This window comes from Apiospora aurea, assembly GCF_038362705.1.
Source record: "Apiospora aurea strain CBS 24483 chromosome Unknown utg000008l_segment0_segment0, whole genome shotgun sequence".
Classification (NCBI taxonomy): Eukaryota; Fungi; Ascomycota; class Sordariomycetes; order Amphisphaeriales; family Apiosporaceae; genus Apiospora; species Apiospora aurea.
This window is the reverse complement of record NW_027117395.1, coordinates 4,540,116-5,081,939: the sequence shown is the minus strand read 5'-3', so window position 1 is coordinate 5,081,939 and position 541,824 is coordinate 4,540,116. Positions and strand designations below refer to the sequence as shown.

The 541,824-nt window shown below is 50.6% G+C and overlaps 163 protein-coding genes across 163 annotated transcripts; 75 read left to right on the top strand and 88 right to left on the bottom strand.

Moving 5' to 3' along the window:
• Positions 1–829: 829 nt before the first annotated feature.
• On the top strand, positions 830–2,437 carry PG986_013030 (uncharacterized protein; the record flags this gene model as incomplete). The annotated part of the gene is made up of 1 exon (XM_066849252.1): positions 830–2,437. The coding sequence occupies one exon, from the start codon at positions 830–832 to the stop codon at positions 2,435–2,437; it is 1,608 nt and encodes a 535-aa protein (XP_066695948.1).
• An 823-nt stretch (positions 2,438–3,260) lies between these two features.
• On the bottom strand, positions 3,261–4,340 carry PG986_013029 (uncharacterized protein; the record flags this gene model as incomplete). Its single annotated transcript, XM_066849251.1, has 3 exons — positions 3,261–3,485; positions 3,761–4,056; positions 4,280–4,340. 3 exons carry the CDS (start codon positions 4,338–4,340, stop codon positions 3,261–3,263), a joined length of 582 nt encoding a protein of 193 aa, XP_066695947.1.
• Positions 4,341–5,273: 933 nt separating this feature from the next.
• On the top strand, positions 5,274–6,608 carry PG986_013028 (uncharacterized protein; the record flags this gene model as incomplete). The annotated part of the gene is made up of 2 exons (XM_066849250.1): positions 5,274–5,291; positions 5,541–6,608. 2 exons carry the CDS (start codon positions 5,274–5,276, stop codon positions 6,606–6,608), a joined length of 1,086 nt encoding a protein of 361 aa, XP_066695946.1.
• A 568-nt stretch (positions 6,609–7,176) lies between these two features.
• On the bottom strand, positions 7,177–8,115 carry PG986_013027 (uncharacterized protein; the record flags this gene model as incomplete). The annotated part of the gene is made up of 2 exons (XM_066849249.1): positions 7,177–7,882; positions 8,006–8,115. 2 exons carry the CDS (start codon positions 8,113–8,115, stop codon positions 7,177–7,179), a joined length of 816 nt encoding a protein of 271 aa, XP_066695945.1.
• Positions 8,116–9,020: 905 nt separating this feature from the next.
• PG986_013026 (uncharacterized protein) lies at positions 9,021–10,370 on the bottom strand (the record flags this gene model as incomplete). Its single annotated transcript, XM_066849248.1, has 1 exon — positions 9,021–10,370. The coding sequence occupies one exon, from the start codon at positions 10,368–10,370 to the stop codon at positions 9,021–9,023; it is 1,350 nt and encodes a 449-aa protein (XP_066695944.1).
• Positions 10,371–10,998: 628 nt separating this feature from the next.
• On the top strand, positions 10,999–12,575 carry PG986_013025 (uncharacterized protein; the record flags this gene model as incomplete). The annotated part of the gene is made up of 2 exons (XM_066849247.1): positions 10,999–11,485; positions 11,548–12,575. 2 exons carry the CDS (start codon positions 10,999–11,001, stop codon positions 12,573–12,575), a joined length of 1,515 nt encoding a protein of 504 aa, XP_066695943.1.
• A 1,374-nt stretch (positions 12,576–13,949) lies between these two features.
• Positions 13,950–14,888, top strand: PG986_013024 (uncharacterized protein; the record flags this gene model as incomplete). Its single annotated transcript, XM_066849246.1, has 1 exon — positions 13,950–14,888. The coding sequence occupies one exon, from the start codon at positions 13,950–13,952 to the stop codon at positions 14,886–14,888; it is 939 nt and encodes a 312-aa protein (XP_066695942.1).
• Positions 14,889–17,813: 2,925 nt separating this feature from the next.
• PG986_013023 (uncharacterized protein) lies at positions 17,814–18,326 on the bottom strand (the record flags this gene model as incomplete). The annotated part of the gene is made up of 1 exon (XM_066849245.1): positions 17,814–18,326. One exon carries the CDS (start codon positions 18,324–18,326, stop codon positions 17,814–17,816), a length of 513 nt encoding a protein of 170 aa, XP_066695941.1.
• A 1,283-nt stretch (positions 18,327–19,609) lies between these two features.
• On the bottom strand, positions 19,610–20,451 carry PG986_013022 (uncharacterized protein; the record flags this gene model as incomplete). The annotated part of the gene is made up of 4 exons (XM_066849244.1): positions 19,610–19,658; positions 19,736–19,909; positions 19,992–20,098; positions 20,401–20,451. The coding sequence occupies 4 exons, from the start codon at positions 20,449–20,451 to the stop codon at positions 19,610–19,612; spliced, it is 381 nt and encodes a 126-aa protein (XP_066695940.1).
• Positions 20,452–21,086: 635 nt separating this feature from the next.
• Positions 21,087–23,584, bottom strand: PG986_013021 (FCP1-like phosphatase; the record flags this gene model as incomplete). Its single annotated transcript, XM_066849243.1, has 2 exons — positions 21,087–21,238; positions 21,355–23,584. 2 exons carry the CDS (start codon positions 23,582–23,584, stop codon positions 21,087–21,089), a joined length of 2,382 nt encoding a protein of 793 aa, XP_066695939.1.
• A 2,420-nt stretch (positions 23,585–26,004) lies between these two features.
• Positions 26,005–26,969, bottom strand: PG986_013020 (peroxidase; the record flags this gene model as incomplete). Its single annotated transcript, XM_066849242.1, has 3 exons — positions 26,005–26,086; positions 26,165–26,549; positions 26,618–26,969. The coding sequence occupies 3 exons, from the start codon at positions 26,967–26,969 to the stop codon at positions 26,005–26,007; spliced, it is 819 nt and encodes a 272-aa protein (XP_066695938.1).
• A 4,749-nt stretch (positions 26,970–31,718) lies between these two features.
• On the bottom strand, positions 31,719–33,248 carry PG986_013019 (uncharacterized protein; the record flags this gene model as incomplete). The annotated part of the gene is made up of 1 exon (XM_066849241.1): positions 31,719–33,248. The coding sequence occupies one exon, from the start codon at positions 33,246–33,248 to the stop codon at positions 31,719–31,721; it is 1,530 nt and encodes a 509-aa protein (XP_066695937.1).
• A 1,122-nt stretch (positions 33,249–34,370) lies between these two features.
• On the top strand, positions 34,371–35,624 carry PG986_013018 (uncharacterized protein; the record flags this gene model as incomplete). Its single annotated transcript, XM_066849240.1, has 4 exons — positions 34,371–34,544; positions 34,664–34,917; positions 34,995–35,174; positions 35,276–35,624. The coding sequence occupies 4 exons, from the start codon at positions 34,371–34,373 to the stop codon at positions 35,622–35,624; spliced, it is 957 nt and encodes a 318-aa protein (XP_066695936.1).
• Positions 35,625–35,911: 287 nt separating this feature from the next.
• PG986_013017 (aquaporin rerated protein) lies at positions 35,912–37,135 on the bottom strand (the record flags this gene model as incomplete). The annotated part of the gene is made up of 3 exons (XM_066849239.1): positions 35,912–36,114; positions 36,214–36,517; positions 36,701–37,135. The coding sequence occupies 3 exons, from the start codon at positions 37,133–37,135 to the stop codon at positions 35,912–35,914; spliced, it is 942 nt and encodes a 313-aa protein (XP_066695935.1).
• A 2,179-nt stretch (positions 37,136–39,314) lies between these two features.
• PG986_013016 (uncharacterized protein) lies at positions 39,315–40,064 on the bottom strand (the record flags this gene model as incomplete). Its single annotated transcript, XM_066849238.1, has 2 exons — positions 39,315–39,901; positions 39,971–40,064. 2 exons carry the CDS (start codon positions 40,062–40,064, stop codon positions 39,315–39,317), a joined length of 681 nt encoding a protein of 226 aa, XP_066695934.1.
• Positions 40,065–41,827: 1,763 nt separating this feature from the next.
• PG986_013015 (uncharacterized protein) lies at positions 41,828–43,448 on the bottom strand (the record flags this gene model as incomplete). The annotated part of the gene is made up of 2 exons (XM_066849237.1): positions 41,828–42,699; positions 43,412–43,448. The coding sequence occupies 2 exons, from the start codon at positions 43,446–43,448 to the stop codon at positions 41,828–41,830; spliced, it is 909 nt and encodes a 302-aa protein (XP_066695933.1).
• Positions 43,449–43,618: 170 nt separating this feature from the next.
• On the top strand, positions 43,619–45,704 carry PG986_013014 (uncharacterized protein; the record flags this gene model as incomplete). Its single annotated transcript, XM_066849236.1, has 8 exons — positions 43,619–43,789; positions 43,865–43,928; positions 43,988–44,086; positions 44,159–44,312; positions 44,379–44,559; positions 44,629–44,891; positions 44,983–45,252; positions 45,356–45,704. The coding sequence occupies 8 exons, from the start codon at positions 43,619–43,621 to the stop codon at positions 45,702–45,704; spliced, it is 1,551 nt and encodes a 516-aa protein (XP_066695932.1).
• Positions 45,705–46,184: 480 nt separating this feature from the next.
• PG986_013013 (uncharacterized protein) lies at positions 46,185–48,675 on the top strand (the record flags this gene model as incomplete). Its single annotated transcript, XM_066849235.1, has 4 exons — positions 46,185–46,307; positions 46,371–46,504; positions 46,586–48,539; positions 48,610–48,675. The coding sequence occupies 4 exons, from the start codon at positions 46,185–46,187 to the stop codon at positions 48,673–48,675; spliced, it is 2,277 nt and encodes a 758-aa protein (XP_066695931.1).
• A 273-nt stretch (positions 48,676–48,948) lies between these two features.
• Positions 48,949–49,390, bottom strand: PG986_013012 (uncharacterized protein; the record flags this gene model as incomplete). The annotated part of the gene is made up of 2 exons (XM_066849234.1): positions 48,949–49,174; positions 49,272–49,390. The coding sequence occupies 2 exons, from the start codon at positions 49,388–49,390 to the stop codon at positions 48,949–48,951; spliced, it is 345 nt and encodes a 114-aa protein (XP_066695930.1).
• Positions 49,391–49,595: 205 nt separating this feature from the next.
• Positions 49,596–50,870, bottom strand: PG986_013011 (glycosyl transferase family 2; the record flags this gene model as incomplete). Its single annotated transcript, XM_066849233.1, has 3 exons — positions 49,596–50,041; positions 50,221–50,684; positions 50,830–50,870. The coding sequence occupies 3 exons, from the start codon at positions 50,868–50,870 to the stop codon at positions 49,596–49,598; spliced, it is 951 nt and encodes a 316-aa protein (XP_066695929.1).
• A 1,276-nt stretch (positions 50,871–52,146) lies between these two features.
• PG986_013010 (Sterol 3-beta-glucosyltransferase) lies at positions 52,147–56,868 on the bottom strand (the record flags this gene model as incomplete). Its single annotated transcript, XM_066849232.1, has 4 exons — positions 52,147–52,473; positions 52,544–55,777; positions 55,830–55,954; positions 55,992–56,868. The coding sequence occupies 4 exons, from the start codon at positions 56,866–56,868 to the stop codon at positions 52,147–52,149; spliced, it is 4,563 nt and encodes a 1,520-aa protein (XP_066695928.1).
• Positions 56,869–59,302: 2,434 nt separating this feature from the next.
• Positions 59,303–60,914, bottom strand: PG986_013009 (uncharacterized protein; the record flags this gene model as incomplete). Its single annotated transcript, XM_066849231.1, has 2 exons — positions 59,303–59,496; positions 59,612–60,914. 2 exons carry the CDS (start codon positions 60,912–60,914, stop codon positions 59,303–59,305), a joined length of 1,497 nt encoding a protein of 498 aa, XP_066695927.1.
• Positions 60,915–62,807: 1,893 nt separating this feature from the next.
• On the bottom strand, positions 62,808–63,407 carry PG986_013008 (60S ribosomal protein uL15). Its single transcript, XM_066849230.1, has 3 exons — positions 63,276–63,407; positions 63,109–63,208; positions 62,808–63,042 (listed from the first exon to the last, which is right to left on the bottom strand). The coding sequence occupies exons 1-3, from the start codon at positions 63,395–63,397 to the stop codon at positions 62,815–62,817; spliced, it is 450 nt and encodes a 149-aa protein (XP_066695926.1). The 5' UTR covers positions 63,398–63,407; the 3' UTR covers positions 62,808–62,814.
• An 862-nt stretch (positions 63,408–64,269) lies between these two features.
• On the top strand, positions 64,270–67,191 carry PG986_013007 (chromosome transmission fidelity 1; the record flags this gene model as incomplete). Its single annotated transcript, XM_066849229.1, has 4 exons — positions 64,270–64,452; positions 64,508–64,957; positions 65,012–65,719; positions 65,779–67,191. 4 exons carry the CDS (start codon positions 64,270–64,272, stop codon positions 67,189–67,191), a joined length of 2,754 nt encoding a protein of 917 aa, XP_066695925.1.
• A 2,471-nt stretch (positions 67,192–69,662) lies between these two features.
• On the top strand, positions 69,663–71,270 carry PG986_013006 (terpenoid synthase; the record flags this gene model as incomplete). The annotated part of the gene is made up of 5 exons (XM_066849228.1): positions 69,663–69,959; positions 70,058–70,159; positions 70,317–70,448; positions 70,648–70,877; positions 71,003–71,270. The coding sequence occupies 5 exons, from the start codon at positions 69,663–69,665 to the stop codon at positions 71,268–71,270; spliced, it is 1,029 nt and encodes a 342-aa protein (XP_066695924.1).
• A 2,586-nt stretch (positions 71,271–73,856) lies between these two features.
• Positions 73,857–75,107, top strand: PG986_013005 (uncharacterized protein; the record flags this gene model as incomplete). Its single annotated transcript, XM_066849227.1, has 1 exon — positions 73,857–75,107. The coding sequence occupies one exon, from the start codon at positions 73,857–73,859 to the stop codon at positions 75,105–75,107; it is 1,251 nt and encodes a 416-aa protein (XP_066695923.1).
• Positions 75,108–75,591: 484 nt separating this feature from the next.
• On the bottom strand, positions 75,592–76,814 carry PG986_013004 (phosphomannose isomerase type I; the record flags this gene model as incomplete). Its single annotated transcript, XM_066849226.1, has 3 exons — positions 75,592–75,784; positions 75,816–76,070; positions 76,096–76,814. 3 exons carry the CDS (start codon positions 76,812–76,814, stop codon positions 75,592–75,594), a joined length of 1,167 nt encoding a protein of 388 aa, XP_066695922.1.
• A 1,336-nt stretch (positions 76,815–78,150) lies between these two features.
• Positions 78,151–80,610, top strand: PG986_013003 (uncharacterized protein; the record flags this gene model as incomplete). Its single annotated transcript, XM_066849225.1, has 4 exons — positions 78,151–78,489; positions 78,652–78,861; positions 78,941–80,491; positions 80,581–80,610. 4 exons carry the CDS (start codon positions 78,151–78,153, stop codon positions 80,608–80,610), a joined length of 2,130 nt encoding a protein of 709 aa, XP_066695921.1.
• A 585-nt stretch (positions 80,611–81,195) lies between these two features.
• Positions 81,196–81,495, top strand: PG986_013002 (uncharacterized protein; the record flags this gene model as incomplete). Its single annotated transcript, XM_066849224.1, has 2 exons — positions 81,196–81,225; positions 81,340–81,495. 2 exons carry the CDS (start codon positions 81,196–81,198, stop codon positions 81,493–81,495), a joined length of 186 nt encoding a protein of 61 aa, XP_066695920.1.
• Positions 81,496–81,499: 4 nt separating this feature from the next.
• PG986_013001 (uncharacterized protein) lies at positions 81,500–83,540 on the top strand (the record flags this gene model as incomplete). The annotated part of the gene is made up of 3 exons (XM_066849223.1): positions 81,500–81,706; positions 81,727–82,102; positions 82,138–83,540. The coding sequence occupies 3 exons, from the start codon at positions 81,500–81,502 to the stop codon at positions 83,538–83,540; spliced, it is 1,986 nt and encodes a 661-aa protein (XP_066695919.1).
• A 2,712-nt stretch (positions 83,541–86,252) lies between these two features.
• PG986_013000 (HET-domain-containing protein) lies at positions 86,253–87,758 on the bottom strand (the record flags this gene model as incomplete). Its single annotated transcript, XM_066849222.1, has 1 exon — positions 86,253–87,758. One exon carries the CDS (start codon positions 87,756–87,758, stop codon positions 86,253–86,255), a length of 1,506 nt encoding a protein of 501 aa, XP_066695918.1.
• A 22,154-nt stretch (positions 87,759–109,912) lies between these two features.
• Positions 109,913–110,930, top strand: PG986_012999 (uncharacterized protein; the record flags this gene model as incomplete). The annotated part of the gene is made up of 2 exons (XM_066849221.1): positions 109,913–110,651; positions 110,716–110,930. The coding sequence occupies 2 exons, from the start codon at positions 109,913–109,915 to the stop codon at positions 110,928–110,930; spliced, it is 954 nt and encodes a 317-aa protein (XP_066695917.1).
• Positions 110,931–111,398: 468 nt separating this feature from the next.
• On the top strand, positions 111,399–112,191 carry PG986_012998 (uncharacterized protein; the record flags this gene model as incomplete). Its single annotated transcript, XM_066849220.1, has 2 exons — positions 111,399–111,980; positions 112,048–112,191. Coding segments are annotated over 2 exons (726 nt in total), but the record flags the coding sequence as incomplete, so codon positions are not given.
• Positions 112,192–112,525: 334 nt separating this feature from the next.
• Positions 112,526–114,139, bottom strand: PG986_012997 (glucan 1-3-beta-glucosidase precursor; the record flags this gene model as incomplete). Its single annotated transcript, XM_066849219.1, has 5 exons — positions 112,526–112,545; positions 112,650–112,944; positions 113,059–113,547; positions 113,610–113,897; positions 113,966–114,139. 5 exons carry the CDS (start codon positions 114,137–114,139, stop codon positions 112,526–112,528), a joined length of 1,266 nt encoding a protein of 421 aa, XP_066695915.1.
• Positions 114,140–116,890: 2,751 nt separating this feature from the next.
• PG986_012996 (uncharacterized protein) lies at positions 116,891–117,332 on the top strand (the record flags this gene model as incomplete). Its single annotated transcript, XM_066849218.1, has 2 exons — positions 116,891–117,209; positions 117,280–117,332. The coding sequence occupies 2 exons, from the start codon at positions 116,891–116,893 to the stop codon at positions 117,330–117,332; spliced, it is 372 nt and encodes a 123-aa protein (XP_066695914.1).
• Positions 117,333–117,862: 530 nt separating this feature from the next.
• PG986_012995 (acyl-CoA thioesterase II) lies at positions 117,863–118,932 on the top strand (the record flags this gene model as incomplete). Its single annotated transcript, XM_066849217.1, has 2 exons — positions 117,863–117,945; positions 118,062–118,932. The coding sequence occupies 2 exons, from the start codon at positions 117,863–117,865 to the stop codon at positions 118,930–118,932; spliced, it is 954 nt and encodes a 317-aa protein (XP_066695913.1).
• A 1,829-nt stretch (positions 118,933–120,761) lies between these two features.
• Positions 120,762–121,758, top strand: PG986_012994 (Minor extracellular protease vpr; the record flags this gene model as incomplete). The annotated part of the gene is made up of 4 exons (XM_066849216.1): positions 120,762–120,929; positions 120,973–121,114; positions 121,195–121,294; positions 121,350–121,758. The coding sequence occupies 4 exons, from the start codon at positions 120,762–120,764 to the stop codon at positions 121,756–121,758; spliced, it is 819 nt and encodes a 272-aa protein (XP_066695912.1).
• Positions 121,759–122,554: 796 nt separating this feature from the next.
• Positions 122,555–123,914, bottom strand: PG986_012993 (uncharacterized protein; the record flags this gene model as incomplete). Its single annotated transcript, XM_066849215.1, has 5 exons — positions 122,555–122,907; positions 122,977–123,041; positions 123,103–123,218; positions 123,284–123,640; positions 123,741–123,914. The coding sequence occupies 5 exons, from the start codon at positions 123,912–123,914 to the stop codon at positions 122,555–122,557; spliced, it is 1,065 nt and encodes a 354-aa protein (XP_066695911.1).
• Positions 123,915–125,455: 1,541 nt separating this feature from the next.
• Positions 125,456–125,695, bottom strand: PG986_012992 (uncharacterized protein; the record flags this gene model as incomplete). Its single annotated transcript, XM_066849214.1, has 1 exon — positions 125,456–125,695. One exon carries the CDS (start codon positions 125,693–125,695, stop codon positions 125,456–125,458), a length of 240 nt encoding a protein of 79 aa, XP_066695910.1.
• Positions 125,696–126,051: 356 nt separating this feature from the next.
• PG986_012991 (uncharacterized protein) lies at positions 126,052–126,837 on the bottom strand (the record flags this gene model as incomplete). Its single annotated transcript, XM_066849213.1, has 1 exon — positions 126,052–126,837. The coding sequence occupies one exon, from the start codon at positions 126,835–126,837 to the stop codon at positions 126,052–126,054; it is 786 nt and encodes a 261-aa protein (XP_066695909.1).
• A 449-nt stretch (positions 126,838–127,286) lies between these two features.
• On the bottom strand, positions 127,287–128,970 carry PG986_012990 (uncharacterized protein; the record flags this gene model as incomplete). Its single annotated transcript, XM_066849212.1, has 5 exons — positions 127,287–127,411; positions 127,483–127,595; positions 127,686–128,314; positions 128,388–128,540; positions 128,599–128,970. 5 exons carry the CDS (start codon positions 128,968–128,970, stop codon positions 127,287–127,289), a joined length of 1,392 nt encoding a protein of 463 aa, XP_066695908.1.
• Positions 128,971–130,011: 1,041 nt separating this feature from the next.
• PG986_012989 (uncharacterized protein) lies at positions 130,012–131,655 on the top strand (the record flags this gene model as incomplete). The annotated part of the gene is made up of 4 exons (XM_066849211.1): positions 130,012–130,118; positions 130,222–130,611; positions 130,704–130,785; positions 130,855–131,655. 4 exons carry the CDS (start codon positions 130,012–130,014, stop codon positions 131,653–131,655), a joined length of 1,380 nt encoding a protein of 459 aa, XP_066695907.1.
• Positions 131,656–132,059: 404 nt separating this feature from the next.
• On the bottom strand, positions 132,060–133,465 carry PG986_012988 (Cellobiose dehydrogenase; the record flags this gene model as incomplete). The annotated part of the gene is made up of 3 exons (XM_066849210.1): positions 132,060–132,669; positions 132,729–133,323; positions 133,414–133,465. 3 exons carry the CDS (start codon positions 133,463–133,465, stop codon positions 132,060–132,062), a joined length of 1,257 nt encoding a protein of 418 aa, XP_066695906.1.
• Positions 133,466–135,147: 1,682 nt separating this feature from the next.
• PG986_012987 (uncharacterized protein) lies at positions 135,148–137,295 on the bottom strand (the record flags this gene model as incomplete). The annotated part of the gene is made up of 2 exons (XM_066849209.1): positions 135,148–137,096; positions 137,154–137,295. The coding sequence occupies 2 exons, from the start codon at positions 137,293–137,295 to the stop codon at positions 135,148–135,150; spliced, it is 2,091 nt and encodes a 696-aa protein (XP_066695905.1).
• Positions 137,296–139,160: 1,865 nt separating this feature from the next.
• On the top strand, positions 139,161–140,259 carry PG986_012986 (tricarboxylate transporter mitochondrial carrier protein; the record flags this gene model as incomplete). Its single annotated transcript, XM_066849208.1, has 4 exons — positions 139,161–139,263; positions 139,420–139,551; positions 139,611–139,907; positions 139,931–140,259. 4 exons carry the CDS (start codon positions 139,161–139,163, stop codon positions 140,257–140,259), a joined length of 861 nt encoding a protein of 286 aa, XP_066695904.1.
• A 276-nt stretch (positions 140,260–140,535) lies between these two features.
• On the bottom strand, positions 140,536–141,041 carry PG986_012985 (uncharacterized protein; the record flags this gene model as incomplete). The annotated part of the gene is made up of 3 exons (XM_066849207.1): positions 140,536–140,679; positions 140,771–140,959; positions 141,024–141,041. 3 exons carry the CDS (start codon positions 141,039–141,041, stop codon positions 140,536–140,538), a joined length of 351 nt encoding a protein of 116 aa, XP_066695903.1.
• Positions 141,042–142,181: 1,140 nt separating this feature from the next.
• PG986_012984 (metal homeostatis protein bsd2 protein) lies at positions 142,182–143,462 on the top strand (the record flags this gene model as incomplete). Its single annotated transcript, XM_066849206.1, has 3 exons — positions 142,182–142,202; positions 142,335–142,808; positions 142,878–143,462. The coding sequence occupies 3 exons, from the start codon at positions 142,182–142,184 to the stop codon at positions 143,460–143,462; spliced, it is 1,080 nt and encodes a 359-aa protein (XP_066695902.1).
• A 1,072-nt stretch (positions 143,463–144,534) lies between these two features.
• PG986_012983 (uncharacterized protein) lies at positions 144,535–145,389 on the top strand (the record flags this gene model as incomplete). The annotated part of the gene is made up of 1 exon (XM_066849205.1): positions 144,535–145,389. One exon carries the CDS (start codon positions 144,535–144,537, stop codon positions 145,387–145,389), a length of 855 nt encoding a protein of 284 aa, XP_066695901.1.
• Positions 145,390–145,765: 376 nt separating this feature from the next.
• Positions 145,766–149,492, bottom strand: PG986_012982 (uncharacterized protein; the record flags this gene model as incomplete). The annotated part of the gene is made up of 3 exons (XM_066849204.1): positions 145,766–145,949; positions 146,052–148,856; positions 148,969–149,492. 3 exons carry the CDS (start codon positions 149,490–149,492, stop codon positions 145,766–145,768), a joined length of 3,513 nt encoding a protein of 1,170 aa, XP_066695900.1.
• Positions 149,493–151,896: 2,404 nt separating this feature from the next.
• Positions 151,897–153,085, top strand: PG986_012981 (uncharacterized protein; the record flags this gene model as incomplete). The annotated part of the gene is given in 3 exon segments (XM_066849203.1): positions 151,897–152,016; positions 152,037–152,654; positions 152,672–153,085. 3 exon segments carry the CDS (start codon positions 151,897–151,899, stop codon positions 153,083–153,085), a joined length of 1,152 nt encoding a protein of 383 aa, XP_066695899.1.
• A 738-nt stretch (positions 153,086–153,823) lies between these two features.
• PG986_012980 (uncharacterized protein) lies at positions 153,824–154,486 on the top strand (the record flags this gene model as incomplete). The annotated part of the gene is made up of 2 exons (XM_066849202.1): positions 153,824–153,900; positions 153,991–154,486. 2 exons carry the CDS (start codon positions 153,824–153,826, stop codon positions 154,484–154,486), a joined length of 573 nt encoding a protein of 190 aa, XP_066695898.1.
• A 126-nt stretch (positions 154,487–154,612) lies between these two features.
• Positions 154,613–155,898, bottom strand: PG986_012979 (uncharacterized protein; the record flags this gene model as incomplete). The annotated part of the gene is made up of 4 exons (XM_066849201.1): positions 154,613–154,874; positions 154,938–155,210; positions 155,400–155,791; positions 155,890–155,898. The coding sequence occupies 4 exons, from the start codon at positions 155,896–155,898 to the stop codon at positions 154,613–154,615; spliced, it is 936 nt and encodes a 311-aa protein (XP_066695897.1).
• A 1,231-nt stretch (positions 155,899–157,129) lies between these two features.
• On the bottom strand, positions 157,130–157,938 carry PG986_012978 (uncharacterized protein; the record flags this gene model as incomplete). Its single annotated transcript, XM_066849200.1, has 3 exons — positions 157,130–157,288; positions 157,460–157,665; positions 157,842–157,938. 3 exons carry the CDS (start codon positions 157,936–157,938, stop codon positions 157,130–157,132), a joined length of 462 nt encoding a protein of 153 aa, XP_066695896.1.
• A 1,046-nt stretch (positions 157,939–158,984) lies between these two features.
• On the top strand, positions 158,985–160,045 carry PG986_012977 (uncharacterized protein; the record flags this gene model as incomplete). Its single annotated transcript, XM_066849199.1, has 2 exons — positions 158,985–159,671; positions 159,722–160,045. The coding sequence occupies 2 exons, from the start codon at positions 158,985–158,987 to the stop codon at positions 160,043–160,045; spliced, it is 1,011 nt and encodes a 336-aa protein (XP_066695895.1).
• A 3,627-nt stretch (positions 160,046–163,672) lies between these two features.
• Positions 163,673–165,695, top strand: PG986_012976 (general substrate transporter; the record flags this gene model as incomplete). The annotated part of the gene is made up of 6 exons (XM_066849198.1): positions 163,673–163,854; positions 163,933–164,079; positions 164,156–164,259; positions 164,321–164,910; positions 165,001–165,408; positions 165,486–165,695. The coding sequence occupies 6 exons, from the start codon at positions 163,673–163,675 to the stop codon at positions 165,693–165,695; spliced, it is 1,641 nt and encodes a 546-aa protein (XP_066695894.1).
• Positions 165,696–166,298: 603 nt separating this feature from the next.
• On the bottom strand, positions 166,299–166,684 carry PG986_012975 (uncharacterized protein; the record flags this gene model as incomplete). Its single annotated transcript, XM_066849197.1, has 2 exons — positions 166,299–166,442; positions 166,508–166,684. 2 exons carry the CDS (start codon positions 166,682–166,684, stop codon positions 166,299–166,301), a joined length of 321 nt encoding a protein of 106 aa, XP_066695893.1.
• Positions 166,685–166,729: 45 nt separating this feature from the next.
• On the bottom strand, positions 166,730–168,864 carry PG986_012974 (uncharacterized protein; the record flags this gene model as incomplete). The annotated part of the gene is made up of 4 exons (XM_066849196.1): positions 166,730–167,338; positions 167,385–167,704; positions 168,314–168,527; positions 168,592–168,864. 4 exons carry the CDS (start codon positions 168,862–168,864, stop codon positions 166,730–166,732), a joined length of 1,416 nt encoding a protein of 471 aa, XP_066695892.1.
• Positions 168,865–172,414: 3,550 nt separating this feature from the next.
• PG986_012973 (uncharacterized protein) lies at positions 172,415–174,120 on the top strand (the record flags this gene model as incomplete). Its single annotated transcript, XM_066849195.1, has 2 exons — positions 172,415–173,513; positions 173,654–174,120. The coding sequence occupies 2 exons, from the start codon at positions 172,415–172,417 to the stop codon at positions 174,118–174,120; spliced, it is 1,566 nt and encodes a 521-aa protein (XP_066695891.1).
• Positions 174,121–175,422: 1,302 nt separating this feature from the next.
• On the top strand, positions 175,423–176,453 carry PG986_012972 (uncharacterized protein; the record flags this gene model as incomplete). Its single annotated transcript, XM_066849194.1, has 2 exons — positions 175,423–175,884; positions 175,926–176,453. 2 exons carry the CDS (start codon positions 175,423–175,425, stop codon positions 176,451–176,453), a joined length of 990 nt encoding a protein of 329 aa, XP_066695890.1.
• A 538-nt stretch (positions 176,454–176,991) lies between these two features.
• On the top strand, positions 176,992–178,317 carry PG986_012971 (uncharacterized protein; the record flags this gene model as incomplete). The annotated part of the gene is made up of 1 exon (XM_066849193.1): positions 176,992–178,317. One exon carries the CDS (start codon positions 176,992–176,994, stop codon positions 178,315–178,317), a length of 1,326 nt encoding a protein of 441 aa, XP_066695889.1.
• A 1,310-nt stretch (positions 178,318–179,627) lies between these two features.
• PG986_012970 (Hydrolase) lies at positions 179,628–180,757 on the top strand (the record flags this gene model as incomplete). The annotated part of the gene is made up of 3 exons (XM_066849192.1): positions 179,628–179,677; positions 179,972–180,359; positions 180,440–180,757. 3 exons carry the CDS (start codon positions 179,628–179,630, stop codon positions 180,755–180,757), a joined length of 756 nt encoding a protein of 251 aa, XP_066695888.1.
• Positions 180,758–181,114: 357 nt separating this feature from the next.
• PG986_012969 (ff domain protein) lies at positions 181,115–182,878 on the bottom strand (the record flags this gene model as incomplete). The annotated part of the gene is made up of 1 exon (XM_066849191.1): positions 181,115–182,878. One exon carries the CDS (start codon positions 182,876–182,878, stop codon positions 181,115–181,117), a length of 1,764 nt encoding a protein of 587 aa, XP_066695887.1.
• Positions 182,879–183,505: 627 nt separating this feature from the next.
• On the top strand, positions 183,506–184,546 carry PG986_012968 (pap2 superfamily protein; the record flags this gene model as incomplete). The annotated part of the gene is made up of 2 exons (XM_066849190.1): positions 183,506–183,562; positions 183,683–184,546. 2 exons carry the CDS (start codon positions 183,506–183,508, stop codon positions 184,544–184,546), a joined length of 921 nt encoding a protein of 306 aa, XP_066695886.1.
• Positions 184,547–185,717: 1,171 nt separating this feature from the next.
• Positions 185,718–188,888, top strand: PG986_012967 (interferon-induced GTP-binding protein Mx3; the record flags this gene model as incomplete). Its single annotated transcript, XM_066849189.1, has 4 exons — positions 185,718–185,952; positions 186,007–186,896; positions 186,958–188,458; positions 188,662–188,888. The coding sequence occupies 4 exons, from the start codon at positions 185,718–185,720 to the stop codon at positions 188,886–188,888; spliced, it is 2,853 nt and encodes a 950-aa protein (XP_066695885.1).
• A 770-nt stretch (positions 188,889–189,658) lies between these two features.
• PG986_012966 (glycoside hydrolase) lies at positions 189,659–192,509 on the bottom strand (the record flags this gene model as incomplete). The annotated part of the gene is made up of 2 exons (XM_066849188.1): positions 189,659–190,032; positions 190,175–192,509. 2 exons carry the CDS (start codon positions 192,507–192,509, stop codon positions 189,659–189,661), a joined length of 2,709 nt encoding a protein of 902 aa, XP_066695884.1.
• A 715-nt stretch (positions 192,510–193,224) lies between these two features.
• Positions 193,225–195,083, top strand: PG986_012965 (uncharacterized protein; the record flags this gene model as incomplete). The annotated part of the gene is made up of 4 exons (XM_066849187.1): positions 193,225–193,447; positions 193,562–193,776; positions 193,832–194,334; positions 194,417–195,083. 4 exons carry the CDS (start codon positions 193,225–193,227, stop codon positions 195,081–195,083), a joined length of 1,608 nt encoding a protein of 535 aa, XP_066695883.1.
• Positions 195,084–195,691: 608 nt separating this feature from the next.
• On the bottom strand, positions 195,692–196,827 carry PG986_012964 (uncharacterized protein; the record flags this gene model as incomplete). Its single annotated transcript, XM_066849186.1, has 2 exons — positions 195,692–196,648; positions 196,711–196,827. 2 exons carry the CDS (start codon positions 196,825–196,827, stop codon positions 195,692–195,694), a joined length of 1,074 nt encoding a protein of 357 aa, XP_066695882.1.
• A 10,254-nt stretch (positions 196,828–207,081) lies between these two features.
• Positions 207,082–207,372, top strand: PG986_012963 (uncharacterized protein; the record flags this gene model as incomplete). The annotated part of the gene is made up of 1 exon (XM_066849185.1): positions 207,082–207,372. One exon carries the CDS (start codon positions 207,082–207,084, stop codon positions 207,370–207,372), a length of 291 nt encoding a protein of 96 aa, XP_066695881.1.
• Positions 207,373–211,928: 4,556 nt separating this feature from the next.
• Positions 211,929–212,780, top strand: PG986_012962 (uncharacterized protein; the record flags this gene model as incomplete). Its single annotated transcript, XM_066849184.1, has 1 exon — positions 211,929–212,780. One exon carries the CDS (start codon positions 211,929–211,931, stop codon positions 212,778–212,780), a length of 852 nt encoding a protein of 283 aa, XP_066695880.1.
• Positions 212,781–213,251: 471 nt separating this feature from the next.
• Positions 213,252–217,251, bottom strand: PG986_012961 (uncharacterized protein; the record flags this gene model as incomplete). The annotated part of the gene is made up of 5 exons (XM_066849183.1): positions 213,252–216,324; positions 216,408–216,588; positions 216,641–216,763; positions 216,817–217,064; positions 217,115–217,251. 5 exons carry the CDS (start codon positions 217,249–217,251, stop codon positions 213,252–213,254), a joined length of 3,762 nt encoding a protein of 1,253 aa, XP_066695879.1.
• Positions 217,252–218,771: 1,520 nt separating this feature from the next.
• PG986_012960 (uncharacterized protein) lies at positions 218,772–220,372 on the bottom strand (the record flags this gene model as incomplete). Its single annotated transcript, XM_066849182.1, has 6 exons — positions 218,772–219,241; positions 219,313–219,622; positions 219,687–219,828; positions 219,871–219,914; positions 219,974–220,084; positions 220,163–220,372. 6 exons carry the CDS (start codon positions 220,370–220,372, stop codon positions 218,772–218,774), a joined length of 1,287 nt encoding a protein of 428 aa, XP_066695878.1.
• Positions 220,373–222,596: 2,224 nt separating this feature from the next.
• PG986_012959 (uncharacterized protein) lies at positions 222,597–224,353 on the top strand (the record flags this gene model as incomplete). The annotated part of the gene is made up of 7 exons (XM_066849181.1): positions 222,597–222,868; positions 222,941–222,986; positions 223,190–223,322; positions 223,398–223,436; positions 223,518–223,691; positions 223,768–223,919; positions 224,009–224,353. 7 exons carry the CDS (start codon positions 222,597–222,599, stop codon positions 224,351–224,353), a joined length of 1,161 nt encoding a protein of 386 aa, XP_066695877.1.
• Positions 224,354–225,254: 901 nt separating this feature from the next.
• PG986_012958 (uncharacterized protein) lies at positions 225,255–226,342 on the bottom strand (the record flags this gene model as incomplete). Its single annotated transcript, XM_066849180.1, has 3 exons — positions 225,255–225,606; positions 225,672–225,842; positions 225,903–226,342. 3 exons carry the CDS (start codon positions 226,340–226,342, stop codon positions 225,255–225,257), a joined length of 963 nt encoding a protein of 320 aa, XP_066695876.1.
• A 2,554-nt stretch (positions 226,343–228,896) lies between these two features.
• On the top strand, positions 228,897–229,648 carry PG986_012957 (uncharacterized protein; the record flags this gene model as incomplete). The annotated part of the gene is made up of 2 exons (XM_066849179.1): positions 228,897–229,153; positions 229,237–229,648. 2 exons carry the CDS (start codon positions 228,897–228,899, stop codon positions 229,646–229,648), a joined length of 669 nt encoding a protein of 222 aa, XP_066695875.1.
• A 966-nt stretch (positions 229,649–230,614) lies between these two features.
• Positions 230,615–232,763, top strand: PG986_012956 (amine oxidase- flavin-containing superfamily; the record flags this gene model as incomplete). The annotated part of the gene is made up of 2 exons (XM_066849178.1): positions 230,615–230,692; positions 231,414–232,763. 2 exons carry the CDS (start codon positions 230,615–230,617, stop codon positions 232,761–232,763), a joined length of 1,428 nt encoding a protein of 475 aa, XP_066695874.1.
• Positions 232,764–233,025: 262 nt separating this feature from the next.
• On the bottom strand, positions 233,026–235,317 carry PG986_012955 (ankyrin repeat protein; the record flags this gene model as incomplete). The annotated part of the gene is made up of 4 exons (XM_066849177.1): positions 233,026–233,295; positions 233,356–233,381; positions 233,453–234,573; positions 235,256–235,317. The coding sequence occupies 4 exons, from the start codon at positions 235,315–235,317 to the stop codon at positions 233,026–233,028; spliced, it is 1,479 nt and encodes a 492-aa protein (XP_066695873.1).
• Positions 235,318–235,921: 604 nt separating this feature from the next.
• Positions 235,922–236,590, top strand: PG986_012954 (uncharacterized protein; the record flags this gene model as incomplete). Its single annotated transcript, XM_066849176.1, has 6 exons — positions 235,922–236,128; positions 236,184–236,225; positions 236,286–236,303; positions 236,357–236,371; positions 236,437–236,478; positions 236,537–236,590. The coding sequence occupies 6 exons, from the start codon at positions 235,922–235,924 to the stop codon at positions 236,588–236,590; spliced, it is 378 nt and encodes a 125-aa protein (XP_066695872.1).
• A 42-nt stretch (positions 236,591–236,632) lies between these two features.
• On the bottom strand, positions 236,633–237,206 carry PG986_012953 (uncharacterized protein; the record flags this gene model as incomplete). Its single annotated transcript, XM_066849175.1, has 2 exons — positions 236,633–236,915; positions 237,139–237,206. The coding sequence occupies 2 exons, from the start codon at positions 237,204–237,206 to the stop codon at positions 236,633–236,635; spliced, it is 351 nt and encodes a 116-aa protein (XP_066695871.1).
• Positions 237,207–238,255: 1,049 nt separating this feature from the next.
• Positions 238,256–240,062, bottom strand: PG986_012952 (uncharacterized protein; the record flags this gene model as incomplete). Its single annotated transcript, XM_066849174.1, has 3 exons — positions 238,256–239,333; positions 239,389–239,882; positions 239,943–240,062. 3 exons carry the CDS (start codon positions 240,060–240,062, stop codon positions 238,256–238,258), a joined length of 1,692 nt encoding a protein of 563 aa, XP_066695870.1.
• A 969-nt stretch (positions 240,063–241,031) lies between these two features.
• Positions 241,032–242,479, bottom strand: PG986_012951 (uncharacterized protein; the record flags this gene model as incomplete). Its single annotated transcript, XM_066849173.1, has 4 exons — positions 241,032–241,612; positions 241,666–241,758; positions 241,823–242,329; positions 242,386–242,479. 4 exons carry the CDS (start codon positions 242,477–242,479, stop codon positions 241,032–241,034), a joined length of 1,275 nt encoding a protein of 424 aa, XP_066695869.1.
• Positions 242,480–258,931: 16,452 nt separating this feature from the next.
• On the top strand, positions 258,932–260,872 carry PG986_012950 (uncharacterized protein; the record flags this gene model as incomplete). The annotated part of the gene is made up of 6 exons (XM_066849172.1): positions 258,932–259,387; positions 260,086–260,151; positions 260,214–260,234; positions 260,290–260,331; positions 260,393–260,572; positions 260,807–260,872. The coding sequence occupies 6 exons, from the start codon at positions 258,932–258,934 to the stop codon at positions 260,870–260,872; spliced, it is 831 nt and encodes a 276-aa protein (XP_066695868.1).
• Positions 260,873–263,548: 2,676 nt separating this feature from the next.
• PG986_012949 (uncharacterized protein) lies at positions 263,549–265,068 on the top strand (the record flags this gene model as incomplete). Its single annotated transcript, XM_066849171.1, has 4 exons — positions 263,549–263,717; positions 263,781–263,862; positions 263,924–264,081; positions 264,164–265,068. The coding sequence occupies 4 exons, from the start codon at positions 263,549–263,551 to the stop codon at positions 265,066–265,068; spliced, it is 1,314 nt and encodes a 437-aa protein (XP_066695867.1).
• A 583-nt stretch (positions 265,069–265,651) lies between these two features.
• PG986_012948 (uncharacterized protein) lies at positions 265,652–266,496 on the bottom strand (the record flags this gene model as incomplete). Its single annotated transcript, XM_066849170.1, has 3 exons — positions 265,652–266,214; positions 266,266–266,403; positions 266,454–266,496. 3 exons carry the CDS (start codon positions 266,494–266,496, stop codon positions 265,652–265,654), a joined length of 744 nt encoding a protein of 247 aa, XP_066695866.1.
• Positions 266,497–267,991: 1,495 nt separating this feature from the next.
• PG986_012947 (uncharacterized protein) lies at positions 267,992–269,024 on the bottom strand (the record flags this gene model as incomplete). Its single annotated transcript, XM_066849169.1, has 3 exons — positions 267,992–268,608; positions 268,648–268,913; positions 268,969–269,024. 3 exons carry the CDS (start codon positions 269,022–269,024, stop codon positions 267,992–267,994), a joined length of 939 nt encoding a protein of 312 aa, XP_066695865.1.
• A 2,148-nt stretch (positions 269,025–271,172) lies between these two features.
• Positions 271,173–274,293, bottom strand: PG986_012946 (uncharacterized protein; the record flags this gene model as incomplete). Its single annotated transcript, XM_066849168.1, has 7 exons — positions 271,173–271,192; positions 271,258–271,636; positions 271,838–272,054; positions 272,139–272,330; positions 272,924–273,506; positions 273,592–273,966; positions 274,029–274,293. 7 exons carry the CDS (start codon positions 274,291–274,293, stop codon positions 271,173–271,175), a joined length of 2,031 nt encoding a protein of 676 aa, XP_066695864.1.
• A 401-nt stretch (positions 274,294–274,694) lies between these two features.
• Positions 274,695–275,663, top strand: PG986_012945 (uncharacterized protein; the record flags this gene model as incomplete). The annotated part of the gene is made up of 3 exons (XM_066849167.1): positions 274,695–274,708; positions 274,760–275,260; positions 275,339–275,663. The coding sequence occupies 3 exons, from the start codon at positions 274,695–274,697 to the stop codon at positions 275,661–275,663; spliced, it is 840 nt and encodes a 279-aa protein (XP_066695863.1).
• Positions 275,664–279,420: 3,757 nt separating this feature from the next.
• PG986_012944 (uncharacterized protein) lies at positions 279,421–280,888 on the top strand (the record flags this gene model as incomplete). The annotated part of the gene is made up of 3 exons (XM_066849166.1): positions 279,421–279,590; positions 280,003–280,351; positions 280,418–280,888. 3 exons carry the CDS (start codon positions 279,421–279,423, stop codon positions 280,886–280,888), a joined length of 990 nt encoding a protein of 329 aa, XP_066695862.1.
• Positions 280,889–282,652: 1,764 nt separating this feature from the next.
• Positions 282,653–283,913, top strand: PG986_012943 (uncharacterized protein; the record flags this gene model as incomplete). Its single annotated transcript, XM_066849165.1, has 4 exons — positions 282,653–283,000; positions 283,061–283,217; positions 283,289–283,326; positions 283,401–283,913. 4 exons carry the CDS (start codon positions 282,653–282,655, stop codon positions 283,911–283,913), a joined length of 1,056 nt encoding a protein of 351 aa, XP_066695861.1.
• A 319-nt stretch (positions 283,914–284,232) lies between these two features.
• PG986_012942 (uncharacterized protein) lies at positions 284,233–284,919 on the bottom strand (the record flags this gene model as incomplete). The annotated part of the gene is made up of 1 exon (XM_066849164.1): positions 284,233–284,919. One exon carries the CDS (start codon positions 284,917–284,919, stop codon positions 284,233–284,235), a length of 687 nt encoding a protein of 228 aa, XP_066695860.1.
• Positions 284,920–286,236: 1,317 nt separating this feature from the next.
• On the bottom strand, positions 286,237–288,146 carry PG986_012941 (uncharacterized protein; the record flags this gene model as incomplete). Its single annotated transcript, XM_066849163.1, has 7 exons — positions 286,237–286,511; positions 286,561–286,721; positions 287,075–287,116; positions 287,488–287,565; positions 287,617–287,761; positions 287,828–287,966; positions 288,033–288,146. 7 exons carry the CDS (start codon positions 288,144–288,146, stop codon positions 286,237–286,239), a joined length of 954 nt encoding a protein of 317 aa, XP_066695859.1.
• A 15,780-nt stretch (positions 288,147–303,926) lies between these two features.
• PG986_012940 (uncharacterized protein) lies at positions 303,927–304,667 on the bottom strand (the record flags this gene model as incomplete). The annotated part of the gene is made up of 2 exons (XM_066849162.1): positions 303,927–304,118; positions 304,206–304,667. 2 exons carry the CDS (start codon positions 304,665–304,667, stop codon positions 303,927–303,929), a joined length of 654 nt encoding a protein of 217 aa, XP_066695858.1.
• Positions 304,668–306,181: 1,514 nt separating this feature from the next.
• Positions 306,182–307,833, bottom strand: PG986_012939 (uncharacterized protein; the record flags this gene model as incomplete). Its single annotated transcript, XM_066849161.1, has 4 exons — positions 306,182–306,250; positions 306,425–307,133; positions 307,299–307,734; positions 307,806–307,833. 4 exons carry the CDS (start codon positions 307,831–307,833, stop codon positions 306,182–306,184), a joined length of 1,242 nt encoding a protein of 413 aa, XP_066695857.1.
• A 624-nt stretch (positions 307,834–308,457) lies between these two features.
• PG986_012938 (uncharacterized protein) lies at positions 308,458–309,281 on the bottom strand (the record flags this gene model as incomplete). The annotated part of the gene is made up of 2 exons (XM_066849160.1): positions 308,458–309,188; positions 309,233–309,281. The coding sequence occupies 2 exons, from the start codon at positions 309,279–309,281 to the stop codon at positions 308,458–308,460; spliced, it is 780 nt and encodes a 259-aa protein (XP_066695856.1).
• Positions 309,282–309,893: 612 nt separating this feature from the next.
• On the top strand, positions 309,894–313,161 carry PG986_012937 (uncharacterized protein; the record flags this gene model as incomplete). The annotated part of the gene is made up of 2 exons (XM_066849159.1): positions 309,894–310,998; positions 311,942–313,161. The coding sequence occupies 2 exons, from the start codon at positions 309,894–309,896 to the stop codon at positions 313,159–313,161; spliced, it is 2,325 nt and encodes a 774-aa protein (XP_066695855.1).
• A 1,107-nt stretch (positions 313,162–314,268) lies between these two features.
• On the bottom strand, positions 314,269–315,831 carry PG986_012936 (uncharacterized protein; the record flags this gene model as incomplete). Its single annotated transcript, XM_066849158.1, has 1 exon — positions 314,269–315,831. One exon carries the CDS (start codon positions 315,829–315,831, stop codon positions 314,269–314,271), a length of 1,563 nt encoding a protein of 520 aa, XP_066695854.1.
• A 2,238-nt stretch (positions 315,832–318,069) lies between these two features.
• PG986_012935 (uncharacterized protein) lies at positions 318,070–319,017 on the top strand (the record flags this gene model as incomplete). The annotated part of the gene is made up of 1 exon (XM_066849157.1): positions 318,070–319,017. The coding sequence occupies one exon, from the start codon at positions 318,070–318,072 to the stop codon at positions 319,015–319,017; it is 948 nt and encodes a 315-aa protein (XP_066695853.1).
• A 1,227-nt stretch (positions 319,018–320,244) lies between these two features.
• PG986_012934 (acid phosphatase) lies at positions 320,245–321,325 on the top strand (the record flags this gene model as incomplete). Its single annotated transcript, XM_066849156.1, has 3 exons — positions 320,245–320,446; positions 320,541–320,823; positions 320,887–321,325. The coding sequence occupies 3 exons, from the start codon at positions 320,245–320,247 to the stop codon at positions 321,323–321,325; spliced, it is 924 nt and encodes a 307-aa protein (XP_066695852.1).
• A 263-nt stretch (positions 321,326–321,588) lies between these two features.
• On the bottom strand, positions 321,589–323,660 carry PG986_012933 (amidase signature domain-containing protein; the record flags this gene model as incomplete). The annotated part of the gene is made up of 6 exons (XM_066849155.1): positions 321,589–321,707; positions 321,802–321,889; positions 321,991–322,878; positions 322,936–323,088; positions 323,147–323,269; positions 323,337–323,660. The coding sequence occupies 6 exons, from the start codon at positions 323,658–323,660 to the stop codon at positions 321,589–321,591; spliced, it is 1,695 nt and encodes a 564-aa protein (XP_066695851.1).
• A 716-nt stretch (positions 323,661–324,376) lies between these two features.
• On the bottom strand, positions 324,377–326,367 carry PG986_012932 (major facilitator superfamily transporter; the record flags this gene model as incomplete). The annotated part of the gene is made up of 7 exons (XM_066849154.1): positions 324,377–324,616; positions 324,688–324,792; positions 324,854–325,627; positions 325,695–325,986; positions 326,045–326,115; positions 326,190–326,260; positions 326,325–326,367. 7 exons carry the CDS (start codon positions 326,365–326,367, stop codon positions 324,377–324,379), a joined length of 1,596 nt encoding a protein of 531 aa, XP_066695850.1.
• Positions 326,368–328,040: 1,673 nt separating this feature from the next.
• PG986_012931 (plasma membrane protein Pth11) lies at positions 328,041–329,453 on the bottom strand (the record flags this gene model as incomplete). Its single annotated transcript, XM_066849153.1, has 5 exons — positions 328,041–328,296; positions 328,358–328,453; positions 328,502–328,724; positions 328,993–329,057; positions 329,182–329,453. The coding sequence occupies 5 exons, from the start codon at positions 329,451–329,453 to the stop codon at positions 328,041–328,043; spliced, it is 912 nt and encodes a 303-aa protein (XP_066695849.1).
• Positions 329,454–330,930: 1,477 nt separating this feature from the next.
• PG986_012930 (uncharacterized protein) lies at positions 330,931–332,395 on the top strand (the record flags this gene model as incomplete). Its single annotated transcript, XM_066849152.1, has 8 exons — positions 330,931–331,003; positions 331,058–331,123; positions 331,178–331,274; positions 331,325–331,436; positions 331,498–331,614; positions 331,674–331,739; positions 331,872–332,164; positions 332,230–332,395. 8 exons carry the CDS (start codon positions 330,931–330,933, stop codon positions 332,393–332,395), a joined length of 990 nt encoding a protein of 329 aa, XP_066695848.1.
• Positions 332,396–346,693: 14,298 nt separating this feature from the next.
• Positions 346,694–346,942, bottom strand: PG986_012929 (uncharacterized protein; the record flags this gene model as incomplete). The annotated part of the gene is made up of 1 exon (XM_066849151.1): positions 346,694–346,942. One exon carries the CDS (start codon positions 346,940–346,942, stop codon positions 346,694–346,696), a length of 249 nt encoding a protein of 82 aa, XP_066695847.1.
• Positions 346,943–347,227: 285 nt separating this feature from the next.
• Positions 347,228–348,921, bottom strand: PG986_012928 (uncharacterized protein; the record flags this gene model as incomplete). Its single annotated transcript, XM_066849150.1, has 2 exons — positions 347,228–347,389; positions 347,485–348,921. The coding sequence occupies 2 exons, from the start codon at positions 348,919–348,921 to the stop codon at positions 347,228–347,230; spliced, it is 1,599 nt and encodes a 532-aa protein (XP_066695846.1).
• A 346-nt stretch (positions 348,922–349,267) lies between these two features.
• Positions 349,268–350,329, top strand: PG986_012927 (uncharacterized protein; the record flags this gene model as incomplete). Its single annotated transcript, XM_066849149.1, has 1 exon — positions 349,268–350,329. The coding sequence occupies one exon, from the start codon at positions 349,268–349,270 to the stop codon at positions 350,327–350,329; it is 1,062 nt and encodes a 353-aa protein (XP_066695845.1).
• Positions 350,330–350,644: 315 nt separating this feature from the next.
• PG986_012926 (uncharacterized protein) lies at positions 350,645–352,704 on the bottom strand (the record flags this gene model as incomplete). Its single annotated transcript, XM_066849148.1, has 3 exons — positions 350,645–351,002; positions 351,111–352,365; positions 352,464–352,704. The coding sequence occupies 3 exons, from the start codon at positions 352,702–352,704 to the stop codon at positions 350,645–350,647; spliced, it is 1,854 nt and encodes a 617-aa protein (XP_066695844.1).
• A 1,066-nt stretch (positions 352,705–353,770) lies between these two features.
• Positions 353,771–356,516, bottom strand: PG986_012925 (kinesin family protein; the record flags this gene model as incomplete). The annotated part of the gene is made up of 3 exons (XM_066849147.1): positions 353,771–354,916; positions 354,975–356,123; positions 356,178–356,516. 3 exons carry the CDS (start codon positions 356,514–356,516, stop codon positions 353,771–353,773), a joined length of 2,634 nt encoding a protein of 877 aa, XP_066695843.1.
• A 2,921-nt stretch (positions 356,517–359,437) lies between these two features.
• On the top strand, positions 359,438–361,833 carry PG986_012924 (uncharacterized protein; the record flags this gene model as incomplete). The annotated part of the gene is given in 5 exon segments (XM_066849146.1): positions 359,438–359,460; positions 359,543–359,618; positions 360,024–360,825; positions 360,882–361,066; positions 361,078–361,833. The coding sequence occupies 5 exon segments, from the start codon at positions 359,438–359,440 to the stop codon at positions 361,831–361,833; spliced, it is 1,842 nt and encodes a 613-aa protein (XP_066695842.1).
• A 1,553-nt stretch (positions 361,834–363,386) lies between these two features.
• PG986_012923 (uncharacterized protein) lies at positions 363,387–364,793 on the bottom strand (the record flags this gene model as incomplete). The annotated part of the gene is made up of 1 exon (XM_066849145.1): positions 363,387–364,793. One exon carries the CDS (start codon positions 364,791–364,793, stop codon positions 363,387–363,389), a length of 1,407 nt encoding a protein of 468 aa, XP_066695841.1.
• A 475-nt stretch (positions 364,794–365,268) lies between these two features.
• Positions 365,269–366,848, bottom strand: PG986_012922 (C6 zinc finger domain-containing protein; the record flags this gene model as incomplete). Its single annotated transcript, XM_066849144.1, has 2 exons — positions 365,269–366,715; positions 366,799–366,848. The coding sequence occupies 2 exons, from the start codon at positions 366,846–366,848 to the stop codon at positions 365,269–365,271; spliced, it is 1,497 nt and encodes a 498-aa protein (XP_066695840.1).
• A 9,408-nt stretch (positions 366,849–376,256) lies between these two features.
• PG986_012921 (uncharacterized protein) lies at positions 376,257–379,483 on the bottom strand (the record flags this gene model as incomplete). The annotated part of the gene is made up of 7 exons (XM_066849143.1): positions 376,257–376,751; positions 376,816–377,301; positions 377,371–377,788; positions 377,834–378,413; positions 378,516–378,555; positions 378,603–379,037; positions 379,109–379,483. Coding segments are annotated over 7 exons (2,829 nt in total), but the record flags the coding sequence as incomplete, so codon positions are not given.
• A 608-nt stretch (positions 379,484–380,091) lies between these two features.
• Positions 380,092–380,676, bottom strand: PG986_012920 (uncharacterized protein; the record flags this gene model as incomplete). The annotated part of the gene is made up of 1 exon (XM_066849142.1): positions 380,092–380,676. The coding sequence occupies one exon, from the start codon at positions 380,674–380,676 to the stop codon at positions 380,092–380,094; it is 585 nt and encodes a 194-aa protein (XP_066695838.1).
• Positions 380,677–381,274: 598 nt separating this feature from the next.
• Positions 381,275–382,004, top strand: PG986_012919 (Ankyrin repeat and protein kinase domain-containing protein; the record flags this gene model as incomplete). The annotated part of the gene is made up of 2 exons (XM_066849141.1): positions 381,275–381,833; positions 381,946–382,004. 2 exons carry the CDS (start codon positions 381,275–381,277, stop codon positions 382,002–382,004), a joined length of 618 nt encoding a protein of 205 aa, XP_066695837.1.
• A 65-nt stretch (positions 382,005–382,069) lies between these two features.
• On the bottom strand, positions 382,070–382,790 carry PG986_012918 (uncharacterized protein; the record flags this gene model as incomplete). Its single annotated transcript, XM_066849140.1, has 3 exons — positions 382,070–382,106; positions 382,180–382,694; positions 382,749–382,790. 3 exons carry the CDS (start codon positions 382,788–382,790, stop codon positions 382,070–382,072), a joined length of 594 nt encoding a protein of 197 aa, XP_066695836.1.
• A 12,677-nt stretch (positions 382,791–395,467) lies between these two features.
• Positions 395,468–395,997, bottom strand: PG986_012917 (uncharacterized protein; the record flags this gene model as incomplete). The annotated part of the gene is made up of 2 exons (XM_066849139.1): positions 395,468–395,661; positions 395,814–395,997. The coding sequence occupies 2 exons, from the start codon at positions 395,995–395,997 to the stop codon at positions 395,468–395,470; spliced, it is 378 nt and encodes a 125-aa protein (XP_066695835.1).
• Positions 395,998–397,157: 1,160 nt separating this feature from the next.
• On the top strand, positions 397,158–398,968 carry PG986_012916 (MFS general substrate transporter; the record flags this gene model as incomplete). The annotated part of the gene is made up of 6 exons (XM_066849138.1): positions 397,158–397,391; positions 397,472–397,571; positions 397,670–397,866; positions 397,925–397,983; positions 398,033–398,278; positions 398,344–398,968. The coding sequence occupies 6 exons, from the start codon at positions 397,158–397,160 to the stop codon at positions 398,966–398,968; spliced, it is 1,461 nt and encodes a 486-aa protein (XP_066695834.1).
• Positions 398,969–399,059: 91 nt separating this feature from the next.
• On the bottom strand, positions 399,060–399,866 carry PG986_012915 (peroxygenase 3; the record flags this gene model as incomplete). The annotated part of the gene is made up of 1 exon (XM_066849137.1): positions 399,060–399,866. One exon carries the CDS (start codon positions 399,864–399,866, stop codon positions 399,060–399,062), a length of 807 nt encoding a protein of 268 aa, XP_066695833.1.
• Positions 399,867–400,808: 942 nt separating this feature from the next.
• On the top strand, positions 400,809–404,432 carry PG986_012914 (Hisactophilin c49s mutant phototropin phy3 fusion protein; the record flags this gene model as incomplete). Its single annotated transcript, XM_066849136.1, has 3 exons — positions 400,809–400,812; positions 401,758–402,599; positions 402,660–404,432. 3 exons carry the CDS (start codon positions 400,809–400,811, stop codon positions 404,430–404,432), a joined length of 2,619 nt encoding a protein of 872 aa, XP_066695832.1.
• A 413-nt stretch (positions 404,433–404,845) lies between these two features.
• On the bottom strand, positions 404,846–407,833 carry PG986_012913 (TPR-like protein; the record flags this gene model as incomplete). Its single annotated transcript, XM_066849135.1, is given in 6 exon segments — positions 404,846–406,102; positions 406,116–406,736; positions 406,783–406,846; positions 406,894–406,995; positions 407,041–407,375; positions 407,393–407,833. The coding sequence occupies 6 exon segments, from the start codon at positions 407,831–407,833 to the stop codon at positions 404,846–404,848; spliced, it is 2,820 nt and encodes a 939-aa protein (XP_066695831.1).
• Positions 407,834–407,866: 33 nt separating this feature from the next.
• PG986_012912 (uncharacterized protein) lies at positions 407,867–409,047 on the bottom strand (the record flags this gene model as incomplete). Its single annotated transcript, XM_066849134.1, has 3 exons — positions 407,867–408,058; positions 408,480–408,695; positions 408,748–409,047. 3 exons carry the CDS (start codon positions 409,045–409,047, stop codon positions 407,867–407,869), a joined length of 708 nt encoding a protein of 235 aa, XP_066695830.1.
• Positions 409,048–410,599: 1,552 nt separating this feature from the next.
• On the top strand, positions 410,600–413,401 carry PG986_012911 (uncharacterized protein; the record flags this gene model as incomplete). Its single annotated transcript, XM_066849133.1, has 5 exons — positions 410,600–410,695; positions 410,934–411,479; positions 411,540–411,699; positions 411,755–412,141; positions 412,215–413,401. 5 exons carry the CDS (start codon positions 410,600–410,602, stop codon positions 413,399–413,401), a joined length of 2,376 nt encoding a protein of 791 aa, XP_066695829.1.
• Positions 413,402–413,425: 24 nt separating this feature from the next.
• PG986_012910 (kinase-like protein) lies at positions 413,426–413,676 on the top strand (the record flags this gene model as incomplete). Its single annotated transcript, XM_066849132.1, is given in 2 exon segments — positions 413,426–413,429; positions 413,441–413,676. 2 exon segments carry the CDS (start codon positions 413,426–413,428, stop codon positions 413,674–413,676), a joined length of 240 nt encoding a protein of 79 aa, XP_066695828.1.
• A 586-nt stretch (positions 413,677–414,262) lies between these two features.
• PG986_012909 (uncharacterized protein) lies at positions 414,263–414,754 on the top strand (the record flags this gene model as incomplete). Its single annotated transcript, XM_066849131.1, has 1 exon — positions 414,263–414,754. The coding sequence occupies one exon, from the start codon at positions 414,263–414,265 to the stop codon at positions 414,752–414,754; it is 492 nt and encodes a 163-aa protein (XP_066695827.1).
• Positions 414,755–415,736: 982 nt separating this feature from the next.
• Positions 415,737–416,705, top strand: PG986_012908 (tannase-domain-containing protein; the record flags this gene model as incomplete). The annotated part of the gene is made up of 1 exon (XM_066849130.1): positions 415,737–416,705. One exon carries the CDS (start codon positions 415,737–415,739, stop codon positions 416,703–416,705), a length of 969 nt encoding a protein of 322 aa, XP_066695826.1.
• A 2,144-nt stretch (positions 416,706–418,849) lies between these two features.
• Positions 418,850–419,182, bottom strand: PG986_012907 (uncharacterized protein; the record flags this gene model as incomplete). The annotated part of the gene is made up of 1 exon (XM_066849129.1): positions 418,850–419,182. The coding sequence occupies one exon, from the start codon at positions 419,180–419,182 to the stop codon at positions 418,850–418,852; it is 333 nt and encodes a 110-aa protein (XP_066695825.1).
• A 2,910-nt stretch (positions 419,183–422,092) lies between these two features.
• PG986_012906 (uncharacterized protein) lies at positions 422,093–426,302 on the top strand (the record flags this gene model as incomplete). The annotated part of the gene is made up of 2 exons (XM_066849128.1): positions 422,093–424,070; positions 424,183–426,302. The coding sequence occupies 2 exons, from the start codon at positions 422,093–422,095 to the stop codon at positions 426,300–426,302; spliced, it is 4,098 nt and encodes a 1,365-aa protein (XP_066695824.1).
• Positions 426,303–427,140: 838 nt separating this feature from the next.
• Positions 427,141–428,523, bottom strand: PG986_012905 (uncharacterized protein; the record flags this gene model as incomplete). The annotated part of the gene is made up of 1 exon (XM_066849127.1): positions 427,141–428,523. The coding sequence occupies one exon, from the start codon at positions 428,521–428,523 to the stop codon at positions 427,141–427,143; it is 1,383 nt and encodes a 460-aa protein (XP_066695823.1).
• A 562-nt stretch (positions 428,524–429,085) lies between these two features.
• On the bottom strand, positions 429,086–431,703 carry PG986_012904 (uncharacterized protein; the record flags this gene model as incomplete). Its single annotated transcript, XM_066849126.1, has 3 exons — positions 429,086–429,275; positions 429,328–431,614; positions 431,676–431,703. 3 exons carry the CDS (start codon positions 431,701–431,703, stop codon positions 429,086–429,088), a joined length of 2,505 nt encoding a protein of 834 aa, XP_066695822.1.
• Positions 431,704–433,086: 1,383 nt separating this feature from the next.
• On the top strand, positions 433,087–433,725 carry PG986_012903 (uncharacterized protein; the record flags this gene model as incomplete). Its single annotated transcript, XM_066849125.1, has 2 exons — positions 433,087–433,513; positions 433,589–433,725. 2 exons carry the CDS (start codon positions 433,087–433,089, stop codon positions 433,723–433,725), a joined length of 564 nt encoding a protein of 187 aa, XP_066695821.1.
• A 1,080-nt stretch (positions 433,726–434,805) lies between these two features.
• Positions 434,806–435,333, bottom strand: PG986_012902 (uncharacterized protein; the record flags this gene model as incomplete). Its single annotated transcript, XM_066849124.1, has 1 exon — positions 434,806–435,333. The coding sequence occupies one exon, from the start codon at positions 435,331–435,333 to the stop codon at positions 434,806–434,808; it is 528 nt and encodes a 175-aa protein (XP_066695820.1).
• Positions 435,334–436,331: 998 nt separating this feature from the next.
• On the top strand, positions 436,332–437,313 carry PG986_012901 (nucleoside-diphosphate-sugar epimerase; the record flags this gene model as incomplete). Its single annotated transcript, XM_066849123.1, has 2 exons — positions 436,332–436,780; positions 436,836–437,313. The coding sequence occupies 2 exons, from the start codon at positions 436,332–436,334 to the stop codon at positions 437,311–437,313; spliced, it is 927 nt and encodes a 308-aa protein (XP_066695819.1).
• Positions 437,314–437,774: 461 nt separating this feature from the next.
• PG986_012900 (uncharacterized protein) lies at positions 437,775–438,158 on the top strand (the record flags this gene model as incomplete). Its single annotated transcript, XM_066849122.1, has 1 exon — positions 437,775–438,158. The coding sequence occupies one exon, from the start codon at positions 437,775–437,777 to the stop codon at positions 438,156–438,158; it is 384 nt and encodes a 127-aa protein (XP_066695818.1).
• Positions 438,159–438,469: 311 nt separating this feature from the next.
• Positions 438,470–439,472, bottom strand: PG986_012899 (uncharacterized protein; the record flags this gene model as incomplete). The annotated part of the gene is made up of 2 exons (XM_066849121.1): positions 438,470–438,761; positions 438,832–439,472. The coding sequence occupies 2 exons, from the start codon at positions 439,470–439,472 to the stop codon at positions 438,470–438,472; spliced, it is 933 nt and encodes a 310-aa protein (XP_066695817.1).
• A 1,509-nt stretch (positions 439,473–440,981) lies between these two features.
• PG986_012898 (drug resistance protein) lies at positions 440,982–442,828 on the top strand (the record flags this gene model as incomplete). The annotated part of the gene is made up of 4 exons (XM_066849120.1): positions 440,982–441,228; positions 441,392–441,516; positions 441,569–441,659; positions 441,711–442,828. The coding sequence occupies 4 exons, from the start codon at positions 440,982–440,984 to the stop codon at positions 442,826–442,828; spliced, it is 1,581 nt and encodes a 526-aa protein (XP_066695816.1).
• Positions 442,829–443,132: 304 nt separating this feature from the next.
• On the top strand, positions 443,133–445,033 carry PG986_012897 (Asparagine synthetase domain-containing protein; the record flags this gene model as incomplete). The annotated part of the gene is made up of 4 exons (XM_066849119.1): positions 443,133–443,801; positions 443,855–444,295; positions 444,348–444,893; positions 444,947–445,033. The coding sequence occupies 4 exons, from the start codon at positions 443,133–443,135 to the stop codon at positions 445,031–445,033; spliced, it is 1,743 nt and encodes a 580-aa protein (XP_066695815.1).
• A 766-nt stretch (positions 445,034–445,799) lies between these two features.
• PG986_012896 (uncharacterized protein) lies at positions 445,800–445,982 on the bottom strand (the record flags this gene model as incomplete). Its single annotated transcript, XM_066849118.1, has 1 exon — positions 445,800–445,982. The coding sequence occupies one exon, from the start codon at positions 445,980–445,982 to the stop codon at positions 445,800–445,802; it is 183 nt and encodes a 60-aa protein (XP_066695814.1).
• A 1,144-nt stretch (positions 445,983–447,126) lies between these two features.
• On the top strand, positions 447,127–449,112 carry PG986_012895 (uncharacterized protein; the record flags this gene model as incomplete). Its single annotated transcript, XM_066849117.1, has 5 exons — positions 447,127–447,223; positions 447,281–447,331; positions 447,463–448,664; positions 448,736–448,860; positions 448,914–449,112. The coding sequence occupies 5 exons, from the start codon at positions 447,127–447,129 to the stop codon at positions 449,110–449,112; spliced, it is 1,674 nt and encodes a 557-aa protein (XP_066695813.1).
• Positions 449,113–449,370: 258 nt separating this feature from the next.
• On the bottom strand, positions 449,371–450,802 carry PG986_012894 (glycoside hydrolase family 28 protein; the record flags this gene model as incomplete). The annotated part of the gene is made up of 3 exons (XM_066849116.1): positions 449,371–450,024; positions 450,089–450,191; positions 450,252–450,802. The coding sequence occupies 3 exons, from the start codon at positions 450,800–450,802 to the stop codon at positions 449,371–449,373; spliced, it is 1,308 nt and encodes a 435-aa protein (XP_066695812.1).
• A 2,229-nt stretch (positions 450,803–453,031) lies between these two features.
• Positions 453,032–454,835, top strand: PG986_012893 (uncharacterized protein; the record flags this gene model as incomplete). Its single annotated transcript, XM_066849115.1, has 6 exons — positions 453,032–453,160; positions 453,226–453,380; positions 453,437–453,757; positions 453,817–453,995; positions 454,186–454,294; positions 454,364–454,835. 6 exons carry the CDS (start codon positions 453,032–453,034, stop codon positions 454,833–454,835), a joined length of 1,365 nt encoding a protein of 454 aa, XP_066695811.1.
• A 92-nt stretch (positions 454,836–454,927) lies between these two features.
• PG986_012892 (Retinol dehydrogenase) lies at positions 454,928–456,152 on the bottom strand (the record flags this gene model as incomplete). The annotated part of the gene is made up of 5 exons (XM_066849114.1): positions 454,928–455,055; positions 455,114–455,200; positions 455,275–455,488; positions 455,554–456,011; positions 456,077–456,152. The coding sequence occupies 5 exons, from the start codon at positions 456,150–456,152 to the stop codon at positions 454,928–454,930; spliced, it is 963 nt and encodes a 320-aa protein (XP_066695810.1).
• Positions 456,153–456,599: 447 nt separating this feature from the next.
• PG986_012891 (uncharacterized protein) lies at positions 456,600–457,765 on the top strand (the record flags this gene model as incomplete). The annotated part of the gene is made up of 2 exons (XM_066849113.1): positions 456,600–456,689; positions 456,764–457,765. 2 exons carry the CDS (start codon positions 456,600–456,602, stop codon positions 457,763–457,765), a joined length of 1,092 nt encoding a protein of 363 aa, XP_066695809.1.
• Positions 457,766–458,531: 766 nt separating this feature from the next.
• On the top strand, positions 458,532–459,538 carry PG986_012890 (uncharacterized protein; the record flags this gene model as incomplete). The annotated part of the gene is made up of 2 exons (XM_066849112.1): positions 458,532–458,949; positions 459,024–459,538. The coding sequence occupies 2 exons, from the start codon at positions 458,532–458,534 to the stop codon at positions 459,536–459,538; spliced, it is 933 nt and encodes a 310-aa protein (XP_066695808.1).
• Positions 459,539–459,647: 109 nt separating this feature from the next.
• Positions 459,648–460,694, bottom strand: PG986_012889 (uncharacterized protein; the record flags this gene model as incomplete). Its single annotated transcript, XM_066849111.1, has 1 exon — positions 459,648–460,694. One exon carries the CDS (start codon positions 460,692–460,694, stop codon positions 459,648–459,650), a length of 1,047 nt encoding a protein of 348 aa, XP_066695807.1.
• A 2,252-nt stretch (positions 460,695–462,946) lies between these two features.
• PG986_012888 (uncharacterized protein) lies at positions 462,947–463,234 on the bottom strand (the record flags this gene model as incomplete). The annotated part of the gene is made up of 1 exon (XM_066849110.1): positions 462,947–463,234. One exon carries the CDS (start codon positions 463,232–463,234, stop codon positions 462,947–462,949), a length of 288 nt encoding a protein of 95 aa, XP_066695806.1.
• A 713-nt stretch (positions 463,235–463,947) lies between these two features.
• PG986_012887 (uncharacterized protein) lies at positions 463,948–464,467 on the bottom strand (the record flags this gene model as incomplete). Its single annotated transcript, XM_066849109.1, has 3 exons — positions 463,948–464,002; positions 464,190–464,243; positions 464,322–464,467. 3 exons carry the CDS (start codon positions 464,465–464,467, stop codon positions 463,948–463,950), a joined length of 255 nt encoding a protein of 84 aa, XP_066695805.1.
• A 1,506-nt stretch (positions 464,468–465,973) lies between these two features.
• On the top strand, positions 465,974–466,929 carry PG986_012886 (uncharacterized protein; the record flags this gene model as incomplete). The annotated part of the gene is made up of 3 exons (XM_066849108.1): positions 465,974–466,254; positions 466,351–466,539; positions 466,617–466,929. 3 exons carry the CDS (start codon positions 465,974–465,976, stop codon positions 466,927–466,929), a joined length of 783 nt encoding a protein of 260 aa, XP_066695804.1.
• A 213-nt stretch (positions 466,930–467,142) lies between these two features.
• On the bottom strand, positions 467,143–468,461 carry PG986_012885 (PCI domain-containing protein; the record flags this gene model as incomplete). The annotated part of the gene is made up of 2 exons (XM_066849107.1): positions 467,143–467,172; positions 467,232–468,461. The coding sequence occupies 2 exons, from the start codon at positions 468,459–468,461 to the stop codon at positions 467,143–467,145; spliced, it is 1,260 nt and encodes a 419-aa protein (XP_066695803.1).
• A 2,144-nt stretch (positions 468,462–470,605) lies between these two features.
• PG986_012884 (uncharacterized protein) lies at positions 470,606–471,406 on the top strand (the record flags this gene model as incomplete). Its single annotated transcript, XM_066849106.1, has 1 exon — positions 470,606–471,406. One exon carries the CDS (start codon positions 470,606–470,608, stop codon positions 471,404–471,406), a length of 801 nt encoding a protein of 266 aa, XP_066695802.1.
• A 793-nt stretch (positions 471,407–472,199) lies between these two features.
• Positions 472,200–473,680, bottom strand: PG986_012883 (uncharacterized protein; the record flags this gene model as incomplete). The annotated part of the gene is made up of 2 exons (XM_066849105.1): positions 472,200–472,826; positions 472,889–473,680. The coding sequence occupies 2 exons, from the start codon at positions 473,678–473,680 to the stop codon at positions 472,200–472,202; spliced, it is 1,419 nt and encodes a 472-aa protein (XP_066695801.1).
• A 1,749-nt stretch (positions 473,681–475,429) lies between these two features.
• PG986_012882 (uncharacterized protein) lies at positions 475,430–477,352 on the bottom strand (the record flags this gene model as incomplete). The annotated part of the gene is made up of 1 exon (XM_066849104.1): positions 475,430–477,352. The coding sequence occupies one exon, from the start codon at positions 477,350–477,352 to the stop codon at positions 475,430–475,432; it is 1,923 nt and encodes a 640-aa protein (XP_066695800.1).
• A 145-nt stretch (positions 477,353–477,497) lies between these two features.
• Positions 477,498–477,884, bottom strand: PG986_012881 (uncharacterized protein; the record flags this gene model as incomplete). The annotated part of the gene is made up of 1 exon (XM_066849103.1): positions 477,498–477,884. One exon carries the CDS (start codon positions 477,882–477,884, stop codon positions 477,498–477,500), a length of 387 nt encoding a protein of 128 aa, XP_066695799.1.
• A 3,284-nt stretch (positions 477,885–481,168) lies between these two features.
• Positions 481,169–483,166, bottom strand: PG986_012880 (LIM domain-containing protein; the record flags this gene model as incomplete). The annotated part of the gene is made up of 1 exon (XM_066849102.1): positions 481,169–483,166. The coding sequence occupies one exon, from the start codon at positions 483,164–483,166 to the stop codon at positions 481,169–481,171; it is 1,998 nt and encodes a 665-aa protein (XP_066695798.1).
• Positions 483,167–489,611: 6,445 nt separating this feature from the next.
• On the bottom strand, positions 489,612–490,732 carry PG986_012879 (glycerate dehydrogenase; the record flags this gene model as incomplete). Its single annotated transcript, XM_066849101.1, has 2 exons — positions 489,612–490,253; positions 490,304–490,732. 2 exons carry the CDS (start codon positions 490,730–490,732, stop codon positions 489,612–489,614), a joined length of 1,071 nt encoding a protein of 356 aa, XP_066695797.1.
• Positions 490,733–491,973: 1,241 nt separating this feature from the next.
• PG986_012878 (uncharacterized protein) lies at positions 491,974–495,263 on the bottom strand (the record flags this gene model as incomplete). Its single annotated transcript, XM_066849100.1, has 2 exons — positions 491,974–494,762; positions 494,963–495,263. The coding sequence occupies 2 exons, from the start codon at positions 495,261–495,263 to the stop codon at positions 491,974–491,976; spliced, it is 3,090 nt and encodes a 1,029-aa protein (XP_066695796.1).
• Positions 495,264–497,856: 2,593 nt separating this feature from the next.
• Positions 497,857–499,191, top strand: PG986_012877 (uncharacterized protein; the record flags this gene model as incomplete). The annotated part of the gene is made up of 1 exon (XM_066849099.1): positions 497,857–499,191. One exon carries the CDS (start codon positions 497,857–497,859, stop codon positions 499,189–499,191), a length of 1,335 nt encoding a protein of 444 aa, XP_066695795.1.
• A 911-nt stretch (positions 499,192–500,102) lies between these two features.
• Positions 500,103–504,418, bottom strand: PG986_012876 (Nuclear pore complex subunit; the record flags this gene model as incomplete). The annotated part of the gene is made up of 4 exons (XM_066849098.1): positions 500,103–500,431; positions 500,483–503,878; positions 503,952–504,021; positions 504,077–504,418. The coding sequence occupies 4 exons, from the start codon at positions 504,416–504,418 to the stop codon at positions 500,103–500,105; spliced, it is 4,137 nt and encodes a 1,378-aa protein (XP_066695794.1).
• Positions 504,419–505,687: 1,269 nt separating this feature from the next.
• Positions 505,688–507,694, top strand: PG986_012875 (uncharacterized protein; the record flags this gene model as incomplete). The annotated part of the gene is made up of 1 exon (XM_066849097.1): positions 505,688–507,694. The coding sequence occupies one exon, from the start codon at positions 505,688–505,690 to the stop codon at positions 507,692–507,694; it is 2,007 nt and encodes a 668-aa protein (XP_066695793.1).
• A 589-nt stretch (positions 507,695–508,283) lies between these two features.
• Positions 508,284–508,893, bottom strand: PG986_012874 (uncharacterized protein; the record flags this gene model as incomplete). Its single annotated transcript, XM_066849096.1, has 2 exons — positions 508,284–508,465; positions 508,620–508,893. 2 exons carry the CDS (start codon positions 508,891–508,893, stop codon positions 508,284–508,286), a joined length of 456 nt encoding a protein of 151 aa, XP_066695792.1.
• A 438-nt stretch (positions 508,894–509,331) lies between these two features.
• On the bottom strand, positions 509,332–510,057 carry PG986_012873 (uncharacterized protein; the record flags this gene model as incomplete). Its single annotated transcript, XM_066849095.1, has 1 exon — positions 509,332–510,057. The coding sequence occupies one exon, from the start codon at positions 510,055–510,057 to the stop codon at positions 509,332–509,334; it is 726 nt and encodes a 241-aa protein (XP_066695791.1).
• A 1,532-nt stretch (positions 510,058–511,589) lies between these two features.
• PG986_012872 (U3 small nucleolar ribonucleoprotein MPP10) lies at positions 511,590–513,818 on the bottom strand (the record flags this gene model as incomplete). The annotated part of the gene is made up of 1 exon (XM_066849094.1): positions 511,590–513,818. The coding sequence occupies one exon, from the start codon at positions 513,816–513,818 to the stop codon at positions 511,590–511,592; it is 2,229 nt and encodes a 742-aa protein (XP_066695790.1).
• A 423-nt stretch (positions 513,819–514,241) lies between these two features.
• Positions 514,242–517,935, top strand: PG986_012871 (Adaptor complexes medium subunit family-domain-containing protein; the record flags this gene model as incomplete). Its single annotated transcript, XM_066849093.1, has 4 exons — positions 514,242–514,285; positions 514,339–515,910; positions 516,606–516,742; positions 516,833–517,935. 4 exons carry the CDS (start codon positions 514,242–514,244, stop codon positions 517,933–517,935), a joined length of 2,856 nt encoding a protein of 951 aa, XP_066695789.1.
• A 567-nt stretch (positions 517,936–518,502) lies between these two features.
• PG986_012870 (uncharacterized protein) lies at positions 518,503–519,449 on the top strand (the record flags this gene model as incomplete). Its single annotated transcript, XM_066849092.1, has 3 exons — positions 518,503–518,553; positions 518,840–519,145; positions 519,171–519,449. 3 exons carry the CDS (start codon positions 518,503–518,505, stop codon positions 519,447–519,449), a joined length of 636 nt encoding a protein of 211 aa, XP_066695788.1.
• Positions 519,450–524,386: 4,937 nt separating this feature from the next.
• Positions 524,387–528,834, top strand: PG986_012869 (uncharacterized protein; the record flags this gene model as incomplete). The annotated part of the gene is made up of 3 exons (XM_066849091.1): positions 524,387–524,460; positions 524,612–524,983; positions 525,045–528,834. 3 exons carry the CDS (start codon positions 524,387–524,389, stop codon positions 528,832–528,834), a joined length of 4,236 nt encoding a protein of 1,411 aa, XP_066695787.1.
• Positions 528,835–538,078: 9,244 nt separating this feature from the next.
• Positions 538,079–538,324, top strand: PG986_012868 (uncharacterized protein; the record flags this gene model as incomplete). The annotated part of the gene is made up of 1 exon (XM_066849090.1): positions 538,079–538,324. One exon carries the CDS (start codon positions 538,079–538,081, stop codon positions 538,322–538,324), a length of 246 nt encoding a protein of 81 aa, XP_066695786.1.
• Between the last annotated feature and the right edge of the window lie 3,500 nt (positions 538,325–541,824).

Here is a 541,824-nt window from a genome sequence, read left to right as displayed (position 1 = left end):
ATAGTACTTCAGGAGGGGTCAATGCTAATGGACATCATCACCTGTGATGGATTTGCCTGCCTAGATGCTTTTGTTTCTTCCGCTACGGGAGTTACACAAGGCTATGATCCATCAGTGGAAGGGGGCGGTAGTTCGTCATCAGGGCAGCACAGCTGGGCACGGAAAATAAGCGCACTGGGAAGACGAAGATAGGATAATCACTTGGCCTACGATTGGTGTCACCCAGGCCGTACTTCTACACCATTTCATAAACACCAATAATCATCTAGAGAATATGATCAAATAATACATCTGGAAAACTGGTAGTCACGCATGCGCGCTTCCGGGTCGGACTCTTACCCCTTAATTACCCCTGGACCCCTGATCAGTCTGGATCAATCGGACTTGAGGGACTTTATTACCTAAGACGCCCGGGAGCGCTGTGGCTACAGGGCATGGCAGCAATTCTCCAGTTGTGGCGCAGTGCAGTGGAAATCCCTGTTCAACTTTTTTTAGTGAGCATCCATCCCCCAGTCTGCTAATTCCAACGTCGGCCATTGGAAGGACAAGCTAACAAGTTGACGATTCCACACCTGTACAATCCCTCGACATTTCTCGTCTTTTCTGTATCATACCACGTGGTCTTGGTATACTTCACTCCTTTGTACTCTAATGTTCTCATTTTAATCGTCGCTTTGCTTGTGTCTGGCTCGGATCTGGCTGGATTGCTTGGCCCTTTTGGCGGCTCGGGCTCGCACCTTGGGCTTGCGCGCAAACGTGTGCGCAAACCTGCCAGCTCGCCAATTGCCATTTATGTCCGTCAATGGGTCATCACCGCACACAACACTAGATGGCGCAACCGTCTAGCCTCTCCTTTACGACGGGCCAGCGGCTCCTAGACCCTTCCATGCACGGCCTGGGTCTCTTGAGGGATCTGGCCGGCCGCTGGTCAGCTGACTTGGACTTGACGCGCCTGGGATCCCTCGTCGCCATCGCCGGCTTCGCGCCCGCCGCCTGGCGACTCCTCCGCGGTGCCTGGCATGAGACCTACAGCTGGATCCAGCAGTTCTTCCTGGCGACTGTGACCATCCCCGGGCGCGACCCGCTGAACCGCAATGTCATGACCTGGGTCCTGGCCCACGTCATCGAGCCCCGGAGCATCCGTTCGGTGACGGCGCGCACTCGCACCCATGCCGCCGACACGGCCGACCGGGCCGCCGAGCTCAAGAAGACCAAGCGCGAGGTCCAGTACCTGCCCCACTTCGAGACGACCTGGTTCTGGCACGACGGTACCCTGTTCACTATCCGCCGGTCGCTCGACGTCTTCCACGCCGCCATGGGCGACCCGTCGTACGACGGCATCGGCGGCGAGGAGCTCACCATTGGCTGCATCGGCCGGTCCACTGAGCCTGCGAAGAGGCTGATCCAGACCTGCCGGGAATACGCCGACACGCAGGCGCAGTACTTCATCATCATCTACTCCCGGGACCGCTACGGCATGTCGTGGCAGCCCAAGTCGCGCAAGCCAATCCGACGCTTGGACACGGTGCATTTCGACGACACTGTCAAGCAAGAACTCCTCGCCGATATCCGAAAGTACCTGGACCCCAAGACCAAGCGGCGTTACCAGGGCCGAAGTATGCCGTACCGCCGAGGTTACCTCTTCTACGGACCACCAGGTACCGGCAAGTCCTCTCTATCTACTGCCTTGGCCGGCGAATTCGGCCTCGATCTTTATGAAGTGAAGATGCCCAGCGTGGCGGCCGACCACGACCTCGAGCAGATGTTCCAAGAGATCCCGCCCCAGTGCATTGTCCTGCTGGAGGATATCGACGCCGTGTGGGCAGACCGCCACTCGTCATCTACCTCATCTTCAGATACGAACGCCCAAAATGGTGGTGGTGGTGGCGGCAGGTCAGGTTGCACCCTCTCCGGTCTGCTAAACGTGCTCGACGGTGTCGGCTCCCAAGAAGGCCGCATCGTCGTCATGACCACCAACAAGCCTGAGCACCTCGACAGCGCACTCGTGCGGCCGGGGCGCGTTGACATGAAGGTCTTCCTCGGCAACATCAGCCAGCAGTCAGCGGAGCAGATGTTCGTCCGTATGTTCGCGCCCGATCTGCACGACGATCTGGCTCTGGCGTTGCTCCCTTCTTCTTCGACGTCTGGATCGTCTTCCTCTTCTGCCTCCAGCGTCTTGGGCGATGCATCAGATGCCGGAGGCTGCAGCACCCCCTTGCTCGTCGAGGAGATCCACCGGCTCGCGGCGGACTTCGCGAAGCATATCCCTAACGACACCTTCACCCCGTCTCAGCTTCAAGGTTTCTTCCAGCTTTACCTCGACAGCGCTGTCGACGCTGCGGCGAACATCGCCCCCTGGGTGGAGAGGGAGCTGGCGAGAAGGTCGGCAGACGACAACATTGAGATCGTCAAGGATAAGAACACTCCTGCCCAATAGGCACCAACCGAATGAATCTGTAGGATATGATGGGATTGTATATTTAGTCTGTCTTGATACGACACCGTCGGGTTCCAGAAGGGTTTGGACACGCATTATCGGCGTTTATATATACTTGCGATTTGGGCCTACTGCCGCTGGGTAGCTTTTGTAGATATGTACTAGAGTGTATTGATAGTTAGTTACTCCTTGTTCCCTGGTCTTTTGTCTACTCTTGATGCGAGCGGCAGATCTACAGCCTCGTCATTTCTGAATCTAGAAAAGTGCCAGGTCATTAAGCACGTGGCAGTGATGTTATCAGCGCCATGGCTGCCACCGGCTCGGCCCTCCGGGTCAGCCCTTTCGTCACGCTCGGCACTAGAATCGTAAAGACCAAAACTTTAGAAAGCACGGCTAGCTTAAGCACCACGGGGGCAGTTTGTTCCAATTTCACAATCTTCGATTACGATTGAGGTCGAGGTGGTACGACCTTGTGGCGGTCCTCAAGTTTCACCTAGCCGAGACCGTCTCCTTTCCGGTAGCTGCTGTAGCTCCGCCTGTGTTCCCGTCTTCGTCACACGTCGCACGTCACACACTGCACTTGATCAATCACAAGCCATGGGGTCTTGATAAATACAATGGTCTATAAGAAAGGGGGCCGAGCCTGACCCTCGGACGATTCTCGAGTCCACAATCGAATTGCTTCTCAATTGACGACATCGACTCCCGAAGCACACATCGCAAACATCATGCCCCTCTCCACCACCTGCAGACTGTTCTGGGCCGACGCGCACGCCAACGTCGTCTCGGCGACCAACGAGACGGCCGTCTGCGACAGCAGCGACTACACCCAGTGCTTGATGACCCCGCGATGCGGCAACGGCCAGCCGCTGCGCGTGACGTGCGATTCGCGGACGCACTTCCCAACGACAGCCAACGACGACGATGGTGGTGGGTTCCGGTTGTTGTCGTCATACTGCGACTTTGCCCAGTACTTTTGCGTCTGCGACGGGGGCGGAAGGACGCTGATGATGCCGCCGGGTGTCACTTGCGGCGGCTCGAACTCGTGCTACGGCTACGACGCGATGGATACCAGGTTCCCCCACTGCGAGTTGGTGTTCCTGTACGACAACGATGGATTCGTGCAGGGCGAGGGCGAGGGCGGGCCGGGGCAGCAGCAGCAGCGGCAGTACTACTACAAAGAGTCTTGTACTGCGTTGGACTGCGATGCCGTGGGGGTCAACTGCACCGAGGACAGAGGCAGTGGTGGGGGGGCTGGTGTACACGTGCGACAATTACGAGCACCCGTTCCCGACCGGGTCCGACTCGACGACGCGCTCGTACGTCTGCACTTGCCGCGGGGAGGTTACGATTCCCGCTATCTATGCGGGTGCGGACCAAGACGTCCGGGGGAAAGGTGGCGGGGTTGGCGGTGGCGGCAGTGACGGTGACACCAGCGGGCCCAACGTTGGCACGAGCATGCTGGCTGCGGCGTCTACTCTGGACGCTGCTGCTCCTCCTAGAGCCCGCGTCCGCCCCGGCGCTCCTTCGAGTTCGCGGAAGTTTGGCATCGTCACGGTGGCCATTCTCCTCACGAGGCGGTGGCTCCGGTCTGGCTGACGTCCGAGGTACTCTTGGGCCTGTTTACGGCGGCGCTGGGAATCTCAGACCGGGATATAGTGTAGTTTTGCACGTTGTGGGCGGCGTAGAGCAGAAGCCATAATGAGGTCTTAGATATTGTGGAATTCTCAACATCATTCACATTCCAGCATCAAAAATCGACACACCCTAAACAGGAACCGTAAGCAAGGAGAGAGCAATGCCCGATAGAAGGGAATACAAGGAAACCTCGGACAAACAAACCGGATTGGACTAGATCCAAACCTTGTAGAGAAGAAAAGAAAAGAAGGGGAAATGGTTCCATATTGTCGAAATGGTCGGTACACTTAGTCTTGAATCAAGCAGTAGCCTTATAAAGAATGTGAATTATCCAGGCCATCTAGCATGTCTAATTACTGAAGCACGCCCCAGGTCTGTTCAGGAGTGAGCCCAAGCGGCGGCTCACGAAGACCTAGCCGTCGGGTTTTGAAAGCGGAATCTCGTCGCAGTACATCTCGCTAGCATCACTCTTCTTCGGGACACCCACCTGGGAAAAGCGGCAGGTTGTCCTGTGCTGCACTGTTCGTACTTTGCTGACCTCAGGTGGAAAGCTGCTGATTGGACATTGAAAAGAATAAGGATCGATTACTTCTCGACACTCTCCAACAAAACGGTTCTGTCGGCTAGTTGGTAGACGGGGGCTCACATTGGCCTACGTTTCCTTGATTTTGTATCCCTGGCCCGCGAGCTTGAGTCTGAACTTACTCGAAGGTACCTCGACTATAGTCGCTCCCTAACTTGAAAATGTCCAACTGCCAGAAGAAGAGCAGAAGGAATGTCGGGTATGTGACTGGGCATGATCCAGCTGTTCGGAACCGACATGGACGCTTTACCTCCGGACTTGACGCTGTCCATCCAAGCTAAATCCCGGGAGAGCATGTTCCAGTTTCCAGGGGTAATAATTAAAGGGGCCTAGAACGTACGAGGACCTAAGCCACGTCACTCTACCCCTGCAGGACTGCGGAGACAGCCTCAGCGGGCACAGCACTTCTATATTACCAGGCTTGGATTCGCACGACCGTCTCTTTTCTTTAAATCCAATTCTCACCGGATTAGATTGCCGACAGAACGTCTCCGCTAGAGGACTTACCCGCCGAGCTAAGGTCTCTTCTCCTTTGGAGCATCCCAGACTTGTCCAGTCTACGCTCTCTCGTCCACGCCTCTCCTGTATTTCACGTCCAGTACCGCGCTGGTCGCGATGGCATCCTCCGTACCTGTATGGGCCGCGATATGGATGGGTTCTTCATCGATGCCTGGGCCACCACTGTGACTCGAATCTCTATGACGGGCTCCCCAAGGACCTTTCAGCAGGTCACGCAGTTCTTTAGTAGCTATTACTCGGCTGCCCCGATAAACGTGGATTCCATGTCGTCGGAGTGCCTCTGTTGGTTGAGCGCCTTCCATATCAACGTCGCTCGCCCCTTTTGCAAAACTCTACACGAACTGGGCTCTCGCAAACCTCCAGACTGCGGCGTTATCATCGTCAAAGGACCGGCAGCATTCAGGAACCGCAGTAGCAGAAACCGACGATGGCAAAACCAGCCCACTAAGCCGAAACGAGGAGATCCATGCCTTGAAAGCCGTCTACCAGTACCAGCCGCACCACAACCTCTTCGGCCGAAACGAGGCCCGATACGACCAGACCTACGTCAGCCACGACCTCGCGGTGCGGTTCTACGACAAATTCGAGCCCTGGGAGGTCGAGGCCATTCGGTGCATCCACGTCTTCGACGAGGTCAAGGGCGAACTCGTCACGCTTAGGCAGCACTTCGCCATGTTGGCTCCCACGAGCTTTGGCCCCTTCGATCCCGACGGGCCGAGCCCCTTTGCTTTCATGAGTACTCAATGCCCCTTCTTCATTATGACCTTGCTACTTACGCAAAGGGCATGCATGGCTTTGCAAATCAAGGTAGAAACAATACTAACCGGGGCGAACAAACAAATAGGGCTTGTAGATGAAGACATTGCACGTGGCCTCGAAACGGCGGTACGGCTGCTGCAGCTGCGTGATCCCGCAGAACGCAGCATTGCGGTGCAGCAGGAAAAGGCCTACTTGGACAGGAACAGTCACATTAGATACGAATCGCTGCGAAGCGACCTGAGCATCGCGGCCCAGAAGTTGCGGCGCGGGGCAAGGAGAGGCCTCGGCCCGTGGGACGAGGCCGAAGCGAGGCGGGACCCGCTCGCGTTCCTCGGGGACAGCGTGCCAACCGAGGGAGGGCCGCCCGTCGCGTGGGTGCGCCTGTGGAACGGCAAGTACGCCAACCTCTATGGCGGCTACGTGCCTCCGTCCCTGGGGGGGGATGGGGCTACGGCATGTGGGACGAGCGCCGGTGGCGGGACCGGGGGGGCGCTGGAAGCTGGTGGCGGAGCAGTGGGAAACCGCGCCGGAGCTCGTGCAGAGTATCCAGGACCGCTATCGCTGGAGCCCCACGGAGGAGGGCTGGGCCGTTCACGGTCTCGGGAAGTAGCTGTGGAGGCACCTGTCTACCTACCTGCCCGGTATTATGTGAGACTGTCGGGTTTCCGGTAAGAGGAAGGGCCAGAATAACCTTCACCGGCCTGGACGATCAGCGCCTGCAACAAGCCCGACGGGTTAGTACAAACCAATGACGCCGACGAGGCCATATGCGTGGCGAGGGCCCTACTCAGGGGCGGGTGCGCCGGTGGTGGTGTGGGACCTCAAGAACCGCAGGCTTTATTTACGTGGCATCCGTCGGCAGGAACCGAGCAGTCCCGGGGCGATGGGACGACGCGCAGCCTACAGCTCCGGCGACATCATGGCAGTGGTGGTATTCTTTGTCGACATTAGGGCGAACTCCAACGGGATTGAGCAAGTGAACGATAGCGCACAGGTGGCGTTGACAGTGTTACTCCAGGTTTGAAGGAATGAGCAGAAGGTTATGGCAGTGTTTATTCAATTAATTAGAAAAAGGAGCAATTACTTAGTAACCGGAGGCATCATAGACACACCCGAATTCAATGCTACTACAAATTTACCCATCACCACCACCTTCGCCCCCCCATGGACAGCCAGTCCATCCAACCCGGACCATTCATCGAACCAAAGCAAAACAGGCCCCCGGCATGAATCGCTCCAATCAATCAGACCCGCAACACCGAACGTGGAAGATCTCTATCCCCTTGAGCCCCGGCAGCGCCGTCATGGCCGCGATGCCCTCGGCCGCCACCTCGGACGCGGCAAACGCCGTCCGCGCCTCGAGGCTGTCCCAGCCGGCCAGGCAGACGAGGACGCGGGAGCTGCTGCTGTCGTCGTCACTGCTGATGCTGCCACTGCCATTCGGAAAGTTGCCGACATCGACCAGCTCGTGCGCGAAACCGAAGGCGGGCACGCCGACCCGGCCCGCGGCGTGCTCGATAAGGGTCTGCCTGGACGCGTTCACGCGCGCGAGGATGTCGTGCTGGGCGGCGTCGGAGAGGCTGGCGGGGAAGTGGATGTGGACTACGTCGGTCACGGGGGCGCAGTCGAGCACCCGTTCTTCCTTGGAAGCGGGCGACGGGGACTGGGGCGGGGCCACGGGGACGTGGTACGTAGTCCGCACCGGGCCCGCGCAGGTCTGGGATAGGGCGTCCTGGATGGCCTGGCGCTCGGCCGCGTTGTCCTGCGCTTGGAGGGCCCGGTGCGAGCATAGGTCGTCCCAGTCGATGAAGAGGGCTAGTTTGTTCGGGTCCTCGGCCTGGCGCGAGTAGCGGACGGCGGTGCAGCCGGGTTGGCGGAGGAGGATTGACTTGACGGTGGAGAGGGAGGAGAGGTCGGCGTTGGGGGTGAGGGGGTGATGAGGATTTCTGTCAACGGGTTCATGATTCTGGACTTGTGTGTGTCTACGAGACTATATGTTTGTGTTGTGACTTCTGGTCCTTAGCGCAATGACTTTGTTCTGGAAGTTTGAGAGAAGCTGCCTAACGAACGGCAGCGTAGACGGGTAAATATCAATGGGCCATGCCGAACGTAGCACGAGGCGTATGTCGGCGTCGGCCTTTCTCGTTTCGCGAGAAGGAGAGGGGACCCAAATCGACATACGACCGGTCGTATTTTCAGCTGTGCGGTGCTGAGTTTATAGACGAGTACGACATATGAAACGGGGTGTTGGCCTGATCTTTCTCGGCCGGAACCAGGATAGAAACGGCCGGGGGTTGGGACCTACTTGCTTTTACCTTCTTCGGATGAGAAAATGGCAAAAGGATGTTATGTTCTTAAGGCTTGGAGGAATCAATATGACACTCTTACAATCTACTTTTAACCCCTATTGCAAGGAGTCATTCAGAGGAATTTCAAACCCTACGTCTCGGAGTACTTGGACTTCATGCCATGGAAAAGGGGTAATAGCAGTCTCTGCGACACTGGAAGATCATAGGTAGAGAAGGGATGTCTGTTTTTATTGGGCCTCTCGAGCCATCGGCTTAAGTAGCCCATAGCTGCAAGTCGAGCAAAGCAGCAATGAGTATCAACTCATTCGGGCCTCGATTGCCCATCAACTGACATTCATATCATATCAGTCCTTCATCTCAACTCGTGTCTCATTACCGAAACCGCAAACGGTCCTCCCACGACAGAATGGCCATCAGCTGGCTTCGGTTTTGATAGTCCTTACTGCATTGCAGGTGGACTCTCCCGAGAACTGGAAGCTAGCTGCGCGCAGGGCCCGTCCAGTTGGCTCGGGAAGGGCCGCCGTTGATGTTGACTTGGTGAAGCCGCAACAGGCATTGTTATAGGCCGTGCCGGGGTGGTGATAGAGTTGCCAACCCTCGTGGGCGGACGTTATCGGTGGCTTGGCCGAGCGTCTCTTGCGTGATCGGCCAGATGAAGCTCAATCGAGGAGACTGCGGTCAAAGCATCGGCCCTTGGCAAGTTGATGTAAAGATGCCCGGGAGGGGAATATCATCATCGTTCTGATTTACCAGGCAGCTAGCTGACCTAGGCAACTTAGCCCAACTTCTGGTAATCAATGTCACGATTCCGCTGCTTGATCGAGATATCCACGCCTCTGTGCCAGTGACCGATGCGCGTGCGCACCGAGTACTCATACTCGGGCATCGTCATGATGGCCTGCCCAAAGGGACCAAAGTCGCCGTTGGCGAGGGACTTGGTCTGCTGGTGGACCTGGGTCAGGATGGAGGCGGTGCCCTCGTCAAAGTAGAGGCCCGAGTGGCGCATCTCCTCGAGCAGGTCCAGCATCTTCTCGAGGTCGCCGTAGCGGTGGTAGTAGATCCGGAGCAGCTCGTTGTAGAAGGGGGTCGAGACGCCCAGGACGTACGACTCGAGGCCGAGCTCTTTCACCCGCGGCAGCACGTTGAGCGTGAGGCGCGACGACATGGGGAACTTGGTGTCGAGCAGGCGCAGCCCCCGCAGCAGGAAGGCTGGGTACAGGGGGCCGTACTGGTACATGTTCTGCTTGCGCTCGGCGAGCTCCTCCTCGGACGGTTCCTGGGGCTCGAGCATGGCGATTTTCTTCTTGAGCTTCCTTATCTTCTTATTCTCCTTGGGTTGCTTGGAGGCCTTCGCAGTCCGGCGCTCATGCACCTCCTGCTTCTCTTGTATCCTCTTCTCGCGGGCATCCGGCTCCATGACCAGGCCGAACTTGGCCGGCAGAGAGAAGACCTCAGTTTCGAGGACGTCCCAGAGCTCGAACTCGGAGGTGGCGCTCTCCATGCGCTCGTTGATGCGCCTCTCCTCGGGCTCCCGCTTGGCGTCCAACTCAACCATGTGCAGGATGAAGCTGTTCGGTGTGTCGTCCGCCTCGGCCTGCGGGCCCTGTTCAATGGAGCCGGTGGCCTCGTCGGAGGGGTAGTTCGGCTTCAAGATATTGAAAGCCCGGTTGGCCGCGGCTCGGAGGGAAGGCGGGAACCGCAAGAGAGCCTTGTTGCGGTCCTTGGAAGCCTCGGCCAGTTGCACAGGCGACGCCAATAGCTCAGGGCGGGTGTCGATGGCATCGTTCGCTGCGGCGTTGAGGATAAAGTTGGTCGATCTCCGGGCGGTCGGCGACGGCGCGGGGAGATCGTTGTTTGGTCTCGGGATGGCGCCACGGGCGGCGATGTCGGCAAAGATGCGATCAAAGGTCTGCCGCTCGGTGGGGGTGATGGTGCCCTTTGCGCCGGGTTCCGGGGCCTTTTCTTCTCGTTCTATACCGACTTCGAAGGGAATGTGCTTATCTGCCTTCTTGGAGAGACATGCTGGTGTTGTGTGCAATGCACGGGCGACAGTCCGGTTCAGAGGCAGGCGGGTGCGCAGTATGGTTCGAGTTTGGTACAGGAAGGGGAGGTACGAAGTCGACATGGTGTTGTATTGTACAGATGTAGGTCAAGAAAGAGTGGGAAATGAAAGAGAGGTATCAGTTGTACAAGTATATGCAAATCTCGTTCATTATAGTCTGCGTCGTTGTGTTGCGAATAGCATCATTGCTTTGCAACGGGCTGCCACCAGGAGAAGATTTGTCGCGGGACGAATGATTTCGAGCTCCATCGCCAGGGCCGGCCGGCTATCGATAATGGACCAAGCACCTCCCACCTCCTACTAAACCAGGGTGCCTGTCCCTCCAGAAGGTCCCTCCATCTTGATGGGCCTTCGGCTGGTATGGACGCTAACTGAATTGAGCTTAAGCACCCTTTAGCGGGCAAGACGCGCTGTCGCCTGACTTCGCGTCCCGATTTTTACTGGAAACAGGCGCGTCGCATTTCCACGCATTGAATCATCGACGCAATCCCTAGCTTGGCCGTGACCACTTGACTGTATGTTGTGTGAAGTAGTTGTGTCGGCAATACCCATGTTGGCCACGAGGACAGAGATCTGGTCACTCGTTACAAGGGAAAACAAGCAGCATTGATTGTTCATCCAAGCTGTCTAAACCCAATCGCTCTCAGCTACGCCCCTCCAGGCACCTGCACTGAAGAAGCTATTGCCAAAGATGGCGCCTGAGCTGAGCGCATTCGAAGCGCGCCGTCGCGCCAACGTCGCCAACAACGCCAAGCTCCTCAAGGACACCCAGGATGCCGCGGCCAAGATGAAGAAGGCTGCCAAGCCGGTGCCGAAACCAGCAGCAGAGCCCGCCCAGAAGACCCGCGTCATGCCCACCCGCCAGAGCGCCAGACTGTCTGGTACCGAGCCCGTCGTCGACACCACCAGTGCCAAGGGCGAGGATCTCAGCGTCTGGGAGTCGAAGCCCAAGCGGGCGCGCACCACTGGCGATCTCAAGCTGGACAACATGGCCATTGAGGGCACCCGGTGGGCCAATGGTGGTGATACTGGCGCATTCGCCAGCTTTGCCCAAGGTGCCCAGCCCGGCGTTCGCACATTTACCGACGACGATATTAAGGATACGTCGGATGAAAAGTTGAAGGATTTGCGGAAGTCCATGAACGACCTGGAGCTGTACGATGGCTGGCAACCCAACGGTAAGTTGAGACATTCCGCATAATGCACCACTCAAGCTTGTACTAACAAATTGCCTTTCTAGATATCAAGCTCACCACCGAGCGCATCTACGCAATGGCGTTTCACCCCATCAAGGAGAAACCTCTCATTTTTGCCGGTGATAAGAAGGGCATTGTGGGTGTCTTCGATGCCTCACAGGAGAAGCCCAACTACGATGACGACGACGAGGATGCCGATATCCCCTTACCCAAGGTTTCCGCCTTTGAGATGCACACAGCAACCATCTCTTCCATAATAACCCCGCTATGCGACCACAATTCCGTCATCAGCGCATCCTACGACTCCACGATACGCTGCCTAGACTTACCGACGCAGGTTAGCAGCCAGCTGTGGCAGCCCGCGGACGACAGCGATGACCTCAAGATCACATGCGTCGACATGTCGCCCGAGCAGAAGGACGTGCTCGTCTTCTCCACCATGTACGGCTCCCTGGGCCGCATCGACCGGCGCGCCAAAGCGGCCGAGGCCGATCTCTGGAACTTGACCGACAATAAGATTGGCGGCTTTGCACTGAACCCCCTGATCCCGCACCTGGTCGCCACCGCCTCGCTCGACCGCACCATGAAGATCTGGGACCTCCGCATGATCAAGGGAACCGGCGAGGAGCGCCACCCGGCCCTTTTGGGCGAGCACACTTCGCGCCTTTCGGTGTCGCACGCTTCCTGGAGCCGCGGCGGCCACATCGCTACGTCATCCTACGACGACACCGTCAAGATCTACGACATGTCGGACGCGATGAAGTGGAAGGCCGGGAAGGACATCGGCGAGGCCGCCATGGAGCCGGCGCAGTCGGTCCGCCACAACAACCAGACGGGCCGCTGGGTGACGATCCTCAAGCCCAAGTGGCAGGGCAACCCCGATGACGGCGTCCAGAAGTTCACGATCGCCAACATGAACCGGTTCGTCGACGTCTACGACAGCGAGGGCAAGCAGCTGGCCCAGCTCGAGGGTGAGGGCATCACCGCCGTTCCGGCCGTGGCAGAGTTCCATCCGACTCACAACTGGGTGGCTGGCGGAACGGGCAGTGGCAAGCTCTGTCTCTGGATGTAAGCGAGAGAGAGTGTGTGTGGATGGGAGCTTAAGATTTGCGTGATAACTGAGAGCTGTATGAATTGGGGTGTTGGATGTACATTATAAGTTTTTGTATAAGTAAAGCCAGGCGTTGGTCGGCCAGTTTGGTTCTGGTCACGGTGTTCAGGGGTGTAAGGCGGCATACATCTATTGTCTCGGCGGCGTGCATGTACAGTGGCCCGGAGGTCAAATGTGTAATTAGTTATATGAGTCAACGAGTTGGGCGTATCAACTGCTTCTTCTGGTCCTATATGACGTTTGTATATGTACATTTACGTATCAATGAGTGCTGGTGTTTACTGTATGGTAGAGAGCCAACGCTTAACGCCGTGACGAGCAGTCGCAGTGAGATGCGCCACGTCGGATAGCAGGCAGAGCAGACCGATCGGCTCGAGCTGAGATGAGAAAGCCAGAGGCAGATAATGCGCAATCGACCTGCAATGATGAGACACTACCTCAAGCATGCATTGGATGCTGTTGTTCAGCTGAGAAAGGGGATAGGTAGATCGGAAACGTTTCGACAGCCAGGCGAATATGTGCTCCCAATCAGCAAAGAGGGCACCCAACCCGCACTACGTCACAATATGACATCAAGGTGTGTCTCTTCCATGGTGCAGATCGGTATGGGGATGTGTACCTACTCTTTTAAGATGGAAACGAGGCTTTATCGGCCGTGATGTGACCCCGCGAGCCCGCCAGCCACACACCGTAAAGTTGGGCCGATTGTGAAACCCACCAGGATTCTCTGGAGCTCGATTCCGGCGCAGTGGTCACATACGGCCCAGCGCCCCAAGAAAATAGAGAGAAGAAAAGAAAAAGCGACACGCCGCGCATTCGGGTTCGCAAAGGCCGCAGCCCCAGACGCAAACCCAGGCGAATCGGCGTATCGACATCATTTGGTTGCTCGAATGTCCGTATTGGGAAGCCCCATCCAATAAAGGCACCCCCGACTAGGCCACCTAGCTCGGCACTCGGGTCGCAGCACACGAGACACCATTGGGCTAACACCAAATCGCGGGGAACAAAACCGGGGACGGATGGGCAGATGGGCGTTCCCTTCTTACCGTATGTGTGATGTCTTTGAGTTCCAATGCGTATTCGGGTGGTTTAGTAATATGCTAGCAACATGTATGTCAGCTATTACAAGAACCCCTCAACCGACGCCTCCGCCGCCTCCTCGGTGGCCCGGCAGCGGCATACTTAAGCAACGTAGCTATCTGCCACTAGATAGAAATCCTTGCCTACCTACATACTCACTCTCCTACTGGTACATCACTACACACCCATAGCAGCCCACATTATCAACTCTGGTTTTCCGCATCACTTGCGTCTGCGTGTGATAGCAAACGAACCATGACCCTAGTCGCCGTCGTAGGCGCCACCGGCGCCCAAGGCGGCTCCGTCGCCAACCGGCTCCTCGCCTCGCCCGACACGTACAAAGTGCGAGCCCTGACGCGCAACCCGGACGGCGACTCCGCCAAGTCCCTCCTGGAGAAAGGCGCCGAGGTCGTCTTGGCCGACGTCAACGACGCCGCGACCCTCGCGCCGGCTCTCGCGGGCGCCGACGCCCTCTTCGTCGTGACGGCGTACTGGCCGTCGATCCCGACGCTCGGGCGGGACGGGGCCGGCGACGAAGAGGTGGCGCAGTTCCAGGCCGTTGCGAACGCGGCGGCCGCGACGCCGACCCTCAAGCACGTCGTGCTCAGCACGCTGCCCCGGTGCGCCAAGATGTCGGGCGGCAAGTTCCCCGTCCCGCACTACGACTACAAGCAGATCGCCGTCGACTGGATCCGCGCCACGCACCCGGCCCTCTGGGCCAAGACGACCGAGTTCTGGCCCGGCTGGTACACGAGCAACCTCGCGACGCTGATGCGGCCGGTGCCGGTCCCGGGCACCGAGGGCGGCTACCTGCTGCCGCTGCCCAGCAAGCCCGACGCGATGCTGCCGATGGCGGGCAACCTGCAGCGCAACGCGGGCCTCCTGGTCGAGGCGGTCCTGCGCGCGGGGCCCGCCAGGACGGGCAACAAGATCGCCATCTGCATCACCGACTACCGGCCCATCAGCTCGGTGGCCGACAGCCTCACCAAGCTCACGGGCGGCGCCAAGAGGGTCGGGTACGCCGAGGTGTCGGACGCGCACGTGGCGCGGCTGTACGGCGACTTCGGGACCGAGATGGCGGCGCAGCTCCGGTGGAGCGAGGAGTACCCGGACTGGCACCGGTTCGAGCCCGAGCGGACCCTGGACTTGGCGGCGGACCTCGGGCTCGAGAAGGGGGAGGGGGTGGGGGGCTAGTCGATTTCGAGAAGTCGCTCGAGGCGATCAAGGATCAGATGTTCTAGAAAACGTCGAGAAGGAACAAGGAAAGGAAAAGGAAAGAGGGAAAAAGCGCCGCAACCCAACCCGTGGTCCCGTGATAGGAGAGTACGAGGGGCATAATTCGAATCCGGAATGGAATCGGAAATGGAATTGTGTGTGTGTGTGTGGAGCGGGAGTCGACATGGTCTTGTGGTGTTTCGATAACGCGTCCTGTAGTTTCATAGTCGGCGTGAATGCACGATTTGGTCCCGAGAACTTGTTTTTTTTTTTTTTTCGCGAGGCACGAAAGCCCACGTCCCTCTCAGATGAACGGTAACATGGCCTGAGATTAGCATTGCATTGCCTTGAACTCCGATGAAGATGCGGTCTCCATTTTCCCGGCTGTCGTCGTCCTCTACTCCTTCCCCTCGTCAGACACCGTCGATAAGCGCTGGTGGCTGCTCAGATGGCGATGGGGGCCCAACCCAAACATTGGGGCATCTTGGTTGTCCACCAGTCAGTTTAGGCCCTATCCATCTCCATCCGAAAGCATAATGTCACCGTTAATGGGCTAGAAGGCGAGGGCGATTCCAATAGCGGCAGCTGCTGTGGACTCGGCCGGGTTTCCCTGGTCTCGGCTCCTGGCAGGGCGGCAAAGCGGTAGAGCGGTTACCCTACGGCCTTCTTTGTGGTTACTTAGGCGGGGTGGCAGGTCGCTTGGCTTGGCTTGGCTGGTGGGAAGGAGTTGGTTTTAGTGAGTTGGCGTGTTGAACCAGTGGAGTGGAGATCATCGCATTGCCACGACCCTGATCTTTGCAAAACGGGTTGGCAATCCACGCCGAATCTTCCAACTTTTTGACAAAAAAGCCATGACGGGACGACAGCAAAGACAGGCACGAGACCAGGCACAGCAACGGCCAAACACCAAAACACCAAAACCTCGAGGCCGGGGGGACCTGGAGAGTCAGGCACTAAGCAGCTAATAAGGGTCCCGGCGCGCCGTTTACGTGTGCCGTGTTTGCGTGCGTATGCCCAGTCAAAAAGCCAGGGCCAGCACACACACCCAGCCAGTGGCCAGATGTCCCAGAGATCTTGGCGGAGGACAAAAGAAAGAGGCGGAGCCGCTGATACGAAGCAAGTTGACGATGCACTGCACGGAGGGTCCTCGGTCCTCACCCAATCCGGAGCCAATTGCCGCGGGCTAGGCTCACGGGCAAATACATAACTACGGGACTGGCGAAGCTTAAAAAACCTGGTCGGGACGCGCGACCAAGAATAGTAGTAGGCCAAGATGGAAACAGGCCCCGGTCGTCTGGAGTTACATCGCACGTCCAGCAACGACAGCGACAACCCCATCCCGTTTTGCCTGCGACACCGAGGATGACGTCTGCAGCGCCGCAGCAACACGTTACGGCCTCTTGTGTCTATTCTCGACCGTCTCTCTTTTTCCTGAACGGGAAGACATCAAAATGTTGAAGGAATGTAGTGAAAGCATAGGAAAAAAGGGGGGTTCTTTTGATTTGACCATATACCTGGGTTGTTGTCAGTTCGCTGTCTTTCGCCGAAATCTGTTCCTGTTGTTGTCGCTTGCTTGCTCCTGGCCAAGTATCGTAGCACTCACTACTCAGTCCAGCCGGCCGCTTCCTCGCATTGAAGTTGCACCCAATCAGCCAAACCCGCCCCCCCTCTCTCTCTCTCACACACGACAGGACCCTGCTTGGAGTGCTTGACTCTTTTCGTCCCGACTAGCATCTAATGCATCGCATGCATCGCCGTCTTCCCTGACTGACACTAGACCACCCAAACTAAACCAAACCTTCGTTGGCCTGTTTTTTTTGTTGCCGCCGCCCTTTCTGCTTCACTTCGATTATCCACTCGCTTTGTTCTGGTCTTGTTCTACCGCACATCCGACTAGGCCCTCCTAGTTTCGCCCGGGGGTCTATATTCACCGCATGATATTGGTTCGCCCTTTTACTGTCCGATCAGGAAATCCGGTTTACAGTTTAATGATAAAAAAATCACCGACACTAGTGTTTAATAATATCAAACCAACCTAGCCCTTGTTCTGTGCGGGAAGAGAGGGAGGGTACTTGCCGCTTGCCGCTGTTGGGAGAGAAAGGGATCGATACTACTATAAAGAGGCCGCTACCTCTTTTCCTCCCCGCGGCGAGCAGCGATGTTGTTTGCCCACCATGAGCGACGGTCTCCAGATCTGGCTCGATCCGGAAAAGTACGGATCCCTGCGACCGCTGTGGCAAGACTCCTACATCTGGAGCCCCGTGGCCGTCGACGAGTCATTGCCGCTGCATCAGACGTCATTCCTCGACATTGACGAGAGGGAAGCCCAAGAGGCCAAGGAGGAGGCCGAAGCGTCGAGGCGGAAGAGTGACTCCCAGGTGCTGGAAACGCATCAGCAGCAGACCCAAAAACGAAAATCCATGATGGCGGGACACCGCAGAGACGCCTCCTGGAACGAGGACGAGGACGCGAGGACGCTGTCGCCCGGCGAGGAGTACGAGGGGGAGGACGATGATGTTAAGGGAAAGGGGAAGGGGTCGCAAGACCGTCCGAAGAGATATACGGGCGTCAAGTCCTCAGCAGAAGACAGGAAGTCGAGCCCCGTGGAAGACATCAGCAGAAGAAGACCGGTGTCTTACCCCCACCCGAACCCAAGCCCGGCCTCAACAAGAGGATGAAGAGCTTCCACCTCCTGAAGGACCGGAACGACCAAGAGAAGAGCCTCAGCCGGACCGGCAGCCGCCGCACGCCCAGGACGATACCTGAGCCTGAGGCGGCGGATAATTATGACAACGACAACGAAGAACCTGAAGTTCCCGCGGCGAGGATACCGAGGAGGCGACGGGCGCGCAAGACGCTCTCGAATATCCAAGAGGGCCAGCCCATGACCTCCGAAAAGGAGGACTACTTCGAACCGACACCACCGCCGAAACCCAAAAGGCAGCCCACCACCGACCAGCAGCAGCAGCAGCAGCAGCCGGCGCTCCGGCAACCAAAGTCGGATCCGGCGCTGGCCGACGAAGAGCCAGCACCCAAGCCGCGGCGGCGCAAGCAAACCGCGCCCTCCTCATTACCATCCCTAACATCCGCATCCTCTTCCTCCTCCTCTTCAATACCCACACTGGCGTCCCAGAAGAAGAGCGGCGGCGGCGGCGGCAGCAGCAGCAGCAAGCAGGGCAAGACGACGACCAGAGTCGAATCCTCCACAGCCCTCGCGCCCATCCCGAAACCGTCGTCCTCCTCCAAAAAGGGCAAGAGCGCATCCCAACCCCCCGCGCCCCTGGGCGTGATGGCGCCCGTGCCCTCCACGTCGCCGCCGTCGGCCATCACGGCGCCGGCCACGCCCACGGCGGGGGTGACGAAGGCCTCCAAGGACAACTCGCGGCTGACGGTCCGGCTGGATCTGAACCTCGACATCGAGGTCGAGCTCAAGGCCAAGATCGAGGGCGACTTGACTTTGACCCTGTTTGACTGAAAAAAAAAGAAAAAAAAAGGCACAGAAACAAAAGAGAGAAATGATACCAAGACAGGGAAGGGACTGTCTGTACATATGACAATCTAGAGACGAAGAAGGACGACGACGTTTTCATGTCCGTGTATGTATATATGTTTTTGTAATGAGGACTTTGAGAGCTAGCGAGAGCGAAAGAGAGAGGAACCCCTTCTATTAGGGAGACGGGATTGGTTAATGCGACAAAGGGGAAGATAAAAAACATAGGCACGGCATATTAGAAAACCACACACAGATTCCGGTTCGGGCAAAGCGAAAAGAGAGGGTTGGTTGGTTGGTTGGTTCTGCATTGCATGGTCACGACGTTTGGACTCAAGTTACCCCAGGTTACCATGAGAGAAAGGCGTTTTGGGGGAGTCCTATTGCATTGATATTAGATAGTACCTAGTCGAGGGGATGATGCATGAGCGTTCGGACGCATTTTGGTGTCAAGGCTCAAACTTTTTATCATTACTGGGTGCGTTTTCGAATGGTTGATTAGCCCGTGAGCATTGCTGCCCGCCCAATTGAATACATACATGTAGGTTGATTTGATGGGCATGGCGAGTTTTCGATTGTGTTCCCTCAAGTTGGTCGCCAAGGACTCGGTTGAGCTGTGACCCCCAAGTTAGGGGAAATAGCAGAAGGCGTACAAGGGATCAGTCAACATTGGGTAAGTAAAAGTGGGAGCTCACCAGGAGCTGTAGTAATGGCTACTTGGAATACCCCAAGTCTGTCACCTTACCTGGACTCCCGACACCTCGCCCGTTCAAGTCAAGTCGCGCTGCCAGAATGGCTGCTTCGAATCGATGAGTAGAAGTAGGGACGGTTTCAAAATATGTGAGTTGAGTGGACGGATTTGTTGTCAGCAGCCTTAACACAAACCTGGCGTTGCTGAACTTGCAATGCCGGAGAGATGTTCAGTTAGTCAATATGACGCAACCTACAAGTTCATGTTGTTACCGTTGGGATACCTACTTCAGGCAAACCAGCGGCTGCGTGAGCACCCTTCGGGGGTTCAGAAGTAGTAATGGCTATCATGATCGACCACAAGAGATAGGGACAGCTTCATATTGGCTCTTTTTTCGTCTTGGTATATGTACAAGGACCTTTGCTCCCACTGGGCAGTTTCTTCCTCTTCGTTCTTTCTGTCCGAGAGAAGCTACCGGCTTCCGAGTCACGCCGCACCGCCATATGTAGTTTCTGTACTCTATTTCGTGGTGTTGGCCGGGGTGACAGCGTACGTCGGGCGCACGAATCTGTACATTGACAAGGTTAGCGTCCAGATGTTATTTTGGGGGAGAAACAGTCATGGCAGAAGAAAGCCCGCACGAACCTGTCGCTGTTGTAGACCTTGAAGTTGTCGCCCGTCAGCTGCTTTTCACGGGCCTGGTCGGCCATGTGTCGTCGCGCCAAGTCGCGGTCCTCCTCGGCCTGGAGGAGGGGGATCAGGTGGATGCGGGACCACATCTTCTCGCGGGCCAGCTCACTATTAACGGTTCGGTCAGCGCTGCTTGCAATCAGCGTATATAGCCTTCTCAGCATGGCATTCGCCTTGGGTATATCATGTAGAGGCAGTTGAGGGGACGTACTTTTGCTCGCGGATACCCTGTCCCAGCTTGTAGAAGCCCCAGACGCAGACGGCGCCCATGCCGAGGACCAGAGCGGCGGGCTTGAAGCCAGGCGCCGGAAGGTTTCGCTGCGGTAGAAAATGGCAATAGTCAGCTTCTTATTCAAGTCTTTCTCATCTCCTCGCATCCCTCTCCGGTGTCCCCGTCGCGTGATTTCGAGATCCAGATGTCCATTTCGTTCGGCATTCGACTATTGCCTTCATTCCAACACGGCTGCAGGGTCCTTGATGTTCCCCGGTCCAGCAATCGGCCGGCATTTTCGATTCGGTATTGCGATCAATCCTGAACCGCCTCGTTCCCATCTCCGACTATCACGTCCCAATTGCGGCCGGACACCCGCCCCTCGCAGATCTAAAAGAACTCGCAGTACGTCGCTTCCAAAATCGAGTATGTCGGATCGTCCAATTCGTTTTTCTCCCATTGTAGTCATCGTTGTCGCTGCCGTTGCCATTGCCCTTGTCCTCCACGCAAAGGAATCAGGAATCGAGAAGAGAACCACCCACCTTGTACTGAACCGGGCCGAAGCCCCCGACGGGGGCATATCTTGAGGCATGATGACGGGTTGAACCTCGGGCGAGAACTTGGGGATGCGCTTTCGGGTGGTGGTCGGCGTTCAATTGAGGGAAATGGAAGCTCGGGGTTGTTTCGTCGCCCAATTGCCAATTACCGTCTCTCAATTGAAGGAAGCTCGCCCGCAATGGTCGGCTCAAGCGTGGAGCTTCTTGCTTTACGTAATCAGCATCACGTGATAGCCGCCTCAGAATCCATGAGGAATGCCATGCCAACATTGGCATATGTATTTACAGGCAATAAATACGAAAATTGTCAGAGATAGTTGGTCAAGACAACAGAGAGACGACCATATCACGGGGTTTTAATATCTGTTATAGTGCGAGATTGTGTCAGGTGTGATTACAATTGTGGTGTATTTACAATCATCCATGTCCTATTTCGCTATGCACCGGTACCGTCCATAACTCCGTACACAAATCAGTCCAGTCAGGCGGAGGTTTCAACGTTTTACAAAAAAAAAAACAGAGGCCTTTCTTTCTCTCCTCATCCCTCCATGTGTTGATCCTCCGTCGTCGCACCACCTCCTTCTTGCTCCTCCACGTCCTCCTTCTCGAACTCGGCCTCGAGCTCCGCCTCCAGCTCGTCAAAGTCGTCCTCCTCGTCGCCTCCGCCCTGCGTATTACCTTCTTCCCCGCCTTGCTCGTCGGCAGCGGCATCATCGTCATCATCGGCGCCGTTCTCCCCGACGTTCTCCACGTTACGGAGACCCGTCGTGCGCGCCTTGGCGAGCTTCTGCTTTTGGACAGGGTACTACCCGTGCCTTCTTCAGCGCTGTCGCCGTCTTCCGATGCCAGGTCGTCGTGCTTGCGCTTGCCGCTGCCTTGGTACAAGCTCTCCGCCTCCGAGTCCGACTCCACGTCAGAGCCCATGAACTCAGCCAACTCGTCGTCCATATCGTCCCAGTCCATCTTCTTGAGCTCTTGTACGGGACTGGCAGGTTCCGAGGGTATCACTCCAAACGGATCCTCCTCATCCTCGTCATCATCCTCGTCATCCGAGACGTCGCCCGCAGATTCGTCTGGTTCTTCAAACATGTTCTGCTGGCCGGAGTTTACAATGGTGATCTTGGGCTGGCTCTTGTCTTCGTCGTCGTCTTCCATATCATCGTCGGCAGCTGGTACGTGGCGGTTTGCTCGATCACCCGGGTTGATGTCCATCAGGTAGGGCGTCTCGTCCACTCTGCGCCACTCGGCAAGGCAAGCCGCAAGCCAGTCTTGGTTGACAATCTTGATGCTTGGTATCCGCGCCGCCTTGCGCACCTTGTCGGTACGTGGCCGGGCACTGCTGACGACGAGATGGGTTGTTCTTGACGTGGGTTTGCGCTTCAGGTCGGCTCCAAAGCTCATGATCTGCAAACCGATTTCCGACACCATGACATCCACCCCCTGGGGAACGATGCCCGTCAGTACAATAGTGCAGTTCTTGAGAACTTGCCCCTTGAGGTAATCGAGCACAACCCCCACATTAGGAATAAGTTCGGACGTGATCTCCTGGAGTCGGTGCCGCGAGGCTCGCCGAGCATCGTATTTCTCGTAGAACTGCTTGTGTGTCGCAGTCAGGTGCTTCTCCACACACGCGAGCTCGTTGTCATCGTCGCGCAACAGGTTATGGCGGTGGTGTGGGGTCGGAGAATGGCCATTCTGCTGCTCAGGCGAGCTGGGCGGAGTCGTAGTTCCCTCTTCGGATGCCTCGCTTTCAGCAGTATCCGTATCTTCCTTGTCCAATTCCTCCTGCATGTGAAGCAAAGGCCGTTCCTTGAGTTGTTTCTCGAGAGCTCGCTCCTGTTCTTGGGCCTGAAGCTGCAATAGTGCGTCGTCCACGCCGTTCGGGTTCGGCGCCACTGCTTTTTCGTGTTCCGGTATCTTATTGGCTTGGCCGGGCGCATTCGGACTCTTGGAAGCATCACCGTTTCTGATCGGAAGGGGTGCACTGGTCGCAGCTGGCGGTGCAGCAGCCGCAGCAGCAGTGCCGAGGGCATCTTCTCGCGCAGGGAGATATGCCGAATTGATGTCGCCAATGCCCTTGAAGAAGTCGTACGGCGTCACCTTGATGAGATTCTGTCGATTTCTAGGCCACACATCCGCTCTGTCATCGATGACTATAACCATGTTGGTATTGACGGGGAAGAGTCTTTGTAGGCTCTTGGCAGTGACGCTGCCGTTCTCGTCGCGACTGATAATCCGGTGACCAAATAGCTTCTTGTCCGGGTCAACAATATTGGCGATTTGTTCGGCGTATGCGCGGGTACCCATGGTGTAGACATGCATCTCAAAGTACTCGGACATGCGCTCCAAGAACCCAACTAGACCGGGCCGGAGCTTGATGTAGTACCAGCACCCACTCGTGACACCGCGAGGGCCGTCGTCTAATTGGAAAGTGCGAACATCCTTGACCGCGCCGTGGTTCGGGTTCGTCGGATCTCGCTGCCATTCGCCAACTGTCGGATCAATGCAAGCGTGAATGATGGTCTGATCCAGATCGACTACCAGACTCAGTTTGCGCTGCTGCAGTAGGCGTCTCTGCAGATCGATCTCGGCCCTCATAGCCTCTTGGGCACTAACCGTCAAGGCGACGTTGTCGTGGACCATGGCGATGGTGGCGCGATCCGTATCCATGGATTCCGTTGCCCAGGTGATCTCTTTCATATCCTTGCCACATTTGGTACATAGGCCAGCATACTGCATATCGTGGGGGCAGGGCTCATCGATGGCGACGAATAGCTGGCTCTTAGTCAGAACATCGCCGACCTTGACCAGCCACTTGTTGATTGTGCCCTCGGTAGGGCAGTCCCAGTCGGCATAGCCTGTCTCTTCTACGGTGCGCTCTTCGTTGAGAGCGGGATCGCCGATTGTGCGCTCGAACTTGAACGTGTATTGCAGTAGCGCTTCGCCTCTTTGGACCTCATCGCCCTTGTTTTTCAGGAACTTGGAGATGGTGATGGGGTAGCGCAGGCGGTCGCCCGCCCGGAAGTTTTTCAGCATCGTGGCGTGTTGGCGTTTGGCACTCGATGGTGTTGTTTGATTGTGATTTCAGCTTTCGATAACTACCTGCTAAGTTGAGTAGAGTTAGAATCGGCTAGCAATTGGGCTTTATATGGTCTGGGGCGATCTGGTTCGGGGACCGTTGGTGGCGATGGGGAATTGGTATAGGATAACTGGGGTATTTGGTGGAGAGGGGACAACTAGGTAAAATAGCAGTGATGAAGGTGGTTCTCTGGTAACGATATAGCCAAGGTGGAAGTAGCTGGTGATGGGTGGTCTCGAAGGACCTTTGGTGCTTGGGAGATGTTCATGTGAAAGCACCATCCATTAGGGGTAGATGTTGTTGCTGCCAGGGTGCGTGCAAAAGCGAGCTATCCCTCGGCGCAAAGACTGACGACGACACGGAACCACGCGACGGCGAGTATATGATGTAGGATGGACAGCAAACAGCTATACTTACTATGAAGCCTCCTCCCTCAACCGTCTTGCGAACTTTGACGATACCTCTGGACTAAGCTGTTGAGGACTGGGATATCCCATGGCATCTGGCTCCTTGTTGTTTCCAAAGATACCCTCAACACCCTAGCGCGCGGAAAGATATGCGACGAGGAATCGGGGTGAGGACGCAGCGGATTGCAGCTGTCTCGGAAGTGAGAGACGCGTGCGGTTCTTTCTGAAATCGCCGAAGAGGGTTGCGGGTAGGGAGAGAGACGTTTGTGGGTGGAATAGCTTTGTTGCGCGCGCGCGTCGACGAGCTGCCGTCTTCGTCTCAGAAAATGCGCCAGGAATGTGACGCTTGACGGGAAGCTCTCTAGCGACGAGGGTACGTACCCGAGAGCTGAAGAACCCACTAAAATCGATAGCTGGGCGTGCAACGCATTAGCTCCCCTAGCTCGGCTGGTTTGGGCAGGCGGTGTGGGGCGAGGAGAAGCTTAGCCCGAAGGTAGTGCACAGACTTATGCAAGTTATGCCAACGGTGTGTGGGATGGGTGAGGTGCAGATACGAAACATGTGTCAAGGCAAGTTGAAGAAAGAAAAATGGAGGCTGAGAGGGGTAGCAGGAGAATGCGATGAAACATTCGACCAAGTCAATTGCGAAGGGGACGGGATGCAAAGATAGAACGAGCCAAAGACCGGATGCGGTAGGCATGTACTGTACGTGCATTGAGCGCATCTGGAAGGCTCGGAGTTGCTGCCTCATGCCGGTAGTTTCGACGGGGCACGACACGGCATGGCAAAGCAGAGGGAGGAGTTGAAGGCGGGTTGTGTGTGGTGGTGTTAGGTACTACTAGAGAGCCAAAGTGGATATGCCACGGTCAACGAAGAAGGTGACGTCGAACCTACCTGGTCGTAGTAGAGGATCAGAACTCCTCCAAACACGGACAGTCTACCAATCAGCCCGCGTCGCAGTCTGGCCGAAGACCGAAAGGCCAGCAGGGGGGTGCAAGTAAAGAGACGGCTATGTATAGCGAGGACCGAATATGGCTCGGTCCAGGACGAGTGAGCGGGAGGTGAGGTCGCCGAATATGTATGTATGTAAGTGCAAAAGTAACGTGGTGCAAGTGAAGAAGAATGGACCAGATTGGTTGGTGGTAGCTATTCGGCTCGTTCGTCGGTTTTGGTTTTGCTCGTGTCGCGTTTGCTGTGCAACGCGAAGGGGCCAATTTGCTGGATGGATGGATGTGTGGATGGAACGGGTCAGTGGTCGAATCGAGATGCAAAGAGCAATAGTATTAGCAGCACACCCCTGTTGAATATCCAGACGGGTCTTTCTAGAGGCAATGAGGCGCCCCCAAAAAGCAGCGCTGTTGGATGGAGGATGAGGGGCCTTTTTGTACTTGGTTTGGGAAGCTCTGCCTGCTGCCGAATCAACCTCCCAGGGAGGGGAGCCAGGGCGACTCATCATCTGCGCATCAGATCAGACCAAAGCCACTTCCACCAGCCAAATTGCGGGGTGAGTTCCTGTGGCGCTTGCTGCCTACAACGTCCTTCCCCAACCTGTGGCTGGTGAAGCTTCACAACAGTCTTCAGTACCACTGCTGCATCTCCAACTGGAATTGGTCTCGAGACCCCCAAAGTCGTCCATCACCTCATGACATCGACCCATTCTCGAACATCAGTGCAGATACACATCTCAGCTGCAGGCCAGCCTAATTCAAACCCATGATCGTTGTCGTCGCGAATATATTAATTAGTCATCAAGAAAGAACTCGGTATATGCATGCATGCATGCAACCTGCGCTGCTAGCCAAACCAAGGTCGCGCGTCCTCTCCGCAGTCTGCCCTGCCTCGCTATGTCACACTCGGTCTCGTGCTGCATTTTTAAGCCGCCATTGGCTTTTGCTAGTCAATGGCACAATACTTTAGCTTCCGCGTATCCGCCTCACTTCCGGCCTCCCGGGGCACGCTTCACGCTTCTTCTAGCGGAATGTATCGGTAATGACGCTCGAGCAATCCGTGAGGCTCCCGGCATCGTTTCCCGTCGTCACCATCTTCTGCATCCTATAATTGAGATGATTTGTCAGCCAGTCAGTCATGATACGGTTTTCTTCAAACCTCGACCAATAGGAGGAGACTTACGCCGGTATGAACGTACTCAACCAACCATCCGAGCTGCGCGCAAAGTTGCTCCACGTCCGGCCCGTGTCCGTCGCATTGCTCACGGCCCTGTCGCTATTGAGTGTGGCCGGCGCCCTGCCGTTCGTCGTCTCCGAGTAGAAAACATTGTCAAATCGGGAGTCCGAGGCGTCGAGTGCCTGGCCCGCCCTGTTCTTGGCCACGGTGTGGGCGCCCAGGAGAGCCACGAGCTCGTTGGGCGAGAAGCCCTTGGCCCGGAAGGCGCCGATGACCTTGTCCGCAGGGTCGTTCTGGTCCGGCATTTGCCCTGCTGGGTTCGCCGTGCTCGAGTCCTGGCGGCCAGCGAGGAAGCCGATTGAGGGGCCACCGGCTGCGCGGATGCTCAAGGCTGTTCACTCGAATGTCAGCTTTGCCTCTTCCCCTTGGGCTACCGAGATGGTAGTCGTCATCACTCACCACCTGCTAGCTGGATAATATCGGCGACGCCGACTTTGTAATCATTGGCCTTCTGACCAAGAATGCCACAGATGGGAATCATCTGCCCGTTCTCGGGTCGGTCGGTGCATTCATTGGCCAGGATGATGGAGCCATCGCAAGCCGCTGGGAAGCAGTCGTGGAATGGGACCCGAACTGAGGCGCGACCATTATCGTTCAGTCTACCGTCGTTGCCCACAAGCGTCTTCTTCAAGTCTTTGGCGACCTTACCCCAGACCGAGGGGCAATCTGAGTGATGCCTGGGAGCGACATTTGATGGCACCGCCGCCACGAGGCATGCGGCAAACAAAATGAGATAGCTCAGGGGGTTCATCGTGGCTGAGAATGTGTGTCGTTTGAGCTTTTGGCGATACTTTTCCGAGTCGGTGCGACGAAGGTGAACGTGAGCAGAGGCTGCTAGAGGGGCTTCTAAGGGGTAGCGAGTGGTAAGGCTAACCAAGGCTTGGGGGATGAAGAACAGAGTATGAGTGATCAAAATCGCATTTCATCGGCCGGCCTCGTGATGCTATATATAAGAGGGAATGCGGTCGGCGCATGGCCTGCTTTGGTAGACGGTTTGTCCCCATCTGCTTGGATGCCCCTTTTCTGCTATTTTGGTATGAGCTTTCGTCCTCGTCTGGATGAACTATCCGGAGTACGGGGTGCGCAGCTATGCGCAGCTGATGGCATTACTACGAGCCCTGTGTAGCTGACAAGGCGTGGTTCCGACAGCTCAAAGTGCACGACACTCCTACGTCTGCCGTTCTTGCAGTAGACGACCTGCTTGTGTCCCATAGTGATGGTAGTTGCTTACGGGGAGCTTCAATACGGAGGGACTCATCTGATTCGACGGACCGGCCCATGTTATTGGATCGCTAATGCAGCTTGCGGCCGTCGGCACACCAAAAGCAAGCAACTTACTCGCCAAATACCGCCATCAACACAAGCTGGTATGCACTGGCTGCGAACCGTTAGTTCATCCGCTAAAAACGCATCAAGCAACAACATCGGATTCATGCTCCTCGAGTAGCAGCCAAGCTGTGCCACGTTGTACCAAGATAGAAAAGCATAGTCAATGACCTACTCACTCAGCAAGTACTCTGCTCGGTCAAGCCTTACTAACACCCGGCTCCGCGGTGCTGGTTCTAGACCAACCGTTCCCTCTTCAAGGTGTATTCTTCAGCCTTGATTTTAAGAAACTCTAACTTATCTTCAAGTTCATTGGTTCGAAGCCTAACGCCACTGATAATTGGAACATCAACAATACTATGACTAGATCTCTCGTGCATATTTTAGTAGACGAACTCGCAATCGTAGGGTGGCGCTGCCGGCTTGGCCATCCCGATCCGGTGGGACCGTACGCCAAGATCTACTGCAGGTTTCCTCTTTGGGCCGGTGTTTACTCCGTGGGGAACGTCCGGGCGCTTCGGTGGCTTGCTTCACTAGGGTTGTCTCACATTTTGCATGAAGTGGTCATTATGTGGCCGCGATACAGGAACCGAACCCACCGAAACCAGCAAGTAGGATACGAATTTGCAACGAGCTGGTTACTCAAAGGAGTAATGTTTGCACGTCAACCGTCCCGCCAGGAGCCGTCGGTCTGTCAGCACGTTTTGGCCACGGCGGCCAAGTAATTCAGATATATTGCCTAGACAATGCACCGATATCTCCGGGGCCGACTCATCATGTTGTCCCTGCCGATCTTATCAGAAACTGCTATGCCTAGTATTGAGATTTTAGCCCCAAGACCTCTATTAGTGCTTCGTCTGGGAGACGATATCCGATATAATAGGCAGACACTTGGTCTGTAGAAAGCAATGGCTGGAAATCAGGCTTCTCTAATATATCACGGGCATTCATTCGCAACCAATACGTGGGCTTGAGCGGACCTTCCTGCCGATGGTAACGACGCGGAACGTTGGGTATCAGTAACAGGCTTGCATGTACACACCTTGTCTGCTTTACTGTCCTTGGTGTCGAGAACGCTCACGAATTGACGAAGCAGACAGGAGTAAAGACGACAAGCTGAGTTTGGAGGTAGGGACTTGACCGTTCAAGTCACAATGATGATATTTTCGATATGTTTTTATTATAAAAAAAAGATACAAGACTCTGCCTGTCCAGACATGCTCCCAGCGTCGTGGTCGCTTTGGTCATTGACGACAAGCCAACAAGCCATACTGCGTCCGAGAAGTCATTCTCGAATTCATAAGTCTCTGACTGGGAAGAGGTTAGAACAAGACCATCCGCGTTCGCTGGGTCGCTTCCCTCGCGGGAGTTCACCTACAAATATGATGTTCTCGCGCAAGTTGAGCATACTATCCGATACAGAACAGAATATGCAATCCAACTACATTTGGGGTGGGGAACCTCAACTTTCCTCAACTTGATGCTTCTCGGAAGGCCTGCTTGGGCATGTTGAGGGAGGTAGGTTGTGATCTTTCTCTACGCCAGTGAGCAAGGACATGGACCGCCATATGCACCCCATCAAATACCCGTATTTCGGGCACACCATCTGGATTCTCAACCCCCGGGAACAACTGGCACCCAGTCAGACCTTTTTCCTTTTTCCTTTTTCCTTTTTTTTTTTCGATTGGCCGTATTCCAAGTCCCGTCGGGTCGATATCGGAGTCGTCCATTGCTGCGCATGCCCACCTCATCGTTCCACCCAGGAAGCGAACGAGCTGTTTGCTTCTGATATATACCAGCTCAACAACGATTTCTGACACATACGACCATATCCTGCTGAATACTAGGGATCCCGTCCGCTCTCCCATATATAAGCAGCAGAGAGCCGAATTAGTACTAGGGTCGGTGACGACCTGGGAATCCTCGGTGTTGTATGTTTTTGGCATTTGATTCTTTTTGGTATCCCAGAAGTTGGGTGCGGTGAGGTGTGCTGAATTGGTAAAGCTTGCCTTGTCTTCTATGGTGTAGACGATGGGTGTGTTGCAATGTCTTGCTAAACATCTAGCTCTTTGGATTCACTTATCGTCTTGTTATTCGGGCTCGCTAGGGTGGATCTGTTGTCCCATTAACTTCCCTTTATTTTCCATTTCTTCGGTGATGCAAGTCACGTTAAGAAGAGTGTTCCAGAAGGATCAAGGTATGCTCATGGCGAAGTCAGCCTTGGCCATGCGACGAGAACAAGATCATGTTCAGTGATGAGGCAATACTTCCAATGTTGAATTGCCAGTATCTACCTAGCCACGCCAATCTATTATTCCATGCCACCGCTAGCAACACCATTGCCGTTTTATTCTGTCCTTGACTACCTGTTATTCCACTAACCCGACGCCGGAATAATGGCATTTGCTCTGCAACTTCTGGGCTTTTGAGTGACCCCCTTGTCCATGCTCCATGATGCCGCCGCTCAAGACACTTCCTGAAGGACATCAGATTCACGTCAACTTGCTGTTCAACTTTGTCTGGGCCTTTGGTACTCTACTCCCCAAGGTCGTCTCAACAAGCGGATACTGATCTCTCTTGTTATCAATGTCTTCTCATAATAGTCGTGTCGTCCGTTCGCGTCTGGTTTAGAACCCCTGAATTGCTTCATCGGACCATACCTTCCGTATGCGGTTTTCTTCAAGACCTCATTGCTCATGGTACAATCTCCCTTGGCAAGGCCATAATCGAAGATATGTTTGTGCGATATACGCAGGGCGTTCATGAGATATGCCATAGAGTGCCCGACAAAAATAGTCTCTGCGTCAGCAAACTGGGCCAATTTCTTTCTCGCAGCCTCCCATCCAAGCAACAGGTTACCCTCCAAGCTGGCCTCTACCAAAGATTCTTCTTTGATTGTTTTATCAGTGTTGTCTCTGTCCCACCGGACAACCGTGTATCTGGGCCAAACATAAGAGTTGATTATCTCTTTTCCGTCGGTCATATTAAGGACAGTAATATGAGCAATCACTGGGAAAGACTCTTCACATCCGACGTTCGAACATTCGATCAATGAACAGTCGATGGATACGTGGCGGTGCTTTTCCTGAGAGGGGTCGTATGCAGGCAAGGCGATGAAGTCTTTCTCTTTTTGAATTCTGAACAAGGCATCAGGGTGCGGATCGTCCAAGATGAAATGCCCGGCTTCAAGTAGTCGAGGGATCGATTGCTTCTGGGCGAACAGGAGTGCATCCAAGTAATTCAATTCCCAAGGTTGAAACAAGGTGTACTCGTTGCCCTTGTAAGTGAGGGATGCTGGAGAGGCATCACTAGATTGGGAGGTAGACATTTGATCGGCTGTGGTTGTGGACGCGACGTCAACTTCCCTCCGCTTGTTGCTTTGGACGGGATCAGCGACAGGACTGTGAGGACGCTTTTGGCCCGGTATGGATGTGACTGGATTGCGACTCCGGGAGGGCGGACCCTGGCCCGTGTTGGACTGCATTTTCCAAGCTTCCTCTTCGTTCGGTTCGATGTTCGTTCGGCCAGGCGGTCTTGGTGGCGGTTGGCTCTTGAATGCGCAAGGTCTTGTCGTACAATTTCCGAAAGCTCGACAAGGTCAGCAAGCTTGTTAACCTGGCATGGTTGATGGACAGTTGTTTGGAACTGCTCCGTGAAGGAATGGTCAGCCAACGGCGTGCCGTCACTCATGGGAACAATCAACGTACCAAATTTTCAGCCGTCAACCTGTTTTTATGGCTGTGACAACCAGGTAATGTTGACTCAAATGGTTATGCAACCGCAGAGCCGCTTCGAAGAATGTTGATTCCAGTGGACTAACGATGTTTGTTTATTCCGTTGATGGCACGAACAATTGAAGGTGGAAAGAAACTGCCACATCCAGAAACCAAGGCGGCGTTCATTGCAGTGGATCGTGGAAAAAAGATTTTGGGTCAGGCAGAAGTGAGGAAGGGAAACACAGAGAAAGCTCCTGCCCAGTTTGAGAACCAAAACAGAAAGATATTGCCGATGCGAAAATGGCAGGCACGCGTGGATGTTTGCCCACCTTGGGGCCAGGTTTGATGAACTGGACATCAACAAGAATTACCGTCAATGAACCTAAAGACAGGAATTTGAAGGAAGCTCTCTCATGAATACATTTCTGCACCGTACGTGAAAGCAGCTGACATGCACATTAGTAGGTACAGATATCGAAGTGCAATGTATCAAGACCCCAAACCCCTCTGCTCGCAGTAAGCCAACAACTCCTCGTCCCTCTCCAAGCGCGGGAAGCAGCTCTCCTCGATCCCAAACGTGACCTCGATCCCCTCGTCCGGCCCCTTGCCCCCATCCCCGCCCGCGTCGGCAGCGTGAAGAAGAAGCTCTCGAACCCCATCTGCGGCCACCGGAAGCCCGTCGGCCGGCCGAACCCGTAGTCGTGCGTCTGGTAGGGCGTCATGTCGTGCCACGCGAACCCCATGCAGTCCTTGCCCAGGATCCACGGCATGTTGAGCTCGTTGAACCGCAGGTCGGGGCCCCCCGCCGCCCACTTCGTCTGCCCCTCGATGTACTCGGGCGTGACCGACGCCGTGTTGCCCCGGACCGTCCGCGCCAGCAGCGGCAGCGCCGACTCGCGCGGACCCATGGCCTGCCCGATCGTCACCGTCTCGGACCAGGGCAGCGCCACCGCCGTGCCGATGAAGCGCGGGGGCAGCGGCGGGTCGGCCCGCTTCCGCATGTTGACGGCGTGGATGCACTTGGAGGCTTCATCGTCCCCGAAGTTGAGCAGCGGCCGCTTGGCCCGCAGCATGGCGCGCCACCACAGCGCCGCCACGGCGTCGTAGCTCGAGACGTAGGCACCCTCCGGCAGACCTCGGCTGCACTCGGCCTTGAGCGCGGCCAGCTTGCTGCGCGGGAAGTGGAACACGCGCGTCTTGACCTCGGGCATCACGAAGTCGGCCGGCGGCGGTGGCGCGGGATCCGTGCGGTACTGCATGGTCGGGTACTTGCCGCGGAGGGCCTCCCACTCCTCGGGTGTGGGCTTCGTCTTGGCGATGAAGTAGTCGTGCGGCGGGATGTTGGTGTCGAGGCTGGCCGGCTTGCCCGTCGTGGCGGCCTTGGAGTAGGCGGCCCACGTGGCGTTGAAGGAGTCCCAGCCGAGGCCGTCGCAGACCTGGTGGCTGACGGACGTCGCGATGATGACGCCGCCCTCGATGAAGGTGGCCTGGAAGGCCGCCACGGGCGGGCCGGGCGTGTCCACGTCCTGGGCCACGTGCATGGGGTGGCCGGCGGCCTCGGCCGGGATCAGGTGCTCGATCTCGAGACGGTGGACCGGGTAGTCCTGCTCATGGTACCACGCGTAGGACGGTATCTGGTCCTCGGCGGCCGTGGCGTCCTTGATGTGCAGAGCCACCGTTCCCTCCTTGGCTCGCTTGATGACGATGCGCTTGGCCTCGTTGTCAAAGTGCATGGTCCCCGTCAGCTCGGGATGGTCCCCCACGGCCTTCTCGAGGCCCTTGGTGAGGTTCGCGACGATCCGGTCCTGGTCCGAGCCCTCGGCCAGCTCGAAGATGTCCACCAGCTTCACCCACATGCTGATGATCTGGTGGCCCGTGTCGGACACCTGGAATATCTCGTCCCAATTGTTTCGGATCTGGCCGCGGTTGCTGGTCGTCACCTCCTGCGGCTTGACGTGGATGACACGCGAGGGTATTGAGTTGGCCATGGTTGCGCTCCGTTACGTGCGGACTGCTCAAGATGGTTTGATTCTCCCTCTTCCGGCAGGTTCGTAAGAGAAGAAGACTTTATATGCATGCAACATGTCGCCCACAAGCAGCGTGGCAGTGAAGATAAGCAAGAGGGGTGTGGGGGATGGACATATGTCGATTGGATACACGATTCCTCAACACCCCCCTGCGGCTGTCGTTACAGTAAACAACCCTCCACATATCAGCAGATGCCTCGCCGCCTGGGCACATGGCAGCGCGCCGTCCATCTGGATGGCATGATCCAACTTGGTCGACTTGGTATCCCCAATCTCCTGAAGAGATTGTCTGTGCCGCAGCGGTCCACCCCTGTCCAGAGACCCAGGGATCCAGGTGGGGAAAGCTGCGTGCGGTGGGCTGCTCGGCGGAACAAGTTGATAAAAATTGTGGCCGTTGCCTCCAGGCATCCCGGGGGCCATTTTCCCCTATATAAGGTATAGAGAATACAATAAGGTATAGAGAATACATCCAGCATGCCTGATTGGTTGGACGACGGGCGATGTCCCCCCCTTTTCCCGGGGGAGCCGGGCAGGCAAGCTGTCAGCCGGCTGACAGCGGACAGCGAGAGCTGACCGTGGGCTGGCAAGTTCCGGGGCCTCAGCGTTTCCCTTTCTTGGCTAGCTAGCCCTGGGAGGTAGTTAGTCAAGATGGTACGACGGACGGCTTAACGTCAAAGCACCCCGGTAATCGTTTGACCGCCCATACTAATTCGCCTGCGCCTTGGGCCTTGGTGTTAACGTTAGTGCCCGCATTGCCCAGATCTCTCTCGGGAGAATATATCGTAGAATTTAAACACTCCCGGAACCTAAACGCATCAATGGACTAAGTGATCCGAATCAAGACGCCGCACTTGCCAGGCGATGTCCTTTTTGCACCTGTAACTAAAACCCCAGAAACACCCCCGCCCCCGAGGCCCGACCGCTAATCCACCTTTCTCCTTGCTGGGCTGCGATGCCAGATGATACCCCCGGTCAAGCCAGTACGCGGGCCATCGTCGACCTTACTCGACACGACCGAAAGGTAGGAAGTGGGCAGAGAGAGGGTTTAAATACCATGCGCCCACACGCCGCATTGACAACGCCATGGCGGCCCCCGAAGACGCGCGCTCGGTGGCCCTGGTCGGCCTTCCGCTGGTCGTGGTCGCCTGGACCTTTTTCTTCATGCTGCTTGGCGCCATCGCCGTCGGGATCCGCACGTACAGCCGCCTGCGGCTGAAGAGCTTCGGGCTGGACGATGCCATGGCGGTGTTCGCAATGGTAAGTTCGATAGCCCCCTGGATATATAGAACTTCATCTCTATCTCTCTTTTCCCGCGTAAGAGATGACTTCCTCCTCCCTCAACTTGCTGACGACGAGCCCCTTTTCTTCAAAAACAGCTAACCTTCGTCGTCGTCGCCGCCTTCACCCTGCACGGCGCCAATATGGGCGTCGGCACCCGCAATGCCGGCCTCAACGCCTGGCTGGCCGTCGAGTCGTCCAGGTGGTACCTGTTCTGGATCCTGGTGTACCTGTCGGGCATGGTGGCGCTCAAGACCTCGGTCTGCACGACCCTCTTGCGGATCCTGCCGCCGTCCATAACCGCGTTCCGGGCGTGCGTCTGGGTGTTGATCTTTGTGTCGTGGGCCGCCTGGTGCGTCGGCTTCCTCGGGGTCCTGTGGCTGTGCCGGCCCATCCAGGCCCACTGGCTACCTTCGCTCGTTGCGGAAGGGAAGGGAAGCCGACCTGCGGGGGGCAGGAGGTCATGGTTGCGATTAGCCAGACTGTGGCCGTCGCTAGTGTCTTGACGGATACAGGGTGCGCTTTGCTCCCCGGCATTATGTTGTGGAAGACGCAGATGGCCAAGACATCGAAGCTCGAAGTGTTTGCTCTGGTATCCATCGCCTCGATGTAAGTTCTGGTTTCTTTCTCTCACTCCCCCCTTTTCTCCCCTTGACTCGGACACGGTAGGCCTCGAGTCTGACCGGAGGAACCGTTTCCCAAACCTGCAGAGCCTCGGTCGCCACCATCGCCCGCGCCCCTTTCCTGTCCCATTACGCCGACCCGACCAACGACCTCACATACTACGAGGGCTACATGGTGCTCTTCTCCAACGTCGAGACGGGCATCGGCCTGTTCGCGTCGACGGGGGTGGCGAGTGGGAGCGGCTCGGCGATGATGGATCCGACAAGGGCATCCTCATGCCGCACGACGACGGCAAGAGGATCCGGGTCGACCAGTCCTACGCGGTGGAGACGCATCCTGTCCCGTCGCGCGACAGTGACCGTTACGACCATAAATGATTGGACCGAACACGTTTCTCATGAGAGGGGCAAAGGGGTATCGAAAAACAAGCATTAGGTTGAATTTGGTCTCATAATAGACATGGTACATCAAATGGAGTTTGGTATATAACATGATAACCCGACTTCCTGTCCCACCTTCCTTATACCGAGAAAGAAATGATATCAATAACAGAAGCAGAAAAGACAGTGTGTGGCTCGTATAACGTTAGGCATAAGGGACCAATAAGTAGCACGATTATGGCCGCCCTGAGATGAACACCAGTTCTCCCCGAAAATCAAGGACAAAAAGGAAACCAAACGGACCGTAAACGAGAACCTCTCAATAACGCCAAGTCTAATACTCTAGACCTCGCATTTCGCATCTTGGCCGGGGTTGGCCTCCTCGTAGTCAAGCAACTTGAGAATGCGGAAGAAAATAGCAGCAACGATAGCGCCCAGACCGGGACCAGCCCAGTAGATCCAGTGGTACGAGGGGAACTGGGCCGCGGCGGCGGAGCTGCCGAGACTGCGGGCCGGGTTGAGGGAACCGCCGGTGAAGAAGACGCCTGTTGATATTCACCGTTAGTTAGCCGCGATGAAAGCACATATATATATATATATATATATATACATCTGCGCCGTCGGATCGTAAAAGGCTTGCTTACCTGCCAGCTGTCCCACAAACAACGTCAGCCCGATCCCGACGGGCGCGACGAAGCTGGTGCGTGACTTCTCGCCCGCCAGCATGAGGATGGCGAACATGAGGAAGGCCGTGAGGAACATCTCGCCGAAGAGGCCGCGGACGACGCTCATGCCCGGCGCGATCTTGGTGATGGTGCCGGAGAAGTCGCCGGGGAACAGGCCCTGGCAGAGGGCGCCGGCCAGGACGCCGCCCGCGAGCTGGGCGGGGACGTAGAAGAAGAGGCGGATCCAGGGGAGCTTGCCGGCGAGACAGAGACCGAGAGTGATCTGTAGAGAAGAAAACAAAGCACGAGACGTCAGTAAAAACACAAAGATCTCATGTTGTTACGTGATGTTATGGAAGGGTTGCCGACAAAGGGATGCGAGAAAAGAGGCTGATAAAGGGGTAGAAAGGTCTCATCAGAATAAACGGAGAACGGATATAGGGGCCTGGGGGATATAGAAACGCACAGCTGGATTGAACAAGCCGCCACTGATGCGGTAGAAAGCCCAAGCGTTGACCAGAAGCGAGAAGCCGTAGCCGTAGCCGACGAAGACGACCTGCAGCAGCTTCGGAGTCGGGGACTGCGCGGCGAGGTCGATGATCATGAGGTGGGTGGCGTTGCCGAAGAAGAGGAACTGGAAGGTGCCGACGAACTCGCCGAGGGTGGCGACGAAGTGCTGCTTCCAGGGCGCGCGGTTGACCATGCGCTGCACGAGGTTCGGCTCGGGGCGCTCGGGCAGGCGCTTGTGGCCGCCGTGGCTGCTGGGGAGGTAGCTGGACATGTTGTTGTTGTTGTTGACGATGTCGCGCGGCGGCTGCGGGGTGGTGATGCTGATGGTGGCGGTTTGGATAGGGGCTAGGTAGATGTATCGGTTCTGTCGCGGCAGTCTCTTATTCCGCATATCACATTTCTTGAAGATGGGATCCGACTATATACTCATTAGGGGGGCTGGAGGACGAGGGGGGTTAAATGGAAGAAGAGCAAGGACTTCCAAGATTTTGAGATCTCGAGTTTCCATCCAGTCGTTTTACCGAAAACGACGGGTCCGGCTGGCATATAACACCAACAGCCACACCAACCACACCAACACACCATCCCAAGCAGAGGCGGTTCGTCATCCCACATGGAGCAGCGACCGGCCCTTTGCTTGTCCAGGAGCCGCGGACGTCCCTGCGCAATCTATGGTTTGCCGCCCCGATCTGATCTCGAAGGGGGGGGATCAGGCTTTGGCTGCCATGACTTCACCGTCCGATGCTGTGACGCCTTGAGGGTGGGCCGTTGTTTCACCGGCCGCCTGCACCGGGCCTTACACGGCAGGACCCGATGACGATCAGCTCGGTAATGCATGGTCATGCTGGCGGCCGGCAATAGTTGTGTCGTAAACGGCGCAAGAAAAGCCAAGACCTACATATAGATCATGTACCATGACGATGACGATATAGATCTATACCCAAGTGTAGCCTTCAAATCGATGCCCGACGAGAAATGAGTCGCTCAAAGTCAGGGCGGTGCCTTGATTGAGACAAGTCGACGTTTGGGGCGTGAAGGTTTGCCAATCCGGGGGCGGGACCCTCCCTGGCCTCGCAGCTATACTTCAGACGAATATTATGCACCCCGGGATCCAGGAGTGGCGCTGCTAACGCCCGTTGAAGATTCCGCCACTCAGCCTGGTCGGCCAACCACGGCCCTTCCGCCGACTGCGGATCGGCACTTGTTTCTCGTCGTTGCTACCCCTCCCAATAGAGTAAGGGTCCTCCTACTGCCGTCGGGCTGGATCTTTCGTCTTGTCTGGCGGCTTTCGTACATATGGCAATCTTGGGATGTCGGTGGCTTCGGCCACCGTGGAAAGGGTGAATCTGGAACCAGCCTCATCATTTTTCTTCAGTCGAAAGCTTCTAGCCAGTCTTTTGCTTTTTCTTCCCCCCCTCGTCTTGTGTATTCGCAAGTCAGTCTCTTTCTTTTCTTGTTGCGAACATGTGACTTTTGCGCATCGCTTCTGTCGTGCCCATGGGTCGGTGATAGTTGGGTGCCGCCATTTTGAAACCTGCAAAAGAAAGTAGTTTTCCGCGTGCGACACTTGCGATCGAGATGCTGGCGCACGACGGTCGGCGTTCGGCGGTGGAACGTTACACTGCTTTCCAACGACGAACAAAAAGCCACTCATGCAGGTGCCTTGGCAAGTAGCTAGGCTGCTGTCCACCCTCGGAAATCTAGCACACGGCAAGAGTTGCAATTTACACGGTAGATCCAACATGGGATGGTCGCTCACGTGGGTGGCACGCTGTCTCGTGCAACTATGTTGCACATCAAAATCATGCCACACTCACAGCCTGATCGGCTTTCAATGTTCCAAGCGAAATCATTGCATTGAGTCTATCTCAGTTTGCTGCTGCCAATCATTGGCCTCCGTGTCATGGCATTGCTCGTGAGTGAGCCAGAAGGCTCAGTAGGAGGAGAAGAACAGCCAAGCCTGCCCTTAACGGAAACGATTTGCGTATACCTGTTCCTTCGAACAGGTTCTGAAAGTGCAATTCCGAAGTCGATTGATCAACATATCCCATACTGTCTTGGTTTCTTCTTCTTTTTTGTGTGTGTCTTTTCCTTTTGTCCTGTTTCCATGTCGCCACCCCATTGCCTCCGTAGTATAGTGATTACGCTGCATCGTGCTCGCTGCCTAATACCAATGTTAGCAATGATCATCATCGAGCATATATGTGATGATCTTTTCGTGGCTTGGGACGTAGAAGGCTGCTTACTTCGGTGGGTAATATCAAACCAGAACGCCAACAATTTCGCATTCATGGTGCGGTTCTCCGATACCCTGCTCTACGTTCGTTTTTGCTCGCAATATATCGCCTCCATGTTCATGTATTGTATTACTTTGTTCCCTAACCTGCTATCATGTCAGCAATGCCAGCCATGATGTAAGTACTTGATAAATCTTACTCACCTATAGGAACAGTGCCTCATTTGTGACCAACCCTTCCAATATGGATACCGAGTCTTCTTGGTGGACGTCTGGACTTGTCGAGAGTCTTCTTGCTGGTCACCATACCCATATTGAAGATATCCGATTGGATTCACGTCCAGTATGGCTCAGCACCCCAAACATCCGGGTCTAGGTACCGGGCTCGCTTGCGGCTGTAGGGGTCCGGTTGCGGGCTCGCTCGCTTCTCGTACAATGTCTTCTTATCAGTCTCCAGTTCCTTTTTTGAGGCTCGGATTAGTTCGTTCTTCTCATGAGTGCCAACTTTTATTTCAAGATCGGCAACGGTCTTGTGGAGGATTCGGGCTCCATTCAAGAGGCCATCGATTCGTTCCTGCTTTTGACGAAGCTGCTCTTCCTTCTGCGTTACGATTCTTTCATTCTCGTTTCGAATCTTTTGATTCAAGTGCTCGAGGGTTTGCTTCTCGGAGCGCAGATCCTCGATCTCAGCCACGAAATCCCCCACATCGGCACGGAGACCCTCAACCTTGGCATTGAGGGCTTGCTTGTCGTCTTGTAGAACACGGATCTCTGCGCCGTAGATGCGGTCCAGCTCAGCCATGAAATCGGCTACGTGTTGAATTCCGGCGTTCTGGAGCAGGGATTTGACGACTGCCTCTCTTGCAATCCGCCGGGCTTGGTCGAAGTCGCCGGTGACCTGTGCAAATTCCGATACCATGCCTGTTTGAAAAGACTCATATCAGCATTGGGGACATTCGGCACCACGTGGCATGGAAGTTTGCAGCTTACCGTCGAACCACTCCCGGGTCATCATGATGCCAACCTGTTGACCAACGTCGGGCTGATGAAGGGCAACGCCGTCATTTGCGGCGTTTTGCTCCATGGTCACTGATGTGTTCGGGCGTCGAACTGTTGACTCTTTCAAGTTGGTCGAGGCTGGTGAGATGTGTTGAAGGCGTACGCGTTGTCAATTGCGGACTGCGGAGAGGGAATGTTGGTGGTGTCTGAAGGGGCTTTCTATGAGGTTGGTGGTAGGTAGGAATAATTTTGCCCTGATTGAAAATGGTGCGAGTGCGATTCAATCTTTTCTGTTGGTAGGCTGTGTGTACCTTGGTAAAAGAATTGGCAACTGCCACATTCAACTTACCTTTGATTCACAATGCAACAATTGATTGATCGCTTCGAGTGCCCATCTGGCTGCTCTCGATTGGGGCCTCTTGCGGACTGGATTGTTCGTTGCAGATATGATCATGTCGTAGCCGTGGGAATGAGGTGACAATAACACAATGCCTGCGAACTGAGCAACTCCCTCAGGCAAACATTGCTTCGTAATTAGCTTCCCAACTTCAGAAAATATGAGCGCAGGTCGAACTTGCTGTCTTCTCCGCATCTGATCCTGACAATAATTACACGTATAGAAAAGCAAAGTTTAACAACTTGACTCACAATAATTGCCCATCAAGAAAGGAATCATTGCTTACCGAATCTGGTTTGCTGGCCTACTCATGTCTACCTAATTTGCACCCGTTGCTCCTCCGCCAACCATTGATTTTTCTTTCTTCTCCATCCTGTTGTTCTACAGATGTACTTACCCGTCCTCCATTCAAGGTAGGCCAAGGATTGAATTTCCACCGTCAGTAGGCGGTCTTCATCATGTGGGCTTAGCAGGCCTGCGTGTCACTAAGGTCTTCCAGCGACAGCACCCTCCTTACCAGTACCTCCGCCATCTGATCAAGGTGAGAGGACTGGGAAACGCCACCTGCCCCGCGTTAAACGTTGGGCAGTATTACGGGCCAATACGCTCCTACACCGTCGTCGGCGTTGCGGGGGAATGAACCATCACAGAGGAATTCCTTCCATGAAGGGCATGGTTCGCCCGGGTGTACCCGTCTCGTGATTGGAGATCAGGGCGAGGTTGATAGAAGAGATGGGTAGGTTAGGTGGGTAGTGTATCAGTGTTAAAGGTCTGTTAATGGACATCATCCTCATGACAAGGCAATGCAGTTCTAGACGGGAGAAGAAGCAAACGGGGTCAAGGATGCCCTGGGGTCTCGATCCTGGTCGTATTTTGGAAGAATGAGTGTCTCGGAAGTATCCCGGCGCGAATCATACAACTGGCCGGAGGTGTGTATCCGCCCTGCAACGAAGCACGTTGCAATGTGGATTGCTATTTACCCAGGTACTCTTTTGACAATAACTTCTAATTACTTTCCTATCCAAGTATTGTTTCTTCTAAACGATGAGACGGGGATATAGGGTGAGATGGGTTTCGTCATTCAACCTGCTTTGAGGCTGCGGTGTATACACCCACCTTACTTCAGATCACATGATATTTGCAGGTATGAAACTACGACTTGCAACATCGGAGGAGCATCCGGAGACTTCATTGTTTCTGGTGGGCACGAACCCCTGCGTCTCACTACGAGCTGAAGGCCGTCCCGAACCACATCGCCCCGGCCCCTACCGAGCCATTTTACTACATTATAAAGATGGTGCCGTGATGGGGGGTTGCCTCGCGGTTGTCACGTCCAACAAATGTTGCTCACATGCTGAGTAGCAGGCCACCAATGGGTAAGTAAACGTATTTAAATCATTAACATCATAAGTACACTATCGCTATACACTCTGCCATTCCGCCTCCCATATCTACGCCACCCTCGACAGTTTCGCCGACTGGATGGCGGCGTGGATCTCCTGCTCGGCGCCGTCGGGAAGAGGCAGCAGCGGCGACCTCACGGTCGCATGCTCAAGAATACCCCGGGCCACCAGCGCGTGCTTGAGGGCGACGGTGCCCTCCATGTGCGACCCGCGGTGGTACACACTCTTGGTCAAGGGCAGCAGCTCGTCGTGGACGGCGCGGGCTTTCACGTAGTCGCGCTGCTTCCCGGCCTCGATCATGCGCAGCAGGGGCTCCGGCGCGATGTTGCCGTAGCCCACCAGCATGCCGTCGACGTCGAAGCAGGTGTGCAGCAGGTACTCGTCGTGGCAGGTCAGGATGGTGAGGTTGGGCCGCTCGCGGCGGATGACGGGGATCTCGGTGTCCCAGCGGCGCATGTTGCGGACGCCGTTCTTCATGGCGATGACGCCCGGCTGCGCGGAAATGTCGAGCATCGTCTGCAGGCTGTAGGTCGCCTTGGTGACGTCCGGGTACTGGAACAGGATGAGCGGCAGCTGGCTGACCTCGTACACGACCTTGTACCGGTCCTGCGGCGCGCCCTCCTGGTACCCGAAGCGGAGCCAGCCGTGCGAGGGGTAGAGGAGACCCGCCTTGGCGCCGGCCTCGCGGGCGCGCTTGGCCTCGAGGGCGGCGACCTCGGTGCCCTCGCCCGTGATGCCGGCGATGATGGGGATCTTGTCGTCGACGGACTTGACGAAGGCGCGGATCACGTCCAGCTGCTCGTCTTGGGTCAGGAAGGTGCCCTCGCCGGCGTGGCCGAGGACGACGAGGCCCTTGACGCCGGAGATGCTGCCGAGCCAGGAGCCGAGGCGCTGGATCGCGGGGTAGTCTACCTTGCCGTCTTTGGTGAAGGGGTGACGGGGGCCGGGACGAGGCCGGCGAGGTCGAGAGATTGGGTGGCCATTGTTTGTTTGGGTTTACTGAAATGGGAGATGGGTGTTTTAAGTGGTTGAAGGTTGGGTATTGAAGTCTTGATAGGTCTCGGGGTATGGTTTATGGGATAGAAGAGGGCTTGGATGTGATGAGCAAAGTCGATGTTGTTGAGAGCGTCGATGAGAGCCCCTTTATAACACGAGAGCTTCACCACGGGTCACTATCTCGCGACTCGCGAAGTCGCGAGCACGGAGGAGGGGGGGAGGGGGGTCAACTTTCTTGCCTACGCCCGCATGTTCCCCGGATTCCCCATGTGCACACGGGGAATCTAGCTTGGGAGGCGGGAGGGGGGGGTGTCGAATAGGTCAAGGGCGGAACATGACCGGATTTTCCTGCCAGAGTGCAATAGTATCCGGCCGACCTTGTAAACAAAGCCTGGGCGCAGGCTAACCATCTGACTTGCTTCTCAGCACGCCGCACTAGTCTGCGATGGCTGGAAACGCTGACGCATATGCTGCCGCAGGTTTCCGAGGTTTCCGCGGGTTTCCGGCTTTTCCGCATCGCCAGTCTCGGAAACGCATCAGCGGATCGCCTTTCGGATTCAAGCTTCATGTCTAGCTTCCAACCGGTCCACCTTCCCCCAGCGCCTATGTGGAGTTCTCCCAATACCCCGGTTTTACCCCAGCTCTTCGTCAGCGAGGTCTGAGCCTCTTCCATGTTGGCTCTATGGAGGTCAGTAGTCTCCTGGTCAGGCGGGAAAGCCTTCTTCTCCGACTTAAGAGATCCGGTGGCCACTGAAAGATCTGGAAAATCATTTTGGGAAGTTTTGGATTGCTTTCTCTCCTGCCCTGCTGCACCGTATCCCCTCCCTATTCACCAAAGTCACAATGGTGACCCAGCTTCAGCAGACGACGTCGGCCGACTTGGAGACCGCCCAGAAGTTTCGTGCGATGCACATTGAGAACCAGCAGAACCTCTCCGGGCTGAGCCCCGAAGATGCTGCCTTTCTCCAGAACTACCCGGAAGACAAGCGAAAGAAAGTGATTCGCAAGGTGGACGTGAGTGACCTGGACGAACCAGTCTCCCTATTGTCTTCACACAATATCTAACTGTCACTCTGGCGAAATCTGTAGATTAGGCTCATCCCCATGCTCCTGTTCCTCTACCTGATCACGTACCTCGACAAGACGAATATCGGTAACCGCGTCTATCATATCAGGTCAACCCATATGGCCTATGCTGACTATAGCTTCCAGGAAATGCCAAGATCGAGGGTCTCCTCGAGAGTCTACACATCACCGGGGACCAATACAACATTGCCCTGTCCATCTTCTTCATCCCCTATATCCTCGCAGGTCAGTAGTTATAACTAGTGGGTGTCATCATAACCCAGTTGTCCAACTGCTAATCCGGGACTAATTACACAGAGGTGCCAAGTAATATGATCCTCAACAAGTTCACGAGACCGTCCATCTACATGGGATCAATTGTGTTGTCATGGGGTATCATCATGACCATGACGGGCATCGTCAAGAATTTCGGCGGCCTTTGCGCAGTTCGGGTGATGCTTGGACTCTTCGAGTAAGCCGATGCTCTCCCTCGAATGGTCCTTTCAGGATAGAGAGGGATCTCGTCGCTGACATGTAGACAGAGCTGGTTTCTTCCCGGTGCTATCCTCCTCGTGTCGAAATGGTACCTGCCCGACGAGACCCAAACCCGAATCGCCCTTCTCTATTCCTCGGCGGCCTCTGGGGGTGCGTTTTCGGGGCTCTTGGCGTTTGCCATTGCGAAAATGGACGGGTTGGGTGGGCTGGAGGGTTGGCGATGGGTACGTGTAGTCCCCCGCCCACGGATATACCTGTGAAAGCAAATCCCTAACTGAATCATGGCATGCCAGATATTCATCCTCGAAGGCTTGTTGACTGTCGTCATGGGCATCCTCTGCTTCCCTCTGCTCATCGACTCGCCCGCCCTCTCCGGTCGATGGCTCGAGCCAGACGAGATCCGGTACCTCGAGCTCCGACAAATCGCCCGCCGCGTCAGCAACACCAAGGAGTACCGCGAGAAGCATTTTGATCCTTCAGCCTTCTGGGCCGTGGTGGCGGACTGGAAGATGTACCTGCTCATCTTGGGCAGCTGGTCGAACGCCGTACCCAACTAGTGAGCCAGCCCCCAGCCACCCGTTTCTCTCTTCTCCTATTACCAAGGTATCGCTCGGTAGAATAAACTTACTTACACTGCTCCTCCTCAGTGCCATGAAGTTCACCATGCCGACCATCGTCAAGAGCATGGGCTTCACCTCGGCCAAGGCCCAGCTCCTGACCATCCCGCCCTACATCTGCGGTGCCGTCTCGGCCTGGGTCGTCGCTGTCTTCGCTGACAAGCACAAGTGGCGCATGCCGTTCATCGTGGGCCCGCAGCTCTGCGTCGTCGTCTCCTTCGCCATCCTCTTCGCCAAGGCTGCCGAGATCAAGTACAACATCGGCCTGTGCTACTTTGCCGTCTGCCTGGCCTGCACGGGGTGAGTACTTACCCTGCCTACTTACTTACCTCTAATCGTCTTTTCATTCACCTCCACCTCGACGGGCCATGGCTGATGTGTGTGCGCGTATTTGTAACCACAGCATGTACCCCATCTTCCCCGGCGTCAACGCCTGGAACGTGGCCAACTCGGCCGGCGCCGCGAAGCGCGCCATCAGCATCGGCTACCTGATCTGCGCCGGCAACATCGGCGGCGTCGTGGGCTCCTACATCTACCAGGAGCAGGAGGCGCCGCGGTACCCGACGGGCTACGGCAACTCGCTCGGCTTCGCGTCGGCGGGCATCGTGGCCATGCTGACGCTCGAGTTCGCGCTCTGGTCCTCGAACAAGCGGAACGCGCGGTTGACCGAGGAGGATGTGCGGGCAAGGTACACGGAGGAGCAGTTGGAGAAGATGGGGGATCGGAGTCCGTTGTACAAGTACTCGCTATGAGTTGTTTCATGCTGGTCTTCTGGTTGGTGGACGGGGGCGTACCAGTTTCGAGAGGACAGGCAGCGAAACTGGGCGGACTAGTGTTTTGGGTTGCTGTGTTTGAACAGCTATTCCTATTTCGGAGCCCGACAGGCAAACAAATTGGTCATTTCTAGTTACTTTCAATTGATCTGTTTGGTTTAATCGTACTGTTCCGTCTACTATACTATATTGCTCCGTCTACGAGTTGGTGGAGCTAGCATGGCAAAAGACTTGGCAGCTGGTGAAAAGGGGTTCGACAGAGACGCTAACGACTCCCCCCCCCCCCCGTGGTTTTTCTCCATACCTTGGTTCATGCGTGCCAAGGGTTTCCCCGCAAACTGAATCGAGCACCCCGACTCCCAATCTCCCCCGCGAACCCGAACAGACCGCCTGCGGAAATGTCGGATTTCCCCTACAATCCTCCCTCCACGGGCGTGATCCGCGAAATCCCAAAAAACAATGCCGGACCCGATGCCGTCTGGAGAACCATCCCAGAGCCGAAGCCGGAAGCGCGGTGCTGCTGTCTCCTCGCCTGACATTATTGGCGGCAGTGCTCGGAAAGCCCACAAGGTCAGCCGGGCGGTACGTACAGAATCCGCAATCAATCACCATGGGCTACGTGGTCTAACGAGATAAGAGGGACAGTGTGACCAGTGCAAGGCGAGGAAGACGCGCTGTTCCGGAACGCTCCCCTGCGAACGATGCGTCCTGCGCCGCCTCGCGTGCGTCTATGACGCCGAGTATGCGCGCGGCCGCCCGCCCACACCCCCGCCCAGCATGTACGTTTCGTCCCGCCATGGCCCGCGTTGAACCATCCGGAGATGTGCGCTGACTGATTGCTCTGTTCAGCCCAACGCCAGCTCCGGGGCCAAGGCCGACCGTCTCTCCCGGATCGGAGCAGAGGCCGCCGCCCCCGGGCAGTACCCGAACGACGACAGAGTCAAGCCCCCGCATGGGAACTCGCCCGAGGAGGTGGCGGCCGCCGCCGAGGTGGAGCGACAAGACTTCGACCCGACCTCGGGGCTCGCCTTCTTCCAGCGTGCGCACCAGCGACTCGTGGCGCAGCAGCAGACCCGCAGCAGCACGAACACGACGGCTCCTCTGGGCAGAGGAGGTGGCGATCACGCCCAGCTGCTGGCCTCGGCCGGAGACAAGCCGCTGTTGATCAATGCTGCTGCTGCTGCTGACAGCTTGCCGGGCGGCGCTGCTGCCGTCGCCATCCCGCCGCCGCCCGACTTTCTCAGGCTCGTCGAGTTCTACTTCGAGAACTGCGTGGTGACGTATCGCATGTTCGCCCAGCAGAAACACGTCGCGTCCTGGGCCCAAGTCGCCCAGCGGAATACGCAGCAGGGGGTCGCCGTTACCCACGGCATCGGAAACGCCAAGGCCGCCACCGTGCTGGCCATCGTGGCCATCGCCATCCTCAAAAGCGACCGCGCGCGGCAGCTCCACGCGGCCGGCGTCGTCGAAGACGAGCGCCCGAGTCTGCAGAAGGCCGACCGGTACTACTCCATGGCCGCGTCCCTCGTCGAGACCGAGGTCGGCTTGCCCTGCGTGGAGTCGGTCCAGGCGAGACTGATCCAGGTCCTCTATCTGCTCCAGACGTCGCGCATGAACAAGGCCTGGTACCTCCTCGGCAGCATCTGGCAGATTGCCGCCGCCCTGGAGCTGCATCGACAGCACAGCCGCAAGCGGGGTGCGAGCTCCGGCGCGTCCACTCCTCCAGACTATGTGACCCTCCAGGGCCAGCGCCGTACCTTCTGGGTGGCTTACACCATCGATGTCTATCTCAGCGTGGTGATGGGAAGGCCGAGACACATACACGACGACGATGTCGACCAGGAGCTACCGGCGGCCGTTAATGACGAGGATATGGGCTGCGACGGACCTGTGCTCCGGGCCGATGGGGATGAGGAGGAGGAGGACGACAGGATGGACAGCAATATGGACTCGGTGATTGCGCATGCACGACTGTCGCGCATCATCGGAACCATCTCGAGCGAGGTCTATTCGATCAAAAGTATACCCAGGGAAGAAAGACTGGCCGCGGCGTTCCGCTCTGGCCAGGAGCTCAAAGCCTGGCGGTCGGAGCTTCCTCCACACCTCAGCTCCGTCCAGCCGCGGAGTCTGGTCCCGGCCCTGCGGCGCCAGGCCATCGCCATGCGGCTCGCCTACTGTCACGCCGTCATCCACGCCAATCGCCCGTTTCTCCTCGGCGGCAACCAAAATGCCGTCGCGACCCCGGCGCTGGAGGAAGAAAGCGTCGCCGAGTGCATCGCGTCGGCCAAGACGGCCTTGAAGACAGTACAGTCCACGGCGGCCGACAGCACGCTCCTTCATGCCTTCTGGTGGGCGCCCTACGTCACCTTCTGCGCCTTGGCTGTGGTGTATATCTGGGAGATCCAACAGAGCACCAACGGGCGAGAGAGCTCCGAGGAAGACCGCAAGATCCTGGACCTGGCCGAGAAGTGTCACGCCCGGCTCGCCCAGTCCATGTCCGCCGATTCCCCGAGTGGGCGGTACACGGTGATACTGGAGGAGCTGAGGCAGAGCGCCAAGATCCCTCCGCACTCTTCCTCGGGGAACATCCCGGCGACGAGGTTGAATCCGCCACCACCTTCGGACGGATTGCCTGTCGTCCATATAGGGTCCCAAATGCCAGTGGATAACGATCAACCACAACATCCATTGGCTACCACAGCTTATGCTTTCGGCGACGCGGCCGGTGGTGGTCCCGAAGCCTGTAGCTTGCCCTTGTCCTTACCGTTTTTTCAGGAGTGGCAAACCACTGACTGGCGGGACCTGGACGCCTCGGTGAGTTCTCTGTATACTTGTGTTTTTCCTTCCGTCAGCCCTTTTCATGCTAACTTTGAATGCGATGTAGGCGTTTGGCTTGTTTGGAGACCTAACGACATCACTGGGCCCATTCATCCCCGATGGCATGACATAGGCCGTCAGGGCCTTTACTGCATCTCCAGCTCGTGGAAGAGATAGAAAGACATTACCGTCTTGGACATGATAATATACAGATATGATTTCTCACTCAAAGTAGCGCAGCTATTGAGTTCCTTACATGGGTGCTTTCCGCGCACCTTTCTGTCTTGACAATTCGCCCGGAAACACACCTCGCATCTTTCTTACATGATCCCCTAAGTCAACAAGCATCCTCGAAATCTCCGTCAACCGTCCAGATGACGAACAGATCCCATCATCCATCATGTGGTTAATCGCGTTTCCCGTGGACGACCTCATCAATCAAGAGCAGCGGGTAGCCCTCCTGGTCCCCGTCGGTGTTGCGCGTCTCCCAATTCTCGGTGCCCAGCGTGGCCCAGCAATAGAAATCCGAAATCAGCTGGACTTTCTCGATTAGCGCCGCAGCCCACCAGTACGGCGCAGCGTAGGGGGAAGCGACCGACGAAGTCGGACATGCTGTTTGCCCAGTTGTACATCTCGTACAGCAAGATGCCGAGTCTGGGAGTTCAGAGTCGGACCATGTTAGTCGGCCATGTCTGGCGGGCAGCGGAGAGTGACGATGGGACGTCTTACCCGAGAAGAGGTGCCTTCCTAAGACAGATGAACCAGCAGCCAATGTACAGCCAGTGTAGGAACGGCGAGAGCGTGCACTCGACCATCTTCCGCGCCATGTACGGCGTCGTCTGGTACATCTTGACGATTCCGGGCTCGAACAGCAGACACGTGAGTCTTAATCTCAGGCCTGCATCTCTCCGTGTCAGCGAACCGCTCGTCACAGGGGAGATGGGGACATGGCGTACCACTTCGGCACCACCTCTTCATCTGCCCTGCGAACTCGGACCCCCGCTTCAAGTACGTGGGCACGGTGGCCTGCTCCGTCATCTGGATACCCAGCCGCTAACGCTTGGTATCCAGCTCCGTGACCTTGCTCAGTTCCTCAAGCCGGGCCTCTACTTCCTCCTCGATCTCGCCCTCGGTCTTCCCTTCCACTTCTCCCCTCGACGCCGCCGCATCCTTCCGCATCTGTCCCACCATCTCCCTTCTCCGCGCCTCATGGTCCAGCAAGTGATGGAACAAGCACCAGCGCGTAACAAACGTGTCGTCGCCCGAGTTCTGCCGGCGCCCCGCCCAATGCTCGTTGACAAACTCGAACCGGAACAGCGGGTCGTCGCGCAGCATGGCGGCGCGCGCCAGCATAGTCACGCCCGAGACGCAGAAGTTGACGCCGCCGTCGGCGGCGTAGGCGGCCCGCATACGGGCGTGCCGGGTCGCGCGCAGGCGCAGGGCGGCGACCTCCCAGGGGGTGACGACGGAGGGGTCGCGGCGTTTGGGGGAGGTAGGAGCTGTGGAGGGGGCGGGCGGGTCAGGTTTTGTCGTCTGTGTTATGGCCGAGCAAGAAGGAGAAGAAGAGAGAAAGAAGAAGAATACGGTGAACGAGGAAGGGGGAATGTCCAAGTTTAGAGATGCCAGGCCAAAAGGAAGCTGGTTCGATGGCGAGGTCAAAGGGGAGGGGAGAACTCACTCAACCGGCCCCCAACCACCCCAACATCCCCCTCCTCAAACGGCTCCAACAAGCTCACCAGCGTCTCCTCGCTCTCCCACCGCGCATCATCATCCACCAGCGCTAAGATCGCTCCCCTGGCGGCCCGGATGCCCCAGACGAGCTGGTGCCGCTTATTCGGCCTATCGACCGTGAGCAGCTCGACCTTGGCGGCCACCGCCATACTCCCGCCCGTCTTCCTGCTATCAATCCTGTCCGCGGTATGCACCGCCACCAGCATCTCGCGCACGCGCGCCTCTTGCTCCCCAGCCGTCGTCACGACGATGATCTCCCTGGGGTAGCACCGGGCCCACGTCCGCAGGCACGCGGCGAAGGTGGGCAGGTCGGCGTCGACGGTGGGGACGACCAGGCTGACGTCGGAGGGGTGGTAGCGGCGCGTTTCGGCGGGGGGAATGGGGAAGGGGCGGTATTTTTCTGGTTCCGGGCTTCGACGTGCTTGTCGTAGAGGTCGTAGAGACTGTGTGTGTGTGTGTGTGGTTGGTTAGGCAGGATTCGAGTAATTTGCCCGGTAGGCAACAAGGCCATTCAAAAACAAGCAAGGAGCAATGGCCACTTGATTGATCGCCTTACTACAGGCCGGCAAGAATGGCGACGGCGACGGCGAGAGGCATGTCGAATTTATTCGAAGTTCAAAGCTGGGGGGTTCCAGTCAAGTCGATTAACCGACAGTGGCTGGCTGACCTCCAACGATCAGCATGCAAATACACGTTGAAAGTTGGGAGATTCGAAAATTGATTGAATGCTTCAAGAAAGCACGTAAGAGGATGAATGGCCTGGGGGCTTTTTATAGCGTGCTATGCTCAGAGACTTCATTGACACGACTGGAATAGTAGTGATGCGGTATGCAAAGTTGCCCATCCATCACATGGGCTCGCGGAAGGGGAGTGAGAAGAGCGATGGCGAAGTGGTCCATGACCAGTCAATCTGACGCCTTGTAGGTCAATCCGACACCGAAGACGAATGTTGGTTGTTCATGAGTGGCCATTAAAGATCATACAACAGACCAGAGACTCAAGGTGATCAAGAACCCAGCACATCTTGCATGCGCCAACAACAGGCGAGCCCATCACCAACCGAAGCAGCGAAGGAGAGCATCATGATTTAAGAACATTCTTGTAGTAATAGCTATTAGTATCCATACAGTCTAAGCCTTCAGGACAAATACCCGGCAACCCTTGCCATGCCTCTTGTCTTGCCCATGCATTCATCGCATGGGCATGTAGAACTGTTCATCCATCTGACCAAAAGAAAACATGACCCTGTTTCGCTTGCGAAAAAAAAAAAAAAAAAAAAAAAAAAAAGTCTATCCTGCCTCAACACCTCAACTCCGGTCCTTATGATTATCCACTCAATCAGCACCATCATGATCAATCATACTATCTGTGTGTGCGTCTGTCTGATGCGTCGCTGCCCTCGCCCCTGCAAAACGTTATGAGACACCATCCATCACTGTGGGATATCGAAGCAACGCCAAAAACGCCCATGCTGTCTGTTTGTATGCAACAACAACAACCACCGCGTCGCAATGCCAAAATCACGCACCATGACCAACGCCGTATAACCCGTACGCTCCAAGTCAACTGTGCGATGTAATCAATCGCCGGGCATAGTCGAATCACTGGTAGAGGTCGAATGGCTCAACGGTCAAGTGTCTGATGCCGAAGACCACTTCGTTATTCGTTTACAGAACCTCTTCAACGCCTTCCAACAGCGAGTCCATATTGCGGGGCGATCCTTATCCTGAATAGATAGGTTTTGTTTAGTTGTCGACTCCTTCCAACTGGGTTCATCAATCAGCCCGGCCTCGGGAGCATCACCATTCTCTGATGGCACTGCATTAGCGAAATGTGAGGGGTTGATTGTTCCCTGCATGGGGTTCGTCTCCTCCTACGAAGCCACTGATCCCGCCTTTCCTCGATTCGATCCTTGTCGGCTGCCCAGAGCAGCCTTCTGGCCATCTGCAACGACGCCCGCCTCTGCCTGAGAGATGACCTGTTTCTTAACGATGTCGGGATCAAAGTCTTCGCCGGCCACAAACGTCCAGCTTTCCTCCACATTGTCGTCATCATATAGCTCAGGGCCGTCCGAGTGCTCAGTCGGGCCAGTAGCGGACGAGGCTACGGGCTTTCGCATTTTCGACTTCTCGGTGCTGATGCTGCGTGCGTACTCGAGCTTGCTGTAGATGAACTGGATGGCGTTGTCGACTCCGTGTTCCTGTGTTTGGTTCAATGTTAGCAGCCACTCAACTACCACACCGCATCTTGGACAATCTCAGTGTACATACCTGCTGGACGGACTGCCCCAACACCTTGGCCTTGGAGATCATTCGGTCGTCGTGTGTCGCCTTCCACAGAGCCTTGGCGAAGCTGATAGCCCCCCATTTCTTCATGCAGATCCCAACACCTAGGTGCTCGACTCGAAGACCATAGAAGAACTGGTCACCGAAGAATGGCCGGATGATAGTAGGGATTCCCGCGCGGAGGCTCGCGCCAGTGGTACCGCTGCCGCCATGGTGAGCAGCGGCATCCATCTGAGAAAAGAGCCAGTCATGCGGTGCGCTTGAAATCTGGAAGATCTCAGGAGGCAGTTCCGGCTCCTCGGGTTGATCTGGTGCATCGGTAGCCGCATCGGTAGCCGCCTCGACACCCTTCTCTTTCGTTACACGATCCGACCAACCCTTGCTGAGAACAGCGCGAACATCAGCTCCTAGGACAGCGTCAATCACTTCTTGGGTCATCTTGGCGACATCGGGCACAATAATGGAGCCAAAGCCGATATACACCAGCTTCTTGCCATCTTCCCGAGCCTTTTCAATGAACTGCCGCAGATCGTCAGGTGGGGTCCAGTCCTTGCCTTCATCCAAGAACCAGTAGCCACTAACGTTGATCCAATCGGTGTACTCAATCGGAGGAGCGACCACAGAAGGCGAAAAGTTGTAGAGGAAGGGCACCTTGTTAGGTTGCATCTTGTCCAGACTTGTCGCGGGGAGATTGAGGAACTTGGCACGCCACTTGTTGATTTGCCGCGAGCTGAGTTGCCACATCGTGTTCTCAAACAGACCGTAGGAGAGGTAGTTGAAGAAGCCGCCCATGTTCCGATCAGCTGTCATGAAGGCATGGGGATAAGCACGCGTCCGCGTCCATGGCATGGTGAAGGCGCGGAAGTAAGGGATATATAGCGCTTCGGCGATGTGAATCCCCGCCATGGCCGATGGGGACTCGATGAGGATGTCGGTGCCTTTACAAGCTTCCCATGCGGATTCGAGAAGTCCATCAAGCCAAGGTCGGAACGAGCTAGTGGCCTCTTTGAAGAAACCGTAGCTGAAGGTGCCATATTCGATAACCAGTTTCATTAGTTCGCCGGGGTCACCCGCGACAGGTGCAAACTCGATGTCATGTCCCTCGATCCAGTCTCGAAATTCTGCGTGTGTCGCGATCTTGACTTTGTGGCCATCGGCGATGAGGCCCTTGCAGAGAGCTATGTATGGCTGAACATCGCCTCTCGAACCGATCGTCAAACAGGTGATTTTCATCGATTTGGTGGGCTGGAAGTGGACCAGCGAGTCCTTGGCGTCGTCGAAAAGAATTGTCGGTCCATCGCCGTCGTTAAGCATGGTCAGCTGGTGAGGAAGCTGGTCCTGATCGGGAAATTCTTTAAGTCGCGCAGCATTCAAAGCCTCGCGCTCGGCAAGAGCATCGTTTGCTTTCTTCATATCGTCGCTGTCAAAGTATTGGGACTCGCGGATGAAGCGAGAACGGTCCAGATTTTGCAAGACGGACACGGCACAGTCGTCGCGGATCACGGGCTGGGCAAACTCGAAAAACAGCTCCTCGTGGCCGCGGATGATGACCACCAAGCCCTGATAGCCAAACCGAAATCCTTTCTCTTTGTCGACCGTCTCGATGTGGGCCAGAGGAAGGATCAGCTTCTTTCGCGTCCCCGGTAGCAAACTGCGAAAGCAAAAGTGTCGCTGGCTAAGATAGATCTTTCCATAAAGAGGCAAGACGTTGAGCATATGACAAAAGTAAGTAGCCTGAAGCTTGTCCGACTCAGGCAACAGAAAGTGGGAGTGGAATCTCTCGTTTGCTGCCTTGACGTCGGTTTCATCTTCATCGTCCTGGAAACTGTCCTCAGGGTTCAGAGCGGTTGATTGTTCGTAGTGCTTACGGCCACCCTTCCACATGCCAGAAACCTTTTCGACGTAACCCATTGACTCGGTGGCCAGCAGATTGCCCATTTGTCGGCTTGTCCGGTTCAGATAGCCGGCGAAATGACCAGCCCTCTGCAGGGGATAGGCGCCCATCTTGGCAATATTTTGCAGGGTGGGTGTTTGCCCGGCTTGACCCTCGCCAGAGCCGGGGTTGACGACATGACCAGTGGTTGCGGCGTGTTGTGGGTGAGGATATCCCTCGGCGTGCTTTGTCCGGTCCTTGCCGCTGCGGGCGTTCTCCGGCTGGCTCCTCCGCGACATGGATGTTGACCGGCGGTGGAGGGTGGGCTTGTGAAAGACCTCGCTGCCTTGCAATATCTGGCTGGCCGACGGGTCCTCGATTGAGGACGCAATCATGTTTGATAGGCTAGGGTCGTCCGTTGACTGGGCGAATGAATCGGACTCCTCGTGGTTGTCCGACTGAGCCTTGGCGTGTTTGCCACGACTGCTGCTCACGGTTCGTTGGCCACTGAAACTTCGACGCGGCGAGTGGTCCCGCGCAATCGTGTCCACGTCTAGGCTCCGTCTGTCGAACTTCTTCATTGCATCGGAACTACTGCGAACATGATCCCCACTGGCGCGAATGGTATTCTCCCGAGGCATCGTGGGCGACATGGGCGAGAGTGTTGCCTTGACAGGCTCGCGGAACTTTGGCGAAAGCACCTGCGAGCTCTCCATTCGCGATGTATTCAGCGATAAAGAACTGCGCTTTGACGATGGCCTGGCTGTGCCATCGCGGCGCTTCTTAGGCACCCGAAGCGGTCCTGCAGCGGCGGATTCGTTGTCGCTATCTGCTGAATCGCCCACGAGAAGCTTGAGCAAGCGAATCGCTGCCTCGCCTGAGTTGAAGAAGGAGAAGAAGTACTCGTCAATGGCAAACGTCTCGTCGTTGTCAATCACGCGAATCTTGACGGTGTCGGCGAAGCCCAGGTTGTCCATGTTTGTTTCTTCGACATCCATGATATTGGCAATTGGCAAGGAGATCTTGACGGTGTCACCATCGTTATGCGAGCGGAAGATGACCCGCTGCAGGCTCTTCACCCATTCTTTGGCGCTCGAGGCGCTATCGGCGCGGAAGTAGTACGTTCTGTGGTTTGTGGTGACCGAGAAGTTGACGCCCTCTTTACCCTTGTCGGTGATCTCGGCCGATATGCCGTATCTGAGGTCGACTTGGCCATGAGGATAGTAGAGGTTGGAGGCATCGTGGTAGTACGATAGGGTATCCCCCTTCAGACGGAACCAATATCGAGTGTACTTGGACGTACGCTTGCCAGACTTGGCCATGTACCCATCCTTTGTCACTTTATCCTAGTAGAGTGTTAGTTTGGTGCTCCGCTTTCACATATTCCACGTCACTTACAGCCTTCTTCGATAGATAGGCCCAAAAGCATATGTGCTTGCTGGTGATGTACATGTATCCATCCACCAAGACACTGAGCAACAGCCAGCAAGGATATTCTGTATGGAATGGGACCGTCAGTGAGGCTGCGCATACAGAGTTTTGGGTTGAATCACGGCTTACCTCCTATGACCTCTTCCGCCTGGTCAAGCTCGAATATATCCTTCAAGGCAAGTTGCAGCTTCGTGGGACCACCGTCTCCCGAGTCATCGCTCAGTGCGGTTCTTCTGAGATCACTGGACAACCTCTCCATATCGAAGCTGGGCCTGGCCGACATCTCATCTCTGGCTTCCAAGATCCGGCTCATCACCGGGGCCAGTTTCGGGGTTCCGGCGTCGGAATCGCTCGATTCCGGTTCCGAATGGCGCCGCGTGGGCGAGGATGGTTCGTCAGGCGAAGACTCGTCCATGGCTTGTTGCTTAGACTTGGACGATTTGGACGATTTAGACTTGGAGAGCGAACCCAGACGTGTGAGCTGAGGCAGCGATCGCAGGAGGTTGCTCGAGATACGGCGACGATGCTTCTTGTCGCTGTCCTTGTCTGAGGAGCTTGACTTGTCCGAGGCGCCTTTCTTAAAGATTCGCGATCGCGACATCGGATCCACAGGTGTTTCCGTCTCTTTACCTTTACCTTTGGCTTCAGGTTGACGGTCGTTTCTACTCAAGTCTCTGATATCTGCCCCGCCCTCGTCTTCGTCCTCTTCGTCGCTCGACTGGTCTTCAAACCGGCCGTGGATGTTGGCCGTGGATCTGGCGGCGCTGAAGACGTCAAAAATCGACTGGTTCATGTGCATGAACATGCCATTCGGCCGGCCGTTAGCTGCAATAATGTCCTCCTCGCCGGCATCGTCCGCGTCTCGTAAATGGTTCGGCAGCTCCATGGTTCGGCGTCGGTTGGATTCTTCCTTGTGTTTCTTCTGAAGCTTCTTGCTCGACCTTGGGCGCGCAGCATCGGCTTCGGTATGGGGCGAGGAGGTGATGTCGGGAGGTGAGGGCGCCATGGTCGCGGCGGTCGGGCACCAGCAGCAGCTGGCGTGCCAATCCTTTCTTGCCTGACTCTTCCGGTCCGCCGGGGTATGTGACTGGTTAGGCAGACTCGCGCAAGCTGGGAGGGCGGCTGTGGTCCAGTGACGGTTCACAGGCGGCTCTGCAGGCAACACGCGGCAGTTTGCAGTGGATCCTCAAGCCAGAACGTGCCCTACAAAGTATAAACGCGCACAGTTTTCGAAAGCGGTTTCCAAAAGGCCACGAAGCTGGGTTTTAATATTGCACGGCGAGTTGCTCGATGGTGAAGGTCCGGTGTTGGGCAATCGGTGGGCAAAGACTTTAGGGGTCAAGGCTGGTGATGGCTGCTGTTCTCGGTAGAGTTAGTACTATATTGAGTGGGAGATGTTCGTGAGCAACATCTTGAAGGAAAGCAAGTATGAGGTATGACGAGAGCTATCAGAGAAAATCGGTTACGGGAAGAGACGGAGGTAGGCCAGTGTATGTAGGATGTAGTGATAAGATGCCGTGTGTACTTGATGGAGGGTAAGCGGGTAGGCAACCAGCTAGGTAGCCACTCGAGGCTAGAAAGTAGCTGGCGCAGTATTAGGTACATACCCTCGCAGATGATAAGATTCTGGGGTCGGAGCTGTGATTGGGGACGGATGACCTGTTTCGGCCAGGCAGGTGTTGATTGGATGAAAGATCTAGGGGACGGAAGATGCAGGTGTACAGTACATCGAATGTGCATGACGAACTCGCAGGTATTTGAACTCCTTCGCAGATGTGTTGAGTTCAGTACTACTTACCTGGATGTACCTACGTTTACCACGATCCCGTTCGCGGCAGTACAATCAGCTTGGTTTCGGTATTTCGAAAGCAACAAGAACGCTGTTCAAACCGCGGCGTCCCGAGCTCAACCAACACGTAAACGAAGCAAACAGCCAGGACGAAGCAATCACTTGTCGACGTACGTCAGGATGGACGGGCGGAGGCCGAGAGCGGGAGGGACGACGACGACGACGAGGTGGGACTCTGGGCAATTGAACGGGGCTATTTTGGGGGGTAAGGCAGCTAATAACGGGCTTATCGATAATGGAGCCCACTGTACTTTAGCAAAAGGTGGGATGGGATGTTGCATGGCGGACTCGGGTGCATTCTCTGGCCCGCATATAGTCGCCGACGGAAATGTACTTGTATGCACCTTTCAGGTTCATCCAAAAGGTCCATCAGATCTAAGTAGCATCTGTAATACGATCTGATTGAACAGAGGCGCTTGATGCATCTAATAATAGAGTATGCCTCGTGAGTTTAAGGTGTTGCAGTCCCAGTCAGGGGGTATGGTGTTTTTGGTTTCTAAGATGGCAAATGGTGCTCGCTATCTCCGTGTACTTTATTGGCAGATACCTACAGGCAGGCTTCTCCTTTGGGCAACTGAATGGCCAATCTCTGGCACCACATTCACTAAACGCTACACATAGAGGTGTAGGTAAGTATACTATATTTACAGCTGGACTATCTAGACCATACACAGAGATAAGGCACTGTTATGCGCGAACCTTCAGGTTCAGTCAAAGCCATTCAGTTGAGCGAATGGCATTTGCTGGCAGCGTGACGGGGACCGCTAATCTGGGACCCTGGTCAGCTCGCAGCCAGTGCATGGCATGTGCGAAATATCACATGTAACTTTTTCCGGGGCATCTGCCAGCAGAACAAGCGGGCCAGTCAGCAGTGAGCAGCAGATGACTGATGACAAGGAATGCCTAATTGTTAGCGAACATCCAACCTGTTGGTGGTTGCGCTTTTATTATGGCAAGCAACGCAAAGAATACCTACCTACTCGAGTAAATGTCCGAGTCAAATGCGCAGATATGACTTCTTTTTTTCGTATGTTCCGTCCTACCCCGGCGCGCATTGTTTTTCTCCCTCTCCAATTGTTGCTCACCTTGCTGGACGGTACGTCATTCTGTCTCTCCCGAGCCGGATCGCGCAAGGGAGGACCCTGAAAAAGGTGACACTAAAAGCTCGAGGTAAAATATTGGGCCCCTCAATCTCCAGGCCCCCGTAACTGGGGTCACAGAAGCCATGCAGAGGTCTAGACTTCAGGAGAAAGATCACAACGAACGCAACTCTTATTCCATATTCTCTGTTTATTTACGTGCCTAATGCAAAATTTTCTGCCTGTGAAATAGGATTGCGCATAATGCAGAATGTGTACCGGCCTGGGAAAAACATAAGGGGGGGAGGGGAGGGGGTAAAAAGATCGATTGAAACTTGCGCCATATGAGGTTGAGCCAACGACTTTCGAGGATAAGGAGACGAAAGCCTCCGTACGATGTCTCATTTACGGGATATGCTCGAATGCTATGAGGGTCTACTGGGTATGCTTTCGTACAACCATGAATCCAGCAGGTTCATGGAACGACAAATATGCTTTGTTGTTCAATGTTATCACATTGCCGCATCCCCACCAGTCTTACCCAGCGCAAACTTGGTCTTCTCACCATTGTCGACAATGACTTCCGAGCCCAGGCCACCTCGCTCAACATCCCCACCCCTGGACTCGGCAGACTCCTCTCCAGCTTTCGCCGTCTCGATTGGCACATGCTCGCGGACCACCATCCAGGTAGGGTACGCAGCCAGACCTTGAATTGCATTAGCAATGAAGAGATAAAACCAAGTAGGCGGACGGGCTAGTGGAGGGACGCAGTGGATGAGGGAAAGACCACATCGGAGGAAAAGGGAAAAACGGAAACTTACCAAGCAGTATCGTATTGACAGCCAGCGGCACACGACCGCCCACCCACTTCTTCGTATTCAGCCCAAACGCGATCGCCTGCGAAAAGCTCTCCTGCCCCCTCAGCACGCCCGAAAACCGCGTCAGCTCCGAGATGTCGCCCGCCTTGTTCGCGACCAGGTAGTACAGCCAGTTCTGCAGCGCCTGCCGCGCAAAGTCCCACAGCACCAGCACGAAGAAGCCCTCCGTAAAGCCAGCGTCCTCCCAGTCGTACGCGGGCGGGTGCCGCGTGTACTTTTCCTGGACCACCCACCCGTACACCCACGCGACGACGTGCACCAGCACGACGCACCAGTACCCCAGCACGATGCGGCGCTTCACGGGGAGCCGCTGGTAGTCCAGCAGCGCGCTGATGAGCTGCGACGACAGCAGCATCCCAAAGTTGGACACGAACCCGATCAGCGCCCGCGCCCGGATCCCAAAGTAGTACGTCTGGAAGCTCCCCGCGTACTGGTTGAAGTAGGCGGCCCAGAAGACGGGCAGCAGGAGCAGCACGTCGCGGCGCTTACAAACCTGCCAGAGGGCGCGGCACTCGGCTACGACCGACTTCTCCGTCTTGATCACGACGCGCGACCCGTCGGCGCGCTGGACCTTCTCGGGCGGCGAGAGCGCAAGGGCCAAGGGCGCCGCGACACACTGCAGCGCCACGAAGATGAGGTAGACCTCGTACCCGACCTTCCCCTTCGTCTTGGTCGCGGCGTCGTTGTTGAGCGCCAGCACAATGGCGCCGCCCAGCAAGGGGCCGCCGGTCCGAAACCACAGCCAAATGTTCATGTAGGACCCCCGTTTCCCCGGTTCCGGGTAACCCAGCGCGACGGCGCCCTCGCTGACCCAGAACAGGCCCGCGCTGAAGCCGCAGGCCACGGCGCCCACCAGCACGAACCACTCGTTTCCGTACCGGTTGTTGGTGTACAGGCCGGCCGAGTAGATGGGGTAGCCGACGGCGCCCAGGAACAGGGTCCAGGACAGGCCGATGCGGTTCGCGATAGGGGCGCCGAAGAAGCACAGGAAGCCCATGATGCCGAAAACCAGCGCGTTGGCGGCGTAGACTAGGTATGGCTCTTGGGCGCCGCCAGCACCCAGAGCGTTCATGGCATTCCAGAGTCCTGGGGCCAGAAAGCCCACGCCACCGATGACGAAGGCATTGAACAGAGCCGAGTGATACCAAACGCGCTTCGCCGGTGTGCCATCTGCCGTCGTGGGCGTAATGCTTCGGGATGCGGCCGTAGCCGAGACGCCATTGCCCTCTCCTTTCACGCTTGCCATCTTTGATGCCGGTTATAGCCCTTCAGAGATGGGATCGTGGGCTATCCAGAGAAACTGAGAATTGAAGACATAACCCCAAAGCATCTCGTCAATCGGCCATACTGTCAATATACGTTCCATTTCTGTCGCAGAAGCGCAATCATCGTCGTTCCATTTCCGGCTTGTGTGCTGGCCCACCTCGATCACGACATTTGCACATTCCGCTTCAGGACTGGTCGGGGTTCACAAGCGAAGCGCAAAAGGTGTAGGTGGCACCGTAGCATCAGATTGTAGCCCGCTTACAGGGAGATATCCCATACCTTGGCGATGGTGTCATGACCCCTGTATTGGTTTTCCATGAGCATGATAGGTCTCACCCGGGGTAGAATGGAGCCGGTGGACCTGCAAACGGTCGGGGTTTTTGACTTATCGATGGTGCAAGCCGCAACTCGACAAGCTTTACCTAATACCTACTGCTGTGTCGTCCATGTCTTCATATTTTCTTTGACTGCAATAATGTCGACAGCAGGATCTCAGAATGTTGCTGGAGACTCGCATGAGGACGCGCTTCTACGTTCAAGATGGTCTTTGAGGTTGTGTCAGTTCCAGTGCCATGCCCAGCCCTAATCAAACATGGCTTTGGGGAACAAGGTAGAAGACAGAGAGGAAATTGAGGTCCGTTATTACACGATACAGGGACTCTGCCTTTTCGATAACCTAGACGATGTTATGGACACCTTCAAAATCAGCAAGGTTGACGGCGGACATACATGTGGCGATGTCGAGGGCGTGTCGCTCGTGGAAGGTCTTGCAAGCTCTCGAGGTTTTCATTCTGGTTAGCTGGCAAGGAGTCAATGCCTGCAGCGTTTGTCGCAGAGCACAATCTCACGAGTTTGTTTGTAGAAACGCCCACCACTGCAGTGAAATTTTAAAATGGCGTAGTTGTTGTAAGCAACACCGACGGTATCACAGCTGTTGGTACAGCGCTTGGGGCTAAAATCCCCCACGGGTTGGTTGCAGTCCATGATGATGCCAACGAGCTACCTGGAGGAGCCACTATAGACGAAACAAGCTTCCAACTCGTGAGCTTACAAGACATACCGGGAGATAACTTGCTAGAAGTTGACACTGGCTGGGAACCAAGAAGATCGTAGCACATAGAAGCAACCAAGAAAAGTGCGGTGTTCATAACTTGTGTTTATTAAGATAGGTAGGTAGACAGGTTTGCATGGGCAAAGCTTTTGAAGTTAGCGAACGAACCTACATTACAAACAACTTACCTTCTTCAAGTTGGTGGCATGGTTTAGGACATCGCAGGAATATGACGATAACCAGGAAGATAATCCAAGACATCACGGCAAGCCACGCATAGCCATGCGCATTGGTCAGTAGATCATACATATCACAAAACATTCAAGACAGGCAGCATGCAGTGAAGCACGGCTCAACGTCTTGCGTCACAACGAGTCACAAGCCCAACAGACAGGTCAGATGCCAGGACCGACCTGACCTGACCTGACCCGAAGGTCAGGTAGGTCGACCCAACCGCAGAAGCCGGCCGGGAGGGCGCGAGTTCGCAGTGCCAGATCAAGAGAAAAGAAATCTCTGATCGGCGCAATCCAACCTGTCGCAGTACAAGATATGCAAAGCGATGGTCCCGGATTGTCTTCAGTGGAAAAGTAGGCTTTTATTCATCTCTTGTGAAAATCCTTTGCCTTCTCCAGTATGAGATCAGCAGATGCCAACGATCTATGTCGTGCCGTTCCGTGTCGTCCGATTCGTATCGTTCGTGACGAGAAATGCTCGATGCGGAAAAAAATGTTGCCGTCGAGTCGAACCAAGCAATAAACCCAACCAGCCGTAACACCCGTTTTTTGTTGTTGGTATCATCAAACGCCCATCATGTCATGTGGCAAGTCGCTTATGCGACGAGCTCGACAACACCACCGGCCTGGGTGATCTTCTTCTCAGCCAGACGGCTGACCCAGCGAGCGCGGACGACGATGGGGACCTCGGGGAGGCGGCCCTTTCCGAGGACCTTGGAGTAGCCGAGGGGAAGCAGGTCGATGACGGGGACGGTGTCCTTCTTCTCGCCCTTGAGGTAGGCCTCACGGGTCTCCTCGGGAACCAGGCTCCAGAGCTTGTCGAGCTGTGATTTGCTATGTTAGAGGAATGTTCGACTTGTGTGCGCAGGGTGGGCGATTGAAGTACGTACGTTGACAATGGGCTTGAAGAAGTGGTTCTGCTGCTTGTGGAAGTATCGCATACCGACCTTTCCGAAGTAACCGGGGTGGTACTTGTCGATGTTGGTTCGGCTGGAATGGCTGTTAGCATGCGTGTCGAATTGAAGATTGCGACAGCAAAGTGCTGGATCAAACGTACTGGTGATGTTGACCACCGGCCATACCACGACCACCGGGATGCTTTCTGTGCTTGCCGACACGACCCTTACCGGCCGAGACGTGGCCGCGGTGCTTTCTGGTCTTGCTGAGTCTGGTAGGCATCTTGGCGGTTGCTGTGATGTTAGTTGTCGAGCAGACCGAGAGGGAATGGGCGGAGCGATCGAGTAAGTTAAAATCAAAAGTTCGACCCTGGGGAATCCGCCGCGCACAGAGGTGAAAAAAAAGCTGTGGGAGGCTAGCAGGGGTGGATTTCGGGTTGGTGACAATTGAGGGCACAAAACCCCTCAGCCATCTGTGGCTAGTATTAATCAGTCGTATCTTATCAAACATCGAGCAGTGCACAGCCACTATTCAAGTGCCACACTCGCTCAACCCCACCTTCTACGCTGCCACCTGCAGCAATTGCATCTCAAGTGGCAGCTTCAACATTGAAGTCAGTCAGTCAGTCAACTTCCAAGACAAAGCAACTGTCGCCGGAAGACGTAGACAATATCTCGTTGTCGGGCATCTAAGGCCGCTTTTGTGTTTCAAGAAGATGTCCCTCTCCAAAATTTCAACTGTTTCCCTAAATCGTGGTATTTTTGCTTTTCCTTCCCTGAGTAAGGAAGGTTTTCTTCATGCGCCTGCAGTACCTACTCGCTTGACCCATTTACAAGCTGTTTTGTACTTCTTCCATACCGCTCCGCGTGTTTGGTCCTGCGCGATGCAACTATTGCCAGAATGAAAGATTGGTTCTGCAATACGAATGAATTTGTCTTGATTTGAATTACCTCTCAACTGCTTTCCTTTCTTCAGTTGGATTTGACGTGAGTTGAGTTGTGAGCATATTTGTTTGAACCAACAACGACTTCCAGAGATCCCAACGCGTACCGCGCAAATCGGAGCGCTCGCCGAAGAATCCGCCATTAGGCGCGCCGGCAATCCCCTCTACATAAGCACCCGATCGACTGTTCTATTATTGTCGAGTACCCAGTATGGCCAGTAGTAATGAAGGTCTAGACCTGGATCTTGATCACGTCACAGATGGTATCAAGAAGGTCGACTTTCACCACCCATATACCCCTTACGATGTACAAGAGCAGTTTATGCGATCAGTCTATGATGTACTTGAGGCCGGCGATGGGCAAGTGGGAATTCTCGAGAGTCCTACAGGGACAGTAAGTGTAGCAGACAAGCTACTTGAGCTTCAGCAGAGTCGCTAACAAAAAGCAGGGCAAATCCCTCTCCCTGATCTGCGCTGCTCTGACTTGGCTGCGAAACCACAAGCAAGCTAAGTTTGAGAGCTCCGTTGAGGATGCCGCACGGGATTTGAAGGATGAGCCGGACTGGGTCGTCGACTCCATGCTCCGGCGAAAGAAGGATGGAGTAATCAAGAAATGGGAAGAGAGGGAGGCTCGCCTGGAAACCGTACGGGCGCGTGAGAAGGCCCTGGAGATCCGCACCACCAAGAGGCGTCGGTTAAATGACCGCGCAGCAGCAGATCCTGATACCGACCACGAGCCGGATGATGACGAGTGGCTGCTCGATGAGAGGGACGAGGACGGTTCAGGTGGCGAAACGTCAAACTACAGTAAAGACACCAGAGCGCTGATGGAAAAGCTTGGAATGATGCCAAAACGAGATGCTGAGGAAGAAGACGACGGCGCCGGTCAAGAACTCAAGGTAACTTCTGATGATGGTTTATGCTTGTCTGGGCCATTCTGATCTAGGTTGCAGATTTACTACACCTCGAGAACCCATTCACAGCTGTCGCAGTTCATTGCCGAACTACGGCGCCCTACGTTTCCCCCCTCGGTCCCAGAAGCCATGATATCCAAGGACAGTGCCTCGGAACCAGAAGCCGTCAAACATGTCCCTCTGTCATCCCGCCAGCGACTCTGCATCAACCCGGCTGTGGCGCGCCTGGGTTCCGTTCAAGCCATCAACGATCGGTGCTCTGAGCTGCAACAGTCAAACTCCAAGTCGAAGTGCCAATTCGTGCCCAATCCCGACAAGCTGGCTGTGACGCACCAATTCCGAGACCATGCTCTCGCTGCTATCCCCGACATCGAGGATATGTTTGAACTCGGCAAGAAGCTGTCGATATGTCCGTACTACGCCTCCAGGACGGCCATCCCGGGCGCCGAGATCATCACTCTGCCCTACCCGCTCCTGCTGCAGAAGACGGCCCGGGACGCGCTGGGCATCAAGCTCGAGGGCAACGTGGTGATCGTCGACGAGGCGCATAACATCATGGACGCGGTCGCCAACGTGTATGCCTCCGAGATCAGCTTGAGCGAGCTCCGGCGCGCGAGGCAGATGCTCGGTGTGTATGTGAAGAAGTTTGGCAAGAAGCTGAAGGGCGAGAACCGCGTCATGGTCGCTCAAGTGGCAAGGGTCATCGATGGCCTGAGTGACTGGCTCGACGGTGCACTGAAGCTCAAGGTATGTTGACGCAAGCATACAGTTATGCTACTGATACACGAATGCTTACCTAGATGCAGGGCGATCAGGGAATTGTCGACTCCAACCAGCTCCTCAAGTCTAAAGGGGCTGACCAGATCAATCTGTTCAAGCTGATCCAATACGTTCAAGAGTCAAAATTGGCCTACAAGATCGAAGGATACGTTGCCCATACTGAGCAAGACCCCAAGAAGCCCGCGACACGATCCTCGTCGTCGCCTGTTCTCCACACTCTTGTTTCTTTCTTGGTCTCATTGACCAACCTGAGTACCGAGGGACGCATCTTCTACAACAAAACCCCTACCGCCAAAGATCAAGCACCCGACATCAAGCTCTCTTACCTTTTACTGTCTCCCACGCACGCCTTCTCCTCCATCGCCTCGGCCGCGCGCGCCGTCATCCTCGCCGGCGGCACCATGTCGCCCTTTGACGACTACACGGCCCACCTCTTCCCCGACCTCGCGCTCTCCAAAGTCACGACGCTGAGCTGCGGCCACGTCATCCCGCCGTCCAGCCTCTGCGTCTGGACCCTGGCCAGCGCGCGCCCGGGGCTGGACTTCGAGTTCAGCTTCCAGAAGCGCAGCGACAAGCGCATGATCCACGAGCTCGGCATCTCCATCCTCAACATCTGCACCGCCGTGCCGGACGGCGTCGTCGTCTTCTTCCCCAGCTACGGCTACTTGGAAGAAGTGGTCGCCGCTTGGGGCGGCGGCGCGGACTCGACGCCCCCACAACAAAAGCAGCAACCACAGAACGCAGCACCACCGTCCGTCTGGTCTCGGCTTCAGTCCAAGAAGATGGTGTTCCGTGAGAGCAAGGGCGGGTCCAGCGATGACGTCCTGGCCCAGTACAGCGAAGCCATCCTAGGAAATGGCGGGGATGGCCCTTCGAAGCCCGCATCTCCGCGACCCAAAACCAACGGCGCGCTGCTCCTGAGCGTAGTCGGCGGCAAGATGAGCGAAGGCATCAACTTCTCCGACCGGCTGGGCCGCTGCGTCGTCATCGTGGGCCTGCCGTACCCCAACATCAACTCGCCCGACTGGAAGGCGCGCATCGAGTACATCGAGACGACCACGACCACTCGTCTTCTCGCTCCCAACCGCGAAGGGGAAGAAGGAGAAGAAGGGCCGCCGCCACCACCCAAAATGACCAAAGCCGACGCGACGGCCAAGGCCAAGGACGCGGCGCGGGACTTTTACGAAAACGCCTGCATGCGCGCCGTCAACCAGAGCATCGGGCGCGCCATCCGGCACAAGGGCGACTATGCGGCCATCGTGCTGCTCGACCGCCGCTTCGGCGCCGAGCGCATCCGGCGCAAGCTGCCCGGCTGGATCCGGGGCGGCATGGCCGAGGGGGCGGCGAGGGCCCGGGGGCACCCTGGGTCAGCTTATGGGGAAGCTGTACGGGTTCTTCCGCGAGAAGAGGAAGCTGGAATCGTCGCACGCATGATATAATCTTGGAGGAGGGGCAGAGGGGCGGAGGGGTTGCGTGTAAGTAAGTGATGTAAGTATGTACCTATTTATTGGATGGCTACCTACTTAGGCAGTAGTGATTCTCGCTGCCCGACGGTGGGATCTGCCAATCGCAGTAGGATTGCAATTCCAAGATGTATCATGATTTGAGTGAGAACCGCTTGTGCAGCCTCAGTCTAGGGGGATTCGACTTACCAAGCCGGTTCGAGACGGGGCATGTATGTACGTACGGTACTCATCAGACGAAACGATCGTCAGTCTGGGGTTTCACGCCGTAAGTCCCACACGCCAGAATTCCTCCGAACAGCGAGTCAGGTCACCGATAGATTACACCCAGGCAAGCCATTAATTAGCGACATCCCGATGATGCACGATGCACCGTTTCCCTACTCGGTCGTCCTGAACCGGGCATGAATGCCGAAAAGTCTAGCCTCGCGTATGTCGTCTGTCTGTCCCAACCGGCCGGCCGGCCTACCTGTCTATCGAGCCCCATAAAACCGCTGCACATCATCAGCTCATGGTTTTCGCGCGCGCGCGCCGCCCCCCTAAGACCCAGCGTCCCACCCATGGAACCGACGTTGGGCCACCACTGGACACCCCCCCACCGCCCACCGTCCGCCCGCCCGCCGTTGCGAAGCGAAACGAAACGCAGAATTCCCCGGCACCGAGCGTCAAAATATCGTGCTGCGCCGCGCGCACGCTTGCTTATCGAGATCCTCCCACTGCCGAGGGTCGCCTGGTTCCCCTACTACCAAGTGCTACCGTATTTATGTATTCCTGGCACCGCACTCGCATTGTCGCGCGTTCCCTGGGTTTTCGGGGCGCCCCTCCCCCAGTGTAACCCGGCCATTTCCGTATTATTGGGAATCCCTTTCTTTCGCTACCTATGTTCGATACCTCCCCCTTCGCATCAAGTGAGGCTGTGTATACAAAAGAATGAGGCGAAAGGGGGCACGTAACTTAATATGCAACCGCATCCCGTCGGCTTCCTGTGACTTATGTCGATGATCCAATTTCACTTTCAGTTGGTGGTGTTCGAGAAAACCTGATTTTCCAAAATAACGTTTTCCCCCATGGGAAACCGCACCTGGAGCCGCCTTGAAGCAGCCCAGGGAATGGCATGAAGTTTGTGGTTTTGCGGTTGGTCTGCTATCCACCCAACCATGTGCCGCTATGCCGGGTATCCTTGACGTCGATACAGTCGCCGGGGTATCTAGCCAGGCCAAGCCAAGCATCTTTCTGCTTCTCTCGTATTTTTCTTTGTTCTAGTGGATTACTCCAGTTGGATGTGGTGTGGGCAACGGTGACTATCATCTTCTTACTCATGACTCGTGTCTTTCTATTGTGTATTTGTGCGGGTTTACCAACTGCAACCACGGCCGGTTTTGAAGTCGTATTGGGGATAGGCTGTGAGCTATTTGCCAGACTATTATACAGACTTGCAGTGTGTCACCATCGTAGCACCGATACTGGAGCCAGCTTCAAATAAAGACTGGGACAGCAGAGGCAGACGCGTGGATTAACACGTACGGACAATTTTAAGTGTAACATCAGATAGGTATTACTGTGTCTTCCTCGACCTTTTGCTACATGAACTAGAGGTAGAATCGGTGTGCTCAAGCTCTCTAGCAAGTAATGCCTACAGGAAAATAGAACGGACATTTTTAGTATACACAAGTTATTTCCATCTCTTAGACTAAATACGGCCCTGACACATGTATCTCCGGTCCAACATCTAGTTATTCTGTAGGCTGTCTTCTTGGTCTAAGTCTCCATATGCAAGCCTCGCCTAGGTGAGAGAGTGATGACAGACTATTAATGCATAGCGAGTAATAAACAAAGGCAAGTGCGCCTTCGCTTACGAGAACTACAGCGAAGGGTGTCAGAAGTTTTTTTTTTTTTTTACGTTTGCTTTGGCGGCCGCAGACGCCAGGGCCTGATATTCTTGGCCAGAGATTCAGTTTCGAACGCTGGGGACCACTAGTGTGTCCGGAAATGCAGAAAGATGTAGGTTGGAATGTGAATTTTTGGGATGGCGAGTCCATCTGTTTCCAAAGATAGAAACATATTGCATGCAAGGGCGTTCCCTCGAGCGATATCCTAGTCATATCTTGGGCACTCCGCATATCGATATTTTCTATTTTCTTCAAAAAGAAGGTCATCTGGCAACAAATACCTAGTCAGATAGAGGGATAGGAAGCCAAGAAGTGGTAATAATAAATTAGTAGTCTCCCTTGCGTGGACTTCATAGTCTCAACTCTGTGACGCCCTTGATATCTCTGTTATATTGTTGGGCTGTAGTCATCTTTTGAGGTCTCCTATTAAATCTATATCACCCTTGGACCTTCTTACTATCTACTAGGGTACTAGTAAAGCCGTTCTCTTCCACACAGACGAGCCGAGAACCTCAAAGTCGCCACTTGTCAGAGGACCCTTATTCTGTCACAAAGACAATGTTCTGCTTCGAACTCTCGAAGCTCCTACGCAACAGTCTCCGGATTACGAGCCGGGAACAACGATATCAACCTAGAGACCAACAGCTCGAGCCAGAGAAGCTCGGCACTCTGCTCCGACCCATCTTCGAGTCCATGCTCGAGGGGATCGGCTACCAAGGGGCTCCCCAGCTCCACGACAAGGAGAAGAAGCAGGCGGTGCTGGACGCCATGCACCAAAAGGTGGCCGAGTACGGCATGACGCTTGACGATCCTCTATCGGTCAAGGGATTCCGGCTGGGGTTCTCCGAGGCGGCGGTACGTTGTTTGCTTCGTGCTTATGTTGTTGCTGATCTTAGCCCCTTTTATTGGAACCTAGAACCCGGCATCTAATCGACAAGGTGGTCAAAACATAGCTCGCGTATCCCGACCACTCGGTCGTGGTACAAACGTACATCGCCATCTTTACCTGGATCGTCGTGCAAATCGACGACATCACCCCTAGTATCAAGAGCAAAGTAAGTTCGTATCCAGTCCCTTGGAAGCGGTGAAGCCACCCACCCCTTATGGCCCGATATTGGCCCAGCGAATCTGGGCCGTCGACAAAATGACTGCGATCCCTTGCGTCCGTTTTTCTTTTCACCTACTGACTGACACCGACATCGAAATAATAAGGTGGGGCAGTTTCAACAACGCTTCCTTCGCGGCGAGGAACAGCCGTTGCCCATACTGCGCGGCTTGGCCGCCATCCTTCGGGAGGCGTATGACCACTGGGACCCGGTCCTAGCAAACCTGCTGGTGAAGTCGGTGAGTTCTGCATTTGCACATCAGGTTCGACCCGCGCGAACCTGAGCGCGTGCGAGCTCGTATCTGCGCCACCCCTTTCCGTCCCTTCGGGCACAAACAAGCCAGAGCTAGCCACCAGACATGCTAGTTTTCCCCTGTGGCGTTTCTTGGTACCCGGTCACGAAGAGGTTGGTGCTGACGCAGCGCACTCACCCACTAGAGCCTGGACTTCGTGACGGCCAATCTGCTGGACGCGGACGAGGGCTTCCGGCGCATGCAGGTCACAGCGGCCGGCGTGAGCTTCCCGTACTACTTCCGCCACATGTCGGGCATCACCGAGGCCTACGCCATCTTCACGTACCCCAGCGGGCAGTACCCGGACCTGAGCCAGTTCCTCGAGGCCATCCCCGACATTGCCCTCTTCATCAACATCAACAACGACGTGCTTTCGTAAGTACTCGTGACCTCGTGACTGAACCCCCCAAACACGCCATCACCGCCATATCATATCATCTCATCACGCGAGTGGCGGTAAAACTGACTTGAGTTGGGAACGCCACATGAGCAAAAAACAGATTCTACAAGGAAGAGATCGCGGACGAAAGCACCAATTATATCCACAACCGCGCCCGGCGCGAGCGAAAGGACCCCCTGGCGGTGGTCAGGGAGGTCCAGCAGGAGGTGGTGGACTGCGTCGGCCGCGTCAACTGCATCCTCGAGGGTCGCGAGCCTTATCTGCAGGCATGGCGGGTCCACATGACGGGCCACATCGCCATGCACACGGTGAACCCGAGATACCGGCTGTCCGAGCTGGGGCTGGGCGAGGAGCACCCGTTGCGGTGACGGACGGGCAGAATGAATGGCAATCGCGATTTGTGATTTGCTTATGATGATAATGACGATACCGACACACGACGACCGCTAAAAGGAAGGAGGGATGGAGAAGAAGATTGAAAAGAAGGGGGCGGCTGTGAGGCCTGTCAGCTGGCCCGAGCTGAACTCCAGGGTTTGGCTCTGTTGGGGCGAGTAGGTAATAATAAGGCGCACCCCCTGGGCCGCCTGGGATGATTGGATGATTGGATGATTGGATGATTGGATGATAGCATGATGATGTGATCACGAGGACTGGATCTTAAATTGTGTCAAGGGGGTGTCGAACATGGATTGTTTGTCTCTTTGCGAACATGGCCGATTGAACAAATCAATACTGTGATGAATGAGTAAGAGATGACAGCTGAAGTTCCAACGGATGCCATCGGATGCGAAGAGAGCCGCCGCCCTCGGGTCCCTGGTTACCTAAGGTTAACCTAAGTTAAGTTATTAGTTGTGTAGGGAAGGGAAAAAAGAAAAGAAAAAACGGTTGCTAGCGCACAGTACTGGGTGTGCCCAGTGCCGGAGCGGACTCCGCCTCCGCTCTCAACAACGTTTGCACGTTACATTGCACAGCACGGCAGACACGCAGTTTTTTTTAGTTTTTTTTTTAGTTAGCGTTGCAATCCAATCCCGCGCAAATTGGCACAGACAATGGACAGGCGGCACGAGTTTACGTCGTGACGAGATTTGGTTTCACCGCCTTTCGGTGTGACCCTGAAAGCTTGGGATCCTTTTCGGGAGATGCCGACATGGGGTCCCAGGAACCCTGGCGAGCCTAGTAGTAGAGCTGAGAGCTGACAGCGACCTGGCAGCGCTCTAAAGCCCATTCGAGAAAGGATGGTCGCTCCGACGTACTTTTTCCAGCTTGCCAGTCGGCCGGTCGTTTCCTTTTCTGAAGACTTTTTTCGACGTCGCTCTCTTTATTCGCTCTTTTCCAAATCCCGAATCCGGAATGATCCCTGCCCCTTCTTCTCCCCTGCTGGCCCATGCCCACGATGTGGACACACACACACACACACACTTGCAGAAAACGCTACTTTTGTAGGCTGGGAAACGACCCGCTGGTGTTTTGGTGTGCTGTTGAAACTGTTTCCACGCCTTTCCCGGTTCGGACGAAATGAAAAGTAGGACCGCCCCCTCTTCCTTCCATGGAGCTTCTCGAAGCTTTCTCGAAGCCGAAACGCATGTACTTGCAGATCGGGAAGAAAACTGGGATGCCGGCTATGGAGCGAGATGAGGGTAGAAGGAAAGAAGAACGTGACACGACGCTTTTTTTTCTTCTTCTTCTCTTCCTTCTCTGCTTCTTCCAGTCGGTCTGCCCGGTGGTTCGGTCGGACGGCATGCGTACATACACGTGTATGTATGTATTGTATGTAGGTGGGAGCCCGCACCACATACACACACCCTTGCTTCGTGTCAAAATGCTGCCCAGAGGAGACACACGCAGTAGACCACACACGCTCTGGCAGGCATCTGCTTGTTTGCTTTCCACCAAACAGCCAAGCCACACTGGCAGAGAAGAAACTCGGAGATTTGGCCGGATCAAGTCTGTGTGTGCTCTCTAGAGTTTTGTTTTCTCTACTATACTCCGTAGAACGGCCTGACTCGTTTCTATTACCCATGACCACACCATCCCCTGAATAACATACCCACCACCGTAACAATGCGCGGTACTGTTGGCTCTTACTCTCTCGCTCTCTGTTACTCATGTTTCGTAGCGCCCAACATAGCCCTCTCCCCTGTGCATAAAGAAAAAATCCTTTCAAAAGAAAAACCCAAATAACCACGATCTACACAGTAAGTATAAGCGAATTGGAGCATGACCAGGCAGGGAGTATAGGGCACGCCTTTGACCCCATCATTTCCACCCCCCTCATGGCCCTGGACTAAGCTAGTAGTAGTATGCTAAAGAGAAGACCCCCCCCCTATTCGCTGTCATGTCATGTCATAACTCGCACAACCGCAAGTACCGTGCAAGGGTCCCCTCCCTCCTCGCTTCCGTAACGTGACTAATCGCTTTGCTGACATGACAGAGGGGAAAGAAGAGGGTGAGTGAGAGTGGGAGCGTGTGGGAAACCTAACGATAAACACCGCGAGGGCCCTTGTCGAGCTCCAATGATAACCGTCGTTGCAAATCAAGGCAGCATGGGCCCTGACCAAAAAAGAAATGGGATTTCATTTCTTTTAAACTCATTTTGCGTCGGTATGGGGGTGGGCGAGGAGGGGGGACCAACGACTTTGCTCTTTTGAATTCAACCTAAAACAACCCTTGGTAGCTACCGCTGCTGCCCCCCGAACGGAACCATGAATCTACTATTACTACTACTATCATCCCACGATACTACCAACCCGCCGCCGCCACCCCCCGCCCTATCACCACCAGCCGACGACAACTAGTTTCGACAACACTTGAACACCACGCCAGAACTGCAGAGACGATAAAGGAATAGCAGCCACACCAGAACCAACCAACCGAACAAGGAAAACGGGCAGGAAAGGAAAGGAAATACGAAGAAACCGCCAGTTGTGGCCGTACCCAGCAACACCAGCACCGTAATGGCGACGGGCACCATCAAGTACCGGAAACTGAACCGCGCCAAGAACGAGATCCGGCTGCTGGAGCTCCTGCCCGCGAGCGACGCCGCCGCGCCCGTGGTCTGCCGGCTCGTCACCGTGCCCCTGACGGACGAGCTCGAGTACCTGGCCCTGTCGTCGCTGTACGGCGACCACAACGACGTTTCGCGCATCGTCGTCGACGACCGGCAGGTCCTCATCACGACCCACCTGGCCCAGGCCCTCAAGCACGTCCGCACCGTCTTCTTCCCCAGCCTCATCCGGCGGCAGCAGGAGCAGGCCGCCATCGTCGCCGCCCAGCAGAAGCAGCAGCGCCAGAAGCGCCAGCGGCAACAGTCCGGCACCGGGGGCCCCCGCGCGCCGCGCTGGCTCGTGAGCCTGCTCAAGGGCGTCAACTCGATCCTGCCGTCCCCGGAAGACGAGGCCAACACGCCGCTCCGGATCTGGGTCGACGCCCTCTGCATCAACCAGGCCGACGACTACGAGAAGGACCGGCAGCGGTCCGGGATCGCGGCCATCTACGGGAGCGCCAAGATGGTCATCGGCTGGGTCGGCCTCAAGATCCCGCAGACGGACGCCGGGCTCGCCGCCATGCACGAGATCCACGGCGCCATGCCCAAGCACTGGGGCGACCCGGAGGACGAGGCGGCGCACCCGGAGGACTACTCGCCGACGCACCGCTGGACGCGCAACGTGGCGCACATCTGGGCGGACCGCGAGTCGGACGGCGCGCCCGCCTTCTCCCTGGACCACTGGGTCGGCGCCGCCGACTTCATGCAGCGCCCCTACTTCCAGCGCCGCTGGATCCTCGAGGAGATCGCGCTGGCGCGGTACCCGACCTTCCTCATCGGCGACGCCATCGTCTCCTGGAAGCTCATCCTGCGCATCAACCGCTTCATGGAGGAGTTCAAGGAGAAGGAGTCCGACGTCTTCCCCGCGCATCTCCGGTCGGCGATTGCGGAGATGCCGCTCGGGACGATACACGCGCTGCTTGGTGAGTCCTCTTCCATTCTCATCCTCCCCAATTGGAAATCCTCAATAAAACCAAATGCTAACCATCACCCCCTTGTAGACGAGTTCGCCAAGCGCAGGAGGTCAGAGAACGCCGCGTCGCTCGACACGACGAAAACGTCGGAGCGCACAAAGTACTCCAACTCGATGGTCTCGAAACACGACTCCAGACAGCCCGAGGACATGCCCACAGTCGAGAGCGCGACCACGAATTCTAATTGAAAGAACACCCCCAAACCCCCAAACTCCCCCAAAAGAAACAAGAACACAGAGATGAAAACCACTACATGTATGATATTATGTTCAAATTTCCCTTTGTTTTTTACCAACATTTTCTTTTGTCGATATTACATATAGAACTGGTTGGGATATTATACCACGTGGGCAAGGGGCAAGCCATGGAGCCGAGTCAAAGTGGGTGTGACGAAGAAAAGAGCAAGCAAGCAATGCATGACATCTGGAAAAAATCACGGGAATTAGAGCTAAAGGGAGGGAGGCAAAGGCGGCACATTCACCTCGGAAGATGGCGTAACACGGGAAATATTTCAACTGCAACGAAGTCCAAGACTAGAATAGAGGGAAAGGAAAGGAAGAAGCAGAAGAAGAATGAACAATTCAAAAAAGATGATCATGGTCTCATTAAAAACTTTTGTGGTGTTGTTACACGGTCGCTGACTGACTTGACTGATTGAGTGATTGACTGCATTCAAATGACAGCCATATGCACCTGCAGCGTGCTCTGCGTCTCGAACCGCACCGCCGCGCCGGGCGCGACGTAGAAGATGAACCCGCTCTTGAGCGGGAACTCCTTGCCCTCCGCCTTGAGCGTGCCCTCGCCGCCGGTAACAATCATGACGCCCGGCCCGTCCACGGCCTCGAGCTCATCCGACTCCCCCGGCCTTGGTCAAGTCCGTCTTGAGCATGTTGAACTCGCTCATGGGCGGCGCGTAGACGACCGTCTTTCCGCTCTTGCTCTTCTTGTACGCGGACGAGGGCAGGTAGACGTCGTCGCGGCTGTGCGCCTTGAACGTCAGCGTGTCGGCGAACAGGTCGGCGCTGTTGCGGTCCGCGGGCGGGCAGAAGCCCGTGTTGAGCACGTTGTTGCTGCGCGCCATGCACTCGACAATGTCGCCCGACAGGTAGGCGTGGATGCCGTCGGCAGGGGATATAAATGGCGTCGCCCGCCTCGAACGTCAGGAAGTTCATGCACAGTAGCGCCACCAGGCTGCCCGCGTCCTCGGGCCCGTACTGGTCCTGCAGACGGGGGAGCATGTCCACCACGTAGCCCGCATCCCCGAATTGGCTCTTGTCGATGGCGACCAGCTGCTTCTGGACTTGTTTTACGGTGTCCTCGCTCGCCTTCAGCAGGCTGCGCGTCACCTCGCGCAGCGTCTTGTCGGTCCACTGCGTCGTCCCCTCGGGCACGAACTGCTGCAGGGGCTTGAGCTTGAACAGGGGCTCGATCTGGGCCAGCGGCTTGAATCCGGCGAATACCTCGAACTTGCCGAGCGCGACGGCGATCTCGGGCTTGTGGTTGGGGTCGGTGAAGCTCTGGGGGTCTTTGGCGTGCAGCTTCTCCGACAGCTCCTTGTTGGGGTGGATCTGCAGCGGCAGGGCCTTGGCGATGGAGAGGATCTTGGGCAGGTAGGGCAGCTGGGCGTCGAACTTGTCGACGACCTTCTTGCCCAGTAATTGGTCTTTGTTCTTGGCCAGTACGTCCTTCAGCTCCTCGCCCGTCTCGAGCTGGCGCGCGGGGAAGTCCGGGTAGTCGCCGAACCACATCTCCGAGTAGAACTGGTCATCCTCGATCTTGAAGTCGAGGCCGGGGGTTTGCGCGCACAGCTGGGCGGCTAGTGATTGCTTGCCCTTCTTCCCCCAGGGGTAGTTGTTGCAGGTGCCGCTAAGCTGAAATACTGATGATGGCGCCATGATGTGTGGTTGTGTGGTGGTGTTCTTCTCGTTACTTGGTCTCGTGAAAATCGTACAGGTTGGTGGTGTATGATACAGATCGGATTGATTGGTTTTATTACAGGTGGGAATTGGCTATGATCAAAACGAATATGCCAACTACTGAGACTTCTTAAAAGGGATTGTTAGACAAACTCGTGGATGCTGTTTTTCTAACTGTAGATTCATGGCACACGGCGGCTTGCCGCATGTGAAGATTTGTATGTCGTCATAAACGTCATCGCCGGCCGGATCCCACATTATCGGATCCAACGGGCTTGTGGGCAACATCTCAGACAAGAAGACAAGAGAACAGTGGGGGGAACATGCTGCAAAGTGAAGTCGTCGATCTATCAGAAGTTGCTCCAATGTTGCATCGATTGCCGATGAGTTATGTCAAAATCGGACAGGTTGCTCCGGATGGATGACGACCTGGAATTCTTCTTCTCACTGTTAAGTCCGATGGCCATTGGTGTTGGAAGTTAAAAGCACAGCGCCTGCAGCTCTCCCGTCGCATCAAGTCAATGGTCGGTCCGCTAGGCTCATTCAATCGATGCTGTTTCGCGTCCACTGGGCAGCCCATACCTAAGCCCATCGCGTCCAGTTGCCAATGAAGCTGACCAGTGAGGCTGAAATTGGTTGGATCGGTTGCATCAACCAGGGCCACGATGATCATGGTTCACTGCCAGAACCCCGAACTCCCAATTGAGCAGACCCGGGTCGTTTCCAGAAGAACCAACCCGGAGTTCAACAACGTATCTAGGTAAGCTTCGAATTATGTATGAGGATGCACAGGATGCAAGAAACCTAGATAATGCAATAAGACACAACAGTGGCTTGGCACGTTCGTCCTGCCGCGTGTCTCGCCCCTCCACACACACCCCCTCCACGAAGAGCCCCTCCAGGGCTCCAACAACTAACTGCCAACCCCCAAATCGAGATGCGCTAGAAATCGCCCCTAACCATCAAGCCGTCGCCTGTAATTTCTCCTTTAGAGCCATGGACGCACCAATTCCAGGTGATGGCACGCAGCCGCTACGCCATTGACGTCACTCACGTCACTTCAGCGCAGCTGAACACATCAACGCATGTTTTCTGCGCAACTAGATCTGCAGGAGCTGAAAAAGAATGAGGGCTGGTATGACAGAATAATTAGAAAATTCCCGGCCAAGAGAGAATAAATTCCTCGAGTCGTGTCTGTCATACACATAATAGTAAATAATTCTCTAATGCTTGCACCACCGGCTTGCTACCCATTCTTCATTGACACTCGTTATTCTCTATTGTCGCCAACGCAACTGGCGATTTGATACCAGAAATGGCATCATCATCTCCAATTGTGGCCACTGGGCCCGGAACTGAAGGGGAGCCCGAACAGACGTTTGGCGAACAGGTCAACGACGCCGTCGACGCCGTGAAGGAGTTCCTGCCCATACCCGCCGACACGGAGCCGGTGACCGACCCCTTCAACCACGATGTCTCCAACAGCATGGCCGAGGAGCCGACCCTGTCGCACGCGCTCGCCCTGGACGACCACGAAGAGAAGGGTCGCGCGCAGCAGGACCACTTCGAGGAGGATGTGCTGGACCTGGGCTGGAACGAGAAGAAAGAGCGCATCGCCGCGCCCCCTGGTCGGCGGCCTGGGCAACGAAGATCTGTGGCTGCTGGTCCGGCGATTCAACAAGGTTCGTCTTAAGAAGCAAGGATGCGGGCCGAGCCGAGGAAGGCGACCGACCCATGTCGTCCCACGAACTTACATGAAGAGGAGCACCATCATTTGAACCAAGGCCAACAACTGACAAACACGACTCTGATATAGCAACTGTACCACGTCAAGGAATCGACCAAGGCCGTTCCCGGGAACCTGGACCTCAACATCGCCGACGAGGAGGAGTTCTCCCCCGACAAGCTGCGGGCGCAGATCGAGCGCCTGTACACGGAGGTCATTATCAACCTAATCAGCGTGGTAAAGCACGCCGCGCGCCTACGATCGTGGCGGGAAACAAGGCGTACATCGGCCTTCTGTGCGGTAAGCCCCGTTCATGGTAGCATTTTCGCATGCTCATCCCGGTCCCTCGTGCCTTGGTTGGCTGACTTTTGGCTTGTAGGTGTACTTCATCGCATGGCTATTCGACTTCGTCGTGCCCCTGCTGTCCGTCACGCTCATCACGCTCATCGCCTATCCGCCCGCGCGAGGAGTCCTGTTCCCACCGGCGCCGATTGCCCTCGTCGACGCCAATACCGGCGGCGTGCAGAAGCCCAAGGCGGGCGTTCTGGGCAGCCATGGGTCTGCGACAGGTGCACCCGAGAACCACAAGGGAGAGGCCGTTGAGCAGGAGGCTAGCAACTTCTTCAACGGCATCACGGCCATCATTCTCACCAGCGCCACCGGCAAGCACCCCCAGGGCGACGGGGAGGGCAGCGGCGAGAACGACCGCGACGAAAACGTGCCCGACCCGACGGCCATGGCCGTGGGCGCCGCGGACGCCAAGGACATCGCGGCGGGCGGCAAGCCCTCGCCGCACCACGACAAGACCAAGAAGCCCGTCGAGAGCGCCATGTGGAGCAAGATGCGCCCGCTCATGAAGATCGTGGGCGACATCACCGACACCTGGGAGCGGTTCGCCAACGCGCTCTCCCCGACCCCGCCGTTCCCACAGCACATCTACCGCATGCGGCTCGCCTCCCTCATCGTGCCTCTTCTGTTCACCTCCCTCTTCGTCACGTCCTACATGTTCATGAAGGGCGTGACCTTCGGCATCGGCTTCGGCTTCTTCGGCGACCCCGTCATCACGCGCGGCATCCGGTTCCTCAACCGCGAGTTCCCGCACTGGGAGAAGCTCCTCGAGCTCCGCAACACCGTCCTCAAGGGCGTGCCCACCAACGCCCAGCTGACCCTGACCCTGCTCCGCATCGGCGAGGCCAACAAAGCCCCGCTACCCCCGCCCCCGCGCGTCGGCGAGGCGCCGCCGGACCGGCCCGTCGGCGTGACGGACGACGAGCTCAGGGCCACGGGCGCGGAGCCGCCCCTGAACGCGACCGACGCGGAGCTCGACGAGGCCATGCGCCACGATCCCCACACGGCGCACGAGACGAGCGGCAGCGATATTGACGCGGCCAAGAGCGCCAAGCACGGCAGCAAAGGGCGCAAGCTTGTCAACCTCCTCAAGAGCACGACCAAGGGCGCCGTCAAGACGGCCATGGGCGCAGACACGGTGCGGGCCAAGGCGGGCTCGTCGCACGCCAAGCACCGCCTGGGCGCGGCGCCCAAGCCGACGCCGGACCTGCTCTCGGGCCCCGTCGACTTCCAGGCCCGGTACAAGGGCCACAAGGGCCACGTGTACATCTCGACGAAAGCCACGATCCCGGCCGTCGCGTTCTCCACGGACGTCACGGTCGAGACGATCGGCAGCGCCGAGCGCGAGGACCTGCACCCGAAATGGAGTGTGCCGATCGCGGACCTGCGCGAGCTCAAGAAGATTGGGGGCTACGGCTGGAAGTACCGGATGATGGTCGGCTGGAGCCTGGGGCGGGAGATCGCCGACGGGCTCGAGCTGACGGACCGGACGGGGACGACGTACAAGCTGACGGCGCTGCCGCTGCGGGACGAGCTGTTTAATCGGTTGATTGCGATGGGGGGGACAGAAATGGGAGGCATGGTGAGGCGATACGGATGTTTCCTTATTATTATTATGACTGAGTCCTTTTTTTCCCCTCTTCTGTTGGGGATTTCTTTCATTTCGCATAGAACTGTTTCGTCATGTTATGGGTTTTGTAAAATGTTTGTTTCTGACTGATTTTTTTCTTGCGACAGTGCGAGGGTTTGGGCTGGAGCGTGAAGTGCATGGGGCAACGATGTATATACGAAGGTACTTGAATGATTTGGCGACGAGATAGACGATGATACCACGGTTAAGTAGAATATACCAAACGATTTAACGAAGAGCGTTGGGTTTATTTGAGTTGTCGTGGAAGTGAGTGATTGAATGGCTTCCCATCGGGCCTGTGTAAGACGTCGAACCCCGTGTCGCACGGAGGTTCATCATTGAGTGACAAGAAAAGCGACCACCAATGAGCCCACACATAAGACACTCGGTAACATGGTATTGAAATCTAATCCAATCAATACTCTAAGGTTACCTCCGGAGCAGCCATGATAGACAGACAGTGTTGACGTGGGAAGCGGAGGCTGAACATTCTTGGCAGCTGAAAAGCCATTTTCAGCTACGGCATGGCATTGGTGTACGCCGAGGCGGGAAACAGTACTCATCTCCTTCACCTCCGTTTCATAACTTCCACGAAATAGATTGTGTGCCTCTGGAAGACTTGCCGTTGATAGCCCAAGGCCAGGGTAATAATCAGCATGTCTCTGTACCAAGTAGCGATTGAAACTGTAAGTGTTATTCCTCGCACCATCGATCGCGCTGATGAATAACATGAGATTTTCGCAGACAGGGGGCGAAGATCGCGTCTGTGAAGAATGTGAAGCTATTACCAAAAGTTACAGTACGATCGCCTCTGGTGGCGTGCGGGACAGAACCGCCGGCGAGAGACCGGATTATCCAGTGTTCTCTACGACGCTAGCGGAAGCGACGAGCAAGTCTCGCTCCTGCTGGCATTGCGGATGGATCGTGCTCCTGACTACGTGCACTTGGCCTCATGAAGTCATGGGCAGCACTACTAGCAAGGTGGTGATCAAATGGGAATCCATTTCGAATGAGAGCTCCCATCCCGATGGCCGAGGCCGAGGCCCGCCATCCGTCGAGCGTCTCGTGATAACCTATTACGCGACCGAGAATTGGGCTGAAAAGAAACAGCTGAGGTTTTACAAGTCGGAAGGCTGGCCGCAGAACCTCGCTTCCATCGCCGTCAAGGTACCACCGGTGGCCCAAAGCACGTCGACGCTGGACTGGACGCCGACCCCCGGCTCTACGCGGGGCGGATCCGGCCCTCGGCCATCGACGGCCGGTTGCTGAGGGGATGGAAAGAATGCTGCATGAAGGAGCACGGCGGCACGTGCGATCAGACATTCATGACGCGCCGGGTCCCGCAGCTCCGCTTCGTCGACGTCGAGGCGAGATGCGTGGTCGAGGCCGCCCCGGACACCGTCACCTCCTGGGTCGCGCTGAGCTACTGCTGGGGCGGGCCCCAACTCCACGCCCTGCAGAAGAAGAACCGGGAGGCGTACCGACAGCCAGGCGCCTTAGCCGACCAGCTTCTCCCCGGGGCATCGTCGACGCCATGGCCGTCACGCGAGTCCTCGGCGAGCGGTACGTGTGGATCGACAGCCTCTGCATCATACAAGACGACGACAAAGACAAGTTGGAGTTCATCGCGGCCATGGGGACCATCTACGCGCACGCGGTCGTGACAATCGTCAACGCCGCCAACGACAGGGTGGCCCTGGGGATCCCCGGAGTAAGCCTCGAGCGCCGGATGCAGCAGGTGCACCAGATGAAGGGCTTCTGTTGGGTAGAGGCGCTGGACCTCCCCCACGAAGCCTGGGAGGGGTATCTCCACGGCACGGTCTGGAACACCCGGGGCTGGACTTTTCAAGAGGGTCTCCTATCGCCGCGCTGTCTCGTCATCACCCGGGACCAGGTCTACTGGCAGTGTAAGACCGCCTCGTGCTGCGAGGACAGCTGCTGGGACGCGGCGTCTTCGTCTTCGTCGTCTTCTGCGAGCGATCAACGAGGAGGAGGGATCTACCGGCACTATTCGGGCTCCGGCATCATGCGGAGACTCACCGACCGCACCGAGGATAACTGGCTACTTCTCTACGAAGACATCCTCAAAGCCTACACACAGCGCGAGCTCACGTCCGAGAGCGACCGCCTGGGCGCCGTGCAGGCCATCCTGGACGTGCTCGGCGGCCGCCCCGACGAGACGGGCTATTTCTGGGGGATGCCGGTCGGCCACATGGAGATGGCGCTGAACCTGAACCGCAGCCTGTCCGACGGCGCGAGACGGAAGTGCGATGCCATGTTCATGGGCCCCAACAACGAGATCCAGGCGGCGCCGTTCCCCTCGTGGTCCTGGCTGGGCTGGCACGGCTCCTTCCGGATGCCGACGCTCGAGCGGACCCGCGTGGGCGGCCGGCTCGGGCTCAAGTTCTACCGCATCCTCTCCTCCTCCTCGGCCGGTTCCACTACTACCGCCCGAAAGCTCGAGGCGCTGGTGGAGACGCCCTTCGCGGGGCCCGAAAAGGCGTTCAGCCAGAAGGACTACTTGGAGTTCCACGACGAGCTGAACATTTCGTACCCAGGGGGCCTGGCCCATCCCTGCATGGACTACGGCCGGCAATCGATCGCCCTGGCCGACGTCCCGCCCGCCGTCCTCGCCAGCGCCAAGGCGCCCTCGGCCCTGTGCTTCTGGACCAGCACCGCGGTCCTCCGCATGAAGTACGAGGGCCGGAACCATTTCCACCGCTGCCCCGGGATCTCCTTATCACACGGAGAGGTCTGTTTTTATGGCGGTAAGTGGGAGGACGACGACGCTTTCACGCCGGACGGCGTCGAGGGGAGATTCATCGTCGTCGGCACAGAGAGGACCCGCATGTCGCACGGGGGACACGTCACCGTGAATCTGCTGCTGGTAGAGCAGGACGCGGACGGGTTTTCGCGCAGGAGCCGGCTGGTGACCTATACGCCGGAGACGGTGTGGGAGAGTTTCGAGAATCGGAAATGGGAACTGGTGTTTCTGGTATAACCAGGGGGCTTCTTGTGGTGGCTCGTCCATATGCGGTTAAGGTTATCTATCAATATATAGGCCATGATGCTATTAAGGCGTGAGTTAGGTCTAGTCAGCAGCCCCTTTCGACAAGCATCTCATCATTTTGCGCCGGGGGGAGCATGGCAATTGGTAATGATGAGATTTATCCAATATACAATAGCTTTGTTCGTAGGAGACTACACATGCCATTGCATTTACGCTTCTTCGGTCAACGCCTGTAGTTAAATCACCCAATCCCTTAAATCCTTATTGTTTGCCGTCGTGATGACCGCCGTCTGCCTTCAGTGAGCCCATTACTGGCTTTTTTTTTCTTTCTTCTTTTTGTTCTTTTGCTTTTCGACTCATACAAGCGCAGGCCAGCAGAAGCAAGTGACTCAAAACCGAACAAACCCAACGCGGGCTCTTTACAGCCATACCTCCGCAGTATTGAGACAATTTCCTCAACACCGCGCATCTCGGCCAACTGTAAAAGTGCCTGACCATATAAGATGCAACCCCTATCGGCTGCCCCCCCTCAAATGACCCCTCCAGATTTCAGATGATTCTAAAGCCCCTGAGCAACAACAACAGTATATAAAGGGGTTAAATCTCACTCGTTTATTAATTAAAGTAGATCAATCTCTTCCTCTTTTTTTCCTCTTTTTACTACTACTAATATAACTAAAGAAGCTCGTATTGCCTAAACGGTCTAGGCCGTGCTAGCCGGCGGAAGCATTAACCGTGCGGCTAAAAACTATAACATTAACAGGGGCACCCTTCGTAACCGATTTAAGGGTTAATATTTAAAAAAAGAGCAGGATAAGACTCGGTAATTATTTACCCCTACGGAAGAAACCTTTTTAATTAAATAAGCCTTTTTTAAGCTAGCCTAGGCTACGCACTTACATACCGACTCTTTCGTATATATGCTTAACGTATTTTCTTTATAAAAAGGGTCGATCACTTTATCGGTAAGCGATAAGTGCACCGTTTTTTAAAACGTTATCCGGCCTTTAAGACCGTATATACTAAAGCGATAAATTTCCGGCGCCTCGTATATATATTAAATAAGGCTATGCGAGGGTTTTTTAATCGGCTTAACACTATTATTACTATAAGTATACCCCCTCGATTTAAATTTAACGCCGATAAAATAAAAATTGCGATAATAATAAAAAGAGTATTATAATAATCGGCCCTGCCGCCTATTAAAGTTTAATGCGAAACGACTCGGCTAATCGCGAGTAAATAATTATTTTAAAGTATATTAATACTATTAATAATATCCTGCCGCTTTTAATTATATTTAAAAGCTAATCGGTTTAGTAATAATAGTTCCTTTAAAAAAAGGATAAAATTAACTGCGAATATAAAGACTAAGCCTTTAAAACGTTATTAAAAGAATAAACTTTTAATCTTATAGCCTTAAAATAGCTAAAAAAATCTTTATCCCTTTAACTAAGCTTAATAACCTTAACTAATAAAGGCTCTTAATTTTAAATGGATATAAAAGTTATATTAATAATAACTTTATACTAGCGGCGTTAAAGGCTAAAGTATAGCTCTTTTATTTATTACCACATAGCTCTTATATATTCTAGCCCTTAAATGTTAACTGTTTTAAAGTCTTAAAAAAAAGGTTTCGAAAAGAGCTCGACTTAATATACGCCGTTATTAATAATAGCTACGTTAAAAAAGAGACTTCTTTTAAGCCTAGGCTAAAATACGTAAAATAGCTTTTATCTTTAAGGTTATTACTAATAAATAGGCAATAATTAGCATTTACCCCTTTAATATCAATAAGCCGATAAATAACAGGCTCCGTCGCATTAATATAGTGCGAGCTATTAATAAAGCCATCGCCGCCGAGGATACGCGCCAACCAGCTAAACCGAAAGCTGGAAGGATCGAGACGCCCAAAAACAGCCGGCAGGTTAAAAATTTAGGGGCTGCGATGCTTAGTACTAATATTACCAACGGTAATTTAATTAAGAGGTTACTATAAAAAAAGCTCGGTAAGAGTATTAATAATTTAACGGCTCGAATCGGCCGGTTAAAGCAGTAAAAAGCCGGTCTAGAGGCAGATTTAAAGAAAACAAAATCTTAAAAAAAGAGGAAGGTTAACGAGGACCCTAATAAGGGCTTTATATATATAGTAAACATTAAGGAGGTTCAAAAAGACGTTAAAAAAGGAAGGCTAAAGAAGAGGCCGAAAAGGCCGAAAAGGCGCGCCGATAAGGTGGTGGAAAGTGATGCAAATCGAGCTGGTGGTAAGGGTGATTCTATCGTAATACGCACCAGCCGAAACAGGCCTTAAAATGCAGTGTGGGTTGTTCAATTGACCTATCTATTGCTGATGTTATTGATTTTTACATCTATTTTAGGTATGTCATTTGAGGGGGGGCAGCCGATAGGGGTTGCATCTTACACCTTGCACTTTCCTGTCCGCACCTTTACGCAGAAGCATCTCGACACAGCCGGGCGACCCGTATCCGACAGCATGCCAAAGTGGAGTATCTCCGTTGTATTGGAGCTCAAGCTCGACACCGTATCCCCTGCAGCGTTCAATTGCGTAGTGCAGCAGTGGCCTACTTCCCCATCGAGTATCGACCTTGGCGCCTCTGGCGAGTAGACACCTGGCGAAATCATTCGTCGCCTGCTCGCAAAAATAACACCACCGATGCTTAAAGAGAGTATGATAAAGCGGTGTCATTTCTTTATAGGGCTCTTCACTATTATGCCGTCTTCCAGGAGTTGTTTGAATAACTTGGTCTGGCCCCGGTTTTTCACCGAGATAAGTGGGCTCATGTTCAGGTATTTGAGGTTAGTATCAGCACCCTTCGCAAGTGGTAGTTTGAACATGCTGTCATGGTCACCGATAGACGTGAGTGTCAGCAATGACCTCTGATGCCGGGCGCAGTCTTTCCCGGATTGCGCCTCCAGACCCAGGAGGAAGTCTACGACACCACGAGAGCCCCATCTAGCGGCAGTCTCAATTGGTGTTAGCCCCTGATGAGCTCTTTCTTGGTTTCCGCCGTTATCCAAAAAGAGCCGAACGAGATCAAGTCTTCCTTTCATGGCAGCCGTCCACAATGGTGAGGGCCCGGTTCCATCTTTTGGAGGTTCCACTTCGGCACCGTGGAGAATAAGCAACTCTGCTGCTGCATGGCTGATTAATCCAGATTTCCGATCTTCATTTATAAAGACGGAATGGAGAATGCTAGACAAAGCTTGCTTCTTGTGTCTCAAGTAAGGATACCTGGCCTGCTCCAGCAAAGCTTCTGCGGCATCGACGTCTCCGACTTTTAGGACGAGCGGCAGCATCCCAATGATCCATAGTTCGATCTGCCCCGCATGATTGGCATGGGTAGTGTAGTCTTCTGCACTAGTGTCCTGATGAAATCTCTGGACCTGTCGTAGGAGACTTGACTTGATTGCACTCTTTACCGCACTCTTTACCAGCCCGCTGGACAGGATACCCTTAGGTCCTGAATCGGCGATGGCTTGGACATTATCCACCGTGATTATGAAGTTCCCATGTCCAATAATTCTCTCCAGTAGCATCGCGTTATGGACCTCCTGCCTAACAACCTCATAGAAGGTATTGTTAAGCTCATTTGGGGCTTCTAAGTTGAGGTCTGGATGGGTCATGAGTCTTGACGTGACGCTGTCGATTCCTGGACGTGAGGAAACCAGGCCAAGGAGCCTGTAGCGCTGTGAATGTTGCGCTGACTCTAACAAGAGGAGTAGAAACTCTTCCTCCTGTCTTTTTAGGGCGCAACCAAATATGAAAACCAAAAACCCCTCCGGGTCTGAAAGCCCACGTAGCACTTCCTCGAAAGACACCGTGGCTCGTTCATCTGTCAAACCATGATCCAATGATCCTGTCGCTAGAAAGACTGCCAAGTTCAAAGCCAGTTGCGGCAGAGGGATTCCGTAATCAATGGGAAAGCGACGAGCATCTGATGCAAGACCTAGCAGTGCATATGCACGGTCGTGTAGTTCGGAACTATTGTGGTGCTGGAACATGCGAAGGAGAGTTCCGAGTCGACGGTCCTGGCTCACCGGTGAATGGCGTCTCAACCAGCCCGGCATCATTTGCAGCGTAGCGTGAACATGAGAACTCAGTTGAATGTCCAATAGTGAAGGGATCAGCGAGAATATCCTGGATGCAATACTCCGATGCCCATGTATGACGATTGCGGTCTTGGCCATGGTAACCTCTTGGACGATCCAGAGCCGACCGAACCATCGGCTCCGGGCCAGACGGATGAATGCATCTGACCGCTGCTGACACATGCTTCCAACACCGCCGTGCGATGGAAGAATATCTGCAGACAATATAGGTTTTAAGATGCAACCCCCTCTGGCTGACCCCCCCCTCATTGACCCCTCCTGATTTCAGATGATTCTAGAGCCCCTAAGCAATAATAATAGTATATAAAGGGGTCAAATCTCACTCGTTTCCCAATTAAAGTAGATTAATCTTTTCCTCTTTTTTTCCTCTTTTTACCACTATTAATATGATTAAAAAAGTACGCATTGCGCAGGCGGTCCAGGCCGTGCTGGCCGGCGGAAATATTAACCGTGCGGCTAAAGACTATAACGTTAATAAGGGTACCCTTCGTAACCGAATTAAGGAGAACCTGTTAAATATCACGTGTATTAAATAGAAGTAGATATTGTGTAGTTTAAAGTGATTTATTCTCCTCCGTTTATCCTTGTAAAAGAGATTTTTTCTTAGTTATTTATACCCTTTTTAATTAAGGTTTTAAGGCATTAACTTAAACTCCGTGTACTAGAGTTACTATAGTAGGTGACTTGTTAAGGTTTTTTATATTCTCTTAAAACCAGCCTTTCGGAGAAACCCTTTTATCTAATAGAACCCTAGTAAAAAAGAGAAGTATAAGGCTTTATAATTATTTACCCCTGCCGAAAAGACTTTTTTAATTAAATAGGCCCTTTTTTAAGCTAGCCTAGGCTACGTACTAATATACCGGCTGTTTCGTATATACGCTTAACATATCCTCCTTATAAAAGAAGTCGATTATTTTATCGGTAAATAATAAATGCACCGTTTTTTAAAACGTTATCTAGCCTTTAAGACCGTGCGTACTAAAGCGATAAATTTCCGGCGTTTCGTATATACATTAAACAGGGCTATGCGAGGGTTTTTTAATCGGCTTAATACTACTATTATTAATAGTATACCCCCTCGATTTAAATTTAATGCCGATAAAGTAGAAACTGCGATAATAATAGGGAAAAATATTATAGTGATCGAACCTACCGCTTATAAATCGTTAATACGTAATAACGCCGCTAACCGCGAGTAAATAACTATCTTAAAGTGTATTAATGCTTTCGGAGAGTTTCTACCTCTTTTAATTATTTTTAAAGGCTAATCGGTATAATAGTAATAGTTCCCTTAGAATAACGATGAGGTTAATTACCCTTATAAAGGCTAGGCTTTTAAAGCTTCCCTTAAAGGGTGGATTTTTAACCCTATTACCTTAAAGTGGCTAAAAAAGATATTCATCCCCTTTACCTAGCTTAATAACCCCGAGTAATAGAGGTTATTAATTTTAAACGGCCACGGTAATCACATTAGCGAAGATTTTATATTAACGGCCTTAGAGGCTAAGGTTTAACTCCTTTATTTACCACTATATAGTAACTATATTTTTTAGCCTTTAAATATTAGTTATTTTAGAGTATTAAAAAAAGGTTTCGAAGAGAGCTCGATTTAACGTGCGCTATTATTAATAACAATTACGTTAAGAAGGGAGACTTCTTTCGCGCCTAGGATAAAGCTCGAAAAGTTGCCTTTACCCTTAACACTATTATTAGTAGTTAATTAATATTAGGGCTTTAACCAATTAATATAAATAAGCCGATAAATAATAGGCTTAAAAAGGCTATTATATTTCGAGCTATCGACGACGTTAATAAGGCCGAGAATACACGCCGGCCTATTTAAAAGGGGCTAGGGCAAGTGGTAATACCTAAGACTAGCCGGTAGGTTAAAAATTTAGCGATGGCGGTGCTTAGTGAAGAGGTAACATACTCTAATGCTACTAGGAGGCAGCTGTAAACGAAGCTCGGTAAAAGTATTAATAATTTAACGGCCCGAATCGGCCGGTTAAAGCAGAAAAAAGCCGGTTTAAAGGCAGATTTAAAGAAAACAAGAGTTTAAAAGAAAAAAAGGTTAACGAGAACCCTAATAAAGGCTTTATTTATATATTAAACATTAAAGAGGTTTAAAGGGATATTCGGGAAAGTCGGCCAAGGAAAAGGCCGAAAAAGGGCGCCGGTAAAATGGTGGAAATTAATATAAATCGAGCTGGTGGTGAGGGTGACTCTATTATAGTGCGCACGAGCCGAAACAGACCTTAAAATACAGTGTGTGTTGCTTAATTGACCTATCTATTGCTGTTGTTGTTGATTTTTACATCTATTTTAGGGGGGTCAGTGAGGGGGGGTCAGCCAGAGGGGGTTGCATCTTACTTCCTCTAACGGCTTGCTGAGCCAGTTGAAGTTTCGTAGCTCTCTCGCGATATCGTTCATCCAATCCTTACATTCGCCAATGTCAGTGTGTAGAAACCACAGGAATAAAAATGGAAATTGATTTACCATCAGCTCATCCGTTTCCAGAGAGCTTGTCCCAAGCCACACAACGACCATTTCGGCCTTCTCGTAGGTGTTTTTCATTTGACCCACCTGATGCCCCTTTTCACGATGATCTTGCTGGTTGATGCAAAGGGCATCAACCCAGAGGATCCTGTCACGATCACTTTGTCGTAAGTGATACAAGGCATCGAACAGGTTATGGGTAACAGAAACCTTCTGGCCGGAAAGAGTGATGGTAGGAGAGCTCTCAGTCACAGCATCCCCCACGTGTAAGAAAGTGCCTCGTATGGCAAACATTCCTCATCGCTAACGAATGCTTCAAAGATCCCGCAACGGATCTCACAGACGTTGTCATAATGTGGAAACAGACGAAGAAGGCGAATGGTGTCCTTGGAAAGGTCGATCGGTTTGTACGTGTACAGGTGCGCCATTTCAGTGATTGCCATGAAACGAAAGGCTTGGACAGCGGAGAGGGGAAGCCTGTGGTAACTTTTGATCTGACGGCACATGGAATAAATAGCCACACTACGCACAGCCATGCTTGGGGTCGTACAGCAGACAGCGAAAGGCTATGCAGCGGCATCGTTCGTGATTGGGCCAATGGGATACACCGCTATCGTTCAGTTCGATCCTGCATCGGTGATCGCGAACCCGTTCTGGAACGACGGCCTACACATACACAGTCTTTTGGTCCACTTTCCCCATGTCAAAAGACTGGAATCATTGCCGGTGGCAGCCCACGCCCGACTGACCTCAATGACATTGACGGGAGCAAAGGAAAAACAAGACGGAAAAAGAAAAGGAAAAAAAAAAAGAAGGAAAAAAAAACGCAAAAGAAAAACATACAACACCGAGGATTCCCAGGTCGTCACCGACCCTAGTACTAATTCGGCTCTCTAAGCTCTTACTTGGGGGAGAGCGGATGCCGACCTTACACAATAAAGTGTTCCAAAAAGGGAAAACGCCGCACCGCCGCACGAGCTATGCTAAAAAGGCTTAGATTAAAGCAAAACGGATTAAAACGGTACTTAATACCGTATATTATCCTTTACGATTTATAGATTCTCTTACCGTTCTCTTTATACCTTCGCTTTATAAGTATTAAGTAGTTTAATTACGCTTAACTTTAAACTAACCGCTTTAATAAAAATACGCCTAGTTTTTTTATAGCTTATACTTATAACTTAATACTCGATTCGGTAATAGGGCTATATAAGGATTAGTTAAAAACTATAAACCCCGCCTTTTCTACTTTTTTCTATGTTTTTTTATTTCGCTCTTAATTAATAGCCTGTTTTATATTACACTTAATATCCAGGATTCGGCATATAGCTTACAGCTATGGCATTTTTTACTCGTCCGTATTAAACATATGGTAATTACCCGCCGGCTAGTGGTAAATTATAACTACCTTTCTAGTTAAAATAAATTTATTAAAGCTAACGTTTATATACGGCCCGGGCCTCCGGTCGGATAATAAATTAATATTTATTATTATTATTATTAATTATAAAACACTAAATAGTCCTCGCATTAAGGTATTTAATAAATACGTGTAGTATTTACTAATTTCTATTTAAATTAAAATTTCCGACTATCCTTAATATATATTAACGAATAAACAGTGGAAATGTGCGAGGTTTACCAGTATTTATATAATTATATTAAATAAACAGCGGAGTTACACGAAGCTTACTATTATTTATAAATTTTTATTATTAAACAAGCGCGTAATTATATAAATAATAACGATAAATATAGTAAAACACGTTTCCGAGCGGAATTAAATCTTTTATAAAACCACAGTATATACCGATTATATAATTATTAGTATAATGAATTACTAGGCAGTATTAATTATAAGTTATAGGAGATTATTAACGGGACTATTATTATCGAATTTTAAATTCTATTATTTAGTTTAAATAACGATCTTAGTCGTGTTCATGTAATATTAACTTTTAAAAAAGGTATAATGTAATTAAAACACGGGTTTAAAATACGAGTTTAAGTTAATAAAAATACTTTTCTTTAATTTATAAATATTTCTCTGCTTTAATATATATTATCCTAAGACTAATTAATTTAAAGGAACCTGGGCTACTACTTTTATTAGCCTTAACTTACTACTATTTATAGATAATAGTTTAAAGGTAATATCTTTATATAAAACTTAGTATAACGATTATTTAACGTTAAACGAAGATTATAAACGTACCGTATTTAAACGCGAGGTCGATGAAATAACGGGACCAGAATTGCTTACTCGCGTTCTAGATTTTAGTAAGACAATAGCTAAGGATCTTATTTTTTTAAAAATAAGGGGTTACGTAAGTAGTACTACGCGCTTAGCTATTATTAAGGACCCCTAAATACGTAGACCTTTTTTATTACTAAAAGGAGCCTTTAAAACCGTCTTAATAGGATCGATTTTAAACATTTACCGAAAGCCTTTTAAAACGCGGTCTAAATAACTCGCGCGCTTAAATTTAAGTACCTTTAAGTTAACGGATTTTATATTATTTAAGGAAATAAATAAGACTAATAGTTAAAAGCTAAGAAAATAGGAATTATATACGAAAACGCTTCTTTAATAATCGCCGTATCGGCGTCGATAAACGTATACTAAGGTTACTTTACGAAAAGTAAACCTTAAAATTAAATAGTTTTAAACCTCTTATATTATTTAATAATTAACGATAAAAAAAGCTTAATCCACGCATTTATATTTCGTATAATCGAAATTTCTTTAAATGATTACCTCTTTTAAAAGCGAGGTTAAACTTTATAAAAAGCCTATTTCGTAAGGAGGACTATTAACTTTATATTAATAAGCTTAGTATAATATTATAAAGAGAACTAATACGACGAAATTAACTATAAAATAAAACTCGAGTTTTATAAAAAATAGGACTATATACTCTAAAAGTATTTTCAAAAGTAATATATATATAAATTAAACCGTTTTATTACTTTATAAAAATACGCTATAAAACTATAAAAAAAATTAGGGATTTATATAAATAAGGATATTTCTAGTTTAAGCTTCTCGGTTAGCTTCTTTAATCGATTAATAAATATGCACCCAACTTTAAAAATATCGTAGAAATACTCTCTTAAACATAAACATTAAAAAGTAGCGAAAAGGTTTTTTAAACTACGTAAAGCATAAAGTTATAAATTATTATTAACTATAAAAGTATTTATATAACAAAGTTCGGTATATTATCGCTTAAAAATAAAATAATAACTTATTATTCCGCTAATATTAACTTCGAGCACAGTTTTAAACTAAATATAATATTTCCCGGCTTTTAAAATATATATAGGATCCTTTCGAGGTTTAATAGTCGGCGTTAGCCGCTATTTCGCTTTACCGAGTCTCTTTATTTTAATAATTAACGAATGCAAGCTGTGATTATTTTTAATAGAAGGTATTACGGTATAATATAGTTTTTTCCCTTAATAATTACTATTATTACGAACTACCGAAAATATAGACTTTAATAGTTTTAATTGCGCGGCTAATATATAACGTTAATTTAATCGATAGTTAAATTAACCTGTTTTAATTTAACGTCGAAGATTTATCTTATAATAAGGCGCTATATATACGTACTAATCCTAGCGATTAATATATATAGTATACTAATTAACCTGTCTTATAATACGTTTAAAGACGTTTTTCTCGGTCTCCTCTTAATTAAACAGCCCCTTATAAACATTACTTACCGGCGCGTAGGGTTAAGGTTCTCTATAATATTAATAGGCGCTTTTTAAAAATATCGAAACGAGGAAATTCTTATTATTTAATAGTCTAGAAATATTAAAACCTAGCCTAATTATATAGCTTAAACTTATTACGGAAAGGAGCTATAATAACTTAGCTAAGCTATAATAAACGTTATAAAGGCTTATATTAAAAAGTAAAAGGAAAGACCTTAAAATATTTAACCTTACTACCTATACGAATACGACTTTAAATAAAAAGGCTGCATTTACTTATAACGAACGGCTATTAGGGTTTAAAAGAAACCTCGTAGACGTGCTAGGTTTATATTAATTAAAATGAGAAAGTACTTAAACGTATAAAAGACCCGGTCTTTTAATATAATGGCAATATTTTAACTTAATCGTGGGATTTAGTGTAAAAGTATAATAGGTCCGTTAAGGTAATATGCTTTATTAATAGGTTAAATTAATATTTAAATTAATTATTAAAGTAAAGAGTATTTATATAAAATATATAGAAAAGGTTCGTGGTTTATATATTTAATTTCTCCTTTATTAATTTTTAAATTATTTTAAATATTCGCGATCCGATATATTTAACTACCTTAAGGGCATCTTCGGCAGCGGCGGCTTAGTCGGCAGCTGTTTAAGGGGCGGCGGCTTCGGCGGCGACTATTTCGGCAGCGGCGGCAGTTATACTTATTATTATTTAGTTTATTATTATATTAATATAAATAGTAATTATAAAAGATAAATATAGATTCGTTAATTTTTAGGTTAAAAAAAGCTATTATAATAAAACTCGATAAAAACCCCGAAATTATATATATATAAAAATTAGTATAGTAAACGTTATTTATTATAAATAAGTTTATTTTTAACCTCTTTATTTTTTAATTTACGCTTACCTAAAAATAATACCTAATAATATAGAAAGTTTTATTTAAAACCCTACTTTTAATTTAGTTTTAATCTATTTCGGTCGAGACGAACTTTATAATGAAAATCGAGTAAACCGGACGGGATATCTTTTTTACTATATTCGTAATATGCTTTTTCGGGCAATATTTATAAATTCGTTCGAGTTACATATTAAAATATATTAATAAAATTTATTGCGGTACGATAAAACCTTTATTAATAAAAATTATATCGTTGACTATTATAGCTTTTTTTTTTACCTTTTTTTCTAAGAACTGTTTATTAAATTAATCCGGATCCGACGGGTAAAAACACCGGAAATAATTTATTAAACTAAACGGCACTTCGATAATCTTCGGGCTTAAATAAAAGCATTAAAGGAATAAGAGAGCCTTTTAATTAGTATAAATTTATAGTAGGGGTTTACTTAAACTTACTTTATCCGTATTTAATATTTACAGCTGTGATATTTAAGTTATAAGCCAGTTTTTATCGGAGTTTAAATCTAGGATCTAATAAATATTAATTTTTCGCGTGAGGTCACGAAAAAGTCGCCTAAGCATTTTATTTATATGTTTAGTCTTTAATTTTAAGTTTAATATAGTTTATATATTTAATCTTTCTTATACTTAAAATAAACGAAACCGATTAAGATTATTATATCTTTTACGTAAGGCGATAAACGTAGCTATAGGTAAAGCTATAAGGATATTAAAACCCCGAGCCGTAAAAATAACATTTTTAAAAGACCTTAAAGGCGGAGATTAACCGTACGGGCCGTTAAGAATTAAATAATTTCCTTTACGTAACGCTTTAGTTAAACTTAACGCTAGCGAAATATAATTAAACTTAGAGTATACTTCGCGTTAAGTAATTATCGCCTTATATCGAGGTATAAAATTATTATATACTCGTGTTAAACTAAGCCCTATTTATTAATAATGCTAAATATAGTCGTAGCCTAAATAATTAATACTATAAAAGCTTAATATATTTAAAACTTATTCGATATTTCTAGCTTATCCTCGTATCGAAACTAAAAAAGTCGTACTAAGAATTAAAGGTAAATGTTAACGGAAAAAAAATAAGCGTTAATATATTAAATAGTTATTAAACGCGAATTATATTCCGTTTAATAGTCTTTTTCGTGCGAACTAAATTAATAACGTAGGCCTCCGAGTATTTATTAAAAGAAAAGTAAACGACAGTGCTTTTTTTACCTAGTATAATTATTACGTATCCCCGTTTTAATACCTCGTAATATAATAAAACCGTATACACTACTTATTTTTAACTTATCCTCCTTTTCTATTAATTAAATATAGTCACGAATAGCTTATATTACTACGTCTTAAAAGCGCACGATCTCGCCCGTTAATATTACGTAGACTTAAAATAAATTAAGCGTTTCGTTTATTTTAAGCTTGTAGGCAGCCTAGTTATTTATTCTTCATAAGGCCGTTACGTATTAAACACTAGGGTCACTATTTAGTTTAATGCTACCGGGTGCTCTTTATTTAAAAATCGCCCGATAATTAATTACTATATATATACGAGCGCTATCTATATTATATTTATAGATCGAATATATTTAAACCGATAAAACAGTACTAAAAAAAACGGGATATTTAACGAGCTATTAAACGTAATCGAAACCGTTCGGCTATTAATATCGACGAGCACTTAACTATTTTACGAATAATAAAATAATTTTACTCGTCGTACGTTTATCTCCTTCGGAACCTCGTAATATTACGGTAGTATCGTTAATAACGACGATATTAATAACGAAGGACTAGGCTATAAAAGAAAATGTGTTAATAATATAGCTTAGCCGTCGACGCCGACCTTATATTTCCCTTCGCGCTGTTTTTTCCCGTTAATAAATATCGAAGTTATCACTTATTTTAATAGTATTTCGCCTCCGTGTTTTTAAAGTTATAAATCGCGGTAATAATTATTATCGTTTATATAACTTTATTTCCGGCTTACTTTTATACGTTTTATAATTAAGGCGATCGTTTATAAGTAATAATACGTTTTTATTTACCCGTAAGTTATTTACTTTTAATATAAGCGAATATAGGCTTAGTATTTTTAAGCTAGGTACGTTAAGCATGTTTTCTTTAAAGCTTATAGGGTAATATACGCCGGCGGCTAGGGGTTCTTTAAGCTTTACTTTATACGTTAAAACACTTATCTCTAATAAATAACTTATAATAAAGTTCTGTTTATATTAAAACTAAGAGCTATTCTACTCTCGGAGGTCGACTTTAAGGCTTATAAATACGATTAAAAACCGATCCTTACTATATTTATCGACTTCAACTACTACGAACCTTAAAACCTTAACTGGGACGTTCCTCTTAGTCTCTATTCTACGCACTTTAAAATCGTGCGATTATTTAATGCTCTTTTAAAAGTAGCTATAAAGTAAGTATAAAGCTTTATATAAGTATAGGACACCTTTCCCTTTAATTTCATTTATATTAACTTATATTAGTTTTTAAGTAATATTAAATACGGTGGTATTCTTTATTAAAGTTAAATTAATAATAATATTAATTAAATAGTCACGCTCTTTATTAAAAGCGTAATAAAGCCCCTCGATTCTACCGAAGTTTATATTAATAAATTAAATAGTTCGTATAATCTTATTAAAGGTTAATATTACGTTAATTAGTTAAATAATTCGAGGTAAACGTGTATTTTTAGTTCGTGTATATAAAAATATATGCGGTAAAAAAAGGCGTAAAAAAATAAAAAGAAATACATCGGGAAAAAAATAAGAATAAAATAAGTATTTATAATTTACGTATCCTTTTTACCTAAGCGGCTTAATATAAAAGCGGCTTTAAAGGCTTAAAAATACCCGTATTAACTTAGCGATAAAATAAATCTCTCGTATTATAAACCTCGAAGACCGTTAAAGGAATATCTTAATAACGAATAATAGGCTATTAACCCTTAATATTATTAGTAAAAACGTAGCGTTATAACCTTTAAATAAAACGACGAAGGAATTAAATATAAATAGGATACCGTTTTCGTATATACGGCCGCGGTACGGTTACTTATTAAAATAAAGCCGAACCTTAGTTTTATATAGCGGTAAATAATTACCTTTATTTTATACTATTTAAAAAGTTTTAATATAATACTTAAATTATTACTTCGATAATATAGCGATATTACTATAAGAATATTACCGTGAAATATTACTATAACGCGACTTCGCTATCGATCGCCGCTAGTTTCGATTAATAATATTATAATATATCTCTTAAGCGTTATTAACGTTAATATTAAGATTACTAATAATTTCGACTTATTTTCTTCGTAGTGAGCTTAAAAACAGGGCTATACTACGATTTTTAAGCGTTTATTCGAATATAAAAGCTTATTATTTAACTTATTTAAGGTATAATAATAAACGATACCCCTTAAATATTTAAGCTTAGCTTATAAAACGTTTAGTATTACGCTTAAAGTTTTATATTACTACGAGCGATGAAAGGAAAGGATATAAATATAGCATAAAGGACGGCATAAATCGAAAATGCCTATTATTTTACGTATTACTATTATTTAACCCTCCTTACATATAGCCTAGTCTCGATAATTATTAACGGTTCCGTGCTATATTCACTTTCGGCGTCCCTTTCTTTTAAGAGTACACGTTCCGCGGCCGCATAACGGCGCTAAAGCACCGGTGGCCCGCGTTAAGTTGCGAAGCGTATCGGTAAAGACACGTATATAAAACGCGAATTAAATCGTAAGCGCTAGCGAGTATACTACTTTCGACTATACTAAGAACGGTAATTCGGCGCATTAGTTATTATTAATATAAAAGTCGCCACCGTTATTTATTTTAAACCGTAATCGGCGTTTATAATTAATACTGTTTAATTATAATAGCTATATTTTAAACGCACACCGCTTTATTAAATTAATTACGTAATACTTCGTAATTAAAGTATACCGCTTAATAGCTTAATATTACCGAACCGTATAAGTTTAATTAAAAACGTAACTTATCGTATAAAAAAAACTCCCTTTTCGCCGGTATATAACGATAGGGATCGAAGCTGCGATAACGATAGCGAAAACTATTACTACGTTAAGTACTCAGGTAAAAACTCGGGCTAAACTATTAAACGGCGGGATTATAATATAAAAGAAATATAGCGGCGAAAGGTCTCGTAAACGTAATTTTATAGAGTAACGGTAGCCGCTATTAAAATAAAAAAACGGCGAAGTTAAGGCTACGACGAGCGGCGACAGTTAAAATATACTAGCTTTCGCGAGACGTTAAACGAAAAGGTACTTATTAAAAAACCCTTTTCGTATTACGTATAAAGCGAAAAATATTATTAAACGTGTAATAGAAATACTTTCCTATATAATAAAAACGGAAGAGTAATTTAAAATAATTAACCGTCGATTAAATAAAAGCGCCACGACTCGAAATAAAAAGGTATAAAAGTTAAAAATCGCGGCCGAACGCGTCGCGTAGCGTATTCCTTCGAGTAGTTACTCTTTTAAATAAATAGCTTCCTTAAATACCCCTTTAACGCGTACGCTCGGATAATATTAATTATTACTCGCTTTAGCTTAGGCTGTTAAAAATCTAAGCTGTACCCTACGCGCTTTACCTCCTTAATTTTACGGCACGCGCGACGCGACTTAAACTAGCTATAATATAAAAGGACTAGTAAACGTAAGTAAACGTTTTCGTTAAAGAGTCTAATTATTTAAAGAAAGGCAAGGCCTTTAAATCGAAATAGGTTTATATAAGTTAAACTATTTACGCTATATAAACTAAGCCTTCTTAATTAAATCTTCGAGAAACGATTCGTTTAAAAGCTTACCCGTTACTCTCGTGCTTACTTAAACTTATAATAATTAATATCGTAAATATTAATTTAAACGAGGGCTACGTATTTAATCTTTAATATTATTAATTAACCTTTTTAATACTTTATAATATAACTTTAATGGAATTTTACCTTACTACTTAATATAGCGGTAATATAATTATAACATTAATTACTTATTATTATAAATTCTAGTTATAATTTATAACTAAGAAATACGGCTATACGTAATTTTTCGTTAATTAGTTATATTCGAATCCTTTTAACGGGTGCCTTTTATTTTAATTTACTAATTTCGTTATAAATTCATAGGTTATTAAATACTTTTATTAAACTGTTTATATTATTAAGTATACGAGGATACTCCTTTATTAATATATCTTTATAATTAATAAGTGCTTAACCTTATTATTATACTATCTCTTCGTACTTCTTTTAATTATCGAGTATAATTATAAGGGTATTTACGCTATCGAGTATATCGGGATACTCGCGGCTTAGTACCGTTTTCTTTAATATTAATATTTACCGATATATCTCCTTCGCCTTTACGTGTTTCCTTTATTTATCGAATATATTTATTAAGTTATTTATATTACCGAGTATATTAAGATGTTTATAGCTTAGTATTATCTCTTTTAGCGTTAATATTTATCGATATATTTACTTCGCCTTTACGTACTTCCTTTATTTATCGAGTATATTTATTAAGTTATTTATATTATCGAGTATATCGGGATACCCGCGGCCTAGCACCGTTTCTTTTAACGTTAATATTTACCGATATATTTTCTCCGCATTTACGTATTTCCTTTATTACCGAAGTGATTCGGTTAAGTTATTTATACTATTAAATATATTAAAATGCCCGCGGCTTAGCACCGTCTCCTTTAAGTCGATATACCCCCTACGCTTACACCCCCTAACGATTATCGGCGAAAAATAAAAAACACCACAAGTAATAATATAGTAGATTAGTTTATAAAAAAACAACGAAAAATAGTAAAAATATAAAAATAACGTTATTTTACTTTAATTAAATTAAAGGCTTTACTTTCCGCATTAAAACTTAATTCTAGTGTTTCTTATAATAATACCGGCGGAGTTACACGCGTCGGCGTATACGAGCTACTTATATTCTTTCTCTTTACTTCCTTTACCTCTATTATTAATATATATTTCCGGTTAGGGTCGAGGATAAGCCTCTTCTTTTTTTTTCCTCTTTTTTTTTAAATTAGCCTTTAATTAAGCCTTTTTATATTAAAGCTAGCCGACCTAGCCGTTTAAAAAGTCTAGGCTTTTTTAAAGCTTTCGAAATAGTACCCTCCGTGTTACGCTATTAAATCGTATATTATTATCCTTTAACTTTTCGGTTAAATTTTTAATCTGCCGAGAGCTAGTTAAAATAGCTAACGAAAGTGCCGTATATTCGGCCTCCGGATCCGGTGTTAGCTTCTTAGCCGGTTTTGCCGTTTATAAAGCTTCGAAATTTCGGAGCCGAGAGTTTAAAGGCTTATTAATATTACGAGGAAAAATGCCAGCTGTTTTTTATTCGCCGGCGATAATATATAGTTTAAAAGTAAAAGTCTTAGCCGCCGTATAGCACCTTAGAAACTTTTTTTTACTTATCTCTATATTATTAAGCTTTAAATAGTGTAGTGTAACCTCTCGGTAATATTTCCTTTTAAGTATATTAAACACCTTTAAATTTAAGGGTTATAAAAAGTGCGACGTGTAAGCCGGAAAAAAGAGGAGCTAAACCTTATTTTCGATATACGTTAACAGAAACTCCTCGGTCGAGTAGGAGGCGTAGTTATTTAATATAAAAAGGCGCTACTAGTCGATATTATCGGGGATAGTTTAAAAGAAAAAAATCTACTTAAGCTATATTAACGCTAGCTCGTTGCTCGTCTAGCCCTTTAGTAACGCCGCGAAGGTTTAGCTTTCTATTTAATCGGTGAAAGTATTATTTTCCTCGGGAAACCACTATAGTTAAAGCTATTAGCTTTTAAATATAATTATCGGCTTAATAGACCGGCTATCGGCATTAATTATTTTCATTATAATCACTTATTTTCGATTAATAGAGCTTTTAACGATAACTTTTCGTACTTCGGCAGGGCCGATTATTATTTAGTTATTACCGGTATTTAACTGTATATTAACTTCGTTATAGTTTTAAATAAAGGCCGGTAAAATAAACTTTAAGAAATCGTGTTTAAGCCTCTTAAAAAACTCTCGGATATTCTCTTTAAAAGTATTATTAATACGCCGAAAATTTATAGTATATAACAGAATAGAATTTAAGTGAGGGTAGCGCTTAAGAAATTTATTAATCCAGCGTTTTTTTAATATATAATAATTTTTATTAGCTTTAAATATGCGTTGAGTAAATATTTTAAGGTAAATATACGGTGGTGCGACACCTAGTGAGACTTGTATAAGAGCTTAAGATATAATTCGAAACTTCTTTACCGGAGTTAACACTTAAAGCGACTTATTTCTATCTTTTCGAATTAACCGGCCTTTTATCCGAGCCTTTAAAGTCGTGCGGCTAACCCGGTACTTTAAGGCGGCTACATTAACACGCGCGCCGCGGGAGATGTTTTAAATCGTACGATTAAGGTTTAACTCGTTTATTATAGCGTTAAATGTAAAAAGAAAAAAAAACGAAAAGAAAAAAGTAATTTAATTAAAAGTGCGACGAAAACTAATTTATATATAATTATAAAAAGAAGGTGGTGTTAATTAAAAATAGTGTTTTTACTTATATTCGTTAAAGAGTGTAAGCGTAAAGGGGTGTATTAATTTAACATTAATATTTACCGATATATCTTCTCCGCTTTTATATATTTCCTTTACTTATTAAGTATATTTATTAAATTATTTATATTAATAAGTATATCGAGATGCTCGCGGTTTAATACTATCTCTTTTAATATTAATATTTATTAATATATTTACTCCGCTTTTATATATTTCTTAAATAAAGTATAGTATTATACGACGTTATATTATAAAGACCTTAGTATAACCCTTTCGTTATAATCGCCTTTAAACCTTAATATTATTAACGTATAGGGTAAATATAAAGTCCACGTATTTCGATTCCCGTGCCTCGGCTAAAGAAACTCTTTAAATAGCCGCTATATTATACTCGTAACTTACTAGCTCTACTTTCCTTAGCTTTAAAGCTAATTTCGTATAGTAAAACATATAAGCCGGTGAACATTAAATCGGTCTAGTGTGCCGCGATTTAAAATAAACGTATACGCCTTTAAAGTGCTAATCGACTCGTCTCTTTTTATTTTATCCTCTCTAGTCGATAGTAAAAACATAGGAATATCTTTCTCTACGAAGTACGCGATGGATTATAAGTAGCCAGCTGCTATTAGCGCGTCGCGTAAGACTTATTAAAACGATATAAGCTATATTATAGCGACCGGGTTATAAATTACTTCGTTTCGGTCTCGGTCTCGGTATTAATTATCGAAGGCCTTATTAAGCATTTTAATTATCTATTAGTCGCTAAACTTATAATAGTTTAGGTATTTTAAAACCGTTATATTCGTATTTAACGCTATATAAACCGAGGCTTACTTAATTATTAAAAGTAAGTAAATAAAGTAGTTTAATAGCTTCGTTATATATTCGAGATCGCTTATTTAACTTTTTTAAAAGCGTTAATATAAAAGCTTATAAGCTTTTACTTTATTTAACTCTTTTAATCGGATTTTATTACGAATATCGAGTTAAACCGCGGCTTAATAATTCCGGGTTATGAATAAAATCGACCCTTATCGGCTAAAAAATAAGTATAATAATAGTTAACTATTTATAAACAAAGCTATATCGTCGGCGTTATCGATAATAAAGAGCTATAGCCTCACCTCGTTTTAATTTAAAGCCGCCTTTATAAACGCCTTAACGTTCGCTTTATCGTTTTTTATTCCTTTTACCTTTAAAGCTCGGCCGATCTCTCGGTAAGTATTCTCGAACATAATTATATTTACGGCTAGTACTTAAAAAACCGAACAGTCGAAATACGCCTAATAAACACGGTACGCCGCCTCGATCGCCACCTACGTTTTTTCGATGCCGTCGAAACCCTCGATAACCGCCTATTAATACACGTTTAACTTCGCATTAAGAGGCAGCTTTTTTAAAAGGTAGCTTAAAATATCTTCCCGGCTTATAAAGTTCTCGTTCCGGCTAAATAAAATATAGAATTATAGTGTTTAACGAGTTAAAAAATATTAAACTCTTTATTAATTATAGCTTTCTACGTTTAAAGTTTTTAGCTTATAATTCTTAAACCTATTTAAATCGCTTAGTGCGAGCGGTGTAATAATAAATAACAGCTTTTTAATATAAGCTGCCGCTATTACGGCAGCGTACGATTACCACCGTTTATTTTTATACGCGTTTATATAATCGCAGATTTTACGTACCACGAGATAAGGAAAACTATTTATTAGCTTAACGGCCTCTATTTTAAAGCATAGGACCCCTCTTAACTCCTGGCTATATTTATCGCGCGTCGGCCCGTTTTTTATTACTTAATTACCGGACGCGATTATACCGAAAAAAGGACCGGGTCGGCCGTCGCGCGGGCCTGCTTATCGAGCATATCGTCCGGGCGGCATTTTACTTAAGTTGCCCCGGCTATATACATTAATTATATATTATAGAGGGTATTTTAATTAAAGCCCGGCGATATAAAGTTCGGTTAATATATAAGTTTAAAAAGATACGAATAGATTTAAGTTTTACCCCGTAAATTATTAGCGCGAAGTTTAACTAAGGCGTTTAAAAAATCTTAAGCGATATATTAAAACTGCCCGTGCGCGCGATACGACCGTCGGGCCTCGTCTTCCCGAAATTATATTAAACAACTTTACCGTATTACCCGGTCGGTTAATTAATAACGACGTCGCCGAGCCGAATATCGATCTCGTCGTTAAAATAAAAAACGCCGCCGCTAATATTAACGAGAACGCTAAAACGTAGCGACGGAAAACTTTACTATATTTAATTAATAATTATCGCGGCCGAATTAATGCCTATTTAATTAGCGGGTAAATAAATAATTATTACGTTATAAACGCTAATATAGCTAAAAGAGTAAAGGTTTAAATCGGTCGAAAAAGAGGAAAGGGAAGCGAATTTCTCGTTTATTATCTCGGCGGCGGCGGCTAGCTCGATAGGTAGGGCGTAAACTTAGCCGACGGTAAAATCGCGGGCGGAAACGAATTTAGCTATAACGCGGTAAGGTCGGCGGCGATATACGAAGTAAACGATTATAAACGGGCGTTTATATTTATAAAACCCGTTTATAAATCGTAACGCTAAGTTATAAAAAAGTAAAACTAATAGTTTATAAACTTACCGTTAAGGCGTCGGTTAATATATTTTTTATTCGAAGCTTTATATCGTTTAACTTTTAATCGATAATATAAGCATTAATTATCTTAAGGAGAATTAAAGTATAGAGTAACTACGTAATTATTTCGAGAGTGCCTTATTTTTAATTAAAGTAACTTAGCTATTAATTATTTAATGTTTATTATACGCTAAAAGGCTTTATAATAGTTAAGTAATTAATAAATAACTATAAAACTTTTATATAATACGTTATATACACTTACTATTTTAATAGTAATTAGCGTTAATCCTTTACGTATAGCGTAAATATATATATCCTTATAAACTATTATACTTCGTCGTAGTATTAATTATAATCTTTAAATATACGCGAATATACGTAGGTGAGCACGTAAGTAATATCCTCCTCGTTAAAACGGCGTTAATAAATAAAGCGAAACTAACCCGCGAATTTAACGTGTATAACGGGGGAGTTCGCGTTAAATTTAAAGCTTTAAAACACTTTATACATCGTAAAAATAGGTTAAATAATAATAAACGGCGAGTTTAAGCATTATTATTCACCCACTTATAAGTAGCTTTAGTAATACTAGTAAGCTATATTAAAACTATTAGTAGCTTTATACTTTAATAACTTACTAATCCTCTTCTACTCGCCTTATTATTAAGTCTATACTAAGTAATAATAAGTCGTTTAGCTACTCCCTGCATTAATTTTAAATAGTTCTATAAAAAAAATATAACAGTATTTTTTTATATTTTAAGTTCCTAGCTATATTAATTTTATATAACCTCACGTTAAACCTAATAAGTACCGGTATAAATATACCCTATTATAGTTTTACTACGTCGTATAATTAAGCTTAACCGAGTTTATAACTTTTTAAGTTATCGGATTAACTGCCCCGTTATTTTTAATTAAATAAAAGTGTTAAGAATCTTTTTTAATATACTCGGTAATAAAAACGTAACGAAAGACTCGCGATAAGCTTACTCGTTTCTCGGAACTATTTTTAAGTAAAGTGCTCGAAGTATAGTTAAAGGTTAATTAAAATTATATTATTAACGATTCTCTTTTTTTTTTAAATATTTATTAAACGTTATATTATAACCGCGTTATAAAACCGGGGGCCGCGTTCGCGGCTTATTACGCTATTATTAAAACTTTTAAACTAAAGCTAAGCGTTTTTATTTTACGCGAAATCTTTTTTTTAAAACGTATTCGAGATTTTAAAGCGAACCGAATAAACTACCGTTTTTATACCCCTTAATTAAATAATTATACTACGTTTCGGCTCCGTTTATAAGAATTACCTAGTTTTTTTCGCGAAGGTACGTAAGGTAAAAAAAAAGTTGCTAGAAAATCACCGTTTTATATTTAGCCTAGTAATTATAAAAGCCGCTTACCTACGAAAACTCGTTAAAATAAATATAATATATACCTTTATTAAGTTTTATACCCTTATAACCCGGAGGGTAGTTTTCGGTATTAAGCGCGCACTTAATTAATTAGGCCCTATTTTTATCCTTAGCGCTAATAGGTAAAATAGGGGAGCATTTCGTGCCGTAAAATAATTCGGTATAATTATTTTAATACATTACGTTTTCGATTTAAACGTTATTTTATACCGTAAAGCAACACTTTAAACATTAAAAACGTAACGTAAACTAATTCCCCGATTTTTTTTACGATAATAAATATTCGTATTATATTTATTAAAAATATAACGTAAAAAAACTATATATTATAAAAAAAGCATCTATAATTCTTTACGAAAAGCGCTTTCGCTATTACGCTTTTTTTCGACTATTTTAATAAGCCGAGCTTTTATTAAAAACAGTTCTATATTTTTATTACGGCCGTCGAGGTATAGTTTAAAAACTTCGGTTAACGAAACGAAGCTACGCTAATCTTTTTTTTCCGGATTTTCTATTTAAAGAAATAATTCGAAAAGTTTCTTAATTTTTTTAGTTATAGCGCCGCCTCGAATAAAACTCGATTTACTAAAGTATTACTAGGGCTGTATTAAAGCAGTAATAAATAAACCTTAAGTACGTAACTAATCCGCTTTATAGAAATACTTTTACCGGCGCTGTTTAATAATTAAAAAAGCGAGTTTCGTTTAAACCCATTAAATTTTAAACGTAATCGATTTAGTTTCGTCGCTATCCTACCCGTTAAGGCTTTATTTTACCTTAAAATAGAGTTTATAGAGCGTAGTAAAGTTTCGGCGCTTTTTAAATACGTTATATTTTTTTATTATAGTATTAAGCGGTATATTTAGGTTTTTTTTTAAGGAAAAGTTTTATATTACTTAAAATAGAGCTGTGTAGTCTTTTATTTATTTTTCGAAATAAAGTTAAGTTACGTTATTTTAAAAATACCGTGGTTAATAGCTTTACTCGAATACCCTCGTAAAATGCGAAAGTAAATAGTTTCGCATAGCGGAGGTAAAAGTGTTATCTATTGTTTTAATAATTAATAGACGAGGAAAAATAAAGCGAATACTATTAAACTAATAAGTTAGCTTAAAGGGTAATATTAAAGTTTATACTATCCTTTATTTAATCGCCCCCTACGCCGACGCGTAGTGAGTATAATCGTTAATAAGTATCTCGTACTCTAGTAATTAAGACAGTGCGCTTTTAAATAATTTAAAATTAATAATAAGCTAGCGGGATAATATAACGACCTTAATATAATACTTTTTAAGGCAGTTAAATTTTTTTTATGTATTCGAACTTCGCCTGGGATAATAACTACTCTAAAAATTTAAACTCGTTTTTAAACGCCTTATTTAAAAGAGCCCAAGTAAAAAGTAATCGAGTAAAGCATAGCATCCTGTTCGGTATAATAGTAACCGTAAATATAAGCTTAGGGGAAAAAGTATTAACTTAAAAACAAGAGACTAAAACGTAGCGAACTACCTATATATATTTTTAGTCCTTATAAATAATATTAGTCGCCTACTTATTTTAATTAATAGTAATATACGTAATAAGCTTCGTTTACGAACGGTTTTAAAAATTACGTACGAATATAAATTTAATATCTTAATAAGGCATTTAAAACGTAGTTTTACTACGAAAACCGCTATACGCAAGTACGAGTATAGCCGTATAATAAGTTACGCGGTTATTTAAATTATAAAAGATATCGGAAACGCGATATTAAAAAGTATATAAATATAAAATAACGTTCTCGGCGGTTATTTTTTTTATAAACGTTTACTTCCGCGTTAAGTTTTTTAACTCGGGTAATATATCGGAGATCTATTAAAAATAGAGTAAAATTAATAATTAAACGAGTTTATCGGCGTAAATAGCCGCGTACTTTAATAATTTTCTAAGTTAATATATTAGTACGCTCGCTAGACTTTCTAATAATCGTATATAAATAACGGTAATTAAGGAACTATTTTATAAACGGATTAAACATTATAAACTTAGCCACTCTACGTAACGTTTTTTATAGGCCGCTAATTATTTTAACGGAATAAATTTTAAGCTTTTTAATAAACTTTTCCGGACCGAGTATAAATCTTTTTATTATAAAATTTTTAAATATCGTTTCGAGGAAGCGAATAAAGATTTAATCGGTTAGTGCGTTCCGTATCCGTTAGTTTTCTATTAAAGTAACCTATAGTTTACTAAGCTTAAAATAGATTTTCTTATAATAACTTTAACCTTTTATTAATAATTATATAAAGTTATATAAAAAAATAAACCTACGCCTTCTATTAAGCTTAAGCTTTCGCACGTTCTTTATTAATAAAGGTAACCACCTCGGATTTAACCGTAAACGGCTTTTATATATAAATCTTTTCTTATTCGCGGCGCGTTTTTTTTATTTAGCTTTTCGTTATCGTCGAAAGCATTCTTTACGCATTTTAAAACGGCCTAGTTTATCGTATTATAAAAGGCGAGCGTAAACGGGAAAAAGGTAAAATAAAATCTAAAAAGTAATAAATAATTAAAACTATTAAAATAGTAAAAAAAGTTAAGAAAGGCGGATAATTAAAAAAGAGCAAAAAAAACAAAACTATATTAATACGGGCAATAAAGCGTGGCGTAATAACGGGCGCTTCGTACTAAAAAACTAGAGCTTACCGAGCGCGAGCAAAAAAGTACGCAACTTAAAAACGCTTTAAAGATAGGCTGGCCTATCCTAATAGGCGGCCAGGTAGCGATAGGGGGCATAGCTACGTACACGCCCGGCTAGAGCGGGCTACATACCGAGGGGGAAGCGGCACCGGCAAAGCGGAGAACGAAAAGTATAAAAGGCGGCCGATCGGCGAAGCCGGGAGAAAAAAACAGTAAGTATTAGGGGCCGAGAGCCTTTCGACACCGTCCGGGCTCCATTTTGGTAATATAAGGCCCGTGCGCCGACCCCCGCTAAAAGGGCGCGCGTCCGCTTTCCTATAAATAAAAAGGCTCTCTGCTGCTTATATATGGGAAAGCGAACGGGATCCCTAGTATTCAGCAGGATATGGTCGTATATAAAAGAAATAGCTGTTTAAGGATGTTATATACCGCATAACTAGCCCAGTTTCGGTAAGGTTCTCTGTTTGGGGTGCGTAGCCCAAGCTGTCTGGGGTAGGTGGACATTCCGATTCTACCTGAATTAGGTGATGGCAAGATGATTCATTTCGACTCATTGGCGCTTTTCCCAAGGGGATTCTCACTGCACAACAACAAATTGGCAATATACATCGACTATATATATACGTATAATGGCTTTTGTTGACAAGATCCAGTCGCTCGAGATGATCATCTCTTGTTGTGTTGCCAGCTCCCTATCATCAGAACCTCGCCTGCACCAAGATGGCTGACCCGCGAGTTCAAAACTTGGACCATTTTACGGCTATCCAACACCAAAAGCCGGGCTCTACCTTGCGCGCCGCGCTCGACGGTGCTTCGGCACAACAGTACCACGTCTGCATCATCGGCGCATCGACCGCGATCGGAAAAGGCCTGGCCACGTCGTATGCGAAAGCCGGCTGCCGCGCCCTGGTCCTGGCCTCGAGGGACCTGGAGTCACTCAATCAATTCGCCGAGGCCGTGCGCGCCATTTCGCCGTCCATTGACGTCTACGTGCATTATTGCGACATCACCTCCGCGAGCTCCGTGCAGGACTTAGCTCAGTTCGTAACCCGCGCCCTCGACGGCCGCCTCGACGTCCTGGCCCTTAATAGCGGCTACTCCGGCCCCGTCGAGCTCAAAATCACCGACGGCTCTCCCGTCGACGACGGCGAGTGGGCGCGGGCCTTCGCAGTCAATGTGCAGGGGACCTACCACGCGGCGCATTACTTTGTGCCCTTGCTCTTAACATCCCCGGAAGGCAGCGCCAGGGCCTTCGTGATGGTCGGGTCCATCGCGGGCGCGATCACGAGGGGCAGCATCGCCAACTCGAAGTACTGCATCAGCAAGATGGCGCAGACGCGGTTAGTGGAGCACCTGGGGTGCCAGTACGGGGATGAGGGGCTCTTTACGCTCGCCGTGCACCCGGGGGCGGTGATGACGGAGACGGCGGCGCGGAGTGCGCCGGAGGAGTTCAAGCCATGTAAGCCCAATCCGGCTCTCAATTCGCTCGTTTCATTTCCCAATCAGGACTGACGAAAGATTAGATCTAGTGGATGATTCGGAGCTTTGCGGGGCTTTCTGTGTCTGGCTGACGAGAAATGCCAGCTCGATGCGATGGCTCAATGGGCGGCTTGTCAGCGCGACGTGGGATCCTGACGAGCTTTTTGAGCAAGAAGGAAGAGATCATCAAGGGCGATCTCTTGAAATACGAGGCCAAGACCCAATCCATATAAGCAACGAAGGGATATGGCATTTGTAGATACGTATGCGATCCGACCTAGACTTCGAAGGAACATTGCAACACATGTAGCTATTGCCGGAAGCGACACCATACAGAAAGCCACCGGACGTCGAGCCAGGATTGGGTTGAGCACCGCCTAGACCATACTTAGCGCCATCGGCAAGTTTCAGACCGCCAATGCCCCTAGGGAACACTGAGGTCGGGGATGCGAGCCGATATCCACCCCCTCGGAACCCGTAGCCGACAGACTACCGGAACCCCCGGGCGGAGGCGATCCGATAGTGGAAGTGCGTTATCAGCCGCGATGAAACCAGGGATACCCCAAGGTAGCGATCCACAACCTGGAGCTCTGCCTCAAAGAAAAGGGTTGTTTTCCACCCCCATCAGACCAACCATGGATCGCCATCGCCATCTCTTTCTCTCAAACATGCACATAGAGAAACTTCATTGAACCAACCAGGCAGAAACTAGACATACATATCAGCTCGAAGACACCATGCCCTCCACCCTAGAATCCTACCCCCAAGCCACCTCCTACCAAGCCTCCGGCTTCGGCAACCGCATGGGTTGGGGCCCCGCCCCGCCCTCCTCCTCATAGACGTCTGCAAAGCCTACTGGACCCCCGGCTCGCCCCTAGACTTATCATCGTTCCCCCCGGCCCGCAAGTGCCCCGCCGTCATCCAACGACTCCTGGCCGCGGCGCGCGCGAGCGGGGTCCCCGTCATCTGGACCGCGGTCGAGTACCACCCGGGCCTCGCCATGGCGGACGCCGGCCTGTTCTGGAAGAAGTCCAAGTCGCTCCGCGTCTTCAACCGCGGGCTGGACGACCAGGGGCTCGGCGGCTGGCTCGAGGGGTTGGAACCCCTAGCGGGCAACGACGGTGGCGGCGGCGGCGGCGCCGGCGAGCTCGTCGTCAAGAAGAAGTACGCCAGCGCCTTCTTCGGGACGGCACTCGCGTCCGACTTGCAGGTGTTGGGGGTCGATACCGTCGTGCTCTGCGGCGTGAGCACGTCGGGGTGCGTGAGGGCGAGCGCGCTGGATGCGATGCAGAATGGGTTCCGGCCTATGGTAAGTTGTGTCACTCTGGATACAGGAGAAGGAAATTATTGGCTAATAAATGCTATTAATCAATTAGGTCGTCGGAACGGCGTGTGGCGACAGGAGCGAAGAGATCCAAAGTGCGAATCTGTTTGATCTCAGTGCCAAGTACGCAGACGTGGTGAGCGAAGAGGAAGCGATTGAGCACCTGCAAGCAGGTTGGCCGAAAGCAGCGGAATAGTGACAATGCACCATGTATATCGTCACATTCGCATAATTTACTGGGTCAAGGACTGGCTTCCTGGATAGAGAGATAATGCATTGATGAATATTCAATTAGCCTGTATGGGTATGTTTTTTCCGTGCTGTTATCCCCAGCTTTTCCCCACCATGCTCAACGCGGGTATCATGACATCCCACCGCCACTCATTTGAAAGCGGGGGATGATAAAAGAATAAAAAGAGAAACAATGCTTGGTTCTGCCATCAATCGTATCAATGATGTCTAACCTTATTGTAGTAAAGATACTACTTTATCAATACGAAGTGAATTTGTTGGTGAAGTTGAGATCGTTCTCAACCACAGATGTTGGGATCTACACACCAGTCGTGTTAGCCAGCTTGAACTTACGATGGCAATGCCACCACCATCCACTCCAAAGTGATGAGGGGGTATGTATGAGAAGAATAAGATGCTTACTGTACGGGTTCGGCGGCACCGGGATGACTCCCGCATTCGCCAGCGCGCGGTAGTCCCACTCGGGCGCCGACTCGGTCTTCCAGGTCCAGAAGATCCAGCCGTCGGCCTTGTCGTAGGCGACCATCTGGGCGTTGATGAAGTCGCGCAGGTTGGCGCGGTCCTGGCCCTGGATCTGGTCGATGGAGCCCCGTCGCTTGGCGCCGTCGCACCCGCCGATGTAGGACGAGCCCTGGCCCTGGTAGTTGAACGTGCCGTCCCAGCGGGCGCCGATGCCGCGGCCGTTGAGCCAGTAGGCCTGTTGGTTTGCTAGTTAGCGAAGACATTCTCCATAGATTACGTCATGTGTTTGAGGATCGAGATGGGTGGTATGTGTGAGAGGCAGCGGTCAGGAGGGCAAGGAACCACTTACACAGTCAGTCATGGCACCGCACCACTCGCCGTTGATAGTCTTCTTGTTGCTCGAGGCCATCTGGCTGCCGAAACCGCAGGCGCTGCTGATGTGGGCACCCACATCCATGTGCAGCTGGCCGACGTCGAAGACCTCGTAATGGTGCGTGTCGAGCAGGAGGTCCTGCTTGTCGTTGCCCCAGTCGTTCCAGGCGGCAGGGCCCTGGAAGGCGTCGTGGAAAGCGACAGTCACACCTGACTTACTGAAGCTCTGGTATCCTTGGTCCATGAACGACTTGACGGCGCCCATGTCGATCTTGGGGCCCATGGGCTCGTTGAGCAGCTCGATGGCGGCCACGGCCGGGTGGGAAGCGTGATCATCTCGGATCTTCTCCAGCGCCTTGATGGTCTGGGCGACGGTGTCGCCTTGCAGCCAGCCGATGCCGCCTTGCTGACCAGAGTTGTCGAGGCCGTTCTGGGATCCTGGTGCACCGTGGAGATCAATCATGACCTAATGGGCAGATTAGGTTTAGTACACGAGCAGTTCTGACTGAAATTGGAGAGGCAACATACCTTCAGGTTGGCAGATTGAGCCCAGTCAAGAGCACGTCCGAGGTATTCGTAGGCTCCCTGCGAGTAGGGGTCGCCATTTAAGGGTGTGATGGCCCAGTAACCAATGGGAATGCGCACGAAGTTGAGACCCTTGGAGGCAATGTCGTGGAAGTCGCCCTCATTTATGAAGGAGCTCCAGTGCTGCTGAAGTCGCTTGGTGGCCTCCTCTTTGCCGATGACCTGGCCCATGGTGTACTCATCCACCACGGAATCCGGCGTCGCCTCGAAGATGGAAGGGGTGATCCATGGCTACCAATTCCATTAGCTTCTTTCTAATCCATGCCAACCAAGGTGAACCAAAAACGTGGAAGACGAACCTCGAGAAGCAGCCAACCTCCGAGGTTGACACCCCGGATCTTGGCATCGCCCAGGGCGGATAGGATATCTCGTCCGACGACGGGGGACATCCGATCAGTGGGAGCGGCGTGATTGCTCGAGGTGAGAAGTGACAGCGTCACGCCCACGGCACATAGAACGCGTGAGAGGGCCATCTTGAGGAATGTCTTGGTTTTGGGGAGGTGACCAGACAAGGCAGGAAGAAGGAACAAGATCGATCTGCTAGTCTCAGTAAACCGAAGGCTTACTCGGTATGTGAAGTAGGTAATGGAAGGAAGATTATGAGATATGCCAGTGTCGCGTTTTTATGACAGTACGCTTTACCATTGCATACTGCCTCTGGTAAGTGATGCGTGATATGCCCGTGGATGTGCAGGAAGCAGTGAAGATAGATGGGGGTCCAGTTTTGGGCAATCTTGGAGGATCATTCGGCTTCTATTTGTAACACTGCCTTATTTCGATTAAGCTGCTGGCCACCTCTCTGGAAGGACGGGACTGAGACACCGTTTGGCTGCGGTCTCGAACGCTGATCGACATTGATTCTTCCGGACAATTGTTGTTGGCTGACTTATGGATCGTCATAAGCTTGTTGTACCAGGCGTCCTTTCTCTCATTCCTGGCCGGGGGAACTTTGATGGCAAGTGGCACTTACCGTACCCAAGATTGGGGCATTACTGGATGGGGATGCCCCCAATCGGGAGGTTCTGTCCAATCAGCCGCCCCCAAAATGCCCTACAGGACGCTAGAAGAAAGCACCCCTGCAGCAGGCTAGCAGCACGCAGCAGCACGCACAGCACTAGGGGGCCGCCTAGAAGCACTGCGCTGGCGCCACGACGCGGGGCAAAGTCATCAGGGGTGCTCATTTTTGGTCGTTAGTGGTCACTAACCAGCCCAAACCCCAGGGGATCGGCCAAACCCCAAATGAGACATGACGACACTCTGTATGCTGGCGTTGACTTAATGCGATCAATCCCGACCACGATCTGGCTAGCCTGCTTCCTCGTGACATCTGTCCGCAACTTCAACTGGCCCTGCCGGCGCCAGTCGGGTACAATCCCGCGCTGAAGAACCCTTACATACGCCTCTTGATGATAGATTCAGTCCCACGAGGGGGCCTGGTCTGTTGAGTTTCGTCATTTCGCCTACTTTGCTCCCCCACCATGCCAGCACATTGACGTCTGCCAGGCGGGCAGAATTGGCCGGTTGGCGGGTAACAGGATCAGGCTTCACAGAGACATTGCAAAGGTCTTAAAAGGCCATATAACGTCGTAATTCTGGAATCCAGTCCAATCCAATGAATGACACCTGTGCGGGTCCTGCTGGCAACTTCCCGTGAAATACTTCCCGTCAGCGTCGTCCCCTTGCCACTGCCCAGTCTGCTTGATTAAAAGGTCTTGGCTCGCTGACGTGTCTCAAAGGAAACGGGCAGGTTGTGCGATCAACTGCCCCCCAACTTGCACGAGTTGCATGTTGCATGCATCAGTGTGACTTATGCCGGCTCTGAGCCTTGCAGTAGCTGAGCCTTTTTGACGCTGTCTGCTGCTAAAACGTTAGCGGAGCGGGACACACTCTCGAACTATCAGTCCCGCTCCCTAGCAGCCTGCCCAAGGCTGTAGTTTCTAACTAAAGCAGCACAGAGTTATCTTAGCTGGTTGAAAGGAAACCACGAGAATGCATTTTCGCCCCTTTCGCACCGAGCTACCCTGCAGGCCATGCGCGTTATGTTGTTGGTAGAAGATGAACGAGCATCGTGGCCCAACACCCGAGCTTACTGTCATGGGCCCTTTCGCCTGTACCCCTCAGCGGCTCGAAAACTGCACCTCAGCAAGACCTGTGAGGGTGATACCAGGGGAAACGTTTGCTTGCGGTTGCAACTCTTCATCAGAAACATTGCCCCCTCTCATCTTATCTCGACGAACGTACGGGCAGCAAGCAGAGACACCTAATCCCAAGGGCAACAGTCTTGAAGGCCGCTTCCTCTCATCCAGCGGCTGGAACGAGGCAGGTGCCCGAAAATTTCGAAGTCTGTGCACCTGTGCCTACAGCGCGGCTCGAGACCACAGCTCGAGACACTGATGATATTGGGGCGGGAAGGCCATGTAGAACAAAGACAAAGTCGCGCGTACACGTTACAGGTGGCTGAGGCGAAGGCCCCCAATTATAGCAGTAGGTCATCATCAGCCTTATTGGGGGTACCACACCACCACCACCGCATTTGCTTCCCGAGTCGTGCTTCCTTGCCCTGCTTGCTTGCTGCGCATGCGAACTTTGTTCCGACCCCACGTTTCACCACGTAAGGCCCGGGCACTGGGCGAAGACGCAGTTGCGAGAAGGGAGATGTGCATTGGCGATGACGATCAGGTTTCAACCGGTTTTTTACACTCGAAGAGCAGAACGGAGGTTGTTTCATTGTTTCCGTGCGGAAGAGAATGAGGCTGGAGGAACTGTGGTTTGCTTTCAAATCACGTCGAGCTTCGGGAGTCCCACATCGCGATTGGTCCATTCGGCCTCCAGAGTCCAGACCGTACGTAGAGTAACCTCGTGCCATAACTGCCGTCGCCCTATGCCATCGACACTCTGGAAGAGAGACGGAAAAGCATGTTGAGTTTTCGGATGCGTTTTGAAATGCGCCTTTCGCCTCACGACCTCGAGCTGCTACATTCAACCACACGTGCTCGACCACGATGATGTAAATATAGACCAATGATTGGACGAGCGCCTGGAGAATCTCACCTTTAAAATGCCCACGAACACCTCCAACCGACGGCATGATAGCTTGGCAAACCAAAGCACATAGAAACGAGTCACCTTTTTTTTAACTAGTTTACCAATCATTTGAGCTGTGCTCGGAAACCCGCCGTTGGAGTCAATCACTTACACCATAACAATTCAAGTTCGAGTTCAACATGCGTTCCCAAACCCTAGTCATCATGGCCCTGGCGACCCTGTCGCTTGGTCTCAGCGTGCCGAAGCGAGACAGCAGCAGCGAGCTCGACGCGATCCTCGCCGCGCTGGAGCAGAACAACCCCGGAGACGCCGCGGCCGCCCGTCCCGCTTCGGACGAGAACAACCCGAGCAAGAGGCAGCTGGACGACGCCGACGTCGCTTCCATTCTCGCGGCGCTCCAGGGGACCGACTCGGCGGATGCGGCGGCGGCGGCTGGACAGGTAAAGGCTCCTGATAAGCGGGCGACGAATGAAGAACTGGCAGCTATCTTGGACGCGTGTAAGTGCAACTAAACACCCTTTGGCATGTATACACATAAGATATATCTCGTCCTGACCTGCGGTGCTAGTGGAGAAGAACAACCCGGAGGATGCTGCCGAGGCCGACGCCGTTCTCCCCTAAGAGCCAATCGGATGAATATGTGTTAGTGTTGCCAGCCGCAGTGAGGGGGAGAGATTCGAGTCGCTACAAAGAGCAAACTGCGTCGACGTCTGCTGTCAATAAAATACACCGCATTGGAATTGCCTAAAACATCAAACCAATTTACCTATAACAGATGACACCATGCACCCTCTTTATTCTCTCCTGCATATCCAAACCAAGCATTTTGTCGACCAGGATCGGAGTCTTGGCCGCTGAAAGTGGGTACGATGTTCAGCTGGGGAAGATGAGAGTCTCGTCTACCTCGGCTTGGACCGCTTTGGGACACGAGCAGTTTGGCATTCGGCGCAGCTGGGGGATAAGAACGACGTAGAGACCGACCACAACATCTCCAAAGCTGTGTAGACGTAGAAGTCAATCAATCCGTTACCGAAATCCCGTGACTACAAGGGGCATCTCCTGCTCCACGAAAGTACTTACAAATCTACCAAGCTTGCCAACGGTATCGAGGTCCCAACCTTGAGTCTGTAGCAAACACACTTTCAGCAAACATGCCCCAACTCTGCCCCGCCGAGCCGGTGGTCGCAGTGACCCGACTCCCGGCACCCGCCACGGACGTCTTTGTCAATACCCAGTTCGTCTTTCTGCTTCTTCTTTTCACCTCGTATTGACTCATATATCATACTCGATTGATATTGAATCCACCTTCACATACGCACAAGTTACTAACCTGTAGTTCAATGCAAACAGCCCATTTGAGACGCCGGGCGAGAAGGCGCGCTCTGTCTTCGGCGGCTACCTCCTCGGCCAGTGCGTCGCCGCCGCGCAGCAGACGGTCCCGGACACCCACGACGTGCACTCGCTGCAGTCCACCTTCCTGCTGCCGGGGAGCCCCTACGAGAAGATTGCGTACCACGTCGAGCGCATCTCCGACGGCCGCTCCTTCTCGTCGCGCCTCGTGCGCGCCATCCAGGGCGGCAACGTCGTGCACTTCACCGCCATCGTCGGGTTCCAGAAACGGGCGCCGGATGAGGCATCAGCAAATCCGCCGCCAAAGCTGAGCTACCACGAAGCCATGCCCGAGTTCGGCCACGGCAACCCCGACGACATCGACCAAGACAGCGCCGAGGCCTGTCTCCTCGAGGGCGGGTTTCCCAAGGACATGCTCGACACCTGGCGCGACCCCTTCCAATGGCGCATCCTACCGCGCGACCGGACGATCGGCCAGACCGACATCACCAGCCCTAACCTGGACCCCACGCACTTCCGCATGCAGAGCTTCGTGCGCGTGCACCCGTCCATGATGTCGTCGCCCTCATCGCGCGGGACGCACCTCGCCCTCCTGGCCTTCCTGTCCGACCTGTTCCTCATCTACACGGCGAACCTGGCGGCGGCGCGGCCCGTGACGGCCTTCTCGATCGAGACGACCATGAACCACACGGTGTGGTTCCACGCGCCCGAAGTGCCTATCAACGACTGGCTCGCGTGCGAGCGCGACACCTCCTGGGCCGACGACGGGCGCGTCCTGATCCGGCAGCGGCTCTGGCGGCGCAGCGACGGACGGCTCGCCATGTCGTGCGTGCAGGAGGCGCTGGCAAGGCTGCAGAAGCCGAGCTTGTGAGGACGCGAACGCAGGGGACCTTTCAGTATCATGGACTGTTAATCTTAGCGAGGGCGGGCTGTGTCTACCATTATCCATAGCTTGCTCTATCCATAGCTCACATCCTAGAAGCATAGAAGCAAGCAGGCATGTTTGGTCTATTTTAAAACTTCCTGGTCATGGCCAGATTATGGAATGAGTCTTATAACCGAGCGCGCAACTGAAATGACGTCTGCGTAAAGTCGCATTTATTCATAAATTGGGCGACCGTGATCAACTGCTTACGGATCTTCTTGGAATAGTTACTTAAATACCGAACGGGCATTGAAAGAGCTCCCAACCCTGGGTAATGCCCCTGGATAGCGGACTTGGGGATGTCCCCATTTTTATGCACTGAGCATATGATACAACCCAACGAGTCAGAAGGTGTTCGGCTCCGGGCTCAGCCACAGTCGCCCACTGCGATGCGACGGCAGCCATAATATAACCCATCCGCAGCTTGGCCACGAGAGGTTGCAGGATGCGGAGATAAGCTCTTGGTATAGGCCATCTCGCTTCTGCGTCCTCGGCCCCCGAGGCGATTTGGTGTGCGACCGATCATTGGACGAATGTTTTGTCGTGATGAAGCAACGGTGTTTCCGCAGCCATCGGGGGTCCCCACACAGGTCGTTTCGCCGTCGCACTTGCAGGGCAGATCACCATCGCCTCATCGCCTCAACCCGGGTTTGACTCGACAGGATCCTAGTTTATCCCTCCTTCACACCCCTTAGATGAATCAGGAAAATTACCATGGCTCCACAGTATAGGCTCAAGTGGCAGCGGCCGAGCTTTGGTCGCTGGCCAGATCCGCAATCGCCTGTTCAACCCTTCCTTCGCACCGCCGGCCGTTCTTGACTGGAAGGCTGTGCATGCCAACTAGCCCTGACAATGTTCCGACCTGGGCAAGCGAACCTTCGGATATGAACACAAATCTTGGGTGGTATTGGCAGACTTAATCCCTCGAGTTCTAGGACCTGCGCCGGGGGGGCTTTGAGCAACTGCTCAGTTACCATGTAGGAACATCACACCGATAAGTCATCCGGCCCCAAACACAAAACAGTAATATACTATAGTTTTCCATATTCTTGAAAACGTCCCTGTATGGCCTGACGTGGCTATAGACACAACCGTTATAGGCAGTATTTATAAACATAAGTTTCGTCGGGTGGCGTTCCTGGAGCTTGGCTCTCGGCAACGGCAGTAGCGCTAACGAACGAGATAGATTAACTCCCAGATCTCTTCCCAATTCTACTTGGTACCTTTTTTGGGAAAGATCTGGATGCGGAGAGAGATAGGGCGTTTCGAAACGTCCCCTGGCGACTCGGTCATGGATCATGGGTGAGACCTTGACTCGAAGCCTATAGTCAGGGGTCCTCAACGGGCGGATCACTTGGCTCCACAATGCAGCAGCTTTTGGCAAGCCAAGCTGATCTCGGTTACTCAAAGTCCTACTCTTTCTGGGCAGTGACGAGAAGTTCCTGACCACTATAGCGGTATCCATGCCCGTCAAGATTCACTTAGATTGGCGCGCCCAGGGTTGAACCAACCAAACAAAACATCCGGTCATTTACAGAGCCTCAAGATCTATTTTCTGCTACCATACGACGTCGAAAACTTGTATATAGAGATCCGTTGAATCGTTTATCTGGTTTGTGTTTTCCTCTCTCTTCACCCCATCAACCCACAGTCTCTTGCATCTTTGCCTTCGTCTCCTCTTACCTTTTCTTCGTATTCTCATTCACAAATAGTCGGTCCATATCTACCCTTCCATTACAACTTTCCTTCAGAACCAGGCCGCAACAAACGCAACCATGGCCTACCGCTTCAGCCTCCTCACCCTCCTCGCCGCTTCGGCCACGAGCGTCCACGCCGCGGTCCCCACCGTTAACGGCTTCACCCTGGCCTGGAGCGACGACTTCGAGGGCGCGGCGGGCAGCCTCCCCCAAAGCCGAGAACTGGATCTTCACCACCGGCACGTCGTACCCGGGCGGCGCCCGCAACTTCGGCACGGGCGAGATCCAGACCTACACCCAGGACACGGCCAACGTCCAGCTCGACGGCCAGGGCAACGTCAAGATCACCGCCATCAAGAACGGCGAGGCCTGGACCTCGGCCCGCATCGAGACGCAGCGCAAGGACTTTCTGGCGCCGGTGGGCGGCAAGAGTACGTTTTTATCCTTCCCCCTTTTTTCTTCCATGTCTCCCTTATTATGCGGCAGATGCTAACATACTTCTACTGTATAGTGCGCATCCAGGCTAGTCTGAGCACGCCCAAGGTCGCGCAGCCGTTGGGGTACTGGCCTGCATTCTGGACATTGGGAGCGGCCTTCCGCGGCGTCTACACGTGAGTAACACTGCCCTAGTAATCCGCAATAGCCGAATTAACCATCTCTCTATAGTAACTGGCCCATCGTCGGCGAGTTCGACATCCTCGAAAACGTCAACGGCGAAGACAAGGTCTACGCCACTCTGCACTGCGGCACCGCCCCCGGCGGCCCCTGCAACGAGAACGAGGGCATCGGCGGCAGCAAGGCGGGCTGCCCCAACGGGCCCTGCCCGGCCCACTTCCACACGTACGCGCTCGAGGTGGACCGCACGGCCGGCGACGGCCAGGAGAAGATGACCTGGTTCGTCGACGACGTGCAGTACCACCAGATCCTGCCGGGCCAGGTCGAGGCCAGCGCCTGGAAGGAGGCCGTCACCAAGCCGCACTTCCTGCTCATGAACCTCGCCATCGGCGGTGCGTTCCCCCAACAAGGGCGGCAAGACGACGCCCGTGGCGGACACTACCTCCGGCGGCGTGTTTAGTGCGGAGTACGTGGCCGTGTACTACTCGACGGGCAGCGGCAACGCCACCGCTAGGGCGGCCCCGCAGGCGCACTCTGGGGGTAAGCTCGGGGCCAAGTACTTCTCTTGAGCAGAGATAGGGGCTTGTTTGGCTTTTGGATCGAGGGGCTGCCAGCCTTTTGATAAGCTGGACGTTTCGTTTCACTTCCTTTCTTCTTCTTTTTCTTCTTTTTCTTCTTTTTCTTCTTTTTCTTCTTTTTCTTCTTTTTCTTCTTTTTCTTCTTTTTCTTCTTTTTCTTCTTTTCTTCTTTTTCTTCTTTTTCTTCTTTTTCTTCTTTTTCTTCTTTTTCTTCTTTTATATAACTCTGGGCATTGGACTGGGTTGGCGTTTTGGAGCATCTTTACTGCATTTTTTTCTCCTTCTTTGGCTTCACATTTCACTTCATGTACATTCTATATCGTGCTTTTACGAGGTAGCGGCATATGGGCGCGGCGCAGCTGGGAGCGAGACATACATTACTCTTTCAATGCATGTTTACTTATACAGACCCTTGGTCTTGCCCTGAGTCGTTTGTGACTTGTATTTGAACTTGTTGTTAGCCACTCCAGCAGTCGTTCCCTTGTGTTCGTGATGTTACTTCATAGGTGGGTGGTTTTCAGGGGTAAGTAGCTACAACAGCGTTGTCGCAACCTCCCGGCTGGACACGATACGATCAGTCGTTTTATGGATCGCTGAACGCTTGTTTGATAATAGCCCCCTGTGGTCGCACACCGAAAGGGACAGAGCCGCCCATCCTCCACCCCTTCTCCCTTTCCACTACTTCCCCTCAACCACTTCAGTCGTGACATGGTAATCGCCCGTCTGCGGAGAAGCAGGCGCGCATCCATGTGCGTCTGTCGACCCATCTCCCCTGTGTCCATGAGCTTCCACATCCTCCCCCAACTCGGATAGGTCGTCGAGGTTGTTCGCCCCCCTCACGCGCCGCTGTATCGCCGTCGCCATCTTCTTGCCGCAGAACGCGACCACCCCGGCATACGACCGTTTCCACGTCTCGAGGGGGCGCCCCAGGATCGAGAAGCCGAAGTGTAGTCGCATCAGGGGCTGCGGCACGGGGATGGACGAGGCGATGACGATGCTTCTGCTTTCGATGACGGTCCATTTAAGCAGGCCTGCGTTTGCATCTATGATACCCGGCAACATCAGCACTGGATAGGGGGATGTCGGTAGAATAGACCTACATATAAAGTCGGGACTGGCAAGGGCGGGTATGTGTGCTGTTTTGTAGATGGCGGCCGCCCCGGAACTGCCTCCCATGTTAGATATGTATCCGAAATCGAAGTTCGAACGGGCGCATTGGTGCGTACAAGACCTCCAACCCAAAAGCGACGGAGAACGCAGTCTTTTGCCCCAGGGGCATCTGCAGATGGTATAGGAGGATCGAATGGTACACGGCGAGGTAGGGGGTCGACGAAGGCACACGCTGCTAGGCAACTGTTAGCTAACATTGTAGTGCCTCAAGCTGGAGAGGATAGCTAGCGGACCTACACCCAGCAAACAAGCATAACCGAACCTGCGTATCGACCGGGACACATTTGGGAGGAGTGGGCATTTCGCCGCGAGGGTCCTGAGGAACATGACGACGGCGGCAAAGAAGAATATCTGAACGGCGGCTCCCAGAGACCACAGGATCCATTGATGAATCTTGCCAGGCACCAAGAGCCGGGTCAGCAGGGTGATGACGGCGAGTTTCGGAATGGCGAGGGACATGACGCTGGGGCAGGACGCGAGATAGATCCACTTGACGACGGCGATCTGGTCCTCTTGCGAGACGGTCCCGACGTGGCGGCCGAGGCCGTAGTCGACGGCTTTGGTGGAAAGGCCACAGGAAGTGACGATGCAGGACTGTAAATTGGCATGAAAAGAATGGACATTAATAAAATTGGCAAACCCGACGTAAATGCCGCTTCCGGGCTGACCCCCTGAAGCCTGAGAGTCCACCTACCAGTGCCAGCATGATCAAGTAGTCATCACTCCGCAACTTCGCCGCCATGTAGCCCTTCACGTAAAACCGTGCAAAAGCGAAGATGAAGGAGATACCGGTAAGACTCCATATCGAAACCAGTGTATGACTGTCTCGTCCATGGGTTACTTCTCTCGTCAAGGCGAGGAGCAGCATCGTTATATAGTATGGTGTCCTTCGTCGACTGGTTGACCGCGACAACAACAATGAAACGTCGTGAGCTGCGCAAGGTTGCCACGTTATTGCAACTTTCGCGAGGGGGCGGGGGTGGGAAACAAGGAGGTTTTAAAGCTGAGGGTTACACGGACATGTGGCCTTCTTCAGATGATCAAGGGAGATAGGAGAATAGTCTCCGGAGCAACATCAATTAGACTGGTTATTATTTGGCTTCTGTCGAGAACGCCTGCCGTTGAATGTACTACCCTGGATGGTTAAGTTTAACTCTGTTACCTCTACAAAAATGTACTTGGTAGGGGGAGTTAAACTATCCCCGAACGTCGTAGAGCCCGGCCAACTGAGACTAGGTTTATTCCTTTGACTATGGAATACGGCAGAGTCAACGAGTGAGAGATATCAGATGAACGGTTGACTAGCCTAGAAGGTAATAATGGCTCACCTGGGCCTGAACTCGGGAAAGTGCTTGGTATGCGATTTGCTGGCAATAACTAAAACATAACAAGGCATATATTCCTCAGGAGACGCATAGTGTCTATAGGAAGTCAATTGGTCTACATGCTATAGGTCGCAAGGCAGCTGGATAAAACTATAAAATTGGAGGGACAGTTCTGTAAGTCCTCAATCAATTCATGCCACCAAATTACCAGGCTGGTTTCCACTGTCCCCAAACCCTGAAATTCCACATGTTTGCCTTACAACGCATGCCTGCTGTCAATGCACGTCTGTATGATTCATGAAAGCCTCAAAGGCTGAATTGGAACACTGTTTGTCAAGTATGCCACCATTATAACCGAGGGCCGCGGCACTAAAGACGACGACGGTAGTTCAAAGAAAGTGGTAACTAGCGGCGACACCTGTCCCATTAAGCGTTTGTAATGCATATTTGGTCTGATCTAGATAAAAGCTTGACTACATAAGCGTCCCTCTCGTTCATCCGATGTGCAACGCCATCCCGGTAGACGGCAGACGGCAGACGGCATCTTCGGCGATATTCAATCCAAGATGCCTCGTTATGGTCCCGCAAGAAAAGGGGGATCCCGGACAGATGGAGGTAGACCGGCGTTGAATGGCCGCTAATGGTAGTCGGGGCCAGACTCCTCTAATTCCTGCTCCAACATCAGAGGCTATACTATACCCGCACTAGAGCAGTGTAGCTAGCGTAGACTATTGGGACGTCGGCAGTCTTAACCCAACTCTAGTTAATCTTGTAAGCGTAGCTGAGGATCTTTCAGCTGCGATCTAGCAGCCACTTAACACATCTCATTTCCCAGCAGCAGAAAACATTCTATATAGAGAAGGCAGCCAAGACAAGGTGTCACATCGAAGGGCCTCTCGGCTGTGCTCTCTCATCATTCTTTTGTACTGACCAAATACACTCTTTCCGTAGCACTATCTTCGTGTCTTTGATTTTCATCAGTATGCAACTGCACCCACTCCTGGTAGCGGGCCTCGGCGCCGTCGTGGCCGGCGCCCCGTCTACCCGCCTCATCCCCTCGTCCCCGCCGCTGAGCCCGCAGCAGCTATGCGACGACGTCCCGGCGCTGCCAGTGCTGCGGTCGCTCGGCGACACCGCCGCCGCCTCCGTCTGCAGCCGGCTCGCCCCGGTCCAGACGAAGACGGCCCAGGGCACGACGACGGTGCAGGAGACGGCCACGGTGACGGCCAAGACGGCCGCACAGACGACCGAGACCACCGTCGTCGACGGGCCTACGGACATCTCGACCGAGACCATCACGTGCGTTTCTCTCCAGTCTAGCCATGACTATGGCGCACCACACTACTATCGTTGTTGTTATGTATGCCATTTTCTAACTTCCAAAACAGCGAGACCGCGACCACCACCGCTCCCGCAACTTCCACCGCCTATACGACAGGTGTAGTGACGACGACGGTCATAGGACGGACCCCTGGTGGTCCCCCCGGTGGTCTCTCTGGTGGTCCCCAGGGTGGTCCCCAGGGAGTGCCGACAAGGAAGAAGAAGAAGCGAGGCGACAAGTGCGTGGTCAAGCCGAAGCCGACCAACTCGGCCTCGTCGACCAGCTCGGCCCCGACCAGCACCGCCACGAGTGATTCAGCCGACGGTAAACACATTTACATTCGCATCCCTCCCCCTTCCTCATCCCATCATCATCAAAAAAGTCAGTCGGCCATCGTTTTCTAACTCTGGAAAACAGCACTCAGCGGCTTCGCCGACGATGTCATCGCCGCGGCGTGCAGCTGCCTCACCGGCGCCGCCCCGACCGCGACGGAGACCATCACCGTAACCGCGACGGTGGCGACCGCGTCCCAGACCATCACGACCGGCACCGAGACTGTCCCGGCCACCACCACGGCCCCGGGCCTGACCACCGTCGCCACCTCGACGGGCGCCGCCACCACGACCGCAACCCAGACCGTCGCGACCGTGACCGTCGCCGACCCCAACGCCCCCGCGTCCACGACCACGGTGGTCGGCCCCGTCACCTTCTCCTACGTGACGTCCTACGACACCTACTGCTTCCCGCAGCAAGTCATCGTCCAGCCCAGCAGCGTGCCCGTGGCCGACGGCGCCCAGCCGGCCTCCTTCGAGTACGGCTTCCAGCAGTGCGCGGCCGCGTGCCTCGCCCGGGCGGACTGCGGCGAGATTTACGTCAACTACCCCGACCCCATCAACCCGGCCTGGGGCGTCAACTGCTACCTCGGCGCCTACCCGAACCGCCCCACCAATGGTCAATCCTTCACGGGTACCTGGAATGGCCAGGGCGACTTTAGCTGCAATAGGGTCGACGCTGCTTACCAGTACGGAGCGTGGTTCAACAGGCCTGACGGCCAGTCGGCAACAAACTGAGCGACTGATAGCGTTTCCCCTACTACTACACCAGGCTGAGTTGTTGGCACCTGTGCTTTTTGTTCGCCGTTGCATTTTCTTACTATCACGATGTGCTTCATTGCTTTAGTAATAATAGCTTCAGGGGTAATCTACAGAGCTTTTTATTAAACTTAAATATGCATCTTACATGTATGAAATAAACATAGTAGTTGCCGATTTGATTTCATTGTGACAAGGCGACTCGTTACCAAGGTGGCGCGTTACAGTACGGTCTGTCTTAGGAAGAACAAGACAAAGCCGCAACCATTTAGTGGTGTAGACTACTGACCTTTGACATGGTCTTCGCAAGCCTCGTAGTGTCCACAGTTGTCCCACAGGCTATGTGAGAGCGCAGATATATAGCATGATATTTGATGAAACTAAAGGAGAGTTGCTTTGCCGGGAGAGAAGCTATCCAAGTAAAGAAAGTGCGGTACGAAACCCAAGATTCAGTCAAGTCATTATCCACGTTCCGACGCTGATACCCAAAAAGCCCGTCGGCCTTAGTAAGGCTTCTGGCCAACAATGTTTCCCTGGGGAGAGTAGCGGCCGACGACGTAGGTCTGGCCGTTGGAGCCCTTGGCCGAGCCCATTCCGAGCTTGGTGGTGGACTTCCACATACACTGGGCTGGTGGTGAGGGAACAGCAATGTTAGCATGTGACGTTGTGCTACAAGGGGATTGGGGCATTCATGCTTACTGTAGTGGCCGTAGGAACCAAAGTTGCCCTGCGGGATGACCTCGCCGTGGTAGGTCTTCTCCTCATCCAGCCACAACTTGGCCGAGCTCTCGAGATTCAAGTTGCCGCTACCACTACATGTGAAGGATCCATATTAGCCATCGTTCCTTTTGCTATACCTACACTTGGTTGAAGAGCGGGACGGGTTTCAAACTGCTACTTACGCAGCGAGGTTCTCGCCCTGGCCGGGGCGCTGGTCGCCGGGCGAGTGCTCCATCTTGCCCTTCTGGGCCAACACCTTTGCGTACGCGGTGGCGTTGGCGGCCAGCTTGGCGTCCCAAGCGAGAGCCTTGAGAGCCTTGCCCTTGCGCTTGTTGTTGTGGAGGTTGAGGGCCTTCTGAGCGTCCTGCGAGATCGCCGCCATGATTCCCATAGAGGCCTCCTCCTCCGCGCCGTTCTCGGCGGCAGCAGCAGCCCCGACGGCGGCCTCACCTTCCTCGTGAGACAAGGGCTCGATAAGCTCACCGTCAGCTTCGGCGCCGTCAGCGGCAAGGGACTGCACGCCGACCGCCCCCTCTCCATCTTCGGAGACCAACTCGGCCATCAGGGCCTTGCCGCCGGGCCCCTTCATCGGCTGCTCGTGGCAGTACTTCTTGCCCAGCTCGGTGAAGTTGCCGTTGGCGTCCATGAGCTGCGCGGCGGGGCTGACGAAGTCGTCGGCGACGGTGCGCTGGAAGTCGAACAGGCCGTACTCGGCGATCCAGCTGGTCTGGTCCATCCAGTTGCAGACCTTGGCGGTGAACTTGAGGACGTTCTGGTAATTGCGGTCGATGCAGGCGATTTCGGTGACCATCTGTAGTAGGGTGAGTTGTCAGCATAATGCAAGGGAGCGTGGTTTGCCTGGAGGAAGATTCGTTAATACTTACGACGGGGATCTTGTTCCACTTGTTGTGCATGTTGGTGATGTACTTGATGGCCTCGTCGGCGTTGGTCGAGTAGTAGTGGAGGCAGAGGTAGTCGGGCTTGTCGTTGGGGATGAGCGACATGAACTTCTCGATCCACTTACGACCATTGTCGTCCTATTGCGGAGTTGTATTAGTCAATCTCAGATTTAGAACTAGGTTTTTGTGCACTTACAGAAGCAACGGCCGGGGACCCGAGTTTTCTCCCCTTGTTCTTCCGGAGCGGGATCATCTGGTTCATCCAAATGTCCCTTGCCTTCCCCGGGGTGATGCCATGACGCTCGGGCTCGTTGAAGAACAGGATAACGTTGAAGTTGTTGTTCTGGATGATGCTCCAGTCGTTGCCCGAGGTGCTGGACAGCTCGCGGACCATGGGGTGGAAGGCGGCGCGGCCCTTGAGCTCCGGGGGCACCCAGGCGTTCCAGTTGACCACGGCCGTCACCGGGCTGTTGGCGCCGAAGCCGACCTGGTCCAACTTACCGGGAATGGGCGGGTTGCCGGAGGTGTTGGTCCAGTCCCAGAGGATTTGGCGCTTCTTGATAACCATTTTCACGAGGGTTCAGGGGGTTAAGTAAAAAAAGGGGTAATGGAGGTAAATCAAACGTAGGGAATGAGCAGACGAGTAATAATGAGATAAAATATCGATGATCAAGTGCAATTGACATGTTCTGTATTGATTTAATTCACTCTCAGTTACCGCAGGAAAGCCTTGAATTTATATCCTGCCATCAGCATGTAGAGCCTCGTCAACAGCCTCGATCACGAATGACTGTCGAGTGGCTTGGCAACCCTGGACGCGCTAAAGCAAATCATCAGCCCTACCATTCCAGGGGCGCGGATCCTCCTTTGTTCATAGGCTGACGTGACATGTAACCCCAGGGGGGATATCTCAGCTCAAGTGACCGTCCGCTGTGACTGACGTAATCGCGGCTGTCACGTAGCGCAGCAGACAGCAAGCAACAGCAGCCAGCTCCGCCCCGCCGCCGACGCCGCCAATTCGGCGTATCTGAGGCCACAACGGACGGTGAATTCCCCAATCGGGCAACAAGAGTCTTTTCGGTAGGATCTCGACCCAGGCTCACCTGCCCACCTGAGCCTGCTCGGTGTACGCCGCCACTTTCGGCCCTCCCCTCCTGCGAAAGCCGCTCTTGGTAAGCTGGCCGTATATCATCGTTTGGGCTTACCTGATATCGCTTCTAGGACAGTTCACGCGGCCTCTCATGGTGTATTCCTTTGGAAAGGCAACAACGCCGCAGCGCCGACTTATGACGGGGTGACATAGTCGCCGCCTCGAAATCGAACTCATGACGATACGGTATGAACCACATGAGCTTCCAAGTCACCGCCAGTCGGTGAAGACCTGGACCTATTGGAATTGAGTTCGGTGCCAGGGGTAATTGTCCCAGATCCTTCGAAGCGAAGATGACACGCATGAACTACGAGGCGAAGCACAGGGCCAAGGGGCAAGGTGTATAAAGGGGGGCCTAGATGCGGCTACTGGAATCGACTTGGAAAACACACAAGCATCATCATCATCATCATCATAACACATTCAATTGTAACAGAGTTACAAGAAATACTACTCAATATGGCTGTTCACTACCTCAGAATCAAGAACAGGTCGGGCCACGCCCAGACCTTCCAGTGCCATGGTTACAATGGCAACAAGGACTTGACGATCGCTGCCAATAGCCAGTGAGTGCCTCCGAAACCAGCCCCTATTCATCCTCACCATAGATTTTACGCATCACTTCTTGTAGTGAGGGTTTACTGACCACTGCTGACTCTTCACCCACAGAGCCAACATCGAAGCCAAGGATGGCACCTCGGGCGCCATCATCGCCGTCCACGACGGCGTCATCGGCGAGCAGTGCGAGATCACCAAGGCCGGCTGGAACGGCAACGACACCATCGACATCAGCAACATCGTCGGCGCGGGCGGCAACATGACGTGCCAGCAGGTCGGCGACCCGCCCGGCAAGTTCAAGGGCCACGAGACCTTCATGCAGGCCTGCAACAAGGCCTGGCACGCCCTCTCCCAGCAGAAGCGCGACCAGCTCAAGGGCCACGTCACCCTCGACGGCAAGGGCAACGTCAAGCGCATCGGCGCGCCCAAGGAGTTCCAGCCCCTCGAGCAGTTCGTTCGCACTTTCGCCAATGGGCGCACTTACATCGGCGTCGGCTCTTGGTAAGTTGTCATCTCTCCCTTTTATGAATATCCAGTCACGGATTAAGCGCCCACGCCATTGAAATTGTATCACTGAACATTGCTTTACTCAGGGCCGGTGGCAAGGGTAACCCCGAAGACGACAAGCAGAGCAGCGCCGGCAAGGGAAGCAAGGACATCCTGATTGTCTGCAGCGTAAGTCCTCGCATTTCAACTCACTTTTCCCCCTTTTCCTTTCGCTGTGGTGGCTAAACCCCATCCCAGGACAACAACGCCGCCCCCGACCCAAGCAAGCCCTTCACCGGCCAAACCCTCCAAGCCCAAGGCTTCGCCGCCGCCAGCGTCGGCGAGGAGGACAACAACGATAACGCCCAGGCCCCTCTTGTTCAATCCAGAGCCGTAGAAGACCCCAAGGAAGAAGCCGAAGCCGCTCCCGCCAACGGCGCCGAGGAAGAGCAAACCTTCAGCGCCGCCGCCGCCGCCGCCGCCCTCGGCCCCGCCATCCAGCTCACCAACAAGTCCGCCAAGAAGCACCGCTACTACTTCTACAACAACTACTGGAACGGCAACGGCGAAGCCGGCGCCAACTTCGACCACCCCCTGAAAGACGTCGAGGTGGCGCCCAACGCCACCGTCTTCGTGCCCCTCAAGCCCGAATTCAAGGGCCGCGTCCAGCGCGGGAACGAGATCCCCGCCACCTGGGGCGAGTTCCAGGTCAAGGCCGCCAACGACGGGAAAGCGCACGGCGACATCAGCCTGCAGCAGGGGTGCGACGGCGCCGCCACCGTGGCCTCGACCGACGGCACCAACGTCTCCAACGGCTTCACGCAGGACATCGTCAAAGGCGCCCCCGCCGCCGCGCTCGACAAGAAGCCCAAGAGCGGCGAGAAGGTCCTCGCCAGCACCGAGAGCAACTGGATCCACCCGGGCGGCAACCAGGCCGCCGTCGACTACGAGTACAAGGTCCTCGGCCACGGCAAGGCCTACATCAAGGGCGGCTCCGGCGTGCCCGACGTCGCCAGCAAGAACAACTGCCTGCACTTCACCTTCTACGTCGTCAACTAGGCTGAGTTGATTGACATCACTTGCAACCGTGGTTACCAGCGGGTTGATTGATAGAGTAGAGGTTGGCAGTTCGCACTCGAGAATGTCAAGAAGGTACATGCATATTGAGCATCCATAGAAGGTTTCATTTCATTCCTTAGTTTCATAGATATTTACATTTATTACTTTCCCGGGAATACACCAACTCGTCCCATCGTGATTCGCCGTCCTCTTGTTCGTTAACCCATGTTGCGATACAGATATCGCAGGACGATTAACGATGTATTTTTAGTGTTGGGTGAATGTAAGATTAACAACCGCACAAATCACACTAAATCGCACATTAAGTTCATACAGGCGATAATAACGACAAACAATGCTAACGGTGGCATCGACGTTGCTGGGACTCTGATATCTGTTTGCTCCTAGGCCTTGCTCAGCAAGAAGATCTCGCCCGAGGTATCACTCGTCATGTAGAGCCGCCCAGCCGCATCCCACACCAGACCGCAGGGCCGAGTGCAAGTCGTCGACGAGCACGCGGCCTCGCTCTCAGGGTACAAGACATCAGTATAGCCGCGTTTGGTAGAGCGGTCCGCGACGGGGCGGTACGAGCCGTCCTCCTGCGTCGTGAAGGGCACGACGACGAGCTTGTAGCCCTGGGGCGGGTCGCGGTTCCAGCTGCCGTGCAGCGCGACGTAGAGGTTCTCCGACTTGGCGTCGAACTTGCTGTCGAGCGGGGCCTGGTGGCTCTCAAAGGTCATGGCGGGCGGCTTGACCAACTGGGCGCAGTGGCTGTCGTCGAAGGTGCTGTTGGGCGCCTGGATGAGCTGGTCGCCGATCTGGAACGTCTTGTCCTTGATTTCGTCCGGCTCGCCCACGGTCCAGCAGGTCGGGTAGCCGTACCACTGCGTGTTGGGGATGGAGACGTCGCCGAGGTAGTTGAGCTTCTCGGCCGGGTTGTTCTGGTGGATGTCCGTGGAGGTGCCGTTGATGACGCGCTCCAGGTTGTCACCACTGTTCTCTACACCCCATAGTCTATGTCATAGATTAGTAAGATGTAATACATGGGTCATCTAACGACAGGCCGTAAGTACCTCTCATTCGCATCGAAGGCCAGGCCGACTTCATTGCGCAGACCGTGTCCAGCAGCCCAGCCGTCATCGGCGTAGATGTATCCACCTTCTGGGACGGTGCTGATGTCGAACACCTTGACAATGGCTCGGCCCACCGCAGGGTCTACAGACGCCATGTCGAAGTTGCCGTCCGATCCCACAGATACGACGAGCAAGTTCGGCTTACTGGGCGGGATGATCAGGGTCCTGGTGGTGTGGCCACTCGTCGACATGTTGGTTACGAGCGTGGTCTTGGTGTCCGCGTCGATCGCACCCGTGGCCGGGTCGTAGGCCCAGCGATAGACGTTGAAGGCGGTGCTCGCGTACAGCGTGAGGCTGTCGGGGCTGAAGTAGATGCCGTGGTTGAGCTGGTTGTCGTCCACGAGCGCCTTGCTGGCCGTGACGCAGCCGGTGGCGGCATCGATGGTGTGCTGGCTGAGGCCCTTGCCCTGCTCCGCGACGAGGAGGCGGCCCTCCTTGTCAATGGCCATGTGCCGCGGGGACTCCAGTCCGTCGGCGACTTTGACGGCGGACCAGCCCTCGGCGAGGTTGTAGTGGTACTTGGCCGCGGCCACGCCTGAGCAGACCGACTGGCCATGGGCTAAACACAGGTCTCAATGGTTAGAGGTGGCACGTTCCCACTGTGCAATTAATTGATGCCACTCACCCAAGCTGGCGAGGATGGTCGCGGAGACCGCGGTGAAGCTGAGTGTATGCATTGTCGTCGTGAACGGGCGAGATTCGTCGGAGCGCCAATGATCTTGAGCGTTTGTTGGAGAGAGGGACGATGAGGAAGACTCAGGTGGCTGTCACGCTTGCGATTGCGTGGAAGTGCCTACCTATATGTCTTTAATGAAATGAAATGGGTGTCTCAAGTTCCCCATCGTGCCTGCCGCATCTGATGACGCATGCCACATTCCATTCCAGGAAGGCAAGACCCGCATAGCGTGGCATCCGGCGCAGTCGCGAGGGCGCCTGCCGTCGATTCCTGGAAAATACTCGACCGTCTGATCCGGCCGTAGCGTGCTGTCCAGCCGCCCCTGGCCCCCCCATTGCCAATGCCATGGCACTGCTGATCCCAGCACCTAAAGGGAGTGAGAGGGGACGACGTCCGACCGATAAAAGTGCGGGGGTTAGAGGAGGAGTCGAGTGCAGACGACATCAGGGTGCCATTCCAAGTGCGATGGTTCCCTTTCTGCCTCGACGGCCCTGGATCCATTCCCGTCTCGGCGTCGGAGTCCGTCCGCATTCGAGGGTAGGCTCGGCTTGGCGTCCAAGGGGATCGGCACGCGGGCGTGGGTTGATTTGCTCGGATTTGGTAGGCCGTTATTGGTCCCAGGCTTGGCATATAGGTTCGTCACTCCACACCCCCGCGACCACCCATGGAGACCGTCCAAGACATATGTAGGCATTCAGCAACTGCCGCTGGTTTCCCTGATTTTCTCTAGCATGTGCAGGAAACCAAGACATCCTCTCGCCTGTGGCGCATACCTTGGATGCAAGAGATAAATGAACCGCCGTCCATGATTCGTGGGTGGATTTGGTCGATGCAGGTGTAGCCTACGCAACTCCGATGCAGTGGATCTCTCCGGCCGATAAAAAGCTGGCCTGTATAGGATGGTAGTAGTGTGCCGCGATGGGATCTGATCTTCATAGATTAGCACTCCATTCTCTATTAAGGGAGTGACTGCTTTGCCTTGGGTCGCATTGCAGACTGCTCCTTATCGCGCTGCAGATGGCATTGGGGTCGTGTGCATGGCCCTCCGAAGCGTCCTCATTTCGTAGCTGGGTAGCGTCTGTCGGCGGCCGGGCTCTTCACGAGCACGATGGTCCGAGGATCTCAGAGCTGATGTCGTCGCCATCTTCATCTTTCAAATTGATAAGTTCCCCCAATCTCTTCAATATTTCTGATCGGCGTTTTGGGCAGGTAGTGTCGTTTTCGCCAATGGATCAACTCACGTTGATTTGAGAAGTTGGGGTTGACACTCTGCCCAGGGGCTCCGGGCGGATACCGGGACCTAAATTTGGCGTAATGTCGTTAGCATGCAGATCGTGAAGAACGGACGGAACACCAAGGAGAGAAATAATGCAGGACGAAACGAGTCGCAAGATATAAAGCAAGAGAAGTACGTAGTCGCATCTCCCATACAATATCTAACTACAAAACATTTCAACAAACTCCATGCTCTTCTCGATTGACAGGGACCCCCTAATTTTCCAACACCGCAATGCAACCCACCCCTCAACAGTAAGCAAATGGTATCAAACACATGAAACCCCAACTGGCAATGAAGAAATCTCTCGCAAAACCCCCAGGATTTTCGTTCCTAACATTTTTGAAATTGGCGTGGAAGAAGACAAAGAACAAACATCGCGCCCGTCGGATCCGGTCGCTGCTCAATCATTCTTCCGCTCCCAGACGCACCACCAAATCCCCACATTGGCCGCCACCACCAGATCGAGCATCTTCAACCCATCCTCGCACACAATCAACTTGCCCATCTTGGCGCGCTTGCCGCGGTTGCCCCCGCCAGCTTTCTCCTTGCCGAGCGTCATGTCGTAGCCCCCCCGTTGCCTCGTACTCGTAGTCGTCGAGGTCGTCCTCCGTCTTGTTTGTCATCCCGTTGAGGATCCGGTCGCGCATCCGCTCTCGGCCCTCGTGCAGATGCTGGGTCTGCTGCTGCTGCTGCTCCGGCGACGGCGACTTGCTGCCGCTGAATAGCTCGGCCGACGGCAGGTTGAACCGGAGCTCCGAGATATCCTGGATGTTAGACCGCGCCACGCTGGACTTCCGGCTTCGGCCACCCGTCGGCGAGAGGGGGCCGTCGTCACCACCACCGCTGCCGTCCACCAGTGGATTGTAAGCACCGCCCGTACCCGGCAGAATATGGCGACATTGTAGGCTGCGCCCGCCGCTGGCGGTCCGGAATTCGCACCGTCCGTCCCACGGGCTCATGAACATGTAGCCCCGTGGTTTGAGCCCATGGCCCGGGAGCGTGATGACGGGCGCTTCGCCGCCGTCAAAATCGCCATTGAACGACCCCATGGATGCCGCGCTGGTGTCACGACTGTGGCCAAACATGGATGCTGCGCTCGTATCACGGCTGTGGCCGGGCTTCTTGTTTGGAGAAGTAGACAGTTCGTTGCCGTCCTTTCCGTCCTTTGACTCGAGGCGCCGAAACGCGTTGCGGATGTTGGACGTCCAGGAAGGGACATACATCATCTTCACCTGCCGTTCGAATCCGTTGTATGCTGCTTTGGAGGCGGCCGAGGGCTCCGCGCTGTGGTTGCTAGTGTGGTTGGTGTTGGCGCTGGGTACCGGTGCCAGTACCGATCGGCTGGATGCAGACATCGGTCGCATCACATCGAGGCTCCCTCGAAGAGCCTCGATATCAAAGCCCGCGAGCGACATGGGCATTCCGCGGAATTTGTTGTAGCCTGCTGTTTCGAGGTGTATGCTGATCGAGGGTGATGGCGTGTGTTTTTCCTCGACAAACATCTCCGGGTGCTCCAGCTGGAAAGAAGCTACTTGCCCAATGTTCCATTGCTGCCCGGTGCTTGGGTCGCGCCGGATGATCGTCAGCGAGAAAGGAGTGAAGGGCTTCCGCTTGCCAGGCGAGGGTGAGCGACTATTTGATGGGGGAGAGGGTGCTAAGCCGGCGAATGCGTCTGGATGATGCCCGGGATGGCCAGTGGCACTAGGTCTCGGTGGCAGATCTGGTCGCCAATCTTGATATTCGAGTGGTAGACTGTCGATCTCGTCCGGGCGGGGAGGTAGGGACATATGGGGTGGTGGCGGTGGTGGCTGATCGTCCCCGGTCTGTGGAACCTGAGGTTGTGGCATAACTGGTTGGTGTGGTGGTTGACTATCTCCGTTCTTAGGGACCTGGGATTGCTGTGACATAACCGGCTTCCGCTGGATAGATCCCGGCCGATGCCGTTGCAATGGTGCCTGTTGATCTCCTCCCGGTCCACCTGGCGTCAAACCGGACAAGGGCTCGTGAAAGTGGGGGTGCCGTTCGCCTCCTTGGATCCCATTTCCATTTGTGGTCGGACTCAAACCCGGGGTGATGGGCTCGGGCATCTCCCGAATCGGCGCGTCGGATAAGGCTTGAAGCTGAGGCGTGTCTTGCGCAGTTGTCCGCACTGGCTTCCGCGGAATCATGTTTGTGCTCGACAGACTGTCCATGCTTTTCCTCGCTTCCCCGCCAGTGGCAGCAGCCTCGGCGGCAGCGGCTGCAGCTAACTGCTCATCCTCTGGGGTGTTGTAATGAACATAGTACAAGGAGTTGGCTACATCCGTGACCGAGACATTTTTAAGCTGCGGCCTGGCTGTTGAGAGGATAATATCTGAATGGAAGTGTCAGTTTTGGGAATTCGCATGCAACTCATTTGGGCGGGCCATACCTCTGGTGCCGGGCACTCGTGAGATGTAGAGAGTAAGCGGTTCTTGCCTGGTCTCGTTGGGTTTCACTGGATACTGTGGCGGGTTGGCAGCGAGGGCGTTGAGAGCACTCAGGGAGCGAGCCTCAACATGATCAGCCGCCATGGCTTGTTTTGGTTGCAGTCAAATACCCGAAGAAAGTCAGTAGGCTGGGAGTGAGGGGAAAAACAGAAATGGTGTCGAGCAGGTTGAGCGAAGGAATAACAATGTTGGCTCTCTCTCTCGCTTCTTGAATGCGACACCAATATTTCAAAAGAAAGGAGAGAGACTACGCCACCATTCAGATACGTGGTTCAGTTGCGATGTGTGAGGCGACGTCGGGAGCTGGCAAAGCATAACATCGGGTTCCTTGCATTCGAATTGCTTGGCAAAAGCGGCCCTGCGTTTTGGTGGCGGGCGGCAACGGTAGGCCAACGAAATGCAGGCCTCCGCCCAGAGACGGAACGGAGGGGTTGTCAGGCGTTTAAAAATCCCCAAGAAGTAACTTTTTCTCCTCTTCTGCAGGGCAAGAAGAACCGTAAGAGAAAATGGAATGATGAAAGGCTTGTCCGTTAGTAATGACACGTCAAACTGCCGATCACCTATCCGTCTATCCGCCAATCTCTTGTCATGGACGGTTCTCGCGGTTGTTCCAGTGTGTCCCAATGTTCGCGATGTCCACGCGAGCAAGACACTGCGTCAGCGATGGGGCTGTGTTGGGTTTGTTTTCAAAAGACCAGGCCAGATCGTGAGCAGTACTGCTGCCCGCACAGGCCTTTTTTTGCTTCTCTAACCAGGTCTGAACTCGTTTCTTCAAAAAGAAGCAAGCTGGGTCCTGGTGCGCAGTCGGGCAGCTATGGACGAACCAGCAGTGAGGTCCGGACGTGAAACAGGAAAATAGCGATGTGACAGGTTTGTTTGGTTATCTCTAAGTAGGGGGCTGGACCTAAGCTAATGGATAACAGAGCCGAAGGACAACAGCCACAAAACGAGGCATCCAGCAAACATGGATGAATGTGTGTTCGGCTGTCCATAGCCGCGAAAATCAGTTGCCAAATTCAACATAGGGCTTTTTGGCTTTCGTATTAAACGCAGATGCAGATGCAGCCGTCGACATTACGATTGGGCGCATAAGGAGTCTGAAGCACACGAGTTTTTGGTCAGCAGCTCCATTCAATGCTGATGTTGAGGTTCATGCGCCCTACTAAGATGACGTAGTTCCGAGGGGTCTATCGCAAGTATTTATTGAAAAGAGAGCGAGGCTCAAGTTGTGTGCGTATACATAAGCCGCAGTGACGGTCACGAATACGGTTGCTTCTCATGTGTACTATTGCTTCTTCGCAACTTGATCGGACTTTTGAGGATAGGTCAAGTAGGATTTAGTGGATGGCGTGACATGATCGATACAGGGGCACCGAATCTCGAAGATGGCAAGATGGGCAGTTCAGAAGCCCCCCCCCCACAAAAAACACTGCACAGCTCTATGGTGCCGCTTAGGATTCGTATATCTTAGCCTACTATTAATTCTTTTTACTACGGCGTCAGAAAATTCAAGAAAAAATGTAGCTGTTTATTTCGACTTGAAATTTGATATTTATATTTTTCTCTTATTTTAGAATCTGTTTTTAAGGTTATTATAGTATGTAGAATAGTAAGTACAGAGGCTTGACGGTAAATATTTGCTGCTGGGCAGTTTGAAAATCCCCCCACCACTTTTTTGACGGTCCCTAGTTCCATCTGTCTTGGCCGGTGGGTAGCTAGAATTCCGAGCTCGGCACTGGATCGGAGCAACAAAACCAGCCTCGATGATACTTCACGCCGCCACCCTAACGACGCAGGTTTCGACATCGCAAGTCCAGTCTCGACTGCTTACGTAGTACCGATTGATCCCTTGTTGTCGCTTTTGTGATCTTGAACCGCCACGGCCTGGGACTTCAGCCTTGCTTCTCTGTTGCTGGGTTTGCGACACCAGTCCCCGAACGAACGACATCATGGCGACCGCTGCAGCGCAACCCGATATGGGCACCAAGCCCAAGAAGCCCAGTCCACAAAGGTCTATCCTTGCCGGAGCTCTTGCTGGAGCTGTAGAGATTTGTGAGTTCCCGATTCTCCCATAAGCTGCAAGCTGTAGAAGAAGCTGACAAGTCGCCTGTTTGAATAGCTATCACCTACCCAGCCGAGTGTAAGTCGAGTCGTCATTCCGCGAGACATACCGAGTCCCACCTTGATTAACAATACGAACACCGACAGTCGCCAAGACACGATCGCAGTTGAACCGCAAGCTCGCCGAGGGCAAGAAGCTGCCGTGGCCGCCGTTCGGCAAGCAATGGTACGCCGGCTGCACGACGCTCATCATCGGCAACTCCGCCAAGGCCGCCATCCGTAAGACCCTTTTCCCTTCCACGCAGCTATATACCGGCTGCTAATTCGACTGTATGCAGGCTTCGCATCCTTCGAGCACTACAAGCGCCTCCTCGCCGACGAGAACGGCAAGGTCTCGGGCCCGCGCAACGTCATCGCCGGCTTCGGCGCGGGCGTGACCGAGTCCCTCTTCGCCGTGACGCCGACCGAGTCCATCAAGACGACGCTGATCGACGACCGCAAGCGGGCGGTGCCGCGCATGCGAGGTTTTCTGGATGCCATCCCCATCATCTTCCGCGAGCGCGGGATCCGCGGTTTCTTCCAGGGCCTCGTCCCCACGGCGGCCCGGCAGAGCGCCAACTCGGCGGTGCGGTTCGGTAGTTATACGTCCTTGAAGCAGCTGGCCGAGTCCTACACGGCACCGGGGAGAAGCTGGGCACCCTGGCTACGTTCGGGATCGGTGGTATTGCGGGTGTGATTACGGTCTATGCTACGCAGCCCCTCGACACCATCAAGACGCGCATGCAGAGCATCGAGGCCAAGAAGGACTACGGCAACAGCTTCCGCTGCGCCAGCATGATCTTCAAGCAGGAGGGCATCTTTACCTTCTGGAGCGGAGCTGTGCCGCGTCTGGCCAGGCTGGTCATGAGCGGCGGCATTGTCTTCACCATGTACGAGAAGAGCATGGAGCTCATGGGCAAGCTGGACCCCGAGGAGAAATACTTGTAAAGGGTACTATCTCAACGTCACAAATAACGAGACAAGAGTGTATGTATGAGCCTTGGGGTGTTGTATAGATTCCTGAATACCCAGAGAGGAGCGGCATACGACGAGGCGTTATGGAGTCATATGTACAAGATCACAAAAGTTCCATGCTTTCAAATATAAGATTATACAGCCACAAAGGGCAATCTTCTATTTTCGTCCTCTATTCCTGTTCTATGTCGTGGCGTGTCGTCGTGTCGGGATATCATACAAATGTTGGTACATGGAATCGTATCGCATTTACTTGAGTCGCACCACTCCCTTGATCCGGAGGATGAACCGGTCTAACCACGACCTGTTTGGCGCTTCTTGCAGCTCCTTTACGAGATCGGTGAAGTAGGTCGGGTTGCTCTTCGGCTGCAGGAGTGTTCCGGTAATGGGGTACTAACAATGCCAATGTCAGCATTTCGTAATTGTTTCTTGCAGAGTGCGTGCGATACGCATGCGCTTGCGCAAGGGGAGGGGTGCGGCTCACCTTCTTCTTGTACCGGTTGTCCAGTAACGAGTACAGCGCATTCGCCTGCTTCAGCTCCTCCTGGTCCGACAATCCGCTCGTTGCTTTGCTCTCGAATCGTTTGCGCAGGACATCTTGGAACTGGACCTGGGGCCGGATGACGTCCTGTGGCCACTTGCCGAGGGCTCGGAGGATGTGGTTTCGCGCGCTCTGCAAAGATTGTGTAAGTCAAAGCCTAGGTGGACTGGCCAAGAGGAGATCAGGAGGAGCTCACCACTGCTGATTTGGCCATGATTGGAATTTGTTTTTGTCAATAATGGCAGTCGTCAATTGGTCACATGTCTTGAAGCAGGCAGAGGGTGGTCACGAGTGGGATTGTAGAGTCGCGCGCCCGATTCCACAATTGCAATATTCGTCGCTTACCTACAGCTCAGAGTTCTCTATTCCAAAAATTGATGATCCTGGCATTTGCATGCGTCACGGGGATCGGTGGAATGCGGGCTCCGAAACAAGGCTAAAAGTCCAGATGGGCCTGGACGAGCACCCTGAGGCGTCGGACTTATGCCAGTTGGGGTGGTTTTGGTGGTGGGACAATTGGGCTCTCAATTGTTTCCGGTGCAGGCACAGGCAGCAACAATCTGTTAGGGAGGTGGTTTTGGGGAAAGCGAAGAGGGGTCTGCCAAGACTCAGCTTGACACCCGGGAGTTTGCGCATTTCTAGGGGCTGAGGGGCCGCCCCCAAAACGACGTTAGCGCTAAGCAACAGTGCCGCGTATCCCGACCGACAGCCTGAGTTCCCTCACATCAGGACTGTCGCATGGGCATAACATGGAGCATGGGCAGAAACATGGGGGCTCCTGGGATGGCCAGATGAGAAGAATATGCCGTCGCACTCGCACTGCAGCACTATCCTTCCCTACACTCTACCTAAACTCGATGCACTCTCTTCCGCCATCCCATCCTTCTTCATCTATCTATTTCATATCTATCTTTCCATCAGCATCAATCCCTCCCCTGAACCATCCTTGCGTGATTGATTGATTGATTGGCGCCGACTCTCTTTTTTCCTCTTCGCCTTTTGTGACTATTGACTCTCCTATTTATTTTTTATTTGTTGATCGACCTTGATTGATTGTCCTCGACCACAGCCCGCCTCACTTAGTTACCTTCTCCCTCCGCGGCTTTCAGAAACCTAAAGGGTCCGTCTCCGCTGACCACACGACCTAACCCAAACGTCCATCGCATTCGGTCGACTTACTCGCCCTTTTCTATTGCCACTCCACGCTACCACCCACCGTACCACAGCAACCGCCAACGCCCGTTGTCCATTCCTCCCATTTCAAACCACCACATCCACCATCGCCAATACGAGACCACGGCTTGCTTTTTCTTGTTGTTAATATCATTCTCATTTCGCCCTCGGTTCCTTCAAGATGACCGGACGGTATGCACGGGTAAGTTTCCCCCCCTCGGCCGGTCTCCCTTGACTCCCCCACTGTGTCGCATCTGGATCTGTCACCACGACTCGCTCATTCATCTACTACCCATGCATGTCCATCCAAACTGACACCTTTATTCAATGACAGATAAACACCCAAGATCAGGATCATGACCAAGACGATCATGATGATCTCGAGACTCCCACCCAGCAAGCGTCGAACCCGTTAATACGGCAGTCGGAACGAACTCACTCCCCGCCGCCCTCATTCCACTCCAGAGCCTCGTCGCTGGAGAGGAGGCAGGGCGTCGATCCCACCTTGGCCGATGCCTTCGATGACGACGACAGTGACGATGATGAACCCGACGACAGGCAACGGCTGGTGCGCGGCAACTCTTTCCCCGTAGATGCCGGTAACTCGGCCCCTTCCTCTCAAACACGTGCCGCCGCACCTTCGCTGCCGCCCCGGCAGCCGACGCAGTGGCCCACGCCCGCTGCTGCCAGTAACGCGACACACGTACCGGGCATGACATATGGCGCCGGCATTCAATCGGATGGCGTCTTCTCCAACATGATGGCGAGGCCGGAGCGAGGCGAGAAGGTGGTAGAGGAGCAACCTCCGGTATGTTTATCCTCACTTCGGGTCCAAGGTATATCGCGATCGATAGACAAGGCTGACATTCAATACTAGACATACGAACAAGCGGCAGCTGATGCGGCTCCCCCGTACTGGGAAACGACGATTCTGGCACCCGGCCTTGGAGGGCCCGACGAAGTCTACATTGACGGAATGCCCGTCGGTTCCATATTCAGCTTCATTTGGAACGGCATGATCTCCATGTCCTTCCAGTTTGTCGGTTTCCTGCTCACGTATCTCCTGCATTCGACACACGCTGCCAAGAATGGATCCCGTGCGGGTCTCGGTATCATTCTGATTCAGTACGGTTTCTACATGAAGGGGGCCGCCCCAGGCGGCGATGGGATGAGCGGAGCGCCCCAGGATGGATATGCGCAACCCCCGGACCCAAACAGCCACGACTTCGACCCCAACGCTGTCAGCACGGGTGAGAATGGTTCAGGCAATAGCTTGAGCGACCTTGCGAGTTCCGAATGGATCGCGTACATCCTGATGATTGTCGGCTGGTTTATCCTGATCCGGGCGGTCAGCGACTACATCAGGGCGAGGCGGCACGAGCAGTTGGTCCTGCAAAGCCCGGACCGCGGCCTCCCTATCCCCATTATCGCGACGGGCGAGCCTTCCGAGAGAGTGGTGTAAAGCGACAATTATTTTAGGGCGGAGTTGGAATATTATGGCGTGAATTCAAGTACATTACAACACATGGCACAGGCGTTGGCTCAGTCCAGGGGGGGTTCTGTGGCAAGATTAGTATCCTATGGTGTTGGTAATGGAGCCAGTTATATAGAAGCTCTTGTCTCTACGGATATACGCTACACAATTTCACACAGCAACAAGGAAAATTCGCTTGGTATTCTTTCCGCATCCAAATACCCTTCTCTATCCTCTGTCTATCCTCGTCGTCCTCTTCTCGTTACTCCCGTTGCAAAGCCGATGTAGTGGCGGGCACTTACCCCACACCTTCTCTGCTAGTTTGAGTATTTCAGGAAAAGGCAAAAGGGTCCTTCAGTGGGCACCACAGTTATGCACCTATGGAGTAGTGACATTCACCTCCCGCATGCTCTCCCCACTATCCCGCTTGCATCTCCCTCACGTCACTCCACGCATGTCAAGACTGCGACTGCATCTGCCTGTCTGTCAACCCCGGATAGAAAGCATCGCCTGACTTGCTACCTGACCTGATTCATAGTTTCCCGCATCGTGATAGTTACACCTCAATTCTGTCAATCTCAAACCCTGCTCGTCAGTTACCTGTGAAGCTGAATCATTCGCCCTCCTTGTCTCATCCGCATCCGCCTCTGTTGACTTCGATACGCTAGTGTTGCCGCGAGGCACAGCACCATCCAACCGCCGGGTCTGCCACGTTTTTGGAGATTTGTTCATATCCGTCTCATTTCCTAGGACACCAAACCTGGCAGCTATTTACAGATTCCCGCGGTTGCTGGGGAACTTTGCCACCCGGTTGAGTAAAGAAAGAAATCATCAAGGCCAATAACAGTCAAAGTGCCACCACCAATCCCCCCGCCTCAGGGCATACCTGCGCAACAGCAACTACCGCCACAGTTGCTGTTACCACGCCTTATTCCTCATCCCTTTTTATCAAGCCTACCACCAACGCCGGATCGCCTCGGTCCTGCTTCCAACCCGGCAGCAGTTCCGCCACAAATCCATCTCCACAAACTCTACGACCACCCGACCCAGACCCAGAACCATGGCCTGGCGCAGCAGCGGCTCCTCCAACGAGGCCCTGGTCGAGAACCTCTGGAAGAACGGACTGCTGACCTCTCCGGTCGTAAAAGACGCCTTCCTGCGCGTGGACCGGGCGCACTACGCGCCCGCGTCCCCCTACGAGGACAGCCCCCAGCCCATCGGCCACAGCGCCACCATCTCGGCCCCGCACATGCACGCCAACGCCGTCGAGGCCCTGCTGGAGTACGTGGTTCCTTCGTCTACTACTGCTACTGCGACTGCTACTGCGACTGCTACTGCTGCCCAAGGAAGGCCTCGCCGCGTCTTGGATATCGGCTCGGGGAGCGGGTACTTGACCCACGTCCTGGCCGAGCTCGCGGGCGAGGATGGGGTCGTGGTGGGCGTGGAGCATATTGAGGCGCTCAAGGAGCTCGGGGAGCGCAATATGGCCAAGAGTCCGGAGGGGCGGGCGCTGCTCGAGAGCGGGCGGTGCCGGTTCCGCGTCGGGGATGGGCGGAAGGGGTGGGTGGAGCCCAGTCCGCGCGAGGGCCTGCCTCCTGTCGGCGGTCACGCGGGCGCCGTAGCGGCGCAGAGTGACACCAGTGCGCAGGACGGGAGCGAGCACGAGGCGGGCGGCTGGGACGCGATCCACGTGGGCGCGGCGGCGGAGGAGCTGCACGAGGAGCTGGTGCGGCAGCTGCGGTCGCCGGGGCGCATGTTCATTCCCGTCGGCGGCAGGGATGGGTGGGACCAGTATATCTGGACGGTCGATAAGGATGGCGAGGGGAACGTGACGAAGAAGAGGGGGTATGGGGTGCGGTATGTGCCGTTGACGGATGCGCCAGGGGCGGTCGCGAAGAGGGTGGGTGAGTTGTGATGATTGGTTGATGATGATATGGGAGACGAGTTGCAATAAGGGTGATATTGGTCTTAACACAAGTATAAGAAACGGTTATTCTGCCATAGTCAACATTCATGGGACTTCAACCACTGTCCTAATCACTGGAACAACACCTCAAGTTCCCTCTCATTTCAAAGCACTCTTTTTCCAAAGCGGTTAATCCGAACCAGAGAATTCCAATTAAAACGACGGGTTGTTTAGGAACAAATCCTAGCCATGAAACGCCATATGCCAAAGCAGCGACGACCGGGTAATGGTCAAGCAGGTAGCAATTAGTCGTCAGGAAAATACCAGACGTCCCCCAGCCTCTTATTGGGATAATTCATTCTCGTTAAAAACAGCACGGTTCATATCAATCAGCATACTGATCATGTCCTCGTTCAACTCGCTCTGGTTTCCGGGACACGGAAGGTGCATCGTCACGTCTTGAGGATCCCCCGCCCACAAAGGCTGGGAATGGCAACTCTTTCAAATCGGAGATGTTGGAGGTAACAAAGTTAACTTGGCACAAGTTCAACTGGAATTGGATACCGGGTCTGTATGTAAAAGATTCTATGTTTGGATAGGTTCAACATTAGCTGCTTGCTGCGCCATCATCAACCCAGGATCGTTGTTACTCTGCTTGTTCCTCGTCTTACGAGAAGTCCACCAGGTCCCATAGGTCGTCCCCATTTTGGACTGCCGCATCAGATTGGGTGCTAAAGCCCATCCATTCGTGGAATGACATCATAGCAGAGTTTCCATTGGCGAAGCTTTCATCTTCAAGAACCTCACCGATCACTTGCCCAGTAGCAGCTACCCTCTCAGCCCCAAATGCTGCATCGGGCAAAGACAGATAAGTCAAATCGGAGTCGGCATGGGCTTGCAAGGACTCAGTGCACACCCCGCCGAGATCCAGTGCCGTATTGCCACGCGCTTCTGGGTAGGCCGCCAGTGGCGAGGCGTCTTCTTCATCACATGACGAGATGGGAGAAATGCCGTCCTTGTTCCCATAACAGCATCCCGGCTCCTCCATCATTTCGTCGACGCTTTCGTCTTCCCCAACACAACCGGCGCCACAACAATAGTCCTTGGACCAGTCCCGCCTGCGTGAATCACCGATGTAATCGATCGAGTCGATCAAATCTTCTAGGGCTAGCGACTCTTCATCCTCCTTGGACCATCCGTTCTGGCGCTCCATATAGGAACCCAGGGCCTGGCGCTTGGATCTGCGCGCATATCCAACACCCCGGACGTACTGACGCCTCCGCTCGCCTTCACTGAAGTCGCCCTTCTCGAGCAAAAGTCCGACAACATCGAGCCTGCCAAATGCGGCAGCCCCCTCCAATGCGGTAATACCATCGAAATCTGCCCCAGGTGCAGTGACTTCGGCGCCATGCTTTTCGATGAGCCACTTCACGAGACCGACGTACCCCTTGATGGCGGCCAACTGCAGTGCAGTGGCACCACCGTGCCGCGCGGCTGGTGCGTTCACATCCGCCCCGGCCTCGACCAGAGGCTCGATACATTCCCAGTCGCCCCTTTCCACCGCGAGCTGGAGCGCAGTTCGGCTGGCGTCCTGCCAGCGCGGTTGGCCGTTGACATTGACCTTGCCATTCAGCAGAACTCGTACTAGATCGCAATTGCCGCCGATGACCGCATACTGAAGCGCGGTATGCGACCACCGGTATCGTCGTCGCGGATCAAATCCATTGTTGGCCATGAGTAATTCTAGTTCATTGCTTGAGCAGCCGTCCTGGATAGCAGACAAGCCAGTGGCGGTGTTTGCTTTGATCCCATAACCTAGCAGTTCGTGAAGAAGGCGCCCTCGGTTTGTCTCTTCGGGCTTCAGGTTCTTCATATCTGGATGGAATCTCCCTTCAAAGACCCTGATTAGTGGATTGTGGTAGGGAAAGGAGCCCGCTTCTTCCACCAGCAATGGCGGTCGTGTTAGCAGCAGCTTGAGTACGCCGAACAGATCGACGTACCTTGGGTGCAATGCTAGGAACACGATATCTGATACAACCACCATTTCCAGAAACGCATCGATGTATTCGAGTTTTCTCCGTCTCAGTAAATCGTAGGTAACAGGCAAAAACAGCGAAACTGTGCCACCTAATGTCGGTTCACTTTGATACATCCATGCGTCCGAAAGCATCCTCAGAACTTCGGAGCTGTAGGCTTGGGTATAGTGCTTGACAACATAGCCCAATGGTATGATGTACGACTCAAAGTCCCAGTTAACGACCGAAGCTTCAAGCCTCGCGTTTTGTTGCTGGGTGGACTCATTCGGATGCTGCCCATCCCAATCTTCCATGAACATGTCGTACTTTTCTCCCTGGCATCCAACGTCGGAATCGTTGACTCTTTGGAGTTGATACAGCCAGTCACTGATGTTCAGGGCGTCAAAGGTTTCCGCCGTTGTCATAGTTGAGCCCATCTTTGCAGCCCCTGCATTTCTCAAAACGCTCGCAGCCCCAACTTGCCCTTTGGAAATGGCAATTTCCAGTGCCGTCATTTTTGAACTGTTCTGTAGGTCCAGTTCTGCGCCTTCCGCGATCAGCCGTGCTGCTAGCTTGGCTACATCAATGTCTTCGATGTACTCCATGCATCCGCGCGGGGGCAGGCTTTCGGAAAGGAGTAAGAGCTCGTGTCCTTCTATGGGAGCTCCCAATTCGAGGAGAAGGCAGGCGCAGTCAAGCGACAAACCCCTTATAGCCCAGCTCAGTGGGGATCTGGCAGCTTCAGTATCTCCTCCGACAAAAGAACGGTTCGAGTTGACCAGCCAGGTTCCGTCGAAGCAGAGGCGTCTAGGTGTATGCAGGTCAGCACCGTTATCTAGTAGGACTCTCACCATCCCGTAGTGGCCTCGTAACAATGCAATGTGCAAAGCCGACGGTCGGGGGTCCTGGCCAACCTCTTTTGTTGGCTCATAGTTAACTGCCGCACCGAGTGCCACGAGTGCTTTGCATCGTCGAATGCTTTCCTCTTCAAAAGGCTGGAGTCTGTCATGATACCCGTGGGAAATCACGGCACCCACGGGAAACTCCCCATTTGGGGTACAACAGTTGAAGTCGGCTCCCTTGGCTCGAAGTCTCCTAAGCAATGCCGGGCCTCCGTACAATGCTGCTCTAATCAAGCCCTCGGTAGATAAAAGAGCGTCGAACGGATCCCCCAGAGACCGAAACGTTCTCGCAGAGAGGCTCTGTAGGTAGTCCAGCATGTCATGCTGACTTGCGAGGGGAGTTTCCCAAGAAGGAAGGCAGAATAGCCTATCGAATTCCATGTGACGAATATAATCCTGACCGTGGATGTGAAGTTCGTGTTCCACGAAAAGTCTCACAATGTCCAACGAGCTACCTCGGATCGCCGCCTCCAGAGGCGTACCATGCGGGTGGCAGCAGAAACCATCTGGAGACGCTCCATGGGCTAGCAGTATTCGTGCAGTCTCTTCAACATCATGGCTGGATACCGGTGCAGGGTGATCTGGCTCTTTATCACCACGGCAGCAACGCCGGTTCTGCCACATGTTTAAAGTGGCAGTACTCAAAGGCTTATGGTAGGAAACGGTCTCACAAGGGGAGTTGTGATAAGCGCGAAGATCCAGGATCCAGGAGACAACTCTGCTTCGGCAGCGGCGCAAACGCCGCACGCCAAACCTTTTCCAGAATAGATGCGACAGTCGTTTCTGACACAACCGAATCCATTGACCCAACAAGGCCTGATTGAGAAATCAGATCCAGAAGGAACTCATCTCTGCGTATTGTGCATTTAAGACCGTGGATAAAATTGTTGGAAATTTGATAAAGACCCCAAATGAGGAACTCGCGTGCAGCGCTGTCGAAGTCTCGGGTGAAGGTTTGGCTTCGCAGGAGATGCTCGCCTGCGACCGCCTCTGGCATGACGGACCGGAGATGTGTCGATATCTTGATAGGATTAGAACTATCTCCCGGTAGCGATAGACCCAGTTGGCGAGCTACTCGTAGCAAGGTGGTGTGGCTCCCTAAGCTGGCCACATCCTGCAGACCAGGCTCCGACTTCACCCTGTGAAGGCGTTGAACCATCATACCCAGAATATCGACAGATGATTCGGCGATCATGCTGGTAAAACGTAGCCATGGTAAGTTGGGAGGTCATTCAGATGCCACACAAGGCATGGGACCAGCAGAAGCAGGTGAGCAAACTGACACCATTGGGCCAGGGGGTGTGCGGGGGCTTGCTGCGTTCGGAAGATTCGGTGAGCAAAGATCGTTCTTCTTTCCCTCTAAAGGCGACTTACGATCTCGCAATCTCTCCAATGTTCTCTGGGAGTCTCGACAAATTCCTTTTGAGGTCTTCTCAGTAGACCATGGAACACCTGACACAATGACTGCACTCGCTTTGCCTTGACGTTTGCGCTTCTGACTCGATTCGTGATGTATTTTCTGGTTGCTTCCGGATTGTTTCGACTAAAACCCCAAATCTTCAAGCGGTACTTGTACTCGTTCACTCTAAAGTGATTACAATATATCAGCATTTATATCACAGCCGTGCGGCAGGCTCGTGGGGGATCAACCTACGTGGCGTTGAGACCCAGGGACTTCATTCGATCGCGTAACTCTTTTGGGTTTAGCTCCTCGAGAACCACGAGGCGCCATATTCTCATCTTGTGCTTCTCCCATTTCCATTCCGGAAGCAAGGACGGGGGGTAGGAGGGCATGACTGTGGCTGATGCGGAGGACGTGGTCTCGTAAATACAAGCAAGATGGTTTGTAGTTCAAGGGAATTGTTGAAGAAGATCAAGTCCTCGGCTGGGTTGAACGGGCGTCAATTATTACTGAACGTAGACTCGAACTACTTGATATATCCTGTTCGATTCAGCCTGACTGCGCATGGCCACTGTCGCCCGTGTCTTGGCAACACGACACCGGCATTGTCGTAGCCCGTTCGGATTGGTTGATTCCAAGACTTGCATTAGCTGAGACTAGGGATTGGTTCGGTGTGCCTAATCGGCGCGGTCAACCCTGGAATACATCAATCAGAACCTCTGAATTTATCGGGCGCCATCAACTTGGGCATGCATGACCCCTCATGCTCTCGACCCCGAGACGCAACATAGCCCGGTGGCGCATGGGTCAAAAGCGATAACAACCTTGATGCTCACCCTACAGTACAGTCCCAAGTACCCTACAAGCAAACACCGTTGGCCCAATTTCAAGCATGTGGACTTCAGTCGCACTGTAGGCATAATGAGCTGGGTACGTACTTGCATATACTGGGATCCAGTGAGCTCGAATTAATCAACTCCTATTGGGCCATTCCAAAATGTTTAAATGCTTCTCATAGGTCCATTCCAACACATCTTTGTGTACATCACTCACCGTTCCGAAAAGTCAGGGGCGGGCCTCATTGGTCAATTCCAAAGATGAGCGACGGGGCTCAATGGCGTTTCGCAGCCTCATCCACGTTGCGAAGGGGATGTGGACTAGATATATAATATCATGCATCCATTCCCAGATGTTGCGCGAATTGCCCATTCGCAAGCATCAGTCATCTTCCATCGATACAAGCCAACCTCCAACTACGACATATGGTCATGTCACTGAACCCCCAAGTCATCATCGCCCTCGTGGGCCTCTTTCTCGCATTACCCCCTGCTATCGCCATCCTGTGGAAGCTGTCGTCCTGTACACTGCTCAGGGCCACAGAGCAGCACTCGCAACCCCCATCTTCAGCATCTACCATGCCGCCAGAACCTACGCCAGTCCATTGCCCAACTACTCAAGATAGAAGAGCGTTCCAAGATACTGTGCTGGCCATGGAGGAAGGTCGTTTGGGCACGTAATGCTGGCGGGTCGCCCCGACGTGATGTATGTATGCCCTGTCTAGGAGGACTAGGACATGGGAATCATTACTGACCATGATAGCCAGAGGCAGACTCTACTACATTATCGAATCACACGTGTAAGTCGGAGCTTTTCCTGATTCCGTAACTGGAAGTCTCTACAGGAGAATCAGACGACCGGTGGAATAAGCATGCATGCTAAACAATGTATAGAGAAAGCACATCAATGTGAAACATCATCACGAGGCGTGGGTTTGCAAGCGACGACAAAGAGTAGTCCTCTTTGTTCCAGGTCAATGAACGTTGTAGTTCAGTCTCATTCAGCTTTGAACAATGTCTTTGTTGCTAGTTTAGGAACGTTGTACAAGTGTTTACATATAATTGTTGCACTGGTCGTTTTACGCATGTTTAGTCTCCTTTAGAATGGGAACCGACTGTGTCCACACGTTTTCGTATATCATAGCAGATATCGGCTCACGCGGTCACCGAGGCCGGTGTCAAGCTAAAGGTAATACTTGGTGATAGACGCCTTTGCTTAGAACCAACTAACAGTTATTGCGGTAGAGGGAGGTTCTGAGAGATTAGTGGCAAAGAGCCGGATAGGAGGGGAATATCCCCAGCAAGAAAGGTAAGATGTCAGTACCCACGCAGGCAGCCACGCAGGACCCCCTAGGCCTATCATGACACACGGGAAGGAGGCCGAGTTCCTCGTCCGACACGTGTATCAACTAGACCCTGACGAAACGAAGGCAGATCGGAAAGAGGACCTGAAGCAGTTAAAAGAGGCCAATCCCGGCGTTGTGGCCATCCTCTGGGGGAGGAGGCGGGAGGCATAGTCCCCGTAGACTGCGTCCGGGCCCTGGAGCAGAACGGGGTGGACATCAACCCCTTTGAAACAGACCCGGAGGAGACACGGGCGAGGCCGGTGACGGCCCATCCCAACGCCCAGTACAGCCTCTTGGCCGAATTCCACCGGTGGAACATCGAAGACGACCTCACGGTAGAAGGAACGGCCGAAGACCGCGCGCGAGACAAGCCCGCCCCGGGCCAGCCCCATTTCGGATGGTACGGCCTCGAGCTCGTCTCGCCGGCCAACCCCAACACGGCCGCGAGCCACGAGGAGATGCGCTTCGTCCTCGGCGTGCTCCGGCAAAAGTACGGCGACCGCATGCGCGTCAACGACAGTTGCGGCCTGCACGTCCACGTCGGCATGGGGCCCTACGCGATCCCCGTCGACCGGCTGAAGCGCATCGCGGCCTTTCTGTACGCGGCCGACCCGCTCATCTCGGTGCTGCACCCGCCGAACCGCCAGGACAACGAGTTCTGCCGCTCGATCCGCCGCCACGCCAACGTGACGTGGGGCATGACGGCCGCCGACGCCGCGGCGGAAATCGCGGGCAGCAGCACCGGCGGCGGCGGCGGTATGCCCATCGACGGGGTGTGGGACGCCGAGAGCCGGACGGGGCGCCAGCCGGTGCCGCTGCGGGACGCGGTCCGCGAGCTGCTGGCGTGCGGGACCGGGGGTGCAACTACAACTTCAACAACTACCGCGTCATCCCGGAGCCCGAGGGCTTCGTCACGATCGAGTTCCGGCAGCACGAGGGCACGCTGGACCCGGCGCGGATCGAGGCCTGGGCGCGGCTGTGCGTCGGGCTGACCGAGTGGGCCGCGTTCGACATGACGGAAGGGCAGCTCGGGGAGGTGGTCGTCGCCACGGAGACGGTGGAACGGCAGCAGCAAGGGGTTGACGCGCTGCGGCGGAGCTTGCTCGGGCAGTTGCTGGGGCGGGCGGGACTAGGTGAGTTGACTCCGTTCTATGGACTAGATCAACAGGAGCAGCAGCCGCAGCAGCAGCAGCAAGGCACCTAGCCTCGCGAACTTTTGATGAGTGACTTAAATACGTTGACAGGTAAGTCCGCTTAAAATCCTCCTCTGTAATCTTGTTTTCCTCGCATTCGGCGCCTACATATTCTACTAAATACTACCTGTTGCCCGTAGCCATTTAGATGCTATACCTAGGATTTATTTCTCTTCCCTATGAGGGACCTATATAAACCCGATATAATGAACAGTTGTTCGGCCTCTCAGACCCCAATTTGCTTTTCTTCCCAATGAGTCAATGTTGCAATCTAGTCTCTAGCCCCTTTCCGAGCCCCTATTCACAAGCAAGGGCCCGCCAACGGCCACGGTCTTTATCCAAATGGTTAGTGGGAGTAGTATAACATGAAACTCAATGATATGTTTTACTTAACCCCCTAGTTGAGTTTGCCGCCATGACTTCTAGATCACTTCTGTGCAGAGGCCGATTACAAGTCTTATTCGGAACGTGGCTCCTAGCGCACGCCATAGTGTCTGTGGGTCTGTGCCGAGGAGTCGTGTGGCCCGGAAGAACGGCACAAACCTGCAGCTGGAACCCCCTACTCATGGAAAAAGGTTTGGTTATTTATGAGAATGGTTGGTTGTTTATATGTCCGAATAACATCCTGTGGAATGGCGGCGATTACCTGTTGAGCCTGCAACTTGTCTTTATAAGCGGCGCAAATAACCACCATCATCTACTCAACTTTCTATCCTAATCTATTAAGTCTACCTCTAATCATAAACATAATGATCAATCTAGTAGCTGCAAAGAAAGCGGCCTCGTGCTTCGTCGGAGCCTGGGGCTTCATCAACTCGACCCTGGTGTCAGTAACTTACACGACTGTGTTTACGGCACCATCACCGTTGGACCTGCTGGAGTTCAACCACTAAACACTGCCTACATTGATACACAGGAACACCACCTCGGGCGAAATCATCACAGAAGACTGGGCCTACCCCGTCCCCTCGGCCGCGTCCCTGTTTACGCCCAACGGCTACGCTGCCCTGCTCGTCACCGCCAACGACACCACGAGGCCCGACCTGCGGCCCCGGTTCCTGACGCAGAACGACTACGCCTCGGGCAACGACACCGAGTGGGCCAAGATCGGCAAGTGCAGCATCGCCGGCGTGGGGCCGTACCACCTGTCCAACGTCACCTGGCCGGGGTACGACTGCGGCGGCGCCAAGGGCAGGAAGGCCGAAGCGAAGATGGACGAGGCGTTTGAGGGTCCGGAGGGAATCCAGACGGGGAATTTCTTCTCCTCGACGCTGCCGAGCCGCGAGGGGCCGTACGAGTCCACTTTCAAGTTCTACGAGTCCTGCCATGTGTGGAATCTGCACCAGCCTGTCGGTGGGGGTCTGGGGAGAGTCGCGTGGTACGAGAAGCTGCCCGATCAGCAGGTGTACTAGTGGTGGGCTTGGGGATGGTAGATAAACGTCTGGTATGATAAGACAACTGATGCTCTCTCTCGTATGCAACTTTTATCATGCAAGCTAGCGTACCTTGATCCCTTGGCTGTCAGCGCGGTTTCTTCGTCAACTCCCCAACGCACGACTACGGCCCGCGATGGAATTCACTGCCGTCGTGCAGACGACGTCTTCGCCGAACGCGAAGGGCGTCGACACCTCCAGGACCCGGAGCTGGGAAAACGCGGCGAACGACATGGGATGCACGACGCCCACGTCGGGTTCCCAACCGAATTCGTAGTGGTTGTGGGTGATCGAGATTCCCCGCAGGGAGGCCTTTTGATGCTCCAGGGACTCCTGGAGCAATTCGCCATCGAACGGGCTGAAAGCCCTGCGTCAAAAGCCTCGGCAGTTAGTAAGAAAACTCGACGAAAACGGTCGCGTCGTTACGTACCAATCGCGGCCTAAGTTGTAATGGAACGTCCGCAGGGCACGAGGGCCCTGGAGCAGGATGTCGAGGTGGTCGTGGCACAGCAGCGAGTAAGGGCCTAATACCAGCGATTCCAGCGGCGACGAAGCCGGCTCCAGTAGGCCATAGTCCCTATCGAGCACCTCTACATCGCTATCGTCAGCGTAGCCGGCGCTGTAGATGCGTTTTACACCCGGCCACAGGGCTGCGAAGTGGGCAATGGCCACCGAGCTCGGGGGGGGGATGTGGCGAAGCCACCTGTTGACCACAGGTTAGTCCAGGGGCTAATACTATTAAAACAAATGAGACCGAAATAAAATCAGCATGGCCGCGAAGGAGGAATCCCATAAACCGAGTTGAAGCTCTAGAAGGTAGCAGCAAAATAAAGAGGCTAGCTGTGACGGCGGCGCAACGCATCATCCTCTGGCACAAACAGCCACCACACACTCGGACGCCCGGGTTCTCAACTTACCATCCATTTCGACCTCCTCCAGCTCCTTCCATAACGGCGGTGCCGTGGCCGGCGCGTCGGGGGCCAGCCGCTCCACGACCCACCTCAGCAGCCACAGCCCGGCGGTCGACCCGATGCCGCAGAACCGGATGGACCGCAGCGCGATGACGCGGGGCAAGAGCAAGGCCAGCAGCACGCTGACGAACTGCCCCCAGTTCCCGTCGCCCACCTCCGTCATCCGGTCCGGGCCGTCGGGGGAGGACAGCAGGGTGCGGAGGAAGGCCAGGAACTGGTCGCGGACCCCTTCCTCGCTGCCGGTCCACCGCCCCACCGCCCCACCTCGACGGTGTGGTACAGCGCCGGCGTCGCGAGGGCGTGGAAGAGGCGGCTGGTGAGGGCGAGGTGGGCCAGCGACGGCTTGTCTGCGGGGTTTATGTGGGAAACGATCTGGATAAGCAGTTCCGGGGGCAGATTGGTACGCCGTACTTGCGTCATTTCGGCGCTTCCTTTATTTTTGTTCAGTTTTGCGATCTTGGGGGACTGACTAGGTCGGGAAAAAAAGGGGCGGGTCGGGTCTGATCGGAACCTGTCCAACTTCACTTTTCTTCCGTGTTAACATGGCCAGCTCCGGCGGCAGCATCTCTGTCAGCTGTACAAGTGACAGTTTCAGTTGCCAGGTATATGACGTTATAGCTCATAATTAGCACCAACTGCCTCCTGAACCAATCGAGTCGGAGCCGGAGGGAGTTGTGAATGTTTCGACGAGTGAACTTCGTGTGTTGTTCGTTTGCATGCTCTCGGTTCCCGGTGTTGAGTTGAAAGTGGAATTATTGATAATGGGATATTCGGCCAACCTAACCGATGCAGACCGCGCAGTTGAAGAGTAGAGAGCCATGTGCAGGAAGCGGGTGAAGAGACCATGTAAGGAATCACTTCCTGTCCCCAGTTGCGATTGTATCCCTTGCTTCTTGGAAACCTCCGGACGTTGAAATAAATTGGAGTCTGTAGCGGTGCATTCCAAAGTTGTGCATCCAAGGTACAAACGGCTGTATTGATTGTTGCTGCTGGGCTGCCGCGCTATGAATCGAAAAGGGGTTTCTATTTCTATCATTTTCATTGTGGGACCTTAGAATCCGAGCGAAGGTGAGACATGACATTCCGCCTCGGTGTTGAAGTTCTGGATGGCGAATTCGAGTTGACTAATCTCTAGGTCAAATTCCTTGCGGCTTCTCTGATGTGTCAAATGAATTCAGTACCAAAGAGCCATTAAACTATGTACCAGCCCGGGCTTGTGATATCGAAAGTATCCCGAACTGAGATGTATGCATATATCCGGTAACATAACAGTCGAACAGTCGTATTGTAGAATTAACAAGGAGGCCTGGGGACATCCAAGAGCCGCCTTGAAGCCCAAGACCCTTCTTCTCACGGCCGAGGAAATCCAGGGGGGGCGGTAATGTAACGCCAAGGAGTGGATGGGCTTTTCATGAGCCAGGTAGCCTCAGAGTAAAATTCACTGGCTGAGGAACTACCGAACGGATGGTCCAGAGGCTATCCCCGAATAGATAGCCATACTCGAAGCAGGCGGCATATCCCACAACTCCCATTCATCAGTACATACAGCTACCGACTAAGTTAGCACCCTTGTAATAAACAAAGATCCTTCCTATTGAGGAACCAGTCACGACAAGCTAGGGCCAAAGCGTCATGTGCAAACCTCCCCCATTTACTCCGATTGGAGCGCATCCGCCAGCAGCGGGTTCTCCCGCACCAGGTTTTCTACGGGCAAAAACAACTCCTGCGCGCCGCTCTCCCTATTGGCCATGGCGCTGATCTCCTGCCAGCTCTTCCAAGCCCACCCCTCACATTTGCTCGGTTCTAGCCTCTAGATGAAAGGCGGGAAATAGAACCCAAATGATTAGCCGACTGGCCGTGCAAAGGCTTTTCGACGAGGGAGGGGTTGAGCCACGGCATACCTCGTGGCCACAAGAATGTGTAATGGCAAATCCTCAGATAAAAATTCTGAAAAGGGAAAAAGAAAAAGTGCCAAACTCACTTGGGGCTCCTGCTGAGCATCTACCCGCTCGCATTTCATGAAGACGGTGACGTAGTGCTTCCCCAGTTCGGGAAATTTGTCGTTAGTGAGGCCGATAACCCTGCCGGCCCGAATCCGCAAGCCCGTCTCCTCGAGCGTCTCGCGCTCCACGCAGGCGGCGAACTCCTCGCCCTGCTCCAAGTGCCCGCCTGGGAATCCCCAGTGACCTGGATATTAATAAGGAATTAGTAAGGTTGGCGAACCTAAAAACGGGACGGGACGATGAACCAGGCCCGGAAATAAGTTTTGGCTGGGAACGTAGAACGGGCTAGACCATGCAGACGGGAGAAAACAAGAGAATCGGATTCTTCTTGGTATCTTAAGCTTGATTACTTGCCTTTACCCAGGGCGCTAAGCCGACGTCCTACCAGTACGCGTCCTTCCTCGTCGGTGATGATGGCGAAGATGCCCACGCGGGGGTGCAGGCCGTTGCACGCCATGGGTCACTGCCGGGAGTCCACAAAAAGCCGTATTCGAACTGATATCTGAACAAAAAGGCAGTGTTGGGCGGGAGTATTGGAGGGTAATTGGCGGTTTTGTGTTTGGCAGCCTTGTGGACGAGACGGAATTTGGTTTTTGGGGGAATTTGATGCGAAGAAGGCCATGTGAAAATCCCATCCCCTCTGTCGCTGAACCTAAGGGGAAATAAGCGCCTGCTGCCACTGCCTCTGGGAGGATGCGCAATCCTGCCCAGCCAATGCATGTCAATGCTACCCAAATACCGGATAAGGAATTAGGTTCCTTGGCTCATGCAGCGCGGTCACGATCGACCTCGGCGCTGTGGGGAACTTACGGTGGGCTTCGTATACATAGTCTGTGGCTATTGGGTATGCGTCGTGCGTCAGGGGCCGGGTTGTGCACCATAGCTTACCAGCGCATAACAGAGCTGACCGCAAACCTGCATATATTGTGCAGACCGCCCCATTTGTAACCCCGTATTTAGATAGACAGCTGCAACCGGGGATGAGTGGGCTCTCATCACGGGGTCAGGGGTGTTCATCCTTCCTCCCATGCGAAAGAATGGTGAATGGCTACAACGGGAGGGGAAAGACCGCAGGGGAGCTCCATTGGTTCCAGGACGGCCCCTCTAGCGTCTTCGAGAGATGAGATGAAAAGGCACCGTCCATTTGTCCTCGCTAGAAAATGCAAACTTCGGACTAAACAGGCAAAAGGAAAGCATAATTCACGAGTCACGAGAGTTCTCATTTCTCGGCTCGGTTTCTCATAATGGGTTCACCTTTCAGCATCCAGACAGCAGCTGGCAGCCCAGGGACGCTTTTCCCTTCATCATTGGACCTTCTCACCGCCAAAAACACCCAATTGGATCAGTAAGTCTTCCCCTAGTCTTATGTGAGAATTCTTCGTCACGGTATGCCTCTTTCGATCTTCGTCCCTTAGCTAAGTGTTGTGTTGTCGTGGTAGAACTCATTATGTCCCGGGAAAGAGGATGCGTCCTCGGAACGAGGCGACTGTAGAGAATCACACGATGGGCGCCTCGCTTCCCCGGTACCTGGAGATCAAAGTCCACCAGGCGGTCCTGGAGCGGGCATACGACGAAATAGTCGTGCGAGGCCGCTATGCCCGCCACGAAGCGTCGTCGCCGGGCTCGGGCTCGATTGCTTTCGAAGGGGAAAAGAGGGACAAGCCGTTTAACTGGGAGCGGCCAACAGCTCGGGTCGAGGGCCAGACGCTCTACATCGAGTGCTTCCCGGGCTATGACCACGTGGAGCACTATGCCGAGATAATTGCCAACTACCTGAAGATCAGAGAGAGACAGGCCGAGGTCGGCGACCATGAACTGACGCCGCCTTCTCGGGTTTTCTTTGAGCCGGCATCATGCTCAGACACACAGATGGCGTTGCAGTCCACCAACCTCGGCGGATTCCCTGGTGAGGGTGTGGACACGGTGATCCTCGGGCTGGTCTGGCACCTCCCACAATTGACGGGCTCAGACACCGAGTGGAGTGGAGACGGCCCGTGGCAGTGGATAGTCAAGTCGTTTGGGGAGCGGCGCGTGGCCTTTCTGGGGTTCCGTCCGGCGTTCTGGGGTGATATATCGGGCGAGGTAGTGCACACACTGGCGTCGCGGTTCGGTATAAATGAGGTGTTGTACTTGGGAAAGCTAGGAGCACTGCAGCCCAAGGTGGCGCCCAACATGTGGCTGGCGACGGGGGTAGGTCGCTGGTGCACGGGCGAGTGGTACAGTGGGAGAACGCGCTGAAGGAGTCCGTCAAGCGCCGCGGGAACGGCGCCGTCATTGTGGGAACGCACGTCACCCTGGGGAGCGTATTGCATGAAACCAAGAGCTGGCACGCCCAGCTGGTCGGCGAGGTCGACTTCGTGGACCCCGAGATCGGCATGATGGCCCAGGCTGCCGTTCGTAGCGGCGTCCGGTACGGCTACCTGCACATGATCACGGACAATCTGGGCCGCAAGTACGACGAAGACTTGTCAAATGAGAGAAAGGAGAGCGTCCTCCAGCATCGTGCAAGGCTGCATCAGGTGGTTCAGGACGTGGTCGAAAATCACCTTTGGACAGCCCCTTAGCAGCGGCGCGAAGCAAATCAGCTGCGGGGACTGCTTCAATTGCCGATTTTCCCGCCGTCCATGCTGGTTCATTGGTTAGAAAACAAGCCCATTGTGGGAAGAGGAACAATTTGCTTACAATGGATCGTCTTTCGATGGAGACAGATAGTCGGAGGATGCTCAAACGGAGGCAGAAAGAGGCAGCTCGAGGAAATACCGGCCCGGGAACCTTTGTTTGATGGCTAAGCAAGAATACTCTCTCCGATGTCGTGACTCGGTTACTTTCCCAAAATAAAACAGATAAGACCCCCAGCTGCAGACAATATATGCACCATCGTGAATGTAACTCATGCTATGCATCTAGGGATGCAGGAGTCTTTGGCGAGACTAGGGCCGCAGGGGTTCTGTATTTGGTAGGGTGACACACAACTGGCGAGAAGGCCGATCCTGGTGTGGCCAGAGTGCATCGATATCGGCCCGGAAGTGTATGGTGGCAGTGGTTCCTCTAATTCTCATTTACGGATCGAATCAAGATGGTATTGCAGGACCAGGTGGTGTGCGGGTAATTAACGATGTACGGCCAGAGGAAATACCCGGGTGGCCCGTCTGGATGGAAGGACATGAGACAAGTAGCTCTTCCCGACTACCGCCATACCTGTACATGCCACACATACAGCGTAGATCTTTGGACAGGGTCTTGTTGCCGCCAAGTGGGACGCTTGAGGGCCTGAACGCCATGTATAGTAGGGGGAGGTCTGTGGAGGAGCCGCGCAATGCTGTGCCGCGTAAACGGCAAGCTGATCGCTCTGCTGGGCAGCAAAGCGCGTGAGCACAATTTGTACTGGCAGTAGCTCCCGAATCGAACCAGCCGGTTGATGACATCCGCATACCATGATGTGATTACTGTGATGGAGTCACCACTCAGGCGCTTGTTGGTTCGAGTTGGGTGAACAGGCGCCCTATACTCTACAAACATGGCCATTGCGCCACCAAGCGACCCAATGGCTACCAATACCAGGATACGCCAGGAGTTCTGGACCCAGTAGGATGGTACGGGTAGCTGCTGTTGCTGTTTGCTGTACATACTTCTGGGTCCATGAGGCACAAACCATGGGGACCAGCGGCCGCAGAGCCGATAGTGTCTGGACAGTTGATCAGTGGTGGCTGAGGCTAAAGGAATCAAGCCAGTAGGCCGTAGCCCGGCGGGATTGACATGGAATTTCCCAAATGCCATACGGGCCATGGGACCAGGAGGAAATGCTGGTACGCTGGTGCAGGATTGCCTCCAAGTTTCGGGCCTGTGCTCCGGCAAAAGTCGTTAGGACGGGTCGGTGGTCTTGGAGGGACTTGGCAACTGGTCCCGTTTCTCTCTGAACTCCCTTAGCCCGCGCTGAAACCAATGGGGCGGTCTATCTCCCCAAGGCGAGAAGGATGCTGTGCGGTGCGCGAGTGTGTGACGGGCAACTTCAGGTGTGCGTGCGCGTACCAACCATCTCTGGCGATAGGCTGGCTCTTTCTGGGTAACGACGACAAGCTTTTGGGCCGATGAACTGTACCCGACGTGGCTTGCAGAAGTGGTGGTGGTACAGCGCGCAGAGGTGGCAGAGGTGGCAGGGGTTGCAGGGACGGACGGCTGTGCTTTCAATTGATGTTGTCTGCCCAAAGCTGAGCAACATCGGATCGGGCCTACCTAACCCAACCTCAACCAGACCTTTCGCTTGGAGATGTATCTGGATGCTTTCCACTTAGCCGCTTGCCGAGAAAGAAAAAGCCTCATCATGAATTCTAATGCTAGGTAGGGCTTCGATAGTGATTGATCCGATCAGTTCAGCTTTCTGTTGCGTGTCAGACGATTGCTCGTGTTCAGATTGATGAGTCGTGAGTTGTTACAGTTCATGTCAGCGTGTTTGGTGTCTTGCATGCCCGAAGGTACAGAAGTACATGCAAAGACACAACTTTTCGCAGGCCCCACTCTCTCCACGTTTCTGGAAAGACCATGTCTCCCCAGGCGGCTTCTAGGCACTGGGTTCTAGGCACTGGGTTCTAGGTTCTAGGTTCTAGCCTTCTAGGCTCTATAGGTATGGTCTTCAATCCATTCAAGATCTCCACTGTTTCTCCTTACTTCGGTTCCTTCCCTGCCACCTTCCACCCAAGTCCCCAGGCTTTGGTCGCTCTGTCCAATTCAGCCGTCGCTAAGGTTAGTGCCTGTCTCATCGCGGGCAACGATTCCCAAATAAAACAGGCGCTGCGACGGTGAAGGGCCTGGGCAGAATCACCAGGCTACTGTAGTTCCCGTGCCCCTGGCAAATCTCGCATCCACTTGAACCGGCCGCCTGTCATTGGCGCATTTCCATTCTACCCGAATTTACCGGCCAATTTAACCGGGCCTATCCTGCCACCTTGTCGCTCGAGGCCCCCCAACACAACACCCTGCGCCGGCATGGGTGTCCTGGCCTGCATACCTGCTGTCTGACCTGCTCACTCGAATTCTCAACTAGCTTGGCCATCCGTCCTTCATGAGTCGAGAATGGTGCCATTGCTTCCCGTTGATCGTCGCTGCGCTCACACACGTGCCCATTGTCGGCCTGCCAGGAAACGATTCCCGTTTGCTGCCCATCTTGGTCGTGGTCAAGTGCCTTTGGCGGCCGGGCAATTGAGTTGGTGTTGATGGGTAAATTCACGGGATGGTTAGGTACGGTCAGTGCACTTTCGGGGTGACTTCTGGCTCCAGGTGAAGTCTACCTGTCTGTTGTTACCTTAAGGCTAACTTGGTAAACTACCGGGTGGCGGTCATTGTCGAAACCCACCGCGAACTTGAGGCGATCCGAAGTCTCACGTCCATGGTCATTGGTCCGGTTGCCCGAGTCAGTTAGATTGTGGCTTGCATCTTCGAGATGTGTCTAACCACGCGCCTGCGTCAGGACGCTGATTACACCGTCATGCCACCTTTCTTTCGTCATATTGATCATTACGGGAATCTGGGTGCATCTCTCTTTTCAGCTCAGCTGCCTTAGCTAAGCTGGGGCTTTCATTCCACGCGGTAGGCGGCCTAGACGGTCCGACTTCCATCCCCATGGGCAAGGGGCGCAGGTCTGGGGAAGGGTGGGAGAGGGAACGAAGACTAATCCCCATTTCGCTTCTGCCACCCTTCAGCAGCTGACTGTGCCTCCACTGCAGTACATACATGTACGCTGAAAAGAGCATAGCCCAGTGTCGCCTCGGTTGGCCGGCGGCCCTCTCCAATTCCTTCTTGCTAATCCCCTCGTCCCATTCGGCGAAGCTGAGGCCCCCTTGACACGCAGAGGTCCAGACTCGGAACCGGGACTAATTCGCTCGCTCGTTGGCCCACGGCTCGACAGCCATTGCACGGCTGCGGCCTGCCCCCTGCCCAATATCGCCGCACACCCCTGCCTACTCCAGATTGCCCTCCCCGCCTCCAATGCAACCAATCCGGCCCAGGGTCTCCCCGGGGCACCTCAGGATATATGGACGAACATTTCCCTGCATTCACATGAACCCTTTCTCTTGGATTCCCCATCCGAGTCTCAACGCCTCAATAGAGTGGCCTCGTGTGTCCGCCCCTGACCTGAACGCCTTCTGAAACTATCCCAAAGGTCATCCAGCCCGTCGGGTTCATCGCCAGCCAAAATGGTTGCAATCGCGACTCCCCACGTGGGGGCCAAGGGCCAAGCCAGCCAGAAGCTGGTCGTTGCCCAAGAGGAAGCCCCAGAGTTCGAGAGAGTGCACTGGATGAAGGAACCTCATCTGCGGAAGCTCTACGCATGCTGCTTCGTCCTCATGCTCGCCTCGGCCACTACCGGTTACGATGGGTAAGTGCATGCTCGCCGGATCTCCTCCTCAGCCTCAACGCATCCACAGTACACTAACACCTCGCCGCCACCCGACAGCTCTCTCATCAACGTATCCCAACAGATCCCACTATGGAAGAAGTACCTACCAGAGGTTGACGAGGAGGCCGACCAGAATTCCGAAAGCTGGTTGGGTCTCCTCGTCAACATGATGAACATTGGAAGTATTGTCAGCTTCTTCATCACGTGAGTATACCTACAGCAAGACATATTGCCGGCTCCCTTCTTCTCCCTCAGAGGTTACTGAAGCTGACCCAAACAGCCCCTATGTCGCTGACAACTATGGCCGAAGACTTGCCATTGCCATTGGATGCGTCTTCATGGTCCTTGGTGGTTGCCTGTCGGCCTTTGCCAATGGCTACGGCAGTGAGTCAAACACGTCACTAAACATAATGTCTTACAATATGACTGACTTGAGTGTTCTCAGTGTTCATTGCCGGCCGATTTCTCCTCGGGTTCGGAAACAGCTTTGCGCAGATGGCCTCACCTCTGTTGCTTACCGAGATTTGCCACCCCCAGCACCGTGGTCCTTTGACCGCCGTCTACAACTGCCTCTGGAACGCTGGCTCTTTGATCGTGTCCTGCATCGGCTGGGGCACTGCCACTATTAACAATGATTGGTCTTGGCGATCCATCACCTTCATCCAAGTCGTGCCCTCCGTGGTCCAGCTGGCCTTCATCTGGTGGATCCCCGAGTCTCCTCGATTCCTCCTGCACAAGGACCGCAGTGACGAGGCTCTGCACATGCTGGCCAAATACCATTCCGGTGGCGATGTGAACAACGCGACCGTCCAATTCGAGTTCCAAGAGATTCGCGAGACCATGCGCCTGGAGAAGGAGGCCAACCGCAACGTCGGCTATGCTGACTTCCTGAAGACCAAGGGCAACCGCTGGAGACTGGCAATCCTCATCTCTCTCGGTATCATCTCCCAGTACAGCGGTAATGCTCTGTTCTCCAACTACATCAATGCCGTCTACAAGGGTGCTGGTATCACTGGAGTCAACCAGCAGCTCGGTGTAAGCTGACCTCCCATGTGCCTCGTCTTTCTCTTCTTCCATCATTCTTGGATCACTCTACTAAGCGTAGCTGCTGACGGATTGTTGTAGCTTTCCACTGGCAAGACCATCCTCGACCTGATCGTTACCATCGGGGCCGCCATGACAGTCGACTACTTTGGCCGCCGACCCCTCTTCCTGCTCTCGGCCGGTGGCATGTGCGCGTCGTTCCTGGTTTGGACCATCATCGGTGCCATCTATGAGAACTCGGGTGAGTCCAACATGTCGGCCGGGTACGCCCAGATCCCCTTCGTCTGGTTCTTCGGCATCTTCTACGATATTGGTTTCTCTGGTCTGCTCATCGCCTACGCCCTCGAGATCCTTCCATTCAAGCTCCGCGCCAAGGGCATGACGATCATGAACATTGTTGTCCAGGCCGTTCTCGCCATCGGCAACCAGACCAACCTGTTGGCGTGGAACAGGCTGCCCAACCACTGGAACTTCATGCTGTTCTATACTGTGCGTCAAGTCTCGCATCCTCCTAGTGTTTACTTCATACATGAAACCCCTTTACTGACTACCACCCTATCCAACAGCTCTGGGACTTTGTCGAATTCGTCTTTGTCTACTTCTTCTACGTCGAGACCAAGGGCCCGACCCTCGAGGAGATCGCCAAGATCTTCGACGGTACCGATGCTGTCGTCGCCGACGTCAACCTCCACCAGGTCGAGAAGGACATCCACACCCAAGTCCACGAGGAGGAGATCTTGGAGAAGGACATGCACTCGCCCAAGTCGGCTATTTGAGAAACACGAATGATACCCCATCATCCCACGCCCCTCGTTACGCTACACGACCCTCCATACGAACTCCAACGAAAATGAATAAAACAGCCGAAACAGGCGGTACCGAACTAAGATGATAATACGAAGGCTATGTATCTGATGGATCGAGAGGTGGACATTTTATTATTTTAGCTGTTATCTAAATAATAAGCGCTATTCATATTTGCTTCTTTGTCCACCTTGGGTGTTGGTCCTCCTGTGTGTACCACCTTCAAGCATTGATTAGAATTGAACATACCCCTCTGTCATCTTATCATAGTCCATGCTTCTCTTGACCATGTCGACTTTGTCATGTTTTGTTTGCTTAGATTTCTCTCATCTGGAATCCCAGTAAGAGTAGGTGGGCTGGATCAGTCTACCTGGTTAAATTCGTGCTACCCCTTTAATAGTAGCCCATCCCCCTTTCTCCACATCTTAGAATATGATTTCCTTTTTTTCTTTTTCTTTTAATTCTTTTTTTTTTCGTTTCACTGCATTGCAGCCCTGCCTCCTGCTTAAGTCTTACCCAATTTAGTCTCCCTGATCAACTTTGTTGATCACATCGCGACCTACGTCTACCTCGATCTACACGCTCACGCCCTCGCCCATCAGCAGATCCACCATGGAGGACAGCCCGTCCTTCTTAGCCGCCTCCATAGCCGCCCCGCCGGTCCGAGGCGTATCCAGCCGCGCCCCGCGCTCGCGCATGAGGCGGAAGAGGTCCGACCTCTGCAATGCGACCGCTGCCGCGATCGGCAATAGCGACGGATCCCCCCCCACCCTCTCATATCTACGTCCCCCGCTCCCGCGCTGTTCGGGTCGGCGCCGTGGTCGAGCAGCGGCCGGACGACGTCGATCCGGCCCGCGCGCACGGCTTCCAGGAGCGGCGTGCAGGCTTGGGTCGCAGGCACGGCCGGGTCGACAAAGTTGACGTCCATGCCGCCGCCGCCGGTGTCGTTATCCAGCAGCATACGGACGATGGCCTCGTGCCGGCCGCGGATGGCGGCGAGCAGGTTTCAGTACAGCCCGCGGTGCCCCCCGGACTCGGGATGATCGACCAGCCTGAACTCCTTACCGCCGCCGCCGCCGCCGCCGCCGCCCTCATCGGTCTCGGCCCGGCTCCTCTTGGCCTTGTCGAGCAGGTGTCGAAACAGGTCGTCGTCGTCGTCGCCCAGGGCGAGGGCCCACTCCAGGACGGCGCGGCGGCGGTGCTGCGGGGTGGTGCCGAGGACGACGTGGCCGTAGGCGTGGTCGCGGTACTCGTCGCGCGTCCTCGACTCTGGCTCTTCGCCGTTGCCGGGAGGGAGAGATGACGGCGCCTCGTTCAGGGTGCTCAGGACGAGCTCGGTCATCTGGATGCTGCCTTGGGTCGCGGCCACCCGCAGCGGGTGCGGGAACACGCTGCCCGTGCCCCTGTCCGTGCCCCCGTTGGGGCCGAACTCGTTTAGCGGGTGGGGGAACCGCAGGCCCTCCTCCGCGACGAGCCGCTGCACATAGGCCGTCTTGCCGAGCCAGGCCACGGCGATCGCGACGTCGGCGCGCAGGCCCGCGCCCGCGTCCGCGGTGGCGCCCTCGTCATCCTCGCGTCCCGAGAACAGCCCTCCCCCATCACCTTGCGCGGTCCTCTGCGCCGCCGCCAGAGGAAGGAGGGCTCGGAGACAATTTCTTCACGGCCTCATCCTCGTCATCGCTCGTGACGCTGCCGCCGCCGCGTCCGATTCTACTGACGGCCTGGGCTGCGCGATAAACACGGCCTAGGGTTGAGTGAGGAGATTGCTCTCGCAGCGCATGGACGACGAAGAACGGGAGAGTTCGGCGGCTCCATTCGTTTCGGAAATGTCCATCCTCGGACTCGCCATCGCCACCAGGCCCGAGCGAGACTTGCTCGAGGAGGCTGGTCAGGTCGCCATCATCAATGACCTGATCAACAACGGAACGACGCAGGATTCGCGGGTTGAAGACAGTTTCGTCAATGCAAGTCTTGAATTGACCTTCAAATTCGATTAATCAAGGGGTTGAGACGGCAGCGACGCAATCTGCAGGGCCAACTGTCGACACATTTTGTAGTGAGTGGGTGCTTACGGCTCACCAGTCGCAAGCGCATGGCCCGTTTAAAACTCCGGGATATGATGACATACTAGAACATGAGATGTAAGAGCTCGGCGGGAAGGGTGAACAAGTCCATGTTTGTGGAAGGTGGTTGCAGTCGTTTATGTTGTCGTCGCTGCTGGGCAGAGGACGGATCTGTCAAAACAGGGGCACAATGAGAGAGAGGAAAGAAGAGGGGTTTGGAGTTTGAATGTCATGTATTTAGTATACGCATTCAGTATATGCATTTATTACTTCTGATTATACTGTTACGGAATAGTGTTCGCGATGAGACACGGTACATTCTGCGTCGCGCCAAGGCGCTGAAACCAACCCATCATCCACGGTATCATCCCTGAAGGCTGCAAGGGTCAATGATTCCGTTTTGCCGGAGGGTTTCCTCTTTCGTTTCCAAGCAGCACGTTCTGGTACGCCCTTTAATCATCCAAGTGACCATTGAAGTTATCAGGATTCCCTCTGCGGGTAGTTCCAGCTATTTTGCTCGTACGCACGTGCCGGGTCCCAACGCCCGATCACCGCGCCGGGCGGGTGATCGCCATGTAAATACTGCTGGCGCGTGGTGGTGCAGTTAGCCGCGTCCCCGGCTCCCGAGCGGTTGTCGTCGCCGCCGCTGCCGCTGCCAACGAAGCATCGCCACATCCACTCGTCCGGCCTCCGACACGTCCCCAGCTGGTAGTTCGTGGTGACCCAGATGTCCCACGCCCCCTGCCGCGGGAAGGATCAGCGGCCCAGTTCGAATCTGTAGTCGGTTAGGCACGTGTCGCAGTACCCGGTGGTATCGGATCGCCCAAGCGGCCGGTGCTCCCGCACCAGCCGCAGCTCGGGCAGGCGGACCAAAGCCCGAACTGTCCAGACTGCAGGATCCACGTCGGCAAGTCAACCCTATGTAGGCTGCCGTCTCTGCTGGCAAGTGATGCTGAATTGTCTTGACGACGTCGAGTGGCAGGTTCATCAAGGCGGAACTCGGTTGGTGGGAAACTGTCCTCCACGGCACTAGCTGGCCGGGTTGTTGGGCCTCGGGAGCCTGGTCGGTCACTTTCATTATGCTCTTGTAGCGAGAAGATTCTGGCAGCATATGAGTGTGTAGATCTGATAGTAAAGGGGCGACTTGGTTCCTGGTGGACTTGATCTAAAATATTCAACGAGTCTGAAGCCCAGCTCGAAAATCTTGCTAGTTATATAGGCTCCATTAGCTGGTGCCGTTGCTCAGCTGGGGGTAGCGGTCAACTTATCAGGTCTCTAGGCTAGGCAGTGTGGGTGTCATAAAACCGACTCGCATTTGAGTCATCATTTGGCCCACGCTACGCAGGTTCGTCGTATCGAGATACTCTTCCGGATAAGACAATATGTAGCCCCTGAGTAACAGCTACTGCTGTATAAGTGATTTTCCTGCCGTGATATCAACCGATTCTCGAGCTAGACCGCCTATCTTGATGACCCTACTGGTCCAGATGACGAAGTCTATAACAAATATACGCATCAATTCTCCCCCCCTAAAATCGCCCTCATGGTGGGCCACAAGGGAGCTTGACTATAAGGTTCCAACAGAGCCCGGAACCGAGACAAGAAAGCCTTCCGTGACCGAGGAGCACAGCCCATAAGCAGGCCTCGAGATTAGAAAACAGAGTAGGTACTTAAGCCGATTTACACCCAGATCCCCCAAGGAAGCAGCGGAGATACGCGTTGAGTTACTCAACGGCAAAATGTATAAATCTCATGGAGTGTTGAGTCCGTTGCTCCACTCCCTTCCACTCTTTTTTGCCAGTTTTCCAGTTCAAGCCCCGTAAGGAGCATCGCCCTTTTTTTCTTTTTTGTCCTTTTTCTTTTTTCTCTTTTTTTTGGTCCTACCGTTTCCCTTTTTCTTTGCGCTCAGTCCACTCACTCCTGGTAGTAATACCAAGTTTCTTTTATTTATCCCCTTAAGCTCACCACCCGTCTCGCTGACCCCCTTTTCCCCACCAAAATCGTAAAAACTTCAAAATATTCAAAAGGTTCTATAAAATTAAATAAAATAGGTAAAATTAATTAGATCTTTATATTTTAAAATAAAAGATATTTTAAAGTTAATATAACTTGAATTTAAAAATATATAAATTTAACGCTATTAATATAACGCTTAAAAGGTGAATTCGAAATTTTATATATAAATTACTAAGAAATGTAAAAATTAGGATAAAACTTTAAATAAATATTATCATTTAAGTTTAAAACATTTTACGGTTATAAGATATTATTTAAGAGGTAAATTAAAGAAACGAAGCTTATAAGTAATTTGTCTATTTAATTATTAATTTATTTTAAAATTTCAAATTATTTTCTATGTGGAGAAACTAGAGAAAGTTTATTTTCTTTAATTAAAAAATGGTTTTATTTTATTTATTTTTTATTTCTAAAATAAAATACTTTATTAAGCTTAAATATAATAGATAATAAAATAATCACGTGATTTATATATAAACTTTATTTTATATTCGTAATAATAATATTTTAAATACCTTAATTTATTTTATTAAATAAAACTGTAAAAAATATAAAATCTTTGTATTTACTATTTATTATAGTTAAATTCTAATAAACCGAAAATTCTTCTTTATATTTTAATTAAAATATTTAAAAATAGCCATTAGTCAATGAGAGGGGGAGTCAGTGAGGGGATACGTGAGCTTAATACCGCAATTCTTTCTTTCCTAGCACTCCCAGCATATATTCATATGTTTGTCCTCAACCAGCCGGGAACGACCCTCGCCAGTCTTCCAAGTTCGCCCCTTTTTGTGTGAAACCAACCTACTTAATTCACCTCCTTGACTACCTACACATCACCTGTTTTGCGAGCACCTTGCCATAATGCTGTCACTCCACGTACGTTAACCAGCCTCGTGTGTTCACATACCAAAATTCATTAATTGCCAATACCGATACCTGATCCCGTGGTTGGGATGCGATGTCTGCTCTCCTAAAACCGAATGACGGGGAGAAGGAAAATATGCGTGGAGATGATTCTGAAGCCCAACGAGGTTTCCAGTTCTATCCGCAATAGCAGGAATGGCGTGTCGCCTCCACTTGACATATACATTGTGCTTGCTGCGTTGGAGCTGTGGTGGCCAAAGCAAGATGCCAAAAGGGGGTCGGAGGATTGCAGGCCAGAATCGCAGTCACAATCCTCCAGTTCAAAAAGGGGCATCAAAAAATACATGAGACTGTGGGGGGCGGAATTTGCTGACTGCATACTTATCTCTTTTCCCAATGGGGCCGCTCTCTCCTCGCAGATCAGGCTCTCGGTACCGAGAACCGACTCTAAGCCTTCGCTTCCATTTTTGGTCTGATGTAGATTGACAGGTTATTCGAACCATCTCCGCTATTATTCCATTTTATCCGCTTCGGAAGAAAAGCAAGAAGCGCGGGTGCAGGATCGATCTTCCTCCTTGTGCTGATTGATACAATAGATCCCACCACCTGTTCCACAGAGGCGGGGAAGGAAGAAATTCAGAACCACCTTCCTGCCTTACAGGCTGCATAAACGAGATTCTCCGTGCATGCGTGCATACATTATGTCAAGACGTCGGCACATTCTTGTCTGGGACGCGCACCAAAAATACCCCTCTTCAGGTTCAAAGTCGGAGCATGATCATCAGTCCTTGCAGTCACTAATGATCCAGGCAGTATTCGACTGCCAGGTGGTAATCCGACCAATGGTGTATCACCAGTTGACCCCGCCAAGCAATCACGCCTCGGGATGAAACAATTGGGCGAGAGAGCGAAAAACGTATCAACACGTGAAAGGCCAATCAATGTTGGTAGTACGAGTGGCGCACGCTGGCTTCTCCTTCCGGCAAGTAGGTAGGTAGGCAACCTTAGACGCTGGGTCATCCATCACTCAGTGCGGAGATAACCAACCATTCTTCAGCGGCATAACCGCGGCAATCTCGAACGGCCTTTGATGATTGCGCGGTTGCTAATCCTTCCCAGAACCCGCAATCATCTCCGGGCGGGGGTGCGCGTTTCCCTCTGGGCGTTCATGCCTGGTTCGGTTGGGCTGGGGGTGACGAAGAACGAGAACGGTGAACGCCCAGCAGCGGCGGGCGTTTGCCGTGCGCGGCGATTGGCCCACGAAAGTCTCGGGCCGAGATGCTGTCGACTCGATTCGGCGGCCAACGAGGGGCGCTCTGCTTTTGGCCGCCTGGTCCGCCTAGATGTGACAAGGACGGGCAAGCTGGGGGTCGGGCAGGCAACAAAACCGGGGTCTGTCAAAGTCACAATATTGCAACCCCTTCCCGACCCCTCACTGCAACGTCTCCGATTGGGTCGATTGGGGGACCGTGGCAGACAACGCCCTTACGGGCGAGCTGCATATCTACATCAACCTCGAAGCGGTTTAGTGAAGAGAGGGATGGGCAGATTTGGGGGCGGATTCGGTGAGTTGGGGGCAAAGCCTTTTAATAGATTGCTCCTTCGTCAGTATCCCGCAGCGACCGCTTGAGCTGGAGCTCCTTCTCCATGCCCAACCCACCCAACCCATCCCTCCCTTCATAGCGTTCAGCCTGTTTTTGCGTGTTACACCCATAAACTCTTCGTGCTGAGCCCGCAACTACATCATGGGGCCACAACAAGCGCGGCACAGAGGCCAGCAATATGATTATGCCAATGCCACCAACTTCTTAGCAGACAATTGTGATGACCGTCAACTAACATCCTCATCTTATCCCGCCGAATATCCCTTCGAATATGGCACCAATGGAATGATCGGTCAACAGACACAGACAATGAACGGCCGGCTCATACTGCCCTACCCTGACGGCAGCAGCCCCGTGGCAGACGACGCCATGTTCGGTCCTCAGCCATCAGATATCTCCTTCGACATCGCAACATCAAATCAGTCGCAATGGCAGTCTCCTCCCGGACCCGAATCATATTACCCGTCTCCGCCTCAGATCTTCCCGGTTGACAACGACTACAATCTGGCCTATCCCGTAGACCCCCTCACGCATCAAGATCGGAATAGTGCTGCTACTGGGACCCAGCAGCCCGGTCTCTTACCTCTTGGCAGCGGCGCCAGCACCAGCACTTACCGACCCATTGCGCCGGCACCTCCTGCACCCCAGATACCCCAGCACCATCAGCACCACGCAGCAAACGTCGCCAGCGTCACACCTACAGGCTCTAATTGGCAACATCAGCAGCAGCAGCAGCACCACCACCACCAACCAACAAATAGTAGCGGAATACCTCATCAGATACCGGTCCGCCTCGACATCTCCAGCTTCCCCAACGAGGTCGTCGTCGACGAGCACGGCCGCACCTTCCAGGCGTACCGGAAGGACGGGTACTACCTCCCCAACGACCCGCAGGAGCAGGACCGGCTCGACTTCCAGCACGAGATCTACAAGACCCTGACCGAGGGCCGCTTATACCTCGCGCCCCTCCATCTCCAGGAACCCCCTCGAACTGTGCTCGACCTCGGCACGGGCACCGGCATCTGGGCCAACGAGTTCGCCCAGCAGCACCCGCAGGCCCAGGTCCTGGGCACCGACCTCACCATGATCCAGCCCACGCACAGGCCGCTCCCGCCCAACGTGTCGTATATCAAGGAGGACGCCGAGGAGGACGAGTGGAGTGTCCCGTTGGGGTTCGATTTCATCCACGCCCGGGAGCTATACATGTCGATCAAGGACCATATGAAGGTTTTGCGGAACAGTATGTTCTTTTTTTGGATTGCCTGTTTCTTGTCCTATCTTCTCTACTTGCCGGGTGACTTGAAGAATCAGGAAGAAGGAGGGATGATTCCCACGACAGAAGTACGCCGCAAAACTGACCGGGCAACCCCTCTCTCGCAGTATACAAACACCTCGCCCCGGGCGGCTGGATCGAGATCCAAGACGTCCGCGCCTCCTTCCACTCCTACGACGGCACGAGCCAAGGCTCGGCCCTGGAGCGGCACTGCCAGCTCTTCGGCGAAGGGCTCACGCGGCTCGGGCGCGACGTAACGGCGCTGGACCGGTACCGCACCATGATCGCCGACGTCGGGTTCGTCGAGTCGTCCATCCGCGAGCACATCATCCCCGTCCCCTGCAGCGACTGGCCCGTGGGCGCGGCCAACCGGCACTACCGCTGGGCCGGCCTGTTCCAGGCCGTCAACATCCTGCAGGTCGTCAACTGCGTCACCAACAAGGTACTCCGGGTCGCGGGCGTGTCCGAGGCGGAGAACCGGCGGCTCGCGGCCGACGTCGAGCGGGAGCTGGTGAGCAAGCGGGTGCACGGGTACTGGCCGTATCATGTGATCCATGCCCAGAAGCCCTGGTGACAGCAGCAGCCACCAGGGTCGAGGACTGACGGGGACGGGGGACTGGGGGTGGTCGGCTAGGGTAGACATTTACTGCGGGAACCTCATCCGCGTGGGGGCGAAGAAGAGGTTCTTTTGGGTTGGGGGTGTTTCCGGGATCAGAAGCCGGCATGGGATTTCACGATGCTCAGCATTACCTCACGTACCATTTGACATTCAAGACGAACGAACGGGTTCCACAGACTTACAAGCGTGCCAGTCGGAAAGTGTGCCCTCTCCCCGTATTATCGAGTTGCCCCCCACCTTATGCCTCCACTCGAGCCATTGCTGCGCTGTAGAGTATTGCTGTGCCGTATGCTAGAATGCTGATCCTCGTCGAAATAGCCTGATCTTTACCGGATCTCTCGTTTTCGGCAAAGGGTGGACGAACACCGTCTCTAGTCAGCACTGTATTCGGCCAAGGGCCGCGAGGTGCATACTCCTTTTGGTCCGGCAATTGATGAGCTTATCTGCACGCTTGTTCGTGATATCGCAACCAGTCTCCATAGTTTGTCGAGTCCAAAGCAACCCCGGGGATCCTCCCTTGTCACTGCCGGACCAAGTGGCCAATGCCATCGCTTGCCGGCTGCCGGGTATGCAATGCAAATGTGACGGCAACTGCTGGTGATTTCATTGCGAGTTGAGTATCTGCACTAAACACGTAATCCAGCGGGCCACCGAGCCTGTCTAGTCTTGAGCCTGGGCATTGCGTTTTAGGAAACATCTATCCACCCACCGCTTGCCCACGGACCATGCTCGGATCTTCACAAGGAGGCACTCGCAAACTCCTGCCGGATATCAAATGTCGTTGGTGGGTATCCTTGATGGTGTTGACAATGGGAGGAGGAGGAGGAGGATGGTTGCACTCGGACTCGGCCCGATAATTCCAAGACCCAGCCATGCCCAATTGGCGTCTTTGCCCCCCAGTCTCCCTTGCCCGCATTCGGACGTGCTTCCGCGGGTGTGGGTGTGATTCCGCACTCTGGTTGTTTCGTGCCTGTCAATCACATGCAGTAGGGGGGCGCGACGACCGCTCAACGAGTTTTGCAGTCGTACCACTGCCACGACAGCCATTCATCCTCACCGAGAAAGCAGACAATTCGGACGCGAATTACTGACCAGGTTCCCAATCCGCTGTTTCTCAACTCGGATCGATCTGCAATTCTAGTACTGTTCCGGAACTCTATGCAGGCTGTTGACAGCAGCGGGGGAGTGACCATCTAACTTCCAGCCGTCCAAGCGCTAGATCAAAGGTCCGGCTTCACGGGTCACGCTAGTAGTACGATGACCGCAGACCAAAACGCAGGATCGTCGGGGGCAATGTCCGCACCGGACGCAGCTGACGGCAGGCAAGCCGCCGAGGTCATCCTGGCGGCCGACCCCAAGCTGATGCCGGAGGTCATCAGCCCCGACCGCGAGATCACGGGCAAGTCGATCCTGGAGGACGACTCGATCGAGATCGACGGGCGCAAGTTCCAGGGCTACAAGGAGGACCGCTACTTCCTCCCCAACGACCCCGAGGAGCAGGACCGGCTCGACATGCAGCACGCCATGATGACGGCCCTGCTCGACAACCGGCTCAGCTGCTCGCCGAACCGCGACCCGTCCAAAGTCCTCGACATCGCGACCGGCACGGGCATCTGGCCCATCGAGTTCGCGCAGGAGCACCCGGACGCCGAGGTCGTCGGGACGGACCTGAGCCTCATCCAGCCGGAAGCGGAGTACCTGCCGCCCAACGTCTCGTTCGTCAAGGAGGACGCCGAGGATGACGAGTGGACGACCCCCAGGACTTTGACCTGATCCATCTGCGCGCCGTCTACACGGCCATCAAGGACCACGGCAAGCTGATCCGCAAGATGTACGAGCACCTCGCGCCCGGCGGCTGGGTCGAGGTCGTCGAGGCCCGGCCCGAGGTGCTGTCGTTCGACGGCTCCAGCGCCGGCTCGGGCGTCGAGCGCTTCGGGCACATGGTGTCGGCGGGCCTGACGCGCCTGGGTCGCGACGCGTTCGCCATCACGCGGTACAAGGACCTGATGCGCGAGGCCGGGTTCGTCGAGTACAGGGAAACGGTGCTGCCGCTGCCGACGAGCGGGTGGCCCCGGGAGACGCGCTACAAGACGGCCGGGCGGTACCAGGGGGCCAACGTGAAGCAGGCGCTGCTGAGCGGGACGATGCACCGGCTCTTCCGGGCCGCGGGGCTGGGCGAGGAGGAGATCGAGCGGGACATTGCGCGGGCGGTGCAGGAGATCGAGTACAATATTGTGCATGGGTACTGGCCGATACACGTCGTGCACGCTCGCAAGCCGCCGTTGTGAAGGTGCCTTGGAAGCAAATAGGAAAGTATTGAGATCGGCCGATTGGAAATACCTGGTTCCTTCTTAAGAGGTGTGATTAACAAGTACTTTGCCGCAGTGCTATTTTTCTCATCTCGAATCCGATGCCGAGTCAACGTGGCTACGGTAGTCCAACACATGACACATATTCCAAGAGGCTACCAAGAAAGTACGCGACCATGAGATGGAGCAATGCGCAATGAACTTGAAGCAGACGAAATTCGGTTGCACTTTCCATCCGAACATTCGACGTAGCCAATACTTAAATAATTGCACGCAAACACACCTAGGGTACTCCATGCGCCTTCCTGGCCGCAAGTATGGCAACTTCCACCGTCTTGATTTGAGGTTTGAGCATCAAACGGTTGTTGAAACAACTCCAAGATCGACTGCTCAATCCGACATAAAAGTACGGAGCTCCAATAAATGCACTTCCTGGCCTGACCAACACACGTTGAGCATTCCACACATCATGCGACGGTAGATATATCCTTACACTCGATCCCTAGCCGTTGTCGCCATGTCCTACAGCCCAAGCGACGACCGACGGCGCTCTGCCCCCACCTTCTTCACCCGCCTCGGCTTCTTCAAGCGCAAGCCCAAGGGCGACCAGATCGACTACCGCAACCGCTGGCCGACCGTCACGACGCTGGTCGAGCAACGCTCCGAGTCCGGCTTCTTCAGCAACAGCGACACGAAACCGCCCAACAAGCCGGCCAAGGTCAAGGCGCTCGAGACCGCCTCCGTGCCCCTGCGATGGCTGCACCACCGCCTCGAGAGCGTCCAGGACCACCTCGACCACAGCATCGAGGTCGCCGAGGCCAAGGCCCTCAAGCGGGCGAGCTTGCCCGAGAAGCCCACGAAGCCCGGCGAGAGCACGCACCCCTACGATACGGGAGTTGAGACGCACACCCGAGAGAACGACACCGCGGAAGAACGCGTGAAAGAGTCGACCGGCACGGTCCTACAATTCGAGACGAATATCACGGCGAAGGCGTCACCGCCTCCATCCTCGCCGAACAAGTGGCGGCTCCCATTCACGGGCGCTTCTAAGGCCGGGCAAGGCCGTCAGCTCCCAACGGGATCACCGCGACCATCGTCGGGGCATTCCACCATGATGGGCCCGGACGAAGAAGATATCACCGCCGGTGCAGTACCGCAGTCCCAGTGGATAAGTGCCAAGGGCCGACGACCCACCAAATTCCCGGAGAGGAAGGCATCAGCCTCCGCAAGCACCACTGGACGCCGAACTTCTTCGGGCGGCGGGAAGAGAACCGGAACAAGTCATGCCACGGAAAGCCCCAAACCGTCGCCGGACCCGTTCCCACATCACAAGAAGCACTTGCAAGATCGAAGACGCGAGTCGGCTGCAAGCAGCGTAAGACCTACCTCCTCCAGCAGAGTATCAACCCCCAGAACGGTGACACCATGCCAATCGACGGACACAGGAGCCGCATCTCAACAGAAGGCCCGTCGCATCAGCGGCCAGCTTGCCCAGGCTGTGGGACGGCTCAGCCCGCAGTCTCGGAGCCGCACCACGAGCGCCAACCGCGGGATGGAGCATGCGCAGCCACAACAGAAGAGCGACGGCAGAAAGACATCAGCCACAAGCCGCACGCCGGCCGGCAGTATTTCGGCCGGTCGGACGCCGCAGGATCAACATGAAGACCCCATGGGTGCAACAGCTGCGGCTCCAGCGGCGTCGTCTGCATCACCCGCCGAGATGTCTCCGAGCTCGTTCAGGTCGCCCAAGTCGGGCGCGTTCCGACACCTCCTTAACGTGGTCGTCAAGGGCGGTGTGCCGCCGAGTCGAGCTATGAGCCCGCTCAGCATGAACGGGGACTGAGAGATGGGACAAAGACCGAGTGAGGAGTGGTAGAAAGGAAACGTGGTAACAACTGCATGCTAGTGCGGCGTTTGGCTTGCTTTTTTGGTGTTGGGGGTGAAGTCAGCGGCTACCAAGCTACCTACTACCGGGTTAGAAGGAGACCCCTGCAGGAATCCCGTCGATAGCGGGCCTCAGTGGGCTGGACTGGAACAGGACCGAGGTAATGATTGTTTCGCCTTTGGGCTGTGGAAGCAGACGTGGCAGAGCACACGCTCAAGAATATTAATAGGGAATAGCTGTATCATATTAATGGAGTTTGGTACTCAATGGGCAATGTTCAAAGTGTCGCAGAGCTGCCATCCAATAATAGCGTTCGGGGCGCTCGGATAAGTAAGCTGCTGACGGCATGGTCAAGAGAAGCGGACTGTGATGTAGGAGGATGCGAATACATCCAGACGCTTTCTCCGAACGGCACCTCGATAGTCACTGGCTGCAATTAATTGACCGCCAGAAGCATTGACGAAACATGTCTAACCACTAGCCAATTTGCCGGAGAGTCTGTAGCGGGAGCGAAACCGCCGTCAGGAACAAGGGCGGGTAGGCGGAGATTTCTGGAGATGGTGTCTGATATGCACTGGATATGCGCCCGGAAATAACAGACAAGCTTCTTCTAGAAGATACACTACGCCCTAGGCTCCAGTGTTTGGTGACGTAAGAAATCCGCCCGATCCGTGGCCTTTGCAGTGGTGCGGGCAGTTTTCCGCAGGGGCCTAGGGGGCTCAACGCAAATTCCAGCGCTGAATCCCCCAAAAGGCCCCAATGAGGAGCACTAAGATGGAGAGCTCAGATGGGCTAGATGGAGATAAAAGTAGATCCAACCATGTAACGTAGGGATGTAGGTACGACATCCCACTCCACACACATGGCTATCTGTCCGTCTGTGAGACCAGATCCGGCCAGCTTGGAGATTTGGGCTTACCAAGCGGTCAGATTTTGCGAGAGACCGGCAGTCACTGCACGCCGGTAGAGAGGCCCTGCGACCCCTGGCCCGGTGATGCTATAGGCGAAGGATCGTAATAACCACTACGCAAGCCTGTAACCTTGCACGACCCCTCTTTTGTTTCCGATGGATGCATCCCTGGATCTCAGTACAGGACGCGGGACCCTTTAAGCAGAGAGGTTTCCTTCCTTCATCCACCTTGGCATATTTGAAAACTTCTTGACTTCCCAATTGAATCTCTCTCCCTCTCTGCATTACAAATTGAACTCTCCGACCTTCACCAATTGACAAGATCTCATCAAATCTTCAGCTTCAATACTCATCAAAAATGGCCTCTAACCCTCCCGCCAAGTGCTGCACTGTCGGCGTCAAGCATGAGTGAGTGACAATTTTACCCCGCCATCCATTTTCCGTTTCGTCATGACCACCACCCGAGACAAGAAATATATTCCTGCACATGAGCAATACGCTATTGTCTAATGTCATGCCTATGGGTGCCATCTCATCATGGAAGCATAAGACGACAATGATGTCACTTGAGCTGGAAATCCCAAGCTGGCGAACAGCTGCATGGGATACCCATGCTTTGCGCCGAGCAACGCCAATTGAGACGGAACAGCAGGAACATCCCGAATGACGCAACATGCTAACATCTCAACCCCCCCTCCCCAGCGGCGAGCCCACCGGCACCACCTTCAAGATCGGCCAGTACGAGGCCTACCTCGCGACGCCGCCCGCCGGCGTGGCCCAGGCCCAGGACACGGCGATCCTGTACCTGCCCGACGTGATCGGCATCTGGCAGAACAGCAAGCTGATGGCGGACCAGTTCGCCGCCAACGGCTACCTGACCCTGATCATCGACCTGTTCAACGGCGACGCCCTCTCGCTCAACCGCTCCGGCGACTTCGACTTCATGAGCTGGCTCACCAAGGGCTCGACCGGCGACAACCCCCACACCACCGAGGCCGTCGACCCCATCGTGGTCGAGGCGATCAAGTACCTCAAGCAGGAGAAGGGGGTTAAGAAGATCGGGTCGGTGGGATACTGCTTCGGTGCCAAGGTACGTTCCGATTCCCCTTTTACTTACTCAGGTTTCCCGGATGGTATACATAGGATAACTGACACCAACCCCCAAAACAGTACGTCGCCCGCCACTACCCCGACATCACCGTCGGCTACTTCGCCCACCCCTCCTTCGTCGACGAGGAGGAGCTGGCCGGCTTCAAGGGCCCCCTCTCCATCGCCGCCGCCGAGACGGACGAGATCTTCCCGGCCGAGAAGCGGCACCGCTCCGAGGAGATCCTCAAGGAAGGGGGCCGCCCCTACCAGATCAACCTCTACAGCCAGACCGAGCACGGCTTCACCGTGCGCTGCGACGTCTCCAAGAAGGAGCAGAAGTTCGCCAAGGAGCAGGCCTTCCTGCAGGCCGTCACTTGGTTCAACCACTGGCTGCTGTGAAGGCTGGAGGGTGATAATCACGGAAGGGCACAGGGCAAGCTTTGATTAGAGAGCGTATAGAAGGAATATATATATATATATATCGTCACTTCTGATCATGTTGTTGGAAGGGCATCTTGAACATCACTGATGTAGCCCCGATGCTGATTAGCATGCGAGGAAGCAAATGAATAAAACGAAATACAAATTACAAAACCAAATTCATGAGGTCCAAGGCGTGATGAGAGGTGTTGTAAATATTTATATTGCAGTAGCAACAATTACTAGGCGCTTGCGGATAGGGTCAATATACCGAGGCATATGGCATGCCCGAATACTTCGGCATAATGGCATATAACCATATTTATGATTGCAGTACTATGCGCCCTCACCAGTGCCCTCACCACTGCCTTCCGTAGCAGCAGGATCCGACCCCTTCTTCTCCCTCTCCGCCAAGAGCTGGCTAGTGATGCCCTTGCGGCCATCAATGTGCTGCGCGCGCTCCAGTTCCCGCTCTTCTTCCCGCAGGACTGCCTGGCTGAACTTGAGCTGCTTCTGTTGCCTCCGCTTCTGCTCCTCGACCACCCTTTCTCGTTCCCGCAGCGCATCTTCGCGCTTCCGCCGCTCGGCCCGTTCCTTCCGGCTCGCCTCATCGTCCACGGCCTCCCCTTCCTCAGGCGGCGGTGGCAGCGTCTCGATGTAGGTCTTGATTAAGGGATCGCGGATGGAAGCCTGAATGCTGACGTAACGAATATCGGCAAGGAGCTGGGACGGCAGGTTCTCGGGCAGGGTCTTGTTGTTGAGGTCCTTGAGCGGCACGCTGTGCAGGAGGTTCGACAGGTCCTTCTTCTGCGTCTCGAGCGGCAGCTTGAGGCGGGCGATGTAGTCGCGGTACAGCTTCTCGCGGTCCTTGTCGGCCAGGTTGGTGTCGCGCAGCGGCGGCTCCTTGCGGTACTTGCGCCGGAACTCAGCCCAGTAGAGCTTCGGGTTCGCCTTCGCCTGCAGGAAGGCCAGGTACGGGATCCGGGGGTCTTTCTTCTCCTCCTTGGCGCGCCGCTCTTTCGAGAGCTGGATCCCGGCGCGGCTCCATTCTTCCCAGACCTCGCGGCGCGTCTTCATGTTGGGCAGGACGGTCCAGCGCGGGTCGTCGACCAGGCTGGAGCCTTCGTCGATCAGCTTCTCCCAGGGCGAGAAGGGGTTCACGCCGTGGTCGGCCAGCAAGTCTTTAAAGAGCTCGCGGGAGTCGCTCTCGGAGATCTCGAGGCCTTCGGCGCCTTCCGGCCAGGCATCGGGATCGCCGTCGTCGTACTCGCCCGGATCGAGGCCGTAGTCCGCGCCCATGGCTTGCAGCTGGGCCGCGAAGTCCTCTTCGCTAAACTCGACGGGTCCCTTCTCTTCTTCCTCCTGATCTTCGGTTCGTTGACGTTTGGATCGGTGCTCGCCGTCTTCGCCGTCGTGCTCGCCTTCGGAGTCGGTGACTTCGACCTCTTCGTAATCGGAACCAATCTCTTCTTGCTCTTCTTCTTGCTCCTTGGCTGGCGCATCAGCCATCTCGGAGTCACCATCTTTGGATTTTGTCGTAGGTTCTGCGCTCGCGCTCTTATCGCCTGTGGCCTTGTCTTGGATGCTCTTGATGTCCAGCTCTATTACGCCCTTCATGACCTTCTCGGGTATGCGCCAGTAGCTCGCTTTCTTGGTTGGGTTGTAGACGAATCGGCGCCCGTACTTGGTGTATACCAGGGCCCACGGCTCGCAGCCTGGGATGGGGATCGATCTTTTTGGCTTGTCCCGGGGTTGCGGACGTGGCCTGTCGTTGGCGCCATGATGACCGCCTCTGCCTCCTCCAAATCCGCCTCTTTGATGGTGCTGTTGTTGGGGCGGAGCATTGAATTGTGCCTGCCATGCATTCGCGGCCGCAGGATTGGATAGGTTGGGTATTGCGGAGTGTTGTAGGAAGCTCGCGTTGGGGTTTGGTGGCGGCGGTGGTAAGGCTGTCTCGACGAGCCCTGGTCGTTTGTATGTTGACTCTTGCGTCGCGGTATTGTAGTAATAGGTGTGCCCGGTCGGGGCCTTGTGTTCAGTCCATCCCGGCGGCAGGGGAGGAGGGGCGTTGCCCGAGGGTTTGTGTGTAGATTTGAGCATGTTGTCGGCCACGCGACTTGGTGGTTTTTGTTTGACGTATCGTGGGCTGAGAGGGAGCTTGGGAAGTTTGACTTTTGGTGATGCAACAACTTTGTTGACCTAGGTGAGTGCTAGTGGGGCATCAATGCTTGCAAGTTGCACCGACCGACTGAGACATGGAGCAACTTCCGTAGCACTTGCGGCTGTTTGTCTGGCCTATTTGAAAGCAATTTATTCTCTCGAGGGTATTTAATAGCCAGTAAATTGATTGATATGTCCCATCTATTTGCATATGTTTTCATCGCTTCCAAGGTCTGACCGTTTATCAACACAGCCGATGACCTTCCTTCCAGCAGTATTCGGGGCTGGCCAGCAACCAGCCAAGAAGCTAGGCCTTGTCCCGCTAAAACGTCTAGCGCTCAGCTGAACCGCAAAGGGACAGCTCGCCCTTAGAAGACAAGCAACAAGTGCGCTGCTACGTCGATCTTCCCGTCATTTGAACCAGGCACGCGGTCCCTATGTCTTAATTCCAACAGCCCACTATTTACCACCACTTATTCGGTCACTGGCGGCGCACACCCTTGAACATGCTCTGGAACATCTTCAAAAGCATTCGGAGACGGTGACTTGCAGCTATGGCGCCGTCAAATGGGAGCAGTGCCGCCACGGGGGGGCATTCTGGGTGCCCTGGCCCGGTTCTGGACTGTAAGTATTCCTGTGTGCTGGCTACCTATCTGCTTGCGTCTACCCTTTTGGCGCCGGCTGCCCCCTGAGGATGCATGTCGACATTCAGGAACTTGAGACTGACTCTCTACCAATGTGCAGCACTCCTACGCCCCCGACTACATCGGCTTTGCAGCCCTGCTGACGGCCTACATCCTCATCGCCCTGCTCGTCGAGCCCTTCCACCGCCTCTTCAGCATTTCCGACCTCGCCATCTCCTTCCCGCACGCCGAGGTCGAGCGCGTACCAGTCGCTATGAACATCGTGTACGCCGCCTTCGTCCCGCTGGTCGCCGTGATCCTCGTGAACCTATCGACGCGCGCCTCATTCCACAAGCACCACACCACCGTGTTGGGCCTCGCCATCGCCGTCATCCTGACTAGCTTCCTGACGGACGTGGTGAAGAACACAGTGGGCCGACCCAGGCCAGACCTGCTCGCGCGCTGCAAGCCGAAGGCCGGCACTCCCAAGAACACGCTGGTCGACTTCACTGTGTGCACCGAGACGGACAGCCACACCCTGCACGACGGCTGGCGCTCGTTCCCCTCGGGGCACAGCAGCTTCAGCTTCGCGGGGCTGGGCTACACGGCGCTCTTCCTCGCGGGCCAGTTGCGCATCTTCCGTGACAGGCGGGACCTGGGCCGGGCGCTGATCTGCCTGGCACCCATTGTCGGAGCTACCATGATCGCGATGAGTCGTTGCCAGGACTACCGACACGATGTGTACGATGTGTGTACGGGCTCGTTGTTGGGGATCACGATCGCTTTCTGGAGCTACCGGCGCTACTGGCCGCGGCTCTCGAGCCGGGAGTGCAACGTGCCGTACCCGGCCCCGGGCTCCATCGAAGAGCAGGAGAGGGAGGCGCGGGGCGGTTGGAGTCGAGTGCGGGATGAGGAGGAGGGAGGGCCGGTCCTTGGTCGGAATGGTGCGTATGAGATGACACAGCTGGGGCAGAATAGAGGATAGCTAACGAAATGCCAATAGTGGATTGATCTCCTTGATCCCCAACCAGGCATTCCCTGCCAGACCGAAGTGAGTTTCTACTTTGACTAACTCTATTTAATTGGATGCGACACAACGGAAGCATGCTATACAGCTGGTTAGAGTTTTCACTATATATACATCCAGGGGGAGTTGGGACTTTTTTTCCATAATACACTTTGGGGCATAGAGTTGAGCGAGGCAGGGTAAGGGATACATGTTGGAAGGGCATTTTCTTGGCGCATGTTTTCCGAGGTCATTGAGATATCGTGCGAAGATTTGTATTAGCTGGAATTTTGACATATCGTTTCTTCGTTTGCAAGCATGTCTGTTTGCTGTTGCGGCAGTCTGCCGGTCGATCTGAGACCAACAGTCACCGAGGGATTCAGCTTCGAACTTGGCCATCCATCCGTGATTCTGTCAATTGGTTGACGAGACTAATGCAAGCACTTTAGCCTTCGAGTTTCGAGTGCATGCAGTAAGGTGACCATCGTTTCTTTTTCTGCTTGCTAGGCGTCTTGGGCTTGACTTTGGACAAGGGGTTGCCAAGTTGCACAGCAAGCCCCTTCACCATCCACTCACGACTCCCCATAGCGGTTTGTATGGGGCCCTGTGAATTGCTGTGCCGACCAGAGCCACCCCACCTCGCGTCCCTGCGACCAACCACTCGCCTCCCGTCCCTGAAAACAGCCCAGGGCCAGAGATCTCCCTCGGTCCTCAGATCCATGCTGTTAGCACCTGCAGCCAATTCAGCGCATTCCACTAACAGACGCTACTGGCAAGGCGAGAACTGGCGACAACTTGTAGCTTGAGCAACTCCGAGGCGGCTTGCAGCAGTGGCATTGGGAAACCACCTCCCTTCTCCAATCGAACTCGACGCCAAAAGCCATCGCCAAACTGACTGCAGGTGCTGTTCTGACCTGTCAGTTTTCGCCTCCCAGCGCCAAAGTACTTTGGAATGTTTGCTTGAGCATTTCACTTGTATTTCACCTCGGCCACCCCAGGTCGTTTTTGCATTTTCGCCCGTTAATTTGTACAACACATTGCATCTCCAGATCGCCTGTCCAGTAAGTCTTTCTTCCTCCATTGGCCATCGCCGCCGTTGCTCAGTAACATGCACTAACATTTATACCAGGTGTGTATGTAATAGTACATCATGGACAACCAGCACTTTGTGGTCAAGCGGGAACTCGGTTCACCGCAAGCGCCGTCTGAGAAGGCGTCGGGAATCATGAGAGCAACACCATCATTGGCACCTCCTTCCATGAGAAGCATGCCGCAGGCATCAACAGTTGGACCTACCCGTTCCCAATTCCATCGTTCAGATGCTCCCCCTGCCTCAACAGTCAACGGCCACGCCACGCGGTCTCAGTTTCACCGATCGGAAGCCCGTATGTACTTCTTATTTCCTCTTGTCGACTTCAGTCAAACTAATCCTCCCGCAGCTAGTTATGAAACCCGGGAGAGTGAGGCTGATCCTCTCATGATGGAGATGCGCGTCAGACAGAGCGTACGTGATGAGAGCGTGCCGTCATCGCACGATGATATGCAGCAGAGCTTCACACACCGCAGCTTCACAGATATCGGCATGAAGCTAAAGGCCTGCAACGATACTGTCGGAGAACTGCAGCAGCTAGGCATACAGCATGTCGCAGAGCTGCCTGAGCTGGTCATGGTTGGCGACCAGTCCTCTGGCAAGTCCAGCTTGATGTCTGGCCTGGCCGCGCTCAACCTTCCCCGCTCCGGTGGCGTCTGTACTCGATGTCCCATTCACATCCGCCTCAGCCGCAATCGAGAACCGGTCTGGCAATGCACGGTCTCCCTCCAATTGGACTACGACTACTGCCCAACGGGCCCAATCAAGAAGTCCGACGTGACCAAAGCCAACCCGTTTCCGCCTTGGGTCAAGAAACCACATCGCGAGTCACGGAGTTTCAAGACCATCTTCGACAAGGCCGAAATCGAGGAAGTCCTCCGATGGGCGCAGGTTGCCATTTTGAACCACAGCCGCAACTCTGAACTCTTCGTTCCTGGCGAGGGTGCTTATGCCAAAGAGACGACCCTGGAGCAGGCAGCGACAGAGACCGAGGCCCAATTCTCGCCGAACATCGTCGCTCTCGAGGTAAAGGGCCCCAGTCTTCCGGACTTGAGCTTTTACGATCTCCCCGGTGTATTCTTGGCACCCAGCAAGGAGGAAGATGAGTACATTGTACAAGTCGTGAAGAACCTTACCAGCCATTATGTCCGCCGTGAGCGAGCCATTATTATGTGGGCGCTCCCCATGAACCACGACCCGGAGAACTCCATCTCTCTTGGGATAATCCGCGATGCAAGAGTATGTTCCTGTCCTTCTCTCCTCACGCCGCATGGTTCCGGTTATATTAATCTGATGATAGGCACAAAACCGCACAATCGGCATCATGACCAAAGCTGACTTGATCCAAGACTCGGCGTCCTGGTTGGCGATTCTCCGTGGCGAGAAACACACTGTCGGCCAAGGTTACTTCATCACTTCTCGCCCCCCGGACGAGGCCCTGGAAAGTGCCGCGCAATGGGAACAGCACTTCTTCCATACCGGCCCTAGTGACTGGCCTAATGAGTTCGAGCACTTTCAGGACCGGTGCGGAGTCGAGTTGCTGACCAAATTCATCTCGCGACGCCTCAGCGACGCTTTTACTGACAGCCTACCCTCGATCAAGCTGAAGATCAACGAGCGCCTCCGAGAAGTCAGAAACCGGCTTTCGGAGCTGCCCGAGCTACCTCATAATGTCGAGCACGAGGTCAAGTCCAGTCTACTCCGATTCTACTCGGACGTGAAAGACGGTATTAAGGACAACGATTTCTTGTCGGAGTGGAACACCCTCAACAAGCAATTCCAAGCTTGCCTTCTCAAGATAAAGCCAACCTGTCTGGTTAAGGATGATGATCCACCGCCCGTCATTGACCTTAACATGTCTGATGACGATACGTCCTCCGTCACCATGGTTGACACACCCTCGAACCGAAAGCGAGCTCGGCCAAGCGACTCGACCATCCGCGGCACACCATCAAAACGCTCGCGCGCTGGCGCCGTTGATATGTCTCCTATCAAGCCAGAAAACGACTGGCCGAGGGCGTCGCAATCCATGCGAGCGACGCCAATGCTGACACCGCCCGTGCCGAACGAGGACCAATCCCCCTTCCGGCAGTTCTACAATCTTGGCAGACAAGGCCTCAGTATCGTATCAATTCGCCAGGAGATTCAGAGATGCCAAACCCCGGGGATGCCGCCCGACGTCATTCCCCAGAACGTATACGATCCCCTGATCCAGAAGGCCATTAGGAACTGGCAGCCTGCACTGGATATGTATAAACAGCACACCGTGGCTTTGTATGAGAATGTCATTTATAGAGCGCTCGAAAGCTCAATGTCCAGCTTCATCCGACGCAACATCTACGCCATGTCGCGCGAGCATCTCAAGTCCTTTATCGCAGAGAACGAGCAGCGCCAGGCCGGCCGGCTAACAGACCTGTACTGGGCCGAGATGGAGGGCATGTTCGTTACAGACGAGGAGAACTATACAAGGTACAAGGAGCAAGAGGAGCTGGTGCTGCGGCGCGCGCGCAACATGAACCGGCTACGCGTAGCAGGTTTTGCCTGGGACGTGCAGAACGGCAACAGCGAGGAGGACCGGGCCAAGCAGAACGACTTCATCCGCAAGCACCTGCCGCGCCTTGGCGACGACCCCTACGCCGCCGAGATCAAGGTCGCTGCCGTCGTGCGCGGGTACTACATCGCGGCCGCCATGCACTTTATGCGGAGCGTGGCCATCAGCATGAACGCGAATCTGCTCAAACCGATTGCGCGTCGATCGCTGGACCTGTTCCTTGACGAGAAGTTGCAGATTAGCGAAGCAGGTAAGCAACAAGCCCTTTTTATCATTTCCTTTCTCGGACCGTGGGCGGGCACTGCAAGAATACGAGCTGTCTTTGCTTGGTGTTGTGTTCTTGCACCATGCTTCGCCCTACCCCACCCCTCTCCGCCTCTTACTTTGCTCATTCTCTACCATGTCACATCCATCTTTCTCGATACCGTGTACTGACTACGTGCTCTGCTCTAGGTCGCGATGATTCCATCTACGCCCAACTGATGGAGGAAGACGATACGATCGCCGTCCAGCGCACTCAGCTTCGGCGCGAGATGAACAAGCTGACCCAGGCTATCGATTCTATCAACCAACTCGAGATCAGTGGTGGCGGTGCTCGTCGCCCCTTCTATAACAGCGGGGCACTGGGAAGCGACATGGCCGATATGGAGGTGGACAGTGTAATGGGCGATGAGGTTTGAGTTGCGTGCGATTGATCGTGTGATCGATTGCTTGATTTACGTCTTTCTGTTGTGGGGTTTCTTCTCTTTCGGTGGTTGCCATTTGATGATGGGCTGGCTACCTGTTGAAAGACCATAGTGTTTCGAGAGCGCGTGTGCAAAGCGGTTGGACGCTTTTTCCTTTTGTTTGATGCTTTTCGCGGCCGCTGCAGGATCCGGATCAAGGAGTTTCTGGTCCCCTAGATCACCTACTTGCAGGACTAGGCTCTGGTTTCCATGTTGGTGGTTCAGACCTACATGAGTGTGTTTGGCGACGACGGATTTTGATTTCGAGATACGCATAATTGTCAAGAGTAAAGGGCGAGAAACAGGGGAACGAAAACAAGTTTCGCCCAAGGGAAAAGTGACACGCATGTATGATAGAGGTTTTCGGCGAGATCACGTAGATTAGTTAGGTAGTCGAGGTGTGCATGTACACATTCTTCGCGGGGGGTTGTTGGAGCTAATACACCCCCCCCGACCAGTCATCATTCTATCTTCTAGTTCCCAGTGATGATTGATGTCCTAACTCAGCTGGTTTCGCGTCAATGCTTCATTGCCTTGGTATCGACAGCGGAATTGTCTTTTCGTATCCCCAGGAAGCTTATCCCACGAGCGCATTCAATTCACTTTGCTCGATGACTGCGATTTGACAGTGGCATGAGTAGCTTGCGACGGGATACTGACTATGAAGCTGGTGTCGCATCACGGCGACTCATCGTAGCAATCATATTCTTATGCCGCGACTGGCCTCATTCTTCCATGTCCAGATATCGCCACTTCAATCGGTCCATGGGGAACCCGGACGTCGTCCTGATCTCAAACTTCTCCCCCGGCATGATATCGAACCCGTTGTCGCTCAGCGGCCCCGCCAACTCCGCCACTTCGCTGAACACGAAGCCCTTGACCGGCTTGTCTGCCGTCATCACGGCCGTGGACTTGTCCTCCGAGTACGCGATGTTGACGGCGCGGTCGGCGGAGAAGTCGAGGTATTTGATCGGGTCTGGCCACGAGCAGTCTGACGAGATGAGCTGGCCGTCGTTGGCGTGCAGCGCGGCGTATATCACGAAGGGGTCGGACTTGGACGGGTCGTACGGTTCTCTGCTGTCCTGTTTCTTTCCGGGAACTGGGTCCTCGGCGTTAGCATTGCCACTTCAAGGGTTGACTACCTACTTGTATCGAGTGCAACCGTATAGCAAGCTGAGTACCTGCTCAAGCCTTTTCGAGATACACTATCCCTCCGAGAAAGCAATGAACAATGCACTTACTGTGTACTCTCGCGTCATTGATGAGCTGGATGCACTCATTCGTCTGCGACGAGATGCCCACCTTTTCGATGGGCTCCGCCACTTGCTTGCCAGTCTTCACCGAGATGAACTTCACGGTCAGCTTCCCCATGCAGAGTCCCTCCTGCCCATTGCCCGAGACCCAAGCGTCGAACCGGACGTCGTCCTCCCACAGGCTCCGCATATCGACATGGCTCGTGTCCCGCTGCCAGAGCGCCCCGTCCGCCGGCTTGACGGTCCAGTCCCGGAACCGCCGCTGCACGCCGACGGCGATCGGCTGCATGGCGCGCTTGATGGCGTAGTACGCCGGCTTGGGCACGCCGTAGTAATCCACAACGGCCCAGGACACCGTGGGCCAGCAGTCGTTGAGCTGCCAGACCAGGACCCCGCCGCACTTCCGGTGCCCCTTTGTGCCCCACTGCCGCCGCCAGGCCTGGTACGCACCGCCCACGGCGTCGGCCTGCATGACGTGCGTGAGGTGCGCGAACCCCTCGAGGTCCTGCCGGAGCCGGAAGTTCTCGGCCACGTACGAGACCAGGCGGCGCGAGTGCCCGATGGCTTTGTTGCGGAAGTCCATGGCCATGCTCCCCGGATACCGGTCCTCTTCGCGCGTGATGCACTTCTCCAGCGTATCGAGGTGCGGGTACGCCTCCATGCCGAACTCGGACACGAAGCGCCCGCCCATCTCGGGGAGCTTCTGGTAGGGCTCCATGGTGCCGTGCCAGACGTTCCACTGGTGGACGTCGCCGATGGTGGGGTCGACCTTCAGCACCGTCGACTTGCCGTCCCCAAAGGGCGAGGAGGGGTGGTAGGGCACCCCGTCGGTCTCGGACTCGATGACGTTGGGCAGGAGGTGCTCGTAGATGTAGCGCGCCGGGAAGTCGGTCTCAAGCCATTTCTCCGGGTTCGTCTTGTCGTCGCCATCGGCGTCGTACTGCAGGCCGTAGCGCTCGACGATCTGGTAGTCCTCGTTGTTGCCGGCCCAGACGACGATGCTGGGGTGGTGCCGCAGCCTGCGCACGTTCTGCCGCGCCTCGCGCTCGACGCTCGCGAGGTACGCGGGGTGGGCCGGGTAGTTGGCGCAGGCGAACAGGAAGTCCTGCCAGACCAGCACGCCGAGCGCGTCGGCGGCCGCGTAGAAGGCGGCGGGCTCGTAGACGCCGCCGCCCCAGACGCGGACCATGGTCTGGTTGCCCTCGGCCGCGAGGCGGATCCAGTCCGCGTAGGACGAGGACGAGGGCGACGAGGAGTCGGCGGGGTGGTGCCGCGACGGGTCGTTGTCGAGGGGGATCCAGCAGCTGCCGCCGACGAAGACGTCGACGTGGTTGAGGCGGAAGTAGAAGGATTGGCCGTGGGAGTCCGGCGTTTGGACGAGTTCCACGTGGCGGAAGCCGGTTGTTTGGGTGAGGCTGTGCAGGATATGGTGGCCTGACCGGGCGATGGCGTTGACTGTGTACAGGGACTGGGGGCCGTACCCCCGGGGCCACCAGAGCTGGACGTCGTCTTTCAACGTAAAAGGGGCCTCATACAGGCTGGTAGCCCCTCCTGTTGGTGAGCTAACCTGCTGCAACTCCGTGGTGGACCATTCGACCTTGCCCGTCTGGTTGTTGACCATCTCAACATACAGCTCGCCCTCCACCCCTTCGCACTCGACCTGGACTCTACCCTCCACCCTCTTCAGATCGACCGATAGCTCATATAGTACTCGCAGGCCCTGCAGCCGACAAGTGTACGTCTCCAGCGTGATCGGTTTGGTCGGGCCGCAGGTCATGATGATGGGGCCCCAGTCCCAGCCCCAGTGGTACTGCGCCTTGCGCACCGGGCCCCGCGAGATCTCGGTCTGGTGCACGATGAAGCGATGCTCGGGATGCCGCTTGACCAGCTCGAGCCCCTTTAACCGCGCCGATTCGAAAACAATCTCCAGCTCATTCTCCGCCTTCAGCGTGACCTCGACCCGGTGCTGGACGAACATGTTATCCGACGCCAGAACCAGCTCGTCGTTCAGATAAACCGACGCGAACGTGTCCAGCCCCTCGAAGCTCAGCACGGCCTTGACGCCGAGCCCCTCCTGGCTTTCCTCGGGCCGGCGGAATGTCGTGCGGTAGGTCCACGTCTCGTCGCCGATCCAGCGCACGGCGAGCTCGTTGAGGTCCTGCCGGTAGTCGGGAGCTTTGCCGTGGCGCTCCAGGTCGCGGTGCACTTCGGTGGGCGGGTCGCCTGCTTCCAGCCATTCGGCATCAGATGAGCGATTGCCCTGCTTGAACGACCATCCTCGGAGAGGGGTAGAGTTGAACGGGATTGCTTTTGTATTTGCCATTGATACCCAAACCTTAGATTGGTTTTACACCTGAGCTATTACCAACTGTATAATAGAATAATATTGACATAAGATATGTTTCCAAGCAGCATGCAGCGTAGATTCTGTCTCTTGGGAATGCTAGGTAGGTAGAGTGAGTGCATTAGGCCCCGAAGCAAGCAAATAGGCGTGACCAATTGGGGAACGTATCACCTAATGACAAGCCAGGCAGCTTCCCAAGCTGTTAGAAGGTAACATGCGTTGCACCACATCCCAACCTTAGGTAGCTTTACCACTTACAAAATGCGGGGGTGCTGTCAATTGCATGTCGACTGCTGCATCGGATCACATTTGCCCACACAGCAGTGATCATCCCAGTCATCTTTGCATCGGGGCAATTGTTACCGAGGATATAGCTTAGCAAGTCGATAGCAAGTGGCTTGGGGGGATCTCGGGTAAGCAAATGCCAGACGCATAGATGAGATGCATGTAACGTGGGCTGCCGCCAACCTGGGGATCGCATGCTTCTGCAATGCGGGGGAGGGTCAACAGTCAATGGTTGCATGTCAGCAATGCTCGGCCAAGAGGCATATCACTTGCACATCCATGGATTCTTATGTCTCTTCTTCACTGACAACTGTGTACGATGATGATATCGAAGGCATTCTATTGAACTAAATCTGAGCTCATCGTGGAAACACTGGACTTCTAGCAACACCATTTAACACTGACCAACATGGCATGTGTTGCAGGGGTCAAGGATGCGAAAGCCTCCAAGCATACCGGCGAGCGCGCCTTTATTGGCGATGGCAAGAAGATACTCGAAGAAGACGATGTCGGTGGCGTCAACACGGCGTTCGCTATGATCATGGAGAAGCGCAAGCCCAACCCGTGGGGCAAGGGTCACATTCAGCTCTACATACTAGCAACAGTGTGCTTCCTGAACTCCACGATGAGCGGTTAGTCCGTCTCGGCTTCTTTCTTCTTGATCATCCACCTATCATGCACCTCTCTGTCTCCAATCCAGGTGCGTAACTCGGGCGAACTGACTTGCCCCGGCGTTTTGATGGCAGGCTTCGACGGCTCCCTCATGGGCTCCATCAACGTCCTCGACAACTTCACCAGCTACTACGGCCTCGCCCAGAACGGCGCCGCCTCGACCGGCATCGTCTTCGCCATCTTCCAGGTCGGCCAGATGTGCGCCGCGCTCTTCGTCTGGGTGGCCGATTGGCTCGGCCGCAAGTGGCTGATCTTCATCGGCGCCGCCGGCGTCGCCCTCGGCACCGTCGTGACCGCGACGGCAACATCCCTGAGCGTCTTCATCGGGGGCGCTTCCTGCTGAGCTTCTTCGCGCAGATGGCCTGTTCGGCCAGCCCGCTCTACCTGGTCGAGGTGGCGCCGCCGCAGTACCGCGGCACGCTGGCGGGCATGTACAACACTTTTACTACTTCGGCTCCATCCTCGCCACGTCGGCCGTCTACGGGGCGCACAAGCACCTGTCGCACACCGACTTGGATTGGCGCCTGCCGCTCTGGCTGCAGATGGTCTGCCCGGGGATCGTGGCCGTGCTCATCATGCTCTTCCCCGAGTCGCCCCGGTGGCTGGTGGGTAAGGACCGGCACGAGGAAGCCCGCGCTTTCTTGGTCAAATACCACGCCAATGGCGATGCCGACCACCCGCTCGTCGATCTCGGCATGTCCGAGATGATTGAGTCCCTTCGCGTCGAGCCCATAACGGAGTGGCGCAACTTCTTTGACCTACGGGTGCTTGTCCGGACTCGAGCGAGGCGGTACAGAACCATGCTCAATGTGGTGTTTGCGTGGTTTGGACAGTTCTCGGGAAACAAGTAAGCCCCACCACTGCCCCTTTTCTTTTGATCATATGCAACATCGTGACTACAAACGGGGGCAGATCCTGACATTCTGCAGCGTCGTGTCATACTATATGCCCTATCTTCTCGACAACGTCGGAATCAAAGACGACGACACCAAACTGCTGCTCAACATCATGTACGCCCTTGAAGGCTACATCTTCGCCACGGCCGGCGCGCGCATGCACGACGTCATCGGCCGCCGCAAGATGCTCCTCGGCGCCACCGCCGGCCTCATCCTCTCGCTCGCGGTCGCGGCGGGCACCGCGGCCGGCTACGAGCACACCGGCAGCCGCGCCGCCTCGTCGGCCTCGATCGCCTTCATTTTTGTTTTCGGCGCCGTCTTCGCCTGCGCCTTCACGTCCATGCAGCCCATCTACCCGGCCGAGGTCATGAGCAACGACATGCGCGCCAAGGGCATGGGCACCTACAAGATCGCGGGCGGCGCCGCGGGGTTCGTCAACACGTTCGTCGCGCCCATTGCGCTCGCGCGGGGGCGGTACTGGGTCTACGTGTTCTTCGTGTTCTGGGACTGCTTTGAGTTGGCGTTCATGTATTTCTTCTTCGTGGAGACCAAGGGGTTGACGCTGGAGGAGATGGATGGGATTTTCGAGGCGCGGGATCCGCGGAAGGCTAGTACGCGGAGGAAGAAGAAGGTCATGGTCCGGAAGTTGGGTGGTGCTGAGGGTAAGGTTGGGGATGAAACTGGTGTTAGTGAGAAGTAGAGAGATGTACGAAAGGGCCGTTGCTTGTTTGCCACATGCATGGTGTGTGTGCCTATTGACGAATGTCAATATTATTTTCCATGATGTATCCTTCACTGTGTTCGTGACATATCCCCCTGACGGCGACAACGCTGGCCTTGGTATAATAGTTTAAATAATTTCCGCAAGTAATCGACTGGTCTAACCATTTATTAACTAATTATTACTTCGTAGGAATACGTATTATGCCACTTATGGGATATGCATTATACCACGGCACTGATTATTCCCTAGTCCATAGTTAACAAGACGACACGATATGGTGGGGACAGCGTTGTCGCCATCAGGGGGATATTGCATTGCTGGACAAAGGAGAGTATGGTCACCAAATCAGACAAAACAGAACAGGGTGGAAACTGTGAACTTATGTAGTAGTCACGTAGTCAAATAGGCTTCTTTGCAACGCAAACCCTTTGCACCACAGCCAACTGAAGCAACGCCCAACGCCTAACGCTTATCACATTATCCATGACTCCAATCATTGATGGTAGGGCGCTTCATCGCATGTGGTGGGCCTGGCTGGGGCTGACTAACGTGTACTGGCTGTAGTGTTACAACCCTGCCGCGCTTCAAGTTGGCCGTAAGTTGAACTCATCTCCATAATCGGCCTTAACCTTGCCGGACGGTGCCAGTCCCGCACCCTGCTTCCCCTTCTCCAAGCCCAACTCCTGGGGAATCCTTCTGATTGCCTCTTTGTCGCTTTCCACAGCCTCGACACCCTCAATGCCACCACCTCCCAAACTGTGCAAGCAAATGTCGTTGTTTGTGTCGACCAGGATTTGAAACAACTGTCCACTTCCTCCCCAGAGCGAGCCAATCCCATGCAGAGCGTCGACTGTCTCGCGGATCTGCCGGACCCATTTCTCCTTGCGCTTTTTGGCGGCGGCGCGGAGCCGGTCCACCCAAGGAGCAGAGACGTCGTCGGCCTCGCCTAGCAGGCCGGCGGGTACCCATTCGCCCAGCAGTCCGATAATCCGTTCGGATTCGGCGCCCTTGACGTAGCCGAGCAGCTTCGGAATGCGAGACAGGGCGGGGTGCTCTGCGCGGTGCGCGTGTACTGCCTGCATGGTGTTCAGGTGACGCAGGAAGGGTGGGAAGTGCAGGCCGTTGCGCTCGGCGAGGCAGAACATCTCTTCTTCTTGGTGGTGGCTTCCTCCGACAATGCGGCGACGGACTCGGCACTCGATTCCCGAGCCGTTGGTGAAAACTTCGAGGACTTCGAGCTCCTTGGCGGGAATGCACGGCAAGTCGTCGTGGATCGCGATGCTATCGTCGCCATCGTCGCCCGCAGGCAGAGCGGCAAGATTGGCCTCGTGGGCGTAGATGGGCGCAAGGTACGGTCTGTCGGCGTCGGTTCTGTAGCGGAAATGGATCGTCTCCTTATCCAGCACGGTCTGCAGATCCTGACCGACGGTGTCGAAGCGGATGCCGGAATAGGAGGAACTGAACAGGGAACCGGCGGCGTGGTGGATGATCTCGCAAATGGGGGCGGCGTTGAAGTAGGCGCCGGATTCGACGATGGTCGGCTTGCGAATCAAGCTGACGAGGCGGTTGGCGGCGAGGCTAGGGGGTAACGATGGGAGGAGACAGAGACGGCGATCCGCCGGCCAGCGCTGTCTTCGAGGATGACGGCGGCGCCGTCGGCGTCGCCAGGGTCGATGCCGGTGATCTTGAAGCGGCAGCGCTCGGGGTTGTAAAATGACATTGTGTAATGACGCGCTTCTGGTTTGTATGTTGTTGACCTAGGTTTGTAGACGATAAAATTCGTTTATACGTTGCTTTTAGAAATAAATAATTTCAATATCTCGAGAAATTGGAAGAACAATCATTTTGCCCTCTGATCGAGCAACAGATCAGTGGACCTGTTGATGCCTTGGGCAGATTCTTTACGCCCTGGGTGCCATCTTGTTCTCATCCGCCAGCATCTTCTGGAATGACCCATGACCTCATTCCCGATATCGTCACGTCTCCGCGTCAAAGGCCCTGTTGGGCAGCCCACTAACAAGGCAGACCTGGGCAGTAGCTTGAGTGCTATGATTGGAGACGAGGGAGAAGTGCGACGCATCTTCAGGTGTAAGACGCGTCGATGGGTAACCGGCGATGTGGATTTTTCGTATCGAATAGTCAGGTACAGATAAAGAACAATCGCTAAGCATGCTACCTGGAACGGAAGGAAGTCCCCGCGGTAGCTGGGGGATAATGGAAGACCAGCAATGGTTAATCCGGACTGTCCTGGTGAAGGCAATAAGATAGTTGACACTTATTCCATGGCTTTATCAGTCCACAAAGTAAACCCTGTGACCTACCACTAATGAGTGGTTCAGTGATTATTCAAGGGTAATATATATGTTCAGGAGGAAAACATATTTGTGCAAGGAGATGATGTTGCCTCTTTCTAACCAACATTTTGATAGCAACCCTTTCGGCCGGTGGCTAGCTACCTGAGTCACCTATAAATACTGAAATTAGTATGGTGCAGACGTTCGTGAATAGAAACATTCATATTTGAAGCCGTGAGAGATAATTGAATGGAATAGCTTGACCGGTGTTCATATAAAGTAGGGAAGATTATGTATAATATATATATTCACGTGTCGGGAGAGACAAGCGGGGAGGAATTATTATGTGGCCGTGGACATACATAGACTGAATACGTTAACTACCTGAATGACAGTGATTTCTTCTTCGTCTTTTTCTTTTGCTTTTCGACTCATACCAGCGCAGGCCAGCAGAAGCACGTGACTCAAAACCTGTCAAACTTGGATTACAGTGACACCGTTGGCGGCCCGAAGATACAAGTTGTCAATAGACAAAGGTCTTTGTCAAACCAAACAATTTCTAAACACTCCCTGACTGGGCCAGCTGGTCTACTCCCAACTTGATCACGTTTTGGCCCTAGCCGTTGCACTAACTCGCCACTTGAGATGTGTCTTCAGCTCAGCGCAAGGCCACAATCGTTTCCTCGGGTCGGAGACCTGGACCGATGCCAGCAATCACTATTCCTTGTCTCAGCCGTTCCTTTCAAGGACGGGGTATCGCAACTTTTACTGCGACGCGTCTTCAGGTGAAAGACGCGTCGCGGGGTAACTAGCAGTGTGCATTTTGTGTGTATTGATTAGATTCACACTTAGGCAGGTACAGATAAAGAACAATCGTAAGGCATACCGCTTGCATGAGGATAAACAAACTGCCTGCGGTAACTGGGGACTACCTGCACGCATACTTGGGCGCGTGGGCGCACACTGATGGATGTTCAACCAATGTACCATATACCATAGAGGTAGATATGCAAATAATGCATGACCAGGTTGAACACCGGTGTTATCACTAATCAATTTCTCTCGGATGCTTGGATGGGACCTACCAGTGAGAAAAACTGTAGTCTTGATGCAAGAGTTGGCTACCTCCTTGTGATCACTGTTCTGTTGCACAAGAAACGACCTCCCAACTAATAAGGTACGCTGGCGAGTGGCCAAATGAACCTACCGTTGGCTGATGTATTCCGTATATGAGGTAGGTACGACTTGCAGGCGCTCTCGTGGCCGAGACACAAATTTCATGCAGCCTTCCAAATCTCCACAGTAGCCCAAAGAAAGGGGGAAGGTGGGGGCCGACGGCTCCATGGACCTGCTCATACATCTACCTACCTACCTACCTACCTACTGACTTTAGGTACTAGTCTGCATGACGTCCTCTTGTCCCTTCCCAATGCCAAATATTGAAAGGTGGCAAGCAGAAGCCACTGAGAATAGAACACTAAGAGCTCCAAAGCCCGAAGAATTGGAAGATGCAAGTCATCAAAGATCCATGGTACAAGAGAGGCCACGATATCCACTGTCGCCGGGCGACTTATACCCCGACGTGCCAATTCATGTCAGATCAACATGCACAAGTCTCGAGAGGCGTTGAGTTTCTGGGAGGTTCAAGAGGCACTGCTGCAATTCCCGGTCCATGTAAATCAGTGCCCAAGGGTGGACCTCCTCTACTTGATTGGCGTGTAAATGGGTGCTCCTGCCACTTCCAATGGTCTCAATTGAAGCTGTTAAACAAACGTGCCTGCTCCTGCTGCCAGAGGCATTCGGCATGACTGCAGCTACGGTAGGCACCTTCCATATCCTCATTGTATCGCACGGCAGAGAGCGTTCGGATGGTATATTGAGTGCTAAAGTGCTGTCTAAAGGAAAGAAAGAAAGGACAAAAGAGAAAAGTGTTACCGTATTAATAAATATATAAATAAAATATTTTACGTAGCGCGCTAAGCGTATTAAAGGGCGACCCCTTGTTTTTATCCTCCTGCGATACACCTTTTAATCAGCCTGCTAAGCAGGTTAATTGTTTACGTAAGTAAAATTAAAGCTATCGTAAACTAATAATCGTAAAGCAGAGGGGCCCTAGTAATTATTACCTAAAAAATAAAAGTCCTAGCTTATTAAAGTAAATATAATATATTCCGCTCGTAATAATTACTAATATAAATAATAGGTGTAGCTTTAAATAAATAATTAGCTGCCTCGTAGTATACTATAAAGCATTTTTAAGCGTAATTAATTAGCCTAGCCTTTTTTTTTTTTTCGTGTTTTTATTATTATGTATATAAATCCCTATATTACGCCTCGCTTACGAACGCTTATTAATTACGAAATAATTTATAATTATTATTTTAAACTTACTTTATAAAAATTTTTACACTACTTAACCTATTATATTTACCGGTAAATTAATGCTACGCGCTTAAACGGCTTTATAATACTAATTTTAATATATAAAGTTATAAACTTTACTTTTAGCTCGCACGCTACTAATATCGATAAAAAAAGAGGTAATAATAACCCTCCTCGTAACCTTGCTAAGCTACCTTATAAATATAAAAATAATAACGAAATACTCCCGCTTTTAAAAAATTTCCGATAAATTATCGTTATAAACCGCGCTTAACGTAAAAAAAATACTAAAAAAGGCTTATTATAAAGTTAAGCGTACTAAGCGTGCCTCGTAATTTAACTAGTTTTCCGTTAAATATACTAAATATACTAAACAGTTTATTATTATACTTATTACCGTTATTAAAAACCCCGCCGCCTTACCCGCTAAGCTTATTACCGAGCCCGTTAACCCCGTTAATAAGCTTACTAAACTCGTCGCTAAGCCCGTTAAACCTTTTAAAACACGTGCTAAACTTATAGCTATAATTAAAGACTAACGCTAAACTATTATAGCTTTTTTAAATACCGCCGTTTTACGTAATAAGCTACTTATTAACGCTAGCTCGTTTATTTAATTAAACACCCCGACTTTTTTAGCCGTCGAGCCCCTTAAAGCTCCTCGAGTAAGAACTAAAAGTTTATCTAGCTTAATAAAATACGCCGCGATACGTATATAAATTATTTACGCTCGATATTTTTTAATACTATAAAAGCTTTACGTTATTATAAAACTCTCGGTTTTAATACTATTAAGTGTTTTAATTATTATAAACATAATTATATATATATATCCTTATAAGTTACTTAATATACTTTAATATATTAATATAATTTAACTATAAAAACCCTACCCCGGTAACCGCACATCGCGTAGCCCGTTACCTTATTAAAAAGACTATTAACTACGCTATTTAAAATAGAGGTAAAACTAGCGTAAGCTTATTAAAATGCTTAATAATTTAATTTCGCTTATTAATAACGTTTATAAAAACAGTTTAAGAAATACCGCTACACTTTCCGCACGTTTATAAACGTCGAGGCTATAAACTAAGCCCATTATTTTTATAATAATACTAACGAGCTTACCGTTATTAATACTTAGCGTAAAATTAATAACCCGTTAAACGCCTCGCTTACCTTAAGCCCCTCGTCTACACCCTCGCGTAATACTAATTCTAATATACGTAGCCGCCCTGCTAAGAAACGCCTCGCCTTTAAAAGCCCTTCTCCTGCCCTAGTAAGATTCGATTTTAAAAATCCTTTTACTAGTATTAACTCCGAGTTAAATTAAGTAATTAACCCTCGTCTTATTATCGTTAGCGTGCTACCCTTAATAATAATTAATATTTTATAGCGTTTTTATTTTCCGCGTTTAAAATACGTAAACTAATTAAGCCGGCGTATTTATTAAGACTTTTCGCGAGCCTTTATACCTTAATAATTCTTATTTTTAGGGGTTCGATTCCTTAAATTAATAAAAATTCGGTAGTTATAATAATTATTCCGTTATCGCTTCGTGTTTACCTCTTTATAATAAATAACTAAACTACCGAATATTTTATAAATTTAAAAGTCCTCTCTAGTGCTTAAATTTAATACGTGGAAGGTTCTTCGTTAGTTTATTTACTAGTATATCCTTTATAACGATATAGGTTATTTAAAAAGCTCGCTTCTAGTACTCTTATCGCAGCTAAAGGTTTTAAATATCTACGTACCTTAGCTTCGTAAAGATCCTCTCTCCTTAACCTATAACTAGCTTAATAGTCTACTAATTATCGCAGTATATCGAAAACGGGGTACTAAATACTAGCTCTAGATTTTTAAATAAACGCTTAAATGCAATTAACTCTTTTACTACCTATTATAAAACTAATAATTCTACCTTTATAGTTAATATAATAATCGTATTTTACCGAGCTGCTTTCTATACGACAAAACTATTAAATAATATAATAATATACTTATAAAACGATTTACGCGTTTTTAAGTTATCCGCGAAAAAAAGCGTCGTTTATTATAATTAACGCCTAAACGCCGTTCTCTTATCCTTTAAAAGAAACTATTATAAACTTAATACCGTAAGCGTACCGAATATATTAATTAACGGCTTTAAGGTACTCCTCATTAAGATTTATTAGAAACTTTAATAATTATAAACACGTAAACGTAATATTAAAGCGAACTATAATAGAGTTATAGAATAATAACTTAACTTACTCTTAATAGGCTTTAATCCGCGATTTTAATATTTCGCCAGTGTATTTTAATAGCTCCTCGGTTAGTAAAGGTATTACCGTAACCCGTAATACCTCTAGACTATATTTAGTTACTACCTTTTTTAAGTAAGCATTATAAGATAGCTAAAAACGTTTATTAACCCTATCTTTAATTATACGTACGCTAAAGTAATAGGCTATATTACCCTGGTTTTTAATTTCGTATATTTACTTAATGCTAATTATTAGTTTATCGGTTTTATTCTACTCTAATTTCCGGTAATAAACTAGGAAATTATTTATATAAAAAACTACGAACATCGTACGCTCTTTATTATAAAATAAGTAAGGTTCTTTCCTTAAGCCGATAAAGCCTAGTTTATAAAAAATGCTGGAGAAATCGTTATATTATAATAGCGGAGACTCTTTTAACCCGTAAAGGGCTTTACGAAGCTTAATATATATCCCGGCCTACTCGTACCTTAAAAAGAGCTCACAGTATACCGGTAAAGATCCTTTAACGAAGGTTATATTAAAGAATATATTAATTATATCGAATTACTTCGCTTTTAGATTAAATTTCGTAATTAAAGCTATTACGATTCGAAAAAATCGCGCGGTTAATATTACGGTATATATATTCGCGAGCGAGTTTATATTTTATTTATCGCTTTATACGTAAATCCGAGCTTTATATAATATATAAACGTTATTCTCGTTAAACTTATTAATAAATACCTATTTTAACGGTAGTAAGGTACTTTCGTAAAGGCGCTTAATAACTTCCCAGGCCCCTATTTTCACTAGGTTATTAATTTCTCGTTTAGTAGCGGCTATAATTACTCTTTTTTAAAATAAATAGCTACTTTATTTTAAAAACGTGGAGGTAATTTTAAATAAGGCCTAAATACCGCTTTTTTAGCTACCTTTTCTAGTAAATATGCTTTCGTAACGGTGGTATAAGCAGTGCGGTGCTCTTTATTTCTTAATAGTAATGCCTTATTAATATTAAAAAAGTAAGTGGCAAAGAACGTATACGAGGCTGCCGTAGAAGCTATACGAAAAGTTGATTTATTATAATTTTCTAGTATTTATAAGCTATTTAGCTCTATCTCGCTATTTAATACGAAAAACGTACTTTTAATATTACTACCTTTTTATTTTTTTAGCCGTAGTAAACGTAATCGTTTTTAATTAAGCTCTTATAACCCTTTTATACGCTTTTAATAGCGCGTACGCGGTTTACGTTTAAGTATAAACGTTTTTATTACCTTTAATAGTATAACTATAATAATTTCGTTTTAAATTTTTTTATAGTAAAAGAAATGTTCTTAAGAGCTTACTGCTTTTTTTTTTATTAAATTACGCTGCTTTTCGTTTTTCGGAAATTTCCGGATTTTTAGGGCTTTTTATATTAATAAGCTCGTTCGTTTAGCGTTTTCCGAAAATAAGTAACGGTGGCTTATTTATTTCGGTTCCCTTTTCCGGGCTTTTAACCGGCTTTTTTCGCTCCGGACTCTTTTTCCGGTTTAAATATACGGCTTAACGATAAGAGTCCCGTGCTACTCGTATTATTACGCTTAGCTCCATAATTTTCCGAACGTAATTTAAATACTAAGCTTACTCTCGAAGCCTCGTTAATAAGCGTATCGGAAACTACCGCACCCTTTAAATTTAAAAGGATTAGCTTTTTAAGCCCTCCAGGATAAGAAATAAGATCGGCAAAATTATTTAACTCTTCTTATAATACTAAGGTTTAAAAAATAAAGATAGTGTACGGTAATAATTTAAAACTCGAAAGAAACGTAATCTTTTCGACTTTCTCGACGAGCTCCTTACTCCGGTTTAACTCTTTTTTTCCCCCTCTCGGTAAAAAAAGTCTTTATTAAACTTAACATCGCGCGAAATAATAATTTTCGTTAACTTAAAAATCTATATACGGTAAATATTAATAGCTTCGTAGCTTACTAGGTACCCTATATAACCCCTTAAAAATACTTTAAACTCCCTACGTAGCCGGCCTTTAGCTTTATCACGATTAAGTATATAAGCTTTACACTTAAACGTTTATACGCCGCTTTAATTAAGCTTTAAATTTACTTAAAAAGCTTTAACTTACGCAGGATTATACTATTTAAAATAGCTCGTAAACCACGAATTTAGCACTTTATTAAGGCTTCGCCACCGTTAAAATTAAGCAGGATACATATTTAATAGCTTAGTAGCTATTTAAACAGCTTCGTGTTATAAGCTCTTTAATAAGTTAACGCTTACTCTTATTTTAAAAGCGACGTTTATTACCTCTTATCTTGCTCGCTTTTAACCACTTATCGGCTCTTTAATATCTACGGGCCTTTATTTTATAATAATACCTTTCTCCTCGCACTAGAAATTATATTAAGTGCTTCCTTAAATTCCTAATATTCTAGTTTTTTTATTATATTTAAAGTAACATATAAAGAGACTATATTTACGCTAAATATACCGCTTAAATCTTTTTATTACTTTAAATAGCTCCGTGTGTAAGCGAGATTTTATAGGGTACGCTTATATTTTACTATTATAGTTATCCTTTAATAATAATATATACTTTAAAAAGCTCGTATCTTAAAAAGTACTTAAAGAGGTCTTAAAGTATATAATAAAAGGGTTTAAGTGCTCTCTTAGTAGGTCTTTATAAAACAACGCGTTTTATAAGCGACGTTATATATGTTTCGCATTTTAACTATATTAAACCCTTAATCGAAACACCTTTAACTGCGTACACGAGCTTTACGAAAGCCTTTAAACTTAAATATCCTGCTTTCGTATATTATCTTTTTCTTAAATTTATTCTTATATAAACCTTTTTTACGGGCTTTTTATTCGCTATAAAGCGTTTTATCGTTACGTAAGTGTTTATCACGCCGGCTATATTTATTAATAAGAAATTAGTATAAAAATAAATAAAAGCTTATATTTAATAAAAACTAAGTTACCTTTTCTTATAAGCCTTCGTATTACGACATTATTTTTTAACGATCTTATTTATAACGTATAATCTTTTCTATAGTATTAAATATTAACGTTTTTAAAAAACGGTTCGGAAATAATATTAATATAGAAACTTTCGATTAATGCTACCCTATTAAGCTTAAAGTCGGTTAACTCGCTTCGCGCCGTAAAAATATCCCTTATAATTCTTACCCCGTACCTTTTAATCGGAAACGTAATTATACCTGCTTTTATAAATTCACTAACCGAGGCTAACACTAAAAACCCTAGCATTAATAAGTCTTCGCTATTAATAATATAATAAGAGCTACAATTATCGATTAGGGTCGACTATAAAAGGTTATATAGTCTTTAGTTTTAATAAACCGATATATTAAAGTTTTTTTTAACGTTAAAAAGCGTATAATTAATAATTACATATAATACTTCTCTTTATACGAAACTACTTAAATTAATCTAGCTAAGCTTAATAAATTATTAACGTAACGAAGCCCACTTAATATCGAAGTTTAATCAATACTTAATCTCCGCGCACGCCTTTTAATCTAAATAAATTAGCCGGTTAAAGGGTTTACCTTTAATTTTTCCAGTAAAAACATACTTTAAAAAGTAATAGTTCGCTAATAGCTAGCGATAGCGTAACCGAGTATTAAAACGGGGTTTATAAGGGTAATCGTAATTTAATAAGTTTTACGATTTACGATTATTAATTAATCCGTACTCTTTCCGTTTACTATTAAACGAAACGTAGAACGAATATTTTCTCCTTTTCAGCCCGTTTCGTTCCATTTATTTTTTAATAGCGAGCTTAATATAATTAAGCTCGTTAATATATATCCCTTTTACTTCGTATAATCGAGTTCCTTTAATCGGCGTTAACTTTATCCTAATATTAATCGTTTATTAACCGTTTTAAACTATATACGGGTTACTAAGTATTCTTATACTTCGGGGATTTTCTTAGAAACCGCGTTCGTATAAACTTCACTCTATTATATTAATTAAAACTAAAGATCCTTTCCCCTTAGCTTAACTCGCTCTAAGAGTTTATTATATTAATCTTAAACGAAAATAATATACGAACTCGCGAAACGTTTAAATTATTATTTAAACTGGCGAATAATATTTTAAAGCGTAGGCAGTTAATTTAACTCGTAAATATTACTATAGGCTATATTAATGTACGCCTTTAAAACTATACACTTAATCTATTCGTTAATAGTAATAAAAATATTTTTCCGTGCTATATAGCGGTATATTTTTATACTCTATTCGTTTTATTTAAGTTTAATACGTTTAATAATATCGTCGGTAAGCGTATCGTATATCGGCTCCGAGTCTTTTACCGCCGTATATACGCTTATTATAGGGTTTATTAAACTAGTTTTACTTATTAATTAAAAGTTTTCGGTTAAACCCTGCTTAATTTCGTCGATTATACGTAGCTTAAACTTATTATAAAGATAAGCGTCGTTAGGTATATTAAGATCGAGGTGTATCTAAATACTACGCTCGAAAGCATTCATTTTAAGCGAATTATATTAATTTAACTAGTTTCGCTTAGTTTTAAGCTTAATATTAACCAGCTTAATAAAAAATTTAAATATAGTGGGCGTCGTGAAAGTAATGAAAAAATAAAAAGGTATAAAAAAACATAGATTTAAAATCGCTCTTTAATACGCAAGGTTTAATAGAATAAGCGGTGTAATAATAATAACGAGTTTATCTAATAAAAAACGCCGAGCTTATAACTATCGCACAGTAAAGAGCGTTTAAATAATATATTAAGTACTAAAGTATTGTTTAAAAAAAAAAAAAAAAAAAAAGAAAGGTGCTACTGTACTAATAAATACACAAATAAAATATCTTGCGTAGCGCGCTAGGCGCGTCAAGGGGCGACCCCCTGTCTCCATCCTCCTGCGACACATTGCAAATGCATTGCAGGTCGGACAATGCCTTTTCGCTCGCCCGTGGAATCTTTGGAGTCCCTTCCTCTCCTTACTTCTCCATAATCCAACTATAACAAAACGCATACCAAAGTACACAATGAAGATCACCGACATCTTCACCATTCTCGGAGCCTTGAGCTCCCTCATTAGCTCCCTTGTCCTTGTCTATACCTTCTTCGTATATGTGATACGATTCACGTCCCGAGCCCGCACTGCTGAGGAGGCATCCGAAGAAGCAAAGAAGCGGGCGAGGAAGGATATCAAAGATACCTTGGCTTTAGTACCCAATGGTTTCGACCGGGTCGTCGAGAAACAAGATGAGATTCTCGACTGCTTGCGAGAAATCAGAGATTCTGTTCCCTCGCTACATGGCGATCGTCCGTCTTAATCTCTGGCAGGCTAACGTCCAAGAAGTGACACTCGTGAAAGGCCTGTTGGACTCGTTGAAGGCCGAGTAGCGATGTCAACCCCCAGAGTACAACCGAGCGTTGCAGTCGCGTTCACGTCTCTGAAGGCTGCTTGTCCACCGGGGACTTCAGCAACCGGGTGTCCTCTGATTTCCCGGGCCTGTGTGAACCCTGTAGGGGCTCTCCCTCCAGGGCTCTCCCTTACGGGGCACTCCACGGGCGTCTCAGTGAGCCTGCCAGGGGACGAAGGGGCGGGTACTCCTGGGGCACCCCAGCGACGGGACTACACCTTAGCCGTGGTGCTGGGGCCGAGTGACCAAGTGGCACTCCTAAGATAGTCCCTAGCCCAGTCCAGCCCACTGCAAGGTAAGCTCACCATTAGCATCTCGCACCTTTCCCTGGACGTTTGCTGATTCCTATCGCTTGCTCAAATGCATCGATGCAAGACTCTAGGTGAATTGCCGCCCACCCCGAGCTGATCATCCCACCAACACACGCTCCGCTTACGTTGGCCGCCATCGTGAACTTCGGCTAGTAAGATGCAACCCCCTCTGGCTGACCCCCTAAAATAGATGTAAAAATTAATAACAATATTAATAGATAGGTTAATTAAGCAACACACACTGCATTTTAAGGTTTATCTCGGCTTGTATATACTATAATAGAGTTACCCTTATTATTAGCTCGATTTATATTAATTTCTACTACTTTATCGGCGCCCCTTTTAGGCCTTTTCCTTAGCCTTCCTTTTTTAACGTTCTCTTAAACCTCCTTAATGTTTACTATATAAATAAAGCTTTTATTAAGGTCCTTATTAACTTTCCTCCTCTTTTAAGCCCTTATTTTCTTTAAATTTACCTTTAAACCGGCTTTTTCTTACTTTAACCGGTTAATTTAAGCCGTTAAATTATTAACACTTTTATCGAGTTTTTTTTATAATAACCTTTTAATTAAATTACCGGTGGTGACTTTTATACTAAGTATCGTAGCCTTTAAATCTTTAACCTGCCGGCTATTTTTCGGCGTTTCGATCCTTTTAGCCTTCGGTTTAGCCGGCTAGCGTGTATCCTTAACGGTAATAGTTTTATCGATAGCTCGTATTATATTAAAGCGCCGGAGTTTATTATTTATCGGCTTTTCAATATTAAAAGGGTAAATATTAATTACTACCTATTTATTAACGATAACTTTAAAGGTAAAGGTTACTTTACGTACTTTAGCTTAAACTTAAAGGAAATCCCCCTTTTTAATATAGCTATTATTAATAATAACGTATATTAAATTAAGCTCTCTTCGGAACTTCTTTTTTAAAACTTTAAAACAATTAATATTTAAAGGTTAAAGTATATAAGAGTTATATAATAATAAATAAAAGAACTATACCTTAATTTTTAACGCCGTTAATATAAAATTATCGTTAATATAACTTTTATATTTATTAAAAATTAAAAGCTTTTATTAGTTAAGGTTATTAAGCTTCGTTAAAAGGATAAAGATTTTTTTAACTATTTTAAGGTTATAGGATTAAAAATTTATCTTTTTAATAACGCTTTAAAAGCTTAATCTTTATATTTATAATTAACCTTATCCTCTTTTTAAAGGAATTATTATTACTAGATCGATTAGCCTTTAAATATAATTAAAAGCGGTAAAATATTATTAATAATATTAATATACTTTAAAATAATTACTTACTCGCGATTAGCCGAATCGTTTTATATTAAACTTTAATAAGTAGTAAGTTCGATTATTATAATACTTTCCCCTATCGTTATCGCAATTTTTATTTTATTAGTATTAAATTTAAATCGAAGGGGTATACTATTAATAATAGTAATATTAAATCGATTAAAAAATCCTTGTACGGCCTCGTTTAATATATATACGAGGCGCCGAAAATCTATCGCTTTAGTACGCACGGTTTTATATAACGAACGGCTATTAAGGTTTAAAAGAAACCTCGTAAACGTGCTAAGGTTTATATTAATTAAGATAAGAGAATATTTAAACGTGTAAACGAGTGCGTTCGTTTAATATAATAAATAATATCTTAAACTAATCGTAGAACTTAATTAAAAGTGTAATAGGTTTATTTAAAGTAATATACCTTATTAATATATTAAATTAATACTTAGATTAATCGTTAAAGTAAAGAGTGTCTATATAAAATATATAGGAAAGGTTTATCGTTATATATTTAATCTTTTTTTTACCGATTTTATTATATTTCTTTAAATTACTAGTTTACTAGTAATCTAGTAATTTAATCGTAGTGTTTAATTTACTTATTAAAATAGTAAGCTATACCCCTAAGCTTACGGTGGTTTACAGTAATCTATAGTAAGCCATTACGTAACGAGGTAATCCGTGCGTCTTCTATTAGTATTCCCATTCGTTGCTTTTAACTACGGGGCTTTTAAAATCGCTATGCCTTTTTCTTAGCCGCATGAATAGCCAGGTTATAACATTTTAAAGGCCGAATAACGTTTTAAAAAACGGTGTATTTATCGCTTACCGATAAGGTAATTAACCCTTTTTATAAAGAGAATACATTAAGTATATATACGAAATAACCGGTGCGTTAATACGTAGTTTAAATTAATTTAAACAAGGGCTTATTTAATTAAAAAAGTTTTTTTAATAAGGGTAAAGAGCTAAAAAGCCTTATACTTCTCTTTTTTTGAAAGTTAACCCTTAAGTCAATTATAAAGGGTGCCCCTATTAATGTTATAATCTTTAGCTATATAATTAATACTTTCGCCGGCTAATATAGTTTAAACCGCCTATATAATGCGTGCTTTTTTTAGTTATATTAATAATAGTAAAAAGAGGAAAAAAAAAAGGAAGAGATTAATTTACTTTAATTAGGAAACGAGTATAATTTAACCCCTTTATATACTATTATTATTGCTTAGGGGCTCTAGAATTATCTGAAATCAGGAGGGGTCAATCAGAGGGGGGGGCAGCCAGAGGGGGTTGCATCTTACATGTTGTTCGTGGCGGAGAAGGACACAAGGGTGAGGGATTGAAAGAAGGTTTTGAAATTGCTTACCACGATGTAGGAATCGAACAGGATTGCGTTGAGGACGAGAGCAATCATGGTAGAAACCAAAAAAAATCCGAAATATGTCCCTGTCGTATTCGATTTGTTTGCTTGTGACTTGACTGTCACCCAGACTTTCAAAAGCCATCTTATTATCGCCTTTGATTCCGAACTGCGTGTTGTGCGTCCAGATTTGACACAAGGAATATTGCCTACCCATTGGCAACTGCTGTCCACGATCAATAGTGACGTCTAACACTCAGACCGGAACCACACACCAGACATGCCTTCCAAGCCCACTACGGACTTGACATCAAAAACTGGGTAGATAATGGGACTTGAACGATCTGTTGGCGCCAGGTCCCGCAGTCTGTCGACTGCCTGGATCAGCCAGTCTGCATCAGAACTGTTCCAATGCTAGATATGACTTGGCAACGACTGGCTAATGCTAGGCACGAGCGACATGCCCGTCAATCGAGGGAATTTGCTAAAATAGTTAGGGCTCCAGAAGGCTACCTACATGCCTTGGGTACAAACCAATGTGTTGCTTCTCTCAGGGGCATCAATTGAAGGGATCTCCCGGTGCTCTGAGATACCCGGCTGGCCACATGGAACAGTAGGTACTTTACAGGCTACGTGACCTACTTAACGTACCTAATAACATTGACGAGTTACTACGGCGGTGGGGTTCAGCGTCCGGGGCGGGGTACTACATTCACGATTGGCCCAACTTCCTCACTGAGAGTGCCGCAGACTCTTTCCATTCCAACCTGGAATATCGTACATGGTGTCGATGGTATCGATGGTGTTCATGGTGCCCTCGCAGATATTTGACTCTACTCTTTCGAACTTGGGTGATTTTTCAATCCATCCGGCTACACAAATCACTGTTCGACTGGCCTGAGGCGATTCTGGCACAGAATTAACGCATTGCTGGGTGTTTCCGGTTCCGACCTGGGGTGCAACTCTAAGTAACGGCATTCCACTTTAGGAGACGCAATTCCAGCAGTTTCGTTCTTTCTGTCTTCTTCAATCCGCAGCCTGTCATTCCAGAGACGTGGTATCGCAACTTCGACGCCAGAAGCTCAGAGTTACCATGAAAGTGATACAGTCACTCGCCGCCACAGTCCGGCGACGCTGGAAAAGGCCGCGGGCGGAGCAGCACCCGGCGCGAGAGCTCCCCCAAAAACTATCGATCCACAGACCAACTCACTGCTGTTGAATCAGCCGTTGGATGTATTGCTTGAAATAGCGTCTCATCTACCCCCCGAAGCCGCTGCGGCGATGTCTTTGACATGTGAAGCAGCACTCCCCATTTTTCTGCCCCAGCATCCTACCGAAACTGATTTGAGAGCAATTCGTCGTTTCCTGGAAAAAGGCGTGAGGCATCGTTGTTTCTACTGCTTCACGTGTGGAAAATACCACCGCTACGCGAAAGATTGGCGGTTCGAAACAGCGACGTATCGTGCCATGATCCCGGACTGCAAAGCTAGAATGTGCAGCATCGGAGGATGGGCCTTTGGATTCCACCACTTTCAGCTCGTCATGAACGAACACTTCTACGGGCCCGGCCGCGGACTGCATCAGCCCATCTTCGAGCCCAAATGGGAAAGAGAAGGGTCTATTTGGCATATGAAACCACCCAAGCTGACCATACTGGACGACCAATGCTTCCTGTCGGCTCAGTACGAGGCCTACGTCGATGACGGAACCCCGACACAGGTCAGAACAAGGCTGAGCCAGTGTCACCAGGTGCTGCGATTCTGCTTCCACTTCGACCAGTCGCCATGGAGAACACGAGGCCCAGATGGCAGGATTTACCCAAGAAGGCTGCCGGAGCTTCAGACCCTCTGGAACGCAGGGGAAGATCGAGTGGACGAGCCCGCGCGGGAGTACAGCTCCCAGGGGTCCTGCCCCATATGCCTAACGGATTACACCTTTGAGGTGAAACGCTGCCCGGGGCCCCATCCCACGCCCGTTGCTTCCCAGTCCCCCGAGACATATCTGATCAAAATCGTCACCTACCAGCAGCTGGGCGCGTGTCGGACACCAGACGATTGGATGTGGCAGGCTTTTGCCAAGATCAGCACAACGAGGGAGCCACACCTCGTCACGCGGCTGTGGTACATCGACTCGGACCACAAGCCCGGCGCGGTCAAGAGACGGTGGGAGCTGGGTCATGTATCAGAGGATGGACAGGAGAATCCAGATGAGGGTATCAGGGTGGAACACCGTCCAATGCACGCCGCGGAGCACAACGGACGGGCTGATGTAGGCACATTTCGGAGGACCATTGATGCCCTTACCCGGTTCGATCTGATAGGAGACTTGTTGCGAATGTACTAGTAAGGCTATCTGATATAACTCTCTTTTCCTTCTTCATGATCAACGTATATATCCCTGATCCACGTTCACTAATGTATACCAGTATGACCTTGCAGTCTCCAGAACATGGGTTTGAACTCGTCGTGTGATGGAATCCCGCGTATATTCACGATGAACTTGGTGAATGATCCCCCGACCGTGGTGTTAGTCCACCGTCACGTTTCCGCGAGTCGCAACGCCACAGCTTGCATGGGTATCTCGCTCTGCTTGGGTAATGACGGCTGCTGTGAGGTTTGAGCTGGCTATTCCTTAGCTCCAGCATAATTCAGGCAGTATTCAGACCACACTGTCACTCCTTATTATAGTCGACACAAGAGGGTCCCGAACCTCTATAAAAGAAGCGCGTAGCAAAATTGCGTGTTGATAGAGAACGATGCTGAACTAATGCCACGTAAAATCTAGAGAGCCGAAATCTGCGCCATACCAAACCCTTCAAATGTAGAACAGATCGTCCCATATCGGCATGTCCCTCGTATCAAGCATGTCATCGTCGCCTCCATAACCAATGAAGGGATCGTTGGTGATCATAAGACTCCCCGAAGTGTTTCCGACGGTGGTTTGCTGGTAACCAGGATCATCGTACACTTCTGGTACATCACCCCTTTGCCCAGTCCCAGGTGCCCCGTCTAAATTGGCATCCCTCTCCATCGCATCCAGTGAAGGGTCTTGCTGGTTTGACCAAAGTTTCGCCTCTTCTTCTTCTTCTCCGTCCCCCTCGCCCTCCTCGTCCTCCTCGAAGCTATCGTCACCCGACATGTAATTATCCAGCGGTATGTCGTAGCATTTTAGGGGTGGATCGTTCCACAATGCCATATCCTCATCTGTCCATTCTCTGTGCCTCTCAAGCAGCTTCTGGATCTGTATATGGCACTCGTCATGGGCAAAACGAGTGGCCCTGATGTACTGTCTGCGGCCTGGGCCAATAGTCACTACCCCCACGCTTAGGAGCAGGTGCACTATGTCGAGCCTCCCATGTTCTGCGGCCCCTTCCAATGCAGTACTCCCATCCACAACGGCTCCTGGAGCATTAGGATCGGCGCCCAATCTTAACAACTTCATGACAATGCCTGTTTGTCCTGTGATGCAGACAGCTTGGAGAGGCGTCATGCCCTCTGTACGACATGCAGGGCTATTGACGTCGGCGCCTTTATCCAGAAGTAGGTTGGCAATATCTGAGTCTTTTCTCTGGATTGATAAGGCCAAAGGGCTGAGTCTTTGATTCCGAATGCCGAAATGGAGCATTTGGTCTGTTTCGAAACCATTGATATCCGAACCCAGGTCCAAACAAGCCCGGACCAAAGTGGTATCTTCTTGGCAGATCGCTGTATGTAGAGGGCTCTTCATATCTTTATAAGAGGAGACCTGCTGTATTCGATAACCTTTTCGAGACACTTTTGATATGTGATTGTGTAATCGATGGTCAACCATTGCATGGAGAGCCATCGGGCTTATCAGAGTGGCAGAGTCGAAGAATAGGTCAAATATCCTCGGAATCGCCCCGGCTGCGAATACCTGGGGAGATCCTACAGGGCCAGCATTCCAGAACCGAATGAACCCGGGTCGATGTAAGACCACATTTGCTTGGTTGAATGATATTATATCGGGCTGATGTAGCTCGAAGGCTGAGGCGAGTTCGGCCATATTTGGTATGATTGCTTGGTCGGACCACGTCAACTGGCATCTAAGAAGTTGCAGAAGTTCCCAATCTCCAGCGTGCGCGGCAATGCCAATCGCGGTCATCTCTATGTTGGTTTGTTCTACAGAAACCTGCTGTCCATGACGGTTTCTGAGTAGAGCTCGGACGATGGTATCATCGCCAAGAATGGATGCCGTCAAGGTTGCCGCACATAGTGTACTCGCATCGTATTGGTGTGGAGATAGCTCGAAAGCCTTTCGGGCTACATCGAGGGAGCCCGACAATATTGCTGCCTCAAGCAGAGTGATTTCGATCCAAGGATCAGGCGACCCAACATGACCATAGTTCGTCCGTTTGCGTAGAACAATAGTCCTTGAACTTCCCTGAGTGTCGGCACCCAGGATCCTGGTCACGAGATCCCAGTCGCCGAGGAAAGCAGCCCTCGCAGCATCTCCATCGCCAACTTGGGCTCCTCCATCCAGAAGAAGATGCGACACGCTTCGAGTATTTTCTCCATCTTTGTTTGAGCCAATTAACTTGAGGGCAGTAGAGAGCGAGCTTTCTTTGGAAGCCTGTTGATACGCATCAAGGATGTTCGTAGCCGATCTCAATGCTAAGGAGAGCAGCTTTGTGTTGGTATTTTTCACAGCCACATCCACCATTGTCCACGGGACTTGAGCCCCATTATCGATAAGGTATCTACAGACCGCAAGATACTGTCCTTTATCATGATAATGTATCCATGGCTGTTTTGACAATAATACGTGGAGAATAAGCTCCAACGGGGTCTGCCTTGATGGATCCAAGCCGCGCAGTAGGCTGTGGTATGAATGCCACGTCCTGGACCGGGTTTTGCAAAGCTGGTTGATGCTCAATCCTCTCAGGTGAAGAAACTCGACGGTCTCTAAGGCATGGAAGTAGCAAGCAAGATGAAGAAGGTCCGAGTATCTATCAAGAATAGCACCATAGCGTATGAGGAATTGGCAGGTCTCCGTAGAGTTGCGTTTTGCGATGACGGCTCCATGTAGAGCTGTTAAACCATCTGCATTGGCCATATTGACTAGATCGCCGATATTTGGATATTCAGATCTCCGGAAATCGTCATAGCGTCTCACAAGGAACTCAAGGACGCCCAGGTCGCCAGCTCCTGATGCATACAGGAATACCGTGTTCCAATCCACCAACCCTCTGTATAAAGGCCTCCCATTTTGATCAAGGCGATCAAAAAGGTATCGCACGACAGAGGTTGTGGCAGGGTCTTCGAATTGGCTGAAGATATAAGGCAAGGGTTCCAGAGACAGAGCAATCCTAGCGCCATAAGGCACTCCATAGGATGGAATAGAGAACGGATAAATGTCGATGTCATCAAGTAGGGAAACACCACAATTCTCAAGTCGGGTTAAGACAGGTCCAGGCTTTAAGATTGCCAGGTATAAAGGGTTTAGAGCGCACCTGTATACCGGTCTAGTTGGGTAAAATTGACTGGTCTTGACCCCATCAGGGCTAGCACCGCAGGCAAGGAGCTCCAATGCCAGGTCACTCATGCCAATGGCTAGGGATATTTGAAGTCCGGATGTTCTTATCGAAGACCTGCCCACAGCAATCGGGGTATTAGGGTCCTGCCCAGATTCCAGGAGCCAGACTAAAACCCTATGCGCTCTGTGTGTATCATACCTCAACTTGTTTCTGTGGAATGAGATTTGGAATAGGAACTCGAATAGCCCCTGGAATAGAGCATCGCTGACCGAATGAAGAGTGAGGTCCCGGTGGCGTAAGTCCAGTGGGCTCTTGGTCAGTCCTGATCCTTCGATAAGATCAATGAGAAGCTGGAATCTGTCTGGATTGCCAACGTATGCATCCGTCATTGACCTGAGTAGATTGTTGGATATATTGGCAAGCAATAGCTTCATATGCTGCTCCAGGTCCTTGTCTCTCCGAGTTGATTGGATCACCTGGGTCGCTGTTCGATATCACCATTCTCCAGTTCTGGAACTTGACTTGCAATCGTCGACATGTAGCGGGCTCTTGACCATTCAGTATCAATGTCGTGTTCTGGTATACCAAGCACTTTGAGCAGACTGAAGTCTAAGGTGGCCCGCAGGGCTGGAGAACCTGCATGATGGGTCGTTTCAACTGAATGGCGTCAGTAAAGTGGACTTGTGAAGTGCACTTTTGCACAACATACTCTTAAGATTCTGGAAGCTGGAGATCAACCAAGGCAGATCTTGAGGCCAAGTGATAGGCAACTCGACTCTTTCCGGGGTGGGTGATCGAAGCGCGACCTGTAGTCGTGGTTGGGTAGTTGCGACTTGGGTAGTAAACATTAGCATTCCTATTCAAGAATGGGGTGGGCGGTCTTACCACTGGCGTAGCTACCGGCATAGTATGAAGAGTGAGTCTCGATGTGATTCCGTTTGATTTGTCTTTGCCACTGTTTGGTGCTCAATCGTTGTCTGTTGCCCAGGACAAGCGTGCCGAGTCCGCTCCTGTCTGGTTGCGAGGAGGCCTGCAATTGGCGAACCGATTGCCAGAACTCGTGGGCCTGGCCTCTTGGGGCCTTGCTACGCAACCCCCATATCTTGTTGAGGCGGTAATTCAACTGATTTTTCCTACCGATGCCATCAGCTCGCTTGCGTCAGGAAGCGTGGACAGAACTTACGTGACAGGGAAACCTTGCTCTTGCAACCCTCTTCTGATGTTCTCAAGGCTTAGGTGCTCTCTGACGAACTTTCGTCCGATATCAACCCTGAAGCTCTCCCACTTGAGATCTTTCTCGTTCCGTTTCTTGGCTTCCATCTTGTGTTGTGTGGGTGAGGTTGATGAACCAGAAAAGGAGCGAGTCGGGAAGGGAAAGGATGGGAGAGAAGAAAAAATGCTTTACTGCAGCCTGAAATCCGAGAGACGCCTTTGGATGATCAGGCAAGCGGCGACAATCTACACTGCAGGAAAGTGGAGTGACTGGCACCTCTGAGACCCTCTGATTGGCGGAGAATGATATCTGAAAATGCATCCCAACAATCGTGGGATGGATGTTATTCGCCAGAGATTCTTGAGTTGGGGTGCACAGCCTGACTCTGCACAATGGTTGGGCGTCCCTGTACATGTGGTCTAGATTCTGATTGGCATTTTACGGTATCTGAAAACTTACCTGCGGAGACCCATCCCACCAGGCATTGTATGCATGGTCGTATGCATGCATCATCCGGGCAAACCAGAATACTCCCTATCTCCTGATTGGTTTTGGCCAGTATCTGAAAATGCAAGATGGAGACATCGTATGCCGAAGATGCTGACATGATACTGCCCCGTCGTTGACATCAATATGTACCGACAGCATTTCACGATGCCAAGGCCAGAACAGCTCGCCATATAATACCCCTGCTCAACCACCGAGAACATGGAAACCAACGCGTGCCTTGCAGCATTATTCCCCAATTCAAGAAGAACGATTTGTATCTATCAAGTTTGCGTACTAGCAACAGCCCCTGTCCTCAGTTCATTAGAACATTTTCCAAGAATCTTTTACCAACCCCTTAATCACCCATAGTATGGAGTTCACAATTCAAACAGTCATCGGCATAGTTGGGGTGGTAGTGACTCTAACCCCGACCTTTCTGGTCCTCTGGAAGTGCTGGTTCCGTGGCGAACGCAGTAGCCATGAGGAGGATGCCAACGGTGAGATCGGAGAAACAACTACATATTTCAATCTACGTGGACTGACGGTGATTCCCAAGTCGCTTCTTCCTGCCAACCACGCGCCGAAATCCAAATGCCACAGACCACTGGGATAGCTTGAATAGGGGTGTGCCAATTTCGGTCGTTAAGAATGGTGGCTCGATGTTTTCATAACGATCCATCCTGTACGACGAGGCAGATTAGTCAAGGAGACACTGAGCACTCTACGTTTTTATTTGCTGTTATTCACCAGGTCGTCCAATGATTTTAATAGCGTCATTGCCTAGACATCCGCTAGTTATTCCATTAGGAGCAAATTATCTCATCCTTGGTCATCCTGCGTGGGATCGTTTCACCCCTAACTAGATACCAGAACAACATGCATGGACGGAAGATACATGGGCGTACTCTACTAGCACTGTACCTGAACTTGGTGCAGTGGCTTGTAGCAGCGGCCACACGGCTGGGGTGGTATCACGCTCTCCCGGGCTTTTGCTCCCTCCCCTACCCTCGGATTTCGTCATGTTTCACAAGCGCACCACGTAGTTGTTGGTCCATATCTAGTAAATACCACTGAATATTGTCATTCGAGACGTAATCTGCACCTTGACCGATAGCGACGAAGTGGCAGACGCTGATCATCACATGGCATACACCGGACCTTCCTCGTGCGTATGTTCCACCCGGACAGAGTACCCGTGCGTCCGCGTAATCATCCGCTTCTGACTCTCCGAATCCTCCGAATCCAGCTCGGCCCAAGCATCGTCCCTGCCCGCCGTACTCGGCTTAGATCCACTGCGCGCGTGGGTACCGGTGGGCATGGCCTCGCACGTCGTGCTGTTCTTGGCGGTGCACCCGAGGCTTCCCAGCTTGATGTTGGACGCCGCCGCCGCGGTGGCGCGGTCGCCGCCCGTGCCGCCGATGGTGACGAAGTGGTGGCTGTTGCTGTTCTCGTCGTCGTCCGGGCTGTGCTGGTTGTTGTAGGAAGAGCCCCGGTTGGTCGACCGGTCGATGATGGACTTGATGAAGCCGCGTAGGGAGGGCAGCGAGCCGGCGATGATGCCGACGCCGCACTCGATCTCGGACCAGATGATGATGTTGGCGACTTTGTCTGTTGGGTGGTTAGTACCTCGCGCCGGTGGGGGATATCACTGAGATGACCAAGACACATCAATGACGTACAGTAGTGATCGACAGGGGCCGTGTAAGCGCCCAGATACGGCAGCCGTATAATGGTGGACAAGCTCGCGAACGCGCCGAGCGCCAGGATGCCGGCGACCGAGAACTTGAGCTTGCGCTTCATGTTGAGGTTCCAGACGATGAAGCAGGGGAGGATGGCGCAGGCCCAGTCGGTCACGATGGACGAGGCGGAGATGAAGTAGCTGATGTTCTGGATGATGGAGTAGTCCATGCACGCGCCATAGTCCGGGTCGTTCTGCAAGACGGGATCCCAGTTCTTCGCAATGGGCTGGCAGGTGATGATGACGGCGATCTAAAGGGGGTGGTCAGCATGCTTGTTCGTCTACTGCGGTATCTCCAAGACCACCATTACTTACGAATCCTAGTATGGCGCTAAAGGTGGCCAAGACCATGATGCAAATGAGCGGTATGGTGTGTCTCCTTTCCTGGGTGATGCGGAACAAAGAGAAGCAAATGCTGCACTTGATGAAGGGTAGACTCCACGCGTATGTTATCTGCCTATAGCACTATATTGTTAGCCAAGCGCCCTGACCAAGGGACGTCTTCGCCCATTGGCTCATAGAAACTCGCCAGAGAACAAGGTACTGTAGAACAAAAGTCGTTAGCAATGAAATTCGTCATGCTTGGATCAAGATCGAATTACCATGGTAGCTGCTGGGCCATTCCAGGGGTTCGCGAGGACCTTCTCATCCCGACTCCCCAGGCCAGCAAAGCAGTCGAGAACGCAGAGAATGGAGTTGGCGTTAAACAGGTTCTGAACATTCGAGACTCGTTGTTATTAGCCGGGGTCCTCACATGCAACAAATCTCTGGCAGGCCCTCGTCCAACTTACGACTGCGATCACCATCAAACCATCATCGATGCCGAATGCGCCAATCGCGCGGCGCGCGTAGGCTCGCAAAGACACCACCACGCTGGCGAAAAAGGCCAGGAAAATGGCGACGGCCGCAGTTGCCACCGCGAGTCCGTCCGGGTTCGTCAGCCAGTTGGCGGGCATGTCGTCGAATGAGACGGTCGGGCGTGATGCCGCAGGGTCCGCCATTTTGGCCGCAGAAGGCTGACCGGCTGGAGATCGAATCGACACGGACACAAAACCGGAGGAGTAGCGGGCGTGCTGAGGAGAAGGGCAAACGAATGTTAAGAGCCGGAGTACGAGCTCACTCGAAGGGAAATACCAGATCTCGCGAAACGAGTGAAAGTCACAAAATCAAGCGACGGTGAAGAGATGGGCGGCATTGAAGGAATCGTGCGCCGTCGTGAAGATTGCTCTCTTGGGGTTTATCACTAATTGTAAACCGGTTACCTCTGGAATGTGAGCGTAGCAGCAAATTTCGTTCTGGAACTAGAAGAACGTCGTCCTTTCACCCAGAACGGTCTTGGCCCTCGCCCAAAAGTACGTTGTTGCGGAGTGCTTCGTGGCAGGCACATCCCGGCCTCTGGCCTATCGGATCGCGCATCGGACGTCCAGTGGGCGCTTCTGTGCCCTATAGGCGCGTCTTTTTCCTTGTTGGGCAAGGTAGAACATGAATTTCGGGACATTATTGGCAGTGGGCTCATGTGGGGATATAAGGGGGTTGACTTGTGACATGTAGGGGCTTCCCGGTGGTTAAGAACATGGCTTCCTATAATTTTATTTCGCCACGCTACACTGGCCCGACTAGGTGCCTCTCTACCTGTTCCTTTCACTCGCCTTAGCGGTGGCTGGCAGTGGAGCAATGTCTGAGCACTCGGTAGATCGATCGCAGAATTCTTGACATCTCCCGTCGCGCCGAGGCTTCTTCCCTCACGGGCTGCCACCAGCCTAACCAGGCAAGACAGCCCTGTCGACGTCATGGCGGCGGGCATAGCCAGCAATATTGACCAGGCGTTTTATCAATCATTTGGTTGAGTGTCGAGCCGAGTGACTGAAGACGCAACCTGAGATGGAATTCGTACCGGTAGATTTGTGTCACGACGATCTCGTTTCCATATGGGCCTCAAACAATGCGACCTAGATCCCAGGCTCCAGGCTCCTATTATCGCAGATCAAAGTACCAGAATGCAGGAAGCGAACAGGCCATTACCACATAAGATGCGCCGAAGACCAGGGATGTGCGTTCCCATTCCAGAGCGCATCAGCTGACGCGTTGGAATGAGCGGTCCACAGTGCAAGGGCACCCCATTGTTAGCCTCTTGAGCAAGACTGCGGTCAGCACCTTGAATTCTCTGGGCGCAGGGGGGAGGGACGTTGCAGAGGCGACTACTGCTATGTAGTTGAATATTGCATATTCTCGTTCTTAGAAGGCTGAGTGCATCGTCAAATGTGTCGTCGCTATAATCTCTTGGGCCATTGTACTCTATGAGCATACAAAGACGGTAGGAAGAGTCTGTATTTCCAAAACAAAAACTAAACCGGAGTTCGGTTACTCTAAGAGGCTCAAGAGTATGCAGATCAGGGATCAGGACGCGAGTCACGTCGCTGTTTCTTTTCCCGGCGGGCTCGGATCAGCGGTGTCGAGGCCCGGCTCCGTCAAAGTCCCTGCCAAGCTCCGCCGGGCCCGTTGTTCTTCCCAAACAGGTGGGCTCTCTCCATCCACAATACCACCTTGGCTGCCACAGTGGCCAATGAGCAGGCCGCCCTGGCCGGACTGGATACTGGATTGCTAATTTTACGCCCGGAGCAATCACCCATGTCTGTGGGGAGGTTCGGCTCGTATCCGCCACAAGGTCGCTCCGCAATCCTGGCGTCAAGTTGCAAGGGCGCAAGGGGCGCAAGAAATGAATAGTAGTAGGGAATGTCTGTGCCACATCCGCCTACTCTGGCTACTGTGCCACATCCAGACTTCCTTCAACGGGCCCCGTCTTTAGGGCCCGCCCCATTAACGCCGAGACGACGCCGACATATTGTGATACCAAGTGCGGCTCCTCGCACCATTCCCCGCACCCGGACCCCTGGAGAATGCCAGCTTGCGGCTCGCGAGAGGGGGAGGGCGATCCTCCCGAGTAAGGCAGAGCCTATCATACGTGCGGATTCCTGCTTCCCCCACCTGTGCAATAATATAAGAAAAACAACAGATTCCAGTGTCACATCCTCTTCTCCAACACTGCGGCTCTCGGGACTCCAGGTACGACACATCCATTACCAATCCGCCGAGGATAAACCTAAAAATCTCCTATATCAAAGTTCCCTCGTTTCGGATCTCGCTCCTACGCCACACACACACACACACACACACACACACACACACACACACACAGCACGCACACACACGCACACACACGCAAAGATGGCTGGCGTTCCACCAGGCAAGACCTACACGCCGGGTCTCGACTTCAGCGGGGTGACCTACACCTGCCCTGCCAAGAAGGCCCAGTCTGAGGCCGACAGAGCCCATGAGATCATCAAGGAGAAGCTGCCGCTCCTGCACCAGATCAATGCTCTTCTTGCCGTCACCTTTGGCGACCGCCCGACCTTCTTCATCGACGGGCGCGGCGACGAGGCCAAGATCCTCGAGTCTTGCGACGATGAGCCGGACTGTCGCCTGAATATCAAGCCTGAGTACGGTGGCCCCCTTGACCCTCGGCCCCATCCTTCTCGGCCGAAGGAGTGACTAACACCGTGCGCCAACAGGTATATCATCCAGTTCTATGAGAACAAACTGGAGCCGCGATATGGGGTCCGTATACCCCCCTCCGCCCCGCCTTGGCTATCATTTCCTGGCAGGCCGCATAGATAAACAGGGAATGATGTGACTGATGCAGTATTTCTGTAGCTCTTCAAGGACGCCTTCTTCAACGAGGCTTCCATGCCGGCGGGCAAGATCCCGGTCGCCATCAAGTTTGCGGACCTCCTGACGCCGCACCCCCTGCGGCGCCCAAGCCCGCCAGCGCCTTCTCCCGGCTGCCCGAGCCGACGGAGGATGTCGAGCAGGTCAAGCGCGACATTGAAGAGTTTGGCTATGGATTGGCGAAGAATGTCCTTTCGCCGGAGCAGGTGGCGATCATGAGGAAAGGTATGCTTGGTTCCGGATCCTCTTTTCAGGCGCAGCGCAGCGATGAGTTACTGACATGATGTTCCCTTCACATAGCGGTCGTCGAACAGGCGGCTGGGGAGCGCAAAGCAGGCAGTAAGTATTCGCTCAACTCTCCGATAACTACCACTCGACGTGAAATCATGCCAATGTCAGTTCGCTGACGACCACCAACAGTTGCTCAAGTCGATGGCGGCCCCGACGGCCCCAACCAGCGTCTCTGGACCCTCATCAACAAGGGCGACGACTTCCTCGACCTGCTCAACCACCCCATCATTGACGAGTTCATCCCCTGGGCCCTCGGCGAGCATGCCATCATCACGACCTACACTGCTAACATTGCGCGTCCCGGTGAGTCGCCCCGAGCCTTCTGATGACTGTTTGTCCGCTGAAGCGCGACTGACCAACACCATGTTCCTCCTCATAGGCAATGTGCCCATGCAACTGCACACCGATCAGGTGGCCGTCCAGCCGCCGATCCGCGACATCGCCTTCGGCATGAACATCCTGTTCTACCTCGAGGACGTGACCGAGAAGAACGGCGCGACGCGCGTGTACCCGGGTAGCCACCTGGGCCAAGTCGCCCCCCGAAGACGTAAGCTTCTTATCTCGTATTCCCCCTTTGCCCCGAACGAACACCAGCCAACTAACCCGAACTTCCATAACAGATCTTCACCGTCGAAGGCAGCGCCCCCGCCGAAGCCCCCGCCGGCACCGCCCTGATCGTCGACAGCCGGATCTGGCACGCGACGGGCCCGAACCGGGAAGAGGCGGGCGAGCGGCCGCTGATCCTGCTCTTCTTCATGCGCTCCTTCATCCGGCAGCAGGAGAACAACTTCCTGTCGCTGCGCCGGTCCGACGTCTGGCCCAAGCTCTCGGACCGCCACAAGCGCATGCTGGGCTTCTACACGACGGGCGCGCTGGGCGGCGTCGACGGCGAGGTGCGCGAGGGGCTGTTTGTGGAGTGGAAGGACGGGGTGGGGGAGATGCGGGCGCCGAATGACCGGAGTTAGAGGGGGAGGCGCAAGCGTCGGGGGATGTGTACATCACGATGGAGAAGTAAAGTGACGAATGATCATTGATATCCATAACTCCATTGCGAAATTGCCATTGCGAAATTGCCAAAGTAAAGCGTCATGGGCGCCGCGCCGCCCGAGAACGCGATGGGCTGGTCGATGCACGGGGCGTCAAGGAGCCCTGCAAGGAGCCGCGCCGACTTCCCCGGGGTCATAGCTGGTTACGGTGAAGCCGTGCACCGCGAGCGGTGACATGGCCTTGCCGAACGAGTGGCACTACCCAAGCCTGGCGGGCACGAGCACTGTGTGCGGGCCGATGGCCTCCTTCTTGCGGTTCCGGGTGACTGCGGTCGAAGTTGTTCGTCTCGAACGACTTGCCGCATCTTGGTTTGTGCGATTGTGCTGAGGGCACGAGGCTAAAATCTCCCACATGGTGCAGTGTTGTTTCAGCCATTGCAGCAGATTACCTGCAATGCTGAGATCCGAGACCGCCCGGTGGCGTTATCAGTCGTGCTGTTAACTCCAGGTTCCAAGTCGCTGAGCAGACAGCGTAGAAGCTTCGGGCTCAGGTGCCGCGGGAAGCGAATCGGTTGGACACATGTCAGTGAGATTGACCCTTAGCCACAACTTGCAGCCAGCAGACTTGGTCTTTGGTGACACAAGTTTACGCTCAGTTGTATGATGGTGGCAGTCTCTACGGGGATACTGGTTGTGGTTGTGTGGTTAAACGACTGGGCTTTACATGACAGCTTATCGGGCCTCAGTTGCTGGGCTTCAGGGGCTTCAGGGGTTGAGGGGCTAACTGACGGTCCATAGGGGGTAAAATTGAGGGCTAGCCGTGTCTGCAATACCCCGCATTCCCACGAAGCTCGTGCTCAAGCTACCCCTCCTTGTGCCTTTACTGGTTTTCTCCACGAATAGCCCTCTGCACCACTGCACTCAGAGGCTCCATGTCCTGCAGCGCGAGCCCCAACGACTCGTTGTCCGTCTTCTCGTAGAGCGTCTTGCCCTGGGCCCAGATCCGGCGCAGCGTGAATGTCGCGGCCGCCGGGTCGCTCTTGGCCCAGGCCGTCTTCTCCTCTTCCTTGAGGGTGTCCATGGCCGTGTACTTGATGTCGAACTTGGCGCCCGTCTGCGACTCGAACTCGGCCAGGATGTCCCGGGGCGTGGCTACGAAGGACTGCACCTTCAGCGCTTTGTTCATGGAGGCTTCGGGCTTGGCGAGGGCTGCGACTACAAGTTTACCGACACTGCCACAACGTGTTAGATGTGTACAGAAGTCATTAGCTGTTACTAGATTTGAAAGGAAGCCTACTCTGGCATTGTCGTCAACCCGACTTTGTCGTTGCCGTCCCCAATTAGGACAGCTTGGTGAGCTTGGGCGTCGAAACCACCAGCCGACTCATGCCCCCGCTTGAAGTCCAGGAACATGTCGGCATAGGGACCAGTAACGACGTAGGTAATCTTTAGCTTCTTGATCTCGTCTCTGGACATAGACGTCAGTCAACAATTCACCATACGAGCTGCAAGTAAATGCATTCATTACCTGATAACTGCCCGGACCTTGAGCTTGTTTTGGTGCGGCTTCTCATCCCTGCTGGTCTCGTCGTACTCAATATCCGTGCCGTACTCGCTGGGGAAGAACCACCGCACGCTGCTGGCCTCCTCGTCGGCGATGCGCAGCAGCTCGATCTGCTCGAGCAGCGCCGTGCGGCCCAGGCAGCAGACGACGGTGTCGATGTCGCGGTAGGCGGCGCGCACGTCCTCGGGCTTGGTGATGTCGCCCGTGATGACGGACAGGCCTTGCTGCTTCCAGGACGCGAGGAGGGGCTGCTTCTGTGGGCTGGCGACCGTCGCGGCCGAGGTGAAAATGGACACGCGCGAGACGGACTGGAGGGAGGCGGATGCGATGGCACTGGTGATGTGCTTGCCGATTGCGCCGGTGGCGCCAATGATGAGGATCTTGGAAGGTAATGAGGTCGCCATTGCTGCTGATGTGTTCGAATGGGAGGATCCTAGTTCGATTTGCATAGATGAAATTGATAATAGAATTGGGGTGAGATCTTATGTAAATGACGTGCTGTTGGGGTTGAGCCTGTTTGAAGCTGCTAACCTAGTGCACGCCCTTTCTCCAGTGCTGATTGCGCCCTTTGGCTGTAGCTGTCGTGCAGTGGGCTTCTGGGCTCCGTTTGCCCCACCAATTCTGCCGAGAACGCTTGGTCTCTTTGATACATTCGTAGATCTACCCATGCCCTATTGTATGTAAATATATATATGACTGTATTAGTATCAATCTGCATATGTAATAAATCTTGTGTATTCTACTCATATGCGAAAGAACATTTGTTGGGTCTGATGTACTCCTCAGTCACGCTCCGGATTCGCGGGTAGATCCGTGTGCTGGGCAAACATTGTCAGTGGTGTCACATTCGCTCCCGTACGGCGACCTCTTTCTGGTGATGGGACCAGGCAGAGAAATGGTGACTGACAGTGAGTCAAGAAATTAGAGAAGGAAAGAGACTGTCGCCTATCAGTTTCTCATAACTTGGTGATTCAGCGCTCTTACACCAACATGTAGTACAGAGCACATGTATTGCGGCTACACCCGTTTCTCTGCCTTATTCGTCCACCATTGCATAGCCCAAACGAATATCATGTCCGGCGCAGCACTTCTGCGGACGCGGCAACCCTCAAGAAACCAGACATAATATCCACCTTTACCTGCCAACTGATCCACTGGCTTTACTACAGTGCTCCTCCCCCTCTGAACATCGTCCCGGCCGTCCGCACATCATCATTTCTATCGGCACCGCAACACATACTCTGGATGGTCGTTCGTTACTCGATAGTTCTGTTCATCGACGATTAGAAACGGGGATCCAGTTGACGAAAGGCGGCGCTGCTCCGGCTGCTCCCGCATGACCCCAGCGGAAAGTCATCCGTCCATCACGTATCTTGATGGGCAATTGATGATTTGGTGGGGTTAGTCGGAAGGATTGTCGTTGAGTGCGTAGTGGGCCCAAGGCGCATCGTTCAGATATCGTTTGATCTTGGTCCTAGATAACATAGTGGCGACATGCCCCACCAAGGATGTTCCATCTATCTTGGTTCATCTTCCCATCTTCGACCTCTGAGCCTGATATGTCTACCTCTGTTTGGAGATCACGTTTTACCTACCAGTATTTTCTTTTCGTCTTCCTCGAACTCCGAGGCCGGTGTTCTTCGCAACGCGCCGATGCAGAACGTGAAGCTATCTGCATTCCTTTTGAGCTCTGTCAAGCGTTCGTAGTCAGACCGAGGAAGGTTGACCCCGTGAGAGGAAAACGAAACGACAATGGGCGGCATTTTCCCAACTTCGTGATTGGCTGACCCTTGCAACCTTACGTCAGGTAGTGAGCGGCACCTCATACCTCCTCATAGGTGGAATGCCTGATGACCTTGTCTTCGGCGTTTTGCTTTTCATCAGCGGCTCAATTGGACTAGCCTTGTATGATCGATTGAAACGCGGACCCAGCTGTCCGTTTGCGCATTCATGCCTCATCATTCGAGATCACCCAATCGCTAATTGTCCAATTGGCCCGGGCATCAGCTGGATCTGCAGGTATCCGAGTCATAACTTTGCAGCTCAATGCCGCGTCAGTATACAGGCTCACAGCTTGCAAGGGAGGGTAAAGTTCAGCTTACCAGCATGCCGTTTTAACCGGCGGTAGACAGATGCGGATGAGGAGAAAGTGTGTCTTTATGTACAAGAGACGAAGCCGTTATTCCTTACGCCCGCCTGATGGGACGATCTGGCGGGTTGGGACAGGGGACATGAAATGCCCAGCTTGATACTTTTGGGACGATTCGATCTAAATGCGACTCGACTGCGTCGAATGCACTCCACACCAACCAGTTTCTCCATAGCCCACCCACGCCCGGCAGACGTTCGCCCACACAAACACAGGAATGAGCCTCTCCGGGTAAAGATGCCACCAATCTGGGCAAAGCAGATCTGACTTGGCTGCAGTAGCCCTTTCATTCGCCTCGTGCGACGGAAAAGCTTGGATTAAACAAGCTTTGCTCGTCTATTGCTGACTTATTGCTGACGGAAGCGGCGTTGCATCAATGCAGATAGTATGCAGATCGACCCTGCTGCGGCTGATCTCGACTTTAGCCGGCATGAGGAATGGGAAGTACGTACCGACAGTATCTCGACGACCTCTTGCTGAGAGCCCCGTAGACACCATCAGATCTGGAGGATGGATCCCCCATGCCAACGGCGTGTTTGACGTTGATCGCCCCTGTCACACCTCACCCCGGGCCCTGCTCTCAGTGCCCCCCCTTTGGACCTCAAATCGTTTACCCGGACCAAACGCTCTCAGTTCCTTTGCGCCGACCAGACAATCAACGCTCTTCCGTCTATGATAGTTGACTGGTATATAAGTCGTCCATGTTCCCTATCCATCATGTCAATCTCACTCACCACCCACAACCCAACCCTTCCATTCACTCCTTAGCTTGACCCTCATCTTCACTTTCACTTCGCTCCGTCGCCAACATGGTCGCCTTCACCCAAATTGCCCTTGCCGCCTCGGCGGTTGCCGGCGTCTTCGCCTCTCCTATCGCCGACCCCGACGCCCCCGACTTCGAGCTCGGCGGCTCCAGCGGCAACCTCGCCCGCCGCCAGGACTACACCCAGAACTACAAGACCAGCGGCACCGTCAACTTCACCCCGAGCGGCAACGGCTACTCGGTCCAGTTCTCGGGCGCCCAGGACTTTGTCGTCGGCAAGGGCTGGAACACCGGGGCACGCAGGTAAGTCCAGTTGCTCTTGATCGAACCATCACGATGCTCCCACCATCCTCTTGCTCCACATGCACTCACACGGCTTGCCCCAGAAACATCACCTTCTCCGGCTCCACCACCGCGAGCTCCGGCACCGTCCTCGTCGCCGTCTACGGCTGGTCCACGAACCCGCTGGTCGAGTACTACGTGCAGGAGTACGCCAACGGGCAGGGCACCGCCCAAGGCACGCAGATGGGCACGTACCAGGCCGACGGGTCGACGTACACGATCTGGAAGCACACGCAGGTCAACCAGCCCTCGATCCAGGGCACCTCCACCTTCGACCAGTACATCTCGGTCCGGCAGCAGGCCCGACCCGGCGGCGGCAGCGTCAGCATGGGCACGCACTTTGACGCCTGGGCCGCCAAGGGCATGAAGCTCGGCTCGCTCAACTACCAGACCGTCTCCACCGAGGGCTGGGGCAGCGCCGGGGGGTCCTCGCAGTACACCGTCAAGGGCGCATAGATTGAGGATGCCTTTTGATGAGGACAATCACAGGCCGCAGACACGATGATGATGCGCGAGCCGTATTTTCAGCTGCTGCCGGATGAGCGAAACGGTTTGCATGGACTGTACCATGAACAGTGCTTGCAGGAAAGGAATCGCGCGAGGCTTGTACCTTTGCGCTGGAAACGGGAAACATTTTGTTGTACATACCTTCACTTCGTATCACATCTCTTATCATACTTGACGTCTCTCAACCTCTGCAATTTTAAGTGGCGTCATGCCAATTTGACTCAGACCCGGTGTGCCATGTGAAGGTACATCAACACTCGATACAGCTCTTATTGTTTGACTTAACATGTGTGAAAATGTCAGCTTCTGTCGATCCTCAGACTCATACTGTCCCTGAAGATTAAACCCCTATTCAGACATTTGCGCTAAATGGGGAAACGCGACGGCACCGGTGGCATACGGAAAACATTCATGACCTTTCGCACAGCAGCTATATACTGCAGGTAAGTCGTCCCGTTCCTGTATTTCTTTCGAGTGCCTGCGTCGGCTGTCACGTCTATAAGTTCATGCTGCCCAACGTGAATAATGTCTGAGACATACATTCGGGTATTTTCCCCTGACAGATGAGGGTGTGTGTGGCTGTCGGCAATGTCCTCTGGATGGAAATGATCGACACTGATTCTGTTGTGTCGGCTCGCCTATCCCAGGCGATGGTGTCTTGGCTGCATATTTGCCAGCCCCCGGCACAGCTGACTCATCCGAAAGCGCGACGCTCATGACCCAGAATACATAACAGAAGCAGAAACCACTGCATATAGCGGCTCCGCCTGACTGGGAACGATCCAACTAACCGGCTGTCTCGCCGACCTCGCTTGACTGTAGTTGCTGCGTAGTCTTTGCCGTTATCACTTCTTCCAGAGTTGCCCCTTCAACTCAGCTCTTTGCCATGCCGAGATCAAGCCTTTACACGACAGAATGAGACTCATGTCAGCCGACGGGACCTACGGAAGGATTCCACGTCCTTTTGACGAACTGGGGGACGAGAAAGGGTGGGTAAGCGAGCAACATGCCAAGAGAAAGGAAGCCTAAGAATGCTACAATTCCCCGGGTCCGAGAAAAGAAACGTGGAGTCCCCAAGAAGATCTACAACCCCGAACCCAGCGCGAACTCATGGATTAATATGTAAAGGTTCAATTACGGCGACCCGGCAATCTCAATCGTCCGGATTGAGTTTTCGTATTCAATTATCTTTGGCTCTTCCAACGGGAAGCAACGCGACATTGCAACCGCATACTACTTGTTGGTTATAGCCTACTCTGTTCGGGTTAGTGTGACAAAGTATGGTAAGATTGGTTGGTGATTTGTAATTGCTTTTGCAAAGTCCAGATCAGCCGATCACACGGCCCTGATGAGTCAGATACAACACCGCCTAGACCCTACAGCCTGGTATTCCGCGGTCAATTGACTGCTTTTACTACGTTGGACCCCTGCTCCTGCATGCCATCACCCCTTGCTTCCGGGTCACCCAGCTGGATGGGACTAGACCCTTGAGCTGACCACCAACCAATGCTACTGTGGTAATCAAACGCGGGATATGCCGGCCGAGAGTCCTATATAAGCGGAACTGTCTCTTCAACCTTCCCATTCCTTTTACCTGACAGCCTCCCTAACCACCTCGGCTCTAAGGCGTCCTCTATGTCAACATGCTATACCAAAGCCTCCTGACGGGCATAGTCCCCGGCCTACTGCTTCAGTCAGCTTCTGTGGCCGCCAGCCCGAAAGCCGCCCCCAGTACCCAACCGAGGACCCGAACGTCATCAAGCGCGACGTCGCCATCATCGGCGGCGGCTCCTCCGGCACCTACATGGCCGTCCAGCTCAAGGACGCCGGCAAGACCTTCGTCGTCCTCGAGCCCAAGGACCAGCTCGGCGGCCACGCCGAGACCTACATCGACCCTGACACGGGAATCCCGATCGATATTGGCGTCGTCGTCTGGGAGAACACGACGACCGTCCGGGACTACTTTGCTCGCCTGGACGTGCCGCTGATCGACAACGCCGCGATCAGCGCCACGAATAACGCGACCATCCCCGTCGACTTCTCGACCGGCCAGATCGACGCGTCCTACCCCCCTCCGGATCAGGCCGCCGTCGGCGCCGCGCTCGCCGGCTACGCGGCTCAACGCGCCAAGTACCCGGCTCTCCAGGCGGGCTTTAACCTGACTTACCCCGTGCCCGAGGACTTGCTGTTGCCCTTCGGCGAGTTCGTCACCAAGTACCAGCTCGAGGCCCTGGTCCCGATCGCCTTCCTCGTGAGCCAGGGCATCACCCCGTACCTCAACGTCAGCACCCTGTACGTCTTCAAGAACTTCAACCCGCTGCAGCTGTCCCAGCCGCTCCTCACCACCAAGAACCACAACACCCACGAGCTGTACGCCAACGCCCTGACCGAGCTCGGGTCCGACGTCCTTCTCCAGACCAGCGTCAAGGAGGTCCGCCGCAGCAACGGCCTCGTCCGCCTCACCGTCCAGACCCCCGAGGGCCCCAAAACCATCGAAGCCAAGAAAGTCGTCTTCGCCGCCCCTCCCGTCCTCGACAACCTCACCGGCTGGGACCTCTCGGAAGCCGAGACCGCGCTCTTCGGCCAGTGGCACGCGAGCGGCTACTACACCGGCATCCTCGAGCACGCGGGGATCCCCGCCGGCTTCGCCCAGCTCCAGAACTCGGGGCCGGGCAAGCCCTTCCGGCTCCCCGAGCTGCCGGGCCCCTACGTCTTCCGCCAGGTCGACGCCGCCAACCTGACGCAGGTGTACTACGGCAGCCCCGACGTCGTCTCGGTCGAGGACGCGAAGGCCGAAATCCTCGCCAACCTGGCCCGGTTCAAGACCGCCAACGGGATCCCCGCGGCGGCCGAGCCGGCGTGGCGCACGTTCTCGTCGCACGCGCCGTTCAATCTCATGGTGTCCAAGGAGGCCATCGAGGACCGGTTCTACGAGAAGGTGTTTGCGCTGCAGGGGACGCGGAACACGTACTACACCGGTGCGGCGTGGACTACGCAGGCGTCCAACTCGATTTGGGAGTTTACGGATCAGTACCTTCTGCCCATCCTGTTGGCTGCGCTGTGAGATATGAGTAGACGTTTACGTGGTGATTGGGGGAGTGGCGAGGATGTAACGTTCAGAGCAAAGATATGATCAACTGGTTCTTTTCTTTTGTATTACTACACTTTTTAGAGTATTGTAGGTTGGGAACCGCCCCAATTCTTCAGACGTCTTCCTGATACCTCAGAGTAACCGCGCTCGACGTCGGTTTAACCCTTAATCCAATATAATGCATTTCCCAACCGAGTAATTCACTTTCAATGACCTCTCAGTCCTGTCAATAATATCAATCCTCCCCCGCAGACTGATCTCCAGAACCGCTGTCTTCTGAGTCGCTATTAGACTCCGAAGTCGACTCCTCAACGACCTCGGAAGACGACTGCCGCGAGCTCGCCCTGGAGCTCACCGACGGAGATACCACGGTAAATTCTGTGCCTAATCTCTCAAAGATGTGGTCAGGGTCGTGCAATACGCTGCGCTGGTTGTGGCACTTGTAGCAGAGGTCGAACTCGAAGGGTTTGCAGTGTCGGCAGCTGTACTGGTATCCGTCGAGATTCTACCATGATGTTAGCACTTTTGAATAATGTGGGAGAAAAGGATTAGTATGGCGACTTACGTGGTAGCAATAGTCGCAAGAAGTGCCTTGGTACGCAAGTCGGTGGTTCACAAGCATCTGCGGCACCGCCCCCTGACATCCTCAGAGCACTCCGCACCAGGCCTCAATAGATTGAGCACGCTGTTGGGCCGCCCGTGGTAAGTCGCGATACCGAACGGCGTCCACTCCTTCCCCGGCAGCTCAGGGATATCCTCCTGGCTCGCGCCCATCTCAAGGAGCTTGTTCAGGACCTCCAGCTGATCGGCCTCATCGACCTGCCGGTTAACGAAATCGCACCCGCACCCACGCGCCGCCCAGCACAGGGGCGTCCACCCATCCTTGTCACGCTGGTTGACAGCCGCGGGCCCGACCTTGGTCAGTATCAAGCTCACGACCGCCGGGTCACCACCCTGCACCGCCCAATGCAGCGCTGTCCTCCCCGCCTTATCCGCCGCCGCCGCATCCTCGCCCGCCTCCAGCAGCACCTCGACGGCCTCCATGTTCCCCCGCAGCGCGGCCGAGTGCAGCGCCAGCCGGCCCAGCGCGTCCGGGACCCCCGCCTGTCCTCCCTTGGCCAGCGCCAGCTCGAGGACCCGCGTCATGCCCAGCAGCGCCGCCGTACCGACCGCGGTCCCCAGCGAGCCCCGGGCCGCGGCGACGTCGGCGCCGTGCTCGACCAGGAGATTGATAATGCGCTCGCACTCGTCGTCGCCCGACGTGTACCAGACGCCGTGCGCGAACGCGGACAGCAGCGGGGTCCCACCGTAGCCCGGCACGGTCAGGTGGACGTCGGCCTTGTTGTCCTGGCCGTTGAGCATGGCCTCAACCAGCCGGAGCGAGCCGACTTTGCACGCGATGTGCAGGGGTCCGCCGATCAGCAGGCTCGCCTTGTTCAGGTCCGGCTTGCGGGAGATCAGGTACTCGGCAACCTCCAGGTTCTCGCTGTGCACCGCTTCGACCAGGGGCGTCCGGCCGGCCCCGTCAGCAAGGTTGATATCAGCCCCTGCCCGCACCAGCAGCTTGACGTTCTCGAGGGGCGTGTCGCCGTAGACCTCGTGCAGCGGCGCTCGCCCCTCCTTGTCCACTGCGTTCACATCGGGCCGGAACTCGAGCAGGGTGGGCAGGCCGGGCCAGTCGATGGCCTTGTGGACGAGGGTGCGGCCGTCGTCCCAGCGGCAGTTCGGGTCCGCGCCGTGCTCGCACAGGAACCGGATCATGGCCTGGCGGCCATATGCAACGCTGGCTCCACATAAATAGCCTGATTAGGGTCGACTTTATTCGCCAATAGAAACGCGACCGAATCGGCCATATCGTAGCGAATGGCCATGCGTAACGGGGTGCTAGGGGGTGCGCTGTCTCGCGTAAATCTTATCAACGCACCGGTGCAGCTTTTGCTTCGCGTGGCGTGTTTCAGCCACTTCAATACGTGCAAAACATACTTATGTTATGCCAGTCTGGCTCGGCAGCTAATTACATGTCCGCAATGTCAAATCTCGGCGTGGCGGTTATTAGAGGTACCCCTGGAATTCTATCACTGATTCAACTCACATGTGTTTCGAGACGCACACCATAAATCATGCCACCTTCAGAGCCAGTAGTTCCTGCGGTATAACATTATTATGTCACCTGGTTATTCAATTGCAGAGAAAAACGCCAGTTATCATACGGTTTATCCCAACGGCCGAGACATAATTCCAACCACTTCGTAAGAATGCAACACATGCCATGCTACACGGGTTCTTGCACGCCGCTTTAATGTCAGTGACACCGTTTCTTGGCCGAAGCCCACTCAAGCCTGAGCGTCACGATCTGGCTAAAACTCCACCACCGTATCTTTCTCTGCGGTATCTTGGCCGACAGTGACCTCTTTGGCCACGGCCTTGGCTGATCCCTGCAGGAATGGGAGCCTCGCACGTCGTACGGTCCGTTGGTGACACCCGTGCCGGTATTGTGATCGGAAAGTAGAACTTCTTGATCGAACATTATTTCTGTAGGCTGCTAGCCGTCTGGGCAAGGAAGATAATGCCGTGCGAGTTATAGTAGGAAGAGACTGGCTGTGGGTGTGTCGCATTTCTCGGTATCGGTCCATCCTCGGTGAACTCGTGTTGATGTACGTCAAATTACGTGGGGGTGGCATAGTCTCTGGTGCTTGCCTATTGGACACTTCGGATGATTTTGATTCTATCTCGACTTGACGTGGGATTGAACCGGTGGTATTGACGGGGCATTGTGAGGAGTGTAGGGCAATTACGAAAATGATGGGTAGGACGTTGAGTCGTTCAAATCGACAAAGATGCAACCTGAAGTTGGAATCTTCGCATTATTAGCAACGCACATGTAGGCGTCGAGAGCAGGCGCCGAATTGGGTCACAGCATGCCGGGTAGGTGCTTGGGTGTCAAACAACTGGATTGGCAATGCATGACTTGCCAGTGGCTGCAGGGTGCACAGGGAGCAGCAAGAAGGCATCGTTTGCTGATTCTAGGCAGCAGCCGGACAGCCAGAATCTCGCCTGCTTGGTGGCGCCTTCTACGCTTTTAGGGGAAGTTGCACATGAATCAGGGATTGTCCAGTCATTTCCAGGCCAGGATGGCCGGCTCCCTTCTGATTCTTCGGAGCCGCGCATTTCTCCCCATCAATTGCTCTCTGCATCAAGCCCAGTCTCATACCACCCACCTCGAAACAAAACCTTTCACCGACTGCTACCTTGCCCTGGCACGTGGCTGCCAATCAATCAATTGCACTTTGCTGGGGCTTTCTCCCAAACAACCTTTTTCGAACCAGCGCCAAGTAGAAGTAAATAGTAGTATAACCCTTTGATATGATAGGATTTGCTGACCCCTTTCTCTAGGCACTGGAGCGAATCGCGTTGGGCGCCGTCCCACCCCAGCAGGTAGATACACCCCATTCTTCACAGCAAGGTCCGGTTACTAATCAATACACCTCAAAATAGAAGAACCCCGAACCACCGGTAAGCACCCTGTTACCCCTTTATATACCACCTGTATTAACCTTTGTCTATAGAAGAATACCGTCGAGGTAAGCGTCTGCGCTCACGCCAGTGGGTGGTGTACAAGAGTACAATACTGATATATGCGGATTAGTGGTACGACATGAAGATTGGCCAGGTCGAGGCCGAAGCCAAGGTAAGCTACTCTCCCCCATCTATATGTATCGATCTCACATAAGCTGACTTCTTCGTAGAAGGAACAAGCGCAGGTCGAGGTCAGTCTAGCCTGCGACGAGAGCAGCAAGTGACCGTCCAGTCCTCTTCGGAAGATGCGATGCCTTAGTCTGTTACTACTTCTGCGTCTCGTTTCGGGCTCGGGCAGCGCCACCGACACCACAAACCATACTGCTGCGGCACTTTGTGCCACACCTCTGGGTTGAAACAGCACCATGGCCGTTATGGTTTGGGGGAGGGAAATTTGTATACACTCGCATGCTGGAGGACGAGAACCCGAGCTTGACGACGTCGCGAATGCGAATCCGGCAGATGTACGATCCGGCAAGGTTCCAGTCGGATACCGGAAGAGGTAACGAGTTGTTGAAAAAGAGGCCGAAGACGAGGAGAGCAAGAGGGCTATGATTGATTAAAGAAGATTCTCCCTGGTGCAATACTGAATCAACATGATGCCTCCAGTTTTAAGCTCAACAAGAAACCACTCAAACCACTTGCTTCGGAGATCTTCGCTCCATCTTAATATACGACACTCATGGATTGGAAAAGGCTTCACGGCAGCCTCCAAAAGCTTCAAAGTTCAAATATCATGTATCATTTCTATGCTGACCACTTGCGCCTTTACCAGTAAAGTGGCTCGGCGCGGGAACAGTTGGCCAAGAATGCAGTTGGTCGCCCCCCAGAGCCGATCATCTTGCGCTCTCGTATGACTACGTAGGAGGCGGGGACCCCCGAAGGGATGGTTGGGTGTGCCAGGCCCCTGTCACGCTGTCCAGTCAGGCGGGTTACCGGTGCGCCGGCCGCATGCAGCCATGTTAAGTGCTTACCACGGGGCTTTCGCGAGGTAAGCCAACGTGAGACCAGGTGTCACACGGACTTAAGAAAAAGACTTTTCTTGTCTCACCAACTTCTCCTCCACAGGATTGGTATTTAAAGCAGCCACTCCGGTAGGTCCGGATCTCCAGTCAACTCTTTCAATCAATTTACCTACCCTGCGAACACGACAGCAACTTGGGCAATCGAAAGCTCATTACTCATCCGCGGCCATGAATGAGACTAGATGTTACTCAAAAGGTAAGTGTTGTCCTCTGTTTCGTCGGGTCAATCAATCGGCGCCGGGACATAATGCTGACCTGGAATCAGAGGCGTCGAGGCCTCGAATGTCAACGAAGGAGCAACCTGACGAGCGGCAAGATCCCCCAGGCCGGATTTCGGCCTTCTTTCTGCGCATACTGTTCCCGCCGTCCTACCGCTCCATTCTGCAGCATAGGGCTATTGGCGACCAGCAGATCAGGTCTGCTCACTACTGATCCCTGGACTTGAACTCGTCTAGAAATCATTCCTGGCTAGACATGAAACAATATCTACCGACTGCACATGAATATTCGCTTCAACTCCAACTTCGGAAATATGGGCATATGATAAGAGTCCGATTGACTGAGCGCGTGATGGTGGGTTGTTGGGTTGGATCTATTCGGTATACAAGCTCATTGGCTCCCAACGCTCTGGAAAGGGGCTGAGTTGGGAAAGCTCGGACGCGATACTCCTGATTATTAAGCAAGGGATAGCAGAGGGGACGAAGGTCACAAGAAATGAAATCGAGTGGTCATAACACGTAGTATCTAATAATATGTCCTTGGCTTCTCACATACAGCGTAAAGGCCTCCCTTTCGAGTGTGTAGTATTCCGCCTCCGCGTGGCTAAAGACGAATACAACACAAATATATATGCAATGTAAAACTTCAGAGCTCCGCCGCCGCCCACTCGACACGACAAGGGTAACCGTCAATCGGGTGGCCGCCGGGGGCGTCCGTTTGATAGGCCCTCTCACCACACACGGTTCTCGGTTTGTTCGCCGCGCCAAACAACTGCCTCTTGAGCTTCGCGAGCGGACCCACAGCGTTATCCGTCTTGGCATCAAGCTCGTCGTACGCATCCGTGATCGTGAGATCGCGGCAGGTGAGGATCAGGGCGATCCTGAGCTCGTTGTGGACCAACGTCAGGCCGAGACAGTTCTTGGGCCCCTGCTCGAAGGGGCGGTACGCCGCCGGGGACGGGTACAGCTCGTGGCCGGGCCCGACGAGGAACCGCTCAGGCAGGAACTCGTAGGGTCGGGGCCAGACGCGGGGGTTGACGTGCAGCGCTTGGTGCAGGACGTGGATGCCGAGGCCGTCTAGGGGGTGTGCGTGGCCCCGGAGGTCGGTGATGGTGCCGCCCGGGAGCCCGGCACGCATGGTTCCGGCGGGCGAATAGAGACGCAACGTCTCCTTGATGAAGGCCAGTGTGAACTTGCAGCTGTTCAGGAGGCTGGGCCTCTCCTTCAAAAGGTCCGCGGCGTCGCCCGGGTCCGGCCCAAACACCTCATCGTGTTCTTTCCTCAGCCTGGCCAGTGCGTCCGGATGCTTGGCCAGGATGTGGTACAAGTAGACCAACACAGTGGAAGTCGAGTCGGTGCCGGCGAATAGAAACAATCTGATCTGAGACGCGAGCATGTGCGCAAACCCTTCGTCCAGACTATCCTTCTGAGGGGCGGGATTCGTGTCCCTCAGGTATGTTTCCAGCGCGAGGGTCGTGACGGATTTGATGGATTTGGGGTCTTCGTCCTGCCCTTTTGCTAACTCGGTATGTTTGACCTCTAGGTACTGCCTGTCCAATAGCTTTCGAATGTAAGTGTTGATCAGGTAGCCGTGATAGGCCTGCACCATAGGGCGGAGGGGGTGCAGCAAGATTCGAGGATCCCAGAAGGAATGCCATTCCAGGATGCGTCTAAGTGCCGTAATAAGAGGGTTTGGAGAGCGCTGGTAGTTGGAATCATCGCCGCTTCAACTTGATTAGTAGAGGTAGACAAGGAGAGTGGGTGACAGCAATGCCTTACAGCGAGACTTTCAAAATGATTTCCGCGGTCAGCCGGGTGGTATATTCATCAAGCGGGAACATCCCTTGGCCTATCATGCCAATCAGCTTTTGGCGAAAGACCAGGATCGAGTCGACAATGTGGGGGACGTTGTTGCTCATCGCGCCGGTACTGAAGCCGGGGTTGAAGAGGGACCTGCAGTGCTTCCATTCATCACCGTCCATGGAGAGCAGATCCGGGCCACCGGTCACCTGGCGCATCAGCCGAGACATGAAAGCTAACTTGGGCAGGTTATCCTTGTTGCAGACTTGGCTGATCGCCTCCGGGTTGAAGACGATGAAATGCGGCGGGTAGAAGGGCCAGAGGTCGATGAGACACATCTCCGTGTCGGGGAACAGCTCCCCGCACATCTCCCGCGTTGCTGATGTCAGGGCCGCGTTGGGCGGCATTCGGTCGAGGTACTTTTGAAGCACGAGCAGGTGCCCTGTGATCCAGCTCCACCCCTCGGGCATGGGCTACGAACTGTGTTAATCTAGGTGGTGGTGAAAGTCAAGCTTGCAAGGTTGCGAACTCACTACACCTCGTTTGCGGAGCCCATTGATTCTGCGGCGGTGATTGTAGGAAACGGTGAGGATGTATCCGAGAAATGTACCCAGCAGGATACCTGCTGTAGACAAGACGGTAGACCACGGCATCTTCGAGGGCGAACGAATCAGGCAGGAAAATGGAGACGGAGAAGAAAACGATGGATTTAAGGAGGGTAACAAAGAATGGTTTTGACTGCCACTTGGGACTGAGGGGTGGCGGCACCGGTCGGCAAACATATCCGCCCGCACCACCATGCGGGAGATGGCATGGGGGGTCTACCTGCACTGTAACACAAGAAATCACCGACCAGCATGTCCCAAGTGGGGGGCGTCAAAAAACAAAAACAAACACCATTTCCGGGGCGATGCAGCTGCTGTAGCACAAACTGCCTAGGCAGCCAAGTGACTTGAAGTGCGCCATTGGTGCGATCAGAGCATGCATTTACGACGCTGACTATTGATGGGAAGTTGCCTTCAGGCTTATGGGCTGTGGTCCGCATGGCCCACGCCAGCCCACGAGTGGCAGCCTGACCGGCCGGCGAGTACTGGCAGACACCATATCCAGGCTCGACAGATCATCTCTACCGGGTCATCTCCGTCGAGATGTTCTGTTATTCTACTATCTGATCGCCCGTCCCATATTGCAGTAACGGTATCCATTCATTGGCGAAAACGATGCCTGGATGTGCGGACATTCGATATACCATCAATAACGCCCGTGAATAGACGATAGTCCGGCTTATTCATATTAACCCATTTATATAGTAAAATAGCAAGATAGACAGTGGAATCAACGTTCTAAAACGACCAAAGTATAATATGCTCCCTCACCACCCTCACATTTACTCATCAGGTCCAAGACCCCCAGAAAAGGAATGACAACACCGTGCGAGAATCCCAAAACGAGCTCCCCGTGCGTAAATCCAGACTTCAGTGAGTTCGAGACACTACTCTAGACATGGGTTCTTCTGTCCAACAACCATAGGCGATGATAGACCCAATAATATTGTTCGTCATGGACCGAAAGTGGTACCCATATGATGTTAACATCACGAGTACTCCTCGTCAAACCCCGGGCTAGTGCCGACTCTCCTGGCTCTGTTGCCGATCGGATCCACTGGTAGGTTTAGGGTCACTCCTATACAGGGTGTCTCTCAGGTGTTCGTGGTAGTCCGCATCGCCCAGCTCGAGCCCGGAATTGTTTGTCATGTGCCCGCTGGGCCCCTGAATCCGGGTCGACTCAGCGAACAGCGTGGCAAGTCCTGTCAGAGTGGCTGTGGGTATCTTGGAAAGCAAAAGTCGACCAAACCGGCTCCGAGTGGTTCCTGCTTGGTTATTCACTTGACCCACGCTCTCAGACTCGCGACTCCTTATAAGCTTCTCCAAGTATTTCTGAACCTTGCCCAACTGCTTGCCCGACCCGATCAAGACCGACCGGTATACGGTGATCGAGGCCATGACGACACCGATGCAGGCCTCGCCATGGACCCAAAAGGACATCCAGGGTGCATCTAGCGCGCCATGGTAATAGGTGGCTGCCGCACGTATGATCGAGCAAGCCAGCATGAACAGCGAGAGGCACATGAAGACAGCAAGCCCGATCTTGCTCAACAGGGGCATCTGAGCTTTACGCAGAACGATGATGGGAATCGACACGACTGAGGAACGTTAGTGAAATAAACCTTCAGGCAATTATGATTGCTGGACGTACTAGCAATGTCAGTCAAGCCGTCAAGAACTGGTCCGATCCAGAACGTGAAAACCAAGAGCTCGTCAGATACAGGCAGTCTGGGAATGCATTTCGCTACATTCTTCGTCAGCAGGTGTTCACCAACGCCATCGTACTTGGGTGGCTTGGGGGTCCTTACTTGAACTTGTACCAAAGTAAGGGCATAGGATCAAGTGCACCAGCGCCAGGAAGATACCAGAAACCACGGTAAGGACGACGGAAGCCCAGTAATACCTAATGAAGGCCTTGGGCATCTGTCTGAGCAGCGGCCGGAATAGTGCGAAGTAGCTCAACTTGACCAAGAAAATTGCGGCGAACATGAGGGCCATGTAAAAGAACGACCAGTACTTCTGGTCGAGAACGTCTTGCATTTCCTGAGACGCGATGAGCGAGATGATCAGGTCCCCTCTCACCAAAGCGAAGTTGTAGTATAGCATCCGGGCCCGCACGTAGAAGATGACGGTCGACACGGTCAGGGACAAGTAACCGAGGGCCAGGAACGCGTCGTCGAGGCTAAGCCGGCGTCGAGACCAGATACGGATGGCGATGCGACCGACGAAGGCCAGCGAGGCTAGAGCGAAAAGGATGCCTATCGCGACCTGCGACAACGACACATAATCGGTCAGCAACTGCGAGAAACTGAAAACTGTCGCCATTCATAGGTTACCTGATAGTCCCTCATGGGCAGCCGGCTGGAATTACGCATCCTCCACTCTGCCTGGTCTCGCTGCTCCCGCGTGAGAGACGCCGCCATCTCATTGATGAGGGTCCAATTCAAGGACTGAAGGTTGTCCATGTCGGGATCGAATCTAGGAGAAGCTGCAAAATCAATTCTGAATACGGTGATTGAACTGTAAGTACCTGTAATTACCAGAAAGGGTCGGTATAGATACTGAATCTGGTCCTTGGGGGAAGGGATTCAAGCGAGAGGCAACGTATATAGTTGTACCTAGATGTGGGGATATGGGATTCAGAATGCCACGATATGCTTGACCTTCAAGATCGTAGTGGCACGGAGGGGCGAGGCAACTGCCCAAGGTGGCATGCTGTGCAACAGTTGCCGACACGGGCAGGCCTGCCCCCACACGGCTATGGCACAGCTAATGCACATCGATGCGGACTCAGCCTTACTGGGCAAAATTTTGGCCATCTTCAGGTGTCTTCATTTTGTTGGCAGATATTCATCGAGTAAGGGTATGTCCATTTGAGCTGAGAACGCCCGGTGTGTCCCGGATACGCAGCGAGTGAAAGGTGTCGGGTACTCGACTAATAATAGCCAGCGATATCCAATTAATATGCACGATGCCGCTGCTGACTAGGAGGTAGGTAGGCACCAACTGCCGAATGGGCCGCGACCTAGAGTGGCAATCAATATACAGAGCCACTGGAGAATGCAACCCCTGGCTGACACTGTTATCTCTTCTACCAGCCCACTCCGTCACTGGGGCACAGTGAAGGGGGTCTCGATTGCTTTAATCATTGCCCAACAGAATTTTGATCGAAACGAGGCTATCAAATGCTGGTCAGCCAATCCACAGCCTAAATAGATTTGCTACTGGCTCCGGCCGAGAAGACGTTCACTGGCTTATATCGCAAACCACACAGCATTGCTCTCCCGATGCCCACCCACACTTATCACTCAAGCATGCAAGCCGGCTGTCAAGCACGTCTGACTACCCACACTGATGCTCAGTTTAACTGAGCTCTCCCTGCCCTTGCCTCTATACTGATTGGTGCTTTCAGCATTGGTGTACACACTGACTAACCATTTAAGATGTGATATGTTGCTGACAGCTGATCTAGGATCCTCTAATAGGTCAACGAACATTCGAAAACTCCCAAATCCACGCCAAACTACACAGTCATCAGTGTGTTCACGCAATTTGCAAGCGGCGAAAAGCGGCAATGGCCGAAGTTCCTCATTGCTGAAGTTGTCATCATTAAAAGGCACAAGGGTGGCTGCGTGGCTGTCACACCAACAGCAGAGGTTGGCCGCAGACCGCACGCCAAGATATGCACATCAAGTACTTAAATTGATTATGACCTTGCATGCAATATTGGGGCGGCAGATACGCAATTGGCAGGGTAAGGAGCCTGCGGAAGTAAAGGTGAGACGAGCTGTCGGTTAAGTCCAACTGGACCAACCGCTATTGGGGGCGAGGGCGATGCGCAACTAGGCGGGTAGAGACGGCAGGTCGCAAATATGGGTTCGGCTGCACGGGAATTGTTGGGTCTGCTCGTCAGCTTACTTGTTAGATCATATTCCTGGCTCTACATTGATGCTACTTAGATCCAGTAATAGTGGCCCCCACACGCGGCTCCTCATCCAATGGCCAGAGCTCGCGATGTGCTGGACCAGTATGTCGGAAATCACCCACCTATGCGCACCCGTGCTTCGCCGGATGACTTAGCATGTATGCATCACATCACGCGTCCTCTCAGGCGGTCGAACGGGCGATGTCAGATGGAGTGCACAGCCACGTGCGTTTCCAATGACTCTACGCGCCGTGCTGGTGCTGGTGCAGAGCACGCGCATACGCGCCGGTTGAGAATTGGCGAGCCTCCTGTCGAAATGGACCGGCCATATACCTAAATCGAAAGAGGCGGGGTATACCAGATAGTGAGGCGATATTTGCGGTTGGCTGCCTAAATCAGGTAGGAACAATGGGAGTCACGCTCCCATAACGTACATTTCTACCAACGGCCAACAGATTTATTTTAACAAGTAGGGTCTAACCAACAGGATGCGGTGATTTTTCTCGCATCTACGTGGTTAGAGCCCTGTATCAGGCGTAATGATCGCGGTTATGTTCATGAGAGCTTCCGTCACCAACGCCTCTATGCTCACCTTCGCATTGTCGGGCCTTGCTACATTGCTGCAACGACTTTGGGGCAACAGCCTCCTTTCTCGCCCAGGAATTCTGCGCTGGCTCAATCCGAATCCCCCGCCATGATCAGGTTAACACCATTGTGTCACATTGGATCGGGAAAGAAGTCACGACATATGTACGTGTGTTTGGAGAATGGCTGGAGGAGAAGCCACATCCCCGACTTGCATTCACGTATGCCGGTCGGGATATAAGCCAGCGGGCTGTTTCCCCTCCTTGACCATTACACCACATATATTAATAAGCAGAGCTAATTGGAATATTGGCACTAATCCCACATCCAGGATTGCTTTCTTAGGTATATTTATAATGGATGTAAATTGCTTACGATTAATGTAGTCTTGTGAGTGCCCACCTATATATATTAACGAAAGAAGTTAATAAGCAACTAAATATTTAAGTTACTCGAAAGACCTAGCTAAGTGTTAGCTTTTAATTGTTATATATAATCTTAAGTATTAAACCTTAATAGTTTAAGGTAATTATATCGTTATTATTTAATTTTAACAATATTTATAACGTGGTTTATTACTACGTAATATATTATTATTATTATTAATAGTACGCCGTATGCCGAAGGCCTTCGGTACATCTACCTAGTTCCTCGTGTAATAAACCGTGCCGAAGCTGGACTAAAAATACACGCTGCCAATATCGTAAAATCTACCTTACGTACTCGACGTTACCATGCTGGTTCTTACCCACCAGCCTAGTAACCCTTGCTTTAGGGCCTGAAGAGAGATTATCCAGGTTCGGGTGGTCCCCTAATCTCTATTATTAACTTATATAGCGGCAGTCGACCGGTCCGTAAAAGCCACTTTGCGATAACCTTCGCCGTATCTTTTTCTATAGTAAGCGCCGCTAAATCGCGACGAGTTCGCAGCGGACTAAGTGCTAGCTGTCTTGCTAGCTGCTCTTGTCTTCCCTCGAAGTTTTTACAGTATAGGATTAGGTGTTCGGCTGTTTCCCGTCCTTCACCGCAGTTACATAGCGGCGTCGGGACGTTTAGAACCCGACAGGTAAATAAGAACGACTTAAGCCCTATTCTTCCAATGCGTATTTATATTAAGACCGATATTTCGTGCTTAAGTATATCGTCGTAACAACGGTACGCTCCCCAGTCTAGCGGCGACTTTATAGCTAATTCGCGGCGGCCTCGCGTCGAAATAACGGCATAAAACTATCTTTATTCCCATTTCTCTTTAAGCGCTTATTTAACCGTTTAACCATCTAGCCATTATTTAGCTAACATTAATTAAGCATCGCTTAGCCATAAAGTCGTAAGGGCTTCGCTAATAGCCCTTTAGGGTCTCCTTTGTCTCCTTCTCCTTGCGCTACGTTCTTTATTAATAATCTCTGCCGCTTTTATACAGGCGCCGCGTAAAAGTTATAGTTTCCCGGTAATCTCTATACGTATCTCGAAGCTAGCTACCCTCGCACTTAGATAAAAATCGAAAGGGGGAACTGCCGCTTCAATCTCTAAGTAACATTAAAGGGTCGCCTTATATACCCCTATTACGGTCCGGAGATAGGAGTTCTAAACTATTATAAAGCTAAAGGCTGGCCCTTTTTCGGTATCGCCCACTCTATACCAAGCCGACGCTCCGTATGCGAATACGCTACGTATTACCTTCGTATAAAGCTCCTTTGCCTTTCGTACCGAACATCCCCAAGCTGACGCTGCGAACCTAATAAGAACTAATGTTTAAGTTGCCATTTTCGCTTTAATTTTTAAGATATAGTCCTTCTATTATAACTTCCGATAAAGCTAAACGCCGAGGAATTTCGCAAAGGTTACCGGCGTTATAACAGCGTCTTCGAGGCGTACCTGTAGCGTATAAGCTTTTCGCGCTTTAATAAAATGAATAAGCCCGCTCTTTTTAAGTTCGAACTCCATCCCTTTCGTACGTGCCCAACGGCTACAAGTCTCCTAGGCTCTTTCTAGGTTTCGGTAATTCGTAACGTGGTTTAGCCCTACAGCAATAAGATTCGTATCATCCGCGAATCCGACGATAATAAGCTGCTCGTACGCTTTTAATTCCTTATATAGTATAGCGATATAAAAAATAAAAAAGATCGGTGATAGCGGAGAGCTTTACGAAATACTAACGCGGAGCTAAATCCTCTTTAACGACTTGCCGTCGAAATAAAAGTGGACCGATCTGTCCATAATAAAGCTCTCGACCCATCGGCAAACCTAATCCGGCAGTCCCTTCTCGTAAAGTGTAATAATTAGTCTTTTATAATTAACTGTATCGAAAACGCCTTTAATATTAAACTGAAAGAGGGAAACGACGCCCTTTTATTATTACGTTATACGGACGACGTCGGTAATTAGTCGAATAGCTAGCTCGGTAAACCGCTGCGTCCGGTTCCCTATTTAGCTTTTAGGTAAAAACGAATACTCCTCGGCTATTCCGGTAATTCGCCGGTTTATAGCTATCTTTATTACCTTCCCGACCGTATTAAATAATAAAATAGGTCTCTATCCACTAGGTGTCTGCTTTTCGGTTACTGTTTTATTTAACTTTAGGATTACGATAACCTTTGCCGTACGGAAACGTTTAAAGAAGTAGGTAAGCCGGAAGCTCGTTATCGCCAAGCCGGCTAACGTCCAGAAAAAGGGTTCCCCACACGCTTTAAAGAAACTAGGAGGTAAAAAGTCTTCCCCTAAAGCCTTCCAGGGTTTCGTCTACTTAATAATATTTTTTATTTCCTTAGCCGTTACCTTTGCCTCGATAGGGGTAAGGCTAAGGGCGTGGTTCGGTACGGTATTTAAGTTCGTAAGGTCGGTTTCTAGGTTAAAGAAAAACCTCTCCGAAAAGAGCGTAGCTTTCTCGTCGTGGCTTCGCGCCTCGTTAACAGCTTTTTCGCTACATCGTAATTCTAAGATTCCCGCTGTCTGTAGTAGCGTCCAGCTCCGTAGTCGGGCCCATCGTTCAAGCGACTAAAGTATTTTAAAATCGTAGGAAGCAGCGGTAACTACGTAGCGCCAGCTTTTCGTTTTCGCTATTTAAACGATTCTCTCTAAGTCCGTTTTCGACTCGGTATATTAGTTCTAAGTATATTACGAGGGTACCGCGAGATAGGCTCGGTATCGTTATTTCGTTATAGTCTACACTTTTTAAACCTCCGATAACTACCAGGGCGTACCTTTACCAGTATAGGGGGTTTTTTAGGGCTACTATATCGGTAATCTTTCGTAGGTCGCCTATAAAGTTATTAACAGCTTAATCCAGCTCTTCCGGGCTTATTAACTCGGCGATATTAATTAAACGTACTCCGGCTTCCGCCCGTGCTAACCCTTTATTTAATATCGTCCAATTCCATCCCTCTGCTTTCGTTTTACTACCTCGTAACGAGTTAGCTTCTAGTTCGACGCGGACGACCTATACCCTGTGGTCAAAACCTTTTAAGCCAGGGTCTCCTTTATATAAAATTATCGTTCTTCGTGTCACCCAGGCCAGGTTTAGCGTAGAATCTCTTTATTCGTAGCGTCGTTTCGTAATTTCTCCATATAGCGTAGCTAACTCTAGGTTCTATTAGTCCGTAAAGGTAAAAAGGTTGTCTACTTCGTACGATTTCCTGCCATACACGTTTTAAAGCGGATAGTGTATATTAAAGTCTCCGACGAGTAAATATCGCCCGGGGTACGAGGTCATATCGAGGTCGTTTAAAGAGCTCCGCCATCGAAAAGTTTCTTAAATTAGCAAATATATAAACCATATAATAAAACGGCTACTTTTTCCCCTCGGTATCGTAACGGTAGCTTAATCGGGGCCTGCTTTAATCTCTAGCTTAACGATATCGAGGCGTTTATATATATAGATAGCCGCTCGGCCCTCGCCGTAAATTACTCGATACCTAGCTGTCTTTAAGCAGTACGCGGTTTACGTACGAAGGTTCGTTTATACTTCTTATAATACTAATATATCGTACTCCTCTTAATTAGTTAAAACAAGTGCCGTTATTACTTTTAATACTACGACGTTCTAATATACTATTCGTAAACTCATAATTATAAAACTATAATAATATCCTGCGTTAATAGGGAAACGACGGTGCCGCGCCGGCTTTACGAGCGTATCTCTCTACCTTAACTGCTCGCTATCGAATCGAATCGCGGGCGGCCTCTCTTCCGCGAAACTACTGTATACCTTTCTTTATCGTTAATAGGGAGCGTCGTCGGTAATAATAAACGCCCTATTCTTGCCGAGCTGTCGCTAGTACTACGGACTTCGAACTGGCGAAGCCGATAAATATAAGCTTTTCTCACGCATTCTCTTTACTAGATCGCTACGGGGCAGCCGCGATCCCACGCCGTGTATTCCCTGCCGTAATTAACATAACGTTTCCTGCCTTGTGGTCCTCTCTAGGGGCACTCTTAGTCTCCCCAGGGTGTACTACTGTAAAACAGTAGCCACATCGCTGCTGCTTCCGATAATACTTAACTACGTAGCCGTAGCCGTAATAGCGGTAGTACTATTGGATGCGGAGGCTGGCGTTATACGGTTCGCAGTCGAAAATCTCGGAATCCTATATTAAGCCGTTATCGCACAAATCCTTCGCAGTTTAGACGGAGTTCGCATACAGAATAAAAGAAGCGTAGCATACTTCGGGATTCTTCGGTAGGCTACGCTTATATTTCGAAATCTCTCTCGGGTTGTATTTATTTGCGAGCAAGTTACGTAGTAACGCGGCTTCGTCGTAAGTATCCCGCAGCTTTTTCGCTAAGACCCCTTTCGCGATAACTGCGAGTTCTCTACAAGTAAGCTGCGCGTTAATTCCGAAAGCGTTTAAAACCCATCCATTATTTTCTGCATGTTTCTTCGCCTCGTTTTTAAAGGTAAAAACGATATCGCCGCTAAGTAGTTTCCTCGTTACGATAACCTCGCTATGCCCGATTACCGTATTAACGCTTTGCACGATATTTACTAGCCTCCTTTTTTAAATATCGTTGGATTAATTTACGCTTTTAATTACTACTTCGCGGTTTCGGCGGGCTAGGACGATAACTTTCGGTTATTAGGCAGTAGGATTACTACCACGCGGCGCAAATATAACTTAAGCCCAGGACTTAGTTTATATAGCTTTAAAATCCTGCGTAGCTTAAACGATAGTTTCTCCGACTATTTTTCGCAATTCCCCGCGGGTTATTAGCGCGTTATCGTCGTTATCGAAATGCGGTCATAGTTCGGTCGTTTCGGTGCGAAGTTCCCTAATTATTTAGAAAATCTCTTTACGCCCACTACTAGGGGCTACTAGATTGGCGATCAGTTTCTCTAAATACTTTAATCCTTCTTCGATACCTCTTTTCGAGCCATTTTCGCTACTAGGACGCGTTTAAAGCGTTTAAGGTCCTTAGTTATACGCCGCGACGTTACTTCGCGGGTAGTGCTAGCTCTACGCGAGTCCGGCGCGATCGGTATCAACAACCATCGGATCATCCATCGAATTATCCATACCGTAACGCCTTAGCTGCGTCCCCTCGATAAAGGTTCGGCTAGGTTAATTCGACCTCGTAGATTTAAATAATAAAGTTTGTTTTCGATTATTCGATGGTTCGACCGAGTTATCGATCTTTTCCCTTCTTTCCTTCGATTTAATTACGAATATAAAGACTCTCGCCGTAAATTACTCGATACCTAACTATCTCTAAGCAATACGCGGTCTATATACGAGGGTTCGTTTATATTTTTTATAATACTAATATATCGTACTCTTTTTAATTAATTAAAACAAATACCGTTATTACTTTTAATACTACAACGTTTTAATATACTATTCGTAAACTTATAATTACGAAATTATAATAATATCCTACGCTAATAGGGGAACAATAGTACCGCGCCGGCTTTACGAGCGTATCTCTCTGCCTTAACTACTCACTATCAAATCGAATCGCGGGCGGCCTCTCTTCCGTAAAATTACTATATACCCTTCTCTATTATTAATAAAGAGCGTTATCGGTAATAATAAACGCCCTATTCCTGCTAAATTATCGCCGATATTACGGACTTCGAATTAGCGAGGCCGGTAAGTATAAGCTTCTTTTACGCGTTCTCTCTATTGGATCGCTACGGGGCAGCCGCGATCCTACGCCGTGTATTCCCTGCCGTAATTAATACAACGTTTCCTGCCTCGTAATCCTTTCTAGGGGCACTCTTAATCTCCCCCAGGGTATATTATTATAGAGCAGTAGCTATATCGCTACTACTTCCGATAATACTTAACTACGTAGCCGTAGCCGTAATAGCGATAGTACTATTAAATACGAAGGCTAGCGTTATACGGTTCATAATCGAAGATCTCGGAATCCCATATTAAGCCGTTATCGCATAAATCTTTCGCAGCTTGAACGGAGCTCGCATACAAAATAAAAAAGGCGTAGCGTACTTCGGGATTTTTCGGCAGGCTACGCTTACATTTTAAGATCTCTCTCGGGTTATATTTATTTATAAATAAACTACGTAGTAACGCGGCTTCGTTGTGGGTATCCCGCAGTTTTTTCGCTAAGACCCTTTTCGCGATAATTGCGAGTTTTTTATAAATAAGCTACGCGTTAATCCCGAAAACGTTTAAAACCTATCCATTATTCTTTATATATTTTTTCGCCTCGTTTTTAAAAATAAAAACGATATCACCGCTAAATAATTTTTTCGCTACGATAATTTCGCTATACCCGATTACCGTATTAACGCTTTATACAATATTTGCTAGCCTTTTTTTTTAAATATCGTTAAATTAATTTACGTTTTTAATTACTACTTCGCGGTTTCGACGGACTAAGACGATAATTTTCGGTTACCAGGCAATAGAATTACTACTACGCAGCGTAAATATAATTTAAACTCAAAACTTAATCTATATAGCTTTAAAATTTTACGTAGTTTAAACGATAGCTTTTCCGACTATTTTTCGTAATTCCCCGCGGGTTACTAGCGTATTATCGTCGTCGTCGAGGTACGGTCGTAATTCGATCGTTTCGATACGAAGTTCCCTAATTATTTAAAAAATCTCTTCACGCCTACTACTAAAGGCTACTAGATTAGCGATTAGTTTCTTTAAATACTTTAATCTTTCTTCGATACCTCTTCTCGAGCCATTTTCGCTACTAGGACGCGTTTAAAGCGTTTAAAATCCTTAATTATACGCCGCGACGTTGCTTCGCGGGTAATATTAGCTTTACGCGAGTCCGGCGCGACCGGTGTTAACAACCATCGGATTATCCATCGGATCATCCATACCGTAACGCCTTAGCTGCGTCCCCTCGATAAAGGTTCGGCTAGGTCAATTCGACCTCGTAGATTTAAATAATAAAGTTTATTTTCGATTATTCGATGGTTCGACCGAATTATCGATCTTTTCCCTTGACCGAATAATATAGTTTTTAAAAAAAAATTTATTAGTTCGAGCTACGAAGCGACGCAGCGGAATATATAAAAAGCTATTCGGTATACCTCGGTTTAAAGGCGAAACACTATTAACCCTACGGTGAGCTCGCGTTGTTATCGTAATTAAGTTACTTTAAAAAAGAGTATAATATAAACTTTATTACCGGCCTACCGGAATCTTTTTATTATAAAAAAAACCGTTAACGCTATTTTTATAATAATAAACCAATATATTAAACTATCTTTTTTCTTTTTAATAATAACTTTTATTAACGCCGTAAAGTTAGCCTAACTTTTTTATAAAAAAATAAAGTGCTAGTTTAAGAGCTTAAAAGGGCTATTCTCGGACCGGGGAGCTATTTTTATTAACGCCTTTTAATCCGAGTTAAATTACGAGAGTAGGGTAAAATTAAAATATTCGATAACGTTTTACTTATAAACTAACGAATAAATAAAGCGTATAAACTAGGTTATTAAAATTTACCTACGTTATTACGCAGCGGAATAATTAAAATTATAGCCGAACTTATTATATATTGCTTTTTTCGTAATTAATTTAGCCGTTAATTTATTAATAAGCCTCTTTTTTTTCGAGGTAACCTACGGTTATTAGCCGGATTTCCAAATATTTGTCGAGGACGACTTCTTTTCGAAAAGGGCCTTTGCGGTAAAAAACCGGCTATTAAAACTATAGGAACTATAAGCGGGAATAAAAAAAAGATAGCGAAAAGCGATTAAAAAATAAACGAAGTATTATAATTTTTATTATAAGCCGTTAATTTTAAGCGTAGGCTAAATAGTAGGCCTATTTATTAAAAACCTAAAGGTTTAAAACCGAAAATTAGCCCCTAAATTCATTAAACTTTTTAAGGTTTTAAAGCGTATCGGAACCCTTACTTATTAATTAGCTCTACCCGAGAAATACGCCCGGCTCCACGATATTCTTTTTATCTAGCTATTAGAGCTATAAACGGCGAGGGTCGATAAAGCGCTCCCGATACCGGAATTAAAGGCCGACGAAAAGTGGGAGGTAAAGAAAATGCGAGATAAAATAAAATAGGAAAACTAGGTATATTACCTAGTAAAGTGGAAAGGCTGGCCGTTTAAATATAATTAATAAAAGCCGGCCGAAAACCTAAAAAACGCGCCGGCGAAAATCGCGTAATATAAAAAAAGGGTATACGTCGATTAATTAACTACGAAAAAGAGAGGTAGGCTTAAAAAAAGTTATAATAAGAGGCCGAAACGACCTAAAAATTTTAATAAGTTATTAATTAATAATTATAAAAATACGGCCGAAACCGAGCCCCGGTAAAAATTAAACTTATTCGTTTAAACGGTAATTATATCTACGCTTTTTTAATAGGCTACGAAGTTCCGTATTACGCCGATTAAACTATATACTTAATAAAAAAAAACGCGGCCGAAATAAAAACGAAACTTCTATTTAAAAAACTAAACCTACGGGTTTTAAACGATCCTTAAAATAATCGGCTTATTTATTAACGGCGTTATTATTAATACGGGCGAAAAAAGCGGCGATACGTTTTTAAACGAAACCGAAGGCTATATATTAAATAGCGAAGTTACGGTCGCGGGGTAGTAAATAAGGTTAAACGAAAGCTTTAATAATTATAAACTCGTTAATAATTTAAAGAAACGTTAATGAAACTATATAATATAAAAAAAGGATCCTTAAACTTACGGCGTTAGGGGCGTTAAGTTAAAAGCGTTTACGTAAAATATTTTCGCGGGCGAGGTATTTTTAATAGTAATTAATTAAGTTTTTTTATTTAAAATAAATTCGTTAAGCACCCGCGGTAGCTATAAAGAAAATAACCGAGAGTTTTTATTTATTTTAACGGTTTTCTTCGAGCCGTTAATATTAAATTCGGCTTTATAAGCCTCGATTATACGGGTAAAAGTAACGACGAAACGGTAAAAAATATTGCCCGCTTTATAGCGGAAGGCTAAAAAACGTACTTATCGGCGTTATTTACTTTTTAGAAATATTCGGCTAGGCCCGAGAAAATAGTGCCGACGATATTAAAATTATTTATAAAAACGCCGGGAACCTATTATAAAACGTTAACGAAATATTATTAATACCGAAAAAACTGCGTATATTTATAGCCTCGTAAATTTTATTGCCGTTAATATAACCGAGCGTTAAATATATTTAACTATACGATAAAGAGCGCGGATTATTAAAAACGTAGTTAAACTCCGGTAATTTACCCTTAAAAAGTTTATAATTAACCGCTTAAAACGAAACGTATAAATAATAAGCTTAATCGGCCGCGGTAGTAATAAAAACGCCGTTATAACTACTTAATAAATTAATTCGGTAACGAGCGGTAGCTATAATAGGTAAAAAGATATTAAAAGGGTTACGATAAAGTAACGGGCGCGAAAGTATTAGGATACGGAAAAGAAACCGTGGTATTAATAATTATAAAAAAGAGTTATAATCGACGTTATAAAAAGGATATTAAGCGTAAGTTTAATAACTTTACAGGTTTATTTATATTCCGAGGGGCACTTTAAATATAAACGTCTCGGCGCTCGCGCCCTTTATTTATTTTTTATTTACTTTTTATTTTTACTTTATTATTTTATAACTTATTACGGAACTCTTTATTAATTAAACTCCCGTTAAAATAAGCGGACTGTGTAAGCAAGGCCGCCTATATAGTCGGGACGCCTATTTAAAAAAGGGAATAGTTGTAATAAGAGTAAAAAGAACGGGGCGCTTACGTACCGGTTCCGGCTCTACTCCGCCGCCTTATATATATAAAAATTTAGGCCCCTTAGAAATATAAAAGGATAAGCGTTAGCTTTATTTTTTCACCACCCTTTACCTATCGTTACTACTTAAATTCGTGCACCTTTTATAATTATAACCTATTCCCGGTTCTTTTATTATATTACCCTAGGCTTTCCGCGTTAATTAGAGGTGATTACGACTATTTTAAACGAGATTTAACCTATAAAAAACCCGGTTTCGTTAAAATTATATATATCTTCCTCTCAAATTTTATATTTATTAATTATATTCCGTATAAGAGTAAACTACGCGTAATACGCGTCGGGATTTTCGTAAAGGATTCTTTAATAATTAATTTTTCGGTTAAAACGCGTCTAAAAATCTAGTTATCGTTATACGAAATTAGAGGCTTAATTAACGTCGACGCGTCCCGCGTCGCGTAAATTAAATAATCGATTCGCTATATTTTTAATAATACTTATTTAAGATAAAAACGATCGCGAATTTAAATTAATTATATATTATACGATTAATTACTTTTCGAAATTTATAAGCTTTTACGGTAGCGATTACGTATTTCGTTATAAAATACTATTATAACGCCGGTAACGTAAAATTATATAGGGGATATTATATATTCGCGCTGCGGCTTATACGCGTAATTTAGGGTTTTTTTAAAGCGTTTAAAGCGTTAATTATATATCGTTTTTTTTCTATTAATTTACTATCGTAGGTAGTAAAAGTATAAGGCATAAAATATAAGTTATATAAAATTAAAAGAAAGTGTTTAATTAAACTATGTATTTAATTAGACTATAAATTACGTTAACTTTAAAATATAAATCTTAAAAAAAATATCGAAACGATTTAAACGCCGCCACGAGCGTTAAACTACCTTAAAAACCTTTTTTAACTATTTTAACCGTCGCGGCCTCGATTAATAAATCCTTAATAAATATATTAATAATATATATAAAATAAAACTATACTATTATTATATACGAGTTCGCCGTATAACTTATTAATTCTTTATTATAATAATATATAAATTAATATATTTATTATTAATATAAATATTAACTTAATTAAAATTAAATAAAAACCGTAAATAAAATATACGTTAATAAACATATAAATTCAAATCATTATTAATAAAAATCCGTTAAAACGTTATATAAAGAGGAGAACTTACTATTCTTATTATATTCTAATAGTATTAAGTTAATATATGTTTTAAAGAGAGGGCATGCGTTAAGGGATGGGTAACGCATGAAACAATGCGGACTAGACTGGAATGTCGCTTACATTAGGTCTGGGTCTGGGTCTAGGTCTGGGTCTAAGTCTGGTTCTGCTAGAAAGACATGTTAGCGATCTTCTCCTTGGATCGGACGAAACTGACATGGGGAGGGGTCTGTATAGCGGTGTACTGACAGAGAATTGGTTGAGGGCGAGAGAGAAAAGAGAACGGAAATCAGGAAGAGATACGCTGGCCGGTGTTCTCGAGCTTCTATTGCTTCGCCTCGGCGGTGGTCTTAACCATGTTTAGCAGGGTGCCTCAAAGGGAAGAATGTCCCGAGGAATAGATGATTGTTACCTCGGCGGTCTCGGCCTGCTTCTTACATTGCCAAACATTTGGGTGCTTGCTGCCTCGCGTCGAAGGCTGCTTGTGTCGTGAAGTGGACGGTATGGGAAATGACAGGTGTTGGCGCAGCCAACGAGGGCTAAGAACTCACGTCCAATATAGAGGGTGTCGGCATGACCATATCCTGGCGCGTCTCCCTGCTTGGCTCATACACATCAGTGCAGTGTCCCCGGGTGATACCACGTGGAGGTGGGGAGTCCGACTTCATCACCCTGGCACTCACGTCCACGACAACCAGAAAATCGTGAAACGCGTCCACCGAAGTAGAGGCCATTGACTGGAATCCTGCGGTGCTTAGCCCAGCAGGTAGATGTGGCCGAAGCCCACCAATACCATATAAGCATCACCAAAACTCATACACCAGGACGCCCAGACTCCGAGAAGAACCAGACTACCGGAGACGGCCCTACAGTGAACTGGCCGTGAAGCCAGAAAGAGTTTGTCGAGAAGGATCTGCGGTAGCTCATACCACCAGAAAGTCCGGCCTCCTAAGAGAACCAGACAACCGCGAACGGCCTGGATGGAACCCGCCGTGAGACAGGGATTGAGCACCTCGAACAGTGATTGCACATCTGAACGGAGGATTTGTGCCAATACTCTACTACCCGTACGCCTAGACACTTCATGACGGTGAAGTCAATGAAGGCTAAGACTACCGACTTAACGGACCGAGAGGCGCCAGCAAGCTAGCAGTGGGTGTGCTTCCTTCAGCCCAGTGTTTGCACAGCTGGGTGGAGGACTTGGTCCTCCGAGAAGAATTGTGTTCCTTGTTTGGGTCTTGTCATGTGCTTGGTGCACTCGCCCGATCGTTCGGTCGCTCGCTCGCGTCTGCTGTTGGCCCAGGGATCATTGTAACTCGGAAGCACAAGTGATTTGGCAGCGTTGGTGGATAAGTGAGAGGCCACCTGCTCGGAATTGGCGGCGAAACTCGAGGCAATCTGATTCCAAGAGATATCCAGTCAGCATAACGGACACGGTAGAGCAGAGTCTCCAAGAGCAAAGACGCCAGTGAGCAATATACTGCGAGGACCGGAAGCACCCGGTGCCCTTTGCCAGTGCGGCATCGGCTGTGCCGGTCACGCTCTGCAGTCCGTGAGTGCAAGCGACGTGGGCTTTGGCTGGAGCCGTCTCGGGTGCAGACTCTTGAGGACCAGAATGACAAGATCAAGAACTCAGGTGATCAAAAGGAACACAGTAAAGATGAGGAAGAAAGTGAACTGTCCGCAACCCGCTTGATTGAGATGATGCCGTGGTGAACTTGACTGGGCTGATGTTGAGGGACAGGCTAGAGGGAGATGCTGCTAAGCCTCGGAGGCAACTGGTGTTTCCTTGGGATTGGATGCCTTGCAAAGGGTGCACCTTCGAGACTTGCCGCCTGAAACCAAACTACCGATATCAAACGCACTTGCCGTGTACTGCAAGGTTTCGGTACCAGAGACGGGCATAGGCCTGATCAATCGGAAGTTGAGTGGGCTTTTGCACTGCCCAATGTCCGATTATTAATACGAGTTTTTATGGCAGCAACAATAGACTTGCCTGGATTACATCGAGTTGAAAGTGCGCACTTTCCTACCATGAGACATCAACATTTGCAGCTGGTGGCTGCCATCACGTGTATCCTCAACTTCCTTGACGCCAGCTGGATCTGGCAAGCCCGTCTTGCACGTTGAGCACCATCGGCTACCTTATGTAGATGATGACTAACAATTTGCCACCAAGGTACTTCCCACCGAGGCAGGACTACTTACGGGAGGGAAGTCTGTCGTGGTTGCATTAGGTGCACCTAACCTTGTAGATGGATTTCAACATGCGACCTCTCATACCTTCCTACACATTCAGTGCTGACGAAGCGTTATCTGACCTTTTACTTGCGCCGGTATTCGGCAGTCACATACCAACACGTTGCGTGACTTTTGACGATCATATGCATCGACTGGGAGTTGGGTGAAGTCCTTGTATTGCTGAAGTGGCCGAGGGCGGTTCAGATATCCCCTAAATGGCGACAACGCTGCCCCCACGATACCATGCCGTCCTGTACACATTAGGGAATAATATTCAGGGCAATGGTAGTAACGGTTATTCCACTGGCAATATTGCTTATCCTACAGGATATCATACCTAATTATTGCAAATAGATGTTTCGATTATTTGTTCCTATATTCATATTATACCAACGGCAAAGCTGTCGCTATCAAGGGTATATCCAATCCGTCCAACACATCTTCCACCAAGCACTCCATCTACTCGTCTCTCCTGGTCTGCTGTAGCTGTCGGTCTTCCTTGCCCCTCAGCGACGTGATCCCCGTCAGCGGGTGGTCCAGATATATCGAACTTGTCCGCCACGCCATGCTCCCAGCGCTCCATCTCTTTGTTCATCGTGTGTGGTTTGTACCAAAGCCCATTGTTATGGCATGGGTGCCCCTCCATGGAATCGACCGGACTTTGTGATGTTTTGGAGCTTGGAACCAGCCCCTGGCCAACATCATCTCTGATCATCACTCTTGGCATGTACACAAGACTTCCACAAGACTCGCAACTGTATTTCCCACCATCAGCCATGGATGAAAGTACTGCAAGTGATCGTGACATGCTCACCAACGAGATGTGGTTCACGGGTCAAGAAGCCGAGCGCTGCCATCATACGCAGGCCGCAGAGCTGAAAGAGCAGTTGGCCAATCTCATCACTGCCAATGCGCATCTTGCTGCCGCCAATGCACAACTCGTCGCTGCCAATTCGCAGTTGACTGCTGAGAATCGCGGCCTCAAGGCGACGGTCTCGGGCCGCAACGCCGCAGACCACGAACTCCGGGCGCCTGGAGCCGCGCGGTCCGCCGCTTCAGCATATCTTCAAGATGTCGATGCATCGACACGGACCGAGGACCCACCCAACGAGGATGTGCGCCCCGACGGAGCCAAAGAAGAGGCCGTCTCGGGCAATCTCCCGGGTCTCTCTGACTCTGAATGGGAAAACAACCGAGTCCCCACCAAGCCCAAAAGCTGCCTCGCCGTAGCTGTCGAAACCACGCGAGCAGATGTGCCATCCTCTTCATCTATGAATGTGCCTAAGGGGGAAGAATTGTTTTTTTTTCTCCCCTCCTTATGTTGTTATTTTGCTTTTCGACTCATACCAGTGCAGGCCAGGAGAAGTAAGTAAATCAAAACCGAGCAAACCCAACACAAATCGACTCAAATAGAAGGTATTATACCCTAATACCCCCAGACTCTGAAAATAATTCAACATTTACGACGCTCATGGACGACGTGGTCATCTTCGGCGAGCAACTGGTGTTAGCGTTCTTTGGCAATTGGTTATCGTTCTACGACAATCGGGACGTTCCACCAGGGTGCAACTTCGTGTTGATTCTGGATACGAGCTTGACGGTGCATCCGTTTGCCAGCTTGCCTGACGTGGCCCTGGAGGGCACACCGCGGGTGGGTACCCTGGGTCACCACACAATTAATTAAGTCGGGAGTTCGCCTTTTTTTTACAACGTTTTAACGGACTTATACTAATAAAGATTTAGATTCACATGTTTAATAAAATATATCCTATCTACGGCTTTTATTTAGCCTTAGTTAAGCTAATACTCCTATTTACGATAAATATATTAACTTATATACTCTTAATAAAAGATTATTAAGCCATTCGGCGGTATTATAAATAAAAATAATATAATTACGCATAAGAAGTATTGCTGACACATATATCAGGGAGCGGCAGCGCAAGGCCAGGGCGGCCGAGGTGGCCGAGGCGACAGCCGCGGCGGCAGCCGCACCGTGTCTATATGTTCTTCCTTGTCATTTGAGGATATTCGACATTGCTAACTTCATGGGTATAGCTTAATCAAAAGCAGAGCGAGGTAAAGATCCATTCTTACTATATCGCACTGGAGTATACTAACGGTTTGCCTATAGGCCCTTATGGGCGTTTTGGCTGCCGAGGGCAGCAAGACCCAGGTAAATCGCCTTCATTTCGTTTGGCCATGTTTAACTCAACAACGATAGTATCCTGGAATAGGCCGAGGCCAAGATGGAGCCGCCGGTTCGCCACTATAAAACCGCCATGACGACGCCTATGAAGGCTCGATGCGGCAATGGTGATCGAGCCATTGTCCACAACATCAAGTTTCGACACCGACATGAGGTTTTTTGGGTGGGGATAACTCCAAATACGCAGCTCACTAGACAGCAATTTGCGGTAAGGGCTCTTTTTTTTTTTTTTTTTTTTTTTTGTGTGTCTCCTTGGCTGCCTATACTGAGTGTTTGTTGATAGGCGCTGGATCTAATAGCTGCCAAAGGAAGTATCCGTTTTGGTAGGGTACAGTTCCCTCTATTAACGACGGTATATTGAATCAGGAAGATGCCAAGAAGTAACTGCTGGTCTGCCACCACCCGACCTTCACTGTGTGATCTGTCTAACCTCTGTTCTCAGGCATTCTCAGTCGCCGTACGTCTCACCCCCGCTACCGAGATTTCGAACATGGTTGGTTTATCATAAACAGTGGTACGAGATGAAAGGGGGATTCCACGGGAGCTGTCCGGGACAGGGGCTACTGCAGAGACAGCAACGCTCGCTGATCTAGCGGGAGCTGCCGGTCCTGCTGCAGGGCTTTATCCTTGGGAGGTGAATGTTTTGCTAGGTCGCAGGGTTTGGCCAGGCATGATGGCGGGAGAGAGAGGCTACGGAAGTTCAAAAACAAGGTTAATAAAAATGTATTCAAATGAAATTTGTTTTGGCGCAGGTGCTTGCCAAAATTGCATCGCGATCTAGCTATGGTTTAGGCGTGTTTAGATCTCGCAAAGCTTCGATGAAAATGGAAGGGCGAAGAGCTTTCTTGCGCATAGAGTGGCTCGCACTCTGCTCATCCCATGGGAGGGAAGACTGGTTGTTGCCTGTGGTGACCAATAGGATGTACTCTTGGTCGAGTGTCAGGGTCTGAGCCTGTCGACAGTTGGTGCCGCTGTTCATCGATGGATGTGCCTAAGGAGGAAGTGTGGATGGATTGCGCCTGGGCCATGGAGAAGGAGGTTCAGTTTGGTGTCTTCTGTTACCACGCACAGCCCTAGTAATATATCTTTCCTCCTCTTTCAAAGTGGTCCGATCTAGATCGTACCGTAGAAGCCAACTACGGAGGACCATCCGGGGATGCCTTTTGCCCGCAGTCTGCAAAAGCTTCCACCGAACGGTACATACGTAAATGAGATTTATCAGTGACGGATGGACCCAACAACGGTATTCCGGGAATTCCGGATGCCACCTTATATACAAATCGCGCAATCTTGCAATCTACCTACTTAAGAGTGAAAGGCACACGAGCCAGCCAATCAGAGTCAATAGTGCCAAAAGGGGCGGCTTCCACGGGCAAATAGCACGTCTTGGCGCTGCGGAAATAGGCCGCAGATGGTTTGTGCGAACTTGGCAGCAAAAGAAAGTGCTCCTTCTGCTCCTGTCTCGAAATCGGCAAACGGACTGCGGTAAGAGTATTAGCAGTGTCGCTGGCAGCCAATAGAGTTCGTAGTCACCGCCCAAGAGGGAGTTGACCGCTGCTGATCGGTATTATCTACACGTGTTTAGTGAGATGACTAGCCGCCAGATCAAATGTGCCAGAGCGTGTGTGGGGTGTGCTAGTTTGAGAGGAGAGAGAAGTCATGATGGAAACCAAGGTGCATCGACTAGAATGAACTATGTTGGTTGCTCTGGATCTCCGATGCCGTTCTGCCCGGAATGACGGGTCGCGATCGCCAGATCGTCAGGGCCAAAAAGGATGGACAGCGACGGACAACGAACCACGTGGAGCGGCGTGGTTCACTAATTGAGACCTGTCAGCCTGTCTCCTGGGAGAGACATGCGTTTACCTGTCTCGGACGCCACCACCGGCAATGGGGCCTATGAATGAAGTGAAGTCGGACGCCTCTGTGTGTTTTGTTTGTGGGAGTCGAGATGCGTGCAAGTTTTCGCCAAGGCCCGAAAATTGAAATGGAGGCATCCGTGCCATGTTGTTTTGCGCGCGCCACGACAAGCCAGCCGACCTGCCAACATCACCATACAATAACAACCAACGCAAGAAGGAAACAAGCGAACGGAACACAAGCGAGGACGTGCTGTCAATCGGGTACCTGTCTTCATGGCCATGCCAAGCCCACTTGAATTGGTATCTACGGGGTAGAATCCGCACCGAATCCCGCACCGAGTGGTCGCCCTCCAATCCGATCGCATCTCATGACGCTCTAAGCTGAGTACGCCCCGGCAGATGATCATGACGGAAGAAAAAGCACGACCCAATGCCGCGGGGGGGAGGGGAGGCGGGTTGAAAGCCTGCCTGGGTCCAATTGGGGTCCGAGTTTGCGAATTTGCCGCTCCCTCGGTTTTCTTCAATAGCCCGTCCCCTAGCAGCGTTAGCAGCTGCGACGGCGCCGACTCAGCACCCAACCAGCAGGGACAGGCTCAGCTGAAAGAGGCACTGGCCGCGCCGGGCTAGCACTAATGCAGGTCCTTCGCCTGGCTGTAATGCCTGAGCACATGGGGAACGGAGGGGTTGAGGCGGCAGAATTTTCAGCTGCCAGGAGTTCATCGGAAAAAGCAACGATGCTTGCTATCTGTTCGCTTTAGGAAGGGGGCAGCATTCAGACTTGCCCGCGGATTATCGCAGACATCACGGTTCGGGAAGTGCCATGCCAATGGTTGGGATCCCCCATTGGTCGCGTCTTCCTCTTAACGGTGCCCATGCTGCATCGGGGCGGCTTGATGCTAAGATGATCTTCAATAGTTGGCCCGGCGTGGCTCCCATGCGTTCGCAGCACCAACTCTGTCGAGGCTTATTGGATCATTTCACAGGTACTTACGCATGAGAGTAGGACCTGACTACTGAGTGGGGAGGAAAACAACGCTTTCTTAGCTCCGGACGGCAGATGGATGCGAAAGGGGAACGGTTCGCTCGTTCGCTCGTTCGCTTGCGTACGTGCAAGGAGCTACAGTCAGAGCGTGCATGTCAAAGCTGTCAATCCCGTATTAAAGAATGGGAGCACTCCCAGCGCGGCCACCCTCCGCAATCGTATTTCCCTTTTGCTTCCTCCATTGCGCATCTGGCTCGCTATCTGCACATGTCATCCGGCCCCTCGACAGTCGACTCAGGACATACCACTCTAGCCCGTCACGTACTATTTAACCATCACAATGAGGTTGCCTGACTGCCTCACCTGGTACAAGAAGCCCGAGTACAGAGATATCAAGGAGTATTCGACCGCCATTGTCAACGGGAGGAGGTCGCTTAGTCCAGATGGAAGGGGGAAGGTGTCCATACCCAGGAGTCTCACCCTCGAGAGGGTGCTGGCCAACAAGACATGTAAGAACTACATGTCAGCGCATATCCGGCTCCACGGGTCATAATACTAACAGCCGGACGCAGGCAGCCCTCTATCCCTCTACGACTTCTACATGTATCTGAAGTATATCGAATACTCACCCGAGAACCTGGAATTCTACATCTGGTGAGCTCATGAAGCCGGCTTTCCTCATATCCACCACCAAGACACTGACATGTGACACAAGGTTCAAGAACTACGAGAAGAACTATCAGAATGGCGCCACGGGCATGGGCGATGGCGGCTTACACCTCACTGATTCAGCCACGACACTCGCAGAGGAAACGTCAAATGGGGATGCCTCTTCGGTGGACACAAAGCACAAGAACTACGACCCCGAAATAGGTATGCAACGTTTCAACTAGAACTTTGTTGTTTCACATACTCTGTCTCGGATTACTAACCTGGGTCTCACCCACTCCTGCAGCGGACGAAACCGTCGAGAAGATCGCCCAGCTCATCAGCCCCGAGACCAGGTGCGCTCGCGGACAGGCCTGCAGACACTCGGCCCAAACCTTTCATGACGACGATGACAACGACGACGAGCAGGAGCTCGAGGGAACGCACACCAGCACCCGCGTCGGCGGCAAAGGCCGCAGCTGGCTGCAGGCGATGCGGCCCACCACCGAGGGCGGCCTCATCCCCGAAGCCGACCGCAGCCACCGCGCCGAGCTCAGCGCCGTCGTCCACACTTTCTTGCGTGCCGGCGCCCGCAGCGAGCTCAACATCCCACCCACGATACGCGAGCAGGCAGTCGAGGCCCTAAAAACCTCGGACGACCCTGCCTGCCTCCGCCCCGTCGCCGACCACGTCTACGGCCTGCTGCGCAACTGCTCGCACCGCAACTTCATCCGCCTCGGCGTCGGCAACGGCACCTTCGAGACGCTGTGCATGGCGACCTCGGCGGGGATCGCCATGACGCTCGCCGGGTTCCTCTGCGTGCTGCTGCTCGCCTTCACGCCGCGCGAGCAGGCCCACAGCCGCGCCGACGTCCTGGCCGCCTGGCCGCTCTGGTGGATCGGCATCAGCCTCATTCTGTCGGGGCTGCGCGGTAGCTGCTTCTTCCTGCTCCTCTTCTCGCGCCGGCAGCCGTTGCCGTGGGAGCGTTATGACGACGACCCGGCCATTCTGTCCGAGCACGCGCGCAAGTCCCGGTTCATGCGCTTCGTGTCCCGCATGATGATTTTTGACCGCAAGTGGAAAGTGCAAGACCAACATTTACGCAACCTGCAGCGCAGGATCGTCACGCAGAGTCTCATCGGCGGCGCTATCTTCGCCAGTCTCGGTGTCTTGATATTTGTTTTCCTACCGGTCTGGCGGGAGCCCTTGTAGGGCTTTCACCCTTTTGCTGCCGAGGCTACATTTTCTTTTGTCTTCCCTTGCCTGTCTGGGTTTGGAAGTACGACGAGATGTTGGGGGGACAGAACCTGTTATAGTATTGCTCTTGGACAGTTAGTCTTTTACTCATGATACCCTGTAAACAATGTTGGACATAATCAACGTCATCCTCCCGGCTGATCCATCTCAACTGCTGTTCGCTACTCATGTCTGCAATGTCGGTCATTTCTAGTTCTTTGTTATCCCGTACGTAACGTATGGAAAATTCGTACCCTGGTCCGGTCAGCCTGTTGCTTCCATAACATAAGCCAGGGGGTAATCTCGCTTACTGGGAGCTAAGGGGCGGCACCCCCTGCCGCCTTGGCGTTGAGTTTGAGGCGCTGTAGTGGATCACAACAACTCGATCGATTCTGCAACAGAGGTTCAATTGAATTGTTCCTGCCCTCTGCTACCGCTGGCTGAGCTGACTGCCTGCATACATTCAATCGCGCGATTGGTGCCTAGGGCGCGCCGCCGCTGGTCAATACATCCAAATATGCTCCTAGAGATGCTGGCCACCGCGCTTCTGGCGCTTGTGCTACCTGCGGCCGTCGAGGCGCAATTCACCTTCCCGCCGCCTCTGGACCGCCCGCTGACCGACTACACGTCGGGCCTGGCCAAACCCACCCTCAACTTCTCCGACGGCGACAACATGTTCGGCGGCTGGACGACGCCGGGCCGGCTCAAGTCGTACCTGCTGTACCGGTGCACCCACACCCCGTCGTCCACCCCCATCCGCCCCTCCAACAGCTCCTTCGTCGACCGCGAGGGCCACCTCTCCAAGTCCGGCGACGGCACGTGGGAGCAGATGCCGCTGCTCGAAGGCGGCACCACGACGGGCTTCGAGACGGGCTTCAGCCCGGGCCGCAACCCCATCTGGTTCCACGGCGACTTCTTCGCGCCCAACGCGACGACGGGCAACCTCTGCTGGTTCGAGCTCTACCCGGGCAGCGAGGGCTACGACAACCCGCCCGAGGCCTTCGACATGACCGAGGGCGGCGTCATCAACGGCGGGTACGTCCGCACCGTCACCGTCGACGGGGGTCGGACTGGTACTTTGCGACGGTGCCGTTCGAGGTGCGCCCGCGCCGGCCGAGCGGGCTGACGGTGACGTGGAAGGGCGGGAAGCCGGGGCCGGATATTTTTAGTAACTCGACGGAGATGGCGGCGGCGTTTGCGCGGGAGTTTCCTCAGTACGCGAAGTCTTCTTCTTCGGATAAGAAGTCAGCTGCGGCGGGATACGCTGGGGCTTCTGGTGTTGCTGCTCTTTGGTGGGCTGTGGGGTTGGCACTGGTAGCAGCGTTATAGCAGTGGTTCGATTTGGTTGGATTTGGACGTACCTAAGATAGATCGGGTGGAGCGTAGATTGGAATGTAATACCATAATAGACTGTCCATGTACACATCAGTGTTGTACCCCTTTCCATCACCCAGTCCAGATATCTCTTGATGTGGGATTTCGCTCTCCGTGCATTTTTCCTACCATCACAATAACTTCTTCCGCCCAACCCATGATGGTTACCACTGCTTCGATTATAACGTCACATCTGTCTTGTTGGTCCATCCTAGCCCAAAGATTTGATCCTTGGCTGTGGAAACCGGGTGAGCAAATGCCCCTCCCCTACCTACACCCCAAGACGCCAGGGACAGTCCAAGTGTGGACATTTCCATAAGCCACCACAAGTGTTGAATCTGTCACATACGACCATATCCTGCTGAATACTAGGGATCCCGTTCGCTCTCCCATATATAAGCAGCAGAGAGCCGAATTAGTACTAGGGTCGGTGACGACCTGGGAATCCTCGGTGTTGTATGTTTTTCTTTTTGTCTTTTTGCCCGATCAGTTCCTTGCTCTTGGCGACGAGAAGATCTGTCGAGGCTTTGGATTTCGCCCTGCTTTTATTGGCTTCTTCTAGGGCAACGGTGCTCTGCTGTCATCGGTCGAGTCTTCGAAGATGCACCCAGGCAAGGCCACAAAGAGATGGACACAAGTGGTATTAGGTGTAGGAACGATGAAAGTCTTGGCGAAATGCACCATGTTTCTTAGACTATCGTTGCTGGGTTTGCCAGAACATCCACCCACGTTATCGGCAGGCCATATATCGCTGTACACTCAACCCCCGTTTTGAGCTGGGTTCCCGGGGGGAAGCGCGATACCTGACGATCCCCTGCATGACAGCGCCATCAACCGGCTAGGTTTCGCCAATACCTCCACCAAATCATCAAGTTCAACATTATACAATATCGCGTCCGTCAAGTACACATGACTTCGATAGACTCCCACGGCCACAAGGGCGCACGGTATTTCTCCCGCTGGGTGTTAACATCTTTTGTTCCTTTGATTTCCGACTCATACCAGCGCAGGCCAGCAGAAGTAAGTAACTCAAGTATGGAGTGCGGCAGGATGTAGTAATCCAGAGCACGGGGGGTTCACAGTAGCGATGTCCAGATCTGGCTTCCCCAGAGCCCCGCCCTCCATCTAAATATCTAAACTGACGATTTCTATCCCAACAGCAGCAATGCTTCATATTTCCCCTCTCCCTTGATCACGTCGGGTCACGGCCGTGTTCCATCTTAGTACTTTGCAGGGTGGGTTTGAAGCGGTATGAGTAAATATGTGGAGCGTAGATGCTCTGTTAGACCGATCCTGCATATTACGACCTACGGTCTAGAGCTACTCCATGTCACTTCCCGAACACCAGGTAGTTCAACTGAACAGCAACGCCCTTCTTGCTGTCTCAGTGTCTCGATTACTATCGTCTCAATCTATGCTCCAGTGTCTCCAATTTGAAGGAAAACAACAAGAACCGCACATTACCTGGATGAATCATTAGCTGCTAGCCCTGGCCGAATCACGAAGAGAAAGGAACCCCGGCCACTCACCCAGCAGTTGCGGCAAGTCTTTCAAAAGCCCTCCCCGTTTTCGCGTATGTAAAGAAGGCCAGGAAGACAACAATGAAGACGGTGATGACAGCAAGCTTCAGCTGCATGCTACGGATGGCCTGCAGAATCCACAACGGGGTAATGAGCATCAAGACCGCTGCGAAGAATAGGCTGGCTGTAACCATGGTCTCGGTAGATTTTTCGCTAAATACGTGGACATTCTTTGCATCTCTTGGTGTCACGAACCGCGGTGTGGTTGTGAAAAGCTTCGTGGTCTTCCCAACAGGATATAGTACGCTGTTTTGAAAACAGCGTCGCGCGAAGGTGTTACTGCCTCTGGATAGAGACAACAGTTCAGACTCCTGGCCGTGAAATGTGGATTCATTTGGCATGATAGCCCCGGGGTTATTCTTGAACCAGTTCCGTACGTTGTTGACATTCCAGGAAGGAGCCTTATTCTGTGCCCGAAGCTGGGAATAGTCCAACAAAAGGCGGTCTATCAAACGATTCAGTAGAAAGCCAATGGTAGGGATATGGATTACTGAACCGTATCTCTTCAGGAGCAGCGTGTACTCCTCAATCACAGCCCTTCGCTCGGGAATATCGTCACGGACTGTGCCGTTGTTAATGTCCCTTAGGCTAGACTATTCACCGTGCTTTTCATCCAGCCTCCTTTGTTCCTCGGGGATGAGCCCTCCGGATGGAACCTCTATGATTTCCGGTGGTTCTGTGCCAACTGCCTTCACTTGCGAGGATGCATACTTCTGATCTAGTTCATCTAACTTCTCTTCGGATTCTTCGAGCCGAGCCTGGAGAGTTAATATTGCTCGTGTATGCAGGCGGTCAAAACGGCGAACTGCAAAGAAGTCCTGGTCTGACGCCATATACGACGCGAGATCCTTGTATCCAATGTACTTCCTAGGCTGAGCTTAGCCGTCGACCTTCTATATAGTCGGGAATGGACATAAGTTACCATGGTTTATAGTGAATTTCGTCGCCGGTAGCCACGCTTGTTAATTCTTGATTCATCTTGCTCGTGTGTAATTTGTTGATGATTTGATATGTCCTCTCCTCTGCACGCAAAGTAAAAATGATCGGGCTTGGAATCAGGCTTGTAATCAGGCTCTGAGGCCTCCGCATTCTGTTTACTTGCCATTTTCTTACAGACCCGGCGGAACCAATCAAAGAGTTTTTACATTTGCTTCCGGTGAGATGCGGCTGGATTCAGCCACTCGTCATGTCACGTAGTACTGCATCTGCTATTGGTAAAGCGTCCCAGCACAGCCACCAAGCTCTTTCCGTGTGCCCCTCCCCCCTCCCTCCCTCCTGGGGAGTAATGAAGAGTATAATTGCTACTCTCCGTTCTCCCTGTTAATACTCGAAGATAATCTCCTGCTAGTTACTTCCATCATCGTCCAACAACGGCTACTGAAAAGTTACTCTTCGGAACTTGCCCCGTCTCATAAAATACCACGTCTGGTGACAGTTCCCCAGACAAAATGCCTTTCACTCCCGACTTCGAGGATAATCGATCACACCACGGTGGTAGCAGGGACGGTAAATGTTCTAAGAAAGACAAGACTAAAAGCAGGAGATATACACGCGGGAAATCTGGTCGCGATGAATCCAGCAGCACTAGACATAATGATGATAAGACCATTGCGCCTCCGCCAGTCAACAACCCCAAGCGATACTAGTAAGTCGCCCTTTGAATAAACAACCACAGAGTGTGTCAGACCTTGATACAATCTTGCTAATGATTGATGTCGCGGAAATCAGGATCGTGCGTGTTTCTATCTTTGTGGGACGGAAGAAACGGCGACGGTTTTAGCTAGGCTTTGAAGTCAGGTTTCATGACGCCCGCATTGGATTGTTTGTTAACTCGGTTTATCTCCAGCCTGATAGTTTTAGGGATAGACATGGATTTACATGAGGGTGTGAAATTACCCTATGACTTGTATGAAGATATACCCGTAACTAAGCGTGAGGGGTGCCGGTTCAAACCGATGCCTGTGACACCCACCCCTATTAACCATCACGGGTGGAGGCGACCCCTCTTTTGTCTCTTCGGAGGGCAGGCACAGCTGGTTTACTATTTTCAATCAATTTTCAACACATACTCTACTACTTATCATCACTTCCCTGCTCCATTTAGATGCATCATTGAGCCACGGCATAGTTCATTGACCGTCGTTAACCATTAATCGGAATAAACCTCATATCGACCCTACTTCATCTGGTGAGCTATACCCCACAGCTCAGCTGCATCCAACCCTTCGGGCGGGGAAACAGCGACCGCATCTTCGTCAGTTAGCAAACCGAACGCGGGGTCCCGAGGCTCGAAGGTGAAGACAGAAGTTTCAACATCAAGTAACGGAAATGTCATTGTCCATGAACATGCCAGGGGTTATCATCGAAACGAACCCACTCCCTCATACTCTCACAACTCCCAGCCCTCTCGCGGATAAGGAAGGGCCTTCCTAGTCTTCCTCCAATTCCTGGTAGGGTAGGTACCAACCATGACCGTACGTAATCTACTTGGGCTTTTCCGACTGAGTTGCTGACAGACCCATTTCACAAGTACCGACTGTCAAAGTTATCCTCCGAAGTTGATGCCCTTGCTCTTCGTCAAAATAGAGTAGAGTCTTGGGTGACTTGGGGGTGAACGAAACATCCGATCAAAACCTTGCACAGCATGATTAAAACATCGGTCTGATCAATTCTAGTGTGGAGCCTTGGGGCATATGAGTCGGGTAAAGGCACTGGGTCAACTAGCTATGACTACCTATCTACTAGTTCTCACAAAAGGGCCAGCGCCTGACAACGTGATGCCAACATCTTTATCGCCATAAGAATAGTTACACGTGTGATGAAACTTGGGATCAACATCAGATTATAACGCCATGTATGTCGTTGCCCAGCTCGTTCCGCTATAATTAAAGGCAAAGGTATCGCACGGCAGAGAGCGTCCGATGGTATATCAAGTGCTAAAGTGCTCTCTAAAGGAAAGAAAGAAAGGACAAAAGAGAAAGGTGCTACCGTGCTAATAAATACACAAATGAAATGTCTAGCGTAGCGCGCTAGGCGCGTCAAGGGGCGACCCCCTGTCTCCATCCTACTGCGACAAAAGGCTTTTGAACAAATGCTGCCTAACGACCTAGATAAGATACGTATTGGTCATATCCTGCCTTGATGTCCTTATCTGCATTGTAGGAGAGAAGCAGTTCCGTTAGAGAATCCCCGTCGGCTTTAGATATCTTACTCTTGAGTCGGTACTGGAGGAATGCAGACCATACGGTGGAGTGACTGAATGGAGAAAGTATAGGTTCCCGGGCATCGAAGGGCTCGTTTGGGTCGAGCCCTGCCTGGAGAAGAAGTCGCACCATGCGTTCGTCCACTCGCTTATAACGCAGTGCGTAATCGCGGTACGGCCGCCCCTTCTTGGCGAAGAGCTCGGCCGACCGGCTCCGAGCGACCTCTTCCACGTACGACAGCAGGTCGTATTCGACGGCCAGCGCCAGAAACGTCTTACTGCCGTATTCGTCCTGATCTTCTGGGGACTCTAGGTCGACAGTCATATTCGCCCCGTGCGGCCCGTCGCCGTAATGCAATGTGTTGAACCGGTCGAGTTCAACAAGGAGCTGGTAGTCCACCGGCGGTCATATTTTTTCCCATCCCGAGGCCAGGTATAACAACTTGGCTGTCACTGAGTTGAGCCCATTCCCTTGGGAGTCTCTGAGCGACGGATGCTGGGGTCCCAGCGACTTCATGTAACCCAACATCGCCTGGCAAAACTGTGGCTCGACACAAACTTGTCCTAGCAAATCGCCCAATCTACTGACAATTTCCGTTATTATTAAGAAATTGGGAAGGTCTTCGTGTACGTGATTGATCGTCTCGCTGAAGCGAGTGTTCGAACCGTCTTCTTCCGGTACAAGAAGTCCTGGAGTAAGACGAGAGATCGAGCGCCCATAGCCTTCAGTTGCTTCCGGTATTCCCGCGTCTGCGCAAGCTGGCTCTTTGATAAGCCTAGCCGCCGCTTGGTATAAAGCAACCGGTCTGGGCCTATCGAGCAGCGAAAACACTCGAAAATAGAAACATGTGGTTGCTCGGTAGTTTGCCGCAGTTTAGTTCAAAGCGTACCTGAACAGGCCGTCTGTATCTTTGGGCAGCTCGTCAACTTGGCTTTCCAACTCTGCGATGCTCACCCCAAGCTCTATTGCGCTTCGGTGGTACGACATGACTACGCGAGCCCACCAGAAAACACCTTTTGCTCGGTCAAGGATGCGAAGAGCCAGACTTTCCAGCTCGCGCGAGCAGCGATCCTCAACTGGTCTTGAATATACCCGAGCATGGTGTCTCTGGTGACCTCTCGCATCCTGATTCGGGGACAACCCGCCAAGACGGTCTCGAGACTAGTCTTTGTCTCTCCCGAGATGCACACTTTAACATTCGAGTGGGCTTCTATGTCCATTAGAAACGGAAAAATCTCTCGCTGGTCCCCGAAGAGATAATCCAGACTATTAATGAAGAAGCAGAATTTGGCGGGGATGGTTTATGCTGCCTGGACTGCACCAACTAGCATCTTCTGGAAAAGGGTGAACTTAGGCGCATCCCTACCATGTTGATCCACAACGGCTTTCCAGATTGCCAAAGTCGTTTGGACGAGGGTTGGTAGCCTCTTTAACACCTGGTAGAGGAGGCTACGAAGCACCGTCGACGCAACGACATCGAAATTGCGATCCGGGCACGGATTTTTAGGGCGAACCGCGAGCCTATTATCCCAGACGAAATGCTTCGCGATGACAAAGTTGATCCGGAAACGGACAGTCGTCGAAAACGCAGAGATAAGGATTCAAGTCCTGAGCGACATGGGCGCTTTCTTATATTAGTGTTACCCCCGGGCATGTTTAGCGTGGTATACTTACCGCCATCGTTGTTTCTTGGTGTACTCCTTGGATAGTATTTCTGGACACAGGGGATATTTGAATGAGCCATTTTTGGCTGGGCATGGTGGGTAGTCCAGGTAGTCGACTCTCGCAGACATTTTGGTAACCGCTGATCTGGCACTCTTCGATCCGGTCCCTATAACGCCACCAATCGTGAAACTTGATCCGAGTTGCGTGGCAGATCGAACTGTTCCAATCTCTTCGGTGTCGTTTTTGAAATCTCCTGTGATGATTCGGGGCGCAGGTTGATTCTGATATGAGACTTCTTGGCCTAGGTTGGCGGATTGGGAGGCATCGGAAACCCATGTCTCAGTCTTTCCCTTCCTCTGCCCAAGCGGAGACTCATCTTCGTGTACACCTGGGGGTATCCTGTCCCTCCTGGTAGTCTGTCCAGCATATATAAACCGGTTCCCTCTCATGACATTTGCCTCAATCAACCTCCGCTGGACTGTTATAAGGCGGACTTCGTCTCGGAAGTAAGACCTCAAGACGATCATGACCTTTATCTGTTCCAGAACCGCCGGGCTCTCTTGGCCGTGCCTAGCTGCGTGCTCCGCAATATCTTGTTGCAATTTGTATATGAGCATTGTGTGATCCACGGCTCAGGACAATTGTGGTAAGAAATCTTCGAAATCTCTCGTGTGAACCGATTTCTGGATGGTTAAGTGCTCGATCCTCTCCGACCAATCGTTTCATGTGTTGAAATTCCGCTTCCGCTTCCACGAGGGCATCGTCTGCGCGCTTGTTCCGAAACTTGAGTCCAGATCGTTTGATAGCCCTGTGGATTCCCAGAAGAAGGTCGAGGAAGGTATCCATGTAGAATCTTTGCTCTGAATAAGGATCCAATGGGTCATCCATCTCGTCATCAGAGGAACTGATAGTATCAGACATGCTTCCATTCTGAGACCCCTCCCAGTCCATATCTTGAAATTCCCCATTATCATCTTCAGTGGGGGAAGTAATCATTCTGTCAAAATCTTCACTCTGTGGTGACTGACTCATCGAAACTGATCCCTTGGAATCTTCATAAGAGGCCAATTAGCGGAAGAACCACAAAGGCGCCCTTGAACCATGTGGGACTTACCAATTTCCTCGCATTCGGACAAGGCATGGATGAGCCCTTCCAGAAGGTTAACAATCTCATCTACCACGTCAGGCCGAAGGCTCAGTCGGTAGTCCAGAGATGAAGAATCGGTTTTGTCGGCGTTGAGAGCGGCTGTCCACCAATTGAACAAGGCCAACTTCTCCTCGAGCCAGTCATTTTCTGACAATGACGGAATTTCAAGACAAGCATTGAACCGCGCCTTACATTCCTTCACCTCCATACTGAGGTAATGTTTGCTATCCATCGTCAGTAGCTAGAAGCTCGATAGCAGGATTGGGTGACGGCAGGACTTGAGGGAAGTGCCGACAGCGGCACCGGGAGGATATCCTCTACGCTGTTATCTGCTTTCCAACGTCAAGTAATTTTGTGAGCGGGGAAAGGCTTTCTGCAGCCATGAATGCAACCATACTATTCGTATGTTCATTTTGGGCGAATCATTCGGCCGTATGTTGGGGCAATGAAACCCCACAACCATGTCCTGGTCAGGGGTCGTCGCAACCAACTCCCCTGAGGGGTATTGGGGGCCAAGCCATGGACCTCGCATTTTCGTCACAAAAGATGATCAGGGCTCCTCCAAGAGCCTACACATAAGTTCGATGTTTCTGAATTTCTTCTTCAATCTCTACAAAGTCGGATATGGCTATCATGAATAATTGCTGGTTTGTTCTAAAGCAGCCCATCCACGCTCCTCCGCAGTAAAGGAGCCCAAGCCGGGCTCGAGGCGAAGCGGACGGAGCTTTGCGACTCGGCGATATTGTACCAACCCCAAACACCATCTACCCCATTCTCACACAGCCCCATGATCAGCTCCGCTTTCCTGTCGGAATGAGAATACGGATTGTTTCGTATGGCAATTTCCAATGGGAATCATCCTCCGGCAACAGTCTCGCTGGTGCAGCGGGCGGTGGTGCCCCGATTGCTGCTGCGGCCGGCGTGACGATTGACGCCAAAGTCGGTGCTGAGTTCCAGAACACCGTGGCGAATTGGGCGAACTTTGAGCATATGGATGTCGAATCCATGCAACCTAGCACTGGCTATATCGAAGACGTCCTGGCTACAGAGCTTCTGCAGCAGTGGATCAATCATCATCAGAACCCCATCACCCGCTCATGGACCGTTTACATGATGATCGGTCTGATGATTGCTAGGGGAACGGGATCAGTTGGTCACTCGGATGCAAGATCCAGAGGATTTTCTTCCAACGGCGCATCGTAAGTTGTCCCTGTTCTGTGTCTGCAATTGATAAAAGGGGAAGACAGCAAGCTTACCTGATTTATATGCGTGATTAGTGATTTGCCCGGTGTCGCGAATGCGAATATCGATGCGTCATACTCGCGAGAGCATGGCAACAGCATGTCTGTAGATCTCTCCACCGACCGCGTCTGGGCCATCCGACTTGTCAAAATCCACAAAGGCGCTCTGAGATCGCGTTGGCAACAAAGCGAGGTTACAGTCGGTGCGGCTCTTGATGGCGACGTCGAGGAAGAAAACATTGAAGAAGTTTTGGTTAGCGAGGGATTGACCGACGTGATCAAAATAGTAGTTGTTGGACGTGAACCGGAGAAAGTGTTTTTCGTCGTGAGTGCGCAGGACGACTTCAGGTCGTCAATGTGAGCTAGTGAGCGATCGTTGAAAGCATGGGCAATGGATGAAGGCTCGTCACTTGGTGGTCATTCTACGTTTCGCCAAGGTATGCCATTATACGGATACTACTCGGTAGGATATGAACCCGATTACTTTGTCCAGTTGCTCATCCAATGTTGAAGGCATTCCATTCGTGATGGATGTACGCTCCCTGAAGCTTGGTGGGAGCGACCGTAGCGGCCGTAGCTACCGTGAGAGCCTACAGTCAACGCGGGGCTCAGGTGCTACAGCCGACACCCATGATTCTATCAAGATGTAACAGGGTTATGCAGCCAAGAATGCGGCATGAAATGGTGGTGTCACGTGCAGAGATCTTCGGTTGAAACAAGGCAAATTGAAACCCCCCATTTCCTCTGCTCGAGCTCGCTCACGTTGTCGATTGCCAACTTCGCCCAATCCCTTTCATATACGATACCGCGTCGAAATGCACGCAAAGTCGAAGCATCCACTACCCAAAGGGTGGACAAATAGCTCCGTGGCATTTGCCTTGACCCGGATTGATCTCATCCAAGGCATTCTCAATGAGTGCAAGGCGAAAGGAAAGATCCCACGGAATAGAATACTGATTTACAAAAGTTTGGTGGGCGTACTCAACCGGGTAGTACCCCTCATTCAAGACTTGAAAGATCCTCCGAAGTTAACGTCCAATGCCATCGCCAACTTTTTGAACCAGCTGGAGTTCATGTGTAGTGTGAGAGCCCAACGAAAATACAACTATATGGAGATGTCTCAGACTGCTAATAAACCTCAAGGACGAAAAACGCCCTTTGAAGAAGTCCAGGGACCGACGATGGCCGCATCTAAAGAAGCTGTCAATCGATAAAGAAGCTGATGGAGTCAGAGACCGCATACATGAGTTCTTGCAAGAGGGGAAGCAAAGAATGCGCTCCGGTATGATCAAGAGGCTCCAACACAGTGTCAAAATTCTTGAGCTTTCTCCGGTCGAGGAAGAGGCTCCTACGCAAGGGTTCGCCACGCTTGTTCTTCGACCAAAGCCCGATACCATTATGAAGGAAGATATACATGAAGTTACCGGGCTGCTCTAAGCTCACCAACCCCCTCGCTGACTCCCCCCTCACTGACCAAGGGAAAAAAGACTAAAACAACAACACCAACGCCGTCAAATTGATCGATTTCACCACACCTACATACTTTTAATTTACAGATCGGCGTGGATGCACTCTAATTGAGCTTCCCTCACCAGCACACGCATTTATGTCAATTTCAGGGCCTTCAACGGCTGGTGCTGCACGCTGCTTTACCCTTCCGCCTCTTTCGGCCTTCCTTTACATCCCTCTGTGTGCTTCTAATGTCTGCCATATGTACGAAGGTCTCGTTGGGGTTAACATCGACCTTTCGCCTCTTCTGAGCCCTTGCTTTTTCCAGATCTTCCTCTAATCCGACCTTTTCCTGCTCCAACCGGCTGATCCGAGCGTTCAAAAAGTCGATGCTCTTGCCGACCTTCGAAAACAACAACCGGCTAGTTGGTCTGGCGTTGACAACGTCCGCACCAAGCACTGCCATGCCGAGATCTTTCACCTGCCGGCTGTTTCTCGGCGTCTCAACCTCCGGAGGGCCGGATGGCTGGGGATGGAGGTCCGCCTCGGCCTTCCGAGCCTCCTCGATGTGGCGGAGGGTGTTGGCCCTTCGGAGCCGGTTGTTCAGGGGCTTGTTGACATCCCGGGGCCAGATGCCGGTTGCGGCCCAGCCCCCTTTGATGACCTTCGGGGTCAACGCCTGCAGCCGAGCCTCTGACCAAGCTTTCAGGAAGTCCCCCTTTCTGACATAGCTGTCATTGGTGATGGCGCATGCTTTATCCAGCTCCCTGCGAAACCTCCTTTTGAGCACCGAGAAAGGGCCAACATCCAGGGGCTGGAGAACATGAGAGCTGTGTGGTGGCTCGTAGATGAGCCAGACTTTGTTTTCCAGGCAGTTGAGCATGAAAGCATCGGTGATGTGACTGCCGTGGCCATCCAGCACCAGCACCCTCCACTGATCGGAGTCATCCGGCTTGGTCAAAGGAAGGAACACTTTTTTCAGCCAGTTGACTGCGATGGGGTTGCTGGTCCATCCTTTAGGTGATGCAGTGAAGGACCAGCCCTCATAGGGGCTGTTGACTTCGTCTTCTTCTGCTGGAAACCACTGTTGCTGAACCGATTGGCCTTTGAATATGATCAAAGGGGGCAGGGACCGGCCATCTGCACTGATCGTCTCAACTATCGTCACCCACTCGCGATTGGCAGAGTCGTGACGCATCAAAGTCTTACAAGCAGCAGGTCCGATCACCATGGACCCCCCAAGCGTCAACGAGGTCCCTACCTCATCGGCGTTGAACCAATAGGATGATGGGATGGATCGGAGGGTGTCATCATCGAGTCTGTCAAAGAACTCGTGCACGGCCTCGTCCGAAATGCACTAGAGGCGCCGAAAATCGATCTGCTTAGACCGCAGGGACTTGATAGAGGGATAGCGCTTCAGAAAACGGCGCACCCAGTAACTGCCGAGCCTGTGATCGACCCCTTTTTCGACTAGTATGCGCTGAGCATACAGCCGAAACATGCCATGAGTTGGTGCGAAGCCGAGACTGGCCTGAAATAGGGCCCAATCGACCAAAAAGGTCTCTTCGGCAGGTGACAGGAACTAGAGGGCCTCGTACTTCTGTTGCCGATTTGGTAAACCGGCGATGCGGTTACGCAAGGTCCCTTTGTTTAGGTTGTTGTCTCGAGCAGCTCGGTTAATCGATTTGCCACCGAGAACCTCCTGCACGGCCTTCGCAACGCGTTCTTCTCTGACGGGACGCATGGTGGTGAAAAGTGTGGAAAAGGAGGAAGAGTTTGGTCTATTTCAATCGAAAAACGAGTGCCAATTGACCTACTTTATATACTGTTGATGTTGCTCGGTGATGATGTTATTCGTCTGATAATAGGGGGTTCAGTGAGGGGGGGGTCAGCGAGGGGGTTGGTGAGCTTACAACGTACTTCGCTCATACTATCTTTGTGATCGAGAAGGCTCCCTGGGGAAAATTACGACCCTAGTCAGAATCAACGGCTGCCACCGGGTTGAGAGTTGGTCGACTGAATTTGGAGTACTGTTCCTCAGTCACCCGCACTCGCGAGGAAGCCGCTGGAAAGAGGCCCAGATATCGATCTCGATGGAAGGTTCAGACTCTCCAAGGCCATCTACTCATACCAAGCCCAGGGTGTAAGGTTTTCACTTCGTGTTTGTCTTTCGTCTCAGACGCCGCTGACGATGACAGTCGATTCGACGATGATGCCATATCCGTCCCAAATTCTGCGCCACCACCACAATTTACTGCCCTTACGTGCGACGACTTTTGCAACCATGTCAGCGTTCTTGATCAAGCTCAGCTACGTCTCTCGGCACGGCATGGGCAGTTGGCTTTCGGGCGCAGACTTGACCTCAGCCGAGAATGGCTTCCGGATCACAAAGCCGTGTCACTAGCCGACATAATACGTGACAGAAAAGATGTACTAGGCGAGAGAATGAAAGCTATTCTCGCCTACTCGCTAGCTAAGGCGGTCTGGCAATTTTACGATTCTGACTTCTTAGGGGGCGGCCTGAGCAAAGATGATGTGGACTTCCTTTTGAGCGGCGCGATGGTTTCCAAGGCATATTCGTTAACGAGCCCATGTTGGTAGCCCATTTCGACACCTCGTCTTCCACTGTTTCCCCGATAGACCAGGGTGGTATCCACGACATGCCAAAGATGCTCGCCCTCGGCATCCTACTCCTTGAGATCGAGACCAGAACCTCCATCGAGGAGCACCGCGAGGATCCAGATCTCAACCCCGGGGACACTATAGACATGGATACGGACTACCGCATTGCCCGAAGGCTCGTCGATCTCAAAGATAACCAGAACGTTATATCCGAGATGTAGCCTACATCACCACTGAGGATTGTACTGCCGCTTTGCGTAGTGGCAGGCAGGCTTCAGAACAGTGTCGATGAGCACGCGAGAAGAAGCAGAGAAACCCATTCCTCGGACAGAGCTTCCCCGACGCGGAGAATCAGGAATGCGATTTTTTCCGAGGTGGTACAGCCCTTGAAGGAATGGTGTGACCTCTTTGGTGACATCACAAAAGTCAAGGGCATTCGAAAGCTCTCCACGAACCGGTCTATTGGCTTGTCACAATCTGGGTACGGCAGGGCCCCTGTGCCTGAAAGTCCAGCCCCGCAACAAGCAAGCAGTTCACCGCGCAATGAATTGAAAGGGCAAGTACTTACGAAGCAACGAAAGCTGACACATAGGTTTGGGGATTTCAAGCTAACTTCGAGTGTTCCCCAGTCTGCGCGAAGCCTCCCGGAAGTGGTTCTCGGAGTATGGACGTCTATCTAAGATTTTGGAACCCGATGGCACCAGACGGGATACAGGATACAAGCGGGTACGTATTGCGGTCCTGGATACAGGCATAGACTCGGACGAATATGACTATTTGGAGGAGATGGACATGATCGGCGGTTACCGGGACTTTGTCACTCCTTGTGTCGATGGACCGAAACAAGACGAGCGAGGAAAGCATGGAACCATTGCAGCGACTCCGCTGGGAAAGATGTGTCCGACGGCCGTTCTCTTGCTGGCCCGAGTCCTCGAAACCAAGGAAGCCAGGGAAAAGGAGGTACAGAACGTGGTGGATGTGCGTCGTCGTCCCCTCTGCTTTCTCCGTATCTTTGACTCGCAAATTTGCTAACACCCTCAGCAGGCGATCGACTGGGCCATCCAAGAGGAAGTTGACATCGTCACCATGGCCATCGGCTTCAGCACCCACAACAACGCCGTCGAAGCGGCCGTCCGGCGCGCGCGGTCCAGCGGCATCCTCATCTTCTCGGCCGCCTCGAACCAGCGCAACACGAGCGATATCTACTGCCCCGCCAACATGGACGACTGCGTCTTCGGCATCTTCGCGGCCAACGCGGGCAACCGCGAGGCGCGCGCGCTCAACCCGTCCATGGCCCCCGCCGGCGGCCGCCGCGCGCACTGCTTCGCCCTGTTCGGCGAGGACCTCGAGTGGGACGAGCAGCAGCCGTTGGTACGGGGCTCGTCCTATTCGACGTCGATGGCGGCGGGGCTGGCGGCGCTGCTCCTGCAGTTCTCGCGGCAGCGGGTGGAGAGTGCTGGTGACGGCGCGGACCGGATCGAGATTGAGAAATCGAAGCGGGTGCAACGTGACTGAATCAGACTCACGATCGAGCAATGCCTTGAGAGCAGGTACCACACCAACTGAATTAGATCATTTGATGCACGTTAGTACATCCTTATATGTAAGATGCTGTTCACAGTGTATGATAAAACCGAGCTTAGGGTTAAGGACTCTCATGCGATATCCCCTTCATGGCGACAACGCTGCCTTTCCCTAATGCGTACAGGACCTTATGGTATGGTGAGGTCAGCGCTATCGCCATTAAAGGGGTAGCTGTCAATTCGCTACGATTGTTTTCATTGTAGTAATATGGCCTCAGCTAGCCCTAGGACCAGACACGTAATTCCTCTGCTCTATCTATCTCCTTCAGGGGTTCCATACTTTGGTGACGCCGTCGTTCGCCTATCGGGGTACCCACTGAGGTGGGTTTCCACCAGGACCGCGTGGCTGTGCCGGGGGCTCCATGTTGGCTGGTGAGCCAGCCGGGCCCGGGTTGAACCCGGTGTCAGGTGGGTTGTTGTTGCCAGGAGGCGGGAGATTGCCAGAGTTCATCTGGGTTGCTGCGGTCATGTTTCCCTGGCCGGGCATGGCACCTCTCCTGTTTCCCGCAAGCACCAGATGTCAGTATCATGTTTGGTCATGTATAGGAGAATGGATGGGGTGCTCCCTCCTCGCGGGTTTCGGTGTAGGCACTTACCAAGACCCGAGGTTGGATCCACCGCCGCCTCCTTGTATGTATCCATTACTCATTGTCGATGTTGTAATACTGTTGGCTGCAACGGGTGTGCTTTGCGCTTTTGGCTGTTTACTGAAGTTGCTTTATACTTTGCTCTGATTGCTGTTGTGTTGAGCAAGGGAGAAGAGGGAGTTCTGGTTTGGACAGCTCTGGGAATTTATAGTGTAGTGGTTCCAATTCGCGTATTCAAGATGTGAAGACATGATCGCAATTCTCAACCATCAGTATGATTATCATGGTGTATCTGACCATGCAAGGTGATAAAGCCTTAGTAACGTTGTAGTAGCTGTACCCAAATTGGGTTGGAAATATGCGACGGCTGACTCTTTATCGGTCACAGACCCGTGACCCGTCCTATGTAGACCCAAGCATCGACTTCCTTTGCTCGTTCAGTGTACTATGCAGCTGCAAAAGCTTTGCTGAAATCCAGGCATCCATTTAGGTTCATGGTCCCTGTGATCAATCTCCATGTGCGTTTGGGGCATGCCTTGAGTAGATATGGTATATAAGGACTTGCCGAAGGAACACTAGAGAAATCTACAATAATGACAGCCTTCATTCTCGTTGGAAATGAAAAATAATATAAGCACTAGAGTCTACATGACCTGCCAACAAATGCAAAAATACAAATAGCAGTTGGTATTTGTTCACGGGTAGGGGTTATGGGTGATGGATGTATTGGCCTTGTACGCTGTCGACATGATCACTGTCACCATCACCAAGATCTAGTGCAGTACTGTCACTGCTGGTGCCGATGGTGGTGTTGGTATCTCAGGGGTTTTAGCAAGACAACATCCTTCAGCCGGATAACTCCATAAAATGCGGGGAACTGAGTACTTACAGGCTATTTGAATAATCGAATCGAAATGAAATTATTCGTACATTTGTCTGTCTCTTCATACTTGGACCACATCAAGATGGCGGAGGGTTGTCTACCGAGAGGGTACGTCGGCTAAAGTCTGCCCGGACCTTTTACCTTCGTCGCCCGTATATTGTTATAAAACCCCCCATCTCAGGACGACTGTCGGCCAGGTGTAAAGTTTCCTTGCACCGCAGTCACGATGTGGGCGTTGCCATTATTCATACTTCTCGCCCTGTCGGTTGCAGTCCAACTCGCGTTGGCGGGCCCGGTGGACTTGCTCAAGGTGCCGTTTGCTGCAAGTGAGCGAGCAGATACAGGCTTGGTCGGCTACTTGGGTGCATTTTTCTTGGGTGCCGATCCCTATGTCTATTTCTACCAAAGCAATGGGAACAATCCGACCTCTTTCCGAGCACTCAACAAAGGCCAGCCAGTCATCCGGCCGACGCGAAGCACCGGCGGAGTCCGTGATCCGGCCATTGTGCAAGGCAGCGGTGAAGAAGAAGGCAAGACATGGTATATCCTGGGCACGGATCTGAACATTGGCAAGGTTAGACATCTCGGTATTTGATGATAGTTCCGCCAGTGATGACTAACTTTGCCCTGGAAGACGAACTGGGATGCAGCCCAACGCACGGGGTCTCGGGGCATATTCGTCTGGGAAAGCACTGACTTGGTCAACTGGGGCAACGAAAGGCTTGTTGTAGTCGAGGATAGCACCGCTGGTATGGTGTGGGCTCCTGAGGCGATCTGGGATGCATCTGAAGGTAAGCCGGCTTTGTTTATGTTCTGTCTCTCCCGCCAACGCGCACTCTCCCGGATATAAAACACTAACTAGAAGCAGAACAATACCTTGTCCACTGGGCGTCCAAGTTTGTAGGGCACTGATTGCTTACCCCCTGATTCTCACACCCCCAAGGCATTGGCTAAGTACCGGTCACTTTTATTAGTACTCGGCCTCAGACACGAGACACACCGGAACCCCCTCCGCCATCCGCATCCGCTACGCCCACACACGCGACTTCCAGACCTTCACGGCGCCGCAGACCTACATCGACCGCAGCCCGACCAGCATCATTGACCTTGACATCCTACCGCTGTACCCGGACGTCGACAACCAGCAGTACGTGCGCTTCATGAAGGACGAGACCCGCAAGACCGTCTTCATGGAGTACAGCACGACGGGCCTCTTCGGCAACTGGACGCGCGCGGGCGGCAGCTCGGGGACCATCGCTTCTCAGGTCGAGGGCCCCGCGGCCTACCGTGATAACGTGGTCGACGGCAAGGTGCACTTACTGTTGGACTTCTACGGCAGTGATGGGTACCGCCCTTATGAGAGTTCCGGGGACCTGAGAGACAACCGGTGGACGGCGAGTAGTCGGAGCGGGTTTCCGAGCAACTTGCGGCACGGCAGCGTTCTACCCATTAACCAGACGTTGTTTTCTGCCCTGGGTGAGAAGTAGAGTTTGTAGCACATGTGAAGATGTACATCGGTAATGTGTGTGAAGTAGGTTGCTTTGGGGAAGGCATATAGATTTGTATTTAGAACCTTTTTGCTCGACCATTGGCCTAGAAGGCCTTGTTCGAGTTACCTGCCACGAATTATTAAGAGCATAACAGTAATATATCAGCTCGTAGTGCTGTGTTGATGCATTTCTATGTTTAGCCTCTATCGTCCATGGTCATCCGAGGAAAGAAAACTCGCAATCATCCAGTCATGATGAGTAATCAATACCCAAGTCACCAGTAATTCGCTCAGGTGGTCCACCCCTGATGTGCTGCTCATGTCACTGTTGTCCTCTCATCGTCCTTCGTTTCCTCTGTCTTCTCCGTCTCCTCCTTCTCCTCGTACTTCTCCAGCCAGTCCACTTCAGTACCATCGGGTGCAACGTGCAGCGGCAGCTCCATGGCCCGCCTCCAAAACTTCATGCTTCCGTCACCGATGCGGTGGTACTTGTCGAACGTCCAGCCCAGCGCCGCGAAGAAGGCGCGCGCCTCGTCCTCGAGCCCCAGCACGCGCAGGCTGCGGAGGATGCGCGTGATGCGCAGGTGGTTGTGGTCCATGCGACGGACCCAGCGCGGGAAGTGGTCCTGCTCGGCGCCGGGCTTGGCCGTCACGTCCACGGCCCATTGCCCGGCGGCGTCTTGGTCCCAGGTGATGTCGAAGCCGTAGAAGGAGAGCATGCGGGCGAGGGCGCGGCGCATAGTGCGCTTGAAGCCGGCGTTGGCGTCGTGGCGCAGGTACAGGAACGTGTCCTCGTCGACGACGGGCGAGTACTCGTTGAACAGGGAGCCCTCGGGCAGTGGGAACAGGATCTGGATGTAGTCGTGCTGCGACTCGAGGCGCGTGTCGCGCCATGCGAGGATCTGGCTGAGGGTGCGGCCGCCTACGTCTGTGCCCATGACGCTGGGGTCGTAGAAGTCGACCAGGCGCTGCATGGCAGGGTTGGTGGGGCGCGGTGGTGACATCTTGCGCAGGCGACTCTTCTGTTGTTTGGTGGCAGTAGAGCTGCAGGTTTCTGTTTTGGATGATTGAAAAGAGAGGGATGGCAAGAAGTGCTTGGGACTAGACGAAGGTTTCTGAATGCATCGGAAACTGCTTGGTTGGTTGGCTGGTTGTTGCCTTGTTTGAATGAGCTGAATGCCGCGTGTGGAGTTTGATACTTTGCTCAGTCAATTAATTGGTGCAGTAGAGCGCTGTGGCTGAACAACTGTGGCTGGTAGATTGGCCTGAAGTTTGGTGAATGACAGCACAGTAGGTCAGAGTTTAAAAGCTAAAGTCAACCCCTGAATCTTAAAAGGAGCTTTTGATTCTGGCAGACTCTAGAAAACGCTTTAGGATAACACTGGTGCTAAACGAAGGACGTGTTTACTTTTTATTAGCTAGCTTAACTTTTTACTATATACGCACCTCTTTAGTAGTTTATTTTAAGCTAGCTTTTCGATCCGGTTTATTAATTAATATTCTCGTTAACGTTACCGGCGCTTTTTATATTATTATTAAAGTAAAGCTAGTTAGCGTTTATTTAATATATTAACGGTTAAACACAAATAATATTATATTTATTAATTTTAACGTACGTTAATACACGTTAACTTAAGGACCGAGTGCGAGTAATACTATATTTATAGTACTTTTTATAGTACTTTTTAATACTTTTTATAATACCTTTTATAAGGCTCTTTATACTTTATAAAGCTTTATAAAGCCTTATAAAGCCTTAAAAAAAGCTAGATTAACTAGCTTAAAATCGGCTAAACTATTTAACTGAGATTTATCGATTTAATTAATCGATTAATAAGAAAAGACGAGACAACGGCAGCTAGCGTTTTTTTATTTTTAATTAATAGGTCGAAGTAAACACACTATTAAATTTTTAACTAATATATAAAAAAAGGGGGCCGTCACCGGACATATACTTCTAGCCCCTTTAAGAGGATGTGCGCGGCAGAAAGTTAAGCTAGCTAATAAAAATTAAACACGTTTAAAATATTTAATTCGAACTTTAGGTATAGTCTTTATTGCGTTAGATTTTCTAGACCTGCAAAGGCTACCACTCCACATGGTATTCTATTCAAAAAACAAGACCTTAGTGTGAGAGGCCAGCACTGAAGAAACCTCGCGGGTTTACCTTAAATTTATGATTCCACAGTGTCCTGTACTTGCTTTGCTTATATCACCCTATATTTCCAGCCCAGACGCCGACTTAAAGCGGCCGAGAACTGGACAATCACCATGTAGCCGCTTCGCACGGGGTGTCTCGTCATATCCACCTTCCCGTAATCTCACGCCCAGGAATCGGTGCTTAGACCGGACTTGTCCACAGCATCGCAGTTCAGGTTCCGTTCGCGTGTGAGTGCCAGGGCTAGGATGATCCGGACCTGGGCATTGGGCGCGCCCGGCATCGCAGGCCACGCGGCTTCGTTGTCGCCGGAGTAGATATCGACGACGACGGATTTTTGATATTGCTTGTTGTTGCCGCCGTCCGCGACATGAGCTTCGAGGCATTCCTTCAGCCCGTCGCACGCCGCCCATGAGACGGCGGCGCAGCCGCTGTGGTCTTGGTGGTTGGTGTTTCTGGCCGCTACCAGGTTCGGTAACGGGCTCACCGATGAGGAGCAGGCCGACCCTCAACTCTAGTTCTGCTTGGGTGGTGGTGTTGGTGGTGGTGTTGGCAGCATCGGCGTCAGCGGACTCTGACGGTCGTGCTAATGAGTGAACGGGCCTTTTCTTTTGATACATTGAACCTGTCTGCGCCGCATTTTGATGACTGAATTCAACAGCAGTCTAAAGAATGAGATGAGGGGGGTTGTCAAATCTGTTGTTCCTAGCTAAATAGAACGTTTGTCGTCTCCCAATGCTGACGGATGAAAGGCCACTGTCATTAATATGGGTGTTTGCATCAAGGTGGGGGTTTTGGTATTGGTGAGAGCGAGCGTGATTGAAGGCCAAGCAGGGCTCGGTGTCATCCAACAGGGATAGGGGAAAAGGAAAACCAAGCTGAATTTCTCAATGACTTATCACACACACAATTATATGACAGTGCCGACGCTAGGCCGTGCTGAGTCCCCATTGCGGCTGGCTTTGCTTAGAGCCCACCCGTTTGTGAGACTCATCACATACCGGCCCTGACCGAGACCCCAGTCGTCTATGTCCTCGGTTGGACTTCATAGAATACGTCAAACGCGCACATCAGAAAAGATAAATCATTTTCGAAATAGTACAGCGACTTGAGAAGCGTTTCATTCTGCCAAATCAGCTACTATAGAACACTGCTAACGGATGGAAATAGTGGATGCGGTTTGCTACCCAAATCTAATAAAGCAAAGCAGCTAGGCATTTCCCCAACACGACGTCAGATTCGCTATTGCCTCCACCTGGACTCTGACTCATCCACGCAACATTCCCGGGGACCTCTACCAGGTTACTGCCCTCAAACCCAGAAACCGGGATAAATGATGTTCTGGGCACTGTTAGTATCTATGTAGAGCATGGAGTGGTGCGGAAGAAGGGGGAACCGATCAAGAAAAACACACCCAGGTGGAAGACAGTCCAGGCCCTGGAACCGGGCGGCGATAGCATTGAAGCCTTGCTCGGACCATTCGATCTTGTCCCTGTACGACACATGTTAACATCAAATACTGAGATCGAGGAAAGGTTCCCACATTTTGTTGATCAATATCAGCAGCTTCTCCTTGGGGCGTAACGATCCGTTTGACAAGGACGAAGCTAACTCCCTGCTGGATCTCTCTCCTGCGTCTGGGCTGGTCGCGTCCACTACCCAAGCCACAACATCCGGTTCCTCGCTTGCTAGATTTGTGACATGTCAATGTTGTTGTTACGTTTGAGTAAGCGGAGGTTACAGAAGACGCATACGTCCGATCACGTAATAGGCATGAGGCGATAGGTCCACAGGCATCTCCATGCCATGCTGCTCCAGGAACGGCTGCATCTCGCCTAAGCGTCTGATATTGTGTCTCTCGAGCTTTTCCACGAGCGTCATGTCCGGTCCCATCTGGAGTAGTTAGAGTGTTTGCAGCTGTGTCAAGGTATGCGGGGGATAATAGGGGCAAAGCCTCACCTTCCACACAAACTGCCCCACCAGGGTCTTCTTCCCGGCCCCTTCAAAGCCTAGGAAAGTCAGTGTCTTTCTTGGGACCATGGCAGAAGGCTTGGAGCTGTCAGCTACTTCCATAGTTGATGGTTGAGAGCACGGTAGGTCTGCCGCCGTCTGGGACTGAAAGGATTTTTTCGAACCACCGTGTTGGGTCCAGGTGCGGAGTAATAGTGGACTGTTCTCCGCCTTGGCAGGGAGTTGGTTTGCTCGAAACCCGAGCGTTCGGTACGGTGCAACACCGGGTTGCTGGCCTTCCTACTCTCGCCAAGTTATTCAGACAATTTGTCCATATTACGTTAGTAGAGACGTCTACATCGCTTGGTGGCCCGACCAACAACATCGGAAGAGACAAGGGTTCGGTTGACGTGACAAACCACCAGCCGATCCTAGCTTCCGTTTTAAGGGTCTTTCTGATTAGAGAGCCTGGCATACTACCAAGACAAATCAAAACTTCCTTACCTTGCCAGCGACCAGTCTTGCTGTTCCGGCCACCAATTGCTAATCACATAGACTGGTTGGTGGGTGCGCCAGTGTTTATATCCACCCCCATCACGTTTGTCGTGTTGAGCTGGAGAGGAGCTGCCTATGCCTCTGTAATCACTTACTTTCCGTGTGTTGGCATCGTAAGTGGCTCATAAGACCAACTCGAAGCGTGTGCAACAGGCGATCCAGTTACTCTGGTGTTATAAGAAACATGATAAAAAGTCCCAGTGATGATGTGTCCGAAAGCTGATCTGCTATGTTTCATTTTCCGACAACAGCGACTTGTCATATATGATTATTCCCATTTCTTACCAACCACAACCGGATCTAAACTAGTTTAGCAGCGATAATCAGCTGGCCCTAGTCTTAACGGTTTCCTCCGTAGACTATCTCATTAATAGATATACTCTGTTAAGCGGGCGACTCCTAACCCGAGGTTTCAGCTAAAATATAACCCCTTTTAACGCCCTCCCCCTTTCGTATATTAATTAAAATAAGTACTCGTATATAAAAAATAATAACACTTATAACTCAATTAATTAACACTTATTATATTTACCGTATATTTCGGCGTATATATATTATAATTAATTTTCTTTTTTTAACTCGATTTTAATCGATTTTAAATACCTCTTTATTATTATTAACGCTTTTTTAAACATTTTCTTTAGCCGACCTTTTTAAATATTTTTTTAAACCTCTTTAATATTTAATATATAAATAAAGCTTTTGTTAAAATATTTTTTAACCTTTTTTTAAGTTTTTATTTTCTTTAAACTTACTTTTAAATTAATCTTTTCCTATTTTAACCGGCTAATTTAAACAGTTAAATTATTAATACTTTTATTAAACTTTATTTATAATTACCTCTTTATAATATTAGAATATATTACCTTTTTATTAAACACTGTTATCGTTAAATTTTTAACTTATTAATTAATTTTAAATATTAAGTCACGTAATTAAGCCTTATTAAGGCCGATGCATATGGATTAATTAATTGCTCGATATAATGCCTTATATATTACTATCTTAACTTTCGTATCGTATTAAAGTTAACTTTTTTTCCTCTTTCCTTCTTTTCCTTTCTAGCTTAATATATTTTAATTTTATTTAACTAGTTACTTTCGTATATACTACCGATAGCGCTATATAATTATATTAAGCTCCTTTAATTATTAATCGAAAGGTAGAGATTTTATTATTAAAAACGATGCTAATAAACGTTAAAATTATCGTATAAATTAACCCTATTATTATATATTAATTTAATAGGAAAACAGGGTAACGTAGTTTATCACTACGCGACGCATATTACTTAGCGACGCACTTTTTCTACTTTTCGACCTTTTTTATATAAATTAATTTAAATATAACGCTTAAAATTAATTAAAACTATTCGCTATTCGATTCTTCGCTTAATTTTATATCTTTTTTATATATTCGCGTATTGTAACCTATTTCGCCGTAAATACTATAGCGTTTTTTATCGGTCGCTCTCCGTTTCGACGAACCTTTATTTTTATTTTTATCGGGCGTTAAATGCTTCTTTTTTTACCTTTTTATCTTAACGTAATCCACGGTTTAATTAAATACACGGTCTAATTAAACACTTTCTTTTAATTCCGTATAACTTATATTTTATGCCTTATATTTTTATTACCTACGATAATAAATTAATAGAAAGAGAACGATATATAATTAATGTTTTAAACGCTTTAAAAAGATCTTAAATTACGCGTACGAGCCGTAGCGTAAATATATAATATCCCTTATATAACTTTACGTTATCGGCGTCGCGGTAATATTTTATAACGAAATACGTAGTCGTTAACGTAAAAGCTTACGAATTTTGAAAAATAATTAATCGTATAATATATAATTAATTTAAATTCGCGATCGTTTTCGCCTCGAATAAGTATTATTAAAAATATAGCGAATCGATTACTTAATTTACGCGACGCGGGACGCGTTAACGTTAATTAAGCTTTTAATTTCGTATAACGATAATTAGATTTCCGGACGCGTTTTAACCGAAAAATCGATTATTAAAAAGTTTTTTACGAAGATTTCGACGCGTATTATACGTGGTTTATTTTCGTATAAAATATAATTAATAAGTATAGAATTTAAAAAAAGATATATATAATTTCGACGAAACTAGGTTTTTTATAGGCTAAATTTCGTTCGAAATAATGGTAATTATTTTCGATTAACACGGAAAGCCTAGGGTAATATAATAAAAGAACCGGGAATAGGTTATAATAATATAGGGCGTCGGATTATATAGTTACGTTATCCCTTTGTATATTATTTTTACCGGAAAAACGTACTTTTCTTTTTAATATAAAAATAGCTTATTATCGAAAAATTAAGTAATCGTAGTTATTAAAAATAGCTAGACTATAAATAAAAGAGGCGAGGACTAGATTCGATACTTTAATAAATATATAAAGTCTTATACGAAGGGTATTTACCGCCTATTAATCCTTAATAATTATAAGAGTTATTACTCGATAACTTTCGAGCTTTACTATAAAAAGAACTCGATTATTATACTTTACATGCTTTTTTATTTATCGTATAAGTTTTAGCCTCTTAATATCGATTGTTTTTGTACGTTAAAAAAGGCGTACGGGAAAGAAATTAAAGGTTTTATACAGGTATATATTACTTATACTTTAAAGGAGGATTTTCTATTAACGTTTTTAAAAACGTTCTAAGCGATTTTTACCGTTTCGAATATATAAAGAAGCTTTCGAGGGACCGTACTCGTTTCGTATAATCCGGAATATATTATTTTATAATTAAATATAAAACTACGTACTCTAATACCTCCGGGGACGTTTTCCGGCCTACTTATTCTTTAGGAATTAAAGACTTTAAATAACCCGATTAAAGCCTAATCTTAAACCGAATACGTTCGAAACCGTATCGTACGGCATTAAAATAGCTCTTTAATATCGATTTTAATTAAATTTAATTAAATTGCGAAAGGTATAACGTAAGTAATATACCGGCTCGCTTTTTTAAAGGGTAAAGTAACCGTATTACGAAAAATAAATAAGATACTTAGCCGGCGCCGCCGTATAAAAAAACGGCTATAAGATAAAGGATTACTTTATATATAAACTAAAAAAAACCTATAGTTTTAAAAGAACGTTAATAAACAGTTATAAAATAAATCGCGCCGAAATAATAATTATACGAGAAAGTTTAAAACGCGTCCGCGACGCTATAAAATTTATAAAGAGCCCGGGCATAATACGCGCACTTATTAAAATAATATAAAAGTATTTAAAGAGGAGGATTTCGATTACTTTTAATATATTAAATGCGTTATAGTGGAATTGATTTATATTTCGTTATACGAGGCCTTAGAAAGTGTTTAATTAGACCGTGTGTTTAATTAAACCGTGTGTTTAATTAGACCGTGGATTACGTTATAGCTATTAAAATTCTTTAATAATAAAGGCTTTTTTAAGCTAGACTCGCGACTTTTTAATTCTCCGGCGTTTAAAAAATATTAAATTAACCTCTTTTAATATAACGTGGTTTACCACTACGCGACGTATATCACTTGGCGACGCACCTTAATTTAATTCTAATATAATTAAACTTTAACGCGTAATACCTTTATAACTATAATGCTTAATTAATCCTAAAAAGATCGGATAGTTTTAGTAATTTAAGCGATACGAAACGGACCGACTTAAATAAGCTAAAAAATAGTAGTAAAAGTTTATAATATACCCGAATTAATTTTACGTTATTAAATTTACGGCCGAACTTTAAAACGCGAAATCCGACCGAAACGATATAAAATAAATTTAATTAAAAAAGAAATACTTCGTAAATATATAATTAATCTAAATATCCGAGGGATACCTCCCGATTTCACTGGTGTAAAAATATAGCTAATCTCTTTACCGCGTCGCGCGGCGGCGACCGCGTCGGCAAGCACTAAATTAAACGTTTTATCGACTATAACCCGGACTTAAAAACTAAAATAAATCGTCGATACGATTATTAAAGAGCTTTTTACGAGGATTTTAAAGTTATTTTTATTTAATTTACACTGGTCGTAAATATAAAGGCGAAATACGGGATCGTTAACGAAAATATTTAGAATTTCGACGAAACCGGTTTTATAATGGGTATAATCGGGTTAATATTCGTCGTAATACGCGCCGAGCGGCGTAAAAAAGCGAAGTCGGTTTAGTTTAATAATCGGGAATAAGTAGCGGCGATTAAATATATTAATTCGCAGGGTTAATATATTCCGCCGTTTTTAATCGTTTAAAGCTAATATTACTTCGCGAACTAGTCCCGCGAAACCGATTTACCGGGCGATTAAGTAATTAAGCTAATTTTTAATAGTTAAATTAATAACGAAATAAGCTTAAATTAAATTAAATATTTCGATAAACATACTAGATCGTAAACGAAAGGTTGCTACCGCCTCTTAATTTTTAACGGCTACGAAAGCTATATTTCGGCCGAATTCAAAATATACTATTAAGATAACGATATTATTATTATTAATATGCTTCCCTATTTATTACACTTGCTCTAACTTTTCGATATAATACTTTATTCGCCTTTAAAGCGTGTTTATTCGAAAAAAATCAAGCTATTTATTAAGGCTTTTATAAACTATATTATTAAACTCGAATTTTTTATCGCCTTTAAAACCGCGTATTTTACTGTTTTTACGAAAACTAACATTAAATTTAAATTCAGCGTATTTAATTTAATACCTTATAACCCTAACGAGATAATTAATAAGTTAAATATACGTCTCCGGACGCTTATACTTAACCTATCCCGTCTAGGGACGGCCAATACCTACGACCTTTAAACGCCGTCTAACCCCTAATAAATAACTAAGCACTTTACTTATATTAAAAAGAGGGTATCTATTTATTAAGGAAGCTTTCCGACGCCGATTTTAAATGCGGTAGACTAAATAGCGAAGGATATAATTAAAATAGTTTATAAAATAACCCTTATACGCGATAAAATATATATATTAAAGGAAGCTAATTTAATATTTTTTAAGCGCCGAAGAGTTAAAAAATCGCGAGTCCAGCTTAAAAAGCCCTTACGATTAAAGAATCTTAGTAACTATAAAACGAAAAGGCAAAAGAAAAGCGTTTAGCGCCCGATAAAAGTAAAAATAAGGGTTCGTCGAAGCGAAAAGCGACCGGTAAAAAGCGTTGTAATATTTACGGCGAAATAAATCATAATACGCGAACATATAAAAAAAATATAAAATTAAGCGAGGAATCGAATAGCGAGTAGTTTTAATTAATTTTAAGCGTTATAATTAAATTAATTTATATAAAAAGGTCGAGAAATAAAAAAGGTGCGTCGCTAAGTAATATACGTCGCGTAGAGGTAAACCACGTTATTTAATTTATTAATTACTTTATTAAAATTAGAAAAGATTAAATTAAAAGCGTTAAATCCGGATTTAATATTATTTTTCGTAAATATAATAAAATACGCGGCTTTAAAAGCAATAGAAATTCGAGCTTCGTAATATAATTTATTAAAGCTTTTATAAATAGCTCGATTTTTTAAATATATACGCGTTAACGGTAAATAAAATACTATATTTAAAGATTAAAATAAGTGGGAAAAGTAAGGAGGTATACTAAACGTAATAATGTTGTTATTTTTATAGTATTCCTCGAATTCGGCCGAAATATAGCTTTTATTACTGTTTAAAATTAAAAAGCGATACGTACCTTTTATTCGTATTTTTATATACTTATTAAAGTGTTGAATTTAATTTAAACCCGTTTTATTATTATTTTAACCGTTAAGAGTTAATTTAATTATTTAATCGCTTAGTAAATCGTATTTATAAAACTAATTTATAAAGTAATATTAGTTTTAAACGATTAAGAACGGCGGAATATATTAATTTCACGAATTAATATATTTAATTGCCGTTATTTATTCCTAATTACTTAATTAAACCGATTTCACTTTTTTTACGTTAATTAACGCGTATTATAACGAATATTAACCCGATTATACTTATTATAAAACCGATCTCGTCGAAATTCTATATATTTTTATTTATAATACTGTATTTAACTTTAACGTGGTTTACCACTACGCGACGTATATTACTTAGCGACGTACTTTTTCTATTTCGTAACCCTTTTATATAAATTAATTTAATTATAACGCTTAAAATTAATTAAAATTACTTACTATTCGATTCCTCGCTGTAACGAACGGCTATCGGGTGTCTAAAGAAACCTAGTAGTCGTACTGGGGTTTATATTAGCTAAAACGAGAGAGTACTTAAACGTACAAACGAGTGCGTCCGTTTAATGCAATGAATAATATCCTAAACTGATCGTAGAACTTAATTAAGAGTGTAATAGGTTGTTAAGGTAAAGTGCTTTATTAATAGGTTAAATTAATGTTTAAATTAATCGTTAAAGTAAAAAGTGTTTATATAAAATATATAGGAAAGGTTTCGTCGTTATATATTTAATTTCTCTTTTACCGATTCCCGGGATTACTTTCTATTATTATGCGATTACTTTTTCTTTTAAATAATCTTGGCTTAAATTACGTTTATTTATTTTCCGTAATTACTCGTAGTTTTTAGTGATTAGTTACGTAATATATTTACCGTAATTTTTTTAGTGCGGTTATAAGTGTTTATTTTTTTTACCCGTGAGTTAAGTGTTATAATAGGTATTTTAATTAGTCGTTACTTATAGTATTAATCGTGGTGAGTTTTAATTAACTGCTTAGCTTTAATTAAGCTGGTACGCGCCGCGGGGCATTGTGGTGCCGACCCGTGTAAAGTAGGTTTGGGCCGTATAATTAGGTCGGGTCGTAACACTATTTCCTTTTTCTTGTTTATTTTGCTTTTAAAGCGTTTTTGGCCGTATAAGTATCCTAGTTCGTTCGTCCTTAAATTTTGGTAAGTTTCTTCCTTATTACTTTTTTAATAATGTATATTTATTATATTAAGTCGTATTAAAAAAATTAAAACGCGTTATTACCTCCGAGCGACGTATTTTTATTAATCGTATTAATTTTTACGATGTTAACGTTATGCCGTGTTTTTTTTATTTTAAGTATAATAAGGCCTATAAAATGGCAGCCGGCTCGTTTCGCTGCGGCGAGTGTGTGTTTCGCGGGCGTTTTTATGATAGCTTTAGGGTAACTTCGGCCCTTTTTAAGGCTATAGTTGACTAGAAGAAATACGAAAATAAGGAGGTCGACGCGAAGGAGGCGCTCGAAATTTTTTAAATATAAATAGTTACTGTTTTAGGTCGCTTTTTTAAGGTGCGTCGTTTAAAAAAGGCGGCGAAAGAGCGAAGTTTTAATTTGTTTTGTTAGGGAATATAATTTTTTAACGAGGAGGATAGTGTTTTAATTAAATAAGAAGCTCGCGTTATTTCGGACCTTTAGGGTTAAGGTATTAATAGTAACGTAAACTGGTTTTTTTTTAGCTTTAATTCTAAGTTCGGGGATTTAGGTTTATTGGCGCTCCCTAAAGCTTTTAGTGTTTAAACTTTTAAAGCTTTTTAACAGCGTTCACTAGGTGCTTCTTAGGTTTTTAAATGTTGTTTTTCGGTAAGTAACCCTCCTATTTAACGAAGTATTTCTAGCCTCGCCCTACTCGTTTTTTATCGAGGATGCTTTCGATTTCGTATTTATGCTGATCCGTTTCGATTTTTAGTTGTGTTTCGATTTTTACGTTTACTGGGGCTGGTTCGAGTAACGAGATATAAAAAATAGGGTGTATTTGTATTGTTTTAAGTAGCGATAGTCGATAGTTAGTTTTTAAAATGACTTCTGCGATTTTGAATGGTCTAATCTTTTTGAAGTTTAATTTGTTACTAGGTTATTTAGTTTTAATATTTCGTCGAAGGAGGTAAACTTTTTCCCCCTCTTTTAAGATAGGTCCCTTTATTCTTTTCTTGTCGGCGTGTTTTTTTATTCGATTTTAAAGAAAGATAAGGTTTTCCTGTAACGATGTTTAGAGTTGTTTCAGTTTTTCGATTTAAATAGTCGCTATCGGTGCTAACTCTCTTTTTAACGGTGTTCGAGTGATGTCGGGGTTAAATCCGTAATTCGCTTTAAAAGGTAATATACGCGTAGTCTCGTTATTTATACTATTATATATAAATTATACTATAGGTAGTAATCGTACCTAGTTATTTTATTCGTGGTTAATATAATATCGTAAGTATTACTCGAGCGTTTAATTTATATGTTCGGTTTATTTATCGGTTTACGAGTAGTAAGCTATAAACAATTTGTGTTTAATTTTAAGTTATACTATAAGGGATTTTTAAAATTTAGCGGTAAATAACTTATCTCGATCGGAAATGATTGCTTCCGATAGTCTATATTAATTAATTATGGTTCTAAGGAAGGTATACGCTAAGTTATTTATATTGCTTACTTCTTTATACGGTAGGAAGTAAGTGTACTTAGTAAGTTTATCGGTAATAATTAATATACTGTCGTATTTAACCTTGGTTAATGGTTTCTCGGATGGTGGTAGTTTAACGATAAAGTTTAGTGCGATTATTTTTTAAGCTCTATTTAGTAGTGGTATAGGTTGTAGTTCTCTATACGGTTAATGTCGTGCGGCTTTGGTCTTATTATAGAGGTCGTATTTGTTAATTATTTTGGCCACTCGTTTTTTGAGATTTTTGCAATCGAATTACCTATTGATTCGTTTTTAGGTTTTAAAGATTCTTTAGTGTCCGTAGCCTAGGTATATATAGAATTTCTTAATGAACTTGTTTTGGTACTGCTTAAGGATATCGATCTTACCGTAGCGGTACCTGAGTTTATTTTTGGTAGGGAGTCTATTTATAGTTTTAAGGGTATATTCTTTAAATTTCTTAATCTATTCTTCGTAGAACTACACTTTGTAAATAGTTTAAATATATCGTAATGGTACTAAATTTTTATTATTATCGTAGGTGAAAATCGTGCGTGTTTTTAATGGCACGTTCTGTTAATGGTTTAATTTTCGACTTAGGGCATCGGCCTTGCCGTTATCGCTACTTTTTTAATAAATGATTACGAAGTTAAATTTTAATAGGAATTTTAACTATCGTACTTATCGTTTATTTAATTCTTTACTGGTGGTAAACGTAGTAAGATTTTTATAATCCGTGTAAACCTTTACTGGTTCTTTAATATTATTTAAATAGTGTCTTTATTCTTTAAAAGCTTTAATAATAGCTATTAACTCCTTGTCGTAAATTTAGTAGTTAAGTTCTGGTTTATTTAGCTTCTTCGAAAAGAATACGGCGGGGTGCGATTTTTCGTTATTATCCCGTTAGTTTAATTATTTTCCGATCGTATAGTTTAATGCGTCGGTCTCGATCTTAAAAGGTTTATTGGGATTTACTACGCGAAGCACTGGTTCGTTAAAGATTTTATCCTTAATGTGTTACGACCTAGCCCGATCTCGCGGCCTAGACCCACTTTACGGAACGGCACCACAATGCCCCGCGGCGCTTACCAACTCGACCAAGCCCAACAGTCACTTCGGACTCACCAGGATCAGTACTATAAGCAACAACCAGCCAAGGCACCTACTGCGACACCAAATCTAAAAGCAGGAAGGATGGATACGTACGATCGCATCGAAAGACCGCGACGAACAGCTGCATTACGTGACCAGCTCACTGGATTACCGGCTCAGTCAAGAATAATCCACTGAGCCAGTGAGCTTATGGCTCAAAGGATCACCAACGAGGAAAAAGGCGAGCCACTGAGCCAGGCAATCGGTAAAGAAGAGATTGGATATATAACGATGAACCTTTCCTATGTGTTTTATATAGACACTCTTTACTTTAACGATTAATTTAAGTATTAGTTTAATATATTAGTGAGGCACCTTACCTTAACGAACCTATTATACCTTCAGCTAAGTTCTACAATTAGTTTCGGGATATTACCCATTATATCAAACGGACGCACTCGTCTGCACGTTCAAGTACTCTCTCGTTTTAACTAATATAAACCCCAGCACGTCTACGAGGTTTTTTTTAGACCCCGATAGCCGTTCGTTACATAATGGCTTAAAAGGCCGATTTTTCCTTATTAGTTTATTAGAATAGTGTGCCCTTTTGTGTTAAGTGCGTAAGAGGTGTCGCTATCTTACTAAATCCGGGGATAAAGATTCGGTAATAGTTAGTTAGTTTTAAGAAGGATTTGATTTTTATAGCGCTTATGGGCCTAGGCTACTTTCGTATTATTAATATTTTGGAAGGTTTTATTCGGATTTCCCTTAGGGATACTACGTATCTTATAAAAATGATTAATTTCTTGTGAAACTCGCTTTTTTTTAGGTTAACCAGAAATCCGGCGTTTTATAATTTTTAAAGCACTATCCTAACGTATTCTTTGTATTATTCCTCGTTCTCGGAGTAAATAAAGATATCGTTTAAGTAAACTACTACGAACTTATCGAAGTATTTTCGTAAAACATAGTTAATTATGTTTTAAAAACTCGTGGGTGCGTTAGTAAATTTAAAAAGCATAGCTTGGTATTTAAAATACCTGTACTTAGTTCGAAATGCCGTTTTTTATTCTTTTCCTTTTTTAATACGGATCAGGTTATATACGTTAAGTAGGTCGAGTGCAGTGAAAATTACTGCCTTATATAACTTATCGCGTAAATCGCTAATTAAGGGAAGTGGATATCGGTTTTTAATAGTGATTTCGTTAAGTTTCCGGTAGTCGACGTATAGTTTCTATTTCTTTATTCCGTCTTTACTTTTCTTAGGGACGAAGAGAATAAGGTATTTTATTAGTGAGGTAGATAGTCGTATTATACTTTTTTCGAGGTTTTCGGTAATATATTTTTTGAGTATTTGCTCGTGTTCTTAATTAAGTTTATATATCGGCATAAATTATAGTTTTTTTTTTTTTTAAGGGGTATTTTATAATTTTACCGTGTATAAAACGATAAACCCGTTTTTAGCTTCCTATTAAAGAAGTCTTTAAACTGCTGGTATTTTTTTAATATAGTCGTTATAACGTTCGGTTTAGGTTTTTTAGTAATAATATATGCTCGAAATATTTTAAGCTTACTTAGGGGTCCTTTCTTAAAACGCTGCCTAGCGGCTAAACCTTTTCCTAGTATATCCTACTAAAGTTAGCCTGTTCTTTAATTAACTCTGGGATTACTTACCCGTAATTAGGGTATCCTTAGTATTATATCGTATTTTAATATTTTCGTGATATTATACGTAATTCGTTTATAACGTCCTCCGATGTTAGCCGAAAAGTTCGTGACTTCCTTTCGTATTTCTTTATTTTCGTAGGTTATAAGTCCTTTATCGACGGTTTTAAGTCGGTATAGGGCGTCTTTTTTTTACTAATTTAATTTTAGGCTGTTAACGATTTTTAGTGAGATATAATTTCTTTGCGCTCCGTTATCGAGTAACGCTTTGATAGTAACTCTTTTAACGTTTACTAATAGTATAATATGTTTATAAATATCTTATTAATCCGTTGTAGTATATAGGGACCTGTTTTATCCCGCCTAATATTGTTCCCTTATATTCGGCGGCATTTATTTCCCGACTACTATTAGAACCTAATTCGTTTTTTAGCCAGTCTTTAGTAGCGCCGAATTTATTTATACGGCGTAGTTCGTTCGTAAGCGAGGGGTAGTGTCTAGGATTCAATTATTATAGCTAGTCCTCGTATTTAGGATTTAGGTTTTTCGAGAAACCTTAATTCCGTTTATAATTTTGCGGGGTTATTAGCCCGTTTTTATCGAATCAGGATAACTTCGCCGTTATTGTTAATGCGGCTGCTAATAATATCGGTTACTCGGAGTAGTCGTTTATTCGTGTTTCGAAATACTCGATTTCGGAGTTCTTCGTTTTTTTAGGGGCGTAGATCGTATATTTCGTAAATATCGATCGTAGTAGTAGATCGTTATTCTTGCGACGTTTATAATTATTGAAGGGTTCGGAACTTTTCCTATGCGTAATCGAGACATCGGTCCTCGTTATATATTGTTTAATATTATCTTTAAGTGGTATTTTTTTAGCTATCGGGGGTTCTTTTATACTAATAAATATACTCGTCGTAAATCGGGGATAGTAGTTTTAACCTTTTCGATTATATAGTTTAAGTGTAGGTGTATAATAAGTCTCTTGCCGATTCTTCGGGGAAATTAGTCGTTCTTTAATTTCTCCGTAAAATACTCCGTATAAGCGTCGTATACGTAAAAAATCTATAACAGGGTAAAGTAAGCCTCGTAGGTAAAAAATACTCGGGGGTCGTCTTTTATAAAATAATTACCGTGTATTCCCTGTTCGAAACTATAAGTAATAAGTGTTTATCGTAATTTCCGGGATTCGGGGGATAGAATACTAGGGATAATAAGCCATTCGTCGATTTTTAAGCTCCGTGGTTTCGTTACTTTTATTACTAGTTCGTTTATAGGCATACCTACCAGTCGTTTATATCTTTTTAAATTAGGGTTCTCGTTTTTTAATTCGTAAGGCACGAGGTCGGTATTTATTATAGGTTTTTATTTAATTATAGTAAATATTTATATTAAGCGGCCTCTTTTTTTTAGGGCTTTAGGGAACTATCCGGTTCTTTTTTTATCTACTAAGTAAAAAAAATACCTATCGTCGTAACAGGCTGTTTAGGATAGGTTACCGTATAACACGTTTAGCGTGCTATTAACGTTACTTCCCTTAATAGTTACGGGGGTTTTTTTTACCCTAGTAGCGTTAACGTGGCGTCTATTAAGAACGCGTTAAAACGTCTTTTTAGGGCTTCTGTAGTCCCGTGCGAAGTGCCCGTTTTTTCCGTAATTATAACAAGTAACGTCTTTTTTACGCTTACCCTTATTATCTCGTTGAGTAGCGTCGAGATCTATAGGTCCGCTATGTAACCTATAAGATATTTTTTTTAAGTACGCTGGACAGGTCGTTCGCTATTAACTTAAAGTTTATTATTTAATCGTAAGGCGCAATTATTTAATTTTTCGAAGCGTCGTTCGTATAAACGGTTATCGATTTTAACCACTTTTTTAACGTACTTATCGAAGTTATTAAGTCGGTCCTCCCGGTTAACTTCGTCCTTTACATTTTTTCGCAATCCGGCGTAAAAGAGTATTATTAAAGTATCGTCGTCGTGCCACTTAGTTTTCGAAGAGATTTATTTAAACTTAGTAATATAGGCTAAAACCGATCTTTTTTATTTAAACTATATAAATTACTTTTTTATAGTCCGAGTTTTATTAGGATTTCTAAAAATAGCTTTAAGTTTTTCTTCGAAGCTAGTATAATAACGAAAAATAGTACGCGTAGTATCGTTTTATTCCTCCTCGAAAAGGTTATTTAAAAAGTTTTATATAATAGGTTCGAACTATGCAAGGGTATCCCTTTTAAAATATTTAACAGCGTATAGAATTCGGTTAAATTTAAACTCGAATTCCTCGGCGTAAAATCGTAGGTACGCTTTTATTTAGGTTAGAAATCCGTAAACGGTCCCTTTCTTTCCGTCGTAGGCCTGGGGAGGTGTTAGTTTGTGTCTAGGGCGTCGGTGTCTTCCGACGGGAAGAGACGCAATTTGATCCGTAAGTTATTCGTTGTCGGTAATAAGCTCCTCGATTCGGTTCTGGAGTTGCTGAATTAACCTGAGGACGTTAAGTTTTTCGGTTAGGTTGCTTATTCCGCCCTGATTAGGGGTTCCGTTAATATTGGGATTTTAAGGTATTATAATGCTTTTATAAGGATATTGCTTAAAGGTTTAAGTAGTAATTTGTAAAAATAAGAGCGATTAAAATGTAACGAACGGCTATCGGGTGTTTAAAAAAACCTAGTAGTTATACTGGGGTTTATATTAATTAAGACGAGAGAGTACTTAAACGTGTAGACGAGTGCGTCCGTTTAATGTAATGAATAATATCCTAAACTAATCGTAGAACTTAATTAAGAGTATAATAAGTCGTTAAGGCAAAGTGCTTTATTAATAAATTAAATTAATACTTAAATTAATCGCTAAAATAAAGAGTGTTTATATAAAATATATAGGAAAGGTTTCGTCGTTATATATCCAATTTTTCCTTTACCGATTCCCGGGATTATTTTTTATTATTGTGCGATTACTTTTTTTTTAAGTAATCCTAGCCTAGATTACGTTTATTTATTTTCCGTAATTACTCGTAATTTTTAATAATCGGTTACGTAACGTATTTACCGTAATCTTTTTAGTGCGATCGTAAGTATTTATTCTTTTTACCCGTGGGTTAAGTATTATAATAAGTGCCTTAATTAGTCGTTACTCGTAATATTAATCGTGGTGAGTTTTGACTAATTGTTTAGCTTTAATTAAATTAGTACGCGCCGCGGGGCATTATAGTGCCGACCCGTGTAAAATGGGTTTGGGCCGCATGATTAAGTCGGGTCGTAACACTCGCTTAATTTTATATCCTTTTTATATATTCGTATATTATAACTTATCTCGCCGTAAATACTATAGCGCCTTTTATCGGTTACCCTCCGCTTCGATAAACCTTTATTTTTATTTTTATTAAGCGTTAAACGCTTCCCTTTTACTTTCTCGTTCTATAGTTATTAAGATTTTTTAATAATAAGGGTTCCTTTAAACTAAACTCGCGACTTTTTAGCTTTCCGGCGCTTAAAAAGTATTAAATTAGCCTCCTCTAATATATATATCCTATTACGTATAAGGGTTATTTTATAGGCTATTTTAATTATACCCTTCGCTATTTAGTTTACTATATTTAAAATCGGCGTTAGAGAGCTTCCTTAATAGGTAGATACCCTCTTTTTAATATAAATAGAGTGCTTAGTTGTTTATTGAGGGTTGGATGGCGTTTGAGGGTATATCCATGTGCAAGGGCTCCGTGACCGTACTGTACATGTGACAAAGGCCAGAGAGGTATAACTTATGTAGGACGCTCTTCCCTCTCTCGAATAGCTGTTAGTAGCTAGTAATCAAGCCTCATAACCATTATTTTGACATGTGTGACAAGCTTGCCAAGCGTTCCTTGCTTTTAAACACAGTTCCGACAAAAGCCACTTCCAACCACCCTTGACTTGTCATTCCTCATGATTACATGCACCCAATACGACATGTCTCAAAATTCGCTCATTAAAACATGATCTAGTAATGCGGGTTGTGGCTGAAAAGCCAATGATTGTTTCTGAAAGTAGAAGGCCATAAAGGCCCAGGAGCACTACGGATACCGTCGCCGTGTACGTACTCAATGATCAAGTATAGTTAGACTGGCTTGGCTTTTGTCGAGGCTGACAAATAATAGTCTAGTTACAGACTGACATGGTGCCTCTGATTTCTGAGGTTTTTATTTCATGTTTCTTGTGCCCCCGGCTTCCTCAGGCAGAACGCCCGAGTCTGCATCCAGCCGTCGGCCGAAAGAGCCTTGGGCGCGTGTACGTCCTCCCAATTGGTCCCCTCGCACTTGACTAGATGATGCACGTAGCGGGCCTCAAAGACGCTGATGATAATGAACCAACCGCCGGGTTTCAGGACACGATACATCTGACGGCCGATTAGTTTGGCCCGTATGGTGCGGTGACTGCAGAGGACCGGAAAAGCTCAAGATGGACGGCATTAGGCACCACTTACCTCTTGACTGTAGCGCCGGGAATCCGAGACGATAACGTCGGGGATCTCCTTGAGCAGGTGTTTAGGGCCCCAGGCGCAGAAGGCCTCGAAGCAGGCCTTGTCGAACACCACATCGTACGAGCCGCTCGCTACGCCGGGCATGTCGCGGACGTCGCTTTGGAGCCACTTGAGCCCGGGGTCCAGAGGCTGCATCTGCGCGATGACGGCGGGCGAGAACTCGGCGCAGGTGATGTTGGTGTAGCCGCCCCGGTTGTGCATTTCCATGGGCAAATGGCTGGAGCCCGCGCCCGGGTGCATGATGCTGGCGTCGGCGGGCCAGTGGGGGTAGACGTGCGCCTTGAGGTAGTCCTCCAGCTGGTCGTAGCCGAGGTGCCACTCCCGGGGCGGCGGGTCGTCGGCGCTCTGGTACCGCTCGTCCCAGTACTCGGCCTTGTTCATCTTGGCCGACTCCGAGTTCGCCATGTTGGTTGACTTTGGGCGGTAGCCTGTTCCAGCTACTTGATTGGCTGCTACTTGGGGTACCGGAGAAGAGTGTCGACGTTTTGCGACATGGGCTAACAGCGATGGATGCAATTCGCGCACGGCGTGATTGATCTAGTATGATACAGGAAGCTTCTTTGCGCGCGGAAAAAATATTAAAGCTCTAGTACGAGACCAGTCAGGCGCGGCTTACCCTGTGGGGCTCCACTCAATTTGGCCTCGGCAGGACTATATAAAAAGCAAGTCCAATACTCACGTCGCCAACCACCTTTCGACGTTGGTCGGAAATAGGCTTATTGACTCTGCCACAGTTGATCGGGCATATTGCCTAAGAAGCACCACGACGGCTGCCAAGGTTACGCAAGAACCTGACCGTCCGACTTTCGGGTGCGACCTTTCTGGGCGGCGGGCAGTACAATCAGGAAGTAGATCGTTCGAGGCAATTTTATGGTGCATGCGCATTTCAGCGGCGGCCAGCTTCAGGTCGAATATGAGGGAGCAGAACCAGAGGTACGTACATGTAAGCAGGACGTCTGGGTATTGAAAGCCATGCCAATTTATTGTGGCGGTTTACACAGAGAACATGAACACAGCAGTCAAGGTATGAGAAACGTATCATGATGCGAGTAAGCTCCTTTTCCTCTCACAACTGAGTGAGCTTTCATCTGGGACTATTATTATAGACCTGCGCAGATATCCCTTTCAGTAAAAAAAAAAAAAGAAAAGACGGCACAGTCTGTACATTGGCATGATAGACCTATCCGGTCTTCCGGTATCCCGCGCGGCCCCTGGCACCCTATATTTTTGCTCTCACATCCCGCCTCCCCGATAACTGCATCAACACTTATGTCCGGCGGCCCGAAGCGGGGGGATGCGGATCCCGCAACATGTACAGATGCATACCCGCAGCCAGATCCACCCCCGGTGGACGAGAAGAGAAGGCACACGGACGTGGAGCGTTTCACCATCGTGACACAAGATGCAGTGGTTTGGGTTGCGTTGAGAGAGGCCGGCTCAACGAGAGAGCGGTGACTAGATCTGGGCGGAGCACCCTCGAGAGCGACTTCGGGGTGCATCATGACAGATCCGTCTCATACCGGCGAATCCAACGACTACTTTTTGATGAAGGTTCATGGATACTGGGAAGTGACGGATGAAAACACAACAGAAGACGGACACATTGAATCAGAGTCGAGAAAATATGAGTTGTTTTGGCAAATGTCGTCGGGCAACTCTTGCAGCCCAGTGGGTGTTGACCAACGACTCGACGTTGAGCTGTTCTAGAATCCTATCTACCCAATTGCGGGGACACTAACATCTATGAGAACCAGACCAGCCGCAATTCCCAGCAAGTTGCCGTCCATGGTAACCCATCTCAAAGGCCTTGGCACGGGGCCTGTCTTATTCAGCAACAGTGGACGAGATGGATATAAACAACGGGGGCACTCATTAGTCGGGGTGCCCATATTTGAGCTCCGTAGCGGGGTATATAGATACTAGTGTAAATCAGGAGGAGTCGTCAACTGGGGATCGGGGCCCGCCTTCTCTCTCGCGAGTCGCGACCCCTATTCAACACGGAAGTGGTATGATATGTTCCTTGGCGGAAATGTGCCCAGTGCCCTCAACACTATCACCGCCTCAACAGTTTTCCGAGGAAAACTCCCTCTCGGATTTCTGGACTGGAATTGTGCATAGAGTGCACTTTCTAGCATCGCGAGCAAATGTGCAAAGGTGCATACGTGAGTTGAAGAACGGGCCACGCGGCTAGCTCCCCCATGCACCGCCAGTGGGTCGTAATGACGATCCCCACCACCACGACCACGCTCCGGGTCCTCCTCGCTCGCGTCCTCGTCGGCGGTGCTTTTTCTCCTTCTCCTCCCCTCAGGCGTTCCAGCTGGGCTCTTGCTCCTCGCGCGCCTCTCCGTCAGCCGGCCAATGGTCTGGAAGAAGCCCCGACCCGCCATCTCGTCCAGGCCGACGACCCGGATGTGCAGCACGGCCCAGAGGGAGGCCGCGACGACGCCGATCTCGGGCAGGGCGGTGAAGATGAGGTAGACGGTGGGGCTGCCGGTCACGGCGTTGTACATGTCGTCGCCGTCGTCGTCGGCGCGGACCGCGTACAGGACGGCGTACAGAAGCCGTAAACCCAGCAGCGGCAGGCAGATGACCAGGCAGTGGAACTGCGGCGCCTCTTCCGGAGGCACCATGTCGAGCCCGCGGCGGCCGTCGCCGTGCTTGAGGAAGAACATGTACATGAACATGGAGACCTCGAACACGAAGAGGAGCGCGGTGATGGCCGTGCCGGACTGGCTGAAGGGGGTGGGCGCCAGGGCATCGTCGACCTGGTTGGTGCTGACGAAGCCGGCGATGGAGACGCCGATGCAGGTCCAGGTGATGATCTGCGGCAGCGTGAATATAAAGGTCGGAATGACTTGCGCGAAGTGGTTTCTTAGGCAGAGATGTTAGCAGTAGCTCCCATGATGCGTTGTCGCGATTCTCCCTGGCGTGCTGTACAGGGCACCGCACCGGGGACCGAGGCGCGAGTGAAAGGGGAGAAGGAAGGGCCGGAGGCCTCTGACTCGGGTTAAGCCTTGCGTCCGTCTTTCAACTTACAACCTCTCCATCATCTCGAGCAGCAAGAAGAATAGAACAAGAATACCGAAGGACTCGCATACCAGCACGCCAGCGAATAGCCCTTGGGCATCTTCTTGCGCGTGGACGGCCGCCAGCAGGCAGCCAGCACCGACAAGGCGGAGAAGCGATAGGAGCGCCACGCCGAACCCGCCCAGCCGGCCCGCGGCCTTGAACCAGACGCCGACGGGCAAGAGGGCGGCGAAGCAGACGATTTGCAGCACGGCGATTCCTTGGCGGAACAGCCCGACGGCGGCGGCGACCGCTTGCTGCTGCTGTTGGTCGCGCTCGGCGACGTGCCCCAGCGCCACCCTTGCGACTGCGACTGCTTCCTCCGCGGCGCGCGGCCGATGTAGTACTTTCGCGACCACCCGCTGCCCGGACAGACTCCGGCGGGGAATACGTAGATGGTCGTGGCCTTGGAGTTGCGCGGTTCGTGTTGGTGAGTCTCTTGTTGCTCAGGCGGACTAGATGTTGGGGATAATGTACCCCGTGTCTCGTCCTCCTCTACCTGCATGAACACGAAGCATGGAGCTACTTCTTTATACTGTCTGATTTGCCACCAGTAAGCAATAAAGGGGGATAGACAAGTTCACGTGGAAAGCATTGCCCAATCAAATCAGTCGGAACCTTGGTAGTATTTCTCGGCAGGAAACAAGTGCGACGGGAAAGGAATGTGACGTGTTTCTGCCAGATATGAGCGAAGACTTAAGGTCGGCTCGAATTTACCAGACGACGGGCAAAAGGAGTACGCAATCTAAAGGGAGATTCTCGGTGTCCCGCTGGCGAGGCACAAGCAGCCCGGCGGACAGTGCTTGCGGCACCTGGCTCGCCTGGGCGGTACAAGTAGCGCGAACAAACTCCCCACCACTGCAACCTGATGGGCACTCTATGGAGCTTGGCATCACGGTTGCATCCGCCCGTGGTCCTTCTCGAACTGCACAGACGGTGGTGGTGCTGCGAATCTGAGAAAGCTACTGGCGGCCAGTCGTGATCTGCAAAAGTCCGCGGGCCGCGCCTGGGACGATGCGTCGACAACGCACCCTCAACCGCCACGTTTTCCTGCCCCCATTATTTGGATAAATTATATGGGGCCTCGCAAATATGGGTACGTGCCGGTTGGACCCTGAATCTTGTCACCTCACGCTCGGGTCCGCAACTCGACCACACAGACCCAGCAGGCCAACAACACTTCCTTGAGCTGCAGAGCCATCTCATCGCCGAGCAACCTCATCTTCCCGTCCACCTCAGACGCAATGGCCTGGCCCAGCCCGTTCTTCCAAGTGAACGCCCCCATGATCTGCCGATCGGCTTCCACGGAAAACAGAAGTTTCTCCTTGAGCTCGTAGCTCGGGTCGTACCCGTGTCTCCTCAGCTGCTGCTCGTTCCCGGGATTGAGGAAGTCCCGGTTCGCGGGGCGGGTGACGTGGTAGAACTTGAACAGCGGCCGTCGACCACCGCCAAGCCCGAGCCCGAGCCCGAACGGGAGCCTCAGCCTCTTCTTCTCGAGCCTGACGTGGCCCGGCAAGCACCGCGGATGGCGTCCCCGAATCTCGGGCACCTCCCCGAGCCGTAGAGGCAGGTCGATCACGTACAGCGTCGTTTCTTGGTTGAACTTGGCGATCATGTCGATCACCGGGAGGGTCTGGGGGGCATCTCCGGCTGCCGCCGAGACACCGGCGTCTGCTAGGACCTTGGCGCCCTCGCCGGGTCGCAAAGGACGGAGGTGCAACTTGTTCGGGGCGATCCGGCCGATTTGGTAGCGCGGCTTTCCAATGCGGTCGTCGTCTGTGGTGAGATAGACAAAGTGGCGGTGCAACACGAACTCATTGGCGATGGGGTCGTCGCGCGCATAGCCCGGTGGTTCGCATTCTGTGGCGCTTATGTTCGTACTTCCAGTTGCTGCAGGAGCTGACGGGTGATCTGCGTGGGAGTGCCTGCCTTCTTCTGCCCATGCTTCAGCATAGCCTGGAGGCTCAGAAGCCAGGCTCCTGTCGTCTGTAATTTGCATGGGAGACGACTGCCTTCGAAGACGAAACTCCCGGTCTTGAAATGATCCTGCCAGGAAGGGAAATGGGTAGCATCAACGTCACAAATTTGCCTCGGCCTTTTCGTCCTGGGTGAGATAGAAGGCGGTGCTAACCCCGCTTATGCCCATTCGGCTAAATGGGGTTGCGCCCAGCAGACAGAATCCAGATATCATTGGCATTGCTGTTTGGACTCGCTCAGGAATGGGCGACTTTGTGGGTCCCAGTAATCGGCGGAAATCCAACTGCCCTTCCTCTAGCAGGCTGTCATTTTGAAAGTACCAATGTTATATGCAAGTTAATGGCTCGCATCCGGGTTGGCCTTTCTTGGCCTGCCTGCCTAAGGTGATCGACCAGTGCATCGCTGATCGCAGTATACCTGCAGGGATCTAATGCGCCTGGCTACACTGCCTCACTGGCATGGCGCGCGGGGAAGAGCGCCTTATCTCAGCGGGGGTCATGGACTCTTCAGAGCCTGATCAGGCAAATCCTCTCTCTCCCTTTCGGGTTTCCTACTCGAAAGTCCCGGGACAAAGACAATCTTCTCAAGATGGCTTCATTGGGCAAATTGAACACCTCGTTGATCCAGGGAGTGAATGAGAATACCCTCGCCTTGGCAAACCTGAACTTCGACTTCTCCCTTGTCAAAATCCAGGCACCGCCCGAATTCCAGCAAATCAGGCCCGCTCTGGCGGAGCCGCGACGACACAATGCCGAAGCTGGCACCTGTCACCAAACAGCACGGAAACTGGGCGCTCTCTTTGAGTCTCTCGTGCCACCCGTGCCGCGCGTTATTTCCGCCTACGGGCAGCGCGCCAGCGAGATCATGAAAAAGCCGGGTGCGAACCCCTCCGGCACGACAGAGCGACATGGTCCTTTCGCGGCCTTTGTGGGCGCCGATGCTACTGGCATTTGGGCCGCTGCGACGTCGGGGCAGGCTTCAATAGCTACTCATTTGCTCGCTTGTATGCTGGCCCGGACGTTCAGTGACCCTGCCAAAGCAGTGTCAGTCTGGGTGGAGCTTGTTCATGAGCGGAAACAGGAGATCATGGCTTATAACACTCGCCCAAAATTGAGCATGCCAGAGATTGCCGCTTTGAATGCCTCTATTCAACAAGTGACTCGCGAAGAGCTCCGGCTGTGGGATGCCAGCGCCAGGGCTTGGCTACAGACTGCAGATTCCGCCATGAGGAAAGAACACGTTCAATTGAAGCTGGTTATCAAAAACCTCAGCATTCCCGTCATGGCTGCCACTTCGCTCTACGCAAGTGTGACCAAGGCTTGGACCCAAGCACTTGTCGGCGTTGAGAGACTGATTGCCGGTGAGCCCCAGAGCGTCACGAGTGGCGCCATTCTTCTTGCCATATCGGCTTGGCACTTGTATCCCGACCTTCTCGTTTTCACCTCACAGACGACCAGTGTCACCTTCAGTGACTCCCTGCTGAGCCCATCAGGGGTGTTGACGGTGGGCATCACCAATGCTGCCGACGCAACAAACGGCAAGGAGGGCATCTATTGGTCGGTGGCGTTGTCGCACTATCGTCACTACGGACGCCCTATTAGGGCTGTCAGTGAAGTGGACGATAGGCTCACAATGGACGAGTTGTACGTCGTCATTCTAGGCGGTTTGCTCAGGTCGTGGGGCGAACCGCGCGGTAATTATGAACAAGCTTCCAAATGGTTTCTTGCTCTATGGAACTGCATAAACAAAGAGAAGGCCTCGCTTCCAGGACCCGCTTGGCTCAAACCATTGGCAAGTGCGAGTTCTAGGTTCCTGGAGGCAGAAAGGCAGGAACGCAAGGAACTACTATCCTTAATGGACTTTGGCTTTCGACGAGGCGCCGAATTTCTGGCCCCACGCACCCGGAAATCCGTCAACTTACCCTGGTTTGGACTTCGAAGCCCTCACATCGTGGAATCGCTTGGGCGGAGCTCCTCGAAAGATTGTGCGATTGAGTACCTACGTCAAACGGCTGCAGCATGCGAGCTCAATCCTTACAAGGCACTGATAACGATAGTAGGGGTAAATTCGGCGAATATGGGGTTCCAGCAGCACGATTATCATACTGCACTGCCAACCCAAGGAACTTGAGAAAGCCGGTTTGCTTGCCGAAGAAAACAATCGCAACTCGCCTTGTTCGTGTGATGGAACGGTATCAGTCTCTAATGGCCAAAGCTCTATAGAAGGAGCCTCCATATAACTAAAACATTGCAGTTGGAGGGGCTCGTTTCCACTGTAGGGTGATAAATCTTATGGTGTTCCATTGTCGCAAGACCCGAGCGATGTCTCCGGTCAGCTGTATAGTGATCCTATCACACTGGATGGTCTCGAAGCAACCATAGGAAGAGGACGGATAAAGAACCCACTACGGCGCGAGGATTCTCTGTTCGTCGCCGAAGAAACAGTAACAATATGATGGGCAACAATATTGCCACTAGAGCGTTTCTCTAAGTCGGATACGCACTTCGGGGCTGTTGTTGGTGAAGAGACCAATCGGTACAGTCTTTGGATTAACCACGAAGATCTTTACGTCCGACGGGTTAGTCAAACAATGGAAAAGCTGAGCCAGGGGAAATGGCAGCCCTTGATGGACTTAGAGGCGTCAAGGAAACGTCTCAAGAGCGGGATCAACCGCCACCTGCTATGGAAGTACCTCGAAGGTACACACTCGTATGGCGTCGGTGAGGATGCCAGGGCGGTTTTGAGTATGATGCATCGGGAACGAAGTTACTGGGAAGAAACCGTCAAGTTCTTGAGAAACCTCGCCGCGGCTTATGAGGTCTACAAGAAGCTGGAGGGTGCTACTATCTCATCAACTATTGCCACGCGAGGCATACATGACGCAGAATGGGGTCTCGCTATTTCAGAAGACTGCCTCACCCGGTCCAGTGTATTCAGTTGCATTGCAGCGATGGACACGGGTACGTTGAATCTGGATGCGAAGAGATTCGAGCATATCTTTGCCCTAGCTTCTGGCAACTCCATCTATATGTTGCGCCACTTCATCACAGGTCCTGCTGTGCAAGTGGCTCAGACCGACATTGTTCGTATTGTCGGTAACGTGGGGAGGGCTGGGGTCAGCCTGCTAATGGCGCCTGCTTCCGAGCCGCTCATGCGGCCGCTGAGCAACTCGCTGCGAGCTGTCATGTATGCAAACTTCGACGGCAAAAGGGAGAACAATTTCACAGGCACCTCGCTTCATCTTTCGTTCACCCCTCACGAGTTCCCTTTGGACTACGGCGTTTCCGGGATTATGGATCACCAAATATTCTATGTCGAATCGGTCATCTCCGTTCGCGACTCCGGCAAATGGGTTGCCGATCTGGACATCCTTCAAGCCCTGTACAGCGGAGCCCGACAGGTCCTGAAGATGCCCGAATGCGATATATTGAAGAAATCTCTCGATCATACAGATGACGAAAGGGAAACAGCGCTGGACTCATTCGTATCGATTGATACGTGGGAAGAGGTTCTAGATGATCCCCCGACGCATCCGTTGGTTCGGGCATGCGACGATTGGGCAGCTCGACTCGCAGTTCTCGCCGTCATTTCACAAAACTCTGCAACCGGTCCAAAGTTCGCTGCAGATGGGGATGAAGAGAGCGTGGCGAGCAACGAGGATGAAAACGATGACGAGGAACAAGAAGAAGAAGGAGAAGAAGGAGAGAAAGAAGAGCATGTCGCAGAGTCAAAACTCGTTCCAGTTCGTGTGGCTATACTGGAAAGCCGAGAGGATGTTTGTTGGGTTTGTATGCATAAACGGTTAGCCAAGAAGGGGTGGTTCTCATCTCAGGAGCCCCGTTATATTGTGGTGTAGATTGTTTGTTGGCAGGCAATCAGAAGACTAACATGAGTAATATCTACCTTGGTTCATTCTGTCAATGATATCGATTAGCAGAAATTTCACATCGGTCTGGACAAGCTTCAGCAAGATCAGATCTAAAGCCCACCGAGGTGACATGCGGCCCCTTTCACTCGTACACCAAGGCCCACTCTAGCGATGCCACGCAGAAACTCCGCGGGTTGGGGACGCGAGCCCACCTAATAAAGGTCGAACCTAGTCAAAAGGGCCGATGACATGATAGCCTAGATGAGCCTTGGCAAGGCGGACCACGCTCGATCCCGGAGGAATATGTGCGGAAGCCCTGTCACACATCTAGCAGAGGATATCTTATGACGTCTTCACCTGCGGCGCCACTGCGAGATCTGTAAGATCCCCAAGGGCGTTTGTGTGTGTGTGTGTGGTTGTCAGAGACACGGCGATCACCATAGAGTTTGACAGTCACGCCGATCAAGCGAATGGGTCAGGATAGTCGTCTGCAACATGATATATAAATGCCAGACGAAGCAAGTCTGCTTGCTGTACCATTTTCCAGGTACATGCTTTTGGTAGATATGTAGGTGTGTAAGGAACGTAAGAACAAACAACAAAAACGCGGGCATCATACTCGTTACGAACAAATAACATGCTGCGCGGCCACATAACACCGTGCATAATGTCAAAATAATAACCTTGTCCGTAAACCAAAAGAGATGATACCCCCAAACGCACAATAAACATTTTTTGATGTAGGTGGCATGCCAGGCCCGGCACGCCGTAGAGAGACGAGTGAGTGAGTGAGTGAGTGAGTGAGAGTTTGTGAGAGAGATGCGAGAGAAGAATGCGGCCAAAAATCAAACAACGCAGAAATGCAATAAATGTCTATGAGCTGATCCGAATGCAAAGTGGGTATCGATAAGTCGGGGTGATGTTTGGCGCTGCCATTACTGAGTCGGGGAGTGAGGATGGAGAGTGGAGAGATTGTCCCGTGGTCTTTGATTATTGTCCAATTTTGGTCCGGGGTGAGTGGTGACGAAGGACGATGACGATGACGAGGAAATGAAATGAAAACGAAAAAGTTCCGGGGGTGCCCGAACTTTGCATTTAGACCATGTCCTCGGTCGTCACGGTAGGCCGGTTCTTCCCCGGCGTCGGACTCGACATGCTGGGGTAGTTCGCATTCGTCGTCCCGGGCCTGCTCGTGGCGTGCTTGCTGCTGCCGCCGCCGGACGCGCCGTGCGCGGAGCCGGGCCGGCTCAGGCTGGCCTGCTCCTGGTGGGCGCTGCGCAGGGGCCGCTGGCGCAGGACGCGCTGGATGGACCCTTCGCTGCGGTCCATCCAGGTGTGGTAGTCGCTGCGCGAGTGCGGGAACAGCATGCGGTTGCTGCTGCTGGCGATCCACTCCTTGGCCTTGCGGCGGGGGCGGCAGGTGATGGCGTGCAGGTCCTCGACGATGTTGCCGCAGTAGAGCTCGAGCGGCAAATCGTTGACGTCGTTGCCGAAGGGGTTCTCGACCTCGCGGCCGATGAACAACAGACCGAGGATGATGTAGGCGGCCAGCATGTTGGCCGGCACCGTCACCCAGCCGAGGCGGGGCAGCAGCTGGAAGGGCAGGAGCAGGACGTAGACCCAGGTGATTTGCGAGATGGCGATGGAGTAGGCGATCGGGAGCGGGGTGTTGAGGACGCGTTCCGTGTTGACCATGCAGTCGTTGATGGCCGTGATGGCGGTCCAGGCGACCGTCTGAAGGCCGGGCGAGGGCAGGGTGGCCTCCTCGATCTTGTCGTCGATGTACGAGGCGAGGTAGCAGAGGATCTCGAGCGGGAGGTTGCCGAGCGGCACGCCCTCCTCGCGCGCTCTCTTGATGACCTTGCGCGGGTTGGACGTGGCAAAGTTGAGGCCGAGGCGCTCTCCGACGGCCTTGAAGAAGTTGGGCTCCTTGGGCTCGAAGACGCCCGACTCGGTGGCCGTCTTGCCGAGGGTGTCGAGGTGCTCGACCAGGTCCTGGAGGTCGTCGTAGTGCGTGTAGGGCTCGAAGCGGAGCTTGTGCTTGAGGGCGACGGCGTAGGCGACCAACAGGTTCAGGGCCGTCAGCTTTTCCAAGAGGGACTCCTTCTCCTCGCCGGGGCGGTTGCGCACGTGCAGCCAGATGACGCGGCCGAGGGTCTGGCAGTTGAGCGTGAGCTGGCCCCAGTAGCGGCGGCCCTCGGCGTAGCGCTCGTAGGCCGTCGAGCTGCGGAGCGAGAGGGCCGAGGCGACGACGAAACCGGTCACGGTGAGCAGGACGGAGTCGATGCCGAGGTCGAGATGGTCGACCCAGGGCAGCAGGGAGAGGCAGCAGACGAGCGTCGACCAGCCGCCGACGATGAGCATGGGGATCAGCATCTTGGGCATGATGCTGCCGTGCATCTGGAAGAAGACGGGCCACTTGGAGTGCTTGGCGATGTCGCGGGGGCCCTGGAAGTAGTCGTCGACCTCGAGCTTGGTGTTGCGGCGGCGGCTGTTGACGAAGGGGTTCGGCGTGTGTCGGTGTGTGTCCGAGCGGATCGACTCGGCTATCGTCCTCTCATCTGAATCCGACGCCGACCGATTCCGTCCTCCCGGCACATCGAGCGGCGACATGCCCATGTCCCTCGACGGGGACACGGGGTCTTCCCATTGCAACATGATGGGCAGTTGTGTTGAAGATTTGGACGGGGTTTTCTTTTTTTTCTTTCTCTTTCTCTTCTCTCTCTCTTTCTTTTTGTTTCTTTTCTCGATGTTGAATCCTTCGGGGGGCGTCCGAACAGCAAATGCGCGCAGCGTGAAGAGAGATGGCTCTGCTTCTTCTTGCGCCAAAATGTATATAAAACCGTACGTATAAAGGAATGACAGTAGTTGGACTACGAAAAACGGTGGAAAAGACGAAACATAAAAACACACCCAACTGAGTCCCGGGGAAAGGAAAGGGAAGAGAAACAAGGAAGCCGGAGGTTCGCAGAGGCCATATTTACGTACACGTTGATGCTTGCCCGCCTGGCTACCAACACTTTTTTTCCCCCCTTCCTTGCACGCACACGCACGGCGCGAACGAGACCACACCCTGACGACACACCCTGGGCACTAAAATTATCGTCGACTCATAGTCTGATGTAACCGCATGCGGCAATGCATGAAAAAAACAAGGTGCGGTTGGCCTGCGCGGGCTTCAGGCTGCTGGGTCGACCAGGGCTGGCACGACCGTTCTGGCGACCAGGGCACGGATTGTTTTTCGCATCATCACACTGGGAACCAACTCTTAACGAGTCAAAATATATCTCCATCGGTTACACATCACAATACCACTACCCTGCGACACACCCGCCCATGATGAGTTACTTTCCCGGCAGATGCGGCGAGCGACAACCCGACAACAGTCGAATCGCATGTCAACAAATGTGTGTTCGCGACAGAGAAACGGCAGTAAAACAATGCAACGTGTGGTAGCCGAGGTGGAGCGCCCGCGACGGGCGACTTTGTCCATCAATGCGTGAATCATCGCGGTGCAGGCAGGGCCAATCAGATCGATCCAAACCCATGTGTGCAGATCCATTCGGGCAGCCTGCACTTTGCTGCTAAACGGTCGGAAGCTGGCCCGCGGGGCTTGCGGGTGGAGCGGCTGGCCGGGGTGGGAGATTGGCTACCAGCAGAGAACTGGTTCCGTTGTTCGAGAATGCTGCTATTCTGGGTGCTGTCTGGGCACCTTCAATCAGCGGCAGCCCAATTGTCCTGTCACTCGAGATTTGACGTCGCAGAGTTTTCTCTCGTGAACCGTGCTACCCACAGACTAACCGCAGAAGCTGGGGAGGATAGGATAGGAGGTGCGATCCATTGATCCATTTGATGGGCTGGGCTGGGCCCGATCTCTAGAGAAGGTGGAAGAACAGAACTGCTCCATTTTTCTAATTGAAGGCCTAGAAGGCCTCCCACCATCTCGCATCGCCTCCAACCAAGCAATTGGGCTGGCTGGTGGACATGCACCAAGCTTTCTACTAGCAAACAGACTAGCCGCCTAAACACGACGACTCATTACGAACATCCCGAGAGACGCCATCACGGATTGTTTGGGCACTGAGTGGCCGGGTGCTTTAGCTTCCTGGCAACTCTGGCGACGGGATCCGCGGACCGTCATTTGCCGCAGAACAGTACAGTATGCTTTGTTGGGCTGCACCAGGTATGTGACTCTGTAACGCCTCGTCCATGGGGCCTTCCCAACGTAACGCCCACAGCACGCGCACATCTCAGGAACCCATCGGGCGTGATGATGGACAACCTCACCAGCGAGATCTTGACGGAGAAGATGCGGGCGCACATGCTCTGGAGGTCAAAAAGGCAAAAGGAAAAACATACAACACCGAGGATTCCCAGGTCGTCACCGACCCTAGTACTAATTCGGCTCTCTGCTGCTTATATATGGGAGAGCGGACGGGATCCCTAGTATTCAGCAGGATATGGTCGTATGTGCTGGTCAGTTGGCTTTTGACAGGCTATATACCAGGCTTGCTATCACCTACACGCCACTTGCCTGCCTCATCCTTCCTACCTTAGCCCTAAATGGTTTGTTCTCGTGAATAGCTGGTGAGGAACAAGTGTGATTGTCAAGTTCTTAGTACCACAATATGGCCTGCCTTGCCTGCCTTGCCTGCCTTGCCTGCCTTGCCTGCCTGCCTGCCTCCTTGCCTTCTACTTTCTTGCAGAACAATCAACAATATGCATCCAGTATGACAATGTCTTGACCATGTTTCTCATCTTTTGGTCCCACCTGCCCTCCCAATGTCATCTTTCTACATCCTACATCACAGGAAGCAACTGCCCTTGAAACAAGAAACACACCTTGCGACTGTTGCATCACTGACTTCCCCAGTTCGCACAACACCAGCCGTCACCATGCCGCCGGCAGCAGCTACAGGTCGCAAGCGCAGACGAGCCCAGCAAGATGACGGCGAGGACTCGTCTGGCGGGTCGACGCTTGCAGTCGTCTACGGTGGCTTGCCGACACCGCCACGCACCCGCGGCCGCCCGCGGAAGCCATCCAAGTTGTCTGGAGAAGACGACGAAGACACGCCCGGCGAGCTTGCTTTCCAGGTCACTCGCGAAGCTCTTGACATGTTGCGCGAGACCTTGGCGAAGCTGGAAGGTTTGATTAAGGATGGCTGCCAGGGATGTCCTGACAACCTGCGTACCTTGCAACTTGACGCAATGGCGATTCACAATGATATCATGGGTCTGCATTTGGATATGATCTCGGCCAAAGCAAGTGACGACAATATCGAGCGAGAAGCTCACTCATTCCAACGAAGATCGTTCAAGCTACACCAGGCTATCAACAAGATGCAGCCTCAGGATCCGAAGCCCAAGGTGGTAGCCGCCAAGATCAAGTCAGTATCTCTTGCCTTCCAGCTCCAGTTTCAGCGAACTGACCCTTCTATTATCAGGCACAAAGCAGGCACACGACGCCCACCCCGAGATTCTGACACAGTAACTGCACTTGAGAAAGTCGAGGTTGCGACTCAGACAGAAGCTGAGAATAAGGAACGCGCCGAGACAGTAGATCTGGCCGTTCAGACTAAGGATTTGGCGCCTTCATTCCCGGCGGTATCGGCCTCGCTTCGTGCAGAGCACAAGATCTCCAAGATCCCCCGGTTCTTCCTCGAGACCCTGAGCAGCAAACGATATGAAGAGTTCACAACCGAACAAGTCGCAAAGGCGTTTAAACTCGGATCGCGCCTTGCGGATTTTGTGCAAACCGACGTCTTCTTCAGCAAGGACTACTCCAACATCCATGGCGACCTCGTGGGCGACTTGTACAATAAGTACATCCAGCGTGAAGATTAGGATCCCTCGCGCGAGGAAGTAACGAAGAAGAAGTGGTTCGGAAACAGCAAGGAGCTGCGGTACGCCCACTATGCCCTGGAAGTGTTGGAAGTTTGGCGCGCTCAGCGTGATACTGAGGTCAGCGTTACGGCCACGACCAAGCCCTTGTATTGGGCCCTCGAGGCAACGCAGAAGCAAATCGCCTACGGAGTCCGCTGGATGCGATATCTGAAGGTCAAGGAGCCAGTCAGCGTGCTGGTCATATGTATGATCATGGAGAGTACGCGTAGAGGTTAATCGCTGCGGATATGCCGGAGGGGGAAATTGTATTTGCACTTGGACGCATGATTAGCACTGATTGTTTGGTGGACGATTTGTCGAGGGAACAAGAGGGAAGTCTTGTGGAAGATCTCGAGGGAACGAGAGGGAAATTTGCTTGTTATTGGTTGCAGTACACAAGTTATACAAGAAGGATCAGGATTAAGGCATAGCTTTTGGAACAATGAAACGGCCATATGAAGCAAACAATTGCGATATTCCAAGTTGATGAATGTGAGCCAGACGTGACGAGTCACATCGCCGAACTACTTGAGCACTGAAAGCAAGCAGGCATGTGTCGGATAGATCCGGCTTCTCTGGAGAACTAGGCTTGACAGTATGCATGCCGCGGAGTGGCTGCAGTCGGTACTTCGGCCATGCACCAGTAGCGCCCCCCGAATGCATAGGGCTATTTCGGTACACAATGCAATGCGACACGGCGCGGCTGAGACTGTCCCAAACCATGACCGAGAAAGCACGAAGATAGGCGAGAGGGGCGTCAGCTGGACTCCTGTCCGAGCCCCGAACTGCCACGATGCCAAAAGGAGGCGGTTGATTGGTTGGATATATATGCACCCTAGTCCACCCCCCTGGCGCATGGACGGCCCTGTCCCCGGTCACCAAGGGCCAACCCGGGCGCTGATGGCGGCCATGATGGCGTTTATTAGTGCATCGCCATCGGCTCTCGGGGAATTGTTCTAGAAGCGGCAGGTCGCAGTTCAAGTGGTTCAATCCGATTCTGTCAATCCCAAGCGGATCTGACGCTTTCAAAGCTTAAATGCATCCCCGTTTCCACTTCATTCTCCACGGGCTCTTTGTCACTGTCACTGTCACTGTCACTGTCACTGTCACTGTTGCCGTTTCTTGCGATCTGCGGTTAGGTACATCTTTTAGCCAGCCAACCTCTCAACCACAAGATCTGCAGCCAATATGGGCAACGGCCAGTCCACGTCCCTCGCCCCTGTCGCGCCGGGGCCGACCATGTACACCGCGACTGCCACCGCCTCCGTCGCGGCGGCCCGGGCCACGGCCCTGACGCTGAGCCCCACGAGCCACGTCCAGGGCAAGACGTTCGACCGCTTCGTGCAGATCTGGCTGGAGAACACCGATTTCGACATGGCTGCGGGCGACCGTGAGTGACTCCCCCCTCCACCCCTCGGCACGGCTGCATGCATGCATGTATGCATCCTAGTTCAAAGGCTAACTGTCGAGCACCCCTTTTCTAGCGAGCTTATCGTTTCTTGCCACACAGGGTGTCACGTTGACCAACTATCACGCCGTCACCCACCCTTCGCAGCCCAACTATGTGGCCGCGGCTGGTGGCAGCACCTTCAGGGTCATTGGCGACGGCTTCTACCGCATCGGCGCCGACACCAAGACCGTCGTCGACCTGCTGGATGGCAAGAATGTCAGCTGGGGCGTGTACCAGGAAGACATGCCCTACTCGGGCTTTGAGGGCAACTGGAAGAACCAGAAGAACGGCGCCAACGACTACGTCCGCAAGCACAAGTACGTTTTGTCCTGTCAAAATCTCCCGTTGCCAGTGTGGAGACAGCTAACCGATGCCCATAGCCCCTTAATGAGTTACGACTCCGTCACCTCGGACCCCAACCGCCTCGCCAAGTCCAAGAACCTGACCATGTTCTACTCGGACCTCGAGGCCGACAGGCTGCCGCAGTGGATGTTCATCACGCCCAACATGACGAGCGACGGGCACGACACGCCCGTCACAACGGCGGGGCTCTGGACGCGCAACTTCCTGACGCCGCTACTAGCAAACCCCAAGTTCAACACGGGCCGCACGCTCGTCGTCGTCACGTTTGACGAGACCGAGAGCTACCTGTCGAGCAACAAGGTCTTCACGCTGCTGCTCGGCGGCGCCGTCAAGGGCAAGGAGGGGACCAAGGTCGACACCAAGTTCAATCATTACAGCGGGCTCAAGACGGTGGAGGAGAACTGGGGGTTGGGAGACTTGGGGGAGAATGATGTTAGTGCGGTGGCTTACTTCTGAGTAATATGAATGATACCCGAGTGGAGTGGATGGTGGAGTAAGAGGTGTATGGATCCTATGATCAAACCCGAATGCCAAATGTATGACCATCACAAGAGTCATAGTTTTGAGGCAGACAGTTATTGTTGCAGTCCCCCAGTCACCTCACGTAGCGCGTGTCCGTCTACTAGAACCGGTAAAACTCATGTATGCTGTCATCGCCGACTCAACTCCTATTGATATATCTACTCATAAGCGCAGATTCAAGACATAAGACATAGTCCTTATGCGCCGTTCAGGACCTTGTCTATGATAGAAGCCGCATGCAAACACTCCTCGTCCTTGAATGTGGGCGTGATGACCTGTATCGAACAGGGCGCACCGTCTTGCAGTTCCGGGATATCTTATTTCGGACCATCGTTAGCCAAGACGTCCAAAAGCGAACCTCATGTCCTCGGATGGGTGGGCGGACGAAAGGTGGAGAGGGAAAGACTTACAGTCAGCATCAAACGCCGCATGGCCTTTCATGGGTGTCGGATCCAACCCCTTGGACGAGGAGCCGTAGGGGATGATGCAGGCCGGATACTATACAGAGTAAGGAATTCGCTGTTAGCAGTATTTCTTTTTCCGTTTCCCCAGGCCCAGCTCCCGAGTCAAATCGAAACGAAAAGGGGTGGTTGACTTACGTCCGCCACGTTCCAACTCGCCGTATAAACCGGCACTCCAAACGCATCATGCCGCACCGCCGTACTGATCGCCCCCGGCGCCAGCACCGCATCCAGCCCATGCTCGATCCAAGCCCTCCTCCAGCTGTCGCGGTACTCGCCCCTAAGCCGGTGCCACTCCGCGACCTTCTTCGCTCCGCTCCAATCCGCCGCTAGGGGCGGCGGGTTCGCCGCGCTGAACGGGTGCACGCCCACGGCGAGGGACTGAATCAGGGGCTCGCCGAACTCGGCCTCCATCGCCTCGTTCGTGGGCGCGCCCTCGAGCCCGAAGAAGGCGAAGGCGAGGCGGCCGCCTAGCGCTATGGAGCGGGTCGGGTCCGACGGGAGGTGGATGATGGTATGCCCCGCGGCTTCGAGTTTTTGGGCCGCGCTCTCGATGGTGCGATTCACCGGCGGGTGCAGCTTGAACTCGTCGTCCTCCGGCGCGATGCCGATGACCAACTTCTCTCCCTCGGCCTTGGCCGGGAGCGACCGCCAGGGCACATCAATAGCCGTCCCGTCGTACCCCCACGGCCCCCGCTGAAACACGACCTCCATAAACAGCCGCAGATCCGCCAGCGTGTTTGCCATGGGCCCCGCGGCCGGGGTTATGCCAGGCAGGTGGTTGCGCGGGAACGGGCACGCGTGCTGCCCCGCGAAGGGCACGCGGTCCGCCGTCGGCTTGAAGCCGTAGACGCCGCAGCAGACGGCGGGGATGCGGATCGAGCCCGCGATGTCGGTGCCCACCCCCAGGGGCGAGCCGCGGAACGCGAGCAGGGCGCCCTCGCCGCCGGTGGAGCCGCCGGCGTTGAGGGCGGTGCGGTGGGGGTTCAGGGTGCGGCCGAAGATGTTGTTTTCGGAGTCCGCAGTCTACACCATATATTGTCAGCAAACAAGTATCGACTTCGTCCTTGAAATCGGACTTACCATCATCGTCTGTGGGACGTTGGTTTTGCAATACAAGACCGCCCCCGCGTCCTGGAGCAGCTTCACCAAAGCCGATTCATCCTCGGGGACGGGCTGCCTCAGGTACTCGACGTACCCGACCGAGGCATAGCGCCCCTTGACCACGAACGAGTCCTATCATCCCGTTATTAGCTGAGCAGCCTTTCGCACAAGTATGGGAGAAGCCCCTCACCTTCATGCTGATGGGCAAGCCGTGCAGCGGCCCCCGGACTTTGCCGTTCTTCTCCAGATACTGATCGGCCTCCTTGGCCTTCTCAATCGCCTCGCTGAAGAAAATCTCCGTCAAGCAGGAAGTCTATACCCGCACGTGATTAGCAAGCCCCTATATCTGCAAGATCGTGTTGTAGAGGTATGTTCCCCACCAATTGCTGCGCCAGCGCCGCCCGCTTGCAAAACGCGACCGTGACCTCGACGGAGCTGAGCTCCCCCGCCGCCAGCTTCGGAAGCAGGTCCCGCGCCGTGTGGTTCTCGGTGATATCCAGCTCCCGCTCGGAGAGCAGGCCGGACTTCTTCGCGGCCTCCAGCTTGATCAGCCGGCCCTCGTCTGCTGTCCCGACGCCGCTCAGCTGGTCCAGCTTGGCCCGGGGCAGGCGCCATTCCGCCGGGATGTTGTTCAGCTGCTCCGCGGCATGCTCCTTGGCCACCACCTCCCAGGATGGGTGTCGGTCTTGGCCTGCATCGCCCATGATGTCCCGGAAATGTGGTGTTGGGGATGCGGGAGCGGTGAGCTACTCGGTATGTCTGCGGCTAGAGGCTAATAAAGACTCTGAGACAGTAGGTGTTGGCAATATCCCAAAAAGGTAAGACGACAAAAAGGAATTGTCAAAACCTAGGGGTAATGCGCTTGAAGAAACATATGTGTGTTTGGTACGGAACAATCCTCAACGACCCCCTAGAAAATGCTGCGCAGCCGGATCCGTGGCTATTTGCCGTTGGCGCGATTCCTCTAGCCGAGTGCCAGCTGCGGGCGGAGTTGGCTTGGGCTGAGCCATCACGCGGCCTTTCTTGGTACAGGGACAGGGTCCAGCTGTCCTTATCGGTTTGCATACTGTGGGGTAAGTCCAGGATGGGGACGGTGGAGATGGCTGCGTGACTAAGTCCCGACGCGTAGGCACACGAGTCTTGGCTGGGATTGTAGCTGATAATGGAAAGCTGTATACGACGGACCTCGTGATTGATGTCTATATCAGAAAGCGATATGGTTTCAGTCTATTTATGCTTTGCATTGATTTCCAGTATTAGTATGGTGTTAACAACCCTGTCTTGGCTATGCCATAACACTGCCCTGACCCCTGACTCCTGATTTGCACCCAGAATCCCGTCCGATAATTTCCCCCTCGCTAAACTCACATGAGTCGGCGCGAGTCTCTATCTCTAGTGACCTTCCCGAAACAAGACCCTATTAATGAGAATTGATCTTCTCGACGACCCGATAGTACCGCGGTCCAAGCGCGGTCCGGATCCGCTTGCCCCAGACGATCAGGGGCAGGTGCAGAAGCCCGATCACCAGCGAGATGCACCCGGCCGTGACGTACATGTACTGGACGCCCATGGTGGCCATCCAGGGCGTCAGCGCGACGGGCACGACGATGGAGAAGGCGTTGCGGAAGAAGGCCACGAGCACGAATGCTTCGGCGACCAGCTATGGGCATTGTTAGCCAGAACACGGAGGGTAAAGAAAGCCGTGGCACTGGTTGGAGAGGTTGCACTTACGTCGCGGTAGGTGTCAATCACCAGAGTAAAGGCGATATCTCCGTAAGAGCCAAGGCCGAAGGCGAAAAAGGCACCACCGATGCTTGGGTAGATCCAATGCATACCCTACAAGTAGTCCGTATGAGTAAAATGCTCTCCTTAAAAGGGGTAGTGGATTGGGACAAACCTGGCCTGCCGTGACACCAAACATGCATAACCCTCCCGCCATAAACAGCGTAGGCGGCATCAAGATCCAAAGCCGCATCTCAGGCTCAAAGATACCTCCATTGCGTCTAGCGAACCGCTTTATGGACCAATCCGAGATGGGACCTCCGTACAGCGCACCAAAGACATTACCGACGAGGGGCCCAAGCGACATGTTGCCGACGCCTTGCGTGGTGAACAGGTACGGCGGCGCCGAGAAGATGACGGACGTCGACGTGAGCAACAGCACGAGCCAGCAGATCCCGGACGCGAACTGCAGCGCGGTGAACAGGATGTGCGGGAACGAGACGGCGGACAGCGGGGCCAGGGTCAGCCGCCAGATCGGCTCCGAGGTGGGCGTCAGGAATCGCATGCGCTTCGCGTAGGAGTTGGGGACGGGGTTGACGTCGCCCATGGTATGCGACGCGACGCGGTTCAGGTCCTCGTCGACGTCGTCTTTCTTGTCCTGGGCCGATGTGCCGTCCTCCGCCGCGGGGTATTTCGCTCCGTCCATGGAGGTTTCCCGAATGCTGCTGCCACTGGCAGTCCGGGTGTACTTGGTCTCTTCGAACGCGAAGATGTAGACGAAGGTCAAGATGGTGAAGGCGATGGCTAGGGCGTAGTAGGACCACCGCCAGCCCTGAGCAGCGGCCTGTGCCCCGGCGGCCATCGGGGTCAGGAAGCTTCCGATCATGACCGCGACGAAGTAGCATGCATTGGCCCGGGCTCTCTGGTGGACGAAGAACAAGTCCGAGATCTGGGGTGAACGCATCAGTACTTCATGTCCAATTGACAACACAGTCTTCTCTCGGAAGAACACTCACCGTCATCTGCACCGTCGTCTCATTCACCGCGCCCGCGAGACCGGTGAACAGGTTGGTGAGGATGACCTCGGCGTAAGTGTTCATGCGCGCCGTCCACCAGGTGACGGCGGCGAGGACCACGATTGACACCACATAGACCGGTCGGCGGCCGTACTTGACGGCAAAGGGGACGAAGAAGATGCACCCGGTCGCTAGGCCGGCTAGCTGGACCGAGTTGCCGTTGCTGAGCTGCGGGATGGTGAGGTCCAGATCCCGCGAGATCTGCTGCCAGAAGACCGTTTGAATCGTGACCCTGACGAATGATTCAGATGAAAATCCACCGCAAAGGGCTTTGCGACGACTCGGCTTACAGTGTAAACGCGGCAATTGTCATACCGGTAGCCAGCCCGAAGTTGACGGCCTTACGCCATGCTGGCCAATTCTGCGCGCGACAATGTCCATGTTAGAGCCCGTGCTCCTGTTTGCAAGCAGCCTTCGCAGATTCGTCGGACGTACCAGTGGCTCGTTCGGGTCGCTCGTCGGGCGCGGCCAAAGCTGGACCTCGGATTGATCGAGCGCGGTCGTGACTGACCATAGTATCTGGTTAGAAATGCAGACTGGGGGCAATGAATCGGATCGGTGGTCCCTTACATTCGACCAGATTGATGGTTCCAGGGGGCTGCGTTTGGGCCATCTTGACGGAAGGTTCTGGTGGCAAAGCGAGCTTACCAAGTGAATGAGACGCGGTTTGCTGGGGCCAAGACAAGGTCTCAATCAATGCGGTCGCTGCGTTCAAGTCATTCTCCAAATGTCAGTGAACAAGAGAAACGACGAGATGATGGGAAAAGCTGTCTGCCAAAAGCGACTATTTTGTTTATCGCGACAGAAACATATGGGAAACTGGCCGGTCTTTTGGGTAGGGCGTGCGAGTCGACCTGGTGCTTCATCGAATCTTTGCCCATGCGACGTTATCAGGGCCGAATCTGCAAACTGGCCAGGGGCCTAGCTGCACGAGCTATCGCGTCCAGCGCGTGGACACTGGTGATAGCCAGGGTTGCAAGGAAGGACGGGTACAGCAGCTGCCGCTGCAACTGCATTACCCCAAAACCTCTCCAGTTTATGCGGGGGAAGACGAGGCAACACCAACTGCCGGTTTGGTCTTCCAATTGTGACAAAACAAAACGTGGGCATTTATTTGTTGGTTGCCTTGGACGGGAAAAGAGCTGCGTGCAGCCAACTGCATCTGGCTGGAGATAGGCCCAGCGATGCGTCCCAAGTCCGGTAGCGCCGCTTGGCTCAAGAGTAGCTAAGAAGCATAACCCAGTCTGGGGTTGGGGTTCACCACTAGCTGTGTGCCTGACTTCAGCTCCTCCTGCTCTTCGTTCCGGCATTGCTTTCACTAATAAAAATCAGGGCATTGCCTTTTCGCAGCGAGTTTGGACAAGCATTTCGAACGAAGAGACGCGGGAGTGGCTGAGTGCAAGGTTGCTGGCCGAGGAGCCTGGTCGGGGGAACCGTCCGGTTTTGGATCTACTCCAGCTAGGCGCAATTAAAGTTCAATAGGGGGCCCAACCAGAATCCAACTACAGTAGCACCATCCCAGGCCTATGTCCGAGCACCAGCCTGGTTCGGGCAGCCCGTTTGGCCAAGACTTTTGCAAGCAGGGATCATGCTTATCTACGATGATCGTATCCCTCGAGTAGATTAGCCGGGGAATGCAAAGTTTATGTCTCAGGAAAAGGCATAAAAGCTGGGCATATATAACCGGAGTCATTTCTTGCTATTCCATCTGGCGATGGGCACGAACTTAACCGACCGGCAGATATAGTCGCGATGGCACGCGGTGCAACCTCACGGGCAAAAGACTGATACACCCGAGATTTTCGCCGTTCGGCGCATTGATCAAATCATCACGAGCGCTGTATTTGGGCATGTTGCGGCCAACTAAAGTCCGCAATGAACCAAGCTTGAACAACCTGACCCGAATGTCCCCTTGGAGCAATTTTGCAGCCTCCAGGAATTGAGGTGGAACTCGAAACGACTAGAACAGAAGACAAAGAACAGGAGCGCTCAAATGACCTTGCCCGACATTTGAAGCCACCAGGAGCCTTTCCGGAAGATGACATAAGTATCTCGATCTAGGGGTGGGAAAGAGTCAAATCTCCAGCTTATATGCCCTGAGCGATTGCGAATTGCGTACGCCTCTATATCGTCGCATGACGCATACACGGGCCGGAGATAGGCAGTGTGGCGGGAAAAGTCTCAAAGTCTTCGTCCCATTCAATCAACAAAAACATTCATTACACCCACTCAATCTGGGTATGTTGTGCGATCCCTATAACTTGGAAAGGTAGCTGCAACTTCCAATCAATAGACTTCCTGATCCTGAACTCGCTTGTTGGTATTGGAGGCATCTGCAGAGGCTTGTCTGTCGAGAGAGCTGCTGGAGTTATCTTCGTGGACATTGTGGTTCGTGTTCTTCACCTCTAACGAAGATCTCTTCGCAAGGGAGATAAGTGACTGAAGACCCTTGTAAAGTCTGGTATCTGAAATGTTGATCTTCCAGAAACCTGCCAACGAAGGCATACATGCTACAATAATCGTAGCATATATCTCAGACTCGCTGGATAACAGTCCATTAGTAATGTACTGGTGACAGTTATCGTTGCCATTGGCTGGCTTACATGAGTATTTGTGTCTGGGCACCAGCCCAAGAGATGTCAAAACCTTGTATTATCCGTTCTCGATAGTATAAAGTTATGGCGCTGCATACCAAAGCCCTATATCGGAGTTAGTCGGCCCTGATAGCTTCTAGGAGTGTCACTTACAGGAAACCTGTCATGAAAATACCGCACACGGCAACCTTCCTCTTGAGAGGCATCTGTAGCTTGATGACCACTGGAATGGGAAGGGCAAAAATGCCAATATCAGCTAGAATGTTGGCTCCTGCCTGGACAAGTCCCGGGGTGGCTAGGTTGTTGCAGTTGGAAAGTACACGTAGGTCCCATGGTTGGCCAGGATGGGGCATGCAGTGGTAAAAGCAAAGATGGACTGCCCGCTGTTAGCCGATGCCAGGATCTGTTACAGTCTTAGACATACCTGACATTCAGTAGCTCCCAAATAGCAGCGCTAGTCCAATGTAAATACTGTATCTCAACCAACGCACCGGATTGAACATGCGATGATAAAGAAGCAGTATTGATGCCTTGGAGAACAACAGCATGGGTCCGTACATCAAACTTGTCACGAACAAGCGCTGGGAAAATCCACCAATCAGACCACAATCAACAGATTTGGGGAAGTGAGCCTATCTTCATACCTTGAGGTAAAGCGTATCCAAAAAGCTCATTGGCGTATCCCATGCATGTCTTGTGAGATCTCCCACTGGCAATTAGGTTACTAAGGCGTGTCAAGTAAGCTTGAGAAGGCCAGACTGGAACTTACTGCTAGCAGCAGTCCCTGTATAGACACTACCAAGGGCAAACGCAATCATAACGAAAACTATAACATTGTCAGCAAAACCAGTGCAGCGAGACTCGTAAGTAGGTGAGGATGCAACATGCCATCGTCCAGGGCAAGAGAACGAGGTGCTCGGCGGCAGGCTAGCAATCGCACGACAATGAGCGCAAGCGCAATCAGTCCGAATGTAATCCCAACTGCTTGCACAGTGGCCTCGAGCGACGGGGGATCGACATAGTTGGGTGGACTACCATCCGGGTTTTCTTGTAGTGGGATTGTCGACAAATCAAGCCCTGTCAAGTCCGCTGTTAGGCTAGACATGGCGAGGGACGACAGTGCAATTGTAGGGAAAGCGAAGTCGAAGCCAACAACGTTTGGTATTTTGAGATACAGGAGAGCCGACAACGTAGTCTCTTGAACATTAATGAGTAAAGAGAAAACGCTAGTTTGACTCGATCCTTCGCTGATGGAAAAATCTTGTATCAAGAGTTGAACTGTTTAGTGTTGGTCTTTCGTTTTACTGGAGTGGCTTGGTATTATTGGATGGGCACCTGCAAAGAACAAGGATCTACATACCGGGTGTTTATAATTAGAAATATTTTCCCACTCTTTAACGCCACCCCCCTAGACCTCCTTTTCCAACCATCCCGGCCCGTACACCATTATCTCCTGCAGCTTTCCCTTGCTCTTACTGAATCGTCACATTGCCGGACTCCAACATCCGCAAAAATACCCAGTTGTAAAGTACAATCGCCACCAACATCGAAACAAGACTTGGTCGTACAATGTGTCATGTAGGACTTTCGTCCCTAGCTGCGAACCGCTGCCTTACTGCAGCCAAATATCAAGGCAGTGACGTCAGGCGCCAGTTTTGTTGGGACCTAGTCGCCTGATAATCATATGCAAGAGATGATCGTCATTGTAGCTGCTTCAGACGTGACCAGGCCGCCTTGATTTCAATGGAAGTGCTTGGCAAGTAGGTTATGACAGCAACGACATGTTTATGCATCGACAATTTCATGCCAGTTCTTCGATCCAGTGGCACATCAACAGGCTACACTAGTGGATAATAATATATATGATTCTGACTATCTATCAAGTCGAAGGATTTCCTCGGGTTCTGGTTATTGGTATTCTCAAAACCTAGTTGCCTGAAACTGTATTATCGCCATACACACTTGTACGCATCCTCCCTAATATGAATCTGTCCATTTTAGTTGTAGCTATTGCATGCATTTATGCGGTGCTGGTCGTCTTGGTTAATCCAAAATGGGCGAAGATAAGTCCACAACAACCCATTGGCGAATTGTTGCTGACTATTCGATATTACAAAGTCTTATTGTCACCACACTCTACTCTGTCGAGCCTCAGATCTCGGTGGGGAAACTTGGTTTATCCTATGACGGCCTCGAAGACTATCCGTGACGCATATTCGCAGGTGCTTGACCCCAGCTATCGCACCAGACATGCACAGACTGGCCCGACCACTGACATGATTACTAGATGGGCGGAAATTCTGTTCGTATCAAGTCGCCTGAGAGTTGGATGACACTGGTGTCGTCTCCAGATTTGATCAATGACATCAAAACGGCCACGAACGATCAGCTTTCCTTGCATGCAGCTGCAAAGAGGTGAAATGGCCCTAGGACCATATTTGTCTTTTTTGATCTCTGACCGGATACAGATTCTGAAGCCTGGGTACACTATGAACGGATTTAATTGGCACGATCAAAGAGGCGTTGAGGGTATAGGATTCGTCAGAACACTGCGTACTCTTTTGACATATCATCTGCCTCAAATGACGCCTGGCACTCGAGGAATTATCGAGAAGACGTTTGCGAGGGAGATAGGAATTGGGAAGTGTGTCAATGGTGCGTAATTTACATCGCGTCATATGAGAGGAGTGCTGATGATGTGTCCAACAGTCCTGTCGCTCTCCAAGATCGTGACCACCAAGATCAGTGCATACGCATTCTTTGGAATGGATTATGGTACGTTCTGCCGTCCACCATGACGAATTTTGACTGATATATGTGTCTTTACAGTGGACGATGATGAGTTCATCGATGCAGCCTATTACTATAACGAAGATGTCCTATTTGGCTCCGAGCTGCTCCGACTTACACCCAAGTTCCTTGTACCGTATGTGATAACTGGCACGTTGTGGTTCCATCTACTGACATGGGAATTAGCTTCACCGGGCCACTTATGAAAGTGTTCCTGAAACGACAGCGGACGTTCTTCATGGGACTGGTATCCATCATTGAACAAAGAATGAGTAGCTCCGACTCGAAGAAGAAATATGTGAGCGAACATTACACCATGTTGCTTACTCAGCGGCTCCTGACATATCTTTTCGTCACAGAACGACGTTATCCAATGGATAATTGACACGTCACCGAAGTCGAAGCCGTGGACGCCCGGTAGGATGGCCTTCGAGGTCATGGCCATTTGGTTTGGTTCAGTCCAAGGCCTCGCCACAGTAAGGATGACAAATGTGGACGTTTTACACAGGGAGTGCGGTTAGCTGACCACTAGCAGACTTTGACGTTTGCAATCTATCATCTCTGCGATAATCCTGAATACCTTGAAGTCCTGCGCGAAGAGGTATAGAGTGAAGCTAGCGGAGAGTTCATGACGAGGGGAGAGGGCCTCCCCTAATGGATAGCTTCCTGAAGGAGTGCTCACGATGGACCCCAGTCGAGTCTGGTAAGTAACCCCCTGATAGCTTTCCTGTAGAGTATGATGGAATTCACGGCTAACAAGCGAACAGTCACTGGGCGTCGCTGTGCCCTACGAGACTTGACGTTCTCGGATGGCACCAAAGTTGCCAAGGGGGAATGGGTCGGCATTCCAGTGGGTCCGATGCTACGTGATGCATCCATGTACCCCCATCCCGACGTCTTCGACCCGTTCCGCTTTATCGACTCCAAGTTGCGCCGCGGGACAACTTGCATCCAACCAGATGGCCCCTCCAAATTCACAGACGTCTCCGACACCTGGCATGTCTGGGGGACCGGAAAAATGACCTGGTACGTACCCATGTTTAGGAATACTTCCAACGTCGCGTATTGGTCTGACAAATTGCTCGGAACAGCCCTGGGCGCTTCTTTGTTTCATTCGCTATGAAGCATACGCTGCATTACATCCTGGAAAACTATGACCTGGAAATGGCCCAGAAGAGTCGCAAGAAAACGATCAATTGGCGCACCCTTACCTTTCCGGCTCTAGGGGTCAAAGTAAACTTCAAAGCAAGACCATGAACTTTTGGAGACAAGTTGGGGAGTACCAAGGCTCGAATTGAGTATCTAGAGTAGCGTCGATATTCAGATTTACCAGGTTGTGTTATTCACCGTTTCTATTGTTTACTTCGTCTCGGTGTTGTTCTCATCGATGTTTGCGTAAGATCGCTTGCCAGTAATCTCTCTATGGAGGGGGTCGCTAGGTTATTTACCAGTCTGAAGTAAGCCGGTTTACGGTGCAGCGCGTTACCTTTATAACGCGCTACGTATTTAACTTATTAATTTTTACGATTACTACCCTTATATAACGTAGTTTACCACTACGCGACGTATATCGCTTAGCGACGCATTTAAATTTAATTCTAATATAATTAAACTTTAACGCGTAATACTTTTATAATTATAATACTTAATTAATCTTAAAAAATCGGATAGTTTTAATAATTTAAACGATATAAAATAAACCGAATTAAATAAGTTAAAAAATAATAATAAAAGCTTATAATATACCCGAATTAATTTTACGCTATCGAATTTACGGCTAAACTTTAAAACGCGAAATCCGATCGAAACAACGTAAAATAAATTTAATTAAAAAAAGGTACTTTATAAATATATAATTAACTTAAATATTCGAAGGATACCTCTCGATTTCGTTAATATAAAAAATATAGTTAATTTCTTTTTTTACGTCGCGCGGCGGCGATTATATTAATAAATATTAAGTTAAGCGCTTTATTAACCGTAACCTGGACTTAAAAATTAAAATAAATCGCCGGTATAATTATTAAAGAGCTTTTTATAAGGATTTTAAAGTTATTTTTACTTAGTTTACGTTAATCGCGAATATAAAAGCGAAATACGGGATCGTTAACGAAGATATTTAAAATTTCGACGAAACCGGCTTTATAATAAATATAATCGAGTTAATACTTATCGTAATACGCGTCGAGCGGCGTAAAAAAGCGAAATCGGTTTAGTTTAATAATCGGGAATAAATAACGACGATTAAATATATTAATTCGTAAAGTTAATATATTTCGCCGTTTTTAATCGTTTAAAGTTAATATTACTTCGTAAACTAATCCTGATGGACCCCATTAGGGGGTCCACCTAAGAAGGCCCAATTGACCCGCTAGGCCCAAATAGGCAGGCGGTCAATTGAGGCAGTACTAGTGGGGCATTCTACTGGTAAAGGCCTGACCGGCCCTTTACAGTTAGAGTCTCTTCCTTCCATCTCCATCTTTCTATTAATCTACTATTTGACGTCACTCCCATCCGGTCCCCTCAAATTGGTAGCATCTCTTTTAACCCTGATCGGTTACTAAACAAGATCATTTCGATTCAATAACCTCACTGGAAGTTCTGTTAGAATCTGTACGTGCAGTGCAACTTTTGGCGGTTCAGAGAGTAGGTTTGCGCATTAAAACCGTTGTCGACTTGGTGGACCTACACGTGTAGTGTGCCTCCGCCAACCCATATCGGAGTTGACGACTGAGTGCAGAAATCCGTACGTGTAGTGCGACTTTCTTTCTTAGTTTGATATGCCCTTAATGTGTCAGTTGCTGTCCGTATGTGTAATGCGACCGGCAATTGACTTCTGAGTTTTTCCCTGAGGTTGCTCTGCCCTGAGCACCCTGGAAACGCGACGCGTTCAGGCAAGTACAATTTCCCCACGAGTGTGATCCAGTAGGTTACCCGACCGATTACTCGTCCACACCACCTGATCCTGGGTGATAACCTGTTGTCACCGCAGACGCTACGGTTTCCTATAAACTTAGGTATCGTTCTGTGTAAGGACACTGTTTAAATTCCCTTAAATTTAATCTTTCGCACCACTCCCACCCGGTCCCCTCAAATCCCGCGAAACCGATTTACCGGGTAATTAAGTAATTAAGCCGACTTTTAATAATTAAACTAATAATAAAATAAACCTAAATTAAATTAAATACTTCGATAAATATATTAAATTATAAACGAAAAATCGCTAACGTAGTTTATTACTACGCGACGCATATTATTTAGCGACGCACTTTTTCCACTTCTCGACTTTTTTATATAAATTAATTTAATTATAACGCTTAAAATTAATTAAAACTACTCGCTATTCGATTCCTCGCTTAATTTTATATTTTTTTTATATGTTCGCGTATTATAACCTGTTTCGCCGTAAATATTATAACGCTTTTTACCGGTCGCCCTTCGTTTCGACGAACCCTTATTTTTATTTTTATTGGGCGCTAAACGCTTTTTTTTTACCTTTTCGTTTTGTAACTATTAAAATTTTTTAATAATAAAGGCTTTTTTAAACTAAACTCGCGACTTTTTAACTCTCCGGCGCTTAAAAAGTATTAAATTAGCCTTTTTTAATATATATATTTTATCGCGTATAAAGGTTATTTTATAAGCTATTTTAATTATACCCTTCGCTATTTAATCTACCGCATTTAAAATCGGCGTCGGAAAGCTTTTTTAATAAGTAAACACCCTCATTTTAATATAAATAAAATACTTAGTTATTTATTAGGGGTTAAACGGCGTTTAAAGGTCGTAAGTACTGGCCGTCCTTAGACGAGATAGGTTAAATATAAGCGTCCGAAGACGTATATTTAATTTATTAATTACCTCGTTAGGGTTATAAGGTATTAAACTAAATACGCTAAATCTAGATTTAATGTTAGCTTCTATAAAAATAATAAAATACGCGGCTTTAAAAACGATAAAAAACTCGAGCTTAATAATATAATTTATAAAAACCTTAATAAATAACTCGATTTCTTTCGAATAAATACGCTTTAAAAGCAAATAAAATGCTATATCGAAAGGTTAAAATAAATGCGATAAATAAAGAGGTATATTAATAGTAATAATATCGTTATTTTAATAGTATACCTCGAATTCGGCCGAAATATAGCTTTCGTGGCCGTCGAAAATTAAAAAGCGGTAACGACCCTTCGTTTATAATCTAGTATATTTATCGAAGGGCTTAATTTAGTTTAAACCTATTTCGTTATTAATCTAGCTATTAAAAATCGGCTTAATTATTTAATCGCTTAGTAAATCGGTTTCGCGGAATTAGTTCGCGAAGTAATATTAACTTTAAACGATTAAAAACGGCGGAATATATTAACCTTACGAATTAATATATTTAATCGTTATTACTTATTCCCGATTACTAAGCTAAACCGACTTCGCTTTTTTACGCCGCTCGGCGCGTATTACGACGAGTATTAACCCGATTATACCTATTATAAAACCGGTTTCGTCGAAATTTTAAATATCTTTATCGACGATCCCGTATTTCGCTTTTATATTCGTAATTAATATAAACTAAATAGAAATAACTTTAAAATCCTTATAAAAAGCCCTTTAATAATCGTACCGACGATTTATTTTAATCTTTAAGTCTAGGTTATAGTTAATAAAACGCTTAACTTAATACTTACTAACGCGGTCGCCGCCGCGCAACGCGATAAAAAAATTAGCCATATTTTTTATACTAATAAGATCGAGAAACATCCCTCGAATATTTAAATTAATTATATATTTACGAAATACCTCCTTTTTAATTAAATTTATTTTACTTCGTTTCGATCGGATTTCATGTTTTAAAGTTCGGCCGTAAATTCGATAATGTAAAATTAATTCGGGTATATTATAAACTTTTATTATTACTCTTTAGTTTATTTAATTCGGTCCGTTTCGTATCGCTTAAATTATTAAAACTATCCGATCTTTTTAAAATTAATTAAGCATTATAGTTATAAAGGTATTACGCGTTAAAGTTTAATTATATTAGAATTAAATTAAGGTGCGTCGCTAAATAATATGCGTCGCGTAGTGGTAAACCACGTTACCGCCTTTTAATTCTCGACGGCTACGTATAACGAACGGCTATCGGGGTTTAAAAGAAACCTCGTAAACGTGCTAGGGTTTATATTAACTAAAACGAGAGAGTATTTAAACGTATAAACGAATACGTTCGTTTAATATAATAAGTAATATTTTAAACTAATTATAGAATTTAATTAAAGGTGTAATAGGTTCGTTTAAAGTAATATGCTTTATTAATATATTAAATTAATGTTTAAATTAATCGTTAAAATAAAGAGTATTTATATAAAATATATAGGAAAAGTTTATTATTATATATTTAATCTCTTTTTTACCGATTTTACTATATTTTTTCAAATTATTAATTTATTAATAATCCGGCAATTTAATCGTAATGTTTAGTTTATTTATTAAGATAATAAGTTATACTTTTAAGTTTATAGTAGTTTACGGTAATTTATAATAAACTATTACGTAACGAGGTAATCCGTACGTTTTCTATTAGTGTTCCCGTTCGTTACTTTTAATTACGGGGCTTTTAAAACCGCTGTCTTTTTTTTAGCCGTATAAATAGCCAGGTCGTAATATTACGAAAGCTATATTTCGGTTAAATTCGAGGTATATAATTACGTTATTAAGTTTTAATAAGACGGAGCTATAAATAAATCTTGAAATAAATGGAATTTATAATAGAGAAGGAAAGGAAGAGAAAATCGAGCTAAGGCCGATGCGGCAGGTCGGTTTTAATAACAGGGTAATGGGGCTAGTGTAGGGTTTCCACACTAATTAACGCATAGGCTAACGTACTATATTACTACCCCCCTCGTAAAAAAGCGGCGCCTCGAAGGCTCTAAAAGGGATTTAAACGAAAATGTTTTTTATAAATAATTTCGCGTTTCTATTTAATTACTCGACTATAGGGCCTTTCCGGAATAATTTTATCCTCCTTTTTTTATTTCTCTTAAAATTTTTTATTATAATTTATTTAACCCTTCGTCTCGTTAATCGGTAGGTTTCCTTCGATATTAATAACTCGTCGTTTAAATAATTTTCGTTAAAGCGGTCTTTTTAACCGCGAGTTTTTATTATATTAATCGGATCGGGGGGCCGGTTTTATCCGGGTTCCGGCGATAGAAATTTTTTAATTTATTCGATACGTTTTTAAAATCGGAGGCTAAATATTAAATATCGTTATTTTCTTAATTAACTTAATCCGCTTTATATTATAATTTATAATAATAAGTTCGGGATATTTTAATTTTAAATACTTTATATTTTAAGCTTTTAAGTTCGTTAAGGTTTACGATTTCGCTAGCCGGGCGCTTCGAAGCCTGTTTAAATAATAAGTTATTAAGGTTTTTAAGGAATTAATTAATATAATATATTTTATTTTTCCACGAGTTAAAAGCGTTTAGTTTATAAATATAATTATCGCGGGATAAAATACGAAAAGATTATCGAGTATAAAGAAAAGCTAATTTATCGCTAGGTTAATCCGTTCCTAAGCCGGCGATCTTTTTAACGTAAACTCGGTCGCTTACGTTAAAGTTTAATTTTTTCCGGTACTTATTCGCTTATTCTCTTATTTTTTCCTAAGAGGTTAAAATTACCCGCCGCGCGGTTTTAAAGTACTCTTTAATAGTTTATACGTTTTATTAAACTTAAGCTCGATTTAGCTTTTCGTTAAGGGGAAATTTCTTTAAATCTTAAGTTTTTTTTCCTAATCGAAATAATTCTAAGGCTTAAAACCTTATTTTACCTCGAAAAAAGATATCCCCCTAAAGGAATTATACGGGATAATAGTTTAAACGTAGTTTAAAACGGGTAATATATTAACTAAATTATTTTAATAATAAATTAAAAATAATCGTAGCCGTTAATTTATATACTTATTTATAATTTCTATTTAACCGGTTATATCGTAATATACTGTAAAGGCGAACGCCTATTTAATACTTAGTATTTAATAAATTTTATTTATAAAGGAAGCCGTAAATTAAGTATTTCTATCGCTAACTATAATCCGTAATAGTTCGAATACTTAAAACGGCTTTTAATAATAAAGTTAAGCGGCCTTTTTCGCGTTTATATTTTTATTATAAGGGGAGGTTTAATTACGCTTCGTTAAATAGTCGACGACCGTTATTATTATATCGTAGCCCGTTTTTTTATTCGGAGGGTTTATAACTTTAAAGTTTATTACTATATTTTACCACGGTTAGTTAAGTATTAAAAATAATTAAAATTTTCTTAATATCTTTATATATAAAATCTTAGCTAGCTTATATATATAATTAACGACGAATACGTCGTAATCGTTTATTAATTTTAACCACTAATAACTTTAAAAAACTAACTTTTTAATTTTATTTATTCCCGGGTAAGTAATTATTACTCGGTAATAAACGTCTTTAATAACTCTCGTTTAAAGGTTATTTTTTAATAAAACTACTAGTTTTTTTTTATAAAATAATAATCCGTTAATTAATATAAAATCCTTATAACCCGTACGCGTTTTTTCGCGTAAAATTTCGAAGTCTTTTAATTATCGATTAACGTAAAAAAGGGTATTTAGAAAAGATATCCCCGATAAATTAAGGGGCGAAATATTATCCCTTAATAATATAATTTTAATACCTTTAGTAGCTTTAAAACTAAAACTTAATAACGTATTAAAACGTTTAAAAATAGCTTAATATCTTTCGCTTTCTTTCCTAGCTTTAAAAGTTCTCAGTTCCTTTACTTTTTAAAATAACGCGCCCGCGACAGTATTATCTTTCCCGGGCCGATAAGTAATAATAAAATTATACTAAGCTAGTATCTAGGTTTAATAAACTTATTAGGAATTAAAGTATTATTTAATACCGAAATATTTAAGCGTATAATAATTAATAATAATAATAAACGGTTTAAAGCGTCGAAAACCGATTAACTTTACGCGTTAATATTATAAGCTTCGAATTACAATAAATAACTCCTTATTATAAATAAAATAATTAAGCTTTAAACCTTAAAGGGACTCCGAAAAATACCTAACTAAATATTATTCCCTATTGTTTTGTTTTTAGGAAAAGACGCTAGCGATAATAAAATCGGAAGAGTTAATTTTAAGTTTTATCTCCTTTTTATAGTTTAAATACATAAAGACTAGTGCCCGTAGTAAGGCGTCCTTTAATTCGTCGAAAATAGCTTACTATTTAAGTCCTTAAATTTACGGCTAATCGGTTTTCGTTAGTATTATTAATAGTTTAATAATCTTATTATAATCCTTAACGAACTTATAATAAAAATTATAGAATTTAAAAAATAATTATATCGTTTTTATATTCGTTAATAAAGATTAATTTTTTACCGCGGAGATCTTATTAAGGTTTATAGTAACGCTATCGGTTTTAATAATAAAGCCGAGGTATTTAATTTCCGTTACGTTAAACTCGCATTTTTTAAGGTTAGCTTAGAAGCTAGTTTTTAATAGTTTCTAAAAAACCTTTTTATATACTCCTCGTGTTAAAAAGGGTTTTTAAAATAAATAAGAATATTATTAATATAAGTATAGTAAAAATCGTTAAGGTATTCCCGCAGTAAATTATTAATAAACCTCTAGAAAGTGGATAGTTTATTAGTTAGCCCGAACGGGAGGACTCTATATTTATACGTTCCGTAACGGGTTCGAAAAATCGTTAAATCTTTATCTTTTTTTAAACGGACTTTATAAAAAGCTTATTAAATATTAGTTTTAATATAAATTTTAGCCTTAATTATTTTATCGAAGGTTTCTTCGATTAATAATAGCGGATATTGGTCTTTTCGCGTAATAGTATTTAATTTCCTAAGATCTACGTAAAAGCGAAGCTCGCCGTCGTTTTTAAAAGTTATAAATATAAGGGCCGCTTAAAGGGTATCGCTCGATATAATAAAGCCCTTTTTAAGATTTTTCGAGATATATTTTTAAGCCGCGGTAAGCTCTTCGAGAAATATTTTATAAAGTAGGCTATAACTTAAATTATTCGGTTTCGTGCCGTTTATTAATTTAATTTTATAGTTTATTAATCCGCGGTGTTTAGTTAGTTTATCGGATTATGTTTTATTAAATATATAATAAAAGTTTTTATATATTTTAAGTATTATTTCTTTTACTTTTCGGCGTAGTTTATTTTTATCTTTAAGTAAGGAATTATCCCGAAAGGTTTCCCTTTTTAAATAAACTTATCGATTTAATAAAAGATTATTTTATAAACTTAGCACGAGTTATTTCTTTTTACGCTCTAATAAAAGCTTAAAGCGTTTAAAATTATTATATCGGGTACCTTTTAACGATATTAATTAATTGCGTCGCGAGCGAGGCGATAAAGGCCGCGCTTATTCTCTTAATTATAATAGGGCGTACGTTCCGGCGTCTATTTACAATTATTACTTAACTATTTTAATTACCGTAATTTATTATTAAAACTACGCTGTATTTTAACTAATCTTTTATTTAATCGGTAAATCGTACGCGAAAGGATTTTTAAAATTTTTTCCTTTACAGCCAGAGAGCTAAGAGTATTAAGTAACCGCGCGCTTTTCCCCTCTATAAAGCGGGCTTTTAATTAAAAAAGTCGGCCGTTTTGTTTCCGTTTATTTTTTTTAATTTAAGTTTTTAAAGCCCGGTTCCGGGTATCCGTATTTTTTTAATAGCTCGAATATTTTAATAATACGCTTACCTCGTTTATTAATATATCCGTGTTTTCGGTAAGGTTTTAATCGTCGGGATAGTCGAAATAGCGAGTTTTTAAACGAATAACGACGTTATATTCTTCGAACTATTTTCGCCTAATAATAAAGTTATATTTTATATTAATTATTACGAAAAAGATTAACTTAATACTCCGGTAATAAATTCGTAAGTTAGCGAATATTATTATATTAAAAAATTAAAAAGGTTTACCGTTAAAACCTTTAATCTCGTAAGGCTGAGAAGCGGTTACTCGCCTTGCGCTTAATTATTTAATTACTTTATTAGCGAAATTTACGCTTATAAATAAATAAACGGCTACTCCCGTATTAACGAGTATTACAGTAATAAATAACAATAATTTATTATTATTTATAATATATTTAAAAGTTAAAAAAGATCCTTTAATTAATTTCTATAAAAAATTAAATAGTATCGTTATTAAGTTATTTTTAACGGTAATTAATATTTATTTTAAAAAAGAGTCCTTATTCCTTAGGATTAATTTTTTAATCCTTCTAGCTTAGCGAGGGCTTAATTAAGCTTATAATTATTAAAAAGGAGGCTAAGTAAAAATCTTTTATATTTTTAATAAATCTCGTTAATATTAATAAGTTTACGTCCTCCGGCATTATATTATTTTAAAGAATAGTTAGTTTTTTAATAATTAATTTAATAATAGTTAAAGCAGCGTCCTTTTTTTACTAATTTCTACGTCTCTTTAACGGTAATAGGAGGAAAGTAAATCTTAATTAAAGAGTTACTTATTAATATAATAGATTTCGTAAAAATAGCGGTTTTAAAACCGCCGGCTTTATCGTTTTTATTATTAAAATTATTTTTAACGTTTAACGAAAAAATAGGTTTATCGGACCGCTTTTTCTTCTCGTTCGTGTTTATAAAGCTTTAAACTATCTACTTATAATACTTAACGTAGGTATTAAAGTCGACGGTTTCGTCGAAATATATCGTAATAATAATAATTATAACATAAAACATAAGCTTATTATAAAAGCTTTTTTTTTAAAAAGCACGGAGGAATTCTTTTTTTAATTAATCGAACGAAATCGGATAAGAACTTTTAATATCCGGTTAAAGAAATTATTTTTAGTTAATCGTATTCTTTTTTAGCTTTTTCGCGAGAGGTATAATCGAAATAACGCTCTTATAAATAATCGAGGAGTTTATCGGTAATAATAATACGATTAAAGTAATAATCCCGAAAAAAAGTAATAATTTATAAACGGCCTTTTTTTATATAATTATAAATAGCGTTAAATATTTAGCTATTAAAAATAAAATAATTAGCGTTTTCGGTTTATATATCTTTAATTTAATGGAATTAAACTTTAAAAAAAAACTTTATCCTTATTTTTATCGCTATAAAAGTTGTCAACTTTTATTTTATAACTTTTTTATAATGGGTACCTCCGTTATTAATCGTAATAAAGGGAGTGTTATTACGTTTATTTATAATTAATTAGGTAACGGCGGTTTAAACGTCGTATAATTATTTTAATTAGTTCGCCGATTCGATATTAGTTTTTATAAAGTTAATAGTTAAGTCGTTTATAGTCGCCTTTATAAACTCCCGGGCGGTAATAGCCTCGTTATAAACTTTAATTAATTCCTTTAAAGTAAACTTTAACGAGTTAAGTTCGCTATTTAATCTATTAATTTTAAGCTATTCTTTTATTAAATTCTTACCCTTATAAATATTATAATAATCGGATAAATGGAAAAAAACTAAATATTTAACTTAAATAACAGTTATATTTAATTAAAAATCCGCTTAACGAGCCTTAGTATAAAAGTTAAATATTTATACCGTGCGAGCGTAACCTAATAAAAAAACGAAGCGTACTTCTTAAAATAACTCGTTTAAATTATTATATATATTCTTAAACTTATCGATAATTATAGATCTATTCTTAAAAAACTATTTAACTTCTTTAACTTTAATTTATAAAGCGAAAGGGAAAATAGTTTTATTATCGTTACGTATATATCGGTCGAATAAAGCGTTTAATCGGGCCTATAAGTCTTCGCTATTTAAGTTACCGATAGTGGTATCGTATCGTGAGGACTAAGCCTTTTTATATAATTATTTAAAATCGATAAAGATATAAAAACCTTATTCGTTTTCTATATTATCGGGGTTATTTTAAGTAGTTTACGTTAACTCGGTCTCCGGGTCGATTAATAGGCTATATCGGTTAAAAGAGCGGCGGGAAAAATAAATTAACTTTTTATCGGATTTTTTAAGTTCGTTAACGGGCTTTACGAAAATATTTTAATTAAATCGCATATATCGTTTAACCTCGGCTTAAAAAGCATAATCGTTTTCGTTACGCGTTATAACGTATTTATTTTAAAGTAAATTATTAAACGCTAAAAGTTTTTAACGTCGATTAATTAAGGTTTACTTTTTTATCGCGTAACGATAAGAATAGTATTAATTAATTTAAATAGATAAGTAAAATATTATATTACTAAACGATAAAAAAGGCGGTTATAAATAGTTACGCTATTAAGTCTTAATAAGACGAGGCTGTAAATAAATCTTGAAATAAATAGAATTTACGACAGAGAAAAAAAGGAAGAGAAAATCGAGCTAAGGCCGATACGGCAGGTCGGTTTTAATAATAAGGTAGTGAGGCTAGTGTAAGGTCTCTATACTAACCAGCGCACAGGCTAACGCACTATATTACTTATATTATTAAAATAACGATATTATTATTATTAATATAACGTGGTTTATTACTACGCGACGTATATCACTTAGCGACGCACTTTTTTTTACTTCTTAACCCTTTTATATAAATTAATTTAACTATAACGTTTAAAATTAATTAAAATTACTCGCTATTTAATTCTTCGCTTAATTTTATATCTTTTTTATATATTCGCGTATTATAACCTATTTCGCCGTAAATATTATAACGTTTTTTACCGGTCGCCCTTCGTTTCGATAAACCTTTATTTTTATTTTTATCGGGCGTTAAACGTTTCCTTTTTACTTTCTTATCCTATAGCTACTAAAATTCCTTAATAATAAGGGCTTTTTTAAACTAAACTTACGACTTTTTAGCTCTTTAGCGCTTAAAAAATACTAAATTAACTTCTTTTAATATATATATTTTATCGCGTATAAAGGTTATTTTATAGACTATTTTAATTATACTTTTCGCTATTTAATTTATTATATTTAAAATCGGCGTTAAAGAGTTTTTTTAATAGGTAAATACTTTCTTTTTAATATAAATAAAATGCTTAATTATTTATTAAGGGTTAAACGGCGTTTAAGGGTTATAGGTACTAGCCGTCCTTAAACGAGATAGGTTAAGTATAGGCGTTTAAAGATATATATTTAACTTATTAATTACCTCGTTAAGGTTATAAGGTATTAAATTAAATGCGTTAAATCTAGATTTAATGTTAATTTCCGTAAAAATAGTAAAATACGCGGCTTTAAAAGCGATAAAAAACTTAAGTTTAATAATATAGTTTATAAAAGCTTTAATAAATAGCTCGATTTTTTTTAAATAAATATATTTTAAAAGTAAATAAAGTATTATATCGAAAAGTTAAAGTAAATGCGATAAATAAGGAGGTATATTAATAATAATAATATCGTTATCCTAATAGTATACCTCGAATTCGGCCGAAATATAGCTTTTATAACTATTAAGAATTAAGAGGTGGTAACGACTTTTCGTTTACGATTTAATATATTTATCGAAGTATTCAATTTAATCTAGGCTTATCTCGTTATTAATTTAATTATTAAAAATCGATTTAATTATTTAATCGCCCGGTAAATTAATTTCGCGGGATTAATTTACGAGGTAATATTAGTTTTAAATAATTAAGAACGGCGAAATGTATTAACCCTGCGAATTAATATATTTAATCGCCGTTGTTTATTCCCGATTATTAAGTTAAATCGATTTCGCTTTTCTACGTCGTTTAACGCGTATTATAACGAGTATTAACCTGATTATATTTATTATAAAGCCGGTTTCGTCGAAATTTTAAATATTTTTATCGACGATCCCGTATTTCGCTTTTATATTCGCGATTAATGTAAATTAAGTAAAAATAATTTTGGAATTCTCGTAAAAAGCCCTTTAATAATTATACCGACGATTTATTTTAATTTTTAAGTTCGGGTTACGGTCGATAAAACGCTTTATTTAATATTTACCGACGCGGTTATCGCCGCGTGACGCGGTAAAAAGATTAGCTATATTTTTTATATTAGCGAAATTAAGAAGTATCCCTTAAATATTTAAATTAATTATATATTTATAAAGTACCTCTTTTTTAATTAAATTTATTTTACGTCGTTTCGGTTAGATTTCGCGTTTTAAAGTTCGGCCGTAAATTCGATAATATAAAATTAATTCGGGTATATTATAAGCTTTTATTACTACTTTTTAATTTATTTAATTCGGTCCGTTTTATATCGCTTAAATTCTTAAAATTATTCGATCTTTTTAGGATTAATTAAGTATTATAGTTATAAAAGTATTATACGTTAAACTTTAATTATATTAGAATTAAAATAAAGTGTGTCGCTAAGTAATATACGTCGCGTAGTAATAAACCACGTTAACCGTGATTTTATTTAATAAATATAATATTAAGAGGTTATTATTAATACTTTCGAAATAGTAAGCGATTTTAAGTATAGTAGTAATTAATGCTTTTAAGTTTATATTATTAACTTGTAACTTTAGAATTTCGAGTGTATTTACTTAATTATATAGTTTCTTTTTCGATTTCTTAAGGTTTTAATTAAAATTAACGTTGATTGTTTTTTTAATACTATTATGTTTATTAAGGGCAGTATTAGTAATTTTAATTATTATAATATAATAGTCTTTATTACGAAATAAAGTATTTTTTAATTTATTTTAAATTTTTTTATTAAAATAGTATAAAATCGTTCCTTTTAAAACTCGTTTATATTCGCGTTTAATGTAGCTAGAGGCTTTATTTTCGGTATTTTTACCTTTTTAAGGTTTTTTTTCAATAGGTACGGCTTTATCGTTATTATTAATTTTCCTTTTTTCAAGAGTTAAATTATTAATATCGATTAAAATATCGTTAAAAAAATATAGTAAAAATACGTAGTCTTTTTTAATTTAATCTTTTTTTTAATTAATTATAGTTAACTTTAATTTCCGGGTGCGAATTATTTTCGATAATTATTATAATAATTTTAATTAACGGATTTAGTTAATTATAGATTTCCGTGATTTATATATTTTAATTTAGTCGTTAAAGGATTTATTACGGTACCGGGGTTAGTTTTACGTAGTACTCGTTAACTTTATATTAAGTATAAAGTAATACGCGGCTTATTATATTTTTATAATTAAGTGTAAAAGTATTAAGTAAATATAAATAGTAAAAAAAGCGTATATATTTTTAATCTAGCTATTTTATAATACCGGGCATTAAGTTTTTAATGATATACCCTTTAAAGTTACGTATAGCTTAATTAATTTAACCGCACTAAGTCTCTTAATCTTTAGCCTTATTATAATATTAAAGTATATATAATATTAATAATAAATACGTGGTGAGAAAGGCTTAAAGGGGTATATTAAATAAAGTGATTAATATTATTAAATAAAAGTAGCGATGTATTACCCGCTTTTACCGATAAATAGCGGAACTAGCTCTATAGGTATAAATTTATATTAAATTAATTAAACTAGACTAGACACGTATAAACTAAAAGAATACATGATTCTACGCGTTTAATAGCATCGCACTTCGACGTCGCCCTGACTTGCTGGAAGCAATTCCAAGAGCCGGATGCAAAGGTCATCTGATTCACTGGGCAGGCCGTCATATTCGTAGCGGTTCTCCTCATCGACCGGCCCAGCAGTCGCGGGGTCAAAGGTTACGCGCTTGGTAATGCCGCCTGTGAGGTAGTCCGAGATGACAGTGATCGCTTCCTTTGGGTTCAAAGTGTCCCGGATTTGGGCCCACATGCGATCCGACATATTGGCGACACGATTTGAATAATACGGGTGGCAGTTGTAGGGGCGTAGGAATAAATATGCGTTACGCCGCAGCCTTGCATGTCCTATTTCTCCTCAGCTGAAGCTGAACTGGTTTGAAACGCGCCGTCAGCCCTAAGCCGAGCTGAGCTAGCGTGCGTGCGGTAGCCCCGGCCACGAATAGTTAGATATAATAATACAGGTGTAGAGAAGCAATATACCGATCGTGCATTTATCTGCACAAGGTAACCTGCCTGAAACTTTCCCCACCCGAGGCTGTTTACATACTCAGTCAATATCCATGTCATCCTCAACATCAAAATGGTCCAGGTCAAAATTCGGAAAGTCGTCACCCAACACTTCTCTTGCCTCAGCCTCCCGCCAATCATAGTCGTCAAGAGACTCTTCGGGGCCCCAGCCGCTGGGGGTGCCAGGCTCGACTCCCCCGGCCTCTGGAGGTTAGGCGGATCGTCTCCCGGCTGCTGCAAGCTAGTTCCGGACAGATCGCCTGACCAAGGTCCTCGCGTTATTCTTGGCACACCAACCCCGAGAGGAGGGCTCGACGCGGGCCCAGCGGCGGGGGCAACAGACCGCTGATAGAGGCGATCGGCAAATGTCCTGATGGCTCCTTTGGCAGGGCACACCAGACACAAGCCGGTCTTGGGACTGCCCGAGACCACGAAGCCGATAAGTTCCTGGTCATCGCCACCAACCACCCAACTTCCTGAATCCCCAGCGCTAAGTGGGATATCCAGGTGGAAGGGATGCAGCATCTGAAAGTCGTGAGCTCCAGGCAATCGAGTATAGAACGGCATGCTCAACTGCTTGCCGGAGATGGGTCCCTTGGAAGCTGTAAGTACGGTGGCGGACGAGCCTGCGGCCCCTTCTCGATCCCAGAAGCGCTCGTCCCAGTAGGCCTGTGGATCGAGTGGCTTTACATTGGGAAGACGCTTCAGCGACACTTCATCATATGGACTTCTACCCCACATGCGAACCAGGACGAGATCCAACTCTCCGTCTATGAATGTAACGGATCCAAGGGGCGCACAGAGTTCATGGATTGCTGCCCCTTTTTCCTTCGCAGGTGATGGCTCAACAGTCTCGGGTACTTGTTCAAACGTTTCTTCCGGGACAGTACCGACTGATGGTGGCGATTGGTGGGAGGATTTTCGACCCGCCAGTCGTTCCTCGTTGTCAGAACCTGCCGATGAGGAAGTAATGCTTCCATGGCTTGTTACGGAGCTCAGCATCTCATCATCCGTGTCGCTGTCCCAGTCATCGAGGCCAGTGATCTCGCAATCGTCCGAGTCACTCCCAGACTCGCCCAACGCTGTGTCATACGACGGGTCAGGCGGCTGGGGCGACCTCGTCATCACATGAGCTGCGGTAATGATGTAGTAGCTGTTGTCATGAGCAAACAGGCCACTGCAGGTTACAGAAGAAGACGTCTTTCGACCTAGCCCGTCATGGAAATGAACCGAGGTTGGCTTGTGTAACCCCCACTTTGGCACGCCGAAGGTATCGGCGCATGCGAATATCGTCTCGGGCTGCGCATCGGTACTAAAATCAAGTGGTGGGATGTCCCCAGTCCCCAGTTGCCGCAAGTCTTCGTGCTCAGCAGCGAAGTCGCAGTGCCCCAGTTCGAATCCGGGGTAGTCCGCCAGGATTCTACTGGCCTTGATCTTCTCGAATGCCTCTTTTCGTCGCGGTTTGTCGTCCGATACCACCATGATCGTGGGATTGGTCTTCAGGGGGGCTTTTCCGATCATGAACAACGTCAAGCTCATGATAGAGTTTGATTCTGGCAGACTATTCCGAAGCATGGAATTGAGACTCCCATAAATCTCGGTGGTGAAGAGGTCCCTAGCCGGCCCAGTTGCGACCCAATAAGGGTATTTCTGCTTCAGCAGTCCACGATATACCCCGGTCGAGTCGGCCGCGTACGGCCATTTGCTGGTATCTGGACGCCTGTACCTCTGCATCCTGATGTTGAGACCTGGTGATGTTGAGTGCTGCACTTGGTTTATGGGCAGTATCTGCAAAGGTCAACGAGGATAAAGCCCTGCTGTTACGACCCCGCTTCTCAGATGTGACACTGAACACCGGTGATAGGAGGGATGAAACGGATATGCAAGTCCCTGCAGCTGAGCCAGCCAGTCGGGCCGCCCCGTTGGCGACATGCCTGCTGCGCCACCAGGCTGCTCGCGAAGAACATCTCCAACATCCTCTTGGCCCACTCATAGTACAATCATTACACATATCGCCATGCCTCAGTTAAGCCCGATTGCTTAGGCTTGATTACACATTGACCAAACGCTCTCTCAAGTCATGAGCTCTTCACTGGATACCAAGTTGGTCGGGACTATAATAGGGGCAGAAACCAGACGCGACTTGATCTGCCAGCTATGGGGCCCATTGACGCCGACCGAAGGTGACTTGCGCAGTATGCAGCCCTATATCCAGTACTATTCTACACAGTGTCGACAGTTTCTTCTAGATGGCGGTATTCATGTCTCCGCATCTACACACAACGACATTGTCCACCTGGCAAGCATATTCCATCAGAAACGAGCACGAGGCGACATCCTGCAAGGCCATGTCGCATCCTCATTGGGCAAAGCACCTGACGCGGAAGCCGCCAACTGCGCGATCAACCTCTGCGCAAGGCTGCTCCTGATGGTCGCCATTGGTGACCCGCCCAACAGCCTGCCGGGCCCGAACACGATACACTGGGAGGATGGCTCCCTATCGGACTTCACCGAGGGCTGTTTTGGCGTGCAGCACCAGTTGAGCCCCGAGAATGCCCAGATCAGCAAGACGATGACGATGCTGAACCTGCAGAAGATCGGCGGCATGGAGATCGAGTGGACGCCGAACCTGGCAGACCACCTGCGCCTCGTCGATGATGACCGCCGAGTATTGGTCTTCAGCTGCGTCTCCTTCCTGAAATTCCACACCAAGCACGCCGCTTCGAGCATACGACCACTCTTCCCCTCGGGCTTCTTGGAAGAGACCCTCCGCACCTTCTCCCTCCTCTTCCCCCAGAACGACGCCGCGTCGCAGAGGTGGCTCGGCGCCCAGATCAAGGGCCGGGGCCGCGACTTGTTCGACCCGGCGCTGCTGCACTGCGGGAGCCTGTGGACCCGCGAGCGGCGGTACGAGAATTTCAAGTACTGGAACAACCGCCTCGTCATCCTGAAGCAGGCGCTGGACGACGCTCGGCCTCAGACTATGACGCAGTGGTGGCACGACCAGCGGAACGGGGTCCAGTGGTACACGTTCTGGGTCGCCATACTGGTGTTCATCGTCACGATCTTCTTTGGGATCATACAGAGTCTGGAGGGGGCGTTACAGGTGTGGCTATCATGGAAGTCAATGGATGAGAGTTGAGGTGGGAAAGTCAGAGCCTAAAGAGACGTTGCTGGGATTTTATATGGGATGCGTCTACGGAGTACGCACATGGTTGGGGTCGTACACACGATCCTTTCAAATAAAACTTCTAATATCTTAAAACACAGTGATATTGGAATGGGAGTTATCAAATTGGTATCAGACTAAAGAATGGGGAAAAGGGAGGAAAAGTGCCAACACTCAAGAGACAAACATCAACGCCGCTGCTCAAACCTAAGATATCTGCCCAGTTCATGAAAGCTATTGATTCATTCATCAGTTCATATAAGAGCCCAACATAACCATCAAAATGTATCAAACCCCTGAAGCCCCATACCCATCATGATTCGCAGCCGAAGATGACCCTCCCCTTCCTCGCCGCTGACGGCGTAACAAAGAAGCCCGCTCACCATCACTACCATCTTCGCTCTGTTGCTGCTGCCGGTGCCGGAAAGCCCGGCTCTGGTAGAGGACGTACAGAGTCAGGGAGACACTGACGACGGTCCCCGAAGCCGCGAAGAACACATTGATGGGGACCGGGTTGCCATCCAGGGGCCCATGCGTAAGAGCATCCAGGCCCGGCTGGATGATGTTCGACAGGCCCGAAGCGCAGGTGATGGTGCCGTAGATGCGACCGAAAGTGGCGAAGCCAAAGACTTTGGTAACATAGTCACTGGACAAGGGAGAAAGGTTCGTATCAGTATGAGTAGCCTAATGTAGTAGCGAAAGGAAGAAAATTTGTGTTGGGGTATAACTAGTACGAAAAGGGGGGACGACTTACGACATGGTCGAATAATACAACGGCCGAAACAAGACGAACGCAATCACCGTCATGTACCCAGCCCAAACATAGGGTAGACAGTTCAGCACGCCCAGCACAACAATCAACGCACTCAGCACCGCCAGGATAACAGTGACGCTGAGCTCGTTAAGCAGCAGCCCAATCAGCGGCGTGGACGCCACGCCCGCAACCGGCAACGCAACATCAAAGAACTCATTGATCCGACGCGCCGCGCCGTCCCCTCCCGAGCCCGAGCCACCGCCGAGCATGTGCTGGTACTGCGCCCTCAGCGTCGCAATAAAATAATTCATCCGCAGCATCTGCAGCATCGTAAGGACCAACACCAGCACGAACCACGGCGTCGCCATCTGCCGCGAGACCGGCAAGCCGTGCAGCAGCCCCCAGACCCCGCTGGCCTCCTGCCGCCGCTCGAGCCGGTCCTCGCGCCTTCGCCGCTCGCGCGACCCGCCCGCCACCGTCTCGATGCGCCTGACCCTGAGGCGGCGGGCCTGCGCCCTCCCCGCCCGGGCCTCGCGCCGCTGCGCGTCCGTGCCGAGCTCGTCGTCGGAGCTGTGGGCGTCGTAGCGCGCCGTCTTGGCGCGGTCGAGGCGGTCCTGGATCTGGGGCATGTTCTGGTACGCGAAGCGGGGCATGAAGGTGAGCTCGGCCAGGACGATGAGGACGGGGACGGCGAGGTACGCGAGGAAGAAGTGCTGCGGCTTGAAGCGGCCGGCCGTGCCCTCGTACGCCATGCGGTAGAAGAGGAAGACGGCGGCGGAGGCGTCGAAGGCACCCGTCACGAGCGCCAGGATGAGGCCGGGGTAGCGCGGGAAGGCGTTGGCCAGCTGGAAGCTCGGGACGAAGAGGTAGGTGCCGCCGAGGCCGAGCAAGAGGTTCCCGACGAGATACCCGTCCAGCCAGGAAGGAATCTTGTCAGCAAACGCGGCGGCCATAAGGAGACTACCGACGGCTAACACGGCGGCGGCGATGAGGTAGCACGTGCGCCGCCCCCTCTTGTCGAGAGTGTAGCCGGCAAAGATGGTCGAGACATTGAGAGTGACGGAGGCCAGGATGAAGAACAAGTTGAGCCGCATGTCCTGGGCCGCACACGCCTCGCCGCTGCCATGCTCGGCCCAGTCCGGGGGACACAGGTCCGAGTAGACGCCCTCGGCGATGAGGACGGGTTTGAGGGCGGCAAAGCCGCAGACAATGCCCGAAGCAACCGCGCACACGAAGATGGCGAATCCCACCTGCGCTATATATAGTACAGAGAATCAGCAACGGCCCTTACGAAAGATGGGCAGTTATAAAAAAGGCGAGGGTGAAGATGTGGCATTGCGGATCGAAGCTTACCTGCTCTTAAGAATGTGGAGGAATTGTACGCTGCTATCGAGGTAGGATCCGGAAAGTGCGTGTACCCAGACTCCTTGTCACCAAAGGCATCGTAGCTGATGGTGCTCCATTTCGCACTCTTGCGCGGCGGTGACGGAGACGATGAACGTTGGTTGACCGTCTGGGCGGTTGTTTCGACAGGAGCGTCTCTCAGGCCGAGGTCGACTGATTCAGGGGCAGCTCGGCGCTGTGCTACCGACATGGCACCGATTGGAGACGAAGACCCGGTTCAAATTATTTTCAGTACGCTTTACTCAACCCGATTCCCCAAGAACTGCTCAGTTAAAAAAGGCCCCTCGCACCTCATACTCTTCCAAAAGACGAAGGGTCTTGGTTTTTGCTTTCGTTTCGACATATAAATAGTATCTGGGCGCATCGACAGTTTTGACCGCCGGATTCTCGGCGGTTCCATGATGCAAGTCTGATGAGGGTCGAAGAATCTAGATAAATGCGGCAGGTGGGGCTGAGTTGTTGGCCTGCCTGTCGCAGAAGAAGTCTTTGGAATCTCTTCCTTCCATGGCCACAGCTCCATCAACAGCCTTCAGAAGGGGCTGGTAATTCGAAATCGCGTGCCGACTGAATCATATAAGATCCCTCTCTTGTCCAACTGCCGAGAAGAAGGCTAGTAATTCGTCGCTGTTGTGGGCTTTGGATCGGGACAAAGCGTTATGGAGATATAGCACAGTCGGTGTGTGGAGTTGGGAGCTTGGGAGCTCACTTGCATGATGAGTGAGGGCTGCCGACCATGCTTAAAGCAGCACATAACGCTTGCACCTCATGGCCTGATTCAGCCTCCAACCTGGTCATGAATCATAGTAAAGAGATAGCAGACACTTCACAGAGATGCATGCCAATACGTTGAAAGATGTCGATCATACCAGGCAAGACGTAGTGACAGGCTAACCCACTTGGAGTGGTGGTGGAGAACGGCCACACCCGTTTGGCGCCAACACCACCGGTTCAGCTGAACAACTCGCTAGTAGAAAGGGGTGACAAGAGAGCAAGCAAAAGGGGCCATGATAAACCAGATACTCAGTCAAGCACCAAGAACTCATTATTGATCATTAAGCAATCTAGTGCCAAAACCCTGACAAGAGAAAAATAGAATACGTATACGTATAGGGGTATCCTCGAATCCAACCACAGCCTTTCAATGCCTGCGCGTTGTTAAATACTCCAACACACGTCCCAATCTCAACGTACAGTACACACATTACACAGTAGTCCGTCCGGTCGTCTATCGCCGGGTTGTTCATAAGCCTCATCAATCAGATATCATCATCGGCGATCGGTTCCCACTTCTTCGCCTGCAGTTTCCGCACCTTTTTGGTAGGGCTGCCGTTCGTCGCCACCCGCGACTTCTTGCTCCGCACGCTGCTCGAGTCCGAATCGTTCACGATCGAGTTGATCGAATTCATCGTCCCGTCGCTCAGGATGCTCCGACCAGAGCCCGAGCTGGTCACCCGCAGCGCCTCCATCCGGCTGCCGAGGCCCGCCATCTCCGACTTCACAGCCACCATCGCCTCGCCTCGCTCCTGCAACGGAGCTCGCCTGCTGGGCGTCCGCGAGCCCAACTCCCTCTTCAGCACCGCCAGCTCTCTCCGCAGCCGCTCGTTCTCCTGCTCAAGGTTTTCCACAAGGACATTCTCCTTGTCATCCTCGCCCTCGTTCTCCTCATCTTCGCCCACATTCAGGACACCTACACCACGTGCAAGCACTTCAATCTTGCGGTCCCAATGCTCCTCGCCCCGCTCCAGCTCATTGCTGAGAGTTGCTTTCCACCGGTTCATTTCCAGAGCCAGTCTTCTTTCAAAGTCGGTATAGCACTCCTCGCGGATCTCCTGTTCCAGATCCTGGAATCGTTCTTCCATGGACAACAAGTGGGCCTCTGCAGCGATGCGGGCATCTTGCTCATGGCTCAGCTCCGCATTGAGCTGGTCAATCATCTCGGCCATGCGGGCAATTTCCAGCGCCGCATTTTCCATGGTCCCGCGTTGTTCGTTGTCCGCCTGCGGGCTAAACATTCTGTTCGGTGGGGAGGGCTGGTGAAAGAATGGCCTGTGATGCTGCATCGAAGGTGACGTGAGAGAACTGCTGCTGGTGGGGCTGGGTTGCGGATATGGCAAGGTAGGATAGGAAAGTGTACTTGAAATAGTGCTTGAGGTGCTCGGTTGCAGGATGGGCTGGTTGACAGATGGTACTCGTGGGACAGTTACCGTTCGGGCCAGAGCACTGTAGCGTAAGATTTGCGAAGTGGCATTGAAATCCGCGATAGGGTCGGCTGTCACAATCATAACTCCCTTCTGGGGGTTACGGCGATGTATAGACGCCGACTGGGTGAAGGATGGAGATGGGAATGAGTTTGAGAACAGGAGCTCCGTCAATTTGCATTGGCGGAAAGGCACCACGTTTGGCTACGATAGATGTGTCAGTAATGATGTTCAATGGCCACGAAGACGAGAAGACACTCACTTTGCTTGTATTACCCATATCACTCTGCATCTGGAGGCATTGGCCAAGATACATCAAACTTTCGTTGATCTTGCCAGCTTCGGCGAGTGTGGCGCCCTGGGTCTTTGCATCCCTGGCACGTTCGCTACCCGCCAGGTCAACAATGCTCAGCGTACTGCCGCCCCAAGCTTTATCGCTCCGGCCAATACGCCGCTTCTTCACCTCGACGCAGAAGAAACCGTGGCTACGCGAGGAGACACTGTTGCTCCCGGTGCCTGCCACCCGTCTCTCGTGTAGGCCAGCCTCGAGTACCATCAGTGCTTCCGTGAGATTTCCGCAGATGACCTTGCGAAGCCCAGCCACCACCTTCCTGTCAGGGGATTGCTCCGTTGACTTGAAGAGAAGAGGACGACGCCGGTACTCCTTTGTAGCATTGGACTTGATAGGCGGTGTCAAAAGATCGAAGATACGGTCATTGTATACCTCATACATCGATATGAGGATGGCATACTCGGCCGAAGGATCGCATGAAGCCCGAATTGAGTCAATGTTGGGTATTTGAGGAAATGTGCTGGGTCGTTGCATCTTTGGTCTCGGCGTGGAGGGCGGTGGGAAGTCGGACTTTACTGGAGTGTTAGCAACATTCTTCTTTGACTCGGCTGCCGAAGTGAGCGACATGTAGTGCTTCTTGGGAGAAGCAGTGGCCAACTTTGGCTTGCCTGAATTGGCATTTGCTCTGGCATCAAGGCCCTTGGTCGATCCTCCTGGCAACTTCCTAGGAGGCGTGTCCAGAGCGGTGACACGCGACAGGTCATCTTCATGACGAACGAGCCGCATGCTGTTGGGGCTTTCAGGAAACATGCCCGGCAATTGGGGGCACAGGTGTTGAAGAGAAGTGCGAACGAAATCTTTGTTGGGGGATCCTCGTACAGTCATGGGTGTTCCAGCTCTGGATCCCGTGCGTGAGCTCGCAAAGTCGTTGTAAACAGCCTCGAGGAAGGCCGGGGCGGAAAAGAAGGTCGCTTCGGACGGGTCGGACGCTTGGATGCTGGCCTCGAGGTTCGTGTTCTTGGAGCAATCAAGGATGTTGGATTCGACAGATCGGAAGATGACATCAAGAGCTAGTTGGGTCAATCCGCGCTGGGAGCGAGATCCCAGCATGGTGTGTGTCTACTACATTGTGAGCTCGGCATCCAGCAGCGTGGGCAATCGGGACAAGCAAACCTTTCCTGAGCCTGTGGTACCCAAGGTAGCTAACAAACCATCTGTGCCTTCACTGCCATGAGGCGCGAGCACTCCCTCTAGCAAGGGCAGTACTCGGGTGCCTTGGAACAGGTCCAACTGGGTGGCATCATCCTCAAACACTCTTGTGAAGGCGAACTTTTCGACAGCACGCCTTCGATCATTGGGCGGGTTCAGCGTGATTTGCGAAGGAGCTTCATCCTCCTCGGGCTCTTCTACCGCAAGAAACCTATCGGCATTGGCTTGACTTGCTGGCGTAGGGCGTAAACGTAGATAGACCTGGAATAGGTTCGCACCGGGCTTCTGCGGCGGTTCCATCATGATGGATGGAGAGCAATGTGAAGTTGTTGTTGGGAACTGTTACATGCAAAGGCTCAAGTGGCGTTTATTAAGGAGAGGGGGTAATCAGGTTCAAGAAGGCAAATGCAGACTCGAAGCCAAAGCAGAGGAATGGGCATGCCGCGGGTTCGGGAACTTATGCAAGCCATTGACTGCTCAAGACGCGTCTTGGGCAGCATAATAAATTAATTGATGCATTTACTCTTATCCGCTTAGCGTTATTGACTTCGCGACCGGTCGGGACGGCAACCGCGATAAGATAAGCACCCGAAAGCGAAAGCAAGGAAGGTGCACCTGCACAGACGCTGCCGTCGCACTTCATGTGGCATCCCAACCTGCTGCTGATCCTAGCAGGGACCGAATCCCAGCCGCTGGAAAATGACAAAAAGAATCTGCTCAAGTATCTTCTCTTGAGTGATGACAGATCATTTCACATGGCAACGCCGACCTTTTTATTGAATGCCGTTTTCCTCCGCAAGCTACCGTACCTAGGCAGTTTTCCAGCTCGTTTCTTGTCGTTCGTCGGCAGCTAGACTGCTAGCTGCATGGCCCTTGAGAAGACTGCAAAAAGTTAATTGGGCTTCCGGGTGGAGCTTCGGTGGGAAGCCAATCGGGCCTGGCCCCGTTGATTGAACCGAAATGATGTTGAAAGTGAGTCAAAGAGATCACTGAACCTTCGAATTGCGCCGGTTTCACGATGCGCTGTCTCGTTGGCCTTGGTTGGCTCTAGTGCTTCAGAAAGCAGGGCGGCAACCATCCTCTCCCTAAGCAACATTCAGTACCTTCGAATTCTCTCTCGCTGTCTGCCGCGTCGCCAATTATTGCACGTCTATTCCCTGGTAGCTCTTGTGTTAGTGACTGTTGGTACATATCTAGGTAGATACATAGATTCATGAGTCTGCGAGCTATTTGCTGACTGCGTACGTTGCATTTGATGCAGGTAGGAGTATGACTGCAGCACACGTCAAGTGGTATGACTGGCTGCCCTCGGGGCAGATACCTAACACCAAGCGAGAGTAGGAGCTTGTTATTATGGGGAAGGCATTTGGAGACAGCGCGTCTGCAAGACGAGGCCGTCGACACCGCGCCCCGACTCCAGGGATAGGCCTGGAAATATCTCGATTGAATTGTGGAATCGCGTCTGGCTGGCCCGACAACTTTTTTCTTATTTTTGTACCGTATGGCGTAAGTCGAGGCTAACAGCCAGAGCGGGTATGAGGGGTCGGAGGGGCTCAGGATGCCCCTGCCGTCCGGCGGATCACTTATGACGAGCCCCTATTTCTTCATCGGTGTCTTCGCGCTCGGGCATGTACCAAACAGGAAGCCGGAGCAAGGCGACACGGGCCAGAAGGAGAAACCGACCACGAGATTATGGGGATCTTTGACGGGGCATATCAAGTCTATTCTAGGTTGTAGTGAGTGGTACATGGAAGGGGAAAGGTTACCTGGGTGACGGAACTGAGGACGGAATGAGTTCAGATACCTTTCTGCTGAAGTTTGTCGGACACCCAAAAAGCTCAGGTGGTCTGGGTGCGAGTGTGGGGATCTACTCTTTTTTTTTTTCTGCTCAGGGAACGAAAAAAAAAGAGGATGTGGGGATGAGAGGAATTCGGCTTTGGACTACATATGCACCCTCTTGCGTCAACCAGATTGGCGTGAATCCAATAAGGCGGGCATGGATATTGGAGGTTGGGAATATGTACATGCAGGTCATATCATGTTGAAGGTCGAAGAGAGATTGGAGAGCTGGAGCTGAGGTCAGCCTCCTATCATTCGCCTTCAGTGGTGAGACTCAACCTCCATGTATGTAGACGTATTCATTTTGACCCATAACCCGGGCTCGTGAAGCGGAAATTGGTGTCACCCGTCCGAAGCGCACGATAGTACAAATACAGTCATGTATGACTCTTCGTCAAAGTGGCACGATGGCAGGTTGACGCTGAGGACTCCTGGTGGGGGGCCAGAATCGTTTGTCTGCACACTGGAGAGGAGGGAAACGTCTCAATGCTGGATTAGGTACCACCGCATGGCGCATGGTTCGTTTTTTCTTCTCCCTTACTTTTTGCACGGCTGGTACAACGGGGAATAATTGCTGTACTACACACCTCAGATCAAACACAAGTGTGTCTAAACAAATAGCCACGCAAGCTAGAGACCAGATGAACAAGACTGCTGCGTTTAGCTGCATTAGCAGCAGGACCAGACCAAACAGTAGGCCTGAGGGGTTGTAGACAATTTCAACAGGATTCGTGTCGTAGTTGATAACACGACGATAACGGCATCGTCGGAACGGGCTGGCGTCAGAGTCGGTTTGCGCCCAAAGACGAAGACCAAGACCAAGACCATTGGAAGCCGGAGTTGAGTCTCGGTTTTACTGTAGGTGCAAGTAGCGGTGACGCATGCCTCCAATTTTGGCAAAATCTCCAAGTCTCAGGAATGCAGTTTCCATGCGGCAGAGGTGGGAGAAAAGGAAGCAGCGAATAGGCGTTTCGTCGCCCACGGGGCCAAACTCGCCAATTCAAGCCAGACGTACGTCGAATTCAATGCCGTTAGTGGAGGGTGGAGAGGGTCGCTGTAAGTACCGTGTGAAGGTGGTGGCCTCTGCAGGTGGTGGTTTAAGGTACTTCCAGACTTCCGCCTTCTCCAAAGTCGAGGTTCCCAAAGTGGGCCAATCAGACGACATGACCCCACCATGCGAAGGAAAAAAAAAGTTTTGGGCTTGCCAGGCTCGTCCTCGGTGGCCTACGTTTTATCCCTGGGGACAGCCTTAAGTGAATGCGTTTTCCCTTCTCTTCTTCCCTTCCTCACGGAATCAAACCAAAACCACCAAACCACAGACAACGAAGTCGCCCTACCCCATCCACCCGGATCCAGTCACACCAGAACAACTACGTCGAGAAACCATGCCTTCGGCCGTCGCTGAGCTGTAAACGCCCACTGCGGGACGTCCCACCCCTCGTTGGGTGCGTCCCGTAGTCCAGCAGTTCACCGAGATATTTCAACTCCAGATCCGACCTCGACGATAGTTCCTACAGATTTCCCACTGTACTGGCCCCTTCTGCCACCAGACGGGCCATTGAGGAAGTCTGACCCAACCAGAAACATCTTTGCTCCAGGCCCTTTTCAAGGCTTGCACTTGAGAAAGGAAAAGAAGAAGAAGAAAAATTAGATTGACGAAACCTGATATTTCGATTGGTCCCGACACAGCCTGGCGAATATCATCCTATCCTCTTGCCCATTGATTAACTCCGACACCATAAACCACCCAAGTATTGCCCTGCAGACGCAAAGGGTAGCTTTAGACATATTTTGCCAATCTTCGGAACCACTTGCATCTCAATTCGGTTTCATTGCGTCAGATCGAAGAACTTTTTTTGGCTTCACCGCCGTTTGTCCCCATTGGGAGATCGTCGAGCCCCAAGATCCTTGTCGACCCCTGCATAACCCACATTCCACATCGCGGCGCATACACGGTTGCGCCACACACAGCCCGATGTCGAGAAACGCTCGGCCGAAGGCCCTACCACACCCGTCAAGGCGTCCAAGAAGCGTCGAGGTTCCGACTCTTCCTCGTCGCTCGACCTCTCCGACGAGGAGGGCGGCTACTCGGGTGTGGACGCCATTACTGACTCCGAAGATGAGGACGAGGACGATGTAGTGGCGGCCGAGGAGGAGCAAATTCTAGTCAACGAGTGGCGCAATACCACCCACAGCTCCCCTCGGCCGATTGAGTCCGAATCCGACGACGAAGGTGACGACGAAGATGAGCCCGAAGAAGAAGAAGAAGACGACGACGACGATGACGACAACTCAGACGAGAGCGCCAGTTGGGAAGGCTTCATGTCCGATAGCAATCAGGATGCCGCGGCAGAGGTACCCGCCACCAAGAACAACGGCAGTATATCTGACACGACGGTAGAAAGAAGGGTCCGCTTCGACGTCCCTGATTCCGACGGGGACACAACCGACACTGATGACGGGGTTGGCTTCTTCCCCGACATTTTTGTGGACCAAAGCACATTGGACCCGTCCTTCCGCCGAGAAATCGAGCAGGATGACCCCGACGACTCGTCCAATTCTGGGGGTTTCTGGGATATCCATGGACCACACGACGTTGGCGTGGATGTCATGAGCACCTTCACTGATGGTGATCTTGACTTCTTCTTTGAGGACGACAGCACCCCTGTCGCAACCCCCGGTACAGGTCATGAGCCTTCCACCGGAGTTTCTACCCCCGTTGCGTCTCCTGAAAAGTTCTTCGAGGACGATAACTCCCTCGATGGCTACCAGAGTGAGTGGCAGAACCAAACTGCCGTACTCGAGTTTCAAGCTAATAATCCCTACTAGGCGACGGCGACACTACCGAAGACGAGGCTCCTCCTGAGCGACCCCCTCGCCGTAAGATCCATCACCGGGACCAACCAGAGGAGGTCTCGGACTCGGATGCTATCACCCTAATCAAGCCCCGTCGTGGCCAACCCCGTGTTGGTCGGTTCAACCTGGAGAGTTCCGGGAAGAAGCCGGTGGCAGTTGTCAATCCCAGGACTGGCAAGTTGATGATTTTCACCCCCAGAGACTACGCCGCCTTGACTTGTCTCCTGAACAATTCAACTTCCCCTTCTATGAACCAATCTCACAATCCTCGCCCTTGCTCAGCAACTCGGGTAACCTGATGATGGGTGCCATGTTTTCGTCGAACACGTTTGGCGATTTCATGAATACCCAGCCTGTTGGTCCCATGGAGGCTTTCTTCCCACATACCAACGACAACACTGCTGTAGAGGACGAGGATGAGGAGAGTTCCGATGACGAACTAGATGAGGATGAGGAGGAGTCAAAGTTGAACGTCGATGACTTCGTGGACCTTGGAGATGGCTCATCGGATGAGGAAGATGTCAACGCGGTCGACGAGTCGGAGGATATTTTCTCACCCCAACGCCCAACCACTGCCAACAACGACGTCACGTCTCTTCTCAGCCACTTCGAGAACAACTCCAACATCGTCGGCGCCTTCCGGCGAGACCAGGCCAACTCGCAACTTATTCGCAATGGCAAAGCCACCCGCGAGTCCCTGGCCTTTTCGAGCCCTTACTTCGAAGGCACCCTTCGTGGCATTAAGGACGGTCGACTTACCGACACCAACATTCCGATTTCCCCGCTTCGCAAACACAAGAAGAAGTCCAGTGTCTCCGAAAGCCCCTTGTCTTCTACTGCCCAGAAACGGAAGGCTGCTTCGGAGCAACACCTCGGCCACAAACGGCAACGCAGCATTCCCGATGTCGAGCTGCTGCACATCTAGAGAACATGTCCACTAACAACATCAACTCAATGCGTCGAGTTGGATGGAAACCCTGCGACTTCCATCACACACCACAATACGAAGAATGGACGGCATGGCTGAAAGAAGTCATCCCTGGCCACCTAAACCAGTTCGCTTACTACTACAGCATTTCCTTTTACTGCTTTCTTACATGTTGTTCAATATTATTGTTTTTTCGGTACACAAAAGCGTGGCTTCAAAACCGAGCGGTAGCTCTCGGGTCGTTTAGTCACATTGTGTGACGGTGGTAGATAAAAGCGATGTAGGTGGAATGGTTCCATCTTCTGTGTGAGTATGTATGGTTCATGGGCTCGCGAGCCTTGATTCCACTGAGCCTCCAATGAGGGCTTGGATGTTGGCACCCTCTATTCAACTCGAAAGAGGGACTTCTGGTGCTCTACGTCAGCCTCCGGGGGGCTTGATATTTTGTCGAAGTGGAGTCGGCAAGCCTAGCTAGATACATGAATGAAAATATAGCTATTTCTCTATCTATATGGTCCATCATGCAAGTGATATAAGGCGTTTGAATATGATTACTCGATGACGGTGGACATACACCGTTCCTGCTTACGAGGCGCTGCTCTGTTGGGATTCCCTCACCCCTATTCAGCGCTCATATCCATGACAGAATCTTGTCACTGGCCTATGTACTATCAGGGCTTATGGTTATGGTTACCAAGCCGATCTACGGCTTCTATGGGTACACCAGCTGGTCTGCGGAGTTGCTCTATGTCATATAGCGTACGCGTGTGCAGATCTGCGTGGTATCAATGACCAGAACGATCTATCACGGAGTCTTTCGCAGTCTATCTGACTAAGGGGGTCTGGTCTGGCTTACCAGCACCGTCGGCGACGTCGTCATCTGGCCGACAGTCGGACAGCCCCAAAAAAGACGCATCGTATTTTCGCCACAGCGGGCCGCTCGCTGGAATAAGTCGGTTCCGCCCACATCAATGGGATTGATCGGGTTTTGCCGAGCCCACGTTGGTGGCCAACCGGCCTTCGCCGACCTCGCGAGCGGAACCCCCCATTCTTCTGGACGGACGGGTCCCGCCACCAGGTGCATGCAGCTGTCGTCGCCCTGTACAGACGGGAGCGTCTCACGGTTCGCGCGTGAAGCGCGGGATGCGAGTTTCACATCTTTCCAGGTGGTTGTTCTAAGTACCCGGTTTGATGCAGTCTTTCCCCGAAGCCACCACCCAGGCGAAAAAAAACAAAAAAAACACACGAGGTCCGACAAAAAGCAAAAGACATACAACACCGAGGATTCCCAGGTCGTCACCGACCCTAGTACTAATTCGGCTCTCTGCTGCTTATATATGGGAGAGCGGACGGGATCCCTAGTATTCAGCAGGATATGGTCGTATGTGAAAGATTACCTGCTTGTGGAGGCTCATATAGCTTCAATAACGGGGTCGAAATGTGGCATTGCCAGAGCCACACTATCTTCCGAAAGTCGAAGAGATGTTTTGGGGGTAAGTCCAGCTCACAGGCAAAGCTTCTTCATTGCCATCTGCTCGGTTCATTGCAGACTAGGTACTACTGTTTCTGCACTCTCGAACCGGGAGTGGCCGATACGGAGCCGCCAGCCAGCCAGCCTCGTTGAAGCGATTCCACCGACCCCTAGCCCGCAACGCCTTGACGCGGTCCGCGTCCCAAAAGACGAAGCCGCCCCATCGCCACTCCTTGACGTTCGCCTTGAACAGTTGCCAAGACGAGTAGGAGCGGGGAGCACCGTCGGCCGGGCTGACGAGAAACAAGCTGTCGCCCCACCGGTCTCCTCCTACATAGTACGGGTCGTCGACAGTAGCCGCCATGGCGTCCGTCCATCCAAAGGGAGGTTCTATGGGCGACTCGGAGGCCGAGTTGCACGGGAGCGAGGGTTGGGGAGGGGGAAGGAGGAGGGAGGCGATTTGGGCAGTCTGGCTCTCGGTGGTGGGATGATAATACCGGTTGCCCGCGTGCAGGAAGCTGTATGCGTCGCCGTGTTCCAATGACTTTTTGGTGCGTTTCCATTGGGTCAGTCGTTCGAAGAGTTCCGGGTCCACGGCGGCGGCGTCGGTCAGCTTTCGTCGCAGCTTCGAGAGCTGCGGGTAGCATTCGCTAAGGTACCAGTCTCGGTCCGAACGCAGGAGCCGATTCTGCACCAAGGCGTCTCCACCACCCTCGACAGCCTCGGCCGCCTGCCCGGACAAAAGCGCTAGGCCTTCGAGCGTGTTCTCGTAGTCCGTCAAGGCGGTGCACAGCGCGTAGGCGAAGAGGTCGGCTTGCGCAATCTGCTCTAGCTCCCAGGACTCAAAGAGGCCGAGCACGCGGCGGGGAAGGTACTCGTTGTCGTACCGAGGCGGCGGCGGCGGCGGTTGTCCAGGGACGACGCAGGACAGGTTCAGGATGGCCTGGCGGCGGACGAAGGCTTGAGACAGGTGTTGGCGCTCGGTTGCACTCAGACTCCAGGTGCCCGTGCCGTATCTCGCTGCCTCCTGCTGCCTATTTTCCCGGCATGTGTCTTTCTTGTTGCGTTCGAAATCCGCGAAACGTTCCCGCGCGTACGAATCCACGAAGAACTGGGCGGTTCTGCAGACACGGGCGAGTTGCACCGCTTCCTCTGCAGAGACGCTGCCATCCAGCCATTGCTCCTTCCCCGCCAAGAGGCGGCGCCTCCATCCCGCGATTGTCTCGTCGACGCGATCGCGGTAAACCTCGAGGGGGTAAGGAGTGAATGAGTGCAGCTCGGTATGCACCAGGACCATGGCATCGCGAATGGAGGGTCCCAGCTGATGGGCGCATACCTTGAGGAGGATGGATGCTTTCTTCTGCGAGAAGAGCTGATAGACAGTGGGTGACGCGCGAATGAGGGGGCAGAGATCGTCGAGCGACGTGACTGCGGTTAGGATAAGGATGAGGACATCAGCAGGCAGCGACTCGAGCTCCTTGGCCATCTTTCATGTGCTTGATGGATTTGGTTGAGTATTGACATTGTCAGACGTTAGTACAGAGACGGTCGACAGCGTCTTCTGTTGAATTCAAAAGGTAAGACGATGGTAGTCGCCTTAAGTGCATGTATGTTTGCCGTCGCTAGCTTGCACTGAGTTGCAGTGCAGCGGTCTACATCTGGCCTAGGTAGACCCCGCTCGCTAAAAGCCAGCTGCAGCGCATGCACTGCAGCCTGGGCTCGCATCTCAACCATCAACAACCACCCTCAGTAGGCGATGCCACGGCGTGGATAGCCACCAGTACACATTGCGAATTGCTGACACGTACGACTTGACCGACGACCATTACAATAATTGATTGTATGTCTCCTTGCTACGTATTCAGATATGCATTCCCACGTACCTTTGCGATGGCTTCTAGCATTCTTCCCAACTGTCGTATCATTCCGCAAGGATTGACCTTCAAGAAATGGATATCAATTTACACGCAACCACTCCGACACAAAAGTTGCGCGAGCGGCATCGTTGGCATTTGCATATCCCATAAGGGGCCTTCAAGTTGGCCAGCCCCAACCAGCTCGTCCTCTACCAGTGATGTGTCGGGCAGGTCGAGCCATCCCTGCCAATGGCCCTGCAGTTCCAGGGGCAGCCGAACGTCGTGCTCCAGCTCGATGGCCCGCCGGTTGATGGCGCGCATCACGTCGGCGTCCCACAGGGTCTCCCGCGGGCTCGCGAGCTTCTCCATCAGATACATCGCCTCCAGGCGCAGCGGCAGGACTTGGCACTTGAGGGCGGTGAAATGCAGCAGCGGGGACAGGCCCATGTCGAACGTGAAGACGCTCGAGCTATCCGTGCTGCCGGTGGACTCGCGGTAGGCCAGCTCTTCTCGGCCGAGCTGGACGATGCGCGCAAACTTGTCGTAATGCGCCTCGAAGGGCAACTCGTCCTGGCTCAGCGCCGTCATGGCCCAGATCTTGGTCACCAGCCAGCGCATCTCGACGGTCCGATAAATGGATTCATGCGGACCGCCCCGTGATGATGATGGCCCTTCACAGTCCGTCCTCCTCCTGAGTTCTTGCAGCCCGTGGAACCACGCGTCTAGGTCTCGAAGGACCACGTGCAAAGACGAGACATAATTGGTGGGGGATAATGGTGCGCTAGGGAGGCTAAAGTTGTACGGATCAGTAATGCGGACCATGCGAAGGGTGCGGGACAAGAGGCTGTCCATCAACTGTCCCGCCTCAAAGATGTTTCCGAATGGCTTGTCGGGTAGGCCCTGGGCCCATGGTAGCATGGGGAAATCCAAGAAAGTTGCGCCAAAACAGAACGGGAAGATGGAGAGATGCCGTATGATGGGCGGTATCTCCGGAGGAGGGTCTTTGCAAGACTGCAGTAGTTGGACGCCGTGGCGGCAGTGCTGTATGGCCACGACGTCGTTACCCCGCAAGCATTCGACGCAGGCGAAGAGGACGGCGAGAAAGAGGGCGAGGGCGACGTCAAGGTCCGCGGACGTGGCAGCCTGCTTCAGAGCCTTGTTGTAAAAACTCAGGGCTGCGAGCTCCTGTTTCACCGGATCAGAGCCATGATTCCGCGCTGGATCAAACTTCTCGTAGAGCAAGCTGATGGCCAGAATGGCTTGCTGTGCGGGCACGTCCTGCACGGACAGCTGCAGGACGGGGTTGGTCCAGAAGTACGTGTACATCGGGCCCGAGAGCGCGGGCGCCACGACGCACCGGAAGTAGTCGAGGGCGCGCATCTCCATGCTATTGGTGCGCCCGTCAGTCGGCACAGTCGACGGGCGGACCCGCAGCAGGCGCATCCACGAGATCGAGCCGGGCGGTGGCTCCTCGTAGCCGGCGCAAGCGCGACCGCGCTTCACGCATCTCAGGCAATGCGGCTTGGCTTCGTCGCACTTCACTTTCCGGGTCCTGTAAGTGTGGCAAACTAGACTGGTTAACTAAGACGGGTCGCATGTCACTTGGCAAGCGAGGTTTGGACGGGATCCACTGACTTGCATGTGATGCAGCCCGTCCGGGCCTTCTCGAACCCTCTCCGTGGCATCGGGCGCTTGAGCTGAGACCGGTAACGAACGTTATTGGCGGACAGGCGCTTTTTGCTGGATTCTCGACGGTAAGAGGCGCGGGTAGCTCGAGTAGGAGGATTGTGCGTGGACTTGGGTCGGGTGGGAGGGATCTTTTCGTCGTGATGGTGTCCAGCTATCGAGATCTGACTCCTTGGCGGTGGAGAAGGGACCCCCTTTCGTGGGGCAAATGCGAGGCAGGGGTGGGCATATGCAGCCAATCACAGACTGTATAACTCGGTATTTTCCATGGCACAATACGAACGACGTTAGGCCAAGTCTGCCTGTATCGGCTTTGGGCGTGAGTATCATGTGTATACTCTGCCCTCTACAGGCTGGTTTGCTCACATTATAACACAACTCCTAAAATCACTAGTGTGTATGTTGTTAGGTATCCCCCCAAGTCAGCCCAGAATCAACGAGATTATCAGATTCGGCAGGTTATCCCCAAAAATATACATAATTATGGTGTCCCATCATACCGAATCCGCCTGTGGCTCTAATACAAGACATTTTCTTATCTCTTGTATCCATGCATCTAGCCTTCCACTGGCGGCAAGTACATCATATTGAAATTTTCCAGCATCGTACTTCCACCCAGCCCGAGCGTCAGTAAAACTACAGACGGATACGCAACAGCGCTGAGTATGTCGACAGTGCACCTTTTGGGTTGGTGTCCAGCACCGAGGGCGATATTAAGAGCAATCTGGTCATACAGGTCAAACTTGGTCGAACCCGTAGTGATGCCATGCTGGCTCAAAAGTCTCACCCACTCGCGCTTGGTTCTTGCGCAGTAAATGATCAATGAAACAGTAACTAATATGCGTCGGTACGAGTCGATTTCCCCACGATCATATGTGACATCTTGAGTGGACAGGTAATACTTCTTGTTAGTATTCAGAGATGAGAGTGCAATGTCTGCCAAGTTCCGAATTTTGCTGTCTTCAGAGACACTTTATGTAGGCTTAGCAGATACTAAAACTTCTATAAGTGTTAAATGGCCTTTATACGTACGTACGGTGGTTGGCGATACACAATATAGTATATTTCAGGTCCTCTATAATGTATACTCTATTTAAGTAGAGAGGGGATTGTGAGATCCCTTTTATACGGTAAAATAGATAGTCCGTGCGCACGGCGCACGTGATCCCTTTAAACTGTATTAGTTATTGCCCCTAAGCTGGATATTTCAACACTAGTAACTTTTCTTTTTAAAAAGAATATACCCCTTTTCCGTACCTTCCCGTAAATCGTACGGGTATATTAAATTATTTAATCTTTTACGTTCCTTCCTTCGGTACGGGTAGCGCCGTACCTGTTTTGTTTACTCCTAGTAATATAATTAATTTAAAAGGATTATAGTCACTAATACTATATATAATACCTAGTATTTCGTCCGATATTTAATTAATATTTAGCTAATAAGAAAGATTCTCCCTTATGCGAATTAATAACTGGTCCCCCTTTATTTATCCCGATTTAAAATATTCGAAATTTAAATTAATAAATCTATTAATTCGCACTCCCCTTTATCGGTATAAAGGGAGGCTTAATTCCTTAATCCTTCGTATAAAAAAGTTTTTCTCCTTTAACTATTTACTTTTATTATTATAACTGCTTATGCGAAATTAAGCCTTAAACTATTTACTTTAATTATTTACTCCCTTTTATATAACTTCTCTTTTCGCGCGATAGCTAATATAAATAATACCTTATCCGGTTTATACGTTATTACCTTCGGACTATAGAATATCGTTAACGTGGTTTACTACTACGCGACGTATATTACTTAGCGACGCACCTTTTTTACTTCTCGACCTTTTTATATAAATTAATTTAACTATAACGCTTAAAATTAATTAAAATTATTCGCTATTTAATTCTTTATTTAATTCTATATCCTTTTTATATATTCGCGTATTATAACTTATTTCGCCGTAAATACCACAGCGCCTTTTACCGGTCGCCCTCCGTTTCGACGAACCCCTATTTTCACTTTTATCGGGCGTTAAACGCTTTCTTTTTACCTTTTCGTCCTATAGTTATTAAAATTCTTTAATAATAAAGGCTCTTTTAAGCTAAACTCGCGATTTTTTAGCTCTTCGACGCTTAAAAAATACTAAATTAGTTTCCTTTAATATATATATATTATTACGTATAAAGGTTATTTTATAAGCTATTTTAATTATACCCTTCACTATTTAATTTACCGCATTTAAAATCGGCGTCGAAAAGCTTCCTTAATAGGTAAACACCCTCTTTTTAATATAAATAAAGTGCTTAGTTATTTGTTAAGGGTTAAACGGCGTTTAAAGGTCGTAGGTATTAGCCGTCCTTAAACGAGATAGGTTAAATATAGGCGTCCGGAGACGTATATTTAGTTTATTAATTACCTCGTTAGGATTATAAAGTATTAAACTAAATACGTTAAATCTAGATTTAATGTTAATTTCCGTAAAAACAATAAAATGCGCGGCTTTAAAGGCGATAAAGAATTCGAGCTTAATAATATAGTTTATAAAAGCCTTAATAAATAGCTCGATTTCTTTTAAATAAATACGTTTTAAAAGTGAATAAAGTACTATATTAAGAGGTTAAAGTAAGTGCGATAAATAAAGAGGTATATTAATAATAATAATATCGTTATCTTAGCAATATATTTTAAATTCGGCCGAAATATAGCTTCTATAGCCGTCGAGAATTAAGAGGCGGTAACGATTTTTTATTTACGATTTAATATATTTATCGAAGTGTTTAATTTAATTTAAGCTTATTTCGTTATTAGTTTAACTATTAAAAGTCGGCTTAATTACCTAGTCGCCCGGTAAATCGGTTTCGCGGGACTAGTTCGTAAAGTAATATTAGTTTTAAACGATTAAAAACGGCGGAATATATTAGCCCTACGAATTAATATATTTAATCGCCGTTACCTATTCCCGATTATTAAATTAAATTGACTTCGCCTTTTTACGCCGTTCGAAACGTATTACGACGAGTGTTAACCCGATTATACTTATTATAAAGCCGGTTTCGTTGAAATTCTAAATATTTTTATTAATAATCCCGTATTTCGTTTTTATATTCGCGATTAGCGTAAACTAAGTAGAAATAATTTTAAAATCTTCGTAAAAAGCCCTCTAATAATTATACTAACGATTTATTTTAATTTTTAAATCCGGGTTACGGTTAATAAAACGCCTAACCTAGTACTTACCGACGCGGTCGCCGCCGCGCGACGCGGTAAAGTAATTAGCTATATTTTTTATATTAGCGGAATCGGGAAATATCCCTCGAATATTTAGATTAATTATATATTTATAAAGTATCTCTTTTTTAGTTAAATTTATTTTATATCGTTTCGGTCGGATTTCGCGTTTTAAAGTTTAGCCGTAAATTCGATAGCGTAAAATTAATTTGAATATATTATAAACTTTTACTGCTACTTTTTAGCTTATTTAATTCGATTCGTTTCGTGTCGCTTAAATTGCTAAAACTATCCGATTTTCTTAAGATTAATTAAGCATTATAATTATAAAGGTATTATACGTTAAAGTTTAATTATATTAGAATTAAATTAAAATGCGTCGCTAAATAATATACGTCGCGTAATAATAAACTACGTTATATTTTTAATTAATTAGGCCGTGTATTATACTTTAATGCGCCGTACGGTACTTTCGGGTAATATATAATTATTATACGTTAATTTCGATTATTTTAAGGCGGTTTTCGGTTATATAATTATTAATTACTATACGGTTACTATATAATTCCCGTACGATTATACTATTAATCGATAAAAAATATTTCCGGTAATAAATTATTATACGGGATATTTATTAAGTATTTTATTACCCTTTTTTAATTAAGGGCGGTAATTATAAACGCTTAAAGATTTAAGAATAATCCTTCACACGTTAATTTTTAATAGATAAAGGCCGGTTTTAATTTAAAGATTTTACGGTATACTCGTATAATAGAGGTCCGGAGTTAGATTTTTCCTTAAAAGTCTTTACCGAGGGTTCGTTATGCGAGCTAAAGTTTATTTAAGAGTATATTTAAAATTTCGTGTTATATTTTTTCCGGGGTTTCCTTTTTTATTCGTACGAAAATTATTCCCGTTTAATTTATATAGTATTAGTTATAGTTTATTTTCGTATTAAAATAGTTATTTAAAAAGTAATATATTTCGTTTTATTTCTTTTCGGGTTCGATATAATAAAAATAATATTACTTCGCACGGTCGGCAAGTACGTTTTAAAAGAGTATATAGTAATTCTCTTTAGAAAAGCTATATCGGCGGTATTAATTAATAAATATCCGTGCTTTATTCGTAAAGATATTATATAATCGGCCGGTAAGATATAACCCCTACTAGCTGCCCCCCCCCTTCACTGACCCCCTTAAAATAAATATAAAAATCAATAATAACATTAATAAATAAGTTAATTAAGTAACACATACTGCATTTTAAGGTCTGTTTCGGCTCGTGTGCACTATAATAGAGTCACCCTTACTATTAACTCGATTTGCATTAATTTCCACTATTTCACCGGCGCCCCTTTTCGGCCTTTTCTTTGGCCGACTTTCTCGAACATCCTTTTAAACCTCCCTAATATTTAATATGTAAATAAAGCCTTTATTAGGGTCCTCGTTAACCTTTCTTTTTTTTTAAACTTTTGTTTTCTCTAGATCTGCCTTTAAACCGGCTTTTTCCTACTTTAACCGGCCGATCCGGGCCGTTAAATTATTAACACTCTTGCCGAGCTTCGTTCACAGTTGCCTCTTAGTGGCATTAGAGTATGTCACCTCTTTACTAAACACCGCTATCGTTAAATTTTTAACCTGCCGGCTAGTCCTAGGTGTTACTACTTGCCTTAGCCCCTTTTAAATAGGCCGGTGTGCATCCTTAGCTTTATTAACGTCGTTAATAGCTTAAAGTATAGTAGCCTTTTTAAGTTTACTATTTATCGGTTTATTTATATTAATCGGCTAAAGCCTTAATATTAATTAATTATTAATAATAATATTAAAAGTAAAGGTAACTTTTTAAGCTTTATCCTAAGCGCGAAGGAAGTTTCCCTTCTTAACGTAATTATTATTAGTAATAGCGCACGTTAAATCGAGCTCCTTTTAAAACTTTTTTTTAACACCTTAAAATAATTAATATTTAAAGGCTAGAGAATATAGTTATTATATAATAGTAAATAAAGGAGTTAAACCTTAGCCTTTAAAGCCGCTAATATAAAGTCTTCGTTAATATAATTACCGTAGCCGTTTAAAATTAATAACCTCTATTACTCGAGGTTATTAAGTTAAGTAAAAGGGATGAATATTTTTTTCAGCTATTTTAAAGCAATAAGGTTAAAAGTTTACCTTTTAAAGGGAAGCTTTAAAAGCTTAGCCTTTATAAGGGTAATTAACTTTATCGTTATCCTAAAAGAATTACTACTACTATACCGATTAGCCTTTAAAAATAATTAAAAGAGGTAGAAACTCTCCGAAAGTATTAATATACTTTAAGACAGTTATTCACTCGCGGTTAGCGGCATTATTACGTATTAACGATTTATAGGCGGCAAATCCGATCATTATAATACTTTCTTTTATCGTTATCGCAGTTTTTACTTTATCGGCGTTAAATTTAAATCGAGGGGGTATATTATTAATAATAGTAGTGTTAAACTGATTAAAAAACCCTCGTACAGCCCCGTTTAATATATATATAAGACGCCGGAAATTTATCGCTTTAACACGTATAGTCTTAAGGGCCGGATAACGTTTTAAAAAACGGTACACCTATCGTTTGCCGATGAGGTGATTAATCTTTTTTTATAAAAGAATACGTTAAGCGTATATACGAAATAGCCGGTACGTTAGTGCGTAGCCTAAGCTGGCTTAGAAAAGGGCTTATTTAGTTAAAAAGGTCTCTTTAGCAGGGGTAAATAACTATAAAGCTTTATACTTCTCTTTTTACTAAGGTTTTCCTTAATTCGGTTATAAAGGGTGCCCCTGTTAACGTTGTAATCTTTAGCCGCACGGTTAATACTTCCGCCGGCTAGCACGGCCTAGACCGCTTACGTAATGCATGCTTTTTTAATTATATTAATAGTGGTAAAAAAAGGAAAAAAAGAGGAAGAGATTAATCTATTTTAATTAGGAGACGAGTAAAATTTAACCCCTTTATATACTATTATTATTACTTAAGGGCTTTAAAATCATTTAAAATTAAGAGGGGTTAGTGAGGGGGGGTTAACTAGAGGGGGTTGCATTTTATATATTTATTTTTTCGGTATACTTTTTAAAAGGCGATAACCTTGTAATTTTCGGTTATTTCGTTTTGTATTAAGTATATCGGTAGGATATTATATATTATTTCGTGCGGGAGTGTCGAGGTTTATGCGAATAAGTTAAGTATAACGTCGCGATTAAAAGCCGGGTAGGTATATATAAATTAATTAATATAAATTCCGGGTAATCCGGGGTCCGTTACCGGTATAAATTAAAGGGCGTTTATTTATTATTTCGTACGGTTTATTAACTCGTTTTTAACCGGTATAATTAAATATTCCCTGGGGCTTTATACGGCTAGCGTTTATTATACTTTTAATGTTAAAAATATTATTAATTATTATAAGAGGTCTTTTTTCGTACGGTATTAATTTATAAGGCGTGCGAATTATTCGGTTATCGTTTTACTCGTTAAGGTCGTTATCCCGTGAGTTTCGATATATAAAAGATATTTTTTTATATACCTTCGATTTATTAATTTAAAGTATAGTTCGGTTTATTTTTTAAAGTTAAAAAAGATTTACTTTTCGAGTAACGTGGTTTACCACTACGCGACGTATATCACTTGGTAACGCACCTTAATTTAATTCTAATATAATTAAACTTTAACGCGTAATACCTTTATAACTATAATACTTAATTAATCCTAAAAAGATCGGATAGTTTTAATAATTTAAACGATATGAAACGGACCGAATTAAATAAACTAAAAAGCAGTAATAAAAGCTTATAATATACCCGAATTAACTTTACGTTATCGAATTTACGGCCGAACTTTAAAACGCGAAATTCGACTAAAACGACGTAAAATAAATCTAATTAAAAAAGACGTACTTCGTAAATATATAATTAATTTAAATATTCGAAGGATACCTCTTAATCTCGTTAATATAAAAAATATTGCTAATTTTTTTACCGCGTTACGCGGCGGCGACTACGTCGGTAAATATTAAGTTAAGCGCTTTATTAATTGTAACCCGGATTTAAAAATTAAAATAAATCGTCGATACGATTATTAAAAAGCTTTTTACGAAAATTTTAAAGTTATTTCTGCCTGGTTTACGTTAATCGTAAATATAAAAGCGAAATACGGGATTATCGACGAAAATATTTAGAATTTCGATAAAACCGGCTTTATAATAAGTATAATCGGGTTAATACTCGTTATAATACGCGCTAAGCGGCGTAAAAAAGCGAAATCGGTTTAGTTTAATAATTAAGAATAAATAACGGCGATTAAATATATTAATTTATAAGGCTAATATATTCCGCCGTTTTTAATTATTTAAGGTTAATATTACCTCGCGAACTAGTCCTGCGAAACCGATTTACCGGGCGATTAAATAATTAAGCCGATTTTTAATAATTAAACTAATAATGAAATAAGCTTAAACTGGATTAAGTATTTTAATAAATATATTAGATCGTAAACGAAAAATCGTTACCGCCTTTTAATTCTCGACGGCCACGAAAGCTATATTTCGGCCGAATTCGAAGTATATTATTAGGATAACGATATTATTATTATTAGTATACCTCTTTATTTATCGTACTTATTTTAATTTTTCGATATAATATTTTATTCGTTTTTAAAGCGTGTTTATTCGAAAAAATCGAGTTATTTATTAAGGCTTTTATAAACTATATTATTAAGCTCGAGTTTTTTATCGCTTTTAAAGCCGCGTATTTTACTGTTTTTACGGAAATTAATATTAAATTTAAATTTAGCGTATTTAATTTAATACCTTATAATTTTAACGAGGTAATTAATAAACTAAATATGCGTCTCCGGACGCCTATATTTAACCTATTTCGTTTAGGGACGGCTAATACTTACGACCTTTAAACGCCGTTCAACCCCTAATAAATAACTAAGCACTTTATTTATATTAAAAAAGGGTGTTTACCTATTAAAGAAACTCTCCGACGCCGATTTTAAATGCGGTAGACTAAGTAACGAAGGGTATAATTAAAATAGCTTATAAAATAACCTTTATACGTAATAAAATATATATACTAAAGGAAATTAATTTAGTACTTTTTAAGCGTCGAAGAGTTAAAAAATCGCGAGTTTAGTTTAAAAGAGCCTTTATTATTAAAGAATTTTAATAACTATAAAACGAAAAAGTAAAAAAAAAGCGTTTAGTGCTTAATAAAAATAAAAATAGGGGTTCGTCGAAGCGAAGGGCGACCGGTAAAAAACGCTGTAATATTTACGGCGAGATAGGTTACAATACGCGAACATGTAAAAAGATATAAAATTAAGCGAGGAATCGGATAGCGAGTAATTTTAATTAATTTTAAGCGTTATAGTTAAATTAATTTATATAAAAGGGTCGAGAAGTAAAAAAGTGCGTCGCTAAGTAATATACGTCGCGTAATAGTAAACCACGTTATAATACTTTATATTTTAAATTCGTAATAATCGTAAAAAGATCGTACGAAATATATTATATATATATTCTTATTCTTTTTCGATTCGGTAATATTAAAGGGATTCGGTTCCGCGTTTTATTAATCGATATTTACGGCGGCTCGGGATTCTCGGGCGTACGTGCCCGTAATTTATATAATTTTTTTATATGTAAACCGGTTAGGGTCTAAGTTTAAAGCGAAATATCGTTTTATAGTAGCGGAGGATATTATCGGTTATTATATTATTTTATTTAATTATACGATAATTATCGGGGTATAAAATAGTATATAACGTAATAGATTACTGTATAATCTCGGACCGTTTTTTTTAAACTATATAAGCGTTAACGAAAAAAGGGTCCGGGTTTCGTACGGTAAAAGCCGTTACGTTTTTTTTTCCGAAGTCCCGGTTACGGGATTTTTTTAAATTGCTTAGTACGGTTACCGAAATGTGGGCTTCGGTCGGGAAACCGTCTTTTTATTCTTATTAATTTATAATTACCTTATATAACCACTAATTAATATTAAATAGCTTTTATACGTACGTATAATAGTTAACGATATATAATATAGTATATTTTAAATCTTTTATAATATATACTCTATCTAAGTAGAAAGGGGATCGTGAGATCCCCTTTATACGGTGAAATAGATGGTCCGTGCGTACGGCGCACGTAATCCCCCTAAACCGTACTGGTTGTTGCCCCTGAGCTGGATATTCCAACAATAAGGGACATGCCGGGGCTCCAATAACCAAAGGTTGATAGTGTACGAGGTACGGTTGATTCCCGAGGGAAGACCATTTGAACGTGTGGGTCGGGGCTGATGATGAGCGACTGCGGAATTGACCTGTGCCAACTGGTCACATCTTCCTTAAACTGGTTGTCGCCATCTTGAAGAAAACAGCGGAGCATTCGTGGGCGATCCGTTCTTTCACTGGCACACCGGGGGCCGACAGCTGCGATGATCTCGAATACACCTTCGGTTGGAACCTTGTTCCCAAGGTTAAAGTAGTAGATGTTCTGTGTTATCATGAGGAGCCCAGCGAAATGATTGCGACTCATGTTGAGCTGAAGAACGACACAAACGGCCTTTTTAAATCGACTTATCGCTTCCTGTCCACCAGGCTTCCTAAAATGGGTCTCGGTATATCCTTGCCTTGGGTGGTGAATGAGGAACTGGGTTAGCCGATTTTGGGAAAAGCCCAGTCAATCTTTGAGAGCCACCTCCAAGCTCGAATACCAAATTGGATAGACGTGCTCTGATATCCTCTTCGAGATACATTCGCATGAACTCTATATTTTGGTTGCGTCGCACTTTTGAATGCAGAACCCTTTGCATGCTCGGATCCAACAGTCGAAATAGCGTCTCACGATGACCGGTGTTGGCGTCCATGTATGCTTCACAGTCTCGAAGGTATTTGAACAAACTCTGGGATATTCGTTCTAGTCGTGGGTCTGGAGGCTCACCGCTGCAAGCCAAGAGCAGAAAGTATGAACCACATACGCTGGCTTCGAGAGACGCGAGTTCCGGAGAGGACTCGAGGCCTTTGGCACCGTTGCTAACATACTCTTGCGCTGTTTGATGAATGAACTGTACGGATGTCTTCATCGAATTGTTGTCCATGCTCCTGATCTCCTCCATGATCCCACCAGTACGGCTGGCGAGCCAAGAAGAGGTGATAGAGGACAATTGCCAGTCACCAGCCGGGGGAGCCCCCACACGGCGCTAAGTTACCAGGTAGAGCTGCTCGAGCGACAATGCTGTGCGGCTGCTCAGAAACGTTTTGAATATTACCTCGGCTTCTTTGTGGTAGGCCTTGTCGATTCGTGTGACTGTATAGTTGTACAAGTCCTTCAATTCCTTGGGATACCCCGTGATCTGCTTCTTGAGTGCCGCGATAGGTGTGCCGTTCGTAATATGTGGTCGGCAACTATCAACAACTACTCGAACCCAGACAAAGACACCTTTGGCCCTTCGACTGATGTCCATCGACAGCTCAAGGACGTCCCGGTAGTAGGGGTCCCAAGACTGAGAACCATCGAGCGGCGCAGAAAGGAGTAAGCGGGCATAGGCTTTGATATCCTCTTCTGTGTAGTGGTGGATTGCAAATGACGGTACCTGCTCTCGATTTCCCAATACTGATTTGAAAACTGGCCAAGGTCTGCTTGCCAGGCATATCTTGAGTATCGGCATATCATGTGTGGTCGTGTGTCTGTGATGCTTAGGGTCCTTCATGCGCTCGTAGTAAGTATCTCACAACTCTTGGATGAGTTTCAACAACTGTTCGTTCTCATGTTGCTCCTCATTCTCGTCCAGAGCATCGACGAAATATATTACTCGAGCTCGGCAATCAGGCCCAAGAGTGAGTTCCGGAATCTTCAAGAAACACTCCGATAAGCTGGCAACGTCCCATTCGAATTTGCCTTCTGGTCTCTGAACCCTGTCGCATATTTGGCTGATCAGGGGATAGAAGGTTGGGAACTGCCGAAGTGTCTGATACAGAAGCTCTTTTAGCATCCCTGCCAGGCTCTTCTGGACCACAGACTTCCCGCGAAGATGAAAGAAGTAGGCCATTGGGGTTCCGTCGGACCTAGGAATTGCCTCTACGGTTCTATGGTCTTCCATAGCGAACCGCATCAAAGTGGACTTTCCTGACCCAGGTTTCCCTGTGACCCAGAAGATGGGATCATAGCGTGTGTAATCGTCTTTCAGCCAGTCAATAAACGGGACAGTATCTGTGTAAAGCCATTCAAGACTGCCGCGATTGGATTGTGATATACGCTCGACCCCGTGTATTCGGACACGCGCAACAGGGTCGTCTAGGCTGGAAAGGCATTCTGCAATTATGTTAGTGGTCGTTACTGAAAAAGTGAAAGGTGGGAACCACCTTCGTATCCTGGCACCTGGCGGATGGCCTCTGCATGTTTCGAGTTAAATACCTGACATTTGAACTATGGCTTGAATGGTACTAACCCATTGCTGATTTGGATATGGCATCAAACCCATTGTTTCAACACGGAACTAACTTTGGCGAAACCATCGTCGCGACTGTCCGAGTACTTCGCAATATGCCTGTGGTCTCCCGATATGCTCCCCCAACTCTCGCGGTTATGTCCGATCCTGGCTGAGTCGGGGGGCACAATGTGCATTCCGACAAGGCCGAATCTTACTTGTCGCTCTTCCGAGTATGACCAGAGTCTGATCCTTTCATTCTTAGCAAGCGATTCGTTGAATTCGGTGGAGATGCGGTCGAGTGTCTCGGAGTTTTGCTCGAGGGCGGTGATGAGCTTGATGTTGGCGCTTTGAAATGCGAAGAGTTGCGATAGGCGAAACGCTGTGCGGCCGTAAGAGGCTGATGACGATCCTCGATGCGGCGTGCCGAGGAATATGACACCGCGGGTCCTTTCCAGTAGCTGCTGCCGAGTATTGTCGGTCGTGGCCCCTGCAGATTGATTTAAGGCCTAACCTAGAGGGTTAGTCAAGCCCATACAGCTTTCAGCTTGAAATTTGAGACCTGAGATTTCGAGCTTACATCTTTGACAATGACACCACCCAGGCTATGGGCAACGAAAACGATGGGTAGTTGGGAACCCAGTTGGTCGCACATGGTATTCAGCAGGTTCCTAGAGTGTTGATGTATCGTGTTGAGGCTGGCCGCGCCCATGAACATCTCGACATCGGCATCGAAGCCGAAACTGATGATGCGAGCATTGTCCACTCTTCTCGGTAGCAGATCGCGTGGCCAGAACACATACTTCGATCGCCCGTCTTCGCCTCGGGGAGTGCGCTTTTTCGATGCGAATGTTCTTCCAAGGGCCACCAAATAGCCCATGGACGAAGCAAATGCTATATTCAGGTATCGATCAGTACCTGGGACTTCCTCCGCTAGGACCGAGCAAGCTTCGGGGCTGACCGTCGGGTCACTCACATTGCCACGGGCGCGTTGCCCGCATCAGGCGAGTATACTTCGTTCAATCCTATACCGAAATCTGTGGAGTCCATGGCGACCGTCCCCAGCGCGTTGTCGATTGTAAGGCGATAAAATGGCAGATGCAAGTGAAAGAAACAATCTCAGAATTGGAGACATGCTCACGCAAGAAAAGGCGACCAGGCTGTCAAGCCTAACGGAGAAACATGAACACTGCTGCTGCATGGGCTCACCATCCAATAGAAATCAACTGCAGGCATACCTCAGGCTTCGGTGCCAAAATTGGGGTGGCTGAACAGCTCGTGGACAATGCCAGAATGCAACCCGGCCCAAAGACGGACCAGCATCGGCGAGAGTTGGTTTTACCAATTTCAATTCCATTTACATGGAACAATATAACTATTATCTTTGGGATATCGAGGTACTCGAAACCCGTGCTTATCAACCTCAGCAAGCTAAGTTTCCTGCGATGTTAGGGGTTACTTGATTCGGGTGGTTTTGAGCAGCTCGACAATGTGACAAGAAGGCATGGTTCGGAGGTACCCCCCACGAGGTTACTCGAGATTTCTTCATCCTATTTAACCTTCCTAGCTAATACTTGGTGGCATATGGTTGGTAGTGCGTGGAGGTGCCTGTGAATGGTATGACGGCGAAAACTGAGGCTCGTCTTCCATGATGCCACCGATAGTGGGATAGCGATCCTCGCTCCATTGGGATGCGTCTTGAAGGTCCGCCACTTCGTCGCGTCTGGCCACCTCCCGAAGCCAGTCCCAAGTCTTACGGCCCTGCTCATGTCTGGACTTCCTATGCTGCGCCCACCAGATCGCGCACATGAGCTCGTCGGCCTCTTCGTGGAAGCCTTCGACCTCCTCCTCGTCCTCCCACTCGGGCTCTTCGCCCTGCTCCCACTCTTTGACCCACAGCGTCAGGACCTGGAACAGCGTCTCCCACGCCAGCCTGGGGCCATCGGCAAACGGGCCCTCCAGGAGCTGGCTCTTGATCTGGTCCAGGAACGGTTCCAGCGCCGGTAGCCAGACTTGCACGACCTTGCGCTTGCGCCGTTTCGTACAATCCGCCCTGATTTTGCTGCTTGTCTCGGCAGCGTTGCTGACGATGTCTGCGGCCAACTGTTTTCCGACGCGGCTAGAAACAGCAAGAAGCTTCTCTTCCATGACCGCCTTTGCGGCCTCGTCCTGCAATACGCTTTCCACGACGGCTTTCAGCGCATCAAGTGAGCAGACATTCAAAACCTCTCTGGCAGCTGGAATGTAGTCAGAAAGCTGTGCCAGGAATTGGCAGTTTGAGTCAGGGGACCTGGCTGACTGTAAGCTGGAGCGACTTCTTTCCTTGCCTTCTTCTTTGTCCGTGCAGCCGATGCGCCATCGGCGGTATTGGACGAAGGCGCACCACTGTCGCGTCCGCGCTTTCGGTTGGCTTGAATTTGGTGCGAATCAGCCATGTTTGCAGTGTCCTTGTCAATTGCAACCGCAAGTTTGGCAAGACGCGATGGAACGCGTCCATGCTCCGGGCATGATTTAGATGATTTGAGCCGCCGGTCCACTGTTCTCCAGGCCAATTGGCGGCTTCCCAGCATCCTCTAGCGCCAGGCACAGGGCCAAGGGCAGTCAATTAGTGGGTTTATGGGGTCGTTGTCTTCAACCGTCAAGTGTAATCATTTCAAGTACAGCATTCATCACTCTCAATATCAGCTGTTGGCGAGTATCGTATAATACACTTGACTGGTAGATAATCCCTTAAATCAACTCCATAATGGCACTTCATTCTCAAATAATACATCGATTGCCGCCAATATATATCGAGGCCCAGCCTTTTGCCATTGTCGTATTGCGCTGCACCGTCTGGCCACCTACCGCGGTAGACACTAGCGACAGGCATAGGCTTATTACCAAATCAAAGAAATCTGCGTACAGCACTGCGATGAGAACATTCGAAGAGCCCTGGAAAATCCACCAGAAACCCTTGCTGAGTTGTTTTGAACGAGCTCTTCGCCGTAGCAAGGCCCAGGGACATGGCCCGGCGGCTCAAATGGTGTTTCCTTGGATCGCTGGGGCCAAACGACTTCTGAACATTGCGGAGCCCCGCGAAGCCGTCGCAGTGGAAATTGGCCAGACATACACCGAGACGAGCCGGCTCTATAACGACACGGAGCATGTTGCCTCATGGTGTGAGAGCCTTGTTGAGGTTAACCTAGAGGACGACCTGATCCAGTTTGCGCACTCTACAGTCAGGAGCTTTCTGCTCGGGGAACCCGCTGACCCCGGGTTAAAGGACTTTCCCCTGGATCTTGAAGCATCTGATCACCTACTAGGTGAAATTTCAAGGTACTTATAATTAGAACAAGTAATATACTAGGCATTCGTATCGCTCCGTTGATGGATCCCTCACACACTACCCAGTAGTACGTTCTGAACGATCAGCAGAAACCCATGGCACCGAGGGCATGTGCCATTTTAAATCTTCTGAGCTGCCCCGTGATTGATATTCCGATTGGCTTTCTAGAACTTGATCCATGCCCTTGGATTTCATGAAAAAGACTGCATGCCCTTACAGGCAAGTGCCACCGCCCGAGGAGTTGATGATGCTAATAAGTTTCGAGTCAGTCGGTAAGGCTTCTGAAGTCTTGGTCTGTTTCTCGAGTCTCTCCCCTAACTTACCAGTTAGCGCCTGACTCGTCGCTGCACACGAAGACGCCACCATCCTCATCCTGTTGGCAGTTCAGGCCTTCGGCCTGCTTTTCGGCCACGCGTTCGAGCTGCGCGGAGTCGGAGCCACCGCCATTGTCGGCATTAGCGTCGGCATCTTCCTCCGCGTTGGCGTCGGCGTCAGTATCAGTGTTGTTGCCGGCGTTATCCGCGTTGTCTGCTTCCACGTCGGCGTCCGCGTCCGCGTCCGCGTCGGCGTCGGCATTTGCGTCATTCGTATTATCCGCATTGCCCGCATCTGCAGCCTCATCCTCATCTTCAGCTTCGTCGGCGTCATCGGCATCCTCGTCCTCGGCATCCTCGTCCTCGGCATCCTCGTCCTCGGCATCCTCGTCCTCGGCAGCGGCATCATCCTCGGCGGCTGCGTCATCAGCATTCGCCGCTTCATCAGCGTTCGCCGCGTTGTCAGCATCGGCGGCGTTGTTGATATTGGCGTTGTTGTTGTTGTCGGCAGCGTTGTCGTCAACCTAGGCGGCGTCATTGCCATCGATATTGCCGCAAGGTGTGGGCCTGGCCATGACGGTGCCAAGGAAGGCGAAGACGAGGAACTTCTGGACCTGCATGATGAGGGCGGAAGTAGGTAATAGTAAGTCAAGTATAGCAATAAGGAATATAGTAATAAGATTTAGTGGGCCGGCCAATAGGATGAATAACAGTGTAGTATATTATATCTGTATCGAACTAAGTGTGTCTGTCTCTCCGATGTAACTTCGATATAGTGGACGGTGGATGGCCCTATATATATGCTACAGCTCACATGGATCGGTATCACCTCCCACGGGGAACAGTGTGCACGCGATTGGAGATGCCAATGTTTGGTTTAGGCAAAATGGCGACACAGTGTTCCAGGCTAAGCTAGGCGTACAACTTAGCAGCTACAGTCTAAACATTTGTTTATTTTTATTCTTATAAACGTGGTGTGATATTATTATGTAACCTCTCGAGGTCGCCCGGTTGTTTATGCTAAATTTAAGCTTATTTATTCGACGATAAATAAGGCGATAAGTGAAATAGGGGGGCTATTAAACCGCTAAGCCTTATACACCGGTAAACTTATACGGTAATAGTCGTGAATCTTTAAATAAACTAAGGATAAATAGGGGTGATTAAAGTATATTTCGTATAAGCGGGGATATTAAACAGTTGAACGTAATTTTAAGGCGAAACGTATAATCGCTTACCGCTTTATTATTTAAATAATTATATAATTTAAAACGTGTTTACTTTAATTAATTAGCTTTTAATTTATCGGTTAACGTATATACTTTTTAACAAGTTAATTTAAAGCTTATTTAAAATAAAAAATAATATTTTAAGAGATTAAATATATAATTAAGTATATAATTAAGTATATAATTAAGCGAACGTTAAAAGCCGAATATAAATAATATTACACTTACTAATTTTAACGCACGCTAGTTTAAAGGTTAAATAAATCGAACGCGAAAACTATTATACTTATTTATATAATACTCTTTTTAAGTTAACGTAGTTTATTACTACGCGACGTATATTACTTAACGATTAATAGGCCCCACTAAGGGGATCACCTAGTTAGCCTGCCAGTGTGGTCTGTGCCGCTACACTAGCCCCACTGCTGGCCACCTTATTGCTAGCTCCACGCACAGCTAGCCTAGGTGATCTTCCTTCCTTTTTTATCACTTTATATGACTACGTCACCCCCTCACACAGTGCCATTAACGATACACTTTTTTTACTTCTCGACCTTTTTATATAAATTAATTTAATTATAATACTTAAAATTAATTACAACTACTCGTTATCCGATTTTTCGCTTAATTTTATATCGTTTTTATATATTCGCGTATTATAACTTATCTCGCCGTAAATATTATAACGCTTTTTATTAATTACCCTTCGCTTTAATAAACCCTTATTTTCACTTTTATTAAGCGTTAAACGCTTCTTTTTACCTTTTTATCCTATAACTATTAAAATTCCTTAATAATAAATTTTTTTTAAACTAAACTCGTAACTTTTTAATTCTTTAACGCTTAAAAAGTATTAAATTAACCTCCTTTAATATATATATCTTATCGCGTATAAGGGTTATTTTATAAGCTATTTTAATTATACCCTTCGCTATTTAATTTATTATATTTAAAATCGACGTTAAAGAGATTCCTTAATAAATAAACACCCTTTTCTTAATATAAATAACGTGGTTTACCACTACGCGACGTATATTACTTAACGACGTACTTTTTCCACTTTTTAATCTTTTTATATAAATTAATTTAATCACAACGCTTAAAATTAATTAAAACTACTCGATATTCGATTCCTCGCTTAATTTTATATTTTTTTATATATTCGCGTATTATAATTTATTTCGCCGTAAACATTATAATACCTTTTACCGGTCGTTTTCCGTTTCGACGAACCCTTATTTTTATTTTTATTAAGCGTTAAACGCTTTCTTTTTACTTTTTTATCCTATAGTTATTAAAATTCCTTAATAGTAAAGGCTTTTTTAAACTAAACTCGCGTTTTTTTAGCTCTTTAACGCTTAAAAAGTACTAAATTAGCTTCTTTTAATATATATATTTTATCGCGTATAAAGGTTATTTTATAGGTTATTTTAATTATACCTTTTACTATTTAGTTTATCGTATTTAAAATCGGCGTCGGAGAGCTTCTTTAATAGGTGGATACCTTCTTTTAATATAAATAGAGTGTTTAATTATTTATTAAAGGTTAGATAGCGTTTAAGGGTTATAGGTACTAGCCGTCTCTAAACGGGATAAGTTAAATATAGGCGTTCGGAGACGTATATCTAGCTTACTAATTACCTTATTAAGGTTATAAAGTATTAAACTAAATGCGTTAAATTTAAATTTAGTATTAGCTTCCGTAAAAATAATAAAATGCGCGGTTTTAAAAGCGATAAAGAATTTAAGCTTAGTAATATAGTTTATAAAAGCTTTAATAAATAACTCGATTTTTTTTAAATAAATACGCTTTAAAAGCGAATAAAGTATTATATCGAGAGGTTAAAATAAATATAATAAATAAGGAGGTATATTAATAATAATAATATCGTTATTTTAATAGTATACCTCGAATTTAACCGAAATATAGCTCTCGTAGCCGTCGAGAATTAAGAGGCGGTAATAACTTTTCATTTACGATTTAATATATTTATCGAAATATTTAATTTAATCCAGGCTTATTTCGTTATTAATCTAGCTATTAAAAGTCGGCTTAATTACTTAATCGCCCGGTAAATCGATTTCGCGGGATTAGTTTATAAGGTAATATTAGTTTTAAACGATTAAGAATAGCGGAATATATTAACTTTATAAATTAATATATTTAATCGCCGATACTTATTCCCGATTATTAAGCTAAACCGATTTCGCTTTTTTTACGCCGCTCGACGCGTATTACGATAAGTATTAACTCGATTATATTTATTATAAAGCCGGTTTCGTCGAAATTTTAAATATCTTCGTTAACGATCCCGTATTTCGCCTTTATATTCGCGACTAATATAAACCAGGTAAAAATAACTTTAAAATCCTCGTAAAAAACCTTTTAATAATCGTACTAACGATTTATTTTAATTTTTAAATCCGGGTTATAGTTAATAAAGCGCTTAACCTAATATTTACCGACGCGGTCGCCGCCGCGCGACACGATAAAAAGATTAACTATATCTTTCATATTAACGAAATCGGGAGGTATTCCTCGAATATTTAAATTAATTATATATTTATAAAGTACCTCTTTTTTAATTAAATTTATTTTATATCGTTTCGGTTAAATTTCGCGTTTTAAAGTTCAGCCGTAAATTTAATAGCGGAAAATTAATTCGGGTATATTATAAGCTTTTACTATTACTTTTTAGCTTATTTAATTTAATCCGTTTTATATCGCTTAAATTATTAAAACTATCCGATCTTTTTAAGATTAATTAAGCATTATAGTTATAAAAGTATTACGCGTTAAAATTTAATTATATTAGAATTAAATTAAAGTGCGTCGCTAAGTAATATACGTCGCGTAGTGGTAAACCACGTTAGAATATTTAGTTATTTATTAAGGGTTAAACAGCGTTTAAAAGTCGTAGGTACAAGCCGTTCTTAAACGGGATAAATTAAATATAAGTGTTTAGATATATATATATAGCTTATTAATTAATTCGTTAAGGTTATAAAGTATTAAATTAAACACGTTAAATCTAAATTTAATATTAGCTTCCGTAAAAACAATAAACTACACGGCTTTAAAAGCGATAAAAAACTCGAGTTTAATAATATAATTTATAAAAACCTTAATAAATAGCTCGATTTCTTTTAAATAAACACGCTTTAAAAGTAAATAAAATACTATATCGAGAAATTAAAGTAAATATAATAAATAGAAAAGTATATTAATAATAATAATATCGTTATCTTAGTAATATACCTCGAATTCGGCCGAAATATAGCTCATATAGTTATAAAGAATTAAAAGGCGGTAACGACCCTTCGTTTACGATTTAATATATTTATCGAAATACTTAATTTAATTTAAGCCTATTTTATTATCAATTTAATTATTAAAAGTCAGCTTAATTATTTAATTACCCGATAAATCGGTTTCGCGGGATTAATTTACGAGGTAATATTAACTTTAAACGATTAAAAAGGCGGAATATATTAACCCTATAAATTAATACATTTAATTATCGTTACTTATTCTCGATTACTAGGCTAAACTAACTTTACCTTTTTACGCCGCTCGGCGCGTATTATAACGAGTATTAACTCGATTATACCTATTATAAAATCGATTTCGTCGAAACTTTAAATATTTTTATTAACGATCCCGTATTTCGTTTTTATATTTATAATTAGTATAAATTAAATAGAAATAACTTTAGAATCTTCGTAAAAAACTTTTTAATAATCGTACTAATAATTTATTTTAATTTTTATGTCCGGGTTACGGTTAATAAAGCGTTTAATTTAATATTTATCGATACGATCGCCGCCGCGCGACGCGGCAAAGAGATTAGCTATATTTTCTATATTAGCGAGATTAGGAGGTATCTTTTAAATATTTAAATTAATTATATACTTATAAAGTAGCTTTTTTTTAATTAGATTTATTTTATATCGTTTTAATCGGATTTCGTATTTTAAAGTTCGGCTATAAATTCGATAGCGTAAAATTAATTCAAGTATATTATAACGTGGTTTACCACTACGCGACGTATATTACTTAGCGACGTACCTTAATTTAAGTTTAATATAATTAAACTTTAACGTATAATACTTTTATAATTATAATACCTAATTAATCCTAAGAAAATCGGATAGTTTTAATAATTTAAGCGATACGAAACGGACCGAATTAAATAAATTAAAAAGCAGTAACGTAATCTACGGTTTAATTAAACACACGGTCTAATTAAACATTTTCTAAGGCCTCGTATAACGAAATATAAATCAATTCTACCATAACGTATTTAATATATTAAAATCAATCGGAATCTTCTTTTTTAAATACTTTTATATTATTTTAATAAGTACGCGCATTATGCCCGGGCTCCCCGTAAATTTTATAGCGTCGCGGGCGCGTTTTAAGTTTTTTCGTACGACTATTACTTCGGCGCGATTTATTTTATAATTATTTATTAACGTTTTTTTTTAAAACTATAGGTTTTCTTTAGTTTATATACGAAGTAATTCTTTATCCTATAGCCGTTTTTTTTTCGTACGGCGGCGCCGGCTAAGTATTTTATTTATTTCTCGTAATGCGGTTATTTTACCCTTTAAAAGAGCGAGCCGGTATATTATTTACGTTATATTTTTCGTAATTTATTAAGTCCAGTTAAAATCGATATCGGAGAGCTATTTTAATACTATACGATACGGTTTCGAACGTATTCGGTTTAAAATTAGGCCTTAATCGGATTATTTAAAGTCTTTAATTCCTAAGGAATAAATAGGCCGGAAAACGTCCCCGGAAGTATTAAAGTACGTAGTTTTATATTTAACTATAAAATAATATATTCCGGATCGTACGGAACGAATCTTATCCCTTAAAAGCCTCTTTATATATTCGAAACGGTAAAAATCGCTTAGAACGCTTTTAAAAACGCTAATAAGAAGTTTTCCTTTAAAATATAAGTAATATACGCCCGTATAAAACTTTTAATTACTTTCCCGTACGCCTTTTTTAATATATAAAAACAGCCGATATTAAAAAATTAAAGTTTATATAACGAATAAAAAGGTATATAAAATATAATAATCGAGTTTTTTTATAGTAAAGTTTAAAAGCTATCGAGTAATAGCTTTTATAGCCGTTAAGGATTAATAGGCGGTAAATATTTTTCGTATAAAACTTCGTGTATTTATTAAAATATCGAATTTAGTCTTCGTTTTTTTTATTTATAGTTTAGCTATTTTTAATAATTACGATTACTTAGTTTTTTAATAATAAGCTGTTTTCGTACTAGAAAAAGAGGTACGTTTTCCCGATAAAAATAATATATAAAAAGATAACGTAACCGTATAATCCGACGCCCTGTATTACTATAACCTATTCCCGGTTCCTTTACTATACTACTTTAAGCTTTCCGCGTTAATTAAAGGTAATTACGATTATTTTAAACGAGATTTAGTTTATAAAAAACTCGGTTTCGTCGAAATTATATATATATCTTTTTTAAATTTTATATTTATTAATTATATTCCGTATAAAAGTAAACTACGCGTAATACGCGTCGAAATTTTCGTAAAAAACTCTTTAATAATCGATTTTTCGGTTAAAACGTGTCCGGAAATCTAATTATTATTATACGAAATTAGAGGCTTAGTTAACGCCGACGCGTCCCGTGTTATATAAATTAAGTAATCGATTCGCTATATTTTTAATACTATTTATTCGAAGCGGAAACGATTACGAATTTAAATTAATTATATATTATATAATTAATTATTTTTTAAAAATTCGTAAGTTTTTACGTTAACGATTACGTATTTCGTTATAAAATATTACCGCGACGCCGATAATATAAAGTTATATAGGGGATATTATATATTCGTATTGCGGCTCGTACGCGTAATTTAAGGTTTTTTAAAGCGTTTAAAGCGTTAATTATATATCGTTTTTTTTCTATTAATTTACTATCGTAGGTAATAAAAGTATAAAGCATAAAATATAAGTTGTACGGAATTAAAAGAAAGTGTTTAATTAGACCGTGTATTTAATTAAACCGTGAATTACGTTAGTAAAAGCTTATAATATACCCGAATTAACTTTACGCTATTAAATCTATAGCCGAACTTTAAAACGCGAAATCCGACCGAAATAACGTAAAATAAATTTAATTAAAAAAAGGTACCTCGTAAATATATAATTAATTTAAATATTTAAAGGATACCTCCTGATTTCGTTAATATAAAAAATATAGCTAACGTGGTTTACCACTACGCGACGTATATCACTTAGCGACGCACCTTTTTTACTTCTCGACCCTTTTATATAAATTAATTTAACTATAACGCTTAAAATTAATTAAAACTACTCGCTATCCGATTTTTCGCTTAATTTTATATCTTTTTTATATATTCGCGTATTATAACCTGTTTCGTCGTAAATATTATAACGCCTTTTACTGGTTGCTCTTCGCTTTAACGAACCCCTATTTTTATTTTTATCGGGCGCTGAACGCTTTTTTTTTGCCTTTTCGTTTTATAGTTACTAAAATTTCTTAATAATAAGGGCTTTTTTAAGCTAGACTCGCGACTTTTTAGCTCTTCGGCGTTTAAAAAATGCTAAATTAGCCTTCTTTAATATATATATTTTATTACGTATAAAGGTTATTTTATAAACTATTTTAGTTATACTTTTCGTTATTTAGTTTACCGTATTCAAAATTAGCGTCGGAAAGCTTCTTTAATAGGTAGATACCCTCTTTTTAATATAAATAAAGTGCTTAGTTATTTATTAGGGTTAGACGGCGTTTAAGGGTCGTAGGTACTGGCCGTCCCTAAACGGGATAGGTTAAATATAAACGTCCGGAAACGTATATTTAGCTTATTAATTACTTCGTTAAGGTTATAAGGTACTAAATTAAATACGCTGAATCTAGATTTAATATTAATTTCCGTAAAAATAGTAAAATACGCGGCTTTAAAGGCGATAAAAAATTTAAGCTTAATAATATAGTTTATAGAAGCCTTAATAAATAGCTCGATTTTTTTCGAATAAGTACGTTTTAAAGGCGAATAAAGTGTTATATCGAAAAGTTAAAGTAAGTGCGATAAATAAGGAGGTATACTAATAATAATAATATCGTTATCCTGGTAATATATTTCGAATTCGGCCGAAATATAGCTCTCGTAGCCGTTAAGAATTAAAAGGCGGTAGCGATTCTTCGTTTGCGATTTAATATATTTATCGAAATATTTAATTTAATTTAGGCCTATTTCATTATTAATCTAATTATTAAAAATCGGCTTAATTATTTAATTACCCGGTAAATCGGTTTCGCGGGATTAGTTCGCGAGGTAATATTAGCTTTAAACGATTAAAAACGGCGGAATATATTAGCTTTACGAATTAATATATTTAATCGCCGTTATTTATTCCCGATTATTAAGCTAAACCGATTTCGCTTTTTTATATTACTCGGCGCGTATTACGATAAATATTAACCCGATTATGCTTATTATAAAGCCGGTCTCGTCGAAATTTTAAATGTTTTCGTTAACGATCCCGTATTTCGCTTTTATATTCGCGACCAGCGTAAACTAAATAAAAATAACTTTAAAATTTTCGTAAAAAACTTTTTAATAATTATACCGACGATTTATTTTAATTTTTAGGTTCGGGTTATAATCGATAAAACGCTTAACTTAATATTTATTAACGCGGTCGCCGCCGCGTAACGCGGTAAGGAAATTAGTTATATTTTTTATATTAAAAAAATCGGGAGGTATTCCTCGGATATCTAGATTACTTATATATTTACGAAGTACTTTTTTTTAATTAAATTTATTTTACGTTGTTTCGGTCGAATTTCGCGTTCTAAAGTTCGGCCGTAGATTTAATAGCGTAAAATTAATTCGGGTATATTATAAGCTTTTATTGTTACTTTTTAGCTTATTTAATTCGGTTCGTTTCGTATCGTTTAAATTGCTAAAACTATCCGATCTTCTTAAGATTAATTAGGCATTATAATTATAAAGGTATTACGCGTTAAAGTTTAATTATATTAGAATTAAATTAAGGTGCGTCGCTAAGTGATATGCGTCGCGTAGTGGTAAACCACGTTAATCTTTTTACCGCGTTACGAGGCGGCGACCACGTCGGTAAGCATTAGGTTAAGCGCTTTATTAACCGTAACCCGGACTTAAAAATTAAAATAAATTATCGATACGATTACTAAAAGGCTTTTTATAAGGATTTTAAAATTATTTCTACCTAGTTTACGCTGGTCGCGAATATAAAAGCGAAAGACGAGATCGTCAACGAAAATATTTAGAATTTCGACGAGACCGGCTTTATAATAGGTATAATCGGGTTAATGCTCGTTAAAATACGTACCGAGCGGCGTAAAAAGGCGAAATCGATCCAGTTTAATAATCGGGAATAAATAATAGTAATTAAATATATTAATTCGTAGGGCTAGTGTATTCCGCCGTTCTTAATTATTTAAAGCTAATATTACCTCGCGAATTAATCTCGCGAAACCGATTTACCGGGTAATTAAATAATTAAACCGATTTCTAATAATTAAACTAATAATAAAACAGGCTTAAACTAAATTAAACACTTCGATAAATATATTAGATCGTAAATAAAAAGTCGCTACCGCCTCTTAATTCTTAACGGCTATAAAAGCTATATTTCGGCCGAATTTAAAGTATATTATTAAAATAACGATATTATTATTATTAATATACTTCCCTATTTATCGTACTTATTTTAACTTTTTAATATAGCACTTTCTTCGTTTTTAAAACGTGTTTATTCGAAAGAAATCGAGCTATTTATTAAAGCTTTTATAAACTATATTGTTAAGCTCGAGTTCTTTATCGCTTTTAAAGCCGCGTATTTTATTGTTTTTACGGAAGTTAATATTAAATCTGGATTCAGCGTATTTAATTTAATACCTTATAACCTTAACGAAGTAATTAATAAGTTAAATATATATCTCCGGACGCTTACACTTAACCTATCCCGTTTAAAGACGGCTAATATCTATAACCCTTAAACGCTGTCTAACCCTTAATAAATAATGAAACACTCTATTTATATTAAAAAGAGGGTATTTATTTATTAAAAAAACTCTTCGACGTCGATTTTAAATATAGTAAACTAAATAGCGAAAAGTATAATTAAAATAGCTTATAAAATAACCTTTAACGTGGTTTACTACTACGCGACGTATATTACTTAGCGACGCACCTTAATTTAATTCTAATATAATTAATCTTTAACGCGTAATACCTTTATAATTATAATGCCTAATTAATCCTAAAAAGATCGGATAGTTTTAATAATTTAAATAATACGAAACGGACCAAATTAAATAAGCCAAAGAGTAATAATAAAAGCTTATAATATACCCGAATTAATTTTACGCCATCGAATCCACGGCCGAACTTTAAAACGCGAAATCCGACCGAAACAACGTAAAATAAATCTAATTAAAGAAAAGGTATTTCGTAAACATATAATTAATTTAAATATCCGAAAAATACCTCCTAATTTTACTAATATAAAAAATATAACTAATTTCTTTACCGCGTTACGCGGCGGCGACCGCGTCGGTAAGTATTAAATTAAACGCTTTATCGACCGTAACCCGGACTTAAAAATTAAAATAAATCGTCGGTACGATTATTAAAAAGTTTTTACGAGGATTCTAAAGTTATTTTTATTTAGTTTACGCTAATCGCGAATATAAAAACGAAATACGGGATCGTTAACGAAAATATTTAAAATTTCGACGAAACCGGCTTTATAATAAATATAATCGGGTTAATATTCGTTATAATATACGCCGAGCAGCGTAAAAAAACGAAATCGGTTTAACTTAATAATCGGGAATAAATAATAACGATTAAATATATTAATTCGTAGGGTTAATATATTCCGCCGTTTTTAATCGTTTAAAATTAATATTACCTCGCGAACTAGTCTCGCGAAATCGATTTACCGGGCAACTAAATAATTAAGCCAATTTTTAATAGCTGGACTAATAACGAAACAGGCCTAGATTAAATTAAGCACTTCGATAAATATATTAAATCGTAAACGAAGGGTCGCTACCGCTTTTTAATTCTCGACGGCCACGAAAACTATATTTCGGCCGAATTCGAAGTATACTATTAAAATAACGATATTATTACTATTAATATACCTCCTTATTTATCGTACTTGTTTTAACCTTTCGATATAATACTTTATTCGTTTTTAAAGCGTGCTTATTCGAAAGAAATCGAGTTATTTATTAAAGTTTTTATAAACTATATTATTAAGCTCGAGTTTTTTATCGCCTTTAAAACTGCGCATTTTACTATTTTTACGGAAGCTAATATTAAATCTAGATTTAGCGTATTTAATTTAATACCTTATAACCTTAACGAGGTAATTAATAAGCTAGATATACGTCTTTGGACGCCTATATTTAACCTATTCCGTTTAAGGACGGCCAGTACCTATAACCCTTAAACGCTGTTTAACCTTTAATAAATAATTAAGTACTTTATTTATATTAAAAAAAAGGTGTCTACCTATTAAAGAAGCTCTTCGACGCCGATTTTAGATGCGGTAGACCAGATGGCGAAGAGTATAATTAAAATGGCCTATAAAATAACCCTTATACGTAATAGGATATATATACTAAAGGAGGCTAATTTAGCATTTTTTAAGCGCCGGAGAGCTAAAAAGTCGCGAATTTACCTTAAAAAAGCCTTTATTATTAAGGAATCTCAGCAGCTATAAGACGAGAAAACAAAAAAAAGCGTTCAGCGCCCGATAAAAATAAAAATAGGGGTTCGTTAAAATAAAAAGTAACCGGTGGAAAGCGTTATAATATCTGCGGCGAGACAGGTCACAATACGCGAATATGTAAAAAAGATATAGAATTAAGCGAGAAATCGAATAGCGAGTAGTTTTAATTAATTTTAAGCGTTATAGTTAAATTAATTTATATAAAAGGGTTAAGAAGTAGAAAAGGTGCGTCGCTAAGTGATATGCGTCGCGTAGTGGTAAACCACGTTAAGCTTTTATTACTATTTTTTAGCTTATTTAATTTAATCCGTTTCGTATCGTTTAAATTATTAAAACTATTTAATCTTTTTAGGATTAATTAAGTATTATATTTATAAAAGTATTACACATTAAAGTTTAATTATATTAGAATTAAATTAAAGTATATCGTTAAATAATATACGTCGCGTAATAATAAACCACGTTATAATACTTTTTATAATACTTTTTACAGTATTTTTTATAATACTCTTTACGCCTTATAACGACCTTAAAAAGTTAAATTAACCGGCTTAAAATCGGCTAAATTATTTAATTAAAATTCGTCGATATAATTAACTAGTCTCGAAATAAAACGAAAAAAACGAAACGACGATTAGCCGGCTTTTTTTTACTTTTAATTAAAGGGTTAAAATAAATACACTGCTAGATTTTCGGCTAATATATAAAAAAGGGGGCCGTTATCGAACGTATACTTCTAACCCCTTTAAAGAAATATGCGCGGCTTAAAAAGCTCAGCTAGCTAACTAGAGTAAACACGTCTTTAAACCACTCGATAGAAGTTAGCGAGAGTTAATAGCATGTGCCACCCACGGCCCGCTGATTAATATACGCTACTCGTATGTCTCTACACATCTTGAAATTCCAGGATATCCAACTCAAAGGCCGAGCCTTCCCGAACACTTTTCCCTCTCAAACCCAACGCTCCCACAGCATACCCGAGTCGAGGATGTCGAAAGCCGTCGGATTTGGTCGACCAACCGCCCACTATGAATCTGTCAGTGAACCGCCAGTTCATCTCACTCAAATTTGGCGAACCGATAATGGAAGCAGCGGCCAGTCGGAGTTGAGGGGAAGCTGGAAGAGGACAATTATAAATCCACTGCTTACCAGGGGCGCAACGTATCCCGTGACGTTGTATCTTTTGTTACTGTTGGATTTTAGTCCTTTGATCAGCACTGGGACATCCTCCAATAAAGGCAGGAACTCCGGGGGCAGCCTACCTCATCTCTTGAGTCCACTGGAAGGAAATGGCCACGTCTGGCTTTGGGTACTTAGGGCTTGGCTGCACCCTGGCCGACAGCCCGCCAAAGGTGCCGCCATCCGAAGTCTCTCCCACCTGCCTGCTTGCGGTGCAGCCTATGTAGCCGGTCTGGTTGGGCGACTCGGCGGTGGACTCCCCTTCACAAGTGCCTGTGAAAGACGGGGTCGATGGAGCCCCATAGACGCTGGGGGGTCAAAGACCGGGGCCGAGATGTCGAATACTAATCGTCGCGGGATGTTTCCGGGTTAGGGTCGCTGGGCCTGTCCGTACGACAGCTGCCAGTAGGTAGGTTGTAACTTACCGTAGTGGTAGCGTGCAACCTCGCCCGCGAGCTCCGCGGTGCGCCAGTTCGATATGTTCCAGTAGTAGACCTCATAAGCCCAGCCCGGGTTCTTCCCCGGCTGAGTGGTCCCTTGGGCCGCCGGCAGAGCGGCGGCTGCAATTGCGGCAAGGCCAGCTAGGAAGAGTAGTGTAGAGATCTGCATATCTGGTTCGGACTAGTTTGACGGTATGGAACCATAAACCCGGTTACGAAATTTAGACTAATGCGACACTGCTGCTAGAAATCGCACGTAAACTGCCCGTATTTATAACCTCCCCCGGCCGCCTGCTTTCCCAAAATGGAAACCTCGGCCCTCCACCCACCGAAGAAGGATTCAGGTGGCTTGATTTGCCTAAAGTCCATACGAACCAGGAGTTAGAAGTCCGCTTGCTTGATTGGAAGCAAGGCGGTGTGTACCACCAATTGCTTTCTGGCTAGAGAGTCAGAATACGAGGTCCCTTGCAGACAAAATACCAATACCACCGATAGCCCTTTAGAGCCCTGCATTCTATGTCCCGGTGGCCGCTATACCGGGAAAGGATCGACCGACATAGCTCCATGCTCATCCGCGTCGCACAGATCACTAATCAATGAGATGGTAACGGTATAGCAAACACAATATAGAGACTTGTTAGTCCCAATGCCGAGATTACGGGATATCGCCTCGCCGGCGTAAGATATATGTCCAACAAGATAAAGGCTGAATGGAGCAAGGAAAGTAATTAAGAGCCGGCAACAAGCCGACATACTTGACGACATTCATCCAAAGGCAGTGCAGTTGTAGTGCGAGGTAACAGAAGTGGCGTTACAGACTTACCGTAGTGAGCAGAGCCCCAGGACACTAGCGTGGCTCCTCGACCTAATCATAGGGTTTCGAGTCAAAATAGAGTTTGAATTCAACTGGCCAAAATAGGAATGCGGGAATTAGGACGCACGGATGGGGACGGCCTCACCCGCTCGGCTGTCTTCAGAAGACATGAAGAGACGTCGGCGACTCGGCGTAGCCTGGCAGAGCGATGAGGGTTTTCAAACTCTTCTATCAGCACGCACTGACGAGGTGCATGAGATGGAAATGTGTAAAGCTAGACAGAGCTGAAAAGATCGTTGCTGACCTTGCATGTGAGGAGGGCCTTGTCGCCTGGAGTCATGATCGGACCTTCATGACTAGCGCTTTCATCCCAAGTTATAGGGACCACAGCGGCTCAGCAGGGCTCGTGGTAGGAGAAGCGGGGAGAATGGGAATATTTAGTTGATACAAACCTCTCGCTACTTCAAATGAGACTTGGTCCTTGTCGACTGTTGCTTCTGCCTATCTGTCCAAGTATGTTGGGGAGAGCCACCTCTTGGGCGCAGCGCCTGCTGCGGTCTCCTGGGGAATATGTCACAGTGGCCGAGGAGAGGCTGGTGCGGAAGCTGGACCTCATGATCTGTCCCATTTTCTTTCTCATCAACTTCGCTAGCATCCTCGACCGCTCCAACATCGGCAATGCGAAAATTCAGGGCATGGACCGAGACCTGGGCCTGAATATAGGGAATCGATATAATATTGTCCTCGTGGTGAGCATCAGAAAGCCTCGGAATATCCTTACCCCATCACGCTTTGATCGTTCTGCTGACATCTCGATGATGCATGCCAGATCTTCTTCGTGCCCTACATACTCCTCGAGCTTCCCAGCAATCTGATCGTCCACCACGTCCGGCCGTCGTATTATATATCTGCGTTAATATTCTCCTGTGGTTCGTAACAGCGCAGAAGGGAGAGAAGAAAATATACCGCCCGTCGAAATAGGAAAGCAAAACTGTCTAACAGACTTTGGGTTCTGGCCCGTATTTAGGAATTGTGGTCATGTGCGAAGGCTTCGTCAACACCTACCAAGCTTTGATCGGCCTCCGGTTCCTCCTCGGCGTCCTCGAGGCCGGCATCTTCCCCGGTATCTTGTACGTGACGTCCATGTACTATAAACGGTTCGAGTACCAGAGGCGTCTGACGGCCATCTGGAGCTCCGCGATCCTGTCGAACGCGTTTGGAGGAGTGAGTTGGCATTCTAATCGTGATTTCCCTCAGCGGACTGACGAATCCTCTCCGGCAGCTTTTGGCATATTCAATCGCGCATCTCGATGGCCATTATGGGTATGCGGCATGGCGATGGTATGAAAGAAGCGCAGTACCCAATGTCTGTTGATCTGGCATTCTAAAGTGCTGACGTGACTTGCCTTCACCCCCCTGCTAGGATCTTCATCATCGAAGGGGCCATCACGGCCTTCTTCGGAGGGATCGCCTTCTTCTGGATCCCCGACTGGCCCGAACAGAACAAGTACCTGAGCATGGCAGATAAAGGGATGATCCGGCAGCGGCTTCTGTCTGATCAGCCGGCGGTCGAAGAGCCCGAGATGACCCTCCACCAACTGGGTGTCATTTTGCTCGACTGGAAGATTTGGATAAGGTAGGTATCCTCCTAGTAGTAGAGGATCCGAAGGCGAACTGAACTGACGTGATCAACGAGTAAAGCGCATTGAACGCCTTCAGCGGCATAGTCACCGTCTACGCCATAGCCTCCTTCCTCCCCACCATCCTCAACGAGTTCGGCTGGGACGTGGTCGACGTCCAGCTGCACACCATCCCCGTCTGGGCCGTCGCCTTCCTCGTCGCGGCCCTCGTCTCCTGGGCCTCGGACCGGCTGCAGCACCGCAGCCTCTTCATCCTGGCCCTAGTCATCCCGCCCACCGTCGGGTACGCGATCCTGCTGCGCCAGGAGGCCTTCTCGCGCCGCGCGCAGTACGCCGCCACGTTCCTCGTCGTCCTCGGCATCCCCACGACGCCCGTCGTCTACGCGTGGCTCATGAACAACCTGCGCGGCCACGGGCGCCGCGCGGTCGGGTCCGCGGTGGTGAACAGCGTGGGCAACTGCGGCGGGGTCGTGGCGTCGAATGTCTTCTTGGCGCGCGCGGGGCCGCGGTACTATGCAGGATACGGGACGGCGCTGGCGTGCATATGGATCACGGGGATAGGGGCGGCGGTTATGGCCGCGGCGATGTACATGGCGAACCGGACGCGGGAGCGCCGAGAGCTTACCGGCATGGCGGAGACGGAGGAGGCCCACGGGAATGGACCCGCTTATGAGTACACTTTGTAGGACGAAGGACTTGGTCAAATATATGGAATGGCACACTCCACACTTTTTGGGTGTTGATGCGGGATCTAAGGCGTCTTCTAGATCCAATAGCTCAGTTGAGGAGCAGGGCCTTCTGGTCGTCTCCCAGCCCTGCATCCTCGTCCGCACTCGCCGGTGACTGTTGCGCCTTCAGCTCCCAATTCTTCCAAGTTCTGCCGTTCCACATGCCGCTCACAAGATCTTCGAACCCGTATCCCTTCTGCCACGCCGGCTCCGTCTCGTCCCTTCTCCTACGCCCGTCCGCAATACGCCAAAACAGAGACCCGTCGTAACAAGCCTTGAGATCCTCCCGCCAAACGCGCCCATCCTGCTGCAAGAGCAACCAGGTAGTCCACCACTCCATAAAGCTAAAAGCCCAGCCCGCGACGTCGGCCGCGCACCGGTTCCGCCCAATCATGCGCCAGAGCTCCCCCGCGCTCAGCCCGCCCGTGCCGCGCTCGTCGTAGCGCGCAAACAGCTCGTCGAACATGGGCTCGCGCAGCTGCCCGTCGATGTCGTAGACGCCCGTGTCGCTGCCGTGCTTGGCCTTGTGGATGCTCGCGACGTGGATGCGGAGCCGCCAGTCCGGCACGGGCGAGTGCGCGAGGCGCGTCGGGTACGAGAAGAAGAGCGGGATCAGCAGGGCGCCGAGGGAGAAGAGGACGGAGAAGCCCAGAGCGCGGAAGCCGGCGTACACGTCCAGGGGGCGGATGATGCCGTCGCGGTCTTGGTCCCAGAAGGCGATGTGGCGTTGCAGGGGGGACATGGACTGTTGCTGTTGGCCGGCGGCGGCGGCGGTGGGCTTCGTGGTGTCGCAGTGGACTTGCTTCGACTCGCGGCCGTTCGAGGAGCGACTTCGCAGCGTCTGCTCGGTCGACATCTTGCAGTATCGTTCGAAATTGGTCATGGCGCCGAGACCTTTTGACAAAATGATCGAATTGGACAATCGGGGGGGATAGCTGACTACATGCGCCTTGGGAGCTGAAATCGGCATGTCAACATGGCGTCATGACCGGTTGCACAATATCACCATGCATAATCGGATATTCCCAATGCGATATCTAGGGCGCCCCCTGCAAGCCCTGCATCAATGGAAAATAGAAAGCAAGACCGTTCCAATTGGCGAGGAATTATCGCGTGTAATTAGAGATGTGCAGGCAAGCGATTGCTATCATTGCATCCATGCTTAGTTTCCATAGTTAGAGTTGGGGGTGTCGGTCGGATGATACGAAGGGTTTCCGTCTGACGTCATGACGGCTTCGACCGCTGTGGGTCTGTGACTGACTAACCTAGCACCATGTCGCATGGTTGTACGGTCGGTGGTTTTCGACGGATGAGATGCCGTGTCCAAAAACCACTCATCAAATATGGCTGCATGCTGGTGAGAAAGAGGGCAGTGACGGTCAGCGTGGCACCGACGGCATCTGACATGTCACCTGTCCTTTCTCTCGCCAGCCCTCCCTACCCGGACGGTCCTGATTGATCAGTGGCCACGGGTAGGAACGAGCACCGGGCTCCCAGCGGCCAATTTCAGGACAATGCAACCATCGCGTGCATCTCATCTCTCACCGGTCACCTCATAACATTGAGGATGGTGATCTGGGCTCGAAGCTAATGCCACGGAATGTATCGTCATGTGTTCCCCATGATCCGGGCTACAACTGAGGACAAGCCGATGCAACATTGTTGTAATCCTACCCGACATGCCGGTACCGCACCCACCCCTTAGTGCTGCTGTCTTCGGAGGGTGCCATGGTATTTGGTTTGCCAAATGTCTACAGTACTGCCAGCTACAAGTAAAGCAATGCGTCGAACAGTAAGTATGGGTTAGCTGACAGCTTTCGCCGAATGCCAGGTAGCCTGGCTAGTCCAAAGTGGCTTGTGGCTGGCTGCACGCATCGGCGTTTGCATGGGAAACTTGGGCTGATGCAGTTCTTAGCGCTCAGCTTCGCGGCCAAAGCAATTGTCGGATTTCTGCACCACGAGCAAGCCCTGCCCTCGATTCGTCTGCAAAGATCATGATTCCAGTTTGCCCAACATATCGATCAGGATCGGGCTCAAAAGGGGGCTGGCTCACCACTTGGTCGCAGCCGCCATCCCAGTCCGTTCGCATGGTCGGGCGCGCTGACGCAGAAAAAGCAATGGGGATTCCAGGTGACCACTATCGCTTCGAGAACCTCAACCGTGCAGACAGGGGTTGCCATGCAAGGGACGCTTCCTTCCAAATTGACAGGTCGACTGCCGGGACATATCATGAGCCCCTTTTGGCTTAAAGCCGTTGATCATGGAGCCGCACGACCGTTGACAACAAGCAAACACCTCGCGTCCGCATGGGAGCATTCCGACTGCTCATAAATGGGTCTGGGTTGATACAGCTTGTCAATACCACCAGAATGGAGCTATTGAATGTGCACAAGGCAATGGTCCATGGGGCTCGGGGATGCATTCCCTCGTGCTACTCGGCAGCATGAGCCTTTTTACTTAAAGCGCATTCCTGCCTCGGCCTCGCTCGATGGTTTCTTTTGTCGTCGGTTGCCAGGTCTTGAGACAGTCTCTACTTGGGTCCTCGACAAGCCATCTTGGAGTGCAGCAGACATGGAGCGAAGGATGCCCCCTCTTTCCCAGCGAACCCAATCGCCCACGCTAAGGTACCCCTATGTCCCACCTACGATCCTAAGGGTTCAAGCTAACATCGGTGTCTGCTTTTAGCCAAGACAGCTTTAGGACAGAAGAGCACGACTTCGCCGTGAAACCTCTGCCGCCTCGTCCAGCCCATGCGACCGACACTAATACGGCAACTGGGACGTCGGAGGATCTTCCTGAACTACAAGTGGCAGCCGGTGAGCCAGAAGGCCTGGATCCGTTAGAGAACGAAGAGCTAGAACCTGGAAGTTTTGATCTGGTCTCGCCAGGCTACCAAGAAGATGGCCAAAGATGCAAGTACGAGTTGGAGACACGCTCCGACCTGCTCTTCTCCCGGCGCCATCTCCAATCCATCTTCGATGACCCGACCCAGCTGCGGCGCTTCTCCAGCTTCCTGTACGAACACCGGCCGGCTTCGATCGCATTGCTGAAGTATTACCTTGGGCTCCTCAAAGCTCTACGGGCCATTGAGTACAGCAACTCAGTGGCACAGATGCTGAAGCCTCCGCCGGATACTGATGTTACCCAGCACGATGGAGAATCGGGGGCGCTGCCTACCACCTACAACCAGGAACTGCAGACACAAGCGGATCTTGCATTCGATCACATGACACGTGAGGACCTTCCGATGTACATCACCCACGTCTGGATCAAGACGGTGTCCGTGTCAGTCAAACATCGGATCATGGGAACACTCCCGCACGTATCAGAGGGCCTCGCGGAAGTCTTCTGTCTAACTGATCCGTCGCGGCCGGATAATCCGATCGTATTTACGTCGGACGAGTTTCATCGGACCACCCAGTACGGGGTTGATTATGTCATTGGACGTAACTGCCGGTTCCTGCAGGGCCCAAACACGAACCCATTCAGCATAGCCAGGGTACGGGAGAAGTTGAATGCGGGCATGGAGCATTACGAGACTTTTCTCAACTACCGCCGCGATGGGTCGCCCTTCATGAACCTGGTGATGGTATGTTTTGTCTATTCCTTTGAGACGATCCGGCAAACAATGCTGACAATCCGGATGCAGCTTGCCCCCCTTTACGACAGCCGCGGCGCCATACGGTATTTCATCGGGGCCCAGGTCGATGTGTCGGGTCTCGCGAAACAGTCTTACGACCTCGATGCCCTCAAGCGCCTGACGGACGATGATGAGCACCAAGGCGACGGCCCGGACCGCGAGTCTGACGCGAAGGACGAGTTCACCCAGCTTGCGGAGACTTTTGAGTCCCGCGAGCTCGAGATCGTCCGCCAGCGAGGCGGGGACATGCATCGCGGCCGGGCACGAACCGAAATGCAACCCCAACGCGAGGGGAATGCGTCCAGGATCAGTCGAGAGTCCCGGTCGCACAGCGAAGCCGGACACCACGCGGGGAACTGGGCCAAGCCAAGGGTGGTGCTTAGGGACTCGGAGTCTCCGACGGAAGGAAATGCGCCATCGAACGGCCATATATCGGTTCAGCTCTCCTCTGCCGCCACTTTGGCCACAAGGCACAACGGCCGCCTGACGGGCGTCTACCAACACTACCTGTTGGTGCGGCCGTACCCGTCCCTCCGCATCCTGTTCACCAGCCCATCCATGCGTGTCCCTGGAATCCTGCAGTCTCCACTGGTCGACCGCATAGGGGGCTCGGCGCGTATGCGGGACGACTTCGTCCAGGCTCTGGCCCAGGGGCAAGGCGTCACAGCGAAGGTCAGGTGGCTCAACATCAGTCATGGACAGACGACGGGCAACTCCAAGAACAGAGCGCAGCGCAGGAGGCAGCAAGCGGCCAACAACGAGCATCACCACCCTCTAGAAGCCCACCTGGACTTTGAGGACGATGCCGACGAAGCAGACACGGAACCCACCGGTCGGTCACGCTGGCTCCACTGTACGCCCCTGCTCGGTGCCAACGGCAAGGTCGGCGTCTGGATGATTGTCCTGGTCGACGATGACTCCACGCTGAGTCTGCGTGGAGGCGGAGGCGGAGGCGATGTCAACAGCTCGTCTGGTCCATCACAACAGCAGCAGCACCTCCCGGCCCGTCCGGAGACTGCCATGTCGTCCCACTTGCGAACGCACACGCCTCCCAGTGTGGCAACCCGGCGCGATCGCCGCAACGGAGCTGATGACGAGCGGAGAGCCGCCGAATCCAAGCCCAAACAGCAGCAGCAACCACAGCAGGTCCGGCCCCGCAAGTCCTCCGAGACCCTGAGCTCCCCCATCCTGTCGCAGTTCCCGGAGCCGGGCAAGAACGGGTCGGCCACCAGTCTCATACACAACCAGCACTCTGTGAGCGGCGGACAACGTGCCCCGCGTCCTCTTGCTCCTCTGCGTCAACGTTTCCCACAACAACAACAGGAGCCGCCACCATTCCAGAAGCACATGGACCCCACCGCGGCCACCACCACGGGCCTCCCCGCCAACTTCTTCAGCCTCACGGCATTGTCGCGGTCTTCCAGAAACAAGTTCAAGAGCGCGGGACGGGGCCGTAGCGTCGGTGTGGTAGCAGCGCAGAGGGATCCTAGGCAGGGCGAGCAAGTTCCGGTCACTAGCAGGAGGGAGTCCATGAGCCCCTCGGTTGAAGTACATGATGCTGTGACTGCTCCTGTCGCGGATCATGATGATGCTGAGGCGACGAGACACTGGCCCCTGTCCCCTACCGGTACCGGACAGACGCAGTCCGGGTCGCGCTACGTGTACATCCCGCCCGCGATTGAGGAGAAGTCGGATCGGGGGTCTAGTAGGCTTGGGGATAGTTTGGAGACGGCGTCGATGCAGAGTTTGGGGTCGAACTACACCGTTCGGATCGAGGAATAAGACCGTCTATCACTCTACGAGCCAGCCCCCTCTGCGGGCCACGCTTTCATTATACAACTACTTTTACTTTACCGTCCCTTCCTATAATACGAATAATACTTAATTAAACATAAAATCGCTCGTCATCCAAAGGGTGACTGGTATAGTGAGGGCTATCTTGGGAGTCATGTTGGGGTTTGTGCAAGGAAGGGCAGTCAGCTGGATTCAAACATCACGATGTACTCCATGCCACCAGAATTGCATCTGGAGGTATAGCGACTACGTACGTAATCATAGCACTCGTCGTCCTTTAACACTAGTCCAAATTGCGCTGGGATGCTCAGAACATAATTATGCTTGTGTAACTGGAACCCGGCGCCGTCCTAGCAGTATAACGTATCCGTGTCTATCTATCTAGGCAAATCCTCGATACCTCACTCGTCGACCGTGTCCAGGACGGCCAACAGCTCCACCTCCAGCTCATCCGCCTGAGTCCATTTACCTTGACGCCGGTAGGTAACAATCAAGTTGCCCATGGCGTTCCGACTATCTGGATGGGTCGCGCCCAACACCTTTCGCCTAAGCACCACGAGCTCTGCCTCCAACTCCTCTGCGTCCCCCCATCGCTCCTGGCTCTCGTATATCCATGCCAGATTATCTATCCGCTGCAGCGTCAGAGGGTGTTCTGCGCTCAGCACCCGTTGACTGGCCACCTTTGCCCGTTTGCCCATCTCTTCCGCCTCGCGGAAGCGACGCAGCGACAAGTATGTCATCACTAGATTTGCGGCGGCGGAGATGGTCTCTGGATGGTCTGCCCCCAGCACCTTATCTCGAAGCGTTGCCACCTGGACTTCGAGAGCCAAGGCTTCTTCAAAACGGCCCTGGTCGCGTCGTATCAGGGCGAAGTTGCCTACGGTGGCCAGTGTACGAGGATCCTCGACCCCAAATAGGTTCTTGCTCGCCTCCATCGCCTGCAAACTCAGGTCCTCAGCCTCTTCGAGGCGTTTGAGATTCCGATACGTTGCGGCTTGGTTGTTCATACTGACAAGCGTGTCTGGGTGCTCCGGCCCATACTTCCGTCTGCTTGACTCCAGTACGCGTGCCTCGATCCGCTCCGCTCTATCCCACTTGCCTTGGAGTCGGTAGGTCGATGCCAGCCTTGTCATGTTGAGTTGCGTGAATGGGCTCTCCTCGCCGACGTGTGCCATCTGGCCCTCCATCACAATGGTACCCATCTCCTCCGCCTCTGCCCACCGCCCTTGAAGTTGGTAGGTTGCGGCCAAATTCGACATGACAGAGAGAGTTACTGTATGTTCTATGCCGAGGATGCTCAAGCAGGCCGCCTTTGCCTCGAGCGCCATCTTCTTTGCATCCACCAGTCGCATCTGACTGTTATATGTTTTGACCAAGTTCTCCATGCTTACCAATACTATAGGGGACTTGTCACCGCAAACCCTCAGGCTTACTTTCAACACCTGTTCTCCAACGCGGGAAGCCTCGTCCCACTGTCCATTTGCCCGATAAGTTGAGGCCAGGTTTTCCATACTGCCCATGGTAGCAAAGTGTTCCTCTCCAAAAGTCTTTCTGCTTGCCTGCACCACGCTTAATCCTAGGTCTTTCGCATCCTGCCATCTTCCCCTATCCCGATAAATCGATGCCAGTACATCTTTGGCATTTAGCGTAGCTGGGTGCTGGGCCCAGCACCTGCTCCTGTTGTCCTTCGATGCGGTACGTCGATCCCAGGATCTCCATAAAGCTGAGTGTTCCCACATGCTTCTCTCCAAAGATCCTCTGACATTTCTCCAGCGCCTTCTTCTGAAGTTTCTGTGCCTCCTCAGGTCGTCCCTGGTGTGACAGAACTGCACACAAAGTATGCAACAGGTCCATCGTATAAAGGCATCTGTCTCCTACAGCCTTCCTCAGCGCATCAATCTCCTGACGAACCATTTGCTCCGCATCTCGCAAAAGGTCGTGCTCTCGGTAATAGCCAGCCATGTCAAACACAGCGATATGGCCAAGTTCGAACAGCTCGCCAAATATCGCACTTCTAGCCCATTTGAACGTTGGATTCACAAAAGACAGCATTTCTTGTCGCAGGTCGCTATCTTGCTTACCGCTCAGCTCCAGCATTGCTCTCGATTCCTCCCCGTTGCCAGCAATACCAAATCCTACCAAATAACAGATAGCGAGCTGGAAGGCAGTGTTCTGTCGCTCGGAGGCGTGACGACAGTGTACGCCATTAGTCGAGTGCTTCTTTAAGCACTCAGTGAGGTAAGAGCGGACTCGAAAGTCGACCCCATACAGTGCACGTATTGCATATGTTATCTGCCTTGGTTAGCGGCGAATCTGTGCGCTGAACTTGTAAACTTACACTGAACTCGCAGTCCCAAGGTGAGAAATATTCTGCCAGGTGGTTTATCTCCAACATTGCTTCTCTGTAGAAATCAGCATGTTCCACATTGGTCCAGCGGCACTAACTTACCTGTTCGGATCTAGACAGGTCAGCAGGTGTTGGAGGTTGCTTGGCCGGGTGTTTGGATCAATGCCAAGAGACAGTTCGAAGAATCTTCGTAATTGCTCTCGCCTCTAGGCTTCCAAATTTTGCCTTTCTAAAATTTGGTGGGCAAACAAGAATAGCTTGTTATCTGCTTTGAGCGTCGCTAATCGAGCCATGGCGTCCCTGGTCTCCAACTGCGGATGAAGTTGTGACCATATACTGTTTTCAGATGACAGATTCTGCTCGAACAGCACCCACAAACAAAGCATACCAAAGGAAAACACGTCTGCCTTGCGCGCGTCAATAGGCTTGAATTCGGTATATTTGCGAACCTCAGGGGCATCCCATGGAGGTGTGCGCGCAAGTCGAAGAACATCGTCGTCATTGACATATCGGGATGAAAATCCGAAGTCTATGGCTTTGGCCGTGAAGGTATCGGTTGCTTGGTCCTTGAAGATGAGGACGTTCTACGGTTTGATGTCACCGTGGATGACACCTCGTGCGCATCAGTGGCGTCAGCAGTTGGTAGTATACTATATTGTCCTTGCCCAAACTCACCATTGGAGTGCATGTCTGCAATTGCCCTTCCGACATCTAAGCAGATGTCTAGTCTTTCGTCAAAGCTAAGCGCTTGTCCCAAGGGTACGGTCGCAAAGCTGCTCAAGTCTCCATAGGGTGACTTTTCGAAAACGAGGACCGGCCACGCCTTGGCTATGGGTTCATTGTCTTCCCTGTCCTCTGCTACAGGAACGTCCCAGCAGAGCCCTTGCAGCTCGGCAATGTTTGGATGGTCGCGGATGGAAGGGTGGCGCAGAGCAGCCATTTCATTGACTACAGTTCGAAATATGCGGTCCTCGGGGTCGTACAGTTTGCTCTTATCTGCGACGCGCTTGAAGACGAAACTTGTTCGCCCGTTGACGAGCATCTGGCTGATCTGACTTGTCCTGCCGGACCCCACTCATTCTCGTGCCGACTGCCACGTTAGGGCGAGTATCTCGATCCCGAGCTTCTGAGCCACGGCGAGAACGGTGATCAGGTCGTATTGTACATGGTCCTCGAGGCCGCAGGAGTCACTGCCAAACGATTGGCGGAACTCGAAAGTGCTATCTCTCGGGGCCGTCACGTCGGGGAAGCCCATGGTGCTTTTGCTCTAAATGATGGCTACGGAGTCGCGGAGATGTTCGGAAATGGTTCATTGATGGTGAGTATTGAATGTAACAGAAAGCTGGGAGCGTTGGGCTGCGAGCAGACGGGCGGGGTAGTCAAGAGCCCGACTCTTCCCGCTTATGCTGTGTTACCACCGGAACGCTGCGCTGGTGCCCTAGCCCTTTTTATCGTATATGAAAAGATACTGAATATTGCGAATGTGAGAATCATGAAACCCAAGGTGGCTACGATAAACACACAAAATTGTGGAGCCAGAGCAAAATGCGAGCTTCGTATTTTATGGCTCTCATCTGATACCAACTACACCAGATTCGACGAGAATATAGTCTGTAAACGGAGAATTAATATATTCTGTCTTTGACCGGTGTCCTTTGTGAAGTCAGATCATCTGGTCGAGTACGTACCGCTGTCAAGGTGGCAGGGAGGTAGATGGTTGCAATTAGCGTCAGTGCCTTAAGGGTAAGAGAGTCTTTGCTGGTTTCCTGTGCAACATTTGCAAGGGTTCGGCTCGTTTCGCTGCTCTCTTTGGAAATGCCCTCCAATGCATGAATGCTCTTCTCGATGGCCTGGCTTGTCTTGCGATCCTTTTCAACCTCCCTCGACTTGAGGATTCTGGAGATCTGACTGAAGTTAGTCGAACCCCTTTTTTTGAGCGCGCAGAGGTTATCATACTAAACCTCCAATGTCGTAGGACCTCTCGAGAAGTGATTCGACACATTTCGAATAGGAGGCCATTTCTGTAGCATAAAGGTCCAAGCCGACGACGGTCTCCGAGTTGATTTTGATACCGTATGCAGTCCCAATAGCACGCCAACTGGTTTCAAGACCGCGTGCAAGATCCTGGCAACACTCCAGTGCTGACCGACCCTTGCGGAGTTTTGACTGCAGAATGTTGATGGATTGACAATCAGCAAGAGTGAGAGAATAGTCAACTTCTGTAGTATCCTCAACTTCCGAGTACGAGGCTTTCATATCCTAGAGACACTTTAGATGCTTGACTAAATTTCAACGAGCCCATGGAGCATTACCAATGCGTCAAGTTTTGTTCCGAGAAATTCGATATATCCCGACCAATGGGTGGACAATGAGCTGATCATAAGTAGGTGTAACTCCGTGTACTTGGATGTCATCACATCCATGCAATGCTCGGCATTCTTCTCCAGTTGGTCCAAAATGTTCCGGACCGGGTGTGGCAGCTGTATTATGATCCATCTAGAGCTCCGAGTGGGCAAGTTAAGTCGAGGATAAACCGCAGTTTCTCTTAAAGACCATAGGTCGGCTGGGCGTCGGTTATTTGGTACAATGTAATACAAGTTGTAAGATGGTTCATCTGAGAAATATATGTCAGTGAAGAACAACCCGGGAGGGCTTACTCACAGGTTTTAGGTAGACCGTCACCTAACACCGAAAGCTGAGAGGTTTGCAGTATCAAGTGAACGCTATGGCTTTCTCTTATCCTTCGAGCAAAAGCTTTCACTAACGTGTCGTATTTCTCGAAACCCCCTTCTGCTTGAAGAACCATATTAAATGCATCTTCGATTATATTGAGACACCCCAAGAGAAAGCCTTGGATATGAGGCTATGCTATATCAGCCCTAGGCCTTTGAACATATGTTTCACATACTATATCCGATGATTGTCTGCATGCAGCTGTAGACAGCACTGTTAGCTTAACATATTATAAGAAGGGTCTCAACATCTGCCTTACCACTGTGTGCTGTTCAAGAGTAGCGGATTCTTGAATAACGTTTCGACTGGTTTCTAGACTTATTAGCAATATACTTCTTGTACAATGCTGATTTATCATTACAAAAAAACCTCACTGCATTCTTTCCCAACTTTCACAGCGGAAAGTGTTTCCACATGGATCACGTCATGGAAAAGTTGACAGGACTCGCTATTGCGTATTCGAGAACGCATCGCAGCTGGGGTGTTCGGGTCACACTTGACAGGGACACATCCTAATAGAGGTTCCGTAATACACAGACTGGCAGATTCCCTCTACCTAGATATTCTAGTTTGATGCATAGTGGTCGGGCGTTGCTGTGAGGTGGCTGAGCCAGAAGCAGTACAGAGCTGCTGCCTAAAACACTGCCTACCCAAGGCAGCAACGAATGCTCTCCTTTAGAATTTTCGCCTCTGTTTGGGGAATATCTGTCCGTTTATTGGCCAGTCGGGACCATGTCAGGCTGTGGCTTGCTACAAGACGATTTGGGGGAGCGGGACAGCCTCATCACGACTATTTCGGTGTAATGCAGGTCGATGCAGGCTCCTGCACGCCAGCTGCACACCGGCTCGGCTTCCAACGGAATGTGACATTGATTTGAAATCAAACATAGCGCCGAAGGTTGTGGAAAACCTTGGAAGGTGAATTAACCGACTGGGGGTATTTGGGCCGTAAACCCTCAATCCAGAACGGCAGACTGTAGAATTGAATGCCACCTTCGATATATTGACTGATTACAATCATTTGAACTCCCGTATCGGAACCCCTTGTACAATTGTCATTAAGCCTCTGGCATCAATGCCTGTCAAACAGACTATTGCATCACGGTACATCGACAGGCGGGACCTCGCGGCTCTGCTGGCGCGCTTGTTCTCTAGCAACTTCAAGGTCAAAGTAAGTTGGATCTTGTAACGTCGCATGTGATCCTTTCAAGTACTGACCCAGCTAGGTGACGGGAGAGAGCTACATCCTCACAGTCCCTCGGGCGTTGTCTGACGTGCGTCTGTTGCTGCTTTCCGCCACTTGTCGTCGGGAGGTATTGACTAATCTCGCAGTCCGAAATTTCTTCGCTTACACGATCACAGGAGTAGCTCTGCCTGCAGTATGAGTGACCATACTTGCTAGTTGCTAGCTGACCCGGAAAATGTCTGAGTTGGGGTCGCTGAAAGACAGAATCGATGTCCTCCGTTGTAAAAACTACCAAAGCCGGTATTTTGTTCCGAGGCAAGCACTTCTCAAGAAACTATCGCAAGATGTGGTCAAGAGAGAGCTTAGGGGCACAGTTCCTCTTCATCAGTTGGACGAAATGGCCCACACCGTGTTCCGCAGGGGCCGACTTATCTTTGCTATCCTTGTGCTAATCGACCGTCTTCATTACATGATCAATTTCATTGAGGATGACCAGCTACAGCAAGATCAATTGGATCACAAACTTCCATTTGGCTTGCAAGCTTTGCAAAATATCATGATGAAACCAATTGATGCCACTCGGTTCCACGAAAAGCAATGGGAGATCACTGCGCCTAAATTCCGATCGTTTGTTCTTCGTAGGCATCTTGCTTACGACACCATTCTCCCATTCCGCAGCGAAGTGAAAATAGGCCAAGGCGGTTTCGGTGACGTGTATCGTATCACCATTGACTCGGCGCATCAAAGGTTCGATGCATTGATCCACCAGGTTAGCAGTCTAGGCCACCTCAACTTACAAGGGCAGTGGTGACTAATGAATGTGGACCAGCTCGTACGCAAAGATCTCCAGTCACACGTCGAAGACTACGAAACGGAGCTCCAAAACCTCTCCATCCTCAGATTACTTGAGCATCCGAACATCAGCAAGCTCTTGGGATGTTATACCTATCGCGGTGTCCATAGCTTCATATTTTCAGAGGCATCCGGGGGTGACTTGTACAAGTTCCTGCGCTCCCCCCCCACCAAACAAATTCCTTGACAAAGGATCTTTTCTTATGGCGCTCGCTGGTCTGGCTTCTGCCGTAGCCAACGTCCACAAATTTGTGGTTGATGAGCTGCCCTTGGCCTACATCGGGTGTCACCACGATCTCAAGCCCGGCAATGTGCTGGTGGAGAACCAACGGTTCATTCTATCGGACTTTGGACTCGCCCCGTTGAAACCTCCTGACGAGGGCTCCACGACACCAGCCAAGGTCCGTCACGGCTGTTCAATTGCACCCGAGTGCCAAAGTCTCGACGGTACATTCGAAAAGCACCTAGTTCAGCGTGCCAGCGATGTTTGGTCCCTTGGCTGCATAATGCTCGATGTCGCCACGTATATGATGCATGGTCCGGATGCTGTGACCGACTTCGAGACGAAGAGAGTTCGAAGTGGGACCATTCGAGTATAATTATTACCACAAAGGAACTGAAAGGAACCCGGCTGTGGACTCCTGGATCCAAGGCTTGATCACACAAGGCGGCGCACCGGAGAAGCTTCTTCTTACTCTGATTAGTCGGATGCTACGACTGGAACCTCAGCAACGTCCCAACTCTGCGACGGTGGAAGCATCCATGATTTGGATTGCCCTCTTTTCACTTTCACAAACGATCCTTGATCGCTTTACAACACTCTGCGAGATGCATCGGCTACACGAGGCTTCTGTAGAGCCTTGGGTGGAGAAAATCAGATTTGAAAGCTGGATGAAATCATTAGATTTTCCCACTTCAAGGTCCGAAACACTCGAGATCCCTACGGACCTGCCACTCAACTTTGTCCAATTCGAAATGCTCTGTCGTCATCTGAATACGCTTTCACGTGAGATAGCAACAGTTGTGGCCCAGACGGAGGTGACAAACCAGAGGGTCCTCCTACCCCTGCGACGACTCAACACCATATTATATGGTCAACTGCCGAGTCATATGAGAGAAAAAGCACAACGAATATCTGAGATCCTGCTGCTTGAGAGTGACTCGCTGGGAGATCTGGAAAAGGCCCATAGTGGAGACACAAGCGGAAACTTGGCGAAGGTGTCAATGCTGGCTGGAAGTAAGAATATCAGTCAAACTGCGGAGCACCATATCCCTCGTTCGAGCTACCACATGGAGATCGCCGCTCCGACGGTTGATAAGACACGCCTGGGCCACCACTGGACGGGGTGGGTCGACGACAGCGACCGACAGAGACGAAGGGTTCTGATCGTCTTCAAAGGCTACGATGACGTCCGTCTCCGCGCCAAGCTTTATACGCGGATGGGCGAAGTCGCGGAGCTTTGCCAATCGGTGCAAGATTGCGAGAGTGTTGGGTTGCTCCAATGTCGCGGGTTCTTCCATCACGATAAGCGTGAAGCATTCGGTCTCGTCTACGACTTTCCCATGGCCCCAAACGGAGTGACGCACGAAGACACTGACCCAACGACACTCTATCAGTACATGAGGGATAAGAAGGTCACCAAGCCACTACTAAAGTGTCGTTTCCAGTTGGCGTATAGGCTTGCCCAATCTCTCAGTGAGGTTCATAAGATTGGATGGGTTCACAAGGGCCTATCTTCTTCCAGTGTCATTCTATTTTCAAATTCCAGGACGACCACACTCCCCAGGACCAACAGTATCTTGTCAGATTTCACCATAGTCGACCTGATGAATCAATGAGCTTTACCGAGGGGCCGCCACCTGATGAGTAAATAAAAGCGTACCAGCATCCACAGTACCTAGAAGAGGACAAACGATACTTCATCCAATACGATTACTACAGCTTGGGGATGGTTCTCTTAGAGATTGGGATATGGTCACCTTTGCAGGATGTTGTTCGAAAGTATCTTACTGCGGACCCAAAGAAAATCAGGGAAAAGGTCCTCCAGGATAGAGTACCCCTGTTAGGTCACCGATGGGAGGTATATATCAATCTGTTGTTGAGGCCTGCTTAGGGGATGCATTTGCGGCCGTTGGAGATACAGGGACGAACAAAGGCAATTGCAGGCCCCAGCTTCAATTCCAAGCTAATGTTTTGGACCAGCTTTCGAAATTAGCTAGTTTAGATATCTAGCCATTATCCCAACTACATTGTTGATGGCAAACATGTACCACGAGGACTCTGATAGAGGCCGAACGCTGCTGTAAGACTATGTAATTACCCAGTAAAGGACTGTAACTACCATCCATTTAATTGCTTCGCTGTTACATCATGAGGAATCGGTAGTCCACTTGCCGATTTTGGAACGCGGGTTCTCGTTCTAAAGACCAGAAGAGCGATTTCTCACCGATGATCGGCTGCAATACCAATGATGAAGCGCAACGCTCATGGACTACGCCGGTAGCCCTGGTGATTCTGATGTGGCTATGCTCCATTGATGTGTCCGTTACACACAATAACACAATGGGCCGAATGGCCGGACTTCCAATCGCACGCATTCTACACATTTGTTGTATCCAGCATGAAATTCTCGCCTTGTAGTCGGGCCTCTCAGTCCCATTCGATGACTTGGAGTCCGCTTCAATGATGCGTTTCCCATCATGACGAAAGAGCCGGCCTTTGACCGTCTGCGGAACGACCCGAGACCGATCGAGGGGCACCTCGAGAAGGTGATCATTGCCACGCCGGACCCGCGCGAGATCGTCAGCGCTTGGCGTCGGGTCCTTGCAAACGCGGGCATCGGCCACCGCCTCAACCAAGTACAGTACCGCTACCTCCTGGCCCAGAGGCCGATCGCGGAGGGCGACGCCGTCTTTGGCGCCGAGGACGCGGAGAAGTACCTGAAGAAGGAGAATGAGCGGTGGAGGGCGGCGCTAGGGACAGTTTCCGGTTTCCGCAAAAAAACAAAGCTCCCTACACCTGGGCGCCGGGCGAGGTCGACGCGGCGTTCGGGTTCTGGCTGTTCCCTGTCGATCCGGATGAGGAGGCGCCGCTCGGGCTGGCGGGCAAAGACCCGCTCTCGTGGAATGGGTGCTAGACCTGTCAGACTACTGGCCGGAGCTGGGGCTCTCGGCGATGCCGCAATGATATAACTCAAGTCGATTGGAACTTCGGGCGTTTCTGGATATCGGTTCGACACAGCGCTGGGTAGTATGAAGCAGGACACGTGTCGTGTGTAGCCGCATTGAGAAATGACCAATACAATAAAGTGGGCGCCGACATGTCGGTTATCCGCGACTCCCCGCAGGATAGCTCTCCACATGTTGAGCAAAGTCTGCTGACAGCGAGAAATGTCTCCTATGTGGACCAAACACCAGAATACGCCAACCAAGTGCTTAGTGAGATTACGCCAACTAGCCATCCGGCTTCTAGGTCATGCTTTCGAATCCGTCTTCTCGAGAAGACCTCCCACGGGAAGCTAGCCAGCTTACCTGACCACCCTCGTCTGTACACAATTCCGCTAGCGAAAATGTCACAAGGCTGGCATAGACCCAAACAACGTTTGGGACTGTGACAAACGAGAGAATCGGGCAATTTCCGACGTACTTTTGATCGCTCACGCACTCAGTGGTCAGCCCACTAGGCCCAAGGTGTTTGCACTTTCATCTGTCATGTTCGTTAAGACAACATTTTATAATGCCTGTTCAGGACTTGCCTACATCTTCCCGGTCACCAGCAGTGAAGACGTCCACACCGAGAACGGCGCAGGGCGACACACCTTGGGGCATCGTGACCAACGTTTCCTGACGTAACATGAACTATCAGATCATAGAAGCCGGCTCACGATGTCAACCATGCCGCGTCTGAGAGCAAGGAAGAGTCCAACACGTCTTTATCAGTCACCAAAATCTGACTTTCCTCTGGGATGCGGCAAGAGTTTACGAGGCTATGAGGTCAATGATGGCATGTAATGGACGAAGCATTGCAGTTAGAGTGGAAGTTTTGAGTACATTGAATGCATATAAATATCGCCGAGTCTTGCGGTTGGATTCGAATCTGTGACAATTTTCAGTAATTACTCACGGCAGACCACCCACGACTATATTCCAACGCCTGAGACTCGATATGCCCACAATGGATCTGTTACTCTGTCCACTTATTTTGTTGGCTTCCTTGCCGCTCTACCAAGCTGTGAACCTGTGTCCAGGATACGCTCCTGACCCAGCGCTTGACGACGCTTGCATAAAGGATAACTTCGACGGCATTATGCAGCAATACAATGCCACTATTGAAGCTATCCATCGAGCCAACGAGACGCTTCCATGCTACGGCGAAGACATCGACAAGAATATATTCTATCTCAATAATATATTGGGGCACTGTAACCAGACCGACGCCGCATTTCGTTTTGATCCCACCTGCAATTATGCGCTGCTCCTGGCGCCGTCGTGTGCCATGATTGTCAAGAAGGATACTTATCGCTTCGGTCTCATCATGCCCAACGCAACCAACTACACGCACTCGTTCATGGCCACCGGCGGCTTCTCGTTCGCCGGTGGCATCACCTGGCGAGAAATGTGGGCTTGGGCATACTACTACGGGATGGCCGTCATGTCTACAGACCAAGGACATTACGGCACCCAGCCCGACATGAGTTGGGCGAGAGGCAATGACACCGCCCGCAAAGACTGGGGATATCGTGCCTTGGACGGGTCTGTCCCAATAGCCAAGAGTCTGATCAATCAGTACTATGGATCCTACGCGAACCACTCCTACTTTGCAGGTTGTTCCACTTCTGGCCGACAGGGCCTCAAGCAACTTGAGATAGACCCAGATGCATTTGATGGCCTCCTTATCGGCGACCCAGTTTGGGATCAGGAGCCCTGGTCAATTGGGTGGAGGGCAAGGGCCAGAAGCCGGAGGACACCACGAGAACGACATGGAACGCCTCGACAGGGTTCGCGACGTACTTTGCTCAGCGTCCCATCTGCCCCCTTCCACAGACAGCTCATTTCAGTGGGGGTATCAGCAACTACACTACGAATTGGACGTGCTCGTCACCTTAAAGAGGCATCGAACACCTGGCTGCTATGTATCGAATGAACTTGCCCTGTAATTCCTGCACCGTCTAGTTTTGGGGGTTCTGTTCTGCTGATAAGTGCTGCGAGAAGAAATTTCAGAAGGTGAGTCTTTCACAGACGCGACGTACACACTAATCTCTACATACGTCATTCATACTACATAGCTGGCCCAAGACAATATTTGCGTTTGATATATTTCATATGCGATCTTGTCCTATGAAGAGCCGATGGGTGTGAAATGTGCTATCTACTTCCCATGCCTCCTAAACGATAAAATTTTGTAATGTTCGAGATCTTGACGCGCGGCGTTAAGATCATGGAAGATGGGTTTTGTGTATATTACTGGATGTGTGAAAAACTATCAATAATATGAATCGGGCATAAGTCGTTCGCAACCAGGTTCCTCGTGGCAAAAGAGAAAAGGGTGTAGGAAATGTGGCTTGAACTGCGAGCCACATCCAGTCAAGCCACTGTTATCGCAGCTGAAAAGATGGAGTGGGTCTCCAGGTACCTGCTTACCCCTAAACTTGCGATTGGGTCCCGGGCCACACAAGTTGGGACCTGGCGAGATGCACAAACAAAGGGAATACCAAAGACAGCCCATGCTGATAAAACGTTCTTCTTCTCTAGAGCTCCTTGACGAAACCGACCATGGCCCTTGAAATAATAACAGCTTTGAGCTGAATATACTTCTACGAAGAATGGATAACCAGAACGAACGTGTTCGGCCGCGTCCCGAGTCCATGGGTTGCCAGATAAACAGCAAGGCAATACTCCGTGTCCGAAATCTGAGAAATTACGCCTATTCTCTTCCACCGATGAGCAAACGCACCCGCACCCACAAATAGATACATAAATCAGGGTCACGGGTCTCGTCCCGACTTCAACGGCATGGTCCACGGGACGTAGACGGTCCGCGTGCCGAGGGAGTCGTGTTCCGGACGAGCCCGTGTTTTGGGTTCCACCTTGTTCACCCCCATACCCCCAAAACCGGTCTCCAGTTGACGCGCATGTGCGCGATGGCGCGGTTGTTGCCCATTAGGATGGAAGCATAGTAGGTCAGGCGGTTAGTTTGCATTTGACAAACTCGGGTGCCTTCCTGTGTGTGGCGCAACACCTCCAAGTTAAAGAAACGCATGAGGCCGCTTCAATATTTGCCCAATTAGTCGTTGAATGTTCCAGTGAACTCTTGTTTTGGAAGAAGTTGATGTGTTTAAGACTAAAACTAAATATTGGTTAGCATTAGATTCTAGTCTCATATTTAATCTTAATTAGTATTATCAAAGGCAGATGTAGTATTACTGGAACTCCGCAAGGCAGATACTTACCATCAACCATGTTGGGCTCCGCGGAGCCTATCCTTCCTCCAGTACATCGAAGTGGCCGCTATAAGCAGCACTGAGTAGACAACCAGGGAGACCAAACCGCCCACAGCAATGCATATGCGCTTCGTACGACGGTCTCGCTTGAGGTTGGGATTGCGGAAACCTTTATGCATAAACTCGTGGGAGTTTCCACCAGAATGTGAAGATAGTTCATCTTCAAGAGGCGAATAACCCTCGGAAGACCGCTTCCCCAAGAAACCCATTGTTAAATCCACATGTAAGTATGTCAATTCGTATAGGTTAAGAGGGTGCACTTCGGATTCTATGGAGGGATAAAAACAAGGAATTATATATTGGGAACTTTGGCTGGGCAAAGTGGGAGGTCAGGGAAATATCAACTGTGTCCCACTGATGTACAGATAGTGGCAAGGCCGATCGAGTCCGGACTTATTGCAACGCCGACTGTGTTCGGACTTATCGCAACACGTGATTATGTTGTTCAATTGAACTTGCAGAAAAAGGAAGGCAGAAGGACATCAAGTGTGAGACTGCAATGAGATTACGGGCGGCAGGAGGGCGGGATGCGCAAGAAAGAGACGCTTGGCCGCATCGCACGGTAATATCTCGAGTGTATTGGGGTATTCAATGCAGGCGGTCCAGCTTACCCGTGGCATCGCTCGAGCCTCGGCACTCTCACATGGCAATCTGGCCATGGCCGCCCCAGCCCGACCCAATCACCGCCCGCTAATCAACGGGCTTAGGGACTCTGGCTGGACATCCTACTGGCACATCATCGCATCCAGGCCATCCGGTATCTCGCTTTTCCCTGCCCACACCAGATTTATGACGCCAATACTAAGTATTCTAGCAGAGTTGCAGGCTTTTCGCTCTCTGGCGGCTCAAGGCAAAAAAATACCGCTAGAGACGAATACTCGCCCCCAGCCCAGAACGTCAACACAGTCCCGGCCTCCTCGGCCTCGCACACGACAATCACGACCCCGTCGTTGCTAAGGTAGCTCGGCATCCCGTGCCCCCCGTGGAAACCGCTCTCCTCGGTGGCCCGAAACTTGTCGAGGACGTCGTCGTTGACGAGCAAGAAGAAGTTGCGGCGCGCCTGGCTGATCTGGCCACAGGCGTCGGGGTCCTTGGCTTTCAGCGAGGCAATCCACTCCATGTGACACTTCCGCACCTCGCTGGGCTGCTAGCCTTCCAGGCCGTTGCTGCTGTCTGAAGGCTGTCTTTCTTTCACGTGAAACGTGGCGCAAGCAGCAACCTGTCCCTCTCCGTCGTTTTCAGAGGCTTCGGTTACTGCCTGCCGGATATAGTCCAAATAGCGACGCCAAAGCTCCTCGTCCTGGAACGAGGTCCGGTAGACATCGAAGCCCCAATTCTGGTGAAGGGGAATGCAGGCGTTGAGATGATACAGTATATGCTCATACCTTTCCGTCATCTTGAAGACACGGGCGATGGAAAGATTTATATGTTGTTGATAGTGGGAGATTGGCAGCGATTATGTTGAATAAGGGTACCAATTATGTCTGCTAGTTTGCTGTTTTCTCCTTTTCCCACATTTTTTTCAACAGCGAGAGATTTCTTATTGTTAAGATGTTGGCTCTGAAGGTTATCAGAAGCTTAGCCGATATTAATTCCTAACATCATTTCTCAAGGTTTATCAAGGACGGGGGAGGCAGAAAGTAACTCTGCTGCGCTAGACGGCAGGCCCTTTCCAGGATCCGTAGACACATGAGGTTTTCACTAGAGGGAACAAAGCTACGGGACAGCGAGGCCAACACATTTAGCAGCATACTACTATGGTTCAGCAATATAGAATCATGACATGCGTTGTGTAGCAATGGTGCAATGTCGTACTATTGCAAAAGTAACACTTCGAGTTGGCCGTTACTCCGGGAGATGCGATAGCGTATTCTCGACTGCATTTGGGATAATCTGGGTACCGCATCTCTTTTATTACATTCCCATCGAAATTGGGTCTTACTATCATTGATTCTGTCACGTGGAGGATTGCTCAATACTTACTTATTTCCGTTCAATGTTGGCGACGCACCTTGCCGAACCACACTCATTTATTTCCCTCCTGATCGGCCTCATGTCGTGCTCGTTGCTTGCAAAGCCATGCGACATGAATGTGAGATGCCACACAACTCCCGCGGTTTTGCCGTCGTACGGGTAAGATCTTAGTTTTCCCCATCAAGTGTGGCAGTGGATTCCCACATCGGTCTTCCCGGATATCGCGGCTAGTAAACTAGTCGCCTGCACCGGAAATCCGACAGAGTGGTTGTTAACCATTCGAGCTCTCGCGGCATCCCGCACTTGGGACATGGAGAAACCCAAAATTCCCTTGGACATTGAGAGTGCCGATGATGTGCATGCATCAAGCGGGTGGCTTGTGAAATGCATTGGTATTGTTGATGTATGCGGCGCGTCGTCTTTGGTGGCTGTGTATGTCGACATGTAAGGCTTGATGACGGACCCGGATTATGCCGGGCGTGAGTGCCGATTGATTTGATTGACTGATGGACTTATTGAATTGATTCTTTTCATTTACAAATCGGACGAGCAGGTTCGTCCGTTCAGCCGCTCTTAGCATAGGCGACGCATCGGAGGTTGCTGGTTGCTCACGCAATCTCGAACGATTCTGCCCAGCCACGCCAACGCAGAAAGCAGCATGAATTGGGCAAACACCGTCGGGGCTATGCCAGTTCCAGCCGGCACTTGTTTTTGGGGTTTTTTTTTTTTTTAATCAGGAACATGTTCGCGAGAGGTCTACCGTGAGTCTAGAGTCGAACTGGTCGAGCCCTGCCTGAACTAATAAAGTAGGCTACGTGACTACTATACGGCCCAAGTGGGGATCATTACCCTCCTGATCCCCACCCCGGAGAGATTGCACTGTAATGGTAGGTTAAGTGGTTTCGAAACAAAGGTCGAGTTAGGCTCGGCTCAGCCCTCGGAAGAAGAAAATAAAGCACACTTACCCAATCAAGCTGACACAGGAGCTGATGATTGGCCGCGGGGGTCTTGTCTTGGCTCCGGCTCGGCTGCCTCTCTCTAACTCCACCCAGGCCTCTCTCGTCCGTGCCTCAGGGGCACCTATGCACTCTATCCCAACTGCGACTAGCCCTACCGAACCAGCTGAATGGGTGTCGCACCTCATGCAAACAATAGGAGACTGGCAGTCTGTTTCCTGGTCTCCGCCAAGCTGTCAACATGGCACCAGGGGTTTGATACTACCACTAGGGCGGTGGTCGACTCTGGATTCTGCGGCTGTCACATTGTCACCTGCAACAGGCAGGGGATCCCGCATGACGCCCGCGCTGGCGTAGGTGAATCGCGGATTCTCCATACCTACCGGACACCTAGGTCTGGCCCATGGCCCTGGGTCGTGTGAGTATGGGGCCCTGGATCCCGGGAAGCACATCAAGCCTATCGCGTGGACCCCCAAGGGGGGCCCTGCAAATCGATCTGTGAAGATCACCCGTTGCGGCACGCATTGCCTGTCCACCCACCGTTTACCCACCTTGGGCCCGGAGCATGAACAAGATGCAGTTAAGCAGCATGGAGACTCCGCTAGTGTTTCGGACATATCGAGAAAGGGAGACACTATTGCAACACGAACAACCAAACATCCCTTCCACGCCCGCGCCGGCAGCAGAGCCCCAAACCAAGCAAAGTTGTATAAGAGATGACATGCTTCGAACCTCCTGTCAAGAGAAAAAGCCTCTTCTCTATCACGCTTCTTTCAGTCGTTTTTTCTCCCATCCCTCCCTCTCTATCTAACTATTCAGTCTTCAGACACTCACTTCCTTTGCTGAATCACACACTATCGTTCATTCTTACCTTCAAGATAGACACACATACACACTCTCACGAACACACGTACACAGACACACACACTACGTGCAACAGACTCATTCGTTCTTACATCTACTTTTACACCTAATCTGACCGGTCAGCTACATTCTTTACAGCAAAAGTACCTTGACTGCTCCACGTCTCGCTCCACGAGAACGCTTCAACAACGACAAATACTCTTTTTGTTAATAATTCCCATTCTTCCTTATTCAAGATGAAGCCCACTTCTCAGCTCGCCCTCCTCTCCCTCGCTCTCAGCAGCAACGCCCACACTCTCTACCAGAAGCGCACATACACTACCGGCGGCGACGTCAGTGCCGGCGGCCAAATCGGCGGCGGCGCCGGCGGACAAATAGGAGGTGGTGCCGCTGCCGGCGGCGCCATCGGTGGTGGTGGTGCCAGCGCTGGCGGTGATGTGAAGGGTGGCGCTGGCGCCGGCGGCCACCTCGGTGGCGGCCTCGGCGGATCGATTGGCGGTGGTGCCAGTGGAAACGTCGGCGGCGGTGCTGGTGCTGGTGCCGGAGCAGGTGCCGGCGCTGGTGCAGGTGGAGATATCAAGGGCGGCGCTGGCGGCGAAGCCGGTGCCCATCTCGGCGGCGGTGCTGGTGGTGCTATTGGCGGCCACCTTGGAGGCGGCCTCGGCGGATCGATTGGCGGTGGTGCCAGTGGAAACGTCGGCGGCGGTGCTGGTGCTGGTGCCGGAGCAGGTGCCGGCGCTGGTGCAGGTGGAGATATCAAGGGCGGCGCTGGCGGCGAAGCCGGTGCCCATCTTGGAGGCGGTGCCGGTGGTGCTATTGGCGGCGGCGCTGGTGCAGGCGGCGACGTTAAGGGCGGCGCTGGCGCCGGTGCCGGTGGTAGTGTCGGCGGACACCTTGGCGGCGGTGCCAGTGGTCAGATCGGTGGCGGCCTCGGTGGTAACATCGGCGGTGGCGCTGGCGCTGGCGGCAACATCGGTGGCGCTATTGGCGGTGGTGCCGGTGCTGGTGGTGATATCAAGGGTGGTGCCGGCGGCGAGGCCGGTGCCCATCTTGGAGGCGGTGCCGGTGGTGCCATTGGCGGCGGCGCTGGTGCTGGCGGTGATATCAAGGGCGGAGCCGGTGCCGGTGCCGGTGGTAATGTCGGTGCCCATCTTGGAGGTGGTGCCGGTGGTCAGATTGGCGGCGGCCTCGGTGGTATCATCGGGGGTGGCCTCGGTGGTGGCCTTGGTGTCGGCGGCAACCTCTCCGGCACCGTCGGCATCGTCGCCGGTCTCATTGGCAGCCTCGACGGCAAAGCGAAGGGCTGCGCCGGCGCCATCGGCGGCCTCAAAGCCGGCGCAAGTGTCGACCTGCAAGCCTCCCTGTCCGCGTTCGCCGACTTCGTCGCCGAACTCAAGAAGGCGTCCGCGTCCGTCCAGGGCGCCGGCCAGCTCAGCCTCATGGACATCATCAGCCTGCAGGTCCACATGGCGCCCTTCCAGTTGACCTGCGGCGGTCTCATCACAGGCCTGCTGGGCAAGAAGGAGATCATCCAGGGCCTCGGCGGCTGCGACCTCATGGTCGATGTCCTCACGGGACTCAAGGCGCAGGCCGATGGCTTCTTCAACGCGATTGGCGGCATTTCGGGCGATCTGCACATTGGCATCGGATCGCACTCGGCTGATGTCAACGTCGATGCCTTCGCCAAGCTGCTTGGCGGTATCAGCGCCAGCTTCAACTCCGGCCTGGGCGCTTTCGTCAACGGCCAGTGCAAGAACGCTCCTGGCATCACTGTAACTGCTACTATTCCTGCCGGCGTCTCAGCGACTGATGCTGTCAGTGCCGGCCCCTCCGCTACTGGTGGTGCTGGTGCTGGTGCTGGTGCTGGTGGCAGTGTCGGTGGTGGCGCGAACGGCGGCGCTCACGGAGGCATTGGCGGTGGTACAGGCGCTGGTGGTTCCGGTTCCATCGGGGGCGGCGCAGGTGCTGGCGGCAGTATCGGTGGCGGTGCTGGTGGTGACATCGGCGGTGGTGCTCACGGCGGCATTGGCGGAGGCGCTGGAGGCAACATCGGCGGCGGCGTCGGTGGTGGTGCTGGTGGCGAGATTGGTGGTGGTGCCCATGGCGGTGGTGCTCACGGCGGCATTGGCGGAGGCGCTGGAGGCAACATCGGCGGCGGCGTCGGTGGTGGTGCTGGTGGCGAGATTGGTGGTGGTGCCCATGGCGGTGCAGGAGGTAAGCATCATTCCCATTCCTCTCTTATTCCTCCTATTTTCAGTCTACTCCATGAGTCGAACAACCAAGCCTTGGAGCTTTAAAATAAGTGACTAACATTGGTTCCTTCTAGGCGAGATCGGTGGCGGCGCTAACGGCGGTGCCCACGGTGGCATCGGCGGTGGTGCTGGTGGCGATATCGGCGGCGGCGCCCATGGTGGCATCGGCGGCGGTGCAGGCGGTGAGATCGGTGGTGGTGCTCACGGCGGTGCCGGCGCTGGTGGTTCCGGCTCTATTGGTGGAGGTGCTGGCGGTGAGATTGGCGGCGGTGCCAACGGTGGTGCTAACGGCGGTGCTCATGGAGGCATCGGCGGAGGCGCTGGCGGCAGCATCGGTGGAGGTGCCGGCGGCAACGTTGGCGGCAGCCCATCTGGCGGCGTCGGCGGTGGTGCTGGAGGCCCTACTGGCCCTACTACCACACCCCCTGCCGGCGGCAAGGGCCCTGCTGCCCCTACCCAGACCACCTCGGCCAACGATGCTATTGGCCGCCCTGGTACCACTGCTGCTCCTGGCGGCACATACCCTACTCAAGCTCCCGGTGCTCCCGGCTCTCCCGACTCTGGTTCTCCCAGCAGTCCTGGTGCTCCTAGCTCTGGTTCCCCCGACTCTGGTGCCCCCAATGCTTCCGCTTCTTCGAGCGGCAAGGCTTCCAGCTCCAGCACGTCCACTAGTACAGTGCCTGGCGCTTCTGCCCCTTCTGGTGGCGCTGGATCTCCTGCTCCTTCTGGTGGCGCTGGCACCCCCGGTGCTCCTGGTGCTCCGGGCTCTGGTTCTCCCAGCTCTGGTTCCCCCGACTCTGCTGCCCCGGATGCTTCTAAGACTTCCAGCTCTAGCACGTACACTACTACCGTCCCTGGCGCTTCAGCCCCTACTGGTGGCGCGGGATCTCCTGTTCCCTCTGGGGGTGCTGGTGCTCCTGGCACTCCTGGCGCTCCTGGTGCTCCTAGCTCTGGCTACCCGGACTCTAGTGCCCCCGGTGCCCCCGCTCCTTCGGGCGGTAAGGATTCCAGCCCCAGAAAGTCTACGACTACCGTCCCCGGCGGTTCCGCTCCTACTGGTGGCGCTGACTCTCCCTCTCCCTCCGGTGGTGCTGGTACTCCTGGATCCCCCGGTGCTCCTGGCACTCCCAGTGCTCCGGATACTCCCGGCTCTGGCTCTGGCTCTGGCGCTCCTGGCGCCCCTGGTGCCCCTGGAACTCCCGGTGCCCCTGGAACTCCTGGTGCCCCTAGTGCTCCCGGCACTGGTGGCTCTACTGGCGGTGGCGCTGGCGGTAACGTCGATGGCGGTGCTGGTGGTTCTATTGGAGGCGGTTCCGGTGGCGGCAAGGATACTACTACTACTACCACTTCCGCTGGTACTTACCCTACTGGCTCACCCAACGGCCCTGATTCTCCTGAATCTGGTGCTCCCGGTACTCCTGGCGCTCCCGGTGCCCCTGGTGCTGGCGCTGGCGGCTCTGGCTCAATTGGCGGAGGTGCTGGTGGCTCCGGATCGATCGGTGGAGGAGCTGGCGGTAGCGTTGGAGGCGGTGCTGGCACTCCTGGCACCCCTGGTTCTCCTGGTGCCCCTGGTGCCCCTGGCACCCCGGGCGCTCCTGGTGTTCCCGGCGCAGGTGCAGGTGCGGGTGGCTCTGGCTCTATTGGTGGCGGTGCAGGCGGTAACGTTGGCGGCGGCGCCGGTGGTAGCATTGGCGGTGGTGCTGGCTCCCCTGGTACCCCTGGCGCTCCCGGTGCTCCTGGCGCTGGTGCTGGCGCAGGTGGCTCCGGCTCGATCGGTGGAGGAGCCGGAGCTGGTGGTAGCGTTGGCGGCGGCGCCGGCGGCTCTGTTGGCGGCGGTGCTGGTGGTAACGCAGGAGCTGGTGGTTCTGGTTCCATTGGTGGAGGTGTTGGTGGTATCCCTACGAGTGTCACCGCTACCTACTCTAGCTGGACAACTACTTGGACCGCTTCTCCTACTTCCGGCTCAGGTGCTGGTTGCTCCGGTCCTGGCTGTGGCTCCGGTTCTGGATCTGGCTCGGGCTCGGGCTCTGCTTACCCTACTATCGGCATGCCCCCCAAGAACAACGGCACCGCCGGCGCCAGCCCGACCGGCTCTCCCGTCATCTCGGGAGCCTCTTCATCTCTCTTCCGCCCTACGGCCACTCTCATGGGTGTCCTGGCGCTGACCGGCGCCATCTTCGCCGCTGCTTTCTAAGCAGATCGATGTGACAACCTCATTTCCTTTTCGTTCGTTGGCAGCAGCAGTGCGGTGTGGCAAATGCCTGCCCTACGTGCTGGGGAAATATTATGACTTCGGGGGAAAAAATTCGTTTTTGGAACTTTAGCATTGGATGTTTGGGGGCTACTTGCTTATTGTGTATTTACATACATTTTCTTTCCTTAACTGTTTTATGATTTTTGGTAACTGATACCCCCTGACTCGGCATTCTGGAACGAGCGGCAAAGGGTCGGCTACGAGCGTCATGGAGGCCTAGCGCCCTACCCACCACAACTACTATTGGTTTAGACAGAAAATCAAGACTTCATTGTTATCTCTACTACTCCTGATCCCCTCTCATGTGCATGAATTAACTAGTCCATTGTCCTCGTCGATGTGATGCAATTGCTTTGTTCCCGTGATCAAGTCTTAGAGCCCCGGTAGGTCCCATCCTTTGTTGACTTCTGTTTACATGGCAATCTTGTCTTCTCGATTCAGCCATGACGTAATTTGCTGAAGGGGCTGATCAGCCTTTATCCCCAAACGGACAAGCCCGGGAAAAGGCAAAGAAACAGTATGAGACATGCAGTGCTACATCGTGGACAGGGACAGGCAGCCGAGTCACTGTCGCTGGACTGTAGCATACCCTTCCACGGGGAGAAACACTCTTCTTTGTGAACGGAAGATGCTGGTATGAGTCACGCGCTCAACATTCAGAAATCCTTTCGGCTTCGGGTAATGTATATGTGTATTCATTTTATATATCATCGCATCTACCATGCTATTTGCATCTCTCTCCCCCTTGCCGAAGCTCAAGACTGGCCTGCGTCTTAGCTTAACGCATTCTCCCCGACGCTCTCCTGACCGTCCGCTCGAGGCTGCCACGTACATGGCGCCTATCACCATCCTCCTCGTACTCAAAATTCATCTCATCGTGCTCCTCGATTACATCACCGTATCCGGAATCGCCAGCATTTCCCACAGCACCATCGGAGCCATCGTACTGGGCGTACCCAGCCTCCGCTTCATAGTCGGGCATCGTCCTATACGCACTATTCATCGTGTACCCCGTCTGCGGCGCCACCGCCCTGTAGGGAGCGACAGCGGGATGCTCCTGCTGCTGGTTATGGACGTAGTCATGGCTAGTATATGCAGGCAGTTGCCTCGATTGCGAAGACGAAGAGAGTCTGTTGCCGATTGCGGAGTGATAAGCACTGTCCTGCCAGGGAACTTGCAACCCATGCGAATACCGAGGCGGCGGCGTAATCTTGGAGCTTCGTCCCTGGGAGGAGGAATAAGAAGTCTCTTGATGACTATTATGACGACGCGACCTCCCATCCGATGACGACGAGGGGACAGACATAGGCCTTTCGCTCGTGGCGGCCGCGCTGACATCAGCCTCGCCAGGAGGCTCCTTATACTTCTCCTTTGCCGTCGCGATGTAGGCGTTGTACTGGTCCGGATCCAAGCCCGCGACGGAGATACTGTCCCACGGTCCCACCGACACGGACGCGCGTCGATCCATCGTCTCCTCGTCCTCTTCATAATCCTCCTCCGGGATCGTCGGCGCCGTGGAGGGAGGGACAAAGTCATTCCGGGGTGGAACGGGCGGCTGTTCCGAAGCAGACGGAACAGCGGACGAGGAAGACTTGGCATCACGAGAGGCGGAAGAACCGTGTGAGTATGAAGTATAGAAGAACGGGAGAGGCTTCCTGCTACTGCTGTTACTCCTGCTAACACCGATGCTCCTGTGGTGGTGGTGACTGCTACTCAAGGGCCGAGGGCGATGCTGTTGCTGGTTCTGTTCAGCCGAGGATGAATGCGGCTTCGGATGGGTGTCGCCGCTTCTCCGCTCGCCACTGCTGGTCCTGGCGCGGTGGTGGTGGCGTTGCTCCTCACGGCGGCGGCGTGCTTCTGCATCTTGGTCCTTTCCGTCAGCGGCCGCGGTCGAGGGTCGATGTCTGGAGCCGCTGCGATGACGTCTGTGGTGCTCCTCATTGCCGCTGCGATGGCGATGGTGGTGGCGGCGGTGGTGGTGCTCCTCCTCACGGGGGCCTCCTGGCTCCGTATCTCGCTCTTCTCCGCCAGCGGACGAGGTCTCGGGTTTGCTCTTCTTCTTCTTCGGAAGGGCAGGCCGTCCACCGGCCGCCCATGCTAAAAATGATCGGGTCTTTGGGCCGATCGATGACTGGCGTGAAGGTTCTGAGCCGCCTGGCATATCTCATTTCAACCAGGGGGGTCACCCAGTTGTCTTACCCAAAGAATATTCTTTCTACGCACGTTTGGTTTCACAGGCAAACGCGAATGAAGCTGCAGGTAGTCTGAAGAACAAAAGAGGCCCCTGCGTCAGGTCCTATATATACACTATCCTTGGACCGAGTCATCCTTTGTGTTTCCTCAGCTCCGGCATTGTTGAACAACAAGAGACATGATGCGTCAGGGGCAGGGCCATTGTTCTCCAAAGGCGTACCCTGTTATCCAGGGGTCAGCTTTGTGGCCCCGAAATCAGTTTATAACCGGCTCGACCGAACACTGCCCCAGTTTCGTCCTCCTTTCAATATCCAACTCTTCAGCTTGCATTCACTAAGGGGTGGAGAGTAAAAAGGGCGTAAGCCTTCTTCAGCCATGGCTTGTCAATACAATGGTAACATGACGCATTGGAGTCTATTTCTTTTCCTAGTGTCTGGTATCTTCATGTTGTTCCTTCACTGTGAACAGGATCGCAGCTAACCCGTCATCTCTCATCTCTCATTGATGCAACGTCCAGTTCCATCAGGTTTTCATAGGCAACTGTCGAAAGTGCCAAGGTAACACGACCTCATTCCACGCGGGCACGGTTGAAAAAAGTAGACATAAGCCGTCTTCTTCATCTCCTCCGCATCAACAGCCTCAACGACCTTCTCGTCGTTGAAGAGAACCCATTTGGGTACTTCAGTGTCAATAATCTTGCGAATGAACGCAACGTAATGCCTGTACATGTTAGTATGTACAAGAAAGGACGGGAAGGTTTGGTTCAGCTTACCCAGCATGGATACTAGTACCCTTGTGGCACACAATGCTCTGCAACTGGAATTTGGCTGGCAAGTCTGCACTTCCAGGTTCTTGCTTCTCAGCTGGTGCCGGTGCGCTGCCTGTCATTTCCGAGTCGCCTCCAAAGTCGCCTTGATCGTCGGGATGATTGAAGATCCACTCTATGGCTCGCTCAACACTGCCACCTGTCTCACGTAGCGCCTTACGTGCCTGTGGCGCACTGAATCCCATCGCGCAAACCTGCTCCATCTTCTCCGGGTCGATCTCGGCTCCGGTGACACCACTGCCACCTGCCGCAGCAAGTACAAGTGGCTCATCGATATCCGGGTCCTCCATATGACCGAAGAGCCACTCCATCGCGGCATTCGGGTCAGCATTACCGGTGGCATGCAGTGCCTTCTCGCAGCGGTTCTTGGGGAAGCCCATGGACATCAGCTGCTCCAAGGCAGCCTCGTTTGGCGCGAAAGCCGGAGCTACATTCGCGGGCTCGTCAGGTAGAGTTTCCTCATCCGATTGTTTACCTGGGGACAGGTAGGCATCAAGATCGAATGGTTCGTCGTCGACGATAACGGGAACATCAACCTTTCGAGGTACCCAATTTTCTACCGTCATCTTTCTGGCGTTAACGACGAGCGTGGTGGGGAAGGTCTTGAACAAAGAGCGCTTGGAGAAACCCTTGCTGCCACAAGAGGAGCAGGTCAACTCCACAGTCTCAGGAGCCGTCAGTCTGTCAACACACTCCTTGAACGTAACTGGTCGGTACTTCTCCCCTTCTCCTTCAATAGCCGGGAGCTTCTCAAGAGGCACATCGATAAAGATACTGTCTTGCTCGTTGGATTGGTAGCGGACCTTCTTGCAGTCAAGGCACTGGAGTCGTTGCTCCATGACGAAACGGAAGGGCTGGGTTGGGTCACTCAGCGGTGCCTCATGCTTGGAGCGGGTGATGAGCTTAACCAAGTGCTGGAGAAGTTCGAATGCATCTTGCTGTCTCATGGTAGAGAACTCTTCGTGGCCTCGTCCAATAAGATGCTTGAGCATGCTGGGTGCCAAACCCTTCTGGTGGGACTTCTCAGGGGAGAACTCGGACGGGATAACATCAGAGTCAGGCTTCGAGTATCGTCCAGATAACAAGCCATCACCCATTTTGCAGAGCTGGGTCTCCAGATCCTGGGCCGGGTCCTCCACAATTGGCAGATCGGCACCAGGTCTGTTGTAACGGTCTTGGAAAGATGGCAGGTCAAACAGGCACTGTAGGATGCTGGCGAGGTAACAGCTGTTGCCCAGGTTCTTGAGACCGGTGAAACCGGGACCAAAGAGCGGTTGAAGCTCCTTGCCATCTTCGGTCGTCATGGAGAATTCCCAGCGCAGGTTTTGCTCGATCTGCATCTCGGTCAAGCTCTTCTCCGTCTTGACCCGTTCTGATAGCATGATGCCCCAATGGGCCAGGTGTGTAGCCAGGTTCTCGTCGGACCGTTCGTCGTCACACTGGTAGCAGTAGACATCGGCAGTTCCTTCGGGGGAGATGGAGCCAAGCTTGACAGCTACAGCGTGCTTTGAATCGGTGGCATGAGCAAGGCCGTGTGAGTTCCCACCGACGCCACCGAACTGAGCTCGACCGCATCCTAGGTTTCCGCATTCCAAGCATAACCAGAGGTTCTCTTTCAGATCACACTGATAGCAATGGCCAAGGTCGCCGCTTTGGATCTGCTTGCCTTCGTGTTGCTGTAAGAGGAGGATGTGCTCGCAGGAAGTCATTTCCTGTTCCCAAGCCTTGACCTCCTCTTTGCGCGAGAATGTGTTGGCCTTCATGATACCGTCGACGACCGATGCGATCTTAGGGTTGAATAGATCAATGTCGACATTGCAATCCAGGCACTTGGCAGCGGTATGGTAGTCGTAACGGTCGGCTTCGGTCTCGGCCGCGATAGCGAGCTTGGTCATCTTGGCAGGAGGCTCATCCTTAGTGACCTGCTTCCGAGTACGACGGATGTTGAGAGCCAGAGGGTGGCTCCGAGAGGCATTGTGGAGGGGCGAATGCAGCTTCACGCCGGTGCAGCCACCGTTGAAGCATTGCAGGCAGACATCGAGTCCGGAAGGGTCATCCTTTGAGGGTGGTGCTTCGTTAGTCAACTGTTGTGATGAAACCCGGCGATGCGACGACAGAGGGAGGGAGTCGTTTCGGAATGACGAAGCCTGTAATATTGGACTTACGATAGAATCAAAGCATTGAGTACAGTCCTCACGGTAAACCGACTGGGCGGGCGTGGGAGGACTGAGAGCTGCGACGGCGATACAAGGTAAGCAGCAGGCCAGCTTGTGGGAGTTGAGTGTAGCACTTACAGATGGACTCGACGTGGGGGCACGCCATCTTGAGTCAAGGCGGTGGTGTTTCGGGCCTGTGTGAGTGAGTTGGAGGAAAATATGGAAATGGACCCGAGCGAATGGGCGAGAGGGACAGGGCGAATGATCGCAACTTGGCTTCCCCAGCTTTCAACGAGGAAATACAACACAAGGTGATGGTCGGTGGAGGAAATGGCAGCTTGCTTGATGCTTGCTGACCTCTGGCCTAGCTACGATTGTTGGTTGCTTGTGGTTGTGTCAGGGAGGGGCAGCAAGCTAGGCTCTAGGAGCCTGCAGTGTGACGCGCGATGACAAGGCTAATAAAACCACGACCAGGCACCAGGAGCAAGAGCAGATCAATCAATCACCAATGCCCCGCGTTTGCCAATTGGAAGGATCAATAGACAGCTGGCGGGCGACTGCGCGGAAGAAATGCGCCTTCTTTTCGATCCATCGAAATGTTTGGTAATCACATTATGTACAAGCCATGGAGGTAGCTACGGTCGGTACTTTGCCATCGCAGCCGACATCAGCTACCTAGAAACATTTTGCAGGGATTTCAACCTCGTCATAGTTTCTGGGCTTAGTTCACTTTGCCAATGCCGATGACGATTTGCCAGTTGGTGCATGTTTGTTTCGTGCTGTTTTTCCTGTGGGAAATTACTTACTCATAATTGCCAACACGGTATTGTTGGCTGCCTCGGCAAATTGATTGCCTGTTGTAACCCAATCGGGGCCGAGCTGTCTGACGTCCAACTGCGTCTCCGGTCGGATCTGATAAAAGGCGAAGGGGGAGGGAAAAAAAAGAGAGTTTCTGATTGATAAGGCGCCTCAGCTGCAGCAACGATGTGTGGGGTACAGTGTGTGCTCATGTCAAGTCCGCTTCATCCGCACCAAGCCCTTCGCCCCCAGAATGTCATCGGCCGCACTACAGATTCCGCCGCTGACGCACAGTGTGCCTGGAGTATCTCCGAGCTTGCATGAAATCATCCATGCCGCCCTCCATCCACTAAAAACTTGTCGGGCGCCCTCTGATTCGCCAGCAGAGGCCTCAGACCGAGATCGCCGACCAAGGCCGCGCTGGTTAGTTGGGGACAAGGGATTTGGAAAGTTTGGAAAGTCGGGGTTGGCTAGCCTGTGCCTCTTGACTTCATAGCGCTTTCGCTGCGAAGGCCAAGCTCCGATTTTCTGATTTCATTTCGCCCTCAGATCCCGACGAACACCAACTGCTTTCTCTTCCCAACCGCCACTCCCATCTTCCTCATTGCCATTTTGCATCAATCCTCAAACTCAACCATCAACGAGAAATCCCTATCCTGATACCAGTTTGACCGATTTCCGCCTCGCGACCCCTGATATAACACTTGAAAGTCAACAGACTATCTCCCCACACATACACATACTCGCAAATATGTTCTCCAGGACAGTCGCTACCACGGCTCGCCGGGCCATCGCCGCATCCGCACCGCGCATTGCCACCCGCCAGATCATCAAGCCCGTCGCAAATGCTACTCTTCAACAACGGCGATCGTACCACGAGAAGGTCCTCGACCACTACAGCCGCCCGCGCAATGTCGGCTCCATGGCCAAGGGCGATGTCGATGTCGGCACCGGTCTGGTCGGAGCTCCCGCTTGTGGCGACGTCATGAAGCTGCAGATCCGCGTCGACCCCGAGAACAACACCATCTCCGACGTCAAGTTCAAGACCTTCGGCTGCGGTTCTGCCATTGCCAGCTCCAGCTACCTGACCGAGTTGGTGCGCGGCATGACGTTGGAGGAGGCCGGCAAGATCAAGAACACCGAGATTGCCAAGGAGCTTTGCCTACCACCCGTCAAGCGTAAGTTTTCTTTTCTGAATCGCTGCTGCTATTGCCAAATTTCAAATTGATGTTCGTCTAACGTTCCATTCATAGTGCACTGCTCCATGCTTGCCGAGGACGCTATCAAGTCTGCCATTTCCAACTACTACACCAAGAACCCCACAGCACGGAAAACCGACCTGGCCGGCACTGCGATGAAGATGCCGACTGCTGAAGCTGCCACCGCCTAAGATTGTTATTGAGTTCCAGGAGAGTTGAAGAGGCATGATGATACCAAGAAGATTTCGATGGAGGGAAAACTGCCCCATTATTGGGTTGAATTGAGAAAAAGTCCCCAAATGGTGATTAGAGGTGTCGGTTACTGGGATTCTACAAATCGAGGAGTTGCTGGGTATTGCAAGGAGTTTGATTGATGAAAGGGAAGGGCGCAAGAGATTGCATCGCCCTTGAGCAGAAGACTATCTTTACCTGAGGGCCGTTTGGTCCCAGAGGATGCCTACGGTTCTGCATGTTTGGTGTCGCTGGCTGCAGTGATGTATACGCCAGAGCGACTGACAACCCATCGCCTCCCACCGTTCATGTATCATAATTCAAAAGAATAATTACATGATCATTAGCGATTTATGATGCACATAAACGACTGTTGACTGTGTATACATTCTTACATACTTCTTATTTAGTGATTGCTAACTTGTGGTGAAACTGCCCAAGTTCCAGTTGCACAGCTGACCGCGCGCCACACATTCCAGATATCATGACATCATCCTTGACCTTCGAGCTCATCAGCAAAATATTCTTTGTTGCTTGCCTTTGTCGGAACTTGGGGTATTCCACGTTTCATGATAGCTCTAGTACGGGACTGATGTTCCCCGAGACTAGCGACCTCAGTCACAAATATCCCTTTGCTCGCCTCGGTGTATCTCGAATATTGAACCAAGGTGGCGAGCAGGCCTCCTGCCCTGTTAATCTATTTAGTTGATGATTCCCATGTCCTTCAGTTCTACACCCCATGGACGTGTCATTGAAGCGTTTCGGAGTCCAGTGCTATGGCTGCGACTGCTTGATTGACTCTGCGCCACTGAATTGGCTTCCAAAATGGATATCACCTGACAATTGTCTCTATGGTCACTCACTGGCAGCCTCTTGAATGCTGACAACGTATCCTCGGTCCGAGAATTGGCAGAGAGGGGTCTTGATAGCCGTGGGTGTTTTCTCCAGGGCGTCATGATGCCCCCTTCGACAATAAGTCAACCACCTAGTGGGATTGTCCGTCTTCAGTCGTGCTTTCGACCATCATCTCCGGAACCCGTTCAGGACATGGTCGCCCCGGAGCCAGCCCCTTTCGCAAGAAGCGCCTCGAGGCCAGCATCGTCATCATCATCGCTATCATCATCATCCTCATCGTCCCCTCCGCCCATTAGATCAATGACCAAGACGGATCCCGACTTCAGCTCATCGAGCTGGAAGCCCGCCTGCAGCACATTGGCGACATCAAAAATGCAGCCGGCCACATCCAGGCTGATGTCTTGCTCCTTGAACGCGAGGCAGACCAGACGGAAGTGCTCATGGTGAACGTCCTCGATGCCTTCGCCCTCCTCCGAGTCGCCGTCAAAGATCAGGACGACGTTGCGGTGAGATGTGCAGTAGGCGCCGTGGCTCCTCAGGGCCTGGGCGAGCTTGGCGGGCTCGGTCTTCGCGCCGACGGTCAGGCGGGTGAAGAGCTTGCCGTTCAACAGGGCTTTGGCGGTGCGCGGGTCCGCGGGTGAGAAGATGGCGACGTTGGCCGGGAGGGCGGGCGGCGCAGCGGTGCTACCGCTCACGTCCTTGGTGGATGACATGTTGTAATGAGATATGAGGCGATTGTGAAATATCAACAGTGAGTGGCTGGCTGACATATAAAAATTTGGTTGAGGGGGGCTCACAAGGCGTCTGCCTGGCTTATGGATCGGTCATTTACAGCGTTTATTTTGCACGACCTAACCCAAAGGAGTAATAAACTGGTGCAATATGAAGCTGGACCAGGGGAAACAAAAGGGGAAATGCAGGGGAAATGATTTCACTCCCCTTCCATGACATAGCTCGTAGCTCGATCGTGGTTGATCATGTTCGTGTCTAAGGACTTTGCCATTCGTAGCTGAAGTGTAAGCTGGGGAGCACAGTTGGTACTCGGAAAGTCGACTCTGCTCAATCAAGCCGAAGTGTTGTCAACTCCCTGAGCCTGAAAAATGATATACTTAGACGCGCCCAAGTGACAACAGCACCCTGGAAGCGACTGCGAAGATGGGAAGCTATCGAGCCTTATACTGCTGCTCATCAAACAGCCAGTGGGCTAGCAGTCTCGGATGCTATTCGGAGCATCCCTAGATATAGCATCCGGGACCAAGCAAAGGTATGCGCTCGGAGCGCTCCTGTCTCCGGTTGACACAAACTTCCAGTGTAGACATTGGCTGAGGTGAAGGGAAGAAATAACCATGGCAGGCCTTTGCATTTTCCTTGAGAAATTCCCGTTTCCTCGTTCCTCCATGCCCAACTGCCCCCCCACCCAAGTGTCTCCATCGTATGACTTGCCCATCATCAATCGGTTGACAATGAACCGAAATGCTGGTCACCCCGCATCCCGCTAGGCGCGAGACGCGGGCACAACTCCACCCCCCAGCATTCGCTCAAGTCCCCGCGACGCGGACTGCGGTCCGACGCACGGCAATGAGTCGGGAAGTGCCACCAGATGATACATATAAGAAGTGCTGGCATGGCTAGCTTCTGGTCCCGAGCTCGCGGGTGGTTGAACGATCTCACTCACATCAAATGTCAACTTTAGTCCGCCAGTGAAGAAACAATGTCGGCAAGCAGCAGCACCAGGAACGTCATCGTGACAGGGGCCGGCGGCCTCGTCGGCCCCATGCTGGCCAAACGCCTCCTCGACGAGGGCTACCGCGTGATCATGACCGACATCGTGCAGCCGACCGTGCCCGCCGGCACGGCGCATCCCGAGAACGCCGTGTGCATGCAGGGCGACATCTGCGACGCGTCGTTCGTCCAGGCCCTGGTGGACGCCGCGCAGCCCCTGCACGCCATCTTCATCTTCCACGGCATCATGTCGGCGGGGTCCGAGGCCAACTACGACCTCTCGATGAAAGTCAACGTCGAGAGCGTGCGCAGCCTGCTCCTGCACCTGCGCCGGACCAACCCGGGCGTGCGCGTCGTCTACTCGAGCTCGCAGGCCGTCTACGGCCAGCCTCTGCCCGCCGTCGTCACCGACGCCGTCACGCCCACGCCCGAGGGCACGTACGGGGCGCACAAGCTGTCGACCGAGATCATCATCAACGACATGCACCGCAAGGGGCTTCGTCGACGCCTTCATCGTGCGCTTCCCGACCCTCGTGGTCCGGCCCGGCGCGCCCTCGAACGCGGCCTCGTCCTTCCTGTCGGGCATGATCCGCGAGCCCATGAAGGGCGAGACGTGCGTGATCCCGCTCCAGGACCGCAGCTTCCAGTCGTACATCTGCTCGCCCAGCGGCGTCATCGAGAACCTCGTGCGCGTGCTGAACATGAAGAGCGACGCGCTGCCGAACCATGTCCGCCATATCAATTTCCCGGGCGTGGCAGCGAGCACCCAGGCGCTCATGGATGGGCTTGCGAAGTACGGTGGCGAGGATAAGCTGAAGCTGCTGAAGGAGGAGACAGACCCGGCTATGGAGAGGATCTTGCGGAGTTGGCCGCAGGACTTTGATCCGAGCACGCCGGATCGGTTGGGGCTGGTTAGAGATAAGAACCCTGAGGACTTGGTAAAGGAGTACATCGATTCGTTGAAGGCATAATCGGCCCAACCAAACGAATCATCTAATTACTCGTTGTGTATCATGTATTTAGCTACAAGCTAACTTTCCTTGGACCTATCAGTTCCCCCATCATCGTGTTTTGGTCATGTCCCCTGCCGGTCAAGGTTGATGGACATAAGTCTAGACCAATTTAACCACCAAAGAGCCCAATGAGCCCTATAGCCGTAGACGTTTAGTTGTCGAAGAGACAATGAGCACCTTTGTTATATTAGGACTACGTCCATACATACTACACAGTGGCCATTGAATCCATTGCCACCCTTTGTCTCACTATGAGACATTTGCCTATATGAACCCCCTTAACCCTGTCCCTTTCCTGAGTCTCTCTTTCCCACTGGATTATCATCACCACCGGCAAACAATCCCATTCTCTTCTTCCTATTCTTTCCACCACAATCACAACTACTACCTCTTTCTTCTTCCCAACTTCCACCTCCAAGATGTCCACCACCACCCTCCTCGCCGTCCGCAGCGCCGACACCGGGTGCGTGGTGTACATCGACAGCAGCGCGATCCCCGCGGGCGTCAAGCACGGCGCCGCCACCTGCCGCTGCGTCAAGATCCACGGGCCCGAGGACCTCGAGTCCATCCAGAACTCGATCCGGGTGTTCCTGGCCGCCAGCGACTCCTCCTCCTCCCCCAGCAGCAAACGGAGCGGCGCGTTCGGCGCCAAGCCCAGCGTCGAGGTCGCGCACATGCTGCTGGGGATGGCGCCCGTGGGCGGCGCGGCCGCGGCCCGGAGCAATGCCGCGGCGTACAGCGACAACAAGTGGAAGATGGAGGGTGGAAAGACCTGGTGGTCGATGATCTTTGCCGGTAAGTAAGTCAGGTTAAGTATAGCGGACGGGTGGTTTCCTGTGAATCAAGGGAGAAGGTAAGTAATTGGGCGGACACTGGTGTGCCCTGGGGTTGGCTTCGTTTCTCTTTTTGTTTTTGTTAGCTGGTCTAAAGGGGTGGGCGGTTCACATATGGCTATGTCCTTAATACTCGAACCACCTACGTGGTCATAATAATCTCAATCTTGAGACAAATCTCCGTGTGCTACATACATACATCTTTCTAGTAACGTTTCCATTGTGATGCAGCCATGATAGCCACAATCAACATCGGAAAGAGGTATAGCTGCCCAACCAAATCATGACGGGGCCGGGGTGCTAAGCGCTTTGAGCAGGCTTATCAGTAGATTGCCCGTCACCGTGGGCTGGCCATCTCGTCTCCAAGCTTTCCTATCGAATTTCTGCCATATGGCCTCTATAGCGCGTTCTGTACCAACTTCACAAGAGCTGCTTCTTTTCTGGCAGTATTCGGCTGAGTATACACCCTCGACTACATCGTACTCCTCGTCATCCCAGTCCGGCTCGGGGTCGTAGTTGACAAAGTTCACGTAGATGTGGCGCCAGCAGTAGTCAGCAACCCCCATCTTCTCACTAGATGCACATGAAAAGTCAGATATGTCGTCGTTACTTGCCATCCGTGAGAGTGGGTTTCGTCACTTACAAGCCAGGCCGTCCCAGCCGAGCCAAGTCACGATCGGATTCTTTGCCGCAGCGTTGGTTTCTTTCCTCTTTCGCCTTCTCGAACGACGCCTGGTCGCAGTAGCCCTGGGTGGAAATGGACCACTGGCGCATTTGCTTGACACGCTCCTTGCCGCCACGGTCTGCCGACGGCAGGGTAACCCACCGGCGCATCTCGGCCAGCGTGAACTGCTGCATGTCGAACAGGATGTCCGCCATGTCGATGGAGTTCAGCAATGGGGCAACCTCGGCGTGGACCGTACGGCAGACGCGCGACATGGCCCAGGGGCTATGCTTGTGGGAGTCGTGGCGGCCGCGCTTCCCATCCTCCTTCCTGACCAGCGCACCGGTTGCACCCCTTCTATAGCCCTCAGAGCAGTAGGGTGATGTCCCGATGAGCTGCAAATATAGGGCGGGCGCCGGATCAGTCTGTCCATTTTCTCCGTGGTGTCGTTGTGCGAGAGAGAGCTGATTTAGGTCGAGGTAGAACGACGCGATGTAGTGTCTGTAGATCACTAAACGAAGCTCGGCAGGAAGTCCCATGAACGACGCTTGAGGGTTCGCGATCCTGCGCCGTTTGTTTGGGCGTCCTTTCTTCCTGATGGCATTTCTCTTATTGCCCATGGTGCTCGGCCAAAGTGGTAAAAAGTGGTAGTTGGAAGGAATGGGTTGACTGGTACGGAATAGCAGGTCAGATTTCTTATTTGAAGTAGGTTTACCTACATCATGCCACTTAAGTTACATGTCGCCATCTTCTGTGACATAGACGGCAATCCCTGTTTGCCGCGCTCGCCGCGTAAGCTGGCCAGCCGAGGGGTTATGAGGTCTAAGCGTCAAAAGCAATGTGATAACCAATATTGCTGGTTCTGTCGGCGTGGATGAGCTCTAGTCCTCATACCCATGGCATAACCTCACTCGTATGGGTTGGTATAGAGCATGGGACCAGGGAACCCAAAGAGCTATATCGGTAAAGTATGGGGATGTTAAGATGACTGGCCGGATCACCAACACGAAGGCGACCACCTCACCACGAACGCGGGATTGAGGATCAAAGAAATCGGTGCCCGGTGTTCGAGGTCACGGGAGCGAGGTCCACCTTAGCCAAGGCAGGACTCGACCGCGACGCAGCGCGACATCCAGACATCCTTCAAGAGGGAAGTGGACGACATGGCGGCCCGGCCGACTGTTTCATGGCGAACAAAGTGCCATCAGAGCCTCCGCTGTCTTTGCGGGTTTGAGAGAGTCTGGCTGGGTGGTCGAATGCAGTAGTTGAGGCGGCAATTGTGAGGTTTTGTCGGTAAGGAGATCACATCATGGTAATCGTGCCGCATACACTGATGATCAGTTTGGACAGAGCGCCTCACTACCACAATGTAGACCAATTTCGTGAATGAGCATCTTTCCTCGTCCGAACGTTATTTGTTCAATGTTTGCTCAAGCGAAGAGGCTCGGCTCGGATTGCCGCGACGGGATATCAGCGCGCAACTGCCGGCCGCCTCCCAGCACTACATCCGCAGTCATGCTGCAGGGACCGCGAGTCCGAATCCCTCGACAGCAATCAAAACTGCATGCAGCGTCAGTTCAATCCACCGGGTAGAAACGCGCATGGAAGCAACTCGAGGTGGTTCAGCATTCGCTTTACGTCACCTTTATCGATGATGAAGAGCCGGCTTATTCACTAATTCAATAGGGGAATGGGTTGGCTAATTGACACCTGCCTGCCTGTGTTGCCGCCTTTCGGCTAAAGCCCCGCCGACGCCTTCTCCGCGTTCGCTCTCCATCAGCACCCATTACCCCAGCTCCACCCACCACTAACGCCAAAGTTGGTAAAGACTGGGAGGGACTGGAAAAGGGCATGTAAGCGATGGGAAGGAACGACCGAGGACCACTGGAGCCGGTCCTCGCTCGGCATATCAACCTTGGAAAACAAAAACAAAAATGGCCAAGATTGATGCCCTCGGCGACTTCTTTTGGACGATGACCTGAGCCACGGAATGTTTGACCAGGTCAGCGTCAGTCTCTCTTCTCATGCCAGATAAACACCCATGGCGAACTCATCTTATTATCTTTACCTTACACCTACAATTAACATGATCACAAGCCTTACGACAATATTCTGGCCCTAAGTACAACATGATTGAGCGGGCCAAGTACGAGCCAGACCTGGGTGGTGCGCAGGATGTCGAAAAGGCAGAGCCCCAGGAAAACGAGTCTTTCCGCGAGGGCGACCCACGCGCAGGTAATACGACCGACAACGACACCAGATCAACTTTGCCATTATCCAAGGCCAAAAGCATCGCTTTGGTGGCCACGGTAACGGGCGCAGCCTTTCTGAATGTCGGTACCATCAATTACCACCCTCGACAGCCAAATGTGGGCGGTGCGTGCTAAAGTCCCTACCTAGACACTTTCAATACAAGCAGTGGTCATCATCCTCCCGACCCTGGGGGTAGATCTCGGTATCCCGGACAGTCGACTGCAATGGATTGTGTCAGCGTATTCTCTGACCTTTGGATGTTTTCTGTTGCTATGGGGCCGCATAGCTGACCTGTACGGCAAACGGACCATCTTCATCCTCGGCAGCGCTTTTGTCGCTGCTACACTCATCGCCAACCCCTTCCTTCCCAATGAAATCGCGTTCGACATATTCAGGGGACTGCAGGGCCTTGTAAGAAAGACCCCTATTGGTCGTACCTGGATTATCAACTGATCAGCTTCAGGGCGCGGCAGCGAACGTACCGACGGCCATCGGGATCCTGGGGGTTACCTTTCCTCCTGGCAAGGCAAAGAATTACGCCTTTAGCGCATATGGTGGGTGAATCCAATATCGTGTCCGCAACATCTATTGACATTGCTTACCAGCCAGCGGCGCACCTCTGGGGTCGATTTTCGGCAACCTGTTGGGTGGAATCACCGCCTCGTACGCCAACTGGAAATGGGTCTTCGGAGCCCTCGCTGGGATATCGTGTTTGGTAGCAGTGGCGGGCGTCTTCTTCATCCCACCGCAGCCGCCGAACCCTTCCATCCAGAAGCGGAATGCGTCTCTTTGGACATCAGTCGACTGGTTTGGCGGTTTCCTGATTACGGCCGGGCTGCTTGCCCTGTTGTTTGCCTTGACCGAAGGCAATGTTGTAGGATGGCAGACTATCTGGATCTATATGCTAATGGTCATCGCTGGCTTGCTCATTGCCATCTTCGCTGCATGGCAGTGGTATCTGGAGACGCACTCCAACACAAGGTCCCCGCTGATGAAAGTCTCGGTTTTCAAGAGCGGCATGTTCAGCATGGCCATGCTGATCATGATGATATTTTTCGCGGTCTTCAACGACTGGATCGTCTATGCGACGTACTTTTTCCAGGACTACCAAGGGCTGAGTCCACTCCAAACGACGTTGCGCTTCATACCCACGGGTGTCTGCGGTGTTTTCGTAGCGCTCGTCGTGTCCAGGCTCATTTCGAGAGTGCCGACTTACATCCTGTTGATAATTGGGAACATTTCTGTGGGAATATCGTGTCTGCTCTTCGCCATCCCGATCCCGTCGGACACGCCTTACTTCGCCTTCGGTTTCCCCGCCATGATCTTGGGCGTGGTGGGCGCCGATATCACATGGCCTTGTCTGACGCTCTTTACGTCGGCGTCGCTGCCGCAGGAAGACCAGGCACTGGGCGGAGCATTGATCAACGCCTCGGGACAACTCGGCCGATCGATTGGTCTGGCTATCACAACAGCGGCTCAGACAGCCATCATGGCGAGGGAGCGCGGGGTGTCTGTGGAGCAATCTGGAAAGGTCCTGCCTTGGGATCCTCCGTCCCTGGTTGGGCTGAGGGATGCGAACTGGTTCAATTTCGCACTGGCGATGTTTTGCACAGTCTTGGTTGGGCTTACTTTCCGAGGCACTGGCATCGTCGGCAAGATCGAGAAGCCCCGCGAGGAGAGAGGCGAGGAAGCAACCACAAGCGGAGATGATGTCCGGCGGTAGCTACACGGATGCAGTACCAATCTTGGAGAATTGCTAGGTGGTTATATAAGAGCCAAAAGGCGTATCTTGCAGAGAATTCTAATCATAATGCCAATTGTTGCTTGACTTTTCTCGCTTGACTTTGTGGACGACCAAACTGATGATTGGTGTTCGTTAGCAGGCGGTCAATTAGCCATCGGAGTTTAGCCATTGGCAGCTCCGACCAGGCGCTGGTTGGTCTAGCCCGCTGTGATTTCTTCAGCGCTCAAGCGACCGTGGCACTTCCTGCCCAAGACGCACGCAACCTTGCTGCAGAATCTGAACCATGTGCGGCATACACGCAACGATCTCAGTTGCCAGGTATATCGAGTTATCTGAGAACTTGCGGCAGCTTCTGAGCAATCGTGGACCGGACCATTTTGGGCTAGTGGAGAGAGAAATTTTTCTGCCCAGCGTCGCGCCTGACCTCCGCATCGCGCTCAACTTCACGTCTACAGTGCTTGCGTTGCGCGGTGACCACGTCGCCAAGCAGCCCTTTCAGCACGGCGGATCCGACTCGGTACTCTGCTGGAATGGCGAGGCCTGGAAGTTCGAGGACGAAGTAGTCAGTGGCAACGATGGCGAGTCCATCTTTGCGCGCCTCGCGCAATGCAATCTCGGCGCTGCCGCTGAAGATCGGCAGGCGCACATTCTGAACACTCTCCGGAAGATCCAGGGCCCTTTCGCTTTTGTCTTCTATGACTCTGTCGGCCAGTGTTTGTACTTTGGCCGCGACCGCCTCGGTCGCCGCTCCTTACTTATGAAAGAGGAGTCGGATGGCCAATCGCTATCGTTTTCTAGTGTCGCCGACAGCCCAGCTGCTGGCTGGGAAGAAGTCCAAGCCAATGGCATCTATTCCGTTCGATTTTATCCGGAGTCTTCTGGCGAGAAGCCCATTTTCTTAGGCCATCACATCTCTCGGCACGAGTGGGTCGAAACTGGTGGCGCTGATCTGGTAAGTGCCAGACGCGCCTCTCCTCCAACGCAGCTGATAACTCATATCGGTAGGTTTTGGGAGTTGGCAGTTTCAACAAAGATCTGCCTCAGGGCGCTGAGGACCAGCTTGATTCTGCATCTCCGTGTGTGAGCTCGTTGCACCATCATCTCAGAGAGGCCTTGGAATTACGAGTGCTCGGGATTCCAGAACCTCCAAGACCCGCGGACCATCTGTCAGATGTTGACACCCGCGTCGCTATCCTTTTCTCAGGTGGTCTTGACTGCACCATCCTCGCCAGGATGGCTGATGAGCTGCTGCCCGCTACGCAGGGTATTGACTTGATCAACGTGGCTTTTCAAAACCCCCGCGTCGCTGCACAAAAACAGGCGGCCCCTAAACCCGGCGTAGTCGTCGCTGATGACTATGAGCGGTGCCCAGATCGGCAAACGGGAAGGAAGTCCTTCGCCGAGCTGAAGCGTGCTTGCCCTTCTCGGGACTGGCGCTTCATAGCTGTAAGACGCCTTTGCCATCTATAGCTTTCGTATGACTGACCGATTTCCATAGGTCAACGTACCGTACGAGGAAGCCATGGCTCATAAGGCTCGCGTCGTGTCACTGATCTACCCCCACGACACCGAGATGGACCTATCAATCGCCCTGGCCTTGTACTTTGCCGGGCGAGGTGTCGGCGTCGGCTACACAGAGTCTGCAGAGTTCAACCCCGATGCCCCAATGGTCAGTACCCCTGCTCGTGTACTCTTCTCGGGACTTGGGGCAGATGAGCTGTTTGGAGGCTATTATCGCCACGTGCGGGCCTTTGAGAGGGAAGGGTACCCAGCCCTGGTCGACGAACTTGAGCTGGACATTGCCCGGATTGGCCAGCGCAACCTGGGGAGAGATGACCGTGTGTTGGCGAACTGGAGCAAAGAGGTCCGGTTTCCGTATCTTGATGAGGGTTTCGTCCGCTTTGCCATATCGAGTCCCGTCTGGGAGAAGTGCGACTTTGGAAACAAGTCCCATGCTGTCGATATCGAGCCGGCTAAGCGGGCCTTGAGACTGCTGGCGGACCAACTGGGTCTTCCCGTAATCGCAAGGGAAAAGAAAAGAGCGGTAAGTCTGCATCGAATTCCCGTTGGTTGGACTCATCGCTGACCTACCTAAAGATCCAGTTCGGAACTCGAACAGCGAAACTGGGAAGCACCACAGGCAGGTTAAAGGGGACGGCATCAATCAGTCTTCAGGGCGCGTAGCAAGTGCTACGACGCTACTCCAATCTGGCAGTGATGATACATCAGATACTTCCGAGCTGGCGGGAAGCACCCATGGTGGTTGCGCTCTTACTGTGTGTTTCTGCTTTGGCAGTAACCCTTGAGGCGCCGAACCCCGGAGTGCCGCTGGCAATGAGGTCGTAAAGGCAAGTCTGAGCTAGGCAATTGGGACTGAACCGTGACTGCATCAATTGGATGGCCTGTTCAAAAAGAAGAGCCATGTGAAGACCTTGCTCTATTTGAGTCTTTGCTTCTATTGAGGTAACTTAGCATCGAATCAAACAAAAGACAAGAATAAACAGCAATACATATAAGGCGATTCAACGTTTATCCCCTGTTCCGTTTCAGGCAATCTACAATCTACTTACCTACCATCAGGACAGCGGAAGACCTCAACAGCAGCAGTGTCGCCACTCTGTCGTCAACCACGCTCACAGACGGCAGAAACTTTTCTGTTAGTTAAGCTTTTTGTATTTGGTCGTAAACTTCCCAAAGGCGATGTGCGACTCCTAAACAGCGGCGACACGATGCTACTGCTTGAAGATGCTCTTGGCCAAGATGTTGGTCACTTTATAAGGCGTTGACGGCGCCTTCCCTTCTGCATCTCCTCCAACGTGATCAGTAGTTTCGATGGAGGAGGACAAAGGAGCAAAGCCTCGCTTCGGGGCAATGTCCCGACGCTGCTCCGCTACAGAAACCCCAGTGGTTCTCCAGATCGCATTGGCACAGTATTAGGTGTATATCGGGATCAAGTCTCGACGCCGTCGTTGGTCACAGCCTGGGCGAATACGCCAGCTCTGTGCACCGCTGGCGTCTTGTCCGTGGCCGATGCCATCTTCCTGGTAGGCACGCGTGTCGAGCTCATGGTGGCCGCCCACGAGCCTAGAACGCACGTGATGCCGTCCGTCCGCAGCGCCTCGCCCGACCGCATCGCCGAGCTACATCGGCTTTATAGACCTCGAAGCCAATCACGACGATGGAGTTGATGAATATATGATGTCTAGCCTGTGGTGGATCGGGAACCCCTGCACCCGCCCATCTTGGAAGCATGCGATGCGAACATCGTTCGATCATGTGGAGCCTCAACGGCTTCGACGATCTTCCGGTCACGAAACTCTTACCTAGGATCAATGTACATCAATTAAAAGGAGCATGCAGGATGGATTCTAAAAGGTAAGAAATGGGTGTGGCTGTGTTCAAACTTAGTATATATTCTAGAACCGCCCATGGTCAGCTTTCGTCTCCTGGCCATTTCATTTGCCTTGCTTGTGTTGCTAGAAAGGGAGGTTGTATTCTGGTGCTAGAAAATGGTACTGCGGCAGTTGGTGGGCACTGAAGAGTTAGTGTCCGGCTCAATGCGGGGAAACTGCGTACCTAGACGCGGGTAGCTTCTCCCTCTGGTGGGCATAGGGGTCGCCAAGTGAGATCCGGTGCAGTTTGCCTAACTTTCAGCTAGTGGTCTTAGATCTATCTGCAAGATACAGTACTGGCCAGTAAAGGGATACATTTTGCATGCACTCATAGCAACTTGAATCCCCGAAATCCTAATGGTTCTCGAGTCGAACGACTTCCCCTCCACTACCGCCTGATTTCTCATCAACAGGGGCGCGCTAAGGTCACTGGATGCCCCGCGGTCGTTGTTGCACATACGTTCTGTTCAGTCAACGTTCACCTAGGAGCCTCGGTTGCGCACCCACCAAATGGTGCGGGGGCAATTGCCATGTCCGACTTGCCGCTGCACGCCGTACATGGCATGTTTCTTTACTCGGGTTTAGTTCACATAAAGGCGAGCAAGCACCAGAGTAGGTGAAGTACCTAGGTGGACTACCAACAGCCACGACTTAAGGAGGGATAGAAGTCGAACGGGTTTCCTCGCCTTCAATGCCAGCGACCGCGGTACTTCCCGTCATCAAACTCAGTTGCCACCCATAGGTTGTTGTGCCTGAACAGTTCTCGTTCGACCTGCAGAAGGCCGGTTTTCCCGTACTGCTATCCATTCTGTTCACTTCCAGTTCTTATTTTGGGGGCCCTTTTCACAACCAAAAGAAGCCGATCAATTCAACAACAGCTCCGAGATGGCGTCCGTGGTCGAGAAAACGGCCCAAGGCACGATATACAAGGCTCATAGGACCTTGACCGTGCCAAGTATCGATATACTAACCTTGCTGTTCGGTATGGAGTTGTTGACCCGACACCTCCGAGACATTTCGGGTAACTGACATCTGCCAGAATCCGAACAATGCTATTCACCCAATACCAAAGTCCTGCATGCAGACGCAGGTCAGTCAGTCTTATATGCACCGTGCACATTCCTTTCGCTGTCTGGATGACAACCCATTGGGTTGGACTCCTGCATTGACCCATACACTATTTGGTTCTGGAATAATATGTAATTGACAATCATGGAATAGATGAACCATCCAATTGCCTGACCAAAGGCCAGCTTCTAGTGCAATTCAAGAGACTGGCGCGGGTTCTCCGTGACCAATACGGCGTGGGTGCCCAAGGTCCATCTCGGGATGTGGTGTTTAACGTGAGTGGTGGCCACTTCATGCTGCCCCTCATCTTCTACGCCACCTCGGCGGCCGAGGGAATCTTCTCCTCCACGAGCCCTTCGGCCACACCAGAAGAGCTAGCCTACCAGCTCAAGGAAACGACGCCAAAGGTCATCATCTGTAACGATGACTCCAAGGCGAACGCCATCGCCGCCGCGAAGCTCGTCGGCTTTCCCCCGCGCAACATCCTCTGCTACCGCGGGGAGAAGCACATCGAGCTGTACGAAGCCGCCAACAACGCCAAGATCCCCATTTCGAACCAGGAGCTTGACTGGCGGCGCATCACCGATGTCCATGAGCTGGAGCACAGCGTGATATGTCTACTCTTTTCCAGCGGGACCACGGGCCTGCCCAAAGCCATGAAGCTCTCGCACCAAAACCTCGTGGCGGAGAGCAGCCTGGTCCTGGAGCCCATCAAGGAGTACAACGCCAAGTACCGCGGACCGGAGTATGAGTACATCGGCATCGCGCATCTGCCAGTAGCGCATATTGCGGGGGTTATGGGCTACCTTGTCAATTGTGTCTACATGCGCGGCACTATTTTCTGGATGAAGAAGTTCGACTTTGCCAAGTTCTGCGAGTACTCCAAGAACTACAAGATGACGACAGGTTTCAGCGTGCCGCCCGTTTACCTCCTCATCACCAAGTTGCCAAACGTCACCGATCAGTTCGATACCTGGGTGGACGCTATAACGGGTGCTGCGCCAATGGGCGAGGAACTCCAGGTCGCCGTGGGCAAGAAACTGGGTAAGGGCACCACACGCCTCCGCCAGACGTGGGGACTCAGCGAGACGACGGGTAGCATCACAGTCGTGCCGCTTGAGACCGAACACTGGAGGCCCGGCACGGTTGGATCCTTGGTCGCGAACCATTCCGCACGTCTTGTTGACGATGATGGCCAGGATGTCGAGCTTGGGAAGGAGGGCGAGATCCTCGTCAAGGGCCCGGTGGTCATCAAGGGGTATTGGAAGAACCCCAAGGCCGATTCCGAAGCTTTCAAGGACGGCTGGTTCTACACAGGAGATATCGGTGTGTTCCGCGATGGATGGCTCTACATCGTCGACAGGAAGAAGGCAAGTAACCCAGAACCATCTGGCTTTCGCCAATAAGTCAGCTAACCCTGGTACAGGAACTCATCAAATACAAAGGCACTCAGGTGGCTCCAGCAGAGCTCGAGGCCCTCTTACTGACGCACCCCAAGATCCAAGACGTGGCTGTTATTGGAGTCGAGGGAGATGGCACAGAGCTCCCACGGTACGTATATTGCTTGCCCCTTTTCATTCTGCTCATGAGCTGACACAGCACAGTGCGTACGTGGTGGCGGATCCCAAGAAGGTCTCGGAGCAGGAGATCAAGGCGTTCGTGGCCAAGCAAGTGGCACCATACAAGCAGCTCCGTGGAGGCGTAATCTACCTCCCTGCGATTCCGAAAAGCCCCTCGGGCAAGATCCTGAGAAAGGAGCTCCGGGCGATGGCGAAGAAAGAGTCTAACGCTTCGAAACTCTAGCCATTAGGCATGCATCATATCATCTTGTGGTCTGACGGCCTGTGATATGCACTTATTGCCAGGGTTCCCGTTTGGTCTCTTCTCGGTTTCATATTTGTTCCAATTACTGGCAATTATATGCGATTGCTTTGCTGTAGGGATTGCTTTAAGCCGAAATCACTGTTTCATAAGTCCACAATACTGAACAAATGGGATTTGTTCTATTCTAAATATAATATATCGGTCGTGGTCTCGTTTCAAATGAAGCACCAATTGTCACTACCTGTTGTTCTCCTCCCAAGTCGGACCGGTGCAGGCGAACCCCTTGGGGCCATCCACGTTGTCGCACAAGTAGCTGGCCGGCGCCGTCCCGTTGACCGTGTCCACGATGTCGATATCCCTGATCTCGATGCCCGTGCAGGGGCGGGCGGCGGAGCACTGCACGGCCGCCACGACGTCGCTGACGGCGGTGCCGTGCCAGTCCTCGAGCACGAGGTCGCGGATGTGGAACTCGGAGGTGTCGCAGCCGCCGGTGGCGTCGTTGTAGGACGTGCACTGCGTGACGGCGAAGATGCCCGTCGCGCCCTCGAGCATGAAGTTCTGGAACGTCATGTTGGCCGCGTAGCCGAGGCCGCCGCCGCCGCCGTTGGGCGGGTAGCCGGCGACGCGCCCCGTCCAGGTCTTGACGTAGGCGCCGTAGCGCATCTTGTCGAGGATCTGGATGTTGCGGGCTGTGACGTTCTCGATGGTCTCGAACTCGCCGGCGTACTGGCCGATGCTGCCGATGGCGATGCCGAGCCCCGTGTGGAAGCGGCAGTCCTCGATGAGGATGTTGGTCGAGTTGGCCTTCATGGCGATGCTGTCGTCGCCGTTGTCGACGACCCAGCGGCGGAAGGTGATGTTGTTGGCGTAGACGGTGTCGGCGCCGTCGGTCTGGTGGAAAGATGGTCAGTTTTCAGGGCTCAAAACGGTAGTGGTAGGAGAGAAGAGAACTCACGTTCAGAGACGAGAAGTCGAAGCCGACTTCTTGCTTGGTGTCGGTGCTGTTGACGTAGATGTCTTCCATCAGGATGTTCTCGGAGTGGATGACGGTGACGGTCCTGGGCGATGAGAATGAGCGCCGCGTCCTTGGGTGGGCCATTATGGGATTGAGTACTTACCACATTTGACTCTGTACGAAACGGATACCCTGGAACACGCTATCGCGGGATCCCGTGACGGTTATCTGGTGAGGGCGGCCGGGGTAGTTGTTGGTCCCATTCACGAAGTCGTACCAGACCTGCCCGTTGCCGTCCAGGGTGCCGTACCCATGCCCATCCCAGCGCACGTTCTCGCCGCCAAACAGCCAGGCGCTCGACTGGTTCTGGTAGCCGACGGGCAGCGAGTGGTTCAGCCAGTAGGGGATGTTCTGGTCCCACAACAAAGTTCCCTGCAGGTCGACGTCGACGTTGCGCAGGCCCGTTGTGTTCATGACGCTCTGGATGTGGTACGTCTCGTTCTTGAAGACGACCTTGCCGCGAGCGCCGTCGGCGCCGTCCGCATCGTTGTGGCCGCAGCGCGCGAAGGCGTCGAGGATGGCGGGGGCGGAGTCGGAGCCCGAGGGCGCGGGCTCGACGATGCAGGTGTTGCTGTCTTGGGGGGCTTGGGGCTTCGCAACGTAGGAGGCGGCCACCGCGGGCGCGAGGAGTGGGAGTAGAAGCTTTCCGAGCATCTTGAGAAGATTGACGACGAGAGTACCGGGTCCTGGTCTGTCCAGTAACTAACCTCGTGTGTCGAACACGGGTAGACTCGCCGGGTTATATACTACACGACTCAGACAACGCGCCTAGAGAGAGGGCCCGGCATGGCATTGCCGCGAGCTCCAGCGCAACTCTCTGCCCATGATATCATCCCGCAAAGCCAAGGCGTGTTGCTCGGGCTACCGTGAGCGAATTCAAGGAGAAAGGGCACACAATAAGCAACTGCAATGGAGATCATCTGCAAGGCTGCCATGGAACAAAGAAAAGGCGGACGCACATGGGTGGATAGAATCAGTCAGTCTTGACTCGAGGTCTGGTCCGGTCGGGCAGAAGCCCGACTGCTGGCGGTCCATGCCCCGATACGGGGCTCCGGATCGACATTCTCAGTTCCTGGCGTTGTGATCTAGCGTCGCCTTTGCGCTGGGGTTTCCCCAGTTCCCCACGTCCCCCCACTCCCGAATTTTTCTTCCGCCAAAACATTTACACGCCTTGGAGTGAACGTGGCTGGTTTGGATGAGGGACTGGTTTGCAGGAAGCAACTGGAAAGTTCAGATGGAGAATGTCACTGCAGGTCTGTTGTCTTTCCCGGAGCAACCTGGGATCGTGGATGGCCAATTCTTGGAATGCCTCGCTCGACTCTCGATACTTCAGAGTCATTCCATCCTGCTCTCCCCCCGTCGAGAAGAGCTTCTCGGAGAAGTACCGAATTGGGTTCCCGTTTGCTGTGGGCCGCCACGGGGAAGGTGGATCTACGATGGAGTCGTCCCCGCGCTCTCCTTGGCAGTCGGGCCGATTCCCACATGCATAATGACGATCGGTTTTCGTCCCTGGCCAGTATATCCTTCGTCAGAGCCCGACACTCACGGGAATTACTGGACAGCCTCAACTGCAAGCTCATTCCCGTTGGTTAGAGCAGTCATCGGCGTTGCTTATATGAACCGCCTTGGTCTCGCCCACATTCAGGGGTCGCGAAGGGCAACTTCCAACAGCTCTCGGCCGGGCCAGTCGCATATGCCCCCCAATGGCGTTTAGATAAGCTTCTCCGGGATTCCCGTAGCATATGATGACTGTGATGGATATGTAGACAGTAGGACACAGTTTCTGGGAATCTAAATAAGCATGCGGTTCAGCTGTGTCAATCGCCAGTGTACTCAGCTATAGTGTGGTGACAGTCCCAACAAAGGACCATTCAAGCAGACATAGAGAAAAGGTGTAGACTGTCCGAGATGTCACAGACCAAATGTTAATGCATCTTGGGTGTTGATCTTATATTCCAAGTTGTTCTCAGCATAGCATACACAAACCAACGAGCGTCCTTTCTGTTCCTCTAATGCCATATCCCGTGTCCTAAGAGAACTGAGTTCCGACGCCCAGGAGATCAGCAGACTGGTTGGTTTTGCGACTCGCAAACGGCTTTGATCCCTTGGCAACGTGTTTGCGGTCTTGGTATTTGGTCTTGTCGGGCTCGCATATGACGGACGAGGCTTTGGCTTTGGCATCGAATTTGACTCTTCTAAAGATGTACTGAATAAGCTTGAATACTTTGAAATCGTGTACATCTGAGCGCCACCTACGATGGGTGGTTCTGTCTTGGCTTCCCAAGGCAATCGCCAGCTTGAAGTTTCGTCATCAGGGAAGGGGGATCAGACGCGGTAGTCTGAATATTTCAGGACTAGAAAGTGGTCTTCAAGTTAAAATAAATCAGAGATTATTCGAGGTTGATGTTTGCACTCCCAACCTTGAGTGCAGGAAGGGGGTCAGCTCGACTTATATTGATAGAGCTGTCCCCAGGTCAGCCCATATTGGCTACCAACTGTGTTCTCTTGCTGCCCAACTGCTCATTTGCGAAGCAGTTGTGGCTTAGAGTTCCCAATGATCACTACGTAATCTTGGGACTTGCTGGAAATTTTCTGTGAACTTATGTTAGAAATTGGCACAATTATGTGGAAAGGCGATACAGTTGTGTTGGATATATACAGGGGTACAAACTTGTCAGCCTATTACAGGTTCATCCGGGAGTTTCCGTCTAATGCAGCCGGAACACAACTGGATTGGGAGAAACACAGCTGTGTTCCTACTTTTGCTTACCCCTTGGCAGCCTAATTGCAATCGCGGACTACGAATGTGGCGGCCTCAATTTGTTGCGTCATGCCAACTTCGCAATCTTAGTCGTGAACATTCGTACTGCCAACGTTCACGAGATGCCTGCTTCTTGGACAGAATCGCAATCGTCAATGCCAACCCCGAGTCACAAATTGGGCGATGGCGAGAAGAGCAACACTTTCCCTCACAATACCTGCCCTCAGTCGGGCAGCACCATTGATGCCAACGTAAGCTCCTTGGCCTTTCCAAAATAGACCCATATTCTAGTACCTAGACTGACTACAAACAGCAGATACAACAAGAATCAATTGACCTAACCACGCAATGGAGCTACCCGCCCGACAACGATCATGGTACAGAGTATGACGCAGCGTTGAACCTGATGGGGATGGCCTCGGGTGAAGCGTCACAAGATACAGGCATCGTTGATAGGGAAGGGGGGACTTTGTCAGCTTGATCGAGGCGGTCTCAAGCGCGTCCCAGTCAGTACTCAATGGCTCTAGAGATCTCCACCGCAACTCGGGTGAGATTGGTGAAGACGAGTTGGGTACCGCCCACGGACGTTCGGGGTTATCATCAACGACAAGACCAGAAACAGCCCGCCATAACACGACCAAACGGAAACGATCAGATGTTGAAGCGCGCGAAGATATCGACGAGGGCGGGGCTCGGAGAGGACCACGTCGCGAAGTAAAGCCTCCATACAGCTTTCGAAGTGGCTTACGGCTGGCTTGCCCCTATCAAGCCTACAACAAGTCGCAAGTTTGTTTCAATCCCTCCGCCCAGAATCCGTTGGGTGGGTGCGCCGGAATAGGACGGCTAAGGTACGCGCCATTACGAATCCCTTTTTCTCATGAACGATGCTAACTGGAGTTACCTAAAGGCAGCATCTGAGGCGAAGACACATGCCATCAGTGCGGTGCAAGCGTTGCTGGAGATCGTTTGACACGAGGCAACAAAAAGCAGACCACGAGACGACACAACCGCTCTGTGTTGCTCGAGCAAGTCCTCCCTCAGAGACCATGATGAGTGGTTCACAGGAGAGCGAATTCGAGCGTCTCCGTATGTCGGGGCCGGAAGATATATCGTGGTGGAAGATGTTTCAACTCCTCATTCCCGGCTTTAGTGGGCGTAGCATTACCTCCTTAAAGTTGGACTATTGTCCTTGTAAGTCCTAACACCGGTTTATAGTGCCCCACGACGATGTTTGGGCTATCTGGCCCTACTGGTAGTATGACTTACACTGTATCAGATTATGTCGGGTCGGATTCGTTTATGATGCCAGCAATGACGTTTTCCAACGCTATCCTCCCGTCCTCGCAAGCCCTAGAATCATCACGGCCATCGCACCCCACGGATAAGTAAGTCGATAGGAAAGCCTCCAATACGATAATCATCACAAGTTACTAATCTTATAACTAATATTATAGCGGCCTGTTTGTGCATCAAGGCACTGGCTACGTCGCCACGAGTGGAGCCGCACAGGAAGGGGCACCTAAGACTTGTGGTACATTCGGCGGCATGTTCACCACCTCTGAACTCGGAAGCGACCAGAGTTTCTCAACACCCAACCTGTCCGTGGATATGTCCTCGAGGAGTGGCCATTGGACCTCGAGTCCTGCGTCGTCGGTGCCCCCCATGACCAATCCTTCGTCCCCCAACAGCCCTCGACCGGCAGATGCAGTTATGCATAAAAACTACGATAGGTTACGAAATCGCCATGCCATCGCACGGAAGGAGAACGCGGAGTTGCGCGAGGCGGCGCAGCAGGTGCGGTCCAGTCTCAACCGGATAGACGTAGCATTGGAGGAAGTGCTCAATGCGGGAGACCTTCCGGAGGCCGTGTACGACAGGATTGTGGAAATATCTGGCATGGTTGCTTCAATGAATGGGAAGCTTTAACGAGATAAGCACTGGAAATACAGGTATAATCAATTCAACTTGATCCAGTACGTGAGCGCGCCATTCCTCTTCGAGTGGTCAAGCGGTGTAACCTAAACCACCACTTCCTGACCGATGAGTTTCTCGCTGAGACGCCAGAGCTTTTCAGGCCGATCGGCACCGCCAGCCCAGTCCGGGACAGAACCAATACCACACTCCGTGATAAACGCACCAGAAGATTCTGCCATCGAAGTTAGCTGGACCGCCATGTTGTTTCGTCTCAGAGGTGTCTTTCTTACTGCGTAGCTTGGGGTCCAGGGCGGGCAGGATAAGATTCGCGGCGCCCTCTTCGATGGTGGCTACACGTTGCACTGGGGCAACACCTCCTAGTCCGAGAGCATTTCAGTCAGGATTTTGGACCTCTATAGAATTAAGCTGAGTGGGAAGTGATGGGACGTACCGTTCTTTTCCTTTGCGTCCTCGAAAGCAGCGGTCAGGCGTTTCTCATTCACGTCGGAGTTGACCAGCAGCCTCGTTTCCGGGATAAACCCGGGATGTACAGAAAAGGCAGCACCGCCAAATGTGGCCATCCTCTTGCCTAGTCCGATACCGAAAAGGACATTGACTAGCTTGGAGCGTCCGTATGCCTCCCAGCAGTCGTACGTCGTACCCCCCTATCATTGCACTTTGTCAGCCATGTGTGTATACCCATTGGGGCGAGTTGGTTTCAAAGGCGTACCTGGAAGTCCGTGTCCTCGAGATCCCAGTTTCCGCTATACATGTAGCCGAGACTGGAAACGTTAACGACGACCCCCTTTGCCTTCCTGAGCTCGGGCATCAAGAGGCTGGTCAGGAGAAAGTGGCCGACGTGGTTCGTTTCGAATTGGCCCTCGACGCCGTCCTGGGACTTGGTGAAGTGCTCGACCGCCATGATGGCCGCGTTGTTGATCAGGGCCGAAATCTCATCCGTGAGCCGCTTGATCTCCGCGCCGGCTTGGCGGACCGAGGCTCTGTCGAGAAGATCCAGGGAGACGAAATCGACAGAGACGGAAGAGTTTATGCCCTTGATCTCGTACATGACGGGCTGGATCTTGGCGAGGGACCGCCCGGCTAACACGATCCTGGCTGGTTTTGCCTTGGCCAGGTGAATCGCGGCCGATGCGCCGATACCGCCTTGGCTGGGGCCCGTGATCACGACTATTGTTGTGGAGTGAGTTATGGGTGAATACTGGGTTATAGCGAGAGGATAAGCGTGAACATACAAGTTTTTCCAGCAACTTCCGAGCCGAGAGCATCTATGACATCCTGAGCCGTGGTTTTTTCGTTGAACGTGGCCATCGTGAAAAGTTGTTGCTGGGGAATGCGGTTGATACTGGGATTTTCTTGAAGTGTTTCGAGGCTTTCTAGTGGCTGTTGCTGTTTTGAATGAGAGATTGAGACATTTGAGATCTCATCGGGTGCGAGACCTCTTTTTTATACCAGACTGGCCTCACGGCTTTGATGCATGTCAAATGCTTTATTCGTGGTGCAGCCAATCGGAATGTCTGATCTTCGATGGCGCCCTCGCAAGTTCGCTTTGGTCTGTGATTGGCTGCTGGCCATGGGAGGTTTGACGGGTTTGATCCTAGGGGCAACTAGCTCGCAGGCTTGCTGACGCTGCTGACAAAACCACATCCCTTTGTTTTGGGGGACCCGCAAGCAACTTCGGAACTTCGCAAGTTCGCTTTCTAGTTTCACTGGCTTCGCGGTGTAGTCGACTACGTCACAACATTTTCTGGGAGCGCAATGGACAAGCTTCGGGACGAGACCCCATCACGGCCCCTGTTAAGAAAGTCGCGGACGGGCTGTACCACGTGCCGCCAGCGACGTGTCAAGGTACACTGTCCGACCTTCCCCTTTTCCGTTCGTGTATCGCATTTCTAAGCCAATGGCTAACTCCGAACTGCCAGTGTGACGAAGTCCGGCCTGTGTGCGGGAATTGCACCAGGCGGTTTGTGAACCACAGCCCCTGCGAGTATGGCCAATCGGTATCCCGTCGTCCGTCTCGGGAAAAAGGCCATTCCGAAACAGCAGCGCTTAAAGGTACGCCCAAGCAGGTTGTTACGGAGGACACACGCCTTTCAAGGTGTCCTACGCTTCGCCCCAGTTCCATCGACGCAGGGAGTCGGTGGCGGATGCTGGAGCTGCGCTTGATGCACCATTACACCACCGTCGTGTGCCACACCGATGCCCGACTGCAACGGCCGGCCGGCCCGCTACATGTGGCAGCAGACCATCCCTCAATACGCCTTCACCTCAGAGGTCGTCCTGAGCCCCATGCTTTCCGTCGCCGCGCTGCACTGAAATGCCACGCCGCCGGAGGCGACGGCCAGCTGTCCCTGGCCATCACGCGCTACCTCGACCGGAGCCTGGTCTACCACCGCCAGGCGGTGAAACATATCGACACTGACATAGCGGAGCCGATTTGGCTGTCTGCGGTCGTGCTGTCGACCCTGTACTGGCTCATCTCCCACCACGCCCGGCCGAACGAGACGTATGAGCTGCCGCTCGAGGCCTGGGATATGGTCGGGGGCGTTAGCCGCCTGTACGCCCACCGTCTGGAACTCCTGACGAAGCTAGGGTATGGATGGTTCGGCTACGACATCGTGCCCTCGACACTTCCGGACGAGGACCTCGGTCCAGAACGTCGGGCTGCCCTGCAGGCACTGGACGCCGATATGAACATGCTCTTGGAGAGTTTTGACATTGTGCAAGCTGAGGGACAGAAGATATACGTCGACGCCAAGGCCTATGTGCTGCTCTACTACCGCGCCTATTTCTCCGGGTCGGAGGCCAAGACGCTGCGGCGGTATATCGGGACCATGGCGCTGATGCTCGGCCCGGGGTACCTCGAAAGAATACGGGCCATGATCCGCTTGCCATGGCGCTTTATGCGAGGATGCTGGTTCTGATGCGGTTGCTGGATTTTGCTTGGTGGATGACCGGGGGCGGGGAGTACGAGGTCATGGAGCGGGATGTTTATGGGATGGAACAGCTGATGCCCATAGATCTCCGTTGGTGCATGGATTGGCCGTTGAAGGTGCTATCGGGGGAAATACGTTTACCGCCACCAGTCAAATCGGCTCCTGAGTCTTGAAAGGAGTCGAGGTTCTTATCGTCGATGCATATTCGCTGCTAATCATTCCAGCGCCAGAAGTATCACACAAGGCCAGGAAGGGTTCGAAGTAATATGGCAGAAGGCTAGAGGAGAATTTGCTCAATAAGAGTTGGGGGTATCACATCGCTAATGTTACATGGCGAAGCTTGTATGCTTCCTTTATCTCTGCCCACTTGGTCATCCTACACCCACCGTCCTTTCCATGGAGATTTTCCATATCCGCCCAAGCCGGACAGCCGCTTCACTGGGTCACCATGGAAGTTGCCCAAGCGATGAGAATAAGACATTCTACCGACATTGCCCAAGAATCGATTGCCTCTCGACCTTCGAGTCCCGCAGAGGCCGCAAATTGCCTGGCTCCCGCTAGTGTGTTCGCCGACCAGCTGCCCCGCGGCTTGCCGCAAGGTCGCGGTGGGCTTTGAAGGGGGCCATGGTTTGTGCAGGTGCTGATTACTAACTACTGTAGTGGTAGTGGTGATGTATTGGATGGCTTTGGGTCATACTGGCCTGCCGCGGTGCATTACAGCTCAGTATCCATCTGAATATCTGCTTCAGCAATCATGTCCTATCACATCTTGGACTTCCACAACTGGGTTACAAGCTGGGAACGGGAAACCATACAAAAGACAAGCCCGTACGATGGCCTCGGTAACGATAGCCTCGAAATCGAGAATGAAGGCCTCCGTACTGTCAGCGCTATCAGGGACCTTCTACTCGATCGTAACACAACCAGCGAAATCGCCCGTCAACTCGTCGACATCCGCTGGACGGACCGCGGCGGCCAGGGCATGGAGACGCGAGCCATCTGGAAAGTTCTCTGCCTCGCCATCGAGGTCTTCTGCTGCCACCGCCGCAGCCGGGTCAAGCTCGCCTCTACGGTGGTCAAAATGGCACCCTTCGAACTGCTGTGTCCTGCCGAGACCGAGCGCGACGGAACCTGGGCTGGCTGGTCCGAGGCTTTCAAGGCACACTTTGCCAGTAGGTCGAAGACCCTCCCTCCCCATCATGTTTCCGTCATTGCATCACTCACGCACGCGTGTGACGCTGCCCAGGTGGTACGAGCCGGCCTTCCACCTACCCCAGCGGCCCTCCAGGGGAAGTCATTCCATACGAGGGTGTGCGAAGACTTCTCTACAGCGCCAGCGCTTTCCAAGCTACATGGCTCACGGAGACCTGGGTTTTAAGGACAAATCCACAATTCAGAATAGCCTTGTATTGGGCCAAATGGGCCATGGGCAATACGCTAGTGTATCCACTCAAATATGAGTCGGACTCGTACTTGGAGGACCATTTGCCTGCGGCATTGGAATGGATTCGCATTGCCGGCCCACAGTTGTTCGAGGTGTGTACGACCAGCAGCGAGAGTGGTGAATTCCCTTTCGGGGGACCCTTTCGGTTTGACCGGAAGCTGTGGGACCAATGGAAAGCCAACTTGGCCAGTGTACAAAATCGTCCGGGTCTCGACGAAGGCCTCAAGGAGCAGGCTAGCATTGCGTTGGAATATATGACCAAGTGGGAGAACCTTAGTAGATACGGCCCACGCGTACCGCTTTGGTTGAATGAGTAGGCGACATAGTTACCTGTCATCAGCTAAATAACACTGTTTTTTCCGTCACTATTCTAGCTAACCTTTCTGATGGGCCACGTGTTTACACACTGCCCTCAAAACCCCGAGCTTACTCCTCGCTCGTCTCGCGGACCGTGGACGTCCGAAACGTGACAGGCAGCCGCCTCAACAGCCGCCTCGACGCGCCCGTCGCATCCGTCGTCTCCGTCGCCGCCGGGGGGTGCGGCACAGCTTGGCCCTCGCCGGTGCTGACGGGTATGACCTGCAGCTCGCTCAGCAGGTGCGGTTCGAGGTCGGACGGGCTCTCGGGATGGGACGTCTCGCCGGGCCCCTTCGGGTCTCCTCCCACGCAGACCACGTCGCCGACGTCGAGGCCGCAGTAGCCGTCGGGCCGCATCGAGAGGTGCGGGTTCAGGGCCAGGAAGGTGTCGACGGTGAGCGAGTACTTGGACCAGATGTTGTGGCAGGTGTCGCCGGCGACGACGGTGTGGCTGAGGGTGCAGGCGTCGGCGACGGGCCTGGTACTGGTGCTTGTGCTGCTTGGAGAGGCGCTACTGTCGTCAGCGGTGCTTGGACTACTGGAAGAGGCACCGCTGCCATCTCCTGTTGTCGATGTGGCAGTGGTAATGAAGGACTGCTGGTCCGATGTGGATGTGGATATGGATGTCATCCCTTGCGCCGAGTTGGAGCCTGTGGGATATATTACTTCTTCCCCGGTTGTTGATGTAGTAGTGACAAATGGCTGATCCGAGGTGGATGTGGACTGGTCTGAGGTGGTCGAGGAAGTGCCTTGCTGCGAGGAGGAGGAGTCGGTTAGGCTTGTTGCTCCTGGTACTGTGGCGGAACCTGTTGGCAGGCAGATCACCTGGTCGATGTAGATCAGGTCGCAGTCGTTGTTCATCTGCGGATTGGCCTGCAGGATCTCGGCCGGGGTGATGCCGTGCGCGCGGGCGATGATGAAGCACGTGTCCCCCATCTTGACGGTGTACGACGAAGCGGGATCGCAGGATGCCGGCGGGGTGGGAAAGCCGGGGAGAGCAGCAAGGGTGCTGCTGCTGCTCGGGACGTACATGTCTGTCGCCGGCACGTCGCTGGGGGTGTTGGATACGATGGGTACCACCTGGAGGGCATCGTACGACGACGTGGTGCCGGTCATCGATGTGTCCGAGGACGGATCGGAATCTCCTCGAGCTTCCAGAGATGCTTCAGGGCTGATAGATATCGATGTTGTTGTTGTTGTTATAGAAGGGGTAGAAGTGGTCAGCATTGACGAGTAGCCGCCAACAGTGGGAATAAGCCGACCTATCTTGGATAGGTTGATCGATATATCGATACGTTAGTGCAAGGCGCGATAATGGAACACTATAGCTTATCCGGAAGGGTGTTGGACAGCTGGGGTGGACTTATCGTCTTACGTTTAGGCAGCAATACGGTTTCAGGGGCATTTGTAGTACCTGTAGATTGCCCCTGAACGCTGCTGACAGATAGAATCGCAAGTAGCAGGCCGGTAGCTCCAAAGTTATGTGTTGGTGCCATGTTATGGTATTTGGTGCTGATGGTTTCTTTGTTGAGATTTGATTTTCGTAATGTGGGCAGTGCCAAGACTCGATAATTGTATCAAGCAAGGAAATTTGGTTATTTATACCAGCCAGGGGCTACGGCTTGTCAAAGGTTACGTGATTCGAGTGACGAGTGCTTGGAACTGTGCTGCTCTGACTCGGTAGCAAACGTATTGGACAGCCTTGTCACAGGTGTGATGTGGTCTATAGCAGCTAGATCATCATTCTTGATTACTGACATGACTACTCCCACGCTATTAATATTATGGTTCATCCATACTTACATCCCTTGCTTTTGTAAGATGCAACCCCCTCTGGCGCCCTCCCCCCCTCACGCACCATTTTACTTTTTTAGTTTAAAAATAGAGGATAAAATAAATAAAATAAAGGAAAGATATATTTTAAGCTTAGATTTAATAAACTATATATTTAAGGTTTTTAATTAAAAAATTGGATTTATTTAAGAAGATATTTTACATTTTCTTTTATTTTTAAAATTTTAAAAACACGGTATATAATCTTAATTTATTATAAAAACTATAAAATCTTTTTATAAATGTAATTTCTACCATTTTTACCATAATAATAATTAAAAGTTAAAGCTTTAAAAAATTGTTTAATGAATTATTAAAAAGAGAAAATACTCCCGCTTAAAGTTTCTTAGTAAACCTTAATTTAAATTTTAATATTTAAATAACTTAATAAATAAAATAGTATAAAAGTTAAAATAAGTATATTACGTTTTATTTTTAAGTATTCTCGAGATTTAAAATTAAACATTATTTTTAAATAATTTATTTAAAAGGTTATTTCGATTTATATTTTACTAGTAATTTATATATAACATTATAAAACGAGCTATATTTACCTTAATAAATTTATTTAATTTTATACCTTAACTTTATATTTTCACTTAATTTTAATACTATTTCTATATAAAATCGGTATATTATTGCCATTTTTCGTTAATTTTATATAAAACTAGTAAGATATTCAATTTAGGTGGGAAAACGAGCAAAAGGCGGGGGCGCGAAGGGGGGAGGGCGCCAGAAGGGGTTGCATCTTAGTGAAGTGTTTTCCTATTTATTTAGGAACCTTGGGAACTATAGCTCTCATACGTACCCGATACTACTGCAATGATGAATCCTGCTTATGAGCCCGATCACCCTATCTAGCCCCTATTTCCAACTTCGTCGAATGCTAGTTTCTCGCAATAGTTTCCCATACTTTGGCAAACAAGTCAACGAACTCGATTCGCCCAGGGAGCATATATTACATTTGAAAGCAAATTAAATATAGAGATCATAACCCCAACGACGAACGGACCGTCGTTTAGTTATGACAGTCGATTTGATCTTGGGCGGTCAGTGGGCAAGTCAAATTTGCCAAACCGACGCAAGATTCACAAGATAACGGCGATTGCGGATGCAGTCTCTTCAGATTCAACATGTCAACGACGCGGTTCTCAGTTCCGGCAAGCCTCTATATAATCGTAGATATTTGAGGTCAGGGGAGGCAAGGTCAAATTGATACTAGCAGATACTCGTTGTTGGGGACTTTGGTATGATTAATGACTATAGGCTGGTGGTGGATGCTTTTTATTCCAGACAATTAAGGCAAGAATGAATGAATCTGCCGCCCAGTACCTAATGTATTCCGAGCTTCCCCTCATCTTTGTAGCACCACGGGAAGCAACCGAACAGCAAACAATTTAGACCCCGTGAAGGTTTCGCCCCTATTCCACCATACGCCTGTCCACTACCATGCAACTTCCTTCAATATGGTTCCATGTCCTACGCTTGCCTTCCTGTCTCGTGTATCTTCTCTTTTCCCCTTCCCCCAGTATTCATCAGTGCACCATCCCCGCCGCCACCGCCGCCGCCGCCCCGGCCGCGACGCCGAACACGACGGGCATCCCCAGCAGGTCGGCCATCTCGGCGGCTCCCGCGGTGACGGCGGCCGGGGTGGAGGAGGTGGCCGAGTACGGGATCGTCTTGGTGAAGGTGACGGTCGAGCAGCTCGTGGTCACCGTCGTGGTGCTGGCGGCGTCTCGGGCGGCGACGGCCTTGGCCGTGGCGGAGAAGGGGGCCAGGGCGAGGAGGAGGGCGGTGAGGATCTTGGTCTTGAGGGGTGCCATTTTTGCTTTTTGCGAAAATGAGAAGTTCTCGTTACTGAGAAAGGAGCGAGGAATATTCGGGTTGTGTGGTTGGAAGTCTGGGTGTTGTTGGTTGGTGGTGGTTATGGAGTCCTGTCTTTGAGAGTTGTTCTGGTTGGTAGAGTTGAAGATTGCAAGACAGAAAATTCTCGAGCAAAAGGACGTTCTGGAAGCTGGGTTTTAAAGCGTTTGGCCACCGAGGTTGTTGTTGCATTTGTGCACTTCGCATGTGCGCGTCCTACGTATGATTGAAAACGGTGCAATTTGCACGATGGGTGGCTGGGGGTGACATGAATCTCGTTTGTCATGGCACGAGTAGTACCACTCACTACGTGTCACGCAACTCCTCGTTGTCGTTTCTACATCACACAACCAAGACAGATTGAATGAATGGTGCAATTCAAAGGGGGCAAACGAGCCCAAGTCCCACACCGGGAGTACTTGTACACCAAACACGTTGAATCGGTCTCGGCACTGGGTTAAGGGGGTCGTTCACGTCCCACGGAAGAAGATTGCATTCGATTCGCATCCTGCATGTCGACAGCAAAAGACTCGATCATTCCGCGAAATTGATGTACTCATTCATATGAAAGCTATCTATTGATGTACGGGAGCTTGGTATAACTTCATCTGTGAGTACTAGCAAATCCCCGACGGCCGAGCCATTGGCGCACGTGCTGCTTCACGTGCGGTTTCTACTCATCAGGCTCGGTCTTGATGTCGAAGTCGTCCTCGGCGAACTCGCGCTTCCTGTCATGGGTGTCAGTTACACTGGACGCTTCTTGTTTGGGCTATGCCCAGCGAGAGCCACTGACTTCTTGTCTGGCTCCTCAGCGATCTTGAAGTCGTCCTCGGCGAAGTCACGCTTCCTATCTCGACGTCAATCTATGATTGCCTTAACTAGCCGTAGGGGGGCAGGGAAAGTGCAGGAACGTACTTTGTGTCCGGCTCAGGGGAAATATCGAAGTCATCCTCGGCAAAGTCACGCTTGCTATATGGCCCCCATCCGTTAGCATCATATCATGTAGATTCAACTGATAGGGGGTGATAATGAGGGTTTGAGACATACACGAAGTCAGGCTCCTCCTTGATCTCAAAATCATCATTGGCAAACTCGGCACGAGAGGCCAGGGCCTTGTCGCCAGCCGGGGCGGGCGCGGCGGGAAGGGCCGCCACGGCGGCAATGAGCGAAGTGACGAAGAGGGTGACACGCATGTTGGCGGCACGGAGCGACAGATCAAGTGTTAGTAAGGAGAGTAAGTATATGAAAGCAAAGACAAGCACAGCTTGTAAAAGACTTGGGAAGCGCGATGTGACTGGCACAAAATGGAAAGTATGAGTGATGGGTTCGAATGAAGGAATACGAGCAGGAAAGACTCAGTCGAACACGAAGGGACGCCTCCGTTTTTAAGCATAACACATCAGAGCGAGGCTCAGCGACGACACCATCTGGCTGAGTCGCGGGGACGACGTAATGGCAAGGATCGATGCCTCATCTACGGAGGCGTTCCAGATGTCGCCGATGTTCTCGGTTAGCTGGCGGTGTTCGCATCGAATGCCGTCGAAGGTAAAGCTCAAGCGGCGTTGCGCTTGATACAAAGGAGAAACTCGAGGCGGGAAGTTCAATCGTGGGCAAGGTCTGGGCGAGCCCGTCCGATCGGGCAGGCCAACATGGCTGAATGGAAGTTTAGACTTTGCGATGGGCCAAGATGCAGCTGGGTAAGCTCGAGGATGGTGTTTGATAGGGATCTGAGGTTGAGCATGTCGAACCGAGTTGAAACAGGTCCAGCTACACTCGCTGCCAAGAACCCAAGTTCGGCAATGGTTGACGGTGGGACCCCTCGCGGGTAAGCGCCGTGACGGGATGGGCTCGGTACGTAGACGCGCACGCCTGCACGTCTGCACGTTGTTCTGGCCATTGTTTCATCGTGGCATTGGAAGGGCGGCCTGTTCGGACGAGCCGCACAGCTCGGGCCTCGGGGACTCGAGCACGATCACTCACCTGTTGCTACCTGCCATAAGGGATCAGGTTGTCTATGCAGGAGTCGATGGGGAACCAGGTACTGCAGTGGATGCAGCCGACCCATGCCAATTGATGAAGCCTTACGTTTAAATCTTCATGACAGGTATGGCTAATTACTGGACCCTACGAGATCCTCAGGGGAAAGACAGCGAGAGTAGTACCGAGAGGAAAGCTTGCCTGCATGTTGTTGTTCCAGTGCTCCCCAGCCCCTACAAGCCTGCAAGCCTGCCCAGGAATGGGCGTTCGTTCCCCGCCATCCATCCGCTTATCGCGGGCCTGCTGCCTGCCGTCCCCCTCCACTTATCATGGATCGTCTGGTGGGGCTGACTCAACTGACGCAACCCACGCACGCGGTACACCTTCACCAGCCTTACTCACCGTGGCAGCAGGCAGCTCATAACGTACATACAGCCTAAGTGAAAAAGCACTCATTTCGACCGTGAATAACGAGCAGTTTATTACATCACATCTCTGGAGCAAGCACTCGTTCTCATCAGTTGTGCAGCGTGCTGTCCTGCCACCTATCCTGTACCTAATGATCCACCGGCCGCCCTCCTGAACTCACACACGCGACCGGGCTGTTTATTGCTGCTTGAGTACGTACCCACGGCAACAACCATCATACCCAAGCAACATCATCAAGCAACCAGATACCGAAACAGAACCAAGCCAACCAGCGATAGAAAAACGAGACAATGATGGCCCCCACCACGCCCCAGAAGAAGCCGCCCGCCACCAAGAAAACGCCGCTGCGGATCCTGTGCCTGGGCGACTCGCTGACGGCCGGGTACCCGGAGATGCACCCGTACGCGGGCCGGCTCGAGGAGGTGCTCGAGGCCGCCGACCCGCGCCTGTCCGTCTCGGTCGACGTGGACGGCGTGCCCGGCGACCAGGTGGCCCACGGCACTTTCCGGCGCCGCATGCAGAGCCGGTGGACCGAAGACGAGTACGACTGGACCATTGTGCTGGGCGGGACCAAGTAAGTCCGGCCACCTACTACTAACTTTTCTTTTCCCCCTGATGGGAGATGAAACCGATGCAAAAGGCAAGATACTGACCTGATGGACTAAAACAGTGATTTGGGCTGGGGCTTGCCGGAAAAGGACATCTTCGAGGCCCTGCAGGCGTGCTGGAACATACCGCTCTCGAAAGGAGGCAAGGTTCTAGCCCTGACGATCCCCGAGTGTGAGTACCAGAACTCCAAGATCGACGACAAAAGGACCCTGGTCAACACGGCCATCAAGGCACATAAGCAACGAAACTTGTAAGTCTCATCTCATAGCCAACCAAGTATATGGCCCCTTTTCTTCTTCTTCTTCTTCTTCTTCGTCTAACACCAAGGACAAGCTACACATTTGACCTCTTCGAGGCTCTACCCTTTCACACCATGGACCCGAAGGATAGAGGCAGCATATGGGAATACGACGGCCTCCACCTGCGGGCGTCGGGCTACGATCGCATGGGCGAGAAGGTCGCCGAGGCCCTTCTCAAGATCATCCAGCTCGAGGAGGCGCAGAACACCGAGATCAGCAGCATCGTCTCAGACGCGCGCCAACGACGGATGATCGAGGATATGATCTTCGAGGAGGAACGGGGCGACCCCAAACTGCTCAGTCAAGGTTACATTGTGGTGCGGAAGGCCGATTTAGATTAATCCCAATTTTCTCTCATTTCTATTGGTATAGCTAGAGGCAGACAAGAGTCTATTTGTGTCTTGGGCGGATCGCTGAAATCCGCGCGGAGTAATGGAGTTTATCTTTGGCTCTTCTTCTTGGGGGAGAGTATCTCTCTTTTGAGCCGCCTATTCATACGCCTGTAACGCCTTGTATCCAGTTCTCATGATCATTATCTCATCGCCTAGCTAGTATTATACCACAAGGTTTGCAGCAACGAAATCCTACACGGAACGAGTCAGTTGGGTTGAGAGAAATGGATGGATGCATTTAGCAGACTTACTGGGAATTCCCGTTGCAAAGCGTTAGTGATGTTTTCAACCTCCTCTGCCACTGCTTGGACATTGGTGTCCCATCTGCGCATCTCTTTGCCCACGGTCACCTCGGCTCTGCCACTGCCCTTCTCTCCAGAGGCCTCACCACCTTCGAACCAGATGATTTGGTCGATCTGGTCAATTCTGCCCACGAGTCGTCCCTGCTCAATCATTCTAGCCGTGGTGTCTTCGGCCTTTTCGGCATCAAGGCTCAGTAGCACGCCCAAGGCTTCGAAGCCGATATTGCTGTATAAGCGGGAGGCGCCCAGCAGATTGTGCTCCACGACGGCTTTGGCCAGGACTGTGGACCCATCCGAGGTGGTGGCAAGCTGGTGAGGCGCGAGCTCCTTAGCAAACTTGTCGACTTCGGCTGGGACCAGCAAGCGATCGAAGAAGATCTTCTCCAGGATGCCAAACTCCTCGAGGTTGACAGATCGCTCGTCCTTGATCAGTCTTCCCAGAGCTCTGCTTCGGAGAGGGCCGGCCGGTGCCAGGATGGCACACTTGACCGCCATACCGAGCGTATGCGTCCGCTCGTCCTCCGAGATGGCGGGAGAGAAGCTGATCTCGTGGTAGGCCTGGCTGGCGGAGAGGAAGGCGCGCTTGGCGTCTTGGATGCGCGCCTGGGAGAGCTTGAAGTGCAGGTTCAGGGCGGGGTCGCTGACGGTGTAGATGACGTTCTTGAGCTTGTTGAGGTAGGTCTCGGCGGTGGTGGTGTCGTCGATCTCGAGGTAGTTGCGGACGATGCGGACCCAGATCTTGACGCGCTCCTCGTTGGTCACCTTGCGCTGGGAGCTGTCGAGGGGGATCTCGGCGAGGACCTTGGCGGCCTCGAGGTTGTCCTCGTTCTGCTCGTGGCCGTCGGCGATGAGCTCGCAGATCTCGGACGCCTGGTCGAGGTAGGTCGACTGCTGGGCCGAGAGCTGGACGAGCGTGTACTGGCCGACCTCGATCCAGAGGTCCGCGTTGTCGAAGCTCTTGAGGGTGGCGACGAACTGGGAGAGGATGGCGCGCACGAGCACGATGCCGATGGAGCCGCTGAAGACGGCTTGAAGGATGGCGCGGAAGTCGTCGGAGATGGTCTGGGGCGACGAGATGGTTTTGAGGTTGCTGAGGAGCTGCTCGAAGGCGGCGGGCTGTTGGTTGTCGGGCAGGGTGCCGGCCTGGGCAATGGCCTCGGAGACCTGGGCACAAGCCATGTCGACGGTAGAGATGCTGTTTCGTAATTCGGATGTCGGAAAAGCTGCTGTGACGATACGAAAGACGTTGTGCCTGACGCAATGATTCCAGCCTTGTTGTCTTCCAAAGGCAACCGTTCCAGAGAGCTTCTGCCTTACGGGATTATCGATAGCCTGTAGCCTGGAGTTGCAGCTTCTGTGGCTGCGGTTGTTTGGCGGGGTAGGTCCCACCGACGACCCTGACCTTACTTGGTAGGTAGGGACTTTGGGTCGCTTCAGCCTCCAGACTGGTAGTGGGGGCAGTCGCTTCCGGTTGACTATTCCTGAAGCTTGGTAAACGATCGGCAACAGCTCCTACTCTCCAGTCTTCCTTCCGCGCCTATCAAACTACTTCCACACCAACTTTTTCATCTACTCGCAGCTTGTCAGGCTACTTCACAGACTCTATCTTCCAACTTGTTTGGATCGCAACTCAATCTTGCGCACAGGACACCAAGGCCATCACTCCCCAAGCTGGGCAACCTAGCGATCAACGATGCTGAGACGGAAACACGTCGCCCTACATGGCTAACATGGCGAGCTCCTCATCCTCCTCATCCTTTGGCTTGCTCTTGAAACCTCCCATGAACTTGCCATGATTGATCGTGTGTTGATCAGAACAAGTTTCGCGTCGTCTCGACTTTCCTGTGCTTCAAGAGGCCCGTGACGCCTTCGTTTTCGCTAGAACTACCACATCTACAACGAGACCACAACGCGAGAGGGACCGGATGAGCATGCCACGCCTGTCGAATATACATTCTGGCAGTCCAGCTTGAAACACATGCGAGGTGCACGAACGCTGTCTCTTCCGGCGATTGCTTCGATGCCATTGGGTCTTTCTCAATTTGCTGCATCGTTGCCTCAACCTGCTGACCTGCCACCATCATCGGCTGTTGAGGAAGCCAACATCCTGGGAAGCTCCTTGTCGTTTCTTTTCCTCCCATCTAGGCTTACTAGAGAAGAGACAGGCATCGTGCAGCCCCTTTATATGCACTTCGTGCCGTGGCGAAAGTTGCTCTGCCGGTTGTCTGTCTGGTGTGTACGCACATTCGTCTCATGGCTTTTCCGCACTCGCCAGCCTGACATGTTGACTTGATGCTTCCTTATTTCAATGAGCCATGTTAGCCGCTGGTTGGCATGTGGCAAGCTGGGTGCTGACAAGCCTGCCAGGAGTCCAACTGGACGGTAGCATGTAGCATCGCCGGGTAGGATAGTCAGCTGGCTGGTGGCCATCTTCCAGGCGCCACAGGCCCATGTCGTCGGGTCGTAGATACGGTCCAGAGCGGGATGTCCCCTGGTTGGTTCGTGTACTCAAGAAACGAATCCCACACTTGGGATGGACAAGATTTGCTAAGCTACGTTTCTGACCCTTCTCTGACCCTAGGCGCGGCCCAATCCGCGACTACACTTGCACTAGTCTGATGTAAGGTCTTCAAGATCTGTGCAGAGAAGGTTCAATATTATCACGATATAGGGTGGGCTATTCGTGAGTCTGAAAACATCGCATTCACGGAGGACCATCTCGTTGGCCTGTTGGTCTATTGTTGGGCCTTCAAGACTGAAGGCACGAAACAAGCATGTTTGAGTCTTCACCGTTTGATTGGCCCTGTCACTATCACCGAGCGCATCCAAGGTACTCTTCCAAGGTACTCTGCCAAGTCTCCGGTTCCAGTGGGTTCGGGAAGAATTTACCTTGCTGAACGCCTGGTGATACCTTCACAGCCAGAGCCAATGTACATTTGCACTTGAATCGCATGGAACAATTCCATCTCATCCACGGGCGGCGTCATCCCTGTCGGTCTTTGAGTGGCGTCGTTGTCTCTGGTGTGCTATGGGGGCGTGCCTACGCTTCGCAGACAAGATATCGCCCGATGCGGCGGCCTGCAAATGCATATAAGTCGGCAGAGATCCCGAGTGATCCCTCGTTCTTTCTTTGGTCAGCATCAGCATCCATTCAAGTAGTCTTACCAGCTTCTCTTCTCTTCACTTTCTTCTTTGCATCCTTGGACCACGATTGATTCGTGCTCACTTTGGTCTTATCCATTCTTTCTTTACTTCTATACGATAGATTCGTATTAATTCTAATCAGCTTTTATTGATTACCTTTTGTCTCTACCACCGCCAAAATGTACTGCAAGGCTTTCATCTTCGCCCTGGCTGCTACGCCTCTCGTCGCCGCTCACGGCAAGGTCGCTGTCGTCCAGGGCGATGCTGGTGGCAACGGCACCGGCCTCGGCATCATGGGCGGCGTCGTCCCCGGCCCCGGCCGCAACGCCGTGACCGAGGTCGACACCACCGTCTTTGGCCGGACCAACATCCAGACCGACGGCCTCGGCAAGACCACCAACGGCGGCAAGAACACGGTCGCCGGCATGAAGCAGGTCATGGCCCAGTCGGGCGACACGCTGCCCCAGGTCTCGGCCAACGGCGGCAAGCTCACGGGCACCTTCCACATCGTCACCACCGACGGCGCCGGCCCGCTGCAGGCCGTCATCGACCCCACGGGCACCGGCGCCTTCAGCCAGGGCCAGGTGCTCCAGGCCTCGACCCAGGTGCCCGGCCGCGGCGGCAACATCCGGCCCCCGCGCGTCCGCAGCGTCGGCCAGCTCTTTACCCGCTCCATGGACGTCATCATGCGCCGCGCGTCCAACGTGAACCAGGACTACCCCATGGCCTTCGACATCCCCGCCGGCACCACCTGCCAGGGCACCATGGGCGACCTGCAGAACGTCTGCCTGGTCAAGATTGCCAACGCGAACCGCGCCGGCCCCTTCGGCGGCGTCGTCCCCATGCAGATCGCCAACGGCTCCGACACGGCCACGCCCGTCCCCGCTACCAATGCCGGCGCCGGCGCCACCGAGGGCACCGCTGGCACCAAGGGGGCCGGCAAGAGTGCTGCCAAGGCCGCCCGGTCTTTCCAGGCATAAGCTTGTGGGCGCAGACAAACATCCCAGGAAAGGGTCCATGCTCGCTGGGTTTGCCCGGCTGGTACCTCTGCATCGGCAGATGAAAAGGTTTGGGGCTTAGGGTAGGAGGTGTGGTGGGTTGGTCGGGATGGGGGTGAGGTTGTCTTCTAGGTTGATCTGACGAGGTACGCGGTTGTATATAGTTCGCGCTAGCAGACGTTGTCCTCGTTTGAGGGGCTGTGTGAATACAAGACTTTGATGCTCATCTCGCCTGGGAATACCGCTCTCTCCCATGATAATGGTTCCATATATGCAATGTGTGAATACCATCTTGCGCCGTTAGCCTGAGCCGCCGCCAATCACGGACAGGACGCGCCGGAAGACTTTCATACAATATAACGGCTCAATACTGGTTGGTGGGAGTTGTCTTGGCCGAGGTGCTCCTCAGCACTCGTACGCTCCTCTACTGACGTGCTGGTTAATGTTCAACTCTCCTTACCAGGTACGAAAATCTATCGGCAGAAGGGTTCTGCGCGTGGTGAAAGAGAATGGAATTATGTATACCTATCAATGAGATGTTGCAGGTTGGTTAGGCATCAGGACTCACTCCTGCAAACGAACAGCGTCAGAACGGCTTGTCGTAATCATATACAATTTAGTGCCTTGACTATCCACTGTCCTGTCGTCCAGCTAGGTAGCACAAGTAATATTTACACTGTCGTTATCGTCCCTTGATCCGGGGACCGACCCCCCTTTTCTCTAAGCACCTCCATCCCGTATTACTCTAGCCGTTGCCGGCTCCACCCTCCTCTTCCTATCGCATCCTCACCTTCAACGTCTTCGGCTCGTGGCTCGACCAGACGCTCTGGTCCGCCATCTCGGTCGGCCGGTCCATCGGCGCCTCGACCTCGACGGCGCGCGGCGAGGCGTCTACCTCGTAATGCGACCGGACGAACGTCTCTGGGGGTTTCTGTGGCGGCTGCTGTTGTTGCTGGTAGGGGTATTGTTGCTGATGATGCGGCGGTTGCGGGAAGTACTGCTGCTGTTGTTGTTGTTGTGTCGTGGCGTTTGAAGGAGCCGTGACGATATAGCCCTCGGGGTAGTTGGAGAAGTTGCTGCTGCTTGGCGCGGCCGGCGGTACATGCTGAGAGGAAGGGGAAGGCACTTGGAAATAGTTCGGGTTCGGCACAGCGCCACCTCCGTTATAGTTGTTGGTGTTGCCGTTATCGCCCCCCGTCCTCCTCTTTTGTCTTCGCCTCATGAACACGAAGACCAGCAAACACAGGACGGCGACACCCGCAACACCACCCACCACCGCTCCCGCAATCGTCCCCGTAGACGGCGACGCCGATGGCGAGGGCGGAGGCGTCGTTGTTGTAGGCTGAGCAGCAGCCGAACTACCACTACTGCTGCTGCTGCTACTACTACCATCCTTGCCCGTCTCCCCTCCCGCGCCTCCCCCCCGGACGAAGAAGTCGAAGAAGAAGAAGACGAAGGGCAAACCCCGCCATTCGTCGACTGCGACAGCATAAACGCCGCGCTCGTGTCGTACCCCCGCCCGTCGACGAGGTACTGCGTATCCGACCCGTTCTTGAGGTAGCAGTTCAGCACTCCGTTCCCGCGGCCGCCGCTCTGGTACGCGACGCCGACGCACCCTTGCGAGGCGAACGCGCCGGCGCACGCGTCGAGGCACTTGGTCATGGACGCGGCGAAGACCTTGGAGAGGTCGTCGCGCTTGTAGTCTTGGCCGCAGTAGATTTGGAAGCCATGCTGCTGCTGTTGTTTGTTGCTGTCACCGCCTGACTGGTAACAAGACTTCAGACTGTGGCAGTCCGCGGTCGAGGGAGCCGGGACGACGGCGACGGCGCTGCGGTCGTCTTCGTGGCCCCCGCCGGCGGAGGAGAGGGAGGCGCTGCTCTTGAGGGCGGAGGGGCCGACGAAGTCCTTGCGGTGGCAGTGGGTGCCGTTGTACGTGACGCCGGCACACGTGCCCCTGGTCTTCGTGCACAGGTCCAGGCAGCTGGCGAGGCTGTCGGCGGGCGCCGGGGCGCCCAGGTCGGAGCCGACGATGCTGGTGCCGCAGAGCAGGTTGTACTCCATCCCCTGGGAGTCGGCGATCTTGGTGTTGTTGGCGTCGGGGCAGGGCGGCGACGACGACGACGAGGCGGCCCGCGGCGGTAGTGACGCTTCTTCTTCTGCTCCTCCCGCCCCTCCGGTCCGGGTCCGTAGGAAGCCGCCGCGGTTGCCGGATAGCTTCGGGACGGTGATGATGCTGTCTAGTATCGAGGACGACATTAGTAAGTCGGGTTGAACCCCCACGCGGCAGTGAACGGCGTATTAGTCGATCGCTTACCAAGATCGTCCATGTTTCTCGTATAGTAGTCTTGCTCTCTGAAAGCGGGTTAACGTGACTAGTTCAACCTGTGTAGGCGGCAGCTGGCCAAACGAGGAGTGAGACGAAGTCTCTTTCCTTCCCTTTTCTCTTAGCGGGTGGGAGTAGACGAGGAAAAGGGAAAAGCGTCGAGCCCATTTCGTAATTAGGACAGCCAATACCCCTGCACGATAATAGCATGGCAGGGACGAGCCAAGTCATGTCAGCCCGTCGTCGTCCACACACACACACACCACACTTTCCCGCGACGGTTGGCCCGGGGGTGTGTAAGTAAGTAAGCCAGCTCATCTTATTCCCGTTGTAGCCCATGCTATGCCATGCCGAACCCTTGTCTGGGCCAGCTAAAACACAGCCGTCAGCACGAAATCCTAGCCGCCAAGACAAGAGCCTGTCGCGACGGATTCCCAAATAAGCCTCAGCCCGCTGTTGATAGTTGCTTTTGCTGGTCCACTTGATTGAGTCAGATCGGTCCTGTTGTCGGGAACAGCCCCCGGAAATTTTTCTATTCTACTTTGCCATGGGGGCGCAGGAACGGGAAACGACATTGGGGTTTGGGGGCTGCGCCGCGCCAAGTCTCGTTCCTATTGGGTGTACCTCACATGGGCGAAGGATTCCTGTAATGACTTGGACGATCGTGCATATGGCCCCCAACGGGTTGAGGAATAGCTAGCCCCAGCGAGCTAGCCGGTCAGATCCTTTGATGATCCGCGGAAGACGAATGAAAGGCGCCAACAGCGATGATAGGGGTGTAAAGAGTGTTCGATCCACAAGCCATGTGCTTCGGCCTTTCGTGACTTTCATCCAGAAACAGCCAGTTCCTGGGTAATAGGTTTGGAGACGTCCATCATGCCACTCGCATCCATCGCGCAAGGACCATGATCATGGCCTGATGCGGGATGAGAATCAGGTGGACCTGGGATTGCGGAAGGGGCCTATTTATAAGGCTACGGACGATTGAGCATGAATCATTCGCTGGCCACTGTCTCGGAACGAAACCAGAAGCTATGTCAGCAATCTCCATGTAAGACACAACCCCACGAACCTCGGGAGAGACAGCACGAAATCAACACATCTAGCGGACTGGCGATATAACAATATAAATGTTCTCTTTCCCAGTCTTCAGAAGAACTGGCTATACGATACGAAGCTTACTTATCCATTCCGTTGCCTTGGCTACATAAGTTACATTTCCCTTCTTGGCAATCTCTTCCTCGAGTTGCTGATGATCATGTCCCGCCCCGGAGCCAGGAAGCCTGTTGAACTCTCTCGGGCGGCTGCCCCCGGCATAAACTCCGATAACGCCTTACAGTTGTTTATAGACGACGCCCCCTAATCTTCACAAGTGGACTTTTTCTTCCCTAATCCAACAGCATTATCCAAGGTTTCGATATCCTCTCCTTTCCCCGTCTCCCATAACTCCCACAGAGCTACCCGCGAGTCACGGTTTTCGTCCAGCAATCCGGGTTTTCTCGCGAGATAGTACCCCGTAGTGAACTCCCTGATCTGATATGCTATAGGCGCAGAATGCCCCAAGACGGGCATCGCGTAGTGCGGCTCGCGAGGCGCTAAAGCGTCTCGTCGACATCAATCGCTCAGAGCTCCCGAGCCCATTCGGACATCGGCTCCAGCTGAATCCATGCCTGTCCCGGTTCTCAATCGTAAGGGAGCCAGGACTCCGACTCGTAGCCCGGCTCCGTCTCTTCGACATCCTTGATGGGATGCAGAAGCATAGGCGGCAGGCACGGACGCCCCCATTTGGCTTCCCATTCGGGTCCTCCGATGCCGGTATCCTCCCAGCCCATCCAGTTGAGGTACAGACGCTGCGGCGGGTTGGCACGGTAGTACCACGTGCTTCCACTGTAACGACCCTCGTGGCCCCACGCCTGAGCGCTTGCAAAGCCACCGGCGTCGCCGTTCGGGCCGCCGTTGAACCATCTGGCCAAGGATTTCGTCGGCCACGACCGGTCGAAGAAGACGGGCATGGGCGCATAGACCGCCTTGAGGCCGTGAAGCAATGCGACAGTCTGGGGACCCATTTCGGAGAAGACGTGGTTACCGCGTTGGTTCTCCACGTGCATGATGTCAAGTAGGCGCTTAGAGACGCGCGACTGGGTGATGATGGTTACCCTCCGCGGCACGTCGACCGTCGCATGTGTGGCATCGTTGAAACCCCACACAAAATCCCAGTTGATCCAGCCACTGCCAACCGGGTCGAAGATGGGAGCCAGAGTGATCACATCCGCATCTTCGCCAACGCCCCACTCGTAGTCATCGTCTTCGGGGATCTTCACCGGAGGCTTGGGTCCAATAGGGTGGATGAAAGGAAGGGCCGGGGGACCCCAGACCGACCCATTGACGGCATGGCTCTCGACTTCTCTCCTGAAGTCGGTATCGTAATCGCCGTGCATCGCAGGAATGTAGAACCGCTCATTTCGTTCCCACAAGCCGCGGCGCGGTTGCTTCTTGGCGAAGCTGACCAGCTTCTCGAGGAAATCGTAGTGATGGCCAGTCAATCTGGAATCCAGCTCCCAGTTCCAGACGTAGTCGAACTCCGGGTACTCTTGCGCAAATCGCTGGACCGACAGCCATTGGGCGATGTGGACGCTGGCCTGCTCAGCACCCAGTTTCGGGTACATGGACCTCACAACCTGATCGTCCCAAAGGATCGTCATGTCGGCAAACTCCAAGGGCACGCTGTTGAGCACGACTGTTCGATACGCCTCGTACTTTTCCCAGATCGGAAGGTCGTTGTCCTTGACTTGAACCAACAAGAACACTTGGTACTGGCCGCCAGTACGTAGAGAAAGCTCCGAAATCAGGGAGCGGAGGATATGCTTGTCGTTATCGCTGTACGTCTTTCCAGTATACGTCCGGATGAGAAGGGCGGTTCTCTGCTCCTTGACGGGCTTCTGTTCCGATTCCTTCTCCTTCTCATTTTCCTTCTCCTTGTCGGCCGTGCTTCCTTTGCGTTTGTCATGCTTACCCGACTCTTCCGGTTCGTCTTCGGTGACGCTTCGTCTTCGTCGGTGGTTATGCTTCTTAGCATCTTCCAGGATACTCGGTCGCCTCGAGCGTCGCAGCTCGCTCATAGTCGGCGCGTCCAGGGGCCCATACACCGAGTCGATGAACAAGTTGGGCTGACCTTGCATATGGAAGCGAGCCTTGTTCTTGTGGACACACTTTTCCTGCAGCTGGCCCCAGTTGATCGCATCCCATTGGGCCTGCGTCCTCCTGTGGTCTGCGTCCTTCAGAAAGCCGTACGGGCCCAGTCGGGTGTCTCTCTCGAAGCACAAGTCCCCGTCAATATCCAGCACGTCGTAGCTGCCAAAGCTCGGTTTGGGGAACAAGCGAGGAGTACCCTTGAAGACTTTGACGTCGTCCAGCAGGGACCCGTCAGGACCGTCGCATTGCATGAATTTGGCCTTCTTCGACTCGACCCAGTCTTTCCCGTTGTACTCCGGATAGGGGTTGAAGATATAAGGTTTCTGAGGAATCCCCTTGACGGGGCCCGCAGGGCTCAACGCAGCTTCATGCGCCGGCTTCCTATTGGCTGTCCTGTTCGCCAATGTCGACATGGTGTTGCCGTATATCGCGAAGGCTCCATCTTGGCTGTATCGGCTGTCAGTATGCTGTACCCATGACTCCTCGAGGGGGAAAAAAGCAGGAATGGCTGCAAGGTTTCAATGACTATGCGCCATTGCCATGCGAATAGTGAAGAACCTACGTTTCTAAGGAATAGTATTCCGCCTCAAACTCTGCGCGCTTGTTCCTCTCGGCCTCCTCACGCGCTTCTCGCTCCTGGTCTTCAGCGCTCTTCTCCGGCGGCTGGTCCGGCGGAGGAAGGGGCTCTTGCTGTATGGGCTCGCCGGGCTCGAACTTGGCGGTCGACTCGATCTCCGTCTTCCAAGCCGGCTTTTCTCCTCCCTGTTTGTCTTTGCTCGGCCATCCGGTCGCGGGGGCCTGCTTCCCCAGCCTAGCCGGCCATTGCGCCGCGCCGTATTCGCGGACTGTGCTCCGCGACAGGGCCAGGAAGAGGATGACGGCGACGAAGGCGAAAACGAGGAATCGAGTCGGTCTCGATCGTAGACGACGCGGTATGGCGAGCATGGCGTCTAAAAATAAAGAAAAAGCAAAGAAAGAAACAGGTGCAGCGATGTGAGACAATTGCGCCGCGTGGTGGGTATGCAGGTCTCGCTCGTCGACTGCAGCAGCTATCGTGTAAGCTTAGATGTATGCTAGGTAAAAATGTACCATTCTACGGGTTGTATTCGGAAAGCCAGGCGATCAACTCCAGGCAAATCACCCAGTTTTCGAGGTCACTGCGCGGTAGCAGGTGTGTGTGTGTGTGTGTGTGTGTGTGTGTGTAGTTAAGGAGAGTCGGGATGATTAGACACCAGATTATTAGGTATGCTGTGCAAGGATATGCCAAACCGGTAGTAGGGAGGGCGGGTTAGCGATACAAGGAAGAGATGGACGACAGGTTTGGTGAAGGGACTGCTGTCGGTACATAGGAGAAGAAGGAGAGAGAGGTCAGCGATGATGAGGTGGATGAGGGAAAATAGCAACCATAAAAAGTGATGACGAAACCAAACCAAGCAGAAGATGCAAAAGAAACAAAGAAGAGGACCCCAGATTCTCCGAGCCAGAACCAGAACCAGCGAGGAGAATATCGAGGGAGTGGATGAACAAGATCAGACCAAGAGCAGGGGTCGTGGGCCAGGCAGGGTGTTTCAGAATGGGCCCTGACTTTTTGCTGGTGCTCTCCTTTATTTAGCAGTTGCAGATCGGCCCATAGCAATTGAATGATGAATTGATAAGCCCAGCGCCAACAGCAGCAACATTGGCAATTGGACCACGAGCGACGGGGGACGGGGGGGAGGGGGTTGGTTGCAGGGCAGGGCAGGGCAGGCGGCAGGGCAAAGCAAAAGCAGGGGCGACCCAGAAGCTGGGGTTCCAACACCTTGCGCGCTTCAGCGACATGTCGACAAGAAGGGAAGGCCGGATTGGTTTCCAATCCTGCAGAAGGAATATCGAGGTATTCACATTGAGCAAGGTACATGTGGACAAACAGCTTTAGCCTTTCGATGGCTCCTACTTCAGTACATATGCACCTACTGTCGGTAAGAATTGTAGGCAATGTCATGTGACTACGGGCGCGGTATCACAAGCTGCGGCTCTACAATGTACGACATGGTTTGACCGTTTGACGTCGGGGCTTGCGGTGGTGACACGGCACCAGTGGAGGGAGCTAGCTCCAGATCCATCTTTTGATCTCTTGGCCACGTCAACTCACTTACGACGTACAATCAATCAAAATGGGCTTTGGTTGATTGATAGTCAGTCCTTCATCACCTCCCTCCGCCCCTTCATCCGAGACCAAGCGTGCACAGCAACCGGAGCGGTAAATCCAATCTCCAGTTCGAGTACATAGTTCCTTTCGCCTCATTCTCTACTTGATGTACTTATATACTAACCTTAGAAGCTGCTTAGCTTAGCTAGCTTCCGGCACATTGATTGAGAGGCAGGAGGCAGAAGAAGAAGAAACGAAACGCCAGGGGTAAAGTGGAGGGGTTGTGCAGCAGTGAACTACCGATCTGCCTGGTGCCTGTGCCTGAGAGTCCACCCTGTAGAACACCAGAGCACCAGAGCACCAGAGCTAGAACTACCTGGCCCCAAAACCTCTTTAGGGGGGGTGCGGCAGAGATGGAAAAAGGAAAAAAGAAGAAGAAAAGCAGCCAATGAACAACATCTCGTGAGACCCGAAATCGGCAACAGCCGATTGGGGCGCGCCCCCCGTGGACAGGACCGACGAGCCATTGGAGATTGTTGACTTGCTTACCGCCGCCGCGCAGGGCAAACAACATTGAACATACCTGACCTTTCCCAAGCAAGAGAAAGCCCCTGAAGATGAAAATACCAATACTCACATGGAAAAAGACTGGACTGACGTAATTTTATTGGGTACCTCTTTAGTAGTAGCCAAGTAGGTAGGTTACGGTAAGTAGTAGTACAGTAATCCGACCACCGCCCAAGCAGAACACACCCACGGTCCAAGGGAAGAATACTGGAATACCACTCAAGCATCGATGAGCGATCCTCCCCTCCCCGTCCTGTTGGAACGTCCGGCTTTGGAGAGGGAGCTAGCGTTGCCAGTTGCCTCCCTCAACCCCGGTGTGGCCAGGACACGCGTTCCCCTGATTATTCCCTAATACACCCCCCACTAAGCCGGAATAATTTCGTATCTCTCACCTCCTAACCTCCCCTAAACTCCCTAAGCTCCCTACATTGCCTTGCCTCCGCGTCACGGTTGCTGGTCACATATCGCGGTGCAATACTTCGTATCATCTTTTGGGCGGGAAATAACATAATACAACTGTGCAACCTACTGGACATAGTACCAGTCACAAATGATTTGCGAAACACCTCAGCTCTTTCTTCCTAGCCCGACCGGTCGGTATGCAGGCATTTTCACACGTCGTGTACTCCGTAGATCACAGGCCACTCGCAGGTGGAGAAATTTCAAGTTTCGTTTCACGAAACAAGCCAAGGTATCATCCTCGATTCAATCCAATTTGTCCGCTCACTCACCACACGCATTGCCCATTACTGCACACATCACATTACGTAGTATCAAGACGGGAAGGTGTTATTTTAGGTATCGCATTATGTTATTGTTTTCTGTCTGTTACTAAACAGACATCTTTCTGATTCCGGGTATGATGCAAAAGTAGGTAGTAGGTAGTAGGTAGTAGGTAGTAGGTAGTCGGTAGTCGGTAGGTGGGCATCGTCTAAGGAGCCATCTCACTCAGCTCCCCCTCCAACTCCGCCCATCACTCCATCCCCAGGCCCGTCACCGTCATGGAGAAACCTGCCTCAATGCTGGGCGCGCTGCCAGGGCCCGCGCGCTCATATCTATGTATTCTGCACATAGCAGCAAATACAGCCTATCCAGCGCCAATAAATCCCAAGGTTGTCCATCATTCGTCTCGGGGACGGTCGCCCGTATCCTATCAACGCCCGTCCCAGAATCCCCGTGAGCCTCCACGAGGTCCCACGCCCACGCCGACCAAACCAAACCTTCCCGCTATGCAGGTAATATCATAAGCAACTAACAGTGAAGTGAAGCCTCGCAGTCAGGGGGTATGGCTCGAAAGCAGTGACTGGGTATATATAGAAAATGTATCCAACAGAACCACAAGTCTGTCCTGAGAACCCTTGATGGGTTCCCGCCAACATAGCAAAGAAAAATGCAAGCGCCCTGAGAGCGGGGGTATATTTGTAAATGTGCGGTAGAAATCGAATTCCGTCCGTGGACAAAAGAAATGCTCAGTTTCCGGCATCGGTCCGAGCCGGAATATTTTAGAACATGCCCAGGCGCGTCATGCGCTTGTTCATCCTGGGCATGCCGGGCATCCCACCAGTGGGAGGGGGCCCAAGTCGGTTGCCGCCGGGGGTCCGTAGCCGGGACGGCCGCCCATGCCCATACCCATAGGCGGTCGAGGTCCGCCACGGGGCGGGGGAGGTCCCATCATGCCTGGTCCCATCATGCCTGGTCCTCTGGGCGGTCGCGGCGGCGCCATTTGCGGTTTCGGCTGTACCCGCCTATACGCATCCCGTTCGCAGTATGCTTTCCCGTCAACTTCGAAGTACCCGTCTCGAAGTACTTGCCCACAGTCTCCGCATCGGAAGCACTTAGGGTGGTACTTCTGCGTCGTCGACTCGTCTTCCAGGTATTGTCCCTCGATGCCTATGCTGCAAGTGCCGCACAGTGAGCCGTTGAGTTTGTGGTAGTGGCGCTCGCAGTATGGCTGATCGTCGAGCACGTAGAACTCGGCTGACGTAAAAGGTCCCATGCATGTGGTGCAGACGAAACACGCCTTGTGGTACTTGCCCGTCAAGCGCCCATCGGCCGATGAAACGGACTTTCCAGTGATAGGAAGTCGGCAGGCCTTGCAGTTGCCACGCGAGCGGCCCTGCGACTGGGCTCTGTTGTGTAGCGGCTTAGGGGCCGGGCCGGGCGAGCGGCTGCGGTCCTCTGGGAACGGTGCCTGGGGCTGAGAGTACGATCGCTGGGGCTTGGATTGAGCGAATGGGGCCTGGGGCCGAGAGAACAGTTCTTCGGGTTGCGAATATGATGCTTCGGGTTGGGAATATGGTGCCTGGGGCTGGGAGTATGATGGCTCCCGTCTCGACGATGGTGGCGATCTGGGAGTTCTTGGTCGCTGGTTGCCCATGCTTTGCGAGGAAGCAGTTCGGAGGCTGTCAATACGTGGTCGGACGGCAGGAGCCGGGTTCCTCATATCGGATTGCGAGTCCGATCTTGCGGGAGGCATACGCATATCCCTGGGGTTCAACGAATCCATCGACGACTCAAGGTCTTTCATCAAGTCATCCAGGTCCTGCGTCCCCGAGTTTGCCCGCCGCGAGGCTGTCGACGAACGGGCCGGGCTCGTATTCGAACTTGCCATACTGGGCTGGCGTGAGTTATGGCTAAATCCCGAGTTGCTCGAAGATTGAGACACAGATGGGGAGTGGTACGGGTTGCCCGACCCATTGCCATCAGAGGGACTGAGCGAAGACGAAGGGTGCCGCCTCGTTTCTTGTGAACGGCCATATGAACCTCTCAAAGATGACTGCTGCGACGGCTCTCGTGAGTTATACGATGGTCTGTTCTGCCTGTCTCTTGACGCAGGCCGCTCCGGGTAGTCGGCCGCAGGTGCCGTAGGTGCACGAGCGAGTTCTGGGCGCGAGCCTGGTGCAGAAGGAACTCGACCAGGCGCATCGTAATCATCAGACCGTCTCTCGTTTGCTCTTGGGAAAGTCCCGGCCCTTTGGTTTCCTACCGGTCTCGGCTCGAACTCATCTCCTTGTCCCTGTTCCGACTGAGGGGGGCCAAATCCGCCATATCCGTTTTTGCGTGGCACGCGAGGCTTGTTGGACCCAAATGAAGTAGACGTGTTCGACCGTTCCAAGGGAGCCGGAGCCGCCAAACCCTCAATCTTTCGCTGCAGTAGGGTGGCAGGCTTCTGTGGGCTTGCCCCATATCCGCCGCCGTAAGTTTGCTCATTCTCATCTCCGAAGCCGCCGTAGCCACCAGGTCGGTTGCCCTGCGACGGTGAGTTTGCACCTGCAATTGCTGGGAAATATTCGTCGCCGCCGGTGCTGTTGGTCCTTCCCGTCGGCGTCTTGGGCGAGATGGTGCCGCGGCTACCTGTTGACACGCTGATTGGGGTTAATTGGTCAGGTTTATACGCCTGGTTGGCACTTTTCGTGTCTACCGTCGGCGGTGCTGCCGCTTTGCTTCCGGATCCAAAACCAAATACCCCCTTCATACTTGCAAACGCGCCGCCCAGCACGTCAGGCGCGGGCGTTGGTGGCGCTTGGGTCATTGTCAGCACAGAGCCGGAGAAGCGGCAAATACGGTTGGGAGGGGAGGAAACCAACCTTCAGCGGCAGGTGGTCCGCCACAGACGTGGTCGCCCATCATTGATATCTCGACTTCGTTCCCGCATTGGGAACATTTGATTGTCGGCATAAAAGCCGATTGCCTGGGTGCAGCCATTGCGGCTTCCAGTAGAGTTGTCGTCCAACTCGGGTGACGTGGTGGTGGGTATTCCTGTTGTGTTATGTCCTGTTTGGGATAATATGCAGCTCTCGGGGAGACTGTAAGCCGCTGGAGAGTTTGTTGTTATAGTTGTAGTTGTAGGTGGACAGAATCTGGTGAATTGTTTCCAGCCGGCTGAATGACCGCATACAATGTGTTTGTATAATCGAGGGCCAAGCAGCCGAGTTCCTTCTGAAACGTCGATCGGATAATCGTCGACGGGTGACAAGGGCTATGGGTCACGCGGGCTCCCTGATACTCAGGCGAAGAGACGGAGAGCCGGGGCGCTGCTATGGTTGTTATTCCCGAGCAAGCAATCCACCGAACTTTTCCAGGACTGTGTGGTCGTGGGAGAAACGGCCGGCAGGATGCAAGTGGCGCCCCCGTTTCAGGAATTAGTAGTACAGAAACCGGATAATCAGAAGCAAAGGGTAGCAAGGTAAAAGAGAGAGGAAAGAGAAGGAATACAGCTGGACGGAAGAATGAGTGTCGATAATTGTAAATGTAAAGGTCGGTGTGGGGAGGGTCTGTCGGTTCTGGTGTTGCGGCAAGTGTCTCGAAAGAGGGCCAGGGTAGGTAGGCCAGGGTAGGTTGGCGACGGAGCCCCCTGCTTCAACTCCCTTGTTCCTTGTCAAGAGAAATGCACGGATGACCGCTTCGAGCCCTGGGAGCCCCTGTCCCTGTCCCAATGGCACCTTGGCGGCTTTTCTCGTAATGCAAGGGGGTTCGAGACTGGAATAGGCAAAAGATCGATCAGTCCTGCTCCTCCTGCCAGGGCCCGGCTGTGATGAAATGGCTGCTGTTTGCATGTGTATCCGTACAGTACGGGAGCAAGTATGGAGATGGGTGGGCAGTGGTCTGGAACTCTGGGGTGCTTGTCTGTTATCCGAACGCTGGCTGGCATATAGGTATGGATAGGTATGGATGATGAAAGATGAGAAGACTTCCGTGGGAGCAAGCATCAACGTCAAATCCGATACTGCTGCATTACGAGCCGAGAGGCCTGAATGGGGAGTGGGCAGGATGGCGCAGACTATGCGATGTTGTTTGAAGAATCTCGGCAATTCAATTCAATAGGCATAAGAATAAAAGCAGAGCAGAACAGGCAACATGAAGTGAGCAAGGCAAAAAACACACACACACACACACACACACACACACACACAGCAGACAATCCAATGCCAGCAAGTCAACTTTGTCGCGTCTTCGTCGTCTTCCTCCTCTTTGTCTTGGACAAGTAGACCAGAATAACAATTTTTCATCCAGTCTTTTTTGAGATTTTCTCCACCCTTTGTGTGTTCTTGTCGTCAATGGCTCAATGGCAGCCGGATCATGCCATGCCAATACGTGCATACAGTGACTTACCTAGGTGACGAAGCCCAGGGCGCCATGTCTTTGGATTGATGCCAATGGCGGACGGGACGGGAGGGAAACAACAAAGGCACGCCACGGTTGCCTCGGGTGCGGTATTGCCGTACGAACTGTCGTCGTATTAGCAGCAGCAGTGGCAGTACCTAGTGGTTAAGCTGGGTAGCCAATATGCTGTTGACATTTGACCTGATACTATAGGTTACAATAGAGAGGCAATAGTCAATAGAGAGCGACCCCCCAATCCCCATCCCAGCTTGCGACCTTGACAGCAAGCAATTTTAGACGTTGGAGGGTACTTCTCCAAACAGGCTTAGCCCAGGTTGGAGCCCAGAGGGCGGCCAAGAAAAGGTGAGTCTTTTCTTGAAGAGGTAAAGTAGCACGGGTACCTTGCATTTTGGTCCGGGTCCAGGGACTGGTCCAGGTGAAGGGAATGGGGATGCTCGAACCTGATGGTGGGTTGTCCGCCGATGGGAGCGCTAAGATGTAAGTAACCTACTGGCTGGCGGCAGGCGGCTTGTGCTGGGCTTCGCTGGAACGAAGCGGCTTCATTTGAATTATGAACCCTTTCTCGACAGGAATTTGTTTCGGCCCATTTACGGGCGTCGCATACCATTGGCTCTGGGCCGTCGCGCTTGTGGCTGACTGATATCGAAAGAATGGGAGATTTGGAGATTCCCTTTTCTTTTTCTTGTTCTTTTTCTTTTTTTCTTTCCTCCCCGGTGGCCTCACGTGTTCATATTCGAGCTGGATGGGTCAATTTCCCAATGCAGATTTGATGCGTGCGCCAATGCAATGCAGCCTTTCCATGTCGAGAAGGTGGTGGTCGTAAGGGTGGTGTCGTGTCGTCACTTGCGTGTATCAGCCTCGGATCGAAAAACTGTCAGCTCGTCTCCCCGGCGACGTTCGTCTCTTGTTCATGACTGGCTTGCATTTGGTGCCCGAACGTCGATATGGAAGTATTGATATATACAGTGTGCAATGGCACGTCATACCAAGTTTTACTATTTGGAGTCGCTGCCCAGCTGCAGGTGTCTGCCCAACTCCAATTCCGATGAAACCAGCAAGCAGCAGCAGCAGCAGCAGCAGCAGCAGCAGCACTGCGGCCGTGATAAAAAGAAGGCGGTTGTGACTAAACAGGACACGGGACCAGTCCGGGCTAGGCCTGAAGCGACCGACACCGTTGGCCCAGGCAGAGATATTAGTACAGAAGCTACCATGGCCCATGGCCCATGGGAGATTGACGGGGGCTCCATGATATGATATGCGATGCTAGTGGGGATCGACTATGGTTCGCAGCGTGTTCTTCATCTCCCCGAGCCAGACCCAAAGATGGGCTTGTCGTGGCTATTGGCCGATTGCCATTCCCTCTCATTCAACCAGCTGGTGAGGCCTTATAAGACTAGATAGACAGACGCCGGGCCCAAACCGGTTTCCTTCCATCGCCCCCTTCTCGACCTTCTCGAACACCCCGAATCAGCCTATTGTCGGGACACAAGGGCTGCCCAGAGCCCCGAGCCTAATATAAGGCTCTACTCTATATGACGCAAGCCTAAGATATCCGCTTGCATGGTGGGATTTGGGATGGGAGCTCCATTTTCATTCTTTGACGAAACATTCGGCGGTCAAATGGACGGATGGCGGCCTTTCACGTTCCCACTTTGCCGGCGCAGTGGGCTTTTTTTCAATGCACAGTCTGGCAGTCCTGGCGAGTCCTGGCAGTCCCCTCGACTCCTCCCCGCCCGAGACGTTTCCATTTGTTTATGCGCTATGCTATATGTAGGTACATGTTATGTAGCCGGTACCCGGTTCGCTGTACGAGTTAGGTAGTCCTACGGGAAAATATGAGAAGATGATGATGATGCCTTGGAGAGAGGATGGATCAGTTGCCGGATGCGGCAGGGGTGGATATCAGGCGGCTCTTGGGAAGAAGGAAGAAGCTGTAACATGTACTGCTAACTTTAGCAGGGCGAAGGCGGCGGACAAATGCTTGCCGTCTATTGGTGTGGGATCGTATGACCGCCTCGGGTACACACTCCAGCAGACTTGGCCTGTTATGAAACAAGGCCGACTGGTGTTGCAATGGCTAGAGAGCACTTGTGTCTCATGGCTGTCTGTGAGGCTTGATTCGCTGCTCCGGAATTGAAGAATCTTGGATATCCATCCTGTGCGAGATCCGAAAAATGTTGCGACCGACTCCAATGCCACACCAATGCCCACCGTAGCGTCGGGGATAATTGACATAAGCCGAAATGAAATGACAGGCTGTGACTGCAACTGTCGACTCTGGCTGAAATGGGCCTTATTTCGACTGGACCGCCCGAAGCCGCCCGGCAGAGAAAGCGATTGAAGTCGGCAGAGCATCACATCAGTAATCACATCATCCGCGCTGACCGTGCCGATCAGGCTGCACGGGGGCCAAGCCAAGGAGAAAAGCTACAGCCAACGATCAACGATGCGCAGGTCCTCTCCTATCTCCTTGCATGGGGGAAATGAAGCTCGATGAGGATGACCAACAGAACCCCCTCCAAGTCCTGCCGTGAACTCCTCTCTCTCTCCTCTCTTGGCGCACGACTAACCCAATCTGCCAATTCGCCCCCAACCTGCCCGTTATCTGAGCAGGAGGAGCAGGAGGAGCAATAGAGTAAGTCGCTGACCGGATGCGGTGTTGATGGACGACCCCAGAGCTAATGTCCAATGATCACCACGCCCCGGTCCACACAGTCCACGGGCCAACATGAGGTTCATGAAAAGGCCTTCGCGATAATGATCTGCGAGATCTGGACAAGCATCACAAGTTAATTGAGGGCGATCCCTCATTTTGGCCCACCGCCTTTTAAGGTGCGATGTGCGTTCTTTAAGATAACAACCTACTTTACACACTTGCTGATTCCCACGTGCATGCTCGTGTGCATGCCGGCAGCACATCTGGGTGGCGCGAACTATTCAGCGGCTTTGTTGCCGATGCCGGAATCCAGGGTCTCGCTATAGCCAGCCACGGCGTATCGCCTGGGATACCCTTCAGCGTGTCTGTGCCCATCCGCGCCGTTGCTGTCTGTCATCTTGGATTCTAGGGCCAAAGGGTCTTCCTTGGCTCGTGATCCAGGGATCCCTTCACAAGACAGCTTTCCCATATTTGCCGGCGCTACGCGAAACACGCCCACTTCAACAGCCGCCGTGCTAGTCATTTCTTTTCTCTGATCCAATGCAATCCCACGGCAGCAGCGTCTCATATTACTCAATCAAATACCCGGCGCGTCCAATGCGATGACGTAGCGGCACACTGGGCGGTCTACATTACATATCTGCGATGGAGCCACTCCTCCAGATAAAGCGGCAAGCCCAATCATGAGCGCTCACAGCCAGGTGGCTCTCGAGTGTCTCACCGAGCTCCCGAAGTTGCCCTCATGTTAGTATGTACACTGTAAACCCCGCAGGCTCGAGGCAGGTTGCGTAGGGAAACGCTTGCATTTCAAGATGCGTTGCTTGCGTGATAGGTTGGCAAAACATGAGTTGTTGTTGTCTTCGCTGGAGATCCTCTTCAGTCTGCACGGCAGCCCCCCCTGCGTGGGCAAGAAGGCCCGATGAGGAGAATGTGATTCCCCAAAGATGCCAGATTCTTCACCCGGGATGTTTTCTGAACATTTCATGGATCGCGTCATAGGCCAGGTTGGTGGAAGCTGCCAAACCATGGTGCATGGCGGTGAAATAGGACCCAAATGTACGTGAATGTGAATACTGGCCCACCAGTCAAAAAGGAGTATTACATCGTCACACTTTCGTGTCCAACAATTATCCTAGCAATATGCAATCACATATCACTGCCCTTCACCTCATCAAACAGGTTAAGGAGTCTATTCATACATTAAGTTCACATATTCCCCTAGTTGCTTGGAAAATTTCTTCGATCTCTTATTGGCGACACGGCCTCTGGACTCTGTCGGGCTTGGATCTGAGACAACCGCATCGAGAGAAGAGTAGTAAATCACAAGGCGGCAGGCCTTTACCGGTTCTTCTCCAGCTTGATTGTTACTACGTATAGCGATGTTCATCCTTCCGTCTCATGAAACATTCTACCGAGTGTGATCATCGTAAGCACCGCCCAAACCGCTCGATCCAGAGAGTTTAACTGCGTGCATCGATCGAGGCGCAGTCCACTTCGTCAGGGTGTCTGCGTAATCACGGACGCCTATCATGCCCCTGACTGTTGATGCTCCTCCAGGGGCTGAGATATAAAGATCGGCCTGTTCATTGCCCGGGGGGAGGGGGGCGTTCGGGAAGTTTCCAAAGATTTCGTTCGACTGGGTCGTGAATCTGGACGAAGCTTGGAAGCGATAATGCGCCATGGAATTTCTCGAAGAATCTAGGCTCCCCCAAGGTTGTATCGACAATGGCCACCCAATGTTGTCTCTTGGTATCTACCAAAGTAAGAACGGGTTCGAAAATATAGTCGTTTCCTTGCGGCTGTGTATTGTGTATACCTTTTCAAAAAGAAGGGGGCAATTCTTGTCATCCGTGACTTGAGTTTAAGCTATTTAGGTATTCCACTGTCCCTCGTGTCCAAACCGCCTTGAAGCCTGTGATGTATTATCACGGGGCCATATAGAAACAAGGACCAGATTCCGATCAACACGAGGTATGTCCAAGACCGAGCCACATGTAACAAAGGGTAGGAACACATTTTGTTGTGCATGACACTTTGATGACATGAATTCTTAGATCTGTCCTACATGATTCCAAGTTAACCCCTGGCCCCCTATCTCAAACCCCGCATCAAGCCAGACAGACCTCACCACCTCACCATCTATCTGCACTCTACAGCATCGAAAGGTGGTCGGTCCCCTCATCCCCATACCGCCCGCTCACAGCACCGTATTAGTCCCCCTCCCGTCCAACCAGCTAAACACATTCTCCACCGTCATGTCGTTATAATTCCGATTCGTATCCTCCGCGCACCAAGCCACGTGCGGCGTCGTGATCAGATTCAGATCCCTCAGCGACTCATCATCATCATCGTCATCATCCCCCGGCAGCAGCAGCGGCGTCCCCGTCTCCGGCCCCGCCGGCTCCCGCGCGTACACGTCCGTCGCCGCGCCCGCGATGGACCGGCGCCGGAGCGCCTCGACCAGGGCCCGCTCGTCCACGATCCCCCCGCGCGCCACGTTGACCAGCACGGCGTGCTGCGGCATCGCCTCGAGCTCCGCGGCGCCGATCAGGTTCTCCGTCGACGGCAGCCGGGGGAGGCACAGCACCAGGACGGACGCGGCGCGGAGCACGGTATCGAAGGGCACCCTGGCCTCTTCTTCGCCTGCTTCTTGCTTGGTGGTGGCGGCAGCGTCACCCTTCCGGCCAGACACCATAACCCGCATCCCCAAGGCCCCGAATAGCCTCGCCACCTTCTTGCCCACGGCGCCATACCCTACGATCCCCACGATCTCATGCGCACTAGTCCGCGGCATCTTCCCATCCGGCCCGTTAAGCGTATGCAGCAGCCTAGGCCCCTGCTCCGGATCCGTCCAGACCCCCTTTGGGTTCGCGAATGCGCCAGCACCACACTGCGGCGCGCCGCAAAGTAGAGCGCCAACGCATGCTCCGCGACCGAGTCGGCGTTGGCGTGCGGCGTGTTGGCGACGTGGATGCCGCGGCGGCGGCAGGCCTCGAGGTCGATGTTGTCGGTGCCCGAGGCCACGACGGCGATCATGCGCAGGTGCGGGCACACCTCCGCGCTCAGCAGCGCCGCGTCGAGCTGCAGCACCGACAGCAGCACGATGCTGGCATCGCGGATGCGCTCCGCCACCTGGCTGCGGTCCGTCAGGGGGTAGGCCGTCAGAGTGTGGGTGTGGCCCTCGGGGAAGCGGAAGGCCGACGGCAGGGGGACCCAGAACGTCTCCAGGGAGACAATGTTGTGGTGGGTTTCCGAAGGGGTCGGGAGTGAACCGGCCGTCGCCGCCGCCACCGGCTGCTGCTGGGCTGGGCTCTCCATTTTCCGTCGATGAGATAGGGCTCGCCTTTGGATGGGACAGTGTCTAGTGAGTGGGACACTTCGTGGAAGTGAATTGGGTCTCTGCCAGATACTGCTTTTCCGATCCCAAAATTGCCAAACTCGGAGCGACGTTGTCTCGAGAGTGTTCAAGATTTGGACAGGTCTCATTTGCTATCTCAAGCGCCGAGTCTGTATTTGCTCATGGACTTGAGTGGTTATTGAGTAAATTCTCTAGTAGTGGCAAACGACCTGGCCACTCACTCACTAGTGGGTATCTCGGAAGGCCTGAACAGAAGGAACCCTTCGCAAAGCACAATAGCGATTATATCAATGAATGCTTCTTTGAAGCGTAGAAGCATTGATAAACTAGAGCGACCGGAAGTCAAATAGTGCCTCTTTGCCGTGGCCGACTCCGGCGACAAGGAGGGTCGGTGCCGCGCCCTGCATATGGCATGCTATACGCTGAGTGGGGTCGGGGATGCAGCCGAGGCCAATATAGTGTGCATGTACTTCCTACATACTTGCATGCAGTTATGTTATTGGCTTCCAAGTTAGGCACACATCATCTTACAGGAGGAGTGCCGTCCAGCGGAAAATACGCAACCAAAACCAAAGGACAGGCCAGCCCAGCTCGCACGGTTTGGACAAGAGGCCGGCTCTACACAATCACGGGGGAGAAGAAGACCTTGCAACTGCACTACCAACGAAATTCATTGTTGTCGGTATCATCCTATTTCATATGCTGGCTCCATCAGCAAACCCTGAAACCAATCCCTGGTATAGCCACATGAGTACAGTGCGTGAAAACGCAAACGCAACGAGAGCCGTGAAGCCTCTCCCTCGCTCTCTCCAAGCCACTCCTTGGAAGAGAAAAGGAAAAGATTACCGTAATAGGAAAATGTCGAGTGGGTTTTCTTAAAATCGTACAACGTGCAGATGTTCCTTTTTTTTCCTCTTCGCCTTCCCTTTTCGTTCTCAACTCCATATCGAAAACGAAGGGCCAACCACCAGCCTCAGTATTGATTCCGGAAGAGCAGACAAAAAGGCATAATGAGAAACTTTTCATGACCATTTCCATGCAAGCCCATGTCAAGCCAACGAAAAGACGCAGATATCCATTGATTTCCTTGTCAGAAACGAGAGGTTGTTTGCTGCCTCTTTCCCCGCGAGGTCAGTCGAAATTAGTCGCGTAATTATTCGTCGTCTTCGCAGGAACCATGCGAAGATCATTTTGCGGGCCACTAGTAGTTGTTACCCCAGCCCTGCTGGCCCTGGCTTCTGCCGTAAGCGCCAAATCCGCCATAGCCGCCGTAGCCGCCATATGGGTTGTTTCCATGGCCTTGGCCACCAGCACCACCGAGGCCGTAGCCGCTACCGCCGGTCTGGTTGCTGTGGACATTGTGACCACCACCGAGGTGGCTGGGATAGCCACCGTAGCCGCCCATGCCTTGAGCCCCGGATTGAGGGGGCGGGAGACCTGACTGACCAGGGGTGTTGTTCGTGGCCGAGCCGGGGCGAGCAGCCGCAGCGAGGGATGGGCTGGGACCACCAGCGACCTTGGCTTCGCCGTAGGGCTTCAGGTCATCATTGACTGAACCTGCTTGGGCACCCGGACCGTTGTAAGACTGGCCACCCTGAGACTGGTAAGATGACCCAGCACGACCGAATGCATCATGAGCACCGCCGAAACCAGCGCTGCCCATACCTTGGGCAGCGGACTGGGCAGATCCAGCTCGGCCATAGCTGTCGATGGTAGAGCCAAGACCGCTATCGCGACCTGCCAGAGAAGACTGACCAAAGCCACTAGTGGCAGGCGATGAGTCGTAGGGACCTCCGTGAGACATTCCGTAGTGGCTGGGGTTGCCGTAGACGTTACCCTTTCCGTAAGGGCCGGCACCATATGCACCCTGGCCATAACCGCCTCCATAAGAAGAGTTCATGTATTGGGCGTAAAATGGGCTCGAGTAGTAAGGATGTCCATAGGGGTACGGGTTAGCAGAGGGCTGCTGCTGGTGCAGGTTGGACTGGGGGCCATTGTTCTGACCGCCCTGCTGGGGCGCCTGAGGTTGAGCCTGGACAGTAGCAGGGTTCGGTGTGTTGTGGCCACTGTTGTGAGCATCACCTGCAGCCGCGGCGCCGTATCTAGACTGCTGGGTCGCGCTCTGCGGGTACTGACTCAAGTTATCGGCGCTTTGCGCGGTGGCGTTGTAGCCAGCGAAAGGTCGGCCTTGCGAGCTGGGACCTTCGTTGTGGCCCTGAGCACCTTGGTGCTGACTGTGCTGCCCATAGTAGTTGTTGTACGAACCTCGGCCGTACTGTTCAGCAGTGTAGTAAGAAGTGTAGTCGTTGGGGGCGGAGCTGAAAGCGCCAGCAGCGCTGGCTTGGGCGGGCGCCTGGGATGCGGGTGTGTAGGCGCTGTCGTAAACTCCCGGGGCGGTGGTTACAGGGGGCTGACCAAACGAGTCGAATGGCTGCTTGGGAGGGAATGCGGGTTGGTCATGGGTGTTGGCATGTCCGAATCGACCAAATTGTTGGGCGGCCGCAGGAGCAAGCGGAGCTGAGTCCATGTTAGTCAAGATGATGGTGGGTTGTGCAAATTGAGGGTATTGCGACATACGTTGAGCAGCCGCGGCAGCGGCAGGGCCAGTAGGGGGTGCTACAGGCATCGCTGATGAAGACATATTAGTATACGGTACCTGTGTAGGGAGTAAATGAAAAGGCACTATACCAGCAGCACCAGAGGCTTGCGGCAGAGGGCCGGTAGGCTTCGGGCCGGGAGCAGAGGGGAAAGCTTCCGGCACCGCAGCAGGCTGAGTAACAGGAGGAAGTGCGGCACGCGGCTGGATGGGGGAGTCAGAGGGCGGTTGGGCTCTAGTCTCGGCCTCTTCGCGATCTCCATCAATGTCATCTTCAGCTCCGTTCAAGCTGAAAGCACCAAACTGGACGGCGGCACGGTCCACCTCGCGGTTGCCAGGCATCCGCACAGCCTCCTCCTGCTCAAGAACGCGTCGCTGAAAGCTAGGCACACGAACGGGTCTCTCAGTAGCCTTGAGAGCAGTTGCGGCATATCCACTGGCGGCGGGGCGGGACTGCTGGTGCTGAGCTTGCGAGGCAGAAACCGGCGTAGCAGTAGCACTCTGTTGACCATGACGGGGATCCCACGAGTCCGCAGCTGTGCTGGCAACGGTATGTGTGGCGGGAGGGTTCGACTCGTCGGGCAGTTGTTCCAGGTTGCGTCTAGTGAGATCATCTTCAGGAGGCGGTAAGGCGACCTCGGGCTCGACAACCTTGGGTGCTTCAGGAACAGCTACGGGAATAGCAGGAACAGGCGCAGGCGCAGGCGCAGGCGCAGGTACAGGCGCAGGTACAGGTGCAGCCTGCTCAACCTTAGAAGTAGGCTCCTCGTGTGCCTCTTCAGCAGCCGGGGCTTCAGGCTCGGGCTCGGTAGGCTCTGACGAGGGCAAAGGCTCCAGGGAATCAGTAGGCTTGGGTGCCGGGGTCTCCTTGGGCTTGGCTGGCGCAGGCGCAGGTGCTGTCGACTTTCGGAGCATGCTGGCCCAGGTCATGGCAGCGGGGGCAGCTGCGGGAGCGGGCGAGGTAGTAGTGGAGGTAGAGGTAGGGGCGGGAGTGGTAGTGTCGGTTGTAGAAGAAGTAGTGTTGTTTGCAGTGGTGTCGGTAGTTGTGGTGCCCCAGCCAGTGGTTCCCCATTCATTCGCATTCGTGGTCGCGTCATCAGTAGAAGTAGTGTTGCCCCAACCTGAAGCCTCATCAGTTGGCACAGAAAGCTGTCCATCTTTGTTGCGTTGGCCATTGGTAGCGACGTGAGCAGTGGTGGCCCGACCACGTCCTCCGCCGCGCGCTCGCTCGCTTCCGCGTGCACCTCGACCTCCTCGTCCTCCATCGGCGCGACCGCCTCGCACAGGCCGGGCAATACCAGTCGATTCGGTAAGACAAACGGTAGCTGAATCTTTCGTCTTAGGCTTAGGAGCCTTCTTGGTCTTGGAGACCTCGCCCCATTGAGAGATAGTGCCTAGTGACGGAGAAGAGCATCAAGGTTAGCTTAAGTGAAATAGCGACAAGTGATTGTGACGGAGCCAGTAGCTTTGCATCAAGGTTGAGGAAGGGAAAGAAGAACAAGGGTGGGAAGAATGGGCAAAGAAGGGCATAATTGTTGTCAAAGGCGGTGCGGAACAGGTGAGGTGAGCAAGTAAGAATGGCGGGAGGACGAACCTTCTGAGATGCGTGTGGCCGTGAGCTCGACGTCACCATCTGTCTCCTTCAGTGCGTAGAGGATGTCGGCGTCTGACCAGTCGGGGAAGATGGCCTTGATCATGTCGAGCTTTTCGCCGTGTTGCTTTCGGAGCTGGCTCACGTCGCCGTCATCATCGAAGGAGCCTGTGTCTGCAGAGATTGACTTGTCGCCATTGGCTTTTCTGGTGCCTCCGCGACCGCCGAAACCTCCTCTGCCTCCGCGGCCACCTCCTCTGCCGCGGGAGGTGGGCGCTTGCGATCGAGCCTGTACCTCAGACATTGCGTGGTAGAATGTCTGGGGGGGTTCGATGTGTGTGTGAAGTGGTGTATGTGAAATGTGTGTTTTGGTGTGGAGACCGCAGAAAAAGAGGAAGGAGGAGAATTAGGTAAAAAACCCAAAAGTCCCTTGAAGGAAAGGGACTAGCGACGACGTGCACTGATGGAGATGGGCGACAATTCGTGGGTTTAGGAAGGGGGTCGGATGGTGTGAGTGAAGGATACAAAAATTCCAGCCTGGGGGGGATGAGAATTGATGGGATTAGAGTTCAGGTCGAGTGAGGGATTGACCTGAACGGATTTGATGGCTGCAGAACGACAGGTCGCCTGGGCGGGATGCTATTGCAGCAGTGCAGTGAGGAGCAGCAGCAGTGGCAGTAGCAGCAGCAGCAGCAGCAGCAGGCTAGGTACAGTAACAGGCAACGGTGCAGTGGTACCTAGTAGACAATCAATCAATCAATCAATCGCTTGACCAGAACTCCAGTCTGTCCAGCTCAGGCAACCGATTCTATTGGCCCGGTGAATACAAGAACAAATCCCTAGGCCTAACCTGACCAGTAGACGAACGAGGCAAGGCTTAAAACTTCAATCAATCAATACTTGAGTAGCAGGTGGGTGCAGGTGGTTTTTAGATCCAGTCGAACATTGAACCCAGTTGGCTGGTTCATGTATCCGTACATTGATAGTACGGCTCTCCCTCTGAACGTCCCAATCGTTCCCCTTAGGTAGGCAGTAGGCAGTAGGCGGTAGGCGGTAGGCGGGGACCAGTGGCCAATTGCTGCGGGTGGGTGTAAATGCCTGGCGGGCAGTTTGGTTTTTTGAGGCTGACAGCACCCCCAAGTCACAGTCTTGGCCGACCCCGGCTCATGGGCTCTTGGGGTCTAATAATAAACGAAAAGGCACAGCTGAATAAGAAGAATGGCATGTTAATCCTGTCTTGTATCACTCTACACAAGATCACCCTCCAGGGAAAAAAGGGCAACAGGCGAAAATAACAGCAATAACACGGCAAATATGCCCACACCAGCTGCATGCGGCCGGTTGCCTGAGTACATCCTTCCATCACCATGGAGGTAGGAGGGAGGTACTTTATGTAGAGTGGGATTTATTATGTATACCTACCTCCAGTCCCCTAGCTACCGCCCCTCCCACTGTACTTGTAGCCATGCCATGTCTCGTGACCTTGGAATGCCATGTCCAAAATGCACCAATGACGCAAGTGTTGTACGTTTTTCCATCTCCAGTCATCCATCTGGTTGATACGCCTGCTGTATTAGAACCACACGAGCAGTCCAGGTCGGTGAAACCTATGTCCCTTTTACCGATGGATGCAAAGCAGTTGCGACCAATGCGCAGTGCATGGAATCGAATGCTGTGCAAAAGTTTGCAGTATGACCGTTGCCAACGTGACGATTGTCGTGCCCGTCGTCACCCTTCAAGTGTAGCTCTGGCAGTAGCACTGTCTCTGCTGGCTGGCCAATCAAAGGAGCTGTGGCCCTCGGCAATCCCAGGGCATGCTCATGCACTCCACCCTGGCAGTGGTAGATCTTGGTTGGGCCGTGTCTCCTGTCTACAGCCAGCCTACCTGCCAGCCTACCGTACCTGGCAGCTGAGGCCAAGCAAGCCTCAGTCGGCCCCTTCGTCAGGCTACATACAGGAGGTCAATCGGATGCGCAGTGTACTTATGGTAACGAAGGATACAACGTCTGCTCCGAACGAAAGGCAACCCCGCAGCCCAGCCAATACAGAATTCTCCCGTGCACCATTATGGGTTTAGCAGAGGGATAAAATGGACGGGTTGACATGAATCGTGACTAAGAAAGTGCACATCCCATCCAGCTGTCAAGCTAGGAATTGCAAGTCAGTCAAAACAGGGACTCCCAAGACCGGATCCAGAAAACACCTCAAAGGCCCACAGGCGTTGGAGCTACCAGAGCACGCACTGTCAGTCAACGTATTCGAATGCAAAGCAAAGCATGATGTGTGAGGATCACACTGTGAGACTAAAGTGATCAGTTACCTGCTGATCTGGCAGTCTGGGGACCGGACAGCTCTTGAAGCATCGAATGGAATCCCCACTTTGGCCCAGCGTTATTCATTATTCTTGGACTCAATTACATTACATGACAGGGTCCGGAGCTGGAAGCTCAGGTGCCCCCACCAAGTAGCGGAACGGATCATCTCACGCCGAGACGGTCCCCCAGACGTCAGATGCCTGATGCTCCAAAGTCTTGGCATTCTGGCGACCATTGGATAAGGTTCGTGTGGAGACATGGAACAACAGCCCACCAAGGCGCCGGCCGGCTTCAATTGACATCGTGAACGACCGATCAGAATCACTGCGTTGAGGTATGGGTGTAACAACCACACTCCTCCTCCCTAAAAACCACAGCCTCCGACTCTAGATTCATATAAGCCACCCGAACAATTCGTTTGTCTCCCGTCAGCATTTCCAACGAACTTAGTCCGCTCCACCGCTCCATGTCCATGTCCAACTCCATCTCGCCGTAGCGTAGCCGCGAAACCGCCGACGGACCGCAGTATATAAGTAGTAGCAGCAGTAGCAGTGGTCATCTCTGCTGCCAACATCCTCCGTCATGGTCGCCCCTACCACCCAACTCAACTCCCTCAAGAAGGGCTTGCTCCCCCGGATTCACCAGCCCCTGCCGCTGAACCAACGCGAGTCGCAACAGCTGCTCAACTCCATCACGTCCTCCTTCCGGAAGCACCTCGACCAAGAACACCCATGGCAATCCTCGTCGTCGTCCCAAGAGGCGGCCACCGTCCCGCCGTCGGCGCCCATCTCCAAGCGGCTGGAGAAAGCCGTGCTCTCCAACAAAGAGCTATCCAGTAACCACCAGCCTGGCCAACTACGACCGACCGATTACCACTTGGACAACATCTTGTCTAACCCCTTGTTCGCGAAGCCGCAACGGGTAGGGACGGGCGCGGGATGTCAGCAGATATCATTACACTCGGAGCCGCTGCCGACCGACGTCCAGGCCGATGTCCAGAAGGAGCTCTACATCTTCGATTCGGCCTCGTCGCGGGGCATGATGACGGCGCAAAGAGCCGCCGGCTTCCTCGCCTCCGTCTCCCGGATCATCAACTCCCAGTCCGTCCTGGCGCTCGAGAAGCGCGTACGCCTGGGCGATACGGGCGCCGGCCTGAAAGTCGTGCAATGGCTTCGCTCTTCGGGTCTTGACCACAACCTCGAGTTCCTCCACAACCCCGTCTTGATAAAACACCTGGCGCCCTTCTTGTACGCCGAGGGTCTGGAGGAAGTGATATGGACCTGGTTGTCGCGTCTCGGCGCGCGTATTGTGGCCTCGCCCGAAGACAAGGAAACGCAGCAAGCTATCGCCAACATCATACCGTATATCATCAAGCTGGATGAAAGCAAACTCGGTCTAACCAGGGCCCTCGATGAGAGCTACTCGGCTTTCCTGCGCATGCACCAAACACTGGAGTCCAAGAACCGCCACATGGAAAGGGTGGTGAAGAACAGCTGGGCCAGGCTGTCATGGACCTCGACGGTAGATGCCTCGCAGAGGCCGAGGCCTTCTGTCCCGCTTTTCGAGATGTTCACGGACATTGGGAGACCTTGGGGCAAGCAGTTGGACATTGCACATTTGGAACTGCACCATCCGACCTCCCCCGACCATACCTCGGCAGTCAAGTACCTCCACGATGATGGCAAGATCGCATCGGTGGCGAAGCAAGTGAGCCAGGCTAAATCGGATAGGCTGTCCCGGAGGATGGTGAGTTTGGGGACAGATACCGTGCAGCGGCTGAACCAGGTCGGGCAGAGGGACGAGGCATCATGGGTGAGCGAACTGATGTCCCGCACCTTTTTCGCTTGGAATAGTGTATTACGGCAGGAAGAACGCGATGCGCTTGCAGACTCGCACGGAGCTTCCTTGGCTGTATGATGAGTTTGGGGGAATTACGGCGTTGGACATACGACCGCTGGGGGTCAAGTCAATGAATTTGAAAGATATCAATCGGGATGAACGGCGTTGGGGTTATTATGGCGACTCTGTTGCAAATAGCAGGCCTTTTATACTGCATTCTGCTTCTTCATGTGAGCCACGATAGTCAAGTCTTCGGATATCCATAACTTGAAATGAAGACTCTAGATAACCAGATCCTCCTGTAACGTGTGAGGTAGACTCTACATTGGCAATGAACAGAAGCATGAGTAGCAAAGGGAGGTATTACCTATGAACTCCGTACATGACATCGTCCAGTTCATTTGTATGCAACTATTCTTTCCTTGAATCGGCGGTGTCTCCAGGCTCAAAACCGGATGACTTATCGTCACTGTTGCCAGCTCACAATCACTTACAAGCCTGGAATTCCCAGAAGCTATAATACAAGTTAAAGTCCTCTGATGAACCTGAACCAAGTCTAGAACAAAACAGTGGTATTGCATTAACCCTATGAAGGAGATCCCATATCCATGTATGCAACGCCGGCAACTTGTCGTGCCTGCAAAAGCTATCAAGTCAAAACTATAACGGACGGGAGCCTCAACACTACACCATCGTCGACGGCAGTGTCCAAAGGATGCTCCCACAATACAACCAGAAGCAAGCAAATCCCCCCTCCTGTGCAAATGATATCACTCGAATCTCTGATTTTGTTTCTTTTTGCCCATCCTCGCTACGCCAACCCAAAAAGGATATATAATCCGGCAAAGGGGGGTTCATTAGGTTACTATACACTTTCTCCAGCTCCGTAATGCGTTCGACGTTCACACGCCAACACGCTGCTTTCACTCTTCTCTTTCTCGCCCAACTCATCTCTTTCGGACACTGCTGCGCAGACGACCCGCATCTCTTTAGTGTGCGCCATTCTGCGAATGCCCGTTGGCTGTCGTCGTCTTCGCGGCTGTTGGCGAAGGCTGCGAGGCGCCTTCTACCGTTTGTTGATCATACTGCTGATTGACTGTGTCCTCTGCCAGTCTTCGAGTCTCCTGGGCCCACTCCTCCAACCTGTGCTTCTCGACATGCTTCTTCAAGTTGCTGTCCTCCCATCTCATTGCCTCCAGGTACCTGTCGCCGTAGCCCTTGTCCAATTTTTGGAAGCGCCGGTCAAGAGTTTCTGTGTAGACGCCAAGAGCCTCCGAAGGCATCACACGACGGTAAGGTTTGCCTTCAGCGCTTTGTTCTAAAACAGCATTAGTATCAGACTCAAGGTCAGGTGGAAGAAGGCACTTACGACTAGCATAGAGAACACAGAAGGTCGAGAAGAGGTCGGTGCTACCCAAGATTTCCAGGACATCGTTGTCATCCTTGTGGGAGGTGTTGTTGATCTTGGTCCAATCTTCCCTGAGGTATAATCTTCTCCAAATAAGACGCTCGGCTTGCTCGCGCTCTTCATCAACCAGTGCGTAGTTAGCAACCTGGATGGCCAAGAAGAACTGGTCCGAAATCATCTCCTTGAGGTCCGGCTGCAGTTGAATCAAGGTGAGAAGATCGATCAGAGTCATCGGATCGAGTGCTTCATGTTTCAGGAGCCGCGCGAGTCCGTTTTCGTAGAGTTCACTGAGGATCTTGTACTTCTTGGGAACCTTGATGGGGAAAGCGTCGAGTGCCATGGGGAGCTCTGCGGTCTCATCAAGAGCGACACTAACGACTGGTCGGACTTGTCCGTAGAGCTGGTCCTGGATCTTGATAACTGACAGCTCCTTGTCGATGGCGTCAACACCAGCATCAGCCACCGTGACGTTGACGGAGGCTTCTTGTCTGCTGAAGGATGCTTTGCTGGCAGGGCGGGATGCCTCAGCCATACGAGCGAGCTTTCCAAGACTCAGCTCGATCTTCTTGTTCCAGATTTGCTGCTCTCGTGCCAAGCCCAGATCGAGCAGGGTATCGGCGGCGTGTACTATATCCTCCTCTCCGATGATATCGTTGATCCACGATATCTTCGCAAGTTCCGGCTTGGTACGCAAGAATGAGGTCTTGTAAACCTTGTCGCCACTGTACTCGAGCACTGCATCAATGCCATCTAGGCTCAGGAGATAATCGTAGAACGGGAAAGCAAAGTTCTGGCCATATGCAGCAAAGTAGTCTTCGACTTGCTTCTCATTGGCCTTCATCCGGTCCTCAAGTCGTTGAGTCTCCTCAGGCGACAAGGCACCCGTGGAGAGTCTCGTGCGCAGCGACTCAGTCTCCTTGATCATGATTTCGGCCAATGCGGCCAGAGAACGGTGTTGCTCAGCCATTCTAACGGCAGCCTCCCAGTTCTCTGATTGCGCGAGAAGAATTACCTTCTCATGGCGGTCTTTTTCGTACGTCTCTTCGAAGCTCTGACCCAAGGTAACGGTTTTGGCGCTGGAGCTGGCAAGCGACGAGCGAGACAGCTCCTGAAGGGCAGTTAAATATACCTCCGTGAGAGGTGGGAGAAGGGTTCGGATCTGTTGGACAAGCATCTGCTCCGTTTTCCCAGCGACCTCTGTCACGTAATTCTGGTTGGCCCACTCGGAGGCAAGCTCAACCAAGCGCTTCAGGTTATTCGTAATGTATTGGTCGCTAGTCCATGGTTGGGGCAGGCCCTCGTAGTTTTCTGCAAGAATCCCATTCTCCATCTTTTCTTGCTCAAGCCCGTAAAGGGGAAGGTTCCTTTTACGGAATTCCATGGCTTCGCGGATGGCATAAATGTTCATCTGCATGGCTTCGCAGATGAAACGCGTCAACGACGGTTGGTCTAGCTCCGCTTTCGAGTTGTACTTGATGACCTCGTACGCCCAAGCCAAGAAGATGTTCATACGGTCGGTGTCATGTGTGAACCAGTAGCGAAGCTGGTCGATTTCTCCTCGCGAGACGTCCGGCTGGTGCTTCTCCTCAGTCCTGATGTACTCAACAATCTCAGCAGCCAGATCTTTCTTCGCCTCAGCAGACCGCGTGTTGAGGAACTCCTCGTGCTTCTTCCACACGTAACTTGCAGCATGCAGTTTTTCGGCATTCCACAACAACTTCCAGCGTGTGACACGGTTTAGGTTGACTTTGATGTTTTTCAAATGGGACATGAGCTTCTCCAGCATTCTTGCCCGGAATCTCAGGTGACTTTCCAAATGCACCGAGCCGGCCGTAAGATGCGGGCTGTTTGAGCTGAGAATGTCGTTACTCAGTTCAAGGGCAGCGTCTCCCACCTCTTCATCCGAGAATGGAAGCTCACGTTGGGCATCAAACACGAGGGGGTTGTCTTCTTTGACACCAAAGAAAACAGCCTGCTCAAGTTTGCTTTTTGCGGTGACTTCGGGGGCTTTGTCGGTCGGAAACTTGTCAATATCGGAAGTCAGTACTCGAAGAGTACCAACACCTCGAACTAGAAGCACCACGGAGGGGTTCTTCGTCTTGACTTGCGTACTCCTGGCTTCCTCGGACCCGAAAGCATGGGGCTCCTCGATGCCCGATCCGACGACCTCCAGTACAGGGTCCTGTCGAAGATCCACGACATCTTCGTAGGTAGCCGGCAGGATGTGGCTGTCCTCGAGCAGCTGCGAATCTGGTGAATCCCCTTGGCGCGCTATAGATGTCACAATAATTGCACGGTCAAAGACCACAAATGCGACAATAGCAGGTTTCGGTAGATACAGGCGGGGCTTGGCAAGAGCATGAGGGTTCGGCGGAGTCGAATAGCTGCTGATGGGTCGTATCGCGCCAACCACGATGGGTGTCTCGGGTGATGCACCATTGGGAAGAAGAACCTCCACGAGGACATAACGGTAGTTGTCTCCGTCAGAGAAAGAAGTAAGCAGCATTAGATGCTGGTAAGTGTCGAACGCAGGTGTATGATGAAGTTGTGTCATATCGATGTATTTCTCATCCGGATTGGCGGGTGTGTACGTGAAATCGTGAATTCTGAAGGTCTCGGCAGGATATGCGATCGAGCGCAAGTCGCGTTCTCGGATGCTCGCGATCACAGCCTCTTTGGCGTCGTACTCGGTCAGCAGATCGTGGTGGCCGCCCCGGTGAATCTTCCATGCATGCAGCCGGCCCTTCGAGGTAGCCGCCACGATTGTGCGCTCTCCTTGCCTCGAGGAGCGGTCCGACCTGACAGCGGCAATATCACCTTGCACAGCTGCTTGGGATAGCACGTTTCGTATGCTCCCAAAGATTCCTCCGCTTTTGGGGGCCAGGCTTGTGCGCAAGAACTGAACCGATATTTGTGGTCGGCCATGAGCATCACGTACACTAAGGTAAGCCATGCGCCCACTGCTGAAGGACAGCACGAAGCCGGTTGTCGACTCTGCGCGGATAATCTGGGTGACCGTCTCACCCGAGTACATGCCCGAGATGGTGTCCTCGACGCCATTGCGCTGCTGTCGCATGAAGTCTAGCGTTGTGGCACTCGTGATGGACTCCCAGTAGGTAACCTTGCCGCTGGTCGGCATCACCACCACCAACCCGGTTTCGGACGACGAGACGGACGACGAGACGAGGGATCCTATCGGCAGGGGGTCGGTCGCATACCTCGAAGGGTATGGGAGTGTGAAGACGAAAGAATCCGCAGGTGTGTGTGATAGCGACGTGTAAGGCCAGACGACCGCATGTGTTTGGGTGAGACTCAGGGCGAACCCAGTAGCGGCATCGACGGAGCCATGTTGGCGACCTGTATAGTGTTAGCAACCAGTCAAATCATATCTCCATTCCTGGAGGTAGGCGTAGTTAGATGACCGTCTTACTTGTTGCGTCGGCTCGAAGCCTCTCGGGCAGAGCAGGGAGCTTGCTGACGACGAAGCCGGAATTGCTCGTCTATCATAGACTGTTAGCCATTCGTCCCATAGGTCATGCTTGAGCGGCTACGTACGAGTACGACACTTCCATCTCCCTTGCCAACACGGTCACTGCCCTTGGCGGCCTTCTTGGAGCGGACGCTGAGCTCCTTCCTAATGGTGGGCGGCGGTGTGTTTTCGATGCCATCCTGCTTCGGCTCCTTAGTTTGGGGACGCGTCGCTTTCACCTCGAAGTTTTCGACGCTCGCGTCGGGGGTGACAAAGGTCTGCTCGCTGAGGGCGATTCTAGAGCGCTTGGCTTTAGGCTGCTGGGCCGTGTTCTCCGAGCTCGCGGGTCGCTGGCGCCGTCGACCGCGGGTGGTGACTGTGGGTGTAGGCGCATGTTCGGGGTTGTTTTTTAATGATGGCGAAAACATTTTGAGGATGTCGATGGAGGGATGGATGGAAAGTCGGTCGGGGCAGACCGGTTAGGTCGGGGTCGGGTCGAGATAGGTGTTTGTTGAGTAAGGATGACGACGTTCCAAGTAAAAAAAAAAGCCGTCGCCAGCAATGTTTACTTTGGCCGAGCCGGCGATTGATGCATCAAGTCTCTATTCGTCAACGTCCAACAAAGACGCAGCAGGGCAATAAAACAAGACGAGTACGCGCATGCAGTAGATGGAGGATGAATAGGTTGATGGCGGTTGGGTCGCAAAGGACTTGAGCAATGGGAGAGTCGATCTTGGGTAAAATGCCTTTTTCCCTTTCTTATTTTTTTCGCGAGCCAATGGATGGAGTCTCTCACGCTCGTAGCTCCCATCCAAAAACGCCCTTGGTGTTTTTGGCTAAGAATGGGCCATCAAATGGCAATGGCATGGCTGGCAAGCAGCAGCAGTAGCAGCAGCAGCAGCAGCAGGAGGAACAGGTACCGAAGTACATGCCTACTTCCTCTGCTGTTTTCAATGGGGCCCTGCGTTTTAGGTGCTTCACGCCTTGGCTTTGGCCTAGGGGGAAGGCTCCAGGGACCAATGCCTTGCTGGCCCGCCTGGCAATGATTCAATGGGAGGCTGAAGGGCCCACAAATCGTCCAGCTCAGCAGCACTGAGCTGTTACCGGTAGAACTTTTTCGAAGTCGGTCTGGGGTTCCTCGTGCTGCGTGTTTTTAGCCTAGCCTATTGCGTGTTACGCCTGTTCTATTTCGTTTCAACAATCGTTCCTTAGTAGGCGCATCCGACTCTCTCCCTGGGCCGCCCGGCTAAGTTGGTCCGAGCGGGCGACTATTCGCTTTACCCGACTTTAGTTGTAGATGATGACCTCAACACCCGGATTATGGGGCATCTTTTACTAGTAGATGCACCGTTTAAACATCCTTTCTGAATGCTGTCGACCTTGTCGTCGAATGGATCCTGGCTTCTCACTCTCATATAGACTTGTGTTTTGTATTGATGGTTCCCTTCCAGTAACATTTCTGTAACTTCCCTTATAAGTGGGCATGAGGCATATCCTTGTGATATAGCTCGGCCTCATGTGACCGAACCACACGTTGTTCATCTAGCGTAGATCATTTCAGCAACAACAACGGCGTCATCTCTATGGCTGGGTTTCGTATTGACTGCTTTATTCGGAGCAAGCTGAGGAACTAAGGTCTTGGTACAGTTGGTGTTCACAGTTGGCAACTGCCCAAGGTAGCTAGCTCTCCGGCCACAATGAAACGAGCAGCAACTTCCGTCACCATCACGGACCCCTTGGTCAAATACCAGAGCCTTCTGGCAACGGGCTATTACTGCCCTGATCCGGCGCAGCATAGACTGGCAATCCATCTCCAGAAGATCTATCAGCGGTTAAAGGACTACTCGCCTTCGGTTGAATACGGGGCCAGATTGAAAGCCATCTCTAGCACGCTGGACGAGTCGAGGCGGAGCCGCGAAGGTAGCTCTTCACTTGCCGCAGCCAACCACCCTATACGGAGGAACCCGCTATTTTCCCGGTTCTTTGCCAGTACAGAAGACAGAGACAGTCTCGCCTTGACGAGGGTCCTGACCGGCCATGAGGCCGCCATCCAGATCGACTCGCCCCGGGGCCTCTTCCTGTCGGGCGAAGTGGGCACGGGGAAGTCCATGCTGCTAGACCTGCTCGCGGACGGCTTACCCACGAGTCGGAAGAAGCGATGGCATTTCAATACGTTTATGTTATATACGTTATCGCAACTGGAGACGTACAGGAAGTCTCATCCTCAGATGAGTGGCGGCGGCAGCGACCAGCAGTATTCGCTATTATGGATGGCACGAGAGATGATCGAGAAGTCCCCGATCCTGTTCCTGGACGAGTTCCAGTTCCCCGACCGGGCGGCGAGCAAGATCCTGAGCAACCTCTTCACGGCCTTCTTTCAGCTCGGCGGCGTGCTGGTGGCTTCGTCAAATCGCATGCCCGAGGATTTGGAGAAGGCCACAGGGTTCGAGTACGCCTCTCCTCCGCCCGGCGGCGGCGGCTTTCTGGGCCAGGTTCTTGGCATTGGCACGAGCCGGAGCAGGGGCCGAGGAGAGCTGTTCGGGACGTCTAGCGATTTCTCCAACTTTCTCGAAGTGCTCAAGGCGCGCTGCGAATTCTGGCAGATGGAGGGCGGCAAGGACTGGCGGAGACGGGAAATGCAAGAGCCCAGAGAGAACGAGTTGCGACTTGGGGGTGCCATTACAGATGTGGCAACAGGAAGTCCCATCAAGGCTTCACAGGGCATGTTTCCTTCGACCGCCAGTGAACCCGTTTCATCAGAAGAAGGCCTTGCAATGCCCCGAAACTACGCTTTACTGAACCAGAGTGATGACAAAGACTGGACGGCGTCCCTGGGAGCCAGATCATGGGAGCCATTGAAACTCACAGTCTACGGTCGAACCGTCCGCGTCCCTCAGCAGCATAACGGAGTCACATATTGGAAGTTCCACGATCTGGTCTCTACCTACGGACCAGCAGACTATATAACCATGGCCTCGACCTTCCACACCTTCATCATCGACGAGATCCCCGTCCTGACCATCCTCAAGAAGAACGAAGCCCGACGTCTCATCACCCTCCTAGACGCCCTCTACGAAGCCCGCTGCAAGCTCCACGTGCGCGCCGCCGCGGGGCCCGACGACCTCTTCTTCCCCGAAGCCAAAGCCAACGACCACAACCTTGATCTTGGCCCGACATCCCCCACAGTCGACGCGGACGCCATCCTCCCCGAGACCATCGCCGAAGTCTACCAAGACACCACCTCCCCCTTCCGCCCCAACATCTCGTCCTACACCCCGGACCAGGCGGATCCGGAATCCGACCATCAGGACTCCGACTTCGGCATCTCGCCCGCCGCGTCCCGGCTCGACTTCAGCAACACGGGCGCCTTCACGGGCGAGGACGAGCGCTTCGCGTACAAGCGCGCCGCGAGCCGGCTGTGGGAGTTGTGCGGGGCGCAGTGGCACGCGCGCGACGGCGACGGCTGGTGGCAGCCCCTGCCCCGCGAGGCGCGGCATTGGGAGAAAGGACCGGCCGCGACGCCGTTGTCGTCGAGGAGTGATGCGGCGAAAGATGGGATCAAGGGCGATGTGAAGATGGGTGAGACGGTGGAATTGGAGGAGCCGGCTGGGCTGCAGAGGTTGAGAGTCCAGGATCTGAAGAATGCCCTTTCAGGGGATGACGATACCCAGGCGAAGGATGCAGGTGGGAAGGGATCGAAATAACGAGATAAAGGCATCTCCGGGGGTTCTGTAAGATATTAAGCAGCATCTAGAGCATTTTAGGGTCTCTTTATTAGGAGAGATCATCTCGATGGTAATTCAAATGGAGTGGATGGTTTTATTTTATATACAGCTCATCTCGACGTATAACAGACTCCTGAAACGCCTGCACTTGTTGAACCCCTTCTCGCACCCCGTTTCAGGTTGTAAGCTATCTGGCGTTAATACACTTGGTTTTGTACAGGTGAAGAGCCGCCCCTTTCTTGTGAAGCCGACGAAGAATCACCCGTCCCATCATACCTTTAGGCAGGTATTACGCTGCAGCTGCTCGACGCAAAACCACCCTATTTCTCAAGGAGACGTCTGTGTGTCCCTAAAGAGGATCAAGTTTTGTAGTCCCTCATCAACGGACGATTCCACCAACGACGTCGGTCTCGCACTGGCGATCCCATAACGGTAAGCGAGCGCAGCGACCGCCTGTCCATGTCGGATCCCCAGGTTAATTTCGGGTTGTCCTTCGTCCCAGTTGGCGCATTGCCCTGGCTTTACCATGTCTTGTTTATTCGTTTCGCTTGATCTTCTTTCCCCTTTCCTACATGAACATCCTCCAGATGCCCAACCATGCGAGGCCCACGCTCGTAGCCGTAATCCCGAGCTTCCGGCTCCGCATGCCGAACCTGGATCCCGAGGCCAGGATCTTGGCCTGCTGACGTTCGAGCTGGTTCATGCCGGACCAGTAGGAGTAGGCCGAGAGGCCGAGGAATGCGCCGCCGCCTGTTATTTCGCGAGAACTCGTTGTCAGCGACTGTCCCCCACTCTCGTTGCGCGCAACCATGCGTGAGATGGAGGCGACATAAATGACTAGACCAGCTTTTGCTGCCGGGGGGCGCAGCAGGAGCTAGCCTCCAGGGGAGGAACTAGTTCGTACCTGTCAAACGACACGACACGCAGTCGGCGCCCCGGCTGCTTGTTGGTGGCTGCCGCTGCTGCTGACGGGCGGGGTCGTCGCTTGAGCGCGGAAGGGAATTGGGGAGATAGGAAGATGGGGAGGGCATGTCATCGGGCGATCGGCGAAGGGGGCCAAAGAACTTACCAACCACGCGACACGGCGTGCAGTCGTCGCCCCGGTCGGCCTTGAGGAGATCCTGAAGCTTCTCGGGCTTCTCGAGCGCATGGACGCTGGGGGTTTTGTCGCCAGCCATTGCGGAGGTTTCCTCAGCTGCAGCGATTCGTACTGTCCGGTAGGTATAGAGGCGCAAAACACTATCGCAGAGGCAAGGTTGCTGTAGAACGCAGCGATATAGCGGATCGGCTGGACGTTGAACGGAAAATAAATTAAAGGTAGGTATGATCTAGACTGACGACCGCCCACATTTTGATTTACAATGGAGCGCTGTTTGCAAGGATTAGGTACAGGCACACCCGGCCCCACCTCCGTCCGCCCCGGCTCCCTACCTACCTACTTCCTAGCTGCGATACGGAGTCTAGACACTACCACATTGTCTCAACATCTCGGGCCCTTGCCCCCTATCATACAATTTTGTCCACTGGGGTCTCGCGAAACGAGTATCGATGGGCTCGTTTCTTTCGCTTCCGTATCCCAGCTTCCTCCCCCTGGGCTACTCGTACAACCATCGCTTCTAGTGATACTCCAAAGTGGAAGGGGCCCGGGCTCTCTCAGGGCCATGAGGGTTGTATGTGGCGCTCTGTGATTCCCGAACCCGCCGAACCCGGGACTCCGTGGCGCTTCGAAGCCTGGGTCTCCAGCGCGCCGCAATCTTTATATCGTACACTGCCCAGAGCCTAGGAAGGAACCTGACATCCGCCACGCAGTAGCCCTTGAGCTCCTGCGCAAGGGGTCTCTGGTTGAACACCTCGTAGTCCCCGCCTCGATCCGGGTGGAAGAGGGCGAGGCCCCTCTCCTTGCCCTCGGCCCAGGCCCGCTTCTCCGCCGGGCTCAGGCCCAGGTCGCGCTCGATGCACTTGGCGAGGCCGTTCACGAAGCGGCGGCTGCCGTACGAGCGGGCGGCCAGCTCCATCAGCTGGAGGTCCGCGACGCCGCGGAGCCGGATGCTGTAGTGGCTGAACAGCGCGCCCGAGTCGTTGCGCACGTCGAAGAAGACCTTCGTGGTGGCTCCAGATTCCAGCACGTCCTGGAGCGAGCGGTTGCTTTTGCGGCCGCGGGTGGTGAAGGCTGTCGATTGCATGCTGTAGATGTCGATAAGGTAGGTTGTCCCCAGTGGAGCTACAAACAGCTGCATGGTAGAGATCGTGCCGTCTCGCAATAGCTTGACGCCCTCTAGATCAATATACAAAGAGGGAGGGTCATCTGGGTGGTCAACAATCTTGTCAAGGGCTTCAGCCATGGCTTTCTTGGTATCGACCCAGCTCACGGAGTTCTCGGGCTTCAAGGAAGCCTGACTAAGGGCAGCTGTGAGGCTGGAGATTGAAGGTGGCGTGGTATGTGCTCTGGATACTGTTCATGCCATGTCTGTCTAGCGATGGCTCGCGTTGCTGGTATCTCTTCGCTACAAAAGGCACGAGGAATAGAGAATAGAAATTAGCCAAATCATAGTAACTCAAGGGGATTCACCATTAAATACCAACGTTAGACCTGAAGCTACTTAACTTATCAAGCCATGGGAGTCTACGTGTGACGCCAAGAGCTTCACGAGCGGCTTCCTCATGGCGCTGTAAACCTCGAGAGAATGAGCGAGAGCCATGAAGACAAACTCTATGACCAAAAGTGTTTTGACGAGACGGAAGTATGTTCATGTGGTTCGATCACCAGCGTACATGATCCGTACGACTATCTCTCAGAAGCCCAGACTCGAGAGACATCCCAATTAAACTCAGTAATCATATATCTTGGGATGGTTGCGCGTCCCTTCGCTGTCAACGAAACAGCAACATCACCATGGCGCAGACCAGTCGTCGGCTTGTCTGTTCGATGTTGCGGGGTAATCACAAGTTACTGAAGAAAGTATTCGGCAGTTGTTCCATGATACTATGCCAGGACCCGGCAGGCTTAAAGTGGCATAACGCATTCCAGGAGTATACGGGGAGTACGTAGGCAAGCTTCGTTATTCAGTCTAGCTGAAATATTTCATCATAGAGGCACATGACATACAGGTGTCTTTGGGTGATCGACCAATTGCCCCTCGGTGAGCCCCCGTTGCGTACAAACGACATCACGACCGAGTCGTCCATATAGCGATGGTAAGTAGGCAACCTCGAGCGGAAGTAATAGCACGAGAGAAGGTGATCGCCGAGTAGATCCCATCAAGGAGAAGCCCCAAGACTCATTTGGATTAACGGTAAAGCATGTTGACTGCATTCACCCAGCAGTTCAAGCGGATACTAGTTCGAATTCAGCAATGAGCCCTCTACATTTTTGATCGTTTTCTCTTCAGATTTTTTTCTTGGTGCTTTTCACATACCTGAGAACTTGTTGGCTCGAGGTGGGAAAGGTAGAGACAACCACCCTCCGATACTAGCACTGGGCAACTATCTACGCCTATTACTATCGACACCCTCTTCCCCCTTTTTGTAATACAATGATCCTATAGCCCTTACTTCTAGGAGTTGTCATGTGTTCTTTGGGGCTATAAACCTTTCATGGAGAAGCTATGTAGTCCCACGATGGCTCGTTGCCTTTAAGTTATCTGTGTTATAGAAGCCCACGTGACCCATGCTTTGACTCTAATCATATACCCTTCAAGTAGTCGGCAGATGACTAGTTACAACTGGAAAATTCCTCTTAAGGTCCTTGGGAGAAAAGAAAAGAAAGCTCCAGACGACAGATGAGCAAACTACGGAGACATTTTTCATGGCACTGAATGGCGCGAATATGTAGAATGGTTCATGTTCAGAACTCAGGTATATATTGAAATGGATATTACAGCTTGAAGTTGCCACTGGAAAGGGCCTGTGCGTCTCTGGCCTTATTGCCCTCCATATCAAGCACCTCACCCTTCTTGTTGATGACCCGCACGCCACCCTTCTTGAGGTCAGCAATCGTGTCCTTCTTCGCCTGGGCCTTGCCGCCGAGAGGTCTCCGGTCGTTGCCGCCGGCCTTGCGTATCCGCTCCTTCTCGCGCCTGTGTCGCCGGGCCTTCTCCTCCCGGCTGAGCTCCTGCCGCGCCACCGGCAGGCCGCTCTTCGCCACGATCTCGCCCTTCTCGACCGTGTCCTTGCCGGCCTTGTAGATCTCCTGCGGCGCGAGGGTCTGATCGCCGCCGCTCACACCTTGAGCCGTGGCAGGCTGGGCGTCTTCCATGCTGACGGTCGCCACGTCCGCAACAACGGTCAGAGAAGGTGCCACAGGCTTGGGCTTGTAGTGCCAGCTGCTGAGAGCATCGAGTTTGCCGCAAATCTCCCTCCACATCCCCTCGAGCTCCTTTTCTTCCTTTTGGGTCTTCTCGTCCGCTTTGCTGACATAGGTGTCCGGGTTGGTGTTCTTGATGTGTTCCTCCTCGTATATCTCCGCAAGACTCTGCTTGTTCTTGGTGTCGTCAAGCTCAACCAGGCCCCTTCTGTTAGCGTTCGGGTCCAAAGAATCCGGCCGTCTTCGGACATTCTCGTTGAAGTCTTGCGCTATAATCCTGCGCTTGATCATGTCTTCTATGCTTTCGCTGATTTCGGCTGTGATGACAGGTACAGGCTTGCCAGCATGCTCATAGTCGAGGTCTTCGTCCAGAAGCGAGTGCTTCGGCCTGTCAGCAGCACTTGCTTCACCTGAAAGAACCCACTTCTTTTCGCCGACATTGGCAGCTTCTAACCGGCGAATTTCTTCAGCAAGCTTAGCTTGTTTCCGCTCGTGGGCCGATCTCCGGGCTTTGGGATCGCCAGGATCGACCTCTGACAGCTCGTCTTCGGAATCGTCACGTTCTGACTCATCCTCGAAGAGATCGCGGCGAGCGGTGGCCATTGCAGTCTCAATCTCACCCTCACCAGGTTCAGTGTACCGGGGCTGTTTAGGTTTCCTCGGCTTGCCATCCTTGCCCTTCTTCGCAGGAGGCGCAAAAAAGTCCTTATAGTAGACGTCGTTGGCATTGAGGTCGCCATCCATATCGTCGTCGTCTACATCATCCATGGCTTCTTCGTCGCTTTCTCCTTCAGGGGCATCCAGGTCCATGTTCCCAAAAGTTGGGCCAGCCTCGTCCCCTTCCTCATCCTCTTCTTCGTCCTCAGGCAGGCCGTCGTCGTCCTCGTCCGATTTCTTGGGCTTGGCGCCTTTGCTGCCCGGCTTTGTAGCAAATGGGTCGCCGTGCCAGTCAACCTCGTCATCGTCGCTTGCTGCGTCGGTGTTGGGGTCTGCGCGGGCATCTTGATTCTCAAACCATTGCGTTTGCTTGTTGAAATCATCAATCGAGAAGAAACCGTCGTTTAGGCCATTGGGGTCTTCCACGAGAGGCTCTGCTTCTTCCTCATCCTCGTCATCTTCTTCATCGAATTCGCCAGCATCGTTGTCCTCCTCACCATCAAGCTCCACTTCGTCCCCATCTTCCATGTCGTCCATGCCAGCCTCGTCGAACTCAACCTCTTCCTCATCTTCCTCGATGTCGTCGTCTGAGCCGCTAAGGTCAAGTTCCGACAAGCCGTCCAGCTCTTCATCCTCAAGATCCACCTCTGACTGGTCTTCGTCGGAACTTTGCCCGTGAACACCATTGGTCTCGATCTGGTCGGCAGCCTCAAGTTCCTCTAGAGCATCCTGTGAGTCCTCTAGTGCGCTAGCGATGATTCGTCGTGCTTGTTGCCAGATCTGAGCGCTCTCGAACCCTTCAATGTGCAGTTTGCGGATTTTCAGCACGTCATTCTTGGGTGCGGCGTCGGCGCGTTTTCTCTTCTTGTTGGCCTCCTTGAGCCTCTGCTGCTGTTCATCGCTCAGTTGTCCGGCGTAGGAGTCCAATGTCGACTTGACAAGCTGCAAGGATGCATTCGGAACGGAGGCATTGGGCTGGAGGAACCCGTGGCGGTTGCCCGATTTGAGGGCCTCGAGCAGGGCCGCCGACATGACGAATGCGCCAGGCGTCCTGGAAGGATCGGCAAGAGTATATGAGTTGTTGGAGAGGTCGGGGGCGTGGGTGAGAGTGTGCGAGGAGGTGGTGCTGACACTTCCGGCCATTGCTCCGTTTCAAGACGTTCGTGTCTGCAACCAAACCCTTCACTCTTTTGCTGCCTCTCGTTAAGGTTCGGGTGCGTTTATCGATTGATCCTCGAAATTTCCGGCAAAAAGTTTCAGTAGAGAAGTCTACGATAAGATAGGACCCCGCCAGAAACCGCCCAGAGTCTGAGTTGATTGGCCACTAAAGTCTGGCCGTAGCATCTAAACAGGTACTAGCCACAGTGGAGCTTTCCGCTGTCCAGGATCTCAATTCCGCTCTTGGCTCTGTCTTTAGGCGGCCCAGGCTTTGGCTGAGTTGACGTCTTCAGCTGCTAGGTTAGCTGGGGCCCAGTCTCCGTGCTCTGTCTGCCCCTCAGAGAAGCCCATTCAACCTGCCAGCCGAGTCTCCTTCAGCCTTACGATGCGATTCGCATCTCGGCCACCATGAACGGCGTTATAGAGGCGCTACACATCTACGATGAGCACAAGTTAGTAAACCCATTCCCCAACTATATCCATGTCTTCAATTAACACTTTGCAGTCGCGCCATCCTGTCTCACACCTACACATCGCGACCGCTATCTGCATCCCACCTACTGCCACTTTACCTAGAGCATCCAGCGCCGCGGCCGAACTTGCTTTACCTATCCAATACGAACCCGCCCACATTAGTGTTCAGCCTCCTCCATGCAGATCTGCTGTATCTAGCGACGAGTTCCTCGGAAATCGAGCCTCTGCTTGTCCTCGAGTTTCTGCACCGAGTCGTCGATGCGTTGGAGGAGTTCCTAGGCGCCCCCGTACTGGCGCATAAGATCGAGGCAAACTATGATGTGGTTGCTCAACTTCTCACAGAGATGTGCGATGCTGGCACGGTCAACACCACAGAGCCCAATGCGTTGAGAGACGTCGTAGAGGTTGAAGGCCTCCTCGGCAAGTTTTTAGGGAGTCTGAGCTTGCCCAGCAAGGCGCCTGGGCTTAGCTCGAGCTTTAGCAACCCAAGCGCTCCCTCACTTCTAGCTCAAAATACCCCTGCGTTACCATGGAGGCGAGCCAACGTCCGGCATACGTCTAATGAGTTGTACGCAGACGTGGTCGAGACCCTGACGGTTACATTGGCTCCTTCCGGGCGGCCAATAGCCGCCTTCGCGAACGGAACGATTGCGTTTACATCCAAGGTCTCGGGGGTTCCGGACATTGTGATGAGTCTCACGGGGCCTTCTGGAAAACACAACCTTGGTAGCATCATGGAGTTGCCCGTCTTCCATCCGTGTGTGAGGCTCAACCGCTGGAGAGACAACCCTGGAGAACTGAGCTTCATCCCGCCAGATGGTCGCTTCATTCTTGCCGGATATGAAGTTGATCTGCTGCCCTTCACCAACGGAAAGAGCGGCAGTTTGATCTCTAACAGCCTCAAATTACCCGTAACCATCGAGGTCAGGACCGGCCTGGGGTCAACTGGGTCCGAGTTCGAGGTCCGGGTCAATATCAACAAAATGTTTGGATCTTCTGGCGGAATGGGTGGCCCTGGGCGAGGAGGAGCTGTTGGTGCTAGGCCTTTTGGTGGGCCTCACTCCGGCACGGCAGCAGCGCCATCTGTGCATGACCTGACTGTTTCGGTGCCGTTGCCGACAGAGGTTAGAAACCTGTCTGATATTCGACCGAGCAGAGGCGACGCAAGTTACAATCCTGGGGACAAGTTTCTGGAGTGGCATATTCCTCAAAAGGAACTCGCATCAGGGACACCCTACTTCAGTTTGAAGGCAACCGTTATGGGACCGTTGGCAGATGACACCACTGACGATGACCCGAATGGGTTTGGCTTTGGGAAGGACTATACTTATGATGAGCCTTACCAAAGCAGTGCCGAGCCCAAGGCGATTGGGAGCAAAGCGGATCTTGACGACGACAAGGATGCGAAGAAGATTGCGCAGAACAAGATTTTGATGCCAAGTTCAGCCTCCATCAGTTTCTCTGTCAAGGGATGGATACCAAGCGGCATCAAGATCGAGGGGATCCAGATCGATACAAAGAGAAGCCGTGGGCTGGGCGAGGGTGTTAAGCCTTATAAGGGGGTCAAATACCTGACTATCAGCAAAGGAGGCATTGAGATTAGGTGCTAGGGTTTTATTGCTACGGACGGACGGGCTTAGAATATGTATGCATCGCATGAGCCGGCGTTGGGACAGGCTCGGATCATCCGGCTAGTACTTGTCGACCATTTTGAAACAATAGACATTTCACCAAAGCCAACGTTAACAGACGTTATTTGACCGTGGTAGACGTGAAGATCGATACGTTGTGACTACATACTTAAGATGTAGATAGCCGATGCAATGCGGAATTATGCTAGTATGCATACCTAACCTACATGTACTTTAGGTAGGTAGCAGAGCCCCGCAGCGCCGGTGACCCTCGGCGTTCGGCTGTGTGGACCGTTGCAGCGTGGGGTAGCTCGCCTGCTCGCCCACTCCCAACAGCGACACAGAGACAGCTACCCCCCGGTCCAGCCTGTGAACGGTCGAACCCCAAGAGCTCGGGTCCATCCATAATTGGAGTCATGCTTTCCCAGCTGCAATCGACTGATGCCCTTCTCCCTAGTCTCTTGGTACAACATCACTTCATTCGCAAGTTTCGGTTCCCCAACTCCCGTGCAAGAGAGCAGGTTGGCCGGTGCTGCTTCTGACTGCATTCGATGCATGTTCCTGGCCGTTCCCCCTAGGTCAGTCAACGCTGGCGCATGGTGATGAACGCTTTAGCTACAGCTCCTGTACGCCGGCCGAGCCGAGCCGTAAACATCTTGCGACACAGTCTCGCGAGGAGAGCGCCATTTCATGAACCCGGTATCGTCGCCAATACCGGACGTCATATCCGCTCGCCCGTCGAGAGTAGGCGATATGGCTCCACCGTGAAGAAGACGCGGCCACGGACGGCCATATTCTTCCCAGGTAACTTTACCCCTGCTGCTCGCCAATTGAATGGACCAGGAGACACATAAACTAGGACAGGAAGGCTGATATTGAGGTCGTCTCGAACAGGGCAGGGCGTACAGAAGGTCGGCATGCTCAGCCCGTGGCTTGAGGCCTTCCCGCGCACGTCACAGCACATTCTCGATGAGATAGACGAACTTATGGGCTACAAGCTGTCGGACGTAATACAAAATGGGTCCTCGCGTGTCCTCACCGCAACGCCAAACGCCCAACCGGCCATCATGGCGACCAGTATCCTAATATTGCGTCTGTTGGAGAAAGAGTATGGGTTCAACGTGCATGAGCGGGTGGACGTGTCGCTGGGTCACTCGCTTGGCGAATTCGCCGCTCTGGTGGCGGCGGGCGTGCTGGCGTTCGAGGACGCCTTGTACATGGTGCGCAGACGGGCCGAGGCCATGGCCAGGGCGACGCAGAAGGCCCGGGACGAATGGGGCGGCGACTACGGCATGATAGCCGTCGTGACGGAACCCGAATACCTCGAGCCCCTCGTCAATGCCGTGGACGACTTTGTGGGATACCGGTCGAGCGGCCTGCGGAGCGATCACGCCGAAGATATACATCCGATCGACCAGGTGCTCATTGCCAACATCAACTCCAAGAACCAGATCGTTCTCAGCGGCAATCTGGAGAAGATCAAAGAGCTCATCGCCCATATCCAACAATTTGTGGGACACGATCCGCGCGCTGTTAAGTTGAATAGTGATTCGCCTTTTCACAGTCCGATCATGAAACCGGCGGTGGCAGTCATGCGGCAACTCCTCTCCGGCAAGAGCCGGGTCAAGGGAAAAGAGACCGATGATGTCATCACGTTCCCAGGAGCCCTTCAGTGCGTGAGCAACGTGAGTGCGAGGCCCTTCGGCAGCCAAGAGGAGGTTAGAGACCTGCTCTCGCGGCAGTGCTTGGAGACGGTCCGGTGGTGGGATAGCATCAAGTACCTGGACCAAGAGCAGAAGGTGCGACGATGGATTGGCATTGGCCCCGGGAAAGTAGGGAGGAACCTCGTGGGAAAGGAGGTCGGGATGAGGGGGATGGATGTCGTGAAGGGTGGTGGTGTGTGGGCTATTACGGATCCGATGGAGGTCGAAGAAGCATTGAGGGGACTCGAGAAGACGGAGTACTTGATCGAGGAGGAGGAGGAGGAGGAGCACTAGTAGTAGGCTTAATGAGTCGAAAGGGGGCGTTTACTGGTGCTCGAGTGAACGACAAGGCAAGCGAGCGGGCAGCAGCGTGTACGATGATTAGTGTTTGATTGCCCAGAGAAGCTCACAGGAGTCGAATGACATGATTTTGTACATGCCCGTGGCAGGTCTATCAACCGCGGTCTCTTCTACCCTCTATACACATTTGACCACCGCCTATACTCCTGCTGAGGCTTGTCCAAAGAAGTTACTGAAACACAGCACAGCCAGCCCGTAGCCTGGGGCTTTACTTGCCTTGACGGCGTGTTCTCGAACGGTCACAATTACGAGCGACCAAGGTAAAGTGGTCTCCGGAAGGCAATTCAAGAAAGTGAGGCTGTGTAATATGCATGTGCTGCTGCTGACCCCGGATTCTGGGTCAGTAGCGCGGGTGGGGCAACACCGGGAGCTCGTGTTTGAGCTCCGAACTTCAATTGATCCCAGACAGACCCGACCAGACCCCAGACCCCTGGGACTACATCGTACTGACTGGATCTCTTTTCGCTCGCGAATCACCAACATACACATACATCCCAGAGCATGGCCACAGCGATACCTGCCATCGCCTGCTTAGGCGTCATAGGCCGTAACGTAAGTCGCGCAACTCCCCAACATTCACACTGCCAAACCCATCATCGTCGTCCCTCAATCCCCAGCCCTACCTACCTGCTGTCGCGCAACACCTAGATCGCGATGGTCCCCAGTCGCGATCGACATCTGCCTACTGCATGTCTACCTAAGGACCAACTCACCGTTTGTGACCGTCTTCCTGGCCTCGCGCCGGCCAGAAAGAAGGACGACGCCGGCCATGCGATACTTTCCCGAGCAGATGTGAGCGCAGACTAACGTTGGGGGAAACCTGCCTACTTGCCTACAGAACAATCCCCTCCACACGACCATCCTCCCGACCACGACCGACCCGCATACGGGCCGCCCGGCGCCCCTGCGCACCCCGCTCCAGTTCAGCCTGCTGCTGTCGAGCACGCTCGACATCTTCGAGTCGCGCGCGCGCCACGCCGTCGCCTCCAACACCCTGCTCAGCGGCGACTTTGGGCTGCTGCACGCCGTCGACGACCGGCTGGCCGCGTACGGGTTCGAGACCAACACGGGCGTCAAGTTCGTCGCCGTCGTGGACATGCGGGGGCGCATCCTGAGCGGCGTCAAGCCCGCGGGCACCGGCGGCGTCAGCTCTCCCGGCGGTAGTGTAGGGGGAGGGGAGGGGGAGGGGCGGCGGCGGCGCGGCGGCGATGGGGACGGGGCCGTCGTCGGTGGTGGGCGCGGTGGGATTGCGCGACGGCGAGCTTAAGGTCGTGTTCCGCGCCATGCAGACGGCGTATGTGCGGCTCCTGCAGAACCCCTTCTACGACCCCGAGGAGGGCGCCAAGGCTGGCCAGCTGCAGCAGAAGAGGATCACGAGCCGCAGGTTCGCGGAGGAGATGAGGCGCATTGGGGACAAGTGGGTTCCCGGGGGCGTGAACACATTATAAGAGTCAAAGATGTCCGCGGTCTGGGCGAGGGTACGATAGCAGAAGAGGAGGCTGGCATGGAAAAAGAAAGACCTCGGTCCCCAATACCGCGAAGTGGTTCATAAGGAACCCCCCGAAGCACGTTGGGACGAGCATACAAAAGCATCTGCAAGGCGTTGTTTGTGTGGCAGGATGGGCGAAACCTGGCCTGGAGTTATTGGGCGTTTTGAACGGCTGGAATTATATGCTATGTACTCATACAACGACAGGTCAATCTCGACGGCATGGGCCTATGTGCAGTGCAGCTGAGCTTCTCAAGCAAAGCAACTGGTACACGGGGTTATCTACGCGCGCAAGCCGGAATACCTGCCCATGCTGGAAGTCTTTGATATTGGTTGGAGGGCGGCCAGCTACGAGAGCTGTGTTAATAATGGACTGCATCACGTTGGCTTATGACCATCTCTGCGAACACTATATCGGGCTGGATTACTTGGCCATGTCAGTTTCCACTTATTTAATGCGTATGACGATGCTAAGGTGAAGTGTGACAAGTGTGCTGCGTTATAAGAGCCCAAAGTCTAAGGCGCATGGCAGAGTACTCTGCCTCGCGCTCATAGTCGGTTCAAGCCAGAATATATGATCTCAAACTTGTAAGAATATGTAGCAACATACCGAATTTGAGTTCCGACCAATTGTGAACATTGTAAAGAAAGATGTCAAGGACCAGCGGTATATACCTGTGACATGTATTTTACTCGAGACTCATGGCTGGATGGTGGCGTGATCTGCACTTTATCTTGAGGAGCACAAGTCTGCCGCCGGCTTCTGCTCAGCCTCCTGCTTACCTCATAGCTTGTAACACACAGATGCATACGTCGCATATACTTATGGATATGTACGATTTCTCTGTCAGCGCCATTGGCATCCACGTGTCTAAGCTCCTCTCTTAGGGAGGAGCTGATGGATCATGGTACTGGATCATGCTCCAGCCACTAACAACCTTCGGGTGCTTTTTCTCTCTGAGCCCGTGCCATCTCTTTCAATTTAGGATGTGGCCTATGCCGCCCACGAAACATGGGGAGAGAGTGTGTCAGGGTGGCAGGGGGGAAAAAATCCAAGCGCATGTCCGTCCGGTACCTAAGTAGGGCTTTCGTGGTTGGGTTTGGGTTGGGCGCGCAAGAGAGTTCAGAGGGAATGGGGTGACAGTTCAGCAGCGGAAACTTACTACCTACCTTTCGACCAACCACGATGATTGAGGCTCGGAAGCTTTGGGAATAAACACTGAGGCTGGGCGACGTCAGCCTGCTAGTCTTTGGGTTCAAGGCCCGATTCTGGGTGTGGTTTCTTGAGGCGTTGCTTGCCGAATTGGCTATGTCACAGAGTGAGCCCCTGTCTCTTCTCGGATCCCAGATTTGAGATTTGAGAAGCGGATTAAAAAAAAAGAAAAAAAAAAAAAAAAAAAAAAAAAAGAAAAAAAAGAAAAAAACCCCGACGGTTGCTCTGGAAGCGGTCGATGACGCGGTCGGCTCGCGCGCGTATCATGAGATATGCCTTCGTTTCGGATATCCTAATAAGAAAACAGATACACACGGATAGCCCTCGGTACATACTTCAATGCTGTCGTCGTCCCGCTATATAATGGGGGAGTGAAATGTCCAACCCCCCGCCCAGTCGCTGCCCAATCGCCGCGCAGTGACAGGCCGAGAAAATGAGGCACAAGACGGCAAGGCCTATGGGAGCTGCACAAGCTGCAAGGGCAAGCCCCACGATGTGTCTCTGCGAGATGGCAACGGACCACCAACCTGACCAGACTGGCGCGGTTGGTGACTGGTCAGGACAGGAGCGTGCATCAACAAAGCATTTACGGCAGATGGGAAACGCTGGGCAACGGTCGGCCACCCACCACACCCAACACCTACACCTACCTGCACCTACACCGGCGCCTGCATACGCGCGCGTCGTGGTGTCGAGAGAGTAAGCAAGTAAGTAAAAAGTACAAACACGATGAAAACCCTGAAATTGTTTCCTCATGCGTGTCCCCCCATATACTGCTGCTACCTTACCTATATCCACACGTACTGAAGCATGCAATAAGAAGTCCGATATCATTGAGAGGGAGATACGGTAATAAAAAAAGTGGCCTTTCAAAATAGAGATCAATACGGACTCAATCTCCAAGGCCTGGGGTCATAAAACGGGATGGCCCTGGCAGCCTGATATGGAGGCGACCTGGCATCGGTGGGTCGAGCGACGCGTTTGCAATGCGAAGCGAAGGAAAAAACGCCATGCACCTAAAATTATTTTTCGCTCTGCGTGATACTGCTGCACATGCGGAGGTTGTTGACTTGGACGTCAAACGAAGCATCTTGGGCGTAACACATGAGCAGCGCGCTATATCGTGCTACGGATTCTAGTGTCACGACATAAACGTCCCTGTGACCTCTATATATTGCCCGAACGTGTGTTGGTCACTTGTTTCAGACATTTGACTACTGCATGCTGTGCTGTGCACAAGAGACAGACAGAGACAGGAACAGAGACAGATAGGGTCGTATAGGGTCTGGCAGTAGAATGACGCCGTTCGTCGATCTCACCTCATAGGGCTCCACCTGTGAAGGAACCAAGATTGACCTCCGCAGGGTCCTCGGGTGGCAAGCTTGGGCAACTGGGCAACTGGGCTCCATGGTTGCTATCACGGAGGAACTGCAAAGTAATAATTCCTCAATCGATTGCAGTGTTACTGTGCGCCCCTCCCCCTATCTCGGGCGGCATATTTCGTGTCCGGTATCGAGGGCCGCTTGCTTCTTCTTCTTTTGTCGTGCTGGCACGGGAAATAGATGTTAGGTACATGTAGGTATGTTCTGTTTTAGCTTATTGGGTGGGCTGTTGGTTCAACGGAGGTCTCGTCTGCAATCGCACACGGACAGCGTTCTCTTCTTCCCTTCCCATCAAAGACAGATCAACCAATTGATCCATTGATCAATCCGGAAATCCCATCTACCCAAAATTCCCTGACCCTGCAGACTAGCCGCATTGTCTCCGTGTTAGCCGCTCCTGGCAGCCTGGTCTCTTGCGCCCGTGAGCTGCTACTGCTGCACGCTGTAATGTAATTATGAAATTTTGGTTCCAGCTGGAGCACATTAAAATTGAGGTTGGATGATTGCTTGCACATCTGAGAGCACCACCAGGCTCGCCGAGAGGCCTTCAAATTTCCAAGCTGTCAAGCTGTCAATCTGATACAGACCAGGCCATGTCTGCAATGTCGTCTTCGTCATTGAGAACATCAAAGCATGCGCCCACGCGTGATTTTTTGTTGCTGGGTCATGTGTGTGTTTCTCTCTCTCGGACGGCAATCCGCTGTCAAATGCCAGTAACCCTGCCCCCCTCCCGGCCCGGCCTGCCTAGGTTCTGACCACCCTAAAAGGCACGTCTCTTTTCGCGCTGTACCCAGCGCGCGATGCCTACAGGCCGCATCCCGGCACGGCGGCCCCTCGACTAAGCCCGCAATGGACTAACTTGGGCTCGCTACGTCCCAAAGGAGACGACCAAGATGGGTCGTTCCTGACGGAATGAGGACGAAAGAATCATTGGGAAAATGTAATGTAAGGTAGGGATGAAAGATGTACACACGAGTAGATGCCAGGTTGAACTGTGCATCCGGTACATTGTATGGTAGACTGTCATCGTCCATTGATGTCACGAGGTCGGTCGATGTCCAGCCTTCTGTCCCGTCCGCTGGCTGCCCGGCCCCTTCGAGCTTGGGAGCGCGCAGCATGATGATGCAGTGCGATGCAGCTGCTGTGCGATATGGCATTCCGTAACTGCACATCATTCCCCCATCCATTAGCCCTGTTGGATACCAAACTACCTACCTAGGTAGGTACCATAGGTGTTCCTAAATACCACCTGCATCGCATCGCTGATGTATGTCTGATATGATACAGGTAGCCAATAGGTTAGATCTGGTACATCCACCACCCAGCCTGCCAGCCTTTATCCCTCCCTTCAAGTGGTTGATGCCCCCGGCAGCCCAGGTTAGGAGGTATGTAAGTAGGCATGTACTGTCTGCACTGCAGGGCCATTTGCAACATAACAACAGGCCGTCCGTAACTACACCCACCCGCCACCTGTGCACTGCACCCGCAACGCCCACACACACCTCACGCTACCCTCGGTGCTAAGGGGATGGAAAGTATGGTAATCAATCAGAAGGTGCACGCCCGCTACTTTTCCCACTTCCCAAGTACCTTGAGCCCGCCCGACCCCCAAGTCCAGGTGGGCCGTCCACCTGCACCTCTAGCCGTCTACTCCTAGGCTCCTAGGCTCCTAGACTCCTAGTCAACCCTTTTGATTTTCTTGCCTTAGTGCCACCAGCAAAAACAGAGTGGGAAGGGGAAGTCGACGAGTCGCAGAGACCCTTTCCAATTCGCCCGCCCGCCGTGAACCATACAACAACACCTCTCCCCTTCCTCTCCGACGTCTACCTCTCCAGGTATATTCGGTCGCGGAATCCAGCAACCACCGTCCAGCCCCCCACCCACCGTCCTCGCCTCGTCGCGTTACTGCAACGGAATGCGGTAGCATATTCGCTGCACTCAGCTCCCCGTCGGACTGAGATACTCTGACGGCCGTAGGTCTGGCATCGGTCTTCCGGTTCGGGGTTTTGGACCGACCCAAACCACCGGTCCTGTTGTTGTTGTTGTTTTTTGTCTCAAGACCCATGAAGCAAGAAAGAAGAGGAATTCTAGAAGGAGAGCGACATCGCAATTCGTCTGAACCCAGAAACACACACACACACACACACACACACATACCTGACCCACGAACCACTCGGCTGCGCGGCATTGTTGCATCAACAACAACGACACCCTTCGCTGCTCCCGCGTTTTAGGGCTTCCCATTCGTTCTCGACTGCCTCTAGAACATCACCGGGGCCTGGGTCTGCCTGATCGACTCTAATGGTTAGGGATCCCAACGTCTCTGCTGGCCAACCGGCTGCCGCTTCGTCCCGCCCTCATACGCCAACCCAAGTGTACGTTCCCTCTTCCACTTTCCCCCATTTTGGTGACCCATGAAATCCACATCGACCAGACACATGGTCTCTCGGCTTCACCCTCCACATGACGAAGGCGCTATAACAGCTCTACATGGACAGTCTACTAACGCTGCTTTTGCCGTGCTAGGAGCAAGGAAAACATTAATCCGACACCAAAGACACCTACGAACAACGCTACGGGGACCGCAACAACGCCCTCGTATTCTAACGGTGCAATGCTCAGTGCTTCGGCTTCCAACAACCACACTCTCTTTTCGTTTGGCCACAACAGTGGTGCAGCCCACGACGATGCAGGCGACTCGACGGCAACTTCTTTCGATTTTTTACCCTCCGTCAGCTTTGACGATTTACAGAGCAGCCTGGAGTCTGCTTCGACCGATTTCAAGCTAACTCAGTTCCCTTCACCGAACGGCAAGGGTAGCATTTTGGACGACAAACCTGCTGCGGACAATATGGCCGGCCAACATACCAGCACCATGCCGACGGCAAGTTTCGACGCGTAGGGCCGTTCACCCAAACCCTACGGCAAATAACACGGCGAGTGGAGTAAGGACTACAAGGTCCGGATCGATCCTGAGACGGCCGAGCCTGTCGAGCAGACAGCCCAGCATAGGGTCAAACCCGCCAGCCTCGGCAGATATCGCGGATGCGCCCACAGCGCCGGCCGCGATGAGAAATCGCCGTCAAAACCATTATCCACCCGTGTCTGGCTCCACAGTGGCAAAGCCACCTAGGAAGTCGATAGGCCCTGGAGTTATAGAGTCCGACTACGGAACCAGAACCGCCCCGAAGCGACGTCCTAGTTTGATATCGACAGCTACAGACAAGGATTCGCTGCGAGCGGCTTTGGATTTCGCCGGCAACAATGCGGCAGGACAGGGAGGCGATCCTAGTAAGAATTTGGCAGTACCGAGGGCTGTTAAGACCAAATCCATGCAGCCGCCAACAAGGATAACGGGCAATTTGACAGTGTCCGGTAGTAACAGCAACAGCGCCCTGACCCTCACGCCGGATGGGAATCGCAAGTCGATCGTGTTTCCCAGGTCACCTAAAGCTGGCGGCGGAGGTGGCTCTACTCCGGGATCGGCGAAACGCGCTTCAGTCATGCCTGGTCATCTTTCGGGGCTCGGTGCAAGAACTATCTCTCCGACAGACGCTCAGCGAATGAAGCGCATGTCCATGCATCAATCTCAGAGCATGCCACAGGTTACCAACGTACAGACAACGACGAATGAGACTCGCGCCACTTCGCGTTCCCCCTCCATGATTCCTCGAAAGACGTCTACCCCCTCGTCTTCGAGGACCACCCCCGACATAAATCGCAAGTCGTACAGCTCAGGCCTTTCTGTTAACTCCACAGCAAGCTTTAACACGCATAGAACTTCGACCGGGTCCTTACAGCAGCGAGCCGCTGCCCAGAATACAGCGAACTCAAGGTTACCAGCTCCCAAAGCTCTCACCATCAACAGCAATGCGCCGCCTGCAGAGGAGGACGAGGATGTACCACCAGTACCTGCTATTCCCAAAGCGTACGAGTCGCCAAAGGATGCCCCTTCAGACCTGTCATTCTTGGATAAACGGAAATCTAATTATCAATTTGATGCTAGCAGTATCGCCAGTTCCTCGACTGGAACTCTGTCTAGTGCGCCTTCTTTTGACACTGTCGGTCCTACTCAGCATACGTCCAACACAAGGAAGCAGCCGCGGAAGGCCGGTGCCTCGTCAGATGTAGAGGCCAAGGTAACCCCGACTCAACCAAAGAAGAAGAATCTGGCACCTCTCCGACTTCCACCCATCAACCTGGGTCCACTCAGCACTCCCACCACGTCGAAGATAGCAGCACTGAAGGAGCCGGACACGGAACCTGCAAAAATGAGTCCACCCCCGGAACGAATGATCCCAAAGACTCCGACAACGCCCATGACTGCGTCCAGAAGCACATTTTTCTCGAGGCGCGCCGAAAAGGAGGCTGAGAAGTCAACCGTACGCAGCAGCACTTCTACCAATCATGTCTCGCTGGACAGCCCGGGCGTTGCTGGTGCGACAAGCTCTTCCGAATCTTTAATGGAACCGGCTACGATCAAGGCATCACGACAGCCAGCTATATCTCCTTATCTCTCGTCGTCAGTGCCAAAGGTTAGTGGTGATTTCGGTGCCGAGCTTGCTAGAGCAAAGGCAAATGCAGAAGCGAATAAGCCGGCTGCTTTGGACGCCGTTCCTGAGGCGAAGCCACAACAAAAGCCCTCTGGGCCACGCGCCCAGAAGACGAGCAAACCGGCAACCAAGTCACCGCCTCCGGCGCCATCGAGCCCAGAAGAACAAGAACCCCCTACTCCATCTTCGATGAGCTCATTGAGGCGGAAGCTGAGTTTGTCATGGAAGCGGAGCACCTCCAAGAGCAGCAACCATCCCTCGAATGAGAATGCGGCGAGCCATGCCCGCCAGGATAGCATGCCACCGCCCCGGATACCCATTTCCGCAACATTGGGTTCCATGAAGGCATCTAGCCCTAGCCAGGCCTCGAAACCTTCGGGATCATACCTGGATACGAGGAGGAGAAAGAGCTCGGCGTCGAGTCTTACCACGATTATGACGCAAGAGAGAAACGCGAAGAAAGCCCAAGAAGCCGGCAATAGTTCCCTGGTCGAAACGTCTTCTACCAGCCGGACCTCGTCGGTTCAGAGGATACTGCGCCCTCGACCATCCGCAGCCACGATCAAAACCAATGATCCATACACTGCGGAGCTCGACAAGGACGATCTTGTGGCAGAAGATGAGATGAAGAAGTTAGCGTCGCGGCGTAAGGAGACCGAACTCGCTGCTAGGACTCTAGATGCTCTTCGGAAGAGGGCCACGCCAAAGGAGAGAGTTAGTTCGCATGAAGCCATTCGGATCGCCATGCTGAACATCTACGAAAGAGGCGAGATTGTCGATTACAACGATGTATATTTCTGCGGCACGCAGAACGCTGCCAAGGTGGTTGGCGATTTGAAATCCAGTGCGCCCAATTTCGGCTATGACGATGAGCGCGGCGATTATTCCATAGTGGTTGGCGACCACCTCTCATATCGGTATGAAATTGTGGACGTCCTGGGTAAGGGAAGTTTCGGTCAGGTCGTACGATGCATCGACCACAAGACTGGTGTCTTGGTGGCCGTCAAGATCATCCGCAACAAGAAGAGGTTCCATCAGCAAGCCCTGGTCGAAGTCAATATTCTCCAGAAGCTCCGCGAATGGGATTCCAAGAACCGACACAGCATGGTCAACTTCACCCACAGCTTCTACTTCCGTGGCCATCTCTGCATTTCCACTGAATTACTGGACATGAATCTATACGAATTCATCAAATCCAACTCATTCCGCGGCTTCTCCTTGAAGCTCATCCGACGTTTCACCAAGCAAATGCTGAGCTCCTTGAACCTCCTGAAGCAACACAAGGTGATTCACTGCGATCTCAAGCCCGAGAATATTCTGCTTCGTCACCCAATGCATTCCGAGATCAAGGTCATCGACTTTGGCTCGAGTTGCTTCGAGAACGAAAAGGTCTATACCTATATCCAATCGCGGTTCTACCGATCGCCCGAGGTTATTCTGGGCATGACTTACGGACTGCCGATTGATATGTGGAGTCTGGGATGCATCCTCGCTGAATTATACACTGGTGTTCCCATTTTCCCTGGTGAAAATGAACAGGAACAGTTGGCGTGTATCATGGAGGTGTTCGGCCCGCCGGAGAAGCATCTGATCGAAAAGAGTACTAGAAAGAAGCTGTTCTTTGACTCGATGGGCAAGCCACGCTTGACCGTCTCCTCCAAGGGACGACGAAGGAGGCCGTCATCCAAAACCCTCCAGCAGGCGCTGAAGTGTGACGATGAGCCCTTCCTGGATTTCTTGGCTCGGTGCCTGAGGTGGGATCCTGATAGACGAATCAAGCCCGAGGAAGCAATTCGCCATGAGTTCATTACTGGTCTGAAGACACCCATGACCTTTGTGCGGGCCCGCGATACCACATCGTCGCCCATCAAACGACACAACACTGTTGCATCGTCCCGACCGTTGCCAGATCCACCGGCATCCACGAGAACCATAGCACCCGTTCGTTCTCGTGAAGTCACCGCTGCAAGCCCCAATAAGCAGCACCCAGCCGGGCCACGACGAGCATCTGGCATCAACGGACCTTTCAACTCGGGCGGGGTGAAGCGCACTAGCACGGGCACGGCACAACCCGCCGGCGGACCAACCGCAGCGAGTGTTGGAAGCAGCCTGCCTCGCGTTGCAGGTCGAACGGTTAGCGGCAGTAAAGACTTGGCTTCGGCAGGTGCCAACGCTGCCATGAACAGACGCGCATAGTCGGTCGGCCATACATATGTATGCACGCCTGGGATGTCCCTACACCTTGGAGGCATGTCATAGCGAGTGGCTGGTGGTTGCAAGTGACAGTCTGAGTTTGAATGCTTAGCGAGTGGGCAAGAAAGACCATATGCTTTGATGGTGTGTTACGTGTCGATTGGTTGTATAGACATGTTGTTCCCGGCGCAAAATATACCTTTTCTTACTTTTTTATCCCATGGCCCTTGCTATATACATTTGGACGAACGCAATTACGAAACGAAAAGCCCTGGCACTACGACTACGAACTCTCGCTTCTTGATGTCTCTCGACTCCTGACCTGGGCGCCAACGAAGGAATCAAAGAAAGACACGGTGAAACGAAAGGCAACACGGTTTTGGAGCAATGGGGTGTTTTGATACTTTCATGACGAAGAAAACTGCACATACCTTGTATCATAATATTTTCATAATGAGTCGAGAGCAGACGTGGGAACGGTGCCCACTGTGTTGAAAGAAGGTGTGAAGCGGGAGGCGGAGGATGGAGAGAGGAACCGTCGCGGAAACGGTAGTCTCGCGGGGACATGAGCAGGTCGTGATTGGACAGGATAGGATTGGAACTTGTGAGTTCTCCCACACTCCGGGGCGACAATGACAGACAGTTAGGAGATGGTGGAGGAGGAGCAGCTCAAAAACACTGTATTACTAGCCGCCGCAGCGAATTAGCCCGGCAGGATACTCTTCGAAAACTACTTCTACTACACTACGACTACTCCTACGCCGTTATGGAAACTGGAGGGAAGGGAGAAAAAGAAGGCGATCAATCCTCGCTTGGGTTCTTCTCCCCTCACTCGTCGCCACATGGGTCGACCTCCTAGGGACGACCGAATCTACCAGCGCCGTTGCGGAGGCAGGTTAGGAAGTACCGGCTAAATAAAGAGCACAAACTTGTAGCGGTACCGTCGTGGAACAAATCTATCTAGATGATAAGAAAACTCCGCGGTTCCTTTCGTCTTTCGTCTTGTCTGGTGGTGTTTTGTGAATACGTGACGTGACAGCTGCTTTCCTAGCTGGTGGCGGCATAAAACCACTGAAGCCAAAGAAAAAGGGGCCTGGATAGGACTAAACGATGACTGTGTATAATGACTCACTGCAACCAAGTTACATTCTATGGATTGATACTTGGCCGTTTCTATTCGACAATTAAACGGCACGTCATGCTTTGCGTCAAGTCCGGCGACGCCGAGTCTGCTCTGGACATACACATTGCCCTCTCTCTCAATACTCTCGGAACCACCCGGTGAACGTCATTTTGGAAAGTAAGGGGGAGGGGGAAAGGCTGGGCCACACGACCTGGTTGACTGTCTGTACCTTTTCCCCGCCTCCAACATCGACATGAAAGAAGAGAAGAGAAACCAACGGCTATGAGCCCAGAGAGACAACTACAGAAACACCCCTTTTTGCATCCTGCCTCTCTCTTTCTTTTTTTGCCCAGTCGCCCTCCCGTCAAGTCGAGTTGCATCGCAATGTCAAGAAGAATTATTCTGCTTGTATCACGGGGTGAGCCGCGTCGACTTCGTATCCTCTCAATATGTGCAGAGCCGTATACACAACTGCCATTGGTTGCCGGCAAATACCGAAAAGATGATAGATTAAAAGATATCACGAATACCACTCCAGCCGCATATGTCAGTACCCACAAGCTTTGCGCGATGTTCCCGCAATACATTACTTCGGTAATATGAATGCGAACTTCGTTTGCTGCGGTCCATATTCCACCCCCCTGACGTAGGTCGACTCACACACACCGAAAACAGTAGAGTAGTAGTCATGCATCAGAAGATGCAGGAACGGAAAGACGACCTGTACGGTACTATCCTTGGTGCATACCACACCGAAGTGATGGCCAGCAGCGAGTCCGAGAGGGCAGAGCACACGACGATAGCCTATGCATAGCATTGAGACCGGCCTTGCGAGCTTGTGGCACCATACCATCTGCGAGCTGCCCGTACCGTCTTCAAGGTATTTCGACTGACGAAATAGCGAAATATCGGCGATACCAGGAGATGTGGGCGAGGTGTATGGCTTCAGGGAACCAGAACCTCTGCGCCTTCTCTCGTGTCACAGAAGGTCCAGCCCCGGGCACCAGAAGGAGGTGCAGCGAAGTAGATCCCCGCTTATAGACGAGCCATTGGACCAAAAAAGAAAGCCGGCTTCGGTGTGCCTGCACAGCATCGACCTATAAGACAAACATGGAACGACAGGAATCCGTCCATGTTTTGGCTGCGCGCAGTATGTATGTACGGCGTGTCCTGTACTGCCTGGAGGATTCGGACCGAGCTACCCTGGGGCTGAACGCCTCGCGACGGCAGATTCGGCACTCGCAGAATCAAGACCGTTTCAGTAAAGCAACGGGCCAATATTGGGTTCGGGCGTCCGTGGAATAGGATCGTGTTAGCTGCGCCAGCGAGCGAGCGAGCGAACGAACGAACGAATGAGTTGCGAAAGGAGCAGACATCTTCCTGCTTGTCTCATGCGTGCAGTTTCAGACCGGTAAGCAAAGAATATGCCCTTTGGTAGCAGGTGGGGAGGGGCTTTCAGCTGTCAGCGAGCAGAACCCTGCATCGTATCTCGATATAGATAGACAGATTGTCGCTTGAGTCGCTTCGGGGAAGCGATTGCTTGGCCAATGAGCAGGTTTGATGCCATTTGCTCGGCTGCCTTGGTCGATGACCAAGGTTTGGCTCCGAGACTAGATGAATATGTGAGCTGCGGTCATCATATTCGGGTTCAATTGGGGTATAGCTGGGAGCCATCACCAGATGTTTTCATCAGGCCTCCCTCTCACCCCCAGTCCAGCTGATGGGCCCTAGTTACGACTGATTTCCTTGCACGTTGCGGCGAAGCAGGTGAGGTCCAGGAAAGTCGTAGCATCAAGTCTCTTGGCGAGGGTAAGATGGGCAGATGCATGGGCCTGAATAGCCGCGCGAGGGCTGACAGCCAGTCCCGTCAGTCATTGCCGAGAATGGATCTCGAAGGTGCATGGATCTAGGAACCAGCAACGGTCTTCCAGCGCGCGATAGAGTGAGGAAGAATAAAGAGCCAATGGAAATACTTGCTCTCTGCTCGAGATTCGACTGGTTGTTGCACTTGCTTCTTCTGCGTCCTGGCAGGGCTAAGCCTTGGGGTGGCATGTTAAAGGATTCCTGTACTAACCCGATCAGGTCATATTCCTCAGAAGCAACCTTGCCAGCGAGTCCGCAACTGAGGCTGAGCCGGGACGGTGAATCGGGGGTTGGAGTGGGCAATCCACGAAACAATTAACCTTGGTGATATCATGCTTCGAATATTGTAACAATCGCGCGATGAAACCCAGGTGTGTATTGATCCACGATGCCTTGGCCCCCTGCAGGTGCTTGCTTGTTTTGTGGTTGGCTTCCTAACCTACCTCCTTGACTTGCTCTGTAGGGAAGGAGTTATGACTGCAAGAAGCAGAAGACCGAGCCAACGAAGGAAAAGGCAGTGGAAGCAGTGATCTGCCTGCATGCTGCTGCCTAAGAAGATGTAGACAACAGCCTAGCACTCAATTGGTCTGTGAGTGAGAGAGTGCATGTGGCCCGGACATAGATTCTGTCTAATGGCAATGACAAGAATAGCGACTGCTTCGACTCACGATGTGATGGATGTAGGCGGCAACTCCGGCGATATCGGTGGAGCAAACACCGGGGGTATGCTGCTGGTATCCTGCAGACTCGGTCAGAAAGGCCAGGGTGCCCGTAGCAGCAATTAAAAAAATGACACCTTGTTTCCTGAGGCTCTCGTCAGATTGTATGTATACTGGCGTGCGTGCCGTGACGCTTCGCCGATTACAACATCTTGTCCGTTAGCACGGGTTTAGCTGATGGCTTTCCCTTGGTGTCGGTGGCGCAGTAGGGTCTGGCGCGCTGCTGGTGGGTGACGGGTGGATGGCTTGCAACCAACTAGAGCTATCTCGTCGTCTTGTGTGCAGGTAGCAGCATGGCTAGCATGGGCCCAGGTGCGAGTGATTGGGTGTCTTGCGAGATGTCATGCGAATCCCCCACAGCGTGCTAACGGAGAATTGAGGGCTCCTCAACTCACGGTGCTCGTCGGGGACCATCTGCCTTGTCGCTGTCGTCATCGGCCAGAGACGCCGCAAGAGGAAGAAATCGAGAGAGAACAAAAACAAACAAAAACATTTGATGGGTTGATTGATACCTTCCTGTTCCACAGCGGCGGTAAGCAATTGCAGTAGGGCCCGAGGCACGACAGCGAAAGTGAGGTGCAAAGTCCTTCGCTCCATCACTTGACTGGCCCATCCAGCTTGTTGCAGGCGGGCAGAGCAGAGCAGGTAGCATAGATCTGAATCAATCTGGACGGCAATCTTGATGATGACTCCCGGGCATTTGGGACAGCGCCGTGTTGTGCAACCACATTCCCAATCCTCACCCACCCACAAGCACAAGCGCCACCTGCGCGGGCCTCGGCGCGCAGCATAGGGCTGGCTGGAAGACCTAGCGTACAGCCCTCGGCCACCTAGGTATGTTAGGCAACATTGGATAGGAAGCGAAGGAAAGAGTCAACCTAGGACCGGGACCCCCCATAGGGATTTTCGCATATGCAGGTCGGACAGGCTTTGACATTGCTAAATGTAGGTAGGCATCTCCAGATCTCGTGGTCAGTCATAGACCCCAACTTGCCTAGTCCTGGTTCATTGTGGCCAGGTCAATTCACCCAACTTGACTGATTCTCGGCCCAAGACGACGCATTGGATGTTGGGGGCCGGCGACGATGGCAGAGTAGTTCGACGTTCCCTCCTTAGGTAGGATTAGAAGGTCACACACACACATACCGTGGTCAGCACCCAGGGCTGAGTTTTGGTTGTCTTGATGCAATGCATGGCCATCTTATCTTGTTCCTCTTCGTATAACCATGTTTGGACTCTGCATTGCTGCAGATAAGAAGTATCGAAGCCTCCCCGTATGCAGTCTGCGTATACTAAGCTGATTGGGCCGTACGACGTCTGAGTTGGGTCTGAGGTAGCACAGCAATCACTGCAATGAATCAATCTGAGTTCATCTGATCCTCGTCATTCTCGCAACTGCCCCTCCTGTCTCCGGCCCGTTGCCGACGCAGGTCGAGGAAAGTAGGGGTAAGTGGAAACTCCGGCACCGTTACGACTCGCATGACACGGAGTGGCACCGTTCGCAGGCCCCAAAGACCAAAGACTCATACGCCAGACGTATGTTGCCCAATAGAGGGTACCATACCCGGCGGTGCCTGGGATACTTGCATCTGCCTAGGGCCCAAGGTACTGCTTCCTGCCGTCTTGGTTCGGCTTCGCTATCCACAGCGGATCTTATCATCAATGGGAGCCCGCAATGTAGGTACTACCCATACTGTGGCCGTATCCCGGCACTGGATGTACGTAGTTAGGTTGGTTAAGTATGCTAATGCACGAAACCGTTTCCGCTCTCGCCAGAGAGCAGCGTGATGGAAAACCAAGGCAAGCGACTCGACTATCCAGCCGTACGGCGCCCAATGGCAGGCCAAGAAGCCTGGGTGTCCTCCAGAATGCGCAGCACAGCCTCACGACAACCCCTGCTCTATCAACCAGATTACATATTACCTACCTAGTACACTTCTGTCTTGCCGCGACGTAAGTACCAAAGAGCATCATCTGTCAGCGCCAACGACTCCATACCACGGCTTATTCCGAATTGGACCAAGTGCTTTATGTCCCTCTCTGACGATGTGCTAAATTGAGAGGGACCCAACCCAGCATGCCGCTCAGCCGCAGGGATCCAGATCTGAGCGAGCGACAGCTATCAAGCCGCCAAAACGTCGGTAGCGTCATCATCCATACTTGCACGTGGTGTCTGGTTTTAGGTATGTAGGTCGGATATAGCATATACACCAAAGGACGTCGCATGAGAGGGAGGCGTACATAGGGTCCGTCCGAATTGCCCTTCTCGTAGCTGACCACCACTGGCTGCGATGTTGTGTCGCAACTGTCCCATGCTGCCTCTCAATACCCTATCTGCATTTGTAGTCAGATGGGATGACTTCTTCATCGTGAACACCCTCACGTCAGTCCACACATGGTAGTGAGAAGAGCAGCCACAAGGGGTGGCTGTATACAACATGCAGTGGACACTTAGCCACACCTTGTTCCTGATTCCAGAGCGGTCGTTGAGTGGTCAGTAAAGAGATATTGATTTTGGGGGCCGCTCCGGCGGAACTCCTGCTAATATGACGTCTCGTTCGTTGTTTCTCAAATGATACCTAGCAGACCAATACGGACATGACATACATCAATGCACCTCATCAGTCACCAGTGGGGCTCAAGCAGCATGTGTCTACATGCAAAGTGTTCTGAAACACCATCATGTACCCGTCAAAACATAATGAGGCAGACTGAAAAAGAAAAGAAGAAAAAGAACCAATGAAAATAGATTCCTAATTTATTTTGATTTTGGATATATTGATAGAAAGGCAGATTTCACCTCGCTGCATGATCCGCTTCTGGGTTGTGCAAGTCGACCTTGCCAAGTCATACAGGGCCATACTCCTAACAATGCATTTCCCTCCTTGATCAATGTTCCTTGTTGGAAATACGGGCCTCCGTCCGACAACGAGAGTGGCCGCAGCCGTTGAACCCATCCATCCCTAGGTACCTAACCCCGACTCTCCGGCGTGTGTGTTGACGTTCCATGTTCAGTGGCAACGGGCTCAGATTTTAGGCTCCTACGAGTTGGCATCAACCGCTGTGCGCCTGCCCCCGTCCCCTTACTTCCATCCTTTCCCGCAAGCTCCGGTACTTTGAAGGGCGGACGGGCGGGACAAGGAGCGACGTCCGAGCCCTGTAGGGACAAGTACCATGGCGGTATCTGTCGTTGTACACCCAACTTGATGAGAGAGTGAGTGTCCTCAAGATCGTATTTGTCATTCACGGGGTCTCTCTTCTATCGTCTTCTCTACCCTCCTGACCTTGGACTCTGGCCATCAGCTTCCCGTGCTATGCGAAGGATGACGCAACCGCCGCCGTTAGCCTGATCGTTGCATCCATGCTGACTGAAGCAAAACCAAAGTGCGGCTTTACAAACAAGAAGTGGGAATCTATAACTCCTATTAGTAATTGGCTGTCATGGCCGGAATGGCAGTGTCTATACCAACAATGTTGAAGTCTAGTTTTCCTTTCCGAGGCCGAAAGATGACGGGTAGGAAGTAGATGGATGGCCCGCAGATTGGCCCGTTTCCGGCCGATGCAGATTGGCGTTTATGGAAAAGCATCGACATGTAGCTGAGGTGCATACACTACTTACACACCAGGCCTAACCTTACATGTTGAATGAACTACATACATGATGTAGGTACACGTAGCGTAGCGCGTGCAGGTTGTGCGAGATTTCTCCTTATGATCGCTGATGCTGATCGTTGCATCAATGCACCAGCATCAATCGCTCTCGGCACTGCAAGAAACATTACCAAAACCAACACACCAGACTGCAGTCCGGCCCAGGTACTTCCAGCAATTGTTCTACTCTCCTGCTTGGCCGCGCTGCTAATCAATCCTCCCGCGCAGCCCTTGTGGCCTGGCGGACTTGGACCGCGCCAATCAATCAATCAATTGATTGATGGGGACTACCTAGGGGTGATCTGAGCGAGTACCTGTCAGTATACTTGCATCTTACATACCTCTCTCTTGCTCTGCTCTCTTACATATTAGCAGCTTATACACACAGCTTGAAGTGCATGAAAGTGACAAGACATCTTTTTTTCTTTCTTTCTCTTTCCTACCCCCTGTCTGTTCATCATCCCCCCGTGTCTACTTGATCTCACAACACTTAATCTGTACTCAGAACCGCCTAGCCATGCCCGCCGTCCCAGCGCAAGATGCCCCCGTATCGCACCCGTACCTATATTCCGAGCCACACTCTTTTCTCTTCTTTCCGGGCCACACCGAACCGGTCCATGATGATCAATTGAGCATGTAGGTAGACAATGTAGGTATCTATCTGTATGAAAGTTGTACACTTCTTCCCCCTCCTACTACAGCCTCCTTCGCTCCCACAGCACTGCACAGCACAGCGCAGCCAGCATACACCCCCCCACTGAAGTAGTGGCCCGGTACTTATTAGTTTAGTGTCAACCGACAAAACACGGGCCTGACACCCCACCAAACAAACGGCCGCCAGGGTGGCTCTTTCCACTAGAGATTCCTCCTCCTCACCTGAATGCTCGAAGAACGAAGTGGGCTCCACCCTAGAAAAAAAACGAACCTAACCTAATCCTCCAATACCTCGACAAAAAAAAAAAAAAAAAAAGCAAGCGGAACCAACAAAGTACTTAGCATCGTCTCTCTCATCACGAACCTCCGTGCCCTCTCTCTCTCTTCCCACTCCTCCCGCTGCTTGCTGCTGCGCCGAGTCTTTTTTACTCATCATTGCAAGGCACCCTCCGCATAAACCCTGCGCCATATTGTCTGTCTAGTCTCTGTCTGTGTCTGTCCACTTTAGTCTTGCCCACACATGCTGCTGTGTTTCTCTTCCCAACATGTGTTGTACCTCTGTCTCTTTCCCTTTCCTCTTCACAGGTAGGACATGCATGCAAGCCGCATGCGAACTGCAGCCCTAGTCGATTATTATGTCTGGTTGTAAGATGAAGTCACTTCGAGCCATCCACCACTGCTGCCTTCTGCGAGCTAACCTAAGCTATCGAGGCCCTCTTTCTGCATCCTGTCTGTACCTTACCTACCAGTGTAGGTCTGGGTGGGAGGTGCTGCTCAGTCTCATGGATCGGAGTACCTCCGGCCATGTACTCTCGGCCAGGCACCAAGCCAGCTATAACAAGGCTGCGATGCCGTCCTCCACCATGGCCGGAAGACCCCTTCGACTCACAACTCAAAGATCACCTGTCACGTTCCCTACTAATACCCAATATATCTCTTATCGTCTCCGTTCAACTGCCTCTTTCCCTTGCTGTAAACCAGTCTCTGTTTACTCCGTTTTCTCCTTGCTTCAGTCATTCCAAGTGGACTTCACCCACTTACAAGACGCAACACCGCAAACAACCAACCCCAGGAAAACCAACCAACATTCAACACACCATCCACCCTCGACTTCACTTATACGAATCTGTTGCTCATCCTCGCCCGCACCTGATCAACCATCCCAGAAGGACTGGCCTTACAACCCTTGCTTTTGCTAGAAAACCTTTGCTCCCATCTACACGTCTCCACCGCCAACATGTGTTATCAGATAGTTGAGCTCTACTCCGCTTGCCGCTGCTTGTACTATCAGCATGCCGTGGACCGTTGCGCCGCCTACGGCCGGCCGGGCCACCATATCCAGACAAAGACAATCTTGGTGGGATACGCCTGCGCGAGCCACTCGGCACAGAGTTATGGGGGCTCTTATTCGTCACAACACACCTACTCAGACTCTGGCTACTACAGCAGCCACTCCGCCAGGAGCGATCGCCGCCATAGGTGAAAAGTTCTGTCTTCGGTAATCGGTTGCTGTGCCTGGCACTGTCCACCCTTGCTGGTGTTTGAGATGCGGGACTGGGCTGCCCACCTCTACTCCTTCAGACCAGGAGGCTTGTCGCCATCGCGGCGGCCGTCACAGCTCTCTCTCTGCTGTTTGTTGGCCACGATCGCATCATGTCAATCTCGGCACCTCCGGCGCTGCCTAGTCAATGATTTGCACCGGAAGCGAATTCATACACCAGGCTCGGCACGGCCTAACGAAGACGCAACGGCGAACCTCGATACCCCATTTACGCACATCACATGCCGTGCGGTGCCTGCAACAGAAGAAACAGCGGCATCTGTTCGCCCAGTGCGGTTCCTACTTGTGGCACACAGTAACCATGCGGGCTACGCAACAGCCCACCAGCCCTTCCGTTACGGTATTTCTCGATTGGTTCATTTGTTTTGGGTCAGCATAGCGGCGGCGAAAGACTAATTACATTGGTGTTATGGGGGCATGGATGCATGGTAATGACGGCTAATGGGAACAGGATTCGACTTGTTCATGAAGGAATTTGAGGCGGATGACGGGGTTCGGATCTGCGCGGCAAAAAATTCTCCTTGGTCACAACTTTTGTTCGTATACAACAGCATTTTGGGTTGGGATTTGCATGGGACTATACCAGGCGTTATACGGTTAGTGGGAGCCCTCTCCTCCGGAGATGTGCCAGGTTTGGGCGGTATCTGTTTTCATTTTATTTCCTTCCTCGGTTTGAATCTGGCTTCTTCTTTTTCCTTTTCTACTCTTAGAAGCTGTGTAACATCAGTCGCATCCGACATTGCTCTGGCAGCAGTGGCTTGTACTCCTGTTCTTTTATTTTCTTCTTCTTTCTTCATTGCGGAGGATGCTGGGAAGAGCGACTGGGCTCGCTCTGCAGGACATTCGTTTAGTGTCCATTGAGAGCTGGGCTCGGACGGACAATTCAGTTGCGGCAGAGTCAGGCAGCTCATCGTCTGGATACGGAGAGCGGCATTGTTTCTGCATCATCAAACATAGATAGTATTTAGATCACTATGCTCCCACGGAGCTCTTGGCAGCAGAGACTGCCCTTCTTGAGAAATAGCAAAATCATATGCATCAATGCTGTCGAAAGCCATGCCATCTCAGCGTGCTCTTCCCTATGCAACTTGAAACGAAGACCAATCCAAAGTGCGGCGGATGGGTGCTGTCCTCGTGGTCGCACAAATGAGTAAGACGGTATGAATGTTACTCTGAACTATTGGTAGGAACCAAGTCGCATCTGATTGTCCCTGCTGCGGTTGTCAATATCTTGACCGAAGTAGCCGTGCCCAAATAAAGGGAACGGGTTGAGCTATTTCGGATCGTCGAGCTGGGGGTGGGAGTATAGTGGGGGGTGGGTTGAGGTTCTATTCCGGCTCCCCGATTGGCTCTTGCTGATTCACTTTCCGTATCGCCCATGGTCTGGTGTGGCCCAGGGGCCACGGGGGAAAAGAGGCTCTTTTGTTCATCGCCTCAGCCTCGCATCCAGCTTGTGGGTGCTGGAGAAGCGAGAGCTCTGGGCTGACTAAACTACGTACATGTGCAAAGGGGTGTGGCCGTTCGTTACCAGGAGACGGCACCACTGCCGTCTGGGAATGAAGTAAGCGAGTGAGCAAGGTTTGAGTGCAATGCTGAAAATTGTTGCATATTGGGTAGGTATCAAATGTATTCGATACCTGATGTTCATCATCTCGCCTATCGAAAGCCGGACGGCGCCGGGTTGTGAGATGGGAGGGCGGAGTCTACCGCAATTGGCTCCTTGTGGGGGTTGTTTTGCAGGGACATGGTAACGGCCAGACAGAAATAGGGAAATCATACTGCAAGTACAAGTAACCTTACTTGGTTATGGCAGGTGGGGCTCTGCTCCCCTTTCCCTCAAGTGCTTTCCTCGCTTTCTCGCACCCCCTCCCCCACCAAACTACCATTGAGCCACTACGGGCCCTAAAAGCCAGGCCTATTTTTAGCAGCCGTTCTTCAGCTCCAATACAGTATCATCTCGCAACCCGACCTTCAAGCTAACTCCACCTCCAATCCCACTAGGCCACTATCAAAAGCTATGGTCAAGAGGTCTCTCGCGCCAAACCAAACCGGCGTGGGATACGGGCAATTCCTAGCTCTAGCTTCTTGTGTCGGCCGTCCTCATTTCGTTTCGCCAGGAGAGAGGCCCGTTGACTGTCCTGTTGGCGTGGCATCAGACCACAAACCACAATTGCCCGCATTCGGGCGTGGGCGTGGCTGGCGGGCGGGCCATGTACTTTAGCCACGGTACCAGAAGATGATCTACTTAGTGGGATGGGTAAGTATTCGCGTGTCCACCTGGTATAAACCCACCGCGCCGGGGTAGTTGTGCACGTTTTGGCTATGCGTTATGCACAAATTGGGAAAACTTTTGCCTGACACCAAGTACCTATATCGCCGGGAGGATGCGGGCGCGTGTATTTCGAGACCCCAGCCGCGCGTATCCTTTCCACCCCATCCATCCATCCATCCATATCTTGCAGCATGCTGTGCGTGCGGTGCGGTGTTACCTTCAACAAACTGACCTGCATCTGGACGCTTGACGCTTGGGGGGGAGACCCTGCAATCTTTCCCATTTTCTCCTTTGGTTGATCCACCTGCCAAGGCTTACACACCCTCTTTCTTTCATCACTTACACTGGACTCGATGTTCCGAATGCGCCAACTGCAGCTGCAGATGCAATGCCAACCTCCACCAGGCACATTTGATTTGCGAGAATTGCGAGGCACGGCAGGAGGTAAGCTTCGGGGCAGCGGTTCCGCCGCAGTCTATCCTGCTCACGGCTAGGTTGGGGTCCAAATTTGGATCTCACCCCATCAACTCCTTGCTGATGCCCTCCATGCCTAAACCACCATCCCAATCCGTCCACTCGTTTTCTTCAGAACCGCTGTCTGACTGCCGCTCTTACTAGAGCTTCTGTCCCAACCCTTGCCATGGGCTCTCCTCTGAGTGAGACAACGTGCGTGCTGGTAATCCCTGCGCCCCACGTGCTGGCCGTCTTGCCTTTCTGCATCAGACAACTGCCCAAATTAGAACACCCATGGCGAATTGCCGAATTCCCACTTTCCCATTCAACCGGCACGCAACAACAACAACAACACTGAGCGAACAACCCCGCGAATGAGAAAAAGTCACGGGCAGTCTTATCCGTCCGGGCGCTTACAGGACGCTCGACAAACGGCAACATCTTTCTTCACTTCATTTTACTTCACGTCCAGAATAGATGTCTCGTCAGAAGTCAGCAGTGACGTTCGCCGATGGTGAGACTCCAGTATGACCCAGCTACCTGTGCCTCTGACAAAAGACTTTATACCAAGAAGGAACGGGCGCGGAAATCCTCAGAACCTTGTTATCGACACACCCAGCGCAGGTACATGCTGGCTTCAAAACTGTACCTCCGAGCTACCTATTGCGTAGTCTCGGCGTTCGTCGTCGGACGGTAT

What these genes read in the sequence shown, in the direction of transcription:
- PG986_013008 (XM_066849230.1), bottom strand. Translation starts at nt 63,397, where the DNA reads ATGCCTACCAGACTCAGCAAGACCAGAAAGCACCGCGGCCACGTCTCG. An exon ending in GCCGGTGGTCAACATCACCA is followed by an intron (nt 63,209 to 63,275) that starts GTACGTTTGATC and finishes CAGCCATTCCAG; the next exon opens with CCGAACCAACATCGACAAGT. An exon ending in TCTTCAAGCCCATTGTCAAC is followed by an intron (nt 63,043 to 63,108) that starts GTACGTACTTCA and finishes AGCAAATCACAG; the next exon opens with CTCGACAAGCTCTGGAGCCT.